This window comes from Erpetoichthys calabaricus, chromosome 2 (assembly GCF_900747795.2).
Source record: "Erpetoichthys calabaricus chromosome 2, fErpCal1.3, whole genome shotgun sequence".
NCBI classification, from domain to species: Eukaryota; Metazoa; Chordata; class Cladistia; order Polypteriformes; family Polypteridae; genus Erpetoichthys; species Erpetoichthys calabaricus.
The window spans coordinates 268,694,070-269,270,785 of record NC_041395.2 but is presented as its reverse complement, the minus strand read 5'-3'; the positions used below and the strand labels follow the sequence as shown (position 1 = coordinate 269,270,785).

Here is a 576,716-nt window from a genome sequence, read left to right as displayed (position 1 = left end):
TTTATACATTTCTCTTTAAGGCTTGTTATGGTCAAAAATGTGCAATGAATGTCATTATTACAAATCACACAAAGTAACTTCACCTGTTTTTATAAGTAAGTCATGTTTGAATGTATAACTAAAAAATGCATTGCTTAGCTACAATATGTTTGCCAAAAGCAACTCTTTTGCTGTTCAGGGTTGAAAAAAGAAAAAAAAAAGCTGTCAGAGTGCTAAAAATGGTTTTCAGGATGCAAGTTGTCTAAGGACATTATTTTAATTGACATGTAACAAGCAGAATAACATGTATATCAAATCACAACTGAGGTTTCTTTCTAAATTTTAAGTTTCATTTCAATGTAGGAAATAAAAATATGTGGCAGTAAATTTGATCACAAAGAATTTTCATGAAACCAGTAGTAAACCAAACTAACCACAAACTGTTTTCTGCCATAGGTTCCGCTGCATTGTCTATCCCTTCCATCAAAAGCTCACTTTAAAGAAAGCTCACATTACAATAATAATCATCTGGGTTTTGGCACTAATCATAATGTCCCCGTCTGCTGTCACTTTGACTGTTGTAAAAGAAGAATACCATTTTATGGTTGATGAGTTCAACAATACATACCCTTTTTACACTTGCTGGGAAGCCTGGCCGGATCATGAGATGCGCACCATCTATACAACCATATTATTCTCCCACATTTATCTTGCACCACTGATCCTGATTGTTATTATGTATGCCTGGATTGCTGTTAAACTTTTCAGGTCCCCAGTCCCTATTAGGGATGGACACACTGAAGATCATGATGGCCATCGAGTCTCCAGGAAGAAGATTAAAGTCATTAACATGCTCCTGATTGTAGCTTTGCTCTTCAGTTTGTCGTGGTTGCCTCTCTGGACCCTGATGCTGCTGACAGACTATGGCAAGCTGACAGCAAGCCAGCTCAATCTAGTGACTGTATACATCTTTCCATTTGCACATTGGCTGGCGTTCTTTAACAGCAGTGTCAACCCTATTATTTACGGCTATTTCAATGAAAATTTCAAAAGGGGGTTCCAGGCAGCTTTCAAGTTTCAGTTGTGCTTTGCAGAAATGGAGCATCATGAGACTTATGAAACAAGGGCTAGTGCTGGAAACCACAACCGAATATTTGTGGAAGTTCAACCTAACATACCCAAGGAAGACAAAAAAGTGGAGAAGACGTTAATGTTTGGTCAGAGAAATGGGAAGGTGTCTCATGGGCTGGTGGTGGACAGATTTAATAAAGACTGTTTGCACGCCAATAGGAGTGTGTCAGCCTGGGACAGATAAATTTCCTCAGCTTTTTTGTATTCTTAACACAAAATGATAAAGTATGGGAGAAAATCCTAAAGTTCAAGGTGAACTTTAGGGCTTGGTGGAATACTCAGATTAACACACTTTGTTTTGTGTATTACTCCTTGAAGGTGCATAATTAGTACTGTGCTAAAATAAAGTTGTTTACAACTGGAGCACAGGCAGGGGAAGTGGTTCCACTGAAACTCAAATTTGATTGAATCTGTGGCCTTGTGGTTAAAAGTCCAATGGCTGAGTCACTAGGCCACACTGCCTGCTAATATTACATTAGACCACTATATACTTTATATTCTATTCTAAACACCAAGCAGGTTTAAAGACATGCCACAGTGGTACTTATCTAATTAATGTGATACCACAGAGAGCATCAGATTTCTATTTTTTAATAAAGAGCAGCAACTGGATTTTTCTGCATTCTTCTGAAATGGATTTTCCTAAATTTATTAACTTTTCAGGAGGATCCTCTCTGTAAATGAATACTGCAAACATCACATCTATTCAAATACAGAAAAAATGTTCTTTTAGAGAATGCATAAAATATCTAAGAATGGAATGTGATGATACTAAGTCTATACATGTGTGCAATTTGGAGCTGTGGAAAGTTGCTGCCTTTGTGATAGCTGCATGTTTGAGGAATGTATAAACTTGGTCTGGACAACTGTATCTCTTTTAAAAAAGAGCAGTTTTATCCCATGATCAAAAATAAGCAAGCACAAATAACCCAAATGTATTTAATATAATTTATGTTAATTTACCATAGTAATTTGGGTTAAATCACCATGATGTTGCACTGCTTTTGAAGAAGTAAAATTGAGAGTGTAGAATAACATGGATTAACTCTACTGAGTGAGTGAGAAGTTTTTAAAGGGCCTTTAAATATTTGAGGGTGCAACAAATATGGATGTTTGGGTGGGTATCATTCAATCAGCCCCTCAATATTTTGCAGAGAGATTTCAGTTTTTTATTGTGCTATGGCTTAAAAGTGTTTGAATGCAATTTTGCATACACCTATGAAATGAACTGAATTACTATGTCACTGAATGTGCTCAGGCATGCTTGTATAATGATTTGCAATAGACTGCTGATACAAGTCTTTCTTGAGAAAGGTAAGCACACAAATGTTAGTTTATTTTTAAGATTTTAGTAATAAATGTGAATATATCTTGATTGTACTGTTACATTAAACACTAAGATGCCAACTTATCTTTGACAGCATGGCACAGTGCTTGTTCAATCTATTACATTTCCAATTATACAGCAAAAATCAGAAATTGTCCTTTCCCTTTCCTTACATTTCTTTTGCAAGAATGTATTAGACTCATGAATGTATTCACATCCTTCCTGTTTTAGGCTTTACACCAAGAAGATGTCATTTTGCTAAAAGTAGTAACTATTGTGAACATCATTCCTATAAGAAAACAATTTGACAAGAAACTACAGACAGTACAGCTCACTAGTTTGTGTCCCCATTGCATTTTTGTGATTTAATATCAAGTCAGGGCTTAATAATCCTCAGTGGCTTTTTTACATACATACTGTATATTCTGTAAAATTAATATGTTTATAGGAAATAGTTGCAAAGCTGAAGAATTTGCTATGATAGTAGATATTTATTTCACATATTCTGTTTTTAATGCAGAGTCTTACTGCAAACAATCGTCTCAACAATCGCTCCTTTATTTGTTTTGTTCCATTTTGGGTGGCTATATCTTTATTGTTTAGAGTTTATCAACCAAAACACTTCCTACTAAATTTTCAGAATAAAAAAGACATTATATTGATCTATTAATTAAAAAATAGACACTATTTTTCACTGTTTTTACACCAAGCCTGATTATTTTTACTTTACTGTACATTTAATGATAAAGTGAAAGATTTTGAATGCTCGCATCATGTTTATCTTGGACACTTCCACTAAAATGGTGTACCAAACATTAATGCAGGTTTGCTAATTGTTTATGTCTACAGGTAATCTTCACATATGGGAAAGGTAAATTTGTTAGCTGCTGTCACCAATTTCAGTAGTCTCTTCAATGTTCTTCCCCAATAGAAAGTGAACCATTTTCAATTACTGAGGTTGCATCGATATCTCACTTATGAAATCTTTTACTCACTCATTCATTCACATTTAGAAGTCACTTTGGGTTCATGGGAACCATAAAAGGAGAATTATAAGTAGCATGCAGGGTCATTTCATTTTTAGCACATTGTTGCAGTTTAATAGCACCCATTCAGACTTAACTATCTCACAGCTCTGCCATTCAAATTAGTATCTATATTCATAATTTTCAAAGCATCACGCTATTTTTGAAAGAAGTCTGCTTCTAATGTGCATTTAAGGGTGACAAAAATCTTCTACATCTATTTAATTGTCAAATTTTGGTCTGACATTGGTGAATTATTTACTATTTTTAAGTAAATTATATTCAGCAAAATGACAGAAAATGCATATAAAATTCTAGTTAAATACAGATGATTGTAGAATTTTGAATTTCTGTTCTCTAGCCCATCCTATCTTGTATAATAAAAATGCATGCTTATGTATAAAAAATATATACAGTATACAGTTGCATAATTATACAGATGTTGCTATTCTTGGCATTACAAATTGGTGTTTGAACTTATTGTGTTATATAATTTGCTGTATACAAAATGGCAGGTTTGAATCCACCAATTGCTATGCTGTTGTTGCATCATGGATTACTGGATCATAGCTAGACTGCTAATCTATTGTATTTGATTCATAAAATAAAAGTGTTTCAATACAGCTATGTCACTTTCCTTTACTTCCTCTATTCTAATTTTGCTACTACTTACTAGCTGATGGGCACTTTAATTTGACACATTTCAGTAAGCTGTTCTCTCTGATATTTTTCCAGTTTAATCCTTGGGGATGTTCTCAAGTTTTTTTATTCTTCCAGTCTGTTTCTAATAGGTACAGAAAATTACATTTTTGTTAGTCTAAACTAAAAAAGAAATACACCTATAAAGTCATATGTTATACAAATCAGAGTTGTATAGTGAGTGTAATATTGTTTAATCTAAAAACAGATGTTTTTGATTATATCCTCATTTAGGCTAACAGCCTCCCATTTTGTCTAACAGCTATAATTATAGCTTCCTCTTGAGAATCCCTTACTATACTTTAACATATTCTGTTTTAACTTATTTTAATATACCACTGCTTATTTTCTAATTTATGCTTGAACCTCTTTCTTTTGTTTTATTGTAATCATCAGTTCTTTGTGTTTGTCATTTCAGTGTCATGGTGTGTAGCTTTTTAATTCCTTCCTCATGCCACTTTTGACTGCATCTCCCACTACCAGTGATGACATGTGCAGGAAACTCAATTGATGCTCATCTTCTCTAGTTGCATATTTTATCTAAACTCTGATATGTTTTGAATTCTCAGTTCCTTTTAACCTTTTCTTTTCAGACATTTACTGCTCACTCATGTTTTGACTCCTTGCTTTTTATAAACATGTGTTTCATTACTTTTTTTTTGTTTTTGTAACCTTCTGCTTATCTGTCCGTATGAATGTCTTCATTTGTTCAAAAAGGTGTTCTGTTTGTCATATTAGATCCTCTTTAAAAATATTGCAGATGTCTATCATTATTCATTTATTTGTAAAAGTACATTTAAGCCCAAAATAAGTAAATAAATATTTTAAGAATGCTCAAAACATGCTGATTAGTTGTCCTGATTTTGTTTTAGTTAAAGGGAGATTATTATGGCCTAAAATGGAAAATGGCGATTCTTATCGTTAGCATGAAAATTATGAGTGGTTACGCAATCTTGAAGAGGCAGCTAACTGAAATAATATTGACCAGGGGATTTGTTTTTTGTTATTATCTGCAAACTTGGATAATTAGGAAGTACACCGAACTTTTAAACCGTCGCATTGGTGAAATCACATGTGACTTATCCCTGGGTAGAAAAATTATGGCAACCACTTAAAAAAAAAAAAGTGTCACAATAAAAATACTATTTGTAACATTCTTAAATGCACTTTGGAAAAAATGTATAAATAAAAGAAACAAGCTCTTCATGAATAAGAACCCAGAGCAGCGAGACACAGAAAGGAGGTCAGAATGAAATAAAAATAATTCCAGGTCCTAGAAAGGAGCTAACAACAATGGCCTAAAAAATGAAATTTGCAAGAATATGTTTCAATTTTCTTGACCACTCAAGAGTCGCAGCCTAACATTTTACAGGTTTTAAAAGAGCAAATAATTAGAGTAATGCTGAAACAGAAAAACAAATAAAATCACAAGCAATGCACATATTTAAATTCCACTAAACTAGTATGTAAAGGAACAAACAAAATTTCGTGCCTTTTTGTATGATTGGAGCTGTTCAATAAGTGACTTTAGTTTCAATGGTGTGCATCTCTTTTATTTGTAAATATTTGGAAAATGTTGAATGGTCACCGGGCGGCACGGTGGCGCAGTGGTAGCGCTGCTGCCTCGCAGTTAGGAGACCCAGGTTCACTTCCCGGGTCCTCCCTGCGTGGAGTTTGCATGTTCTCCCCGTGTCTGCGTGGGTTTCCTCTGGGCGCTCCGGTTTCCTCCCACAGTCCAAAGACATGCAGGTTAGGTGGATTGGCAATTCTAAATTGGCCCTGGTGTGTGGGTGTGTTTGTGTGTGTCCTGCGGTGGGTTGGCACCCTGCCCAGGATTGGTTCCCTGCCTTGTTGGCTGGGATTGGCTCCAGCAGACCCCCGTGACCCTGTGTTCGGATTCAGCGGGTTGGAAAATGGATGGATGGATGGATGAATGGTCACCCAAAAGACTTTTCTTACGCTTTAGAGCAGGGGTGGGCAAAGTCATTCCTGGAGGGCCGCAGTGGCTGCATGTTTTTGCTCCAACCCAATTGCTTAATAAGAAGCACTTATTGCTCAAGAAACACTTCTGTTTCACTTTAGTTATCTCCCTCATTAAGATTTTGTACCCTTATTGCTTATTTAAGTCTTAAACAGCTGCATTCTCGGTTTTTAATTGCTCATTAGCAATAAGATGCAAATGACCAGCAGTTATCCATTTTGCTTATTACCCTTTACACCTGTGTGTATTTATCGTGCACTATTTGGTTTAGTTAAATACTTGGAAGGAAAGAGGAGAGAAAAAAGTGAAGGATTGACAATTACCCATCCGTTTTACACTTCAAAGTATTTGGATGATATCCTTAGAATGGAAAACAAAATCTAGGATATGAGAATGACTTGACATAGCAGAGTTAAAGCACTAACAAGCCATGAAATGTAATTATTGGCAAGGATTGTTTTCTAATTAAGCAACTGGGTTGAAACAAAAACCCGCGGCCACTGCGGCCCTCCAGGAATGACTTTGCCCACCCCTGCTTTAGAGGCTACATAATTCACATACTTCACCCATCGTCAGAGCCTAATTTTCCATTACAGGGTCACAGGCAACTAGAGCATAGCCCGACACCAACCTGTATAAGTCAGTGACTATCTGTGGAAGGGATTCATCTCATACACAGAGCTACATTTATTAACATACACTGCCTGGCCAAAAAAAAGATGCCTTATGAATTTAAATAAGCAAATACTTAAGAGGTAATAATTAGATCAACCATGCAATGATTCATGTTTCAACTAGCAATAACATATAGGCTTTCTTAACATATAGGGGTTTGAACAGTTTACTCATATGTATCAAGCAGAATTTACTCCTGTAATGCTCAACCATTCAATGATTAATATGTTTCAGCTGGCAATAATTCCTTCAAATTTAACTGTTGCAATATATAGCAATTTATTTCTTAAACTACCATGTCTGAAGACATTTCCCATGGTCACAGAAAACATGCTAGTGAATTTCACCCGGGCAAATTACTGGCCTACATCAAGCAAAGAAACAAATTAAAGATTTTGCAGAAATTAATGGAATTAGGTTAAGAACTGTCCAATGCATTGTTAAAACCTGCAAGGACAGTGACAAACCATCAACTTTGCAGGAGGAACGTCATCAGAAAAAAGTCTTTAATGATCATGAAAATTGAAAGTAGAACTCACAGCTATGTTTAAAGTAAGTAAGTAAGTAAGTGCACTTCCACAGGCATAATGCAATGAGAACTGAAAACCATTTGTTAGCGAGGGAAAAAATGACTTCAGGATGCTATGGAGCATAAAGATTGGACTGTTGAGCAATAAAAAAGGCCATGTGGTCAGATCAGTTCAAATGTACCCATTTCCACAGTGGTGGATACATCAGGGTGAGAAGGTAAACACATAAAATGTTGGACATTTCATTCATAGTGCCCACTGTACAAGCCTCAGGAGGCAATGTTATGACTGGGGTTGCTTCAATAGGTCTGGTGTGGGTTCAGAAACATTATGCAGCAATAAAATGAAGTCAGCTGAGTCTCTGAATCTACTGAATGACCAGGTTCATCAATGTTTTTTTTTCTTTCCTGGTGGCATGGGCATATTCCTGTAAAACAATTCCTGTAAAACAATGCCAAGATTTATTGGTCTCAGATTGTGAAAGACTGGTTCAGGGAGCATCGAGAATCATTTTCACAGATACATTGGCCACCATAGAGCCCTGACCTTCACCCCATTGGAAGTCTTTTGGATGGATGTGGTGGAGTGAACTTGACATAATGGTTCAACTTTGTCACCAATACAAGGTCTCGTAAAATATTAATGCAAATCTTGATGAAAATAAATGTTAAGATGTGTGAGATCATTGGAACAATGCCACTAAGAATGCACATCATAATCAAACTTAAAGGCAGTCCAACAAAATATTAAAAGTTTACCACTTTTTTGGGCCAGAAAAAAATCATTCACACATAGTAAAGATTTGTAACAGAAAAGCACCCACTGGTCTCTTTCCAAATCTGAAAAATAACATTCTCTAACCCGCTTAATCCAACTGAGAGCCACAAGGGCCAGAGCCTATCAAAGAATGCACTTCTGCATGCACCTCATTCTTACTCGTGCAATTTAGAGTTTTCAGTTAAGGTAACTCGTGCATGTTTGGGGCTTACATTAAGTGGAATCCTATAGTACTAAAAGAAAAACTCATGCAGACACTGGGAGAAAGTGGAAATGCCACATAGACAGCAACTAACCAAGGATGTATGTGAGGCAGCAGCACTGCACCACCCAACTTAAGGTAAAGCAAAACAAAAAGAAAAGTCTAATCATAGGTAGGGGGTTTATTCACTAAAATACACATGGGTATGTGGGTACCCAAACCACCCTCGGTGAAGAGTTCCTTGGTGCTAAACATCTCCAAAACTAAAGAGATGAGCTATAGACGTGGGAGAACCCATGAGACTCCCTACCCTCCTTTTTGAACCCCTGAGGCTGAAGAGGAAGATAGTGGGGCAAGTTAGGATTTTTAAGTACTTGGACATAGAGACAGATAGTTTCTTGTTTCTTCATCCTGCTGACCTTATGTATAAAAAGACCAAGCAGTGATCATCTCAGAAATTTTAGTATTGAGATGGGTATTTTAAAATTGTCATATAAATCACTTTATTGATATAAAAGAATAAAGAAGAGGGACGCCTCATGCCTGGACAAACCAGTGAGGAAGGCAGGCTCTATTGTAGGCACGGAGCTGGACAGTTTGACATCCATGGCAGAGCGATGGGCGCTGACCAGGCTCCTGTCAATCATGGAGAATCCACTGCATCCACTGAACAGTATCATCTCCAGACAGAGGAGCAGCTTCAGCAACAGACTGCTGTCACTGTCCTGCTCCACTGACAGACTGAGGAGATCGTTCCTCCCCCACACTATGCGACTCTACAGTTCCATCTGGGGGGGTAAACGTTAACATTATACAAAGTTACTGTCTGTTATACCTGCATTTTTATCACTCTTTAATTTAATATATTTTTTTATCAGTATGCTGCTGCTGGAGTATGTGAATTTCCCCTTGGGATTAATAAAGTATCTATCTATCTATCTATCTATCTATCTATCTATCTATCTATCTATCTATCTATCTATCTATCTATCTATCTATCTATCTATCTATCTATCTATCTATCTATCTATTGGGTCAGTGCTCACTTTTATAATATTCTTGATGCAATTTTTTCACTGTGAAGAAAATAATAAAACTTTCCAAGATTATTAATCAAACAGGTAAAACAAATTACTTCAATCAGTTACAACTATCAGAACTCTATATCTCGGCAATTATAAGAAAGGCTATTCATATTATACAGGACCTCTTGCACTCCTTTACCATTTATTCCAGTTACTCCCATCATTCCATTATTAATTTTAGCAGCTATTCACATACAGTATAAACAAATATAAAAAGTACAGTTTATACTAATATATTATTATTTATGGATTTTCTCTCATTTATACTTGGTAGTTATGCAGTAAGGAGAATGTGGAAGATTGTGGGTTCGCTTCCCGGTTCCTCCCTGTGTGGATAGCGCTTTGAGTACTGAGAAAAGCGCTATATAAATGTAATGAATTATTATTATTATTATTACTTATTTATATGTTACTTTTACCTTTTTTGTGGTTTTTAATCTACAGTATCTTTGTGTTGGTATGTAAGCCATGTCAAAGACAAATTTCTGTCGTGTTATGATAGACAATAAAGTTTTTCTGAATTCTAATTACAAGATTCTTCACTAAGCTTACACACAGCAGCTTTACTGGCAGTGTAGTGTCATGACTAAAGTATTAGACTGTAACAAATACTGATCTTGTCAATTGTCTTGGAAAAATGTGTAAGCCAAATCTATGATAATAAAATAAAATGTAAAAATGTAAATATATTAAATGTTGAAATTCCATTAATTAATCCAGAAACGTATGCAAGGCCAGAAATAATAGCATATCTTTTTTTTTTTTTGGTCTTTATTTTGCCTTATACAATTTCTTGTATTAGGAATTTGTTAGTTTTTGCATACCCCTTGGGGTCAGAGCGCAGGGTCAGCCATTGTACAGCGCTCCTGGAGCAATTACAGGTTAAGGGTGTTACTCAAGGGCACAGCAGAGTAGGATCTCTTTTTGGCAGTGACGGGAATTTGAACGGGCAACCTTCTGGATATCAGCACAGATCCTTAGCCTCAGAGCTACCACTCCGCCCTTAAAGTATTGTATTATGAAACCAGATCCACATTTACCAAGGGAAAACAAGAAGAATGCTGTGGGAATATTTAATATACTTATTAGTCTTTGAATTATAACAAATGCATAAAAATGAAAATGTAATAGAATATATATATATGTACATATATACTGTATGTGTGTGTATATATATATATATGTGTGTGTGTGTGTGTGTGTGTGTGTGTGTATATATATATATATATATATATATATATATATATATATATATATATATATATATAACTATTTAATAATAATTAAAGAATTATAAATGCTGTTTTTTTCTTACTTACTGTAGTAAATAACTGCAGAGGGATTCATTGCTTCGGTTGTATTTTATGTTCCCTTCATTCTGAATGAGTTTGCTGCCCCCTTCTGTGCCATCCATAACTGCTAAAAAGAATTAAAGAAGGTTATCTCTTACTGTCAATTACACAACAAGGCAACAAAAACAGACTAATTCGTGTGTGTAATGTAGCAAGAATATATCACTATCTAGGATTTTGTTTAAGTGAAAGAAGTGATTCTCTGGTTGACATTGATGACACAGAGGAGAAGAAGAAGGAGACCTAGAGCTTTAGGAGGATAACTAATAAAAAAGGTATACTGTGATTTTTTTTATACATTTTCTAACCTGCTTATTTAGTTCAGGATCATAAAGGGCTAGAGGCTGCCCATGCTGGCCAACAGTAAAAACCAAACCTGGATGAGATGCCAGCCCATTGTAGGACACACAGTCACTCATACTGGGCTAATTAAGTGTTGCAATTTTTCTTAGTCTTCACTTCTTTTTTTTTTTTTTTACAAAAACTGGAGTTGGCAAAAGGTTCTAGCCAATATGACTTGCAAGATCAGTATATATTACAATATATACAAACATACATATTTTTTTTTATATTTTCATTTATTTGCTTAGTAGACACTTTTATCCAAAGTGTCTTACAGTTAGAGCACAGTCAGTTTAAGTGAAATGCTGGGGGTCACACAGTAAATTAGAAAATGAAAATGAAGCAGCAAGCTTGTGGCTTAACTGTCAATTCCATAGCCACTATACAACACTATAAGTTTTACGTGGTGAAAGCTGTGGTACTGTTTTAGTCTGAAGAAGATCAAACAGAGTATGTGCTCAAGCATAGTGATCCACAGCAGTGGCAACAAGATTGAAGCCTCTACAGAACCTTCTTCTACAAACTGATTAATTATTATTGCTAGTGATACATAGTGGAGTTCCTCAAAAAGGTATGCAAATTCTCATTTTGTTAATGTTCTTCCATTTTGTAAATATGGAGTTTGTGGTTTGATGCTCTACAAACCCTGTTCATTCATTTTTTTAATCTTGTATTGTATGTAGCTTGGCAGCTTTCTCAGTGTGGTCACACCTTGACCAGTGGTAGGTTGTAGCTGGCTTCAGGTCATCCAATAGACTGCAAAAACTCCTCCACTAACTACACTAGATTTGAATACCATTGAAATGTTCAGTGTTTTATTGTTGTGCAAAATTAGTATTTGTGAATCTCTAAGTAATTTATATGGTTATTTAATTTAACTTACTAAAAGGACAAATATCTGAATTTATATAACAACATCATAAAATCAGTATACCTAAGGCCCTGAAGCTTTAGAACTTTAGATGAACTTTAGTTTGAACAAATGCACACATGTAATGTAAGCGTTTGCTCTTATACCAGTTTGCTTACATTTCAACACTACCTAAGATATGATATTTGCAATAAGGAAATATTGTAAAATTGCAGTGCTTTCTTAACATATAGGATCTTGAATAGCTAGTTCACTCATTTGTATGAAGCAGAATTTACTCCTGTAATGTTCAACAGTTAGGCTGTTTAAATAGTTTAATAATTAGGCTACAGGTAATTCAAATCTGGCAGCATGGATCATAACTAGAAGTAGGAAGCATAAGCACTAAAAATCCAGGTCCTACCTTGGTTTTCAAGTGCATTTAGAGTTGATTATTTTAAAGCTCTTTTGAAATATAAGGATATAATTGCCTTAAACCTAAATCTCTCACTATGTACAAATTAATTCATGCCTATACTGTAGTGCACACTGCTATTACAAAATGTTGGCCATCTTAAATTTTTAATTTTTTCAAATTCTCACTTAGAGGGTCTGTGCAAAACTTTTAAAAACCTGGCAGGATCTAATTAGTAACATTTTAGAATAAGCATTTAAATTGAGGTAGCGGATTCTCTTCCCTTTTTTATTTTGTTTTATTTATTTTTCCTACAATTAAAGTTTTACTCTTTTGGCCTAGCTCTCTTTCTTATGGGTGGGGGTTGATTTGACTTGAACTTAGTTCTGTAAAATTTGACTTGCTTGTATGGAATGTTATTTGCTTTTAATAAATTCGACAAAATGGTAAAAAAAATAAGGATATATAAATGCAATGGTTTTAGTTATGATGAACCCAAAATCTGGAAGGATTCTGGAAATACTTTAGAGAATGATCTAGCTACCAATATTAAATTGGCTCAAGGCTGGACACAAATTAAAGTAGCACAGTGTACTTTTGTTAGAAGTGAAGGTGGCTGAGGCTGCTCAGTTTGATTTTTTAATAATTTCCTGTGTTGACTGGCTGTTACTTAGTCTTCCTCATCCTTTACTCTTGCTAGTGTCCTCCATTAGCACTAGGGGTCATTACCATTTTGATGAAGTTATCTCTCCTAATCTTAGGACAGAACTTAATGGTGGATGTGTCATTGATAGTAATGAACACAGTGTCCTATATTTGTTGTATTCTGTTGGAATCATCAAAATTTGTCTGCACTGTAAAGCAGTGCAAAGTCTTCATGGTGGGGCTGGTTGGTGGGCTGACCTGGAATAGCTGGGATTAAAATTAGATTTATTTTACAATGTGCTATTTGTTTGCTTTAAGGAAAGTAATATTTATCTGAAGATTTTTAAAGTACTAATATGTTGTAAGAAATCCCCAGGACACGGGTGCAAGGGTTCAGCGTACCAGGTCAGATAACCCAGTTAAGTAAAAATGACAACCTGCCTGTTTAAATAGGGCTAAGTCCAAATGGAGTAATGTTTGGAAGGTGCATCAGAAATGAGAGTAGGCATCATCTACCCAGATTTGTTCTGAACTGCATAGGAAACAGAGGATATGGTTGGCGACAGCGATCCCTCTTCCCATGGAGCAGCATTGACGGGCTTACCTGAGCCTTCTGGGTGGTCCTTATGCACAAATGTGTGACAATGTACAGTATATAGGTATATATATACTGTGCATAAAAAAATTGCAAAATAAAAAACACCCTATATATATATATTTCCCTAGAGGAGAATTTGCTCAACACTCCTGATGCTTATGTGCTTGACATTACATACACAGAAATACTTGTAAATATATTAAGTATATAATCTATACTAATAAAAGGCAAAGCCCTCACTGACTGACTGACTGACTGACTCACTCACTCACTGACTCACTCACTCACTCACTCACTCACTCACTCACTCACTCACTCACTCACTCACTCACTCACTCACTCACTCACTCACTCACTCACTCACTCATCACTAATTCTCCAACTTCCCGTGTAGGTGGAAGGCTGAAATTTGGCAGGCTCATTCCTTACAGCTTACTTACAAAAGTAATGGTCATAACTGGAACCTCTTTTTTGTCCATATACTGTAATGGAGGAGGCAGAGTTACGTATCGCGTCATCACGCCTCCTACGTAATCACGTGAACTGAAAACAAGGAAGAGATTTACAGCACGACTCAAATGCGGGAACGAAGGTAAATGACGTTAATTGTTGAGTGTCTTTTAATACTGTGTAAGCATACATATTAACACATGTGCAATTAAACGTGCATTTACGGGGTGATTTCTCAGGCTTAAAAGCTCGCCTTTTATCAAACGCGGGAACGAAGGTAAATGACGTTAATTGCTGAGTGTCTTTTAATACTGTGTAAGCATAAATATTAACACATGTGCAATTAAACGTGTGCATTTACGGGGTGATTTCTCAGGCTTAAAAGCTCGCCTTTTATTAAAAAGGTAAATGCAAACTGTTTTCATTCTGAAGGGCACAAACCACGTTAGATTTCAGCCGTTAAAAATGTCGGTACACCAGATAAATAAGCGCAACATATTATCAGTTGTATTGTATGCTTACAATACATATAGAAATGTGTTAATCGTTAATTAATAGTATGGGATGGTGTTTCTCGACTCGCGCCTTGATTTAAACGATTATATGTCTTGGTGGGTTTGCGTAGCTTATTGTCAATATCTTTACACCTGTTTTTAAGACTTATTGACTGAAACGGGCTTTCACGAAAAAAGTTAGGGCTTTGCCACAGGATACACCCTCCACAAGTTAAGGAAGTAAAAATAAAGGTATATATTTCTGTTTTATTTAAACCTTTTAAGTTCGTATGCATAGCCCCATTTGGCTGTTTTAGTTTTTTTTTTTTCTTTCTTCAGTAATATTTAATCTCCTTAAAGAAAAACAACATATGCATTTTACTTTTTTTGTATCTCTTTAGTAATATTTTAGTGTAAAAGGATAACCAGTATTTAAACCTTTTATGTTACTTTATAAAGTTATTTTACACAATGTTGAAAAATTAATAAGAAAGCTACATATTTTGGCAGCTGCTGCTTTAATTTTCAATGAAATGAAAAAAGCTCTCCAAGAGAAAACCTCAATGAAGAAGAAAAAGTTTGCACTATCTAAAAAGGAGAAACCCTCATTTATAAAGGTTTGCTGCAGATGACTTAACTGAAAATAAATGAATAGTTCCTATGTGTATAATATATATTTATCTATTTGACTTATGCCTTTATTCCAGCAACTTGCAACATCTGAGGTACAATTTGTTACATTACTTTTGTTTTTTGCAGCACAGGCAGGTGAAGTGACTTCCTCAGGGTCACACAGTGGTGTCAGTACCAGGATTTGAACTGACAAGCTCCGGGTTTGCTGAAATATTACTGAAGAAAGAAAAAAAACGAAAACGGGCAAATGGGACTATGCATACAAATGTCCATCCATCCATTATCCAACCCGCTATATCCTAAATACAGGAGCCAATCCCTGCCAACACAGGGCACAAGGCAGGAGACAAACCCCGGGGAAGGTACCAGCCCACCGCAGGGCGCACACACCCACACACACCCATACACCACGGACAATTTAGAATCGCCAATGCACCTAACCTGCATGTCTTTGGACTGTGGGAGGAAACCGGAGTACCCGGAGGAAACCCAGACAGACACGGGGAGAACATTCAAACTCCACGTAGGGAAGCGAACCCGGGTCTCCTAACTGGCACCTTTCACTGCGCCACCATACCGCCCGCATACAAACTTAAAAGGTTTAAATAAAACAGAAATATAAACCTTTATTTTTACTTCCTTAACTTGTGGAGGGTGTATCCTGTAGCAAAGCCCTAACTTTTTTCATGAAAGCCCCTTTCAGTCAATAAGCCTTAAAAACAGGTGTAAAGCTAAACTTGCAGCACCGCTATTCAATTACACTTGCCTAACGCCTCTCCTAAGGGGAGATACTGTGGGATCTGGGCATCCGTCAAAGCACCAATCACAGGCCCGATTAGAAAGCGGGAAGCTGTGATTTGTCGTCTCCCTCCCATGTAACAATCACAGCCCGTGTTACAACACACTATGTATGTATGTGTATATGTATATATGTGTATGTGTGTGTGTATGTATGTGTGTATATGTATGTGTATATATATATGTTGATATGTGTGTATATATATATATATATATATATATATATATATATATATATGTGGATGTGTATATGTATATATATATATATATGTATATGTAGATATGTGTATATGTAGATATGTATATATATGTATATATGTATATGTATATATATGTTTACATAACCTCTTTAACACACTACTTCTCCGCTGCGCAGCGCGGGTATTTTGCTAGTTCAATATATATGTTATACTCTGTATAAAATGTTTTATGTATGTATTTCTATTGTTGGTATTATATTATTGTTACTGTTCTGAGAAGGTATGCAAATACGAATTTCATAACAGATTTGAAAAAAACTTGTATTAACTTAGCAGTGCAAAATGACTTTTACAGATGTGTAAAGGCTCCATTACACTACACAATTTTCAGTTGCAGAATTTATTTATATAATATTAGCTGGTTGGGAGCAGTCATGGTGTGCTCCTATTACAGCTGGTCATAAAGTTTGATACCCCCAGTTACTCAGTTCAACCAGCCTGGAACTCATCCCAACAAATTCAAAAAGGTTTAGTATTGTCTTAAGTCATAAGGGCTGGCACATGTGTATGCAAAAGCTGCAATCACTGAATGCTCACCAGCAAGTACAATGTGTACAATGCTGAAGCAAGGAAATAGGGGAAAGTGTGTGTTTTGGACCTTGCAAATAGGCTCCTCTGCCTGATGTCTCATGTTTTATGTACTATGACAGAATAAAAGACAGAAAAAAAAGGACAGAGACTGCCATACTGGAAACCATTCATACAGCAATGGTATGGTCAGGAAGGAGGTTGTGGGCAGTCAGGAAAAGGGACAAACTTCTGAAAATTTGGAAATGTGAAACTGTCAGTTGCCATCCCCTGCAATTAATAATCATATAATATGACATCCTCAGGTGATGAGATAAGCAAATAGATTTTCAAATAAACTAATCCAATTCATAGTCATGAATAGCCTTGAGCCTGTCCCTACAGCATTGTGGTCAAGGTGGGAAACAACCCTGGACTGGGTAACAGTCCATTGCAGGGCAGACACATGCACATACTTCCACACACTTAGGATCAGTTTTATTTGTAAATTAACATAACCTGTCATTACATTAAAGTAAACCTCATATAGAGATGGAGAGCAGCTGCAAACACACAGACAAGGACTGAATGCAGGATTTCAAACCAAGATGCTGATTCTGTGAGGCAGCAGCTCTTGCCAATTTGTTACCTATTTTCAGAATAAAATACAGTTTTAAAAATTGAACATATTTTGATCTTAGGCAAATCTGTATTTGTCTTTTTTTTTTGCAAAAGCAATAAACACTGTCTAGATTTCCTGTGTACCCTGAAGCTAAATATAGCATAATCCTCTTTCAGGCCTTCCAGATGGTTGACTTATAAATGACTTCTAGTCTTTGTTTTTATGTGATTCATAAGAATCCTGAAACCTATCTTACAATAAATAAAGTTTCAAAAGAGGGAAATGTTTTGGATTAAAACATACCCTATGGTCTTCCTCTGTAGAAATGGGAAATCTATACAAAAATTGGCAGAGATAGGTTGAACAGTGTGAATATACATTCTGTACATACAAACAAATACACGTTCAGCTTTATACATAAGACATATATTTATATTTACATATCTAGTTTTATTGTGGGATATAAAATATTGAAATTTTCAACCTACACTGAATTACATGTTTTACTATAGATTAGCCACATCCAAACTAATGATTAATATACTCTAAAACATACTGTTGCAAAAACTTATGTTGTTTTATTACATACTAGTTCTACTATCTATCTAATATGGGCTGAAATGCAAGTATTTAATACACACTTCAGCTTTAACATTTGCACCACGCAATGCTATACCTTTTGGTATGGGAGTAGTAAAAGCAGTGTTAATGTTTGTGATGCAGCGTTTATTGGAATAACAAATGCCATGCATTTTATTGCTAAAAATGTTTGTGATACACTATGTTTTGGAATGACAGAGACGTAGCAACTAGACTGACACACTGACACTAATCCTTTTATTAAGGTGGATCATTTTGCTATATTTAGTATACAACAAGGTAAGAATGACAAAATGACAATCTGTCTGAAATTCTAAATGGGAAGATTGCAGTGACTCTTATTTAAGTATTTTGTCTTATTCAAAGAGAAAGGACTAACTTAGAAAATTTCTGTTCATAACAGATCTATTTATGGTAAATTAAGCACTGGTAATGGCTAAGGTTTTTAAATGGCATATTTGCATTGTACTCCATGTCTATTCTGATGGCCACAATATTACAGCTTACTTAATAGCACATCATACACAATAAAATAAGACACAAAGCATTTATCTAATCAATCACCTAACAGTCTCAGGTCCTTAAAATCATGAGTTACATGCTGTCCTTAGGCCACCATGATGATGAAATCATAAAACAAATAAACAATAAAGAAACAAGCAAGCAAAATTCATTATCATGGCCATGAAAGTTGTCTAGCACAAAATGGAATTACCATGCTTAGGTATAGCAATACCAACGTCAAGTGCTGGCAACTAAACTGTCATGGCTATTCTCCTGTTATTATAAATAATTATTTCCCTGTTTTATTTTGTTGAAATCAGAATTTTTCAAATAATTCACACAAATAAAATTGTTTTGGCAACTTTTTTATGCACCATTGACTCTTAAGTTCCTGAAATTAAAGGCATTACAGTTACTTCACATATGGTAATCTGACATTTAATTTATCTGTCAAATCCTGTACACTAGGACATGTTAACTAATCCTTAAATGCACATTTCTTTTGTGCTTTATTGGTCAATGGAGCAGATTCTTACATTAGATATAGGTTTTATTTTTCATTTATGTGGTAAAACAGTTCTTTTCACAACATCATCTTTCCAATTGTAGAATTTTATATTTCATATTGTTTACAAAGCTGATATTTACTTTCACTGATGAATTAAGTGAATAAATTTAATGAAATTATTTTATATACATTGACTTAATAGAGCTTACTTTTAGGTAGCTGCCTATTGTAGCTCAAATCTCAATGGAAAAGCCTCCACCTAGGAAACAGACCTGTCACAATGTGAATAAACACTGCACAGTGCCATTTAATACTGTTTTATAATCACCAGTTAATTATCCACTCATTTTCTAACTCACTTACCCTATTCAGTTAAATTAAATGTAAAAATGTAATTTTAAAAAAGTTACACGAGAACAGTAATTACTAACGTAGAGTGGTACTTTAATCAAATAAAATACAATAAATTTAGACGTGTGAATGGGGTCCCAGTGAGTCAGAGCCGGATATTACACCAATTACCTTGTGGTTTATAGTTTATAATGACTTCCCTAATTGGCAACAGAAAAATGTTATTCCTTTCTTTGTTTGTATAAAAAATAATAAAATAGGTTGGTATAAAATATAATAAAATAGACATGTTAATTATATTAACAAAATTAATAAATGCTGACCAAATAAATAATTTATGACTGTGAAAGCACCTGAACTTACGAGCATTAACTCTACATAGGGACATAAAGCAACACTGGGAAGCAAAGATAGGTTGGGTCTTGGATGATGCAACCTCAGAGTATCATTACATAAGATGTGGTTGACACATGAAACTATTTGTGTAAAACTATCAATTAACAGATTTTAAAATACAGGAATACTTAAATTTGCCCAGAACACTATATATAATTGAAAAGTAAAATAAACTTCAAGTAACTAAACTGTTTGCATATATATACATGACCTGGGTCTTTTACATTGAATATTTAACTCCCATACACATAAAGTAGGTGAGGTAAACAGGTTTGCCGGCATATATTTAATTACTTCATAATAAAGTTTACAATTCTATTACGTGGAAGTCTGTTGTTTTCGAGCGCGATCTAATAGCTCGTATTATAAATCAGACTCATTTAATCTTTCTGAAAACCCGAACATCCGCATCTGAGCGCCTGGTGACACATCCTGACGTGGCTGAAGCTTTGGCGACTGAGTGCTTCCTGCGCATGCGCCACTTCCTTGTTGCCGCCTATCTAAATCGCTCTCACACTTAACTGGGACATTAGGAGCCAGCCTGTCTCTGCGGTGATATCTTGTAGTGGAATCCTTTGAAAACTATGAGTTATACAGTTGAGGAGAGAGGGATTCCGAACTCTTTGAGTTATCGGCTTTTTTTCAGTAAGTACGGCCTGTGGAAAATTTAAGCCAAAAAATGTATATGAAGCAGTGTCAAAGTCATTCATAGATGAACTCGCGGCCTGCAGCCCCACGTGCAGGATAGGGGTGTACAAGGGTCTTCATTCTGTAGATGAGAGCCGTTATCCATCTAGTGATTTGCATAATAATTTGACTAAATTTGCTGAAAGGAACATTAAACATGAATGATGTAAACGTTATTTTATATTGAGGATTTTGTTGTTTTTTCACTTTGACATACTTTTGTACAACAGCTAATTAATCCGCCTCTAGTCATCTTTCAGGTGTTATTTTTGATTGTTGACAGGACACCTAAAATGAAGTGGGTTAAACCAGCTAATCAAAGCGGTTCAGAAGCTGAGGAGGTATCAAAGATGTTGAAAGTATTGAAATTGGTCGTATCACAGAGTACCAGTAAGCTGGAAATCACGTAGACTTTGATGCAGTTAAAATAAACGTTTGCCTTCCTGGGTGGACACGATTGTGGTAAGCTGTTTGATAAGATCGTATTGGGCTAGTTATAATACTAAACGCACCACGTATGATCTTGCAGAAATATAATTAACAGTAGGAAATGCAAGCTATTAGTTTGTTGCACAGATTAAACGTTATTCTTTTCTTTTGTACTCAAGAGTATCATTAATTCGAGACCACTTGGCAAATGTACCAGTGTTGTTTATTAATTTTTTGATTTGGAAATCTATATAACACATACACCCTATAGAACTGAACATTATTATAAATTATGTAAAAATTCACTGGCAAGTTAAAGTGGCCTGTTTGCATGGAAAGTGCAATGTATTCATTAATTCAACCAACATGGTAAGCCTCTTCTAGATTTCTTCGTTCAAAAATATAAATGTAAAAGGCAGACACTCATAATTATTGTAGAATTGTGTATGTGATATTTACATTAAGAAAATATTTTCTGTGAAATGTAGGTTTGAAAGCCCAAATTCTGTTTACTTTGTGTAGTTATTGAGTTAAATATTGGCAAACACATTTTCTCAATAATTTTCATTAATACAGCCTTCATCAATTGTCAAAGCAAAAATGCATCTGACATATCCTATTTTGTATTTTTATAGCAGACAATACTAAAAAAGAACCTGATATACCAGGTTTCCTACAGTGATTACCTCATAATTTACAGATTGTGTAAAATGGGAAATGTTTTCTATTGTTACTGTTGGGTATTGGTTGATTTGTTTATTTTGGCAGTTCTTTAGAGGTGAACAAAGGGCACTGCCTTTAGACAAGGTGGTTTAATAAGGGTATAGTTAGGCTGTTACAGTTGTAATAATAATCTTGCCATGTTTTTGAGATTGTTTCATACATCCATCCGAGAGCCATATTGTAATGGTTCTCAGATTTAGAAGGGAATATATATGTATGTACGTATGTATGTATGTATATATGTGTATATTATATAAATTATGGCCTTTCTTTTTCATTCTAACTTATTTCACAATATGAGATTTATTCATGTATCATTCTATTCATCTACCTATTTTCTAACTTGCTGTTTTGGGACTGTGGGACCCACAGTTGCATTTCTTAGCAGCCTAGGGCAGAATTTCGTAACCCCTCCTGGAGAGCATGCCAGTCATTTGCAGGACAAACCTCGGCACATGCACCCTTTACTTTATTTAAGGGCCATTTCAAATTCTTAGTTAACCTTTGGAAAAGGAGAGTATAACCACAGTACATAGAAGAATATCTCTGAAGATATTTGGTAAATGTCCAAACTCTATACAGACAGTGCCCAGGCTGGGATTCAAACCCAGGGCTCCAGAACTATGACACAGCATGCTACTTTTTCTGCTATCATGAGTTTTCTCATTTTTTTTTAGATCTTAACTCTGTATTCTGAAATGTGAGAAACACTTTTTTATCTAATTTAAGTCTTTTATAAATATTGTTTGTTATAGCTTGAAATACCTACCTGCATTTTATGTGTGATTGTTCTGTTAATTGCATCCAAATTCTGATAGTTAAAAAAGAGCAAAGAGAGCAGCTACTTAAAGGTCACATTCAAAGGTTTAGTAAGCAACAGGTTGAATAACCTAAACCTTTATAAAATATGCGTGATAGAAGAGTATTAAAGGCACAAAATAACTAAAACTAATTCTTACCTGTATGACATTTTGACCCAGTTTATACTTGCTGGATTAACACAATGTAGAAATCCAGTGTAAAGCAAAGGTTGTGCAGATTTTCCCTCTTGTGCTTAAAGAGCACACTTTTCATGCTTTTTCAGTGCTGTTGGCTGCATTACTCAAACTGTTTGCAGAATTTAACCTTGTAGTGGTTTTCATGCAAAGGACATATGCAGGTACTAAGCAGCTTCATATAAGTAGCCATTGAGGCTTTATCTTGCTGCATGTTCTTCTGGCTTCTTTGGGTAGATTGTACTGTATATTCCCATTCATTTTTGTTACTATTGACAAAAACACTTGAAGATGTCTGAGACTTTCTGAATAGCCAAAAAATGTCCAAAAAGCATTACAGGCATGCTTGCAAATGGCTAAATACCAAATGTCTGAATGGCCAAAATGCCAATTGTGTGAATGGAATATGCAGAAACTACAGGGCAGCTGCTTAAAAAGCAAATTCTCAGTTGAGTTTGTTACTAGCAGATTAATATAGGGCAAATATAGCTTTAAAGATTAACAGTGAATTGCATTGTGCATTTTTATTTAGGTATGCAACATTAAAGATATAAAACTTTTTTTTTCTTGTCATATTAGAAGAGAAAGAATGGAATAAAACGAACATCAGTACATTGTGTCGCAATAGATAATTACTGTATCTCTATATAAGGAAAAAAAGGCATGGTTCTCATGATACAGTTTACTGAGTCATCCACCTCAGAGCTTATCTAGTGTAAAGGTCTTATTATTTACTTGTCTTTAGTAACTGATCATTAAATAGCTATTTTGCTATTTTAGAAACTTCAGTAAATCTAATTATGCTGAAAGTTTTTTTTCTAAGGTATGTAAATAAGGCATAAAAATACTTCAATTGCATTTTACCTGTTGTTTTATACATTAATGATTGTTATTATAACTTCATGGAACCTTGATGAACTTAAATTTCCTGTAAAAACACTGATTTAATATTAATAACAAATTCTTCTTCTCTGCTTCCAGAGTTCTCTGATTTAATAAGCTGTTCTAATGTATGCAATGATGGAAAGTGTTTATAGGCAACTTTGTGATTTGCTTATATTTATTTTGCAGAGAATGCAGAAGGAAGTTATATTTCTCCATTCCATGATATTCCCATGTTTGCAGATGAAACAAAGGTAAATATAAAATATATTTGTGTCTCATTTTTGTAAGCCTATATTTAATTTTGAAAAATGCGTGAGTGGGTGAGGCTGGAGTCCAGAAATAAAGGTTCACCTGTGTATGTGGTGTACAGACTGTATTTCCAAAAGGTGACTCGGGTCTTTTGATTTAAGCAGCAGGCTGCTGGAAATGTTCTGTCAATCTATAGTATCGGTTCAGTTTATTGTTCCATGCCTTGGTCTCCTGGGAAAGCAACTTGTGCTCAAAGATGTACAATGCCAGAATAAACCTATCATCAAAGTCTGATCCATCTCTAGGATGATCCTGGACAAACTGGAAGCTGTTGTAGAAAAGAGGATGATGGCAAAATTGGATCCCATTATGAAAAGTCCCATCCATTGTCTCCAGGAGGTGGTGTTTTGGAGCAGTTTTAGCCACAGGCTCATTCCACCACAGTGTGTTAATTAGCATCACTCTGCTCCTTAGGGACAAGCTGACAGAGATGGGAGCAGATTCATACCTAGTGGCATGGATCGTGGACTATTTTACAAACAGACTTCAGTATGTGCGTCTCGGGAACTGCAGGTCTGACATCGTGGTCAGCAACACAGGAGCGCCGCAGGGGACTGTGCTTTCTCCGGGCCTGTTCGGCCTATATACATCGGACTTCCAATATAACTCGGAGTCCTGCCACATGCAAAAGTTCGCTGACAACACTGCTATCGTGGGCTGCATCAGGAGTGGGCAAGAGGAGGAGTATAGGAACCTCATCAAGGACTTTGTTAAATGGTGCGACTCAAACCACCTACACCTGAACACTAGCAAAACCAAGGAGCTGGTGGTGGATTTTAGGAGGCCCAGGCCCCTCCTGGACCCCGTGATCATCAGAGGTGACTGTGTACAGAGGTTACAGACCTATAAATACCTGGGAGTGCAGCTGGATGATAAATTGGACTGGACTGCCAATACTGATTCTCTGTGCAAGAGAGGACAGAGCCAGCTATACTTCCTTAGACGACTGGCATCCTTCAACATCTGCAATAAAATGCTGCAGATGTTCTATCAGACAGTTGTGGCGAGTGCCCTTTTTTACGCAGTGGTGTGCTGGGGAGGCAGCATAAAGAAGAAGGACGCCTCACACCTGGACAAACTGGTGAAGAAGGCAGGCTCTATTGTAGGCATGGAGCTGGATAGTTTGACATACGTGGCAGAGCGACAGGGCACTGAGCAGGCTCCTATCAATTATGGAGAATGCACTGCATCCACTAAATAGTGTCATCTCCTGACAGAGGAGCAGTTTCAGCGACAGGCTGCTGTCACTGTCCTGCTCCACTGACAGATTGAGGAGATCGTTCCTTCCCCAAACTATGCGACTCTTCAATTCCACCCGGGGGGGGTAAACGTTAACATTATTCAAAGTTATTGCCTGTTTTTACCTACATTTTTATTACTCTTTAATACTGGTGGTTTTTGTTTTTTTTTTTTTTTTTTTTGTATCAGTATGCTGCTGCTGGAGTATGTGAATTACCCCAAGTGATAGATAGATACTTTATTAATCCCAAGGGGAGTTTGCTGCACATAGCTGTCAGGCAATTTAATGCTTCCTCCCGACATCCCAAACTAAATGATTATACTCTTTAAGTTCATTTTACAGTTTCTGCACAATGTACATTTATTATTGCTTGATTGTGTTTTTTGTCCTGTAAGGCTATCTTTGTTTTTATGTTTCTGAATTTCCCCTTGGGATTAATAAAGCTAATCTGATCATAAAGATGATCCTTATTTCCATATTTAAAATCTCCACAAGTGTAACAGATGTATTTGTATTATAATTTGGTTAAAAAATCACTTTTTCTCTTTAAGCAGTGATATTGCTTTATTGATTACAGTGTAGTATCTGTTTAGCAGAAAGCCCCTCCAGGACAAGTTTGAAATTACACCCAGGTTATGTAAAATGCATCGAAAACACTCACTTTTTCCCTGCATTGCTCCTTTACAAAGTACAGATGAAAGATTAGCTTCGCACACAGACGAGCCAGCCAACCTTGAAGTTACTTCATATAAATATAGTATAAGTAATATTTGACATATAAAGATGAATAAGATTGTTTATGTGATATATGGTTATACATTTTTTTTCTCCCCATAGTTAGTTTAGTTATTGACATTTTATTTTGAGGCCAAAATTGTTCTCCTGATCCAGAACTCTTTGGAAATCCCTGCTATTAGCTATATAAAGCCACTGTATATTACAAATGATTGCAATGCGTGTAAGCTAAATACACAAATTCACCAAATTTTGCACTTTAATAGTATCGGTGTAAATGATTAACTTAAAATATTAAGTAGTAACCCAGTAATTGCTTCTAGCTCCACAGCCCTGACATATGCACATATCACATTATCAGTCAAAGAGTTTCTGATGAAAAACAAAGTGGATGTTGCTTTGCATCCCCCATTTTTGCTAGATCTCGAACCCTGTGACTATTTTTTGTTCCTGAAATTAAAATTGATACTGATGGGAAGATAATTTGCTCACATGGAGGAAATCCAGAAAAAAAAAACTGCAGAACTGCAGACACAGTAACAAAAAGATGAGTACAGGAAATGTCCCAGTGCTTCTTCTACTCCTGGACACAAGTGTTTTGCATCTCAAGGGGAGTATTTTAGCAATGACTGAAATGAAACTGCTGTAAGTTGTATAATAGTGTTTTTTTTTTTTTTTTTAATAATTCCGGGAATTTTAGGGTCCCCCTTTGTATTAGTCAAGTTGTTATTGTCTGTACTGTAAGAAAGTCCAATAGAATGCTTAGTTGTAGGTGTTTTAGAGATGTTCTTTTTGGCCCTAACAGTAGGGAAGTTAATTTGGGTGCATTAAGGCAGTGCAGCAACCTGACTGTTAAAAATAAATATGGCTTATTGACAGAGGACTGAACTTAAGGTTTTTGTAGGGTCACAATTTCTTATCTCAGTGCTAGGTAGAATATTGTTAAGTTCACATCCCGTGTCCTCTCTGTATGGAGTACAATGTGCTTTGAGTATTAAGAAAAGTGCTATATAAATGTAATGAATTATTATTATATTAACATCGAAAGCTGGACATTACAGTAGCATTAACCAAGCATGAATTATGAAGTACAGTAATCCCTCGCTATATCGCGCTTCGCCTTTCGCGGCTTCACTCCATCGCGGATTTTATATGTAAGCATATTTAAATATATATCGCGGATTTTTCGCTGCTTCGCGGGTTTCTGCGGACAATGGGTCTTTTAATTTCTGGTACATGCTTCCTCAGTTGGTTTGCCCAGTTGATTTCATACAAGGGACGCTATTGGCAGATGGCTGAGAAGCTACCCAGCTTACTTTTCTCTTTCTCTTGCGCTGAGTTTCTCTGATCCTGACGTAGATGGATTGAGCAGGGGGGCTGTTCGCACACCTAGATGATACGGACACTCGTCTAAAAATGCTGAAAGATTATCTTCACGTTGCTATCTTTTGTGCAGCTGCATGTCAGCTCGAAGGGCACGTATTGATTTTTGCTTGAAAAACAAACTGTCTGCTCCTGACGAGGGGGTGTGAGCTGCCGCCTTCAACAGCTTTGTGCCGCGGTGCTTCGCATACTTAAGAGCCAAACAGCCCTATTGATTTGTTTGCTTTTGTCTCTCTCTATCTCTGTGACATGATCTGCTCCTGACACCTACTCCTTTGAAGAGGAAGATATGTTTGCATTCTTTTAATTGTGAGACGGAACTGTGATCTCTGTCTTGTCATGGAGCACAGTTTAAACTTTTGAAAAAGAGACAAATGTTTGTTTGCAGTGTTTGAATAACGTTCCTGTCTCTCTACAACCTCCTGTGTTTCTGCACAAATCTGAGACCCAAGCATGACAATATAAAAATAACCATATAAACATATGGTTTCTACTTCGCGGATTTTCTTATTTCGCGGGTGGCTCTGGAACGCAACCCCCGCGATGGAGGAGGGATTACTGTAATTAATAAACTTGTATAATGGGGTAACCAGGTTTTCTTTGGCATAATATGGGGTGGGGCTTGTGGAACCTGACTGGAGTCACTGGGGAAGTGGGGGTTGTGTTCTCAATTTGATGGCTTATATAATTAGTCATGCATGTCATTTTTCACCAAATTCTCTAATAGTGTTGGTATTATACCACATAACTATAAATTTCACTCACATTAACAGTGTTCCCATATTTGACAACTTCAGAGCACAAGACCTAATACAGTGGTGTTATTAGTATTAGTGTCCTGTTTATTTATTATATATTTATTATTAAGCCAATTGTCATATAGTGACGATATTGTGTGACATCCAGTATGAATGTAAAAATACTTATTTCATTATGTCACATTGACATCTAGTTTATTTACTGGCGTTCTTGAATTTACTGAAAGAAGACTCTTCTTTGGTGTATAGACTTTTCAGTTGCTGCTGCTGAAGCAAACTGAGTGATGAATGCGTACTCTACTAGAAATAATTTTTAATGACAAAGGTGGTTTTCTGATGAGCTTGTTTGCCATTTTTGCTGTCTAAGGGAGTATAGCTGCTGGGAGGGGACAAAAAACACTTTTAGTGGCCCCACAGCAAAGACCACGTGTCACCGAACATAAATGGCAGCACCCAAAGACTCGTAATAAGCTGTGACACAGGTTAGTGCAGCTATATAGGCAGCTGTCCATTTTGCTGAGTAGAGGTAGAACCTAATGCTTTTTAATTTCAAGCATCCTAAGTATGCCATAAAATCAGTGGGGGCACCTCCTGGCAAAGAAGGCAGAAGATAGTCCTGCTTGGAAAATGTCCCTATTTTTGGTTACAGGACCATTTTATTTTGGTGTTTACAATTGCGTGTTTTGTAGGTTAATTCATACATTTATATAACAATTTTGTATGCTTATATTAAGCATTATTTTTTTCCATAGTGCTAATCTGAGTAATAAACAAATTAACAAATAAACACAAAAAGTCACTAAAGATTAAATATTTTAAATATGACTCTTACAGATGAGCAAATATAATATACAGTACCTGAACTTGTGAGGTGCACCAACTTCCACTCTTGTTTTATATTGTAACACACGGACATACTTTTCTATTTCATGGGAAATTTTAATTTTCAACTTTGAATTATCATGAATAAAAATATTTTTTGCTGATGTTTACCCAGTTCATAATTCAAAAGTTATAAAGCTCTTGTAGTGTGCTGTAACCACTTAACGATGAGCTCATGGAATACTCGATGTAGGCTGGGCTAGTTGCAACAGTAGTTCCAGATGTTGAGCGATGTAGTCGCATCTTTTCCGCTGCTATACAGCTGGGCATATTGGGGTCTGTATTCACTTCTTTAATCTTTGCTTCTGCTTATGGCAGGCTGTTATGTGATGCTGTTTTTGGCTTTGGTTGCTCATTTGATAGTTGTGGCAAAGATTTTTTGGGAGATACAGTGTGATGTATATTGTAGTAATCCTCGCCAGAGATGTTAAAACACAAAATATATTGACAAATATTAAGAAAATGAACATAAAATATTATTGTAGATAGCACAGATGTCTCAGACACCCATGAAAAACCCAAAATTCACTGTAGGCTTCCACTTTTCCATAGAATGCAGAACATCTTGCAATGTGTATTTCAACACTACCCATGCACAATGCAGTTCAACACTGTTCTCATGATAGTAAAAAGATATTTTCAATCCTTAGCTGAAATGGATTTACTGCAGAGCATGAATTTTCTCAGATGTGCTGTCAGTATAGTGGGTTTGAGTGGTCTTTTTAATGTTGGACATAGATCTGAGTATTTTGAAATTCCATTATTAATGTGAATTATGTACATAGAACTGCTGTCTCATTTTAGCTTATGAATTTTCATCTACTTTCTCTACAACTACATTGCACCTGTGTTTTATCCTCTTTTCATGCTATTTTCAACTGATAGCTATAATTATTTGCTACTTTGCTTTGTACAAATTCATTCTATAAACATTAATTTTATGATGGCTTTGTACATAGCAGTGCTAACAGTTTTGATGAAGCATCATTGTGAAAGCAGATAAGCTCCAAACAGTGGGCAAAGAAGAAGCTGCATCTTCTTGATTGAATATTTTCTTGATTTATAGGTAGGTAGATCTATAGAGAGAGCTTAATTTGTCCCCAGTGGGAAATTTGGCTTTTTACAGGTAAGATTTATATAGAGGAAGTAAAAACAGCTAGGCACTAATCACTAAAGAAGATCAAACTAAAGGTCACAGTAGTATTAGAAGGCTAATTTTGGTCCTCTTCTTAAATCTGTGTTTTCCATTTGAATATTAACTCTTAACCTCTTTACCCCATTACTCCGACAAAACAGTATATATACATGCAAAAAATTTGGAAGGTTAACAATTATGATAAATACTATATTTCTCTACCTTTTTATTCCCTGAAAATATTATTAGCATATCTTTATTTCTATCAATAGAGTAACTCAAATCTAAAGTAAGAACATTATTATTTGACCACAATTCAGTACATCAAGAGTTGTTGAAATTTTACATTATGCTGTGCCTTTTTTAATTGCTCTAATTTTTCCTTATTCCAAATATGATGAAAATAAATATTTGCCTAGTGAAAGGCTTCAGTTTATTTATAAAATTAGACATGTATAAATGAAAGACGTGTGTGTGTGTGTGTGTGTGTGTGTGTGTGTGTATGGAGCAGTCTGCTCCGCTCACACTCAACTACAGCCACTAGATGTGGCTTTTACATTTTTTCGGCCCTTGCATGCATCTCACTATGAAAGACCTGTGTGCAGGAAACGCCGCTGTGCAACAACAACGTTGTGCTAATGACACAGATTAAGAGACCCAATGTCGAAAGGAAGCAAACGTTGCAACACAACATTGTTCATGTGAAACCCCTCTGCAACAGAGGGCAAGGCTTAAAGTTTACACTAAAAACATTGTTTATCTGGAGGTATTTTCTGGAGACAAAGATTATAGGACTCCAATGCCAGCAATACAGCTAAAATTTTGTATTGTCAGTGTCTTCTTACCAAAACCAGCAGGGCAGCAAGCACAGGTGGGTCCACATTCTCTGTCCTGGTTTAATTCTTAAGAGTTACAATAGCTGATGCCTCTCCAAGTTCACATATATAGTAAAACTGCTGTGTAGTCTTCGGAAGTCTTTTTGTCCAGAAGACTACACAGCAGACTACTACTAGCTAGTGTATAAGACTACTAGCTAGTGTATATATATTTTAAATTGAAACACAAATTACTGTATTATTGAAAAGTAATTAATATTAACAGCAGCAAACAAACAAAATGTGTTCCTTACTTTCCAGATCTCTTAGTAAACCAATGTAATTTCAGGTGCCGCAAACTAGGTTATCAAAGCAAAAAGTAAGCTAAATAAACCTACCTGTATAATGTTTTTTAGGCATTTGAATGTGGAAAATGAAGAATAGTTTAACAGCAACGCATTATATGTTACACCTACTAGGAAATAGTACTATGGCCCAAAGTTTGCATTGTAAATGATGGTTTGCCACATTAAATGCCAGATTTTGGTGGGACTTTAACATGAAACAAATGTGCGTTGTAGTAGTCAATTGAAACATGAGCTTGACTTGTTCGTTCGTTTTTTTTTTTTTTTTTTAATAAGGAAATGTTAAGTTGAAAATTGACAGACCATTACAAATACAAACAATAGCTTATTTTTTTTATCCACAATGTATATCTATTCCTCACTCCTCTTTTCCCCTCACCTTAGTCTTTCACTTTTTTCCTTCTCCTTCTCCTCCTCCTCTTTATTTATTTTTGCTGGATAACTGCCTTGCTGAATTTCAGATGAACTCATGGAGGTCTAAGTAAAATCTACCAGACAGTTTGTCAAGAAATTAAAATGTGTAATATCATAACAGCTCGTGGCTTGCTTTGTAAGTGTGAACTGTACCCACTGTACACTCCAGTATAACCCTTAAAAAAATTTTGTAGTGGGTGGCATTTGTTGCTGATTTGGTAGGGTCCCTCTTAGGGAAATGGCACCAATAAATAATAAAACAATAGAGGCAACAAATACTGCAGTGTCTTTGTACAACAAAAAGGAATACCTATATATTTTAATTGAGTTACAATAGAAACATACCCAAGAAAAGGGCATATACAATTTTTTAACTGGATAGCTTTCATAAAAGGCATGCCCATAAAAAAAAAAGTATGGACATTTTTTTCACTTGTTATAATGAGGAGGAGGTCCAAACACCGTTGGTTGTTTTGAAATAATGGCTGCAACTAACAACAATTGCTAATTGATTGAATTAAAGGGTTTTTTTTTTTAATAATGTGATGTTTGTGCAAACCTTTAAGCATCTTACTTAAATCAGTTTCATTCCTTGTACAATGCTTTCCTTCATAACAATAGTAGAAATATGTTCTAAAACTACATTTTGCCAAACAAATACATAGCAACAAATCTTACTACTAACTTTAAGATCAAGCTTAACACTTCCAAGGCTGCTGTTGAAGTCAAGGATTAAAAAACTGTGTACAATATTTGCCTAGAGTGTTTCAACTACTGGCCATCTATATCATGAAAAGAAATGCTGTGATAGAGAAATTTGCATATTGTAGATGGCTCATTATTTGGCACTGGCAGATAATTTTGAGCTGCCAGAAAAAAGGTCCCCAGGTATAAGTCAAAGATGGATCAACATTACTTTGATGTGTTTTCTTTTCAGATGCTTCTACAAAGTGAGCTAATTTTTACAGAACTTACAAAAGACTGATTTCTTACCAGTTGTGAAGGTGAATTGACTTCACACCTTTGAGTTATTTGATCTTCAGCCTTTCACCATATTTAAATCATTTACCATGTTATAAAATGGAATGAAAAGTACTCCATACACAACACAACACAATATGGACAGGGCTCGAATTTCATGTGGGACAGAGAAGAGGCGTATGTCCACGACAAATGGGAGGGATTTTACTGGTTTTGGGGGATTTCAGAGTTAAGGGTTTAGGCTGGGGTTTATAAAGAATATGATTATTGTCAGTTCCTGTGTATCCACTTTTGTTCTGTTATTTTCAAACTACAGTATCTCACATAATTGATCAGATTTTGCTATTGCTTATGCATGTGCATGCACTAGTTCAAATTAGTCATTGAATTGGAATGTAATTGTACTTGCAAATAAACTGCTGTCTCAGAGAATATTACAACTATACCTTTCAAATATGTACTGTATCTATTATTTGCTTTCACTATGCTAGCTGCATTTTAGTTGTTACATGAATAAATATTACTGTGGCTTCAAAAACCCAAGAAATGACAGAAATATAGTGTTTGCCTTGTTTTTGTAGTTTATAGGGTAATTATTGACACATGTACAGTGAAATTCTTGCTTCCATGTACTAATCAACATGAACATACTGTATCACCTCTCTCTGGCACCATTAGTAGTGAGTACTACTACTTTGGTCTGTCTTGCTCAGAACACAGTTTAAAATGCTGTTTTAGCACCCTTGCTAACTTTGCATCTCTATGATTGTCCTTGTACTTCAAAGCATTATGAGCAGAGCCACATGAATATCTGGTTTTCAAACACTAACTAAATTAATTTTATTTTGGAAAGAATATATGGAGCAGCTAATTTTTTACCATTATAGAGGGATGTGTAGCAGCTTGTGAGGGTGTTGCCTCATCCATGGCCGGCTGTCTTGTGCCCAATGTAACCAAGAACAGGGTTAAATGAGCTTATCAGCTTCTTTTCCAATTTCCTCTAGAAAAATGCATAGGTAAATTTAATGAAATGAATTTTTCATATTCATATTTTGACATCTGCAGGTCTTTATATGAAATGATGCATAACTTTCAAATATACAGACAGTATAGTAAAACAGAAGAATCCTGCGTATAAGGGAGTAAGGACGTAAAATCCATTCTTTTGGGTAAAAAGTGAAAGTCCATTGTCTGTCATTTTATGTGACCAATACATCAGAATCCCGTGCTCTTTCTGTATTCTTCTTGATTAAAAATTATTTTAAAGAACTCTTTTGAATAACATTAGAAATGGCATATCAGTTTTAAATAAAAAGTATGCATTTTCACTGAGTAGAGGAAGGCCTATATAATTTGTAAATAAACAAATGAATAAGAGATGGTAGTTTGTGATTATTCACTGCAACACCTTTCTAGTTTAGCTTACTTTTTAAATTGATAATAATGGGATGTGTCATATGTAAGAGAGACTGTATTTATACTGTAGTTACTGTATTTATTTCAGATTATTTTGTCTATAATCTTTTTTATTTCTTTTTTTCTGTTTAAGAATATATTCCATATGGTTGTAGAGGTACCAAGATGGACAAATGCAAAAATGGAGGTATTTTCTAATTTTCTATTTCATTTGTTCAAATTATATAACATGTATTTTCTTACATTCCATCAATAAAAAATGTATTTTTGAGTGAATATTTCTTAGTGTTACTATAAAGGGTAGGCAGCAACAAAAAATTAAATATCTTACATAGAAAACTGTTAATGTTGTAATTGTTAGTTGTAATGCTTAATCTGTTTTCAGAGTGCTTAGTGCCATTATTATTGTTCTGTTCATTTTACATCTTTGATGTGTAAAAAGTAAAAAGTGTAGTACAAAGCATCACAAGATAGTGATGTAGATTACTTGGTTGCTGAAACTGATTTAAAAACTATAATGAAAAATGAGACCCAAGGAAGAGCCTGTAAATTATCTTCACATCATATAAAATTATAAAACAACTAAATAAATATAACTTAAAATCCCTGATAGTAAAAAATAACAGACCGCAGAGTAATGCTATGCAATGTACAAAATAGGAAGTTGCCAGAGTATTTATTACAGTAATTGCAAATCTAAAGTGGATTTCCACTTGTGATTTTGAACATTACAATTGAATAAGTCTTACAGGCAGTCTTTTAATGCTGTGAGTAGCTTGAGGAACTGTGATGGCTTTTAAATATTATCATATATGCCATCATCTAAAGCTTTATGACTGCAGTTTTAAATTTTAATAAAATTATCCTCTAAATATAACCAATTTCAATCCTTTATATTTTGTCAGTTTACATTTTATATAGCAACCAATGTGTTTTGTTGCGCTTTTACATCAAGTTCATGCATTTGGTATAACGATTTGGCTTGCTACATAGAAAAAAATCATTACTGTTTCTGGCACATAAGTTTAGATGCTGAAGTTTCCATCTTGAAATAATACCTGCTTCTTAATCTTCAGACTGGACTCAATGCTTGGTTTGACAGACTGGATCTCCACTTTCTGGTCCACAAAGAGAACAGATTGTCAGCTTTCAGCTATAAAGGGAGCAAGCCCCTTATCTTTTTAGTTTGAGGTTGGTCGTTTTGGAGAGTGTGAGAGTGTTTCCTTAAAATGTCCCCCAGAATTCCCTAGAGAGAGTTCATTGTCAGTAGTTTTGAAGGAATGTATAATCTCTTGTGATTGGATTAAAGTCACTTCCAGTTACAAAATTGGTGCCTTCTTACTGGGGTGTTATTTTGTCCATCCGAATTGTCATTGTCTGATTTAGAGCTCCTTGTCTTTGGGTGTCTATTTCACACTGTCTACCCTGAAAGAGTCTCTGCAAAGAGGCCTCTGCCAAATGTTGGTTTAAACCTTACTTACATTTTTGTTATTGAATGTACAGGCTGGTCCTAGTACAAAGAGTTTAGTCCCTTACTTTGGAATGTAAGTGAGGATTTGGTGCAGCTAGATGTCTGCATCGTTTCAAATCTGTTTTTTTTTTTTTTTTTTTTTTAACTTGCTCAGAATGAACAGTGCATACAATATTGTCATTTTCTAACCCGCTTAGTCCAGAACTGGGTTGCGGGGCATGCTGGAGCCTGTCTTGGCTAGCATAGCGCACAAGGCAGGAACAAACCATGGGTAGGGCACCAGTCCATCACAGGGTGAACACACACATCCCCACCACACACACTAGAGCCAATTTAGCATCAGTAATCCACCTAACCTGCATATTGGAATGTGGGAGGAAACCACAGCACCTGGATGAAACCCACACAGACACGGGGAGAACATTTCAGCTCCACGCAGATAGGATCCAGGACATGAACACTGGTTTCCTTAATGCGAGGCTGCAGCGCTGCCTTTGTGCCATCTTGCTGACCTCATCCTATAATATCTTATTGTTTAATGACAGCATGCTTTTGGCATTCACAAAAAGGTGCGAGTGCTGGAAGCACTCGCTTGGTAAACTAGACATGCCCATTGATTTCCAGTTGTTGGTCCAGCAGCATAATTAGCAAATCTAACATACCCCACAACTAAAAGTCATGTACTGTGACATCAGCTTTAGACACCTTTCTCAGTTACAGTCATGGTCGAAATTATCGGCATCTGCTTTCGAGACAGATTTTTAAAAATTTTATTATCCATCCATCCATTATCCAACCCGCTGAATCCGAACACAGGGTCACGGGGGTCCGCTGGAGCCAATCCCAGCCAACACAGGGCACAAGGCAGGAACCAATCCCGGGCAGGGTGCCAACCCACCGCAGGACACACACACAAACACACCCACACACACACACCAAGCATACACTAGGGCCAATTTAGAATCGCCAATCCACCTAACCTGCATGTCTTTGGACTGTGGGAGGAAACCGGAGCGCCCGGAGGAAACCCACGCAGACACGGGGAGAACATGCAAACTCCACGCAGGGAGGACACGGGAAGCGAACCCAGGTCCCCAGATCTCCCAACTGCAAGGCAGCAGCGCTACCCACTGCGCCACCGTGCCGCCCAATTCTGTTATTATTATTATTTTTAAATCTAATCTTGAACTTTCTGCTTCTCAGATCAACATCTTATCCAACTGTGCAGTTTAAATTTGGCTGAGTGCAGTTCACTTGTTAAGAAGTTTCCTCTTTCTTTCTTGTGCTTCAGCCACCAAATCCTGTCTTTTTTTCCCTTAATTATCATTCACCGCTTCTCAAAGCAGTGTTTGTTTGTTTTTTTTCCTTTGTTAATAAGATCAAAACAACAAAGTTCTGTGTTCATTCTTTTATGCATCTACTGAACATGTTTGATAAAAAAATGAAAGCATTCATAGTCTGTGACATTGAAAATCTTAATTTTACTTTTGACTACTGATTATTTATTTTACTGTGGTTCCTGCATCTACTGATGCAAACCTGATCCACGCAATAAAAAAAAAAAGTTAAAAACCCAACAAACTAATTTGAAAAGTGTTGTTTCAAAAACATCTTTACAGATTGTGTGTAAATGAGAAGTTCTAAATGAAGGTATCCTTAGTGATTGTGGTATTTACTACTAAACTGTATGTAGCAGTGATTTAGTGGGTAAGGATGAACAACAGCAGACTGTAAGATATCCTGGCCACCGCATAGTAGGTACCAATATGCCTCTCCTTATGAATCAGGTTGACTCCTGGGATGTGTACTGAATGCCAAAGAGGTCTGACAGGAGGCTGTAAACTGCTTGATCACAGGAGGACACACAGTACCAAGTGAGAGCTATAAGACCATGCTGGCTCTTTAACATAATGGTAAGCATGGATGCTCTTTGAGATATTTGGTGCTTTCAAGGTAATAGAAGGCTCAAGGCTGTAGCCACTTATGGGCTGGTGGAGGGAATAGAACCCAGGGTGTACCTCTTGCAAAACCAAGGTCACTGGCAACTCCATTAATTGTAGGACTAGGCTGGAACTGACCCCAGCAGGGTTTCCAAGACACTTAATTCTGTAGTAGAGTCCTTCATTAGTCATACTTTCAAGAACAGCCTGTCCCTCATAGCTGCAACAATATACTGGGTTCACAAAAAATACTGATTGATACCAAAACCTAGAAATACTTTTTGATTCATGAACCGTGACCTCTTAAGAGTCCTGCACTTATTTAGTAGGAACAAGTGTGAGTAGTAATGCATCATCTTGAGCAACCTGTCTTGAGGTGATGAAAATATGCTTGTACGTACTATGAACTTGCATGGAACAAATATGTGATTTATATTAGGCTTCTTTTAAAAAAACAAAAAAACAAAATTTCAATAATTAGTCATTAAACTTTATTCAGGAACAGGTGAATATCCATGTAAGCTTAATACATAACAACATGAGTCTGCTGGACATCTTACCTTGTAAAAAAGGCAATGTCTCTGTCTGAGCCAGCAAAACAGTGATTGCCAAATCGCTGCTTCATTGTAAGGGTCTTAGTTTGTTTCCTCACCTGATGCATCTCCTGTCTGAGAGACATGTTTACATCAAACAAGTGGTAGGTCGATAACTGCTGGATCCTTCTCATCGCCTGATGTGTCATCCTCTGTCGGTCGTTTTCTCCTCTCCCAAACCCCCAGTCTTGCACGTGGAACGGAGAAATTGTCCACTCAACACAGGAACCGCTCCCTTCTTCAACAGTCGCCACCCTGTCTCAGACCCTGGCTCGATTATAATCCTCTCTTTTTAAAATGCCAGCTACGAATTTGGGTATGGCGGCTAACTGTAAAGCTGTCTCTCCAGATAGTGATGATCCATCTAGATCAGGTTTCCGCTTCAGAGGGAAATGTATGAAAACTAAGTACCTTGTTGTACTCACTGGAAGCTCAACACAAAGGTATATAACAATGTTCAGCTGTAGAGCTATCTGTACAATGAAACTTAAATTTCTTTTTCTCTGTCATTCTCACCACTAAACAAAAATCACAACAGCAGTAAGGACAACAGAAGTGACCGAGCTGGCTGAGATTTCACTTGAAGTACTTCACCAATGCTGTGTATAGCCTATTGTAGGTATATGGAATATAGACACAAAAACAGTTGCCATTTTAATTGTTCAGCTTAGTTTAGTGGAATTGATTATTTTAGTAAATTTGCATATTTCCCAGACATTGACAGAGAAAACTTTTATGTCTTAGTTATGAAATGCAAGGCTTACTTTGTGAAAGTTTCCCATTTTTAAGTGTCTCCATCTCGCCATGAAGACTGCGTTATATTGCAACAATCTTAGAAAATCTGTACCTATTTGCAATAGCATTCACTGAATAGCTTTAACATCCATATACATTTGTAAAAGAAAAAGCATTATAAGCTCATTAACTCTATCTCTGTAAAATCATGCAACATTTCCAGGTTTGCTGACAGCTTTTATCATTTTATAAACTGAAGTTTTATAAAATACTAGCCACCCTACCTGTTGAAGACAGGCAATAGAATAATTTTAAAATATTTGCTATATCTTGACCTGTGGTTATCTTCAGCGCCTTTACTTTGTATCTAAGTGTGAATCAAGACGCTGGTCAAGACAGGTTCGGACAAACCTGTTCTTGTAAAGTGTGGTTCTCAGATTTTGTCAGTTATGAGGCGCCTTTCTCACCTAATATTCAGTTTTATATTTCCCATCTTTCAAGGTGACTCTCATTGTGCTTCCTATAGCTTTTTTCCTCCTCGTTTGTCTCACAATGGTGCTTCCTTTTTCAGTCGTGTCACCAAAGACTAACTGACCAGTTACACAAAAGCCAAACTGACCAATCAGGTTGCTCTGTTGGAAAGGAAAAAAAACACACAGACCTTAGTATTTCTATAAATAGTAGATGTTTGATATTTAATTGTGTAGCAGAAGGCTCTTGTTGTCATAATTGACAGGATGCATTGTTGTTTCCTTTTTTTAACATCAAGAGAGCAGGCTTTTAAAAAGAGTGGTTTGGCTGCATTAATTGCAGCTTGACAGTAGAAAGTGGGTTTGTTGATGAAATAAACATTTAGTGATATGTATAATGTTTGTTTTCAGAAATATAAACCTTGCCAAACAATATATTCAGAGTTAAATTAAATGAAAACATTATATTATTTGTCTTTATTTCCCCAAGACCAAAAAAGTAAAATATCAAAATTAATTTTCTGGTCCCTTCTCTTCTGCTCTAAGGTTCTGTAATGTTGTCTTGCTATTTTTGAATAGGTATTTTAAATTTCAGCTACATTACACATTGTCTTGAAATTTACAGAAATATTATCATTCTTATAGATAAAGTATAAATTATTTAATTGTCTTTTGTGATAGCATATTCAGAGCAAAGATTTTATTTTCTTCAGATTGCTACTAAGGATCCCCTTAACCCAATTAAACAAGATGTGAAGAAAGACAAATTGCGCTATGTGGCTAATGTTTTTCCACATAAAGGGTATATCTGGAATTATGGAGCAATTCCACAGGTGGGTGAAGCTACCCAAAGGCTGGTTGGTAAGACAAAAACGTATATTACATTATAATTTGAATTTTGGACTGTAACTGTATATATCACAACTCCTATCTAGCAGTATTTTTGTCTTTTTAGGGTTTTCACTGTGCTATTCATTAACTAAAGTATTGCATAAAGTTACTGACTAAATATTTAAACTATCAAGCTGTTCACTGTTGAACCAGTGTGTCACAAAATTAATGTAACTGAAGTTTGTCACGTTTATCACTGCAAGTTAATTTTAAATCCACAAACTGAGAGCAGAAACAGAGAACATTAATAATAAAACTAAGTAATGAATTTTGATTACATTTAGGAATAATCCACAGAGAAGTTTGTCTGCTACAGTTATATCCAAAAAGCCAAAGCTTATTAAATCATTGCCTTTCTCATCCTTTAACAGACATGGGAAGACCCAGGTCACACAGATGAAGAAACTGGTTGCTGTGGAGATAATGACCCAATTGATGTTTGTGAAATAGGTACCAGGGTAAGGTATTTGTGTTGTTTGTATGTCTTTGTGAAATTTTATATTATTATGCATTAATGTGGAAATAATTATGTGTATATCCTCTGTGATGGTTTGGAAACATGTTAATGGGGTCTTCCTAAAATTGATTAAGCCAAATTTTTCTTTAACATTTTCTTATGACATGCCATAAAGAATTCTAAGACTGTTTACCTAATTTGCAACAGAAACTTCAAAAAACACAAACATATAATAACTAGGGAAATGAGAAAGTGATATCTAAGATTTGAAAAGCAGTCATTGTATTGCATTCAGTTCCTCTCGTTTTTTTGTTTGTCATGGAATTTTTTTCCGTATGTTATTGATCTGAATTCTTTTATAATTATTTCTCTTCCATTACTAACCTTATCATATGTATTTCCTTTTTTATTACCCCCCAGTGTCATCCATGTATGGTCAGGGGTGTCATTCTTTTATTAGGATATATAATTTAACCGCTAGATTGTTTGTTTTTCTCTGTTGTTACATTGACTAATTCCAATAAACAAAATCTCAGTTAAATAAGATGACGACATATATTATAGAAAATTATTTTTTTCAGAAAATACATGTACATAATGATATCTTTGTATGGTTGTAAATGAAAATGCTGTATGGTTATAAATAAAAACATATTGCAGTATCCTTTTGTATCTAAGTAGGACTGGGCAATATTTAAAATTTTTGATATGATTAAAAAATATGTATGCAAAACCAATATTGTGATGCAATGTTCAACACTTTTTCCAAAACTTCTTCTAGAAGTTAAATGCAATCTGCAAAGTCTCTACTGCCACTGACACACAGTTTTTGTTATACCCAGATGTACATGTAAGATACAATCTGAAGGTTGAAATAAGGTGTGCAAAATGGATAAGTAACACCAAACAACTGAAAAATTCAAAAGACAGAATATTATAATTTTATTTATATGGATGAAAGCAGTGATGAATGACATGATTTCTTTGGTCCATAATGAACACTGGAAAAGTTAACTTAAAAGGGTGGTAACCTTAGAGCTTTTTTCCCTCAGTGGTTATAGTTGGAGAAACTACAACCTGCAATTTGTCTTATGTGTTTTAGTGTCTTTTAACTGCTGCTCCAGTAGGTTCATTTCTTTGCTTTTTTTTGCTCTTAATAAGTATCCATCATACAAAGTATGTTTTTTTTTTTTTTTTTTTTAATATTTTCAGTGATCACTAGCATGAGCTAATCAAAGTTGGATCACAAAAAGTATCATGTTTGTTTAGGAAGGTAATTAGCCTTTTCAGTATTGCTTAGAGTAATTAAGCAGTATACAGTATATGGAAATATTTTCAAATTGTTTAAAAAAGATTCTGAATATATTAATGTAAAAAATGAAAGTTCACTAATCATTTATGAGATGTTGCTCTGTTATTATCCTGTTAGAATGTATTATATTGCACTATAGTTATATTTTAAGTCGTTTGTCATAAAAATTGCACATTTATCAAGAGTGTCTGATTTTACTGGCAGGTGTGTTCTAGGGGAGAGGTGCTCAAAGTTAAAGTTTTAGGAACTTTAGCTTTAATTGATGAAGGAGAAACTGACTGGAAAATAATTGCCATCAACATTGAAGACCCTGAAGTAGACAAGTTTAACAGTAAGATTTGTGTTATATATTTTACATTAAATCGTTCTTATAAATTTTATATTGTTAAACTTTTCTATTTGGAGATTGGATGGAAATCTGTGGAATATGGGGGCCAAGTCAGCACCATAAACTATGTTTGTTGTATTCCTCAAATCATTCCTGAACAAGTTTTGCAGTGTGACAGGGTACACTATCCAGCTGAAAGAGACCACGGCCTCTACATAATACCATTGCCATGAAGGGGTACACGTGGTCTGCAGCAATCTTTAGGTAATTGATGCTTGTCAAAGTAACATCCACATACCTGTAAATTCCAGGACCCAAGTTTTCCTAGCAGAACATTGGCCTACTTGCTTTCTTCCCATTGTCCATTCTCCTGTTAACTCTTTTCCTGGTAAATGACACACATGCCAGGACCTGATCTAAAAGAAAATGATTCATCAGACCCAGGCCACCTTCTTCCATTGCTCAGTGCTTCAGTTCTGCTGCTCAAGTGCCCATTTAAATGCTTTCAGTGATGGACAGGGATCAGTGAGGCTTAAGCTCCCATGACCTTATCGTTAGTTCACCAGTTGTCCTTCCTTGGACCTCTTTTGGTGCTAACTGCTGCATACTTTGGTCTTAATGTTAGGAATAATTGATTTATAAACTAAGTATGAACATAATTTATTTATTGAACTTATTTTCATGATTAGGTTATGTCTATATTTTTTTGTTATATTCATGTAACTATTTTAAATATACAATAAAGTTTACTTTGTAGAAAGTCAAATTTTATAATTCCCATTTGACAATTCTGATAGCAGTACTTAATTTTTCCCAAAACTGTACTTGCTCCAAGATATTGATGATGTTAGAAGACTCAAGCCAGAATATCTTGAAGCTACAGTTGATTGGTTCAGAAGATACAAAGTACCAGATGGCAAGCCAGAAAATCAGTTTGCATTTAATGCAGAATGCAAAGATAAGGTAAAGAAAACATTTTAAAGAAAAATATTTGATCTTCTTATGTTGATAATGGGTGTATTTACATAAGAACCTGAGATGGCCCGGGTTGTGTGTACATTTTAGTCTGGTACATGAGCACATAATAAAATCCTAAGCATCTGTTCACAGTTATGGCATTACGTTATGTAATGTATTATAATATAAAAATTGTAAGATTTTTCTTCTAAAATTTATGGCTGCATACATTTTTTTTCCACATATTTAAATCATTGCTTTGGTTACTAATAAAAACGTGCTTATCTCAAAATTTGCAGTGAAATATTTTTCCAAATGCATAGATAAAGGTTTTTGTCAGCTATGTTGATATCTATGAAATATGTGTGTGATTGTGTATAAAAAACACTGAAAGTACACATCTAATTCTGAATCAAACATTTAGCAGGTTTTCAGTTAAGTGCCATTCTGATGCTGATGAAATGGCATCATTTCAGTTTACATTATTTAAAAATCTTTTGTTATTCCTTTTGAATTTTGCAAGACCTTCAGCGATTATGATATAATTTACACCATAGTAAGATTATTTATAGGAAAAAATGTTTTACAAACAAAATATTCTGAAATATATCATTGAACAATTTAACTGTGCTAGACATGTCAGAAAAGACTGTTCAGTATGGAATGTACATTCACGGAAAACATTAGAAGTGAGCCATACACCCAAAGACGTGTGGAAAACCCACACTTTTCACAGATAGAGAGGTTTTAAGTACATGTTACAAAGTATGATGGGGCAGTCAAAGGAATTAAGTTTAGTCTAGGCGCAGTTCTGCTTACTTTTGTTATTGCTAACTGAAGGAATCAAATTGTGTAGTGAAAATGTTCTTCCTACATTATTACTGAAATATTCAAGTCTGTTGTTTTGGATGGACTAATATTTGATTTTTTAGAGTAAATAAACTTTCAAATTATAATATGCAGTTATTAATATTTTTTGTGGAATTTTTGTATTGTAGGACTTTGCACTTGACATAATCAAAAGCACCCATACTTATTGGAAGAATCTAGTATTACAGTCTGGCAAACCAAAATTGAATTGGTAAGAACCTGCTAATTTTCACATTTTAGCTGTCTTGAATATCAAAGTTGCAAGTTTGATTTCTTTATGGATGTATATTGTTATAACATTTACTTTGATTTCTTGCATGAGCATGTAAGCAGACTTTCACTTTTCCTTCTTTACTGCAATCACTCCTAAAACCAAACTCAGTTGGTGGTGGGAGTTCAGGGTGTATTTTCCCTGGTAAATGGGTAAAGTAGATACTCAATTTGCCAGCTTTCCTTTGACACCACAGTCATCCATGCCAATGCCTCTTCCCCACTTTGTATAACCGATTGTGACATTGTAAAGAGCAGTAATTTTAATTCTTACCTGATGTTTTCTTTGTCACCCTATCAATGTACCAAATAGTGTGTGGTTGTTTATACATTCAGAAATGTATTAGGCTCCCCTCTTAAAAAGACCAGTAGTAGTAGTAATAACGTGTTTCTTTGGTCACACATAACACTTTTATGATTCTTATTAAATTTCGTAAGATAAACTGGAAAGAATATATTATTAGCCATTAATGCCCCTGCATGCAAGTCCAATATTTTAAGGTTTACTTTGCTTTCTTTGTCAGTTAATGTTACTATAAGTCAAATCAAACCACTTTAGAGACATTAAGGTTAAATGTTTTCAGTTGTATATTAAACCAGATCTTACTAATTGGCTGAATAGTAACTTAAAATGGTACCTAAATTCAAATATTTTTTTAATATAGTAAAAATTAATTAAATAATTTCTCTGCAAGAAATTAGACAGCATTATATGTAAGATATTTGGAACGGGAAAGAAATAGATCTGGTCCTATCCAATTTTCTGTTTTGCTAATGAGTGGTGAACATTTTTGGATTTTGGCATAGTAGAGTAAATTTATGTAACATTGAATCTATACTGGCATGGCTTATTATGGAAAGGGGGTCTTGTTTCTCCATTGTTCTGTGTCCCACACTGATACTGCACTAAAAGCTGCAAACACAGTAAAGTGGTTCAGTAGTTGCAGAGAATATAGCACAAATCCAGGTCATATCTTAAGTGAGAACTATTAATGTTAATTACATATTTGCAAACCAAATATATTTTTGTTTGAAGCAACATTACCTTACCAGTTCTACTTAGTCTATGGGAGAGACTGCATAAAAAGGCAGTGTTACAGATAAAAGAATTAAGTCCAAACTGTGTCAAACATTACACTAGAACAGTAGACACTCTGAAACAGTTTTGGGAAAATGTCCTTGCAGTCTTATTGCGTATAAATTGGAACAGTTGATAATCCAAAATAGTATGAACTAGATAACCCTCTAGATACTTTCAAAATTACTAGATGCTATATACTCACTTCAAATTGGGAAAGCAGCCGGTACAGATGGCTACCCAGTGGAATTTTATAAAAAAAAATTCTCAAATAATCTGCTCCACTAATATTAGCAGCGTTTATAGAAACTAAAGACAAACTTTTCGCCAAGCAATAATTATCATCTTTCCTAAGAAATTAAAAGATCTACCACAATGTGCATCATACATGCCAATCTCTTTTCTGAATAATGATGTTAAGATACTCCCCAAAGTTCTGGCCAGAATGATTGAGAAAGTGCTTCCTTCTGTAATATCACAAGACCAAAAAGAATTTATTAAAGGCAGACACTTCCAACCTTCGATGTTTGTTTAATATAATATATTCACCCATTATATCTTAACACCCCAGAGATCCTATTATCTTTAGATGCAGAAAAAACATTTAAAATGGTTGAATGGGACTACCTATTTATCTCATTGCACAAGTTTTGGTTTGGCCCAAACATATGTGCATGTGTAAACTATTTTATACTAGTCCAGAAGCCTCAATTCGTATTAACAACATTATTTCAGATAACTTTAAACTAGAACGTGGTACTCTACAAGATTGCCTCTTATCACTTTTGCTCTTTGCAATAGCCATTGAACTGTTGGCTATATACTTTCAAAATGCATCAGAGATAAAGGGGATTCTCAGAGAAGGACTTGAACAGAAAATATCATCTGCATATAGTGATATGGTACTGTATATATTGGACCCACAAAATTCTGTGCCAGCAGTCCTAAAAGCATTAGCAGATTTTTCAAAAGATATCAGGACTTAAAATCAATTTGAATAAAAGTATGCTTTTTCCAGTGAATTCTGTACAACGTTATATGAGACCGTACAACATTATATGAGACCGGACAACTTCCAGTTTATCTTAGCAGATCAGTTTAAATATCTAGGTATAAATATTAAAAGTAAATCTAAAGCTCCTTTTCAACAAAATTTTGCTGTCTGCATAGAAAAAATTAAACAATGTGACTAGATGCTCTACTCTTCACCTTAAATTATCAGGAAGAGTCATCCTTCCCAAGCTGCTCTTCCTATTTCAGAGCATCCCCATATATATATTAACAAATCATTTCTTTAAGATATTCCAAAATATGTCAATTTTTTGACATTTTATTAAGCTGATTATTGAATCTGTAATTGTCTGCTTACTGATTTTTGGAATGAACTTGGACAGATTCACAAGGATTTGAAATACTGTACATCAGTAAGTATACTCCATCTGTAGTGTACTTTAATGCACTGTTTTGCCCTTCTGAAATATAATAGCTTTAGATTAGTGGAAAAAAGAAGCATAACGTTTTGTCTTTTTTTTAATAGATTTTACCAAATATAACAATTTATTGTGGAGTTTTTACTAACCTGACTTTTTTTCCACTACAGTACAAACACGTGTGTCAAAGAGAGTCCATTTTTCTGTTCCAAAGATGCTGCTCACTCTTTGGTCAATGAGGTATTGTCATCTTAATGGTGTACTGAAATAGCCATCCTGAAATTGATAAAAGTAGAATATTTAAGAATTTGGAGTTACATACTTTTAACTATATATAGATAGAGATATATGGTATAGTTATATGCCAATAAATTAGCAGGCATTCCCCTGTCAGAGTAAACCTTTGTCTATACAGCATTCATTTGTCTTGTTAGCTGTACAAGGCTGAGTGGTTTGTAATTTTTTTTCTCCTTTATTGACTTTTTGGACATTTATACAAAAAAAATATTATTTAAATTTTAAAAATAGCTTTACACTAGATCATTTAAAGCAAGCCTAATGGCTCTGAGTTAAACTGCTCTAACTGATCAGTCTTTCTTCCCTGAAACTCTCCAAACTGAGCAGGCTTTCCTGTCTTCATTTTAAGTAGTTTTATTTGAATATCTACACAGTTCAGTCAGTAACACATCCTTAATGATGTCATCATTTCATAATAATGCAGTTTATTAAGGGTTTGCTGGTCACTGTAAGAAAAGTGACTGTAAATAGAAATACTTTACGCAGTATAAAGAAAAAATTAAGAATTGTTTACAGTAACCCAAAAAGAGAATTACTTTTAACTTTGGTAGCTCTAGTTCTTTGAAGTCATGGCATGTATCAGTTTTATTTTTTATAGCATAGGTATCCATAATGCTGAAAAACTACATTTTAGCTACTATGACAGTGACTTGTTTATTATCCCTCATCCCATCTGTGATTTGCATTTTTTACTTTATTGGCTTATTTATGCTTTCTGCTCATGTTTCTGCAGGAGTCATAATTTAATAGTCCATGGTTTAGGTTGAATCAGTTATTCCTTTTAATCACAGTACCATATTTACTATAGATTGTTACATTCTTACTTGGCTATGTCGTTATTTGCACAAACATAACATAAACAAGTGTATAGAGAAAAGAATCCTTATCTCTACTGATAGCCAGTTAAGTTTCAAATGAAAATGTATGTAGTATGTTTTTATTTATCTAATAATCTTCAAGTACTAAAGAAATCAATTACTACTTGTTACAGACTTCACCTTGTGGGGTTGCAGATCCTCTACCTGCAGAAGGTATGTAAATTTGGACTTTTTTTCAATGTAGAAGATGTTTAACATTCTAAACATATCAACAAGTTGTGCTTTTCTTGAAACTATACCTACAGTTTGCATCAAGTAGCATTACAATTTTCTTAGATAGTTAAATTTGTAAACATATTTTTAAGTTTAGGTTGAGCTTCTAAATTTGTTTTTATAATTGTTTTAAATAGAATTACAAATTAATGTTGTGAAAATGATATGTATGTTTTAATTTTTCTTTGTGTAATGCACTTTTTTAATCTTACAGTGGAGAAGTGGCATTTTTTAAAGAAGAATTGAAGGAAGATGTACAGTAGTTTCTCATTTATAATTAAATAGTGCTATAGAAATGTGTCTTATTTAGGTTCCAATAACTGATAAAACAAAATAAGGTATAATTGTAAAACCTTAGGCAATTCAAAAACAAATGTACCTGCAATTAATTTGTCCTTATTTTAAAAATATTTATAGAAGCTTTGTACTGATAATAGTGCTGTATATCTTAAGGTATTTCCAGCCTAATAAGCTGAAACTCAGGTACCATTAAGAAATGTATTGTGCAAGCAGACAAAGTGTGCCACTCCATTTGAATCATGTATATATGCTTGTCATAAACTGTTATTAAACAATATTTTGTGTTAGAAGTCTCTTTATTTGTCTGCATTGATTTACTTGAAGAATAAAAAAATGTACTAAGCATCCTGTTACTTTGGAAAATGTTTATGTAAATTGCTGAATTCTTTGTGGCCAAATGCCTGTTAAGTGGTTTAGCTTCACAGGATTTATTTTTGAAAACCCATTAGTGTACTCCTCTGGATATGGTAAGTGAGTTTGAGTTGGATATGGTCCTAAGACCTCAAATTTAAACCTTGTGCATTCTGATCCTCAATTCGGAATAGACATTTGGCATTCAACAGTTTGTCTTCCTGACTCTGTGAATGCCCTGTGGTGTAAGATAATTTTTTTTTTTTTTTTTTTTTTTTTTTTTTTTTTTTACTGTGCACTGAAATGTTTTTCTGACAATGAACATGATAACCATCTGCAAATTCAATCAACTAACGATGAGGGTTGCCATCTTGATGTTGTATGTCATCACCAATAATCTATTTCTAGCAACCATAGGTATTACAGAGGTGCTTTATATTGATGTGCACAAGGGCTAAATGAAAATGTCAGAAGAGAATTTGGTAATTCCTGTCAGGCCCCTTAACATAATTCTAGAGGATTTGTTGTCTGTAGTTTTCTGCCTACCTTCCATAGTTGGATGTAGACTTGAACTGCATTTCAGTGTATAATCCTTACAGATAATTGAGATTTACTTGGAAAGACCAGGTTTTCTGAGGAAAGACTGATGCTACCTCAACTGGAAGAATTCTTAACCCAAAATAATGCAAAAAAACAACATAGTTGATTATTGCAGAGCATTAACCAAACCTCCGCAGTAACTGTATATGACAGATATATTTTTTAACATTTTCCATTTTTACTTTTGCTCTCATATATATAATATATAGTACTAATTACATCATTCTTGATTTTAATTCTGCATTCTCATTAAAATTTTAGCATGTTGCATTCATATCAGCAATTATAAGGTAATGCATTCATATCAGCAATTATAAGGTAATCTTATTCTGTAACTTTAATATTTACATAGAATGCTGAACAAATCTTTTTATTCCCTGCTTGATTCTGAATTGTGATCAATCCTACACTCTTATACTAATTTTACAGACTTATTATGTATGTTAACATGTAGTTACCCGTCATATGTCAAGTTATTATTTAATTACCACTGATTTTCTTCTTCACGTACCAGTAAAATGCAGGAAATGTGGTGCAGTGTCTAAAGCATGACGTTACTGACTGAGTTCCCATGTCTGACTCCTAGGGTGCCCCTGACCAAATCATTTACCCTGCTTGTGTTAAAGCTGTGTGTGTGTGCGTGTGTATATGTGTGTGTACGTACACCAGTTTGGTGGAGGTATGCACTGAATGATGCTGCGTATCAAAAACAGAAGCCACAGGATCATTTAATATTACATTTTCTACTAATTGAAAAGGATTGAATAATTAAGTAATCCTTTGCTGTCTGTTGCAGATGATAGAGCACAAGAAAGTGTTTTATATTTGATTGGATCTATAAAAGTTTCAATAGTGTTATTCAATTTTGGTGTAATATTTTAATTGGTATTATGTTTTATAATGAATATTTAAACTGGTTAGTTGTTCAGTACCCTTGAATTAGAGTTAAAATCTTCATTAATAATCCTGTGAGATTCTGCTTTTCAGTTTTTGTTGTTTTTTTTTTTTTTTTCCAGGGAGACGTACATGCTGTTATATGAATTGGTCTGTTGGTTTCTTTAGTTTTAAGCATCTACATAATACATTTTAGAGAGAGCAAATGATTTCTTTCTTTTACTGCTAAAATGGCAGTGTCCAGGTGTGCAAAGCTAACAGAGACCTGTGCACACAGACTCCAGGCTGTTATGGCTGTAAGGGTGCATCTTGTAAACACTGACTTGAAGGGGATAAATACTTCTGTGTTCCATTATTGTGTGCTTTATATTTGTAATTTAATATAGATCACTTTGCAGAGACCTGCTTTCAGTTTGAAATTAACCAGTCTTTTCTGTTGGTGAATTTCAAACAAGCCAAATTAAATTCACTGTGATTAAACAGTTTTACCTTCAGAGCAGTTGCTTGAACTTTTATATTTTGTTCTTTTACTTGTCCAACAGCCACTTGGATGCCCAAAGCATGTCAGTCAGATGCCAGGAAGACATTGAATGCACAAGCATCTGACACAGCAGCGCCTTCTCCTGCTGCTCTATTGTAGGTTCATTAACAATGTGCGAAAGGCACAGCTGCCCTAAATAATATAAAGGACAGGTTTAAAAATGGACAGTTGAGGTGGGATGCTTTAGTGGCTAAAGATCCTTATCTTCCAGTCCCAAATGTATACAAGCAATTATGGCAAGCCCCTGATCTTCTTGCCCATTGTGTACCATTCGTATTCCCATTATGCAATAAATCAGTTAATTTCCAATTTCTTTCTTATTTATATAATTGTAACGATTTGCTGTGATTTTAAATAATATTAAAAAACCTTCCAATGTAGCTATTCAGTTCATTTACTCCATTCATAAGGTAATATTGATACTGATTGTTTTCTAGTATTGGTTGTTTTGTATTAATATATATATTTTTTAATTGCTAATTATTCGATACCACTCTATTGGTTATACTTTCAGAAATATTATGTTTAAGAAAATTGAGCAGCAATTCATCACAGAGCCTCCAGCACTAACATACATCAATCGATGCCATTTTCACTTCACTTGAAATTGCAGTCTGCTGTATATAAAAGCTGTTGAGCCACCACAAGCGTGCAGTGCTCCGTTTTTAACTCCGTTGTAAAAGTGTTGTTAAAAAGCACATATTAAATGTAATCTACTAATACATGTAATTGCATTATGTTACCATTATTACTTTTGAATATGACTCAATGTTACAAAAGTATTTAATAATGAAAAGTGTAATAACAGATTCTTGGATGAAGTAAATAAATGTGAAATACTCGGACTATCATATCAGTTAACATAGTCACCGAACACATCCGAACGTTACACCATGTGAACATTGTTTAACTTGTTTAACTTTGGAAATCCATTAGTCAGAGCAGTAAAATCAGCAGTAAATCGCATCATGCTAAATGAATGCAGTAATTCCAAGATAATTTAAAACTTACTTTTCAGTGGGTGGCTACTTTCTCCACTGTGTAAACACACAATACGCTGTACACAGGGATTAATTCCACTGGGTGTTTGTTTGGTTTTTTTTTTTTTTCATTTTTATACACTATTGGGTGTATCTTATGGACTTTGGCCTGCTGATGATCAAAAAAGTCACATTCACATGTTCCCATTTTGCCTTTTTTGTTGCGTTGCCTATTTTTGTGGTTTCCTATCATATGAGTATACATAAACAGGAAATTTTGAAGGAAGTGAAGTTTTTCAGTCTGAGCAAATGGAGATTAAGGGGAGACATTGGATCGAGAATGTCATTTTAAAATGAGTTAATCAAGACACAGTTGTAAACTTGTTAAGGGTAAATTTTGCACAAATGTTAGGGAGTTTGTCTTTACACAGAGAACTTCTAGATACATGGAATACGTTACCAAGTAGTTTGATAGACAGTAGGACTCTAGGGATAGTCAAAACTCGACTTGATGTTGTTTTGGAGAAAATCGGTGGATAGGACTGGGCTGAATGGCCAGTGCTCATCAATGTTTTTTCTGTTCTTATATACAGTACCACATCTGGAACATCTGTATTGATCTAAAAGTGTTGGCACTGCTATTGGGAGTACCATTCAGATATACCAAGTCCTGTTGTTTCATTTGTAAATAGGACAAGTGTACTAAAGAGTCTCATTACATTAAATAGAACTGGCCACTCCATAGGGGAACAAAAGTGTTGCATATTAAACCAATTGTTGACTCAACAAAGGTAATTTTGCCTTCCTTTCATTTAAAACTTAACACTGATGAAAAATTTTTGTGGAAGTGATGAACAAAGAAGGCTGAAATATTTCATTATTTGAGACCGATATTTCCACAAATAACTGATACCAAGATTAATACATTTTTGTTAGTCCGCCAATCAGACGTGTCATCAGTGGTTCAAAGATCTGCTACTGGGGCTGGTTGGAAATCTCATGGAAGGCATTCAAGAATACTGTTGAGAATTTTCTTGACACCAAACTTCATCCAGCTGCTTGACAACACACTTCAAGCATACTAAGCTATGAACTGCAAAATGCTCGTAAAGATTCATTCACACTTCGACTTTGTCCCTGCAAATCTTGGTGAAGTTAGCAATGAACATGAGGACATTGCAAAGATGGAAAAGCGGCATCAGGGTAAGTGGAATCCATCAATGTTTGTGACGGAACTGAGATCAGATACTGAGTAGAAACGAAAATCATCAGCAAAACATTCTTTGCTACAATCGCTAAATTTTTGCAATGTTCAGCATTATTAAGTGGTTACACACAATAAATTCAATAAAAGGTAAATTCATGTTTCTCCAGATTCCTTTGTGCTACAGACAATCAGAAATTATATTTGAGTTCAGCTTGATACTGTCTGTCATAGTCACTAAAGTTTTTTCAGGAAGGAAAACCTTTGCAAAGATTTGTTGCCCAATAATTAATGCACTGATAGGATTTATTATTTAATTTATAGATTCACTTGATATGTAACAACTTTGTGTTGAGCATTAGTGATTATTTAGTAGGGTATTTTTTGTTCTGTTTTGCTGATTATGGTTTCAATCATCCGTGCTCTATAAATCACACAGCAAAGATACTCCAGTGCATTGTTGGCAATATCCATGACCATGATACGGTACTTATAATGCAACTACATCACCAAACACCTGAATAATGTGCATATAATCCCCACACACATTACAGTGTGTATTAATGTAATTGTACAGTGTAAGCAGATTCCATTTCATATTTATAAGAAACTTACTCCAAAGGAGGGGATCTGTGAGACTACAAATTCAGCTTTGCCCTACAACACTCTGCCAATCAACACGCTTTGTCATATTTTCTTGTGCTCCCTAATTGTTTTGCTAGTTTTTAATACTACTATCACGAGTCATGTTTAACAACAGGTGCATTTTCACTCTTTGAGCTTAGAGGATCCTGTCAGGAATAGCTGTTTAATGCCCTTTGAGAGCTGTACACAAATAGCTGTTTTAATTTGATCCTCAGAATTGCCATGGCTACCATGAAGGTGACTCATTTTGGTGTTACCTTGGCACCCTTGATCTTTTACATGTGCCCTACCCTAGGGAATTTTTCTCCAGCTAATAGGGCTATCTTTAACTTCTAACCAATTCAGAGTAGCATAACCTATTCATTACTTCTACTAATTCTGTCACACATTATCCTTGCCTACCAGATGACCAATCCTGGCATCTTACAATTCCAGTCTGTAAAGAAGGGAATGCTGGAGAAGTTTTAAGGTTTGGTACATCAATGACACAGGACATACAGTATAAGCTATAAGCATTCCCACTCAGAACCCTGAACTTGTTATGGTAAATTGTTTCACTGAATATTAAGCACCTTGATTCAATAAAGTATCCCCCATTGTAACCAATTTGTTTAGAATTGGTATGAATTATGCATGTCATTGTAAATAATTGTTGAGTTTTTAAGCATTAACACACCACACTCTCCGCCTCGAATGGGCTCCACGCTCCCCTGACCTTACATCTTGTGACTTTTTTTTGTGGGGCTATATCAAATGCAAGTTGTATGCCACTAAGCCCCGTAACCTGTCACAGCTTGAGGAAAGAATCCGCACGGCCTGCAGCGAGCTCGGGGAAGAGATGCTGCAAAACGTCGGAGAGGCTTGCGTCCAAAGGTGGCTGAAAGTTGCGGAAAATGGAGGCACTTATGTTGAGGTATACAACCAGTCTTCAAGGCGTTGGAACGTGATGGCAAGCCTAGGAAGTAAAACCGCAACGACTCTTTTGTTAATGCTAGAAATATTAATAAACTCAGTTTATTGTGTAATTTTTAGGAAATTATTAAAAGTGTATAGTGACTTTTGGAACACCATGTATATATTAGGCCTATATTGAATTATATCTATATAATTATTTTTTTTTTTAGTAGAGGCTGCATTAGTGAAACATTACAGGTATTGTCCTCTAGCAAGGTTATTTCATCCATTTCAGCTTGAACGTCTGATCTAGTCAGGGTTTCAATTTGGTTCTAGGGCACTTATCTGCTCAAATCTTTTTTACCCAATTTGGTAAAAAAAGGCATGTTTATAAATTGAGTTTATTCAGTTCATTCTCCATTCCATGTCTTTACGTAATTTTCTTATTTTTCACATCTGTATCTCCTCACAATTTTATCATACTGGGCGGAGTGGTGGCTCTGAGGCTAAGGATCTGCGCTGGTATCCCGAAGGTTGCCGGTTCGAATCCCCGTCACTGCCAAAAAGAGATCCTGCTCTGCTGGGCCCTTGAGCAAGGCCCTTAACCTGTAATTGCTCCAGGGGTGCTGTACAATGGCTGACCCTGCGCTCTGACCCCAAGGGGTATGCGAAAACTACCAAATTCCTAATACAAGAAATTGTATAAGGCGAAATAAAGAACAAAAAACAAACAAAAAAAAAAATACTGAAATCTTGGTGGATGTACTGCCCTGACATGCACCCATCACAATTGGACTTTACTCAGCATAGACTAAAGGGCATGGTGTTCTGTTCAAGTGCCTACAGACTGGCGGCAAGTTTTGGGGAAACTGAATGCACCGGGGTTCATTTTTCACCTCAAAGCATTTATCTTGGGTGCTTTACTGAACAACCCCCTTAGGTGACTTTAGCCCACTTAAATCCTGCATGTCTTCGGCAATATGCAGACTCCAGCATAGATGTAAAATTTCCATCTAACATGATGTAAAACTCACAGCACTGCTGTCTCCCAGATCTATCTAGGTGTGGGTTTTCTTCCCATATTCCTAAAGAAATGTGTTTTAAGTATATTGCTGATACCAAATTAACTCCATGTGAATGCAGGAGTGTGTGTGAAAGTGGGTACTGTAGAGGACTGGCATCCCATCCAAGGTAAGTTCTAGCCTTGCTCCTGATATTGCCAGGAATGGCTTGGCTCCTGTGCCCCATTCAAGCAGCATTAGGGAATGCATGACTTATTGAAATGAAATGTACGCATACATAATATAATTGGCACAAAAAAGAAATATACATCAATTACATTATTGACTTATTTAAATTTAAAGTTTAAGTTTAAATACAGTTCTACGAATTTAGAGCAATTTAAAATGTGGGATAAGTTGCATGATGTCGGACTGTAAAAACCTGATTCTCTTGCTTGTGGGTCATATTCTGGAAACCTTATTTGTGTTTTCCTGAAGTATAATACCCAATGGACTCCGCAGAATGACAGATATCTGGACAGTAAATGTTTGTTTGTTTGTGTAAAACAGTATAGACCTGTCAGAAATTAATATTTTGAATAAAAAGTTGAATTAACTGTTTCAAATAGTTCCACCTGCTGGCCATTCTTTATTACAACAAGCTTGAGGGAGTCCCGTCATGTAATCAGATCTCCATCCAGCACAAGACTGAGAAATATAACTGAGAAATAAATGTAGACGTCTCGATTTCCTGATAAACGAGGTTGTCATAGAGTCTAGATTCTCAAAAAATGATTTGTTAATGTATATAGGAGTGCTCTGAAATAGAAACAGAAGCTTAAGAAGGATGTTCGTCTTGGCAGTATTGATTCTCTGTGCTAAGGTGAGATGGAGGGTAGACCATCTGTTAATGTCTTTTTTTGATTTTTCCATGCTATTACCAAAATTGTGTTGAAGAAGATCTTTATATTTATTTGTAGTGTTTATCCCAAGATTTTTACATTTTTTGATAGAATGAGCAAATAGATATGCTGGAGAGTTCATTGGAAAAGCACACTTTTATTCAAATTAACTTTGAGTCCAGATATCTTTTAAAATTCTGCTAATGTGTTTAGGACTAACGACAAAGATATTTGTGCGTCTTAACATATACGGTACCATATTGGCTATATATAGTGATATTTTCTGTTTGAATCCTTCTCTGATAATCCCCTTTATTTATCATTTATTTAGAAAATGAATAGTCAATGGTTCAGTGGTTATTGTGAAAATTCAGACAGCACTTTGGGTGTTGCACTGTGCTATGTGTTCCTAAAAATGTCTTTACGACAATCTGAACACCACATTGTGCTACTGGTCACTGTCTATAGACTCAGTCATATAATGGTGATTTTATGTCTGTCTTTACTGTACTTGTTAAACAGCACCAATACACTTGTTTAGCAAATCACTACTGTGACCATATATGGAAAAGTAAATGTTGGTCCAAAAATAGAATATAACTGGTCAAATGAAGCAGACAAAAGAATGGATGAGAAATGAGCACCAATCTTTTCCAAAAAATCAGATCAAAAATTAGCAATCAAAATTAGATTGACAGCCAAATGTCATTACTCAGAAAAGGGTGCAAAAAAGTCCTGACACTAAAAATCATTTTCCAGACTATGCTAAATTGAGAGCTTCAAAATGAAAAATGTCTTGTTTCTCCAAAGGTTTGGATGCAGGATGGTGCCACCACAGTCTAATTGTTGCATGCACTGTAATGCAGGGTGATGTGCCTGGCATCCAGCACCATTTCCAAAAACAACATATCCATGAAATGACATCATGGGAAATTATAAAGAACAACAGAAATAATGTAAATAGCATTCGTAATATAGCAGGCAAAACATAATGTTTAAATTCATAACAATCCTTACCTGAATACTTTGCGTCAGGTGTGCTGTTAGTGGAATTTAACACATGTATGGAATGGCAGGGTTGCCTCAAAGAGAGGCTTCCCTGTCTTTATATCTTAGTTTATAACCTAATTTTTCAAAAAATACTTCTACCTGAATTTCTCCCATCCCTCATAGCACTGATATACTGCATTTACTTACCTCCTTTACCAAATACAGGGATGTGAGGCAGTAATAGTCACAGAACACTATAGCATCTTATCCTAGTTGTAGATGTTAAACTGTTGCGTTTTGTATGCAAGAATGCATGTATCATTGTACCTTTTTTCCTAAATTAATCTGAATATGGTGAAACCATTCAAACAAAAAACTGATTTTAAGTCCAGAACATGAGGTCAAATTTGAACATTGTGGTTTCAATTTTTTCTTCACAAAGTTATTTGACAGCAGATTTTGCATAAACGTTTACCTTCAGTACACAGGCAGTACACCAGTGCAAATCTATTGGACAAATGTCAGGTAACCTGCCTGGTCTGCAATTAAAAATTGAGAAGGCCTAAGTCATGCAGTGTTATAATCATTTTGTGTATTAGCAATAGTAACATTGTTGCAGACAAAAGAATGGTCACATTGTAGTGTGTACGGAGTATCATGAAATTTTTCGTTTTGTGTCGGACCAACATGCAACACTGACACTCTACAGGCAATAATCAATTATAATGTATTAAAATAGATACTGAAACTTCATTTTATTTAATAGAGACTGGCTAAATAGCCAAACACACTTCTCTTGAATATATTGTATAAATGTGTAGAATACTAATAGTCTACCACTGCCAATAGTCTTGAATTGAAGAAATGAAGTAATCGAGTCAAGTTCACTGTCGTGTACATAGTAGAATGAAAATTGTACCAGCATGTCTCCACAGAACAGGTGACAAAAATACACACAGTTTATACCCCAATGTCACATGTTTTCTCCTGACAAGGCAGAAAAGTCTACCTACTACCACTTTGGACTGGAATGCAAATGGATAAATACCTTATCATCCCTGGCACATCTAACTTTAAACGTAACTAATGGAAAATGTTGCGTACCGTCATGACCTAAATAACTCTACTGGTTGTAGGGTATTGTGATATTACATTGTATTGCTCTAGACCGGCTTTAAGGTTGCATTTTGCAAATGCTGATCTCACCTCTTTATGTGGAGCTTAGTGATTTTGACAATGGCAAGAGGAAAAGAGGAAGGCCTAAGAGAAGGTTTATGGATGTGATGAGAGAGGACATGCAGGTGGTGGGTGTAACAGAGCAAGATGCAGAAGACCAGGACGTTATGGAAGAAGATGATACGGTGTGGCAATCCCTAACAGGAGCAGCTGAAAGAAGAAGACTGCATAATAAAAAAGATGCGAAATTTTTAGATCGTATGCCGGGATTGTTATTTAGTGACTCTTTCCAAATTACAGCTACAGCAATTTCATTACGAATTGCTGCAGTGTTTGCTTTTTTACATATATGTATTAACTACGCTTAAACCAAATTTTGGCTGCGAGATGCGGATCCAGCCCTGGAGTGGACGCTAATTCGTAACAGGGCGCAGTTAAAGGGGTTAAGTTTACAGTTAATGTTTTTGGCACGTCGTAGGAGAACCTATGCCGATTCCGAAGCTGCAACTGAGGCATCAAACGCATTACACTACGTCACTGTGCTGCCCCTGTACTCGAAATAAATATGCACAGTTTAATATATGTAATTGAGAAAGAGATTACGAAACATTTCCGTATTTACATGCACTCCGCCACCTGAGTTAAACTTTAAGAATGCTTCTGTTGGGATATTACTAAGGCTTAGGTTTTCTTCTTGTTACTTTTCAAATAAGCATTTTAGATGATAAACAAAGAAAAACATTTTAAAATGAATTTCACTTTTGTACACCGTTGATTCGTTCGACTTTACTTCAATCCACCCAAACGACGTCGTACACTTGACACAGCGAAGCGAAGCGGTAGCACTGCTGTCACGTCCAATAGACTCGGCGACAGGGCGTCTTCGGACTGTCTGCGTGATGATTGGATGGCGAAATCCAATCGTCTTTCAACAGATTCGTCGGGGTCAATTTTGAATCACGTGAACACTGTTTTCCTTCCGGAAAACGTATTTTGAGGAAAAAGGAGCAAACAGTAAGGTGTTCTTTAAAACGTTTAGTTTAAAAAAATAATAATTACTACATAACAATTGGAAAAATAAAAGTCTGTGACACATTCACTTTTCATTGCGAAATTGGAGAATGCAGATTTTTTTTCCACCAATGATTATAAAATAACTTATTTTGAAGTAAGTTTGCTTACAAAACTGTTTTGAAATGTGAATGGTGATTTATAGAATTAAAGATCACAAAATGTTGAGTTTTAAGTTTAGCAGTGTAAGAAACTGCCCAATATGATGAAAGTGACACCAGAACCTTGTATTTTTGTGTCAAATAAATTCTGAATATAATGAAGCAGGTTGCCGGTGTCAGCTCTTTAAAGAAGCCTGTTTGTTAGCGATTTGGAAAATATCATCTGTGCTATGTATACTGCATTTTTTCAGTTTTGAATTAACTTTTTAAACTTATTTTGATGAGTGAAAAGCATCAAATGTACTGTATGGCATCTGAGCTTTTCAGTAATTGCATTAGTCATTTTTATATTTGGGAAAACGTGGAGCTTTGCCTGCATTTTATCTCCTGACAGCTTATTATAAATTTCATCTCCATGTTATTTAGCGCTAGATATATCATGATGAAATTACTTACCTATTGTAAAGTTTCTCTTTTTAAAGATAACTAATGCAGGATATTATCACCTCGGTTGTTTTAAGTATGTAAAAAATATTTCTAATTTAATTAGGGAAGTTCTAGATATTACAGTAGGGGGATGAAATGTCAATAATGTAATATTTGAAGTAAATAAAAACCTTAAACCTTGATGATACCTCAATTATTGTGAAAGGAAAAGGCTAAGGTTAAACATCAAAAAGACGGTTTGCTTGGTAAGAAATGATAAAGTCCCAAATGCAGTCTCATGTTGCATGGTTAGATAATGCAGCAGGAGGATCATTTTCATTATTTGAGGTCCATCATCACATGGGATGGCAGATTTGAACAGGAGATTAAAAGAGGAATTCGGATGTTTAATACTTAAAAAAAAAAAAAAGACATTTACATCATGGCAGATATACCTGAAAACAAGACATAGGAGACAGAAAAGTTATGTTTCATTGGTAAGTCTTTATGGATGTGAGACATGAAAATTTATCTAAAGCCCTATGCACATAGATTGGAGCAGCTGAAATGTGTTTTTTCAGGGGCTTACTAAAAGTACCATGGACCGCACACATGATGCTGCATATGAAAAAGTGTTAAGGATGGATCTGAAGTCAGAATCAGCTTAAATGTTTTGGACACATAGGTAGAGCGATAGAACAAAGTTAATTTTTCTCCAAATAAAGCGAGAAGGGTTTGAGAACGAAAACAACATTATCATTGGAAAGATACGGAGTACCAAGAGAAAACGAAGGTCGGTAAATTACTCAGTTTGAAGAAGAGCATAGTAGTAGTTGGAATTAAAGTATGACGCAGGATTGAGCACACTGGAGAAAATTGATCGCCAATGTCATAAATATCAGGGAACATTGATGATGATGAATGCATGGGTGTAGACTAATAGACAGGATAAGATGACAATACACTAGAATCTAAATCAAAGTGCCTTGAGCATGGGAAAGGTACTATATAAATAAAATTATTATTATTATTAATGAAGTAGGAGTAGAGTGTTGTTATTATAGGATACCATTAAAATGCAGGATGCATGGTGGTCCACCGATAGAGCTCCATGATCAGAGAGAAACTAATGAAGTGCTCATCAAGAACTGTAAGACACATTTTAGGAGTGAGAAGAAAGCCAGCATCAATGTATATCAGTTGACTGGCTAATTGCTGTGACGCAGGCAACAGTGACAGGTACTGTAGCATGGCATGTTGGAGTTAACAGCTTTGTCAGTAGGTGAGTTTGGTGCATAATGTGATCTTACACAGGAGGCTTGGATAGTGGAGCTAGCTGAGGGATTCCAAACAATGTTTTAAAAAAAGCAAACTGTCAATTTTTGTTTTAATGCATGGTTTTGTTGATTTGATGTGGCAAATAATATATGATGGCTTTTGTTTCAGCACATCAAATCTGCATGCTAATTGCTCTTTAGACATGAGGCTGCCAGAAGGAATTTGCTGCATTGTCACAACAACTGGTACACCACAACAGGAAGAGGGCCAAGTTGAAAAAGTGACTGGCTTGTCTACAGCCCAAAGCCTAAAAAGCTCATGTGAGTCTGAAGGAAATAGTCCATGGAGTTGTAGCGGGATATTTGTGGACCCCTTAGGTGGCTTGATTATTTGTCACGGGTCCATATTCTCTCCGTTTCTTCTCAATAAAGACCAGGATATCTCAAGACTTGGACTGTTGCTTCCTGAGGACTTCAGTGAAACTCTGCAGATTGAAGTCCTGTTTCATAACTCAGTCGCACAGTACAGCAGAAAGGCAAACCAGTTAGAAAGGCAAGAACTAGAGCTTTTTCCCACAAAGGCGAATCTCCTAATGCTGGTGCCATGTCCTGAATTTCAGAAGACCTTTTCAATAATGTTTAGCAAGTCAGAAAAGTGGCAGTTTTATAATGAAGAAGACAAAGTTGAATTTGCAGAAGTGAAGAAAGATGCCAATTTTTTACACTGGTTTGCTCTTCTGAAGTTAACGGCTGTATTTGCAAAATCAATAGAAACAGTTCCTTGGCTTCCTGCTACAGATCTACAAAAAGGAGACTTAATCTTTTCTTGTGGTTCCCCTTTTGCTTCATTCTGTCCTGACATATTCATGAATACACTTAGCAACGGAATTGTGAGCAATCTAGCAGGGCCAAGAAATGCCCTGATCCTCACTGATGCTGTTTGCCTACCTGGTACTGAAGGAGGAGGAATATTTGTGAGTAAAGGAGGGCACTTATTTCTGCTTGGATTGATAGTCTCCCCATTGTGCTGGAAAGCAAATGAGTGGATTGGTCTAACAATAGTCTGCTCCCTGGAGCTGATTCTACAGAGTATAAATAAACGGACAAATGTCTTTAAATCTGGTGTAAAGAGGACAGCACATCACATATCAACTGTGGAAAGGATGCAGTCTTTGGTAAAAAAAACAAACATGAAAGTACCAATCCTACAAACTGCTCCTATGGTGGTTCTGGTAGAGAGTGGTAGTTGCTGGGGTTCAGGAGTGTTGATGAACTCGCAACTGATTCTCACCTGCAGACATGTAGTCAATGGAGCAGAGAGAGTGAAAGTGAAGATTGGCGGGACATCTGGATGGTACGCTTTTAAGATTATCTTTATTTTGCAGTATTTCTAAAACATTCATAATGCTGTTTAGAACTGCTTATTCTAGTACAGGGTTTTGGAGCTTCTGTCCATCCCTGCACATACTTACATGCACAGTACCAGTGTACAGTCCCCTAACCTGCATGTGTTTGGGACATGAGGAAAAAAAGAAACAAAACAGAAAATGTGTGTGTGTGTGTATATATATATATATATATATATATGTATGTGTATATATATATATATATATATATATATATATATATATATATATATATAATACAGTATATATGTATACAGTGTCACAAAACTCACAATGAGACATAGCAAGGTTTGGGGCAGCCACCCGTATATTTTGGTATCCTGGCTGCAAAGTCATAAAATGAGATACAGCACTGATGTGCACAAAACCGAACTGAGGGAATAGGGAAAAGGTGCAGGCTTTTAAAGGGGAAGACAGGAAGTGAGATCATATGGGTCGGGCTCATGAAGGTCTTCAATCATTGGTTCGAGCCTGGACGTGACATCACAGGGGCCGGAGCTGGCAAGGTCTCCTTCCATAGGCTCGGTCCTGGAAGTGACGTCAAGAGAGCCAAATGGAGTCTCCCGTGAATGGTCTACAGGAAAGGGAGAAAAAGAGTCAGTGCACTCTGCCACATCCTGGTATGACTCAGAACTGCCCTTACCCAAGCCCTTTAGCTGCCTCCCATGCACACGTGTGTGACAACAGTCATATGAAAAGTTTGGGAACCCCTCTTAATTCTTTGGATTTTTTTTTTATCATTGGCTGAGCTTTCAAAGTAGCAACTTCCTTTTAATATATGACATGCCTTATGGAAACAGTAGTATTTCAGCAGTGACATTAAATTTATTGGATAAACAGAAAATATGTATCATAACAAAATTAGACAGGTGCATAAATTTGGGCACCCCAACAGAGATATTACATCAATACTTAGTTGAGCCTCCTTTTGCAAATATAACAGCCTCTAGATGCCTCCCGTAGCCTTTGATGAGTGTCTGGATTCTGGATGGAGGTATTTTTGACCATTCTTCCATACAAAATCTCTCCAGTTCAGTTAAATTTGATGGCTGCTGAGCATGGATGGCCTTCTTCAAATCTTCCCATAGATTTTCGATGATATTCATGTTGGGGGACTGTTACGGCCATTCCAGAACATTGTACTTCTCCCTCTGCATGAATGCCTTTGTAGATTTCGAACTGTGTTTTGGGTCATTGTCTTGTTGGAATATCCAACCCCTGCGCAACTTCAACTTTGTGACTGATGCTTAAGAATTTGTTGATATTGGGTTGAATTTATCTGACCCTCGACTTTAACAAGGGCCCCAGTTCCTGAACTAGCCACACAGCCCCATGGCATGATGGAACCTCCACCAAATTTGACAGTAGGTAGCAGGTGTTTTTCTTGGAATGCGGTGTTGTTCTTCTGCCATACAAAGCACTTTTTGTTATGACCAAATAACTCCATTTTTGTCTCATTAGTCCAAAGCACTTTGTTCCAAAATGAATCTGGCTTGTCCAAATGAGCATTTGCATACAACAAGCGACTCTGTTTGTGGCGTGAGTGCAGAAAGGGCTTCTTTCTCATCACCCTGCCATACAGATGTTCTTTGTGCAAATTGCCTTAAATTGTAGAACGATGTACAGATACACCATCTACAGCAAGATGTTCTTGCAGGTCTTTGGAGGTGATCTGTGGGTTGTCTGTAACCATTCTCACAATCCTGCGCATATGCCGCTCCTGTATTTTTCTTGGCCTGCCAGACCTGGGTTTAACAGCAACTGTGCCTGTGGCCTTCCATTTCCTGATTACATTTCTTAAAGTTGAAACTGACAGTTTAAACCTCTGAGATAACTTTTTGTAGCCTTCCCCTAAACCATGATACTGAACAATCTTTGTTTTCAGATCTATTGAGAATTGCTTTAAGGATTCCATGCTGTCACTCTTCAGAGGAGAGTCAAAGGGAAGCACAACTTGCAATTGACCACCTTAAATACCTTTTCTCATGATTGGACACACCTGTCTATGAAATTCAAGGCTTAACGAGCTAATCCAACCAAATTGGTGTTGCAACTAATCAGTATTGAGCAGTGACATGCATTCAAATCAGCAAAATTACAAGGGGACCCAAATTTTTGCACAGCCAGTTTTTCACATTTGATTTAATTTCATACAACTTAATATTGCTTCACTAAAAATCTTTGTTCAGAAACCAACCCAGTACTCAGATGTTCCTAGGAAATGAAAGACATACCACTGTTACCTTTTTTGTTGAAAGTAGAATAAATTATTATCCATATCCATATTACTAAACGAAAATGGTAAACCGGATATGGACGCATGGTCGTGCCCGTGGACGCAAAAGACATAGTGCGCAAGCGCCACACAAAGCCCCCCCCCCATAGTGAAACGGGAGAGACTACGCACGTGCGCAGGCGCCACACAAACCCCCCCCCAAAACAGAGCAAAACGGGAGAAACTACGAACCGTCACAGTAGATAACAAAGTAAAACCTCATAAAGAGGATAAAGAACAGGGACAAACACATGAAGAGCAGGTTACAGAACAAAGCCCCCCTCCCCAGAGTACAACGACAGAGACTACGAACCATTTGACATACCGCAAGCAGGATAAAGCGAGGTCAGAAATAAAACACAGAGTAGGAAAAACTAAAGGGATTAAAGAAACAAAGCACACACCCCCCCCCCCCCCCCCGAGTGAAATGGGAGAGACTACACACGTGCGCAGACACCGCACAAAGCCCCCACGAACCGTCTGACATGCCGCAAGCAGGATAAAGCGAGGCCAGAAATAAAACACAGATTAGGAAACAAAGTAAAACTTCATAAAGGGATTAAAGACCGGGGACGAACACATGGAGAACGGCTTACAGATGGTGAAACCTGGAATACAACAGCTACAAAAACACCTAGACACTAAACACATGCACACCGAGATACAGAATATAAAGGCAGAACCAACGACAGTTAAACGTCCACACCACACAGTGGATACGGACCCTGAAGGTTCAGGCGCCTACATTGGGCGTCACAAAGCCCAGTAAAGTACAAAAGGCAAATGCGCCTACACAGCATGGTAAGAACCGACATAATACGGAATGCGCAGGCGTGGCCGCCATATTGTGAGTGGCACTAATGCGTACATCTAATGAACGTGGACTCCTACAACGCGCGTCTCAAACTGCATAAGCAAGGCAGGCACGGGTTCAACACTACACAGCTCGAGTGAGCGAGATACAAACACGCGCCTGCCTGGATATAATTAATGAACGCAATTGCCTACAACGTGCGTCTGAAATGACGCAAACCAGGCAGAGACTCCTCCAAAAAGAAACAGCTCGACTAAACGATATACGAAGTGAAACAGGAAACACTACGGAGTCCGCACTGCTCCACAATGCACCGCATAATAGTTCGGAAAGAGCTTCGTCTTAACAGTGGAGAGACCCACAGTGACACGGGCGAAAGCTCCGTATTAAACATACGTCATCCTCACACATCCAATCTATATGGCATCGGTATCGCACACATGAAAATTATTACTTGAAAAAGGGAAAATATAATCAGGTATGTTCGGCGCTCCGTGTTAACAGTGGAGAGCCCCAGAGTGACACGGGCGAGCTCTCCGTATTAAACGTGCGTCATCCTCACACGTGGCTACCCAGCGGGCACGGGTTCAAAACGCCGGGGGTAGGCGAGCGAAGCGAGCATGGGGCGGAGCCCCCTTGTGCAGGCTGATAGGGGTTCGCAAACTTTTTCATATGACTGTATATGTGTGTGTATATAGGTATATACAGTGGTACTTCTGGTCAAAACCGCAATTTGTTCCAAAACTCTGGACGCGACCCGATTTGGTCATGACCTGAACGTAATTTCCCCATAAGACTGTATATAGATACAATTAATCCGTTCTAGACTGTACGAACTGTATGTAAATATACATATATTTTTAAGCACAAAAATAGTTAATTATACCATAGAATGCACAGTGTAATAGTAAACTAAATGTAAAAACATTGAATAACACTGAGAAAACATTGAACAACAGAGAAAACTAACATTGTAAGAGTTTGCGCTAGACCATTACGAACTGCTCGATGTAAACACTTTTTTTATGAGTTTTAAGCACAGGGAAAAAAAATTAAGTGCCACTTCTCTTGCAAAACTTTTCAAACCATCCTCTACTGGCTTTAAATTCCTCACCTTCGCCACTCGGAGATGGATTTTTTTTTCAGCAAATCACCATGAATCTTCCTGGCTTTCTCACATATGATTGGCTCGCTTACGCTATCCCCTGCAAGTTGCTTCTCGTTCAACCACACTAGCAACAGTTTTTCCACCTCTTCCAGCACTTGAGGCCTCTGTTTGGTTAACATTATAACTTCTTTTGCAACATCAGCTGCTTTGTTTGGCCCTGTATACGCAAACAAAAGAAAATGGGAAATGGAGAATGGCAAATCATTGGCGCGTAGGGAAACTGGCTGCCAGTGTTTTTGTTTGCCCCCAGAGCGTGTGGCCATGAACAGATGCAAAGTTTTGGCAAACGTTTTGATCATAACCCAATTTGTACGTGTTTGGAAATGTTCGTGACCAGAGGTTCTATATATATATATATATATATGTATTTGTGTGTCATTTCAGTTTATTTAAGTATAGTGCTCCTTAAGTTCAGTCTTGGAGCGCTATAACAAGGTTACATGTAAAAAACAATTAGTAAACGTTACACGTGACATAATAGGTACACATAAAAACCCAGTAAAATTAAGCAGTTTCTGATAGGCTAACAAGAAAGAATATTAACAATATGTTTCTAATAATATTATCTTTGAGAAATGAAAAATTGACAACAGAGGAAAACAAAAATTCCAGTTTTCAGCATTAAGGCAGAAAATGATAATATTAGTAATAGACAATGTCAGACATGGTTGTTGTCTGGGTCAACTCCTGGGCATTTCACAATGTTATATAAGTTTGTGCTGAGCTGTGTGATAAACAGTTTGAATCCTTTCATCCTTGGAGTCCAAAGTTTCCAGTATCTCTGGAGTACTTCCCATGGGCAGATTAACAGCTTGGAAGTAGAAGATGTTACTAAGTAGAGAAACAGAACAGAGAATTGTCAATAATAGTTCATAATTATTGCATTGCATTCTTTCAATGGAGGTGAAATGTCTGTATGAGTTGTGATGTCACTTCTGCTGCAACAATTCAAACTCCTCCCCTTCCAGACCAACAGTCACTTAAGTCCTCATCTCACCAGCTTCTGTGTAGGAGGGAGCTCCACCCCCAGAAAGCTTTTCTTTCTTACATATGGCTACTTTGTGTTTTATTCTTTTGTCATTTGGACACTTGCATTAAACAGGGCATTTTCTGAGATCCCAAGTCCTGTTTTAACTATCTCATTATTTTTTTTATTTTAAACATTTTTTTTTGTTTTTTTAAAGAGAGACAAAAGGGGAACAACAGGATAAGAAAAGTGCAACACCAAAAATGGAGTAAAGTCCCCATCCCACCGACTCCTCCACAAACTCTGTACCACCCCATTTGGAGATGGCTGAAGCAAAAAAAGAAAATGAAAAAAGCACCTTCAGCATGCCCTACACATTCCAATTAGAAAAACATAAGTGATTTTTTTAAATAAGTGCAACTACTTTTTTTTAAGGATGACATGGTGGATGAAGAAAATAAATTAATAAAAGCATCTAGAAGTTTTAAAAGAAATAAGTATAAGTTCCTCCAAAAATTTATTCGACATTGATCTTGCTTCTTCCAGCGAGATGCCAAGAGAATTTTAGCAGCTGAAGAACTCCTTGAAATCAGATTCTTATTAGAGGATGAAAATTAATACAATGAAAAAAGAAGTAAAAAAGCTGTGGAGAACAAGGAATAATGACATCCAAAATGAGTGAAAGAGAGGTGGAAATAGAGGTTCACAAAGATGCAGCAGGAGGGCAGGACCAAAACATATGAAAAAAATAGCCAGGCACTTCAAGAGAGCATACAGTATATTACCAACTGGGTCAGGGGCTAAACTATCATTTTAATATATGGAGCATACCTTACATATTGTAGTGTAATTGTAAATTGATATGTCCTTTTATTAGCTCAACAAATCTATTTGGTCTAAGTTATGCTCCATTATTCTTATTATTTGGAATTACAGAATATTCTGTGGGAAAGAGAAATGGAATGAAAAATCATAACTAAGACAAAGGTTGGGAGATATTTTAAATATCTCATAATGTTTGCCAATGACATTTTTTTGTGTGGTTATAGTACAGTGTGCATATTTATTTGTAGAATTAAAACCTATTTATCAGATGTTTAATTGGAATGGACTCTTGTGTTTTTGTGCAAATTTCTATAGTGGCTTTTTTGCAATATCTTGTTTGTATTTATGATTTATAAAGCTTCCACAGCAGGATAGGAAAAGTGGTCTTTTCTACAAAAGAAGAATCGCCATATGATGTAGCTGTATTATTACTAAATGAAAGTCTTTTGGATGCTCCTGAACCCACTTTAGCTTCCACCTTTGTCCCAGGTAATGTGTTTACTCCTGTTTTTCTGATTTTGCTTATTTTTTATAGTTGGAAAATGTGTACATTTACCAAATATAAAACTAGCATGGTACACATAAATTTTATGTCTTGCCATGCCTGCATGTAGTACCTTACAATAGTATTAAAAATGATGGCATTTTAGATGTTGCTGAATTACAGGTTATAACTTTTCCCATATTGTTATTGTTCCAGTCTTAAAAACACATATGCTTAACAAATATTAAATATATGATTAATTGTTTGTCATTATATGGTATATCTTAAAATCAAAAATGGTAGTACAGTATGCTGTTAATATTAAACCTCCATTCTTCACTGTAGGAACTGTAATTCAAATGACATGTTAAGTGGTTTCTTTCACAATATCTGAATTTTACTCAGAAAATTTCTTCTAGTCTAGAAGTTGTTTTCCTAAATTTCTTGTACCTTCTGACAAATCCCATTGAGACTTTAACCTGTTTCTTTCTGAGTAGAAGTTTATTACCAACAGGCCTTTTTTGTAAAGTGCTCTTGATATACGCCACGATAGTTGACTGATGCACCTTTACTCCATTCTCACTGCTCTAATGTGTCTTTCAGCTCAAATGTTGACCTGTCAGTTTTTTTCTTTCTGTTTAGATGCTGATTTTTTGATAAACGTCATTTTCTAGGCAAAATCCAGCTGCCATTTTTTAAATGTGTGTATAATAAAACATGTTTCATTTTTGATTGTTGAGTCAGCAGTGCTCTATTTTTGTATCATTTTCTAATTATGCATTTTTATAAGTACAGAATTTTAAATATTCATTAGTTCTCATTGACATAACTTTCTCTTGGGTTATGTATATGAGTGATGATTTTTAGTTGACATTGTCTCTAATAGTTAGATTTTATACAACTTAGGACATTACCTTTTACATGTAAAAGCATAACAAAGTATCATAACACATGATTCTACATTTTTACCCCATCCATCCATCCATTATCCAACCTGCCATATCCCAACTACAGGGTCACGGGGGTCTGCTGGAGCTAATCCCAGCCAACACAGGGTGCAAGGCAGGAAACAAACCCCGGGCAGGGCGCCAGCCCACCGCAGTAAATTTTTACCCATACAGCTTATTTCATTTTTTGACTTGAAGCTATTTTTTGCCAAGTAACTTACTTTGTCATTAATTATTTCTTCTTGGGCATTTCAGTTTAAAATGCAAATATAGCTTGGAAAACATGAATTATTTGTAATCCACTAATATTTGAAAACTGTTAATGGGCTTTGTAAGTGAAGGCCAAGGCTGCAAGCACCGTGGGCATCACAGGCTTGAATAATGTTACAAGGCACGTATATTCCTTGGGTCCATATTGACCTTTACAAAGAAATGTAATCTAACTGTTTTTAAATTATGCGCTTGAAATGTTAAGAGCTTTGGCAAAAACTACAATTTGTGCTTTAAAAAGAAAGCAATGCCAAGTGGCAGGGGATTTTTGTAATATCCTACATTAGTTTTTCATGTTTTATGTTGTTATGTTAAAATCCAACATACTGTATCTTCTATGCATTTTAGTAACATGACAGGAAAGACCTCATTGCTCCTAGTAGGTGCTTTGTACATTTTATCATCCTTATGTTCAGTTCAGAGCATATGATTCGGTATCAATAAGAGCCAAGGAGTTTTGATGCCGGTGTCCTCTGCCTTGTGACCCATGCAATTAGATTATGGTGTCCCCTCTCCTTATACTAGATTAGGGTAGGAAGAGAAATAGAAGTGAGACATGTTGAAATAGTAGCCTTGGAATAAAATAGGCCCAGTAGTTGTTATTTTAAACAAAATGTTGAAATGTTCAAAAACTTTGAACGTGGATATTGAAATATCTTTTTCATCCAATACAATCACATTTTAGCATCAGATTTGTTAATAAAACATCTATTAGGCTGTCTTTCAACTTATTGGAATTATTTACCCAGTATTACTGGAATTAACTACTTGAGCTCCAAACTGATCTTTAACATTCATATATTTTTAATCTGATCCATCTAAACATGTCAAATTAGCTTAATCCTGATCAGACACATGCATCCACTCTGACAGCACGGTGTACTATGCAGAAATTAAACTTTGCAAGGACACTAGTCCATCACAGGGCACACTTATGCATCCACAGTCACTTACACTCAGACAGTATACAGTTTCTATTTAACCTGATAGTCGTTGTGACGATGTGGGTTCTGCTCCATGCTCCCTTGCTTTTGTGAGCCCTTGAACCTGACACCATCGGTAATGTCACAGATGAGCTTGGCAGTGAGGCATAACAATGAAACAAGGGGATGGTGCAAAAAGTGCCAAAGTGCTTTTATTAAAACCAACAACAATCAAAAACAAAGTGTCCTAATAAAGTGCAGTGTATCAAAATCTTTTAAATAAATAATCCAGTAAAAACAGGTGAAAAGTGGAGGTTAAAAAAAAACAATAAATAAATCCTTTAAAACGAGGTTAAAACAATGGCTGGAGGCAGTCTCTTTAAAAACAAAGCCTGGTGCCTTCTGTTTACCTGGCAGCTCCCCTGCTTCTCCCATTGGGCTTCGCAACAGGAGAGTCGCCCTACCTGCATCTGACCTTATCTCTCTGTTCTGATCTGGAGGCTTCCCGATCCTTGGCTTTGGTTCCGCACTCTCCAGACCGAGACTTAGGTTCCCCAACGGCCAGGACACTCACGCTGGGGAATCCATCTCCCAAGCCTCCCAACTCCCACTGTCTTCCGCGACGAGCCATCCTTCTTCTGGTCACTCCTGCTCCTCTAAGAATGCTCAGCGGGTGCGACCACAATCGACTGCCCTAGGTGTCGGCCAAACAGCCCGCCAGGGCTCAACTGTCCAGCTGCCTGTGAGCCTGCGCACGCTCACTTGCTCACTCGCTCTCTCTCTCTCTCTCTCTCTCACACACACACCGGCTTTTTCCTCACTGCTTCCTGCCTTCTTCCCTGCAACCTCCGTCTTTCTTTTCTCTTTTCTTCATCTTTTTTCCCCTGCTAGCCGCCTCACGTTTCTATTTATTACGGGGACGTGGATCAGCTGTGGCAATCAGCAGCTCCCCAGAACAATTACTGATGCAGACGACTCATCACCTGTGCACTTAAGTGAGAATCGCCCACATCACAAATTCCCTGAGAACCGCTCGGCCAAACACCACCATGCCCCCTTGCTAAGCCGCGAGTGCTGCGATTATTTATTTTAAAAACTAGCCTTTTTGACATGAGCTGTGGACCCACTACAGTGGTGTGAAAAACTATTTGCCCCCTTCCTGATTTCTTATTCTTTTGCATGTTTGTCACACAAAATGTTTTTGATCATCAAACACATTTAACCATTAGTCAAATATAACACAAGTAAACACAAAATGCAGTTTGTAAATGGTGGTTTTTATTATTTAGGGAGAAAAAAAATCCAAACCTACATGGCCCTGTGTGAAAAAGTAATTGCCCCCTGAACCTAATAACTGGTTGGGCCACCCTTAGCAGCAATAACTGCAATCAAGCGTTTGCGATAACTTGCAATGAGTCTTTTACAGCGCTCTGGAGGAATTTTGGCCCACTCATCTTTGCAAAATTGTTGTAATTCAGCTTTATTTGAGGGTTTTCTAGCATGAACCGCCTTTTTAAGGTCATGCCATAGCATCTCAATTGGATTCAGGTCAGGACTTTGACTAGGCCACTCCAAAGTCTTCATTTTGTTTTTCTTCAGCCATTCAGAGGTGGATTTGCTGGTGTTTTTTGGGTCATTGTCCTGTTGCAGCACCCAAGATCGCTTCAGCTTGAGTTGACGAACAGATGGCCAGACATTCTCCTTCAGGATTTTTTGGTAGACAGTAGAATTCATGGTTCCATCTATCACAGCAAGCCTTCCAGGTCCTGAAGCAGCAAAACAACCCCAGACCATCACACTACCACCACCATATTTTACTGTTGGTATGATGTATCTATCTATCTCTATGTTCTTTTTCTGAAATGCTGTGTTCCTTTTACGCCAGATGTAACGGGACATTTGCCTTCCAAAAAGTTCAACTTTTGACTCATCAGTCCACAAGGTATTTTCCCAAAAGTCTTGGCAATCATTGAGATGTTTCTTCGCAAAATTGAGACGAGCCCTAATGTTCTTTTTGCTTAACAGTGGTTTGCGTCTTGGAAATCTGCCATGCAGGCCGTTTTTGCCCAGTCTCTTTCTTATGGTGGAGTCGTGAACACTGACCTTAATTGAGGCAAGTGAGGCCTGCAGTTCTTTAGACGTTGTCCTAGGGTCTTTTGTGACCTCTCGGATGAGTCGTCTCTGCGGTCTTGGGGTAATTTTGGTCGGCCGGCCACTCCTGGGAAGGTTCACCACTGTTCCATGTTTTTGCCATTTGTGGATAATGGCTCTCACTGTGGTTCGCTGGAGTCCCTAAGCTTTAGAAATGGCTTTATAACCTTTACCAGACTGATAGATCTCAATTACTTCTGTTCTCATTTGTTCCTGAATTTCTTTGGATCTTGGCATGATGTCTAGCTTTTGAGGTGCTTTTGGTCTACTTCTCTGTGTCAGGCAGCTCCTATTTAAGTGAGTTCTTGATTGAAACAGGTGTGGCAGTAATCAGGCCTGGGGGTGGCTACGGAAATTGAACTCAGGTGTGATACACCACAGTTAGGTTATTTTTTAACAAGGGGGCAATTACTTTTTCACACATGGCCATGTAGGTTTGGATTTTTTTTCTCCCTAAATAATAAAAACCATCATTTAAAAACTGCATTTTGTGTTTACTTGTGTTATATTTGACTAATGGTTAAATGTGTTTGATGATCAGAAACATTTTGTGTGACAAACATGCAAAAGAATAAGAAATCAGGAAGGGGGCAAATAGTTATTCACACCACTGTATATCACAGTTGTATTTATTAATGCAGGAGGAAATTGTAGAAAAGTACCTAGGGAAAAATATGCTCACTTAGTTGTTAGTAGTTTTTGTTATTAATACTTCCTTATATTATCCTGTTACTTAACAATACATTTTTAAAAAGGTGAAACAATGTATTCAGGATGAAGGAAACCCAAAGCGTTTGAGCAATACATTTTTTAAATTAATTTGATTAAGTTTCAGTCTTTGTCAATGCCAAGCAATTACTCATTTTTCTTAGTGAACACAATCTCAAAGCATGTAATAGCTACAGTATAGGACTGTTGTGATAAGTCAACACATATCTTTCAGAAGAGGAGCAAAGTTAGATTAATTAAGTTACTTAAAATCATTCAATGAGTCAGAGTAGGGCAACTGGCAGACATTTTTATAGTCCATGACTTTAGCTATTAGATCAACCTCCCCTGTTAAAAATTATAAACAAATACGTTCAGCTGGCATAACCAGTCCTGGACTCAGTGTCTTAACTAGAGCTGCATATTTTCGAGTCTGTCTTGGTAGCAGTTTTTTATCCTCCGTCTCTGTCATGCTTGAGGAGACTTTTTATCAACCTGACTTTTGCATGTATTCTGTGAATTCAGAATTGTACTACAATGCCTACTTAAAAAATTTACCACATTAAATGTTGTGGAAATGTCTGGTGGACAGGTTTCATCTTATAAATACAAGCTGCTTATAGGATCACAACAACTATAAATGTCTTTAAAAGAGCACTTGTCTCTTATTTGAAGTTAGCCTATTTTACTCCAGTGTCTAATTTGTGCAATGCCACTGTGTTACAAATGCCATAGACATACTTATTTATACATTAAGCACAAGATACTTAACAGACGGATATATACGTTCAAAGAGGCTAAAATGATTAGGATATCTAAATAGGATAGGATAGGATATCTCTTTGAGCACACCAATGTAATGTTGTTTGTGTACATTTGGTTGGATTATGTGAGTGAAATATATCTTGTAGTATGAACAAAATGCAATTAAGATACATACTTCACATACATGCTTTAATTTTGTATATAGATCTGTAAGAGCAATGAGACACAGGGTTTCTATCCTAATGTAGAGTAAATGTGATCAAAAATGTTGTTAAAATGCAGTTTTTAAGTATTCAGTTTTTAATAATAGCTTGCAATATACTGAAAATAGTACACCTCTTGCCAGGTTGTCTGTCTACAAATGTACAAATGTGTTGTGACTATATTTTATAGCAGAAAACCATGTACACGTGCTTACTTCTATTCCTTTCATATTTCAAATCAGTTGGAGTCCTTGTCATCTCTGTAAATGTTTCTTTCTAAAATGGCTTGTTTGTATTTACTGTAACATACCATTTTCTGTTTTTGGTCATCTTACTGATATTTATAATATTGTCCTAACCCTGTTCTGTAACTGTAGCTCTCTGAGTGTTTGTGTCCAATGTTTTTTTGTTTTTTGTTTTCATTTGTTTTTTTATATTAGGGGAGTCTGTCTGTGTTTTGGGGTTTGGGCTTTTTGGACAGAATTGTGGACCATCTGTGACAGCTGGAACTCTGTCCAGAGTCATGCAGTGTGAGTCTAAAGCTATAATGTTGCAGACTACATGTGCAGTGCATGCAGGAACAAGTGGAGGAGCATTGTATCGCACAAGCACTGGAGAACTACTAGGTAATGTATGAAAAATATATATATATATATATATTTAAATATGTGTTGTTCATATACAGTAGTATGTTGATTGTGGTGTTGCACAGTAACATAGACATTTAAGTACTATTGCTTAGGCCTTCAGTGTGAATGTAGCCAATGCTGTAAGGGTTTCATAATTGGTTTAAGCAAAAAAAAAAAACAAAACTTATAGTAGAGATGGGATGACGACCTACATATTCAAGAAGTCTCAAGTAAGCTTAAGTCCTGACCTACATATTTCCTGTCAAGTCTTAAGATATAATGATTACATTCAACCAAGTCAAATCACTTGTTTTTTTTTTCAAGCAAATCAAGTCAACCCATAGTTGAAAAGACAAGTGTAAAAAAGTGTTTATACTTTGACTCCTCTCTGTATTAATCAAATTATGATAATGTCTGATGAATATTAACCTCTAAACTGAGAGTAGACTTTCTCTGGGAAAACAATTCTTAGTAAGAAGTAACACAAACTAGTATATAAATAACCGTTTTACTTTGAAGTATTATTGATTTTCCACAGTTTCATCATAAATGCACTGAGTCTAAAACACACTGTATTAAAAAAGGCTATATCACTTGAGGGTTATGTAGCTACATAATCAACTTTCATTTTAAAATATCTTTTTTACATAATATAATTAACAAAATATTTCAGCAGTACTTTGTCATTTAGAATTCAGAGGGCAGAAAATTAAGTTTGCCATTTTATGATTTATTTGTGCATTGTGTGGCCACATTATCAAGCCTTCAGGACTAAATACCTCGTTAAGAATGTAACTGGATATGCGCAGAGCCAGTATTCTTATTGCCACTTTGAGCAGTGAGGAAGAGTCAGTTTGGTTATAGCCATAAACAGAACAGATATCCAAGTAGCACTGCAAACTTCATCTTATTTTATTTTTGCTTGTTATGGTGGGATGAAAACAGCTCTGATTCAATACTACCCATGCTTTATTCCTGTTCATCATTTTACGAAGTGGTACACTTTAATCTGGATCTGCTCGTAGAAATATTGAAGGTAGTAATAAAAAAATAAAAGATTAAAAAAAGTTTCAAAGATCTAATAACTACATTTTACTGTATAATTTGACAGTGTTTATGTTTGAGATTGTTAGGCAAAGTAGTGAAGGTCATACTCATAAAAAATTAGAAAGTCTTTGATGGCATTGGAACAGAAAAAGCTCTAAATGAGAGATCCTAAGTGAGATCTTATTGGTATCTGTTAATGATGACAGCTGGGGGGTTGACTGGACCTCTGTGACAAAACCAAGACGTGGTAATGTAACAGAATATTTCAGATTACAGTATATATCTCAGCTGGCCTGAAAGTGATTGGACTTTCCCCAGCTGATAAAGTAAAGCTTTGTACTGTAACCATCACCAGGAGAAGTGGATAGAAAATTAAATGACTTCACAAACAACATGTTTTGTTTTCAAGTTAATACAGTAAGTAAAAGAATACAAATTAGTACCAATTAAAAATAGAGTACAAATTAGTATTGCCTAATCTTATTTTTATATTTTTATTTTTTATAAACATTTCTTTCTTCATCTTGTAAAGAACTTTGAGCTACATCAGGCATGTCAAACACACGGCCCCCCGCAACAGAAATCTGTGCGGCCCGCATGACAGATCCAAGTTAGCACTAAACTTGTACAAAATGATTACTATCGTTTGCGATTGAATCATTCTGCATCTTTGGCGTTACTTATTGACTTTTCTTACTTCTGCCTTCTGACAAAAGTGCATTTTCCCATGGCATTACGGAGGGCCACAATGCCAATATATATTGAATATAAAACAGAAAGAGAAAATAAAAACACAGCTGACGGCAATGTGGCCGAAAAACATTGTGTTTCTTGTTAATTAGTATGCTGCATTTACTAATGTCGTTCGAGTCGGAGCAGTAAGCTATATGTAGTATTATCACGTTCTGCTGTAATGAGAATATCATGGGCCGCCACTTGGTTTTCAAGTTACGGACACGCGCATATAGAAGCGTGTCATGAGCATGAGGCAGCTATGCAGTGTCCGCAACGGACGTGGCCATCCGCCATGCATAAGATACCATATTGACATTGGCGGGCGAAGGGGCAACCGATTCTTTCTCTGCCCAGGGCAGCCACGAGCCTAGAGCCGCCCCTGGCAGGCTACACTACTGGCTGGGCTGCTGAGACTGGCCACTGGGCAGAACTGACCATCACGAGTAGTAATAGCTTGCATATTTTCACGTTTTTTTTGCTCTAGTTTTATGTAATTGTGTGCTAGTATTGTAACGAACAGTTAGTGCAGACTACTGCTGAAGATCTGATGTGGACGCGAGAAGTTGGTGAGTTGTTTATTAACAAATCTTTGTGATTTTGAGTTTGTAAAATTAGTGTAGGTCAGGGGCCATTTTGCATATCGGCTTATTTTACAATATAAACTTTGAAGTAAACTTAGTAAAGTAAAATTTGATTTTTGGAGGATTTGTTTTCCAAGTTGAATTACTGAGCAATGAATTCAGTGAGCGTTTTCGTAATTTCAGTTCACACGAACAGGACTTTGCGCTGTTTATGTCACCATACTCTTACAACGTCGAGAATGCGCCTGAGAATATCCAAATGGAATTGATTGAACTGCAGTCAGATTCTATTCTGAAGGCAAAATACAACGAAGTTGGTGTGCCAGGCTTGTATGCTTACCTGCCACCCTCGTATGTGCAGATTCGTAAGTTGGCATCGAGAGTACTGTCTATGTTCGGAAGCACTTACCTTTATGAGCAATTGTTTTCGTTAATGAAAGCTACCAAAACCCCACATCGCTCAAGACTTACCGTCGAGCACCTTTCATCCCTTATAAAAGTTGCAGCTGCACAAGATTTCAAGCCTGATATTGCTGAACTGGTTACTAACAAGAGATGCCAAGTGTCGGGACAAAAGAAATAGATCTCACACTGTAAGACTCCTATATAAGCAATGAATATAATATAATGAATATAATAGAATAATGTAAGGACCTAGCTAAGAGGCTAAGACTCTAATTGTACGCTGTTGTATGGAGATTGTATGGAAATAAATTGCTTTTTTTTAAACTTTAAGTGTTACATTTTTTAAAGTTTTCAGTATTGGAAAGAAAGCGACAGTAACTTTGTATAATAGTATTTGTTACAGTGCGGCCCGCTGACGCACGTATGGCAGTCGAAGCGGCCCACCAATGGTAATGAGTTTGACATGCCTGAGCTACATCATTAGTACGAACATGTGCTATATAAATAAATGTTGTTGTTGTTACAATTATGCATGATATTTCTATTTTTATTTATTGACCTTTTTTAATTGTATTTTAAGTTTTAATCTTTAAGGAGTATGCTTTAGCTTGCCGAGATTTTGTAAAGGAAGGTATGAGTCTATAATGAAATGAGTAAGTTGATCTTAACTTGTATTGATTTAAAAAGGTATACCATTGTTGAAGCACAAGGTGGCAGTATTAATCCTAAATCAGAGCAAGTGGTTCAAAGAATGCAGATATAGCTTAACAATGGAGATGTACCTGCTGACAATATATTTTTTTTGAAGAGACATTTTTTGATACATCAGGAATTAAAAAATTTTTATTAAGATAGGAGATTGAAACTTTAATGAAGATTCGTCAAGTGTCCAGAACACCAAAGGAGACTGTTCATGACAGGATATAGATTATAGATTTATAATGTCTGTGAAGAATCATGTAACCTTGCCAAGCATTTCTCTGAGAGAAGAAAACAACTGTGTTTAAAATGGTGGATAGGCATGAACAATCTTCAGGATTACTTTGTTCACCCGTATAGCCATCTATTTTGAATGTTACTTTACAGGCATTTACCTGAAGATACGAGTGGCGCATAGTACATACAAAGCAGAAATAAAATATTTTTGATATGACATAAATGCTTTACAAGTGGAGCACTGGCAGCAACCTAAGCACATTGTATCCATAAAAAAAACAGCAGGACATAATGTTCCACTTTTACTGTACAATGAAGTAAATTAGACATTGAAGGATTTCTACCTGTTTGGTTCCTTGTGTATGCTTCTTAAAGGAATACTTCACCCAAAAATAATATATTTTTAAATCCTTGACTTACCTTGTATGGTTTTGGAGTGATAGTAGAGAAAATGTTTTAAACTCAAATGTTCATGGACAATGGGGATCACAAAGTTTATTATACAACAGGCTTCAATGTAGGCCCCTGGGGGACCAATACTGAACAACAGCAAAAAATAGTTACCCATAATCCACATGTTGGTTTTCCTCCCTTATGCTTATAACATCATTATGCATGAATTTATTGCCAATATATTGTTAAATGAATATTAATACTTCTGGATAATCAGATTAGTGCATAAACAGGAAGCCCTTTTAAAATGGCATTAAGCTTTTGAATTGACAGAACTCTTGACCACTGAATGAGGGGTATGTTTAATTTAAAAGTTAAATCTTGTTAATATTATTACACTGTAGATAACCAGTTAATATTAGCTTCGAATGATGATGTTAAAGGCCTGTTTGCTTATCTTCTCTTTAACTTGTGTGGAAGATGTATTGCATTTATTTCAATTTAATCCTGTTCTCGATCACCTATCCTCTGCTAATTAAAAACATAACCCTCAATCCTCTAAAGAACTGAGTCAATTTCTTAGGGACTTAAATTTAATCAGTTGTTTTTGTGCCATTAACCTGACTACAAAAGAATACTTTTTTTTTTTCATATTGACATATTTTGATGTTCATAACAGATTTTAAAAGTATTATGACTATTTACTTCCTTCCTTCCATCTTCCTTTCTTTCTCCAAAGGAAAGTGTTGCACAGCTTTATTGAAAATTAATGAGTTGATTCAAAACACATTTGCGGTTGGTGAATCTATTCATTAAATAAAATTAAGTCTCTATTAAGAGGGTTCATCAGGAATAATTCAGTTTCTGTTGCCTCTTATGCAATTCAATTTAAACTAGAAAATATTTTGTTACTGGACACTAAGCTGGCAGCTTTGGAACAATTACATCTTTTTGTGCATTACCCAAAATATTAATCCCATATCTTGATAATTAAAATTGAATTAAATTCTTCATTGGTTACAGAACTTGCACAAGAATGTATTTCTTAGAGACAGGAGACAGACATAGATTTTTTAAATGGAAGTCCCGAAAGATGTAACATAGTTAATACTCAAGCCAATATCCCAAACTAAAGTTCAGTCACTTATCTTTTTCCCTACCAAAACAGTAAGGCAATTTTGACAATATGAGTGCATATTTTCATTATTTAGTAAGCCACAATAAGACAAATTCACATGCAAGTAATCAAAGTTTTATTCACACACTTGCAAAACAGGGATGTGCACGGTGCTGACATTTATACCATCACTGCAGTAATGCCTTACCCACACACATCCTGGCAATCCTCCATAGCAACATGACTACAGTTGCACTGCAAAATGGCAGCACCAGTAATAACCAAAGTTTAAAAAAAATAAATATATAGACTGCATTAAATGATGTTGAAATTAATAAATAACTGATAGTCAAATCCTACACATTAGAAAACCCCCAAAGGAAAACTGGCAGAAATAATGCATAATGCAAAACAACATTTAAAAATATTGAAAATGCTATCAAAATCATAATATACAGTATATGTCCTGGATATTATCTTGTGCTCTGTGATCTGATTCATTTGTCAAAATCTCCTCTGTTAAAACATGTAAAAATGTATGTCTCAGTGTCATTTAGAAATCAATTTCAAATTACATTCCTACAACTCCTAATTATTAATCATTCAGATGCTGTTTTACCCCAAGAAATAAATTAATTTTTATCTCTGCTCAAGTAATCCTGAATTACCAACATTACTTGTTGGCTCTGTTTGTCTAAACTGGTTATAGCACTCCCTTCCATGAAGAATTGTAAAGCCCCAGATCTTGATGGAATTCCAATTCAACTTTTATTGAATTTAGATCAACAGTTATCTGTCACTAGTTAGCTGAGCTGGTGATTCAAATGCTTAAATCATCCATTGCAAGCTCTGAAGCCCATCCTAGCTTCAGTGTCAACATACTAATATTAATGATTTCACATGACAAGAGTCCCACCTTGTGGCAAAAGTGTAAACCCTTCTGGCTTATGAATTCAGATGCTAAATTACTGAAGAAATTTTTGTCTTGAGACTTGAAACAGTTATTCTTAAATGTGTCCACTACAGCCAAACCTATTTCATTAAGTCCTGTTCGTCCTCAGATAATTGGCACAGATTCTTTACTGTTTGTAGTTTCCCACTCAACTTTTGTATTCAGATGCTGAGAAAAATTCTGACCAACTAATTTAGGATATTTTAAGATTAGTTTTTCATCCATTAGTTTTTCGTTCATTTTCATATGGGTTTGGAGATTTTTTTATTAGCATGATTGCAGTGTTTTATTAATTCCACTTAGCAGCCATATTTACTAATTTGCTTTTGTCTTATCCTTTAACATCATAAAACAATGTCATCATGGATGTCTACTCTTTCCCCTCTTGACTGCACTATGTCTGAAGTCTCTGGCTATAGCAGTACATAGATACAATAAGTCTTCTGTTTATATTGAGGCTTCTTACATGCCATTTCTTCATGTGCCAGAAATATTCTGACATATTTAGCAGAAATCCCTCTGATCCTAAAATTATTCTACAACCTTTATTTTTTATTTTTTTATTTAATTGATTTTATTAAAATCACACAACATTCCATACAAATAAATCATTTTTTACAAAAATAGGGTCAAAAACAAATCAACCCCCACCCCTGAGAAATAGAGCTAGGCCAGCAGAGTAAAACTTAAAGCTAGTAAAAATAAGTAAATAGATGAATTAATAAATGAATAAAAATAAATGGGAAAAAAGGGAGATAATCTGCTTCCTCCATGCTTTAAAAGCTTATTCAAAAATTTTATTGATTAGATCCTGCCAGGTTTTGAAAAAGTTCTACACAGATCCTTTAAGTGCGAATTTGATTTTTTCCAGTTTCAAATAGTATATAACATCAGTTACCCACTGATGTTCTACAACCTTTAATACATTTCTGATTATAAGGTACATGTGAATAAAGCAGTTCTGTCTCCACATGGACTCTCTGGAATAAATACAAATGCCATTGTAAAAGTGACATTTCATACATCCCCAGGTCAATCACATAACATGCCTTAACCCTGTTACAGGTGGGGTCGGGCTTGTGATTCTCTGGTGCCTTTGTCGTGGTAGTGTCCAATTTTTTTTGCTTTTTGGTCAACAACCTCAAATTTGTTCTCCAGTTTACTAAATTACAAAAATTCTTTACTTCTCTTTGTTATTCTTCTTGGTGGCGATTTTTCTATTCTTTTAAATTATTACAAAAATAGATTAATTATACTGGGTAATATAGTTGCTACAGTAAGTGTTGTTTTAAGATGTAAATCCCCCAAGTTGATAGTGGTTGAGTGCTAGTGTTTATCTTATTTTAATTGATTCATGTGGAGCTTTCTCCAAATTACTCAGTCTGTAGAGGATGGCAGTAATGGCCCTTATATCCTGTATGTGCTCATTGTTACACATACTGTATATATGCATGTGTGTATGCATATGGCCTTCTTAATAGGTGTATATATACGTATATATATATATATATATATATATATATATATATATATATATATATATATATATATATATATACACAGTATATATATATATAGTATATATTATTAAAGTTATATCTATCTCTGTGTTGTTTTTCTTTGTTTTTTTTGTTACCATTGTCTTAATTTGTTCACATTGTCTAATTCTCAAGATCATGGGAATGGGTAAGACCCTGATGTTTTGAAGGAATTTGTAGTTTCATTATTTGGATATGATGGCATTGGTTAAATGTTTTGTTTACTATTAAAAAAAGATCTGTGAAAAATGAAACTAATTATATGAATATTTCTGGTAATGCTTACTTCGGGCAGCATATTAGTGATCACGTGTACTGCTTTTCACTTAGTGGCTTGTATAAATTATTATTCTCTGTACACTTTTTATATTTTGCCGCTTTTGTGATGTTAATTTACCTGGAGTGTCTTCATGTATGTATATCCTTTTTTTCAAGGCTAATATATAATAAGGTACTAATTAAAAAATTTGTAAGTGAAAGCTGTGTGCAGTACGTTAAGCTTTACTTCTTTTCCTTCCTTGACCTTTAAAAAGCACACATACATCACATTTTTTCTTTCTGTGAATCATCTAAATGGTGGCACACATTCTGTTTAAATAAAATAACAGTACAACCTTAGTCAAGTTGTAATCCTTATAAATACAAAGCAAATTGTGCTGGCTTTGTATTAAATGAAGGTAAATCCAGAGAGTAAAAATGATTTTGATTTTTTTCTTTATAGAGGAATCACATATTTTAGTCTGGTTTTCTCATGCGTCCCAAATGTTAGATAGAGTGGTCAACAAAACAAAACAAAAAAACCTAACAAATTCAAGTTCTATCCAAGGCTAGTTTTTTCTTTGTCATATTTGTAACAAACACTCACAATTTTAATTAAAATAAACAACATTTTAGAGGCCACTCCTTTGGCAGTTTTATGTCTTCAAAACTGAACTGCAGACAACTGTAGGACTACAACATTAACACTGTGTTTGATGAAGTTGGGTTTGCGACCAGTCGAAGAATTCACTCTTTCTCTTCCTCATCCTTTGTCAGTATATTGCTGAACTTTTTGATGAGACACTACCATCATGTGTGCTGACAGTTCACAAAATTTGTTAGAGATTGGATCATCTGTCCACTGTTCTGGTGGTTTCTTAAGAAATGGCCAACACTTTTCTTTGCCCTTTTCCATAAGGACATCAAAGAAGGATGTTGTTTTTTCTGCTTTCAGATCCTCCAACTTCAGCTGTTCTGATTTGTTTGTCACCTAAAGATGTCAAGGAATGTCTGGTAGCAGTGGCTCCTGCAATCTTTGCTCTTTTGCATTCTGCTGAGACTGTCATCAAAAATGACTAAAATAGAAACTCTTGATACTACAATGTTCTGAAAACTTCCACTTACTACTAGAATGTTCTGGGAACTCTGCCTTAGCACCAAAAAGTTCTCTGTTTCTTTTTTTTATGGTTTTCTAATCATTCAGCCAGTTAAGAAGCCCATGCAGAAGTACATACATAGACAGAATGAAAAAATAAAATATTCAGAATGAAGCGACCTCTAAATATTCCACATTTCACATGTAGGATAAGCTATCCCTAATGGACAAAAATCTGTCTTATGGTGAAATGATTCTACAAACATCAACTCTTTGCATTGGTTAATGGACCTCCCTATTGTTATGTTAATTGATGACTCTAAATTGTTTATGTGTGTGGATCTATAAAGGCAGGCCCAGTTATACATACAGTAGCATTCTTTTAAGGCAGTCTTTTTTCCTTTGTTGTGCTCAGTGCTTCTAGAATGGGCCGAAATGTCCTGCAGTCCCATCATGGAAAGCAGAAATACAGATAATTTACATCAGGTGATTACAGGAACAGTAATTAATGTTCAGACTGATTAATTTGACGTTGTACAGCTAGGTCCATAAATATTTGGACAGAGACAACTTTTTTCTAATTTTGGTTCTGTACATTACCACAATGAATTTTAAATGAAACAACTCAGATGCAGCTGAAGTGCAGACTTTCAGCTTTAATTCAGTGTCAATGTCAATTTATTTATATAGCACATTTAAAACAACATATTAATGCTGTGGCCAAAGTGCTTCACAATAATAGAATAAAAGAAAAACAAAATAAATTAACATAAAACATAAAAAGAAATATATGAACATAAAATACATAATAAATAGCAGTAATGTTATATACATAAAAAATAGAAGTAACGGGGTGAACAAAACAATTGCATAAAAATGTGGGGCAACTAAAGCATTTTTTTAACACAATCCCTTCATTTCAGGGGTTCAAAAGTAATTGGACAAATTAAATAACTGGAAATAAAATGTTCATTTCTAATACTTGGTTGAAAACCCTTTGCTGGCAATGACAGCCTGAAGTCTTGAACTCATGGACATCACCAGATGCTGGGTTTCCTCCTTTTTAATGCTCTGCCAGGCCTTTACTGCAGCGACTTTCAGTTACTGTTTGTTTGTGGGCCTTTCTGTCTGAAGTTTAGTCTTCAACAAGTGAAATGCATGCTCAATTGGGTTAAGATCAGGTGACTTGGCCATTCAAGAATTTTCCACTTCTTTGCTTTAATAAACTCCTGGGTTGCTTTGGCTGTATGTTTTGAGTCATTGTCCATCTGTATCATGAAACGCCGCCCAATCAATTTGACTGCATTTAGCTGGATTTGAGCAGACAGTATGTCTCTGAACACCTCAGAATTCATTCGGCTGCTTCTGTCCTGTGTCACATCATCAATAAACACTAGTGTCCCAGTGCCACTGGCAGCCATGCACGCCCAAGCCATCACACTGCCTCCACCGTGTTTTACAGATGATGTGGTATGCTTTGGATAATGAGCTGTTCCACGCCTTCTCTATACTTTTTTCTTGCCATCATTCTGGTAGAGGTTGATCTTGGTTTCATCTGTTCAAAGAATGTTTTTCCAGAACTGTGCTGGCTTTTTTAGATGTTCTTTAGCAAAGTCCAATCTAGCCTTTCTATTCTGGAGCCTTATGAGTGGCTTGCACCTTGCAGTGCACCCTCTGTATTTACTTTCATGCAGTCTTCTCTTTATGGTAGACTTGGATATCGATACGCCTACCCCCTGGAGAGTGTTGTTCACTTGGTTGGCTGTTGTGAAGGGGTTTCTCTTCACCATGGAAATGATTCTGCGATCATCCACCACTGTTGTCTTCCGTGGACGTCCAGGTCTTTTTGCGTTGCTGAGTTCACCAGTGCTTGCATTCTTTCTCAGGATGTACCAAACTGTAGATTTTGCCACTCGTAATTTTGTAGCAATTTCTCGGATGTGTTTTTTCTGTTTTCGCAGCTTAAGGATGGCTTCTTTCACCTGCATGGAGAGCTCCTTTGACCGCATGTTGTCTGTTCACAGCAAAATCTTCCACATGCAAGCACCACACCTCACATCAACTCCAGACCTTTTATCTGCTTAATTGATAATGAAATAATGACGGACTTGCCCACACCTGCCCATGAAATAGCCTTTGAGTCAATTGTCCAATTACTTTTGAGCCCCTGAAATGAAGGGATTGTGTTAAAAAAATGCTTTAGTTGCCTCACATTTTTATGCAATTGTTTTGTTCACCCCACTGAATTAAAGCTGAAAGTCTGCACTTCAACTGCATCTGAGTTGTTTCATTTAAAATTCATTGTGGTAATGTACAGAACCAAAATTAGAAAAAAGTTGTCTCTGTCCAAATATTTATGGACCTAACTGTATGTGTATTATTGTAATTACTGACTCAAAATTGATCTGGTTTGAATTTACTATTTCTGTTTGCATGTGAGTACTCAGTGATGGATTGGGACTCTGCATACTGTTGGTTCCTGCTTTGTGCCTGATGCTGCTGGGATAGGTTCCAGATTGTGCAATACTGGATTGGATTAAGGATGGATACATATAGATGGACTGTACATTTCTGAAAGACATAGTGGTTAGCACTTCTGTGTTATAGATCTAGTCCTGGCTTTGATTTCTGTAGCTGGTCATTGTCTGCGTAGAGTTTGCATTTTTTCCTCAAGCTTTTATTTGTTTTATTCATTCATCTGCAAAATTGTGTTTTAGGTTAATTGGCAGTTTTAAATTGACCCTGTGTTAGTGTAGGTGACTGCATGAGTGGGCTCATTCACCAGGCTTGTTCACTACCTTGTGATCAGTACTACATGGATAGTTCTGGCCCCATATCACCATAAATTGTAGTTTATTTAATAATGTAATATTATATTGCAATAATATAGACAATATATTTACTAATGATGTTTAGCCTCAGTTGATTGCAGGAGTGTGTCCAAATGCTTTGTAAAGGAGGAAAGGAAACTAGTCTATTTTAATCTTCTGTATATTATATGGGACAATAAGGGTGGTTGTTATTCATATTAATGCATTTTCCTCCTGATATAATATTTATTTTATGCAGCTGCAAGCACATTTCATTTGTGACTGATTTACTGTACTATATGTGTATTTATGCCTTCAGGAATCGTAACCAGCAATACCAGAGATAATGCAATCAACATTACTTATCCTCACCTGAATTTTAGCATCGCCATCACTGTTCTGAAGCCACTTCTTCATAAGTACATCATATCTAAAGACAGCTCAGTATTTGCAGAACTGGATACTGCCAATAATCTGGTAAAAAATATATGGAGGCTTCACAGACGCCAACCCCCTCTACCACAAAGCAAAATTTAATTCTAGAGGACAACTTATATAACTGGAGTTTCACAAAGTTTTTGGAATGTCACTTGAAATACACAAAATAAAGATTTTTTTTGCTCTTGTTGCTGAGTTTTATTATTTTTGGATCTAAAAAATTTTACTTAAGTGTCATAATATTCTTCCAATTCACTTGCATGTCATATTTAAATAACACTAAGCCTAACATTTTGAAAATAAGTCTGGATGTGTTGCATGTTGATTAACAAATGCAAGTAAGAATTTCACTGTACTCTGACAATAAGGAGCCTATAGACCTGCCTATATACTGTAATTACTTTAAACTGTCCAGTATTTACACACTTTTCCCATTGAAATAATAGTTTATTTCTTCATGTTTAAAATGTTTATCCTGTACATCATTAGATATTTATTGTTTTGGTAAATTACAAATACGTTTAGAAACCTGAAAACATGTCCACCCATTTCTGATAAAGTTATAATCTTAACTCACACTAGATGTTTCAGCGTATAAATACAGACATACACTGCAGTATTGGGCTGTTCTGCTGATCAGAAATGGCACCTCAGTGATCACCTAACTGATCCATATGTCTCTTCAGGAAACAATTCAAGAAATACAGCTATTGTGATTGACCTAGTTATGCCATTTTATTTCATTTTTTATTAATTGAAGTAGAACATATAACAGATGCATTAATATTTCAAATAAAATAAATAAGAACAAGAGTAACTTGGCACTCTGACTCTCAATCTGAGTCTTGTACGGAAGAAGAGACTGCACCTATTTTACTTCCTTATCTGTAGGCCATACAGTTTTGAAGATGTGTAGTAATTATTCAGACAAATACTGTATTTATGTTCTAGAAACTTAAATCTGTTTTCAAACAGGCCGCTTCAAAGGAAATCCCATTTGTTAGAAGTGTAAATTCATCCATCCATCCATCCATTTTCCAACCCGCTGAATCCGAACACAGGGTCACGGGGGTCTGCTGGAGCCAATCCCAGCCAACACAGGGCACAAGGCAGGAACCAATCCCGGGCAGGGTGCCAACCCACCGCAGGACACACACAAACACATCCACACGCCAAGCACACACTAGGGCCAATTTAGAATCGCCAATCCACCTAACCTGCATGTCTTTGGACTGTGGGAGGAAACCAGAGCGCCCGGAGGAAACCCACGCAGACACGGGGAGAACATGCAAACTCCACGCTGGGAGGACCCGAGAAGCGAACCCAGGTCCCCAGATCACCCAACTGCGAGGCAGCAGCGCTACCCATTGCGCCACCGTGCCGCAGTGTAAATTCAGTTATTAGTATTATTGAAGAAGATGCTTCATCATTAGACGTGGGCTTCACTGAAAGGTACAAGATGTGTTGCATCAATGTTATGATGTAAACCTTCAGCTGCTCATAGCATTAATAGTAGTAATGTCATGTGTGCAGAGTACGGTACAACTCTGCCTAACTGGCATGCAATGTGTCCCCACACTCTGGGGACATGATAAACAAGAGTAGATTAAAATACATAACTTCAGTTCATTTATATAACTCTCTAGACACTAAACGTCTTGCTCCAGCTATGGAGGTAGAATATCTTTGAGCAGTTTATTATTAGCATAAAGTACTGTAATCCTAAAAAATGCTTTGATTATCTACAAGTGGATATCAAAGTTATCCTATCATGCATTATGACAGCACATAAACATTCTTGTTTAATAACCTAATAGTGTGGAGAACTGCTGAGTGTCCCTGAGATCAAGATGCCTGAGGCCAAAATGAAATTACATTAGCAAATCACTTGTTTCTGTTAACTGACACATTGTTTAACATTTGCTGTGGATGACGCATGTATTATTATGGAATAAAGTTTATGAATAGATAATGAGAAATCCAAGAATGAAAAGATTTATGAATTTTATGACACTGCAGTTGTGATCAAAGGTTTTTGTGTGCACTTTCTACCTGAAGGCTCAATTCAAGTTGATTGTCATGTGTATAGCACAATGAAATTCTTACTTACACATCTCCTAAGAAAATGATAGTAACAATAATAATAATAATAAATTTTATTTATATTGCACTTTATTAGTAGCTAACAAAAGATACACACACACAAGTACACATACAGTGCCTTACAACCTGTGGATAGAAACTGAATCTGCTGGTGCAAGTGCCAAGCAGATGCCATACCAGGATGTTATGCAACTAGTGAGAAGGGTCTTCACTGTCCAACTTTGAAAGTTGGTGAGAACTGATAGTACAAATTGTCCCTCAGATGTCTGAGGAAGTAAATGTGTTAGTGGGCTTTCTTGACAGCAGCCAAAGCATTCAGGTTCACTTTAAGAAATTTAAAGCTGCTGACCCTCTCAACAGCATCCTCTCCAATGTAAATTGAAGTGTGGCCTGGTTTTGTATATCCTGAAGTCTATGACCAACTCCTTGAATTCATGGACATTCATGGAGAGATTGTATTTCTGGCACCACCTGAAACCTCTCTGTAAGCTGTCTTGTTTCTGGTGATCAGGCCCTGTGATTGTGGTTTCATGAGCAAGTGTAATGATGGAGTTGTTAATGTATTTGGCCACATAAAATTGAACAAGAAGTACAGAATGGGGTTCAACAAAGTTATTGTTGAGGGTCAGTTTGGAGGATTTGCTGCTACCATTGTGCAGAAGCTGAGGGTGGCACCAAGTCCGAAGTTGAGGAGTTTGGTAGTCAGCTTTGATGGTATAATGGTGTTAAATAATAAGCTGTAGTTTATAACAGGATTATGGCATGGCAGTTATTATTATGCAGATGCATGATGATGGTACAAAATGCAACGAGAATATAGCATCTTCTGTGGCCCAGTCTCGAGAATACACAAGCTGAAGTTGGTCCAGACTATCTGGAATATTCTTTGTAATGTGTCCAAGCACCAGTCTTTCAAAACACTTCATCATCACCGGCGTGAGTACCACTGGATTGTGGTTATTCAGGCAGTCCACTTTTATTTTCTAGGTACAGGTATAATTATTGTCTATTACATATTAAAGATGTTAGCTAATCGGTGACTACATGTCTGTTAAACACACCCTGAAATTCCATCTGGACCAGATATCTTATGGATATTAGCTGATTTAAAAGATCTTCTTACATCAGAGACACAGAAGGATGAATAATTTGACGTTGTGAGCTAAGCACCTTAAGCATGGGAAAGGTGCTATATAAATAAAATGTATTATTATTACTTGTTAATTCAATCAAAGTAGGCATTGAAGGCCTTTGAGCTCACCGGAGAGAGAAAATATGGATGAGTTTGGATGAGGATTTAGCGTGCCATTGAGATGAATCTCCAAACTCCTTCCTAAGTTTGCTTGAATCATTATCGCTGTACTTGGTCTCCTAATTAAACATCACGCTGACATTTAGCCGCTTTAATTGTTTTTTGAGCTTGTTCCAGATCACTGTCCAAAAAAATGCAACACGCCTGTTTGCTGTATTTAGCTTGATGTAAGTAAACCTTCTTTTAAAAGTTAAGGCATGGGTCAAGACATAAATAACCATTTTATTCTTAGCATGTGAAAGTGTAGTGAGATTAAATAAAACACACAGTTAGTTTTACGGCCTCTCATCTTCAGGGTCCCATCTATATGGAATCTGCACATTCTCCTTGATCCCGAAAGTCATAATAGTTACTCTGGTTCTTCTCGGTGTTGTCCATGTTAGGTCAACTATGGAGTATAATTTGGTTCTGTACGCCTTACTGTGCCCCACAGCCGATTAGTATCCCATTCTTCTTTCTTTATGCTTTTCAATCAATGCTGATAGAATAACTTCAAGAAAACTCACACTACATTTACAGGAATTGGGGGGGGGGGGGGTCATAAAACTTATAGATGGATGTCAAGGTAATGATGTGGAATAGTGGCTAAGAAGAAAAACTGTTGCAAATGTAATTAGAATGTCGAAACATTTTTTGTAAAGAAATGCGGATTTTACTTCCAGATGCAAAGTGAGACGTGTGGTGGTTGAATATTCAAGGTCAAGGACTTGCTGTGCTAACTGCTGATAATTTACCTTTGTTCGGCTTTAATGAGTGTTGGAACTCTGCTGCACAGAGTGCTTTCACAGCAATTTGAGAGAAAATGTCACTGCCTGCCTGCCGATTTGAACAAAGAGCAAATGAAAATTCTTTTCTTATGATAATTTTCTATAGAATAAGTATCCAGTTCCGATTTCTTATTAATGACTGGAAAAGAAATTTGAATTTATTTATTTATTTATTTGTGTTTTGTTAATGCAAAGTATTGAAAAAGCTTTTTAGAAATGTACTAATTAACACCTAATTATCTGTCTTGTTAACACGAAGTGTAAATGTTTTGACACGCAGATGGATTTTAGTTATTTATTTTAAATTTTATCGAGCTCATAAATCACATTACAATAAGTAAAACAGAGTTTAGTCAAAGACACAATCGACTTTACATTCCACACATTTATGTTTAAAGCTAAAGTAAGTCAAACTTAACACCTCTCCTATAACCAGTATGAGGTAGTGCCTCATGCAGAAGACAGACATGCTTATTTTTTTAACAGCATCGGTGAATTCTTGCCAAATTCTACCAAAGCTTTGGGTTGTTCTTTAAGAGATAATATGAATTTTACTTTCTGAATGGTGCTGTGTCCAAGGTTTGTTCCTGCTTTTTGCCCCATGCTAGCTGGGATAGGCTCCAGCAGACCCTTGCGACCCTGTTCAGGACTAAATGACTGACTGACTGACTTTCTGAATGAGTTATGTAGGGTGATATAAGAGTCCTCCAATTATGTCAGGTAAGTGTACATGCAAGCAATGTTTATTATGATATCACAATTGACTTGCTGTATTGTTATTTTGCAGGGCACATGAAACTCAAAAGGCAGGCTTCAGTTTCAAAAACAGTAAGTTAGCCTCCCCACCACAAGGCAGGTCTGGCCCCCAAAACTCAAGAAGCAGGCTTTGTGGGCTAACTAGATGAAAAAGGGGCCAAGCATATAATCCTCAGAAGGGCATTATGTTTAACCCCAACTAAGCAAGCCAGAAACACAGAATTATTTTCAACAAGTGTCACACACGTGCGCTCAACGGGCAGTCAACAAGCCCAAAGGTGAGTGAAACATTGTGAGACGAGGAGTTCATATGCAGTAATAGTGTCCCTCTCTCTCTTTCTTTTCATCAGACAAAAAGAAGAAAAATGAACACTTACTTCCGGGTTACAAAGATGGCCACCAAAAATGTCATATCCGGCACCTCCAGATGACGTCACATCTGGCCCTTCCATATGACTTTACTACCGGTTCCTGCTGATGACAACACTACCATTTCTTCATCATGTCTGGTCCGCCTTTGATGACGTTTTATCCGTCCCACAGTTTTGGCATCATCTTCTGCCAATTCGCTTCCCATCTCCATTTTGTCCTTTGTATAAAAACGCCATTTTCTACTATAACAAGGTCAAATAATGTACATGTTTTTTGATCACTGAAAAAATCTGCGTTTTTTTTCTTTGTCCAACGGACATTATACGGGGACGGTCTCCAAATCTTTTTCTATGTGGAAGCCTTTTTATTCTGTAAAAAAACCCAATTACACAAGATATAATGTTATTACATTTAACAAAAACATGTAAATACCAAAATGTCAACATAAGTACAGTAGGAAAGGTATGTCCACTGCTGCACTGATACAGATTTAGTACACATCTTTTGTGTGATATATTTTGAAACAGACATCAACGCACAGCCTGACGTCACAGTCAGAACAGTAGCAGTGTGTTCCTTTGCACACTGTTCTTATGTCTTCTTTTGCTTGAGCCTGAGAGGGTAGAATAATGGTGCCTGATTCGTATGATAGTCGTGGCCATTGTGTTATTGTAGGCTACCACAGTGCAAGGCTTAGTGATTTCCACATTTCTCCTGACACAAACATTGACAGTTGCTGCATTGTGAACAGGGCTTATAGGGCTAATGTCTTTCTCGTCATTGCACTTCATCTCAATAATTTTGCCTTTTTTGCCATGTATACTGTGCACTCTGCTGTAGCTTTATGAGACTGACATCAGCTGGCCTATAAATGTAATGGCGGTTCAGTCATACTATACCGTATGCATCAGTGTCACTCTCCATGTTCACATTGTCATCACTATCTCTTGATTCAACTAATGGTTCAGTTTCAGTTTGTTCTAACACTAGCTTTACAGCTTTTTATTTACATGCCATTGTGGGTTTTGGTTGAAAACTCCACCCCTCGCATTATTACTGGCGAGTTACCATCGAGTGGCAAATCAAATAGAGATATTCATAATTGTTTAGCATCTTGATGTTATTTTATCCACTAGATGGCAACAAAATATTGTACTGAGCATTATTTATGCTTAACACTTTGCATCAGATTATAACAGCTTAACCTGAGAGACACTCGGGCTTAACTGTTTTTACATAGATATTCCAAGCCCAAGAGACATTTTGGGTTAAATCAAAACAGGCTAATAGAGTTTATTTATGGAAGTTTTGAAAAACAAAGCAAGAGCAAAAATCAAAACTGGTAAAAATGTTACAAAATGTTACTGAACTATATCAGATCCAAGGTCCAAAAAAATCAAAAAGCAAAGATGAGAGCAAAAAGTTCAAAATTAGAAAAAATAACGAGCAGTTAAAATATGCAAAGAATTACAAGAAATGATGAACTGAACAAGAGCAGTAGCTAATGCCTCAATCATGGTGCTGAGGTAGCCCAGTTATTATAGAGGGCTGAGAGGTCCCACCCCCTTGGACTCAGTATATAATGAAAAATGAAGAAATTCAATAGAATGAGCATATTAAACCCAAAACACATTAAATTATAGGAACCGACCAAAATATTTACAAAGAAAAAATAGCAAAATCATTCAACAAAAAACAGGTAAGTACGCATACTTATCAAAATTACAATTACTATTTATTTTTTGTATAGCCCAAAATCACACAAGCAGTGTTGCAATGGGTTTTAACAGGCCCTGCCTTTTGACAGCCCCCCAGCCTTGACTTTCTAAGAGGACAAGAAAAAACTCCCCAAAAAAAATGGTAGAAACTTTGGGAAAAGCAATTCAAAGAGTGGCCCATTTCCAGGTAGGTTGGGGTGCAGTGGGTGTCAAAAAAGGGGATAAATACAATACAATACAATACACAGAACAGAACACAAGTAATCCTCAATACAATAGTGCAATAGAAATATAACAATTACAGAGCAGAATTCAACAGTAGATGATATCACATAATAGGATTCGGATTTGTTCATAGTCCTGTAGACCTTGGCCATCAAGATGCCTCCCCCTATTGGCTATTCCACAGCTGAGTCAGCCAATCCGATGAAAGGACCCCACTACCTGACAATTCCTGCGCTCCTCCATCAGAGATGACTTTTCCTTGGGCAGGCAAAACAACTTGGAAGTAGGGCAGTGGCACCAAGTGCCACATTTGAGTACCGAGAAGAGAAACAGAATATGTGAGGGTAAGTAACAAATTCTAACTATCATGTTACTTATGTTTTAGTGCTAATGACTAACAACAGAGATGCAGTCTGTACAGTTAATCAGCAGCTTTAGTCAGGATATGCTAAACTGAAGTAAATGAGCCATCACATGCATAATTTTTTTCTGCCTAGTGTTACTGCAAGTGATGCTAATAAAGTATTGGGGATAATTGTATATCCAAATCCATTTCACAAATGAGCAAATATTTTTCCCCACAATAATTTGAGTGTAGAGTGTTCTGTTATGAAAGGGATATTGGGTTGACCCTATCCTTAAAATACAGACACTTTATTCCCAGGCTGCGATTCTTTTTATGTAGACCCACACATATGTCCTCCACCTCTAATCTAGTTCTTATTCTTTCACTCGCCAAGTCTGGAAGGAGATACAGACTGCAGTCGCAGTGCACGTACAGCTGGGTCTGCAGATCTGTCTTCCCCCAGGAATGATTGCTACTTTGCTTCACTTCACCTATTAGAGGACATCTCCTCCTTTTCCTATACTCTAGATAGCAAAATAGTACTGCAAGCGAGGGGAGCCGGCAATGAGTTTTTATTTGCTCATTATAAATGTAAGATTCTTAATATGCCATGAAGGCGAAGCACAATAAAAAGGTAATAAAACCTGGCAAAGTCACCCCATACAACTTGGATATTCTTAGGAGTTATTACAGATGGCTCTGCCGGGCACATTCGATGTGTGTCAGCATGTGATGCTCTCCTCTTGAATTTCTGCACAGCATGAAACTTCAGGTCTTTGTTTCTTCCTCCTTTCACTTGAAATTGTTGACTTTTTAAAAGCTTGTCAGGGCTGCGGTGAAACACTTCTAACCCCTCTCTGTCCAATGCCATTTTAACAGGCCACATCAGGACATGTGCACAGGGGGTGCATGCAGAAAGGTGTCCAGTGATTCAAGGGCTTCACTGTTACGCATGGGAAAAGTGAAAAATGGACCAGTTCAGCATTTACAAGTCTGACCTTTTTTTCTTGCCAAGACTGCACTTTTTATTTTCACAGCAGGGATCTTTGTGTCTGTTGCCTCCACTGGTGCTTCCTCTGTCTGTGGTCAGACAAGCCACCCTTTAAAGTCAAATGTTCAGGTAGTAGTAGTAAATGTCACAGCTCTTATGCTGCACTTATTGTCGAAAAAGAAAATAACTTTAACCAAACATCTTAGAATCAAAACACATTTTAACATAAATAAAATAATATTCCCTAACATAGGGCATTCCCAAAACATATGACCTAGCAAGTCATGAATTTGTAGATAATCTGAAACAGCATACAGCTGAAGTCAAAAGTTTACATACACTTGGGGTGAATTCTTTAAAACTCACTTTATGACCGCTCCACAGATTTTATACTAACAAACTATAAATTTGGTATATCGCTAAGACATATGCAGGGCAAAAGTCATTTTTTCCAACAATGTTCATAGACAGAGTATTTCACTTTTTATTGACTACTGTATATCACAATTCCAGTGGGTCACAAGTTTATATTTGGTAGCATTGCCTTTAAATTGTTTAACTTAAGCCACAAGTTTTGGGTAGTCTTTCACAAGCTTCTAACAATAAGTTGCTGGTATTTTGGCCCATTCCTCCAGACAGAACTGGTGTAACTGGGACAGGCTCATAGGCCTCCTTGCTCACACACGCTTTTTCAGTTTTGCCCACACATTTTCAATCAGATTGAGATCAGGGCTTTATGATGACCACTCCAATACCTTGACCTTGTTGTCCTTAAGCCATCTTGCCACAGCTTTGGAGGTATGCTTGAGGTCACTGTCCATTTGGAAAACCCATTTGTAACTGAACCTCATCTTGCTAGTTGAGCTCTTGAGATGTTGCTGCAGTATACAGTATCTACATAATTTTCCTTCCTCATGATACCATCTATTTTGTGAAGTGTGCCAGTCCCCCCTGCAGGAAATCACCCCCCTAACATGATGCTTCCACCCCCATGCTTAAAGCCTAGGATGGTGTTCTTTGGCTTGCAAGCTTCACACTTTATGCTCCAAACGTAACGATGGTCATTATGGCCAAACAGTTGAATCCTGGATTCATCAGACGAGAGGACATTTATCCAGAAGGTAAGATCTTTGTCCTCTTATGCCATTAAAGTATGGCTTTTTTGTGGCGGGTTTGGAGTAGAGGAGTCTTCCTTGCTGAGCAACCTTTCAAGTTCTGTTGATATACGACTCATTTTACTGTGGATATAGATATTTGTCTGCCTGTTTCCTCCAGCATCTTCACAAGGTCCTTTGCTCTTGTTCTGGGATCGATCTGCACTTTTCATGCCAAACTACGTTCTTCTCTAGGAGACAGAATGCATCTCCTTCCTGAGCGGTATGACAGCTGTGTGGTCTCATGGTGTTTGTACTTGAATATTATCGTCTGTACAGATGAATATGTGGAACCTTCAGGCATTTGAAAATTGTTCCCAATGATGAATCAGATTCATTGTGGTCCACAATTTTTTTTCCTAAGGTCTTGGCTGATTTTTTTCTTATTCTCCCATTATCTCAAGCAAAGAGGCAGTGAATTTGATGATAGGCCTTAACATACATCCACATGTTGACTCCCATTAGGCTAATTGGCTATCAGAAGGCTTTTCTTTATTTTCTGGAATTTTCTAAGCTGTTTAAAGGCACAGTTAACAAAGCGTATTTAAACTTTTGACCCACTGGAATGGTGATATAGTTAATAAAAAGTGAAATGCATGGTCTGTGAACATCGTTGGAAAAAATAACTATTGCCCTGCACAAATTAGATATCTTAAACGATATGCCAAATTTATACTTTGTTAGTATAAAATCTGGGGCGGGGTTATAAAGTGAGTTTTAAAGAATTCACCCTAAGTGTATTTAAACTACTGCCTTCATTGTGCAATGTAAGCCGAGTTTCATCTTTCTTTGAAAAGACTGAAGAAGAATATATCTTATCGATGTCCAAACTCCATAGATTATTTTGGGGAATGATGTAAATTGGATTGCTATTAAATTAGTGAATGTTAGTAGTGACTGGAGCACAGAGCAAAGCGGAGAGGAGTTTGAAGAAGATTCTTTCTGTAGGTAAACAACCTGGTGCTTGCTAACTTTTTTCTTCCTTTTGTGGGTGCAAAGTATGCATTTTAATGACCAAGTAATACAAACGTAAATTAAAAAGTGCCATGTACTGCTCTATTTTATCCCTTTTTTGGCCCTTTTGCATTTTGTGTATCTTAACTTTTTAAAAAAACAATGTGTTACAAAATAAATGAATATTCCGAAAAGATTTAGCTTAGGGAGGATATTAATGTTATGAATATTAATGGTTCCAGATGAAGTGAGATGAAGAGATTACCATCTGTTAACACCTGGTTTGATACTGTCTATCATACTGCAGGAATTAAATTTATGTAGATCTTTATATTTTGTTGTGACTGTAACTCCTAGATATTTGAAGTTTTCTAAGACAGTAATTGGAAAGTGATCTTATTTAGTACTAGCTGTCCCCTGTGGTGCCGCCTGCATAGTAGTGAAACAGGACAAACTTTAAAAATCAATAAAAAAGTGAAAAAAATGTAATAATTTGTATTGAGAAGAATTTATATTGATATACAATATTTTTGGTTTTGCTATCAGGGGCGAGAATGTAGTTGTGATCTCTGCCAAAAATGTAAAATAGTTGGCAAGGTATCTCAGGCCATTCAGAAGGTAGGTACACTCCAACGTCAAACGTTGGCACCGTATCTGATTGTGTTCAGCTCTGACGGGAGAGTGTCCCCTGCGTGGGGAAAAGAGCATGTGACCATGATATTTCTGCCAATGAGCAAATACCCTCTAAAACACACGTAACATCTGATTTCTCTCTCTAAAATGTCAAATGTTACTCTTTAACAATCTCTAGATGATAATGGGGCAGCATGCTGGCGCAATGGGTAGCACTGCTGCCTCACAGTTGGGAGACCTGGGTTCGCTTCCCGGGTCCTCCCTGCGTGGAGTTTGCATGTTCTCACTGTGTCTGTGTGGGTTTCCTCCAGGTGTGCCGGTTTCCTTCCACAGTCCAAAGACATGCAGGTTAGGAGCATTGGTGATCCTAAATTGTCCCGTGTGTGTGTGGGTGTGTATGCGCCCTGCGGTGGGCTGGAAACCTGCCTGGGGTTTGTTTCCTACCTTGTGCCCTGTGTTGGCTGGGATTGGCTCCAGCAGACACCCGTGACCCTGTAGTTAGGATATAGTGGGTTGGTTGATGGATGGATAGATGATAATGTCTGCTGAACAAACAGGTATCGCTAGCTAAGCAGGGGAAAGGTACACTCCAACACCTGGTGAGAGGTACACCAATTCCAATGGAGGCTGGCGCGTGAGTGAGGAGGGTTCCTACTCCTGAGGTCCTGCCTCCCCCTCCTCTTGGCCCACAGCCTGTCTCTTGGATTCATGCAAATAAATTGTTGCCGCAACCAAACTATAATACTACCAGATTGTTCAAGCAAATTATACAAAAAAACCTGATCTAAATCCGTACTCTTGTGAAAAGCAGATAGACATACAGACAGACAGACATTGGATTTTATATATATACAGTATATACAGATAACGTACAAGACCATTTATTGGAAAACATACTTTTTTTGTTCAAGTTCATTTTGAGGCTGAGTCCTATGGAATTCTTCAAGCAGATTTACTATGAACAGCAGTGATAAAATATGGGCACTTTTTTGTTCAATTCCTTTACTCAGTGTGTGTAAGGAGACATACTGTACAGACAGGGTTTCATCTGCAATTGTAAAAAAAAATGGAGATAATTAACATCTCTTTCTGGTTCATTATTCTAATGTGAACTAGTCAGCATTTATATTACTTTTAAAAATAGACGCTCCTGGGCTGAAATAGACTCATTTGATCCAAGCACACTCACTGAGACTAAACTCAGTTTTGCTCAGTTCAGAAAACCCCCAGAGAGAACAGGACCCATGGCAGCTCATACACAATGATGGTAAATTTTACATTAGGCAATTATCAAAGCTTTGATAATGTTACGATATATCTGGGATTCATTTCCTGGCCAGTGTGTAGTTTCCCTTTTGTTATTGTTTCAGGTGATTACACAATTTTTGTGTGTCATTTAATATGCATGTACGGTGCCTTTAAATGTTCTCACATTCCTTGTGATTTATTTATGTGGAACCATACGAGGACTGAAGGCCTGCCCTCAGTCGTTATATGTGAGGCTGGGGAGTTGACCGTTCAGTAGACAATTGAGCATCGTAGGAGGTATCATTGTAAGCATTGGTTTTCTTTTAATTACTGGCTTTTCATTTGTTCTTGAGTTTTGCTATTTGAATTATGCCTAGGATTTGTTTGCCTTTTTTAAGCATATCTTCTAAGCTTCTATTTTTGCCATTTTGTTGTAAATTTGTGGTTTATTTTCATTACATTATTTATGAAAATTACTTGAACTTGTCTTGTCAAGCCCTTGAAAGGCATTTTCGTATATATTTTGTGGAACATTTTTTAGTTTACAAATTTTAATTAAAAGCAAATAACAATCCATATAATCAAATCAAACTTAACAAACCTAAACTTCAACCTTCACCCACATTTTTTTGGGACATTTAAAGTATCCAGTGGTCCCTTGTGATTCAAGATTTACGATTCGCTGATCTGCCTATTCACAGGTTTGTCATCAATAATTAAATGGAGTAGTAGACAGGAAAGATGTCTTTCCCACAACTCTGTGCGTCTGAATTAAAGTCAGGATTGTTGATCAGTGAATGAGGAGGAGAGACAGGTCTTCAAGAAGAATGCACAGCATTGTGGGAATAACATCTTTCCTGTTTAGTGAACGCTGCCTTTCCAAGAAGTAGTGTTATGTTAATAATATTTGAGCAATAAATATACACATTTTGCATGCTGTGACCATATGAATGCTGTGATCATATGAATGGCTATCAGAAATGTGGATTATGCAGCACAAGTTATGTGAGAATTTTTTTTCTTTTTTCACATCATTTGCTGTTGTCTAGAATTAGTCACTGCCCAACGCCATTGAGCTTGAAGATAGAGATAGATAGATAGATAGATACTTTATTAATCCCGATGGGAAATTCACATTCTTCAGCAGCAGCATACTGATACAATAAATAATATTAAATTAAAGAATGATAATAATACAGGTGAAAAAAACAGACAATAACTATGTATAATGTTGAATGTTAACGTTTACCCCCCCGGATTGAATTAAAGAGTCGCATAGTTTGGGGGAGGAACGATCTCCTCAATCTGTCTGTGGAGCAGGACAGTGACAGCAGTCTGTCGCTGAAGCTGCTCTTCTGTCTGGAGATGACATTATTTAGTGGATGCAGTGGATTCTCCATAATTGATAGGAGCCTGCTGAGCGCCCTTCGCTCTGCCACAGATGTTAAACTGTCCAGCTCCATGCCAACAATAGAGCCTGCCTTCCTCACCAGTTTGTCCAGGCGTGAGGCGTCTTTCCTCTTAATGCTGCCTCCCCAGCACACCACTGCATAGAAGAGGGCGCTCGCCACAACTGTTTGATAGAACATCTGCAGCATCTTATTGCAGATGTTGAAGGAAGCCAGCCTTCTAAGGAAGTATAACCGGCTTTGTCCTTTCTTGCACAGCGCATCAGTATTGGCAGTCCAGTCTAATTTATCATCCAAATATTCTAGATGTACTTTCTCTACAAAAACGTGAGATTAAATACATTTTTCTTGGCCACCACTGCAAAGTACATGGGGTAATTAAAATTTAAAAACATATCGTTTTTGGGTGGAGTATTCTGTTTAACGAGAAAAACAGCAAGGTATATCGAGCAAAAAGAGCAGAAAATCCATGAAACGTTGCTGCAGCTACACCAGAGGATGCAAAGACTATTTATTGTTGTAGTGCTTTACAGTATATGATACATTCAGGAGAGGGAGCATGCACTGGTACAGCGAGATGCTGCACCCACTACATGACGAAACAATTTGGGATCCTGGTTGGCAACCCCTGAGGCAGACACGTGTTCCAGTCCCACCCTACAGAAATGACCATTTCTCTGCCACAGCTAGTTGTTATGTGGGTATCCCCTTGGCCTGGTCCAGCTTGTGACACTCTGTGTAGTGGCAAGGTTGGCACCCGACTACTGACTTGAGGTAAGTCAGACATGGCAACACAGACACAAAAAGGTGGTATTTCCAAAACAAAAGCGGGTTTTATTTACAGGTGGACAAAAACACTAAAATAATGTCACAATCAAAAAATAGTGAGCAATATATACAGTGAATTTTCCAGTCCCAAAATGAAAAATGGACAGAAATGTACAGTATATACACAAAATTGTATTCTTCCTAAAGAAAGAAAATAGCAGGAAGAAACTACACACAATGCAAATTAAAAAATATATACAAGAGAAAAGAAAAAAAAGGTGTAGGCTATATACAAGAAAAACAAAAACTGCACCTCAAATCCAAACTACAGTATAAGATACCTCCATCAAAACAATAGAACAGCTAGAAGATATCTATATAGAAATATTTACAAATATATGCAGAAGCTGCTGTTTGGTATACTAAACGAATAAGCTATACCAACCACTCTATACACACCACCGAGTCTAAAGACAACCCCATTGAGGCAGGAAGTACCTTTTATAGTCGCGGAACAAATCTTTAGCCAATCCTGCGACACGTTGCTCACTTTCACCAATCACGACTGACGCAAGTGCCTTCTGCACAGGGGCTCCTCTCAATCCTTTGCAAGGCTTGTATTAAACAGGGCTAGCGGTCTCACGTGTGCGAGCGCGAAGTTGAGTGCATCCTGACGCGTTCCCCTCGGAAAAGCCATTAAGCACTACAAAAGTAAGTTGTGTTTTTTTGGGATCCCCTTCTCAAACCAACGCATGCACAAACTTAACTAAACGCGTCGCAACTTTTCTTTTGCTAAAGAGACTCTTGCCTTTATGATGGGTACGTGCAGCCTCCTCCAGCAGGCTTGACCTGGAGCCGTGCACGATCTATCGTCAGCATCCCGCAGTGTGAACCTGCCAAAGTAAAAATGAGTGCGAAAGCGCACCCCATACTTTAACGACTTAAACATGTAAGTGCTTTAACTTTTATTTTGCAACAAAAGTCAAATTTCCCCTATTCTTAGAACCTTTTCTTTCCTTTAAAGTGGTGATGCCTGGTAGGCATATTACCACAAAGCTGGTTGGGTCGTCAGCAATGAGGATCCTACAAGGTGGATCATCCTTGGGGATTCACGTCACATGGCCATAGTGCCGTAGCTGACGCTCCCTCTCAATGCAGGTAATGTGCCTCATTTGAGACTCCATGAGCAACCCCTCAATCGACACAAAGTCAAACCAGCGGTACCCAAGGATTCTCTGAAGTGACACCTTACTGAAGGAGTCCGGTCTTCATCTCAAGTCACTGGATAGCATCCATGTCTTGCACCCATATAGCAAAAACAGGAAGCACCAGGACTCTGAAGACTTGGACTTTTGTCCTTTTGCAGAGATATCTGGAGTGCCATGCATCCCTTTCCAGCGACCTCATGACCACCCAATGCTCTTCCAGTCCTTCTACTGACTTCATAGGAAGAGTCACCATAGACATGAATGTCACTGCTGAGGTAAGTAAACCTCTTTTACAAGGTCAACTGTCTTTCTGCAGACAGACCCACTGCCAATGGCTGTGCCCAAGAGGTTATTCAAGGCCTGGATCTTGGTTTTTATCCAGGACACTCTCAAGCTCAGACTCCACACTCAGTCTCTCTAGAGCCCAGATCAGAGTCTCTATTGACTTCACGAAGATCACTGCATTGTTGGAAAAGTCAAGATCAGTGAATCATTCTTCACCAACAGATGCCCCACATCCACTAGACCTCATGATCCTGCCCAGCATTCAGTCCATGCAAGCACTGAACAAGGTAGGAGCAAGAACACATCCCTGACAAACCCCAGAATCAACTGGGAAAAACATAGAGGTTCCGCCTCCATTCTGCACAGCACTCAGAGTACCGGCCATCCATGACATCCAGCAACTTTGGTGGAGTCCTGCGAAGTCTCAGGATGTCCCACTGGGAAGTTCAATCAACTGAGACAAGCACTTTATGAAAATTGACAAAGGCTGCAAAGGAACTCAGCAGATATTCGCGTTTGTTCTCAATGAAAACCCACAGTGCCAGGATTTGGTTGATGGTAGACTTCTTAGGCGTAAAACCAGACTGCTCTGGTTGCTGGTAGGTGACCAGATGATCATGGATCCTATGAAGGATGACCCTAGTGAGGACTTTACCCTGTGCTGAGAGCCTGTTATCCTCCTGCAGTTGCCACAATCCAGGCAATCACCCTTCCCTTTCCAGATAGGGATGACAAAAACCCATTTTCCAGTTAGTTGTGATGATACGTGTTTCCCAAATGGAAGCAAAGATTTCTTGCAATGCCGGGGGGACAGCCTTACCACTAGCCTGGTAAAGTTCACCCTGGATACCACGGATCTGTACAGCCTTCCTTACCCTCAGCTGGTTCACCTCCTGTGCAATTACTGTGCATCATTTACTGTGCAATCTCAATGAGATTGGGTGGTTCATAGCTACTGTGCACCCAGAGATAGATAGATAGATAGATAGATAGATGTCCAATGTTCTAGCCAGAGGATTAATTCTAAACAACTGTTCAGTGTAGCCTGACCAGCGGGTTACAACTGCAGTGTCTTCCATAAGGACTGTACCATAACCCGCCCTTAACTACAACTCTCTTAAGAACAGATTTAGATGTCCTTAATGCTTTGATTCCTCTGTAAGTAGGACATGGGTCATTAGACCATAGACAGTGTGTCACTTGCTCAGAGATTCCTCTAACAAAGCCTCCTTATCTGATCTCAGAGCCCTTGCAGCCATCCTTCTCAGTTCCCAGTACAGAACGGAGTTTCCATCAGCTGTGCACTGCAACTCCTCTCGATGATATCCAGGGTGGTCTTCTAGATGAAATACCTCCTTCAGGAAACACCGGCAACACCAACACAACACCTCAGCAACCTTCAGTGCCTTGTCACGGTAGGACTCCCATGTCACATTAGGATCGACAGTTGCACACAAGTTTGCGAGTTCCTCATACACATTGCGTGCAAACTTTTTAGACAGCCTAATCTTGGAGTCTAGCCAAGTCCAGCCTCATTATCCAAGTAGGTGGCAACTTACTGGACCTAATCTGGATCTTTAGAGTAGCAACAACAAGTCTGTGGTCCAGGATCCAGTGATCTACAGCTGGCTGTCTACAGTGAGACCATATCTGGGAAGGCTAGCAAGTCTCAGACCCTTTATGTCATGTTTGTGATGACTGTTCACAACAGATACCTGCTTCTACATAAATGCAGTTTGATCTCATAATATTATAAAAGGCAGCACTTTATTTATTTATTTGCTAATAATTTTACTGGAATTTTAATATTATTATTCAGTGGTGAGATGGGTTTGTTGGATGTACTTAAAGAGGCCTTTAATCTACTTTGGAACAAGAGTAATTGATGCATTGCACAGTGTTTTTGGTAAATATGTTGTCTTCTCAGGTCTCCTTAAACACAGCAGGCTTTTAAGGAGATAACAGACAGCTGTTTATACACATCTGGACCTGAAGCTTTCACGCCTTTTGGGAAGTTCTAGCCTCTTGTATTTCAGAAAGCTTGTCTAGCTACTCTGTGTGCAGTGTATTGAGTCCTAACATCTCTCTTATACTCAAATGTGTATAAAGTCTTATGTTGTTCCTTAAATGTGTTAGTTATTTCTTTGTGTTCAGGAAATCTAGTTCCAACTGAATTGCTAATCTCTGCATTTGCATTCTGAACTTTCTTTATGTTAATTTGTTAGGCTAAAATCTTATCAGCTTTTTCTCCTTGTTCTTAATGAAAATGGCATGAATTAAAATTTTGTTGCTGTTTCTCCTGTGGTTTAAGCGTTCATTTATGTGTTTAATGACATTGTTTTTATAGAGTGTAGCATTGGGATATCTGTCAGGATATAACTCGTATCTCAGGAATTAATTATGATGCTCATCTAGTTTCCAGCTTATTTTTATGCAGGACCTTTGAAATTATTAGTCTCCTCAGATATGCTTCAAGTATTTCTTAAAGTATACCTGCAACAAAAGTCTTCAGTACTGTTGGGCTAAGGTGCAAATTGTAAGTTGTATTACCATGTTTCCCCTTATATTAATTTTTGCTCCAAAAGATGCACTAGGGCTTATTTTCAGGGGATATCTTGTATATTGTTGTACAGGAATAAATATATTTATCCAAATACAGTCATGTTATCATTTTCTGGAATATCATAATAACTCTCCATATTCAAACCCTGAATTTCTTGCTACTCCAGCGACTTTTAGGATCCTACAGGGTCAAGGTGCGTGCTTCGATGTTTGATGAATGGTTCGATGTGGTGAAGCAAAATGGCGACACACAAATGCATTCATGTTGTCTTTATATTCAGGCGTTGCATATTCCCCAAAGTAATGACACAATATATTTTAAAAGTCTCATATACCATCTTCTGTGCCGTTGGTTTTTTTTTTTTGTACCTTACAATCCACCAGAATGTACTGCTTCCTCCTCTCTCCTGTCCCGGCGGCAAACCTCTCCTCCAGAGCTTGGCCGCAGTAGAAGCGCTGACATGTGCGTTTCAGACTGACTTACTCTAGCCTTGCACTATGGCAGGGACCACTTGCCCTGTTCAGGTTAGGTAAGAGGCCATGGGTGTGCCAAAGCACCAAAATAACTGAATTTATTTACATAATGCAAGAGATGGGCAAATTCTTGTGTTAAAATACCAAATAGCTTAAATGTGATAAAAAAGGTGTATTGTGACCATGTAAATCATCTTGCTTGCAAGTAAGGTTTTAAATCGTATATAGCAATTTTTAAAATATCCTACAGTATGCATGAAGCACTCCAAACTGAAACAAAACCTCTGCAGTGGCATCTTGTTCTTTTCTGTTTCATTCTGCTCAAGTGCTGCCAAGTCATTTATTGTTTCATTCCCACAATTATAGTGACCCCAAAGTGTTAGCAACCACAAGTGACATACCTGATCATTTCAATTCACTTTATTTGCACTGCAGCAGTCTGATTTCTCCCAGTTTTCTAGCACTGCTTATAGTTTGATAATGAATTACCTAGAAATTGTATGGGAAGTAAAAGACACAGCAGTTTAATGAAGACCTTTATTACTAATGATCTCATTTTATATGCAGCTTATTCAAGTAAGTAGTATTGAATGATCAATGGTTATAACCCTTTGACTGTCTTATTGCATCGTCCTCTAAATGTTAGTAAATGTTGGCACCAGTCTCTGAAGTAATGAATTATGGGATGGCCTTGGCTGTTAGACAGCGTTTACTCTCATTAATTTCTTCTTCACCTTGTCTTAGAAGCACTTATAGGAACAGTGTGAAGAAAGCTGATAAATGCACTGCTCCACATTATCCTGGCAACAACTGGCTAATCATACATCCATCCATCCAATCCGCTATATCCTTACTACAGGGTCACGGGGGTCTGCTGGAGCTAATCCCAGCCAGCACAGGGTGCAAAGCAGGAAACAATCCCAGGTAGGGCGCCAACCCACCGCAGGACAAACATACACACACACACACACTAGGGACAATTTAGGACCACCAATGCACCTAACCTGCATGTCTGTGGAGTGTGCGAGGAAACAAGAGCACCCGGAGAAAATCCATGCAGACAGGGGGAGAACATACAAACTCTATGCAGGGAGGACCCGGGAAGCGAACGCAGGTCTCCTTACTGCGAGGCAGCAGCGCTACCCACTGCGCCACTGTGGCTAATCATACAGTTTTATCATATTATAATTAAAACATTGTAGTTATTTAACATTAGGTTTAACACTAGAATTACCAGAGCCTACGAAAAAACTCGTAGATCCATCCCACCTTAAATTGCTTCGCACCTCTCCATCCAGCATCTTTTGTCCTGTGAATGTGTCGATAAGCAGCAAGCAGCCTACTATCACATCCCCCATTGCCGCACAGTTTTTTCAGCTCAAGTCTGTTTACCTGCGTGTCAGTTGCTTAGAGTTGTATAGAGTGAGAAGTCAAGCAAAATGACACCTTTTATAAATACTATATTGTTATTTGGAACACATGCATTTCATGTGCGTTCTGTGTTTACAACGATCTATGTACAGTAAACACATCGTTAAAACAGAAACATTTTTCATGTTTTAGTAATAATTGACAAAATGTAGACATGAAGTGTATAATGTGTTAAGCCTGAATTCCAAATATCAAATAAACACTTTCACAAAAGGTACAAATATAACAGAACAAGTGCGCTTCTATTCAAGAACATAACTGCAGAAAAAGAACCCGTGTTAAGGTGCAACATTGACAAGCATTTGCTATAACAGTTTTGGTGGTGCAGTGGTATCAACTGTTGACTGGTAATCAAAACTTCACAGGTTCAACCCCGGATGAGTCCGTTTTGAGAAGTGAGCTGCTCTTATTCTTACTATTTTAGAATGGGGGATGTGATAGTAGGCTGCTTGCTGCTTATCGACACATTTACAGGACAAAAGACACTGATGGAGAGGTGCGAAGTGATTTAAGGTGGGACAGATCTACGAGTTTTTTCATAGGCTCTGGTAATTCTAGTGTTAAAGTGAAATGCTCTATTTTTTTTATTTTATTTTCTCTTTTATATTGCTCTTATTGGTGTTCAGAGATATAAATCTTTTTTTTTTTAAACTTGGAGTGCATTACATTTATTGTGGTCATGAACCCTGTGACTAATGATTTCCAGTTAAAATAGCACCGTAATAAAACACAGTACATTAGTATGTGGGTTTTATTCAGAAGCTGACACTTATACATCCCAGACGATTAAAGTGATGACCCAGTCATTGTTTTTATACTGATATTTTTCCTATGAGCCCCTGTCATTATGACAGTACAGTATAGTAAATATGTAGTCTAATGGCTTTATCAATACATAGGAGGCCCGACTTTGGGCAACTTGAAGATCTTACATGGAGATTTCAAATCCACTGCTGGACTTGACAGACAGCGACAGATTGCCTGCAAGCTTGGTCACCTGGAACAGAGACGGGTAAGGACTATAATCATTTTTAAAGCTGCTATGTGATAATACTTCCACCAAAAATATATATATATTCTGATCAGATTCTTGAGAAATGCATGGAAATCCTGCTGAGATTATGCACTGCTGCACAAAGCTCAATTGGTTTGAAAGTGATATTTCCTCAACATACTGCAGAGAATTCTGAATCTTCATGGAAAACCATCTGCTTCAAGTTTATTACTTTCACATATGAATTTGGTAAGCTCTGCAGCTCTTTATCAGCCAGGCTTTTCTTGTAGAAGATACATAATGTAAAATTTGGATTTACTGCTAACATCAGTTTGAGATGAGGCCGAAACTGAGCAGCCGATTCAGAGCAATACAGAGGCAGTTGTGAAGGAGCTGGGAGAGTGTGAGGAGGGATTACTCATTTTACAATCTCATTCTTTTCTGCTAAAAGGAGATTGTAGAGGAAAGGAAAGGAAAAGAATCAAAATTCTCCATATCAGAAATTTGACTTCTGAGGACTGTTACCCCAATGCCTCTAATATGAACTTCTGTAGTTCTTTAACCACGAGTAGCTTGTACAGTGTAAACTGCATGCCATGGCTCCTCTTGTGCATTTACTGCTTTGTTTCAGGTTGGGTTTCACTTGTCATATGAGAAACCCTGTTGACTTATACCTGCAGAATAATCAAAGATCCATCCCTGTAATTTAGCGTGTGTAAGGGTCCTTTCATCAGATTGGCCGGCCCAGCATTGACTCAGCTTTGGATTGGCCAGTAGGAGGGAGGCAGCCCGATGGCCGAGGTCTCCAGGACTCTGAACAATTCGGAATCCTATTATGTGATATATCTACTCTTGCATTTTGTTCTGTACTTGTACTATTGTACTGTATTGAGGATTGTTTTGTGTGTTGTATTTACCCCATTTTTGGACACTCACTGCACACCTAACCTACCTGGAAAGGGGTCTCTCTCTGAATTGCCTTTCCCAAGATTTCTTCCATTTTTTCTTGTCTTCTTACAGAGTCAAGGCCGGGGGTCTGTTAAAGCCCATTGCTACACTCTGTGTGATTTTGGGCTATACAAAAATAAATAGTATTGTATGACCATAAGAACTTGAGACATTTTTGCAAGAGGTTAGTAATTCAACTGAAATCTGTGATCCTTAAAGTTACACAACAGGCTTTGTTAACACCACATGGACTCAGGTTTGTTTCATGAATGGGGGGGCCTGTTGAGTGGAATGTGTGTGGGATTCTTCCCCTAGGTCAGTGGTTCCCAACCTTTCTATGCTCCACACCCCTAGAAAATGTTTGATTTATGTTCGCACCACCTACAAAAGTAATATCACATTTGAAGATGAAGAAGTCAAATTTGTAATTTTTGAACTACATACAGTACTGCAGGTGAACAAATTTAACTCAAAAAAATAAGCTTTTAAAATTTAAATATAATTTGAGCAATACAAATTTATAAATTTAAATAAAATTGCAGATGTGTTCTCTGTGAAGCTTAGACACTCGATTGACAGTCCTCAAGCGCTGTGAGGAAGTGACACACAATCGGTGACAGAAGGGTATGGGGGATTGGAGCCCCCCATGAAACAATGAGAGTCACCACGGCACTAAACAGGAAAACACAGTCGACTAGCTTTGTCCCCTGATAACACCTGCACTGCAGTTCAAAAGCAGATGCGCTGCACGATTAAAATTGCTGCGCTACCGCCAGGACCGCCAGCAGGAGAAATGGACTGACTGTAAGCAGCAGGCAGGTGTTGCTTCCAATTCAGTCTTCCTTCCCTGCCCCACCACAATCAAATCTCGAAATCAGTGACTTTCACAATCAGGAAATGCACAGAAGTCAATATTAGACCTTGTCCTAGATCTATGGAAAAAAGGTTACTTGCCTTTACGAACGCTCTGCCCGCAGCAAAGCACCTGTGAGAATGTGTATTTCTGCGGCTCATTCACAGGTGACGGTTCTGCATGCAATGCTCGATTCTTGTCATATCATAGAACAGGAGCACCACAAAGTGACAGCACACTGCAAAACACTGGTTTCACCACCTGTGATAGAAACCCAGCCATCAGTGAACTTCAAACCCCGAACACAAACACACAAAGAGTCCTGGGTTCAATAATTGGAAGGTTTATTAACCAAAATTCCTTCCAAAGTTACAAAACACAAGCACAAATAACAGATTCTCTCTTCTTACAATACTTTCTCTTTTCTCACCACTGCACTACCCTACTCCAGTCGAGTGTTTCTCCATGTCCTCCCAGCTCCCACTCGTCTGGATAAGGGAGTGCGGTCCTCCTCCTGGTAAAGCTTTGTCCACCTCCTTCTGACTCGGTTCCCTTGGATGAGGCCAGTGGCTCCTTTTATCTCAGGACCCGGGAGTACTTCTGGTGTCCAATGGCCTGGTCAGGGGGAGCCTCCATCAAGGTGTGCACCTTTCTTACTGTGTAGCTCTGTCTGGCGGCACCCACACAGCCCAACAGGGTTGTACTCCGAGACTACATGTCCCAAGGTACCCTGCGGTATGAATGGGAGCTCTGCCTTAGGGAAGCTGCCATCTAGTGTACTGGGGGAATAAACAGCCTTTCCTGTCTTTCCATTTTATCTAGGAAGGGGTACTGGAAACAGATCTGGCCAGGACACCTGACCATCCACCTGGGCCTTCCTGTTTGTGTAAGGAGCCTTTCTTTCTCCTGGTTGGGATGCCCATACATCCTGTTTTGCACTTGTAATGTATACAGAAAGAATTTCAATTTCAGTCGTTTGTTGAGTGCTAAGAATTATTCCAGGAATAAAAGTTTTACTTACCTTTTCCACAGCAGTAATTTGTTTATTTTAAATGGGATGTTTATTATGATTAGTACATAATGTTCTTATCCTGAAAGTGATAATTTAAAAAAAAAAAAATTAATGAGTGTTTTTAATTTCCTTGCTGACCTTATATAGGGTGGTCCAGATCTAATTATGCAACTTTTAATGCAATGCAGGAAAACAATGCAAGACAAAAGAATTGTTTGAAATATCTTGTAATAATGCAGGGCAGGTGCTGCCATCTATCGGCAAGAAAAATAATTTTTTGAATTCTCTATGTAATAAACTTAATAAGTTATAGCGCAATGAAACTTGCATAATTAGATCTGGACCACCCTGTACATTATATTTTGCTTTAATCAATTGAAACTGCTTTATGTTATCTCCCATTCCCACCCGCCTTGTTCAGCATAGACTGTGCAATTTAGAGCCCCATTTCGGTTGCATGGTGCCCACCTATTGCCCTGTGCAGTAAGTTACAACAGGTGCCATTATATCCAAGTGTAAATCACTATGAAGTGATAAAAATCTTCCTGCCATCCAGAGCTAAAGGCCTTGGCTAATGTGAGGATGTGTGGGGAATCATTTGTCTGTTTCAATGGATTCATTAAGAAATATTTTTAAGCTTTAACTACTGTGAAAGCTCTGGGGTACCAGAGAGGCCCAAATGCACCAAGACAGTGTCGTGTTCAAATAAATGGGGATTTATTGCTCAAATACCTCACAAAAAGCACCAAAGCACAAGCTATCTATCCTCCAAACAGCTCTCCTCTCTCCACTGCACTGCTCTCCTGCAGCTGGGTGTTGCTCGTCCTCCTCCGGGTCACAGGGAAGTCCCACATAACAGGCAGTACATCTTCCTGCAGCGCCCTCTTATGGCACCCATGGATCCCAGCAGGGCTGCGCTGCAGGATTATAATTCCTGACATTCCCTGCTGGTTCCTGAATGGGCGCCAATATGAAGGGCCACTGCCACCTAATGACTGAGAGACGGTTCTTCCCTGTCCTCCTCCTCTTCTAGGGTTGGTGCTACACATATGTCCGGTCGGGACACCTGCCCATTCATCTTGGGCTTCCCACCCAAGGTAACTAACCATCTTCTCTACTGATTGGGATGTCAGTCCATCCATTTGGGAAGCCTTGTTCTGGTACAACTTCCTTCACTTTCCCAGCCAGGATGCCTTTCTCTCCAATTGGGACCCCCCTATCCCAGTAAGGTATCTGCCCGTTTCCATGTCAGGATACCTGTCCATCCCGTGTACTACGTACATTACATAAGTAACATATGCTTTGAAGAAAGAGAGATTCAAAACAGTTAGAATCACTAATTCATGGGTTCAAGAGAACATAGAATAGAGTATATTTCAGTGATAATTACTGACTTTGGAGATTTTTTATGTAATGTCCTAAATGGAGTTCTGTGGTTTGTGTGTTATTGAATGTGAATCAACAATATATATTGGGTGAAAACAATAATGTACATGAATTCAGGCAATGTCTTTGTAAATATTCTGTACTGTGCTTTGGTATTGAGTTTACCTTAGAAGGCACTCTATAAAACGGAGTGTTTCAGTTTATCAAATACACCATTGTTCAAAGAAGTCTTCAACAATTTATAGGCAGTATGATCCAGATAAGCAAACTTGATGTGCAGAGCTCTACTAATTATTCAGATTTCCATGCAGTATGAAGAACCAAAAGTGACACTATGCAAATCTACTTAATGGGTACTACTGGGGAGATAAAATGGAATTTATTTGACGTTTCTCTGTTATGAATTATTAATTTTTTGAAAAGTAGAGAGTAACATTAACACACAGTAGAAATGTTAATTTTATGTTAATGCATGTCGAAATTATTACATTTCCAATGATTATATTCCATGTATAATTCGTTTTTTGTAGAATATAAATACTGTATATGCAAAGGATTTTCATTTCTAAAAGATAAATAGAATAGAATTTTTAACTTTGAAGATTTAAATGTTTGTTGTCTAGTTGTTAAGTTACTCAATGTGTAGCGTAGTTGTCTGACATTGTTTTAAAGATTTTCAAAATATATAAAGGCCTCTTTAATGTCAGCTGGAAATACATTCATTGATAAAATGATTACAATTAACAAGCATTTCATTGATTTGGTGACATTTAGATGGACTTTAATAATTATAGTTAAATATTTCCAAAATAGTCCTTAATGCCTTGTTTTCTTAGTACAAACAAATAAATGCCAACGCTTTACTATCAGATAATAAAAATGTATAATTAATTAATTTTCAGCTTCATCAAGCTATTTGTGTCCAGTTAAGGGGCGCACAGGCTGCAGCACTGAGATTCAGGCAGGCGCCAACTGTGCACTGGATGAAGTCCATCAGAGAGCACACATCCACATTTTTTCATATGTAAAAACAGCTAATTCATAGTTTTTGTTCTGTCATTTTTTTGTACATTTAGAGAAGAGTTTTTAAAACTATGGGTCACAGGCTGCCACCTTTGAGTCCCGAATCACCATTGGATTATAATGGAATGGGTCATGTATGGTTTGTGAAGTATATCGCAGTAGGTCGCTGGGGAGTGTTTAAGCAATTGTCATTACTGATGATTGACAATGATTCTCCAAGGGAACAAACCCCCAGTTTAACGTTCTGCACCAATTATCCAAGTGAGATACTAAAGCCCCGATCCTGTGTCATTTAGAATTCCATAGTTTCTTTCCCCCCCAGCTTCAACTGCACATTCAATGGCTGTAGTCAATTCACCATGTGAATAAGAACGCTGTCAAATGTGCTGCGGCTTTTGCAGTTTCACGTGGAACACATTTTGAATTTACTGAATTCTGATGCCAGTAAAGGAGGCTGCAGTTAATACATGCAAATAATGAGAATATCATTTTCAGCAGAAGTTTTGGATTTTATATACTGTATGTTATTTATGGCTATGAGGATTGTGTCGGTCCCCATCGGTCTGGTGACTATGGTGAAAGTGGATCCATGTTCCTTGACTTTGCAAAAGGTCAGGAGCTGCGGATCACTGGATCCTGGTTCCAGCGCCTTGAGCTGCATTGTTGGACTTGGTACTCTAATACCGGTGGTGTGGTGAAAACGATTAATCACATCCTTGTGGGCAGACGCTGGAGACTCCTACAGAAGTGCAGGGTGTAAAGAGGTGCCCAGTTCGTGAATTCTGACCACTGACTTCTTGTTGCTACCCTGAAAATCTTAGATTCAGTAGGCTACCAGCTTCTGGAAAAATGAAGCTGGACCTGGTCAGACTCCAAGATCAGGCTGTTTCTAATGAGTATGCATGCAGTTGGTATGAGGAACTTGTAGACTTGGGTGTAACTACTGATCCTAATACAATGCGGGAGGCCTTCCTTGACAAGACCTTGAAGGTTGCTGAGTGTTCTTTTGATGTTCCTGTGTTCCTGGTGTTCCCTGAAGGAGGTATTTCATCTCACAGTGCACCCTGTGCTTGATGGCAGCTCTGTTCTGTACCGGGAATTGAGAAGGATGGCTGCAAGGGGTCTGAGGGCAGATAAGGAGGCATTTGTTAGAGGAATCTGTGAGCAAGTGACACACCATCTATGGTCAAGTGACCCATGTCCTACTTACGGATGAATCAAAGCATTATTCGCATACAAATCTGTTACGTGGAGAGTCGCAGTGCAGGGTGGGATCCCCCCAAAGTTGCTCAATATCATGGCCCGGCCTGTACACTGGTACCGTGAGTGCTGTGCAGAGTGGAGGGAAAACCTCTGCGTTTTTCCCGGTTGATTCTGGGGTTTGTCAGGGGTGCGCTGCTCCTGCTCTTTTCAATGCTTGCATGGACTGGGTGTTGGGCAGGGTCATGGGATTCAGTGGTTGTGGGGCATCTGTTGGTGAAGAAACATTCACTAATTATGACTTTGCCGATGATGCTGTGATCTTCGCAGAGTCGATGGAGGCTGTGATCACGGCTCTTGAGAGACTGAACGAGGATTTTGAGTGTCTGAACTTTTGAGTGTCCTGAATGAAAAGCAAGACCCAGGCCTTTACTGACTTCTTGGGCACAGTAATCAGCAGTGTGTCTGTCTGCAGAGAGAGTGTCAACATTGTTGAAAGGTATACTTACTTTGGCAGTGCCATTCATGTCTCTGGTGAACGTTTCTATGAAGTCAATAGATAGAATGGGACAGCATGGGAATCATGAGGTCACTGGAGAAGGGTGTGTGTCATTCCTGATATTTCTGCAAAAGGATGAAGGTCCAAGTCTTTAGAGTCCTGGTGCTTCCTGTTTTGCTATATGGTTGTGAGACATGGATCTTATCCAGTGACCTGAGATGAAGACTGAACTCCTTTGGTACTGTGTTTCTTTGGAGAATCCGTGGGTACCACTGGTTTGAGTTTGTGTCGAACAAGGGGTTGCTCAAGGAGTCAAGGAGTCCCGAATGAGGCACATTACCTGCATTGTCAGGGAGCATCACTACGGCCATGTGATGTGAATCCCCAAAGGTGATCTGGCTCACAGGATCCTCATTGTTGAGGACTCAAGTGGCTGGACCAGGCCAAGAGGACACCCACATAACAACTGGCTATGACAGATAGAGGGGCATTTCCGTAGGGTGGGACTGGAACGGGCCAAGGCGACACCCACATAACACCTGGATTGTGTTTGCCCGGGGGGTTGCTAACCAGGATCCTGAGCTGTTTTGTTGTGTGCTGGTGTGGCAACGTGCTGTTCCAGTGCATGTTCGCCAACCTGACGTGACCTGCAGATTTATCTCCGATATTTTCCCTTTAGAACTGACTTAAATTTATTTATTTATTTTTGCATTTTATTGATTTTATTAAAATCAAATAACATTCCATACAAGTAAGTCAAGTTTAGCAATAACAAATCAACCCCTTCCCATGAGAAATAGAGCAAGGCAAAGTAGAGTAAAACTTTAAACTAGTAAAAATAAGTAAACAGATAAATTAATAAATGAATAAAAATAAATAGAATAAGAAAGAGGGGAGAGAACCAGCTTCCTCAGTTTAAATGCTTATTCTAAAATGTTATGATTAGATCCTGCCAGGTTTTGAAAACGTTTTGTACAGATCCTCTGAGAATTAGATTTTTTCCAATTTTAAATAGTTAACAGTAACCTACTGACTTAAAACAAGTGAGCTAGAATTCTTCCAGTTGAGCAAGATAAGTCTACGTGCCAATAGTGTAGTAAAGGCAATCACAGTTTGTTTGTTCTCCTCCACTTTAAGCCCATCTGGAAGAACACCAAACACAGTTGTTAATGGGTTAGGAGGGTTTGTGACACCAAGGCTGTCTGAAAGGCATTTAAAGATTTTGGTCCAGAATGATGTTAATTTGGTGCAGGCCCAAAACATGTGACCCAGTGAGGCTGGAACTTAATTGCAACATTCGCAGGTTGGATCTTTCTCTGGGAACATTTTGGACAGTTTTAAATGCGACAGATGTGCTCGATATAGAACTGACTTAAATTCAGACTTGACTTTTAACATCTATAAGCTATTATATGCACCATGTTTAACAGACACAGCTGGGAATTTACCATTTATACAGAACATGTGCCCTGTAATGCTAATATTTTATATTTAAGTCTGTATTTGACATGTGAGAAATTTGACAATAAAAGTTGAATATATGATCAAAATATGAAATATGGGAGGGTTTTGGAGATTAGGTTTCTGTGACCCTTTAGTTGACTCTTTTGGAGTTCCTTAAAAATACATTTTAAAACCATGTTTTGGTGATATACCGTACATCACATGGTACCCATTACTGGGTTTGTAAACTGCTTTTCAGAGGCTGATTGGGAAGGCATTTTTCTGTGAGCACTTCACAAGCCTGGCTGACAGGAAAAGAAAGCACATCCTTTGACAAGCCTTGAGAGGTTTTGAGAAAGAGGGCAGATACTGTAAAAAAAATGTAGAAATAGGAGTCACGCTTACCCAATAGCACTTACCTTGGACTTTGTAATGCTGGAGTGTGAGGGTGGATTGTTGATTGCTGATACTTACTGTGATCCTGACAGCATTCACATTGCAGTGGAGCACAGCTTTAACTCCAAATGACTTGCTTCTGGCCTCTGTGCTCATAGTTAACTAGACATGCAGCGCTGGTCTGCGGCAGAGAGGTGAATTGGTTCATGGTATGCAATTACTGTAATCCTTATACTTGAACAGCCATTTTGCATTGCACATACAGCCTTTAAGTGTACATGTCTCATGAAAAGTCCCAGTGCTGTGTGATGTTGGTCAGAAGAACAAGGTCTCATGGCTTTTCTTTGTAGATTGTGTATCATATCTGTGTATGATATCCTTTATCTATCTAACATACGCACATCCTAAGTTATGGCGTTTTCTATAGCTAACGTATTGTGTATTGTATTGTATTGCGTCTTTCAACATCTGCAATAAGATGCTGCAGATGTTCTATCAGACAGTTGTAGTGAGCACAATCTTCTATGCGGTGGTGTGCTGTGGAGGCAGCATAAAGAAGAGGGACGCCTCACACCTGGACAAACTGGTAAGGAAGGCAGGCTCTATTGTAGGCATGGAGCTGGACAGTTTGACATCTGTGGTAGAGCGACGGGCACTGAGCAGGCTCCTGTCAATCATGGAGAATCCACTGCATCCACTAAACAGTGTCATCTCCAGACAGAGGAGCAGCTTCAGCGACAGACTGCTGTCACTGTCCTGCTCTACTGACAGACTGAGGAGATCGTTCCTCCCCCACACTATGTGACTCTTCAATTCCCCTCGGGGGGTAACAGTTAACATTATATAAAGTTATTGTCTGTTATACCTGCATTTTTATAACACTTTAATTTAATATTGCTTTTTATCAATATGCTGCTGCTGGAGTACTGTATGTGAATTTCCCCTTGGGATTAATAAAGTATCTATCTATCTATCTATCTATCTATCTATCTATCTATCTATCTATCTATCTATCTATCTATCTATCTATCTATCTATCTATCTATCTATCTATCTATCTATCTATCTAAATTGTACCAGGGTAACATTTTAGTTTTCACACAGCACTGAAGCACAAACAGGACCCGCTGATTCCCACGGCTTGTTTTCTCAAACAACTGCATATGACACGAAAGTGAGACATTTGCAAAATAAGCTGGACATTTGCTATTGTGTATACCAGAAAATACACACTCGACAAGGGCCACTGTTTTTAAGTTGGCATCGTCTAAATGTAAGATATGACACAACGAAAAAAAAAATTGGAATGTCTCACAAATGCCACCCTTCAAACATGTTAGGTCAGTTTAGAGTTAACCTAATATGCATGTCTTCCACACACTCACCGTGAGGACTTGCACACTCCGCACAGACAGTGAGCAAAATGAGGTTCATACCCGTTCTCTTGGGCCTTTCAGCAGGAGCAATACGCAGTCAGAGACACAAACCAACGGCTGTTCACCATCCTTTGGTGAAATCAACAGGTAAGTGACTTCCGCCTCTCTTAGTATGTGAAATAAGTTGTCCAAAATGTAATACTAACCTTTGGATTTCTTCTGTTTTACACAGTTACAGTGAAACAGTGATTTAAACTCATCAAATTACAAAAGTTAAGAGAATATGTATTGTGTACTATCATCCATAGATAGATGGATTGAACTTTATTTGTCATCGGGTGGAAATTTGGCTTTTTAATGAAGCTCTTTAAATAAATAAATACATGCATAGATAGATAGATAGATAGATACACACTGGTCTGAACACATACTAGAATGACTAAAAAGGAAGACAATTTAAAAAGAAATAAAACTTTTGACTTGGCAGTCACAGTCACGGTGAGGCATATATTAAGCAGTCCTTTGGATGAATTCCCTTCAAATAAAAAGCTATCCTTAAATCTGTAAAATAAACACAGTGTGCAAATGCACATACATAAATAATTTACATTAAAAGGGTCCCAGAGCATTCGTTCTCACATCTGATTGGACTGCAGTTATTTTTATAAACTTATCTGTGAAATCCCATGACTGTAGGATACAGACACTAACAGATGTTCTCTCAAGCAAGTTTGACAATTGGAAATGCTCTTAAACAGTGTCCCTCACTACTACCCTAGGTTTAACACCTTTGACAGGCATCCTTTAAGAACATTTGAAGGTGTCACCCATATTGAATCTTCCTGTTCTTCTTTTTGTCTTCTTGCCTTTTTGTAGTTAATGTCAGGAAATAAAGTTTAAAGTAGAAGCCACTTTGCTTTGAATTATACTTCCTGGCACCTTTTGAGATTTGATAGCTAAGTGGAACTAAGGATGTGTCACCAGAATTGAGTGAAGAGAATCTAGAGGATAGGAAATCAGGCGTTAATAGCAAGGTGAGCATGTAATGTATTTTTTCTGCCACTGACACTGACTACCCTTGCAGGGTACATGCTGATCCCCATAAACAATGGGTCTTAAAATACATTTTAACATAATTTCTGGATGTTGAGCTATGGAACTGTAAAAAAGAGCTAGAAGGTAGATTCAATCTTTAGAAATTAGAAATATTTAATATTAATAATAATATTAAATAATAATATTAATAATAATTAGAATAACTAATTAATAAGTCTTTACAGTTATGTAGTGATTTTGTAACTACTCGCAGTGCTTTAAATAGAGAGCAGGAGTCACTTCAGCCGCCACCAATGTGCAGTGTCCACCTGGATGATGTGCTCACCACACATGAAGTATTAGGTGGTGAAGGGGTGAGAGAGAGCCAATTAGAGACAGGGTATGATTAGGGGATAGAATGGACAAGACCATAGTGAGCAGTTTAGACATGACATCAGGAAATGCCTAACTCTTTATGAAGGATGCCCAAGGATCTTTAATGACCACAGAGAGTCAGGAACTCGATTTTTCATCTCATCCAAAGGAATGCAACATTTTTATAGAACAGTGTCCCCGTCACTGAAATGGGCCATTTGGATCCACATGCTGATCACAGAGTAAGCAGCCCTTGTTTGCCCCACCAACACCTCTTCCAACAGCAGACCAAGCCTTTTCTAGATGGTCTCACATCCAAGTACTGGCCGGCCATGAACATGGCGGATGACCTCTTCTGAAGCGCATGTGGTAGGGCTGCTAGCAAAATAGAACTTACCATATGTGACAATAAAATTGGAGACCAGCTCCAAGTAATTGTAAATAAGTAGTATGTACATGACAGTGTTTTGTATTATTTTATATAAATAAGTCAAATTAATAATTACTTACGCTTTGTGTTGTATAGCACATTTTTAAGAGGGTCAGCCAAAACCCTCTCTAGTCATATGTCCTGAAGACTCCTAGCAATTTGTAATTCTTCACCTTACTCAGATTTTAAGAATTATTTGTAAAAATATCAAAAATTCTATCAAAGAGGGAAACTAAAACTGAAATCTTTAGACACAAATATATGCTTTTATTTAAAGAAACAAGCGCAAGCAGATCTTGAGGTCTTAATGTCTCCCTCCCTCAGTTGACAGGCAAACAATACAGCAAGCTACATTGGATGTTAAACTGTACCGCTTCCCTCGAGAAGTCGAGAAGAGCTAAAAGAAACCTTTAGAAGTGAAGTAAACGGTTAGCATGACTTCAGAAAGATCCCAGTGCTTTACTAGTTGTATGAGATTACAGCAGAGCAGTGGGATCTGGAGCCTGCATCTCACTTTCACAAATGTGTTCATCCCATATATACATCAACTTGTCCTCATTCTGCTTTTTTTAACCAACAGGATTGAAAAGGATAACTTGTATGCCTGTTAATTTTATACAGTGCAAATAAATAAAAAAAACTTAATAATTAGAAACTGATGACCACACTGCAGAACTTCACACCTTTACTTTTTCAAGATTAACAGATTTATCTGAAAATTAGCCAGCTAGCTCAATTCTAAGTGAATAATCCATCCATCCATCTATTATCCAACCCGCTATAACCTAACTACAGGGTCATGGGGGTCTGCTGGAGCCAATCCCAGCCAACACAGGGTGCAAGGCAGGAAACAAACCCCAGGCAGGGTGCCAGCCCACCGCAGGGCGTAAGTGAATAATATTATTTTCAAATTTTCTCTTTATTAGCCAAATCCAGTTAGAGATTGGTAAATTGAATTGCTAACTGTAACACAAAATGGCATGAGTAACAGAGTGAGTTAGCTATGTTGTTACTGTATACATTTTAGGTCCACATGACCGCTTCCAAACCGCAAAATCAAAACAGTTAATTGTGCAGAACTGGTAACTCATTAGAGACAATCTGCACCATGGCGTGTGCTACCATTGGCTATAGTACTAATAAACATTGTGGGCCAAATCCTAAAGAGGCTAGTTAAAAAAAAGGATGGATAAAACTCAGAAATGAGTCGCATGTATTTTACAAGTTATTAATGTGGCTTGTAGTTATTATTTTTTGAAGATCATTGTTAAGCCAGGGCTGACCACTCTGTTTCCTTCTATAACTGAATTATAATTAAAATAATGAACAGCTAGATTCTAAACACTTTATGCATTGTTTGCAATTATCTCAGACATAGAAATTTGCACTTGATACTGCTTTTCAACCTCGATGAAGAACTAGCAACCATTGTTGGCTCACGGACATCTGCATCTGCTCTTTGAGGTCTTAGGCCTTAATCTCAAGTAGCTCTTTATCCAGTTATGTTTTATGTTCATCAAACACAATAAAGTTTTCAAAAGTTACTGTGTAATTAAAATGACAGCTTCTATTTTAATGTGTCCAATGAATCCTTAACCATAAAGCATGCTTTCAGACACATTTGCATTTGCCTACAATATTGATGAAAGCCTTTCAGCTCCATTCAGTTATCATTTTGCCTTTTGCCGCATTCTCTGTAATGTCACCTGTGTTGTCTCCAGTAGAAGGTTACAATACATTCAGATACCTAAAGAGCTGTGTTTTGTAAAGTCTAAGCTCAGGGTCATGAATTGGCGTGCTGTCAGAGGATTAGTACTTTACTTCATTGTACCTCTAGCAAGGATCACTTATGAGAATGATGGAGGGATATTTTTCTTTAATCAAGAACTCAGCTAATTTTAAAACAGACTGAGTCACTGACATTTGGACTCATTTGTTGAAGAACAGAAGGGAATCAGTTGACTGCCATACTAGTTGCTACAAGACAGTTGATGATTTGAAATAAGTCTGTACCTGTTCTACACCGTTAAAGAACGGGGGCACATAAAGGTTTTTTTTTACCAGCATTAGATCTGTGCAGTGAGTTACTATTCCTTTGTCATAACCAAAAATATACATAAATCAATAGCACAAAGCATCCTGGAAACTTTCATCTTTCTCATTTTGAAACTAAATTCCCCATAACCACTATTTGTTCTTTTTATCAAGTAAGATTTGAACATTTTTAATCCATCAGCAACATGAAGAATCCAATCATGTATTACCTGAACCCACATGTTCTGTTACAGGGAGGCAGGGAGCCACAGCCTATCTCAGGAGCATTGGAGAGCAGACAATGGCACTCACTCGCAGTGGACCAAGTTACTCTTGCCAATCAATCTAGCTGCATGTTTTTGGATTGTGGGAGAACAAATGCATGAACATTAGAAAAATTTTGACACGACCAGGCCATTCAGTACAACAAAGTTTGTTAATCCTATCCACTTAATTCCCCCAAAATAACATCATATCAAGTTTTGAATGTCCCAGAAGTCTTATTGTCTACCATACTACAGGTTAACTTATTGCATTTGTCTATGGTTCTCTGTGTGAAGAAAACTTCCTAAAATTTGTGTAAGATTTACCGTTAACTTGTTTCCAACTATGTCCCTGAGTTATTAATGAATCAATTTAAAGTAACAGTCTCGAATCACTGTACTAATTCTTTTCATAATTTTAAACACTTCAATCATGTCACATTGTAAACTCTTTCAATCTCTCCTCATCTATATTACTAAACCACAGTTTAATTTATGCACGGACGGCGGACGCACCGACGCACATGCGCACTGCGCCTCAGCACCCCAGAGTCAAACCCAGCGGCTTCCCAGAGTCAGTAGGTGGCGCCCAAACAACACAACCTGTAAACTAAACATGCTCTAATCCACTATGCCAGCAGTCATTGTGGCATATTTGAATCACATAACAGTAATTCATGGAAAGAGCTCAACGATTAGTAATACAAAACCGAGCCCGTACTTCCCAGAGTCAGTAGGTGGCGCCCAAACAACACAACCTGTAGACTAAACATGCTCTAATCCACTATGCCAGCAGTCATTGTGTGTAAGTTGGAGTATGCTTCCTAACAGTAAACGACTTCTACCTAACGACACAGCCACAGAACAACAAAGACGAGACCGCATGGATAAAAACAATACACGGAGGCTCCTACGACGCGCTTCAGACACACCAGAAACAAAAGACGTCACGGCTCCACAATGAAAGAGCTCAACTAACGAAAATACAAAACGAGCCCGTATGGATAAACACAATGAACGAACGCGCCCACAACGTGCTTCTGACACAGCAGAGGCAAAGGAGTCATGGCTCCAAATGGAAGGAGCTCAACGATTAGTAATACAAACACGAGCCCGTATGGCTATGACCTGTAAACGAGCCCGTATGGATAAAAACAATGAACGAAGGTGCCCACACAAAGAAACCGCTTTAGTACAAATATGTTTATTTAATTAAATAAAAACTTTACCATGGCTACGACCTGTGAACTAAACCTGAGGTAAAGCGTGCACGCCAGGTTGTACAGCCGCCCGAATGCGACTGCCCACACCAACGCACCGGATATGCTGCTATGGTCACTTCAGCACGCGAATCCGCCGCCGTCGGCAAACGACTTCTCGCTGACGACACAGCCATAGAAAAACAAAAAAGAGACTGCATGGATACAAACAATAAACGAAGGCGCCTACAACGCGCTTCTGAAACACCAGAACCAGATGAGTCACAGCTCCAAAAAGAAACCGCTTTAGTACAAATATGTTTATTTAATTAAATGAACTTTCCCAGGATGCACCCACCCTCCATGATATTTCATCCCTCCAAGTATCGGAGGGAACAGAAAGTGATTGCCATTCTTGGATTTGTGATTCTTTCAAGAATCGCGGGCTTGCTGGTAGCTCATACTGCTCAGTCCCGGAATCAGCCTAGTCCTGACTTTTTCTAGCACTGCTATGTCTTTTTTATAATATGGAAACCAAAACTGTATGCAGTACTCCAGGTGAAGCCGTACTAGTGCACAGCAAAGCTTGAGCATAACCACCTTTGACTTGTGCTCTACACATCATGCTGTATAACTCAAATTTCTGCTAGACATCTGAACACCGTCTGGAAGTTGATAGTGAGAAGTCCACTACGACTCCCTAATCCTTCTCATAAGCAGTACTTGAATTTTCAGATCTTCTATTGTGCATTTAGAACATGAAAACAACCTTCAAACCCTACACAGAACATAACACAGCCAGGAATGAAACTGAGCAGCCATTGCTGTGTTAGGCACCAATGCTAATCATCTTGTCATCCATTTCCATCTGTGTATATGCATGTGTCCCGCATGCGCGTCAGAGGAACAGCTTCCGGACTAATCCAAGATAGGTGATACCCCACCAGGGAGAGAGGTGGCGCTGTCACAAACAGTGTCATCTGTTTTCTCCTCTACAGCAGCGAGAAGATACCCCTTGAGGGCAATGAACCCTGCCCTTTCCGGCTGGAGGGCTATAAGAATCTGATAATGTTTAAACATTTGATTTGGAGCCTCACTTACCAGAGAACAGAGCTCCCACTGACTGACCCCACTCTTAGGTCTCAGCTTCTTTAAAGCTGATATTTCAGTTTTTCACCCTTCATGCGTCTGTTTTGTTTAAAAATACACTTTTCAATTAAAAGGGGGTGATCCAGCTGGCACCCCAACACTTCTTGGGACTCACCCGTTGCTCCTTCCACCCGTCCACACACTGTACACTACAGGTAAGTAGAGTAAAACGAAACATTTTAAATGACTTTGTTGTATGTTTCATTCCAATATGAAATAAAAAAAGTGTCAACAATAAAAGTAAAGTTTAAATGAATAAACCTTTAATAAAAATTGAATTTACTGATTGCACATTTACCACCATGGATGGAATAACATTTTTATATTATCATTTTACAAACATAAAAAACAGAAATGCGGCTTACCAGAAATGAATCTTTAGAAAGTACAGTGCCATTATCGGTAGTTTTTTTCTCTTCAGTTCGGCCAGCAGGGTGTTGACAGTGTAATATTAATGCAAGAGGCCTCAGGCAAATTGCCATTTAATGTTAAAGTGCTGAAAACATGTAAAACTACATACATTTCACTAACATGCACTTCTAGAAACAACCTAGATTATATACCATGTTCTGTGGCAGGCATAAACAAAATGATTACAATTAAATGAGGAGAAAAACATATTCATAATGAAGTTCAAGTATACACAAAACCTCAAGTAACATACATATTATTCTCGTTACTAATCATATTAATCATAAAAATTAGTTCAAGTAGGATAATGAGGACAGTATTTGTAGTGGCACATTTTAAAGTATAACCTTTTAAGAAAGTTAAATCAGAAAGATCTGTTTATTATAAGGATGACGCATTGCGTTGTGACAATGAAAATAAATCTGGATCGATTATGCTAACTGGTGTTGTTTTTCCGTAATACTAAATATATCTGAATACAACAGCACCGTTGGATCAGCAGATGTGGGAAAACACCAAAGTTGTTCCTGCGGCATACCTAGGCCCGGCAGAAATGTTTCACCACAGTGACACAAAGCGCTTCAGCATTGAATACAATTCTTTGTACAGAGATAGCTCAAGCAAAGTAAAAGAAGAGCAAAATCCAATTTCTAAGAAGAATAATCACAAAGATTATGCATCGTGTAAGTTAAGCTCATGATACTGTGGTGTTATGTCAATTATGTACACTTCACATCTGCATGTTTCGGTGCATTTTGAGTTAAAACTATGGACGACCATACGAGGAACCCTGTTTTGAAACAAACCACACATACACTTTCTAGTGAGGTCTGGAGTGCTCGTTGCCTTTTTGACATCGTTTACTTTCTAGTCTCAATCACAGCTCTTTAGTGCAAGTTGTCAAGGACCGCCGCCTCGTCCAGGTTTTTCTTTCCTTTTACCTACGGTCCCTTAGTTAACATCATTTATCTTCTCAGTTGTTCAGCGCCAAATCTTTCATTCTGTCACCTAGACTTACTCAAGTCACACTCTTATAAATATGACTGAACCTGCTCAAGTGGCAGCAAATGGGAGATTAAAAGCAGAAGAGGAAACCTGGAGATACTGCAGCCCTTAAGCACTCAAGCTGGGGCTCGACATTCGACATCCTGTGCCGCTGCTTTTACAAGGAGACATGTCTCAGTAGCGCTGCACTGTTTTTTTTCTTAATCTGTGGAAACAAACACTTGCCTTGCAAAAACAAATTTGCCTGCAGGAATATTTATTTTAGGTGACCTGGGAGCGTTTTGACATTCTCAATATGCTAAACTAACTTAACATTTCTTTAAGAGTAGATGCCAGGTATTCAAATTCATGCACCTTACACACTTTAGGAGTCCTAGAAAATGAAAGGATCTGCAGGAGATGCCAAAAAAGGGTACGTGGTTATAGAGTTTCCAGACACCAGAGTGCAAAGCATTAGAAAAAAAGTGATGTGATTTCTGAAATAGTTTCTATATAAACATCAGAGCACGCTGGGCGCACATCCTGTGTAGATGAGTACCACAGAGTTTGGTTGAAATGTTAGAATCCTACCCTAGGAGTATGCCATTTTCTCAAAAGGGTTAATACAAATAACTTTTGTATCGATATAAAAAGGTGCCATGTTGGGAGTCAAGCTTTTTCTCTCTTATAAAGATGCATTGTGTCTTAATCAGGACTCTTCGGAAAAATCATACTTTTTTTTTTGTGTGAGGGGGATTCATATTAGATGCAATGCACAACAAATATGTCTAAAAATGCCATGTTTGTGGGTGGGCTGAGTGCCAGTTTTTGTTTTTTTTTTCATTAACACATACATTTTGCAAACACAACACAGAAACACCACATTTGCGCTTTAATTGTTTTTAGAATTTTGTCTGGTCTCTTTGTCACACTATTACCATGTGGCACAATGGATATTATTCACTTCCTTTGACTGCTCTGCCCCATCTGAAGACATTGTTGTAGAAAAATAACAGTTTTGAAGACCTTTACATTTTTGACAAGAGATGTTATTTATTTCCTGGAACTTACAAGAATTGAATTGTAACTTTTTCTTCTATCGACACTGGAAATTTGTTTCTATGAATGCATTGCTTACTATTTTATGGCTACGTACGTGCAAAATTGAAAGAATTCCTTATTGTTTCCCTTAGCTATAGAAAGCATTAAAAGGAATGGCAATAATAATTCTAAATCCCACTGAATATGGTCTTCGGATGTAGTTACTTCTACCAGTTCCCCATTAGTGGTGGCACCCAGGTATAATGTTTCCAAGTAAGTAAGTAAGTACGTCGAGCTGTTACATTACTTACAGACCTAAAGAGGTGGAATTCAAACAGCCTTGGCATTTTTACAAGGTTACTTGCACCAGTCCTGGTTATCGATTATTCCCGACCAGACAAAGCCAGAAGAAAAGGAAGTAAGCTTAGGGTAGGCACTGTGGTAAGTATATTTGGTATCTTTAGTAGCCTTCAGGAGGTGTGTTATTTTCTTATTTTATTTACTAGGGTATAAGTACTGCTGTCTGATTATCTTCCTCATAGAGTGTGAAAGATTGGTGTCACACATGCATGGACATAAATCTACAAACGTGTACTGATCATCCTTGCAGGAAAACGAGACCCTCATCCTGCTGTGGTTAAAGAACATCCCTGCACTGCTCAGGTTTGCAACGACGCTAACGTACCTGCGCTCACAATTCAGTGTATTCCTCAACCAAACCGAAAACCTTACACTGACCAGGCCAGCCATCAAGTGGAAAACCAAGTGAATTAGTCAAGTGAGCTCAAGGAGGCTAAAGTTGGTGTTCAGAGCAGAGTCATGGCATCACCGTGCTGCTCAATTGTAAATTCTGGCACAATTTTTACAATTTGGCTTTATTATACTTTCTCCTTGTCAGATTATAATTGTCCGCTTCAGTGCTTAGCTGTGCAGCCATGTATTGTTTAAATGAATGAACTACACAAGGCTGTGTTTTTAGGACCAAAGCCGTTTGCAGTCCAGATCCTGGAGAGCAATAGTTTTAAAATTCTTATCATGAATTTCTCAAAACTGTGAGCAAATGAAAGGTTCATAATAAAATGAGTATTAATGTAGTAATTATGAGAAAATAGCTTACCGGAGAACTCTTCTTTCCTACAAATTATTGATTCATAAATTAATTGATAACAGAGATTATGGAGATTTACTTTGAGCTAGGAATTGATGCAATGAATGGGGGATACAAAACTGATTTGAGGGGGTGTCGTTATGGGTAGGGGCTCACCTCAATCTGCGTGGTGAAGCATTTGTGTTAAATAATGAAATGTAAACTTGAGAAGTCTGCATGGGTGAACGACTGCAATATGCTTAGTATGAAATTTTTTTTTAAACCCTGGGGTTCCCTCAAAAGCTATTGTGACATGATTTTAGAAAAGCATGAATTAGGACATTGTGACTTTGGCTTGTCCTAGGCTCCAATTCCTGACATTATGATTTCATTTTCTAAAGTCTTTGATGTATTTTGGCTTGATGCGAGTTAACAGGCAGGGTAAGGAACAAAAAAGCAGAATCAACAAGCTGGTTTGTCATGTTAGATCAAATGATTCAAAGTTGGCCAAAGAACGGGCATTCCTGTTGACCAGGCAGCTTCATTGCTGTTGAACTGGTGATTTGGTCTTTCTAAATAGATTTATTCACAAGTTCAACTCTCTGGTTTCTGAAAGAAATGCGGCATACAGTGGCATCCCTGCATAATTAATAAGCCACACGAGACATGCTTGATGACATGACAGACATCTCTCTGGCAGACAGTTTTTTCTTTCTCTGCCTGCCCACAAAAGGCCACTTGGAATTCTATCAGCTGGCACATTTAGCTTTTTGCTTCCTTTTTTTATACCCTATGAACTGGCGGTCAGCAGCACTTATCCCTTTGAGGCATGTTAGTCTGTAACAGGTCAAGTAAAAAAAAGAAAACTGGTTCACCTGTCATGGTGACAACAACCAAATATATACGTATTTTACTGGAGAAGATAAAGCAGCCAGCAGCAAAGCACAAATGTTTGACAAACACAAATTATATTTCGCAAGACTTTATATGTTGCTCCTGTAACTACCTTCCACAGGGAACTCCTAACACACGACATGTCTCCTATACCTGTAGTTGACACAATGTTTGACAAATGTCATGGGTGTGTGGATTATTTTTGAAAAAGACATGGAAGCTTCCAGGTGATAACCAAGAAAAAAGGGTGAATTTTCTAATTTGGGGTGGGAAATCATCTCGCTGGAATTTCATTGTATGCACTACAATAATAATTTGCAAGTTATAGACATATTAAGACAAAGTCTGATCTTCTTCAGAGTCAATGCTGTACTGTATGTGGTTAAGAGCCTGCCCTTATTTAATGTTTACCTGTGATCCTTCCTGCAAGAGCTAGAGCTGCTCTCCCAACATGGCCACCAACACTCTACTGCAGACAGTAACATTGTTCTACCATATGTAGCCCCCATCATCCGCTTCTCCTGCTTCACCCTCCTCCTCTTCCGCCTCTTCAGCATTCTCTTCTACCTCCTTCTCCTCTTCATCTTCCCATCCCACTCCACTTCCAAAATCCCCAGAGTATCCAACCAGATCATCTACAAGAGAACAGGACACAAATGCGGAAATGATCCATAATTCTTAGTCTGAAATTCATAAAACAATGTAATAAAAACTCATTGATCATAGTGTTTTGAACTGACTGCTAAAGATAAAAAATATTGTAAAAATTCCATTCTAAAGTGAAGCACTCTTTATAAATTTAAAAAATTGCCCAGCCTGCACTTGTGTTTATAAAGGAACTTAAGGTAACCAAGGCACCAATGTGAAAATGAAGGCTCTACAACTTACCAAATACGTCCACTTGGAAGCGGCAACGTGTTCAAATTAAGAAAACGAGCCTTTCATATTTCTGAGGCGCGCTTGTGACAACTAAACTAAACTGGAAGTACTACATTTTATCACAGATTTTTGGTAGTATTTTTTTTTTTGCTTGCAGTGGGTGTTGTGGGAGAAAGCTTGGACACAACCACAACCAAAGACGTATCCGGTAAGTCTGAATGCATTTTCTCATGTTGGCATCTCGATACCCTTTACCACCATTATAAAAAACATGAGCAGGCTATGTATGTCAAGTCAAAGCGATCTTTATTGTCATCTCAACTATACACAAGTATACAGATAGACGAAAGTGCGAAGCTGAGGGTCCACGGTGTAACAACATGAAGTGCAAATAAAAAAATTAAAATTAAATTAAAAATAGAATTAAAATTGAAAATTAAAACATTGTGCAAAGACAAGACATTTTTTTCTTTTATAAAAAATGCTTCACTTTAGAACACAATTTCATGTGGCAAATTAATGTACACCATGATTGTGTAGAAGTAATTCAAATACAAAAAATACGGACTGTATGCTTAAATTAATGTCCTTTTTCTATGTGGTACAACAACTGCCATCCCAAGCACTGCACAAACAGATGCTGTCTATATTTCTAGCAAGTAAAATGGGGGGTTCAATATCTTGTTTGGGGTCTCACTGTGGGTCTGGATAACAATTTGAACAGGTCTCCATGTTGTATCAGATTGCATAATATTTATACAGCTTTAGAGTGAATAAAATGGGCAAAAGGCCACACTACAGTAATGAATCATCCTTTTTTTTTATTACAGTTTTGCTTGGAGATGAGCCTGTCCCACCATCATTAGCCAAATGAAATCAACTCTGCATGGAATGCTACCATATCATAAAGTATACTCAGGGATACATCTATACATGGCAGATTTGGAGTCACCAGTGAACTTAGCATGCACATCTAGCGGAGGTTACAGGGAGAAGAGACCCATCTATCATTTGTTTCGTTTTCTAACCCCACTTATTTCAGTTTAAGGTCATGGGGTTGGGGAGACTGGGAGAATTAGGTACATCCTGGTTAACCTTGGATAGGACACAAGTCCGCTGTTAGCACATTCAATCTCTCAATTTAGAGATGCCATTCAACCAACCAACACATTTTAGTAGAGACCTTTGTAGGCAAAGTTAGAGCATGCACAGAAACAAAAACTTTGGGGTAGGATGTAAAATGCAATTCAAAAACAGAAACCAGAGATTTATAAATGCTTTTTAACCGTGTTTAATTAAAAACAGTACAAAGACAAGATATGTAAAGTTTAAACTAATCAGACTTATTTACTTTAGTAAATAAACACTCATTCTAAATGTGATGCCTGCAACATGTTCCAAAAAGGTTGAGACAGGAGTGTTTTTTCCACTGTGGTACATCAGATTTTCTTTTAATAACATTCAGTAATCATTATGATCTCAAGGCACTAAATGTTGTAATGTTGAAAATGGTATTTTTTCTCCATTCATGCTTGATATAAGACTTCAGTTACTTAACAGTCCTGGGTCTCCATTGGCATACTTTGCGCTTCATAATGTGCCACATGTTTTCAATAGCAGATAGGAGAGAAAGGCATGCCAGTCTAGTAACCACATGCTCCAATGTGGCTTGGCATTGTCTTGATGAAATTAGCAAGGATGTTTCTGAAAGAGATGTTGTCTAGATGGCGGCATATGTTGCTGCAAAATGCATATGTACCCTTTGGCATTAATGGGGCATTCACGGATGTACTTATTTACCATGTCATGGTGTAGGCAGTAGGTGCATAAAAACGCTCTGACAATGCCCAGTCCTTTGAAGCTCAAGCCAGACTGATGGATGACGCTGCCACTGCCTGTTTCTCCAAATGTTTTCTCAAATGCCGAATTTGGTCTACAATTCTTGGGCTTCCCCTCCAAGATCGGGTATCAAGAGTTTGATTGGAGTTGTAAATTTGCAATGTAAGCCTACATCAAACAAAGCTAAGTTATTTCTCCTACGTGATTTCTTACCACTAGGGAGAAGTATCGCCTTTTACGGTTTATCTATATAGATTTGGATTAAGTAACACATCAAAATCAGTGACAAACTCATTCCCAGGGAGTGAGCGCCCCCGGCTGGACACACATGGGCACTAACATACCCTCATACCATGACAGAAGCCAACCTTTGGTACCACAAGAATGATGATAGACCATGGTATCCATTATCTCCAAAAACAAGTTGAAAGGTGGACTCGTCAGACCACAGTACACATTTCCAGTCCATCTCAGATGAGCTTTAGCCCAAAGAAGTCACAGATGTGGAATGATGTATGGCTTTCACTTTGCATAGTATAGTTTTAGCTTTGCTTTGTAGGTGTTGTGACAAGCTGTGTTTACTGACAGCAGTTTTTCAAAAGTACTCCTGAGCCTATGTGTTTATATTCATTACAGAAGAATGTTGTTTTTATAATCAGTGCCATCTTAGGGACTGAATATCATAGCCTTTCAGTAGTAGATTGCAAGCCTGCCCTTTATGTACACAGATTTCCCTGAACTCTCTGAATCTTTTAATGATGTTATGAACCGAAGAGGGTGAAATCCCAAAAAATCTTTGCAATCATATGTTGAGAAATGTTGCTTCTAAACTGTTCAGCTATTTGCTCAGTTTAGCACAAAGTGGTGAACTTTGACCCATCCTTGCCTGTAAATGACAGGATGCTCCTTTTATACCCAGTCATGGCAGCATCACCTGTTACGTGATCACTTACTTATCTGGAGAAAGTTCCAAAACAGGCTTTTGAGGAATGTACTGCAGGCATCAAAACTGGAACTAGCTTATATTTACCAAATTCATTTTATGAGGTAAAACATTATACAGTATAGCTGTGTAAACCCGTGCTGTAAAAAGCCTGGGATCCTAGAAACTATCGAAATCGTCAAAAAAAATTGAAATTTAGAGATGTCAGGTAATTAAAAGGAGCTACTCTGGGCATCTCTCTCCTAGGAGGTTTCGTTTTGCTGACATGCTCGCATTGGGCGACTTTGTCTTTCTTCAGAGGTTTTGATTTGCTGATGTGCTTGCCTCGCACCTGTATTAGCGGCTGAACGAGTGACGCTTTCTTCTGAGGTTTCGATTGCTGAGTGCTCACCTCACTTCTGTATTAACGGCTAAGCGAATGACTCTTTCTTCGGAGGCTTCGTTTTGCCAATGTGCTTGTCTCGCTTCTTTATTAGCGGCTAAGTGAGTGACTCTTTCTTTGGAGGTTTTGTTTGGCCTTGCTTGTGTATCCTCGCAGGTGGAGGCACGGGACGGGCAGACACACACACTTCCACGCGTTTATATACAAGATATCTTGTCCTTGTGCTGTTTTCAATTAAATATGGATAAAAATCATTCACAAATCACTGCTTTCTGTTTTTGTTTGCATTTATTTGCTGTCCAGACATTTTTGTTAATGATGTTGTACATTTTCTTAAAATCATGGTGTTGTAAGGCAAAAAAATGCCACCATGCCCGCCCAAAACGAGTTAGCCTTTATTTTTATAATCTATTTTACAGTAACCTCTATTATCAGACACCTTTTAAATCATTTCATTCACAGCTATTTTGTGACCTTTTCAGAACCAGTGAAGCAGGCCAAAGATGGTTTTCTCATTTACTCTTTTTTCGATTTAAATTCTTTGCCTGTGTTTTGCGTATTAGTTATATAATTGCACATACTCATCTTTATTTCTAATGCCCACATTTTGCCTCTGCATTTGTCACACTGAAAAGTGACGGAAACCATGTGACAGTAGGACGACGTTCTTACTTTTTTACAGGAGGTGAAGAACATGTCATCTACTGTAGATGTGCCCACACGTTAATACCCGTGGCGTCAGAAATGGGATTGCTTATTAAAAATGATTTATAGCCCAGGGTCTTTGATCATTGATTTTCTAAGCACTTTCAGGTTTCACTTTAGTATTCATAAAATAAAATACCATACTCCTAATGTCCAATCACATGACGATAAATTTTACTTGGACACAAATTTGTATGCTTTGTTGATATCTGCTAAAAAATAAATGAACTGGTGAAATTTAAGAACATGATTTTTAAATATCTATTTAGGATAAACTTCCCTTTTTTTGAAAAGCAGTAAAGTGCTGTAAGAATTAAGAAGAGTTTCAATAGGAACAATTCTAGCAGGCCATTTTTATAATTACTCCGTTTTTTTCAAACAAAAAGAAGATATTTTTAGATAGATGTGCTTAATAATTGAAAGGTCTTTGTTGAACCCACAACTTCTGTGCAAGACGATCCAAATTAATCTTACTTGTATAAGTCAAGTTTTACTGAACACTTTGAAGCTGATGGAGTTATCATTATTTTATTACATAAAAAAGATTTAGTAAATATCAACCACAGTTAGTTGTTGCACTCGACAGCCTTTCTAATCAATTCAAAGCTAATGGAGATACTGTATTTTTATTAGAGAGCAATTTCTCTTTCTCGATTGTGTTTTGAGGTGAACCAGTCAGAGTAATGGCTGCCATGGCTCACCATTCAAGGTATGCCAACTGTTTTGCTTGCCAGTCCTTCAGCAATGAGGCGACTGCTCTGAACTGGCTGTTCAAAATGTGATCAAAAGCAAAACCCTACAGAAGCACACACATGGACCATTCTGATTTCCATACAAACCCAAATCTGGTGATGCACCCATATTGTTCAGTTGAAAACATCTTACCACAGTCAGGGTTGCCATGGATACGGGATCCTGCCAGTTCACCACCGTGCTGATCGACACACCAGCATTCGCCTTTACTCTGGTCACACTGTAGCTTTCTGTAATAACCATCTTCATCACAGCTGGGAATATACATACCTGACAATGAAAGTCAAATTAGTATTACACCGAAAGCAATGTATTTGTAATTTGCAACCAGAATATTTCAAAATGATGAAGGCACCAATTCCCTATCATCTTTGAAAGCACTTTAATATTAAGCATATGTAACACATAGCATACTATATGTTCATTAATCCTGGCATGTATTGCACATGATAGAAAGGACAATACTGTGCAGTTCAGAATATTGACATCTAGAAATAGTCATCTTCATTCAAAACGCTGAGGGCTATTGGAAAAAAAAAACAGATCTCAGTTTTGTTTCCTTTAGCAAGGTGTCCATCCATCCATCCTCTTCCGCTTATCCGAGGTCGGGTCGCGGGGGCAGCAGCTTGAGCAGAGATGCCCAGACTTCCCTCTCCCCGGCCACTTCTTCTAGCTCTTCTGGGAGAATCCCGAGGCGTTCCCAGGCCAGCCGGGAGACATAGTCCCTCCAGCGTGTCCTGGGTCTTCCCCGGAGCCTCCTCCCGGTTGGAGGTGACCGGAACACCTCACTAAGGAGGCGTCCAGGAGGCATCCTGATCAGATGCCCGAGCCACCTCATCTGACTCCTCTCGATGCGGAGGAGCAGCGGCTCTACTTTGAGCCCCTCCCGGATGACTGAGCTTCTCACCCTATCTTTAAGGGAGAGCCCAGACACCCTGCGGGGGAAACTCATTTCAGCCGCTTGTATTCGCGATCTCGTTCTTTCGGTCACTACCCATAGCCCATGACCATAGGTGAGGGTAGGAACATAGATCGCCTTGCGGCTCAGCTCCTTTTTCACCACGACAGACTGGTGCAGAGCCCGCATTACTGCAGATGCCGCACCGATCCGCCTGTCGATCTCACGCTCCATTCTTCCCTCACTTGTGAACAAGACCCCGAGATATTTGAACTCCTCCACTTGGAGCAGGATCTCGCTACCAACCCTGAGAGGGCACTCCACCCTTTTCTGGCTGAGGACCATGGTCTCGGATTTGGAGGTGCTGATTCCCATCCCAGCCACTTCACACTCGGCTGCGAACCGATCCACGATCACGGCCTGATGAAGCAAACAGGACAACATCATCTGCAAAAAGCAGTGACCCAATCCTGAGTCCACCAAACCGGACCCCCTCAATGCCCTGGCTGCGCCTGGAAATTCTGTCCATAAAAGTTATGAACAGAATCGGTGACAAACGGCAGCCCTGGCAGAGTCCAACTCTCACTGGAAACGGGTTCGACTTACTGCCGGCAATGCGGACGAAGCTCTGGCACCAATCGTACAGGGACCGAACAGCCCTTATTCCTTATAATATTCCTTATAACATATCAGTATACCCCCCCAACACAAACATGCACACACTCTCTAATCAGAGTATTGGAAGCCACTGTTATTTTTCTGTGTTCACCTCAAACCATTTCTTATTTCTATTATAACAGAGGATTGTGGGGGTGCTGGAGCCAATCCCATCAGTATGTGAAGCGAGGCCATCTCCGGTCACACTCTCATTGGGCCAATCAACCTAACCTGCAGAAGGAAGCCAGAGTGTCCACGTAAAACTCACACACATGCACACACACACACACCCTTGAGGATCTGTACAGATCAGATCAGCTAAGATTTGGACAGATCAAGTGGTAGCACAAACCACTGGGCCATGTTTTCGTTTATCATTGCACTTTAAAAAGGATAAAAAATGTACACTCAGGTCTTTTAAAATGAAGGAAAACGGTTTTTCTTCAACACATATTGTTATAAAAAAGCTGAAAGGTGCTATTTATGAATATTTACAACATGTCAACAATAAATTGTTTTGACTTTCACTTTTATCTTGCGTAATCAGAGCCACTATAAAGCAAGCATGTAAGTTTGTAAATGTGTAACAATGTTTTATTGATAAAATGTATGCAGCACAGACCTGACAATGACTCAGTATAGACATGGCTATCGTTCACCCAGAAGTCCCCTTGCTTTACTCCCACCTGCTGCTAGCTATGGCAGCCTAAAATCACTTTTTGATACTCATGAGCACACACCCCATCAAAAGCAGGAGGCCCTTCTCTACAACCCATGTTGATGGTGATTTCTCTGAGACCACAAATATCTGTCATCTCACGCACTAGAGGGGTTATAAAGTTGGTTAATGCTTGACAGAGTGAGCCAGTTTAAATGACACTTTTGTGTTTTTGTTGAGTATTTTTGAATACTTGTGGCAGGACTCAAACAGGCAGGCTAGTTTGTTTCTGATCAAGAGAAGTAAATTGGGTCACGATCAGTCTGGAGAGGCCCTTGATCCCAAAAGCTTGGACATGTTCCCTTGAATGATCTTTACGCTGTCTCACGTTTACCTGTATAAAGGTGAAAGTAGGGTGAAATGACACCTTTTATTGGCTAACTAAATAACTGGATTACAAATGCAAGCCTTCATCAGGCAAGGTGTTACAATCTATGGCTAACACGGTACAACACTCTACTGCCCTGTATAAAGGTGTAAACCACTTAAATAGATACAGTTATTGCCACCAGCACGTGGCACTCTAGGTGATCATTTTTAGAGGGTCAGCTGTGACTGTATTTGTGAAGAGTTGCAGTTGTTAGATGCGAGTCAGTGGCACCTATTTCACGTATTTCAATGGAAGCAGGTTAGTGTTAACAAATCTGATTTGTGCAGCAAAATGTAAACAAAATGTTTGTGAATGTTATGTGGTGAGATCTGGCAGATCACGGACGGGTTAAATACTGTTGCAAGTTCTTTTTTGATTTTATCAGTAGTTTATTAAAATTGCAATTACTTTCAATAGACAAACGTGTGCAGAGCTGTAAAGCTATCCACTGCTCAGCATAAGAAAACATTGAATTCAATTGAAATGTGGCTCGGTGGTGCTGTGGTTAAGAACTGCTGCCCAACAGTTAAATGGACCTCTCTTCATTTTTCTTGGTGGTTATTCACCAGGTGGTTCAGTTTCCACCAAATCTCATTGATTTGTGTGATAGATTTGAATGACCTAAAATAGACTGCCGTCCACATCAGGGTTAGTTCAAGTCTTGCGCATGATGCTGCTAGTATTGACTTTAGCTCCCCACAACCCTACAGTGGAAAAGGCAGACTTAAAGATGGATGCATGGATAGATGGATAAATTTAATTCAATTTCTGCTTTTAGTTTTCTTAATTATATTATTAGCACATTAGCACCTTCTAGAACCTTCTTATCTTCTTCTGAAAATGAATATTTTACAAAGCAATTTTCCCCTGTCGTAATCCCAACAGCATTATATTGTCAAAAAATGTTACTTTAATCTGATTCAAATGAAATGTGCAAAAAAAAATCCAAATTGAAATACAGGCAATGCTGAGAACTGAACAATACCTAATATAAACTATCTATGTGACACAAAAAAATCTTATAACCAAAAGATACTTTTTTCTCTGAATGTTTTAATGATGTTATGGGCTAAAGATAGTGAAGTCCCTGAATTCCTTGTAATCATACAATATGTTGAGAATATAACTGAGCTATTTGCAGTTTTTGCACAAAGTGGTGAACTTTGACCCATCCTTGCCTGTAAATGACAGGATGCTCTTTTTGTACCCAATCATGGCAACATCACCTGTTACCTGATCACTTATTTACCTGGAGAAAGTTCCAGACATAAATAGATGTAAGTTTTGTGCAATGCACTGCAGGCATCAAAACTGGAACGAGCTTTACAAAATTCGTATTATGAGATAAAACATTATATATCTGCTGTTTTCAATAAAATATGGTTAAAAAATTACAAATCATTGCTTTTTGTTATTATTTGCATTTTACATACTGTACCAAAATTTTTTATAATGAGGTTGTACATTTTCTTAAAATAATGAGGTTGTAAGCCAACAAAATGCCACCATTCCTGCCCAAAACAAATCAGCCTTAATTTTTAAACTAAACTTATTACAGAATATTATTAGACACATTTTAAATCATTTTATTGACAACTACTTTGTGACCTTTTTAGAACCAATGAATCATGCCAAATCATTTACTTTCTTTTGGATTAGTAATTTTTTGCCTGTGTTTTGCATATTAGTTATATAATTGTGCATACTCATTTTTATTTCTAATGCCCACATTTTGCCTCTACATTGCCTTTATCACACTGAACAATGATGGAAACCATGTGACAGTAGGAGGACGTTTTTTTACTGTTTTACAGGCCGTGTTTAGCAAAGATGTCACTTGCATGCACCCACACGTTAATACCAGTGGCGTCAGAAATGGGATCGCTTATTAAAAATAATTTATAGCACAGGGTCTTTGATCATTGACTTTCTGAAAAAATTTCACTGAACAGACTGAACAGTTCCAAATTGCATTATGTAATATCATCAACTGTTGAATTCTGCTCTGTACTTGTAATATTTTTATCGCACTATTATATTGTATTGGGGATTACTTGTGTTCTGTTCTGTGTATTGTATTGTTTTGACCCCCTTCTCTTTGACACCCACTGCAGGCCCAACCCACCTGGAAAGGGGTCTCTCTTTGAACTGCCTTTCTCAAAGTTTCTTCCATTTTTTTCCCCTACAAGGATTTTTGGGGAATTTTTCCTTGTCTTCTTAGAGAGTCAGGCTGGGGGGCTATCAAAAGGCAGGGCCTGTTAAAGCCCATTGCGGCACTCCTTGTGTGATTTTGGGATATACAAAAATAAATTGTATTGTATTCATAATATAAAATAACAGCTTCCTAATGTTCAAATACTCGACAATAAATTTTACTTGGATACACATTTGTATGCTATATAGCTATCAGGCTTAAAATACTGAAAAAATAAATGAACAGGCGTAATTTAAAAACAGTATGTTTCATGATTTTTAATCCGCCACCAGTACTGTTAGCCAACAGGGTGCTGGCGGAAATTGGGCTACTGTTGGCTGAAGAAGAAGAAGGAGAAGAAGAGGGGGGGACGTGTCCGGAGGCAGGAGGAGAGGAGGAAAGTAAAGAAAGTGGAACTGAGGGTAGTTACTTTGAATGTTGGCAGTATTACTGGTAAGGGGAGAGAGTTAGCAGATATGATGGAGAGAAGGAAGGTTGATATATTGTGTGTGCAAGAGACTAAATGGAAGGGGAGTAAGGCCAGATGGATTGGAGGTGGAGTCAAATTGTTCTATCATGGTGTGGATGGGAGGAGAAATGGGGTAGGAGTTATTCTGAAGGAACAGTATGTCAAGAGTGTTTTGGAGGTGAAAAGAGTGTCAGGCAGAGTAATGATTATGAAGCTGGAAATTGGAGGTGTGATGATGAATGTTGTTAGTGCATATGCACCGTAAGTTGGGTGTGCCATGGGTGAGAAAGAAGATTTTTAGAGTGAGTTGGATGAAGTGATGAACAGTGTACCCAAGGGACAGAAAGTGGTAATTGGAGCGAATTTCAATGGGCATGTTGGTGAAGGGAACAGTGGAGACGAGGAGGTGATGGGCAGGTATGGTGTCAAGGAGAGGAATGAAGAAGGTCAGAGGATAGTGGAATTTGCCAAAAGGGTGGACATGGCTGTGGTGAATACATATTTTAAGAAGAGGGATGAACATAGGGTTACGTACAAGAGTGGAGGAAGATGCACACAGGTAGATTACATTCTATGTAGAAGAGTTGATCTGAAGGAGATTGAAGACTGAAAAGTGGTGGCAGGGGAAAGTGTAGTTAAGCAGCATAGGATGGTGGTCTGTCGGATGACATTGGAGATCAAGAAGAGGAAGAGAGTGAGGGCAGAGCCAAGGATCAAATGGTGGAAGTTGAAAAAGGAAGACTGTAAGGTTGAGTTTAGGAATGAGGTGAGACAGGCACTGGGTGGCAGTGAAGAGTTACCAGACAGCTGGGAAACTACAGCAGATGTAGTAAGGGTGACAGCAAGAAGGGTGCTTGGCGTGACATCTGGAAGGAGGAAAAGGAAACCTGGTGGTGGAATGAGGAAATACAGTAGAGTATACAGAGGAAGAGGATGGCAAAGAAGAAGTGGGATAGTTAGAGAGATGCAGAAAGTAGACAAGAGTACAAGGAGATATGGCGCAAGGCGAGAGGTGGCGAAGGCTAAAGAAAAGGCATATGATGAGTTGTATGAGACGTTGGACACTAAGGAGGGAGAAAAGGACCTGTACTGATTGGCTAGACAGAGGGACCGAGCTGGGAAAGATGTGCAGCAGGTTAGGGTAATAAAGGATAAAGATGGAAACATACTCACAAGTGAGGAGAGTGTGTTGAGCAGATGGAAAGAGTACTTTGAGAAGGCTGATGAATGAAGAGAATGAGAGAAAGAAGAGGTTGGATGATGTAGAGATAGTGAACCAGGAAGTGCAACAGATTAGCAAGGAGGAAATAAGGACAGCTATGAAGAGGATGTAGAATGAAAAGTGAATGAAAGCTGTTGGTCCAGATGACATACCTGTGGAAGCATGGAGGTGTATAGGAGAGATGGCAGGGGAGTTTTTAACCAGATTGTTTAATGGAATCTTGGAAAGTGAGAGGATGCCTGAGGAGTGGATAAGAAGTGTACTGGTGCCGATATTTAAGAATAAGGGGGATGTGCAGGACTGCAGTAACTACAGGGGAATAAAATTGATGAGCCACAGCATGAAGTTATGGGAAAGAGTAGTGGAAGCTATGTTAAGAAGTGAGGTGGTGATTAGATCATGCCCAGAAAGAGCACCACAGTTGCGATGTTTGCTCTGAGGGTGTTGATGGAGAAATATAGAAAAGGCCAGAAGGAGTTGCATTGCATCTTTGTGGACCTGGAGAAAGCATATAACAGGATGCCTTGAGAGGAGCTGTGGTATTGTATGAGGAAGCCAGGAGTGGCAGAGAAGTACATAAGAGTTGTACAGGATATGTACGAGGGAAGTGTGACAGTGGTGAAGTCTGCAGTAGGAGTGATGGATGCATTCAAGTTGGAGGTGGGATTACATCAGGGATCGGCTCTGAGCCCTTTCTTATTTGCAGTGGTGATGGACAGGTTGACAGACAAAATTAGAACAGGAGTCCCCGTGGACTATGATGTTTGCTGATGACGCTGTGATCTGTAGCGATAGTAGGGAGCAAGTTGAGGAGGCCCTGGAGAGGTGGAGAGATGCTCTAGGGAGGACAGGAAAGAAGGTCAGTAGGAACAAGACAGAATACATGTGTGTAAATGAGAGGGAGGTCAGTGGAATGGTGAGGATACAGGGAGGAGAGTTGGTGAAGGTGGAGGAGTTTAAATACAGTACAGAGTAATTGGGATTGTGGAAGAGAGGTGAAAAAGAGAGTGCAGGCAGGGTGGAATGGGTGGAGAAGAGTGTCAGGAGTGATTTGTGACAGACGGGTATCAGCAAGAGTTAAAGGGAAGTTCTACAGGACTGTAGTGAGACCAGCTATGTTATATGGGTTGGAGACAGTGGCACTGACCAGAAAGCAGGAGACAGAGCTGGAGGTGGCAGAGTTAAAGATGCTAAGATTTGCACTGGGTGTGACGAGGATGGACAGGATTAGAAATGAGTACATTAGAGGGTCAGCTCAAGTTGGACGGTTGGGAGACAAAGTCAGAGAGGTGAGATTGCGTGGGTTTGGATATGTGCAGAGGAGAGATGCTGAGTATATTGGGAGAAGGATGCTAAGGATAGAGCTGTCAGGGAGGAGGAAAAGAGGAAGGCCTAAGCGAAGGTTTATGGATGTGGTGACAGAGGACATGCAGGTGATGGGTGTAACAGAACAAGATGCAGAGGACAGAAAGATATGGAAGAAGATGATCCGCTGTGGTGACCCCTAACGGGAGCAGCCGAAAGAAGATGTTTCATGATTTTTAAATGTCTATTTAGAATAAACTTCTTCTTTTATGAAAAGCAATTATAATGAGTTTCAATAGGAATAATTTTGTCAGGTATTTTTTTCTTAATTCTCAATGTTTTTCATTAACATCAAATAAAAAAAAGCTACTTTTGGAAAGATGTTTTAAATAATTGAAAATTTGTTGAAATAATTTGGCAACCATTCATCATATAGGAATTCATTGGTATTATAATAAAGAAAGGAAATTTTACTACAGAGGATTCCAACATGGACTCTACAACTCATCTTCTTTGTGCCAAAGGCCCAGCTAATACACTGTGTGTATTTGAATGGGCAAGAGACTAACTTATTATTAAATATTAAACTGATCACTTTAAATTCCAGACATTTGAAATTAACTATCTGTGATTTGATAAGATAATATGTGTGTAAAACAACAGAAACAGATGTCTTTGAACCTAATGATTTTAATTATACCTTGACTCTGTGAAACAAAATTGAGTTCATTTTATATAATAATAAAAAGAGGAATATTCTGTGGAAGCAACTCAAGAATTTGAGTCACTTTATGTTTTCACTCATCTCCTCATTGTGTCATGAGGAGAGCAATGCATTTCAATTTGTCACAATCCTTATCCATTGTTCTATCCAAAAAAATAATACCTTCACCTCAGAGACAATTTTGATTCCAATTTATCAACTCAGATATTTTATTTTTCCAGTAGATTCTGAGAGAATCTTCTTCTATGTACATAACACTCTTAGAACTATACAAAGAGCAAATTTCATTAAGTAAGTTAGCAAATGTCCTTCCCATAAACTATGGAGAGCTGGAAGGAATCCAGAACAGTTTGAGTAATATGGGCAGCGAATAGTTCCAAGCCAGGAAAGGTGGGACCATGTTGTCATTTTTAAGGCTTAGGAACACTGGAAACAGGCAGTCTTAATCCCCAGACCACCAAGGTGGTTGCACATGGACCCAGACTTTAAAAATGGGATTGTGTTGCTCTTCAAATGAGGTACCCTGGAGTATTTAACCTGAAAAACATATTCACTGCAGATGGTTGAGTTTAGAGACTGAAGGCTAGTTGAGCCAGAGAATTTTTGGTTGTATGTGGCTTGAATGGTAAAAAAACAGATATGAGATTTGAGAAAAGAAAAAAGTTTGTTAGAGAGGTGGGCAAGAAGTCAAGTCACTCCATCAGACTGACATGACTTTAAGACTGTGTAGGCTGGCCTTCAGGGCAGCAGAGTAGTTATTTTATAGGAAAAGAGGAAGGGATAAGAGGAGGTTTATGGCTGTGGTGAGAGGACATGCAGTTGGTGGGTGTAACAGAGCAAGATGCAGGGGACAGGAAAATATGGAAGAAGATGATCTGCTGTGACAACGCCTAATGGGAGCAGCTGAAAGAAGAAGAATAAAAATTCATGTTTTGATGTCTGTTGCTTGCTTGGCTTTATAAGAGGTGCGGAGAGATGCTATGAAAAGTGTAATTTTTACTTACTAGTTTTTTTTTCTCTGGCAGGCACCAGTTCCTCTAAAAATTACAAACGATTTGTGAGTATAAACCCTTTCCTTTATAAAAGCAATGACAGGCTTTGAAAGATTCTAAATTATGTAATATTTAAAGACACCATAAGGATTCAATGTATATAGTATGTAAAACTCATGGTAGAGACAGAAAATTTAAGTTGGTAGTATACTGCAGTCATTTAGTTTTCCACCACAGTTTAAGGCCAACTAAGATGTATAAATAAGCTAAGAGAATAACAGAATTCATCTGATTGTATACTGTGTTTTTTTGCGTCTTGCTAAAAATATATAACACTTTGTTTCAACAATGTCTGAAGTTTGCATTGCTTGTTAAAAGTCAGGTCAGGCTGGTAGCATGCACTGGTACAGCAAATTGCTGTACCTACAACACGACAAAATAGCTTGGGATCCTGGTTAGCAACTGCCCAGGCAGACATGTGGTCCAGTCAAGGGGAAATGACCATCTACCTGCCACAGCCAGGTGTTATGTGGGCGTCCCCTTGGCCTGGTCCAGTCCCTTGGGTCCTCAAAAATTAGGATCCTGTGAGCTGGATCACCCTCAAGGAAACGTGCCACATGACCATAGTGCCATAACTGACGAACCCTTACAATGCAGGCAATGTGCCTCTTTCGGGACTACATGAGCAACCGAGTGTTAAGAGTGTTTCTTTTTAAATTAATGTTCTGTTTGTTTATCTATTCTATTTTGCACATAATCCTCAGGGTGTTTTAAGCAAGAGCATGACATCAGTCCAGACTAGGGTATGGGGGGGGCAGGGAGTTTAGGACAGGCCAGGTTTAGATCTGCATATGAAGGAACATACAGTAGTGTCAAAATAAAAATGCATAGTAATGTAAATTCTAACCTAGCATTTGCAAAAGTAAATTGCCTAACACATTAAAGATAACTTGCCTTAATGCTAGAAGTATCAAAAATAAAACAAGTGAGTTGAAGTTGTATGTAGCGGAGCATATTTATGATATTATAGTAATAACAGAAACCTGCCTAAATAACAAAGATGGGGATAAATATAATGTAGAGGGCTACATATTTTATAGGAAGCATAGACAGAACAGAAAGGGAGGTGGTTTGCTGTTTATGTCAAACAGAATTTAAAAGCATGTCCTATTCAGTTGAATGATGAGCCCATCTTAGTGAGGACATCTGGCATCATCTGGAAAGCATTAGGGACAGAGGCCTTATTTTAAGAGTGTGTTATATACCTCCCAAAACAAACAATCATTTCAATACACATCTTTTTAGTAATATTAAAAAGCAGCTTTATAGGGGGATATTGTAGTCATGGGGGCCTTTAACTACCAGAATATTAACTAGGATAATCTTGCAAATAGTGGAGCACAAGAGCAGGAGTTTTTAGAAGTAACTGTTTTTTAGCAGAGTATGTTAAAGCATCAAAGATGGGGGAAGACTGTCTAGATTTAGTATTTTATGATAATCAGGATAGAACTGAGGGTGTAGAGGTCATTGAAGCACTAGAGTCAAGTGACCATAATATAATACAATTCTCAGTGTTTTTGAAGAGCGAAGATGCAAAGAGGCAAAATTTTGAGCAGATGTGGCAAAGTCTAAGGAAAATGGACTGGGATGAGCTTTTTTAGAGACAGTCGAGGAGCAGTGGAACAGGTTTAAAAATGTTTTACATATAATGCAAGACAAATATATACCTCAATTTAGAATTAGTAGGAAATTAAAAAAAAAACATGTCAGTGGGTTAACAAAGAGTTGAAATAGAAGTTCCACAGGAAAAAACAGCTGTATAAAGCATATAATTCTAATAACCCCCCATATGACTAGCGTAGCGTGTATGAGAACATGAGGGCAACCATTAAGAAGGATATTAGGGAAGCTAAAAGGCAGTTAGTGAGGATTATAGCAGATAAGGCAAAATATGACCCGAAGAGATTCTTTCAGTATTTCAGTAGTAAATATTCAATCAAGGACATGGTGAAGTGCATTAGGAATAGTAAAGTGGAATTAAAAAATACAGACAGCGAAATAGCAGATGCTCTAAATTTTTCTCAGTAGATAACCTCCCAGTGGTAAAAGGGACTACTAAGAGGTACTGAGGGATTGGGAAATTGTAGAGGGAGAAGTACTGCTTCTCCCACAACTACTACTGCTACGAAGTCACTACACAGTGGGGGAATTTGGAAGGAATGGAAAATGGCAAATATTATCCTGTTATATAAAAAAGGTGACTGGGCAGATCCAAGCAACTATAGGCCAGTAAGCTTAATGTGTATCAAAGGTGAACTGATGGAAGAAATTATTAAGGATAAGATTGAGCAACATATGGCAAGAACAATTGTTTTACTGAACAGTGAGCATGTGTTCAGAAGAGTGCAGTCATGTTTTATAACATGCTGGAATTCTATGAGGAAGCAACAAAAGCATATGATCCAAATTACTTATCTTGACTTTCAGAAAGCATTTGATAAGGTGCCACAGCAAAGAATGGGCATCAAACTAAAAGAAGTGGGAGTTCAGGGTGTTGTGTGTAGATGGGTGCAAAATTGGCTCAGACACAGGAAGCAGAAGGTGATGGTGCGAGGAACCTTATCAGAATTGGCCGATGTTAAGAGTGGTGTTCCACAGGGGTCAGTGCTAGGGCTGTTCCTATTTTTAATATATATAAATGATTTGGATAGGAATATAAGTAACAAACTGTTTGAATTTGCAGATGATACCAAGATAGGTGGGTTGGCAGATAATCTGGAATCCGTTGAATCAATACAGAGGGGCTTGGACAGCATACAGGCTTGGGCAGATTTGTGGCAGATGAAATTTAATGTCACTAAATGTAAAGTATTACATGTAGAAAGTAAAAATCTAAGGTTTGAATACACATTGGGAGGTCTAAAAATCAAAAATACACTTGACACTATCAACTTCCAGACAGTGTTCAGAAGCGATTAATAAAGGCTAACAGAATGTTAGGTTATATAGAGTGCAGAGTACAAGTCCAAGGAGGTTATGTTCAAGCTTTATAATGATCTGGTGAGGCCTCATCTGGAGTACTGTGTGCAGTTTTGGTTTCCAGGATACATAAAGGACATAGCAGCGCTAGAAAAGGTCCAGAGAAGAGCGACTAGGCTGCTTCCAGGGCTACAGGGGTTGAATTATAAGGAAAGATTAAAAGAGCTGAGCCTTTACAGTTTAAGCAAAAGAAGATTAAGAGGTGACATGATTGAAGTGCTTAAAATTATGAAGGGCATTAGTACAGTGGATCAAGACTGTTATTTTACAATGAGTTCATCAAGAACACGGGGGGACAGTTGGAAACTTGTTAATGGTCTATTTTACACAAACATTAGGAAGTTTTTCTTTGCACAGAGGACTACAGACACATGGAATAAGCTACCAAGTAGTGTGGTAGACAGTAGGACTTTAGAGACTTTCAAAACTAGACTTGATCTTATTTTGGAAGAATTAAGTGGATAGGACTGGTGAACTTTGTTGGGGTGAATGACCTGTTCTCGTCTAGATTGTTCTAAAGTTCTAATCACAGGGGGCACACTCACGCTTCCTGGGTAATCATGTGAATAATTTAACAGAATAAACCTACCAGGACACAAGAACCTAAACAGTTACTGCCACTGCCCAAAACAAACATCTGCATAGGAAGCTGATACTTTGCCGACATTTTATTTACCCTTATTGAGAAGGCCATCTTGAAAGTAGCTTGCCGTTTTTGTTTTTAAAGACCAGTTCTTAGGTGCATTTTATTCTTCACAAAAATAATGGAGGTCTTGACATTTTGTACCAGTAACCATCATTTTTGTAGCGTAATGCTATTGTGAACTGCATGTGGCTGAATGCTTCCTGCTGTTAAGGAAAAGTGTGCTCAAAAGTTAATTTAATAAATCATCATGTGCTAATGGCGCAGTGTGTAGCGCTGCTGCCTCGCAGTTAGGAGACCTGGGTTCGCTTCCCGGGTCTTCCCTGTGTGGAGTTTTCATGTTCTCCCCGGGTCTGCGTGGGTTTCCTCCCACAGTCCAAAGACATGCAGGTTAGGTGCATTGGCAATTCTAAATTGTCCCTAGTGTGTGCAGGTGTGTGTGTGTGTGTGCCCTGTGGTGGGATGGTGCCCTGCCCAGAGTTTGTTTCCTGCCTTGCACCCTGTGTTGGCTGGGGATTGGCTCCAGCAGACCCCCGTGACCCTGTAGTTAGGATATAGCGGGTTGGATAATGGATGGATGGATCATGAGCTAATATGTACCTCAACATCACCCCCAAATGTAAATTCTACTCCTTAGGTATTCAACGACAACTACTGTGCCAGGAGAGAAACGCATTATGAAAAAAGACAAAGAGAGAGAGATTTGTATTTTATTATGGACTTCAGTGGCACACTGCAGAGACATGCTGGTGGCGGCATAATAGAGATTTGTAGAGTGTCATAGAAGAGCAGTCCCTGGTGTCTCTCCACATCCTGAACAATGCCAAGAACTCCAAGATATATCATAAGTGTTGCATTTATTATAAAATGTAAGAGACATTAGGGAGAAATAAACAACTAAAGAAAACTAAATATCAAAAGTTGTCTTTACAAGTTGTTGGATGGTTGATACAGTGGAGTGGCTTCCTCACCACCACCTCAGCATTCCCTCTCACCTGTCACCTCTCTCCCTCTATCAGTATGTCAGACAACCCAAAGCTTTAGATGTCCAATGTTTTAACTAAGAGAATGAGGTCCTGGTGGAATGGGAAATGGGAAAGGCCCACCTTCTAAATAAGGAGACAAACAAATTATGGGATTCAGGTATGCTACACAGCAGGACAGTGCTGCCATTGACCAAGAATGAAAACATGTAGCTCAACACATACAGTGGTGACCTGTCCCTTAAATGGTTACTCAGAGCACATTGATTCAGGGGGACTTAGTGCCACTTCTTGGCGTTCTGCCTACCCTGACATAAATGGAGGTTTTACAGCTGATTTAATTTGTTCTTTTAAAACCGATCCTTACCTGGCCATGCCCCTCATACCTGCTACTATTGTGCCAGTTACACACCTGGCATTCAGTTTACAAGACAAACTATATTTTAGAAGTTACTTATACTTCAGAAATATTGTCATTTGAATGGAAAGCTCTGTGACTGTCAAACACTGAAGAGTGTTAACTTACCAGGTTTCTTTTTTGCAACCTCTTGCACCTGGATTTTTTCCAATTCAGCTAGGCAGGGAGGTTCTGAAACACAGAAGAACATGTAGATACAGAATTCAGTTTCTGGCAGAAAATATTTGAGCACCAATAGCAGAAAAGTATCAATAAAATTAAATAAATCTGTCCATTGCTAAGATGACGAATTTTGTTATCTGATGACACAATGAAAAAAATATCTGATAGGAAGAGGTTTTTTTTTTTGCTTAATCAGTGTCAGGGTACTGTAATTGTTATGGTGAACCTTACTGCATTTTAGGTATATCGCATAAAATATCTTCAGAAATAACTGAAAATGTCTTGCACATCATAATATTTTATTTGGATTTCCAATGTTACACAACAAAACGCTATCTCATTTAACCTGCACTTACTTTTTTACAGAAGAAAATTAAATATGACATGGACAGTATTAAAAGTACACTTTCCGAATACTTACTTTTGGCAATGATGACAACCTCCAAAAGTTTCTTGCAGCCATCTGTAAGCTTCTGTCACTTTTCTGTTTACTTACTTTTCAGTTGTAGTTTGTACAAAATTCCTTTTACTTTAGCAGATTTCAGCACTTTGCAAAGGTTTTCGATTGGATTCTATTTTGCTTTTTCTTTTCACCACTGGTTTGTGCTTTTGACTAAGTGTTTTGGATCTTGCTCTAGGACCAATGATTTTTGACCGACAGTTTTCTGATACTGAGTAGCAGCTCTAAAATGCCCTGATATTCCTCTGATTTCATAATTCCCTCAATACATGCAAGGACTCCAGTTGCCAGATGCAGCAAAGCAGCCCCTCAACAATATGGAGCGTCGTCATATTTAATTGTAGGCAGGGTGTTTTTTTCTTTAAAAACTTAGTTTCATTGACTATAAACAAATTGCTGATCTGCGTTGCCAATGAGCTCTATTTTGGTTTCAAAAGTCCACAGAGTATTTTCCCAAAAGATTTTTGGTTTCTCTAGGTAGGTTTGGGCATGGCCGTTCCTTTTTATGCTTGTCTTTCGAGAGTAGGGTCCGCCTTGATCTTCACGTATAAATTTCTTCTCGGTTTAGTGTGTAGTGTATGGTATGCTTTTCAACTAACACTCCAGATCAGCTTTAAGCTCTCTGGAATTTTTATTTGGTATCTATTTATCAGTCTGCACCAACCTTTGAAACTTCGTTGATTAATTTTCCTGTTCCCCACAGGAGCTGGGAGGTGTTTGACACTACCATGAGCAGCAGACTTTTTAATAAAAACTTTGCAAACTGTGTAAAGAGGAATACCAAGGTCTTTGGAGATGGCCTTTTACCATTTTGCATTGTTGTTTCCTGATAATATTTTTTTCTGATGGTCTCGGACAATTGTCTTGTCTTTGTCATTGTCAAAAAGGAACAGGGAGTGAAAGTGACCTTTTTAAAATAATTAATGCCATCATTCATTGGTTAATTTATGCTATGAGAAAGTATTGAAAATCTATCGCAAGTCAGCCTAATTTCACTACAGTGAGAATCTAGTTCTTCTATTTGGACTGATTTGGATCATTCAGCTGTCTGATAGCAGCTTTTCTATTATTATACAATTTCCTTTTTCAATTATTATTATCTAGTTCTGTGCTTTTTTATCAAAGAGTGTATATAGACCAAAGCTATTTCAATGCCTAATTTTTTTCAGTAGATATTGTAAAATGATATATCTAAAATAAAATGGTATCAGTAATATTGACCACAGCCTCACATCCTGTCACATCATTCTTCACAGGAGTTAATGTCTGGTAACACACACAACAGCACTGCACTACAGTACTCCTCCATGAATTTTCAAAATGTGTAATACTATTACTGTAAAACAGGACAAAAAAAAGAAAGGATTTGTCTTTGACTGAGTTGTTCTTTACTGTTTGTGTTATTGTTCTTTATAATTATTAATATCCTGTACCATATTTAGGCAAGCTCATGCAAACTAAATCAGTAAACATACAACATACTGATACCAAGTAATCATCATACTCACAGCAATTCTCAAAAAAATAAATTAAAACAAAAAGATTTTTAATCATTAAGTTCATGTATTTCATAGCCTGCAGAAAGGCAGTGTTGTGAAATCTGGAAATACATTGCGCTTTGCTGATTGCTTATACAGCTTTTATTATGTCTTTTTGAATACATTATTGTTAAACAATACCAGATATTGGTTAAGATGGTCAGAAAAGGTTACAAAGTTCACAACAAAAAAAACAGTTGCCACCTGCGTGCACATAAGGGACAGTTAAAGGGCTTGAATAATTGTAATCTTCCCCTGGAAAGCCAGATGGTGCTTTTGACTAATGCCTCTTCTCTTCCTCTCTCTGCAGACTGGAAGACTGATAACCATGACACCTCTGATGTCACTTCCGGTTTCCACCTGCCGAGACCCACCTCTTCCTACCAAGATCATTTTTTACCAGAAGCAATGCCATGTTAGCTAGTCTGCTTTGGAGACTTGTATCGTTACAATGTTTCTTTTCTTTTTAAAATGCTTTACCTGCATTTTCTTTAAATATACAGGGTTAGCTTTCTAGGTGCCCCAAAGATTATTGTCCTTTTGTTACAGTGGCATAGTTGGCAGGATTCTGTGAACATTGCTGACAGATGGAGCAACAGGAGCAAGTACGTGCCATGACAGCAAAAATCTGGACTTTAGAGGTCCAGGTAAGGGAAGATTGGACACGGTATATGCTGAGGTGGAGGTTATGTATGAGATCCCATGCCACACTTCAACAAGAATAAGATTATCAGGTCCATCCCAGTTATTATTACCTTTACAATATGATGACGATATTGAGACATACTACTACCCATCATCACTGGGAAAATGCAAAGTGGCCACACATACTGGTGCCATTTCTCCAGGGTCTGGCTTATTATGACCTCGATGGGCAAGCTGCAGATGAGTACAACCAACTCAAGGCCGAGGTGTTGCTAAGATATGGTATCGGCACGGACCAGAGGCGAGGTCATGTAGAGAATGTCAGTTTGACCCTGAGTGGCCAGTGCACTACCAAGTCTTTGATTTATGAGGCAGAGTCAGGCACTGGTTAAAACCAGAAAAGTACTCTCTGAAGGAGATTGTAGAGATGGTCGCATGTGACTATGTCATGACTGCCCTCCCCAGGTTTTTTGCCCAGCCAATCTGTAGGCTTGAGATAAAATCTATGGAGGACATAATAGCAGTCCTTGGGCGACACCACACAGGTTCACAAACCAAGGATTCAAAACAGCCTGCTGATCACCAGCCAACCCAAACCTACTCGCAGCACCAAGTGCAGGGAGGAGGTTCACAACATCGCACCATTGTCCCAGTTTCAGTGAGCCATTGAATTGCAGTTGGGGGCAAGGAGAGAGGCACTGTCTAATGGGCAACCCTCTATTACTTCCGTTCACTGAGGTGGTTGTAGTGAATGAGCATACGGTTTACAGCACTTACAGATTCTGGCAGTAACATTTCCATTGTTGCTTGCCATTACGTAATTCTGCGACAGTGAGCACCAAGAGTGACCAGTCTGACCTGTATTCATGGGGAAACTCGATGGTATAGGTCCGCCAACTGTATCATTACAAACCAAGGGATAACCCATAAACTTAGGGTGGCTGTCATGTGCAAACCGCCCTATCCTATGATACTGGGGTGAGACTGGTCAAACATAAAAAGCGGAGTGACATGAACCACTCCAGGTAAAGTTCTGGGTCTTATTATAGACAGAAAATCACTGTCTCAAACTTTCCCCACACCGTGTCAGCAGTCGGAAATGGTACGTGTTCGCATAGCAACTTAGTATGACATGAATGACGTAACGCCATCTTGTACTGATGTCTCTACAAAGATTGACGGCGAGGCGTCTTGGGACATTGCTACGCCTATTGAGGTTGCTCCGGATCAGCATGTTACTTTAAATTTTCAATTTAGGCAAAGTCTGACTTCATTCAAAAAGGAACAGTGGAATGATGCATCTCTTAAGTTTGCCAAAAATGCAGTCATACTAACTGATGGCCAATGCAAACCTATCCCATGCCACTGGGGATAATGATCTCACCGGGGCTTAATAATGATCTGTTATATCATGTAGCAAAGCATGAGGACGAGGTAAGGTCATTGTTGTTAGTCTCACGAGCCTTTGCACAGTAGGTTTGTGAACTAGCTCCTAGGTGCCCATCTGGGAACTCAGAAGACCTTGGAGCTATTAACCAGTTACATTACTACCTCCTAGGATGTGAATTCACTCTGGTGATGGACCATGCACCCCTATAGTGGATGGTGTTTCATAAGGAGTTGAATCCTAACGTGACCAGGTGCTTCTTGGATTTGCAACAATTTTGGTTCCAAGCCATTCATTGTTGAGGCACTATCCACGAAAACGACAATGCTATATCCTGGGTTCACAACCTTGTGGTTTGGAATGCACGACCCAACTGGTATGGTCTAAGGTGGGGGGTGGGTGGTGGGCTATGGGGGTTTGGGTTATATGGGGTTAGCCTTCTAGGTGCCCCAAAAATCCTTAATGTCTAAGTGTCCTTTCATTACACAGTATAAAAGTAAAGCTGAATAAAATTTTACAGGTGTGTTAAACATTATTCCCTACATTGACTCATACTTTGCTCACAGAAATTCAGAAGTGCAGTAACTATACTATACTGTGAAGCTTTCATTTCCTTTTTCATACACTTTGTGCTAGCGCACACTGTGAATAAATGTACAGTATATGAAAAGAAGATGAACTGATGGATGTGTCCCTGCACTGGGCTGCTGCCACATCCAGGGCATATCCTTACCTTCCTCCCACAAAAGGCTCTGGTCCACTGTGACCCTAAATTTGATAAAGTGGATTTGAGATTGGAGTGTCTTGCTCAAGATAAGCAGGTTTGCAAAATGGATGGATGTTATGCTATAATATGATGTAGCCGAGGCCCTCCACCTTTGAAGAAACAATCAACGGAAAGTAGCACCCACATATATCTAGCTTGTCAAACTATCATGATTATCCATGGCCACCAAAAGGTACAATGTAAATAACTGCAATGTGACGGTAACAGGAACAAGGAAGAGGCTTCGTCCTTTCATTAAAGTATACTGTATTATGAATGAGTACACCTGCACATTATGTTGATTCTTCTAATAAGTGAGTCTCTGCCATGTTGCACTTTTGACTGTTTTAGCCTGCTGTGCTGCACATTTACATTTTATTTCCCAAGATGTCATGAATTATTCACTACTGTACTAAAAATACAGGCATCACATAATGCAGAATTGAAAGGCATGAGCCAAATTATGTCAATTTTGTCTAAAATAACATTTACAATTAATGTGTCTTCTGGATAATTCTAATCACATTAGAAAAAACATATATCCATACTCCTATAAAGAGACCACAACTAATCCATTTCCACTGTGAAATGATATACACATAAACATGTGCGTGTGTGTATGTACGTAAGTAGATGTGCGTGTGTGTGTGTGCATATGTGCGTGCTTGCGTGTATGTGTGCGTGCGTGCGTGGGTATGCATGCGTGTACACACAACCACATTCACGCACGCATTCACGTACATTCTGAGCAAAAGGCAAAGCTTTTGGCTTCCCGCAGAGACTTTAAAAGCCAGCTGGTTACCTGGCAACTAATGAGGCTGTGCCACAGGTGCTGATGAGCCTGATTAAAGCGTGAACTGGGAGGCAGGCCATTTCCAGGCATCTGGGGTCTTTACGCAGGCGCTGCACCAGAGCGCTTGACTACTTAACAAAATTGTACCATGATTATAGCTGGCTATAGTTAACCATTTTCATTGTGATTTCCCACACAGAATGACATGCCTCACTGAGGAATCGGTGATTACTGGTGGAAACACTAAGATTTTCTAAAGAACAGATACTTTCATAATCTTGCAGTCCCTTTATTATTTAATTTGATGGTGGAGATTATTTCTTTTCTATATTTTTCTGGTGGTAGTAGTATACTAGAAAGCAGTGCATGGCCACACTTATTGGGTGAGACAGTATATGATAGACAACACCATTTTATTTTTCACTTACATATACTTTAATATAGTTGACAACTCTGTATTGGAAATGGATGGATGGATAATGTACTGTAGTGTAGGTACTATATTGGTGTATGTTCAACACGTTAGCATTGACATCTGACAATGATTACACCCCATTTTGATTCCCAGTTGCAGTCTATTCTGTGTGAAGCTTCAATGACCCACCCATGTTTCTACCCAAAGGAGACAATGAATTGCTCCAGTATTAGTAAGTATGCCAAGTGACACACTGTTACTCTACAGTTGCTTAAGGTTGTTTTTTTATTCTTTGACACAACCAGTATAAGCTCAACTGTTCATGGCCCCTATAATGGACAAAGTGAATGAATGAATAATATAACAAGGATGGCACAGAGGTACAGAGTTTAGCTTTTGCACTGCACATCACCTGGGCCCGGTTTCACTGGCATCTGCAATTTGTGTGACATGTGCAAGATCTTGTATTACATTCTGCTGGAATAAGCATGTGTGTGCTTTGATGGACTGATGTACTCAATAGGGATGGTTCCTACTATTGTACCTAATGTTACCATGATATACTCTTGCCCTGCATGCCTCAATAATGGAATAAATCGGTTTGCAGTTTGGAAGGATACAAATATTATAATCCATCCATCCATCTTCCAAACCCTCTTAACCCCAGTAGGGTCACAGGGAAACAGTGGCTCTAGCATCAGGTTCAAGGCAGGAACCTTCACACACATACAAGCACACATCAGAGGCCAAGGTAGCGTCACCAGTCCACCTGACCTGAATGTCACTGGACTGTGGGAGGAAACCAGAGCACCCAAAAGAAACCTACATAGATGGAGAGATAACATGCAGCCGCTACACAGGGAGCACTTGGGACTTGAACCCCAGTCTCTTTACTGTGAAGCAGCAGTGCTATCACTGCACCACTGTAAAATAATATAATATAATAAAATAGAATAGAATATAATAAAAGGATGCCTTTCAAGTTTTGGCACAAAAATGAAATCAAACCTGAATGGAACAGCTGAGAATTATTGGCACACTAAATTAGGCCAATTTATACTTGCCAGTTTACTTAAACTGCAAGATACACAAACAATTACACTGAGAAAACCCAAAAGTATACGAAGTTCACACAAAGTGTGACTGGAACCTTTTTTTTTTTCTTTGCAAATTTCTTTTCAACTGAAAATGTTTACTCAAGCAGATTTTTAAATAGGCATTGAAATGTCAGATAAGTGAACTCCCACAACTTTGTAAGAATCCAAAGCAATCAAACATATGCCAGACTAAAAGTATGACATAAAGCAGACATGATTAGAAAAAGCACAGTAGAATAGTCACAGAAAGTGAAAAGCATCACCACATCATTGGCAGAAGCAGGTTTCGACTTCTAGCTTTTCGCTGCTAGTTGCTGTCAGCCTGGAATGGGCAAAATATAAACTGAAATTCTGTTTGCATCCTGCTAGAAATGGGTGTCATTACTTTTTTGTAAATACACTTGACTTGACCATACTCCGTGCCCGTACGCATCAGCTGCACGGTTGCCCTGCTGCCAAGAGTTGATTCTATAATAAAATAAAATAAAAATAGTAATAATTCCAAAATTCTTCACTTTTAATATATACCTGTAGTGCAGAGTTTCCGCGTAGTATATGTGTACCAAATTTCAGGCTACAGATAATTATTTGATTTTTGATCTTGACCATCCTGGGTTGACCTTTGACCTTGGAGGTCAATCATCACCCTGAAAGAGGACAGTAGAGGTCACGTAGTATATGTGTACCAAATCTCACATCAATAAGTCAAACGGTTTGTGAGCTACAGGTGGTTTAAAATCCTGAACAGACAAATGGACAGCCACGGTAGTGTATTATATAAGATGACGAAAATTAATAAACTATTGAACACACACACACACACATAAATAAATAAATAAATAAATAAAACTTTATAGTGTCTAGGTTGCTTAAATCATTAAAGGAACAAGCCTACACATGTGCGCACTTTGCTTATTGTACGGCCGAACTGACATACTGCATGTCTCTGCTGTCACCGGTTCATGCTAATTCCATTCTTGGCGAGATGGTGTTTTGGTGTTTCATTGTGTGATTGTCATTGCTTTTATTTATTTATTCATTTTGTAATCAGACTGAAAATCAGTATCATCATCTTTCCGTCTTTGCTTAGTCTTACATTTCTATAAGCTGTGTGGTGGTTTCAAAACAACACGATTTGAGCTTTTGACATTGTTACCAAAAAAAAAAAAAATGACATTGAGGTCACAATTATGATTCTGTGGCATACTTACTTTCTCTCCAAAAGCAGAAGCACCACTCAGCAGTTGAAACTTGTCCATCTTTGTATGCATCACAGGAGTTGAAAAAAGGCCGTATGCAGATTTCATACTTGTCTAGATTGATTGCTGTCAGCTCGGACTGGTCCAGATATAAATCGTTGTTGGTGTCCAGTTTGGAGAACATCCAGCCAATAGAATCCTTGCAACTGGCAACAAGACTCTTGTCTAGTGCTAAACAGAAAATGAAAATGTGATTATGCTGAAAAAATATGTTTACAGTATGTAGAAAGTGAAAATATCAGATTTGATTACACGATGTTTGGAAATAATGAATGTGGTGTGTGTCTATCACTGGGCACAGTCTCATTGACGTGCACAACCACATTCATTCATGACAGAATAATTTAACCTGCATATCTTTGGGATGTGAAAGGAAACTGAAGCACCGTTACAGAAACACAAACACCCCACCCACACACACAAATGGAGAGAAGGTGCCAACATCGAGCACAGGGAAAGTGCTCAAGATTTGAACACAGGACTCTGGAGCGGTGAGAGTGTAACGCTACCAACCATTCCACTGTGCCATCTCATTTATTATTAAGGGTTCCTAATTATAGCTAATCCATAGACCATCGTTGATGGTGTTCATTGATGGGTAAGGTCCATCCATCCATCCATCCATCCATCCATCCATCCATCCATCCATCCATCCATCCATCCATCCACTTCTGCTTATCCGAGGTCGGGTCACGGGGGCAGCAGCTTGAGCAGAGATGCCCAGACTTCCCTCTCCCCGGCCACTTCTTCTAGCTCTTCTGGGAGAATGCCGAGGCGTTCCCAGGCCAGCCGGGAGACATAGTCCAACCAGCATGTCCTGGGTCTTCCCCGGGGCCTCCTCCCGGTTGGACGTGCCCGGAACACCTCACCAGGGAGGCGTCCAGGAGGCATCCTGATCAGATGCCCGAGCCACCTCATCTGACTCCTCTCGATGTGGAGGAGCAGCTGCTCTACTCTGAGCTCCTCCTGGATGACGAGTTTCTCACCCTATCTTTAAGGGAGAGCCCAGACACCCTGCAGAGGAAACTCATTTCAGCCGCTTGTATTCGCGATCTCGTTCTTTTGGTCACTACCCATAGCTCATGACCATAGGTGAGGGTAGGAACATAGATCGACTGGTAAATTGAGGGCTTTGCCTTACGGCTCAGCTCCTTATTCACCACAACAGACTGATGCAGAGCCCGCATCACTGCGGACGCCGCACCGATCCGCCTGTCGATCTCACGCTCCATTCTTCCCCTCACTCGTGAACAAGACCCCGAGATACTTGAACTCCTCCACTTGGGGCAGGATCTCGCTCCCAACCCTGAGAGGGCACTCCACCCTTTTTCGGCTGAAGACCATGGTCTCGGATTTGGAGGTGCTGATTCCCATCCCAGCCACTTTACACTCAGCTGCGAACCGATCCAGAGAGAGCTGAAGATCATGGCCTGATGAAGCAAACAGGACAACATCATCTGCAAAAAGCAGTGACCCAATCCTGAGTCCACCAAACCAGACCTCCTCAACACCCTGGCTGCACCTAGAAATTCTGTCCATAAACCTTATGAACAGAATCGGTGACAAAGGGCAGCCCTGGCAGAGTCCAACTCTCACTGGAAACGGGTTCGACTTACTGCCGGCAATGCGGACCACGCTCTGACACCGGTTGTACAGGGACCGAACAGCCCTTATCAGGGGGTCCGGTACCCCATACTCCCGGAGCACCCCCCACAGGATTCCCTGAGGGACACGGTCGAACGCCTTTTCCAAGTCCACAAAACATATGTAGACTGGTTGGGCAAACTCCCATGCACCCTCCATGTCTCTGCTAAGGGTGTAGAGCTGGTCCACTGTTCCGCGACCAGGACGAAAACCACACTGTTCCTCCTGAATCCGAGGTTCGACTATCCGATGGACCCTCCTCTCCAGAACCCCCGAATAGACTTTTCCAGGGAGGCTGAGGAGTGTGATCCCTCTGTAGTTGGAACACACCTTCCGGTCCCCCTTCTTAAAGAGACGTGTCAACCAAGACAGTCCTACAACATCCAGAGCCTTGAGGAACTCCGGCCGTATCTCATCCACCCCCGGGGCCCTGCCACCAAGGAGTTTTTTGACCACCTCGGTGACCTCAGTCCCAGAGATGGGAGAGCCCACCTCCGAGTCCCCAGGCTCTGCTTCCTCATTGGAAGGCATGTTAGTGGGATTGAGGAGGTCTTCGAAGTACTCCCCCCACCGACCCACAACGTCCCGAGTCGAGGTCAGCAGCGCACCATCCCCACCATATACAGTGTTGACACTGCACTGCTTCCCCTTCCTGAGACGCCGGACGGTGGACCAAAATCTCCTCGACGCTGTCCGAAAGTCGTTCTCCATGGCCTCCTCAAACTCCTCCCACGCCCGAGTTTTTGCCTCAGCAACCACCAAAGCTGGGTAATGTATGGGTAATGGCTATTAATGGTTAAGGTACTAAGACTTTTTGTGTGCATGCAAAAGTTTTCCTCTTTTTATCTATTTACTAATTATACTTTTTCAATTATAATTGTCTGTCTCCACAGAACTGGGCGTAAAGCAACAACCAAACCTGAGCCAGGTGCCAGTCCACTGCAAGGTGCACACATAACTCTTGCTCACATCTGAGAATAGTGAATCAAACGTTTCCATATTTGGCAATTGGTAGGAAAGTGAAATGTCTATGGAAAACGTGGAGAGAACTGTACACTGTAGTTCCTGAGCAGTGATTTCACCACACATCTCTGAAAGTGTTAAGCAGCAGATCTAGCCACTATGTCAACTCTCCAGTTAATAGAACAACTATCAATACTTAAAAACTGGAGACAATCGTGTGAAACGTAAAGATGACTAAATCCATGAGATAATGATCCTAAACCCCCCTTTAAAGAGAACAGTCAGCCATGTACATTCATCTGCAGGCAGCTACAGTGTGCACCCCATGGTGCCCTGCACCACACCCTTGGGTGATGCCCCCTCACCTGTTGTTGTGCTCACGCCAGGTTTTCCAGAGTTGTTGTGTTTGCTGTTTTCATGTAGCAGCTGGAACCAGTCTCTGAGGCGATCACCCAGGTCTGCTAGATCCTGGCCTGTGCAGCTCTCTGAAACAAACAAGAAGAACAATGGTCTTATCTCTGATAAGGAAAACTTGACTACTGCTTTGTCTCCCAGAGAGACTCTTCTTTGACATATGAGCAAGAGACAATTTTCAACTCTCTTGTACCAAGCATCCTTGAACTACTTTCATATTTAGCATAAGCTTGACAGATCAGAACAGTCTTTGCAAAAACAAATTCACAGTAGACCTTTCGATGGGTTGATTTAATTTATCCCAGGCAAATACTTACATGCTTTTGAGTTAAATCTAGAAATTCAAAAATGAAATGCCTGATGCCAAATCTGTCATTTTAGTATGTTTAATATGTGAACCTTTTATCTATTTTACTGTATTAACTAGTGATGGGCATAAAAAGAATCAGAAGGCCATACGAATTCTGAATGGCTAACCCAAATGAATAATTGACCTATTTGTTACATACATTGTATTTGCCTATACTAGCCAATTGTATGTTTATTTTTATCTTCTGAGTTGCTTCATACATCATTTCCCCACTGTATATCTTGCCAGGTGGTAGTGCTAGAAGGGATTTTCATGTAAGTTACAAAGTAAATCTTCACCTTAGTTTAACTACAAATTGGCTAGTAGGCTTCTAGAGGTAAATCATACAGGAGCCAGACTCGACTTTTAAACACCAGGCTCTTTTACAGAACGAGTCACTTGCCAAAATCAAACAAAATGATGTTATGGTAAAAGACGAGCTTAAGGACCTCATTCTGTCTCTGTATCATGGCTTGACAACACTTTTGCAAGACATGTAGGGAAATAAATGCAGGGCATTGCAATTAAAGTAAGCACACGCTGTGTGTCACCTGCAGTTCATAAGGAAGAATTTAAAAGGTCAACAGATGTGTTCCTGTATGCAGGAATTTGCGGGGGGTCCAGGGGGCCTGAAAAGCACTTCTAGCTGCATGTTCCCATATTCGTTTCTTCCCATTTACTGTATTACAAAAATCTTTTTTGTTACTTGTGATCTCTATCAATTAGGATAATAATTTACTTAGCTAAGACCTTTACATTGCTATTAGTTTCCTCATGTATGAAACAGTAGACCCATTAATGGAATATATAGCGACATCAGTCTGAGAGCTGCGTGCTACTATTGGCTTACACACATATGTATGAGTAAGAAACAAAACTTCACAACATTTATATACCATTGCACGACACCACAGATTGCCTGATGATGCAATCAAAGAATGGAACTGTCTTTAAAGAATAAAAAAGTTACTACTATGCGACATCCACTATATACTTCTTTGCTATTATATAAAGACACTATGATATACTTTCAGAATGAAACTTGTTGAGTAACTTTCAAGGTTACAAGTGAATTAATTAAACAAAACTTGACATCCCTTTTTAGATCAATTGTAATCTTAAGGACTATCAACAAACAATAAACATTCTGATGATTTAAGTCTCCCAGAACAGTAAAGTTTCATTAACTATGCTGTTCAGATCAAAACAGTACAGTATACTGTACATCTGAGACAGTTAAACAAAATCCACTGGAGGTATAAATCTGCTCATTCTGCTGGTGGTTAAGGTGTTCCACACTGTCATGATCGTAAGTTACTGGTTGTATTATAGTATTTTGTATTGTTCAGCACTCTTCTTCTTCTTCCTCTTCCTCTTTTCCCACTTCTGTGTGGTTGATGTGCTTGGTAAACCCTCTCCAAAATAGCTCGGTCCTGCACCCCCTCGCCAGTCAAGGCCTTTTCCTTCCAATCTTCCTTTACTTTATCGAAAGCCACAGTGGGCCATGAGGCCCAGTAATGAGAAACAAATCTGAATGTCAATGAACCAAATGATTTTTTGTTTTTTCTTCTAAAGTATACACAGTATAAAACCAAACTATAAAAATTTGGAAAAAATTATTTAAAATTAGAATAATTTTTAAGTAAATTTAAAGAAAAACTTTTACTATTTATAAAGGTGTATACAACTGTGTGATAATGCTGAATATACTCGTACAATAACATTCCACCAAATTAAGGAGAAAAATAATTTTTACTCCTCAGTTTTATAATATAACTGATTATGTATTTAAAAATGCAGGACATCAACAAGCCAGTAAGGGTCCGTTATCTTCTAGATTAAGTTTATTTTTACACCCTTGCTATTCCCATTCAGGCAGTACTGTCTGAGTTGCACTGTCATTTGACTGCGCTTTGGAGGTATGGGACTCAGGGCTTGCAACTGCGCACCATTCAGTCCTGGTTGTGTCAGCCTCATTAATAATAAGTTGAGGACTCCACCAAAGTTTCACCTGTGCTCCCTCCTGTTTTTCATTTGCATAGACAGAATATAGAGATTCAACCAAGGCTTGAAAATCAGCAAGGCTAGGGACTTCAAGGACACATTATAGCATTTGGCATTTTTTTCTTTTCAACTTTATCTTCCTCTAAGTGGGATATAAACAGTTCTTGAAGAGAATCAGCACCTCTAAATCCAAGGCCGTGCTTCTTTGCCAGAAATCACTGGCTTAATGCTTGAAGGTGAGGAGCAGAAGCTGCCCCAAACAGATGAGTCAAAGCACTTGATTACAGATTAGGGTAGTTGGGATTCACCAGCATATTGGTAACAGTGGCAATAGCACTGGAGGTGATGAAGCAGGAGACAAGACCTTGGACTGATTTATCAATTCATGAACAGAGTACATACTTAATCTCACCTAATGATCTCTGTCTAGTGATTTAAAGAATGAGGTTGTGAGTACTAGTGGCTAAAATGAACAGTTTTCTGAGGCAGGTTTTTCTTAAACTATTTGGGTTGTGGGTTGCAAGTTACATGTTATATTAAATGGGAATGTGTTGTGGACGGTTTACGAAGTGGGGCACCACAGGTTGATCAAGCACAACTGACATTGCTCCGACAATTATCCTCATCCCAACCCCAGCTCTGAGGATTGATAAGTGATTCTGTAAGGGGGACATTCTGATGATCGTCAGGGCATTTCACAATTGATTGAGTCTCAAAGACAATAAGAAGATCAAGATTGGGCCACAAGAAAACAAAAAAGTTAAAGAGAGTTAAGGAGCTATCTCTCCATAAGAGCTTGAGAAACTTGTCACTTTGGAATACAACAGTTGTTACTCTTCCAGGCCACTCAACTCTGCTACTGATGGTGCCTATTGATCTCACCTCTACATGGCATCAAATCTCAATCCAGACTCTTTTCACATGTAACTCCTAGCTGGTGGAATGAACTGTCCACTGCCATTCGAACTTCTGACTCCTTCAATGTGTTTAAGAGGCTCTTGTTTGGTGAATTTTTGTCTAATTGATATTAGCTGCTAGGAATTGTAACTAGCTTATACTTTGTTCTGAGTCCTTCACAAGTGATGATCAAATTGTAAGCTTGTCCTGTTCCTAAACAGCTTCCCAGACTGATGTTTACTTGACTGTGTTGACCTCTTATGTAACCACTTTGAATAAAAGCATCTGCTAAGAAAAAAAATGTAAACGTAAAAGCTCTGAGATGACATAAGCGAGAGGTAGTTTAGGCATCTAGAGAGGATTACCCAGTATGCCTCCCACAGACAGGTGTACCAGATAGAGACCACTAGAAAGAGACTAATGAGTAGAAAAGGGACATGCTATATGCTGGAGATAATTGTCAGCTCTCCTCAGTACGTTGCAGCTAGAAGTCTTGCCAGGAAAAACAGAGGTAATATACAATACGGCGAGAACTCAGGGCTGTTGGGACTACCTGACATTTTAGTCTCAGTTTACTTACAATTGTAAGGAAAAAGGCTAAGGTACTTGTATCTGAAAATGTCTTCATGATAATATATTGTAGAACAGATACACAAAAAATTTAGAACATTCAAGTCAGAAATGTTCTGCTTCTTTTTACTTCCGCTTACTTACAACCAATAGATACATCATGTTGCATATTTATTTGCAATTTTAGAAAAAGCTTAGTTGATTACTAAACGTCACACTAGGAATCTTAATGGAGATTTGGAAATACAGCCTTGTCATTTCATAAATGATATCAGAACACAAGGAAAAAAACAGAACAACGTTAATGTGATAATTCTTTAAAAAAAACAATGTTTATATTTAAAATTTGAAACCTTAATCCTAAACCACTAATTGGCATTGGCTTATCTAAGTAAATTGTCCATTAAATTAAATTAATCAAAGCAAGCCTGAGAGATCTAAATAAATTCTTAACTTCGATGGTACAAAATGCTGCACATCTTGAGGCATCTTTCCAAGTAAATAATTCATTAAATTGAGTTACACTGCCTTACTGTGATGAATTTAGATTAAACCTAGAAACAGTCCTCCCTAGTTTCCTTTTTTAAGAGCACTGATGTTAGAGGTGTCATAGAATCAAATGAACACACGTGATAGTGTTGTTTTCATCTTCTAAGCCCCTGAGCATTTCATTACACAACTACATTTACATTCACTAAGGAGGGTTTCACTAACCGTGCTTCTCGCTATCATCCAGGGACATTGTAGGCTCTGTTATACAGGGGCATTGCCCTGTGCAGGCCACCGTCAACTGCTTTCCACTTAAGCAAGACTGCTGTTCCAGTTTACACTGAAAATAATGCAAACGGAGACATTAAAAATCACAAAAGGCAGAAACAATGAAACAAAATATAATACATTTAGAGAACACATTCTAGTTTCTGCTTACTGTACTGTACTGTAAAGTGCATTTAAGATAAGCTGGCATTGTGTATGGATTGTGTAACTTAAACATTTATACATTAAAAAAGGCAATTCAAGGCAGGCTGTAGATTCTCATGAGACGCTGGAGGTATTTATAATACAGCAGCTTTTAAGAATAAAAAAGATGAAGTAAATTTATATATTTAAAATGTTAATATTTACCAATCTGTCACAGAAAATCTCACGAACCACTGGGTGTTTCGCTCTGATCTTGGTCTTAAATGAGAGCTTATGATGTGATAGACATAACACGACCCATGACTTATAGGTGAAGGGGTAATTGGCCTTTGGGTCATTCTTATGGCAAACAGCATGGCCATGGACCATAGCTGACAAGAAAAGAATAGCAGTGCGGTCATGCACCATTGCTGATAGGAAAAGAATTGTGGTGACATCTGCTGACAGATGTCAGGCTGACTGATTGTTTTCATTGCAAACGTAAGTCAGATACTTTGAGTGCAAAAGAAAGTCATACAAAACCAAGGAATTAGAGGCCCGGGCTTCCTCCGCCACGTGATTGGACTTCGAGTCCTTCCTATTTAAACTACAGCAGCTTTTAAGAAGAAAAAAGATCAAGCAAATGTATGTATTTATAATGCTAAGGGTTATCAGGTGAAAACTCATGACCCACTAGGCCTTGTATTTTGATCTTTGTCTTAAATGAGAACTTAAGACGTGACACAATTAACACAACCAATGAGGTAAGGAGGTAATTGGCTCTCAGGTCGTTCTCATGGCAAGAGGGGTGTGGCCACGCAACATGGCTGACAAGAAAGAACAGTGGCATGAAAACGTGGAATGGCTGACAGGAAAAGAACTCTGATGACATCTGTGCAAATTGGACAGGTCAACTACCGGTAATTGTTTGCACTGCAAATGCAAGTCATACACTCTGAGTGCAAAAGAGAGTTATACCCACCATTAGGGCATGAAAAAGGTGGCAGCACCGTCAGGAGAGTGACCTGGGGTGCTGTGTTTCATAAGAAATGCTTGAACCATCCTTCTTTGAGGTCCAGAGGTCTGAGTGTTGTCTAGTGTAAAAATAAAACTCAACTTTACTGAATAATAATAGTTCCTCTTCACCTCCATCTTATGCCAAGGATGCTTTCACCCCTGCATAAAGGAGAAAGAAGGGTCATGGGTGACTCAGAATGCTGGCAGGTCTCCCCCAAACCTTTGGGTAGCAGAAGAAGCTTTCAATGCAGAACTCTGTTATATACTACTCTTCATTTATTTTTTGTCTTAACTTTGATCATGCCTATTTGCTTACTTTGGTCTGTTGTTTGAATATGTTTGTCTATTGGCATTATTCTGGGTGCGGATAGTCGCAGTGAGGATCCCCCAATCTATTACCCAAATATTAAGTCTTCTAGGTCAGCCACTTGTGATTTTTCCTATGTTACAGATGTTTCTGGCACTAACCCCTAAGCACCAACCCCTAAATGCATTTTCATGGCATTCCAGTAGATGGTGCTGTACAGACTCTTGCACACACAGTTGTGTCTTTCAATGTATTATCACAGTGCACCATTTATCTGATGTAAAGCTAGTAATAGTAAACCATCTCCTATAAGGTTAGATACCTAGAAAGAGAACTAGAAAGGATTTTCAAATGTTTGGACTGATTACAGTAGTTATAGCTACATATAAGCAGTTACCTTTGTAAAGCATTAACAATAAATTTCCATCAAGCAATATAGGAAAAGCTTACATGTTAAATTAGCTTTTACAACTGCCATGGTATAATGAGTGTATGTCTGTGTAGGTTTATTACAATTGTGGTTCAAATTTATTTCTAGGCTTCTCAGTGCAGCTATAAGTTTGTGCAACCTCAGAAAGTTCCAAAATGAATACCCTGAACAGACAAACACACACACAAGGCCAGTCCAGTTTTGCCAGTTAACCCAGCAAACGTCTTTGGAATGTGGGAGCAAACCAGAGCACTTGGAGAAAACTCACCTTAACAGGAATCAGACTCACGACCATGGAGGTGTAAAAACAGCAGAGCTAACTACTGTGCCTGCCTTTAATTGTTATAATTTAGTTTTATATTTTATTTTAATAGTTAAAATATTCTATGAAATATGTACTACTGAAAAATATTCATTATTTTTTACATTTTTTGTGAATAATGAATAGGAAGGGCAGCATGTGTACTGGTGCAGTGGTTAGCTCTGTTGCCTTACACTTCCAGATTCCTGGGTTTAAATCCTGGTCCAGGCACTGAATTTGTCGAGGTGGCATATTCTCTTCATGGATGTTTGTGTTCCTCTTTTTACGCCAGTTTCCCCACCATATCCCAAAGGGGGTACATGTTTGAGACTGGTGACCCCAAATTGGCCCTGTATGATAAAATATGTGTGTGAATGACTGTACCCTGTTATGGATATGGGCCTTGTCCAGAGTTGATAGATAGGCACCAGCTCCTCAAAACCATGGACTGGATAAAAGGATTAGATAAAGGACGTATGAACCAATGGATGAATAAAAAAGAAAACTACCAAATACCCTCAATATACTGCAATAGAATTATAAATATGAGGATGGAATATGGACTTGTAAACAAAGCCATTTGTTGCACTTTAGTTCAAGTTGGAGATATAACAACACTAAAAAATGTCAAAAGAAACAGTTATCTACATGGCTGCTCTGAAAGGGTTGCATAAAAGATGAAGTGGTATGAGGTGTAGTCTTCAGGAGGCAAGCATGACCTTTGTTTGTAGAGAGTGTGTAAGGAGGAGCAGAATGCTTATATAGTAAGTTTACAGTATGGCAATGAAGTTGTGTTGGAGAAAGTAGGGAAGTTCTGCTATGTAGGTGATATGTTGAGTGAAGATGAAGGTGCAGGTACAGCAGAGATAGTCAGGATGAGAAGTGCATAGAATAAAATCTGGGAGCTGTTCCTATTTTGACTTGTAAAGGAGTCTTTCTTGCATTTAACAGAAAAGGTTATGAAGGCTGTGTGAGGAGCAGTATGCTATATAAAAGCAAGACATGGCCAGCAAAGGTGTAACATGTAGCAAAAGCTGGAAAGAACAGATAAGAATGAATGTGTGGAGTGTCACAAAGTGAGAGAAAGATGAATGCTGAGTTGAGAGAAAAATTTGATTCTGGAGGCAATAGGTATTGAGCTGAGGAGAAACAGACTAAGCTAGTTTGGAATGAAAGGCAGAGGAGGATTTGGTGAAGAATTGCACTAATGTGGAATAGGAAAGGATGAGGCCCAAAAGAAGGCCAACGAAGGTAAGGTTGGGTGTGATGTCAGAAGATATTAAAAGAACATGTTTCACCCCATTTATGTTATATATAAATATGTTTCAGCTCAGGTTGGACAGTTTGGAGATAAAGTCAGAGAGGCGAGATTACGTTGGTTTGGACATGTGCATAGGAAAGATGCTGGGTATATTGGCAAAAAAGATGCTAAAGATAAGGGCTGCTGGGCAAGAGGAAAAGAGGAAGGCCTAAGAGAGGGTTTATGGATATGGTGAGAGAGGACATGCAGGTGATGGGTATGACAGAGCAAGATGCAGTGGACAGAAAGATATGGAAGAAGATGAACCGCTGTGGCAACCCCTAACAGGAGCAGCTGAAAGAAAAAGAAGATGTTTCACCCCAAGTGAAAACCAATAATAATGATGACAGAAGGTAATATTTGTGTTTGTTTCTGCAGGTTTCACTCCCTCTGCCCAAAGAAATCTCACATTGTTCAACAAGGGTGCAATCTTGCAGCGGAGCACCCATGTTCATTTGACCTTGGCTTCAACTAGACTAAGGGCAGGGTGCTGCTCTGTGCGTGTTCACATTACCCACGAGCCATTGCGAGGGTGCTATATTGTGTCAGCTTCTGTCCATTGTTTTCAAATTTTCAAATTTCCTTTGCCTTTTGATTCACACTTATGTATTTTTATATTTTTATTTTATCAGTGACTTGCTGCTGTGCCCTCCTCTTTACCCATAATGTACAACTGACATACCTGAGAAGCGTAGTTATGACCATCTGAACCACATACAGGGGCAGAAGCAGACACTGGACAGGATTTGCAGTTCTCATGTGGCTTCAATGCAGGCTGTTTGATTCTAGGCAGTAATAAAAAGGGAACAATTGTAATTGGTATTTGTGCTTCTCTTTGATTACGAATTAAACGGAAACAAGCAAACCAATCACAGTGAAGCACTAGGAGAGAAACAAACAAATCTGCAAACAAGGTGCCAAAGGCTCATGCCATGTTGACACAGCAGCATAAGACTCATCCAAGGTGGGAGAGAGTGTCAGGTGAGCCGTGTTGGATTCATGGTTCAGGTGTACTATGTATGCATCTTGACCTGGAGATATTCACGGTATCACAGAAAACTGCTGTCAGAAAACAAAACTAGGCTAATTGAAAAGAAGGGAAAAAGAGTTTCAACCACCACTTTTAATGAAGCTAGGAGTGGAATTGCTGTCTCCTTTTCCTCTGTTTAGATTTCCAGAGCATGCTGGGAAAAAGCGGCTGGTAAATTAGCAGCATTCCCCAGGGATTTTTTTTTTTTTTTTTTTTACTGTGACGTTTGTTATTGAATAATAAAACCTTTATTTCTACAAACAGCATTTGCAGCTGTGGGTTTTTGAATGCAGGCAAGTAAATTATCTTTCCATTAAGACACTGCAGATTATCTTTGCAGCATTTTAGTGTAACAAAATTAACTCAATCTGGTAAGTATTTTCATAAGAGGCAGTCAATCAACAGAATCGATGAGGCCCACTACTACTACTGAAAGAATCTCTTCCTTCATGAATACATTTGAGCTTTTTAAAAATTGATTTCTGGCTCATGGTGGGCCTACAGGAGAGCACCAATGTTATTTTCCTAAGTGAAAATGCTGGTTTTACTGATTCCTGTAGAAGAAAGAGGGTTAAACTGCTCACCTGTGCTCCAGTTTCTTGCGGTTGATGCACATCGCTCTCTGGTATCCCTGGGCAATGCAGACCTTGTGCCGACTACATTTCACTTTCAGGCATGGATCCTTAGTGGTGTCCACATCTGCAGGCAGAGAGTACTGTAATTTAGGGTCCCCTGTCATGAAAACAAGCTATACACATCGTGGAGTTCTGGAAACGTATTCATTCACTCCTTCCATGCTGCTTCCTTACGTCAGCATAGGCACACATCATAAGTGGCAAAGATGCTAGACTGAAAACCTCAACACTACACATTTAGCTTCATGCTACTAAATCATTTTGAGCACTCTGACATGTCAGTTTAGTGACCTGTGCTCTGACTGTAAAATATACAGTATACATTTATAATACCTTATAACAGTGATCACTCTGTTAGGCATTATTCAAAAAAGGTACAGAAAATGGAAAATTCTATAATTTCATTAGAAAAAGCATGATACTGCCACTCTTTAATCATAAAAAAATAATGAGCCTATGACAATGAGGGAAATTCAAGGAGAGATCTGAAATCATAAGGCGCAAGAGACAAAAATGCAGAACAGAACTTGAGCACAACAAGACTGGCTTTTCATAAATTATTAAAGTAAAGAGCAGGCAGCCTTCTTAATGCTCATTCAGCCTGATTTTGCATTGGCATGCTGATTGCTTCTTTTACACACCCACTTAATGCATTTCAGGCTGACAGTGAACAAGAGCCAATGCTTGTAGTAACAGGCACGTGCCAGGTGCCAGTCCATTGCAGGGCACAGTCACTGATACTAGATCCATTTAGTGTCGCCAGCATCACAAACATAGCTGTCTTAGTGAGTAGGAGCAAAATCCACACAAATGCAAGTAAACGCAATTGGCGTTAAAAAAATACTAAAAAGTATGCAAAGTTTTGGCAGAGACACCCATCTGTAGGAATCATAAAATGTGATCATTTGTTATTTAAACTATTCAGAGCAGAAATCTACCATTTTATTACACCCAAGGCTGGGTATGACCTCTAGCTGCAAAAACTGCTCTGAGTGAAAAACACTCACTTGGATTGTCAGAGAACTAATACATTCATTTCAAGAAACAAGAACCCACCAATAATCTGGTGATTGGAGCAGATTAACCATTGACAGTCCTGGTTATTGGTTCATCAGTTATCGATGAAGTTAAACATTTTGCCTCTTCAGAAGACACCTGCATTGTTCTTTAAATGGGGTTCATATGGACCCAGGCCAAAATATTTCAGGTAAGGAAGACCGACGTCTTAAGGTAATGCAGTTATATTTACTAATCATGGTGTAGGACAGTGGCAAGTAGCAATTCCAGCGTACTCTGTACACATGACAATAATGACCCTGCAAACCCATAATAAGAAGACAAACAGCAAGGGCACAATCATTAGTGAAAATAGCAAAAGTGATGTACATCTCTGCTCCCAAGGTTGGGAAACAGAATAAGGCAGACAGACAAAATTGATCCACAACTATGGTAGAAATGCCAAAAACAGTAAGACATGGTCTATTCAGACGTCAGGTTCACGGTATCAGGGAGCCAGAGCAGCAGGTACAAGGCATGAACCTTCCATACATTCCAGTCCATCATGGGGTACACTCTCTCTCTCTCACACAAACCCATGGCCAATTCAGAGTTGTCCAATAACCAAACCAACAAGACTTTGGAGTATAGGAGGACATGACAACATCAGGAGTAAACCCACATGAACACAAGGAGAACCTGCCAACTCCACACAAGCTGAATTAACCCTGGGGGTTACTGTGAGGCAACAGTGTCAATCGTAGTCAGTCTACATGAATTTTTTGAGGTTTGGATAATCATTTACAGGATATCAAAATGCTATTGGGTATATTTCTTCTAATGATGGTTCTCAGTATAGGAAATTTAAATCACTTTTCTTTCTAGGAAACACAGCTGTTTACTTCTGTAATATGTTTAAAGTCAAAATTTATTAAACATAAGCAAGTCCAATCTATATATATTAGAATTTTGTGTTTTTGTTGGCTTTTGCCAGCTGTTCTTAGTCTAATGTATTCATTCTTTGAAATTTAACCATTAGTATATTTAATAACATTTATTAGTATACAAATATGTTTTATATAAATATATTAGTAAATGTAATAACATTTATTAGTATACAAATATGTTTTATATAAATATATGCACAGTGTGTGTAGATACATACACAAGGTGATCAAAAAGTTTTGAAGCTGACCATCAATAAAACTAAACATGCAGTCACTGGTCTGTGGTTGACTTGACGTTTTCGTCTTCAGCGCAGCCCTGTACAGTAGATTGGGGAACAGGTAGGAGTCACATGGGGCTGCCTCTGGAGAATATGGTGGATGTGGCAGATCTTTGAACCTACTGTTTCAAACGGAGGCCTTACCAGATCAGATAAGACTTCTGCATGCGACTAGCTGAAGTACAAAAGTTAGAATTGAGTAGGCGGCCCCAATGGCCCAGGGGGTAGAGGTGTGAAGGTTGCTAAATCATTGGGAATGACATTCCACTAGTCTAAGAATTGTGTGAGGAACTGGATAAACTGTGGCCTGCAGATGCATGCTGCTGTCTCTCTGCTGCTCTATGTGGTCAGATTGTATGTTTCTACCATTCCTTCCATGGGCCATGCTGGACCACATTAGACCAAAGATTGATCACCATACAAAGATAGAGAGCCACTTTGTAGCCTAAGTGCAAAATGAACAGATTATCCACATTACTAAACGAGAATGGTAAACCGGATGGACGCAGGGACATCCGGCAATGGGCCGTGGACGCAAAAGACGTACTGCGCAGGCGCCCCACAAATCTCCCAAACCCCCCCTCCCCCCGCAAGCAACGGGAACCGGATGGAATGCAGCGTAAAATAAGAAACCAGGCGTCACGCACAGAAAAAAGGAGTCAGACGCCGTTGCACATGAAACGGGACACACAAAGAGGAGGATTCAACAAGCCCCTAGCACACAAAAAAAAGAAGCCGCGATCACCACACAAAGCCCATTGGACATGAAACGGGACAGACTACGGCCATAGCACACGAAACGTACACAAAAACGACGATTCAGACCCTCGACCACAGTAACATAAATAACAAATGACACACAAAGCCCCATTTCTAAATGAACCGTCCGTATTACACATACGTCATCTCAACACGTTCACACTATGCAGCATAGGTGGATCTCATTACAATAAGGCACTATTAACCATTCAACCGCAGAAAAGGCTCCATATTAACAGTGAGTGCGATCCTCCTTATTACTTATCCATATTTCTAACGCTGAAGAACAAACAATTCATGAATTCACGATCACGGGTACAAAACGATACGGCTCGGATAACGGGACCAAACACACGAACCCGCATGAAAAAAAACAATACACGTCGGCTACAACGCGCTTCTGAAACTCTGGAAGAAAAAATGTCTCGGCTCCAAAAACGCAAAGCTCAACTAACACAGTTACAGAAACGAACCCAAATGGACAGACACACTGAACGTAGACACATGCAGCGCGCGTCTCACAGTGCTGCATCGAAACAGGTACGGGTTCAAAACGAAACACCTCCCGTCTCAGACATACAGAAACGGCAGCGAAGGGACAAAATAAATAAACGCAGACGTCTACACCGCGCATCTGGAATGCCGGAAAACAAGCACACAAGGCTCCAAAAAGAGAAAGCTCAACTGACCGACATACAAAAACGGGCAAGGCTCAATACAAACAATGCACGCCGTAAACTACAACGGGCTTCTCACACAGCACAGGCAAATCGATTACACCTCCAAAACAACACGTCCCAAATAATGGACATACAACGATGCGCCTCTCAAACGGCATAAGCAAAACATACACGTCACGGACATCAACGACAGACACCTGCTAAACGCTTGCGCCAGTTAGCTGACAACGCGTTCAATAATGAGTCCACTATTCAGGAAAATTCATTCGGATTAATGAATGTCATTTGCAATCATTGTCATTCACTTAACTTCCCTGAAGAAACAACTGGCAATACAAGTAATGAATTTACACGTTGTTGTCAAAAGGGTCAAATTAGACTGCCTCCTTTACATTCATATCCTGAATATCTACAGAAGCTTCTAACTAACGATGTACCTGAAAGTGAAAACTTTATGAACTGCATTAGATCCTACAAATCGGTATCCACTATGAACATTAACAGTAGTACTGCACGTGACATCCGTCTTGCAAAACTGTTAATTATTGATGAATGTACAATGCCATCCACTCACTTACTCAACACCATTCATAAACTTCTACAAACGTTGATGAATAATAATATTCCCTTTGGAGGAAAGGTACTTTTATTAGGAGGAGATTTTAGACAGTGCTTACCTATTGTTCCACATGCCATGCGCTCAGCTATTGTTCAGTGCACCTTAAAATACGCAGACAATTGGCATTGCTTTCAAAAGATACAGTTAGTACAAAACATGCGATGTCCAGATCCAGATCATAACAATTGCTTATTACAACTGAGAGATGGTACACTCACCAATACAGATAGACTTCACCCAGATATTATTACAATTCCTCAAGCCTTTATCTGCGACGACTTAGTTACAGAGATATTTGGAACACCAATCTCATTAGACCAAATGCCCCTTTTAACACAACGCACTATATTATGTCCAAAAAATATTAATGTGGAAAACGTAAATACCCAAGTCATTGCATTACTTCCTGGAGAGACACAACTCTTTCTAAGCTCTGACAAAGTTGACTCTGATCACGACAATAACCATCTTCATTGACCTTACAAGTTCTGACCTGGAATTACCTTTTACACTTAAACGGTGTGTACAAAGAAATTTTCCAATTAACCTTTACACTGTGCCACACACTTTATTGTTTGCTTTCTATTTGCATCATCTACACCTTCACACTATTCTATATCTCATTCATACATCACGCTCTTTGTCATTTCCCAACACCAGGGGTTGGCGAGCGAAGCGAGCAGGGGGCGGAGCCCCCTAGTTACTCAGATTGCACCAACACTCATTTTTACTCTCCTCACATTTTAGGCATAACTGGAAATCTGAAATTAATCTGTGTATGAATACAAAGTTTAACTGTCTTATGGTCTGAGAAGCAGCAGTCAACCTGACAGTGACCGGGATTGTAAGAGTAAACATAGATGGATGGACTATAGAAAGGATTTGGGACATTCTCTTCAGGCCTACATAATATAGAGTCTAAAATGGAAAATAAGGTCACTATAATATCCTACCACCACAAAACACAAGGTAAGAATGAATCTTCAAAGACATATTGAAATTCAGTGACAGCAGCAAATTACTTACTTTTGCAGTTTTTGGCATCCATATTCACATTATGCTGACACCATAAAATTTGTGATTCACATACTCTTTTTTTTCTTAGGAGACTGCATTCCTTTAATATGTATACAGGCACCCTTCACATCTTCTACAACTCTGTGATGGTCAGTGCAATTTTATATGCTGTGGTGAGCTGATCTGGTAACATCACTTCAACAGAGCGCATTAAAAGGGCAAACACAGTTATAGGACACACTACGGACCACCCTGGAGGTTGCAGCGAAGGACAGACCTAAAACAAAACTGAGTGCCATCATGAACAATGCTTCACATCCCCTCTCTGAAACACAAACACTGATTATCTTCAGCCAATGAATTATTCAACAGAAGTGCGTTAAATGCTACTGGAGCTCCTTTATACCGTCAGCAATACGTCTGCACGCCTCACTGTGACTAAGACAGACACTTTTCTTTTTTTTAATCGTCTTCCTTTTTAAATTCTTCTGGTGTGTGTTCACAAAATAGTATCTATCTATCTATCTATCTATCTATCTATCTATCTATCTATCTATCTATCTATCTATCTATCTGATGAGCTTCTGTAAAAAGGCAAATTTCGCCCTGTGAACAAATAAAGCTCTTTCTATCTATCTTCAGCCCACAAGAAGTAATTTTTGGCCACATACCAAATCAGCTTCTTTTAGGGTTAGGTTCAAAACGTTTTAATCCACAAATACATACACACATGAACAACGTACCCAAAGGAATAAGTATATTTATTTTGAAATTCCAAAAAGATCTGAATGGGAAATACTATGTCAATTATCTTTCTGTCTTTGTTTACTTCTCTACACAATTTCAAGCCTAATCATGTATCTTTTCTACTGATTTAGAAATCTGAAAATTCACTAAACTCCAGTCCAGCTATTCATAAACAGCAGAACACTGCTGCCTGGAAAGCCTCAGTTCTCTGATTATCACAAGTCGGTTCTCTCAGAAGAGCTCATCATTTCTTTTTTCCTTTGGTAGAAGGTGTTTGCAAGTGACCATCATGGCCTCTCCTGACTTTAGAGTGTTTTACCAATCATCTGATGACTCCTAGCAGTCACGCAGGGGTCTTCAAGTCCACTTTGAAGTCATTCGTGAATGTAAGCTGTGGGGATTTTCTCTTTCACATGAAATTCAACAATTGCATGTTGTTTCTTGGACTGAACTCATAACTGAGGTAGGCGATGTCACCTTTCACTTACTGTGTGACAACAGATGGAATTAGGAATTACAGTACCGTGACTTTCAGTATAGGGGATTTGTTAGTAATTCTAATATGCTGATTACTTTTGATGCACCTCTTGTATTAATCTCTCTGAATATAATGAAGAGTGCTTTTGCATTCAGTATTTTTGTTTTATTCCATCTATACATGTAAATATGCATATCACACCAGACTTGTTAATGGTAGAGTGCTATTTAAGAATACAATAAAATAAAATAAAATGAAGAGCAAATCAATTATGTGGTATTCTAGTATATGCTGCATCATTTGGTCACTTTTTCCATATAACAATGCATTTACTTTATTTTGTCTTGCTTCCTTAACTGGCTCAAAATGCTTCACTGACTGTCAGTAAAACGGAAGTGCAGACATCACTAATATAATATGTTAAATTGTTATCCAACACATTTACATTCTTTCCAAATATACATAATTTAATTTCCTAAAAGTTTTAATACAACTTCGTACCATCTGCTTACAAATGCTTTTGTGTTTTTCTTATCAAACTGCAGTCTGTATCAATGAGCACTGTCTCCAGACATTTTGAAAGTTATATAGTGAGATTTTGGAAGGACTTCCCACCCAGATATGCAGCTCAGCGAGAAGGACATGGAGTTCAATTAGCACTACAGCTAGAAACTAATCCATCCTTCAGCTTACTGTGTGCCCTAAGATCTGATGCTGATACGGGTGTATGATAATAAGCACCTGTAATTCTATTTCCACAGTGCAAGATTTCTGTTTTTACGTTACCTTGCTTCTTTACACAGAACTATGTTGTCTTTCTTCTTGAAGAAAACCTAGTTTCTAGGCAAATGTTTGTTATGTTCATTAGATAAAAGAAATTTTAACATAGCATCCTTATACTGTATAAATAAATAAGTCAAATTAGATGAGGGAGAAAATATGTAAAACGCTTCTCAAATTTTGAAGGAAAAACACGTTATGCTCAACCTTGGACTTTATGTTTTTATTATTCTCAAGAAAACCTGACTTGCTTTAATAATTTAACTTGCACTGTAGTGGGCTGGAGGTCCGTCCAAAGCGGTCTTCTCTCGTAAAGCGCTGTTGGTCAGACAGTCACTTAAGTACTGTGACTCTTCAAAGAAAAAGTAGAAAATGAAAATGGATGGTGACATGGAGTAGCTCACTGGGAGGCAAGATGACAGTGCAGAGTGAGCATCACACCTCCCTGTGACAACAGTCTCTCGCAGAAAGCCTGCTAGATTCATAGTTGGATGTGCCACAATAGATCATTTGGAACATGCAAAGCTCAGTGTCACGATGTATGCATGTTGTGAATGATAGGGGACATCACAGAGCCCCAAACCCTGGACGCAACTAACACAAATACAGTCTCTAGTTCAAGCACAATGATTTTATTCTTTCCAGTACCTTCACACCACACAATAAAGATTTTTCCTCTTTCTCTGTCCTACTCTTTTTCCTCCAAGCAAGTGTTGTCCTTTGCCTCCTGACTCCGACTCGCTTGGGTGAGGTTGAGCGGCTTCTTTTATCTATGACCCAGGAGCACCTCTGGTGCTAGGGTGTAGACTGCTGGAAGAACTTCCAACAGATCAAATGGGAGTCTCTGAGAATAGGGATTACTAACCCCAACAGCTCCCCCTGGTGGCCCCCACGGGACCTAACAGAGCTGCCCCACTGGACTACAGGTCCCAGTATACCCTGCAGGTGTCCATGTCGGAATCTTAAACCAGGGATGCTGCCATCTAGTGTACCAAGGGATAAAGGATACAAACCTCCTTCCATTATATTGACCTCCCAGCTAGGTAAGGGTTTCTGTTCCTTCCTGGATGGAAAGCCCGCCCATCATTTTCCATTACTATGGTGTTTGGGCAAGGAATTATCCTCCATCCCCTTTGGGACACTTGTCAATCAATTATGGTACTCACAATGATAACCATAGTTTTTTCCAAATATTATGCTTCTTCCTCTCTGATTTTGGCAGCATCTCTTTCTAACATTTAATACATGAAACAGGATATCTGCTTCAATTTTTGTCAGGGTGTGTTATAAACAAGCCACTTTTCTGCAGCAGGTAGTCAATTTTTTTAAACGTGCTCCAGTTCCTTACTAAAGACTGCTCTTTTCAGATTTTGCACATTCTCCCTGTGTGTGACCTTCCTTCTCTATCACAAAGGGGTTCGTTGTTGACTGGTCCCGAGTCAGTCATGTGTGTTAGGGAATAAAATTGTATGTGGAGTTGCTTTATCTCTTAAGGCCATTGCGTAAAAGATCCCCATGACCTGTAATGAAACAGCTTGTTTAGAAGATGAACAGATGAACATCTTACGTAACCTGATGAAGGAAATACAAATACAAGTTCTAATATAAAAGACCTGAGCCCTCTCTCTTCACGTATAAAACATACCAATATTAAGTCTCTCCCATTTCACAGCAGTTTTCCAAATGTCAAGATCCATATGATTTTTGGCTGTTTCCTTGTTTCTCCTGGCATTTCCCAAGCTGTTTCTTCACCAGTATGAACTCTAATTTCTTAACTTGGTGAATCTGTTAATCATGTTGCACCTAACAAAAGAAGAACTTGCATACATTGTTTCTCTTCTTGTATTTTCATTGTTGGAGCTTTGCTAATGCAACACGAGGCCACATACAAAACAGATACATTGTCTAAAAAGCTACACGTGCCTTTAATTAAAGTTTTTCCAAAATGAAAGCACTGCCCGGATATTCAGTTGCTTGCAGCTGGCAGTGTACTTTGAAATCCTGGCTCAGTGGAACTTCGGCAGACTCTCACTTTTGTGCTCTGCAGAAGGCTGCACTTTCTGTATACCTGATTCTCTTTTGTGTTTGGGCAATGTCAGCAATGTGCTTAATACTCATTTCCCAATTTACCTAAGAAATAAACAAAGAAGCTCTTCTTCACCCCAGTTGACAAACATTATCCGTAATTGCCTTTCTTTGGCAGAAAATGCTTGAGGGCCAAAGACTTGTCTAATGATGTAGCATTTCTTTTGTTTCATTTATTTTGTGAAGACACAAAGCCGAACGTAAGCTGAACTGTACAGGATGGAGTAAATGCTTTTCTTAAATCTTGTGGTGGGTTAGCCGATCTTGATTTATTTTTTTTACACTTTTTTCTTAACTGTCAACAGATACTTTTCTGGGTTTTTTCAGCCAGTATATACTTCGTAGTGACAGTAATCATCGCAAGAAAGTATAGCAACACACATTACAAACCCACCTGATCCAGTTCAACATTATGGAGGGCTGGCATCAGTCCCAGCAGCAATTGGTGCATGACTGGGACGTGCCTAGACGGGGTGCTAATCTGTCACACACATACACACACACAGGGTCTAATTGGAATCACCATTTAACACATTTATTTGAAAACATGGGGGACACAAAGACACTGGGAGAACACACAGCCTCCATATGGGTGACTTCTGGGTGTTATGAACTTGAAGTTCAAAGCACTAAAGAGTCCTGCAATTTTTAAAAATGCCCAAAAGAGGGGGTATACCATCAAACCCAGGCTATATACGTATAAGGGCAAACATAGGATCTTTACAAAATAAAAAGATTTATTTTCTCAGAAAAAGGTCTCTTGAATAAGACTGAAGATCCGTGGAGCACAGAAGACTAAAGGAGTTGCCTAAATCAATAATGTAATATTTAAGTAAACAACGCCCTGATACACAATGCAATGGAGATGTCAAATAAAAAGCAATAGGTCAAAAGTTCCAGAAATCATAAAGCACAAGCAAAAGGAAGAAGTAAACTCATAAGCTACATAGCAAATTTCAATGAACTGCCAAGAACAATGGGAAGCACTCACCTTTATAGGGCTGAGCACAGTCCCTGGTGGTGATATGCAGGTGGTCCCGCCTCCTTGGGAACCACCAACAAAACACAAAGCACATAACAAAGGCTTAGATACACAGACGATATAAAAAACAAACAATAATGGAAATAATAAATACAAGCAATATTACCATAAACAAAAGAATCGAAAATGGGCAAAATAGACATAAAACAAGAATTTGAACCCCAGTTAGGGTAGAGAGGAGCCCTGGCTGGATGTGGGATTCAAGCCCAGGACATCTAGTGTGTGAGATGGCAGTGCCTTTAGATGTGCTACTCTTTACTTAAACCGCTTGGTCCAAATTAAAATTACAGGGGACCACAATCTGTTCCTACAGGATAGAGTGCAAAACCAAACCAGCCTGGTGAAGGTGGAGGTAACCACTCCATTATTGGGCACACTCATAAACTGTTCAGCAGCATGGGAAAAAACGTGAGCATTACAGACATTCTTTTTCATTTTAGTTTCACTCTAAACTGAAGATAATGAACTCAACTCATCTTACGAGAGTACATAGTAGGTACAGTATGTTAATATTTCTCCAAGTTGGTAATGCAGCACCAAGAAGTACACGGTATTTTGGGAAATTAGTACACCTCAAACCCTACATGAAAACTTACATTTCAGATCAATAACAAGATGGAACTCAAAATCACCAAGCAAGACACCTCACATGAACACAGGAAAAACATACAATCTCCACACAGAAGGCATGTCAGCTGAGACCTGAACCCAGGCAGGTCTTCTCAGTCTGTTTATTGTCAAGCACATAGTGAGAAGTCAAGCAAAATGACACCTTTTATCAGCTAACTAAAAAGATTACAATATGCTAGCTGATAAAAGGTGTCATTTTGCTTGGACTTCTCACTACATTCATAATGGCTAACACCCTACTAACTACTTGTCAAGCACATGAAAAAGTTAGTGCTATATTAGAGGCCAGCGGGCCAGTCAGGATGATCCAACTTGTGTTCCAGCCCTTATGCAAGTAACATGAGATCATCGCTGTTCTACCCATCCTCTTGTGGATGTGCCCTTTAAAGGTCCAGTGGACTCACAAAGCAGGCAAGCCAGATTAAAAGGTTCCTTAACATCTCCTGTTGAGGAAATCTTTGAAATAAGACAATGCACAGAAAAGCTGTTCTGGTCGAAGCAGAAAACTAACAAGCTGTTCTCAGACTTCTAAATGCACTTTCAAAAGGAAAAATAAATTTGAGTTGTGCTGTTTTTTATGGTAATAATGGCTGATACTGAGAGAAAATGAAAAAGGCCAGCTAGCTGTGGTATATGACACTGAACTCCTCTTTGTGATAACATCCCTCCTGGCCACACAAAGCTTGCTGTCTTACTTATTCTTGCAGGGGAGTCTAAACAGTGCAAAAATATAATGGTACCTGAAGACTTGAAAGCAAGAATCCATTGCAGGAGGAAAATGGCAACAATCATAAAGTTTCACTGTATAATCTTAGCAAAAGCTTCAAAGAGTTTTGAAAAGCAGAGGAAATTTGTTAATCAAGAAAAATCTATGCAAAGTCAAGCTGTGCATAAGCTAACAGTCAAATTTACACTGTCTGCAAACTCTGGAAGATAGATCTTCGGCTTTGTCGCTGACATTTACTTTTCAATAGCCTATGATTTGTACAGATTGCATTGTGTAGCCTTTCCATGGTATGCGCTGTTTTCTATGAGTCGCCACATTTCGGCAGGATCAATGGCTCTCTCTGAGTTAATTTACACTGATGTATCAGTGTGATGGAGGCATTAATGGCACACTGCTGTTTCAGCGTAGTGGACACCTGTCAGAGTGTGAAAGATCTTTGCTTTAATGCTCACTATCGCATTGATTTCCTCCAGAAAATTAGACAGGAAGGGAGAAATGCACAAGAAAGTTACAATGAGGACAAAGCCATGAGAGCTATTTGCTCATTGATCTGACAGTAAAATTACAGCTGATTAACTTTCCAAAAAGTTGCAACAATAGTCACAGTGGTAATCATTCTCATCCAAATGTGAGTCAAATTATAGATGGGCCAAATACTGTATGAAGCATTCCATCTAGTTTAGCATCCTATTTTTTCTTTTTCTTTTTTATAGGTGCCTGAATACTTTGTGCTGTTCCTTTATATTCAATTCAGTTTATTTTTGTACAGTGCTCCTCACTGAGTGCAGGCTCAAAGTACTGTAACAAGTTTACGAGTAAAATGTGATTAAAAACTTTAGAAATGACTAATTACACAATGGGTACACAATAAGACACAGAACTGTTAAAAAGCACAGTAAAACAAATCAGTTCCAATTTAATTAACATAAATGGAGCCCAGCAATGTCTGTCCATCAATGAATTGTTAAATTATCCACAGCAGTAGAGTGTTGTACCGTGTTAGCCATACATTGACACAGGAGAAAGTCGGGCGAAATGACACCTTTTATTGGCTGACTAAATAGACTACAAATGCAGGCTTTCGAGGCCTGATGAAGAACTAACTTGTAATTTAGTTAACCAATAAAAGGTGTCATTTCACCCTACTTTCTCTTGTTAAATTATCAACAGTTGCCAACAGAGAGAAAAACAAGAACTCCACTCACCAGCATTCCTGGAGAATATAAACGTCTGGGGAGTTCCAGGGTCAATTATATGAGAGAAAGTCAGAGACAAAGTCAGACACAGGCCGAGTTCTGGAGACCGAGGACACCTGGCCCCTCAGCTCCTCCTGGGCATTCTGTTCTGGGCCGTCTAATGTGACATCTGAATCTTTCCAACTGTTGATTCCTTCATATCATCTTTAAAGGTTAAGAATGGATTTTTCTGCTTTTAAATACTTACGGATTCTTTACATTAGAGTACAGAAGAGGTCTGTTAAAAGGGTTCTGAAACATGCTGTGCATTAATAATAAAATATAATCGAAAGATTCAGGTTGGATAGATGTTCATTCCATTGCTATTATTATTATTATTCGTGAGCTGAACTAGACAGAATTCTTCATTCAGTATTTGCCCCATCTATAATCTGACTCGGAGTTTGATTTATATTAGCATAAAAGAAGTGCTGTTGCTACCTTTTTGCTGTTTACACTCCAACAATCTGGAATACTTTACCAATAGAGATATGCCAGGCTAAAACTGTGGGACAAAAAAAAAAACTCCAATAACCCACTTTTTAATTTGGCTTTTTTGTTTCTACATTTTTGTTGCACTCTTAATAGATTATTTAGGCATTGAATTATCATATTCTTCAGGGATTTGCAATCTTCACCAATCTCTACTTTTCTCTGTTTTCTTTTCTGTTTTTTCTGTGGTGGCATTTTGCGCCAACACCACCTGATTGAGGCACCATGTAGCAGCCTGTGATGGTCAAATGAAGGCAAATGACCCAGCTGTCTATGTGGAGAATCTCCTCTGGGATGAAGCCTGGAATCAATGAGGAACGACTTAAGGACATCTATATTAGGTGGAATATTTATTGTGTTACTCATTCGCTATTATTTTTACCTAGTTTAATCTTGCGGCTATCTCTTTGACATTTTGTAAAGCACTTTGAGCTACATGAAAATGTGCTATAGAAATAAATGTTGTTGTTATCCACGCTAAGTGCCTTACCAAAGTGTAAACCAAGGGTATCCGAGTTTGCCCATGAGGGCTGCAGGTTTTTGTTCCAACCCAATTGTTCACTTAGAAGCCAATCCTTGCCCTTAACAGGCCTTGTTTTTTAATTGCACATCATCTTAATGCTTTCATTTTGCCATGTTAGATCATCCTTATATTGTAGAGTTTTCCTTCCTGATGATGTAATACAAATGATTCATTGCCTGAAGCCAAGGTACATTATCCATCTTAAGATTGTTCCTTTTTCCCCAAAACCCTTCTTAACTAAAGTAGGATGTAAACTTGTTTATACATTAATGACTAATCCAGACTAGTTGTTATTCCTAAAGAGCTTCTTTATTTGGATCTTGTCTGCAGGTTCTGTTCACGAAAGCCAAAGGTCACCCATCATGGCAAAAGAAAAATCATTGACATCCTGGTCAAGACAGTGCTGTGGTAAACTTCACTCTTCAACCCTTAAAGGGCACTTCAGCTCTGAAATTTGAGGCTTATGCTGTTTATTCAGTGGGTTACAACACATTCCTCCCAACCTTTCACTAGACATTCCAGTCCAGCCAAATCTGGATAAGACACGCTACGTATCCAAGGTAAAAGTCAAGATTAAAACTGTCATTGCTATGGTAAAATATTCTCAGTTTTGTCAAATAATCAATTAATTCAGTCTTGTTGCATGTGCCGGTGGGTGCCTATAGGTTGACAGCAGGTATCCACTCCATGCATGCTTGCCCACTCCAGTACTGAATCCACAAATCATGGTTGATGGGTGATAATGGAGCTCACATCGCAGGATGTGCACAGTTGTGGATGGTTCCTAGGAATTTATAAGATACACTTTTGATGTGTACACAAAACATCAGGAGGACTTTTGATTTTTTTACCTGAATGCTGATATTGTTGTGAGTGCTATTGTACAGAACATCGCTAGGAAAACTGGGCATATGCCTTCGCCATGATAAAGTGGAATATGTAGTGGCACAAGTAAAAATCTTTGGAATTAAATTACTGGTGGAAACGAGACAAAGACTTCATCTGGTGGGTTTGAAAGCATGAATAAATATTAATAAAAATGTTTCACTTGATCAGCGTATAGATCCATCCATCCATTATCCAACCCGCTATATCCTAACTACAGGGTCACGGGGGTCTTCTGGAGCCAATCCCAGCCAACACAGGGCGCAAGGCAGGAAACAAACCCCGGGCAGGGCGCCAGCCCACCACAGGCATATAGATGTTGTTTCTGATATTTGCGCTGTTTCCTACTTGACATGTTAGTTATGTTTTAATTATCACATCATTATCCTACTGCATGCACTACACGTCATGTTTCCATTCAATGTACAGTGGTGTGAAAAACTATTTGCCCCCTTCCTGATTTCTTATTCTTTTGCATGTTTGTCACACAAAATGTTTCTGATCATCAAACACATTTAACCATTAGTCAAATATAACACAAGTAAACACAAAATGCAGTTTGTAAATGGTGGTTTTTATTATTTAGGGAGAAAAAAAAATCCAAACTTACATGGCCCTGTGTGAAAAAGTAATTGCCCCTGAACCTAATAACTGGTTGGGCCACCCTTAGCAGCAATAACTGCAATCAAGCGTTTGCGATAACTTGCAATGAGTCTTTTACAGCGCTCTGGAGGAATTTTGGCCCACTCATCTTTGCAAAATTGTTGTAATTCAGCTTTATTTGAGGGTTTTCTAGCATGAACCGCCTTTTTAAGGTCATGCCATAGCATCTCAATTGGATTCAGGTCAGGACTTTGACTAGGCCACTCCAAAGTCTTCATTTTGTTTTGTCTTCAGCCATTCAGAGGTGGATTTGCTGGTGTGTTTTGGGTCATTGTCCTGTTGCAGCACCCAAGATCGCTTCAGCTTGAGTTGATGAACAGATGGCCGGACATTCTCCTTCAGGATTTTTTGGTAGACAGTAGAATTCATGGTTCCATCTATCACAGTAAGCCTTCCAGGTCCTGAAGCAGCAAAACAACCCCAGACCATCACACTACCACCACCATATTTTACTGTTGGTATGATGTTCTTTTTCTGAAATGCTGTGTTCCTTTTACGCCAGATGTAACGGGACATTTGCCTTCCAAAAAGTTCAACTTTTGACTCATCAGTCCACAAGGTATTTTCCCAAAAGTCTTGGCAATCATTGAGATGTTTCTTAGCAAAATTGAGACGAGCCCTAATGTTCTTTTTGCTTAACAGTGGTTTGCGTCTTGGAAATCTGCCATGCAGGCCGTTTTTGCCCAGTCTCTTTCTTATGGTGGAGTCGTGAACACTGACCGTAATTGAGGCAAGTGAGGCCTGCAGTTCTTTAGACGTTGTCCTGGGGTCTTTTGTGACCTCTCGGATGAGTCGTCTCTGCGCTCTTGGGGTAATTTTGGTCGGCCGGCCACTCCTGGGAAGGTTCACCACTGTTCCATGTTTTTGACATTTGTGGATAATGGCTCTCACTGTGGTTCGCTGGAGTCCCAAAGCTTTAGAAATGGCTTTATAACCTTTACCAGACTGATAGATCTCAATTACTTCTGTTCTCATTTGTTCCTGAATTTCTTTGGATCTTGGCATGATGTCTAGCTTTTGAGGTGCTTTTGGTCTACTTCTCTGTGTCAGGCAGCTCCTATTTAAGTGATTTCTTGATTGAAACAGGTGTGGCAGTAATCAGGCCTGGGGGTGGCTACGGAAATTGAACTCAGGTGTGATACACCACAGTTAGGTTATTTTTTAACAAGGGGGCAATTACTTTTTCACACAGGGCCATGTAGGTTTGGATTTTTTTCTCCCTAAATAATAAAAACCATCATTTAAAAACTGCATTTTGTGTTTACTTGTGTTATATTTGACTAATGGTTAAATGTGTTTGATGATCAGAAACATTTTGTGTGACAAACATGTAAAAGAATAAGAAATCAGGAAGGGGGCAAATAGTTTTTCACACCACTGTACATTTTATTATGCATGTATTTTCTATTACTCATTTTAAACATTTATATATACTTTTTACGCATAGTACCAAAAAATGTAATTGCTGTTTGGAGTATCATATCAGTCAATCAACAATACGTAGTCCCATTATGATGCAGCAGAGGATTCAACATGAAGCACTATGATGTTAACTATCAGACAATGAAAGACCTTCAGGAAATGGTCACAAAAGTGGCAGTATTGTTTGCTCACATCCTTCATTAGATTGTTCATTATTCACTAAGTTAGTAATTCCCAGTGTTTCACTTTTTTCTCTTACTTTTCTTTCCAAATATTTTGTTCCAGAGCACACTTCATGATGACCACACACAAGTGTAAACGGTACCCCATTGTGAATTGGCACAACTAGAAACAGGGAATGTAGATGTTTAAGACCAAAAGAAGCAATTAAGAATTTGGAACCTTAACAAACGAGTTAAAAAAAAATGAAGTACAGAAATACGAATTGAGCAGTTATTGCTTCTGCAGCAATAAATGGCTTCTATCTAGGACAGTGAGATGGGACCAAAATCCACAGCCACTACGGCCCTCCAGGATCAAAGCTGAGCAACTCTGGTGCTGACCAAAGTGGATTACTACTCAAGTGGGTTCCATTACTGGACTGAAACACATCCTCTGTCCTATACAGATGGCCACCCACTTACAAGAAAGGGGGCTTGTTATGCTATCAAGTGTCCTTGCATGATATACTACCAGTTGAAGATTTTGCCAGATCTTCTCCTACAAAACCTGAACTTAGAATCAGTTTTTAATTGGTCACTCTGTCGAATAACCACTCAATAGTTCCAGCTGACAATAAGCAACCTCAAGGCCGCTGGTATGATAATCTTATCAAACTAATGAAAACCATAGCAACACGCTGAAGGAAGGAATGTGCTGTATATGAGCTTGAGATTTTCCAGACTGCTGGCAGAACACCCTGTAATGACATTAGGGACTGTACATAATAAAATGAGAGGCATGGTGGTGCAGTGGTGGGGGCTGCTGCCTAATTGTAAGGTAACCAGAGTTTTTGTCCCAGGTCCTCCTTGAGTGGACATTTCATGTTCTCCCTGTGTCTGCATGAGTTTCCCTCCACTGATCAAAGATATGCAGGTTAGGTTAATTGACAACGCTAAATTGGTCCTAATGTGTTTGCCCTGCGATGGACTGGCACCCTATCCAGGGTTTGGTCTTGCCTTGCGCCCTAAGCTAACTGGGATGGACTCCAGCCCAACCCTGTGGCACTGGTCTGGGTTAAACCGGTCAGAAACTGACATGACATAATTAAAATGATCCTACCTGCATGCTGATGTCCTTTCCCTCACAGTAGCCTTGTGGCTAAGGCACTTGACTTTAAACCATGAGTTGCCAGTTGAATTTCAGCCTCTCACTCATCTGTGTGACCCTGCACAAGTCACTTAACTTGCTCGCTCCAATCATAAAATTATATATGTTGTACTGTTGTATCGAACTTTTGAAGTGTCTTACAGTGGCATGCAAACATGTAGGCGCCCTTGATTAAAATGGCTGTTACTGTGAATAGTTAAGTGAGCAGAAGGTCAACTGATCCCCAAAATGTATAAAGTTAAAGATGACACATTACTTTTCAGCATTTTATGCAAGATTCATGTATTGATTTTGTTTTGTACAATTGTGCAGTGAAAGAAGGAAAGGCACACCAAGATATTTGAGGTCTCAGATAACTTTTCCCAAAGTCTCAGATCTTAGTTAGCTCACCAGGGCTGTGGCTTGTTCACAGTCACCCCCAGTTGATGCAAATTGCAAAACTATATAAATTCTGACTCCTCAAACCTCATCCCAACAATCAGCAGCCATGGGCTCCTCTAAGCAGCTGCCTAGCACTCTGAAAAAGTAAAACAATTGATGCTCACAAAGCAGGAGAAGGCTACAAGAACATAGAAAAGTGTTTTCAGGTAGCTGTTTCCTTAGTTCATAATGTAATTAAGAAATGGCAGTTACAAGAAAGGTGGAGGTCAAGTTGAGGTCTGGAAGACCAAGAAAACTTTCTGAAACAACTGCTTGTTATAAAGGCAAATAAAAACCCCCATTTGACTGCAAAAGACCATCAGGAAGACTCTGGAGTGGTGGTGCACTGTTCTACTGTGCAGTGACACCTTAACAAATATGACCTTCATGGTAGAGTCAGCAGAAGAAAACCATTCCTGCATCCTAGCCACGAAATTCAGCACCTAAAGTTTGCAAATGAACATCTCAACAAGCCCGATGCACTTTGGAAACAAGTCCTGTGGACTGCTGAAGTCAAAATAGAACTTTGTGGTCACAATGTGCAAAAGATCGATCATGCTTTGGGCATGTGTTCCAGCCAGTAGCACGGGGAACATGACATTGGTAGCGGGAAGAATGGATTCAAATAAATACCAACAAACTCTGCAAGCAACCATCACACCATCTGTAAAAAAAATGAAGTTAAAAAGGATGGCTCCTACAACAAGCTACGGTGATGATCTGAAATACACCTCAAAATCTATAATGTGTGATAACTCTAGGGGGAGTGCCAGCCACACAACCCGACACACTTACGAAGCCCACGCTTTTATTTGTTATTCTCCAACTCAGCATACAGCACCTTACACAGTTCTTAAATCACCAACAATAACTCAGTCCTTTTCTTCTTCTCTATTTTCCTTCTCTTTTTCTCTTCTGCCACCTTTACTCCTCCCTTTGCAAGCTCTGATCTCCAACTCCCAATTCCGGCTCTCACAATGGAGTGATGTCCCCAGGTGCTCCTTGATGATCTTCTGGCAGCACTTCCTGGTGTGGCAGAAGTGCTGCAGTCCATGGCTCCGGAACCGTCCAAGCGCCCTTTCATGTCCTGGGGAAGGTATTGCCTCTCTCCCGGTCTTCTCATCTTCCAGGTGTCCCGGCTGAGCAACAGCCCCAGCCATCCACCACAAACGGAATAGCCAATGGTTTTTCCACAGCCTTCACAGTCCCCCAACCTAAACATCATTGTAAATCTGTGGCTAGATCTCAAGAGCAGTGCATGCAAAATGGTCAAAAGAATGTTGCAGAATTAGAAGCCTTTTGCAAGGATGAATGGGCAAAAATACCCAAAGTAAGAACTGAAAGACTTTTAGCTGACTACAAAAAGTGTTTACAAGTTGTGATACATGGGGGTCTTACTAAGTACTGACCATGTTAGGTGCCCAAACTTTTGCTTTAAGCCCTTTTCATTTTTTTTTTGGTATTCTGCACTCGTGAATGATGGAAATAAAAATGTAACCTTGCTTAAAATATTTAAGAAATGTGTCATCTTTAACTTTATGCTTTTTGGTGATCAGTACACCTTCTGCTCATTTAACTATTCACAGTAACAGACATTTTAAGTAAGGGTGCCCACACTTTTGCATGCCATTATAGAATGATGCTCACCATTGGAAGCTGATAACTAAAATAAAAGGTTGATTGTCTGAATCAGAGGCATTAGACCTAAATAGGACAGAGTACGAGCCAGCATTGTAGTCTGGGGGAGGCCATCGTTCCAATTCTAAAATCGTCCTGGGTTCCCATTTAAGACTACAAGCCACGTCCTTGTAAACATCATTCTAGTTTAAAAATAAACCTTTATTTTTAATCAAAGTAAGTGACAAACAGACTACTGAAGAAAGTTGATGATAAAGGAAGCTGACAACAGGACTGGCTATAAACTGAGCTGATTGATTGTGTGCCTGGACTTCATTTGACTGCAGTCCTTCTTGTTTCTCCTGTTGTCCGTAATGCTCGTCTGTTGTTGTTTAGAGGTGTGCCCTCTAAATCCAACATACCAAGCATCATAGCTTGCTCTGTCTGACGCGTTCCCTCTCTCCCTCTCTTTCTCTCTTTTTCAAACATCAAACCCCCAGTATGTCTAGATGCATTAGAGGGTCATTTACGCATCTTCTTAGTGGAAAGGCTTTGGGAGCGGCAGTGTCCCCTGGTACCCTGCAAAAAACCCAAGTGAAAAAAAATACCCTCTATGTCAAGCTGCCACAGAAGGGGCAATCTGCTGTAGAATTTTCTGAGACTCTCCTGGTAATAAGAACTTTGAGTGCTCCCTTTACTTGCTTTTTGATGTTTTAATTGTGCCATGAAAATTCAAAGAGTGCAACTGTGAAGCCTCAGCCAGCACCACGAGGTAAGCTTCTTCATAATATTGCACATTGCTCCCAAACCAGCACTCGGAGTAATCAGTAATGGGGAAAGTGTGTGTGTGTGTGGGGGGGTGGGGGTTTGTGTGCTAGATTGAGGGTTTCTATGGAAACTGGAGCACCAAGTTGGCTCTTCAGTGCGGAGCGCTGTGATTTGTAGCTTGTTTTTTCGTCAAGTAATAAGAGCCATCCTTAAGAATGAGAGCCCTCACTTGGAGCGATAGAAGTAATAGCCCTGTTTATGACATTAGTTTGTTATATGATTATCTGTTTGACTTCAAATGTATTTAAGTGTTTTTTAAATCTCATTTCTAAATAGTCATGAGGGCAAATTGAACTAAATCCATTCACTTGCACTACCTAAGAGGAACTGACTAATTATAAAGCATTCTCCTATGACTATTGTTGTCAAGAGCATACCAAACTATTTCCCAGTTAGGTCTGGGCTTACAAATGCAAACTGGACCAAGATGTGCTTAAATGTACAAAAGTGAAAGTTTCCACCTTGTAATAATCCTCCTTTTGTTTAAGGGTGCCAAGAAATTCTTAAAAATGCCAACTGCAACTATGAAAGGCCCGAGCTCTGTACTGTATATAGGTTTTGGTTGCAAACGTATTATACACGTTCAGTCCACTGGTCAGCCTGGTTTGTCACACTGTCCCCACTTTTAATTGCTTTGACTTGTAATCCTTTTGATCATCTCTCTCGGTTCATGACATAAACCTTCTAGTTATATATTTATAATTTTTAAGGGATGTTGATGATCTCCCTATTCAGTTTCTAATGTTCTAATGCTGTTTTTTGGATATATGGCAGTGCCACTACCTAACAGATCCAGAGTCTTGGGTCCAAGTCTTGCAGCCTGTTCTCCACATACGTGAATGATTTTTTTGTCAGGAACAACAGTACATGGTGTGTTAATTAGAGATACTAAATTAGCCTTACGTGCATGCGACTGTGAATGTGTGTGTAGGTGGGCCCTGTGATGGACTGGCACTCTGTCCAGGACTGATTCCTGACTTTCACCCTGTGTTCCTTGGATGGTGTTGCAAAATGTGAGTTAGTATTATTAGTACTAAAATGAGTATATTTAGGATCAGCAAAACCCCGACCTTCATCAGGAAAAAAGGAAGGGAAAATGAGATGAGATGAGATGAGAAATTCAGTAAAAGGATAAATGAATTGATTCAGGTTGTAAAATACAGTAACAGCTCTGACAAGTTGCATCAGTCAAGAATGAATCACCCATAATATGAGCTGACAGCCCATCACCAGTGGCGGGGCACCTGTAAAGAAGCAAAAAGAATTCAATCTAGTCCAACAATGGTGAGCACTCCTTTTAAGGATAATGAGCTACCTAAAAGAATCATGTAAAGAGCAAAGGATCCATTCTGCCACTCAGAGCTGGCACTACATTGGTGTCAGCAGTGGGATGTAAAGGAGACATTAACAACAATTTATTTCTTGTATAGCCCAAGAAAGCCTCAATGGGCTTTAACAGGCCCTGTGTTTTGACAGTCCCCCAATCTTGATTCCCTAAGAAGACAAGAAAAACTCACAAAAAAGCCCTTGTGAACGGGCTTTATAAGTAGTAACCATCAGGCTTTAAATAGGTGCAAATCTCTTACTGAGTCCAATTTGTAAAGAGCACAGAGGAAATAAACAATGGGCTCCACATAAGCATGACCCTAACTATGAATCTTCTCAGTCTAAGGTAACTATGTTTAAATCGGAATATTCCTAATTTGCAGTAGTTCGTCTTCGTCTTTCGGCTGTTCCCTTTAGGAGTTGCCACAGAGGATCATCTTGTTCCATATCTTCCTGTCCTCTGCATCTTGTTCTGTTACATCCATCACATGCATATCCTCTCACACCACATCCATAAACAATCTCTTAGGCCTTCCTCTTTTCCTCTTACCTGGCAGCTCTATCCTTAACATCCTTCTCCCAATATACCCAGCATCTCTCCTCTGCACATGTCCAAACCAATGCAATCTCACCTCTCTGACTTTGTCTCCCAACTGTTCAACTTGAGCTGACCCTCTAATGTACTCATTTCTAATCCTATCCATCCTCATCACACCCAGTTCAAATCTTAACATCTTTAACTCTGCCACCTCCAGCTCTGTCTCCTGCTTTCTGGTCAGTGCCACTGTCTCCAAACCATATAACATAGCTGGCCTCACTACCATCCTGTAGACCTTCTCTTTCACTCTTGCTGATACCCGTCTGTCACAAATCACTCCTGACAGCTATGGTAATACATAGTTTATCCAATAGGCTCAGAATTTTATGACACCTGCTGAGAGAAGCTTATAATGTAAAATAATGTGAAAAAGAAAGTTCAGCCTTTTTAAATTCCATGAAATTGCATATCAGGACATAGAAACAATCTTCTAGTCCACACCATGTCCTAAAATCAGGTAAATCCTACCTCAGATAACAAAGGAAACATAAATTTTACTTCTCATTACTTTTTAACAAAATTAATGATAACGTGCAGAAACCTAGCATGAAAAAATAAGTACAATAGCTTGGAGCACCACCTTTTGCAGCAATAACTTAAACTCACCATTTGCTGTATGATCTGATTGGTCTCTTCTATCCTATTAGAATTATTTTGGACCACTCTGACCCTACAAAGCTCTTTTAATTCATTTATGATTGGGGTCATTCATTTATGCACACTGTTTTTCAGAACCCACCACAGCAGAAGTTTGGACATTGACTCATTTTCGACCATTAAGATATAGATTTATTGGTGTGTGATAAGAGGTCCGTGGCAGAGCATGATTTTAGATTAAATAACAATGTGGAGCCGACCCGGACCATCAAAGGGTGTTACGAGGATTCATTATCTATTTTCATCTAAGCTATAGCTGTAAAACAGATTACCTTACATTTCCCTATCCAATACTCTGGAATAAACAGTAGTTTATAGAGAAATGAACTGCAAGGCATCCAGGTCTTCTGACTACAAAACAACCCCAAATTATCATCTGTCCACCACCGTGCTTGACAGTTAGTATGAGGTTTTTATGATGATATACTGTGTTTGCCGTTAATCAAATAGGGTTTTGTGTATTTTTTGAAGAGAACAGTCTTTTTCCTGTTCACCTTTCCTTAAATGCTATACTTGTTTAGTCATTTCCTCATGGATAAGTCATGAAGAAACTTGGATTATTTGTGTTTTGTTGCAGAATCATACGAGCTACGCTTTCAAAATATTTTCTGGTAGAAAATAAGGATATTGGTCACAGAGGGTTATTCCCCAGCTGAAACTGCGGTTTCTTTCTTCTGCCACCCTCCAGTACTGCCCCGATTTTCCACATCACCTTTTCTATGCAGATCCATGTGCTCTCATCTGCCTTGTGCAACCCCTGCCTGCACATTCACTCTTCCTGTTCAACCTCGTATCACTCACTTGTGGTCAAAAGTAACACTATTTGTGCTCACTTTCCCAGTTTTTTAAGAGGATCCTCCTGGAGGCTCCGCCAGCTGAAAACAACCCCGACTAATGGATTTTAGCAGCTGAGATGCATCTCCATAGCAAGGTTATTATAGTTAACGAAAACTAAAATCAAAACTGAAACTATTATTAAAAAAATATTTTCGTAAACTGAAATATAATAATTAACAAAACTGAAATGAAAAACTAAAACTAAACGAAACTATTAAAGTAGCTGGAAAGACTAACTGAAATAAAATAATAATTTACTAAACATAATTTTAGTTTTCGTTTTTGAATTAAAAAAGGGAAAAGGGATGGTGAGATCGGCATAGGGTGGCGAGCGCAGTTATGCGGCCACTATACTGATCTGTAGTGGAGAGGAATTAAAGGAGTCAGAAGGCAAAGCTCTCAATTTTCCAGTCAATTTATGTCTTTACCCTCACCTATGGTCATGAGCTTTGGGTAATGACCAAAAGAATGAGATTGCAGGTATAAGAACCTGAAATGAGCTTCCTTTGCAGGTAGCTGGACTCTCCCTTAGAGATAGGGTGAGAAGCACAGACACCCAGACTGACAAATTTTTCATTGAATACATAATGATCTGGGCAGGAGGTAGCAGGGAAACCAATAAGATTAGATTAAATGATTGTGAGGAGAGGGTAGGTTATGTTTCCTGGAAGTATTCATTTCCCCAGCGTTACAGCCAATCTTAGAAAGTCAATGCCTTAAGTTAAACTCATATTAGTGTTTGCATAATTTGAATAGAATATAATTTTCTTTCATAGCTTTACATTATGGAATAGCCTTTAACACCCTGTAAGTTAACATGAGATAGAACCTTCTTAGCTATATCTGTAATAAAGTGTGTTAATTAAGTCAGTTTTGGAATTAGTCTAATTGCCAGCATAGACTGAAAGACCCATTTGCAGTTTGTAAATGAGGTAGGCATACAGTTTTCTGACCATTTAGAAATGATTCAACTGTATGAGCAAATATAAAGAATGAAACAAGATATGTAAGTTTTAAACAGAACTTTTCTCAAACAAGAACTGTTTTACCTTGAATTTTTACTAACACTTTTAACAACAAAGTTATTTTGTCTGTGGAATCATTTCAACATGTCATACTTTTGTCAGAATCCCATGAAACATACTAAAGCTGCAGAACTTTGGTAATTTTGGGTAAACGCAGCTACACTCGGTACCACAGTTTCCTAATTTGTCAAAAAAAAAGTTAGCTGGTGATATCTAGGCATAGTATTATATTTATTGCATCGTTAAACTGGTTTTGGCGAGGTTCCTGGAAGAAATAGTGTGAATGGAATAACAGAAAAAAGGTGAGATATCCCATTCTGCCACGGCCACTTTGTGATAAAGATGAGGTTCTTTACCTTGTGCAACATGTGTGGCATCATTGTAAAAGAACAACTACTCTATTTGCACACACCACTTAAAAAAAACTGTGAAGCACAGAGGGAAAGTAGGAGGGCATTATGATGTTACAGTGCATTTGATGTTATACGTAGCAGTGAGCTATTTGTTACTGTAATTGAAACTGGTCACAAAGCAAAATATATCAGACATCATGACACCTAAATATACTGTAAATATGGATAATAAGCACAAATGTGCAGCTCCATAACTAGGCACCTAAAATGACCTTAGAGTGACCATGAAGACCACACAGGGATGGGTTTTAGTATTTGTATGTATAGAGTGGCCATGCCATAACAATTACACAATGGCTTGGAAGTGAGTAGCACTGCAAGCTTATACCTAAACTCTCTTCACACAGCAATCTGCAATGGAATATTGAAAGTGGTTAATTTGAATCTTAAAGTTCTGTGTGGACAGTCAGCTGGACAGATGAACAGACATGCTGATTAAATAATTCTGTAAAGTAAAAAAAAATTGAATAAGCTATTTTAACGTGTCTCCTAACCACTGCGCCTTTGTATATATATCATCATTCACCAGCAAATGGGAGCTTTAAGTAAAATAATGACAGTGCTAGTGATTTATTGTGATTTTTATTGCTTATGGTGATTTACAATGGCAAATGAAATACATCAAGAAAGATGTTGTGATGCTACACTTTGTGAAATGGTGCATATGGTGCATATGGTGAAGAGAGCAGGCAATTATAATACTAAAGACAAATTCTGAAAGTCAAAAAAAAAAAACAGACTATGGCTATCAATATAATTCACACAGAGATAAAGAAACCTCAATGTGTCGATCTGATAACTATGTGTAAAATTTCAGGTCCTGTTATATGCAAATGTTACTCTTTACCAACTTGACAAAAGTGCGTACTTCATGTAGTCCATCTGAAATCCTGGATTACAGCTCGGATAAGTCATTGCAAAAACTGTTTGTACAGTACAGGACATCAGTATGACAATGGTAGTTTTTCTTGTTCACATTTGAGATTTTGATTTTAAAGTACAGAGACAGAAATGATCCCCAACTTGTAAAATCTGTCTCGCTCTTCATATCTTGGGATATGAATACAGCAGTATTCACTCGATAAGGGGGACTTCACACAAATGCATTTACTTTTCCTTGCTCTTTTCCCACTAAAATAAGCTTAAGGTTTTGTGGGTGGACTTGTTTTCACCTTGTTACAGTTGTCATTAATGGTCATACCCATCATGCTATAAACTACAAGTGTCACATTTTTCCAGAATTATTACAGTTTTTATGCTCAATCACGCATACTAGTTTAAATTTCAACCAGTCATTGCAATTTTATTTTATGTACTGCATTTCAGAGATTGCTACACCTACACTAAAATCAAATTTCAATTTGAGGTAGGACATAAGGAGATGTTATTCCGTTCATACCTAAATACAGTGTTCCTTATTTGTCAGAGCCAATTTTAACATTTTCAGACAATTTAAAGGCCATTTAAATTTCTATTCCAAATTGTAAAATACCCTTAGTAGCCACTGCATTAGATGCAGGTGTCCTGCTCATGTACTTAACAAAATCAACTAAATCGGTGCCAGCATCATGCAAAAATATTATTTAACTGTACTTTACATAGGCAGGCACCTAAGCACTGTTTGTGAATGAGTGTGCGTGTAATTCAGAGAAAGGAGCTTTGAAATGCAGAAGACCAGTAGAGAAAGGCCAGCATTCTATCCAATCAAAACCAGGGAGCAGACAAAGATATCAAAAAATGTAAAGCGGACACACACTGTGTAAGAATGCCACAAGCTACTCAAAGCACATTGCCAAGTGTAGAAACCATTCCAGAAACCTTAGCAGTAACTAAAGTTTATGGTTTTTCATAGCTTTTTCTTAGAGATTTTCTGTTGTTTAATCATCCTTATTGAAGGTTTGGACTATGAAGATTCCAAATATTTGGATTTTCTTTTAAAAAAAAAAAAGTATTTATTCTTGTTTAAATATTTTGTACCATTCAGACACCGTTTTATTTAGTTATGGGTGCCGCCATTTTGCAAGCCCTTTTGCTACGTTCACAAGCTCTCAGACAGATGGTAAATCAGAGTTTATAAGATTAAAATGCCACGTGTACTCAGAGCAGACAACTTGGAGTAAACTAAGATGCCCAAATTGTCTGAGTTTTATACAACCTTAGTCAGTTGTATAACATAAAACATATAACCTGGTCAGCCAGAAATGTCATTTTTTGGTTGAATTGCATTTGAAGTTAAACACATTCATTACATTTATTGTGCTTTTTATTTCCATGAAACATACCAATTATCATTATTTTTTTTCTTTTGCAGACAAAGTAACTAATCAACAGCAACCTCATGTTTCTTCGAATAGTCCAACCGGAAACTCACCGCAGTGGGAACCATAGACTGACAGTCGGACCAAATAGTGTGCCAGTTTGACGGTAAGGAAATGATTGGTAACCTGTAAATGAAACATTGCTGCTCTTTCCACATTTTAATTAGGTAAGGATGTCAAATGTCCATGTTGTGAGTATACTATATTTTAATGATAGCTATGTATTAAATGTAATTAGAATTTATCATTCTGGTCTTGCATTAACTGCATATTTTAAATATTAACTTTTGTCCTGCCTTATTAAATCAGGTTGAAGGAACTGCAGATCAATGAGGCCTTTTAAATGTGTCCCTTTAGGGTATGATCAATGTTATTAAATGAATATTGCCCCACACAGCTGACTGCCGGGTCCCTTAAGACTCTGCATTAACTATTCAGCTATTGAGTGCGTTCCAAGAAAGTAGCAGCTTGAACTGACGTGTCTTATTCAAAAATCAGTTCCTAAAGGGTACAGCATGAGCCCAGAGAGAAGTATTTTGCTTTTGCTCTCTCGGTTAGACATTGTGACTTAATGGGATTAGCTGGTGCCTCCTCAGGCTTTGCTTTTTTTTTTCTAAACACATAGCAGTTGAAGGGAATATAAGTATTAAGCTGCAAGCTCACTCAAAACATCTTCAGGTCCAATCCAGCGACTGTTCTGTCATATTATTTGGTATTAATACAAAGTTTTGCATGAATGCATAAATTTGCAAAAAATCTCTTATCTCCTTGTCTGGACATAGTGATGGAATGTTCTCAGTCAGTCATTTTCCAATCCGCTGAATCCGAATACAGTGTCACGGGGGTCTACTGGAGCCAATCCCAGCCAACACAGGGCGCAAATCAGGAACAAATCCCGGGCAGGGCGCCAACCCACCACAGGGCGCGCACACACACACACACCCACACACCTAACCTGCTTGTCTTTGGACTGTGGGAGGAAACCAGAGCACCCAGAGGAAACCCATGCAGACACGGGGAGAACATGCAAACTCCACGCAGGGAGGACCCGGGAAGCGAACCCGGGTCTCCTTACTGTGAGGCAGCAGCGATACCACTGCGGCACTGTGCCACCCCTTAGTCTTCTGATTACTATGCATTTTAGTTTTACTCACATTTTAGTCATTTAATTATTGTTAGTTTTAGTCTAGCTTTAGTCGTTAAAAAATAAATTAATTTTAGTCATGTAAAAGTAAATCGGTTTTAGTCTACAAAAAGTAAAAGTAAATTAGTCAAAAAGTCAAAATCAGATGTATATCTTGTTTAAAATATGAATATGCACAGAGTATACTGTACCTCTAAACTGTTATACTAACATGTACACTAAGCAGCCAAACCACATGTAGTGATTATTAAATATAAAATGAAGAGTAGGTGTAGAAAGGATTTACTTCAGAAGCTCTTGGTCTGATAATGGAGGTTCTGGTCTGGCATCACAGTTTTCTTGTCTTCAACATGCCTTAGTTATGCTGCTATAAGATTTTACCAAAAAAGGCTGGACCAAGCAACACATATTTGATTTCAACATCGGGTTTATAAAGAATGAGATCATCAAGGACTGTTCGATTTATCTGACCGTGTGCACAATTTAAATTTATTATCTGATATTTTTTCTCCAAAAACTGAAAAAATACTGCTTAGAATAATACTACAAATAAAAATTCAAACATTATTATATCTATACTATTGAATTAGTGAATTCCAAAATAATTTAGAATACTTACATTTAAACATAACCTTAAAAGCTGTTTTTGTAACAAATACTTTTAAAGTCTAGTTTGTCTGAGAATCACTCTGTTAGGTTTGCACCATTTGCTATTGTAAGAATTACATTTACACAATTAGCTTGTTAAAAAAAAAACTCATTAAGGAGAAACATTTAATGGATGAGTCATATTTTTTCCATGATATATTTTTTCCAATATTTCAGAACTCTTGTAAAAGAGCCTTTGCTCTGCTGTTTCCAAAGTGTCTAACATGAGTGATCTGACTTTGTTATTGCTTAGCCTGGATGTGTGCAAATCCACAATTACAAAAGTTACCTGTAGTCAATTAATCATAACTGAGAGACTGCATTACATTCACTAATGTGCCATTCTAGTATATGACATCAGTGCTTTTACTACGTTCTTACATTAGTTTGCCCTCAAAAACCAAACAAATAACACACATTTAGTGTATTCAGATTCGAATTCATCAATGAAGTAATGCTGTTTTGCCGTACTGTACCCGTACATATTGGTATTAATTGGGAGATGTGCCTCAAGCACTGAAATCTTAAATACATTTGATGTTAGTATTAACCAATGGAGCAAGTGCATTTCAACGGTGATGTAGACAAGCCAATAGCCACTTTGTTTGAAATTTGCCTTGATGTTTAATTGCTACGACTGTTTACGTCACTGCCACTGTACCTGTTTGTGTAAGTGGATGCGTGCAAGGTGGCGTCACCTGCAACCCAGAACAGTATCCACCAGTTACAAAATAGATGGATGCACAGATGAGCTGGTGTAGATGTGCTCATTACAATCAAAGAACGACTGCAAAGCTTCTGTACCTTTATTGGGGCTGTGTAGGACACTGTATTAAAACCAATTAATCCTCCCGTAATTTCATCTGCTGTAACGAATGCGTGACACTACAAGCTAAACAGTTACAACTCACATCTGAGGCTGAGCACATCTGATTGCACACTCAAAGCTGCACAAATCTGTTTCTTAACTAACTCATAAAGGGATAAAACTGGGCAATAACAAAATCCTGTGTGTGACTGTGTGTTGGCTTTTTTTCATTGATATGCACGTTTTCCCCATTTTCCCACTTGACGCATTTGTATTAGCAGAGTGAACGAGAGCCAGATAACGTTACATACCTTGGCATGAATCTCAGGATGGCACGCCTCTAAACGACTCTTCAGGTTTGTGTTCTTTCCCATGAGCTTCATTCCACATGGCGTACTCTGAGTTTTATTTTTGTCAGTGTTGTAATTAAAGTTGGTCCATATGTCTGAATGCTTTTTTTTGCCCAAGAATCACGTTGGCTGACATAGCAGAGTAGAGTGGAGCACGATTCTGGCTGACATGATGATTTCCTGATGGCACCCCAACTTAATGTTATTCAATTACAAGCATTGTAATTACAATTTTTTAAAATTGCACCACAGCATTCAAGCTCGTTATTTGTTGTGTAATGTCATTTGTAACAGAGATGTGCAAAGAGCTTCACATCGCTCACCACCCAAGTCATCTATCTGTAACATTTTCATTTTCTTTAGTTTTTGTCAACAATGATTTTAAAAGCATTCGTCTTGGTTTTTGTCATTAAAGTCACATTTTTATTTAGTTTTCGTTCCATTTTCGTCACTAAAAAAATGTCATTGACGATCATTTTTCTTCTTAGTTTTTAATCAACAAAATTAAGATTGAAATTCATTTTTGAAGACTTGAGTGTTCCCGGGATTACAGTGGCCTCAGTAATTGTTAAACGGAAGACATTTGGAACCAACAGAACTCTTCTTATAGTTGGCCCTCCAACTAAATAGATCTAACAGGCAAAAAGGGCCCTGGTCAGGGTGCCCAATAGTCACTCTTACAGAGCTTCAGAAGTCCTCTGCTGAGACGGGCAAACCTGTCAGAAGAACGACCATCTCAGCAGCACTCCATCAACTAGGCGTATATGGTAGAGTGGCTAACTCCCACTTGGAGTTTACCAAACCTCATTTAAAGGACTCTGGTAGCATGAGGAAAAAGATTCCCTGGTCTAATGAGAAAAAACTGAACTCTTTGGGTAGAACTCCAAGAACTATGTCTGATGAAGACTATGCACTTCTCATCAACTGCCTAATGCCATCCTTCATATTATATGAAGCATGGTGTTGGCAACATCATACCATGCTCCAGATTGCATGTAACCCTTTAGACTGGGCTGACAATTAACCTTTCAGCACAACAATGACTTGAAGCACACAGCCAAGGTAATGCTGGAGTTGCTCTGGGACAAATCTCTGACTCTCCTTGTGTGGCACATCCAAGGCCTGGACTTAAATTCTGTAGAACATCCATGGAAAGACCTGAAGATGGCAGTTTACAGGTTCTTCCCCTCCCGCCTAATGGAGCTTGAGAGGATCTGCCATGAACTGCCCAAGTCCAGGTGTGCAATGCCTATAGAGACTTACCCAAGAAGTCTCAAAGCTCTAATTTTTGCCAAATTGGTTATTAAAATGTACTGAATTAAGGGTTTGAATGCTTATATGAATGACAAATTTCAGTTTTTGATTTTGAATACATTTTCAAACCTTTCTGAAAACATGTTTTCACTTTGTCATTATGGGCTATTGAACACAGACTTAGGAGCAAAATTGGCAAATTCATCTGTTTAATATTAAATCTATAAAACTATGCAGCAAGCAAAAAATGAAGTGGTCTGAATACTTTCTGAATCCACTGTATATCTCTAAGTTATTTCTCGCTTTCTAAATACAGTGGAACCTCGGTTTGCGAGTAACTTGGTGTACGAGTGTTTTGCAAGATGAGCTAAAATTTTTAATAAATTTTGACTTGATAAACGAGCGAGGTCTTGCAGTACGAGTAGTATGTATATGCTTTGTCTGCTGAGCGTCATGTGATCACAACTGAGCTGATAGTTCTTCTCTCTCTCTCTCTCTCTCTCGCTGCGGTATTGTGGGTAATCGTCTCCTATTCTCCGTCTTAGTCGGCGTGCCTCACTCATATAGTCAACCTCCGTACGCTCGTATACTGTTTACTACAGCATTGTGACTGTGTGTGTGTGTGCCGTGATGTGCGAGTCGCTGTCTTGCACCCCAAAACACAAAGCTGAGTCTCAGTACTTTAGCAACACCAGCTTTATTCAGCTTGAAACAGCAATAGCGCGGTTATTTATTGTAGTGGGATCTGCCACTCTCCTATACACAGACACAGCAGTCAGGCAGGGCCGTGGCCAAGTAATACTATGCCCTACGCATTTATAATATTCCTTGTTCCTTGTATCACCCATCGACGGCAGGCGCTTACAGCATGTCCGCAATCTTTTCGTATTCATTTTTATGGCGAACTGCTACAGCGCTGGGAGACTGTGATTGCTTTGCGACACTCTTCCACGTGTCGTCCCGTTAGGTGGAATCCCACAAGAGTTTTGAAACTCACTCACACCAGCCGTGATTCTTTTTAAAGGTAAAGTGCAGGTTAATTTGTTTTATGTATTTTTACTTTATATTTTGTATTAATCGTTTTTATATGAATAGTTTTGGGTTGTGGAACGAATCATCTGAGTTTCCATTATTTCTTATGGGGCAATTCACTTTGATACACGAATGCTTTGGACTGCGAGCACGTTTCTGGAACGAATTATGCTCGCAAACCGAGGTTCCACTGTACTGCCTTTTTTTCTGTAGATTCAATCGTTTTGTCATTATGCTAAGTGTGTGAATGTGCCCAGTGGTGTACTGATGGCCCACACAGAACTGGTTTCCATCTAATTTGTCACACGCACCGTACCAGGTACTAATATAAGCAAGTTCAGAAAATCAGGACATCTGAGAAATAATCTTGGGATTGCACCAAGAATCAGCCCATGACAGACAAGGAAATGTTCAGCTGAATATTCCAAATTCTGCAATGCACCCCAGTAACAAACTGTCAGCTCTGGCTCACAAACTGTCACTGTCATCTGGATCAGCTTCTCAAATATTACAACTTGGTGTCAATGGCCTGTCAGATGTGAAACACAGCCTTGTCTGATTTATCCAGCCCTTTTTTTCCATTTTATTTTGACCCTCACTTAACTAAAAAACTATATTCCCCAAGTGCTTTCATTGTTTATCAATGACACTAGTTGATCCTAGGGATCAAGGCTAAGCTAGGCCTGATGGACGACTCCATAAAGGCCAGAGGCTTCAGTCAATGTAATGCCACTGCCTGTAGACTCACTTACTGTATAAGTTTACTGACTTTACAAAAGCAAAGCCTAGAAGAATACTGTACAAAAAATATTCCTTGTTTAAACTGGTCCTAAACATGAAAAATAAATGCTCAACCTGGTCTATAACTTCACTTCTATGAATTTGTTTTGCATTATAGGTATACAGTATATGGTTATTACTGTCACATAGTCCAGAGCACAGTGAAATTTTTATTTGTATGTCCTAATGAACATTCAGCATGTCGTCACTCTCTGACGCCACAATCTTATTTGAAACATTTGTCTTCCTTACATAAAATATCTAGATAAAAAACATTAATGAACATGAGCAACAACTGACAACATGTTTACTAGCTAACATTTTATTTGTTTCCTAGTAGACAACAATCAAAAATAATGTCTAAATACAAAACAGCAAGTGGCTCATAGGGCCTGCACTGCAGCAACTTCTTTGGTGTCTGTTTGGTGAGTCGTGACTGGCAGAACTAACCTTGCTGAGTGACATATTGTGCCTGTCCTGCATTTAGTGACATCTTTTGGTGTGTCACACATGCGCGTCAGAGTGTCACCTTCCACGCTCATAAGAGGTAAACACTACCACCCTGGGACATGAGGGGACACTATTGCTGATGGTATTGTCTATTTTTCCACCCACAGCTCTGAGAAGACACCTAATGAGGGCAACTGACTCTACCAAGAGGGACGAAGAAGCTCCCAGAAGGAAGATCTAAAGCTGTGACCGCTCTACAGAGCTTGACCCACTCCTATTCAGCCTACTATCTGATTTGTTCTTATTATGAGCCACTGTACATCTGCTTATTTTTCCTAAAAGGGGCAACCTGGTTGGCACCTGAAACTCTTCATTTTCGAACTTGGGTGTTCCATGGGTCAACAAGAGTGTCTGAATGACCAACTGTGTACTATGTTTCTACTATTACTACTACTACTACTATTGCCTGCTATGCCAACTGGCATGTAGGGCAGCAATAAATTTCTTCCACTTATGTATTATGTCAAAGCTTGTGTATGGTGCTCCAGCTGTGATGCATGGCCTTCAGTTGTTTTTCCACAGTTTGCCTCCTGGTTTTCTTTGGCCTGCCTCTCTTATGTTTGCCTTCTGGAGTCCAGTGGACAGCTGTTCTTGTGATGAAGTCTTGCTATCTGCTGATGGTGTATCCAAATCCATCTCCATCTTCCTTTGATGATGGTATCTATGCTCTCTTGCTTGATTCTGGTGAGCAGCTCCTGACTTGAGATGGTTTGTTGCCAGAAAATTTGAAGAATTTTCTTCTCAGACTGCTGGTGTGGAATGTTGACAGTTTGGAAATGACTCCTTCTGTTATCTGCCAGCATTCTGATCCATACAAAAGTGTGGACATAACGCAGTTCCAGTAATGCCTTAGATTGGTGTCAATACTGTACTGAGATGAAAGAAGCAAGCTTTTAAACAACAGTGTGCTCAGGTTCAGGGGGTGTGGGTGCACATAGTAGCATACTCGTGTGGCCCTGGGGTGTTTAATAAGGAAACTGACTAATTCACATTCACGTGCAGATATGACCACTGTGGCCACCCTCACCCACGATAGGTTTTAAGGAGCCTGAGGTGGTTAGATCTGGGAGGTTTGAGAGAAAGAGAGAGAGAAGGTTTTGGGAGTACAAGCCAGCAGGGTGGAAGGAAGAAAGAGTGGTGGGTGGCCCTGTGATGGGGCAAGAGGAAGGATGCTACAGGGTGGGTCGCTCTTGCTGAACATTCTTGAGGAGTGGGTATAAGCAAGTGCTCAGGGGTCTTACAGGACCTACATCAGGTGACAGAACAATGGTCTGTCTCTGAGTGCCTCAGCGGGTGGCTGGGATGACAGCCAGAGAAAGGGATTGTGGCTATCGGCAACTCAGCCTGGCTGCAAGAACTAAGAAGGGTGAGCTGAGGAGATGAGGTAGAAAGACATGCTGAGCTGATGACGAAAGAGAGGATGAAGCTAAAATCGGGAGGCAAGGCAGGATTGTGGCAGGCTGAAGAGGCAACTGCTGCTGCAGAGTGGACTGATAAGGTTGAGCAGCGGACACTTGAATATGGAAGAATGCACTGGTTTTAATGAATGGATCCTGACTGTGTTTTCATGACTTTATTAAACTTCCTCCAGTTTAACTTCCAATGAAACTTTTGTTTGATAAGGTAAATACCAATAAGGGAGAGCAAGACACAGGAAGACAGACATAACAAAATAAGTTTTACACGTTGACTTCTTTAAAGATACTTAGGAGAAAGTACATCAGTGAAGAGGTATCTGGAGATCTGATGTTTGTAAGAGACATTGATTACTAAAAACATAAAAGCCCAGTTTTATTGCTGTAGTTAAGCATTTTGAAGTTCCTTGCTTGTACACACATATTCAATGAACACAAGGGAAAATACTGTACATTGAAACTGTAGGCCAACGGTCTTGATAAACACTGGTTTATGGAATTCTGCAGGGTTTATAGGAGAATTGACGTGATAGCAATTCTTGTTTTTATAGACTTTGAAGAAGCTGGCACCTCTAGTTATCTTTTATTGGCCCCAGTCTCCATAACAAACCTTTCCCATACACCACACAGTATGCTGTGAATGCTCTCAGGAAAAGGAGGTTTGTTAATGCAAAGTACCCATTTGCAGACAAACGTGTCCAAAATATATATATATTTTTTTATCATATCTCTTGTTTATTTTATGATTCAGCCTTGGTATCCCCATGAGGTCAGAACATACTGTAAAAACAAAACTGACAAGTTCTGAAAGCCGAACACTGAAGTTACTTTCTGATTCCGAGACACTTTTTTTCACATTTTAAAATTTTGAATGCATCATAACGTTAAGCTGGAAAACACTTACTTTCATCTGAACTCTGTTTGTCATCCCAGGTTCGGATATAATCATCCTGAAAAAAATCAAAAATAACACGTTAGAAAAATTCCATAACTTTACATTCCCAGGCCCTGTGCTGGGCATCAGATGCAAGGCAGGAGCCAGTCCATCGTAGAGCAGTCACACACAAGCCTCTGCAGTCATTGTCACATTCACATGAGGCCACCAGTTAACCTACGATGGGGATGTAGGAGGAAAATTGGAATAGCAGGAGCAGACACTGGGAGAACATGCAAACTCCGCACAGACAACAGTCCAATCTTATTATGCTGGACCCTTTTGGCAGCACTGTGCCACATTGATTCTCCCATATGGCAAAACAAAGTAGGTAGAAAGCCATTATCAGTAGCCTTTAATGATTTTACACAGCTAATTATAAAATTTACTCTTCATAACACAATATTGGCACTTAATTCAAATCAGAGACATGAATGGTGTGATAATGAGAGGTCCGTGGCAGTGCAAGCTTTAGGAAAATGCAGTAATTTTTTGCTTGGGGTGTTGCGTAGGTGAGCGTTACCAAAGCAGAGCGGCTCCAGGGCGTACGTGGGGCATTGATTAAATATTCACGTGTGAAAGTGTGCAGCAACCAATTGCCTCATTAGTGCCCTGGGGTTTGTGATTACACTACCTGTGCCAGCAAATGCAGTTCAAAAAGAGTTGTGCAAGAAGGGAAAGTGGAGGCTTTGGAAAGAAAAGCGGAAGTGAGGAGTCAATATGGTCAGACCCCTGTGTAGAGCGAAGGCATGGCATTCTGAGGGGGTGTCCCTGTTGAGCACACTTTTTGGAGCAGGGACTGGGATCAAAGCCTCTCAGGGATCCAAAAAGCACTGAGGGAGAATAAAGGAATGACAGAGGCCCAGCTCCATGCGTTTAGGCAGAGGTTTGCAGGACCAGAGTCAGGAGAAAGCGACCGTAGCTGCGAGTGTATCTGTCTGTTGGGGTGAGCTGGGAAGGCATAGAAAGAGTGAGACGCTAGGAAAGGATTAATGATCGTCACAGGAGACCTGGTTTCTCTAGTGGATTTTAATTATTTATTGGTTTTTAGCTAACACATGAGCACTTTATTTTGCCATTATTTATTTAATGGATTTGCACAATTTCCACTTTGGGGTTTTGAACCCGAGACTGACTTATATAAATAAAAGCACTTGGCATAATGTTACACCATCTCTCTTGTGTACGTGTCTTCATTGTGCTGGCTCAACTCAGTTTACGATTATCGACAGTCTAGGTCGAAAAGGTTACTTGGCCAATTCGAAACGTCACAAATGGGCAACAGCTGATCCAGGAATCGACCCTGGACTGAGTGCCAGTTCATCACAGACCTCAGTTCCACATATACATGGGGGCAATCTGGTTAACTTAACTGGCATGTCTGGCTGGGATGTGGAAGGGAAACTGGAGCAACAAGAGGAACGCTCACAAGCACACTGAGAGGGCACAAAAATTCCACTTAGACCGCACAATTTCATATCATACTTTATTTTATATAGTGCTTTTACTTCTATGGGATTATCTGAGAAATCAGAAAACAATGACAATCTGAACAGTTTCACATTACTTTTTCTTTTGTATAGTGCCTTTCATACTTAGCTTTTTGAGAAAACCATTTATTAAAAAAAGCAAAGCAAAATAAGTAATGACAGACATAAATATAAGATTTCTTCACTGAGTAAATCTGTTTTTATTATTGAAAGCCAGTCTATATAATAAGTAAAATGATGTACCCATTAAAGCCATCTGTATTTAAATGTGTTTATTAAGAAGTAAGTTAGCCAGGGTGACAAGACAGATGCCATTCTACTCTTCTTGTCATCCATAGCTATTTCCAACATGTTTGCTTTAGAGATGTTACATTTAATTAATTAAACCTGAATTAAGCAATGCTCTTTAGCCGTTTAAGTCTTATATTGCCATTTAAATAAAAACTGTCCCAGTATACTCTTTATTTATTAAAAGACTTTTCGAAACATTTTTTGTTCTTTTCTTCTGTCAAGCTGAATGCTAAATTTAAATTTTTATGGGCGGACACAAAGCATTTAATTAAATTAAAAGAGCACAAGTGCTGCATAGATAATTTCCATCAGAGCAGCACATCAAAAGTCTGCTAAATAACCGGAGTTGTCATTTCTGGCACTTTGAAATCCTGGAGGCTTTGTACTTGGTGAGAGATGAAATGTCAGGAAACATTTTCAAGGCAAATTCTGTCACCCATTTATGATTCAGTTGGCTGAGCCCGGGCACAAGTGCTGTATGTACACAAATGCTGAACATACACAACTCCAGTCGCAATGTTACCTTGTATGATTTTTTTTTTTTTAATATTGCACCTAATTGTAAATTGTCTGAAATCTGATGGGTAGCATTCTTATGCAAAGGTATAGCACGACAATGGGAAGAGACGTTTTGTTTTCACTACATCTAGAATGGGGCTTCCCTTCGCCAGTGATAAAGCAGTCAGGAGATTTTAGTTGGCAGGAGCCTGCCCCCCAGCTCCTTGCAATTTATTAAGAGCTGTGGAAAGGCCCATCTGTGGGGCATCTACATTATAACCAGGCTGACAGATAGGTGGACTCGACAATGGAGGAAAAAGAGTGAACGGTAAAAAGTAAAAGATCCCCTGAAAAAAATGCTATAGCTGCCCATGGAGTCACAGAGGTAAATGGATACACTTCTAACCTTCAAATACCTAAAGAAGCCATGTGGGTCCTAGTAAACTGAGTGATTGCTTTACATTTTCTTATGGAATTCTCACCACCAACACAGTGATTATAACTGCTTCCTCAGTGCTCCACAGTTCGATTTCAAGCATGATCGTGTAGGGTTTGTACGTGTATAAGTGTGCCATTACACTCTTCCTCACACTTGGATAGTTTACCCTAACCAATCTGCCCAACACAAAGATCTTTGGAATGTGAGGGAGTAATGTGAGCACTAGAAGAACATTCAGAAAGACACAGGAAGAATGTGCAGACTCTACAAGGGAAGACTGAATAAGCACTTGCCAGTATGCCACCATGCCACCCATGGTCTTCACTTGCTGCTAAAATGTAATATGAATCTGCAAACAAACCTACATTAATCCAATTTTATGTTCATTACAATCAGAAGGAAGGCAGCTATAAGCAAATGTAAACGCCATGCAGACTCTGACCGGTCCAAGAGTTGAATCCAGTTTGTGGCCCTGTAAGCCAACAGTGGAAGCAACCACAGTACAGTATATCCATCTATCCATTATGAAATCTTCATATTGCTTTTCAAGGTTTTCAGGGTGAATACCTTCTCCAGCAGCATTGGGCACAAGTCAAGAACCAACCCTGGGTGAGGTGTCATACACATTAGTGATGTCGATTAGCTTGACACTAGTCTAGCGGGGCCAGATGTGACTCTCAAACGCGAAAACATGTCTGGGAATAACCAAATTAAAATGTTTGTAGTTACTAGCGGCAAAATCTGCCACTGACAGGGCCATGCCTTTTGGGCTTCTTCCTAAAACACCTGCACCCAGTTTTTCCAGTTCATGTACTTTACATCCATGGGGTTTCAGGGACAGAGCAAACGATGCTAAACAAAATACTCAATGCTGAGAGAAAATTAAAATTGCTGTTGTTCATTCAGGAACTCAGTAGCACAAGGCAACTGAAGGTTAGCTGTAATGAGTGTGGCAACAGAGGAGACAGGCACACACACATAGACCACTGCAGCTACTTGGCTCCATGCATTTGTCTGCTATGATATCTTTCTGTCATTTTAACTATTGCATCACTAAATGACATAAGAACAGAAAGAAGAGTTTAGATAAGCATTGTGGTCGTTGGATATCCTATGTGTTAAAACACTTCGGCTATTTTGTGATGGCATGTTTGCATTTCCAGTCAGGCAATAATGTTAACTTCCTTTAGTTATTCATTTAGACGTACTATAACACTTCCTGGCAGATATCGCTATACATCACAACCAAATTTGTGAACGTACCTTTCTCCCCCACATCCTCACAAATACAGTATGTAAATAACTTAAAAGAAAGAAAACCCTTTGCCCTTGACAAACCCCAAAATCCAGGCAGTTTCCAGACACTTACTGTATGATAACATTAGTCCATTTTCCTTATTCTCTTTTCCTGAGAGTCTCCAAACGCGCTACCCCTGATAAGCAAGGATCGCTCTTAGGCCAGGTTTATACTTCACATGACGCGATGTGTGCTCCGGCGGACACTACTGCTACGCAAACTTCTGGGCATATTTTACGTAAATCTGGAAGATTCCACCAGGTGGCAGTGCAAGATATTATCACAGTGAGAACAGTTTCGGCTTTGCTATGCTGTGAATTGCCTGAAACACCCATTAAATTCTGATGACACCTTGTCACAATATCTCTGAAAAGGATGTTTAATGATTAAATTCCATCAATCCAGGGATGCACCCATTCCAGCTTGCATTGGGCATGAGGCAGAAACAATCCCTGGATGGGGCATCAGTTCATCACAAGGTGAATACAAGCACTCACATACACTAGCGTGATTTTAGTGTCACCAAATCTGCATATCTTTGGAAGGAAACCGGAGCACACTGTGGAAACCCAGAAGGAAAACATGTAAACTCCAAGCAAAGAATACCAGCAACGTGACTCCCTGCGAGACAGCAGCGCTACCGCTCTGCCACCATGTCACCCCATGTGTGTAATTATTAGTAGTATTCATTATTTAAATGAAATTAATGATTTATCTAAAAAATGTAACACATACTTGAATGCATTTCATCATGAAAGTGATATCAAGTATAAATCTAAGGATTCTAAATGTTGGAGTTGGAATATCATACATTTAATGTGTTCTGTGTGGTGATCTATTGCTGCTTGCCGCTGCTGTCAGGACAGGAGGAAGCCCCAGAAGCACGTAGTGATTAACAGATGGGTCAGTTTAAAGATGACGTTTACGATGGTCTACTTTAATGATAAAGTAAACTACGAGGTTAAAGTGGGCATTTTGAGATTAAAGCCGAAATTTCCATTTTAATCACAAAATAGACCTTTTCGCTATGTTCTTAGTTTTTTTTCTCTGTGGCTCAAATACAGCGCTGTGCATTATGTTGCTGTTGTGAAGGTGCAGAAAAAAAAAAGTTGGCACAGAAGATGGTATGTCAGACTTTTAAAATGTTTTGTGTCATTATGATGGGGAATATGCAATGCTTGAATATAAAAGCACCAGAAATGCATTTGTATGTCGGCATTTTGCTTCACCACATCGAACCATTCATCAAACATCAAAGCAGGCACATCGATCCGTAGGATCTGCAAAGTGGCTTTTTGTCACATGTAGATAGTAAATAGAGATTCTGATGTCACATTCCAACTTTTATTACACTGTACCCCCCGACTTTTTGCTGGCACTGCAACTCGCGCACGCATCACGTTAATTTCTGAGGATGTGCTCAGAGGACGCGTCAAATGAATGCTGGGAACATGTGGCAGCCATGATGCGTGCGCATACCCGTTCTGAGCGTAAAGTATAAACGAGCCCTTAGGTCACCACTTTAATTTCTCCTGATTGTTCCATCTGTTTCTACTTCAGAGTGGGTCGGCAGGCAAAAGTCTTCGAGGTGGCCACCTCCGTAAGCAGGAGAGCCAATCCTTTCTCTGGCTGTGGATAGTCAATGTTTGTCGTTTTTTTTGTCCTGTTTATTACTATGTGTTGAAAGTCTTTTTTCCTCCCCTTCTTGCCTTACGTGGCCTTTTTTAACTCTATCCTGGCGTCCTTTCTCTATGACAACCCTTGGAAACCGCAGCAACAGACCAGGTCTTCTTTACAACCATCTGCTCATTGTGCCTTATAACCACCCACTCCCCCACCATATTAAGTGAGCATAAGCAGTAACAGGGTTGCCATTGAGGATGGCTAAGAGACAAAAGCAAATCAGATAGCATTTATGTGGCAGTGCCACAGTACAGTCAGAAGACTGGTGTTATGCAGCCGTATCCGCGCTTCTGCTGGTGTCATTTGGTACATTTATTGATTTGGGTGCTTTCGCTACTGATATGTGCATCTCCTGTGGCTCATCATCAGCTCCATTAACGGCAATCTGTCTTGATGGGATGTAACACACCGTTTACTTCAAATGCATATTTTGCAGTTCATATTTTCACGTACATAGCTGCCAGTTCGTTCAAGTTTACATTGATTCTTACACTATTGTCCTAAGTGTGAATAACAGAGAACACATATGGCACCTGTGACAACTTATCGTTCACTTTTACCACTTACCCATTGAGGTCTTTGCATGCCAATGTATAATCTGATGTTACTGAAAGGTTTTCACTTGCATCAGACTATGTTTGTTTTTAAGACATGCAACGTGCTTCACACATTTATATGTTGTCATGCGTGTGTGCATGGGAAACAGCTTGAAGGCTTGGGTGATGGCAATTCTCTGCTGAGACAGGAGGTGACACCCTCTAACAACCGCTCTTCTTCCCCTTTATATGCAGAAAGGATGAATAACACTGTTCCATCTGAAGTCACCTCCAGCGTTCGTCCATCTAGATCCGCCTCTTTTTCCCAGAATGCCTTAAATTCAGAGAAGCCGCCATCCTGGTCAGTCTCCCCAAGACGGAAGTGTGGGGCGACTCACTTTTTTGCATCATAACACGCATTTTCTTTCAATTTATTGCTTAGAGATATACAGGGTTGCCTGCAAGGTGACCCAAAACTCCAACCTTGTCCTGTAATTTCTTTCACAAAGTTTAATTAGGGTTTTTTTAGGAGACTTTTTGACTATAGGTGGTTTATTATAATCAAAAGCTTGCTCTCTGTAGGACCAGGTTAACGAGAGCACCCCCGATTTTTGCAGTTCAAAATCATCACCCCTACTTTGGGCACCACCTTCATGAGGTGAAATGTGACACTCAGTGAGACATCTACTAGTTCCCATCCAGTTTTAATCAAAATTCACTCATGGTTATACATCTGGCTCAGCCAGACTAACGTGACACAAACACCTTTGGGGTGTGAGAGGAAAGACATTGTAGAAAAATCCATTACAAACAATGCCTGATTTGAACTCCTGAGCTACAAGGCAGCAGTGCTAGGTCCATTGCCACCATGTCACTCTTAATTACTACAACAAGAAATGATGTCTTGTTATTTATTGCTCTTCTTCCTAACTACCGATTAACACTGCATCGGGCATCTGTATTGCACACAGTGAAAAATGAATGGTGCATAGGCCTGTACATCTCAGTTCTAAATAATGTAAGGCTGTGAACAAAAAAAAACAACAAAAAAAAATTACTCATTCCCTGGGGCAAAATTGCTTAATTACCAAGGATATAAATGACCAGATAAAGCATTTCAGCTAGGAGATAGTTCACTGGGATGAACTATCTTCCTTGTTTCTTCTGAAGGTCATTGTCTTGGTTATCCATATTTGAAAGGTTCTCTGTAATAACATTCTGAAAAAATTCTAGTGAAATAATGAATCGCCCTGTGATATTAGAGTGTGGAAGAGCTGCAAGTGGATTCAATTTAATTCCTGCATATATTTCTGATACATTTAAGGTTTAATACAGAAGATGAATCAGAGAGATTGGAGACAAGGCATGTGTTTCTTTCTCCCAGTCCCCAGTGTTTATGCCGAGCAGATTCTTAATTCAGCAAAGTGATTGTCAAGCCATATTCCACCAGGCTAGTTTCTATTAAATATGTTCATCTTTTTTTTTTTTTTTACAAAGCTGTGTATGTGTTTACTTTTTCTTTTAATTATTTTAGCTCGTTCCGTGTGGAAACAACTAAAATCATCAATTCTTTTCATTTCCAAAATGACATCCAAGTGCAAGTCTTCAAGCACACAGACACTAAGAACGCCTTCTGTCACTCAGGATGCTTTCATTTGCCATTTTCTTTTAATTCATTTCAGGAAACTCTTGATTAAACCCTTGATTAGAGGGAGAATTTGTAATATAGTCCATTGGGTTTGAAATGTATAAACATTCCACTTGTTACAATTTACAGTCCTTACACTTGTGATATCCAATAGGTTATTCATCTGGTCTTAGATTGCTTTGGTTCATTTGCTAGCAGCAACAGCAAACCCTCATTTCATAAACTGAATTTTCATCATCATTTTTTGCTGTTTCTCCCTCATAATTAATATAAATATTAGTGAGCCCAGCGTAACACTGCTGAAATAGGCTTAGGCCCCCTGTGACCCTGAATTATTTCAACTGGGTTTTAGAATGTTATTACTTAGCCCACATTATAAAAAGAAAAGAAAAATTGAAATGAATTTCAGATCTTTAATAATAATAATAATAATAATAAATGGGTTTCTTCAGAACAAGGCCAATTGTTTTTATTCTCCTAGGTACTTAGCAGAAGCCCCATGAGCTCAAAGTGTTTTCTGGTTACAATTTGTTTAGTGCACTTTACAAGTTTGTTCAGCAGGACTCACACCAGAGTATCAAACTTAATTTTCATGCATTCATTCATTTTTGACTGTTTATTCTAATAATTTGTGTTTTTCATGAAATAAAACCTAGATGTGTATTTTTAAAGCATTCTTGCTTATCATGGCACTGGAGAGAAGTGATGTAATTCAGACATGATCAGTGTGCTCTGTACAAATGGCAATTCTATGCCAGCTACTCCTACAACCTGCGGTGTATCTATTATTTAACTAGTCTGAAAGGGAGAGGTTGCCAGGGTCAGGGGCATCTCATCTATATTCCATGGCTTTGGCCATCCTAATTGGTTTGTATAATGCAACAGACAGCAGAAACAAGCAGATGGATAACAGTGAAATGTTGCGCCATGACATCTTTCTGTTCCACAAGCCTCCACTGGGCTGGGGTGGCATCAATTGGGAAGGGAAAGACCAACGTGACACTTGAAAATCTGTCATGTTCAGCCTCAGTTAGACCCCTTTAATATTTTAAGAGGAACAGCAGAATGAGAATTCACTTTACTGGCCAGATACACTAACGTGTATGTGATAGGTCTATCACAGAACATTTAGAGACAGTATAATAACTGACTAGAGCCATTTATCTTTGTATAAGCTAAGCGGGTTCAGGTCCAGACAATATTCAGATTGGAGAACATCTTGGAAAAGCTTGGGTGGCTTCTGGAAGAGGTGTTGATGATACCAGCAGGGGCGCATACCCTGTGGTCTGAATGAGGAGTTCAATAACCCAGTGCAGTGACAGGGACACCGTGCTGTAAACATGGCACTGTCCTTTGGTTGAAATGTAAAACCGAGGTACTGACTCTCTGTCGTCATAAACGATCTCCGGGCATCCTTCATAAAGAAAAGGGTGTATTCCAATGTCCTGGCTAAATTGACCAAAATGCCCTTGTAATTCTGGCCACCTAATCATCCCCTGTTTCTCTCACTACTTCACCACCTAATAGCTTGTGTGTGGTGAGCATACTGCCATAAAAATGCTTGCTGTTGAATCGTCCAGGTGGATGTTACACATTAATGGTGGTTGAAGTGGCTCTCCATTCACTAGGAAAAGTGCACTGAGTAGTGAGAAAAGCATTAAATAAATGTAAAGTATTATTATTATTATTAATATAGTTTAGTTATAAAAAGTGCACTCACCCGCGTGGTAGGTGAAAAGGCTCTGGGAACAGGCAGCTGTGGTAGAGGTATGGAGGCACACAACAGGTGTAAACATTGTGTGCAGTTTAACGCAAGTGAGAAGCCCTGTCACCCGTTTTAATTCTTGAGTGCCAGCATGCCGATATCTGAACATTACTTTGTGCCATATCACTGAAGGACGTCACAGCAAAGTAACGAGCAGATAATATGGGCACATAAGCCGGCCGTGCAGAGGAGCCATTAGTTTTGGAAGCCCAGAGAAAGAGTAAAAGAGAAGGCAACTTCAGGAAGTTACCTGAAGTTAGGCGCTCATACGTGTGTGTGTGTTGGCAGAGAAATAGAAAGGCTTCTGGCTAGATCAAGGCTCCAGGGGTGAAAGGTCACAAGTGGCATTGCTGACTGGATTATGTCAGATTGACATTAATGATTGGCCAGGTATATCGGCCTGGTATATACAGTATAACCAAGGGACACCCACTAGGGGTGGTCTTTTGACCTTCTGCGGGTGGGTTTGCTGATAAAAACAAAACAGATTCTTTTTGTTATTGTATGCTGTATTAAAAGAGTTCTCATTACTAGTTTGAGTTTAAACAAAAGACAAGACTGATTTTTGGTTTAGAACCTTCCCTTGCTTTTGACTATATTGATCTTCTCTGATCACTAATATTATATTTAGCTGCCTCCTCCTGATGGTACAACACTTTGGTTCAAAACCTCAACATTGTCTTTGCCTGAATGAACTCTGAGCTTTCTTCTCTTTGTATCTGTAGATTTTCTCCTCGTTTTTTTTTTGGTTTCCTCCACAAGCCAAAGAGGTGCTTGTTAAACAACTACAGCTACATTTATTTATATTGCACATTTTCATACAAACAATGCAGCTTGATGTGCTTTACTGATAGGTGACTCACAGTTGGGCTGAAATGAGTTGGCATGGGTGTGCAGGTAGGAGTGTGCCCAGTGATGGATTGGTGTCTTGTCGAGAGTTGAGTCCCCCTTCAACCCTTTTATGCAATAAGTGGGCACAAGAAATGAGTGAGTTGGTGGGTATGTGACCTCTGGAGTGGGCCTTTACAGATGCTTATTATGCCATAGGAACTGAGGGGACAAGTACCTTCTCTCTATGTAGCAAACTGAAAAAATAAATAAAAAAATTATTGTCTAAAACTAATTTATTATTAAGTTGAAAATACTCCAGAAACATCATCATCCATTTATTATCCAACCCGCTATATCCTAACTACAGGGTCATGGGGGTCTGTTGGAGCCAATCCCAGCCAACACAGGGCACAATGGAGGAAACAAACCCCGGGCAGGGTGCCAGTCCACCGCAGAGAAATATCATCAGTGGGTTACAATTGCATTTTTTTTGTGCAAAAAAATGGAAAAATAATATAAAATTGTAGTTAGTGCAGTAAAACAAGCAGGATGGATATCAAAGTAAATGTCTGAAAAATTCAGGTAGAGAGGGCATAGCCAATAATTTTTAGAGCACACTAAATGTTTTTTTTCAAACATGGCTAACATTATTTAGTATTTTAGTAACTTAGCATTTAATAACCATTACCACATCCTCAACTACATGCACATTAGATTGACTGTCAAGTCCAAATGGGCCCCGTGTGAGTACAAGTGTGGGCCCTACAATGGACTGGCATCCTGAACAGAGTTAGCGGCTGATGCTGCTAGGCCAGGCCTGCGACCCTGAATAAGATTGAGTGGGTGTGAGAAGGTCATGCAATTTAGTGTGTGATGTAGCCCACCATGTTAAAAGTTTCAGTGAAATCTTATTTGAATGCGCTAATCAACATGTAAAACGTCGCCATTCTCTGGCACCATGATAAGTGTGTACAGTGAAACTTCTTTCTTTCTTTCTTTCTTTCTTTCTTTCTTTCTTTCTTTCTTTCTTTCTTTCTTTCTTTCTTTCTTAACTGAAAAATCTCAATCAAATGCAATTGAATTTACGTCTAAAAATAAACACAAAGATCCTGACATGTGTATCCAGCAGTTATTCTGAGTGTATTTATAATCACAGCTCTGTCAATTTCAAATGACTACAGTAGGTTGGCTGCAAAGGCAATGCAGAGAGCACTGACTTTCTCCTCCCAGCATTTTTTTAAAATATAACAGACAATACATAGTACAAATTGATAGACAAGTTAAAAGGGCAGAACACAATAGAGGCTGGTTGTTGTTAAGGAATATATAAGAAAAATGAAACAATAAAAAACACACCATCATACTAATAACAAAAGAATCCACCCACAGTCTAATGACAGATGTTACAATTATCATGCATGTTAAAAACAAAAAATGTACTAACCTCAACTTCCTGATGTAGAGGAAAGCATGTAAGAGAAAAAAAAACAATAAATTAGAAATTAGAATACTGAATGAAACAGCATAACATGCAAGTCCCCCCATAACAATTTGTGAAGAGGGTCATTTGTGACTGGTGGCTTTCAGCCATCTTGTTTCCTCTCTAACCAGTTTCCCTGTAAAACCTGAAATGACTTTTGGGTTTTGGTAGTTGTATCGTTTTGCTTACTTGCTTTCTAGGCACCTGGCTTTAATGAGGTCTTTTGTACTCATGTCAGCCGGTAAAACCTATTTTTTATTCCTGTTAAAGATACTTTGATTTATATAAAGTCATCTGCAATGAGCCCTTTGCTTTGCTTCCACAATGCCTATATTCTACCAGCAGTGCACAGGATACAATAAGAAATGACAGTCATTTACGGCAGCATTCCGGTTAAGAGCTCTCCAGAATGATCTCATGGGCTGGTTTATAAAGCTGGAAACATGCCTAACCACAAGATGACTTATGTGGTGCAAAGAGTTTTCAAAATGCTGATATTTCAACTATAGTCACACAACAATAAATAGACATAATTTTACAAATATTCACATGTAACTGCGATTACATAATCTCCATTCTAAACCTGATTTATCCTGGAAAATAGTAGTGGGCCGCCTGGACGACTCTCTCAACATCCAGAATAATGCCAAGGAGATTTAAATGGTGTGCTTGTTAATAAAAACCACAAGTGAGAGAGAAATAATTAAGTCGAATGCAGAGAAGACACACAAACCCTTGGTGCCACACTGAGCCTGATTTCACAGGTATTTGAACTCCTGTGTAACTGATGGGGTGGCTCACCTACTTGCCCACTTTTCCAGTAACACAAAAGTACTCCCTTTTCACCTTCCAGTTCTCTCCCTCTCTGGTGTGGCCTCTTCTTGTTGCCCAGCCACTGACATGAGGTAGTTTCAAACAAACTCCTGAGGTCAGGGCTGCTGTAAAATGGCTAACCCTGCACTCAGGCCTCAAAAAAAAAGGCCATGTGAAAGGCAATTTTCCCTCAGGGTTTAATAAAGTACATCAAAACAAAACCATAAGTCTTCCTAGTGCTGGATTCAATGGGGAGAACCTCGGTAGATCCTCGACCATCCAGGTCCTTAAATGAACAAATACAAGATTTTGAATCATTTTCTTTCCTGATTCCTGGAGTTGAGTCCCTCTCAGACATTATTGGTCATTTGAACCCAGACACTTGTGTGGTCACTTTTGACTTTTTAGAGGGACTATCAACAGGTCTTAATTTATTCAAGGTGGTCACATGCTATACCACATGCTATACCTTGTAGGGCATCTTGGACTGTTGTTCAATACCCATAGCAAATGCTGACTAATGTTTGCCATTATTTTTTAAGAACTCCTAGAAACTGCAGGTCTTTTCTTGATGAATGAAAACATCTCTTACCTTTACTAACTACTGCATGTTACACATACTGATTAAAAAAGAATCTGATGTCCTCAGATTGTGCAGCAGATCTCAATTGACAGTCATGAGGTGGGGAACCATAGGTGCCATCCTTGCAGCTGTGTTAAAAAGGAATGGGAAGCATAGCTTGACTTCCACATAAATGACATACAGTGCAGTGGTAAGGCAGAAGCAGCACATGACTGAAACTCTGTTATTGTGCACTTTTAAAATGCACATGAGAGCTGCACATGGTAATATTTTAAATTCACAATAATGCCAAATTATTTATCAGAGGGCAGAGAAATATTCTATTGTTGTGAAAGACTATATAATTCCTAGCTGTGCCCCCAAACAATCACAATGTGACACAGGCATATCCTTTACAGGATTCCAGCACTGAACCGATCAATGTGAGTTTAAACAAATCCCCATCCTCTACATTTTGAAGATGTCTGTTTTTCCTGTTTTTGAATAATATTAAAAACTTCACTCTGTGAAAGAGTCATCTGTTTTCTGGACAACACATATGGTCACCCAGTATCTTTTGTAGCTCTAGTGGAATTGAGACGTTTCTTTTCAGAGGTAACAGGAGCTCATGGTGATTCACAAAGAATCAAGTGTTAGTCATAGCCTTATTCCTGTATATGTACTTTAAAAATTAAGTAATATTACAATCATAAATTTGAGAATGAACCATACATTTCCAGTAGCACTTTTTATAATCCAAATTATGATGTTACAATCTTATATTCATAATACCAAGGTTTCATTGAACTGAGGTGGATGACATTACAAAAGCTAATTCCTTTCACCCAATTGAAATTAGAATTGTAGGAAAATGGTTGGCTGTTTATATGTGCCGACTATACTGAGAGAGATGAGATACGCCAGAAAATTCACAAGGAGAATAAGGGAACCCGAAGGCATGTGAAGCTTGGAATTGTAATTGAGACATATTGAGGAAAAGCCCCAGTGCCGGTCCAATTGAAAGCCTCCTCGGTTGGTTTTAGTGTAGCCGTTCACAAATGTTATATTAGATGGTTGGAGTAGTCTAATGCCAGGTTTTAAACTCTTAGTTTACAACCCTGAACAAATGAAAAGACTGAAACAGGAAAAAGGGAAGGATTGCATGTCAGGCAGGGTCCTATTTCTGTTTCTCTGTGCATTGTTTCTGCTGTTGGCTCATCTCTCCCTTGTGAACAAGATGCGTGCAAACATGCCAAGAAACCATCAGAGTGTCTCCAGCGAAGCAGATTGCTGTCAGGACTGGATAAGCATGGCCACAACCCTATCACTTTATTTATTTGCCGTTGATTGACAGGACATCTGCTTCATAGTGGAGCTCATCTGGGCTGGGGGTAGGGTACTTCTAAAAGTGACAGGCAGCCTTGCTTCTCCTCTTGTGTAAACCATGTGATCTTCAGGTACATTTTAAAAAGAGTCTAATTGTGAATTCCCTGAGCTGTCTTCAGACACGATGGCCTTGACTGGTATTCTAAAGGTCCGCACTTTAATGGCCTTGGTCCCAAAACGTATACTGATGTAAATCCGGCCAAATGTCCCTGATACAGACAGTATTGATGCTGCTACTGTTGCATTATTTAGAAAGCTGTCTACTGCTCACTAATGGGGAAGAGCATTGGTGAAGCATCCTGTCACATATGAAGAAGAAGTGAAATCTATCTTATGAGGCTTTGAAATAAGTAGAAAGGAAACAAAAATATATTTGTATGTATTTTGTGTTGGGTGGGCCAAGTGAAATGAGAGGCAAGATAGGAAAAGCGGCAGTAGCATGGTTAAGTATGACTCTAAGATAAGGAAAGAAAGATGCACTGGCGAGAACAAAGCATGTCACCATGTAGGTACAGAAGGAAGGCTACCACTGTGGACATTGTGTGCTGTACCTACACTTCTGACTCTTGAAGAGTTAGAGGCAGGTGTACCCAGATAAAAAAGTGAAAGAAGGAAACCTTGGGAGAAAACATGCAATGATTCCCCAGGGTACTTAAGGCAGGCAAACCAGTGGATGCAAACCAGAAAGAGTGAGGCCACTTTACACTAGGAAAAGGTAATGGCCATATCTTCCTAGTCAGAATACCAGGTATCTTCAAGGAATACTTCATCCAAAAATTGTATTTTTGTTTTATATGTTATTTTCCATGATAGGGATAGCTGTAAAAATTCTCAATCTCATATTGTCATGGGTAATAATAATAACAAAGTTTATAACCTAATGTGAGTCTGTGGTGACCAACGCTTGACAATGGCAAATAACATCAAAAACATCCATTAAAAAATCTCATGCCACTCGTGTTGTATAAGCAGCATGCCAAGACATCCAGTTGAATACTCGCAACGTGCACTTTTTGCTAAAACATTGTTAAACATTTTGTTATTGTTAAATAACTCACATGGGATCATGCTTTTGAATATTTTAGCAAATATTGTGAGGACACAACTGGATTACTTCACATGTGGATTGTGCAACATGGCTAACATGAGACTTTTTCATGGATGGTTTAATAATGTTGGTCACCATAGGCTCCCACACTATCCGAAATGTTATTACAATTCTCTATGAAAAGATTAGACTAAAGCTTTTTATTGGCTGTCACTAAAAACCACATTGACTAAGTAACAGAAAGACATTTTTTTTGGGTGGAGTATTGCTTTAAGACAAACTGTCTACTCCCTTAGTGAACTGCAGGCATACAATCTCTTTTGTGGCATTTACAGTACAACATTTACAGTGATGTCCTTCCTGATGATTTGCATTTCTTTTGCCAGCGACATTCCTCTTCTGTCTCTGTCTTAGGGCCCTTCTCCATGCAGTGCAACTTTAATGCAAGGTAAAACACACTCAGAAATATGGATACATACTGTATAAATGAATACAGTAATGGCATATGTTTAGGTTTTGTAAATATTACATTTCATTACTTTCATCTAGAGCAGATCTTTAAATTAATAAGAATGTATTCTCCGACGAACCTTTCAGCAATAATGACTTTCCCGTCCTTCAGGCAGGAGGAATTCAAGAAAGTGTAGAGTACCCACCTCGTGTTGTATTGTGTGTGACATTTCCCCTTAATCTTAACTAACAAATGCAAAACCTAATAGCACATTTTCAAGCATCCTCAGATCAAACTGAAGGCACTTAAGGCAATCAGAAAGAGTCCTACAATAAATTGATGGCGCTTTGGTCAAAGCCTTTTACAGCACACTGCATGTGACTCATGCATACAAATGTTCTGTGGCTAATAAAGAAGAAGCCTAAAAATAAATTTGTCTATGACCTGGACAGCCTGTATAAGAGCCATTATTTTGCTTATGGGGTCTCTGCAAAGGGCCACCACAGTAGAGAACTGCAGATTTCTCTTCTTTTGTATTCTGCTTTCCCGTGCTGCAAACTGTTTGCCAGTGCCACGGTTTGAGAGAAGTGATTCTCCGGGGAGTTAGCCAGATTGCAGAATATGCTACCAAGTTTGAGTCTGCACTTGAATGAGAAATATGTACTTCAGCTCTGGTGTGGTACAGCCGAACTGCTTCTTTTTCTCACCTCTAATTTTAGCCAATGACAAGCATACATGTTCCAACCTCACATTTTGCTCATCTTTTCTGGCATTTATGAGAACGTCTGTTAGGATCTTCTAAACTGTACAGTGTGTCACTTCAGCAGCAAAACTGCTATGTGTAAATGTTTAATCTGGTAGGACTGTCTAGTCTGATGTATGCTATGTCAAATCAGAGTTCTATTCAAAATGTTTTGCCCTTAATCTTTTTGACCAGGCCATCTCTACACTCTCTAGCAGACTGAGAAGACCATTATAAACAAAGAATGGATTTTTGTCTCCAGAGCTGTCAATTACATGCCACCAATGAGGCGTGGCTGCAAATACTACATGCAGCGTGATCGCTGCTTACAGCAATGACAAGGGTAAAAAGAGAGCAATCTGACAAAAACATTTCCATTTATTAAATTTAGAAGTCGTTCAAAGCCAAACCAACAGATCACACAATCACAAGCGACGATAACAAGATGAATCCAGAAATTTCTATAAAGACCAAAACATCTCAACTGAGGCAGCCCTAAGATTGAGGTCAGGATCGCCTCCACAGTAAAGCAAAAAAACAACTGCTTACTAGTGCTGTAACACTCCCAGAAAGGAAAAGAGACAATTGATCATGAAAACTTTCAACCTCATAATAAGACCATCCACAAAAATCAAAAATGCAGGAGCATTTAAGCTGAATATAACTTGATGTCCACTTTAGAAACTGAGGTGCTTGTTCATTTTTTTAATTGGCTTGAGTACAACTTAGATGATTGGAGTGTTAATAGCAGACACCTAGTGTGACATACCCAGCGACTCACTCTAACTAGTCCGTGACTCGCCCCAATTTAGATTTTTGCGGTGCAATTTCCCAAAGGTGATCTGGCTCACAAGATCCTCATTGTTGAGGACCCAAGCAACTGGACCAGACCAAGGGGACACCCACATAACACCTGACACCAGCAGCAGATAGATGGTAATTTCCGGGGAGTGGGACTGAACCATGTGTCAGCCTGAAGGGTTGCCAACCAGGATCCCGAGCTGTTTCATGATGTGGTGGGTGAGGCAACGTGCTGTACCAGTGCATGCTCTCCAATCTCACCTGACTTGGTAACCCTGCACAGGCGTCATACCATAAAACATCCATCCATCCATCCATTGTCCAACCTGCTGAATCCGAACACAGGGTCATAAAACATGAGGCCATAAATAAGGTAGCCAAATAATATTCCTGGAAAGGTTATTTCCAGGGATTATTTTGTTATTTACAAAATTAGCAACCCTGTCAGGAACATGTTTAACATGGGCCAAGCTTTACAACATGTACAGTATGTTGTAAATAATATTCATGATGTTCTAACACACCAGTTTAACAGCATTTTATGTGCTGCTAATAAATATTGTAGCATCCAGCAAACTGAGTACTGAGACTGCAATGTGGTGGAGTCAGTTATGTATGAGTAACCGTGATCCCCTTAGAAGTACCTTGTTTTTCTACAGCTTTGTAGAAGGTTCTTTTAAAGCAGTTAGGCAACACCACAGAGATTTAAAAAGTCAGAGAGGAGGCAATGTCTGGAAAGGTTAGGAAGAGATGGCCAAAGGGTCTACTGGTGAGCACCTAGGTGGGGTGAATTCTGACCTGTCCTGGTGTCAAGGTGGGTATTTGCTACTTGATTTGTAGGAGATATCAAACTTGACAACTGATATTGCAGGCCTTGTCGTCTGAGCATGTAATTTTAAGTATATGACTATAAATAGCAAAGGATGACAAATTAGATGACCGTGTAATGATTTTCCAGCACAGTTTCACATTTCCGAAGTATTTCAAGCTCACCCCTTTTTCTGACAGCCGATAACATGCGACCTGACAGAGTCAGTGCCCATACAAAGGCATTGCATTTTATTGTGGTACCTAAAACATGTAACATCAGACACATGAGTCTGTCTTCTGCTTGTCAAGTCTAAAACTGTGTTCATTATTCCTCGTAGTTGCATTGTACTTCAGCTGAGTACTCATTGGTTCTCAATTCTCGTACGCACAGAAGCCCACCCCAATGACTTAAGAAAAAAATAAACCCAAAAAAATCTTTCAAACCTACAGAGACCATCTGCAACTCTCTTACATGAAGTTTGATACTGAAAATCACTGGAAAAGTAACATGTCATAGCCTTCAGACGCATTATAATTACAGGTAAAATTCCGTTACAACGAACTTCCAGGGACCTAAAGAATATTTCATTGTAATGAAAATTTTGTTGTAATGAGATTCTGTATTTGTTACTATAGTGCTTTCTTTAACTTGCGTCCAGGCGTCTGCAATCATTTCAATAGCTTCTTTCGTGTTAATTTTAATTTTCTCCTGTCTACAGGTTATGCTGATGAGAATTTTTCTCAGCATTTCCTTGCGATAATACACTTTCAGGGTGCGAATGATGCCCAAATCCAATGGCTTAATCACTGCTGTGCAATTGGGTGGGAGGAATTCAACGCGAACATTATCTAAATGTGGAATCATGTTGTGGGCAGCACAGTTATCAATCAGAAGCCGAATCATCCTTTTCTTCTTCTTCATATTGTGAGGTTTCTGAACTGCTTTGGGATACCCCCCACCCAACGGGAACGTCACGCTGAAGTGCGTCCCGAAGCGTGATTTCCGCGTCTGTGTAAGATTGTTTGTCCGTTGCCAGGGCAGGGCAAAAGCGGGCTCACAGTGGTGCAATGAGGTGCCACAGAAGCGAATCCTAAAAGATTGGAGTTGCACTATAAGTCCCTGTCTTACACTCCAAAACACAAGACTGAGTCTCCACTTTAGCAAAACCAGCTTTATTCAGCTTGAAACAGGAACAGCACGGTTATTTATTGTAGCGGGATCTGCCACTCTCCTATAAACAGACACAGCAGTCAGGCAGGGTCGTGTCCAGGTTAATGGCCAAGTAATCCTGTTCCCTGCATTACCCATCAAGTTTGCTTTGGCGGAGAGATGCATCATAGCTGTAAGCCTGCTGTTGCCCCAGCAACAGATAAACTTCCACAGACGCGGTGATCGCACTTCGGGACATTCTTCGGCGTGTTGTCCAGTTGTGGGAGGTCCCAAGAGAGCTTAGAAACCTCACATTTTCTTGAATGAGTGCCGCATTAATAGGGATGTTTCTAAAACAAGCATTACTGAACCACTTTTTCGACGTCTTCAAATGCAACAGTTTTTCGATGGCGAAATTCCTAATTCATTAGCAATGTCTTTTTTTCTTTTTGCCGCAATTGAGAGCTGCAAAAATGTAAAGTTTTTTTTCTAATATAAACTGTTGTCGTTTTTTCGTGTCTGCCATTTCTATAGGAGGGTGACAATGAGTTAAATTCCAATGGATGTTTTTCAAATGTTGACAAGCAATAAGCAAAAGGTATCACTGAAAACTACCGAAACCAAAAACAGCAAAAAAAAAAAAAAAAAAAAACAGTATGAGGAAAGTTCAAACAAAGAAAAATTTTTTTACAATGTTTCTGTTTGGGGATCGTTGTGTACAACTGAGCTACGACCACAGAACTAACTGCTCTGTGGTTAATTCATTTAGGCATTTCAAGGTCTTTTGGGCACTTCATTGTAATGAAAGTATCTGCTAAATTTACTTCATAGTAACGAGATTTCTATAGACTCGTATCATATGGGGAAATTGTCGGGACCATAAAAATACTTTGTTGTAAGGAAAATTTCGTTGTAAAGGTATTCGTTGTAACGGAATTTTACCAGTAATTAAATTTGGCCATGAAAAACTGACAATGCTTTGTGGGGTCTCTGTCTTGTCATCTCAGTGTTTTTTTACAATATTATGAAAAATTTTATATTTGACTAACGAAGTACACCTCTATGCAGGTCATGTCTGATTTGCAATAATTCTATTAAGACACAGAGCGAGACAGTTAATTAATCGTATGCAATGCCATTTTCACCCTAAATTCAGGTTTATTTCAGACATTCATGTGAATTAAAGCTGCTCATTGCTAACAGTTCAGATCATTCATGTCGCCTTGGGGAATCTGTTTCTACACTTTTGAAATGTTGGTAAGTCAACAAAAAGATTGGGTCAAATATAGAAAGTTAATTAAATCACCTTTAAGAGCAGATGCAACGCAAATTGACAGCATCATTTAGTTCCAAATGTTTATTACTGTGGAAAGTTACAGCTGTAAAATTTATAAAATGGAAAAGCTAAAAAAAAGTTGTTCCTCCAGATCTGTTTGCTATTCTGATGCTTAAAGGACTGAGAACATATACAGTAAAAGGAGACCTTTAATGACAAAGCTTGCAAATAGCTTCATCATAAAGTACTCAACAGGAAAGAGACAAAAAGTATTGAAAAGTAAATAAAGCAAAATAAGAAGATACAATTTGGTAACAAGTAGTAAAGTAAATATTAAGCAGAACAAAAGTTTACAAAAAATGTCATCATACAACAGTCAAAAGTATTCAGATAATTAATTACTTTGGAAAGCACAAAGAGCAGCACATAATTTAAGGAATAATACGTTTGTTGAGGTTCAGCCCAAAATTATCAACTAAAAAAGAAATCAATAGCAATAAAATAAAATCAGAAAAATCCTAAACAATTTTAAAACCATGTCAAGGTCAGGGCTGTTCATATGTGAGTAAAGGGAATCACCAGATGGGATTACAGAAATAGCAGGAGACTTGCGTCTACACCTGCTTCAACCGTAGCTCCAAAGTCACTGACCCAGAAAAAGTCCTGTGACTTCTAGCTTATTCCATGTGCCAATCATTAAGAGGACACTTGTAATGCCAAAGTTTGTTTTACATACAGTTTTGGGAAACTGATGCTCAGTTTCATTTTATATTATTTTCTAATCAAGAAAAAAACTAAAGAGAGTTTTTTCAGTTTTTTAAAGGTTATTAGTAGGGAAACAATGAATATTGCTTCTAGGTCTTCATTTGCACTTTTTGATTGCCTGAATTTGTTCTGCAACTGTATAGCACCAATGATCTGTAGCATGCCAGAAAAATCAATTATGTTTAATAGTTCTCCTTCACATCACCCATTCCTGCAGATGGAGGTGAGGATATTTATACTCCAAGAAGCAGGTAAGAATAGACTGATTATCATTTCTCTGTACGCATCTTTACAATAGATTTTGACAAGACTGTCATCATAATTGGCAAAGCAGGCATCATACTACCAGAAAAACCACAGTACATGTCTCACAGCTGGACAAAATGTCTATACATGACAGAGAATACCTCCAATGATTTTTTTTCCATTAGAGACTTTTATTTAAACATTAAAATGACAGGCATATGCATGCAAAATTAATAAAAGAAAGAGCTTCCAGCCAGGGATTAAACACCTATCTTCCTGTGTCAATGGTACAGATTGCAGATGTCATGAAACAGTATTTGTTACACTTATTTTTGGCAAATTTGAAACTCCACTGCAAATTCACCTTCACACTAATAATTTTACTCGTTACTAGAGGAGAACAACAGCATCTCATTAATGTCTAAGATGACCACAAATGTGCTTTTGACTGAGACTGGTGTTGTCTCTATACACCAGCATTCTCACCTCACCATTAAGCAAAACTAGAACCTCAACAGTTTATCTTTGTTCTCATTTTGATGTACTACCAGCATTGACAGGCAGTTCAAAAAATAAATGAAATAGATCAGGAGATGAAAATGAGTATTTCTTGTTAAAATAATGTGCAGAGTTCACAGCCAGATGATGAAACTGAATGTAAACATGAAACTCAATATATTAATCAAACTCATAGTTAAAAATGGGAAATTCGGACTAATTGAATGGATACTTGTGCCAAGTAACACTGTTCAGAGGTTTTTACTTCAGAATCGCATCACTTGGAGGTTAACAGTGTGAGGCCATCATAAACACCCTATGGATGGTGACTTGTCATATTGCAGCTTCTGGAAGTCACATGGTGGCAATGGAACCCGATTGCTATAAACACAAAAGCTGCTGAGCTGAGGAATAAGCCACAAAAAACTAAATATCCATGAGTAAACAAATAAGAATAATGATAACAACTTATAAGATATGGAAGATGAAACAAAACGAGCCCAGTGAATGCAAAATTAAAACTTCACTGTTCAACACCAAATCATAATGCTTGATTCTTTTTTTCCAAACACGTGTTTCTAGTTGTGATGTTTGGGTGTGAGAGTTAGACTTTTGCTAAAGCTGAATGCAAAAGAATCAACTACTTTTAACCTGAGGGGTTGGAGAAGACTGTTGAGAGTTCCTTAGACAGCAAGAAGATCCAACAAATCAGTACTTGAAGAAATAAAACCAGACCTCTCATTGAAAGGTTTGATTGTGAAAGAAATGCTCTTTAGCCAACTATGAGAAGAATTCCTTGGAAAAGAATCTCATGTCAGGGAAAACTGAAGGTAAAAGCAGAACAGGACAACAGAGACTAAGATGGACAGGTAGCATCGCTGAGACTATGCATATGACCTTGAAGAAACTCAGAGAAGTATGTTGTAGTTTCGGATAGAAAGGCCTGGAGTGCTAAAGTCCATCAAAACACGAAGAGTCATACTCGAGTGAACGGTTAAATAACAAATGTTTTAAGCCTCACATAAATCTGGCAACAGACTCTGCCACTCTGTTGTTTGCGGTTTAAAATGATTTGCCAGGTTCCAGAGAGAAATGTCACTTTTAGGCCTCAGCAGAATCTTAAAAATGGAAAATATGATATTAGCTCCCTTTCTTGGTATTATAAGCAGTTCTGATAAGCAGGGACCACTACATGTAAAACTTCAAATATTTTTACATTTTAGAACTAATTCTGAAAGCAGCTAAACCTAGGATGAATATAATATGGCTTATTTTATGAACCTTGGCACAAAAAAAACATTTACAGAATTTGTAATCATCAGAAGACAGAGAAGAATTTATCAGGTTGTAATTAAGAGGCTAAGGGTAATCCATCCACTCGGAGAATGCAAATGGGGCTTTAGCAACTCCTGGCAGCATGAAGTGTAAAGACAGTCCAGATGAAGAGCAAAACAAAAATTAGTAACCAGCTTGGGTCAAAACCAGAAACTCAGAAGTACAAGATGACACAGCAAAAACGCTATTCAGAGACTGAAGTAAAAAAAGGTGTTTGTAACCAGAAAACACTAACAAACAAGACCACTCACAAATCTTTTAAAGGTTACCCAGAATCTGTGATGACTACTTCTAACGTCACTCCGGTATTAGTACCATTACTTAAATGACATCAGCCTGGAGTGTCGTGATGGCCAGGACTCAAACATGCAGTGTACAAAGCAAAAGAAAGATGTCATAAATGAAAATAATAAATAATCAAGTTTATTTCATCAGGGACCAAAGTAATAAATATTAACTCCTAATTACAAATCTAAGAGACAACAAATAAGGCAATAATTCTTGACACATAATAAAAAAAGTCTAACATTAAAGAAAAATTCATAATGAATTGCATTAACCCCGCAAATTCATGACATGTGACATTAAGGCACAAGTGACTTTTTCATGTCTACTAAAAATAAAATAATAATAAAAAAAACTACCTGTACATCCCTGATCTGCCATTTTTTAACATGAAGTTCAAAATTCAAATCTTTTTTGGAAAAGCAACTAAAATTTATCCTCTTAGTCTTTCTGCATGTCTTCGACAAACAAGAAACAGTTCAATAAATCTCTTATGGACTCCTTTGATCTGAGCTTCACCGTGACTAACTCAACACATTTCTTGTTGTCAAAATACAAAAATTCAAGAAATGCAAGTACAAACTCAAGAAAGCTAAAAGCCAATACTGGGTTAAACTGGAAACTGAGTTACAGCAGCATCCACAATGCACGTGTGATGTGGCTCAGCATACAGATGCTTACAGATTATGAGCTAAAGTCTCACCCTGGTGTATCCACATTTGCTCTCACTTTTTAATTGTTTCCATTCCCATTTTGACTGCAACCACAATGTCACTTCTGTACGAGCAACTGAAGCACCACACCATCCATCTCACTCTTCTCTGTTTCTGTGGATGAGGCAAGGCGGATTTTTAAATGAGTCTGCAACCATAGGTCACTTCATTTGGATGGAATATCAGGTTGTATTTTAAAAAGCATGTAGCCACAAATTAGCTGACACTTTGTATGTCTCTCTGGGGTAAAATTTATGGTCCCTGCCTGGGCCTGAAATCAGACAAGATGGTGACATTGTGGTTAGCATTGCTGTCTCAATGCTGCCAAAGACTGGTTTTGAATTGACTATGCAGAGCTTTCATGTTCTTCCTCTGTCTGAGTTTTTCTATGAGTACTCCGTTTTCCTCCCACATCTCAAAGACAAACAGGTAAGGTCAGTTAGTGACTCTAAATTGGTGTGTACATGAGTGTCTGTCCAGGACTGGCCCCTTCCATCTCCTCTTTGCTGCCAGAAAAGACTCCAGCCCCAAGAACAATAAGTTTAATTTTGGCAGGCATAGGAAATGTATGAATGAAATTTAATCAGATAAAAAATATTAATATTCAACAAGAAAGATAAAAGAAATTCAAACTCCCAGCCTAAGTCACCCTGAGTTACAGAGGCTAGAAAATAGGAAGTAACAGAAGAGAAAGTAACTAGATATTGAAAGAATAGCATTCAGGATAAGCACCCGCCCAGCTAATAGCCGCTCTGTTCATCTTGGGTAGATCTATTCCCAAGGGGCACAAAGAGTTCATTCTTCTTTCCGAGAGATTAATAGGAACAGAGGCTGCATATTTATTCTCACTGCCAATTAAAAGAGGATGTGTGCCAGTGAATTATGCGTAGTCCTGGATAGGTTCAGCTATATTCTCGTAATAGTTTAGCTGTGATAGTGTGGCGAACAGAGCCCATTCTCTAGAAAGCACCTAAGCTTATACTAAAAAATCAAACTTCAAGTGGAAAGAAAGAAAGAAAGAAAGAAAGAAAGAAAGAAAGAAAGAAAGAAAGAAAGAAAGAAAGAAAGAAAGAAAGAAAGAAAGAAAGAAAGATGTACTGTAAAACCTTCAGTCATAAAAAGCAGCAGACGAAGGAATGAGCTAGGAATTCCCACTTGACAAGAGGGGACAGAAGAGAATCCACTTCATGTATAGGCACTTTAGAACAGATATGATATATTTTACATATGGAACTGATGCATAGAGATTTACACAAAGAGTTTAGGATCTTGAGACCATACCTCAGGGTAATAAGAAGGTTCATAAGAGGACTCACATAAAAAGGATGGAGCAGGTCCATCTGTCAATTTTTTACTCCAAATAATTACTTTCTAAATAAGTGAGGTCTCACAGCCTCCAAGTCTTTGGTTTAGTCAAGTTACTGTCTATGTGGTGTTTTCATGCCTCTGCAGGCTCTTCTCCAGGCACTCTAGTTTTCCTGCCTCATTCCAAAGAAGTGTGTGTTAATTGGTGACTTTAAATAAACCAGCATTAGGGAGTAAATGTAAGTGTGAAATTGTCTTATGATGGACTGACACATTGCTCAGGTTGGGGTCTGATTCGTGCTGAATGTTGTCAGGTTATACTCCAGCCCTTCTGACCCTTAAAAATTAATAGCTTTTTCTATTTTGGGTCTCAGCAAGTTCATCACCATAAGGTCTTAAACAGGTCACCAGTACTTCCGCAAATAGATTATTTCTACCCAGAAATTTCCTGATCCTGTTTTTGTATTGGAGGGTCTCAGGGAGGAAGAAATATCTGCTGACTGTCCAACTGCATGAACTGTGTTTTTAGCCATCTTTGATGTCTCTTGCAGTTCTGCTGCATATTCAAGTTCATATTACTGTGTAAGGTCTAGCTGTCCAATTCTACCATCCATGTTTCCTGATTGTGATATTTCCTATTGCTATTTTTATTGTCTGACTGAATAATGTTGATTGATAATTTGGTGAAAAAAATTCACCAAAGTTTTTTCTTAAGCTCTTGTAAATTTAAATTAAAATGATCAGCCACCGTGTACATATGGATAATGGCCATTTAAATGGTGTGCTGATCATGCTGCTGCTGCTGAAAAAGAGTGGCATAGTGGTGTAGTGGATACATCTACTGCCTCATCCCAACTGAAGGAACATTCACCCTACTTCTGGGTGGGTTTTTGTTGGCTGCTCCCTCTCACATCCACAACAAGTACTTGTTTGAATAAGTGATGGCTATCATTTGATCCTGTATTTATTTTAGTACGCCCTGGGATAAATTAACATCTCTCTGGCCCTAAAACTGGATTAAACACATCTCTATATATAAAATATATATTGTATATATAAAATCCAACATCTGTCTGTCCGCTTTTCACGAGAGAACTACTGAACAGATTTAGATCGGGTTTTTTTCTATAATTTGCTTGAACATTCAGGTTGATTTTGCGACCTCTCTCATCGTGCTAAGTATCACAGTTTGTTTGCGGTACTGATTTATTTGTGCATATCCGAGAGAGATGCAGCGGGTCGAGGGGAGGGGGCCGGGGCCCTCCTCACTCACGTGCCAGCCTTGGGGCATATCTTATATGCACTTAGCTAGTGAATGAGAGAACTACTTAACAGATTTAGATCTGGCTTTTTTCTAAAATTTGCTTGAACATTCCGGCTAATTTTGAGACTTATCTCACTATGCTAAGAATCATAGTTTGCTTGCAGAAGCGATATATTCACGCTAATCCGAGACAGGGGCTGTGGGTCGAGGGGAAGGGGAAGCGTGACATCAGGTGTAGGGAGCCAGGCAGGGCCCTTCTTGCTGTCCTGCTTCACTTCTACGTAGGCGAAGCCATGGGGGACGGCTAGTTAAATATATAAATGGATGGAGAGATGGGTGAAGTGGACAAAGGGATACAGAAAACAAAATCATCGGACAATAAAATATACATGGAGAAGGACCAATCCTGTATGTTACACCTAGGAAAAAGTGGCAGAATGTAGGTAACTCTGCCTGTTCTTAACTGTAAAACTCACTCTTACAAGTAAATAATTGATCAATAAACAATAAATCACTATTTTATAATGATGTCATGGATGTTTTACAATTAAAACTGAATTTAATGCTGAGGAGGCCAGAATCTATTCTGGCAACATGGATGAGGCACCAGTTTATTCCAGAGCTGACTCATGCAAACACCTATGCTAAGGGTGATGGACTAAGCTTATCCAAGCCGGGAATAGAAATTGTGATTGGTTAGTCATAGTCAACAGGCAGGTGGGGATCAGTCAGAAAAACAATCACAATTAAAAACAAAGAGGTCCTGACACTTCAAGTGCAGTGGTGCAGTGGCCAGTTTTCATAATGCGAATCCATTCATAATGGGTGTCATTCACTTCATGGCACATGAAGGGCTACACGTATTTACAGAAAACATGAAAATGATCAAATGTGACTGTGTTTCTGGCCAGTTTCATGAAGTCTCATATATGCGTCTAGGATTTAACAAGAAATGTTATGCATTTTTTCATACAAAGGAAGAAAAAGTAATGCAAAAGTAACACAACGTTTTAACACATTATATTTTATAATACATATGTGTTAATGAGTAAAGTAACTAAGTTACTTTTAAAAATAACATTTCCCAACACCGATTACAAGAAACATGGCAGTGCTCAAGTTCGAAAAGAATCAAAATAGAGGTGACAACAATGAAAATGAAACCACAACATCTCAAAGTGAAGATGTCAACATCAGACTGAAGAGAAATAAATCAAATCTGCACAGAAACATAAAAAATGAATACTGGAACCAAAATTTAGATCCAGAACACTTATGAGACCAACTGAGAGCACTAGTGAACCATCTACATGCAGAAAGCCTAATAGGATTTGGGAGAACAAGTCATAAGCAGTGACCCTTAACACGTAGTGCACGGATATGATGATTGGGCTACTTGGGGCACCGTTGAAAGCTTTGGTCACCAAATTACAAGAAGGGCATAACATCACTGAAGACTAGCTGATAAGATTGCTTATAGAAAGCAGCGCCAGCGAACTATGAGGAAAGCTAAGAGGTGCTGAATCTATTCAGCCTTCGGCTACTACGAGAAAATATGCTAAGTTTTTTAAATCGCCATGTGATTAATGCTGGCTTTATAAATGGGTTTTTCAATGAGGTTGTTGAGCCGTGAACAGAAGCTATAAAAGTCTCACAAATGTTAGCAAATATTTCTTCAAATAGAAGATTGCATATATAATATATATATAATAAGGCACCTGGTTTTGTAGATGAACCCTGTCCCTTCGAGACCTTTAAATCTCGACAGAGCAAGACTTTATTTTGGGCATGTTATATGAATAAGAATTGATGAGCCGACTTAGATTGAATGTTCTCATCTTGTGAAACATTTTCTTATATTCCTGTTACTTTTCTAAGGAATCTGGCAGTACTTTCACAAAAAAATGCAAGTGGCACAGGTAAGGCAATAAACAATACATCAAACATGAAATTGAGGGCAATGCAAAAACGGAAAGGAAATTGAGACTCTTTTAATGCAGCAGTAGAGAGGTGGGTGTTAGTCTCAATTTGAATGTTGAGATGACACCTCTGAAGTGAGCAGCGGAGAGAGCTTCAAAGAGTGTGTGCTACACAGCCAAAAAGTGCAACCAGGTGTCAGAAAAACAAGAAAGCAGGTGTTGAAAGGCTGCAAGTCTGTTGAAGGATAAACCAATGTTGTTAGGGAAAGTTATTGGTATTGCCTTGAACCCTTCACATATTCAAGTCATGGTCTTTACTTATAAACGCGACTACCTTTGGCGAGTAGAAATAATTAGCAGGGTTAGCAATAGGGTTAGCAATAACAAACATTCAAATTACTGAGATTCAAAAGCAGATAAAATCAACCAAACCTAAAAAATGAGAAAACCTGGCTCATGTCAACACACTAGTGGTACACTTCCCAAAAAGGGAGTTGAAACTTATAAAGGACAAAGGCAAACCTGAAATAGACAATGAGCCAAAACCACAGAGCCCAGTAATATTGAGGATCTCATCCATGGTTTTGGGGGGTAAGAAGTGATGACAAGAAATCTGGTTGTTTCAGCTGCAAACCTTTGTAAGTGAGCGGTAAGGCTAAGTGGAGACAGAAATGGATGCCAGTGCAGCTGTTACTATACAATCATGGCACTTAGCCCAAATCAGACATTGGCGGCAGCATTATGTCCCTGTTGTGGTCTGCTAATGCTTATTTTATGAAAACCACAAAAAAAGAAAAACAGGTCATCTAATATTAATTGAAAAATTCAACAACAAAGAGCAAAGCAATTTTAAACAGTGACAGTATGTGGTACAAAAAAGCAATAATAAAACTAGATATAATAATAAACAAACTCATCGCCCATCTCATTTCCCTCCCTATGAGGAATGTAAATAACATATGAAGCACACAATACCATCGGGGACAGTAGTTCTCCATGAGTGGTCCTCTCAAGTCTGAATCAAGTGGTCCGCAAACTTAAATCATCAGTGCAAAATGGCTTTCAAATTGCTCAATTAAGGCTGCTAGTTGACATCTGGGATATTTATCCAATATACTTGGACACATGACAAATGGCTCCAAAACTACTACCACAAAGCACACCATTTAACCTTCCTGTGGATGTTAACAATTTTTGCTTCAATTCCATGCTTCCTTGCTCTGCTCATGTTTGCTAGTTGTGGTCGCCCCTCTTTCTCTCTCCATCTCTCTACATGCAACACTTCTTCAACATCAGGTCTCTCTTTGATGTCAGCCTTTAGAGCCAACGTTTGTTTAAGGTGGTTCTTTAAACTCAAGCGCAACCGTGCTGACGGGCTGGCTGCTTCATGTCTAAAGGGTTATTATGGATCACTGGGTATTTGAATTGCAAATCCAGCAACTTTCTATTTGGATCTTAGTATTTTTTCACATAAACAGACACACGTGCGTGTCTGAGGATCACCCTCCAAGCGCTTCCCAGGTATGTGATACCACCCTGGGTCGAGAGGAGGTGCTGCCACTAACTGTCCTGTCCTTTTCCTCCTCTACAGTGCTAAGAAACTGCCCAGTAAGGGCAACTGACTCCATTCCTTTTGGTCCCTGGGCTAAAAAAGGACGACTGCCTTGAAGGAGGCATCACTTCTTCATGAGTTGACCGGAGTGAAACAGCTTCATGAATTTGCTAAAGCAGACCGGAGAGCCTAATTAACTGACTTTATTTCCATTTTACATCATCTGGCGTTCGTTTTGTGCTGAGACTTAAAGCAAACAGGGAAGGCCAGTTTGGAACCCAAAAAATTCTTCTTTTTCTAGACTGTTATTCCCTCAAACAACCACAATACAGTATGTTTTGTTAAATAAATTTGGGAAATGTAACCATTCTAACAGGTGACTCCCCTACTCAAGTGGTCAGTTGTTAGGTTTAACTTTAGTAATGTGGTCCTCAGTCCCAAACACTTTGAGTACTATTGATTTAGAAGCGCAGTGCATCTCACACGGCAGCCTTAAAAATTAGAAAACTGGGTAGTGACAACACTCACAGATAACTAGATCAGCTTAGTTACCCATGTTCCAACGCTGAAGCCAGATTAGCTATTAATCCTCCCAACTGGAGGTTCTCCAAGAAAGAGAGGTGAGACTTCATATAGGAAGAAGCTAGAGACGTCTTTACAGCATTTTTTCCCCAAGTAGAAGAGTGTCTACTAGATGGAATGAAGGAAATAAGAACAGAGTAATATTTGAGGGAGAATTATAAGGATTGTGATAGACAGAATAGCAGGCAAAAAGCAGAATTTGGGGAGTATGCCAGAGCCTGTATAAAAAGGTGCCTGGGGCATGCGTGTGGTAGAAGAGACCAAAAGGACCCTTGACCAGACCATGGCAAACTGCTTGCAGGGAGAGTAAAGTAATGAGCCAGACTGAAGTGAATGTTTCTAAGTGAATATTCTTAGAAACAGATTTCCATGAAAGAGGCAGGTACAAAAGGAAGGTCACACTGCCAGATGGAGCAAATATGCAAGGATCAGTAGGACAGACTGTACAAAAGGACAATCAGTGCTGCCAGTGCTCTAAAGGAATAGGATAGTGGCTTAGTGAGGACTTGAGGATAGCGAGGAAGTTAGAGGGACATCACAATCCTGAAGGACAGATCTAAGACAAAGGTAAAGGAAAATAATAATCATTTGCACATACAAAAACGTATGCTCATTTGTGATATAACCAGATGGGGTAATTGCATGAAAGTAAATCATTACAAGCAAAGCCCACTTTCTGACTGCTAGCTTTTTTTATTTAATCACTTGAATCAGATCCCAGATACCAATTTTCTGCATAAGACCTCATACATTCATTATAAACACTTTATCCCAAGCCTGGCTGACTAGAAGACTCATGAATTATTTATCAAAAAGCTCACATTGGATCTCACACCTGGAAATTTGCTGGCACTAGAGGATGGAGGGGGTTTGTTGGTTTGCGCTTCAGGGAAAAGAACACATTTGATGAGACACTTCAAAACCAGCTCTGGTATCCAAAGTCCAAAGAGTGCCATCAAGCCCTCATTTTGTTCCCTTTGCAATACATAGACTTCCACGTAATTAAAAGACTTATATATATATATATATATATATATATATACACAGCATATATACATACAGCATGTATATCTGCCTTAGCATTTATTCAACTCGATATGCTGTGTGTAAAATCTACCGTGCTTGAATTTCAGACACCGGACTTAAGTGAATGGAGCAATTGTTTCTCAGTGACCGCTTTTCATAAAGCACTTTATATCTTGTGATAAATAACAGCCAACCTCATTTCACAGAAAACACATAAATCAAAAGATACAGCTGTTCTGCAAGAGAGTCTGAGGTGCCAGCATTATAAAAAAATAAGCCTGCACAAATCATTTGGACAATGCAAATGAAGAAAACAATTCAATACCCATTATAGAACAAAAAAAAGAAAAAATCAAGCACAGTAGAACAGCAGAATTTTTGCACGTTGGTATAGTTGGAGAGATGAGATCATTTAAAACAAACTGCCAAGATGAACTCTAATTCAAATCACAACAGTTTCATGATCCAGATAGAGTGCAAGCCAGCCACAGATGTTTGCAGGGCAAAATGAATTATTCTTGCCAGATAACTAAAGCAGGCAAAAGTGAATGACTGCTGCAAATTATAGCAAGTGCACAAAGAAAGAAACATTAAGAAATATGGGCTAAATAAATCCACAGAGGACGAAAGAAAAAGAGCACTTCTAAAAAGTACTGACTCCCCTTTAACTCTTAATGTGCCTGTACATGTTTCTTTGTATTATTATTTATTCATTTGTTTTGTAATTGATCTATGTGCGCGCACACACACATGTATAAACACTGCAATATCAATAAGAAAACCAATAAATCCTTCTAAATTACTTATGAATAAAAAACAGAAAATGGTAGATTCTGTAATTATTCACTCATTTTCTTTAACATGTACACACACACAAACACAAAACTAGGCTCTTGTACACTTACGGTACGTTCTTTAGCAGACACATAAGTGGAGCTTTTTGTGCCATCAAGCTGTATCACATGGGTTCAGATTAAACACACCGGCTTCTGAGAAGTTCTTTAGTAGAGCTTCCAACATAAAACCACATGCTAAGGAAAAATATAAAGTAAATGCTGGAAATGCTTCCCCATAGATTTGGAGAAGATAGAACAGAAATTGGAAGACACTGAAAATCCCTAATAGCACAGCAATATTGATTATAAGGAGACTGAGTTAATTGCGGATAAGTGTAAACATGAGAGGGACAGGACGTCCTCTAAAACCAAGAAATGGAGCAGGAGCAGAGCAGGGTGAGGAGTCTCCCAGGATGCTTATGGCATCTCTTTTGTAGATGAGGGGATAATGTCCAGATAACTTAAAACAAAACCCAGTGCTGAAACAAATACCTCTTAGCTCTTGAGCACTTAATATTCAAAGACATTTGGAAGACCAAGCAAGAAGAACAGTATAACACTCCTGCCGTGCAGAAGTAGGGGTCCAGGACACAGCCAGCCTGACACTGACTCACAGAAATGAGCCACTGCAGTTTAGAAGCTGCTTGATCTGCAATGCAAAGGGGAATCTGTCTTTAGCTCCTTGAGATGAAATGGTTTCTTTGTGATCTGAAGGTCTCCAGTTTGTGGACACCAGGCAGTACTAGGCATTATGACACCAGAGTGTAAAGTTCTGAGCAGAGTCCAATACATGATGGAAACGTTTTTTAAGGACACCTCAGTAGCAGAGTAAACACTGAGTTTGCTATAAACATTAAACTACACCATGTTGGGAATTAGCTCAGAGGGCTTTGCCAAAGTAAAAGAAAAAATGCAATTACAAAGATGAAAAATGAGTAAATTAATAACAGTGGAACAGCCACTAATGCAATTAAGATAAAAAAGATGGTGGCATTACAGAGAAACTCTGTACAAAAAACTGCTGGCATCTACCAGAGAACTGAGAGCAGATTAATCTTCCACTAGGACAGTGACCCGAAGGCACACCACTCTACTTCACAGGTGATATCATCTATGGGGCCTTTTTTTTTACTAAAATTTCAATTATAAAGGAGAATGTTTACTCTTAAAATGTTTTCTTTGGATTACATTAACACAGCTTTGTCATCATTTATGGGTCAAAGAAATGAAAAAGGTGACTACAATTTTCGTTTGAATCGTAAAAACCTAACAAAGGATACCATTCTCAATCCCACCTAACCTAGTCCGGCTCCACTGAGTGCATCAGTCTGTGCTGGCAAAATCAGGACAAGGCAGGAACTGACTGTAAATGAGTACCAGTCCACTATATGACCCACATGGGACAAATTTAGAATCTGTTAGGTATTTGTTATGAGTATTGTCAAATATTTGGTTTAATTTGTAATGCCAAATTAATTGTTATTTATGTAGTGTATTTGATTTATTTTCACATTGCCTAGGTGACTTCATCACGTCTCCATATTGTTGGCCATTTTTTCATGAGCCCTGTCATTTGAAGTGCTGATTTGCATGGACACCACAACATTGCTTGCAGAAATACCTGTCACACTGCTTGTGACCTGTGATCAAATCGAATCAAATCAAATCAAAATTTATTTATGAAGCGCAATTTTAAAACACCATAAGTGTAAACCAATGTGCTGTACAATAAAATCAAAAAATATCAATAATAAATCAGTAAAAAAACAAAGTACAAAAATTACATAAATACTAAAACAAATAAGTTAAAAGAACCGATCAGAAGATAAACAATTTACAGAAAAAAGGATATGAAAAAAATTAATAAATTATTAATAAAATCGATACCAGAGTTACTCATATACAGTTAAAAGCAATCGAAAACAAGTGTGTTTTAAGTCTAGATTTAAACATTTGAGTTGATGGTGCTGACCTAATTTCAATTGGCAGAGCATTCCATAACCTTGGTACTACAAAGGCAAAATCACCCCTTGTCTTCATTTTAGACTTTGGCACAACCAACAATTGCTGTTGAGAGGAACGTAAAGAGTGGATTGGTGTATATGGAACCAGCAATTCAGCCACTTATGAACCAAAAGTAAAATTTTAAAATGAATCCTAAATTCAACTGGGACAATGAAGCGAGGCCAGAATTGGAGTAATGGACACAACTTTCTGAGGCCCAGTAAGAAAACGAGCAGCAGCATTCTGAACCAACTGCAGCCGAGAAAGATGAAATTTACTGATTCCAGAATAAAGTGAATTACAATAATCGAGACGCGGTATAATAAAAGCATGGCATACCTTCTTCAAATCAGAGTGCCCCAGAAACGGTTTGACTCTAGTAAACAGTCTGAGCTGAAAAAAGCAGCTTTTAACAATGGATGAAATCTGTTTATTAAAATAAAGATTGGAATCAAGGATAACCCCAAGATTTTTGACATGGGGTTTGCAAAACCCAGCTAATGAGCCGAGCTGATCCCTAACAGCCTCATCAGAAGTCATTGGTCCAAATACAATAACCTCAGTCTTACTCTGATTGAGATTCAAAACATTTACGGACATCCAATGTTTGACCTCATCAAAACATTCATGTAGTGACTTTAAGGACTCCTTAGTCATAGGTAAATTAATCTAGGTATCGTCAGCATAGAAATGAAATGAAACGCCATATTTCCGAAATATGGACCCAAGGGGTAGCAAATACAAAGAAATAACAAAGAATGTAATCTCACTGCCCCTACAAAAGACAGTGCCAAGCATACTCTGGCATCTTAATTAATTGCATAACTAGTTACATTATATATAATGGAATACCATATTTCATATGTGATATCTCTTGTCTTATGTGTACCTTCAGGATTTGTCCTACGCCTTTCTTTGATATCTTTGTGTGTCTCACACAGTCTTGGTGGGTACTTCCTCTCTTGATCGCCTACCCATTAAGTTTATTTCTCAGACTCTGTCATTCCAAAGCACGTTTCCCACCTCCTGTCCTCTTTTTGACCACCACCAATTGTAGATGGGCCCCCATACCCAATGTGAAAGCATCATTTGCATTCCTGTGTTTAAAAGCGACTCTCAGCATTCCTCCTATGCCTTTCCTTGGTATCCTCAAATATGTCAACCTCCCTTACCCGGTATTTCCTGTTACATTTTATACTGTATTAAGAATTGATAATGGTATTGAGTTTTAATCATTTTTTTAGTATCATAACGACATTTTAAAATTTGGTATTGTGCCAGCCCTACAGTAAATATACATTAGCATCGTCTGCATGCCACACAGAGTCTGCAACAATAAGAATAGAAATAGCAAAAATACAAGAAAAGCATGAAACATACAAGCAAGTTTGTCTGAAATTTTAAAATCACACAGTGAATTACCATGTTTCAAATTCATTTATTGCCAAACCTGCTAAATCCAATGTTTTAAAACACATGTGACATTTCCAGAAAAAAAAAAACTGAATTTGTACATAAGATGTAATTCCACCAAATTTTTCTTACAGCTTTTGTGAGGTGATGATGTACACTAGTGAAAGACTTTAACTTAGTTTAATACAAAAGCCTCACCTGAAGTTCCTCTACTGTAAATTAAATATTTGTGTAAAAGAGGCCAGGACTCCATTTCCCAGCACTTACTGCAGCCTGAGAGGATTTAACTTTTTTTTATAATACACTGTGACCTTGCATCCAAGCCCTAATATACAGTATATGTTAATATCTAAAATACTGCACAGTGTATTAAAATGTTTAATTCTGCACATAAAAGAAAAATTCTCAACAATACACTGAAGGTAGCACCTACAGCCACTGGCAAGACAATAAATGAGCAGTTAGCTACTACCTCATTATATTTTACTGTCTTCAGCAGTAAAATGCCCAACTGAGCTTCATGATCGTTTATCATACCTACACCATAATGCTTGAAAGTTTACATCAAATAAACACATTAACATTGGATTCTCTTTTATTTACAACAAAAATGGGCCGTCTGCTTTTCACTATAGTGACATGAAACATTACCTTTGCTAGCTGACACCACAGAGAAATTTCAAGAGCAGTTAAATAGGTTGTTATATTTTACTGCCTTTAGACCCAATCAGCCCGACTGCGTGTTATGAATTGTTAGTTACACCATTACATTCTCCAGCAAATTAACATTTCACATTTGATTCTCAACCTTACACTATGCATAACAACAAATTGTTGTTTACCCCACAAATAAGTACCTGACATGAATCTGGCACAACAGAATGGAACTTGATTTTTTCTGAGAAACTTTTGAGATAGACGTAGCAGGTAAAGGTGCTTTAAATGCAGTAAAGGTTTTTTTTATAGCTAGATACTATACTTTCCACCATCACACAGTCATAAGCTAAGCAATTAACATAACATCAAAATGAGGAACATCAAGTGGTTGTTGCATATTTGTCATAAAAACAGACACTTTCACCGTTAGAGCAGCTTTTGATATTGTATGGAGAACGTGGTTGAGGAGCTGTAGGTACAAAGGTTTGAAGGGAATTCCTCCACTCTGGAGTTTCAATGACATAAAACATTCAACTAAAGATCTCTTGTGGAAACATCTTGACTGATGGGCTATGAGAAGTCATGTGAAGTACTGCTGTAGGAGTGGTAGACATTTCCGCTTATCCATTTAGTGGAAGGCCCCTTCACTATTGATGCTATCCTGCATTCTCTCTACACTTCTCTATGCGGTAAGAACAACTAAGAGATGGAAACTGAAGCCTTGCTGAATTCAATGATGAGAACACGATAATCAGAGATTGATCTCAGATTTGGTGAGGCTGGATTGGCCCTATGCAAAAAAAGGTTTTTACAAGCAAGGGTCCAATATGGAGAGAATTGGGGCAGAAACAAGGTCATAAGACCAGGAAAAAGTTCATTAGAGTCAAGAAACCAAATTTAATATGCAAAGTTAGAAATTAACTTAAAGAAAAAAATAAGGTCTTCACATTACAATAATATCACCTTATAGTTTCCTTCTAAACTAGAAAGACAGACAAAAAAGTAGAAACGTTTTGGTTTTCTTGACAAAATGACAGGGTACTAGGAAATGTGTTTCACCCTTTTACAAAATGGTGGTATGGACACATAACGCACACTTCAAAATAAGATCATGTGGTAGCAACTGCAGGTTGTTGGCTGACACAAATAGAGAAGTAAAAATAAAAATGGCAGTGTATTTTTGATGATGGCAATAAGAAAAGCAAACGTTATTTCTAAATAAAAAGTAAATAGCCAGAACTGACGGTTTTTCCAAATACTCAGAGAGCGATAATAGTGCTTATTTCATTTAGCCATCAGTTAGCCAGGCTTATTGTAGTCAGAGAGTCTGGGAGGGCCAGCCCTTCGTCGCTCCAGCTCTACTTAAGCTATGCCTATGTAGTTAATAGGTCACCTGACCCTTGTAACAAGCAGTAAGGATGCAGATGCAGTTAGAGCAAATGGTGCCAACATTGGCTGGTCCTTAATCTTTGTCCAGTTCTTCTCAAGTCACCTAACAAGTAACTTAAAAAAAGAGTGTAAGAAGGGGGTAAAGCATGAAATTTAATTTAGCAAGGCCATTGTGATGGCAAGAGGAATCAAATTTAGACATGTGAAAGCCACTTTGTATTTAAGGGAAACTGACACTGTGAACTTCACTATGATTCTTGACTGGATAAGTGGACAGCCTTTGACTGGGGCAAACAGACAATAGGTGATTTGCTTTGCTATGCCAGCCCTGTCTATACTCAGCGTGGACATATATAACTGATTATTTTGCTTGTGCTCTCTTTTGGGTATATAATTGTGGTTGTGATTTGATTAGCAATCTGGTTCTGAATATATAGCATTACAAAGAAAGAGAACAAAGTCTTCTGTGAAAACCTGCATTATTGAAGAAAACTATGACTTGTGACAAAGCAGGTTCGCTGCAGCTCCCATCTTCTGTCCGGGAGCCCTTGAACCCCACACTGTCGGTAATGTTACCGATGAGCTCGCAGAAAGGCACAACAATGGATCAAGAGGATGGTGTACAAAAGTACCAAGTGCTTTTACTTAAAACAACAATCAAAAACAATGTTCAAATTAATAGAGTGCAGTACTTCAAAAGTCATTAAATAAATAATCCAATAAAACAAGTGAAAAGTGGAGGTTAAATTCCATTAGAAAAATCTTTAAAACAACAAAGTTAAAATAACGCAGGAAGCAATCTTTTAAAACCGAAACAAGCCTGGTGTCTTCTTTCCTCTGGCAACTCCCCTGCTTCTCCCGTTTGGGCTTCTCAATAGGGCAGTCGCCCTACCTGCAGCTGACCTTCACTCTACCTGCTTCAGCTGATCAGATCGCCTGGCTCCGGTAGGCTCCTCGGGTTTGGGTTCCACAGCGACCAGGGCGCCCACGCTGGAGAATACACACCCCAAGTCCCGACTCCCGCTGCCTTCCGCGGAGAGTCATCCGCCTTCCGGTCACTCCCACTCTTTGCTATAAACTCAACGGGAGCGACCACTACGACTACTCATCGGGTGTCGGCCCAATAACCAGGCTCCTTGTTCAGCTGCACGCACTCGCTCGCTCGATTTTTTTTCTCTCTCTCTCTCCACTGCTTTCTTCCTGCAACCTCTGTTAGTTCTCTTTCCTTTCTTCTTCCTTCTTCTTTAGCCGACTCGCGCTTCTATTCATGAAGGGAACGTGGTAGTTGCGGCAATCAGCAGCTCCTGGAAACAATTACGGATGTGGACCACCTCTCACCTGTGCACTTAGGTGAGAAACGCCCACACCACAAACCCCTCAGGAAGCGCTTTGGCCACACACCACTATGCCCCCTCGCTAAGCCGCGAGTACGGTGATTATTTATTAAAACTGGCCTTTTTAACAGGAGCTGTGGACCTGCTATACCACATGGCTGTCACTGGTGTGTCCTGCACTACAACTGATTTCATATTTAGTATGTTTGTAAAGACAGTGCCTCATCACCTTAAATGTAATTCAATGCAAGATATCCTGTACTTGCCTTCTGATTCTCCTTCCTCAGATTTGTCACTAAGACCTAGAAGATGTCACCCTCTTGCCATCAGTCAGGCCAGGTGACTCTGTATTTATCACTTTCATTCACTGAATATATTTCTTTGGTGACCCAATCATATTGTTTCTTTCTACATAATATTCAGAGAATCCAATCTTTCCTCAGAAATTATGCCATGCAATTCTTTGTTCATACACTGTCTCTCTCTTAGCTGGACTATTGCAACTGTTTCCTGGCAGGGCTTCCTTTAACTGCTATCAGACCTCTCTAGCTCCTCCAGAATGTAGCTGCTCAGCTGGTTGTTCTCTGTTCCTCATTTCACTCTCACTACTCCTCTGCTTTGGTCTCTTAACTGGCTTCCTCTTCCTGCAAAGATCCAGTTCAAAACTCTTGTCTTGCCTTACGGTTCTCTGAATGGTTCTACTCCTCAGTATCTCCAGTCCTTGGTCTGTCCATATGTACCTTTAAGAAGTCTCCATTCCATCTCTGCCTGTCTACCAGAATTGCCAATAAAGGACAATCCTTTCTCTGTTCTTGTTCCAAAGCTTTGGAATGACCTCCTTTTGGCTATATGAACTGCTGCTGCACCCAATGTATTTATGTTTAGGCTTTCAAATACACAACTTTCATTAAATATTTTGGAACTGCTTAGTGTCTCTTCTACAGGATAACTGCTGTCGTACTGATAAAGAGTTTAGGATACTGAATTTTCTCTTAGTCTTCTTACAGGTATGATTGAATAGTAGTAATACTACTCTGTCTTGCTCGTTTTTTTTATCTTTTTCTCTTTTGATTTTGATGCTTACACCTTCTAATCATTTTTGTATCCATTAAAACTTACTTTGTAAGTCACTTTGAACAAAGGCATCTGCTAAATAAATTAATGATAATAATAAAAATAATAATAGGAGTCAAGATGATAGAAGAAGAAGAAATGGATCATAGCCTATTACAGTGGTTCTCAAACTGTGGGGTGGGCCCCCCTAGGGGGGCGCGAGGTAACAAAAAGGGGGGCGCGAAGATGTGAAAAAAAGAAAACAAGAATTGAAAATATCAAAAACACATCTATTGAAACCAAAACAAATTAACTTAAACTACATTCTGATACTAGAAAAATAAATATAGAGTTAGATAAATGTCGATAAAAGTTAAGTAGATATAATACAATATGCATCTATGATATATCATTAATTAAAAAAGAACAAATTGGGCTCCTTTCAAAAAAACGTTAGGGGGGGGGCGCGATTAAAACTGTTATGAAAACTCGGGTCGCAAATACTTACTGTAAAGGTTGAGAAACGCTGGCCTAAAACATGGAATAAGTTTCAAGTGGAGAAACCACTATAATACTGTAAATTTTCAGATGGCCATATTTCAGAATGACTTTAATTACAGGCACAATATTTTCAGCCACATATAATTAACTGTTTTGAACACCATTTGCCATTCATTCTTCTGTTCCTTCATTGTCGGACCAAGTTTCTTTCAGCTGCTCTATAGTATGTTGTCTGACTCTCCATCCATATGTCATCAGAACACATTTCTTCTTATGCAGGACTACAAGGAGCTGGACACTACCCTGCCAGCATCAGATGTAAGGTAGAAACCAGCCAGCAGGTGGAATGCCAGTGATGTCTATATGTGCTTGTCATTTTACATTTCATTTATCATTGCTTACCTCAAATACACTTTATGAATCCCCAAATTCCCAGCCCATTTGATGATACTGTAGGCAGAAATTCAGTGTATGAGAATTTATTCTGAGATATCTCAAAATAAGCAGACAGCCCTTTGTGACTTGATCTAAGGTATGACAGTCATTTCAGTTTATCATGATCTGAAACGCAGATATCTTCAGTTAAATAAACTCAATTTGGGACCAACCATATATCTAAAATTGGTTTACTGATATCACATAAATGACTTTCAAGATGTCTTGCCTGTGATACTAGCCTTCATGTGAAGGCAGTGTCTCCTGTTCTGGAAATTCTTTGATGTTATGAATTTAATTTATGAACTGTTTATATTCAGTTTATCAGTCTATTTGATGAATCCTTTTAATCCAAATCATGGTTGTGAAGCACTGGCGTTGACCTCAGAGAATTAGGGCAAAGACAAGGCAAGGCACCATTGATCACGCCCTACACACAAGTCAAATTAAAGTCACCAATTTACCTATCATGAACATCTTAATTTGGAATATTCACAAAAATACTGAATATTGTGATTTTTTTAATGAAAGGAATCACAGACTTCAAATGGTCCTAGCTGCAACATTTGAAGCTGTAATTTAAGATGTGAAAAGCAGCTGACATAGTGTTTTTGAACTGTGGATTTGTCCCCAGGTGTTTGTAGTTTTCACGGATCCTGTTTTTGGATGGACGTTGCCTTCCCACATCACATAGGTTTACAGGTCGTTCTGGCTGGTGACTCTCAAGTGGCCCTCTATAAGTGAGTGTGGGTGTACTGTAAGTGTGACTGCGCAGTATGATATACTGTACTGACATCACCCCCAGTGTTAGTTTTTGATTTCACTACAATATTAGTAGGATAGGGCAAATGAATAGTGGATGAATGAATGGATGGATGGAAGGCTTTAGCAATGCCCTTGCAATAATTAACATTATTATGTCATTATAATTGTACTAGGGAAACATGTGGCCGAATGCATTTCTCCATTTTTGTAAAGCAAATCACATGAAGCTGGTGCTCATACTGCAATGTAAAGCGTACATGCTGTCAGCGACCAGAATTCATGTATATTTGTAGTGGCATGTTCAATTGGTGTGCAGATATTCTCCTAGTCATTAGGTAACAGTGTTTAGTCAATTCTGCATACATTACAATCACAGTAAAAGACGGCAATTGTTAACATGATTGTTCAGCAGAAGATGTCGATAATATTAGGCAGGTAGCGCAGATCTGGTAGTGACAGTGACAGTTATTACTGGCTTTATGAGAAAAACAAATGTGGAGTGTCAGACGCATTAACCAAGAGTGGCAAAAAGAAGAAAAGAATGATATTCTCGTGAGTTGGTTGTGTAAATAATGAAGAGATGAAATTCAGATATTTTTGCATGTCTTACTTTAGCTTTGATAACTTGCTGCATCATATTCAGCCCTTCATTCATCATTCTAGCACCAACTTATCACATCTGCCACCAGCCTCTCCTTGAAATTTGCTATTTTACACACATGGTGCGACCTCTGCATCACTGTTTAGTCTGAAAAAATTCCACTTGCAGTGCATGACAGATAAGCAGAATGAACAAGTATCTTAGTGTGACGTCATTTCATCAGCCTCTGCAATTTCCTCGACGCTCAGCGGATGTCTCTAGTCTTCTTTTTCTTTTCATCATGTCATTTCGTTTGCTTATCACTTTGCCGTTAGAAATTCACAAATGCAGGTCAGTTTGCTGCTACCTCAATTGTATTGCATTACCAGAACATATCAAGCAGTTGCTCAAGACCAAGATCAAGATTCTAGCCAAAGTACTTCACACACAACTGTGTGACAGACGAACACACCTTAACATTTTATATATATAAATACTAATTATAAATAAATAAAATATAAAAAATATAGCACTATTTTTATTACAGGATTAATATTATTATTTTGCAAAGGCGACAACTCATTTTATTATTTTCTATCCAATAAAAAACACATCACATAAAGCAAATTTTTAAAGCTCCCACTGTCAGCAACATTCTAAATGCTGTCCCAATTAGTTTATCGTTTCTAAATTTTTATGGTTGTTTGTGTTGTTTTTTTCACATTATATTTGTGATGTTATTGTGATACCATTTTGTTTGGTCTTCTTTTGTGGCTGCCCCATTTTGTGCTGTCTTTTACATGGGCATCACCGATGACCTCATTGCTAGGCAAGTGGGTCATGACCTGTAATGTTGTCACGTCGCTCCTATAAACGATGGTGATGTGTATTCACACACTCCCAAACTTTGCAACAACAAATGGAGAGACTCACAACAGTTTTGTGCTTCAACAGAAAACTAATTATTGTGGGGCTATTTGGTTTTGGAGTCTTTTTTTGCTACAAATTTAGAATTATGTTTGGGTTTAGTATTTATTATTATTTTGGGTACTTGTACTGACCCAACATCAACTCAATTCTCTTTTGCTAATAATAATTCATTAGGTTATTTGGACTCAACCGATCACCACACTGGCAAACTGTAAACACTCCTAGCATACACAATTCTCCACTAGAATTACTAAAACAACTAAATTCAGAATGAGAGAGGGCACTGTCACTAATAGTCTTTTCTCCTTTTTCTGTTACAGCACTGAGAAGCTGAGAGGCTCATTGAGGGCAAGAGAGCCTCAGAAGCCTCATCCCCTCCAGTCCAGACAGTATAAAAGTGGATGAATGCAGAACTACAGAGGTGTTCTTAGGTGTGTTAAACAATTTTTCAGTTATTATTATTTCAGCACTTGTCACTTTTGGCTGGGAGGAAGGGTTTGGGCAGGAATCTCCCAGGCACCTGATTATTTGAAAGGCTCAGAGGGGACATGTTTAATGAAGATGTGTTTATTTAACCTACATCCCATTCACTTCCTCAAATCCTTACATGTTAATATAGCATTTTTCAATTTATGGTCACAATTATCAATTCATTATATTCTTAACTGCAATATATTCAGTTTAGAGTGCCTTATATGATTATAGTAAGGAAAACAGAAAGATGAGTTGATGCCGTACCTTTGGTGTGTAGCATACTAAATGATGTGATGTGATTTGTCATGTAAAATACTTTGTAAATCACTGTCATAGTGTTAACTACCAAGACGTGCTACACTGAATAAAGACTGATTAAAAAGAAAGAATCTTCTCCATGATTTTGCATCCCCTCCAGACGTCTTTTTAGGTGATCGTGATGCTCAGCCTCCTGATTAGTATAAAACTACAAATTGCCACCTACGCCACTTCAGGTAATTACCTGATTGTTACAAAGAAGCCACTCGTCCTCATTCTGGGTTATTTTGCAATTCATTTGTGATGGCTAGCACAAATATTCCAAAAGTTACAGAACCATTATCTCAGCAAAAACAGAAGCACTGCATGTGCAATATGAAAGCAATCTTTGTAAAGAGCTCAGTTTGCAGTGGCTATATTCATAAATCAACACACATATCACACAATGAAGCTTGTCAACATATTGTCACCCGGAGACATATTGTCAGGTAATTGAACAAGATGGGAGCAGAAATTCATTGATAACCAGATACAGCAGTAGTCCAGATATTCTGCATCTCTTGGTTCCTTTGTAGAGTATAGTAAACACAAAATAAATAACTGTGATTCAGTGTTTTACCTATCATTTCTCATAGTTAACACATCTAATGTGAAATATCTGGAACTGAGAGATGGCAGGATTAGCCACTAAAACAATGTTCTTTTGGTAATTAGTCTAAATCATTCATTTATTATTAATTAATGATAATTAATATAAATACAAAAATTTGTATAAATAAAATTAATTTGTTGTTATATTTTTATTTATTTGCAGTTTGTAACAAAGCTTTATTTAATACAACACCTTTCTACAGTAAGCACCATCCCAAGGCACTTTCCAACTCTTCATCGACTGTAGGTATTTCTTCTACTTGAAGCAGAGAGTCATGAACGGGGACATTTTGCTAAATGTTTTTGTCTAAAATAATTCTTTTCTGCCACACTATTGGGGCTTTCTCACTGTGTGCACCTGATATTATCTGGTGCGAGGCAAAATATTTCCCAGAAAAAAAAAAATTCCTGACTCTCCCCTCATGGGCTCCATACAAATAAGAGGCTGACTGCTAGAAATTAATAGCAGCGGGTTGTTAGCTAACTAACTTTAATTACCTTTTACTACACAATAACACGTGGTAAGCACTGCTGCTTCACAGATCCAATGACTTGAATTTGAAAATAGACTTTATAAACTTGCCAATGTCCATTTTTGTCATGCATAAATGTAAATGTTGCATCAAAATATTAAGCAGTATGTTCTTTAAGCGAAAAATTATTTATTGGCGCATGTGATAGTAACTGGCGCTCATCTAAATGTATGTGGTGTGTAGTACACAGTATCTCACTTGTACACAATAGTATCCAGTGTGCACCAAATATTACCTGGTGCAAATGTGATAATATCTATTGTGAATGTGATATTACCTAGTGCAAATAAGATAATATCTATTGTGCACACAATATTATGTGGTGTGAATGTGGTAATATATGGTGTGCATGTAATATTAGGGTGGCATGGTGGCGCAGTGGTAGCGCTGCTGCCTCCTAGTAAGGAGACCTGGGTTCGCTTCCCGTGTCCTCCCTGCGTGGAGTTTGCATGTTCTCCCCGTGTCTGCATGTGTTTTCTCCGGGTGCTCCGGTTTCCTCCCACAGTCCAAAGACATGCAGGTTAGGTGCATTGGCGATCCGAAATTGAACCTAGTGTGTGCTTGGTGTGTGGGTGTGTGTATGTGTGTGTGCCCTGCCCAGGATTTGTTCCTGCATTGTGCCCTGTATTGGCTGAGATTGGCTCCAGCAGACTCCCGTGACCCTGTGTTAGGATATAGCAGGATGGATGTAATATTACCTGGTGCCAACATGATAAAATCTGATGTGCAATAAATTGTTACCCAGAAAATAAAATTCACGATGTGTCCCCTTCATGCACCACATACTTTTTGGAGGCTTTCAACATCAGTAATTAAGCTGGAATTAAATAGAATTTTATCATCATTATTTTTTTAGTTTGTCATTTTTGTTTTTTTTGTTTTGTAAGCTCCAACATTTAGTGGATATGTTATCAGGACTCAGCACAACGTTTATAGGGCAATGCCTACCAACACCAAAACTGTAGTTCTCTCTGAAATTATCAAAAAAAGAAAAAACCTATGACTGCTGTAAAATGTGGGCATTAAACTTTACCTGCACTCTTACAGTGTTACTACAGGGTGGCCAGGCTGTGCAATGTTTATCACTGTTGCCCCATGAATGCAATACCCTATGTTCAGGCCCTGTGCCCAATGGCCGCCTGCTAAGTTTCTCCTCCGTCTGTATTAGCATTTCTTCCAGGTATACACATCTGGAGTCCTGTGTGCAGTTCTGGATACCATGTTATAAAAAAAGACTAGCAACATTTGAAAAGGAGAGCAATCAAGTGCTTCCAAAAACATAAGGGCATGTCCTACTCTGACAGGCGCAAGCCCTTAAACCTCTTTAAGCTATTTAGGGACCAAATCCAGGTCTTCAGAATTCTCAAAGGTATAGATAAAGATTTTGTCAATTAAATAGTGAATGGCATACTTGATTAAATTAAGGGGGAAATGTACATAAGACTTAAGCCAGGAAGATTCACCATGAGAATACGGAACAAACTACCAAGTCATGCAGTTGAAGCAGAAACGATGACAACCTTTAATGTTGTAAGATTTATCTGGATGAGGTATTGGGTTGCCTTGGCTATTAGATAACCAACCAAGTATGATGGACTGAATGCTCTCTTCTTATTTGCCAAATTTCTTATGTTCTTATGTCTCCTACCCACAATCCACAGATGTGTGTTAAATTCATTGGCAATAATAAATTGACCTTGTGGTTGTATAAGCCTGGCTTTCACTGGGCTGGCACCCTGGCAGAGTTTGGCTCTTGCGCTGGCTCTAATGCTGCTGGGATAGATTTTGTGTCCCACCACCCTGACCTGTACTGGTTGGTTGGAGAATGTGTGATATTAATGGCACTCTTCAAAGTGAAAACATCTGGTGGTAATAATCCACTTCTATTCCTGCCATCAATGAGAGCTGCATTTTTTCCTGTACAATGTTGTGTGAACTCTTACAAAAGCATTCCCACCTTCAGTAAATGTATTACTGATCGACTGCTCTACTTCCTCTAAGAAATGCTAGATGTATTTCATAGACTGATTATCCATTCTTTCAGATTATAAGTTGGGGTATCATGTACTGCTTTACTTGTGTCAAGAATTCTCAAGCCAAAGTTTTCAAACATTCGCAAATTTAAAGGATCAGTAAAACACGTGTTGACTAAATTTCAAGCTTTTAGAACAGAAGTAGAAAACACAAAATTCTCTGTTTCTCTACTCAATTATTTGTAGTTCCCTCATATCAGAACTACAAATTGTAATGTGTTGTGTAAAATCCCCTATAAACTAAAGCCCCTCTGTTCTACTGGGAAACCAGAAAAAATTACAATAAAGATAGGAGAGCTGATTATTTGCTTGTTTTGTTTTGCCTGTCTTTTGTATTTAGACGCATGCACTTTTTCATTAAAGGGTCACTGACTGAATGGACAGAATGTCATTTCATTACAGGACACCCTCACTCACACAATCACTACCTCACACGGGGCCAATTTCGAGTTGCCAAGTAAAAATGATAGATTTGGAACCAGAGGGTTGCAATTTTCAAATGTCATCACTGGTTGTATGAGTTCTAGTAGCTCCCACAGCCTGAGAAGTGAATGAATGTGTAATGTGTTTTATACGGAAAGCACTTTGGAGGGAGTTCCTGCATCAAAGGTGCTATAACCAAGACAAACTGATTCAGTGCCACCCAGAGACTCATTAACCTGACTGTGTGCCTCACATTACCGTAGCAGTCTGTTAATCTTTTTTCCTTTGTAAATACTGAATCCCAAAGAAAACGGATCACAGCTTGTACCATGTAGTATGTTATTAGCCTGTTTAACAATTGCAGGCTACCCCAGGAATTTATTGCTAAATTACCTGGCTTAGGTAATTTGTGAGGAAAAACTACAGTCAGCATTGGAGGAACCTGGAGCTAGCCATTTTGGACGTTAAGTCCTAATATCATCATTGAGAATATACCTCTACAGCTTACTTGAAAACAAAGTTGCAAGATCACTGCACTGGATAATATCACAAATGTCTCATGGGAGGTGTTGATATTAATATAAGTGAGTGGAGGTAACAAAATGTTCTGTGTAAGCCTGCTTTAGCCTGAGAGTTACCAAACAAGCACTGAATCTACAGCTTTTTGCAAAATAAGTCTTGAAATTGGACAAACTCTACAATAAAGCAGCTCCTTTCTTTCGTAGTGTAGGAGGAAACTTATGCAACCTTAGTGAATAACAAAAGACCTAGTTGTACATGATCAGATTATAAAAGTCTTGAATATGTGTCAAGTGAGCCTAAAGGCTCAAGCTGAAATAATCTGTGAAAGTCAGAGGTCACGTAATTATTATGCAGCTTCTTCCAGGATCTCTTGCCTTTGATTTTGACCCAGAATCTAGGACTGCAAACTAACCTAGAAAATAAATGCACTGCCCATATAAGTGTGAACAGTGTGCTCTTACAATGCATTGGTTTTCCAGATTTTGCTTATGAAAGTGTCTGCTGGATGAATTCTTGAACTTTTGATTATTTACTTAAAACTCCTTAATTTACATTTGCATTTATTTTTCCCACTACAATAATGTAAACTGACCACAACTGAAATACTAGCCATGTAGATATAAGCCGTCACAGAGGACATGGGGTTGCTGGTATCCCGGCTGGGATGGATGGGATTTTATCTGGCCAGGGAGGTCTTTATAATGAAAGAGTGGAAGGAGACTACCTTCCAGGGCCATGTGTACCCCAGCATATGAGGCGGCAGTGCCCTTCTGGTGGATCTCCTGTTTGCACAGGGCTGCATGGGAGTCGTAGTTCCGATGGCCAGCCTTGCTGGGTTTCATAGGAGCCACTGTGAGGGGGTTGTGTTGAGTAGGTTTCCACATTTTGGTGAGGTTTTGCCTGACTGGGAAATGCTTCCTATGTTTAATGTGGGGACACCAGAAATATTCCTGAGTCCAATATAACGGAAGCCACTCCATCTCACCCAGGTGATTGGAAGTTGGGTCTGGAGGACAGAAAAAGCTCACCTGGAAGGAGTGGAGCAGGAAAAGAGAGAGAACAGAGAGAAAAAGAGAACTGTATTGTGGTAGTGAACGTGGCGAAGAAGCCTTTGTTGAGGTTTTGTATTGCAAGTAAATTATTTTTTAATCCAAGTCTTGTGTCTCTGCAATTGTGTCTGGGGTTTGGGGTGCTGTCATACCCCTCTACAGGTCAAAATCCACCTTAATGAAAGGATAAGTGTCTGTCCCATTGCTATGTCTCTGCCATCCCAAAAGTTGGCACATCACAAACATATTTAGTAATAAAAGGCATTGCATTTGTCATTCCAACTGATGGCACACCACAAATATTAACACTGCTTTTACGAATCCCATACTAAACGGCATATTACACTGCACACATTAACACTGAGGTCTATGTTGATTATTTAGATTTCAACCCATCTTAGATGGATACTACAGCTAGTATATACAGTATACATATATATAAAATAACAAGAGTAGGATTACTCGACTAGGCCTGTGGCAAGTAAAATGACCACAAGAGGATTTGTACGTGAGATCAGGGAAATCATGTGTCTATCTGTTTCCTTCACAGTTCAGAAGTCTTTGATCCCAAGTATATTTGTCTGCAACCCGGAGCCTCCACTGTGGAGCTCCAAGTAGGTGGAATTGTCTTCCATGGGTGGTCCAAGTAGGTGGAGTTAACTTCAATGGGAGCCAGCAGAGTCTAGCAACAGACTTTCAGAGGTCTGCCTGGTTACACTTTAGTTAAGATTAGGATTGTGGGAGGGTTATCTGACTCGAAGAAAGCCAAGTACTGTTGTGTAACTTAACTCCATCTACTTGGAGCTCCTGGCTGCAGAGATGCCAGCCTCGTTTATCCAGAGTAAGGACTGTGACACTGACCTGACTCTGCCCACCTAGCTATCTGGGGTCACTCCCACTAGACACACAGTATAAAAGGTCCTCTTTTTCATTGTGACATCTAGTGACTGTTTGCCACTTCTGTGGTTCACTTTCACACCATCTATTGTAACCTCTTCACAGCTTTAGCTTTTATCCTATCTGAGACTAAAACCCTTCATTTAGAATGTGTGTTTTGTTTGATTATATATATCAGTCACATTGAAGTTGGTTCTGATATTTTGTGATATGTCAGGCTAACTGAAAAAAAAATTGATTGTTTTAGAATAGCTAAGAATTTGGGAAATGAAATAAGCCCAAGAAAAGTTGTTTTAATTGCAAAGGTTCAATAATTACGTAACTTAAACATAACACAACACAAAGTAATGTTCTCAAATGTTGTGTGCGATGTTAAAATCCACCACTATAGAAGATGGCGGCACACAGATTGCTATCCAAAATTTGGACCCGACAGAACATCGAACTCATTATAATCCAGGCTACAGTTATTGCTGAAAATAATGGTATTTTTGGGCTGGCTGGGTATTGACTTATCTTTTAGTTTTTGACTTGGTATTGAGTATTAGTTTATGTCTTGGTTTTGGGTGTAAGAACCTTTCCTTTACATTCTAAACTGCTTGCTTATCTTTCGGAACATCCTAAGAACAAAGGGCTACATTTTTCTGACACTAATCTTCTACTTTAAGATTTAGCCATTTTTCCAAATGTACACAACAGGATAAACATGGGTAATGGTGCAGTTAGCTTGAGATTTCAAAAATATAAGTTTTCTTTCACAGTTACTCTGACTCATTTTAAAAAGACTAGAGGCAATTGCAATTCTCCAATTACTTTCATACAAATAAACACAAAAAAGACCATAATGTTGAAGACAAAGGGAAAAGATTCAGTGGGCTAGTTGCTTATATGCATATGCTGTGTACTCTAGCCTGCTCACTGCCTTAATTTTGAATTCATTTCTTTGTATTGATGCCTTATACGCCCAAGCATGGTGTACAGAAAAGGCACAGATTGTCCTTGCAGACTTGCTGAAGTTTCATACTTTTTCCATGTTTTGCATCACACTTTATGCTGGCAGTAGAAATAAAGAAGAACAGCCTCATTGCAACAGGAGATTAAAAAAAATGGTAGGCATTTTTTTTTTCTCGCAATCATAAATAAGCAATCCAGAAAGATGTGCTTGACAGCATACTTGAGGGGCAAGGCATTGTCGGCATGATGACGTGAAACATGTTCAAGATTCAAGATTCAAGAGTATTTATTGTCATTTCATCCATATACAGTAGTATAGCATACAGTGAAACGAAACAACGTTCCTCCAGGACCATGGTGCTACATAAAACAAAGGACAACGAAGAATCCACGACACATAACATAAAGACACATAATATATAACAAGGTGCATGTGAGTCAAATGTGCAAACATGTGCAATCATGTGCAACACTGCAGAACAGAACACATATATTAGATATCAGACCGGTCCATGAGTGTTCAGGAGTCTGACTGCTTGGGGGAAGAAACTGTTACACATTCTGGTGGTGAGGGCCTGAATGCTTCAGTACCTTTTTCCCAATGGCAGGAGTGTAAACAATGAATGTGAAGGGTCAATTGGATAATTCACAATGTTGGTGGCTTAAAAGGAATGAATCTGGGGACAATAGCTATGATCCAGATACTGAGGCTTTGGCAGCACACATAATGGAGTCTAATATTTGTTCAAGCAATGTAGTGTTCTGTGGCTTTGAAGCACCAGTGACACAATGAAGCACACCTGAAATGCACAACGAAGAATGGCTCCAAATACATGAGCAGATTAATGGAGGAAAGTCAAGAGTAGATCTATTATCAACCAGTCCTACATAAGGTTTAGGCAGGCACACCTGTATCCCTCCATTCCCCACAGTTGTGTTCATTTTATTAATGGAGACCCTCAGTTAACAGAGTTTAGGTGTGTACCTAAGTATGAAGGATTGGCACCTTCATCCTCTTTATCTTCCTGCATGGCGCTGGGTGCTGATGGAACTGTTTCTACCATGCCACGACCTTGTAATGTCAACAGCAGGCTCAGGAAATGGATCCTTGGATAAATATTAGAAAATATACTTTAACGCAAAAGAATTGTGAGTGTATAGATCCTGCCAAGTAATGACATGTAAATTCAAATCCCTAGGAACTTTATGTCTTGATGCCATATTGTTTTGAAAACGCAAGTTGAATTCAGTGTGACAAACACAGCTGAGCTAAACAGCTTGTTCTCATCCTACTTCATTTTACGGTCAAGTAATAATTTATTTACACTTTTAGTCTGCTTTGCTATTTATCATGACTGAAGAGAACATGTAAATGTTAACAAATGAATATAAAGTTGCCTAAAATTTTTACTAGTAGAGGTGTTCATGCAGCACATCAAGCACCATGGATTTTTCCACACTTGAAACTGAATTCCCCCCTCATTTTGTGATCCTGAGTTCATTTCGTTTTCTGTTTGCCATCACAAAGTCACCTCTGTAGTAACAAACATGCTTATAAATCATGAAATTAAATATGTATGTATTGATTTCTGTAGTGGTAAGAAGACATCTTCAGTACAGGGTCACACAAGGCCCAATGCATATTCCAGCAGCACCCCAAGGAAAGAACCAATCCTAGATGGGCCGCCAGTCCATTACATGGCACCCTCACCCTGGGCCACTTTACCCAAAGCAAACATCGTCAGAAAGTGGAAGGTAAACCATCATGAATACATGGAAAATGTGCAGATTTCACAGAAGCAGTGGTTAGACCACAATTTGGACCACAGACTCCGGACCTGTAAGGCAGCCTTACTAACCACTGTGCCAATGAAGATGCTTTCTTGTTATTGTCTTAGTGCTTACAATGACACATTTCTAAATTATTTAAATATTGATGTATTGACGTAACAGCTTGTGCCAGCTGTTGTTCAACAATTTAAATGGCAGGCTCACATGCTGCAAAAATAAATAGAGAAACAAAAGCAAAGTCAAAAGGTCCCTAAAGCTGCTATTGAGTGGTTGCTAAGGAACTAATATTGTGCCACAAATCTCGAGGTTTGCTTGGCTGCTTCCTGTCTTGCTAATTTCCCAGCAACAGGCTAATTATTTATTTCGGCATGACTTTTATCTCTTCTGTACTGTACCACTGCCTTGGGGCTGTCCGTGTTTTGTGATGTCTTCAATCTGTTCCTTCTGTTGTGCTGTTATAATCATTGCTGGACACCTCCTTCACTATCACGCACATTCTTTTCTTTCTGTATGCATAGACAAAACCAAATTTAGAACTGATGATGTTACTTAAAGAGTGCCAGGGAGTCTCATTACTTTCTAATGAGCACGAAAGACTTTGTGAATTAGGCTTATGATCTCAGAATAATGGTAAAGTGTGGCATACACTTACTCAGTGTGTGAAAGACCGTGTGGTAATCAAGTAGTCATATTAATGCTGTTTGAGCACTGAAATACAACTTTCCTACTATGGAATATTCAACTGGCTAATTATCACTTAGGATAGCCATATCTTAAGCAGATAAATTGTACTGCAAAGAGATAAGCAAATGAAAGTCACGCCACCTTGTACTTCTGAACAGCATCACCCAGAATGGCCTCATTTTGTAACACATATGCCCTTCTGTACAGAACAGCAGAAGCCATCCACTCACTTAACCTTCAGTTGAAGTTTTTGTTTGGAACATTTACATGGTTCTGTTTGACAATTTTTAAAATGAATATCCAAAATTTATAAGCAGGGAACTTTGTTTTCTTTTCTTCATTCTGATGCAGAGAATTAGGTTAAACGAAACATCATTAGCTAAAATGGCTATTCCATCATGCGGATCAAGGTAATTGGGTGCTGTGAATCAATTTGTGCTATTGTCACCTTGCCAAAGATCAGCACTGCAGATCGAGTTATTGTAGAGCACGGACAGCTCAGGCACACCATTTCTAGGTTAAGGAGGCTAAAATTAAACAAACCCCTCAACAAAGAAGTTCTTGATTTGTATTTGTAGCTATTTTCTCATAAATTTAAAAATTCAGCACAGAGTTATTTATAATATCATACCAGGTTTTTAACAATTATTTTCAGGGGCTCGCCACAACTTTGATTTTGAGTCTTTCAAGCGGTGCCTGTATTTTGCATTTGGCCAATAGTTTATTGTAAAGCCTAGCTTTTCAGAACTGGACATTCTAAACATTTCAGACTGGTATTTCATTAGCTTGCTATCTCTTGCTTCAGCTGCCTTCTGTGTGAAATTTTTGCTTTGCACCCTCCCCCACCATAACCTATTGCCTATGGTAGAAGAGTGAAAGCATTAGATTCGTCAAAAATTCTGATCTCTGGTTTTCGACGGATCTCAACGTTTTGGATCCCTTGATACCAAAAACATTGATATCTCAATGATGGATGTGTGTCTGTCTGTGTGACACAGTCTCTTGAGGATGGTCTAGAGCTAAAACGGCTGGATGGAAAAATACCAAACTCGAAACTTAAGTCTGTTATGAGATGATGGTGCGGTGATTAGTTTTTGAGGCAAATCATGCAAGAGAAAGAAGCACTCTAAAGAAATCCTCAAATACTGTAATTCTGCAATTGATTAAGAATTCTTCTCATCAATTGCTATCGCAATTACCTATTTTATGATCAGAAAGATCAGCATCACAGCAGTAAATAATTACTCAAATGTTATAGAATAATTTGGGTAACTTGGTTTCTATGGTGCAAAACCTACAGACACTCACATCTGAATTATTCCATAATATTTCAATATCTGGGAAGTCTTTTGTTCACACTAAGAAATATGTTTAGGTTTAAATTAGTGTGTCAATGAGCGAACCCTGTTATGGATTGGCATCCCTTCCTGGACTTGTTCTTGCTTTGAACCATGTGCTATTTAGATGAACTCACAACCCTAACCAGAAAAAAGGAAATGTAAATCATGGCTCTAACCTAAATCTCCTGCTTCCAGGCAGCGTAATCAGGTACCTAAGGAACTGGGCGTCTCTATCAACACTAGGGAAAGTCCAAAGAAGAGCGATTAAGCTGATTATGGGACTAAGAGGTAGGAGCTAAGAGCAGAGATTGAAGGAGTTGAACTTTTTAAAGTTTAACCAAACAAGGGGACTTGACTTGAGTGTTTAAAATTAGGAAAGGAATTAGTACAGAAGATCCCAGCTGTTACTTTAAAATAATTTCTGCAACAAGAACACTGTGACATGGCTGGAACAGGCAGATTTCACATAAATGTTACAAAGTTTTTCTTAGCGCAAAGAACAACAGATACGTGGAATAAATTACTAAGTAGTGTGAGGGGGAGTAGGACTTTAATGACTTTCAAATCTCGATTTGATGTTATTTTGGACAATGTAGGTGAATAGGATGGATGAGCTTGTTGGGCTGAATGGCCTGTTCTCATCACAATTTTTCTAAAGTTCTACCTTTCTAATGAACTGGGAATCACAAGACTGCAGGATTCAGTCCCACTGCTGATTTAAAGTGTCAGAAAGAACAAATCACTTGACCTTCTCATGCTGTACTTGCTTGACTATGCATTCATTTTTAACATTTTGCTGCTCTGCATAAATAAAGAGCTTTGGAATGGTGCCCATTACAAACACGCTGGATTTAAATTTAAGTTACTGAAACCTTTTCTACCCAAATCAACCTTCATATCACAGTAAAACAGATTCTTTCTTTATATAGTCCGATCACTAACAGGTTAATGATGTGCCCCTACCACATGCACACACTAAGCCAATTCAGAGTCACCAACTGAATAACCTGCTTGTCTTTGGGATGTGGGAAGAATAGAGAATGGCCAAAGGAAGCACAAGAGGATATGAAAAGAATGTGTCATCTCGGCGGCAATGGCAGCGAGTGACCTGGCTGACATGTGAACTAACTCCGCTTGTGCCACAGAAATTCATGTGCATATATTAATATGAATAAGATGTAGCATTGCTAATTTTGAATATATAGTTATTAAATTTGAAAAATATTTTAAAAACATGTGCATATATTTTTAATAATGAAGGATAAACGTGGATACCCTACGTAAAATTTTCTTAGATTTGCAAAATGTTAGAAGCTATTATTTTTATAAATGTAACTCATTTGTTGATCAAACAACCATCTATCAAGTTTCCCTTTATGCCTGTCCATGACCCAATGCATGAAACTAATGGTGAAAACTGTTCTGGTAGCAACAGACGGAAAATCCTGACATGCACCAGAAACACATGTGCTATGGAGTTTTTGTATCATTATGCTCTATCTTTTTTCAGCCTTGCCTCCCCTCACTAAACTCACCCCTCTCTTGAGCAAACCAGATGAGCCTCCAAATGTCACCGGCAAAAACATGCTCAATACCCCTCCCTTACCATTTTATGTCCTCTCACTGAAAGGATGGATACTAACCTGTAAACGTTTGGTCAGTAAGTAGCAGCTTATCTAGCTGAGCCAAAAGAGACATCCTCCCTCTCAAGTGAGTAGGCAGGAATGTCATATTACACAGGGGTGGGGTCCGTCTCTCAGCCTTGCTTATACATCTACATTTACATTTCTGTATGGTGGAACAAAGCATCCACTAACAGATCTGTGTAATCCATGTAAGATCTTCCCCATCAGCCATACGAACCAGGCCTACTAGCTGTGAGGTAACAATGAGCATTCAGCTATGAATAATCCAGCATGAGTTTTCAATGTCCAACTCTGCCTCTCAACCTCTTGTCACAAATTTACTTCCTCTCTGCTGGATTATAACAATTCTCTTTATGATTCCTTCCCTGCACAAAGACTGCAACTAAGCTATTTATCTTATAATGGAGATGCAGGCAGCACTACACAGTACGGGGAAAGGCTGGGGCTATACATGATCCTTGGAATTTACATACTGGTAACAGCAAACACAAATCGCCATGCCAGTACAAGTGCATGTATCCAATGTGCATAATGCCTCAGGAGAACTATAGGCAGCGGCACCAGAGGCCCTGCGAAAGCGAGGTCAAGGAGGAATTTCAGAGGTGGATACACCACCAGACTAATAGGGTGTACACATTCCCACTATGAGGTGCTGTATAGAGGATCGGGCTGCCCCTTTGGGCAATCATGAGAAATTGAGACCTGGTATTATAGGGCATTTAGAAGGCTCAGGAGTTACATGGACACAATGGTCCATTGCTGAAGCAAGTATGAGGCAGCATCTGAAACCATAAGTACTTCCAAAGCTGGACTAGAACTGGCCCCGCAAAGGGTTTTAAGTCCATCTAGAGGTCATAAGCTAATAAAGTGCAGAGTTGGGAGAAGAGCTGGTAGCAAGATTTAGAATAAATGACCAGAGTCAAGAGTTATGCAAGAAGGAAGGTATAGGGTCAAGAATGTAGGCAGAAAGGTAATTCACCCCTGAAACAGTCGGCTTACAAAAAAGGTCCAGGGAGCCACTGGGTGCTTACTGTTACACCGATTCATTCATTTGTTACCATTTCTGTTATTTATTTCAGTCTCTTTTTTTAGTACTTTGGTGTCCTTGGAATCATTCTGGATTCAAGCTGGCTACAGGAGTGCCATTCATCTCCCAACAATATCAATTAACAAATAAACAAGCTTAATGTGTTTTGTAAAATTAATTGACAATATTTTCCACGCACTGTTTTTGTTGAATATAACACATTTACAACATCAAAAGTGCAAATGAAGTGTCATCAGTCCTGTTCGGCTTTAGAGTAGCATTTCTATTTACAGAAGCACAGCAACACAAGCAAGTGACCCTGACCCCGGTTTCAGAAGGGGAAAAAAGCAAAACGCATCTTTGCTTATGCTAAATTGACTGGTGTAATTCCATCATTAGACTTCATTTATCTGTAATTGCTCCATTAAATGCATGAATACACACACGGCAGGGCAAAAAAGCTGCAGTGTGCTTGAGAATGGATCTAAACCCAAAGAATCAATATTTTGATGCCAATAAAACATGGCATTGATTTGTTTAAAATATTAATATAACAATTTTTGCGTCTATGTGATTATTTATTATTAATCATTTATTATGTTAGTCAATGCTTTAATAGATTTAGATTTATCTAAACAATTTAATATATTTGATTATTTAATTAGATCATATTAATAATTAAAATCTAATGTATCACAAGTAGATTTTGTTTTTTTCATTTCTCCACATTGAATGTATTGCAGAAAAACGAAAAGTATCCTTGTGGTTTATTATTTATGTGTGAACATGTGTTGCGTGTGCCTGTCTTGTGCAACTAAGATATTCTATCATTTCCAGCACATTTACCAAAGGAACAATGAGATGACAATTAATACAATTTATTTTGTTCTCAGCAAGAATTTATATATAAAAATTTCCTGTTTAGATATAAATGGGTCCCAAATTTTAATCCGTTTAACTATACTGGAATCTTTACATATATGAAAGATATAGGTGTGCTAAAGATTATACCATTTATCTGTATGATGATTGGTGCAAACTGATGTGTTTCTTAATTGTAATGCAAATGAACCAAACTTATTTAAGACTGTTGCTTTGTTATATTCTTGTCATGGTGAACTGACTTGTAACATGGCAGGCTCCCTCAAGTTTGTTGTAATATAGGACATCCATTTTGGAGACATTTATAACAGTGATCTTGATTATTCTACATTTAGAATAGAAGATTGACTTATAGGTGCAACACAGGTGCATTGGCAATGCTAAATTGGCACCTTATATGTGCTTGACTTTTCATCCTGTGATGGGCAGATGTGGTAGTTAGTGTGATGCTTCACTTATCTAGCATGTTTGGTTTAAGCTGCATGCACGTTTCTTGTCCTTGCAGACTTTGCATGTTCTCCACTTGTTTGTGTGAGTTTGCCTCCTAATTCACCAAAGAAGTCTATGAAGCTCAATTGGAAACTTAAAGATGGACTACGTGTGCTTGAGTAGACCATCATTCTGCCTTGCACCCAGTGCTACAAGGATGGGCTTTAGTGATCTTGAATTGGATTTAATGGATTTAAAAACATTATGTACATTGCTAATTTTTGTGGATTTGTAACATTCCTGCTAAGATAAACATTGGTAGTAAAAAAGATGCGGATGAATCCTGATGAATTCACGTTTAACATCAGCAGTAATATAGTGCTGGGAAGCAAGTAAAGAGTGTAAAGCAAAAATTATCAGACATCATGGATTTTACCAGACTTGTTTTTATTGAAACACTTCAGTAGTCCTCCTTCACCAAGAGATTGATTTTCAGATGAAGTGTTCATCATGCTCTCAGTTATTGCAGTTATCTCAGTTAGTTATCACTAATATTTTACATATTATTTGTCCAACAACTCCAGCAGTACCATTTATGCATACATAAAAATGGAATAACAGAAAAGGGAAGAAAAAAGAAAGCATTTGCTAGTCTGATTTATGCAGTTAAATTACTTCACGAAATCCCCGATGGCAGAATACTAAAGTTCCACATCTGGTTCTTCAAAGCCTCTCACAGATGATCTATAAATACTATTTTTCTGTAAAGATGATGTCTAAAATGTCTTTATGTGATTTCAGATTGTCAGCATCACAGAAATTATGTCCCTGTATGCTGTTCAGCAGGGCCATTAGCTGAATATTGCAAGATAAATGCATGAAGTTTGGGAACAATACTGGCAAAAGCCACCCTATGCTGACATGTCCAAGAGAAGCACTGGGCTACAAATTCACGTCAAATGCACTCACATTAGGCATAATTATCTTTTCTGTTGAAAACTGATCAAGTAGCTACAAACACGCTGTGTATTATCTTATATGGAAAAAGCATAACAATAGAAACAAAGGAAATGGCAGGAATTAAAAGATGAAGGATTGGTTTAATAAGACATACAAATGTATGACATGACAAAGAAATGCACTGAAAAAGAGGATCCTGCAATGAAATAGAATGAAGGTTAGTAGAGAAGAAGAGTAGAGTGTGTAGGAATAAAAAAACATTTACAGAATAAGTTGTGTTTAAAAAGGATAAAGAAGGCAATTTGATTGGAGACCAGGATGGGGTCCGAAGAAGATTGAGGGAACACCTTAAGGAAGTATTAGGTTAGGTAGAGATGGAGGAGAAGGATATTGAAGGAAATGAAGAAAGGCAGAATGAGATGAAAAGGGGAGAAGAACATGAATAACAGATAACAGCACCAACAAGAGAAAAGATAAGCGAAGCTTTTAAACAACTGAGGAGTGAGATGGCACCTAGGCACAAGTGCTTCTAAAATATGATGAGGAGATGTTTAACAAAAAAGTTCATCACTTAATTAAAGTACTTTGGGTAACAGCAGAGATGACAGACTAGTGGACATTAGGGGTTAAATGCACTATCCATTAAAAAAATGACAAATCAGAGTATGGGAATTACTCAGGTAAGATTTGTGCAAAAAGTATTTACAAAGGTACTGGGCAAATAGATTAGCACTGCTATCAGTATTAAACATCCTGGGAGAGGACCATTGAGAGTTTTTCTTTGTGCTAAATTTTTATTGAAGTTTAAATAACATTAATGAGAAACTGAAATAATGACACCAACAGATTTCTCATAAAATAAAAAGGCAAAAGAAAAGAATTGTACGGACAGTAATAACAGTAAAAATACAACCCCACCTGCCACTCCCACCCATCAAATTTGTCCTGTTAAAAAGAAAACAGCTTAAGCAAACCTAAGAGGGAAATGCAGCCCAAACGTCAGACCTCACAGCGCCAGAATTTAAAAAGCAGGAAAAGGAGAGCAACAGTAACCACAGGCCATCCGCCTCCATGGAATTTCTATTAGAGCATGCCATTTTGTAACATACAAAGCGAATGACCCACTGATCACTTCTGCTGAGAATTCTAGGAGAGTAAGGTTTGAAAAATTAGGCCTGCCAAGATGCAAAGTAGATAGAAACATCAAATTTCCAGTGAAAAGCCAAGAATGTCTTTGCAGCTATTGTGCCAAGACAAAATTTGAGGAAAGGAAGGGATGTCAACGTAAAAAACAGTTTTGACAATTTTAGCGATAGACAAGCACAAAGCCGAGACTGGGGCACGCTCCCAAAGCATTATACAAAAGAGTACCTGGGATGACCGCCTAGCAGAAGGGACAATAGGGATCAGTGGACAGACCCATGGCAAAATGCTTCAGAGGAGTACAATAAGTGTGATGAACAGTCCTAAATTTAATGTTTTAAAGATTGGGGTTCTTAGGTGAAAACAAAATACTACAAGAAACAGATTTACAACAAAGTGGGGGCATTAATGGAAGGTCCCTCTGCTAGATAGACAGAATTGGTAAAGGTTGATTTGACACATTGCACAGACGAGAATATTGATATGCCACAGGTCTTGAGGTAGAGGATAGAGAACTACAGAAATTGATGGGAGAGAAGAGCAGAAGGTGGGGAAACAAATTTTGAGCACAAAACTTCGTTGAAGGTAAAAGGAAAAAGAGGTGGATGGGATTCCAAACTGAGACATCAGAGACTGGAATGTCCGAAACCCTGCATCATTAAAAATGATAAAAAAAGAAGGGCCCATGAGGGAAATTAAATGGTGTGACCACCTATGCATAAAACAGGATTGTTGACGATGAGAGTTTGAGAGTGCCATCAAAAAGATTTCCAACCCTGTGCCACCAACACAACATATTGGAAACTAAAGTTCCAAAATTGTTGGCACAAGATTTTAGTTTTATTGCTGTGAAGGGGAGAATAGAAACAGGTCTAGCGGCAGCTATACTGGATTGAATGGCAAACAAGGAAGGGGGTTCCAAACTGGGCGCAGAACAGAAGCCCAATGCTACAATTCAAAAATTGCTAAAAAGGCTTCACCTTCCAGTTTATCACAAATTAGAGTAGAAAACTTAACAGGGGGTCTCATACTATTCTATAAAAATGTAGAGATCAAGGACAGGGCTGGATTAACCATTAAGAAAAAAATAAGCACATGCTTAGAGCATCAAGGGAAGTGGGGCACCACAAAAACTTTCCATTGCCGGATTTACCATGGACCATATGATGCAAAACTGCAAATGCTGCAGCTGAAACGTGGGGCTCCCACATTAAATGAAAAAATTATACTGTATACATATTTATACAATAATAAAAATAATAATAGTAATAATAGAGGTTAATGATATACTGTATATAAGTCTTGAGAATACAACAAATTAGAATCTGGTAACTGCCACACAGTCCACCAAGGCTCACCTCATCGTTCTTGTCTTGGTCATGTCAGTTGTCCTGTTCAGTCGTCCACTGAGAGTGGATGCAGCTCTTATAACTGTTTTAAGTCCATAGGGCCTCTAAAGGTCTTAATACAGCTGTCCTCAAGAATTTCACTTCTTCCAAAAATTTTTTTGGGGGGGAAAGGAAAATTAAAAGCGAAGGAGTACATTAATTTTTTATAATTGCCAGACTAGAACAAAATAATAACAGAAAAGATGACCATGTAGGGAGTGAATCCTTAACACTATTAAAGATTTGATGATAATAAGAGATTGCAGTAGTTTGTAATGTAGGGAAAATGTTAATAGTCAAATATTTAACAGAGGCGCAAAGTATAGACGTTACACTTCGATGGATTCTGAAAAAGTAGAAAATATTCTTATTTGTTTTCAGATCTGCTTCAAAGCCAAATTGCAAGGATAAGAAAGGTTAGAATAATAGAGACAAGTTTATAATAATGACCTAATGATAATAATAATAATCCAGTTACAAATACAAATAGAAGGTGGGGTTCAGTATAATCAACAGTGGTTGGGAATAAACCTAAGATTGTTGTGGCCCCAAAGCTAAAGGTGTCTTGGAGAAGAAAATGTACAGATAACCCACCTAAAGTACAATCACAAAGACATTTAAAACAATTGCTAAGAAACAAGTAGATTTGTTCTGGGAACTGGATAATGGATAAAGGTTGTCAAGGCACTACAGGAAACAGTAACATCACACAACTATGTTACAACATTATTTCTGCTAAGAGATAGGATTTTAATTAACTAAACCAGACAAGGAGTGTAGCCACTCCTCCAAGAAATCTACAAGACAAAGGTGTTTCTTATATGTGAGAAAAGGGAAATGCAATAATGATGTTCACTGCAAATTACTATACTATCATTACAAAAGTAATTAGCTCTACTAAAATCGACAAGAAATTTGCCTCCTGTGCTCAGCAAAAGGCGTCAGTTTCCCTTTAAACATAAATAAAAAGTTACAATAAATAGATGAAAACATAATTCTGTATTAAAGAATTATTAAAAAATAAAAAATTAAAATCACAATACATGTTGTAACAGAAGAAAGCTTAGTGTGTCATGCTAAATCATAATAACAAAAGGGAACCTGACATTTGAAAAATATTTTATTTGTCCGAAATAAAAGGGAGATGTCTGCAAAATAAATAAGAAAATTAAGAACCAAGTAAAGGAATCAGTGATCCCTCACTATATCGCGCTTCGCCTTTCGCGGCTTCACTCTATCGCGGATTTTATATGTAAGCATATTTAAATATATATCGCAGATTTTTTGCTGGTTCGTGGATTTCTGAGGACAATGGGTCTTTTAATTTCTGGTACATGCTTCCTCAGTTGGTTTGCCCAGTTGATTTCATACAAGGGACGCTATTGGCAGATGGCTGAGAAGCTACCCAACTTACTTTTCTCTTTCTCTCTCTTGCGCTTTCTCTGATCCTGACGTAGGGGGTGTGAGCAGGGGGGCTGTTCGCACACCTAGACGATACGGACGCTCGTCTAAAAATGCTGAAAGATTATCTTCACGTTGCTACCTTCTGTGCAGCTGCTTAGCGAAGCGACATGCTGCACGGTGCTTCGCATACTTAAAAGCTCGAAGGGCACGTATTGATTTTTGCATGTTTGTTTTTCTCTGTCTCTCTCTCTCTCTCTCTCTCTCTCTCTCTCTCTCTCTCTCTCTCCCTGCTCCTGACGGAGGGGGTGTGAGCTGCCGCCTTCAGCAGCTTTGTGCCGCGGCGCATACTTAAAAGCCAAACAGCCCTATTGATTTGTTTGCTTTCTCTGTCTTTATGACAGTCTCTGCTCCTGAAGCACACTCCTTTGAAGAGGAAGATATGTTTGCATTCTTTTGATTGTGAGACAGAACTGTCATCTCTGTCTTGTCATGGAGCACAGTTTAAACTTTTGAAAAAGAGACAAATGTTTGTTTGCAGTGTTTGAATAAAGCTCCTGTCTCTCTACAACCTCCTGTGTTTCTGCGCAAATCTGTGACCAAAGCATGACAATATAAAAATAACCATATGGTTTCTACTTTGCGGATTTTCTTATTTCGCGGGTGGCTCTGGAACACAACCCCCGCGATGGAGGAGGGATTACTGTAAAGCTATATTCCAGTTGCCTCATTGGGCTTAGCAGTGCTTTGAATGCCTACCCCCATTAACTGTAGTTAACAAATTAGCAATCCCTGTTACCATCCATACTTCTCCAAACCTCTACTCACACTACCTCCTTACCTCACTTGTATGCATTTTGCACATCGTATTTGCCTTTAGCATATAATAGTCTCACTGTCTATTAATGGCATTTATCACACTGACAAGGCCACATATTGTCATTGTCTTTGCAGCTCCACACCATTTCTTTGTACAAATAAACATCTTTCCTATTATACTTCCAGTTTTTTTCATATAACTAGCCCAATTCATAGCCAAAAAGTGAAGTGTTTCTCTGTGTTCATAAGGGTTTTATTGTGGGGACACAAAAGAGGACAGAGCTCCTTTCTTTAATGAACAATCATCCTTACAGGACTAACCACAACCCTTTGTGATCCTCATATATGGGGCCTTCAGACATTTCATCGAAGGAGCAAATCACCTAGGAGGTGATAAGAAAGACCAGACCCAACAATAATAATAATAATAATAATAATTCATTACATTTACATAGCGCTTTTCTCAGTACTCAAAGCGCTATCCACACAGGGAGGAACCGGGAAGCAAACCCACAATCTTCCACAATGACATTGAGAACGTGAGATGAACTGGACAGCAATGACCAACCCAGTTCACTGCATGTACCAACATTCAATATAAGCTTTGTATGACTGCAGCACACTTGGCGAAGTATCTGAAATTTTTATTTCTCTGAAGTACGAGGGGTGTTCAAATATGAGCTACACTTTATTTATTGAATACAATGAAACAACTTACACACTGTTTTTCTATGTAGTCTTCGGCCACTGCAATACACTTGTTCCAGCGCTCAGGGAGCTTCTTAATCCCAAAAGAGTAGAAGTCTTTTGACTGCATGTTGACCCATTCTTGCTCAGCATCAGTAACCTACTCATTCGACTTGAATTTCTTCCCTCCTAAAAATTCCTTAAGTGGACCGAAGAGATGATAGTCCCTCTCTGAATTGACTTGCACCAATCATACACTCTAGACTGAGACAGATATTCATCTTCAAACTGATTTTTAAGTCTCTTTCATTTATCAAAAATATAATAATAATTTGCTGCACAACACTATTGTGTACCTTCTGCTCCGATGCGTTGATTACAACTGACAGGAAGGGAGGAAAGAGCAGCTAGCACTACTAAAAACAAGTTCAAACGTGCATGTGTTTGTCCAATGAGTCTCGTCTACCTTGCACTCTTTATAAGAACAGAGCATGAAAATTCCTGTTTATAACTGAACACCCCTAATATATAGTAAATAGGTAAGCCATGGTGTTCTTACCAAATATTTATCCTCTACTGAATGTACATGAATATGTTGTAGTTGATTCTGTTGTGGCTTTGACTCAGCCAGTCATCTTCCTATCAGAGTTTCCTACAGTTTCCATGTTCCTTTTGATGCTGTAATAAACTGTACTCCATGACACCTAGGCTTTCTTTGCAATTTCTCTAAAGAAAAGATCTAAATTTGTAAAAGTTATAAGGTTTGTTTCCTGCCTTGTGCCCTGTGTTGGCTGAGATTGGCTCCAGCAGAGCCCCGTGACCCTGTAGTTAGGATATAGCGGGTTGGATAATGGATGGATGGATGGATAGTGCTCTGTTTGGATCCCTTTGTTGATTGCCTTGTTCTCACCATTATGACAGCAATATTGTCCAGATAAGGCTCTAGAGCGTGTAGCAACACAGTTTGTTCCAACATTGTTTTCATACAGACAGAGGGTTTGTAAGTAATCAGCAAATGTTAGGACACCTGAAGGAATTGTTTGCAATCAGCTCTCAAGGATTAATTAACTTCCATTACTGCAGAAAAGACTTCAGTTGTTAACCTATTACTTGTTCCCTGAAAGAGGCTTTTTTTCATAACTCTGAAAATTATAGTATTTTTATGCTTTATGTAACCTAAACCTAAAAAGAAAAACTTTTGTACCATTTCAGGTTATTCACTGGACTTAATTTTAATAAACACTACAAAAATTGTGGGGGGTACAATAGTTTAATTTTTTACACATATAAAAATAGCAGCCTTTAAAGTATTTCACAATCGGACACATATTTGGTATAAAAAGACTGCAGTTAAAAGTATGAACATCAAGGTAAATGCCGTTTTTCAACATTGCCTTATAAACTATAAAGGTATTCAGTAGAAATACTCTCTGAAGAAAAATACAAATAATTGTGAGATAAGGAACACCATTTCTTTTTTTTTTATACAACACTAAACCCAGCCAAGTGTCATTTTGAGAATTCGTGCCATGAATTTTGAGCAACCCCATAGACAGGCAAACACTCTCAGAGAGAAGACAGCCAGAGCTCCGACTCAGATGACTTTGATCAAAGAAATTCTGTGGTGTTTGTTAGCCACTAGCAGCTTGGGATTCCTGAATTATCTTTTATTTTTAGATCTTTTCTTTTTTCTTTATTTCTTGAAACCAGTGGATTATGTTTCTACCACAGGTCTAAAAACGTAGCTCAATTCCATTTAAATTGTGGTGCTCTGTATCAAATGTTTATGTACCCTGAATAATCCTTTTTAGGTTACAAAGCGTGAAAATGTTCAGCATATATGGACAAGGCAAAATCGGGGAAAGGAAGAATCTTCAATTTTAGCCATTTTGTCAAAAAAAGACAGTGACAGTAATTGTGATGTATGTGACACTTCGCTGCCTCTTGTCATTTTTGAGCAGATAACCACAGTGTAAGGCAAGATGGAAAGTCATTTTAAAAAAGGATATTTAAAATTGATAGTGCTAGAAAAAAAAGAGATGACTGATAGGATTAGAATGAACTATAAAAAACAGACTGAGCATAAACCTAAGTAAGTATAATACAAGAAGACCACTTTGTGGATTTTAGTTAAAAGTCTGCATGTGTGATGATCTCTTTGTCCTTAGACAGGTTTTACTTTGGTGATGTTGGCCTTTTTCATCAGAGCCTGCAGTGAAGGTACTTCACCCTGTTGAGCAGTTAAGCAGTAAAACCACTTTACAAATGTTTAGGCAGTCAGGAATTCTGTTACCTCTTGTAAATCCCAGCCAAGCACATCATCTATAATACAGCTTTATGTACACTGTATAGACTTTATCCTAGGTTCAAGAGGGGTAGCCATTGCAAAATGCAGAACCTCTGGACCACATAAAATAATGATTCCTTTATTAGATGTGTGTGGATCAAAAAGACATGCAGAAATGAAGAAAAAAGAAAACTAGAGCCTCTGCAAACCTGCCTACATAAACAAAACTTGAGCCTTAGTCTAATTCTCAGGTAAATTGTGTAGTCTCCCACTGAAAAGCACCTTTGAAATGGCAACTCTTTATAATCTTGTCCAGGCTGACCTCTCGACTTACTGGCTTGGCTTAACTGCTGTCTCTTGTGCACATCATTAATTGGTTATGAATTCTCAAGCTATGAGGTGTGTGAAAGTAACATGCACTTATATACACAAGATTAAAAAACTGAGTATTACTTTAAACACTAAAAAGGCACCCATGCATCATTTGAGAGGGAAGCACACCCTCACAGGTGCTTCTGCTGCAGCCTCACAGCTTACGGATCTTGGATTTAGATCTCAGCGTAGTGTCAGAACGGTGTGCAGTTTGCATGCTCTCTCCAAGTCTGTGTGGGCTTTCTGTCACCTCACACACCCTAAAGTCATGCAGGTATTTTTAAACTCACCTGGTATGTAAGAGTGTGCCCTATTCTGGACTGACTTCCAGTTTCAGCTTAGTCCCTGCCTTACATCTGACGCTTTTGGGTTTGGTTCTGGCTCCCCAGTAATATGTCATGGAATTAGTGGGTCCAGGAAATTGATCGAGGAATCATCCTTAGAAAATATATAGAAAAATCTTAAAATTTAACCCTATTTTAAAAAGTCTTAATGATGGGACCTCTTTGTAGTTCTGCATACAGGTAAGTGATTACCAGCAGGAACACTAAAGCATGTCTGCCATGCTAGAGCTCCTGTGGTTCTCTCCACACGTTACTAGGCTAGGCTAGCACAAGTTCCAAATGCAAGAGAGGAACCAACTATGCTGAGGAAATACATAGTAAGGGAAAAACATAATGGAAACAACCTGGTTGCTGGCTAAAATGGAAAAGCAGCCATTTGATATCAGTTCCAAGTGGCCTTTGATCTTCTAGTCAAGAATAGAAATCCCTCCACCATTATATTGCTGGTATTATGAGGTTCTAAAAAGACTGCGCTTCGTACAATTAATTAATATCTGAACCTCCACTTCAAAAACAGGAAAGAGGGGCTCCAGTAAACAGTGAAGTGCATGTGAATGAAGAAGTGGAAGTGTCATCAAATATATAGAGTATAATGAAATTTGTAACTATATGTCCAACCAACCTGCAACACATTGCCAAGCTCCAGCACCACAGTAAGAGTGAAGGAAAAGAGATGAATTTCAGTTAATAAACAAACACTGGACAATAAACAAGGAGCACAAAATGAATATCTTAAACACATTTTTCTTTCTTTCTTTCTTTCTTTCTTTCTTTCTTTCTTTCTTTCTTTCTTTCTTTCTTTCTTTCTTTCTTTCTTTCTTTCTTTCTTTCTTTAACAGTGAATGTGATTTCACACATTAACCCTCACCAGCTAGCATGAAATACTTCTGCAGAAAGCTACTGAAAGCTACTGATCCATTAAGTATTTTACTTCTCAGAGATGCATGCATGGGGTCTCTTTAGGCTCAATGTGGCACCCATGGTCTGCTCTATTACAGACTGTATTCTGCTGCTGAGGTCTGACCCCATGAGTCACCCTGGAGCCGAGAAGTGCTTTTGCTGTGGAGCGTACACTGGGCTATAGCAAGTCTGGTGCGGAGAGCAGAAGCTGAAAACAAGCTTAGATAAGAAACATGAGAGAATCAGAAAGAAAAACATGGTGATGTAATTTGCATCACTTCCAGTACTCTTATCACAGAATTTAATGGTACTTGACCATAAGGATAAAAATATGAAAAAGGAAAAGAATTTATTCAGAATATGTAATGACTTATATATGACTAGTTAATTTGCCAGATGATTTAACACACTGTACTGCTTTTCAGAAATTTAAAAAGTATATTTAATACAGAATAATAAAAAAGATCAAAAATAAAACAATTTGTTGTGCTATTTTATACTTTTGTTCTATGCATGGTGGGTTTCAATGTCAAACTTTCATTTTTTTTTTGTAAGAACACCATTTAAAATAGGGAATGTTTACTAGAAGACTTTGCCACATGCAAGGTCCACCTGAGCTTCAGGTTATCAGTTTCTAGCTCTTAATTTTTGGGTAATCAATTATGTTTAGTCTTTTAACTAAATGGTATCATATACGGGAATGATTGAATTCTGATATGAGAAGAAGTGACAGGAGCAACCTATTGAAACATCTGCACTATGACTTTATTTTATTCCTTAGATATTACGCTCTTTTTTACTTTAATGTGTTTCTGTTATAGTCAGTCATTTAATATGTATGCATTTCTTTGCTTCTACTTAGAATAAAATATCTTACAGATAAATGTCTTATGCATAAAATGCACAGTAAGGTGACAAACCCCAAAAGTTCCAGGTTCAGCTGTTTTTCGCACACGTTAGGTTAATTTATAGGGTGTCAGTGAATGCAGTGGGGTCTTTGCAAGTGTACCCTGCGAAGGACTAGTGCTTTGATCAGGGTTTGTTCCGCCTTTTATTCACCACTGCTGAGCTAAATTGTGGCCACATACAACCCTTTGACTGGAATAAGACGGTCCTGAAAATGTAGGGATAAATTAATAAAATGCACATTCACTCCATAGGTAAGATTCAACTATATTAAACATACCAAATCTACCACCATTTAACATACCAAATCAGAACAGTGTCTTACAGTACACTATGATCAGAACTGCATCCTCCCTTAATGTTGTTTTCATTTTTTAGATTTACTGCCAGTTTCCACGGTAGAGGAGATTAACCTATTTTGAACCTTTTCCATGGAAATACAGCAATAGATCAAAAATGTGGCCTTTTTAATAATGTGTTCACTGTGTTTGTTGTTTTATTCTAGGAGTTTGTGGGTGTTAAAGAGAGTAATTTGATGAAATGTTTATGTGACCACGAATCAAATGCTCCTACATAAGGCTGTGCTATCACACTTGATCCAAGCAATACTGTATATCCTCTGAATTCAGTTCAATTATTTTTATTCTTACCAGCTGTACTTCAATTTTTGAGTCTAACATGCCATACAATAACTACAAATACTATAAAAAAAAAAAGAGATCAACATAAACACAAAACACACCATTGGAGCATAAACAGTGGAACATCATGCAGTTTATACAGTATAGGATGGTTTGGAGTCCAAATTCCATCTGTGAATTAATGGTAGCATTTAATAGTCACATGAATCTATTTTCGGGTACATTTTTAGGGTGTTCTTAGTATAAAAAACTATCATTTGCACTAATATATGTTTTTAATAATGAGTACAGTAAACATAATTTCTAGATATAAAAGGTTAATATTTTTGCTATTGTGAATATTTAAGTCACCTTTATAATCTTGGATTTCCTGTCATCTGTCCTCATTCTGCTAGATCTCTCCTCCGGCCTTGACATGGTCAACCACCAGATCCTTCTTGCCACCCTCTCTGACCTTGGCGTCACTGGGACTGTTGTCAGGTGGCTTGAGTACTACTGCGTGTTCTGCGTAAAGAAATGTCAACAGTGCGCCAGACAAGTATGGGGTACACCAAGGATCATACTGGGCCCTCTGCTTTCTATATAACTCCTTACTAGACCCTTTCATCTAGTCCAGACCTGCCATTACCTCCAGAGGACCACATGGTTCAGCTAGGATCTCAACACATCTCACTGATATTGCAGCCTGGATGAAGGAACACAATCTCTAGCTCAACTTGGCAAAGGCAGACGTTCTTGTTGTCTCAGCTCATCCATCTATTGAGCACCCTATCTCTGTTCAACTTAGCTCATTATTGTTATCATCCACCAAGCTGTTACACAACCTTGAGCTGGTGATCGATACAATATCTGCAAAATCAGACTGTGTTTGATGTACAGTAGTATGTAGCACAACTCCTGCTCCAGGCTTCAGTCTTGTCAAGTTTAGCTTACTGCAGCTCTCTGCAGGCCACTGCGGATGACTCAAAATGCAGTAGCACATCCAGTGTTCAACTGGCTGAGGTGGGCACATGTCCCTCCTCTTTTCATATCACTACATTGGTTTCCTGTAGTTGCATGTATTAAGTTCAAATCCTTTATACTTTATACTTGCCTATACAGCACCTACAAACTTTGGAGACACTTGTGAGGTTCTATGTCCCTTCTCGTCCACTCAGATCTGCTGATGAATGGGGTCTGGTGATGCCACCTTTATGTGACATCAAATCTCAACCCAGATTCTTTTCATGTGTAGCTCCTAGCTGGTGGAATGAGCTGCCCATCTCCATTTGAACGTCTGACTCCCTCAATGTGTTTAAGAAATGTTTGAAGACTCTTGCTTGGTGAATTTCTGTCTAATGGATATTAGCTGTTAGGTTTTGTAACCAAGGAATCTTGTTCTGAGCTCTTCACTTATGGTGATTAATTTTGTACCCTTGACCTGTAACACTTGTTCCTTAACAGTCACCAGGCTGATGTTTACATGATTATTTTGACCTGTTCTGTATGTCGCTTTGAATAAATTTAAATAAATAAATGTATGTAAGTATAACACAATACACATGTACAAATATAATAAAGAGAAATACAATTATAAGCATTTCCCAATATTCGTCTTTACAGCTTTTTTATTTATTAATTCTTTTTTTAATTACATAGTGCACAGTCATATGGCACAAGCAAGCAATCCATAATACAGAAAGGATGACATAACAGTTTGTAATTAATAGATTAGAAATCTGAGATTACAGGAAAACTCAGCCAATTTTTAAAATAACTATATTACATTATCTGTCTTTGTCAGAATCACATTAATTCATTTTCTGCTGGTTATATCATTTCCTAGTAACATAATGTAAAAACATTCCAAAATCTGATTAATCCCATTCAGGTTACCAGGGAACCAAAGCCTTCCAACAGTATTAGGAGCAATGGAGGAATTATCCTCGGATGGGGTGCCAGCCCAAGGCTCACTAACACCTACACTCTTGTACAAAATATGCGCATGGTGCATAACAGCAATGGGTAGGGGCACAGGCGATACAGCTGGCAGCTTATCTCAATGTCAATGCACATATTTTGAAAGTGAAATTTTGAGAAGAGTTACAGGCCCTCTCTGGTTTGGGGGTCCATCAGTAAGAGATCGCATTTTCAAGGCAAAGATGGGAAACACTCAGGATGACATATTGGGGTAGGTGATAACTGCACTGGAGCCAGCTTTGGTGCATAAAATATCAGGATAGTCTAAATATAACCTAACAGATGTGGCTGCACTCGAACATTCTGGTGACACAGTTTTTTAGTTGCCTCATGTAAGCCTAATTCTTAGTACTGGTAATAAGCAGTTAAAAATGCATCTGGGTGAGAATTTTAGTCAATGCATACATTCTCAGGCAGATACACAGATAGGGCACTAAGTTGAAATGTTATATTTATTATGTATCATTTAAATAATGCAGCTAGTAATAATACCATACACTGGCATAATGTTTGCCCTAAATGTATTATTACATAAAAAAGACCTTCACTTTTCTTTTCTTTAATTTCGGAAAGGAAAAAGCAAACATTTCATTCACATGATTTGCAAACATTCCATCAATAAAGTAAAAATTGGGTTCAGAGTTCAGGCTTCCCATCACCTTGAAATATTTAATAGCTGTAGGATAAAAAAGCAGATTCACCTTCAGCTCAACAAAGCAAAGTAATTTCAGTTTCTTAAACTGCTGATTTTCAGTTTTCCCCTGCGGTGTCTCATTTCACGTAATATCAAATGTCAGATTATAAATTACCTGGGAATAATTTAAACCAAAAGTGCTTTATTTTTCATTGCGTTTACAGAAGCCTGCCAGGCTATATGCACAATAATGTTCCTTTGCCTTACATTATGTCATAAACTTTTTATTAACAGCCAAAAAAATAAACAAAAACAAATTACTTTTTATGTTCTCTTCACTCTGCCCAGCAATGCCTGCTTATTTTCTTCACCATAGTTTTGAAATGGGTGTTAGAACATTTTTAAAAGTTTTGGAAGATTTCATAAAGATTAAGCAAAGGACTGGAATGGCGTACTTTTACATTATGCACCCTGAGTGCACTTTGATTCCATTGACTTCCATAAAAATTGACAAAAACTTTTATGGGCCAGTAAATCCTACTTTTGTTCTTTTCCATAAACTGAATACATTTTGTCTTGAACAATTAGTATTTGTCTTCATTTAGTATATGATGGACATTATATCATAAGGAAACGTGTCATTTAGTTAGTTAGTAAAGAAAGCTAACGTCTAGCAATCGTAGAGATAGATGCACTTCTCCAGGTGCTTATTAATTAAATACACAGCGTTTCAAATTTGTTAGTCAGCACAAAACCTTGGCCACACTCCTCCTTTTAAATGCCTGAAACAGAGTTGTGCGCTGCCAAGGTGTAGGAGGGAATTTGGTATGTGCTAACGAAGTAAGCCTCCCACATACTCTGCAAAGGCAATTTTCTGACAGCAGTTTTCTAATTACCCACAAAGTTGCACATCAAAAATAGCCTTTCAGCTCATTAGTTTGCATCGACCAAAATTCCCTTTGTCTACACTTAGATCGAATTTGAATGTGCAGTCAGGCGCAATGAATCGGAAGTGCTTTTAAGCTCAATATGGCCCTGTAACCTCTGGAGGTGCTTTACATAAGGCATTTGCGATATGAGCGCACAATTATGCAAATAAACGCAATGCTTCTGAACACGAAGCCAGAGGTCAATTTGTTCACTACCTTGCCTGTTTAATCATAATGGTTCAGGCAAACTGGCACACAAACACTGAAGCTAGCCTTTGGACAGTTTGTGTCGTTCAATAGGACCACTGTGTCTTCATGTTGTTTTATGTGACAAATATGCAGGCCACAAGGCCTATAGGGTTAGGGGTAGGGTTAGATATGCAGTATACACCACAAGGATGTACAGTCATTTGATAATATTAGAAACAAGTGGCGGGTACCCCAGTAAACCAGAGATGATTTTTAAATGAAACCATAAAACATTTAATATACAGTAGCTGACCAAACACATACACTTGACAAAATGAAGATTTTCAGGCCTCGGGCCCTATTAATAATATGAGAAAAAGAACCAAGTAAAGTTGGAATCTTTAAGAAAAGAAGTTCTAACAGCCAGGGGCAGAACTGGGAGGAAAGGGGCCTTGGGCTTGAACCATTGTCCTTCCCTGCAGAGGTGTTCTGAGAGAACCACAAAAATCTATTCTGCAATGTCAAAACTTAGGAGTCGCATAAACTTGAATAGGCACTACAAATGAACAGTAAGTAGTGTTAGATAATGCAATAAATGTATGGATATGCAATGCCGAAGCTTAGAATTACTGTATACTTGATAGCCATTAGAGCACAGTATGCCATGTAAGTCTGATCCATTTCAATTATCTATTATGAGACCAAGAAAGAAATGGAGAAGAAAATTGGGAAGGAAAATATTTAAAACATTACTCTGGCACTTAGTTATTTTCACAATATTGAGTATGTTTTAGTTGTTAAGCTGAAACTAAGACTCTAGGTACTTGTCTAGCTAGCAGTAAACTTTACCTGATGTTCAGTAAAGATACAGCCAACTGAGTAACTGTAGAAGGTCCAGTTTGTATCACTTTACTGTGTCCCACACGTGCAAACTAGGGGCAGCTTAAAGGCTCAGGTGGTGCTAGTTCCGATCCACAGGGTGGCGCTATTTGCTGACTCCATCTCTCTTCCTCCCTCTGCAGTCTGAATTGGTGACAACCCTACCACCTCTGACATCACTTCCGGTGTCTGTCCACCTGGACCCGCCTCTTCCTGCCTGTTCTATATTTAACTGGATGTCTCACCATCTTGGGAAGTCTATTTTCAGACACATGTCTACAAAGACCTTTCTTTTTGCTGAAAAGCTCTTTATTATTTTGTATTTACAATATATGGGGTCATGGCATCACCCCAAACCTTTATCTCTCTTTGTCTTCTTTTACAACTATCAATTGACCTTTCCAAACCATCAGACCTGTCAACAACAACATTCTGCTTAGGTGTGTAAAATACAGATAATGATATATTTTCAAAAATGATTTCTCACTACTATGCAAATCTATAGGTAAGTTGTTTCAAAAGAAATGCGAAGCCTTCTAAGTAAACTGAAATCCATCAGATTAAGGTTTTTTGATCAGTTCATTTTAACCCCAGGCTTTTGAATTATTAAATATACAGTAATAAGTGCAAACAAAACCAGAAGCTCACTGTAACTAACATCAGACCACTTGAGTACACTAGAATTTAGTTTCAGTATTTGCTGCTGGGTCAGTTGCTGTGAATGTCCAGTGGGCTGAGTCACCATTACATCTAACATGGCGTTGTTTATTAACAGACTGAAATTCTCTATGAGATCTTGCCTTGCACATTGGGCATCAGTGAATGACCAGTTCGAAATCTGCCCAAATCTCTTGTTACTCTGCGCACATTCAAAAGTAGAAAGTTTACCATTTATGCAACATCATCACCTTTGTATGCCTCACTATGACTACAAATAGAATATATAACGCAGCTCCTGACCATTGCTGAAAAACTGTCACTATTATAATATAATAAATGGCTTTATTCTTCAAGCACTTTCCATTCCAACAGTCCATTTACAGCTCCCTGGCCACCACATATACTGACCAACACCCAGCCTCCATCACACCCTGCAGTTCACAGGAGACACTAAAACTCGAGGATGACCAAGTGAGAGTCACCAGTGGTAGACAAGTTATTTCAAGGAAAGTGGTAAAGGGATTAAAGAGGACTGGATCTCTCTGAGAAGTGGCAGCAATATTTCTTTGAAAAACAAAGAACAATTTTTTTCTCATACATCTTGATTAATTTTGGGGCTCCTGAACTATAGCCATGCTAACAGCCACTGACGAAACACCAGGACCAACCTGTTCATCTCTGTCACTGGCCATCCTTTGGTACTATTTGGCTCTAATAAATGTATATTAAAAGGGCGACATGCATCCCGGGTTCTCCCTGCATGGAGTTTGCATATTCTCCCCATGTCTGCATAGATTTCCTCTGACTGTTCAAAGACATGCTGTGAATTAGCCTTGGTGTGTGGCGATGTGTGTTTGCTCCTCGGTAGACTGGCATCCTGTCCAGAGTTTGTTCCTGCCTTGGGCCCTATGCTAGGTGGGATAGGTTCCAGCAACCCCACAACCCTGTGACCCTAGTCTGGATTAAGCGGGATAGAAAATGACAATGAACTTTATCTAAACAATAGGTGAATATCCAGACAAAAGACAGGGGTGGAGTACGTGGGTAAAATATTCTGTATTTTTAAGAGCTGGACCTCAACAGTCAAACATTAACCCATTAATGAACAGGAAACCATCAAAACTGACGGTAAATTAATTCTTTAAAATGAACATTCTGCTTAAATATTTAGAATTCAAGGTAACTCCTCACAAAAGAAAAAAAAATTCTTTATCTGTTATTGTCAGTTATGTGCAGACTGGCATCACCTTTCACTAAATCCATATGTAGCAGGGCTCAAATACAACAAAGCACTACAAAGAAGACAGATTCGCAGTCAGTCAGAGGCCAGATTAGTCACTAGAGCAGATGGAGTTCTCCTTTGGCTTGACTGGTTAAGGTGGATGTTTGCTAAGATGTGAACTTAAGTTCACCTCTGTTGGGACATGATATGAAGGGAAAGCCACTGAAGTGAAGAGAACCCAGTTACAAACATAATGCTACATTCAGAGTATACTTTACTGTTAACAATAAATTTCCTATCTAAGCGGTGCGAAAAGGTTCAAATAATGTGCGCAGCTTGAAAGTCACCCTATGCCATAAAGCCTGCAGGCTCATGATTAAACTCACATGCAAAACTATAGGCCAAAGCTGGCACCCATAATGTCTCTCTGGGGGGATATCTTTTTCTGCTATTGAGCTACTTACAAAAATCAATAGCTTTTTATATGCTATGGCCGATAATACAGTACTGATTTTTATTGTTAGTTTTGGTATGGTGTGCTATCATTTACAGAGCAGCTGATTTAAAACCACTCATAAACACGTTGTCCTAAGCCCCCACCATCTACCGCACAAACACATAAAGATGGACCATTTCATTGATTAGATGTCAGCTGTGAGGCCTAATAACTTAGAAGGTGCTATCCATTATTGTCTCCTCGGCTCAGGACTCTGTGCCTTGTCTTGAATACACTGAAGGTGAAAGTCCTTTTTTGTCCTTTCATGTACTATAGCCGGCATGATCCCATGGGACAAGAAAAACAATTAACTGTACAAGAGAAATAATAACAGAAAGATTTAAAAGGCAATACCATAAGAATTCCCAAACCCACTACCACCAACATCTTCCCTTTCCTTCCCCTGAAGATCTGGAAGATGGATACATAACAGCTAGCAGTCCGTTGTTTTTTTGTTTTTTGTTTTTTCTTTTTCTAGTGCTGGTTCCTGACTCGTGCCTGGATAGGATCTCTTTTCCTACAAACCTGTAATTTACTAAACATGTTCAAAAAAGAGAGAGAAAACTGTGTGGAAGATGAGAAAGACTATGCAAAATGTAACATGGAAACTGGTAACAGTGGAGGGTGTTGAGGACTACTTTGCTGAAGTTCAAACACCGATAGCTTTGTCAAAGCCTCAGAGGCTCAAATCAGTTATTAGATGGTTGGAATGAACAAGGACTTGATCATCATATTAAAGAATACTGCTTATCTTACATCAAATAACTCACCCTGCTATTAAAGAGGGCAGAAAAAGCAGCCTGGCTGTGAAGAATGTTAAGATGATAATACGGTGAAGCAAGCTTCTCTAAAGACCCATACTTTTCCCTTGTAGAGCTCCAACTTTAACAGTCCCTGACTTTTGAGGTTTATGGCATTATACATTATGTACAACATTTTAATCTAGTGTTACGGGAAGTCATCACCCCCCCAGCATTAAAATAGCTTTGAGGCATTTGATGTTACAGTCACTTTTATTTTATGAGTAGAGCACAGTACATGTTTGACTGTGATTGTTTGAGCAATGTAAAATCATTCTTGAAAATGACAAGCCGTTTAAATAATCCAACTGCATAAATTAGGTTGCCAGGAATGCATTCATATCTTGTATTAACACTTGTTTATTGTCAGGAAGCAACGATTTTTATTATTTTCCAATTTTACCAGTAGACTGTGCCATGCACAAGGAAAGCATGCACAAGGAAAGCCTGCCAAGTTTAAATTGGATGACCAGGATGAGGAAACATTCAACGCACAAAGAGTTGAATCCAAAAAAATCAGTCATCATCATTATGGCTGTCTGTCAATCTGATGATGACACTACCCATCCATTTGTCCATCTTTGTCACTCCTCCTGTATAAGGGCTGGTGGGAGAGCAGCCCAATTTGGGAAGGCAGACCTGGGGGCAAGACAGGCAGGGTAATTGCTTGCAGGGCGCAGCATATTGATGTCGATAAAGATGTCTTCCCACTTGCTTTTCTTCTCATTGATGTTTCAAATGGTCTTGTTTGAAGTGGTGGACTCCATTGATGATGATCCATCTCCAAAGCACATGAACCCCAGCAAATGCCTCGAGCTGCCCATGTGGAATGGTTTAGGCCTTGAGAGAATGCTTCAAGAAGCCTTTTCACTGCTTCTTTGGGCCACCCCAAGGTCGGATCCTTCAGAGGGTTTGCTTTACAGGACCACCTGGGAAGGCTAAGACGTATACATGGAGATAATCTGCCCAGTCCAGTAGAAGACACAGCTGAGCAGCATGACCTCTATGCTGGTTGATGAGCAGCATTCCAAGACTCACATCTATAGAGGAGTGTGAATATACATTCTGTGTGATAGACCACAACTGTGGTTGCCATGCAGAGATTCTGGTTAGAGAAGACACGTTTGTGGAGGCGGCCAAAAACATCTTCCGTATATATACAAATCTAAACCCAAGAATCACAGTGAGGGAATCGAAGCAAAAGTCATGCAGTAGAAAGTACAAAGATTGCTTTACTTTGAATATCTGCAGAACTCGGATAGTGACGCATCTGATGTGCTGATTCTTAAAGTGGCACAGACAATGTCAATCATGCAACTTTCATGACTGCATTCCATAGCAATCGATGGTAACACAAATGCCTCCACCCTGGGGAAAGCATGATGATGGCAAAAATGGTACAAAATAAATTCTATTAACTGAAAACAACATCCATTATAAAAATGAATTCACATTCAGGATGTCACATAATTCATCAAGAGAAATAGCCAGTAAGGGAAATGCTCAACAAATGATTAAAAATTACTAACATACATAACAATTTCATAGTCATTTTGTGTGCTTATTTTCATTTTGGAACTGCCATTATTAAACTTAGGGTCACTGTGGTGCTGTACATTATATATATATATATATATATATATATATATATATATATATATATATATATATATATATATATATATATATATATATATATATATATATATATATATAAATAAATAAATAAATATATATACCGGTATATACTATCTGTCCCCTGTGGCCCCGCCCACATAGTAGTGAAACAGGAGAAACTTTAAAAACCAATTTAAAAAAAAATGTAATTCTGGCCATGCAGAAGGTAGGTACGCTCCAAAGTTAAATGTTGGCACTGTATCTGATTGTGTTCAGCTCTGACGGGAGAGCGTTCCCCCGTAGTGGGGAGAAGAGCATGTGGCCGCGATATGTCTGGTAATCAGCAGCTACCCTCTAAAACACATGCAGCTCTGATCTCTCTCTCAAAAATGTCAAACGTTACTCCTTAACAATCTGTAGATGATAATGTCTGTTGAACAAACAGGTATCTCTAGCTAAGCAGAGGCAAGGTATGCTCCAACATGTGGCGAGAGGTAGACCGACTATATATAGATTTGTTTTTGAACAGATTGAGTGGTCCAAATGGAATACAATTTTTTTAATCTGAGTTGACCTAATGTTCTTCTTTATGGAAGAAGAAAAAGAACAATGAAATAACAATCAGGAGTCTGTAACACATGTAGTCATAAAATTGTTCATCAAAGCCCAAACACTAATTCATATTAAGAGTCAAAAACAAGACTAAATTCTGAACTAGAAATGCTCCCTATGGTCTCTGCTCAGGAATTTACATGGTGAGACTCTTGCCGCCCAGCAACAATCCTCCCTGAGGCAGCAAATGGCAGAGATCGAACACAGGCCACTGGATTACATCGCTACCTCTGTAGCTACCAGCTGTAGGTTGGGGGGACACACATGATTAGGACTGTAAACATATTAGGCAGACTTGGAGAGTGTTATGTTACTCTTGTTGTTTTGTGTTCTTGACTCTTGCCTTTAATGTTAAATTGTTAGTCTTTTTTTCATAATGTTTTTGCCTGATCATTGCTTATTGCATATTTCAACCTTTGCTGGCCTATCAATGATGTTTATGTCACTTGTTGCCTTTTTCTTTCCAGCTTTATCTTGGCCCAGATGCCAGTGCAAATCTGCATATGAACAGAGACCCTAGCAGCATTCATTTAATCTCTAAAGGTGATTTTTTGTTTGGATTGTCTTTAACTCTCCCATTTCCTTGGTCTGCACAGGTTCAGTTTCAGATGTTGAGACACAGTATGTTTGTTTGCCATTCATAGACTGCTGACCAACTATATCCACATTGAACCACAAAATCACATACCAGTCAGTTTTCATTGCAAGTTTCAGACTCACATTTTAAAAAGGATGACGACAGAACCTTTTTCACTAAAGCTATTGTTCTGCTTAAACCTTCTAACAAAATCCTTCAGCTCTACCTTTACTTTTCCACTTTATAAATGCACTCACTATATTGGATGTATTTAATGTCTTGAGCATATTACAACTGCATTGCACGGAGCACCACTGTGTCTGGCTAATGATGGTTCTTGACTAGAAGGCAGTAAAATAAAACAAAGACACCAGAAAGGTTGTGCCAATGGAGTGAAGCATTATTCAGAGATAGAAATGGCAGCAAATATTACTTATCAGTAACTGGATGAGTTACAGAATGAAAAATCTGCCCAGACACTTAGACCTCAGTGTATTTCTTTAATTTTTTATAGCATATGCTACAAAGTAACTTGTCCAGTCAGAGGAGCTGGAGATATTAAAGCAAAAAACAGGTATTAAAAGACAAAAAAAGCAAATCAGGAGTGAAGTGTCACTGAAAAATCGGAAATAATTTAAATGTGGGAGTAAAGAGAAAAATGGACTTTGTTTTTTGTGGTTCAGGAGACATATATCCTTATCTGCCTTATCTTCTCACCACCAGGAGATCTCATGTTGTAAAGGACTGAACTTCCTCTCTGAATGATACCTGGAGTGGGCAGTAAACTCATGGTCAAGTGAACAGAAAGAGTAACTAGATCAAGAGTGAATCCCACTGGCCCTTTAGATGGCCTCTGATGTTACAATTGATTTAGTTAAGTGGTATAAATGACTGCATTCGGACAATACCTGGGATTAGTGATGGGAAGACAAATACCAGTCCAGTGGTACAGAGCAGATAAGGAAACTCATGATGAATAGAAGAGGTGGAAAAAGAAATAAAGGCCATGTCACGTGACTTTTCCTTCATTTACATAACCTTAACAAGTCAGAGAGATTCGGCTGTGTGCTCTCGTTGAATCCAATTGCCTAATATGACATACCCAATGACTGACTCCAACTAGCCTATAACTATTTATGATAAAATTAAACGGTTGGTTGATCATAGGGGTGGGCTCTATGTGCAATAGAGCTGACAACCAATGAATGCTCATCCATAAGTTCAATGCACAGAATGTAGTGACGAGGAAAAAGGAACAAGTGTTTTAAAACTTGTAAACAGAAGGGAACAGACTCGTTATTCTGATGTCTTGTGTTTTACATAATAGAAAAAGAATGGAAAAAGAAATGAGGGCTGAGACTGTCGTACGTGTTAACCTGTTAAACCTTCGTACAGCACCGGCTCTGTCAGGCAGAATTATTAGCTGTCACAAAGAGGGTTGAGCAGGGCAGTGTTGGAAGGCTGGCACGGAATCAATATGTGACAAGGCAAGTGATTTTTAGTTGTGTAAATTGACATGGTATGGAGACAAGATCACCAACTGCAGTCGACAAATCTGAAATCCCCAACAACTAGAACTCACATAATGAGACATTATTAGGTGGCAGTTGAGGGTACGTGTGAGGAAAATTGCCTTTTCTGTTACAGATATGCAGGCCACAAGAGTATATGGGGATGCCCTGTACTTGTTATTTAGATTTTTTTGGACCCTTCGCAGGGTGTAAAATAAAACTAGACCTCTAGGATCTTTGAACTTAACAACTGTTCTTGAGACTCAGTTGGTTTTTTTTTTTTGGTAAGTACGCTTCTAAAAGAGCAGCACTTAAAAGCAAACAAAATAACCATTTGACCGAATAGCACTGTACAAATGTTAACTCAAATTTGCAAAGCTGCAATTTTTGTACAGTCCAAACAGCAAGACATTTTAAAAAAATTCACAACATAAGCATGAAAGATTCTGTAGCACATGGAGAGCAATTTTACAAATAAATCACATACGCAAGGACAACTGGGTCAGTGCAGCTAGCTATAAGAAATACAAGCCCACTGCAGGCTATAAAGCAATTTGGTCAAAATGATCAGCTAGTACTGTACTTAAAACAAAATATAAAAAATAAAAGATTGCTATTTTGCTTGAGGAACCTCTTCACTTTGTTTTTGCAGATATGTACTCTGGCAATGCCAGCTTCCAATGGTGGAATTCTTCCAGTTGCCAGTATGAGAACTGGTACAGGGGATGTGTTTGTCTGCAATGGACAAGGGGCTTTCATCCCAAGGAAAAACATGTTTGGGTAGATGTGATGTCATCTGTAATAGCAAGTGGGATAAAGCAGATTCAGAAAGTGGAGGAATGGAATGGGCCAATGCATGTGAGAAGCATCCTGTACCCCTTGATCTTTAACATTAAGGTAGAAATGGTGGTCACTTTGTTGGTGAATAATGGAGAGATAAAGAGTGGCATTTGGCGCACAAACTGAATGCTGGACTTGTTCCTCTGTACAATGAGCAAAAATGCTTAATTTATGGGATGGTATTGTACAGAGTAAATGAGGGAAATGAGACCAGGCACATGTAATTATTCTTTATAATGATTGATGCTACATTGATGGGTTAAAGGCCTGAAGTCCACATGACCATAATCATCAAATTGTTCCATGTGAACCCTGAATACAATGAGGACTGATTGAGGTCATTTATGTTGGGTAGAATACCTAGAGGGGGCTAGGCGGTCTCGTGGCCTTGGAACCCCTGCAGATTTTTTTTCTCCAGCTGTCTGAAGTTTTTTTTTTTGTTTTGTTTTTTCTGTCCTTCCTGGCCATCGGACCTTACTTTTATTCTATGTTAATTAGTATTGCCTAATTTTATATTTCATATTTTGTCTTTTTTCTCTTTCTTCATCCTGTAATGCACTTTGAAGCTACATCATTTGTATGAAGATATGCTATATAAATAAATGTTGTTGTTGTTTTTCATCATGTTCCCACTCTGTAGGTTTAATAGCCAGGTGGGCTAGTTTGCCCTTTTCAAAGAGCATATTGGAGCAGTATTTTTATGGGTGGAAGCCATTTCTAACCCCAACCTCTGTTAGTCACCTTTAACAACACAAAGGAGGGAGGCTGACCTTGTTCAAACCACAGGTTACAAGGGTCCTTCATCATGCACCCTGATGAGCTCCATCACAATTTTGAACAGAGGAAAACAAATCAGGCTCTTCTTCTTCTCTGCGGGTCAGGTATTTTGTCATTTGTGTGAGCATTTAGAAGGGATGCCACAGAAGGATTTTGAGGTGACACCACAAAACTTTATGCTTGTCATCTCTCTCCAAAACCAGGAGGACTTTGGTCCAGAACAGTAGCTTTTAGTACTCCTGCGGCCTACCAGTAATAACCTAACTTTGTATTATTTAGCCTCAAAGGAACAGTATGGCATTTGAAAGGATCAATGAGTTATGGAAGCATACTTTTGTGACAGAAGCATGGGCTCTTTAATTATTTTTTTTGTTCCATCACTCCTAAATATTGATTGGATATGCAAGTAAGAATTTCACTGTATTCTGTACACATGATGATAGTACTACTGCTATTACAATTTTGTGTATAGCATTAATTGGGAAAGTCTGAGGTGGACCATCAGCACTTTATATACCTCTTGCTGTTTTCATTTACAATCACCATTGGACTTAATATTCATATCAAAGGTGGAGAGTGATTCACACAGATATTCCACTCATTCTTCCACTGGTGAAGAACACTCTTCTCATCTGAGGTAATCCAAAGGCTGCCCAAATGGGAGCCTAGTAAATTTCAATGCTTATTGTTACACTTATTAGACATTATTTAGGACAGTGGTTGGACTGCAATGAAACCGAAAACCCCTCAAACAAAACCAGTTTAAATATAAAGAAACCTAACGACAGGTGGTAACCCAAGTTTCTCTCCAAATCTTCACCATCACCTTACTTCGCTGGTCTTCTGATCTCTAGTTATTAAAGCATCTCCATTAAAATTCCTGGTATCCTGTTACAGAACACACAGATTATAAAGTTTATGCAAAACGATTATAGGTTGTTTATGAACCAGCTTCTGTCATTACAGATGGATGGAAAGTACAGGCCTGTCTGGACAACATTGGACAAAAGGTTGGAACCACACTGGGGTGAGATATCTGAAAAATGCAAGCACACCTCAAATACACAAAAAAATCACAACCAATTCAATAGGACTAATTTAGAAATACTGTACTAACCTACCTAACTCCACAGTTCATTAGGACGTAAGAGGAAAACAGAACACCCATGGCGAGAACATGTAGCTGGAAATAGGATGGGGTAATCTGAGCTGATTCCATATAGGATCTTTGTCATCTAAGTAAATTCTGCATTCCTGTGGTGATCAGCTGAACTTTGCATCTCCTTAACATTCACCTCTCACCATTTGTTCATGATGTAGTGGATATTCCCCTTGATCTGTGCCATGTGGTGCCGGTGTTTTTCATGACTCTCTTGTTATGCTACATCATGTTTTATATGTGGAACACTTTCCCCTTTCTATGAAAAAGGTTCTAATGTCTGTATAATTCTCATCAAACCAGATTATCTGTTGGTGAGAGGTATTTTTAATGATCTCGTCACAAATCATGTGGATGGTGTTTCGAAGAGAGCTTTCGACTCCTGTGTAAGATTAGGGTCAGTGGTGGTAGTAAAGTTCAACCCTTTTCCTTCGGGGTCCTGGTGGGCTCTGATGTTGAGTTTATTCCTGCTTGTCTTTGAGCACCCTTGATGTTTACAGACAAGCTAAAAACCCATGAATGTGTGCAAACCAGACAATGATCCGTCTAGCAAAAAAAAACTCATTCTACACACAGTGTGGATATGTGGATATCCTTCAAATCATAGACAAGGAGGATTGCATACATAGTTCAGGAGCTGGCAGTGTTTGGACTGAGGACACATCCATGTTGTCTTGTATCTCATCCTCTGCTGGAATAGGGTGTTAGTGATGATACAGTACGTTGATATTCAATGTGTTTGCTCTGGATTCTGACCATTCAGAGGCCTTTCTTGATAATAACTTGCAGTCACTCCTAGTCTATACATTGGCATTCTCCTAGAAGGATCATATTATTTTCGTTGATGATAGCAGCCAATGTTGTGTTCAGGTTAGAGGAAAACTGACCCTGTTTTCTCAGTGGAACCCAGGTTGGCATTGTTATGGTGGCTAACTAATGGGTTTGTTCAGCTGTTGGCACAGGGTGATGAGGCATAGATGGGCAAGAAGGATAAGTTGGTTGATGATCTTGCGCTGAATAGCAAATTCAATTCTGCAGATTCATGAGCTTTTCTAGCCAATATATGCTGAAATAAACCAATGTAGTTCAAGTGCAAATAAAATAAAACTGACACAAACCAAAAGCACGATCAAATAAAGTTATGCAGTATGTTAGTATAAAACCAGTGGTGTATTCACAAATTAATGTATTAAACAAACAAGCCAATTGCAAATTCACATAAACCACAGTCATGAACAAAGAAACCAATACATTAAAAGTAAGCATATTTGAAGTATGGGCTGTTGGGACCTTCATAAGAATATGTCATCATTCTTTCATGCTTCTTGTGACTTCAGATGTGTGGGGAGCAAAGTTTTCAAAACTCTGCAGTACATATTGCTGGCCCATCTTCAAGTTACTGTTCACTTCATCTTTGTAAGCCTTCAAAGATTTAATAAGAAGGTCCATATTTATTTCTGTTTAATATGTTTAATAATGGAGTACAAATATGTCAGCTTCCTGTGTTCCAAAGAGGATGTTGTATTTTTTTTTCAATTGTGCAGGTTGAAGAGAGTCTACTCTAAGTCACCATGCTCCAATGTGGAAGATACTGTATACTTATATATAAAAATACCAAACAAAATAATTTGAGAGAAAGCTGTCTATATATTTAAATAAAGAAGTCTAAAGTTAATTTATGATCTTTACATTTACTTAGCCACTGATCAATCGCACTTGACAAATCCCCTCGGATGTCAGCACAGAAAAATCAGTATGCATATGAATTATCCATTTGTTACAGGATCACGCAGACATATGAATAACCTTAATAAAAGATTTCATACAACAGCAGATGAAGCCTGACAACTTAAGGAGTTTGGTCAAATCCCCGGCAGCGATGGCAGAGCTCACGATCAGAGGAGGACTGTTATTCAGTCTGTCATCTCTGTGTCCCACTCTCTTACTGTGACTCCTGCCTGGACACCACTGTCTCAGTCATAGCCTAATGCACTAACCGTTCTCTCTTAAATTAGCAGCCACTGCTTTCATTTAAGTGGACTTCTTATTTAATTTAACATCTAATTCATCTAGCTTCTGCAAACAGTAGTTAAGACCACAGGTCACTACTTGTTACATGGCTGGTCGTAAACTAATGACTGCACCACTGTGCCACCCTTCAGAAAACCTGCACGAAGGCCATGTCCTTTTCAATTGCTTTTTACTTGCTCACAGTGAAAGGCACTATATAATGTTTACATACTTTATGAATTTATTTAAAACAGAAATAAAAAAGGGAGGCTAGGGAGAGCAACAGGCAAAAAATGTTAAATGAAACAGGGAAGAGGAGGTGGGTGGACACAAACCTGCATTTTTGTGCAAGATATGCCGTCTTGAAAAACAGAGTGGTTTACTCATAGATGACCAAGCTTCAGATTATCTAATTAGTTTTTTTTTTTCACAACTTTGTTGGCAGCCTGATAAATCATGAAAAGTAGAAATTATGATGTGTAAAGCTAAAAGTGTCTGTAAATAACATTTCATGTAGCAGCTTTTCTTTTAAATATATGAAAATTGTGAAACAAGGAATAATTATGGATGTTTGTGTACTTTGCAGCAATAATAATTAGCAGAAATAATATGGGTTTAAATTTATTTTCACTTTTTGGATATTTTAAGTGTCTTGAGTAAGTAAATGATAACTTAAAACCAACATCACATCGAAGAACAGGCTATCTCTCTCTTGCTGTATTGTGTTGACTATATTATAACTGGTCTTGCACAAACTAGCGGCCATTGTGTTTCCTTTATGGACTGCTTTCTTTGACTTTAAGTTTGTCTAGTCTAAAGAATTAATTAATTGTTCACCCTGCACACATCCCAGTCTGCGTCAACTGCTCTGTTGTGAAGACTGTAAAGAGTGTCAAGTTCCTCGGTGTGCACATAACTGAGAACCTCATATGAAGTAACAATACCACTTGTTTAAACTAGTGTAGACCTTGCAGAGAGTACACTTTTTGAAGTGAAGAAGCCTCCCATCTCCCATTCTCACCATGTTTTACAAAGGTACCATTGACAGTGTTCTGGCCAGCTGCATTATGGTATGGTATAGTATGGAAATTGCAGCATGTCCCACCAAAAGAGATTTAGAGAACAGTGTGGACAGCGGAGAATATTATTTTAGTTCTTCTCACTTCTGGGGAAGACACATTCTCCAAATGCTGTGTCTGCCATGCCTGCTGTATTGTGCAGGACCTTTCTCACTGCTCTTATGAGTTCTTCATTCTATTGCCATCTGGAAAAACATATCACAGCATCGGGGCAAGACCTGTCAGGTTATGTGATAACTTTCTCCACAGAATTGTCAGGATCCTCAACACAATGTGCCCCCCATGATCTTCCTCCCTACCTTAACATCTTACATCACAGTCTCTCCCTCCTGTTTGCGCACAAGTCACTTTATCTTCCATGTCAAAAGATCAGTCACTGCACTGATATGTGGAACTTAAATTTAAATGGGTCTCTGTGTAACTGTGGCAGTTAATTGCATTGGCATATTACTTATTTAAATAATATGTTGCAAGGATTTTGTCTGTTTGGGCACACTGTCTTGTCTTAGTTGCAGTGTGTGTACACTGTGAGCCCTGACCTTCATCATTTCATCTCTCTGCATACTTGTATCTGGTTGGGATGATAAGTAAGTTTTGATTTTGAACTTCATTCGCCATGTCTGACATGACCCATGACAAAACATTGTTTAATGTGACATTGGCTTTCGATAAACTTAATGCTGGTAACACAATGGCTAGCATTTCGGCCTCACTGCTCGTGAGTTTTGGGTTCACATAGCAAGCCCAGACACTGACAAGATAAAGTCAGCACATTCTCCATATGCTTGCAAGTTTTTTCCTCCTTTATCCCAAAGATAAACTTTAGTACTCTAAACTCTGGTTGAACGTATTTGTGCCCTCCAGTTGATTGCCACCCATTCCAGGGTTGGTTCCTGTCTTATGGCCAGTGCTGCTGGAGTTGAAGTGACTAAGGAAAGTTGAAGGGAAATGTAAAGGCTAACAGAATGTTACATTGTACAGCACGGTGTGTAGAGTACAAGTCTAAGGAGGTTATGCTCAAGCTTTATAATGTCCTGGTGAGGCCTCATCTGGAATACTGTGTGCAGTTTTGGTCTCCAGGCTACAAAAGGACATAGCAGCACTAGAAAAGGTCCAGAGAAGAGCGACTAGGCTGATTCCAGGGCTACAGGAGGGTGAATTATGAGGAAAGATTAAAAGAGCTGAGCATTTTCAGTTTAAGCAAAAGACGATTAAGAGGTGACATAATTGAAGTGTTTAAAATTATGAAGGGAATTAGTACAGTGGATCGAGACTGTTATTTTATAATGAGTTCATCAAGAACACAGGGACACAGTTGGAAACGTGCTACAGGTAAATTTCGCACAAACATCTGGAAGTTTTTATTTACACAGATATTCACAGACAAATGGAATAAGCTACCAAGTAGTGTGGTAGCCAGTAAGACATTAGAGAGTTTCAAAACTAGACTTGATGTTATTTTTGAAGAATTAAGTGGAGAGGACTGGTGAGCTTTGTTGGGCTGAATGACCTGTTCTCATCTAGATTATTCTAATGTTCTAATATTTTAAAAAACATTTCAGTTTATTTCAGTACAAATGGCTTTGTGTATTTCTATGTTTATATTTAACATAATTTTTGTTTTACTGTACCTCAATATTTAAAATTGTGCATGGCATTGTAGGCTGGTGCATTATAAAAAAAACTGAACTGAATTGAATTAGAAACAAAAATGCAATAAAATGTGATAAAACAGAATAAATAAATCATTTGATAAATAGCAGGTTACTAATGCCATATTCTGGTGTGAGGCTTTTCAAACCGGTAAATCTTTAATCATTTGAAAATGATGCCTTAAATGTGATGATACCATCAGAGCTCATTCAAATGGTAGGTGCTACCATCCACATTGCTACCATCATTTGTCATCCAAGGTAATGGCACATGGGTTTTTGTGTCTTATCACTACGTTTCAATTTACATGTGACAGATCAGGAGCCTAAGCTTCCCAGCCTTTTTATGAAGGTACACTGTTAACAGTCTGTTAGTCATAATACGAAGCTAAACAAAGAAATGATTCTGCTGCAGCATGTACAAATCTCACTGATCTCAGTGGTCATTTTGGATTTTATTTTAACCTTAAGTAAGGTGTTTCCATACACATAGAACACATTTTATTATTTTTGTCATGAGCTCTGTTTAATGTTAGGTAAGAGAAGCACTAGAAGGCTAAAGGGGCTTTTCCTGAAGCCACAGATAACACCTTTCATTTCTGTGTCACCTCGTAGGCCAAAGCCAGTGACAGAATACATGTCGCCTGCTTTCTAGAAACTAGGATAAACTGCAAATACCTGAGAAAGCAGCCCTGAGACGTGCAGGAAAACTGAGCGGATGGATTCAAAGTGATGCCTGGTTTTCCAATTATTAAACCAAGCTTTCCTGAAATATTTATCTTTTATTTTAATACAGAATTCTTCAAAGGCAGTTTGCATTTGAAATACTATAGGCGGTTTCACACGGGCGCCTGATAAGTCTCTGAAACAACTAAATCAACAATAAAATGAGATTCTGATTCCTCCCTTCAGCTGAGTGAAAGCTATTAACGATTCTGTACAGCCGCCGGTTTCTGCCGCATGCTTTGCTTGATTAAGGTCATCTCAATCTGCCTGTGCTCTGCATATCTATTATGGCCCCTCTCGCGCAGATTAGCACGATCACAAATACACTGGCTCAGACAAGTGAAGTAAAGTTTGAACCGTCATTACTCATCTGTTTTCCTCATACCTCTCTTGCTTGTGTTTGATTGTTTGAATCACAAAAGAAAGCCATGTCCTATAGATGCACTAATAGAAAACTGCTGCTGTGAACGTCATGTTTCAGAGCTATGAGAAACCAAAACAGGCCGACGCTTTTTAAATTTGATGTATTCGTTTCCTCAATGCACTTTTTCCACAACAAGCTGAAGCCTAACCTTGCAGGACTGAACATAAGGCAGGATGGACTGGTATTGCAGGGTATATTCACACACAACGCCTCTACTCATTGAAGGGCATACCTAGACCTAAGATGCAAATCACTCTTCCATTTTGCCTTTCCTAGTAGCAGCCGAGTTATGGCAGTGCCAGTCCTTCACCGAGGTCACTCATATGGGGACAGTTCAGAGTCATCAATTAACTTAACACAAGTTTTTGGTTATGAGCAGATAACATTAAAGAAAGGTGCTATATAAAATTAAGTACTTGTCTTCTATTTCTATGTACCATGCTATGGGCTGGCAACTTATCATGACTACTCTCTACTTTAAAGCCATTGTAACCCCGATTGTCCCTGGCTTGCCAACAGTATGGTCTTTAACACTGTACTACAGCAAATATTAATTTAGGTAGCACATAATGTTTTGAAAATCATTCAATTTTTCAAAGTGCTTGTGGTTAAAAATAACAGATGAAAAATGACATCTATTTTTTTATTTTTAATTTACCCTCCCTTAAAAATTCTAAAAAAGTGGCACCACCGCTCCGTGCATTATATTTTAAAGAAAACATGAAAAGTGAGGTCATAACGTAATTAACTCTGCCAAAGCTGTCGATGCACAGTTCACACCAAACTCTCTGTCGAGTGCACTGGGGATCGAATGTGCTATACAAACATTAGCGAGTACAAACATGATGCAAAATGCACCCGCAATATTTTTACATTGGAGGAGGGCTTTCAGCATGCAGCTGGAGAGGATTTCGTTTTTGCTCCACTTTTCTTTAAATTTGCCATTTTCACAATCTCTAGAGTATTCAAGCTTCCAGTACTAATGAAACAACTGACCTTTGGAGCTTCTGGAAAGTTCAAAACTCACACAGAGTCACCAACTCTTTACTGCCCTGATGACAATGAATGCAAACTAAGACACCATAGCAAAAACATGGATTCCCACCCCCAGTCTGCTGCTGTTACTGAGGTTAAAAGATACGAGCCAATAAATAAAGTTTAATATGAGCTGGGCAGTTAAGAACAAAGTGGCTTTTGGCAGCTTTAGTGATGCTAAAATGTACAAGTGTTAAATCTAAGAGACACACAGGGAATTAATGTAACGTAAGTGCTGGGTCCCTGAAAGGCTTATAAAGCTTGAGATGTTTAAAATGCTTTTTATAAGAAAATATAAACTATACATACAGTCAATCAGTCATTCTCCAACCCGCTATATCCTAACACAGGGTCACGGGGGTCTGCTGGAGCCAATCCCAGACAACACAGGGCACAAGGCAGGAACAAATCCCGGGCAGGGTGCAAGCCCACCGCAGGACAATTAGGGACAATTTAGGATTGCCAATTCACCTAACTGGAATGTCTTTGGACTGTGGGAGGAAACCAGAGCACCCAGAGGAAACCCACGAAGACACGGGGAGAACATGCAAACTCCACACAGGGAAGACCCAGGAAGTGAACCCGGGTCTCCTTACTGCAAGGCAGCACCGCTACCACTCCACCACCATGCTGCCCCTATACATACAGTATATTTATATATATATATATATATATATATATATATATATATATATATATATATATATATATATATATATATATATATATATATATATATATTGTAGCAGTTGAGGCCTTTGTCCACCTCTTAAACCCTCAGGTACCACTCCAGACACCAGGTGAAAGTACAAGACTTCTTTATTTTACTCTTGTACAGTGCACAAAGCACCCTCCACTCCACACTACTCATATAATAAATAATTCTCTCAATACTCACTCCTCCTCTCCCAGACACTTAGCCACCCTACCTCCCAGCTCAGCTCAATGTCTGAGCTTTCCCATAGTCCTTTAATACACCCTGACCTACAGCAACTCCTGGTGGCCCCCAAGGTATCCAGCAGGGCTGTGTGTAGAAACTACAAAGTCCATGAGGCCCTGCTGGAACTCGGGGCACGTTTATGCTGTCCGGAGAGCTCCTCCTGGCGGCCTGGGGGTGAGGGCCGGAGTAAGAAGCCGGCAATCCACCACAATATATATATATATATATATATATATATATATATATATATATATATATATATATATATATATATATATATATATATATATATATACTGTACATTCAGCATATATACACTGTAGTCTCCCTTCATATTTAAATGATGCTAACCATGCTCTCCAGTCGTTTGACAGCTTTAGATTTATCATGAACATCACCCCTCTGTACGCAGTCATTCCTCACGATGACGGTCTCGTTGGCCTCAGAAAGGCATTTAGCAGACATCCAGTCCATGATCCTCCCCAGAACACCCTCATCAGACTGGCTCAACTGGTTCTTACCCTCAATGTTTTCTCTTCTCATAAATTGTTTTTCACCAGGTCAGTAGAATCACAATGGGTACCAGAATGGAACCTAACTATGCCAACATCTTCTTTGCCTGGGTGGAACAGAATTCTTTTTTTCTTCCCTAGGCTTTGACTGGACCTGTACAAAGATATGTTGACAATTATGTCGATGCTGCTTTTTTCTCCAGAAGCCAACTACAGGAATTCATTAATGATTTTACTAGTTTCCATCCATTTTTGAGGTTTACAGTTGACATTTCCACCACAACTCTACAGTTTTTAGATATCGGTCTTTATATCAGCTTTCCAGGACTTAAAACCTCGATCTACCACAAGCCAACTGACTCACACAGTTACCTTCTCTACAGCTCTTTCCATCCCTGAGATACTAAAATCTCTCTAACATTTTTACAATACATTGAGACTCTAGAGTGATAATCCTAACTTCCGTAATGAAGCACTCAGAATGAGAAGTTTCTTCATTGATAGAAGATACCCTTCTGATGTTGTGGTCAGGGCACTCAGTCAAGCCAGGAGTGACATCCACTTTAAGAGGAACCCCAATAATGAAAGCCACATCCTGCTGCTCCTGCCATTCCACCCTAACACTCTCTCTCTTTGACAGGTCATTAAACAAAATTTGAAAGTTTTGCAGAGTGATTCTTCCAAAGGAGTCTTTTATCATTTACCCTTCCTTGATCTCCTTCATTTAACCACATAACCTACACCATGTCTTTTCCACAGCTCACTTCACAGAGGAGAGCCATATTCCTCATCAGGCACCTTGATCTGTAACAGGAGATGCCATGTCACTTGCAAATATGTCACCAACAATAAATACCTTTGTGTCTGCTCCCTCTGGTTATTATGGCGCCTGGCCGGGATGCCCATTTGACACTTGGTCTGGGGGAACAGCCATGGGCAGCATACTACTTCCCCCAGAACGCTTGGTGGCAGCCACCCCTGGGTTGCATTGGGGCCACAGACATGGGACTTTGGAGCTCAGCCCTGTTGGGCTCCTTGGCCACCGCCAGGGGGAGCTGCACAACTTCCTAAGCCCATCTGGGCGGCAATGCAGCCACACTCGGAAGTGCAACCAGATGCAGGTTATCAAGCACCTGCAGCACTTCCGGGTGGGCTATAAAGGGAGCCAGCAGCCACCACTCCGGGCACCAGAGTCGGAGGACGAAGCTGCCTTGGAGGAGTAGTGGTGAAGAGAGTAGTGTGCCTTTTGTTTTGCTTTGTACTTTGTGGGACTGTGCTGTGGCTGAGGTGCACGTGGAAGACGTGTCCCCCAGATGAAGAAAAATAAATATTTGTGTTATTTTCACGTGTGCCTCCCTGTCTCTTTGTGCCAGGTCGGGCGCCTATATAGCGCTTTGCCACATTATTCACATACCAACACAGTACACCAGACCAAGTGAAACTTAACCCAACATTCAAATCCCAGACAGACAGCAATCACAAAATTGCTCTAAAGTAACAAAATAATTCTAATTATCTATTTTACTCACAAATCATGGCACCTGACAGTGGTAACGTGTTGCATTTTGATTAGCATGTGCAAGTAAGAATTTTCCTAGACTCTGTTGCTGTGACATTAATGACCTTATGAACCTATAAACCGTTATTCTTAAAACTACTTTACCCACATTTGGGGGATTAGCAGGGTATGGGGTGAGGTGGAGTGTGAGGTGTGGAGTGAGTGTTGCAAAATAAAGGAATGCTGTAGCAAAATAACTTCATTTTTGAGCATTCTTCTTATTAAAATATTGTGACTACAACACTGGATTTGTTAATGACATTGGATTTAGAGAGCATTCGATAACCTTGACAGCTGACCTCCTGACCTTTAGTGATGGGACTTTGGCTACATGACTTCCCTTCTGTAATGTTCTTCAAAGTCTCTTCAGTATATCTGGACTTCAACGAAAGCTTCCGCTGGTCACGACAACTGAGTGCAAAGCAGGAATCAACCCTGGGCAGGTCTATCCTGCTCAGAATTACATGTGGCCAGCAAATGAGTGCATCTTTGCAGACCTTGGAATAAAAAATGAGGTAACCAGAGCTAAACAAGCACATCTATGGCGACAACATGTAAACTCCACATGCCCTAAAGGAAAATTCAAAATAAATTGAAAATATAATCATAAGTGCTGATTGCTATTATTTATTTACATTAGTTTTGATTTTATTAAGTTTGTTATTTAACACACTAATTTTTGATAGATATAAACATGCAATAAGTCAATGTTTAATTTGTATTGAGTGTTGCGTAGAGGCCATGGCTAAGTGCTCTGCTAAGCAAACACATATTAAACAGTACAATTACAAAGACAGACGAAAAGCTCCTGAATATTAAAATCAGTTACATTCATCTGTCTATTTCTTACACCCACTTAATTAAATTTTAGTCTAGCAGAGTCGTGCAGCCCGTCCTAGAGGCATCAGGTATAAGTCAGATTGTTCACCCGCCACATTGCAGGGCAAATCCACAAACACGCTCATGCGCACGTAGACTGTGCCAGCATAGAGTGTGGCCTATTATTGTAACAAAATACAAATCACTTCTAAAAATTTAGGCAACTTTACATCCTTTGTGGCATTCATTTTAAATATTAAAACAGATTCCAACACAATTATAGTGCTAGTCTACAGACCACCAGGGCCATATTCATTGTTCATGACTGAATTTAGCAACCTTCTATCTGATTTGGCTATAAATTATGATCACGTAGTACTGATGGGGGATTTTAATGTACACATTGATGGGGAAACTGACACTTTTAGCAAATGTTTTACTTATTTGTTAAATTCAGTAGGATTTTGTCAGATTGTCAAAGGTCCAACTCATAATCATAACCACACATTAGATTTAATTATAACTTACAAAGTTGAAATTCAAAATTTAAATATCACTCCATTAAATGAAGTTATTTCCGATCACTACTTAATTACATTTGATTTAGTTCTGCCCTTGTCAACACACTCCCAGATTAAAACAAAGACAGTGCGACATCTAGATTGTAATTCTGCTTCAAAATTTGTAGATACTTTGAGTAAGTTGAGTGTAAATGTGAAAAACCATTTAGATCAGTTAACATCAAATGTAAACATGTAAAACAATTTAGATCAGCTAACATCACATTATAATGTGACCTTGAGAGATGTTCTGGACACAGTGGCTCCCCTTAAAACAGAAGTGTTCAAAGCACATAGAAACTCTCCCTGGTTTAATGAAAACACTCGAGCTCTTAAATTAGAGTGTCGAAAACTGGAGCGCAGATGGACAACATCAAAGCTACATGTCTTTTAATATTGCATGGACAGAGAGTGTTAAAAAATATAAAAAAGCCCTCTTTAAAGTTCACTCAGAATACTATTCTACATAAATAGATAACAATAATAAAAATCCTTGGGTACTGTTTAGAACAGTGGCTAAATTAACAAATGGAAATTCAGATCAACAGTGCAAAATACCAACAGATATTAGCAGTACAGACTTTATGAACTTCTTCAATGAGAAAATTAAAAATATAAGATCCCAGATCTCTGCATCACACTACAAACCAAATACTGGCTTAGCAGACCCTGTCTCACATTGCATTCAGCACTTTAGTAATTTTAATCCTGTAACTGAGCAGGAAGTCTTAACTTTAATTTCTAAAATGAAGCCCACTACTTGTTCCCTAGATCCAGTTCCAACAAAACTAGTAAAAAGTGCAATGAATGTTCTTGCAGCGCCTATTCTAAACATTATCAGTAGTTCATTATTGCATGGCACAGTACCTGATACACTAAAAGTGTCAGTCATTAAACCATTACTTAAAAAGTCAGACCTTGACCCACATATACTAAATAATTATAGGCCTATTTCAAATCTACCGTTTCTCTCTAAAATACTAGAAAAAGTAGTCGCCAATCAGCTTCAGTCACACCTTATGCATTACAATTTATTTGAGAAATTCCAGTCTGGTTCTCGCACTGGTCATAGTACAGAAACAGCACTAACGCGGGTTGTAAACGACATTCTGATATCCTCCGATGAAGGAAACTCCACGGTAATTATGTTGTTGGACTTAAGTGCAGCATTTGACACCATCGACCATTCTATTTTACTACACAGGCTAGAAAATGATGTTGGGCTTACAGGCACCGTGCTCGCTTGGTTTAGTTCTTATTTATCAAATCGATTCCAATATGTACAGAAATGTGCTGACAGTACTCCATCAATATACACAGAAGTTCAATATGGTGTCCCGCAGGGCTCAGTACTGGGACCTCTACTGTTTTCACTTTACATGCTTCCACTGGGATCTATCATTAGGAAACATAATGTCAATTTTCACTCGTATGCAGATGACACCCAGTTATACCTTTCATTTAAATCAGATGAAGTTTCTCCGATGTTGTCTTTAATTAGTTGTGTTAGCGAATTAAAGGAGTGGATGAATGAGAACTACTTGTCGTTAAATACAGATAAAACAGAGATGTTAATTGTTGGAGGGAATGACGCTGATCATAACAATATTTTGTCATCTTTTAACTCAGTTGGAATCCCAATTAATTTTACTGAATCAGCCTGCAATATAGGAGTTATCTTTGACTCTAGCATGTTACAAAGTTGTCCAAAACATGTTTCTTCCATCTTAAAAATGTTAGGAAATTAAGGCGCTTTCTAAATAAACAGGATTCTGAGAAATTAATTCATGCATTTATCTCTAGTAGGATTGACTACTGCAATGCAGTGTTCACTGGATGTTCAAACTGTTCTTTATACAGCCTCCAGTTAATACAAAATGCGACTGCAAGAATTATTACAAGAACAAGAAAATACGAACACATAACTCCAGTTCTTAAATCCTTACAGTGGCAGATTTCAAAATCCTTCTTTTAACATATAAAGCATTAAATGGCAGAGGTCCAGCTTACTTGTCTGAACTTATCATGACTTACAAACCAGAGCACATTAAGGTCTCAAGATGCCGGTCTGCTTATGGTTCCAAGGATTAATAAAATAACAATGGGAGGTCGAGCTTTTAGTTACAGGGCCCCTAAACTGTGGAATGGTCTGCCTGCTATTATAAGAGATGCCCCTTCGGTCTCAGCTTTTAAATCCCAGCTGAAGACTCACTACTTCAGTTTAGCATATCCTGACTAGAGCTGCTGATTAACTGTACAGACTGCATCTCTGTTGTTAGTCATTAGCACTAAAACATAAGTAACATAATAGTTAGAATTGGATACTAACCCTCACCTATTCTGTTTCTCTTCTCGGTACTCAAATGTGGCACTTGGTGCCACGGCCCACCTGCCAAGTTGTTTTGCCTGCCTAAGGTAAAGTCATCCCTGATGGAGGATCGCAGGAATCGTGAGAAAGAGGGTTCCTTTCATCGGATTGGCTGGCCCAACACTGTTTCAGCCGTGGAATGGCCAAATGGGGGAGGCAGTTTGAAGGATGAGGTCTCCAGGAGTCTAAAATTATCTAAATCTTATTATGTGATATCATCTACTGCTCCGTACTTCTAAAATTTTTTAAAATTTTTTATTGAGGATTTGTTCTGTTCTGTGTATTGTATTGTATTGTATTGACCCCCTTCTTTTGACACCCACTGCATACCCAACCTACCTGGAAAGGGGTCTCTCTTTGAACTGCCTTTCCCAAGGTTTCTTCCATTTTTCCCTACTAGGTTTTTTTGGGAGTTTTTCCTTGTCTTCTTAGAGAGTCAAGGCTGGGGGGCTGTCAAGAGGCAGGGCCTGTTAAAGCCCATTGCGGCACTTCCTGTGTGATTTTGGGCTATACAAAAATAAACTGTATTGTATTGTAAACTGTATTAGCTTCAACCCAGAAGGTACCTTGTGAACTTGATGAAACCCAGAAATGGATGCCATTTGTCTTAGAGTTGTGAAGATGTAGTCACAATCACTTAAGTAATCCCTTAAGTAATGTTTAAAATAAAATTAAAATAGCTATTATTGTTGTTAGGATTGCTGCTTCACTGATTCAGCATGCCGAATTTGAATCCTATGTTTGTTTGTCGTCTTTGTGGAGTTTGCATGTTGTCTGTGTGGGTTTCCACCTCCATCCCAAAGCTGTGCCTGTTAGGTGCGTTGATGACTCTTAAATCAGTTGAGTGTGCGCTTGAGAGGGACGTGTGACGACTAGTGCCCTGCCATGTGCCTAGTGCTGAATTAATCAGGTCTGAAAATGTTGGTTATTCCTTAACAGCAGAATCTATCATGCAGTAGATAAAAGCATTATAAATCACCAACAAGTCTATCAAGGTTCTTTACAAAGCAAATGCAATTTACAGTATAATGTAAGAGGACAAAAATAGCAATAGAGAAATTTAAAGCATAATTAAAGTTCAAATTACGAGACAATATTTTATAGCTAGCTGTCACATTTCATATACTAGAAATAGAAACCTTATGAATTTCATATTTCAGTTGTTTTTAGTACTAAATCACTGGGCATTTTCTCCAAATAGAGCTCTAGAGTCAAAAAGAATAAAAACATCTTGCTATGCCTTTTTTGACAGCCAAAGCAACTCCCTTCCATCCCCATATTATAAATGTTAGCACCAGTGTGTCGTGAAAATGAGAAGGACTTTTTTTTTCTAGTTTACACCCACACCCCATACACCTTACACATCTTTAGCCCAATTCTCAATTACAGCCACTGACTTTGAAAATGAGACATATGGTATTGTTTGTAACATCCCATAAGTGAAATAAATAAAAATATTTTCAACAGCAACATCCATCTGGAAAGGCACAGTGAGTTAAAATGATCACAAAACAATGTAGGGAGGAAAAAAAGCAAAAATAAAATTGTACTTGGGAGGAAACTTCACAAATATTCCATGCAGTAAATATGTCACAAAGTTAACTCTTACAATGCATCCTTATACTTTTTTCTCTTCTGTTTCTTTTTCCGGTTTCTTTGTGGTGGCGGCTTGTGCCACCATCATCTATTCAAAGCACCGTGATGTTCCAACATTGATGGATTAAAAGCCAGAAGTCTGCATGACCATCATCATCAAGTCCTTTCGTGAGAACCTTAAATACAAAGAGGACTATTTCATTTTTTTTAGGTAAAATGCCCAGAGGGGACTGGGCGGTCTCGTGGCCTGGAACCCCTGCAGATTTTATTTTTTTCTCCAGCCATCTGGAGTTTTTTTTTTTTTTCTGTCCTCCCTGGCCATCGGACCTTACTCTTATTCTATGTTAACTAATGTTGTCATATTTTAATTTCTTACTTTGTCTTTTATTTTTCTTTTCTTCATTATGTAAAGCACTTTGAGCTACTTTTTTGTATGAAAATGTGCTATATAAATAAATGTTGTTGTTGTTGTTTTTTGTATAGTAACATTTAACTCAGATGTGATCTTAAATAACCTGAAATAGCTGAAGGTGCGTCAGTGTGACTTAGGGGTATGTCAGGTCTGGTGATCACAGTCGCTGATCTTGTCATTGCTGGTATGTCAAAATTACCAACCAATCGTTGATCTTCCAGCACTGTTGCGCTCAACTCTTTTTCTGACAGCCAATAGTGTGTTGCCTGATGGAGCCAATACTGTTAAAAGGATTAGCAGATGCGGAAAGTTCAGCATCAGTCTCTGCCTTTTGTTTCTTTTTCCCAGTTTGTTATTGTATGTAAAATATGAGACTTCCGTTTGTGAGGTCTACAGTGCTCATGCTATCTTACAGAGCTGGTACTGTGTGAAAGTTAATAGCTGTGGTTCGTTCAGCTGCAGTCTCAGCCTTCTTTTGTTTTTCAATTTGTTTTAGCTCATAAAATATGAGACCTAGGATAGACAAGCTTTTCTTCTGTTTGTGGGGTTCAAAACATGTCCGTTCCTTATTCCTCGTCACCACATTCTATGCATTGCACTTCTGGACGAGCATTCATTGGTTGTCAGCTCTCTTCCATTGACAGCCCGCCCCCTCCGACTAACAAGAAAATCAAACCTGTTTGATTTTATCATAGCCATGGTCAGACTAGTTAAAGTGAGTTCTCTTCATGGAAGCATGCTGCCGATCATCTCCGACCAACCAAAATTTTGTAAATGAATGCTACAACTGAAAATTGGTGGAAAAATCATCGAATGTGACATTGGCTTTACAATAAGAACTCAGTTTCCTCAGATTTTCTGAAGTGAAGAATGAACCAAAAGAAGATCACAGGATTCACTGGGAAGCACAATGTGAGGACGGCAACACCAGCCATTCTGATATATTAAAGCCTTTTAATTTCAAACACTAAGTCACAGCTGGCACATATTCAGTAAATATTCTACTCTTCATTATTTTTAACCACTAGGGTTACCTAGTGCTGCCAAGGGTACAATAAACTGCAGGTGTGATCACTAAATAAACTCCTGAGAAAAACATGTTTGGCCCCAAACCAAAATTCACTGACTAAATCCACCCTGGGCAATAACTTGACATATGTCCAAAAAATGTCTCCTAGCAGCACTACTGAAGCACAGGTGCAGTCAATTTATAAAATATGTCAAGGAGAAGAATATCAGGACAAAACATGGCCTAGGCAAAATCTGGTGGAAATAGGGTTAGGGTTAGGGTTACAGTTGAGGATTTTATATCCGTTAAACATGGCTTACCACAGTGGTCCCCTATATTTTCATAGCCTGCTGCATACAAGAGAGTAGACGCTGGCTATAGTGATGTATTTTTTCTACTAAAAAGTACCCTGTTGATGAAGTTATGAATGTTGGCATATGTGGGGTTATAACCGGAAATTTTAAAGAAAGAAGGAAATAAACATGTGAGAAGTCCATGTAAACAATGAAGGTAATAAATAAATGTTAAAAAACATATTTCAAGAAGATATACAATTTAAATACCTAATCACTAGTCTGTAACACAATTAGCATGAATAAAACCTCATTTAATAGTTAATTGTATAAATTAAATTTCTTAATATATAGTATCTGAAGTGTTGATTGTTTGCAATGAATGTACTGTATTTATAATTTTTTAGTAGTCATGTATTACTTGGATAATCATTTAGTAGTACAGCACAATGGGCTTGATGTGGTGCTGGGATACATGACCTCCTCAAATGATGTGGCTAACATCTGGGTACAAGGTTCTCCTTCCATTATTAAAAGATATTCTGGCAGGTCAAAGATATTCTAGTAGGTCATTGCCCCTTTTATTGGCCCCATTGTGTGGTTCTGAGCTCCAATGACAAAACATTATGGTGACCTGACATACAGTTTTTCCCCAAAAAAATTCTCCTTTTTAACTGGCTGTTGTCTTGTATTTCAGCCGGGGTTTTTCCCTGGCTGAAGTTCAAATGTCATTTTTATGTCTTTCTCATTATTTCTGATTCTTTTGTTTATGTTAATACTGTTGGTCATTTAGTTTCTATGAACCTATATATCTTTTATGTTCCATGTGCTCTGTGGGTGGACCCCCAAGTGGCGAAGCCACCTGCCCATCATCAGCCCTATAAAAACTGAGGAAAGCCCACAGTCCCTTGCGGTTCATTTTGAATGTGCTCATGTTATGATGAGATCGCTAGTGACTATTATTATTATTACTATTATTGTGCATTTTTTTTTAATTTCCTAGATGTTTTGAAGCCTACTCTGTTTTTTTTTTACTTTGCCTTCTAGATTGTGTATTTGAACATTCTTTGTATTGAATTGCCTTGGCCTTTTCAGACATCCTTTGTTGTGCCTTTTGTACTTTATGGAGCTTCACTCTTTAACGGAGATTTTTTTTAAAAATAAATCCTTTATTTATAAAGATGCTATGTTGCCTTTTTCACTGATTAATCTGGGTTTGGCTGTGTTGCACCCTCTAGAGTCATTTTGAATTATTATGCTCAGTAACTCTTTAGCTCATAACAGCTGGTCATTTCAATAATTCTGAATGAGACTCAAAGGAGGCCCATTCCCACACAGGCTGTTTGACATCATATACATCTAAAAATGTGACGAAACTCCAAGGACACCAAACCTTCCCCCAACCACAAAACACGTCCTTCGATTTAAATTCATGTCTAAGTTAATTGTTGACTCATACTTGATCACTTGAATAATAAGTTGTGTCCGTAATGAAAACGTGGTCAGCCTACAAAAGATGGACTGACATCTCAAGTGACGATTGCTTCCATTACAACTTCTGAATACAATAAGCAGGCTAAAAAATCATTGATGTGCCACATTATCATTCAGTGCTGTAATAAGACATATTTGTAACAAACTAATAAAGTACATGAATATTCTGTAGAAAAAAAGAAAAAAACAGCAGTTGTAAGGCATGGTGGTATGATGGCTAGTGCTAATGTTTGACTGTTGAAGGGTTTTGTGTTGGACTGCTGGAATGACAGCCATCTGTGAGGAATTTGAGCAAGCTAAATGTGTACACATAGTAAGTGAGGACTCAGAAACTTCATGACTGATTGTATGCGTGTACACCCCAGTCTGCTCGATAATAATGTGACTTCTCTGCCAGGATTTGGTCTTGCCTGAAACCCAGTGCCACCAAGGGAGGTTTCCACTTGTGGTCACCTCATAATGGAAGCAATGACTTTAGAATGTGCAATGATAGATTAAGGGGTATACAGTATATGCAGTTAAAAGTCACAATATTGTGTCTCTAACGTTTTCTTCTTCAGTATGAAATTAATCCTCAACCACCTGTACCCAGATTTCATGCTGTACTGCGCTAAATGGTTTTCTGTACCCCACTCCTTCCTGTAATTTATTGTCCTCCAGTCTGCCTCTGCTGTTTCCCAGGGACAGTTCCTGTAATTGCAGCAGCATACTGCCCGTAATTATACTATGTGGGTCTTTGAAGATACAGTAGTACCTAAATTGTGGTGGCTTTGTGCTTTTTCAAAAAAGCATACCAACTGGTAATGGGTTCTTAAAGTATTAGCTAGGAACTCTAGCAAGTGCTTACTGTACTTTAATACTTAAATGCTGGCTTCTCCTGTTGTTAATTATTAAGATGTAGTCCAGAGCTCCTACACTTCTAATAACTGCTCTTAAAGCTACTTCTTAGTGCCTCTGTATGCATTTGTAGAAATTTGAAAGAAAGCTTGAACTGCAAATGAGTTATATAACTGAGCCCTGCCTCCATTACGCACAGCTTTCTAAGCCCTCCTTTGCATTATCTGTTTATTCCTTATTAACAAATGTTCCCCCTGCTTGATGTGCCTTTTGTGAATGTCTTTGTCCTTTTTCTGTCTATGTATAACAATTCTTATCTTCCAACAAAAGCTATTTATGTTGGCAGTAAAAAGGTTATTTATAATGATGCAATGGATGTTTCTAAATTTAAGCCCATTGTCTGCAGATATCTTACACCACTGAAGTAGTATTTGTCATTTTGGTTAACGTTTAACATTTTTACAGATGACACTTCAACAACATACACAACAGAACTACAAACTATTAAAAGGAATTAGATACTTTGTGACAAACTATTCATACGTTTTAAATAATGTTATGATGTTTTCTACTGACAGAATTTTTTTAAAAGTATACAAGACCCATAAGCCATTTTCATCTGAGACTCCCAGCAGATACAAAAAGAAAGCCATTTCTGGCCTATGCCATTTACTTCCTCACACACACCTGATTTATTCCTTCCTGAGAAAAAAGGAAAATCTTCACTGATCTCATTGTTTGATTCCTATTGACACTAGGACACCTAAATTTCAACAATTCATTGTCAGTCTTGTTTTATATATTTCTAAGGAGATGATTCTCATAGCTGCTTTTTACACACATACCTACTGCACGTGAAATGAACAGGAATGTACTGTGACTCTCTGTTTTAATTGTGATGTCTCCCACTTTTAAAATGGAATTTATGACAAGAGGAATTATAATTTTTGTTCAGTCATTCCTTTTCTAATGTGTTAGAGTTAAATATAAGTGAAGCATATTGTGAAGGTGCTGCAATAGTAGCTCTGCGGGATCCGGCATCGTGGGTTCAAATTCTGTGCCTGGTCATTGTGCAGGTGCAGACTCAACGTTCCTCCATTGGGGTTTTCCTCTGTCATCCCCAAAGATGTGAAGTTTACATTAATTGGCAATTGGAAAGGGGTCCTTGGATGTGACTAGTGCCCAGCCCAGTGCTCTTAAGGTATGCTTGACCTCCACAACTCTGAATTAGATAAAGCAGGTTTGAGAATGAGATGAGATAATCATATTGTGATGGGTACATTTTAGACTCGTACCAAAACGGCTCTGAATTGAGTCTTGAAAAAGTATAAGATGTGAAGCACTGGCTGTCCAGCAACATCCTGCATTGATCTAAGACAGGCAAGAAAATGGATGGATGACCGATTTGCACCACCATACAGTCACCTGGAATGAAGGCGGGTGTCCCATCTCTCCATGAGAACCACTTTATAGAAACCTCTATGTATGAAGTTTGGAAACAAAAAGGATTGACTTAAGAACATCTATGTTAGATTGAATGCTCAGTGAGGACTGGGTGGTCTTTTGGCCTTGGAACCCCTGCAGATTTTGTTTTTTTGTCCAGCCTAACTAGAGTTTTGTTTTTGTTTTTTGTGTCCTCCCAGCCATCTGACCTTATCACTGGACTCATATTTAGAGACTTACATCATGACACTGTATATAAGGACACTACTCTCTACTTGATAGTTACCTGTTTTTTAAGATCATTTACATCTTTTCGTTTGTTACTTATTCTTTCATATTATTACCTAATCTTAATTGTTTTTCTTTTCTTGTAATTTTCTCTTTGACATCTTTTAACATAGTTTGAGCTACATTGTGTGTATGAAAATATGCTTTGTAAATAATGTTGTTGATGACAGGACAGAGGCACCGTGGTGTGTTGTTAGTATGGCTTCTTCCCGCCTCCCACTGGAATATAAGATTACCTGGTGTTTCTATATCAGCCCAGTGTATCAATGTGACATATGATGCAAAGACTTCGCATTCACAGTTGGTTTCTATCTACCCTGTAAAGGACTTGGCGGGTTCAGTAAATGGATACCCAATACAATATCCATCCATTAATTCATTTTTCTTTAAATTCCTTCATCCAGATGTAGAGCAGCAGGCAGCCATCGCCTATTCCTGCAAGCTTTGGGTGTGAGACACATTTCAGTGAATAAATCACAGGGCACATTCACCGACACACTCATACTCACTCATGCTGGGCCAGCTTAGAGTTTCCAGATATCCCAACAACACTGCTTGACCGATATGAGGGAAAATGACAGCATATGGAAAATACATGAATGAAATACAAGGAGAATGTACACGTTTTACTAAAAAGAAATCTACGTCTACCTTAAAAATTAAACTCAGATGTCATCTGTCTGTGATATTAATCACATGACAGCATAGTAGGACAGCAGTAAGGTGGGACTGTCTCCTAGATCCAGCATCTTGGATCTGAATGTTTTGTGGAGTCTGCATATTCGTCCCTTGTCTAGGTAGATGTTACTCCAGTTTTTCTCTAGGTGCCTTGCATTTCCTTCCATATCCCTAGAGATGTACAAACTGGCGATTCTAAACTGGCCACGTGTGTGTCTACCCTGTACTGGTGTCCTGACCTGGGTTGGTTCATGCCTTGTGGTCAGTGATGATGGGATAGTCTCAACCCAGAATTGTTATGTTTTTAATGCCTGTCAATTTTTCAGTATAAAATAATATCCCTGTTATTTCTTCCAAAGTAAAATGCTTACTGTACATGTATAGGCTTGTGACTTCTGCCACACAGCCACCATTCTTTCAATCAGAATGTAGCAATGATGATTTTAGTAACTTACCTGTATTTACAACATTTGCTAACAGCTAAAGCCTCCAGAGACTTCTTCATAAAGTCTCTTTACATCTCCAAAGCAATCAAGAGAAAGCCACAAGAACATGCAACAACAAAGCACCGAGTGCCGTCACTTGCAATATTATTACACCACAAAACTGTCTGAGTTAAAGTTAAAAGATAAAACAGCAAGGTCAGAGTTTTCACTGTATAAACTGCTAAACAGACACAATAAATTACAAGGAAGATAATGAATAAATAGATAAAAGGTCCCGTATCATGTCCCTTTGGAAATAGAAGACAAGGGAAAAAGCATTCCAAACACTTCACTGGCAAACTAAGACTCTGGGGGAAATCCTCCATAAACAGGCGGCACGTTTTATTATTTTGAACATGCACATAAGGGCATGAAACCTACTGAATTCTATCCCCTTCCTGCATAACAGCCATCTATATAGAGAGTTTAGGAGGTAAACAATTCAAACTTTAGAATTAATTCAACCTGAATGTGGGCTTCGAAAGTAGTGATTTCAAATGAATCAGTCAGCCCAATCCTTGCTGTGTATGTTGACCTTTCCCACTGAAAGCATCTACTGCCACACAGCTAATATGTTCATGTTACACAATGGATTCTCAAGTCTTGCTCCTTTTTCATGTTAAGTAATTTTCAGAAATGCAGAGCTCGATTCAGCTGTCTGTGACAATAATTAATCTAGAGTTCCACCTTTACCCTTCAGTCATTGTGCCTGCGCAATAAAACTGCCTTAGCATGCCATATCGTCCACTACAATGTAAGCAGGTTCGGCATTTTGATGCCTTTTAAATTTTAATTCATCTTACTAGTGAACCTCATGAGAGGGCACGAAATAAAGCTCACAGATATTAAGGATCACTGAGCTGATTAATTGACCGATGGGCAGCCTTATGTAAAATCACCAACTCTCTGAACTCTGGCTGTGCTTCCCAAAGGGTAAAACTTCACATTAATTAGTCCATTTTTCCCAGTAGGATATAAATGTGACAAAACTCTGTGATTTTTTACTCATAAATTGACCATACTAGTGAACATCATGAGACACCCTACTGTTAAAGGTATACACCGAGTTGCCAGTTTATTAGATACACCTCTGTAGTGGTGTTTTGCACCTCCATTGGGTTTCAGGGCAGCATGAATTCATCTGGCTGCAGATTCTAGAAGATGCTGGATGGGGGTCAGGAAAGTTGTACCCTGCGGAAATAATGGCAATGAGCAGTTTCTGCAATGTGAAAGGCTTCAAGGTCTTAATGTGAACAGCCCTTCACATCTCATTTAAAGATCCTGAATAGGGCAAAGTTCCAGAGATTGTGCAGGCCACTGAAGCAATGAAAACTTTTTTTCCATATTTTCCAGGGACCATTCAGTGATGATATATAAAATGATTACATGGTACATTATCAAATTGGAAGAGTCCATCAGCGTTTGGAAAATCACAGTCATGAATGGACCAATTTGGTCAGCAACAATTATTTTAATATTTTACCCTTCAGATGTTCTTCAATGGGAATCAAGAACCTTAATGTGTGCCTGGAGAACATTCCCCACACTATCATATTGCCACCAAACTGTTAAGATTTTTCCATAGTCATAAAGACTTATCTATATGTGCTTATAACATACCATTAACTGAGCCTGCTAAATCATGAGCAGGGTGGCGGAGTGCTGGAGCGTATCCCAGTAAGCACAGGGCAGGAACAAACCCCTGGGCAATGTGCCAGTCCATCACAGGGGGAACACACTCAAACACATGCATACATACACACACACACACACACACACACACACACACACACACACACACACACACACATACACATACACTCTATGGCTTATTATTTTGTTATGTATGGCTATAAAGTTACAAATATTATTTCTCTTATCTATTGAAATTGCTGTTTGCAATGTTTTTTGGCACTACAGTATTGAGCCCCTGCAGTTTAGGATGCATTCTCAGGTTACTAGGTGATGATTCCCAGAAGTCAAGCCAAGCTATGTCATCGGTGTGACAACTTAATGCCAGCAGCAAGGAGTTCTTATTGAGGATACCTTTTCCAAAAGGACATATGCATTCTCAATGCTTATTTAGTTCTTGTTTGTGTCTGACCCCTGCCTGGTAATAGACTATGGTTTTTATGATACCCCCTGTAGTTCATTTTCTGTTCACAGTCTTCATTTGCTTTCATCCAGTCCATTAAAACTGTAAGCAAGACCGATTTTGCTTCAGCATAGGCCTTATGTAAGTTTGTGGTAAGGCTGCAATACTATATTTTTCCATCTGAGGAACTTTCAGATATTGTTTGCTATAGTAATGCTTGAGGACACTCTGACCTGAAAGGAACTGATATCTGCAAAAACAATCTTCACCCTGGGCTGGCAAAGCTATGCCTAACTGACCACTGGATTGAACCAACAGCCAGTTAGGAGAATAGCTGTTAGCCAGTGTTGTGAGGTGAAATTTTGCATACAAGATGATAAATATTTTGTATGTCTTTATTTGTAACTTAGACAAAGCAATGTAATATTTGTGTTACATTATTGATAATAACAGCAATGGTTTAAGAACTCCTTCATCCCTTTTAGGAATGAGTCTCTTTGTAATTTTATGACAGGGTTGGGGGAAGTGCCTCAAACAAGTTTGGCCAATATTTCTCTGCTAAAGTCTCTCAGGCAACCCCCACAGGAAAGCCAGGCTGCTTAACCGACAAGCTTTACCTTAACAAATGGTTTGGAGGGCAGGTGTGAAGGTATTCTGTCCCCTCATTGGTCTGAAGTATGGCTGGTTGGACCTGGCTTGTATCAGAAGCCTTTAAGTGCTATGACTCCCTATTGGCTGTAGGGGTTGGACAGGAAACCAATAAATTTGCTTGCTTTACCTCTATCTCTCTCTCACCAAACTGATGAAAGGCCATCTCGCACCATGAACTGAAAAGGATAACACAATTAAGAGCACAGCTCGGCAGCCATATTGAGACATGCATGTGGCCTGTTCTGAAGTAAGCTGACAACAAATGATGCCTTAACTAGAGACATTTAAAGTAATAATAAGTCTGTGTGCCACCTGAACTACACATCACCATTTATCAGGTTGTATGGTTGCCAATGTTCAAATGTACTTTGTATATTATATATTATATAAAGTGTAACTTAACTCCTGTATGTCTTTTACTACACCTAATTGCCTGAGGTTATAGATGTAGAAGGGAAGGTGGGGAGAAATTATATGGTACAATACTTTATAAACAGTGGTAAGTCTGTGAGATTTGAGGCATTCTGACAAGACTACATATTAATAATACAAAAGGGGAAAGTAGAGTAATATATTACTCTACCAAGACAAAACAGCCAGTAAGAAACAACTTTTCAAATTGTAACTGAATTAACAAAGATGAAGTCTTGGTTCCATCTTGGAGCTAACCCATGGGTGGACTGGTGTTATTCACTCATGTAGTATGAATTATGTCTGGGAAAATATCCTCCGCATCCTCTGATCTTGAGCACAATGACTTTGAAAGCCAAATGGATTTCCCTGCTTATTCTTGGAAGTCAAAGTCTTTATCAGTAAATTTGCCTAACCAGCATCCTTTGGTGTTGTATTCATAATTAATAATCTGGGGTAGGGGTCATTGTGGGGATAATTAAAATCTATCTTGCTACAAGAATGGGTGCAACGTATGACTCTTTTTTACAATCAATTTTATTCTAATCTTGATGACTAAAATATTCAAGGAAAAAAAAAGATGCCTGGCTCCTGCCAAGTTGCTTGCAACTTTTTAGTTAAAATCATGACTTTATCATCAGGCCATTTAACAGTTGGAATAGGAGCAGCCTCCTCTGCAGTGAATTTTAACGCAGAGAGGGTAACTACAAGGTAGGCGGACACTCATCTGTTTTTCAATTTTTTCAAGATTTGGACTAAGGTCTGCTATACCAAAAAAAAACATGTCATTATTGTCTGTCACTCATCTTCCAAAATCTCTAAAGCCGAAAAAGTGTTTAGCTGTATTTCAAGCAAAACCTGAGACTATCTTTGCCAGCAGATGAGAACAGGGTGTTAAATACAAGACACTCGCTCTGCTGACTGCAGATTGCAGATTAAAAAGTGGGGCCATTTGGATACAGCGGGTGAGTGAAGTGTTAGTGGTTATGCTGGCTTCATCTTTTATAGCTGAGAAAATGATAGGCCTGGGTTAGGAGGAAAGGGTTTTCCTTTCACCTGCTGTTTTTTTTTTGGATGAATCCACCTTATATGGTGCAATTTTATGATTTTTAATTAAATTCTTTTGATAGTCACTTCAAGTGCTGTTGAAAAGAAGACAATAAAGTACTAGATTAATACTGTACGGCAATTCCCAGAACAATAAGAGCTGCAGTGTCTAAACAGCCTGTTTTGTTGCTAAGCTACCTTGCTACATTAAAGTATGGATTTCTTTCTTGAATTTAACCCTTGAAATGTAGTCCCTGTCAGCTGACCACTCACGCCGTCATTCTTAAATATTAGCACTGTTATTTCATGCAGATTTTAAGATGACTATTATATACTGTATGTTATATCCTAATAAAATTGACAGTAGATTACTCCTGTTTTAATTATAAAAGGCCTAGTGGTTAGCATTCCTCCCTGCATTCAAATCCAAGCCCAGTCACTGAATGTTCTCCCTGTGTCAGAGTCAGTATTGTCCAAGTACTCGGGTTAGTTCCCATAAACCGAACATGTGTGTGACAGGGTAATTCTCCGAAACAGTCTGCTATGAATGAGACGGGGTGTGTGCAAGAATGGCCTCTCATCAGGGGCTGGTTCTTGTCTTATTTCTGTGCAGCAATGTACTGAAATAAGTGTGTTTATAAAATAAATGGCAAGATGATGATAATGATGATTCCACAGCAATAATGCAAAAATAAAGCCTTCTTAGTCTTTGGGGGTATTAAAAATCATGACCTTTAGGTGTAATAACTTATAATGTACACTACAGAGAAATGGTAAATGGGCTAAAACAGACAATTCTGACATCACGTGTCCCTCCTGGGACAATCAACTCATGACATTCTGGTCCTCTTGCTTGCACATGCTGAGGTACACTGCTTTAGAGTTAATTACAATTGACTTTCTGAAAACCTCTGCTCCTATGCTTACTGCAAGCGTACATCGCTGACTTCTCATTACTAATTCCCTGACCACCTCACTTTCATTATAAATTCACTGTGCTGACCTCCTGTTAAATTCCATATTGATCTGAATATCATTCCTTTGACCCGTAAATGCCTTTCTAGCAGAATGTCTTGTTCTGTCGCTGTTGTTAGTTTAACCGCATCTTACTTTCTTAAAGCTTGTGCCCTTCTGTCATACCATACTGTGTGGAATAGAACATACAAATTAAAGCTTTTGAGAAATAAAAAATGTACAGTGGAAATGAAGCTCTGTGGAACTTGGGAGATACTGCACATATTTTCAAAAAATATGGATTTCTAGTAGATGAGGACAAGAATTCACCCCAAAAAGATATGCACATTCACATAGTGGCCATTTAATGTCAACAAGAGCGACAACATATCAGAGGAAAGGTTAATTGTGGTTACCGTATTTTACGTCTTTCTGTTAAATGAATCATCATTATACTTTAATCTATACAATCTTTACCTTAATATTACTTTGCGTTTCAATCTTTCTATAGGGGGTTTGCAGTTAAGCATTTGAAGTGGAATCCAAGGCATATCCGTTAGCACAAGTACCTCAAAGCTCCAGGGATATGTGTTCGATCTAGGGCTAATACTTTCAATATTATGTAAGCCTACTCTATACTTATTCATGTGTATCTTCTCTTGAAGCTTCAGGTTTCCTGCTGCAGTTGCAGAATATTACCTGGAACATTGATACCATGCTATCTTTGCTCAGTTTATGCCCTACAATGGACAACTACAGAAGCCAACCTGCTCTAATCACCAATATTCCTCTCCTAGCAATTGGAACCTAAAAGGAAATAGGAGTAGAAGTATTGTTGACTCTGATCAGCAGTACAGTTCTGATTTTTTTATAATCACAAAACCAAAACTACCATTAGCATTTATAGTATCCCTTCATGGTCTGTATAGCTGATGTATAACCTTTAAGTCTCTTCATCTCTATTATACGACATCTTCCTATCTATCTGTTTTTCACAAGTCCTTCCATATCTATCCATCTATCTATCATATATATATATACAGATGGTATGAAAGCTCTTGCCACTTGTAACTTGACAAAAAGAAATCCATTAAATTTTAAATATTCTTTAGCATGTTTTAGCAGGATATTGGTGCTGTTCCAGTGTTTGTAAATTATTTGATAAGCATTAAAATTTTATTTGAAATTGTTATTTTTAACTATAGTAATCTTCTCGCAGTGCCATATTAATATCTGTCCACAGTTAATGCAAAACAACTTTCAGCTGACTGTAGGCTAATAAAACGAAAGTGATCACTCCAATAAAGATGCTAGCTGTTTGAGACCAGTGTCAAGGTCAAGATAAGGCAATGTCTATTTCTCTTTAATATATTCATAGTGCTCTGTCCATTTTTCATATGGTGTACCTTTTCTTATTTGCCTATGCTGGTAGACAAGCATCTGCATAATACATCCATCCATCCATTTTCCAACCAGCTAAATCCGAACACAGGGTCACGGGGTCTGCTGGAGCCAATCCCAGCCAACACAGGGCACAAGGCAGGAACCAATCCCGGGCAGGGTGCCAACCCACTGCAGGACACACACAAACACACCCACACACCACGCACACACTAGGGCCAATTTAGAAACGCCAATCCACCTAACCTGCATGTCTTTGGACTGTGGGAGGAAACCGGAGCGCCCGGAGGAAACCCACGCAGACACGGGGAGAACATGCAAACTCCACGCAGGGAGGACCCGGGAAGCGAACCCGGGTCTCCTAACTGTGAGGCAGCAGCGCTACCACTGCGCCACCGTGCCGCCCTCTGCATAATACAGTATTTTAAAATCCATGAATAAACAATACATGAACATTATGCCTAGAATAAGTCTTGAAAAAGACATCTACAGTTACAGTATATGAGTAATACCTCTGCAAAGACCTTAAAAAATTATAATTCCTCCAGTCCACCAATATTTGCCTAGCTATTTTTAACACATGAAAGAGCACTGGCATAAGACCAAGCTCACTATCATCAAGTTCTTTGCCGAGTCATGTGGCCAGCTCATTAAAAGAGCTTTGTATCTGTAAACAAATGCCATACGTGTGGAGCTGAGTCACAGTGAACACAAAATGGAAAAACAACTTAACTCGCCTCAAATAGGGAAGGCACGATGGTGCAGTGAATTAGTTTCACATCCCAACACAGTCACTATCTGAGGAAAACAAAAAGATCTCTCTGGGTATGTTTGAACTTTCTCCAGGTTCTCCTGTTTCCACATTTCAAAGAACAATTTCTGTGATTTAGTGATTTCATAGTCACCCAGTGTGCTCGTATGTGAGAGTGCAATGAATGGCCTTGTGCCCAATGCAGCTGGGATAGAGTCAGACTCCCTGACATTATGGAATGGGATAGATAGATAGATAGATAGATAGATAGATAGATAGATAGATAGATAGATAGATAGATAGATAGATAGATAGATAGATAGATAGATAGATAGATAGATAGATAGATAGATAGATAGATAGATAGATAGATAGATAGATAGAACATGTACTACATAATAGACAAAATAATACTTTGATTACAACAGAAAAGAACAGAAAAAGAAGGTTCTAATAAGTTAACATCTCTTTCAAAATATAAATTAGCAAAAATCGTCTCTGCAGAACTAAATTTAGACATAATTTAGTAAGACAATTCTAACAACTGGGGGAAAGGAGAAAAATGTAATTATTGTTAATTCAATCACTATATATTATTAGGTGTGTTCACATATAATGCAAGAAGTACCTATTGTGATAGCCATGACTGCCCATCTATCTGTGTGTCTGTCTGCCCTCATGAAACAACTCGACCCACAGAAGACCAAATTAGTTGAAATGTGAAACACTTATTCCTCAAGGAAAATTTGTCAAGACAGTTCAGTTTTCTTTCAGCTATCTCCAGCAGATTGCCCTTTACAAAGTTTTACAATTTCAAAATCTCCCATTGAAAAGCAAACTTGTCTGTCTTAAAAATGGAAACATTCAGTGTGACTTCAACTATGGTGTCAATTTTCCCTTGACAGCAACGCGTATATTTTATATATTTTCCTTGGCTGACAGCCACTCAGATCCCCATTACAAGTTGGTCAAAACTGCAGAGGAGGCTTACAAAGCCAATCGTACAGAAACACACACAGAAAAATGTCAGCTATCAGGAAATGAATAAAAGAGATTATGTAAACCACTCACTAAGCATAGACTACACTAACATGTCCTCAGTATCTATGTTACATTATAAGCCTCCTCACGCCTGCATTATTTACACATTAAGGTGCATGACTCCTAAGTGATATAAAGATAGTATGGGGATAGAAAGGGAGCTGCAGTTTATATATGGGTAGAAGATCAGAGCCATGGGACATATGACAAGGATTGCACTGTGTTAAGAGTTTCTACAGTGCATGAAGAGGCTGACTGTGTTTCAAAGAGGATGGAGACAATCGACACCTTCTGCAATTCTGGAAGAGTGAGTAACTAAGTGGTGTGGCATTTTTACTAAGGTTTAGAAAAGGGGGGATTGTATTTGCTGTACTAAACACTTGTTGGGTGGATATTGGGGTTTTTACCTTTTTGGCATCCCTTTTATTATTAAAAAATAATCAAATTAGTCAAAGACCTTCCAAAATATTAACAGCATCATCATTGGAATTTTGAATCTGTGTAAGAAAGCAATTTAGCCACCATAAGCCTATCTGCATTCTGCATTCAACTACATGTCATTGTAAAATGCTATTAAAAAGCAGCTATTTAGTCTAGTCTACTAATGAATGTAATTACAATAAATTTTATTATTGCTCTTATTATTGACAGATATAATGAGTAGTATGACTCATTATTATGAAAAATATTTAGTATTGTCACAGGAGGCTGGGGGTGGTACCCAGCCAGGATGCCCAGGAGGACCGGAGGAGGACTTCCCCCAGACCACGTGGGGGCGACCGCCTTGGTGGCTTTGGGGACCACAGGAACAGAGCTTAGAAGCTCAACCCTATAGGGGCCCGTGGTCACCGCCAGGGGGCTCCCCAATGCCTATGGAGCCCTGGCTCTCAGCACTTCCGCCACACCCGGAAGTGCTGGGGAGAAAAAGACCAAGGACACCCGGAGTGTTTCCGGGTGCGCAGCCGATACTTCCGCCACACTGGGGTGTGCCGATGGAAGCTAATCGGGAGGTACCTGGAGCACATCCGGGTGTGTATAAAAGGGGCCGCCTCACTCTATTCGATGGCTGGAGTTGGGTGGAAGAAGGACGGAGTCTTGGAGGAGAGGAGTGGAGGCGGACCTGAAGCGGCAAAGACATTGTGCTGGAGAGGCCTGGACTTTGGGGTGATTGGTGCTGCGGCACTGGGTTGTATGTGTTCCACTTGTAAATATTATCTGTAAATAAACGTGTTGTGGTGCTTTAATGATGTCTGCCTATCTGTGACCGGGCTGTTCCCCACAGTATACATGCGATAACTAACTTTTTCATGATGAATCCAAAAAAAAATGTAAAATGCTCCAACTTACAAATCAGTTAAGTCCCCAAACGCACCTGAATGTTAAGCCATTTTCTAACTTCACTTTTTTTCTCTGCATGCTTTCATAGAACATGCAAAATCCTAAATGATAGCAAGATAACATTGCCAAACTAAATAATAAGTGATTATATATAAGATATAGCTGCTACCATATGTTTGAACACATCCTGTGAGTGGAATGGCGTCCCATCTTGGACTTGTCCCTGCCATGTTTCTATCCTGACCAAGCTAAACATAGTTCAGAAAATTGACGGTTGGACAGCAATGCTCGTGGTTTCTAAAGTAAAGCATTCGATTTGAAAGTAGTGCAGTCGAATGTCACAGAAAATGAACTCGAAATCACAAAAGTGACAGCTCATTGGCTCACATTCCCACTTCAAGTAAACCAGCAAACATCTCCAGGCTCCATATGTTTCTCAGCTCTTCTCTTTTAAAACACAGTTGTGTTATTTGTGTTGCAGACATTTCCATCCAAATCGCAGTATAATGATTTCCATGTTTCTATAACCGAGGCGCTGGCACATTAAATGAGGTACTCATTGTCACACAGCAAGTCACAGATAGACCTTAAACTTGAGTTGGCAGTGTGTTTTTTCATTGTAATTCTAAGAACTGAATAAGCAGAATCAACAAAGCGGTTTGGTGCACAGTTTACACCTGTTCAATACAATAGGTATTCTTACCGCAGATATTACTCACAATGAAAGGCACCATATAGAGTAAAGTTTGCCTGACCTTAAGAGCAGTGGAATTCTAGACAGGAGCTGCCTCTGAAGTGTTCCTTCCTTACAAATGAACTTTCTCTGGGGGATTACGATTCCTCCCGTAAAATGCAGACTGGCACACAAGCTTGCTCTCTATGACCCCAGCAGCACTACCATTAACTGATTTCTTAAGTGCTTCTTTAAATTAGACTCGCGCTGTATTAATTTTCTTCTTGCCCACATAAAACGACTAAATTTACAACACACTGACATCTTTATGTGTTAATTATCTGACAGACGTTTATGGTACTGCTGTCCTTAATGGGACAAACTGGACAAAGCCTTTTTTTTTGCTTTGTTGCAGGCACTTCTTCTTCACAGGTTTGAATTCCCAAGCCAAGTACTGCAGTATGTTCCCCTTTAATCGGCATAGGTTTTCCTTCAGCATATGCCTGTTTTCTTTTCACTTTCCCAAAGACGTGCAAGTTAGGTTAGCTGGTAAACTGGCCCAGTGTCAGTGTGCAATGTGGTACATTTGTTTCTGCCTTTTGTGCACTGCTAACAGTAAAGGCATCAGATCCTCAAGACCCTTAACTAGATAAGCAGGTTAGATGGTGGCTGGACGTTACATGACGTGGATGAGGACATCTGAAAAGAGGAATCCTTTTAATAAAATACTCTTTTGCCAAAATGTACAGAACCATGCTTTATATAAATTACCCAGCATTATTGAGTGGGATTCTTGGCAGATGAAAAGCGGGTAGTGCTATAATCATATCCTGCAACTGCCTTAAAGGGCTTCCTACAATAACCTTCCATTTCAAATGAATGACTAAAGTAATCTGCTGTTCTTACACAAGCACGACAGTAAGCAATAATTAAACAATGCTCTCCATGTAGAATTAAACAAGTAAATAAATAAACAAACACGTGCCCCTTAGCTTGTTTACAAAGAGAGGAGGCTGCTGGTCTGATGTTCCCCGTCAGGCAGTACAGTTGGTCCCCACTCCGTCGCTCACACGCACTGTCTAAGCAAAGAGCTTAGCAAACTAATTAACCAAAAAGCCTACTAATCTTGGACTGCAGATCGTTGCTGTGGCAACGGGAACTTCTACAAGTTGACAGTGACCCAAAATGGGTCACACACAAAAAGAAGGTGTGCTCCGTGGGGATTTGCTCCTGCTACTTATTAATGACTTTATTACACATTACACAATGCCAGTAACTGATGCAGATAAGGACCCAAAGAAGGTCTGCAAAAAATGGGACAGATAATCTTGAAAAAGAAAAATTGACAATTTTATGTGACAAGTTACAAGTGTAAAGGTGACACATATATTTTTTATAGATAAACAGATCACCCATCCATCATCCAACCCACTATATCCTGACTACAGGGTCATGGGAGTCTGCTGGAGCCAATCCCAGCCAACACAGGGTACAAGGCAGGAAACAAACCCCAGGCAGGGTGCCAGCCCACCACAGGGCACGCACACACACACACAGCCACACACCAAGCACACACTAGGGACAATTTAGAATTGCCAATGCACCTAACCTGCATGTCTTTGGACTGTGGGAGGAAACCAGAGTACTCGGAGGAAACCCACGCAGACACGGGGAGAACATGCAAACTCTACGCAGGGAGGACCAGGGAAGTGAACCCGGGTCTCCTAACTGCAAGCCACCATGACGTCCATAAACAGATCAATAGATAGATAAATTAATACTTCATTGATCCCAAGGGGAAAGTGCAGCAGCCTTTATGCACAGCAACACTCTCTCCATCTACCATATAGACTTTTTTTTGGTGAACAATTTTTTTATTGAAAAGAGTAAGTACAATACAGAAAGAAAGAGGATGTACAAAATTATGAGGTAACAAGATAAAACACCCCAACACCACTAATGGTGGATCCAAAATAAATGGAGAACTGACTAAAGAGAACTGACTTATCAGAAAGGGCAGCAGTGCACAGCCAGACTGGAAAGAGAGGCATCATCATCACTAACCACGAGATAGCCTTTCTCCCACAAGCATTGGTAACCAAAAGCCACTTCCTGATGTTGGAATCATATACTCCATTAATCCTCTTTGACAAGAGTTTGGTTATAAGAAAGGAGATCTCCAAGAATCAATAAAGACAGAACAGGAAGATTTCTAACAAGAGGCCAGTGAAAGTTTGGCAGGGATACTACCCAGAGAGAACAACCGGGAGAAATAAAATACGAGGTGAAAGAGGAATCTGAACAGACAGCATTGAAGAGAGGGAATCCGAAACAGCAAACCAATAGAGAGCAACCAGTGGGACAGTTCCAAAACATATGGAGGAAGATTCCTCGGACATTCAAAGAGCAGAAGCCGCAAAGAGAGTCAGTGGATAAACCCAGAGCAAACATTTTATGTGGGGCATGATACAAGTGATGGACAAATTTAAACTGAATATGCTGATGATTGGGGTTTCTGGAAGACACAGTGATATTCTTGGAGATGGTGTTCCATGACAGGGAAATGGAGGATTGGAGATTGCATTGCCACCCAGAATATAAGGGGCTTATAGGTAGTTTTGTGCAGTGTGGTAAACAAAGTAACAATTATTTTTTGTGTGATGAGCAAGAATGAGCTAATAGAAAAAGTGCATAAGAAGTAAGAGGGTAGGGCTGACCTCAGTCAGAGGGATGGAGAACCAAGAATGTCCAGAGTCCAGAATCATCAAAGATTTCCAACAGATTGATAACACCTAAGAGGGACCGATGAAGAAAAGAAATGGGCTGTCCACCAAAGTATATAGCTTTATTATGGAATATGGGGATATATGAATGCCTGATGGGAAAACACTATAGACTTTTAAGAGTTCCTTTAACACTAGAAGAGATATTTTATCACTTGTGATTTTGCTGTGCATATAAACTGTGACTCAAACAAAGCACAAGAAAAAAAGCAGCCACAGTATTTTTGATAAATAGAAATTTTCTTGTTCCAGGGCTACAGGGCACCATAGCCTATCCTAGCATGACCTCACATGCACATCTTTAGCATTTGAGAAGAGACCAGAGTGGCTGAAGCATCTACACTAGGGTGGGCAGTGTCGGCCCTGGAGGGCCGCAGTGGCTGCAGGTTTTTTGATCAAATCCAGATTCTTAATGAGAGGTCAATTATTGCTGATGAAGCACTTATTGCTGAAGTGACATTTTGATGCTTCATTTCAGTGGTCTTGCTTGTTTTCAATTAATTACTTGTTTCAGTCTTAAATAGCTACATTCACTGTTTTAATAGCTGCTTATAAGCAATAAGATGCAAAGGAGCCAGCAGTTCTCCGCCTAACTTGTATCCATTTACAACTGTGTACATACATCATGCACTATTTGGTTTATTAAAACACTTAATAAAAAAATGCTACAGACTGAAAATGATCCATTTTAGGTTGGATGATATCCTTGGAAAGGAAAATAAACATAAGAATCTAACATTGTAGGATAACAAGCCGTAATATTAAATAACACCTGAGATTGGCAAGGATTTATTTCTAATTAATCAATTGGGTTTGCAATGAAAACCTACAACCACTGTGGCCCTCCAGGACTGACATTGCCTACACCTGATCTACACGGATGCAGGAAAGATAGCAGTCTCCACACAAACAAATGCCCTGGCTTTGTGAAGCCGTGAGGCTGGATAACTTATCATTGCAGCACCATACCACCCTTCAAAGAGAACAAAATCTGTCAATTGTCTAACCTGCTTGTCCAGGGTGAGGTTTCAGGGACCTGCTGCCTATCCCTCCAGGACTGGGCACAAGGTGACCACCAGACTTGGACAAGGAAACAGTCTATCTTAGTTTTAATGAAAAACTACGGTCTTCAGCAGAATGTAAAGGTTTTCTTTGATTTTGAAAGACACATCATTAAAAAACACCCCTAGTTTGATGCTGTCCCGTTGCAAGGAGCTCAAAGTGTAGAATAGGCCAGGAATTTAACCTAAGTGTATTTAAACACTGTGTCTGCCATAAGCTAAACAGGTGTATTCCAAAATGTCTCTTTAGCAAGTCTGGAAAATACAGAAGCACATGACAACTCTCATATTAAAAAGACATCCAGTGCATTAATACTATTAATATTTAAGAACAACAGCTTTTCATTTTCTGTACAGAATGTGTGTACATGCTTTTTTATATGTCTGCATCTTGATTTGTAGGTACAAACAGCTTACCTATCAAATGAAAGAGCACAAAAACAGCACATACATCTTTCATAAGTTAATTATTTTGTAATATTATATTTGGGTGGCAGGGTAGTACAGTGGTAGCGCTGCTGTGTTGGAACAAGGAGATCAGGGTTTATGTCCCAGGTGTCCCCTGCATGGAGTGTCCATGTGGGTTTCCTCCAGATGTTTGTGTACATGCAAAATGGCTGGCACCCTGTCCAGAAATTGTTCTTGCCCAGAGCCCTGCACTGCATAAGCAGGTTAAGAAATTGAACGTATTGATGTTTATGTAATATCATCATCACAGAATGCACAGTTTACATAGCAACTGCATTGAAATCTTCATTTTTTTGGAATAAACATCTGAAACTGGGAGATTTAACTCTAACTCCTGTCACATATGTGCACATGGGAGGCAGCTAAAGGGCTTGAGTAAGGGCAATTCCGATTCAAACCAGGATGTGACAGAGTGCACTGACTCTTTTTCTCCCTTTCCTACAGACCATTCATGGGAGATTCCACCTGTTCCTCTTGACGTCACTTCCGGGACCGAGCCTATGGAAGAAGACCTTGCTGGCTCTGGCCTCTGTGATGTCATGTCCGGGCTAGAGCCTATGGTTGAAGACCCTCATGAGCCCGACCCCTTTGACCTCACTTCCTGTCTTCCCCTTTAAAAGCCTCCACCTTTTCTCTATTCCCTCAGTTCTGTTTTGGACTCGGTTTTGTGCACATCAGTGCTGTATCTACTTTACGACATTGCAGCCAGGAAACCAATTATACGGGTGGCTGCCCCAAACCTTGCTATGGCTCTGTGTGGAGTTTGTAACACTCCCTAAAAGATAAAACTATAAACCACTTATTTAAGAAAGAAAGAGCACAAGCTTAAAGAACATTAGAAGGAAATACAAGCTGCCATTGTGATATTTGATTTTTCACAACTCCACATTCTCAAAAGATCCACAGGTTGAGAGACCACCTATGGTTGCAGTTGCTGAAAAATGAATTATGGATCCATTCTAATGTAGCTGTGTCTTTTCCTATACAGTACATTTCCCGGTTAGGATCAGAAGAAGAAGAAATTAAATTTTGGAAAAGCTAACATTACATAACATTTATTAATACAATTAAAGGTCATGACAGAGCTCATCCCAGCAACATTGGGCACATTTTAGGGTTCACTCACACAGGGGCCATTTGGAATCACTTAATCTTCACATTTTAGGGATGTGGGTGGGAAATCTATACAGATATAGGCAGAACATGCAAGCTCCATATATGCAAGTACAAGGTGCAGGACTCAAAGCCAGGACACTTGATCCATGACGCAGCAGTGTGGAGATGTACGGACTGTGAATCCCAATTTATTAGGTTCGAGTCACTAGCCCAATAAAAGATGGGTTCACTGCGACCATGAAGGAATTCACTGATTAACAAAGATGATCAGGGATCCTGTAAGTGTTCAATGTGCTCTGCTTTAAACAAGTGTATACCATGGAAGCAGATTTCTCACCATTACATCACCACCACCACCACCAGTAGCCTGCATCATTGATGCCCAACACTTTTTTCATACCCTAGGTGGACAAGTTGCCTCAATTTAGTTTCCTGACTCAACTCAACATTAACTTAATGATAATAAAATTCACCTCACATATGTGCTTCCCTGTTGATATCCAGAGACCCATGCACATTTCATGTTTTTAATATTTTTCCACGTACATCCACATCTCTGTAAAAGAAAACCTTTTAAATCTGAATAGAATTGGAGTACAAACTAGCTTGGAAAGATACGGAGCTGTCCAAAGTACTGAAAATTTGAGTCGGGCATCAGCTGCGCATAAGATATGGTCATCAATTAGATGACACAAACAGGTGTAGCGCTCCCTTATGGTATACTGTATTTATGTATACTGCTGTTGTTATCAGTCTGTTGAAGGTTACAGTTGTTATTCTTTGGATTTCATCTTTTTTTTCTGTCCATGTGCTGTAGCATTTCACGATACTTATATATTTAAAGCATTAACCTTAAACAAAACAAACTTTTACACTTTAGCAGCTAAGACATTAGTTTTCATCTGGTGTGTTTTCATGGCATGTACTACATGTACTAAAGACTGAATTCATCTGTTTGTTAACAAGTTTAAATATTCAAAGGTGATAACTGGATTAGCCATCTCACAGCTTTACTGACACATCTACAATATTGTCGACTGAAGCATTCTCACTGAATGTGAATTTTGAGACATCAATTCACCTCTACAACCCTTTATTTGCAAGTCTGATGAACGAATAAACTCATTTAACATGCAAGTCTTTCGTATGTGGGGAAAAGTGGAACATGCATGGAAATCTCATGCAGAAATGGGAACAATAGATCAGATGGGTATCGGCAAAAATTCAAAGTAAACCTCAGCCAAAATCTAAACTGAACTGCATTGCCATTTAACAGCTGTACATACAGTTGGAAGGAACACATTTTATTAGGCTGTTTAATTATGAGGTCAATAGCGTGAAAACATTATCAAGTTACAAAAAAATTCCATTCTTTCATGCTTACTCCAATCAAAGGGGAATTAACTGTTTGCCAGAGGTTTTGTCATCTTAAATTGCAGTTCTACAGTGACAAATGTCTGCTGTCCATCCCGACACATAGAATCTTTTTTATCTGAAAGATTATGAAGAGTAAACTTTGGCTGCAATTTGAATGTGAAGTCCAAGTATACTTATGAAATGCCAATGCCTCTTTTTTGCCAAATTTTCAATGTCTTTTAATTTTCACTAGTCACATATGTGGTCAATCTGGCTCATTCACATGAGAATTATTTCTGCTCTTTTTGTCGAGCTAGGTTTAAGCATATCATTTAAAGTATTGTATTGTATTTGCCCCCTTTTTTGACAACCACTGCATGCCCAACCTACCTGGACAGGGGTCTCTCTTTGAACTGCCTTTCCCAAGGTTTCTTCCATTTTTTTCCCTACAAGGTTTTTTTCCCTTGTCTTCTTACAGAGTCAAGGCTGGGGGGCTGTCAAAAGGCAGGGCCTGTTAAAGCCCATTGTGGCACTTCTTGTGTGATTTTGGGCTATACAAAAATAAATTGTATTTTTTTGTATTGTAAAGTACAACCAAGTTCTACTCTATTCAATGTATGATTTAGACAGAAAGTAAGCTCTTCCTTAATGTTATGCTAATCCTGGGACCCTTGGGAGCTTTATTACTGAATTAAACAGTTTATGGACAACAACCTCAGACTAATTACAAAGGAGTATATATGTGCAGGCCAAACAATTGCACATGAAAGTCAAATCTTTGAATACATTTACTCACGCTCAAGTCATTAACTGTGAAAGTAATACACACTGGCACATCCTTGACCTCTTGTGCTTGGGGCCACCTGTTCGCAGATTCGTATTTGTGTCTGTGCCATTTACTATGAGACTACTTATGGAGGCACCCATGGAGGCACTGGGCAAGTTGTGGGTCCCGGGGCATCCTAATTCTCCTCTTTCTGTTAATCCAGTTTATGGCAGTGTGGTGCAGTGCACATGGCTCTAGGATAGTGTTTCTTAAACTTTTTTATTTAACTGGGGTGCCTCTTTGAGATTTGATGACAATAGTCATTCCAGAAGGCTGACCTAGAAGAATCACCATTCAAAAGTTAGAGTGGAACAACATCGATTGGTTAAACTGCTCATGGCAACTCAAACCATACGCGACCCAAAAGCAGGCGACCAGTGACCCCAAATTTAAGAAACTAAATTACCATTGTCTGTGTGGAATTTGCCTGGATGAGTTTTCTTTGTGTGCTCCTCTTTCTTCACATATCCCTGAGACGTCTGAATTGGGTTGAGAGGGAATTCCGGATTTGTGAGGATAGCTTTAACTCTTGATGACGCAGATTTACAATAAGTGTAATCTGCAAATGGATAAATGGATGGCACCCTAAGAAGTTATCATTTTCCAAGCTTATGCATACTGGAAATTTCCTGCAGCTTCATTTTAGTCTTTAGCACTTCGTGTAATTTTGCAATCTGAACATTGTGAAGAAATGAACCGAATATAGGTGGCATGGTGCTATAGCAGGTCACAATGACACCTTACAGTGCAACTTATAGTGTTTTAGTGTCTGCTGAAAGTCATTTCACACCATTTTCACCATTTTAAAAGTACTTTTTTCTTGAAGAGAAAAATACAGAACAATTCAGGATCTAGGGGTCTGTAATTTGGGTAAGGAGTTGTTTTTTTTTTTATTTTACAATGCATAGGAATTAAAGGTTAAATCTTAACTTAGATTAGGCATTTGCAGTTTATTTTTAATTTTTATGTCTTCCAGTTTTTCTTCTCTATCATTCTAGTATTTTTTTTAATTTGGCTATTATGTTAGGCAGCTGCCCTGCTAGTGTTTTTCTGCTTTTTCAGAAGAGACATGTTAAATACAAATTCCAATTCATATTCATATAGGTGGAAGGCCACTTCATTATCTCACAGGTCTCTTACACACTGTGTATGATTACATATGGTCTATTCCCATCCTATGCATGTCACTTGCACAAGAAAGTCACAGGATCCTGATTTCGTGTTTCAGTACTTTTAAACGGATGAAGTTATAGAAGGTAAAAACGAAAAAGTGTTCTGGCAAATGTTCCTTAAATGACTTCCATGCCCTTGCAAACAGATGGCAATTCTCTGTGTGGGGTTCTTACACTCTTGCATGAACTTACACTTTGCCTTTGAGTGGCTCTTCAGATGTAAGTGAGCACAGTGGATGACTACCAGCATGGAACAACAATAGTCACAAGCAGCCTGATTTAATTATTTGAGAAAGACAGCTGGAAGATTTGGAGACATGATAGAATAACTAAACTGAGTAGTCAGTAAGGCAATAACATGCACCAGAGAGGCAAATATGTTATCAAGTTCTGATTAAAAATCACATCATAATATAAGAGACAAGACAAAAGTCATCATTGAAAGAAAACTGGCAGAAGAAAATTCACACACACTTGAATGTTCATTCAGACAACATGCTAGGACATCAAGCAACATGCCATTGAATTGCAGGAGATAACCAGGTGGAGAACTCCACACAGAGGACAGCCTTACTGGAAACAATCATCAGCCAAGGTGCTTCATCACTTGTTAAATTTATCTTTTTTATTGTATAGTATGACATATTATACAATGGTCTTTATAATATAAATAAGGATTATAATAAAAAAATATATAAACAATATGTTGCATGCATATTTACAGAATACTAAAATTGTAACTGCTTAGTAGTGGTACTTGCACTAGCTGACTTTACTGCTTAGTAAGTTTTCACTTTTCACGTTTTTCATTCCTTCATTCTGAAACCTGTTTAATACAGTTCAGGGTCAAGGGTGACAGAAGTCTATCTTAACATTACTGGACACAAGGCAGGGCCCACCCATACACAAACCACACTCACACTCACATAGAACCAAAGAGAAGAAAACTGGAACAGACTTTTTCAGAGGGAGAAGGAGCTTGCAAGGAACAAAGCAGGATGAAAAGGTGGAAGACTTTGTGAGGTCTGTGCTGTTTGTGTTTCAAAGGTGTCTGGAAAGAAGGAGCGTAACTGAACAAGTAACATAGAAACAGAGATCAGGAGTACATCAGATAAGCTGATTTTTGTTTCCTATTAAATAAAATGAAGTTATCTACTTTTATACATTCTTGTTTTTCACGGTGCCGTGTTATAGTTTATTGGGCTTTTGGACACCATATTATTCAGTGGCAACGTTATTTTGTCAATATCTTTCTTCTGAAACTGTGTTACAATTTTTTATCATATCTTGTGTTAACAACATTACTGTTTTTTTAGTGGGCGCTGGACTGTTGTGATGCTTTATGGCTAACAGTGCGGTTGCACAATGCTTTAAAGGCTGCCTTATGAAGTTTTCAATACTGCAGATTGCTTGCTTTCATGAGTTTATTTCCAAAATAATTACCTGTATTTACAATTCTGGTTTAGGGTATTTCAACAAAAATTTTTGGTATACAATTTCATTAAGATGCTTAGGATATTGCTTTTTTGATTAGGATTCTTACTAGCCTTGTGCTAAACGTTATATCCTAGTCCTCAAAATGCAACCTTGTGGCCTGCCATTGCTATTATTCTCATGCCAGTGCACTAACATGTTGGCCATGTGTTACATGATGGTCTGACATGCAAGTAAGAATTTCACTGTACTTCATACTACTAACCACTACTATCACATAGGAGCCACTTTGGAATTACCAAGTAACATGACCTGCATGTCATATACATTAAACAATCGATGCAGACACATTTATAAAAAGTGTTTTATTTTTTTAATTCAACCATATGTAATAAAATCTTTGATAGACAATAAATGCTATCTCTGTAAACAGTGATGCTATGGTCAACCATCACGTGTGAGTGCGAGAGAATGTGCTCAGTGACTGACGGAGTTCTTATCCTCACACCCTTTATTTGAAATGACAGAATCTCCTGTGTTTGGTACACTGGCAGCACAAATACATACGAGGGAATTCTTTGATTTTATTTGCATGCTACATTTTACCAAACTTAACTTTTTTTAAATGTATAAAATGATCTTTATGCATAATTAATGAAAATGATGTATTGTATTGCACTTATTTATATTGCATATGTTACATTTAAACAGAATATCTGACATCCTATTAAAGACCATATGAATAATCATCACAGTTTAAATGATACAAGGATGTCAAGGACAACCAGCACACCACACATATTTGAAGAAAACACATGGCTGTGATTCTCTTTCAATCAACACCTTCCAATTCACAGCTGGAAATATAGACAAAGCCAGAGGTCATTTCAGCTGCCACTAGATAGAAAACCTTAAAATGATGTATTTTCTTCTGTTGAACAACCAATATATCAAGTGTGCTTGGCCATTATGAACAATAATGATAGCATGTGCAGCACACTTGGTGGCCGGATGAGTAAATCATTCTGAACCTCACAGAGCCTTTCTCAAAGATGAAGGCTGTAAGCCAAGGCCACCAGTTTTTGTTTTTTTTTCATTTTTATTTTTACTTTTACATTGAAAAAGAGACAAAAGAAATGAAGGTCAAAAAACAGCACCGTAATCTTAGCATTGTGGTTTTGAAACCTTTTCAACAAATCTCAAACACACTACAATTAGGCATGAAAGCATCGCGGCTTTAAGATCATCAACTAAAGAAACCTAGGCCATTTTATCCTGCTTGACCAGCCCAAGTTTTGTGTGGGTTAAGTCCCAAAGTGCTGGTTACAAAACCACTTGAGTAGAAAACAAAATGCCTGCTTTGCTGAAGAAATGAAAATAATTAGGGATTTCCTGTGAGCAACCCCTACATCAAGCAAACCATACATTTCTAGACCAGTCTTTTCTTAATAAAAAAAAAAAAAGTTTGATATCTGCTCCCTCTGTGAGTCCCGCCAGGCTCCTGTATAGAGTTCTGCTGTTTCTCAGTCCGTCCTGAGTGTACATTTCTTTAACTCCTCACCCAAATCTCCTTTCTAAAAACAATGAATATATTAGCACTAAATCAAATGTCATTAGTATTAAACCTTATCCTCCATAAAAAGAAAGGAGAGAAAAATAGAGTGGACAAAATATGAATGTGTTTCCATCGATCCATTATTCCATCCTCTAAATTTTCCACTGCACACAGTAGCAATAGGCACAAGAAAAAAAATAATGTCCTGAACAGCACACTAGACCCAAAACCACACACTCACTCGTGCTGTACAACTGTCCTAAATACACAAATCCAAGCAGGGATATGAATGCTCAATCTTTAGAAAGTTAAAGACCAGGCTGAAAACCAAACCAAAGTATTCAAAGCTCTGACTACCTTGCCATGTACCTACCAGAGTTATACTTGAAATAAAGATGTCTCCTGTGTTGGTATAAAACACAAAATGTACAGGACATCTGCATTTACAAACTGGGCTGTGGGAGGAGAACACAGTACTGAACCTGGGCGCCTAAGGCTGCTAAGCAGCATGTTGAAAAGTGTGCCACACTGGTAAGACCAGACTTGGGAGGGCAAAAATAGACAGAAAAATGCAGACATAAAGAAATGCAAGAAAATACACATCAACAGTGAATGGGATAGAAAGTCAACAGTTGTTATAATAGAAAACTATCTACATAATGAAAGTTTTTTGGGAAAAAAATGGTCAGATTAACAATGTTTAAAGAAATAGTGGTAGTTGTCATTCATAATGTCTCCCATAACAGAACAGTTCAACTTTCTATTCTCATCTCTGGTTCTTTGAAAACACTTTATGGACTTCTGTAGGAATGTTCAAAAAATGCAAGAATTATGCTGATTATTTTATACGAACGTCTGATTTAGCCTTACTAACAAAGCTATTGTGACTACCATCATCAGCAGCGTACCAACAAAATAAAGAACAGCCATTGTGAGAAGAACCACTTCTGTTAGGTTATGGTTTAAAAACATCAGCATGTCTTTCAGAAACATGAATACGATTACACCTCAGTAAACTGCAAGAGTCTTTCCACTAGTGATTGCTTTGAGACTTTAATGTCTGTTTAGGTATACAAGAAGGCAAACACAGTAAATCAGAAAATTGTGCAGTGCACGTGGTGCCATACTAGACCTCCCTTGTGCTGTTAAAGATATACAAAAAATCATGAGGTTTTGGGTCAAATTGCAAAAGAAGGAGATGCAACACTACACATACAGTGCTAACATCTCCTTATGGAGATGATGTATTGGTGTGCAGCTCGAATGACGTTTAGTTTCCCCTTTGAGTTCTTCCCTAATAGCACTGTAGTATATTCCACATAAAAGGTTATTTTGTCCTGATGGGGGAGTCTATCATGCCTTTAATGTGCACTCAGATTTACTGGGAAACAGTATGCTGGACAGACAGTGAGCTTGTGCTGGCTGTTTTACATGATGTTCCTAAATGTTACAGGGTCCAGAATATGTATATTGTTTGGACTGTTTATTGGTACTTCAGAGAAGTCTTTATTTTGGCTTTATGAGTGTGGTATAAGAGAGCATAGTACAGTACTGGTTAGTGCTGCAGCTTCACAAATCCATTCATCTGGGCTTGAATTCTGTGCCTGGATGTTGTCCACGTCAAGTTTCGCTTTTTCTCTGGGCAAGCACAAGGATAGGAGGGTTGGACAATTTTAAATTGGCCCTGGTGTCAGTGCATGTTTGTATATGTGTGTGGGCACTCTGATGGACCAATACTCTGTCCAAGGCCAGTTCATACTTTATGCCCATTACTACAAGATAGGCTCTGGTCTGCCACAACCCTAAACTGGAATACAACGGTTTGAGAATATTATGTAAGTAGCATAATGAAATGCCAATTTACTAAAATGGATTTAATAGTACAAGAGTAAGTCCGCCTGTTTCAATCGTGACATGCAATTATGAACCTCTGTTCACCGAAATGCCTTACACTCTTATTGTGTCTTGTTGTTTTTGTTCATTGGACATTCTAACCCTGTTGTGGATGGCGGATGGAGTGATGCACGAACGTACACCACAAGGTTTACTATCTTGTGCCATCCAATTGCCTTTGTTCACCAGACATTTACACTTTCTTTTGGATGCAGGCTGACATTTTGTCATGCAAGCCAGACTGAAGGATGTTTTAAGACTTTATATATATTTATATATATATGCAAATAGGGGGCAACCAAAGGGCCTGATAGAGTGTGAAAGAATGAAAGGTGGGGGATTGGAATGGAGTATTAATGCCTTTTTCCCTTCTTCAACAGAAAAACTTAAGACTTAAAGATCCTACGTCATGTAGCGCAAACGTGTGAAAGTCTGTTCCGGCTACAATAGATGACTTCAGTTCTGGCTTCCATGGATTACCTAACTTCTCCTCCTTATGACTTAATTTCCGTCTCCCCCAATTATGATGTCACATCCGGCTCCTTCAATCAGCATCACAACTGCCTTTGACTTCATTTCCGGTTTTTCATTTGTAGTTCCTGCCATGTACCCATAAAAGCACCCAAAAGCTACTCTGTTTTGTCAAATGTCTGTTTTATACAAATTTTGACTGTGACTTCAGTACACCAGATCCATCAACAGTATACGGGGCCTTCCCCCAACTCCTGACCTTTCTATTTGTTATCTCACTATATATATATATATATATATATATATATATATATATATATATATATATATATATATATATATATATATATATATATACCACCCATACAATCAGATTGTGACACAGACTTCGAATGCCGTGAATGTAATTACCCCGATCTACATGCTGTCAAATAAACGAACCACACGCCGTGGCGCAACGTTAGGGGCATCGCCTCTGGCGCTGACGTCCGAGGTTCGATTCCCGAGAGGGAGTGCAGTGGAGTGTGTACGCCTGATGAGTCCAGAATGAGGGCGAAACACGTGTCGCGTACTCTTTGCATTTATTTGACAGTAGACTATTTCAACCATTCTATGATCTGCTCCTCACAAACTGAGGGCACCGTGGCGGATGTTAGCAGATTGCTGGCCAACCACAAGCGTTACCTGGTAGGTAACCACCCATACAATCAGATTGTGACACAGACTACGAATGCCGTGAATATATATATATATATATATGGAAGAGAAGGTCTGTGATACGGTTTGCATATTTGCAGCTGGAGATCCACAAAGGGAGAAAAAAATTAATCACGTATCATAAAGCAGTTTTTATTCCTGAGCTTTCAACCCCTGCCAGGGGTCTTCATAAGAGGATAATGCTTAGACTTAAAAGAATCAAAGGCAATATATAGCAAAAAATTACGTGGAGGGGTGTATATATATATATATACACAGGGTGAGTCAAAATTATGTTACCACTAATGGTACTGCTATTATATACACTTATATACAATTTTTGTGGACAATTTGTGTGCCACATATGAACATGATGGCGAACAGGTTGAGATATTCCTGTAAATCATCTTGCACATATGAAGTATGTTTTGTGAATAAATTGTTTCCTCCATTCAAATGTTAACATAATTTTTTTTATATAGATTTGCTTTTATTTTATGCATTTGTGTTTTACTTTATTGCCAGACACCTTCAATAAAGAAATGATGCATTGTCATGTTTAGTTCTTATGCTATACTGAGCATTTATTTCAATTATCATATTTTCGATGCTGAAAAATATAATATTGTGGATGTAACAATGAAGGGACAAACTGTAATAATAATAATAATAATAATAATAATAATAACAGCACGTTTCATTTAAAAATAAACAGCAAATTTCATTTAAGATCAGTTCTAAGAGGTTTACAAATGTGATCAAATAAAAAAGAAAACAATAAACATAACAACATTAATAAAAAACTGAGAATAAGGCTAGAAACACCAATTATAAGGTAAACATTACAAAAATATAAGTAAGTTCAGCATAGGATGAATCATTTCAGATGCAGTGGTCTTCACTCCCACCGATCAGCTCAGATATGATTAACCTGAATCACAACCCTGTTAAGGTGGTGATTACTGGCTGGCAGTGTTGTAATAATCAGTGCTCAGAGATATAAAGAAGGCACATTTTACAGAGTTTTATAAATAAAGGGGCCTGTTAGAACATTTCAGGAATAAAGGCCTTAGTAGGATATGTCATGTGCTCCCTGGAATCCACTTACAAATACATACAAGTTGACTCTTTTCATCCAATTTAGGTTCCCATATGTCTGTAATGAATTCAGTGCAACGCTGTCACATTTTTCTCTGTTATCCTTGTTGACTGACCATCATTCAGCACCGAGGATTGCAAAAAGCTATTTAAACATTGCCAGTCTCTGTCTTTCCTAAGCTTACTCAGTGGTAGTTGATGATCCAGTCATTCTATAAAGAGGTGTAAGATAGCCGTGTAAAATGTGCCTGTTTAGGATTCTGGACCCATAATGCTGTATTCAAAGAATTAAGAAGAGTATAAGGGGAAAAAAAAACTTTGATTTGTTTTACTCCTCCAGTAAACCCAACTGTATAACAGGTTACATTCACCCACACACAGGAACCAACTGACAGGCAACAATGAACCAAACGTATAAGTCTTTGGGATGTGAAAGGAATCCAACGTACACTTAGAAATCCCAGTCAGACTCAGGAAAAACATTCAATCCCCACAGATGTTGAATATGTTTGCAGTCATCAAATGCAAGTCTGCAGATCTGTGAAGAAGCAGTCTTAACCACTAGGCCACCCACTTGGCTAATCGATAAGTTGAAATGAAATAATAAAAGAGGTGCATACTGTCAGTATTGAGCTCAAAAGGTCACAAGCAGGTGTGTGCCTCAGAATAACATTTGGCATTAAAGAGATAAGTAACCAGAGAAAAGTAGCATAAATGATCATTGCAGTTGTTGATATATGATTAAACAATTCTTAATCAAAGCAACATGTGTCTAAGGCTAGCCCTTACACACAATAAGAAAATGATAAAGGAAATTTAAACTGCCACAGCATCAAGTGTTCAATTCTTGACACTTCAGGTATGGTGTGTTCAGACAGCTTAGTCCATTTAAACAAAATAAACATCCAAATACAGTAGGTATAACATAAAGCCTGCCATTTTAAATTCTCCGATTTTTTCAGGTTTTCAGTTTATATACTTCATTTTCATTTTTTGATATTGAGAACATCCATCATTCCTCCACCCTCAGTAAACCCTCAGTAAAAGTCTCCTGCTTTTAGGAATTCCTTCTTTTCTGTCTTATCTATTTAATTCTATTTAATTCCTTTTATTCTCGTATAGCTTTTTTATTGAAGGCAAACTCTAAGTGATTTACAAATCACAAACTGAATTAGAAATTTTAATAGAAAAGTATAGTCAAGTAACGCTTAATCAGTGAGCACACGCAGCATATATAACGGCTGAAATGGATCCATAAACTTTTATTAAAATGTAAAAGACAACTTGCTAACAGAAGATCTGAGCAGTTGACAAAGAAGGAAAGGAATCCTTTATAATAAGCAAAATGAACTCAAAACTGGTCCAAATAAAATAGCAAAGATTTGAAATCATTTGCCATATTCATTGTTAGCTAATATTATACAAAATGCTATTTTTGCAATGTACACAAATGCAGTTATAAAATATTCATAATAATTTTTACAAAGCTCACAAAGTATTAGAACCACAGATAGATAGATAGATAGATAGATAGATAGATAGATAGATAGATAGATAGATAGATAGATAGATAGATTATGGAGATTATTAAATGAAAAAATCACAAAATGAATTCCACTGATTGGGGATTAATGACTGCACATTCATTAAAATACTTAACAGCAATTAAAATTACATATTTAATCTTCACATTCTCTAGATTCAAAATTCCTTTTCATACTTCATATTGGGGTACTCAACTCCGATCCCAGAGGTCCACAGTGGGTGCAGGTTTTCATTCCAATCAGTTTTGTAATTAAAAGCCAAGCCTATCAGATAATGAAACTTTGTATTTAATTATATGGCTTGTCAGTGCTTCATTCTTTTCAAGCCAAAGCTTTATCACGTTGCAAATTTTTCATTTTCTGAGAACATTATTCATATCTTTTGTGTTCTTGAACAGATATGTAACTCTTGGTGCTTCCCTTCCAGTTTATTTCAAAACATTATATTAACACAGATACTTAATGGTGCAGATATACAGGCTTAAATAGAAGAATGTTTAGCTTGTGAATTGGGGATTCCTTTGTCATTTGCATTTCATTATTAACTGAGGGTTGGTTAAGAAAACAGGCAGCAATTAAAACCTTAATGCAGCAGTTTAAAACTAAAATAGGCCATTAAGGGATATGAATCGTAAAAAACTAGTTAATTAAAACTAACACCAAAAAAGACATATTGCTTTAGTAGTAAATAATTGGATTCTAATTAAAAATCTGCCTACACCAAAAACCTGTAGCCACTGACTGTGGATCTCCAGGACTGGAGTTGAGTGTCCCTGCTTTGTACTGTCTAGGCCAAGGGGTCCCTAACTCCAGTCCTGGAGGGCCCTAGTGGCTACAGGTTTTCATTCTAACCCTTTTCTTGATTAGCACACTGTTTTTTGCTACTAATTAACCTCTTTTGAATTCATTTTAATTGACTTATTGTTTTAAGATTTGTTCATCTGAATTGCTTCATTTCTTTCATTAAATGGCACCCAAACAGAAATGAAATGTGAAGTGAGAGAGCCAACAGAAGACCAACTAAGTCAGGGCCTCAAACTCCAACCAATTTCACTCCAACCAGTTACTTAATTAGGAGTCGATTCTTGTTTATTAATTAAACCCATTCTTTAATTTGATGGCTTGTTGCTGCTCTCATTGTGCAAAAGCAGACATTTCTGAAATTGTTGATTTTCTCTTTTCTAAGAGCACTGTGAAAATGTTTTGGGGACCTGAGCGGATCGACATTCCTGAGACCTTCACCTTTCTTTATTTTCAGACTAGACAAAGAACCAGTTTCGACAACGTAAGATGAAATGGGCACGAGTGGAATAGTAATAAGTATAAGCACCACAAACCTGATATAGGTGTATTGAATGAATGCGTAATTGAATCAGAATGCGTAATTAGGCCTCCAGCTGTAGTCAAAATCTTTCAGGCCTCTAGAGCTTTAATCGAAGTCGCCTTTCTCTTTGAATTTTTGCGGCCGTAAATCCGCCGCCTGCCGCGATGTTGGGGTTGGATGTCGGTCGAAGTCGCCTTTCTCTTTGAATTTTCGTGGCCATAAATCCGCCGCCTGCCACGATGTTGGTCTCGTAAGGTTTTTCGGGCAGCTGCGCAGAATGCGACTGCGCATTCGGCTTCGGATGTACATGAGTGAGTGAGTGAGTGAGGAGGCTGACGAATTATGTATTAAGATATTGCATGTTCGACACAGTTTTCTGGTCATGTTTTGTACCTCATTATCATTTGGCTGCTAATTAAGGAAAATGAAACAATTAAGAGGCCTGAGTCTTCAAGAGCAAATCAATTAAAATTAATTAAAAAGAAGTTAATTAGCAGCAAAAACAGGTCACTGATTAAGAAAAGGGTTAGAATGAAAACCTGCAGCCACTGGGGCCCTCCAGGACCAGAGTTGAGGACCCCTGGTCCAGGCCTTACACTGAGCACCAGTCAGACAACACACAGCGTTAAGTTGTTGTGCATTCAGTGTTCAACTTTCTATGCAAACTTTTGGGTGCAAGCATAATGTGTCTCATTTCTTGGCTCTAAATATGAAGAAGGGCAGCAAACTACTGTACATACTGATAATTGTACTTAATAAGAATACTGAAAAAGAGAACAGCTTTTTATTTTCATTCAGTCATCCTGTTAGGCAGTGCTTGAAGTGGGGCAGTGTGATTGCTACATAGAGAACTGGCACCTTTTCTTAGTATAATACTGACATCTTTTGTTAATGTACTGCTGTGGCACCTGAAGCCTCATGGCACCCGCTCATTAATTAAATGTTATTGTATCACCATAAATACCAGTAATTTGGTTCTACTTCAAGCACTGCTGTACTCAAGAGTAAAATTCTCCATGATTCTGCAGGACAGAAGGTTCCTGAAGTACAGGTGGGTAAGAAGGCACAACAGAATATGAAAACTCAGGAACAAACAAAATAAACAACCCTGATCATAATTAAAGCAAACCAATTTTAACATTTGCCATACTGAAATCAACTCAAAAAAGAATAACACGTTGTTCTTATTATGCCATCAAACATCACAAAGCCCGAGCTGCTATGTAATAGCAATACGATTTCCAGAAGCCTTTATGTTGTGGATGGCTCGGTACCTCAGGGGTTACGGCTGCTGTCTCACAGATCCAGGAGGCAGGGTTCTCCCAGTGTGTGGGGATTTTTCTTTGCACACCTGTGTTATGTTAATTGAAGACTATAAACTAGGTGGGTGTGTGACATAGGGCATCTTGTGATGGTACACCATCCAGTCCAAGCTTGCTACTCGCTTTGCACAGGGCAGTGAACAGAATTTGTAGTTTGGGAAATGATGCAAGAATGGATGGTTTAGTCTTGTTACTTTATTTTTCTTCCATTAAAAAGCCAATAGGCCCATAATGCACAGCATATGTATAGCATTTTTAACTATTCTAAATTTATGAAGTGAAATATAAAGTACGAAACTCTATCTGTAAAGCACTAAAGTCATTTTAATTGCACTAGAGTGATATGTGTGTTACTTAGAATGCACACACGCCTCTGGCACAGATTATTTTTTCTGTAACCACAGGCAATTTAAAATGACAAGAAAACATTTGTAGATTTCACTGTACAGTTTTTTTTCTCCACCGAGAGAGAAAAAAAATCTTGTTTCTTTAAAATATAATGTTATTTGATTTATCCTTGTCATTTGATTTACCAGACATTCTTTAGTTTGTAATTTTTTATTGATTTTTAAATGGTATATATATGCACACACATATACATTCAAGAATTATTGACACCTTTGATAAAGATGGAAGATAAAAGAAGAAAGCTATTTAAGCCTGTGCTGCATATAGGACTCACAGGATCCAATAATTTGGACAATTGTTAACTTAAAAGTATATAATATACAGTAGATCACTAACACATTCATTAATATAATAGAAGTCTGCAGTTTTCCTATTTTTATAGGCATACACTGAACCTCTCTATCTGTCTTTATTATTCGTAACTTTTTTTGGTTCCCCAGCAGTGCCCCCAAATGTGCTGTGATTCTGTAAACAGAATGAATTGCACTGATCATAACCTACAAAGTATGTGAACGATGCAGCTGCAGTCTTGTCACTTTGCTGGTGTCTACTAGGAAAGACTCTGTACCCACCCCAGGCAGGATGCTTCACCATATGGTGATTCACTGCAATCCACACAGAGGCCAAGATCTCACAGCAGAGTTGGCTGGGTGCTCTTTGACTGTCAGTCAAAAGAAGGAAAGGCAATATGTTGCCTTTGCCTTACACAGAGTGTAGCTTTTCTACATTTACATTTACATTTCTTTGCTTGGCAGATGCTTTAATTCAAAGCAACTTACAAAAGAGGTAACATTAGACTAGTGCCTGTTCATTCAGCAAGTGTAGTAGGACAGGGAACAAAAGATTGTCTGCCACAAATGAAAAAGCTGTAATAACTAATAAATACATAATCATAAAATATAATCGATAAAGCAATTAAACTTAACAAATTATCCAACAATATAAAAGATCAAAGAGCAAAGGATTTTTCTTTTCTATCAATTAGACAGATATTCACAGAACAGATGTGTCTTCAATTACTTCTTAAATACATTGAGGGGGGCCAGCAGTACGAATGGAGGTGGGAAGCTCGTTCCACCAACTAGAAACTAACACAGCAAAAAGTCTGGATTGAGACTCGATACCACACAGAAGCAGCATCACTAGATGCTCTTCCCTGGCAAACCTGTGTGGGCGAGAAGGAGTAAAGGACCTCACCAGTGTCTCCATAGACTCAGGTGCTGACCCATTGACTACTCTGTAGGCAAGCATCAGGGATCTGAACTTAATGTGTGCTGCTACAGGGAGCCAATGAAATGACCTGAAGACAGGAGCGACATGTGCCATGTCTAGTGTATTCTAATAATACTATTCCACTCTTAATGAAGCTACACCATTTACTTTTATTACCTTACAATACAGGCTCTGTATTAAGATATGTTTGTTTGCTTTGTGAAATTCATTGTGTGATGCTTGGTATGGAAAGCACAGCATTTTAAAGAAAGACTAACCTATTGACATACTGATTGATTATTTCTTCACTAGTGGTTGTATTTATCCTCATCATCTTTATATATAATATGCTACCATGGCTGTTCGTTTGTCTGTCCAGGATTTTAAATCACCTGTAGCTCGCAAACCATTTCACCTATTGACCTGATATTTGATATATATATATATATATATACTATGTAACGTTTACTATCCGCTTTCGGGGTGATGATTTGTATTACTCTTTTTATTTTTATTTTTTTTATTGTAGAATCAGCTCTCAGCAGCGCACAGCAGGGCGGCCATGCGGAGCATGCGTACGTGCATCGTTCTCGTTCCCTACCACCTTCGCGATCACTTCCCCTACCTCTTCATATCTTTAATCATTCTTGAGGCAGATTGAAGACTTAAGTGCCAGCTTAAGTGAAAAATTAAAGAAAACGTACAAAGTAATTCCAACACAAACACCAACTTAATCAGTTTTAACGAGAAAAGATGCCGACAAAAGAAGAGAAGCAGCGGGCCGTTAGGGTGAAGAAAAGAAGAGCTGCTCAGGAAGCAGCAAGTGCATCAACCTCTGAGCAAATGAATGCTAAACATACAGAGAAAGAGAATGAAAACTATAAATGCTCAAGTCAAATGTATTCACTGCACGTTACTGTGCAGTGCACCGTTACTGGTATGGAATATATTTCTTGACTACTAATACCTGTACTTGCTCCATATTCTCCTTCGTAACCACATTTTTAATAAATTTTGCTCGGTCATATGATATTCATCTAATAATTTTCCTGACCAATCAGATGCCAGTATGGACTGCTTGTTTATAGGTTTATATGGTCATCTTTATCACATGTACATATATCTATATGTGCTAATAAGCATGTCATGATTAGCAAATCCAAATACCTAGCCTTGAAACTTCTGTCTTTCTTACTTGTGAGCAACAGATCTTTGACTGACTGAGATTGGCGTCTCCTATATCATGGACAGTTATCTGTCCATTTGCCAGTCCTGCATTCATGGACAGGACATGGCCAGAAACAACTGGAACAAAGCAAGTATACACTTGATATAGAAACCAGTCCTGCAACAGACACATATTCACTCAAGAGTTGCCTGGTAATCAAGTAGACCACATGTTTTAAGAGATGGTGCTGCAGAGAAGAGCCACACAAACATAGGATGAACAGGCAGAAAGGGTATCAGACTAACTGGCAGCACTAAATGGTCAAGGTTGAATGAGTGAGCTTGTAACCAAGGGTTTGCACTGTGATGGACTGTGGCCATGTTTTAGGAAGGGCTTGCCTTTCTCATGGTGCCTCTGTGATGTGTTTCAGCTCACCTCAATCATGTACTAGATAACCATGTTTAGAAAAAGAATGAATGGATAACGGAACTCGAAAGTGTGTAGCAGTCGTGCTTTTTAACCTTGATGTGAAAAGGAATAACTGTGGATTCTCTGAAGTATTATACAGTGTGAAGTCCGGGCGTGTACAGCTGCCCTAACCCTCGACACAGGCAGGCAGGACACAGGTTCAACCCACAACACCCAGTTTATTTATAAAAACCAACACCACAACACACAGTTCATTCCCTTCCTTGCTGCCACTCCATCCACCTCCACTCCTCCTCAGGCTTTGTCTTCTGCTTCCTTCTGCTGGCCCTCGAATGGTGGGACTGGCCCTTTTATTTAGGGCACCCGGAAGGACACCACATGCCCAGCAAGCTTCTTCCAGCCACACTTCCGGGTGTGGCGGAAGTGTGGTTAAACTAAAGGCCCTGGAAATGTCCATGCACCCCCTGGTGGTGGCCATGGGTTCCAACACGGTTCAGCTCCCATGCGCATAACCCGTGGCCCCACTGGAAACCAAAGGGGCTGCCCTCTATCGGCCCAGGTGAGAAACTGTCCTGAAATTACTCTCTCCCCAAGTCATTCCACACTCTGGGCATCCCGGCCCGGTAAGGATTCCAGCTGCCTGCCACAACAGTAGGATTGTTTTCTGAGTGTATTCTAAGTCATCTGCAAGTGTAAGTAATCTGCAACTTTGATACAGTCAGAGGCAATGCAGTCTCAGGTTTTCTCATTTCCATGGTTCATGTCTGCACGATTAATTAATAAAACACCAGAGCAGAGCTCCAACATTAGCTCGTTCAGACATTTCTGCACTTGTTTGTCTTCTTTATCTTGTGTCCTTAGCTGAACATCACCTCATAGACTCATCATAGACTGTAAAACCTTGTGTATTACGACTTTCAACTCCCTGCAAAAAACAAGTATGTGGAAACAGCTTTCTTTTGAGGAAGGAGATAATTGTAATTTGCCCAATAATGTCATCCACCCCTACTAGCATCAACTGTGGTAGAATCAAAGACCTGTACATAGCAGGAGACATTTCTAACCCTAGACTAGAGCTCAAGACAAATCGGGGTTCAATTTTCTCTCAATATATGTGTGCGTAGAGTTTGCACATTCTCACTATGCTTGCATGTGTTTTTCACCCATATTCCGGTATTCCCCCTCATCCCAAAGGTGCCCGTGTTAGGTTGATTGTTATCACAAGTGTGTGTGGATGTTCTTGAGTCCATGAGTATGCTCTGAAATCAACTGGCCACCCTGTTAAGAGCTGGTTTAATTTGGTAAATGATGAAAATTATAATGTATTATACAGGACAGTTATTACAAATTAATCAAGATCAATCAAACAGCCATTATTTAATTATTTAAAAACCAACATCACAAGATACACAAGCCAGCAAACAGGATGACAATACAGAACCAAACAATAAAGTAAATGATTCAGTTTGCTTAGGAAAAGTGGTTCTGTAAAAGAATGAATGAGTGGAAGTATAAAAGCTGCATACATACACTATATGTATTGTCTAAATTCTCTTTTGTATGTAGTGACAAAGAAACAAGTCAAATGTATGCAGATTAATCCAAATTGATCAATCCTACAGGCTCCTTGTGCTCCTCTGTCACTTTGTTTTTCCACTGCTTCTCGACAGTAATTTTCATTTTTTCAGGGGAGTGCCCTTCTCCTTGGCCCCAGCTCAGGTAAGCAACCATATTTTCTATTCAATTAGGCTTTAACTCGGCTCCTGGTAGGTGGCTACCAAGCTTCATAATATTCAATTTTGACTTAGATCTAGGCTGAGTCAGTCCCGGCTGGAAATCAAGCCACTGACCTCCCATTTGAAAGCTACTGTGATTTATGTCAACCATTTTAATAATGATATATGGGTCTGGAGATTGGGAACAAAAATATATTTCTCTCTGTACTGTCTCATTAGTTTTCATAAACTGTAGGGAAAAAAAAACTGTAACCTTATAAAATTATCCAGGGAATACCCTAACCTCTTTTTGATTATATTACATATAAATATATATATTTAAATGTTTTTTTCTTTGGTGGCATTTCAAGCTTGTGCTTTAGGAATGATCAACACCATAATTATTGTAGTATGATTCAAAGATTTTCCTCTAAGCAATGCGTTTTAATTAAAGGCACTCAAATCAAAAAAAATCTAAGATTAGGAGATGCGATTGTTTGCATTATGCCACATGTCTGAAGCATTCATCACAATTCAGTCATATTATATGCAAAAACAATGACAGCCCAAACTGCTCTGTTTCTTCCACAGTCAGTCATTCTTCTGTATTATGCCATTCAAAGCCACCTTAGTAGATTATTTCTGATTTTGAAATATAATCAGGTTAGAGTAAAGCAACTGACTCTGAGTCCCACAATGACTTTGCGGTGGTGACATTTCCTTCTGTGATGTTGCAGTCACAGTGCTTCAATACCAAACCTTCTGTGCTGACATATCTCTATCTATCTAATGCTATAAAAATCCAGCTGCTGTATACAATTCCAGTAGACAGATGCCATGTGTTTGTGCACCTCAATTAAAGAATGGAAAAACAGAGCTACTGAGGATCTCTGCATGTAGTGTATGGCTACCCAGTCAGGAGTGTCTCAAGTAATTCAAGAATGAAAATGGTGCAGGAATAGAAAAGGTAGAAAACAACAAAGGTGTGCAGACAAGCAAACCAGAATTCCCTCTCAAGCATGCCTCAGCTTTAACAGATGACCTCCCTGGGATCCACTATTGTTAAAGAAAAACAAGGAGGAACAGCTACAGTGAGTACTGGAAAAACAACGCTGCCTAAACAATGTGATCCTGGGTTTCTATTGTTCGAGCCTAGTTCAGATTGATTGCCACAAGAAGCAATGAGCCTAACATTTGAGGTGGATAGTGGGAAACATTCTGTGGAGTTTGAAGGTTGGTGAAAATACTGAGTTAGATGGATGATGCAACAGATTTTGAAAGGAAGTCCAGGTTGCCTTAGTTCCTGTTTAAAAAAAATTGTTTATTTAAAATACAAAGCAGCAAGCATAAAAAAACTGATCTCATAGATCTCCATGTCAGAATTTTAGAAAATTTGAGTGTTGGGCAGGAATCCATCATGTTTACCCCTTTCTGAAGGAACCCATCGACCCATGATAGGGATGAAAGTAAAAACTGATATTACGCTAAATTCGATGTTGGTCTAGAAGCCAAATTTATTCCAAGATAATAATCACATGTGCCAATAACAATGCTGACCAGCCACTACCTCTAAAGATGGAAGTTATGTTGTGGCAGTTTCATGTTTTGCTTTTGCAGTGGGTTCCATAATTTCCTATATCTTAACTGGATATTAAATTAATTGAGTTATTTTTACCTACATATTACATATATTACCAGCTGGTTGTCTTTTCACTTGAGTTTATTTATTTCTTCCTTCACCACTAAAGCTGAAGTTACCTTACGCATCTTCTAGTCATTAAATATGTCGAATTTGCCCACTGCAGTTGCTGGTCTCATTGCTGAACCATATCAGTTTAAACAACTGAAAATCGGTGGCCATGTCACATTTGTTGATCACGTGACAATCGTTCGGCACAGTTGTACTCGCCCCTTATTTTGACAGCTAATAGCCTGCTGTTTGACAGAGCCCCTGCAGTACAAAGGGTTAACAGGTTGAGAGTGTTCAGATGCGGTCTCAGTTCATTTTTTTTCCCTTTTTTCTATTCTGTCATGGTACATAAAATACAAGACATCGGACAAACAAACCTTTATTCTTTTTACAAAGTACAAAACACCCACTTTTATTATTCCTCTTCAAAGCGTTACATGCATTGTATTTCCAGCTGAACATTCATTAGTTGTCAGCTCTCATGCACACAGAGCCTACCCCACGACTAAAGACAAAATCCAACCCGTTTTATTTTATCAGAGTGAATCATAGACTAGTTGGAGTGAGTCACTAGACATGTCAGATTACACAATTGCCTTCACAGGAGTGTGCCACCGACTGACTCCAACTCACCACGCTTATGTAAATGAAGGCTATGACTAAAAATCACTAGTGAAGTCACATAATGTGAAATACACTTATGTGGTGCTGCACATCTTTGGTGCATCATTGCAAAGGCACAGCCCTCATTATCTAAAGTTGTCATGAAATCAGGGTTTAACATTCACACTGCCATTTTGTATTTACTTGCAGGCAACAACATTTTTTATTTTGTTCAGATGTCTGTGAGTGTATTGATGTTGGCAATCGTGTGACTGGAAATCATGACAAATTACAGGTAGAACTTTTTTGCTTGTTTGTTTTGTCTTCGATTCCGAATGCGTATTGAGTCTGACATTTTGGTTTCATTTTGATTTTCTGGCTTTTTGAACCATGCAAATCTAGTCTGAGGTTTACAAGATGATGTGATAATGCGTTTTATGGGTTTTAAGTTAAAGAAACCTTAAACCGAGCAGCTTTTACTTATAAGTGTAAAAGTATGGCATCGTAAAGGAAGGCGCTGCCGCGGGAACGTGGGTCAGTCTAGCGGCTGAGCGCTGTGAGGCATGGTAAGTCTGGGCACACATGGAGCCAGTAGAATGGCCAGTACGGGCTCCTCCGCATATGTTCAGTTTTACATGCCGGTGTCCTCGCAGCCTGTCCAGTGCATGCAGTTTAAGGTACGGAGCACCTAAACAAAAGCTGCCATTTGACTACAGGTATATGAGATTTACCAACTAGTGTGCTTGAGCTCAGCATAGCCATTGGCCGTCTAGGAGGGCTTACACAGGTGCGAATAGAAAGTTGATCGGGGCGTGTCGCTGCACGTGGCAAAGTCTACCTGGATAGGTCCGTGGGGTAGATGGTAGTGGCAGATTGGCTGGATAATCTTGCCGGTGATATTTAAGGAGTTGCCGGCCAACAGGGTTTGTCAGTGGACCTAAAGGTGAGGTAGGATTATAGGATTAAGTACTGCTGAGAAATTGAAGGAGAGGTTGTGAATATATATATATATACTTATTTGGTGTTGGGATAGTTTTGATTTCGGGATTGTTTTTTTTTGTATATACACACACTTGATTTTTTTTTTCTTGTGCATTTTTTTTATTTCATTTTTCCTGTTGGAGGAGCTTCCTGAGCCTGAGATAAAGCAAGAAGACTACCTTCATTTTTGGAGTGTACGTGTGTGTAGTTTTTGTTCGAGTGCACTGTTTTTGTAAATATACCATATTATTCCTTTTTTTATTTATTTTTGAAGGAGTGTCAGTGCTGAAGGACTGTGAATCAAAGCCCGCCTGACACTACTGTGTTTTTGTTGTACAGCACTCCTGTAAATAAACTTGCACCTTTAACCCTTCAATTTTTGTCTGTGTCTCATCTCTCCGCTGCTCCTGTTCGACTCATGAACTATCAGATGTCCAGAGTGTAGGCTGGGGCCACTGTCTCACTACACGGGATATCACAGTTGACCATAACCTTAGAATCTTGTAGGGCAGAACTGGGTTGATGTGATCAGTGGTGGTGGTTTGGCCAGGCGCTGGAAGGTAAGTACGACAGTAAAGCGTGTTGGCTTTTGGACAAATTCCCACACTTAGTGAAGCTAAAGAGGAAGCATCCGACCATCCTTTCATTTTCCTAATCTTCCTACAGGAAATAGCAGGATTGGCTAAAGGGGGGAGAGTTTTCCTATAGTATCATGTAAGAGTCAACTGCAGAGCATACTGCATACTCCCCAGACTGGGCCAGTTTAAAGGATCCACTTAGCCTAAAATGCATGTCTTTAGAAACTGGGAGGAAACCAGAGAATTTGGAGAAAAAAGCAAAACAAACACAGCAAGAATATGCAGGCTTCACCCAGTTAGCAGGGAATTCTATCTAGATCTCTGTCAGTATATCATCATCTAAACACAACAGAAATATTGTTTATAATAGCCATTATTTATTAAAGAATGTCTGTCTGTGTTGCAATGTGTTACAATCTTTTATTTTAGTTTTGTTCATAAATATCTTCAATGTTTGGGTTCTCAAGTGTCTCTGTGACTTTGTCACACTTTATTATTGAGTGTGTTAAAACATAACTGGTGTAACATAACACACTGACCAGCTATGTATCTACACAAACAAAAATTAAGAGTGATGAGCTTGTAGGCATGTTCTGTGTTCTCCTCTTCAGCATGTCACAAGCCCTTACTTATTTAACGAAGCCGGTCACACTGTTTGCAGAGCGGTTAGTGGATTCCATGTGCAAACTGCTTAGCGCTCAGATGCTGTGCAAACAGAGTTTAATGAGGTGCAAGGTGCTTAGTGGTTAAAACCCTCCAGCAGAGACATTAATATAACAGTCCGCCGTGAGCAGCCCTTAGCAGGGCACCCGATTGGCATTGTAAAGTCATAAAAACACGAAACTCGAATCAAGAATTCTCAGACTTAACTTTAGTTGAAACTGAGTGGAATAAAGAGGAACTAGGGGGCTCAAAACAGCCTGTCACTTGTCCTGTATGACAGCACAGACTGATAAAACCCTAATTCTTTGTATAGTTAGGTGCCACCCTACTTGATGCCACAGCATTAGCCTTACTGTGCACCTAGCTTGAGTATATAAGCCTCCAAGGAGCAAAATTCAGTTTAAATTTTAGAAGCACCAACACATTAGCACTTTCTCTAAATAAAAAAACTTATTGTCCCCACCTGGGACTCCAGCCTTCCTTCCTTCCTTTTTTCTACCCATTTATTTTACAATTTCAAAAAAAAATTGGTTATGAATTAAGAAGTAAATTGACCGGCAATAACTTTACTCTTCCTCATTTATATTTTGAAAGATAGTGTCTTATAGGAATTACTTGCACCTTTGTAACTGATAGCATTTAGAACCCCTAACCAAATTCTGTGAACATAACTGCACTATCTATACAGTGCCCTGCTCTTTTACCTTACAACAATGAATTAAAAATCAACTGCTTTATATAAGTAAAAAAAAAAAAAAATCAACTGGACCTCAATGAAAATATCCTCTTCTAAAGGTAAATTGCTTCCTACCTCAAGCCTTTCCAAATCAACACAATGTGCCTGTCACTACAGAAACAGTAAAGCCCAGCTTTGAATGGAGAGAAAATGATTCATGTCTCTTTGAAGAGAAAAAACGCTGTCATTGATTGATCCTTTTTTTCTATAAACTACATTTCATGCAGCTTGTTTTTACAAGTGCCACCAAAATTAAGTATAAATAACAAATGCTTACTAATTAAGCAATTAAACCATAATAAATCCCCAAATTCTCACAAGGGAGGAGTGTGAATAATGTGTTACTGCAGGGTTGCCATAACAACCGCTTGCACATATGAGTAGTAGCGACAGCATTAGGAGCCACACAACTGAGGCAGAGAAATCAGGACGATGCAATCCAGGGACTCAGACAAGCAGAAACATCTCCAAAGAGGCTGCATCTTTCACATTCTGTTGAAATTCGAAAACGCACCGAAAGCATGTATCATGGCAAAGACATTCTGAATGTTCATCTGTTTCCAGTGCGATGTATTACAGTGCAGTCTGAGGGCAGATGGTAAAAGCATAAGGCTCAGTCTGATTTTTAAAATTCGATATGCTTAGCAGCAGGCGACATGGGTCGGTCAGATTAATGAAGGATGTTTTTAGCTGCTGTATTTTTATAGAGCCTTTCATAGCACATTTGAAATTCCGCCCTTATACTTTTGCATTTTAGGCTGACTTTGCCTGTGTATTTTTTTAATTTTCTAAGTTGGCTTTGTGTGCTGGCTCTGCTGATGTCAACTCTGTTCTTACTATCAACATAATGTGATGTGTTATCAATTAACACTTACTTTCGTATGCCGTACAGTAGTGCATGCTGTGAAAGGCACTATATGACTTAAATTTTGATTGATGGCTATCAACAATACACAATAGCACAATAATAATAGAATAGTATACTTTACCTACTTGTAAGGCCTTTAATTCTTTTGAATTTGCTCTCTCCATCTTAGCATAATGGCAAGCATTTATATTTTGTACCCATATGGTTAAAAGTTCAAAACGCACCCTGAATTATTGTTTTACCTTGATCAAGTCGCATCAACCTCAAGAATATATAAATTGTACAGAGAGGCCATTCATAAAGTATCAACTGATTGACAGGCTGACATTTCTTTCACAATCTTTCTTCAAAGGTGGTTCAGCTAATGAATAATGTGTTTCTGTTAGGAGCCTATGGGCACATAATGGTAGCTCTTTGTGCGGATAAAAGCGTCTAAGTACCCTGTGTCACTTATCATTAGCCTATAGTATAGTATATAACATAGCAAACTCAAACCTGCTTAACCTATTCCTGGGGCATGGGAAGGGCCAGAGTCAATCCCAGCAGCACTTTGTGTAAGAAAGGAACAAAAAACTTGTCAGAGCACCCATTCATTGCCATGTTCTCTCATGTACACACCCAGAACCCTTATACTTGGCCAATTTGGTATTGTCAGATAGCATCACTCGTACATCATTGGGAAGGATATACCATAGGAAAAAACACGCAGACGTGGGTAAACCATGAACATGACCGTGTCTGGTTGCTGGAATTGTGAGGCACTCCACCACTGTGCTGCCTCTTGTAGGCAAAAGTTAAATCAAAATGAATTTTATATAATGCCTTTCATAGCACACATCATTACAAAGTGTTTTACAAACCACATCAGAGTATAAATTTTGGTTTTCATTTAAGCCAACTCCTGATTGTACACTAATTCCAGCCTATTAATTGAACTCCTTATTTAACTAGACTTTGCTTTTCCTACTTTACATCACAAATTCAAATAATCTTGTGTGTCAAATATAACATTAGCATGAACCATTGAGTGCACAGGAGTGCCTCCACCCACCCCTGTCTTGCTTTCACCATTCTCTCATCATATTGGACAACCAGCACACACTTCACAAATGACAACCCAGGAGCAGGTAGGCGGCCAGTTGGCTCATGTCTCAGGACTGTGAATGTTTTTGCCTTTCTCTTTTATGATTTTAATCTCCACCATTGTTAATTGGCAATTAGTTAATGGATAGATATTGTTGGTTTCCATTTATGTTTACTCAGTTGTTACTTTGTTCTTTGTGCCTTTTAACAAATCTACATTTATATGGGTAGCAGTTCTGCATTTAGCAATTAGTATAATCCATACTTGTATTTTAACTGAGAATTGCTCACAGCGCTCTGCACCTGCAATCAGTGAAGAGCGCTATTCAAAAAATAAGTTGTATTCTATTAAGTTGCATCATTCTGTCACTTCCAAGTGGCTTCAAAAGCTGGTAAAGTGCAGCATCAGGCACAAAAATGAAGGACAGTGACTGACCCGTCTCTCTGACAGATGAGGCATCTGATGATTACAATTCTCTACTTTCTGTACAATAACTCAAACCAGAGAGAGCTCTTCACAAGCAGGTCAACAAGTACCAGTGCTATTCTATGATTACCATTTTTCCAGTGCCGTTCACCTTTGCTGCAGAAGCTTATTCTTGCTACTCAATTTTTTTAATGTATGAATGGTGGAAATAAGCTACCCTTCCTTGGCTGAATTAGTAAGAGAAGAAAAAAATATGTATCTTCCCAAATCCGTATTGTAAGTGCAAAAGTAGCTCAGTAAAGACTAAAATAGGACAAGGATTTCAGTAAAAGTAAGGAATTTAAAAAAATCTCTAGTTGGACTTAAAACATCATATCATTCCACAAATTACATGCAGGTAAGTAAAAAGAGTAGTCACAAAAAAAGAGTATGGCAATATTTTAGAGCAACAAAGTGGTTGAACATGGGGTAGGAAGAATGACAAGGCTGTATAATGTGTCACGCATGTGTGCGTGGGGTGGCAGTTTAAGGGCTCTTGGTGATGGTAATTACCCTGTTGAACCAGAGGTTGGCTCTGTGGACTAATGCCTTCTCTCTTCCACCCTCTGCACAACGGAAGACAGACAGCTACTTCCCCACTGATGTCACTTCCATTTCCTGCCCTCCTGGACAGCCCTTTCCTGCCTAGTCACTACATAACAATGGAACCGGCCATTTTGCTTTAGTTCTGTTCTGAGCTCCTGTCCGTGTGCTTTGTTGTTTTCAACCTTTTCAATTATAATGGGGTCACCAAGGAGGTGCCCCAGTTCTCTAATGTAGTCAAGTCTCCTCTTTTAACATTGTTACCCTACTTATTTAATCTACTGTATAGCTGAGTACATCATGCAAAATGCTGGTCTGGAGGACTCAGATTCTGGAATTAAAATTGCTGAAAGCAATACCAACAGTCTTAGATATATGGATGACACTACCCTAGTGGCTGTAAGCAAGGAGTATTTGAATAGACTTTTGATTAAAGTGAAAGAAGAAGGTGCAAAAACCTCAAGAAAACCAAGATTACGTCAACTAGCCCTGTCAATTGTTTGCTACTAGGTGAAGAGGAAGTAGAAGCAGTAACAGATTTTGTTTTCAAAGGCTCCAAGATTTCTGTAGATGGAGATTGCAGACATGAAATTAAATGTCCCTTGCTTCTGGAAAAAAATGGCTATGGCAAATTTAGTCACAAAACTAAAGAGCAGAGACATCACATTGTCAACAAAGGTCTGCATTATTAAAGCTATGGTGTTTCCAATGCTGATGCATACGGTGTTGGACTTTCACTAAAGATGAACGCAAAAGAATTGATATTTTTGAACTAAAATGATCCGCTGTGGCAACACCTAACGTGAGCAGCCAAAAGAAGAAGAAGAAGGTGCTGAAGAAGATTGCTGAGAGTTCCTTGGACAGAAAGAAGATCCAACAAGTCAATACATACAACCAGACGTCTCACTGGATAGCTTGATTGTCAAAGAAAAGCTCAAATACATTGGCCACATAATGAGAAGATGGGATCCTCGGAGAAGAATCTCATGTTGGGAAAAATTGAAGGCAAAATTTGAAGAGAACGACAGAGACTAAGATGGACAGATAGCATCACTGGGAGGAGGAGTTATGGAGAGAAAGGGGTGGAATGCAAAAATCCATCAGGTCACAAAAAGTGACCAAATGGATTGTTTTTTTAGGGTGGAGTGGTGGCTCTGAGGCTAAGGATCTGTGCTAGTATCTGGAAGGTTGCCGGTTTGAATCCCTGTTACTGCTAAAGGAGATCCTACCCTGTTGCAACCTTGAGCAAGGGCCTTAACCTGCAATTTCTCTGGGGTTCTGTACAATGGCTGACCCCAAGGGGTATGTGAGAAGTAACAAATTCCTAATACAAGAAGTTGTATAAGGTGAAATAAAGAGCAAAAAATTTGAACTTGACTAAATGATTAAACAACAATTAGTAAATATAATAAAATTATTTAGGTTTAATTCAAAAAATGTAAACAGAATTTAGTGCAAAGCAGTTTCAAAAGTCAGGTTGGAGCTGCTCTGGAGTAGGAGACAAGAAATGCAATGCCAACCTTACCACTGGCACAGTAACATTGTGCACATTCTGAAAGACCAGAAACCATTCAATTCACTTTTTTTAAAAAAGTAGACTGACTGCTCAGTTTTATAAAAATGCATGCCACACAGAAATATCTCCAAAGCATACTTGAGGTCCATTGTTGCCATTGTTTGCTCAATTTCAACAGCTTATTAAATGCATAATGCTAGTGACTCTTTGCCAGTGCTGGGGTTGTACCTCTAGTCAAATACAGACACACTTGTACCTGTGCCCATAGCATGCTCTTTTTCTGTCCTCCTCTGTGCTCAGAATTCAGAACCAGTCCCACCACAAACAGTTTCCACTTTTCATTAACAGAAGGAATCACCAAATTAAAGGTGTTTTTTTATTCCCACCATGAATTCCAAAGAAGGCGTTATATTAATTACATTAATTGTGAGCAACAGATATTTGCATACTTACCAACATGGTGCATATGGGAGAATTTACCGCAGAGCTAATTGTTATTTCTGCTTCTTTTTTAAACCCCCTTTTTAACAGGAACTACCTTATGTTGTGCAGGATGCCTGATCATTTCAGCTTCTTTAACCTTTGCTCATATACTGCACCTAATTAAAGGGTGACATTAAAAAGTTGAGGTGCACACTACATCAGCCCAGACTACAGTAAGTGATAGGACACCACATGTAGTCCCAAGCACTAAAAATAAATCAGAATGAATAAAGCCAATGACACATTATGTGACTTCTAGTTGTGGGGTACGTCAAATTTGCTGACGTGTTGCAGGGTCATGTCAATTTAAAGAACTGGAAATCACTGGGCATGTCACATTTAGCAGCAGTGTGCCAATCATCCAGTGCAGTCATGCTTGCTCCTTTCTGTGATAGCTAATAATGTGCTGTCTACCTGAACCAGTGGTGTATGAAGGATTAATAAGTACAGCAAATTCAGCCATAGTCTCAGTCCTCTTTTTTTTCCTTTTCCATTCTGTCGTGGTATGTAAAACGCAAGACATCAGACAGACAAACATCCCTTCTGTCTGTGAGGTCTAAAACACCCATAATCCTTATTGCATGTCGCTGCATTAAATGCTTTGCACTTCCGAATGAGCATGCATTGGTTGTCGCTCCCAAGCACACAGAGTCCGCCTCTATGACTACCTAGTCACTGCAGTAGTTGGAGTGATTGCTGTGTATGTCACACTACACAATCGAGTTCACAGGAGCATGCTGCCAGCTTCACCTGAATCTGCAAGATAATGTAAATGAAGGCTATTACTGAAAAAGTTGTGTAATGTGACATGGCCTTAAAGCAAGTTTAAAAGCAATGGGCACAGCAACATTCTCCACTAATGATATGGGCTGAAATAACCAGTAGTCACACTGGCACCACAGTCTCACTGGACAACGACAGAGCAGGAAAATTTACAGGAGGTTTCACGAACTATCAGAGAAAAAATATTGGAAATACACCGTAAGTGGTTTAGTTCTGCCCGAAACTACAGGAAAAGCAGCCTACATTACTCAAATTACATACAAAAAAGACATATTTTCAAAGACGGTATGTTGGATTGTTTCCTGGGTAAATGTTTTACAAAACATATTGTTTGAGAAGCAGAACAACTAAAAACAACAAATCACATTATACAACTACTAGTCAGAAAGGGTGTCAAAATTGACAACCACATCTTCTTATAAGAGAATGTCAGATTACATAATTTGTAATCTCAGATTATCTTAAATTTGATGACTGTATGACAACTTTCCAGCACAGTTTCACGTTTCCAAAATATTGTAAATTTGCCCCCTTTTCTGACAGCCAATAACGTGCTGCCAGTTGTGAGTTCAGCACAACGTCTGTCCTTCTTTTCTTTTCTTTTCTTTTCTATTCTGTTGTGCTCTGTAAAATATGTGACATACTAGTCTGCCTTCTGTTTGTCAGGTCAAAAACATTGTATTCCTTATTCTTCGTAGCTGCATTAAATGCATTGAACTTCTGCGTGATCACTCATTGGTTGTCAGCTCTCAAGCACACAGGGCCCCTCTCTACAAACCTGTTTGATTTGGGGCGAGTCACAGACTGGTTGGACTGAGTCTTTGAATATGTCACACTTCCTGACTGCCAATCACCAGAGCATGCTGTGACTCCTCCCATCTCACTAAGATTATGTAAATGAAGTCTGCAACTAGATACTGCTAGAAAAGTCATGTAATGTGACATGGCCTTAAGTGATGACAATGCAGACAAAAGGAAATTAATGTACACTAACACGTGACTAGTTTGTCATCCCCTCTGACACACACCTGACCCAACATAACCACACCGGGTTCAACTTTACTTTGCTACCATAACAATATCAAGTGTAATTTGATTTGGCAAAGCTCATACATATAAAACATGATTATCTATACAAATATCCAAATAAGGACAATGGTAGCAGCCATTCCTCAACGGTCCCTGATCAACCAATTTCATAAAATCAGATTTAAACATGTGAGAGAAAAATCAAAAAATCCTGATTTTGAACCCAAAAGGCTTATTTTCAGGTGCTGATTTGTTATTAAAATATGTGCATTACAAGTTTTATAGCATACAATCTTGTTTTAGAACCATGTCAAAAGGTGAAAAATCAAAAATCGAGCTATCACTCAATTAAATCAAGTCAACGTGCATGCCACCTCTCAAAAAGAACTCAAATTCTGGCTGGCATTAAAAGTCAGTGTTGCCACCGCCAGGGCCTTCTTAACGTATAGGCACAGTGGGCACTGACCAGGAGCCCCAGCACTATAGGGGCCCACAAAGTTTCTGATGTCTATGAATATTGGGTGGACACAATCCTGACTTCTGAAATGAAATCCTGAAGGTAAAGAATTTGGACTTGAAGAATTTCATGGAGTATTTCATAACTGGGGATTACACCCAGATGTGTCACTATAACATGGAGTCCAAACAACTTAAACAATTGAGCGTGTTGATTTTTCAACTTCAAAGAAATGTAAGGCCTAAGCCAGTGCTAGCAAGACCCTGTGCACAATTTGTATGATTTTAAGCGTCAAGTCCACATTGCTCACATGCCTCCAAAGGCCCAGTGTGCTTAGATTGCTTAGACTTCTGAGCAGGCAACCAGGGTAAGTAGAGAGGTAAAGCTGTTGACAAATCTTCCTTCACAAGACTGACCCCACTCACTCTGCAAGGGCTACTGGATGTGGTCCCATGTGACTACCACCTGTTTCTCAAAGTGAAGGTCTACGTCCGTGGGATGTGCCATGCTAAGAATGAATCAGTCACATCAACAAGAGGAGAGCGGTTGAACAAGAAAGACCAATCATTTTGTTTAAGCGGCTCAGAAAATCTTTGTGAACATTCAAATTATTAGTTAGAATTAGTGTTCAAGGGGGTTAAGTTGAAAAAGAAAACTTGTTTGGTTTTATTGTTCTTGCTCTTATTAGGTCGGATTCAAACCATTCTAATCCCCCTTTGTATTAATCAAATTGTTTTCCACTCCAATGACCTGGATTCCATTAACAGCTCTGGTGCTGGGGTTTTCAAGTGCCCTGAATTCCTCTTCTACATCTGACATGAAGTGAATGTTCAGTTAATAATTCTATGACTGAATAAGTGTGTCCTGTGATGGACTGGCACCCCACCCAGGCACAGCTGCTGGCTGCACCCACTGCTGCTGAAAGAGGCTTCAGTTTCACCCCATGACCATTTGGTTCAAACTGTCACCAGGCTAAAAATGAAACACAACTCCCTGAGGCTGTGAGGCAGCACCACTAACCACTGTGTCCTCCAGCCAACTGGACCTATTACCAGTGTTCAGAATGGCTAACATAAATCCAGTGTAAAGCTCTTAGATATAAAAGCTGGTGGAAGTCAAGGGGAATTGCAGATCATCACACAAAGGGTCATGCAAATCTGGAAGAATCTGCAAAATCCAGAAATTAAGGTAGAGACCCTAACCACTTTCAGAAAACAGTTAGAAGCGTGGTTAGAGTCAGTGGCTAGGAAATAAAAATGTCTGATGAATTGGACGGTTCGGTGTTTTAGCAAATATCTACGAAGAATACATTTCAAATCATTTGGGGAATCATTAGGAAAGCAGCTGCAGCTACACATTCAGAAAGCTGGTCTCAGTCAGTAGCCTTAAGCATGAAACACTTAACAGGAAACAAAACTGTGATCCAACACGATTTAAAAAAAAACAAACTGGGAATGGAGAAATAAAATCCAGATTCAGAAATAACAAGAAGAATTTTGCCTACATTATCAAGCAGAATAGCAACACTTACAACCATCTGAAGCTGCTGATATAAAAGCAGGATAAACAAACAACCTTCTTTGCCTTTTGCCCTTATTGGCAGACGCATCAGAAACTGCTAGTTAAAAGCCAGTAACTTAAAAAGGCAATGTCTGTATTTTAAACATTATTTCATCATAACAGTTTCAGGCCCTAAATAATGAATGTCAACTTGCAGCTTTGTTTGCAGTCAAGCGCATTAAATATTTAACCCTGTTGTACAGAAGATTTTGCCTTAATAGTCTCTGGCTTCATACATCTAATCTACTGCACATGGAATGAGATCCTATATGATAACAATATAAAATTAATGGTAGGGGCACCTTTGGGGGGATTTGAGGGATATAATGAACAAATCCCCACCATTACATAACTTGCAATATGGCAATTACAAAAGGATAAACGTTTTGGCAAAGAGTGCAAGGCATCATTATACAATTCCATATTGCAAGACCTCACTAAGACTCTAATCTCTACACTATACCACATTGATAATGCATTAACTAAATTACTAGGAAAAACAATGCGATTCATCCCATTGCCAAGCATATGGCTCATACAGTGGCCATATGCCCAATTTTTACTTTTATGATATTGTAAACTGGAGATGTTGGGAACGTACACAATTTATTCATTCATCGGTCAGTCATAAATTAAAATTGCTCCTTTCAGAAGAGATGCTGTCACAGAGCACTTTACTTGATCATAATTTCTAAGAATGATTTAAATAGTGAAATTTTCCACCACCTTTTCAGAGCAATCAAACAGTGCAATATTAAAATGTACAGAGTCGTGGTGAGTGTTTGGGGTCACTTTGTGATAATGATGAGGTAAATTCGCTATTACTTGTTCCTGTCTCTTAATAGTGATGTAATAGCTCTTTGGTTAAAGTCATTACAGTGAGATTTACACGCATTTACCTAGCTTGTATTTTAGTCCAAAGTGAATGCCAATAGAGTGGAATATGTAGAAAATGTCAATATTGCGTGCCTAAGTGGCTCCATTGAGTGTTTCAAAATTTTCCTTTCACCCCTAAAAATAAGAGAATTAGCAGTCTTATAGCTTATAGCCAACTGATTTAAACACTAATCCCAAGCTTTCTTCCATAATTTAAAAGTACCTAAAGAAAATAAACAACTCTTCCATGGTGGTGTATCTAAGTGTTTCAAAATTTTCCTTTCACCCCTAAAAATAAGAGAATTAGCAGTCTTATAGCTTATAGCCAACTGATTTAAACACTAATCCCAAGCTTTCTTCCATAATTTAAAAGTACCTAAAGAAAATAAACAACTCTTCCATGGTGGTGTATCTAAGAGGATCCATCATTAAGACCCCATCCACTTTTTCCAGTGCACCACAGCCTGCCAGAATATCACTTTAAATGGGGGGATTTCGGTGACGGCCATCATCACAAATGTGAGCAACTCTCCGGTCCCAAAGAATGCAGTCTCTAAAAATGTTATTTATTATTACAGCCCAGCATGGATTGTGTCAGGCAGCATGATACCGCATGGATCCAATAACCTGGGTTTGAATTCCAGGAAGATTGACTTTGATTCCTGTCATTATAATGTGCCTGTTGTCAGCAATCTAAGATATTATGTATGGTGTGCCACAGATATCTACTTTAGGTTCCTTGTTATTCTTAATCTACATGCAATGTTTAGGCCAGATTAAATCAAAACATAAAGTGAATGGCCTTAGCTATGCAGACTACACACAGATATATTTATCAATAGAGCCAGATGACTTCTAAGGCTATAAATTCTTAATAGCATCACAGAGCACTTTCCTTAAACTTAAGGAAAAAATAGAAATTTTAATAACTATCAACAAAAATAAAAGAGAAGATCTTGGGAATAAACTTGATCATCTGTCTTTAAAAAAAGCAAAGAATCTAGCTGTTATTATGGAATCAAATCGCACACTAAGCAGATTTCTAAGGCTGTGTTCTTTAAGAAACATAGTAAAAGGTAGATGATGAAAAGTTATTACACACTTGCCTTTAGCCATCTAGAATTTTTCAATGTACTCCTATCAGGATTACCGAAAATATGTAAGTAAGCTGCAGTTTGCCCAAAACATATCAGTAAGAACCTAAAACAAAAAATAAAATTCTCAATACATTACACCAGTCTTGGTACCATTGCACTCTCTGCCCGTGTCCTTTAGGAATCATTTTAAAATACTGCTAATTGTATATAAGAATCTGAACAACCTAACACATTCTTTGTATTTTGTAAAGTCTGTCCCCTAACATTCCTACTGGACAGTAAAGCTAAATGCTTAAAAAAATACTAGAAATTCATCTCTTTAGTTTGGCTTCTTCTATGGACTAGTGAGTCTTTTTCCAGTATTAAGTGCTGGCAGCCAACGGTAATACTGGGAAGAACGAAGAAACTTGCACAAGACTATCCTCATATTAGTATAATTGGTAATTGTTGACATAATTGTTAAAATTCTCAGAGGGGGATAAGTGGTCCTTTTGCCTTGGAGCTCCTAGAAGTTTATTCTTTCCAGTATCCTCACCAACTGGCTTTATTCTCCTCCCTAACTATAATATTTGTTTGATAGGCTAGAAGTGTACTTTTTAATTTCTCGTCTGAAAAATCTGCTGTAAATAACTGTTCTTTGTTTTTTCATTTCATTTCTGTTAATATTGACAATCACTATTGTGTATGAAAATGTTCTTTAGAAATAAATAGTGGTGGGAGTGATGTGTGTGTGCACATCAGGATACATTATTATCCTTGCTACATGGTATTTATTGCAACATCAAAATGGTAACAAGTGATGAGCAGACCCCAAAACGTCAGACCAAAACTTCACTAAGTTTGGGTTCAGACACAAGTCTCACTTCAGTTAGCCTAGTCCCAAACTCTAAAGACATGCTTTACAGTTTGCACGAGAAGAAATTGGGGCTTAGCCTTTTAAAGTTCAGCAAAAATTAAAAATGATCAAATATGTCCTTCAGGAGAGAGGATAACCAGAAATCTCTGACTTTCCAGACAAAACAAAATATTATTGCTTGTACTTCCAAAAAATATTGAGCAAAGAAAACAGAACAAATACAAGCAATGATTGAAAAAGACAGTACAAAATAATCAAAAGGCAACACAAGGCAAACAAATCCAATTGAAAAACCAAAGAGAGAATCAAAGATAACAGCAAATAATCAGAAGCTAGAAACAAAACAAAACTTGATCAGTGCTCCACAGCTCATAATGACCCTCTGCAGGACCTTAGCCTATGACCAAAATATAAAGAGGTGATGTTCAGGTGGACCCACCTCTTGGGATTCCACCCACACAACACAAAGAATAAAATAAAACAATAATATGGAATAATTAAACAAAACAATATTAACCAAAAAGTACAAAATTATCCATCCATCCATTATCCAACCCACTATATCCTAACTACAGGGTCATGGGGGTCTGCTGGAGCCAATCCCAGCCAACATAGGGCGCAAGGCAGGAAACAAATCCCCAGCAGGGCGCCAGCCCACCACAGGGCACACACACACACACACCAAGCACAAAATGATCTAAAAGCATAACATGAAAAATACATAACAAACAATAAAATCTCCAAAATAAAAGAAAACATATTTGAATTAAGGAGCAAACCCAGGCTGATATATAACAGTATGAAACACAAGGCTGATGTCACCATCATTGACAGATACAATGCCTGAGGCAATCCAGTGACTGTACCACTCTCATGGACACCTACTGTGCTCAGTCATGAATTTATGAAATGGTGGGGATGAACAAATCTCAAGATAATTCAACTTTTTCATCCAGAGGAACTTCTTTCTGCTCCCCTGCAGGGAGTAAGTAACTCTTTCCTGAAACTGTAAACTCAGATTTCTCCTCCTCCTCCTCCTCCACTTCATGATTTTGTACATGAAAATCAGGATTAGAAAGTTTAAAAAATGAATACGTTGATGAAATTAACTTTGGACAGCACTGGTGCAAAGGTTAAACTGTAGATGCAGAGATGTAAACTCAAACTCACATGTTCATGCTATTGGCCGTAGAGTCGGGTACTCAGATCTGACAGCACACTGTCATTTTACTTTCATTTCTGCATCTCCCTGTCCCACTGAAAGTCACAGTTGTAAAAGGATAAGCTGGATAGACATCCCTGCTCTAGCAGTAGTCCCTCTTTATAATTTCTGATGATGCTAGGCCAAATTAAAAATGCACTCCCTCCAGTGTGTTCTGCATCTCCACCCACACGTCTCTGTCCAGAAGGCCTCCCATGGAACACTCCCAGAGGGCACCCTAATCAAATATCTAAAACATTTTGGCCAGATTCTCAGCAGCAGCAATTCAATTCCAAAGCCATTACAGTTATTGTAAGAGTGAGATCTGCCATCTTGCAATTGGCAATTCCATGCTAGTCTGACATAAGTGAAAATGTGTGCCTCAGTGTTCCCTACTATGAACTGTTGCCCATCCGTGCTTTAGTTATTCTTGCTCAGTGCCAATCTATATTGGACTAAGAAGCATCAGTATATAAAAGAACAATTCATCTAGCCTGTACATAAGCAACCCTGTGTTTGATAAGAAGTATAATTTAAATGGACAGTTCTTAGATAGCATTTCAATTGGGTGTGATGGACGGGGCACATTCAAGGTTGATTCCGGCATTGATGCCAATGCAGCTGGGATAGACTCCTGGCCTACATAACCTTGAATTGGATCATGTTTGGGAATGTTATTTTATGTTCTGTATTAAGTAGAGTGTGATTGACCAGCATCCTGCTTTCTGCCTGGTATTCAACACTGCCAGGCCAGTCTCTGTGCCCTTGTGATTCAGAATTTGATTTTATTCGAAAATGTTATGTAAATTTATTTTATTTGGATATACACGCTGAAGTTATTTGTCGCCGTCATTGTTCCCTTGCACCATTATTGTCATGTTACGGCCTTCTTCATCATTAGCAAGTGGCAGGTTGTCAATGGGTATTTTCATCAACTCAACAAAAGCAACATTGAGTCATGCCCACAAGCCTGTAGGAAGCAGAACTGTGCTGCTAAAACTAACCCACCTTCATTGCTTTTCAAGAATAAAATCTATTGTTCTTGCCTGTCTGATGATTTGTGGGAAGGCAGGTACCATGACAAGGGAAGCATTACACAACAATATCAGAAACACGATAAGAAAAGACAGGAGTTCTGCTCGCTGACACTTAGAGTTGTGCTGGAAGGGCTGAGAAGTCTCTGGAGATTTGAAAGCTTTTTATCCCAAAGCCTATAGTATAAACACATTCCCTGACCACAGCGTGTGCACTCTTGCACATAACAAAATTGCAATTTAAAAAAAAAAGTCTAAACTTGACAGTCAGTTTCAGCGTTCAGAATTAGACTTGGTGAATAAACTCTGCTTGACTATTTGAGGAGTTCCTGTCTAACAAATGCTTGTAAGTCTAGTGCAACATTATTAATATGTGGGATCTGACAGCCTATGGCTATTTTCATAAAGGAATATGTTGTTGAAAAAGGTGGATTTGTACAAATGTGTGCTGGCCTGTCATGTGGGAGAACTGAGAGAGTTTGGACCTTGGACTCTGGACAAAGTCCACCACAAAAGATTTGGTACTGGAAGTTTGTAGGATAAAATTATGTGTTACATTTTATGTATGCTGTTTTATTTGCTGTATCACTGTCACCATCTTGAGGGGAATAATTGAATTATGCTATGTACTGTACACATGACAAGAAATGTATAGTTGAACTTGTGCTTAACGGCTAGTCTCAAAAGTATTGGAACAGAACATGCAGTGAAACTGCTCAGGTTAAACAGACATTTTGCGATTATAAATGAGCAGACAAACTGCCTTAAAATGAATTCTATTATGCTTTGCCTATATTATACAGTGGTGTGAAAAACTATTTGCCCGCTTCCTGATTTCTTATTCTTTTGCATGTTTGTCACACAAAATGTTTCTGATCATCAAACACATTTAACCATTAGTCAAATATAACACAAGTAAACACAAAATGCAGTTTTTAAATGATGGTTTTTATTATTTAGGGAGAAAAAAAATCCAAACCTACATGGCCCTGTGTGAAAAAGTAATTGCCCCCTTGTTAAAAAATAACCTAACTGTGGTGTATCACACCTGAGTTCAATTTCCGTAGCCACCCCCAGGCCTGATTACTGCCACACCTGTTTCAATCAAGAAATCACTTAAATAGGAGCTGCCTGACACAGAGAAGTAGACCAAAAGCACCTCAAAAGCTAGACATCATGCCAAGATCCAAAGAAATTCAGGAACAAATGAGAACAGAAGTAATTGAGATCTATCAGTCTGGTAAAGGTTATAAAGCCATTTCTAAAGCTTTGGGACTCCAGCGAACCACAGTGAGAGCCATTATCCACAAATGGCAAAAACATGGAACAGTGGTGAACCTTCCCAGGAGTGGCCGGCCGACCAAAATTACCCCAAGAGCGCAGAGACGACTCATCCGAGAGGTCACAAAAGACCCCAGGACAACGTCTAAAGAACTGCAGGCCTCACTTGCCTCAATTAAGGTCAGTGTTCACGACTCCACCATAAGAAAGAGACTGGGCAAAAACGGCCTGCATGGCAGATGTCCAAGACGCAAACCACTGTTAAGCAAAAAGAACATTAGGGCTCGTCTCAATTTTGCTAAGAAACATCTCAATGATTGCCAAGACTTTTGGGAAAATACCTTGTGGACTGATGAGTCAAAAGTTGAACTTTTTGGAAGGCAAATGTCCCGTTACATCTGGCGTAAAAGGAACACAGCATTTCAGAAAAAGAACATCATACCAACAGTAAAATATGGTGGTGGTAGTGTGATGGTCTGGGGTTGTTTTGCTGCTTCAGGACCTGGAAGGCTTGCTGTGATAGATGGAACCATGAATTCTACTGTCTACCAAAAAATCCTGAAGGAGAATGTCCGGCCATCTGTTCGTCAACTCAAGCTGAAGCGATCTTGGGTGCTGCAACAGGACAATGACCCAAAACACACCAGCAAATCCACCTCTGAATGGCTGAAGAAAAACAAAATGAAGACTTTGGAGTGGCCTAGTCAAAGTCCTGACCTGAATCTAATTGAGATGCTATGGCATGACCTTAAAAAGGCGGTTCATGCTAGAAAACCCTCAAATAAAGCTGAATTACAACAATTTTGCAAAGATGAGTGGGCCAAAATTCCTCCAGAGCGCTGTAAAAGACTCATTGCAAGTTATCGCAAACGCTTGATTGCAGTTACTGCTGCTAAGGGTGGCCCAACCAGTTATTAGGTTCAGGGGGCAATTACTTTTTCACACAGGGCCATGTAGGTTTGGATTTTTTTTTCTCCCTAAATAATAAAAACCACCATTTACAAACTGCATTTTGTGTTTACTTGTGTTATATTTGACTAATGGTTAAATGTGTTTGATGATCAGAAACATTTTGTGTGACAAACATGCAAAAGAATAAGAAATCAGGAAGGGGGCAAATAGTTTTTCACACCACTGTAGTCATCATACTTCAATAAGATATAAGACCAACTCATTCCTGATTGGCAGATAAAGGTTTATGCTTTTTAGAACAAATGGAGTATTATACAAAAAAAACTTCCAAAATAATATAACTGTCAGGTCAGTTGTCATTTAGCAGTAACAAGTTTTCACAAAGTGTCCATGACCTCAACTTACAGTATTTCAAGGGGGTACAGCAAACTGTAGTCAGCTTAGTGTATGATGGTTCCACTTTAGTCACTGTGAAGTGTAGAATGGCGCCCTCTCCATGGTGATTCAGCAATTCATCGATAATCACTGGTGGCCACACTCTGTTTGGTCATCAACGCTGAAGCTAGTTTGTAAGTGGAGAGTGAAAGGGGTCTTTCTTATTAGGGGTTCCTGTTATAGCAACTTACAATACCTCAGTACACCCATCCATCTTCCAAACCCACTTTATCCTGAGTAGGCTTTCGAGGAAGCTGAGGCCTATTCCAGCACATATAGTAAAGTACATTATATGGCTTCTTTGTAAATCTATGAAACATGCTATAAAAATAACATCTGACTGACTAATTTGAGCAAACGTTTTCCACAGAGTGGGTGTGTTTGTGAGTGAGCTCTGCAGAGGATTCATTTTTTTGTCCAGAACTCTTTCCTGCCTTGTACCCCATGCTGCTGGCATCAACTCTGCCCCCCTGTGACCCTGATTTAGATGGAAGTGGGTTTGAGAATGTCATAGTGTTTTATAAATAAGATTGCCCTACACTTGATATGTTAAGTAGTTATGGAATTACCTGTAATCAACTGAGTTAGATATATTTTTTTCAGTAGTAGTAGCATTGTCAGATTTACAGAATACAGTGAAATTCACGACTCTCTGACACCACGATACAAGACTATATAAAAATGATAGGTTAAATTTATTATGTTAATACAAATTACATTAAGTTAAGCCAATAGTATAACTAAAACTATTACTGTAATATTGACACTGACACTTAGGTGGACATTTTTGTTCATATTCACTCACTGTTAAATGCAGCGTCCACTTTTTCTCAACCTTAACTTATGTCATGTACATTCTCTAAGCCCCGTTATCCAGTTAAAAAGTCACAAGGTACATCACCTTATCCTGGTGCCAGTGGATACAAGACAGGAATCGATGCTGTTCATCTGTTGTCATACATCCACATTCATTCAGACGAGGTCAGTTTAGAGGCACAGATTAACTGAATTTGCCCAAAAGAGAAAATAAGTGACTTCTGTTTACCTAGCACTTCTATAATCTCACAAAATGTGAATGACAAATAGAAAATATATGGTGTTGTCAGCACCATGAACAAAAAAATATATATATATTTCTTGACCAACACAATCTAAGGGCATGACACCCAACATTGGGCCTGCTCTTCTACTCATTTTAAAGATGAGAAGACTGAGTGATCTCTCCTGTCTAGGCCGTTAAACTAAAACGAGAACTGTGGATATTGTCTTTAAAACACTGGGGCTTTTTGCCCTCATATTGTTGTCCATTTTCTTTTTTTATTTTGCTTGATTTATTTTCACTGCCCGGTCAGCATTTTATCGTTTAACTATGGCCATCATGGGAGGATGATTAATCCGTTCCTTTTATTTTCTAGGAAATTGCAACTTCATGCACTCCCACACTTTCATTCTGACAGTTCAATTTCTCAGCTCATGATGCCCCTTAGTTGGAAGACATGCAAATTCTTTTCAACCTGCTATATCTATTTTTGAGTCACAAGGAGCTGGGTCCAATCTGAGCAGTGTCAAGCATCAGGCAGGAACAAGCTATAAGCTGCACCCCCCGACATTCGCTTACAGAGCCACTTTAATGTCACTGTTTAACTTAGTGGACACACCATGGAGATGGGGGAAGATGTCAAAAAATCTCACAGGAGCATGAGGAGAATGTGTACACTACATACCAACCACGAACCCAAAGCCCAGAGAATTGTGAAGCAGCAGCCGTACGCAATGTGCTGCTGCCACCACACCACTAATATATTTAAAAACCTGACAAAATAAATATTCAATGACTAGACATTTGCTTCCCCTGTACAGAGGCATGCCACTCTAATGGATTCTAGAAATGGGTACATTTAATACAAGTCCATAAATTCTTAAAGAATTCCCTGCAGTTTCTAGGCAGAAACTGAGAAAACATGGACTCAGACCACAGGCGCACAGGGGCTTTCTAGTGCAAAATATAGCTGGAATGTGCTTTAGAAATGGCCGTCTTTTTTTCAGCTGTTATAATTTGAATTTAATTTTTAAGTCCGACTGGATTGCATAGTGGGCATGATGTCCTTTCAGCTATATTCTGCCATTTGCTCTGATTCACTGCTTATCTTTTCTTGAAATCAAAAACGGGAAAAAAACAGAAAGAAATATGACCTTTCCCAGCAACCAAGGCACCAAGCCCATCTGCTGCAAAGGGGTCCATATCAGAACAAACTAAAAAAACTGACTATCAGTCACGGTGGAAGCCGCTATAAGGCATAAGTTCAAAATATACAGATTGAATGCACTCATTATTAAGGACCCTAATGTCATAGAAAGTGCACCTTTGTCAATGTTGTTTCCTAAAATCCAGAGACTGGCTGACCTTATACGACATTCTAGTTCTATGTTGACGTAAATAGAAATCTCCCCAGTGTCCAGAGGGTGGGTTTATGAACACAGTGAGAGTCTAATAAAGCTGTTCATTCCTCAATGGGTTACTACAAGCAGAAACAGTAGCTGGATGTGGAACTGTGGGGGTCCAATGGGCTTGGAGGCTGCTTTTCCAGTAACACCAGGAACAGGAAGCAGACTGACAGCTTACTTTCTCCAGGAAACATTACTTGTGCATTAATTGCATCAAAGGTAAGTAACAGATATTTACATAATTTCCACATTGAGAAACAGAGGAAATTACTGTGGTGCTAATTGTTCTTTTTTTATATTCTGTTCTTTTTATTTTTTTGTTTTCTTCCCACTGTTATAAGCTGTTTCTTCCAGCTTCTTCGGCATACTTTCAAATCAAAATTTCAAAGTCATGTTGAACATTGTCATGCACTCAAACTGTAGTGATTGTCTGTGGCCTAGCACACATGTGACTCCATTGGTATAAAAAAGTGAGTATAACCAAGAAGAAAATCAACCAAAGCAAATGTTAAAAGACAGCATTGAGAGAATATATACTGTCACACATGTGCGCGTGGGAAGCAGTCAATGGGCTTAACTAAGGGTAAAACACAAGGTCAGGGGTTGACGAAGTGCACTTGTGTCTTTTCTTCCTCCTCTGCAGATCACCAGAAGGAAAGAACACCTAAACCCCAACCAGGTTCCACTTCCGTCTCCAGGCCACACCTTCCCACTGCCCATAAAGTTGGTCACTTGTCTTTCCCAGTCAGTCCCGTCTTGGACTCAGTCATTTGAGATTACTCAGTATTTCAGCCAGTGTTACAAATATACCAGGTGGAACCACAAACCTTTCGCTTGTCTTTTGTGCTCTTTAACAATTTATATGTGTGTGGGTGTGTGGGTGTGTGTGTATATTGTGACCAGTTGGGACCATTCTCAGTCAATATATCAATTAAAATGACCCACAAACTCCGCAAAGTTCAACCACCTCATATTTATAGAAAGAAGAGTTCCACTAAGCTACAGGGTACAACTTAAATAAAGAGAGAGCAATAAACAGTCCCCACTTCAGAGCCTGTCTCCACAATACACAATATTCTGTCCCTGGCCTACCTTCCTCACCCCTCTCCCATCTCCCCAGGAATACTGGCAGGATGCTGTCCTCTTTCTCCACTTCACTCCAGAGTTTGAGCTCACCTGACTGACAGAAGGAGACTCCTCTGAGTGTCTAGCTCTTGACTACTTCCAGGGTGATGGCCAATTGGCTGGCCAACAGCTCCAGATCATTCCTGATCCTTAGGGAAGTATACTCTTATCTATATGTAAAAGGCCAGGCGTACCTAAATTTGGCCACAACCTGGGAGTATCTTCCTCCTGGCCAGGAGGAATAATAAATGGTCTCTAGTCATCCGTAAACCACTGTCACTACTCCTACCTAGGATGGGATTTCCAATTTCTGAATCACTCCTTTGCATCCCATCCAGGAGTGGTCACAACTAGCTCCAAGATGGCACATTGGCTTCCCATCTGGACAGTGGTCCCAACCAGCTCCCAGATGACACAAAAAACCCTGCAAGCTTCTTTTCACCCTGATTAACTGACTCATATGGAATTCTTGGCTATCTGAGGACAACATCAAGGAAAAAAGTTTTCACTAATGGATCAGTTTCATGGCCAAGAGGCCCAGAAAAATATATCCTTATTGAAATTTGAATTTAACTGTGAAGGGGTCTGAGGAACCTGTGATCATAGAATTGTTAGAAAAGTTGATCTTTGTGATGATGTATGGCAGGGGTAGAATACTGCAGATGGTAGCAGGTGTGACTGCATGTGTTCTTTTTTTACAGTTGATCTTCATTGTTTTATATACAAAAATATATGCAGATATATATCGAAAATGAAAAAAAATAGTTTACTACAAAATGATCTTTAGTCTTGCAAAAAAATATTGTCCCACATTGTTTTAAAAAACATAAGATATTCATATTGATGAATGTTTACTTCTATCGATTTCTTATACAGTATACTTATATATGCATTTATTTAATATTATTTTATTGTCTGGAAGCATAATAATATCAATAGGTTTCCTTTGAAATTTCCTTTGCCTTGCCACTATTGTGTAATCAAAACTAAGCAGTGTGGCAGGCAGTAGGACTTTAGGGACCTTCAAAACTTAATTTCAAGTTATTTTAGAGAAATTAGGTGAACATTACTGGTGAGCTTTGTTAGGGTGAATGGTCTGTTTTTGTCAAAACTGCTCAAATTTTCTTTAAGAAACCATTGGCATCTCTATCCAGTCTACATTATTCTTTGTTAGTTTACATGTCTGTTTTTTCCAACAGAAGTATTTAGCTCTGCATTTTAAATTATGTCTCCAGTTCATAAATATGTCATAACTATAAATAACTATAAATTAATCTGTTCCTATATGTACTACATGATAACTGTGTGATCCATTCTGTGGACACATTTAAATGGCTTGCCATGTTTATACATATATACACAGTAAATGCTGCATATATATTGGTTTATGGGGTCATTTTTGTCAGAGTACAGTGAAATTCTTACTTGTATAGACATACATATATAGGTGGGCCCCACTTCCTTACCTGGCCAGGAGGCTTTGATAACAGTATTTCAGGGAGGGAATGACAATATCTACCTGTAATTTTCAAGCCTCATTTCTAACAGCTGGTTCACTTATTGGACAGGGTGAAGGGTGAAATATGTTGTGTACTCTTTGTATTATTTGGCAGGTATTGTATCACATATCTATGATCTGCTTCTCACAACTGAGAGGACATGGCAGATGTTGGCCAAGTGTTATCTGCTATGTAACCACCCAAATAATCAGATTGCAACTCAGACCTAAGAATGTAATACTCTAATCTTCACCCTGTCAAATAAGCAAACCAGCTGCAGTGGTGCAATGTCAGAGGCTTCGCCTCAGGTGCTGACATCCATGGTTCGATCCCATTGAGGGGATGCAAAAGTGTGTACACCTGATGAGTCTCAATAAGGGTTAAACACAAGTCACATTCTCTTTGTATTATTTGGCAGATACTGTATCATCTTCTTGCAACTGAAAGGATGTGGCCAATGTTGGCCAAATGGCCGACCAACCACAAGTGTTACTTGGTAGGTAACCACCCAAATAATCAGATTGCAACTCAGATCTAGGAATACATATATACATATACTGTATAAGTGTGTGCGTGTACAGCACTGTATGTATGTATATATATATATATATATATATATATATATGCAGTATATACAGTATAATCCCTCTTAACTGGCCTCGCATTAACTGGCCAACGGATTAACCAGCCTGTTAAAATAAAATAAAAAAAATTTTTTAATCCTGAGTTGTTCTTTATATTATATGTATGCACTTCCTTCTTTCCTGGAAGGTGAGAGGGCTCCTACTTTCAAAGTGATTTCCCTTTACATATTCCTTTATGAATTTTCCACGGTGCCTTCTTCTTTCTGCCTGGCAGCTCCCCTGCTTCTCCCATCGGGCTTTGCAACAGGGAAGTCGCCCTACCTGCAGCTGCAGCTGCTTTCTAAACTGGTCCAGTAGCCCTCCGATCCCTGGCTACATCGGGCTCCATCCGGATCGAGACTTGGGTTCTTTCCACAGCGGCCAGGGCGCTCACGCTGGGGCTAAACCAGCCCAAAGCCTCCACGACTGCCGCTGCCTTTCGACAGCCAGTCGTCTTCAATACTGGTCACTCCAGCTCCATGATCACTCAGCTGGAGCAACCGCTTTCTTCAGCCCCACCGAGTGTCGGTCAAACACTCATCTACAGGGGTTCACCTCCCAGCTGCCCTGCCTTTGCTCCATCGAATCTGCTCTCGCTCGCTCTCCTGCACCGGCTTTCCTCTATCTGCTTCCTTCTCCACTAACCTCCCGTTCTTTCCTGTTTTCCACCTAGCCGCCTTGCACTTCTATTTATCACGGGGACAATTATGGATGCGGACGACTACTCACCTGTGCACTTAAGCTAGGATCGCCTGCATCATGAATTCCCCAGGAACCGATCGGCCACACACACTCGCTAATCCGTGAGTGTGGCGATTATTTATTTAAAAAGTGGCCTTTTTGACTTGAGCTGTGGACCCGCTACACCACACTGTCCAGTCGTTGTACGAGAAAAAAACCAGTGTGCGAAATTGTGGATGAAGCCTTGTGGATATGGTTTCTTCAGGAATGTCGAACAGGTACAGTACATACCTTAGAAATATTTTTCTACATGAAAATAGGTATGCGTCGGATTAACTGGCCAAAACGGCAACCAGCCATGGGTCCAGTCCCGAGGTGGCCGGTTAAGAGGGATTGTATTGTATATAATACATACTGTTCATATATATATATATATATATATTAAACCATTCACAGACAGTTAAAGTTCAGGACACTTTTTCAATAGTCATTCATTCAAACACAGGAAGTCCACAGGGGTGTGTCTTATCACCATTACTGTTTACTCTGTACACAAGTGACCTGAGACAGAATAATGACCACTGCTCCATTATCAAGTATGCAGATGACACCATAATCATAGGACGCATATCTGGGGAGGATGAAAGCCTCTATCTAAATCAAGTGGACTGTATGGTAAACTGGTGCAATAAAAACTCTCTCACTCTGAATGTAAAAAAGACCAAAGAAATGATATTTGATTTTAAGAGACAGAAATCTGTATGTTCACCTATTGTAGTTCTGGGAGAGGAGGTAGAAATAGTGAATGAATATAAATACTTAGGAACTTAACTAGATAACAATCTTAACTGGAATACAAATACAAAAAAATTATTTTCTAAATGCAACCAGCGCTTATTTCTCCTCCATAAACTCAAACTATTTAAAGTAGACAAGGACCTCATGTTGTCCTTCTATCGCAGTATGATCCAGTCTCTGATCACTTTCAGTTTCATTGCCTGGTTTAATAGTCTGACAAACCAAAACTCAAAAAAGCTCCAGCAGATTACAAAGTATGCAGCTAAAGTTATTGGGGCTGATGTAGATGATTTGACTAGTGTGTGTCAGAGGGCAATGTTAAAGAAACTGGAAATCATCTCAACTGATTAAAGACATCCATTACATGTAGAACTAAAGTTCAGTAAATCAGGAAGTATAGTCGCTTTGAAAACCCACACAAATCACTCCAGAAACTCCTTTCTTCCTAGTGCCATACGACTTTTCAATAAGAAATATCGGAGATAATGATTAAGGTTGTTGATATATATCCTGTAACCTTTTTTTTTTTTTTTTTTGGTGTAAATATGTATTATATAACTGCCTTACCTTAACCTTTCTTGTTACTTTTTATCTGTTTTATTTCATTCTGTCTGTTATTAGATGCAACTGAGAAGGCAAATTTCATGTTTTCTTGTGTAAACATGACTAAATAAAGAAACCTTAAAGATAAAGAAATATATATATATATATATATATATATATATATATATAGTAGGTGGCATACGGGATGGACGAGCATTCTGCCCTCTCCTGGAGGACAGACAGATGTCCCAGCCAAGGGTAAGAAAAGCACTCAACCCGAAAAGGACTTCTTGGAAGGAGGGGCTGGCACCCAGACCGGGAATTTTGGAGCCTGATGCGAGGCCCCAGGCAATTGAAAAAGTGTCCTGACCAGATATGTTTCAAGAATCTTCCCTGGCCAGGATAAAAGAAGAGGACGGGGAAGGACTGCCACTGAGAGATATTTAATCCCCATAGGCATTTGATGTCAGCAGCCCTCCATATCGACGCCCATTCGGATGTAATCTGAAGAAAGGGCCTGAGATGCCTCGAAAGCTTGCATATTGTAATCTTTTTAGTTAGCCAATAAAAGGTGTCATTTTGCTTGACTTTTCACTACCGTACACAAATATAAACAGAAAAGAAAAAAAAAACCTTCTCAACCAGTCCTACAATCAACTCAAAAATTCCCAAGGAGCCTCTGTGAGTGATGCTTTAGAGAAGCGCACACTTGGCTGGTTTCAGGGTTATAAGTTGCCATCTGTGATTTCTCTTTAAGCATGATCTAACAAGCATGCAGTCAACCAGGAGTGCAGGGTTTAACTCATCCTCAGATGTCATAAGTGTTTTCTGAGGTGGTTTCTCTGTAGTCCTGCTATCCAGCTGTGCTCCACCCATGAAAGTGTAGAAAACCTTAATATCCAGACAAAACAGACTGACTTTTTTGGCCCATTCAATGCCTAACCAATCAGCTAAAACCATTTCACTTGCATGCTGCCATCACTTAGACAAGGAAAAGTGTCACCCAAAGAGCCAAAACACAGAGGGTGCTTGCAAAGACTGGATAGCTGGATGATTTCTGTGTTCACAAACTAGGAAAAGACACCCATGAAATTAGCCTAATGGTTATGTGGAGTGACAAGTGAGACATTTAATTAGTGTGAAAGTGCTATGCAATCATTTTTGAGTGTCATCTGCCCAAAAAAGGAGGTAAGAGATAATAATAGCTATTGCTTAGGGCTACGTAGTTAAATTAAGTGAAATGAAACCAATCTTAACATTCAGAAAGCAGTGCATTAAAAGCCTGTTTGAAGAGCAACTTCTCAAAATAGAACTTCTAAAATATGCTGACAATTGCAGAAGATTGCTGCACTATCTGAGGTTTCATTTTTCACATGGGGCTTCCATTCACCTGCACACACCCCTATGCATCTAACAGACCTTTACAAATTTGCCTTATTTTTATAAATATATTAAAGATGCACACAAATATCAGTCACACAGCAGCAAAGAGGTTAGCGTTGTTGCTGCACAGCTGCAGAGTACATGGTTCAAATCCCAGTCGCTGTCTTTTTTTTTGGAGTATGCACATTCTTTACATGTCATAAACATTTTCCAGTTTTGGAACCAACTAACTAGCTTCTCATTTTCTTGTATTATTGTCACAGAGATGCAATAGTGAAAATACTTCAAATGAACCTTTTCTAAAGAAATATGAAGCACATACAGTATAACGAAAATCTGCCCGGTGAGAAGAACATTTGTTTTTCCAGTCACTGGTTGTTTTGCAGATGACAATTCTTACATTGCAAAATTGGCACCACAGAGATTTGTAGGCCACAGTTAGTACTGAACGGCAGGTATAATTACACCACAAACTTTTCGCGACTGCACAATGTAGAGCAGAACGATCCTGATGCATCAATTGCTGTCCTGCTGAAAGAAATGAGAAACTCAAACTCAAATTTGAAGCTCTGTTTCTAAAAGACAGTCTAGATATGTACCATTGAAAGTAATCATGGAGCCATCCTGCAACCGATATTCATTAAAGATAGTCTGCATATAATTTGCAAGCCTACCTTCAGGAAACTTTTCAAACATGCACTGGAACAGAGCTGATAAGGTTCTGAGGCCCTGAGAAGGTCAGTTGATTATATGAGTGAACAGAAAAATGAACACTCAGAATGCTCTAAGAATCCATTGAAGGCAATTTCAAAATTGGTTTAATGACAACTTACAATCATTCAGTAATAAATAAATATTAAAAATATGCAAGTCCCTGGTTGTGGTGGATCCTTGAAAAGTTGTCATACACACAAGTATGTGTGTGAAATATGGCATCCTACTGGACACAGGAATGTAAGAACAACTGCAGGCTGCACCAGCAACGTACTGCATATTAGACATTAGACAGCAAGAGACCTCAGTCTTCTAACTGAGTAGGAATACAGTAGAATAAATTCTATGATACAAAGGATCTGGCCTTAACAAAGACTAGAGCCCAGCTAGAAACCCAAGTCTGGGTGTACAACAACAACAACAACAATATATTTCTTGACTGCCTCAATGGGCTTTAACAGGCCCTGTTTTTGACAGCCCTCTAGCCATGACTCCCTAAAAAGACAAGAAAAAAACTTGTCTTCTTAAAAACATGGAGGAAATCTTGGAAAAGGCAACTGAGAGGGAGACCCCCTTCCAGGTAGGTTGGGCATGCAGTGAGTGTCAAAAAAATGGGTGTCACAAAACAGAACACAAGTAATCCATTTCATAGAGCTAGAAGAACAAACTATCATTGCCACCTCAGAAATACTATAAAAGAGTACAATCTATTTGGTTCTTTTTACACAGTGCTCCTCACCACACATAAAAAAAGAATTTTGTATACATTTGTATTTTTATGGAGACAGAATACAATTATCACAGAAAACGGTTGCTGGGTTGACTGAAACTGACTGATGTCTTTAGTTTCCTTTTTTCAATGGATTCCTCCCAGCATAAACTATATGTCATGATAGGAGTACCAGCAGAGAAGCTGATGGCATGAGCAAGAATTTTACCAGGATGGGACAGGGCATAGAAACCAATAGAAAATGAGAGAGAGCAACACTGGCAAAAGAAGAGATCACGGATAAACCAGTCTGGAAACACTGCTCAGGGGTTGTGTGTTATACAAGTGCTCTGTGCTCCAGAAAGGCAGTCGATGAGAACAGGCCATTTAGCTCAACAAAGCTCGCCAGTCCTATCCACTTAATTCTTCTAAAAAAACATCTAGTTTTAAATGTATAGATAGATAGATAGATAGATAGATAGATAGATAGATAGATAGATAGATAGATAGATAGATAGATAGATAGATAGATAGATAGATAGATAGATAGATAGATAGATAGATAGATAGATAGATAGATAGATAGATAGATAGATAGATAGATAGATAGATACTTTATTAATCCCAAGGGGAAATTCACAATTTATCTGAAGTTATCTGTAGACCAATTATAACTGCCTCCCTTCCCAATTATTTTCAAAAATTGAAAAATGCATAATCCTTATCGTAAACCATTTAACTTGCTCTATTTTTCTTTATTCATGCAGTAAGCTGGCTCTATAATAGTTGTTAGACTGACCTTGGCCTATTTTGTTTCCAAATGAAAGACCAATTTGAGAGAACATGAAATATACATTATAATTGATATAAACAATAATAGCTAATGGCCTGCTATTAATGTATCCCATCAATCTAATCCACTCATCTCCCTTTTGCTCTCTGCATCTATTCTAAAGTCTTTCACACTAAATATGTGTTTTGCATTGATCTTGCCATAAACTTAGCACTTTTCATTAAGCATGTGGATCTCCAGTTAATTGTTAGACTAATCCATTTTTACTCTCAAGGCCGATGAAGAAATGGATCTGCTGCCTAACCTCAGGGTGGGTGTGTGGTATTCCCGAAATGTGATAATCAGCATCAGGATTTCTGTCTCCTCAACAAAGTAATGTGACACTAACAAGCTAGCAACAGTAAGCAGACACAGTGGCTGATGAGTCTGTTGGAGGTAGGACTGAGCATCTTTGCCCGTCTGTGCCTTTGCTGCCAGATAGGAGAAGGAACGCCTGCTGTTTCTCTCTGCTCCAGGGTAACCCGAGGCAAATACAGCAACAGCCGAGGACCTCTCAGCCTGTAATCAGCAAGATGCTCCTGCTACCAACCACCTTGAATCCTGTCTGCATCATGGAAAGAACCTCATCTCGAAGTCACCACTGAGTAAATCTTGACAGTAGGATTCAATTATATTAAAACATAAATATCCAACTTTCAAAATGAGCTGACACTAATAAGGTGGCTACAGGAGGCAGACACGGCACCTAATGAGATTATTACAAATAAAACACGGTATTGTTTAACGCTTCAATGCCTCACTTTTCATTCTGTTCATTACAGCACATGCGAGTGCAGTCATTCACAACTGCTTTACGACCAGCAGTGTTTGTAACTAAGAATTCACTTATTGCACCTTATCAGCTGAAAAGGGGGAAAAAGTGGCATTCATGCATTTAAAGGTAATTTTTTATGCATAATTAAACTTTATCATTTAAATTGTTCCCATACAACTGGCGAAAAAAGGACCTAAAGACATCTGCTGTTGTTCAGCTTCTGGCACTTTCTGTTGCAGTCTTCAATTTCCATGTGCAATGTTGGTGGGGGGTGATGGGTGGCACCCTTAGCAATAGCCTTCTGCATGAAGGAATTAGCAGTGAAGAGTGTGAAGTTAAACATACCAAACTGCAGCAATTACTATTGATGGATTATGGATTCCCAACTGTCAATTTTATCACTTCTTACTTTTTAAGATCTATGATAAAACTAAAGTAGTTCTGCATGAAAATGCACAACTGCATAAAACAAGCCACTTACATTAAAAGAAAACAGATATAATCCTTTCTCTGGGACCTCTGTAGCCGAAGTTCTCAAAACAAGTACAATACAAAGGCTGATAAAGACAGCAAAAGACAAAGAAGCAGGCAAAAGGTGATTCCTGATTGGCAACAGGGTCACCTTGCAGGATTTCATAATTAAAGGCAATGCATTATTTCATAAGCTCAACAGCAACTCTAAATGTACCCTTAAAAATCAAAACTTACACAGTTGTGCCCTAGGCGGAATAACAGCAAACTATATTTTAAAAGGTGTGTTCATAATCCATACATTCAATAACATGACCACAACATTCAGTTTCTTCACATTGCGCTCCATTAATGCAACGTTCATACTACTGTTTGAACCTCAGGCGAGTTTTATCGGAAATTACAGTCACTGCTGGCAACCGCAAGAGTTTGGTGAGAGACGCACCCACACAAGCGCCTCTTCACGCATTAATGATAAAAGTGAAGTAGGGTCAATTTTCAAGGAAGGATGAAGCAATTTTCATTCATTAAAAATTTAGTTGGCTGTATAGCAGGTGCAATCCAGACAAGTGCATTTGGCCTGGAAAATCACAGTGTGGTTTAATGAGCTAATTTGGGATAGCATTATAAGGGCTTCTGATTAGGCAGGGAAGGTTGTGTGTCAGCACGGGTGAATGTGAGTGTGTGTTTTTAAGATGTCAATGTGGGATAGAATATTGTTTTTAAGTAATGGCTTTAAAAAGTATGGTACTATTTTCAGACAGATGAGAAGAAGCTAGAATTAATTATAAGGGACATATGGCAGCCTTTGCTAATATAGGCTGAATAAATTAACACTACATGGCATGCCTTTAAGAGGCTTTCTTTGAAAAATATTTCTCTTTGCACACACTTTTAAGATCATTCTGGGATGGTTTTATTTTGCTGAAGTTTATTTTGGAGATTAAGTCTGCTGTGTATTACATAACAGGTCTCTTGTATGCACTGGAACGGGTGTTTGTTGTACCCCATGGGAAAACCCTAAAAATAGGGTTATCAGTCAAGCACATCCAATCATCTTCATTATGTAAATGTGCAATTATACATTCTATATATTAAAAATAAAATAGGTTACTAACAAAGAGTCCAAGAGAAAAAGGAAAGCAAGAAGTATGCACACACAGGCAGAAGGGATGACAACCCAGATCTGCCACAGAAACTCAGGTGAGTACTCTGGCTTATACAAAATACTAATGTCTTCTTGTCCTAGAAATGGAAAAGCATAGAAAAGTGAAAAAAGAAGCCAGAAAAAACAGGTGTGCATATGCATTCATTTATTTAAACATTACGGCCAGAGCAAGGCAGTGTAGCAATGCAGATCTAAACGTGCACAGATGACAGACTGTGCTATGAGACATTCTCTTGTTGTAAGTGATGATCTATACATACAAAAGCCAAAAAAAACCACGATCATACAGTTTTATTTTTTTATATTTACAGTTAAACAGCTGGAAGAACAAGACTCATCTGAGTAACATTATGCCTTAAAGGAACTTGGTACTCAACCTTCATAAAATATTCTCCATGCCTCGTAACAGGGGGGATATTGCTGCACCCCTCAAACCCAGAGAAAAATCATCAGATTTAAGTATGTACCCTAAATCTGTGATTAATAAAAATAAAAAAAAAAGTCGAAATTACAAAATTATGCACTGGATAACTGCTCAAATAATTTTCTCATTATTGCCCAACATAGATTTATACTACTATAACCACACAGCTGTCTTCTATAACATGGCCACAATGATGTCAGGATTCACATGGAATATTCCTCACATGCCCAGCAACCACATAGTGCCATAACAACACACGAAAATGGCAATACCCATGAACTAACCCTAGCATTTCCTGGAACATAACCCTAGTCCGAGAAGTAACTTAGTGTTAACCAAAATATACCCTAGAACTAATGTTATGTTCTGGTTAACGCTGGGGTTAATGCTCTCAAGTTCTCAAAACAGGTACAATGCTAAGGATTGAAGTCAGGCTAATTATGGCATGCAGAAGACAAAGAAGCAGGCAAAAGGTGATCCCTGATTGCCACTGAGGTCACACATGGCATATTCATCACATGCTTAGCAAGCACATAGTGTCATAGTAACACACGAAAATGGCAATACCCGTGAAAACAAAATAGCAGAACAGATACATACAAGAAGAGAAAATGACAGTGCTCATGAAATAACATTGACTAGACATGCTTTTTCATTAGAATCCTCTCAGATACACTGAAGAACAATGCATTTGATTGATTTGCTATTCTTAAAGTCATTCCTGCTCATGAGATCTAACTAGAATGGCCATGGCCGGCATGCTTCTTAAATCAGGTCAATAGAGACAAACTCCTGAATGAAGTATCTGATCGTTGTGCCTATGGGTGGAGTAGATAATGAGCAGAGTAGAATATCATAACAAAGAATTAGCAAATACATCCTAATCCCCCAAGTCCCCTTAGTGATGTTAAAACACAACAGTGTTAAAGAGCTGGTGTACAGGGACAGCTCTAAAGGCATGTGATATGCACCATTAAAAACACTTTGATTGCCACTGGTGTTCAAGGCCCATTTCTAATAAGAGAGATCCCAATTTCAAATACACATGCTTTAGCCTACTACAGTACATGTTCTCTTGATCCCCTCCTTTGTCTGTTTTTATCCCTCTTGAGAGTCCGCCTCCTCCTGGCAGCAACGTTTTGCTTGACACTGACTTTAGGTACTACAAGGACAATCTGATAAATGACTTCCCCCACCAGCCCTCTGATAACCTTATTCCTCAGCTAGTCTATCCGTTTCCACTCCAGAGGGGAGTCAAGCTAACTATTTTAAGCAGTAAGGCCAGTCCACATTTTACTAAATCTTTTAACCTCACTGGAGTTTTTAAACTATTAGTTATACAGAAGAGAAAGATAAGCCATTAGTCATGCATTTTGGAATTTGTAATGCCGACACTCAAAATTAGTTAAAGAGAAAAAGCACACAAAAACTAGACGTCATCACCTTGGTGTCAAATTGGTTCAACTGTTTTTACATTCAAAAGGTCATTGGTGGCTGATGAGCAGTAATGCAAAAAATTGCACACACCATCAAATCATATTATTGAATCTAAAATTCGTATATTTCTGTTAGTTTCACAAGTTTTAAGAAAGCAATAAAAATTCAGCAAGCCAGCATTTTTTAAAATTAATCATTAAACAATAATAAGAAAAAGTAAGGTAATTTGCTCTTTGCCAGCTCTGTGCATTTCTGCTTCAAACATGAGCGACTGGCGTCGCTGTTGTAAGTAATGGGCTTGATATTATTGATTAGATTAGAGCTTCAGAGCAGGGCTTCAGCAGCACACACAATATTTAGACTTCAAAAGCAATCAAACTCAATTTCATTCAGCATGGCAGATAGCAGTCTTGTCCTGATGTAGCTTTTAAAATTAAAAGATGTTCATTGCCGAATTTGTTTTTGTTTTGTACTATTTATTTTTTTAGAATATAAGAAATCTGACAAATGAGAAGGTCATTCTGTCCAACAAGCTCGTTTGTTTAGCTTATAGCTAAGCTGTCCCAAACTGTGATACAGATAATTCTTAATGGTGGTCAAGCATGCTGATTTAACAACATGACTCAGTAGTTTGTTCCAGATTTCTACCACTCCTTGCATAAAGTGGTGCTAGCTAGCTTCAGTCCTAAATACATTTCCCTTTAATTTCCACTGGTGTACTTGAGTATGTGATTAAAGAACTCTGCTGGACCTTCTTTGTGAATTTTTAAGAATTTTCTAATGCCCATGTTAATACTGTGGAAATTCAAGAACTATGATTAATCCATGCGTTAACCCTAGTGTTTCCAGCAATGTAACCCTAGTTCTAGAATTAACCCTAGCATTAACTGGAACATAACCCTAGTGTGACATTAAATCTAGCTTTAACTGAACATAATCCTAGTTCTAGAATTACCCCTAGCATTAACCCTAGTGTTAACCAGAACATAACCCTAGTTCTAGGGCTATATTTTGGTTAACACTAGGGTTGCTTCTCAAACTAGGGTTATGTTCCAAGAAATGCTAGGGTTAGTGCTTGGATAAATTCTAGAACTAGGGTTACATTCCAGTTAATGCTACGGGTAGTTATAGAATGACATTGTGATCTGTAGCGATAGTAGGGAGCAGGTTGAGGATACCCTGAAGAGGTGGAGATATGCTCTAGAGAGGAGAGGAATGAAGGTCAGTAGGAACAAGGCAGAATACACATGTGTAAATGAGAGGGATGTCAGTGGAATGGTGAGGATGAAAGTTCGCGAAGGTGGATGAGTTTAAATACTTGGCACCAACAGTACAGAGTAATGGGGATTGTGGAAGACAGGTGAAAAAGAGAGTGCAGGCAGGGTGGAATGGGTGGAGAAGAGTGTCAGGAGTAATTTGTGACAGACGGGTATCAGCAAGAGTGAAAGGGAACGTCTACAGGACGGTAGTGAGACCAGCTATGGTATATGGGTTGGAGACGGCGGCACTGACCAGAAAGCAGGAGACAGAGCTGGAGGTAGCAGAGTTAAAGATGCTAAGACTTGCATTGGGTGTGACGAGAATGGATAGGATTAGAAATGAGTACACTAGAGGGTCAGCTCAGGTTGGACGGTTGGGAGACAAAGTCAGAAAGACGAGATTGCGTTCGTTTGGACATGTGCAGAGGACAGATGCTGAGTATATTGGGAGAAGGATGCTAAGGATAGAGCTGCCAGGCAAGAGAAAAAGAGGAAGGCCTAAGAGAAGGTTTATGGATGTGGTGAGAGAGGACATGCAGGTGATGGGTGTAACAGAACAAGATGCAGAGGACAGAAAGGTATGGAAGAAGATGTGGCAACCCCTAACAGGAGCAGCCAAAAGAAGAAGAAGATCTCCAGGGAATATTGTGAGATCTATGACTGGGAGATAATGTGAGACAAGAATCATAGTTAGGGCGAGTCCAGGTTGAAACCGGGGAATCAAAAAGAAACACAAGTGAACAAAGCAAAGGGAAAACCAACAGTCAATAGTCTGAAGGAGATCCAAAAACAAAATGAAATCAAGTAAGCAGTTGGCTTACTTGAGTTTCAAATATGTAACTGCCACGAAAGATCTTTAATGTTTATCCAACTGAGGGATATCAAATCAGGGAATCAACACTATACTTATGTTTTGTCTTGGTAGAGTAATATATTGCTCTACTTTCCCCTATTCTATTATTAATATGCAGCCGTTGTCAGAATGCCTAATCTCACAGACTTACCACTGTTTATAAGGTATTATTGTATATAACTTATCCCCACCTTCCCTTCTATATCTATAACCTCAGGCAATTAGATGTAGTAAAAACACAAGCAGGAGTTAAGTTACACATAAAATAATGTATTATTGATAATATTCATAAATAATAACAATATGCAAAGTACATTTGAATACTGGCAACCATACAACCTGATTAAATGGTGATATGTAGTTCAGGCGGCACACAGACTTGTAGTTACTTAAATGTCTCTAGTTAAGGCATCATTGGTGCTCAGCTTTCTTCAGAACAGGCCTTAAGCCTGGTCAATATGGCTGCTCAGCTGTGCTCTTCATTGTGTTGTCTTCATCATTACAGGTTAGCAAGAGAGAGATACTTCTTCATCATATGTTGGTTGGTAAGAGAGAGAGATTGTGAGGTTAAACATGTACATTTATAAATGTTCTGTCCAACCCCTAGAGCCAATAGGACATCATGGTACTTAAAAGCTTCTGATCCAAGCCAATTCCAAACAGCCATACTTCAGACCAATGGGGGAAATAGAACATCTTAACACGTGCCCCCCAACCATATGTTAACGTAACCTGGGTTTCTTGTGGGGGTTGAAAGACTTTAGCAAAGAAACACTCGCCAAACTGGTTTAAGGCACATCCTCTCCCAACTCTGTCATAAAATTCAAAGAGACTCAGTCATAAAGGGGTGGGGGGGATAAACACTATATTGCATTGCTTTGCCTAAATTACAAATAGACATACAAAATATTTATCAAGTTATATGTAAAATTTAACAACTTATAACATTACTTCCTCTTACGTCACAAATGCAGTGATCATGGTCACGTGACACGTCTCCCAAGTCACATAAACAAAAGAACATAATGAAACGAAATACAAAAAAAAAAACTTTCTTAAAAAAAAAAAAACAGAAACAGTTAGCAACTAGCACCAATTAATTTAACATGATGAAGAATTAATAAAACCCACTGCATAAAAACATGTAATTACTACATTTATTGCCTCACAACATTTGAGGTCATGACTGTCGGCTCCTTTCAAGGCTCCTCTTTTCATGCGCATTTGGCCCCACCCACTTCATTAGGCTGCTAGGCACTGCCTGTTGACTACACTCCATAGGCCATACTTGGGCAGCAATTTACATTTTTGGCCTTGCAACAGCCATCTAATGATTTCCAGTATTTGGTCTACTGTAGTGTTTTTATTTTAGATTTTTTAGATCCTTGGTTATGGTTTATGGAGTCTGTCTTTGCTATTCAATTTTGAACATTTGCCTTCTAGCCTGTGCTATTTGACAGTTTACTTGTGTATGATGTTGTCTTTGTTTCGTGGAGAACAAAGTTCATATCTTTTATTGAATGGCATATACCCAACTGTACCTTCAACTTTAGCTACAGCTTCATCCCTAATGTTTATGCTCTGCCACAGATTAGCATATTAGATTTACAGGTTATTTCAATAAAGCCTTTATCTGATGACAACTTAACAACCAAACTGCTGTGTTTTCATTCTTGTTCCTATTTATTCATTATGGCTATGAGCCTGAATTGTAAGGGCTGCCTGGGCAAGAGGACCAATAAGGTGGCAAAAGACAGTGAAGTCCAGGAGGAAGTCTCTGAACAGAAAAGTTGGCACTTCCAAAATATATCCTGTACACACCATCATGGTAAGATGGAGGATACAACAGAGAGGAGTGTCATACTGCTATGAGGAGTGTTCACATAAGAGAAAAGTGAAAATGGTGATAGTGGGTGAAGTGTAATGGTCTACCAAATAAAACTCATTGAAAGGGTCTCTAAGTAGGTAGGTTGGGGCATCTTTTCAATATGGGTCATAACAAAGGATGTCTGAAAGGAAGACAGTATTGTCTTGCCCAGTTAGTAAGGTGAGTAACCTACTCCTGAAGGTGAATTTGCCAATAGGACTCAATCCATTAAGAAGTCTAGTGTTAGGGTTACAGGGAAATTAGGGGTTGCTAGAAAGAACTCCACCCTGGCCAAGTCAGATCCAGCACAACCAAAAAAGTAGTTTGAAGGCTCTGCCCAAAATTACCTGCATTGGGGGGTTCTAAAGCTGCCACATGCTAAAGCTTCTATGGGTCTACAGAAAGGAGAAGAGCTGGTCTGATGGTTTACTGGCTTAAGAGTTACTATAAGAGACAGAAGGTGAATAGTGTGCAAGTGAACGAGCTATCCAAATTGATACACTGTGGGGCAAGAAAACTTAAATGGCTAACTATATCCAAAGGGTCAGTTGTTGTTTTGATTTTATTGTTCTTCTGTTTGGTATTTTTTTCTCATCCACACGTTGTGGGTGTGTTAAAAATTGCAAAATTTTTGCATTATTCTGAGTTCTCAGAAATGAGAAGAGGGATCTGTCTGTCTGTCTGAGTGGATATATGTGTAGTGACACTAGTGATTCTAAACTGCACATATAAATGCAGTGCATATCCAAGTATATATGGCAGATGTTACAAACCTCCATTGCAAAGGCAGTGAATGTTCTTTTATCACAATGACTGTTGCAGCAGAAGAATAATCAATTAAATTGGCAAGAGATCTCCAGGCCCTATGTTTCAGAGGGGGATTCCACTTTACCAAATGGGTGAGTAACAGAGTAGCTGAGCACATTTATCTATTCCAGGAGAACACTGAGCTCTTGAGCAAAATAAGTTAGACCTAAGCCATAATTTGCTCACAACAGAAGGTACCCTCGGTGTCCAGTGGTGTACTGAAATGAACTGTAGCTGCATTTGTCCAGGATTTCCAAAATTCTGCAGCTTCAGATTAAAAGAAATTTTCAGGCATTGAGTGTGATGCATATACAAAAAAATTCCACAGTTCAAGCGTCTTCTTTTTAAAAGTTTTAGTGAAATTTATAGCTAAAAAGTTCACATAAAATGAAAAGAAAAATAAACACAAAAAAGGAAAACATCATAATGTTTCTGTTTAAAGCGTACTTATCTTAGTTACATACTGTATATTTAAGTTTTTATAAATTATCACATACATACATACAGTCAGAAAACTGTATGCAATTGGTTCTTTCTGTTTGCAAAGGGCATTTTTAAATTAAAATTATCTCTGACAATACTAGCATATTAACATTAATTACAAAAGTAACTCCTCCACACTAAAACAAGCAAAAACATATATGACATTGATGTTTGCTTGCTCTGGGCATGTGTGCATTGGTAGAAAAATCCTTGAAGGGTGGTAATGCCGTCAGCTACGGGATTTACCACAAAACTGCAGCAACTGGTAAATTATTTGCCTTTTGCCACTATATGCAGCATTCAAACTGTACAAAATGCTGTTTAAGATGCAACAATGCCATTGAAAGCAACCTTTTCATGACTGCTATGTTTTTGTCTGTCTCCATTACATTTCTGAGGTTGCATTTTTCAGAAGTAAGCAGCTCTGGAAAATATTTTCAAAAGTCTCAATTTTCTGTAGTTTAAAACATTGGGGTAGTATGGACAAAAGGGGAAAACATACTGTAGATTAGTGTCTGTGTTTTTAAATGAAAATGTAGTAGTGTAGACTGAGCCTAACAAATTGACCAAAATTTGTTATAATATTATAAATATAGCTGAACAGTAGGGATATTAGCTTTAGGGGGTAAAAGAATTTCCATTAATTACACAATTATATGAAATTAACATTTGAATCTATTTAAGCAAATACTTAAGTGAACTTTAACATTAACTTTTTAAGATTGTTTATCTTAAGATATTTATATATAGTCACGTATGTGTGCATAGGGAACATCTTCAGGACTCCAAGAAGATAAACGATACCACCCTGAGCACAGAGGAGGCACTGTCACTGATCACCTCCCCTTTTACACCAGCAGTGCCACGGTCTGATGGCCAGAGGACCAATGACCCTGTTCTACTTCTGCCCAGAAGCCCGCCTCTTCAACCAAAATTCAGCAGTCAGTCTGAGGCCAGCTTTGGCAGAAGACAGAGTGTTCTCGACAACAACTTACTTGTTTTGGCTTAAAGTCACGTTTACACCTATGTGTGCTATTTCTTTTGAACTTTGTTAAACCCATTTAAATGTGGTTAGAGGCTGGTACCTTGACTCTTTGCACCTCACTATATATAAGTATTTGTATACATATATACATTTATTTATGTAGTTTAGCATCACTAGTGGGCCAAATAAGTGTAACATGTTAAGAAATAAGTGTTATTTTTATAAATTCAAACAAAGTTAAATTTGGAAAGGCCACATAACCGCCTGACAAATTTCTTCCCATTGTACTTTAAGTTCAGGTTCATGCAACAAGAACCTTGAGCATCTAGTCTGGAGGTTAAGCAATGCAAATTCTTGAACTGCTACTTAAGGTATGACATTTTGTTAAAAACGATTTAGTTACATACTTAGAAAGACATTTTCAAATTGCAGATATTTTCAGCACTAGTGTCTCTTTTTTTTGCTTCTTCCTAGCCCTTCTGCTTATCTGATCAGCAGGTCACCTCTCAGTTCATAATGTGGTTATGTGCTCTTTGCTATGCTAATTTGTTATTTTTCACATAGGCTTTCTTTTGTCTAAAGTGTCAGTCACCACAAAGAGGTGCAGCTGTATGAATTACAAGTACAAAATATTAATAAATCAGCTCTATGTTTAGTACTACAGATGTCTACCACAAAATGCAAGTATGAAACAGCAGCTTTTCTTTCAGCCTGGAACGCTTCAGTCTAACAATTCCACTACCACAGGTGGCGCAGTGGTAGTGCTGCTGCTTTGCAGTAAGGAGACTGTGGAAGATTGTGGCTTCACTTCCCGGTTCCTCCCTGTGTGGATAGCGCTTTGAGTACTGAGAAAAGCGCTATATAAATGTAATGAATTATTATTACTACCATTTAAAAAATGAAAAAAGCAGAATATGTAGTAAAAAAAATGGGTACACTTCATTTCAGGGTGAAAAAAACATTTTAACTGTTCAAGAAAAAGAATTTTTAATGTACAAATGTGTTTCCCTTAAATTGATTTTAGTTAGAAACATTTAATAAATGTTCACACATTTCATTTATTTCAGCGAATCATATTTGAATCACATTAACTATCCCACAGGCTTTTGTCCTTCTCTGTTGCCTGTGATAGCTCACAATTAATGAAAGACTTCTGGAGAGACCAGGCCAAATATGTTACTTTGATAGAGGGCAGGCTGAGTGCAAATTAATCTGTTGGGCCATTTGCAAGGTGTACTGGGTAGTGATGTCATCTGAAAGCTCCAGGTACCTACAAAAGATGTACATGTTCTCTCTGTCTGCTTGACTTTAATCCAATTAGTCCAGTTTCCTCCCACATCCTAAAGACTTAAGACTAGGCTGAATCATAATTTTAATAATAGTTAGCTGACTTTGTATTAGTGAATGTGCCCTAGGCTCATTCCTGCCCTGCGACCATTGCTGCTGAGACCAAAGGCCCAGTTTTAGAATAAGCTGTACTGGAAAATAAATGTAGGAACTTTTAATATTAATTAGCTTCTGTTTTTCTATAGTATCTTTCCTAGTAAGTGCAGTCTCAGTGAATTGTGCACACTTTGCAGTGCTTCCCATTGTGGTTTGCAAAATCTTCAACTATAACACACAACATTTTCATTTATATCTCTGTTATTTAAAAGGAATATAACGTCTTCCCTCCCTTGACAAATTTCTTTCCTATCTATATCTATCTACCATCTTTATAATATGCATATACGTAATATGTATATTTTATACCTATATAAACTGCCTATCTATTGTAGGCTACTGTTGTAGTTGCAACTAAGCTGGACTAAGTGAGCCTCTTCTGGGCTGAACATTGAAGGTCGTGGTGTGCTCTTCTGGGGTCAGATTTATAAAACCTGTTTATGTACAAAAAGACGCCTGAAATGTGCATACGCAAATTTCCTTGCAAAAGTCGGGACTTGTAAAAGAAAACTTGCTGGGAGAACTTGTATATATTTACATTACAACTACTCTGACCCATCTGTACACAAGAATTGGGAGAAACTGAGAAATGACGACACCCTTGGTAAAGTAGGGACATGCAGCTAAACTAAGTAAATGACAACTTACACATACAATAATTCACTGAGCCTTTATTATAATGTGTGTTGACCACACAAGTGATGAATATGATGTACTGGGACTAATTTAGTTGCCCTTTAAGAGATCCAATCCTGAATATTAGCACTGAAGAACTTAGTTAGGTTTTCTCAGTTTATTTCAGCTACCTATTGTCACTTCTCAGCATTAGAAACCAATGCAATCCCTTGATGTCAATAACTACAGTAGATGTGATTCATTCCCTCAGTACATAAAGCTATTAATATCATGCCCTATCCATAGACTGCTAGTTTGATACAACAAGGCTTGTTTGGCGCAGCTTGAAGACAATGCAAAATTTCATATATGAAGGAAACAAATTTTTAGGGTCTGGTAGGATTTTTCGCTCATAATGATGACTCCTATGAACCATTCTCTTGGAACTATGTACTTATGTTATCCCCAGCATTAGAAAGTCAGACTGTCCGAAATCGGGGTCTACCTGTTCATATCCAGGTTTAAACAACAGTTGGCTTTCTGGCAACAGGCACTTATCTGACAGAACCTGCCAACAGGTCAGGAATATCTCAGCCAAGCGTCAGGTCTATCATGCCTGCTGTGCTGGAAGCAATAAATTGACTGTTGGGGTGCTACATTCAGTTTGCATATAGTGTGAGTGTAGAGGCCAATATAAAAAAGGCAATTTGCAGCAATGTCAGGTTTTCCTAACATAATCAGATCAACTGACAGCACTAATATTGCAATATGGGCACCAATCGATAATGAAGCTGTTCCTGTTAACTGTAAGCACACACATTCAGTTAACATACAAGTCATCTGTAATGCCAAAATGAGACTGACTGTTGTTTCTCGGCAGCCTGGTTCAACCAACAGTTCATTTATTTTAAGGGCAAAGCGTTGACAGACAACATGCTGATAGTGTTGTACGTGATGGCTGGCTTTTTGGTAACTTATTGAATTGTCAGCTTTTCATATGGCCTATACAATACATTTTAACAGCAATCATGTCCTTACATGTGCAGGTGATATATGCCTTTCCCAGACCCCCAGACAGCAGAGCACTGGTAGTACAATGCACTTGGTGTGATCAGTTGTGGAGCACACCACAGGACTCCTCAAACACAAGTGACAGTGTCTCAATGCGTTAGGTGGGAGGCTGCTCTACCAGCTAATGAAGTTCTGCAACATTGAGATTACATATATTGGATGTTGATTAGAATGGTCCATATACGGTTGTTTCAGGAAGGCAGAGTTTTAGAGTGGGCTTCAAGGCATATTCATGTAAGAACATTTATAAGATGATTCTGACTTAAAAAGAGTAAATTACATGCAAATGTGCTCATATTTTCATGCTTGAATCCAAATAAAGTTTTGTGAATAAGATACCTGGAGCTTTTTTGAAGGCCTCTACCCATTTTCACCATGTATTCAGTTTTCTGTGTGCCATTTTGGAAACTTGGAATTCTATTTTCAGAAATCATTTTTGGATAGAGATGTCTATTTGCTTAGGTTTTACTGGGCCAAGCTAAGCTGGCAATTTTGAAACAACACGTAATATGATGTGCCTTGTTGATGTTTAAAGATCTCATTCATAGCAGTCTGAACATGGAATTTCGTTGTTATAAAAATGATGAATCAGCCTGAAGAATATCAAGAAATATGAGGACTTAATGATGTTTTATGTTCGGTTGAAGATGAACATTTGTATTTCAAATGGCACCACCTTTCTGAAAAAGCCTATAATCATTTCCATACAAGAAAATATGGCTTGTCTGTTATATAACTTCACATAACATTTCTTTAAAAATTAAAAATTGTCTATCTATCTATCTATCTATCTATCTATCTATCTATCTATCTATCTATCTATCTATCTATCTATCTATCTATCTATCTATCTATCTATCTATCTATCTATCTTCAGAGGACTGAGATATTTCTGCTGATCTCTTAAAATTATCCCAAGCTGTCACAGTGCTACTAACAGGATTTGGCATGCAAAAACTGTTATACGTGTGGTTTAAAAAGGGTGCTCTGCAACAAAGTAATGCATTCACCATATACTCCGGATATTGTTAGGAATAAATGTGATAAATACTGTAGTTAGGGTAAATACACAACTCCAGTCTAAAGTTAAAACAAAACATTCAGTGTTTAGCAACATTAAAGCAAGCTGTTTATAGCTAATTATTATTGCAATAAATGTTTTAATGTAAACTGTGGTTGGTATTTTTTTGATTTCCTCTACCAGGAGACTATCTATCTTTTAATTAAACACTGTTCATTGTTTACATTACAGCTGTCATTTTACCATATTGTTTCCAACAGTTTCATACGGGTCAATCACTGCACAAACATGTTTAATTTAAGATTGCATACAATGCTATTCAATAATGAATATAAATGTAAATTAACTCACACAAACCTTTTCAGATTTAGTGAGCTAGACTTACCTTAGAAAAGTTATTTAATACATAACAAAAGTCATAGCAGGAAGCATTCATGAGTCAAAAGTCTAAGAACAAAGCAGCCAAAAGAAATGTGAGTGTGCAATAGCAATGTTGTGATAGATAGATAGATAGATAGATAGATAGATAGATAGATAGATAGATAGATAGATAGATAGATAGATAGATAGATAGATAGATAGATGGATGGATGGATGGATGGATGGATGGATGGATGGATGGATGGATGGATGGATGGATGGATAGATAGATAGATAGATAGATAGATAGATAGATAGATAGATAGATAGATAGATAGATAGATAGATAGATAGATAGATAGATAGATAGATCTATGGGGTATACTCAAAGCACAAATGAACAGAAAACAAAACAGAATTAAAACTCATGAGATGGCCTGTCCACTAAGCCACACTCAACACCATCCTTTGACTTTTTATTTCAACCCAATTGCTTAATTAGAAGCCAATCCTTTCCATTAAAATAACTTATTTCATTCTAAGGCTTAGTTAGTGTTTTCCTTTAGACATATCCATTTATTCTTATTTTATAGATTTCCAGGGTCTCTGATCAAAACCTGCAAGCCTTTGTGATGTGGCCAAAATCCAAAAGGTACCTACAGGAACACACAGGAATATGCTTTTGAAAGAGAGGGCACTGCCAGCATACTGAACATTTGTGATGACTTTTCATGTACGTATGGTTGCCATGTGTTGAAAAGCATACTTGAGCATGTAATTAAGACAAAGTGCAAGTTACACATAAAAAAGTTGGTTGCACGTCACTTAAAAAACAATTGCCACAGATAATTCAATAAAAAGTGCAATTCCAACACAGGAATATGTTAAAGGAAACCGCCAATTTACCAAAAAAAGGTTACAAAATCTCTCTTTAAATTTTGAAAAACATTTTCAGTAGGATGACCTTAATGAATAAACATTTAAGTTAGTGGCAAACATATTAAAGGCTTTTTTTCTTTTTCAAGTCAGCAAGATAATCAAAAATGTCATTTAGAAGGGTCAATACACTGAAATCGTCCTTTAACTATCAATGCAATAAAGATGCAAAATGTAACTCTTATTCATTAACCGAAACACTCTACTGACTATTAACCACTATGTTTCCCTCAGTGTTTTTTGATTTCTTTTTTTTTTTTGTTCTCTTTTCTCTACCTTGCAATTATCTTTTTATTTATTTATTTATTTTGTTCTTTATTTCACCTTATACAATTTCTTGTATTAGGAATTTTTTCGTTTTCGCATACCCCTTGGGGTCAGAGCGCAGGGTCAGCCATTGTACAGCGTCCCTGGAGCAATTTCAGGTTAAGGGACTTGCTCAAGGGCCCAGCAGAGTAGGATCTCTTTTGGCAGGGACGGGGATTTGAACCGGCAACCTTCTGGATACCAGCACAGATCCTTAGCCTCAGAGCCACCACTCCGCCCCATCAAAGTTTAAGCACTTCATTGGGTTTAGTCCCATTTTCTATACAGCAATTGTGCTGACATCACTTGCCACCAGGGCCGGTACCACCATTAAGGTGAATTAGGCGTATGACTAAGGCGCAAAACGTAATGGGGTGGAAAACCCAGCCAAATGGGTTAGCTACCAAACACTCTGTTGGCGCACTAATATGCTTGGCCTAGGCCATTAAATAACACACAATTGCATTGGCAGCACACTACACAGTATCAGTAGCCACAAAATGGCAGCAACTGTGATTTAATTTGTGGAGAATGCCAGCACCCATAGGAAAACCTGAACATAAAATGACGATTCAGTGAAGTCATTAGCGAAAAACAGTCACAACAAAAACAACAATAAATAAAAATTAATAACATATTGAAAAAAAATGAAGCATCACATATTAATTACTAATGTGTTCCTGACAGGGAGAAAACCTGACAATTAAAGTATGTAACAGCTACCTTATAGACGTACCTGGTGGCTACAATATTTAACAAAATCATAAAATAACAATTCTAAAACATTACACATACAAAAGCTAACCATAAGACTGTCATTATTATCAAAGTTATTACTTACAGCAGCAAAAAACATAAGCAACTCATCCTATCTGCTTCACCAAATTACACAATGTACGGATGGCTTGGTCACTAGCTTCTGTGAAGATGGACAGATGCATCTGACTAGTGGTGCAGATGCTGTGATTGCTGGTGTATATTTTTTGCCTAATATTGTTTGTGTCCAAGGTAGACCTCCAACCAAATACTGCCAGGTGAGGTTCATTAATCAGGTGGATTAAATGGTATTGATAAAAAGTATGGATAAAATGTAATATTTTTTCTGGAAAGAATAATTCAGATAAAAATTAAGCTCTCCTGCTTTCAGGTTCTGATACCAATAACAGGTAGTGACTGACTGTTGTTCAAACTTAAACATTCTTTCAGTAAATGGACTAAAAAAGAGACAACTTTTCACAACTCGTTCATTCATTCATTCATTTTCCACCATTTATCCGGAACCATGTCGCAGGGGAGAATCATAGAGAATAATGTGATACTTAACACCAAAAAATCTAAAGAACTGATCATTGATTTGAGGAAGAAGCAGGATGACACACCGGCCACTGCATATAAACAGTGACAGAGTGGAGAAAGTCCATTCGATAAACATAAAGTCACAGGTTAAAAAAGCACAACAGTGACTTTGCTTCCTGAGAAACCTCAGGAAGGTTGATCTGTCACAAAAGCTTCTGGTGTCTTTCTCTCTTTGTTCCATTGAGAGCGTCTTGACTCATGGGATACTCATGTGGTACAGTAACAGCTCAGCAGCTAACAAAAAGGCTCTGCAAAGAATCATAAAAAGAGCAAAGAAAATTACCAACACACCTTTGCCTGCCATGGGAGAAATCTGCATCTCTCAGTGTCTGCGGAAGACATCCAGCATCATAAAGGACTTGTATCACCCAGCAGATGAACGGTTTGAACTTCTCCCCTTAGGGAAGAGCGGTAGGTGACAAGACTGATGAACAGTTTATACCCCAAAGCGATTACTACACTAAATTCTGTAATGAAATCACACACCTCATAGAAATAATTGTGAAATATCATATTCATCATTAATATTTATTTGTATTTCTTAACTTGTGCAACTCATACTGTGGGATCCCAAGGTGTTCCCAGGCTATCTTTGCTTTCTCTGGGGTCTCCTCCCAGCTGGTTCTGTCTGTAAAATGTCCACAGGGAGGCATCTGTGAGGCATCCGTATCAGATGCCCAAATCACCTCGATGCGAAAGGTCAGTGGCTCTACTCCTTGCCTATTCCACATGTCTGCATTTCTTAGCCTATCTTTAAGGGAGAGCCCAGCCACCCCGCAGAAAAAGCTGATTTCAGCTACTTGTACCAGCAATCTCGTTCTTTCAATCATTACCCAAAGTTCATGACCATAGGTGAAGGAACGGGCATAGACTGACTGGTAAATCGAGAACTTTGCCTTCTGACTCAGCTCCTGCTTCATCACTACCGATTGGTATAGTTACTGCATAACTGCACTTGCCACCCCAATCCATTTGTCGATCTCAACATCCATTTTCCGCTCACTCATGAACAAGACCCCGAGGTACTTAATCTCTGCCACTTGAGGCAGTAGCTCACCTCCCACTTGGAAAGATCAGTCCACCTTTTTACTACTGAGGACCATGGTCTCAGATTTTGATATGCTGATCCTCATGCCTGTCACACTCAATCGCTAAATGTCCCAATGCATACTAGTGTTCACAATTCAATAAAAGCCAATAGGACCACATCATTTGCAAAAAGCAGTGATGCAATTCTAAGGCCACCAAAATCTTTACAACTCATCTTTACCAAATGGCTGTAGTTTAATGCCATCTTTGAGTCAATTTAATCATTTTTATAACATTGCTGATGCTTTGACCTCCAATGGAGCACTATTGTGCCTGGAGAAAACCTACATGAACACAGAGAGATCTAAGCACTATGACACAGCAGTGCTAATCACTGTGCCACTATGGGTCCTACTGTATAATATACACTGTTTCCTTCATTAATTTGTTGTTACACAGTAGCCACTCACATAACGATTGCACAAGATAGTGTTGGTACAGCATACACCAAATAACGTTTAAAATATACACGGCACATTAAATTCCTACTTAATACCTATACTAGCTGTACCCCGTCGCTTCGCCCACATAGTAATGAAACAGAACAAACTTTAAAAATCAATAGACGTTGGCACTATATCTGATCGTGTTCAACTCTGACGGGAAAGCGTTCCCAGCGTGGGGAGAAAAGCACATGGCCGTGATATCTCTGGCAATCAGCAGCTACCCTCTAAAACACATGGAGCTCTGATCTCTCTCTCAGAAATGTCAAACGTTACTCCTTAACAATCTGTAGATGATAATGTCTGTTGAACAAACAGGTATCGCTAGCTAAGTGGAGGCAAGGTGCATTCAAACACATGGTGAGACGTACACCAACTCGAACGGAGGCTGGTGAGTAAATGAGGAAGGCTCCGCCCCCTTGCTCTCAGACCACAGCCACTCTCTTGGATTTGCATAAAAACATCGGTACCACAAGCGAACTATGGTACTTAGCACAATGAGAGAAGTCGCAAAACCAACCGGAAAGTTCAAGCAAAGTATAGAAAACAACCAGATCTAAATCCGTTAAATAATTCTCTTGTGAAAAGCGGACAAACATAAAGCGGACAGACATACAGACACAACGCGCTTGGACCACAACATTTTAAAAACCGTTTCTTAGCGAGCACCTATGGCCAAGGGTAACCTACATTCCAAATTTCAAGTCCCAGGTCCTCATGGTTCGGGAGATTTCGTGATGAGTGAGTCAGTGATATTTGCCTTATATATATGTAAATTACAGTACATATACTGTTGCTTATTTTACAAATTAATTCCAAAGTAATAATGCCTAGGTGCACTGTACTATAATTATGCAAGCAATTATTTTGTAATTAAACTGTAATTTAAAGCACATTGTAAAGTGTTCTCAACTCATTAAAATAAAAATCTATTCAGAATTTAGTAGTAGATTTAAAAACCTACAGTTAATCATGGACCAGAGCTAGTACTGGATAAACTGAAACACTAATCCCTCCAGGCATTTAAGCAAATGTTGGATTCTGGATGTTAGTGGAGCTGCGGATTTGCCATTAGGACAAATAACAAACATTTATATTTACATTAGGAAATTACACCATTGGCCATTGCAAATTGCCTTCTAAAACAGAGGCAAGCACTCAGTACACACTAGCAATGTAATTATGAGCACAAGGAAATGAAAATAAACCCCTTTCTAATGAGCTTCTGTTAGATCATGCACAAGTCATTCCTAATAAGTGAGGAAAACATATTTAAATTAGATTTAACCCCTAATTTTGTTTATGCATCATTACAAACATTAAGCACGTGAAACATTTTAAACCAAACGACAACACACCAACCAGAACCTCAGTACACCATTCAATTCATGTCAGTCATCAGCATATTTAACCTCCTTGAAGATACCCTGCTTAAACTTTATCATTCAGATCCAAAGAACACTTTTGAACAAAATGATTCACATAGTAAAAACACTCAATCGACTCGACTGATGCATAAATAAATAATCTACCTTTCTGTCTCACTAAGATTAAACAATGGAAGGCTCATGGTATTCTAATCTGGTCGCAGCAGTGAGCCCAATGAAAATAAGTGGTTACATGAGATAAATCCGCTTTGGTGGTTAATCGTCATTTGACATTTGAATGGCATGACTGTAACTTCCCAGAGTCACCTGCGTGCTTTGAAACGGTAAGTGACCGCCGTGTGTCTTTGGAGCATTAGATGCAGTCATCTAAGATTTAAACAGGAAATAATTACATTAAGCAAAGCTCTCCATCTCATCAACACAAAAAGGCACCTTAAGGCTTCTACTGAATGGCTCCCGCTGTGTTTTATTCTCTAACTGAAGCAGAATCAGCAGCACTAATATCTTACTATGGTTTTTGTATTGGAAAAATTATTAGCACATACGACTTTCCAAAAAGACAAAAATAATAAAATGCAAATCACTAAAACTTCTGTCATTTAGTCAGTTTCAGCCATTCTTAAGTAACACTGCTAAAAAGAGATATCTGTCTCTCCATACAGTCCATAAACAATATTATGTGGTCACACGCTCATGTGGTAATGTATAATGGTCCATTTCCATTCAGGCTGGATCCAAGAAACCTCACTCCATGGAAAGGATGAACTCTCTAGTGTCTGCTTGAAGTGCATTGAGCTTCTAGCTTCATTGCTCATACAGAACCTCCAAAAGGACGTCACAAGGAACATTGGAACTATAGAAGTGAGGGAGAGGAGTGGAACTGCAAAAGCTGTTTAATCACCAGACGGGTGGCACTCATATGTGCACTCCACTAGGAAGTACTTTTTTTTCTCAGGAACTTGACCTTCATCTCCTCTGGAGAGCTTTGTGTTCATCCCAATATAGTTTAAAGGGGAACTCCTAGTCAAGGAAGGGGCTCACAGTGACACATCAGGCTGCCTAAATGCCACATGATAGAGAAGCAACAGATGTCAAGCCCAGCAGTGACAGCAGGATGAGGTACATATAGCAACATCTTTCCATTGGGGCCAAGACTTAGAAAACGTAATTTAAAAATGCTGCAAGTTAAAATAAAATTGAAAAAAGGGAGAGGGTACTATGGCAGTTAGTGCTGGTGCCACACAGCTCTGGCATCCAGCATTCAAATTCCACCTATGGCAAACGTCCGGGCCCTTACTCGGCTGGGACACCCCATCAACGGAATGACCAGGGGAGAGAGTTTTTTCAGGACATTTTCTCCACCGGACCGATAGAGGGCAGGCCCCTTGGCTTGAAGCATGGAAGGTCAACCCTGCTGGGGCGCATGGACGTTTACTGGGCCCTGTTTGGTAGGACTTCCACTGCACCAGGGAAGTGCTACCAAACAGAAGGTCGCTGGACACCTAGAGTCCTTCTGGGTGCCCTATAAAAGGGGCCAGTCACCACTACTCAACGGCCAGAGTTGGAAGAAAGAAGGACAAAGCTATTGAGGAGGTCTGGAGGCGAAAGGACTGTACTTTGGTGCTGTGCTTTGCTGTGGCTAATGTGCTCAAGTGAGGAGCAAAGAAGGAGCTTCCCCACGTGAAAATAAAGGTGTGCTGTAGAATGTTTGTGTCTCCGTCTGTCTGTGTCAGGTTTGGGGTGGCTGGAGCGCCCCGGTATTCCACACATCCCATGTATTGCCAGTATGCATTTTGAATACTATCCAACTTATTTTTTTCTCTATGGGTTTTCCTTGCAGATCCCCAAGAACTGCCTTTAAAGTTAAGTGACAATTTTAAATTGCTCTCATATAGTCAGCGTGGGCATGAACACAAGTGTGCCTTATGATAAACTGATGCCCTGTTAAAATAAGCACCAGCTATTTCTGACAAGATATGAATAAGCAAGTTACAAAATGGATACAATGGAGAGACCTGGTATGAGTATCATAGGCATGACCTAAATGTGTCCACGAAAGAGACACAGAAAAGGCCATAGTGCATGTGTGTGTGTGTGTGTGTGTGTGTGTGTTAGGAACATATCTAAAACACAAAGACCACAAAAATATAACTCACTTGCTGCCTGCCTAGGTCCCCAATTTTGTATGTGTATTTTGAAATATTTTTGTATTGTTCAGTTAATTGGTTCTACAAATAAATGAATAGATATTTATATCAAGCTTTAAACTAGCACTTTATTCTTAATTTAGTATGCTCCTGTAAAACAAATTATGCTTTATTGAAATCAATTCACATATTGTAAAAATAAAGGAATTGTAATTACAAGAAAAAGCTAATTAAAAATGAAACATATTGGAGCTGTGCATAATTCATGCACAAGTGGGTGTCTGCTGCTCTGCATAATTAACTGTTTTGTTTTATTGGTTGATGACCCCAGTGCTTCATGCTGCCGTCTCATTGCTTCAGGGATATGGGTTTGATTCCATCCCCGTTCACTCTCTGCATGTTCTCTTCATTATCTACATGGGTTTCCTTTTTTTATTTTCAAATACTCTCTTATTCCTTCAACATCCAAACTGTGCACATATTAAATAAACTATTTCAGTGCAACAGGTCACAGATTGCTGCATGTGCTTGAGTGTCCCCTGGACTGCCAGGTTCCAGCTCTGTCTCACTTTTACTCCTACAATGAACTAAGAAGGATTAACAAAATGGATGTATGATTGGATTGCACTGGTAATCACAACTCTCTCCTAATAGACTTAATTTTCAGACTTGGACCCTTTTGGTGTGATGTCTGTATGCTCTCTGCATGTGTATGTGTGTGTGCTCATTTCTCTCAGAGGGTCTGGGTTGCTCCTACAGTCTGAATGCCTGGTGAACCGAACTCGTTTGGTTGAGTAATAGCATGCCTGGTGACGGACTGTAATTCCATCCAAGGTTGTTCTTTGACTTGAAGCCATCACTGCTGGGATGGTATCCACTACCCTATGACTATGTACATTTCCACCTTTGTTCTAGGGCTGCATGTCCTTGGGTCTTTGTGTATACTGTTACAGAAGACTTCCCTGTGTGCTGACACATTGTCATAGTTCATTTTGCTTCCTTGTGACATATGGACTCAGAATTCCCAGATTAGGAAGTTCTTGATACCTCAAATAGTGTTTTCTCATTTTGTCAGGTGAGCGAAAACTGACCACACCCAGGAGGTTCAAGAAGACATCTGGAAAGACATCTGCTCCATATGTTCCACATAGTGGTGCCCCAGAACTACCCCTTCTGACCACCAAAGGAGATCTGGCTGCAGCAGAAAGAGTGTCTCCTCCCTATTTGTATTCAGAAAATGAAGAACATTTATAAAGCTCTTCTAAAGCCTTAGTGTGTTGGTGTAGCCTTGAAAGCCGAGTGATGCAGAACACATTTGCTTCTGGGACAAAATAAAATGGAATGGCTTTGGTGTTGTTTTGTTGTTGTTTTTTTTTAAATTAATCTTCTGCTGTAAATCTTTTAATCATCTTTGAAGAGAATGATTGCTAAAATTAGACTTTTATCATGAGACGTTAATGTGATACCAATGTAGAGTACTGTACTGACTTCTCCATTGTCAAGTTTTGCTTTAAGGTTACTAAATACCTTTAGTTTGAAAGGGTTCAGGGTGCAAGATTAATATTTAAATTCAAATTTCTTTGTTGACCATTTTCAGTTAATTTAATTATGGGATACCACATTATAATGCATGAATGTTAATAGGAGTGACAGATGGTACATGTCTTCATGTGGTATAAACTGTAGCATAGAAGCTATTAAGCTTGTAGCAACCATCTAAATGTATAGTAGAAATATTAGAATCATAATAAGTCTGTTGGTTATAAGTTTATGTTTACAACTGCTACCTCATTTAAAAAGATAATCACATGGTAAAAATTGCGACAGAAGTTTATGGGCACAATACTTCGCTATGATCTCTTTTTAATCACTAGTTAGTGACAGCTTGCAGCGCTGAAATCAAACTGTGACTTAGGATGGGCAAATAGACGGGACTTCATAACACGTGCTGCTCACTCATTGCAGCAGCAATGCCCTCTCAGAGCAGCTCACAAGTCACCCTTACCAGGGAGGTGCAGGGGTTTGGAAGTAGCAGACCTCAGGACATGTACAGTATGAGCATCACCCGCCTGCTGCTGCGCTTTAGGAATGGGTAGCCTATAAATGTGGAAATATTTATAAAAAAAAATCTATCTTTTAGCAAAGCCAGAGTTTCAGAAGGGAAGAAGTAGGTAGACAACATTTGTCTAAAAGATCTGATCAAATGAAAAGATCTGATCAAATGAGTCCCCCTGTGAATCTGAGGCAAAGCTCAAACCTGCAGCACTTGTGGCTTAAGTTTCACCACCCTAAGCACTACGCCACCCTGCCCGCCTCACACCCTGAACTCCACATGTACGCTGCTCTTTGGAAAATGCCTTTCCTCATCTGACGTCTGTTCCCACTTGACGCTAGCTGATACTGTTGTGGACTCCAGAGAATATGAGCTGTTTTTATTCCTCTATTATTGACTTCTCTTGAGACAGAGGCCTTTACACACAATAAAGGAGCACCACACCCAGATGCTGGCAGGTGGGCATTTGTGTTGTTTTGTTTTATTTACTTGTATCGTTAAATCACCAAGCACCTAAAAATATGAACCTTCTACTTCACTAAGGGCATTCTATATCTCTTCAGTACTACCAAATGGATGCTTTTGTAAGAAATTGGGGATCTTGTAAAACATATAATTTAACTGGACTGCAAATCGAGGGAGAGCAGATGGGTAACATTTATTTATTTTTTTCATTTTGTAATGTTTTGATTTAGAAAAATAAAGGCTTCAGCAGGCTGCTCTGCTGTACCCATTCAATACTCCGCTGCTGTAAAACACATTTATATGCAGGAGGTGGTGAGAAGCGGTCAATAACTATTGATCTGTGAATACAGAACCAGCTCAGGGCTTGGTTTGAATATCAAAGTCACACATGTAAACCTGCAAAACCTATCCATTTCTAATCCTGTCCTAATTTAAACTTAATCCTTTCACTGAAGCTTTTTTACTAATTCTCCATACTGGTTATACAGTACATTGGTTATGTGCATTTATAATCCACAGCAAGGCAGTCACCCCTCCAGTCCAGTCACTCATGAAAAAAATAATTCCAACAACACAGCACTGAATTATTTTATAAAAACCCATAGATGTTTATATTGTGCACTTTCTCAACCATTCCTCATTTTGGCTTAAAACACACAAACCGGCACACGGCTCAGCACCCATTTCAAATACTTTAGGAAGGAAATGGATTTAGTACAGATGGCAACCTTTGTTAGCAATTATAAATTAAAAATTGCTGCTCCACTCTTAATAGTAGATTACCACATTTTAAGAACTTCACATATATTTTCCGACAGAAGTTGTCAAAGAAAGAAAGAAAGAAAGAAAGAAAGAAAGAAATTGACTAGTTGAAACTAGAGCTTAAATGTCTTAACAAATTAAAAAAACTATAATTTACGCTTAAACACAGCAAAACCTATCATGTGAAATGCGAGCAAACATGACAAATTTGTTCTTAATTCTTTTTAGGAAAAACAAATCACTGAGTGAGCGTAAGCATGTATGTTAAAAACATGAAAATAAGTTAATGCCGTTGTTATTTTCTACTTTTAAATGGGAAGTATTACCTCATAATTTTTATAGGAAATAGATTAAAGGAAAAGTACCGATTGTGTTTACATATGTTTTTTTAGAAGACATTTTTCCTAACCATATACTGTATATCCGTTAATGCATATAGACTTACTATTTATAGTTTGTCCCATATATAATACATTTTATAACATAACGCCTTTTCCTCACATACAGTAAATATAAAAAAGTTGTTGCAGTGAATGAATGAAAATGCCCAGGATCGAAGCGTCTACCTCCCGGCTCTTTAACGTCTCTTCTAATTCCTACGTACGTGTTGCTTGCGTTCACACACTCGTGCTTGCCACATTTGGCTGAATTAACAAGACGCCTAGTAACTTAATAGTTTTAAAATCTAAACGTGTGTAAAGTCAGGAATATCTCCTTCATATACTTGCATTTTTCTGTCATCTAAAAGCACTGTACCGGTATATGATATCATTTCGCATAATGACAAAAAGAACAGTCGGTTTGGCACAATTTGCTTTAACTTAGTTATATTTAGCAGCCCATTACCACCGATTGTTGTAATGTTACTTTAAACTATATGAAACGTCAAATTCGACAAAGGACTTACATTCGGTTTGAAAATGAAGCCAGGCAAGCAATTGTATGGTTAGGATTAATCTATAACTTTGGTGTTTTCGAACACAGCCAATTTGGCCTTTTTCATCAAGAGCTCACCTCTCTTATTTTTTACGACCTATTGTTTTATACGCTTGTTTTTAGAAAAGCACTTCGAGTTCGCACATCGCTTTACTGTTATGAGCGCCACATTTCGAATGAAATCAGGAAACTCTGTCCGTGTGAGCAGATTACTTAATGAACGGAGACACCGCGAAGCTGGCTGTCCCGCTGTCTGCCGTTTAACTCGCTTCTTCATGATCACCTGCAGTATTTCAGATAACATGCACAGCACCTTTTCCCAGTCGATGTAACCTGGCGACTCAGAATCTATGCGGATGCTCGCATCGCGTGCTGGACACGCGGGATGACATACGACCGGATTGCATTTCTTTTTTATGACTGCCCAACTCAAGCCCCTAACATTCATGTAGAGTAATAACAGCCGTTGGGGACTCACGTCTCTGAAGCGATTCCAGTGTTTGATCTTGCGGCTGTACTGGGAAATGGTGGACAGCCATTGCTCATCCTCCATGAAGCTCCCCGCATTTTCGGTGTCTTTCACACTTTTCACGTCCCCTTGCTTGGAAGAGCCCGCCAGAACCAGGAGCGGGACAAGGAGATACCCCAAATTCCCAATGCCGATCATGGCTGCCTATTTTCTTAAAGTGGGGTACGCTCGCTCTCTCTTTTTCTTCTTCCTCTCCCTCTCTCTCTCTCTCTCTCAAACACACTCCCTCTCTCCCACACTCTTTCTGGTTATCCTTCCTCCCGGGTAGATATGGATGGTGGATCTACACTGAAATGTGACCTGATTATGAGATTTTCCTGAACGAGACTCACGGCTAAGGAGAAGGATACTGTAGAACAACCGAGAGAGAGAGAGAGCGAGAGAGAGAGCAGAGCGAGCGAGCAAGAGAGAGAGAGAGAGGGAGAGAGAGAGGGAGAGTCTGCGCCGACGGAGACTGAACGGTCTTCAAAAAGTGAAATATCACAAGTAAGAAAAACATTCTTTTAACATGAATAATAAATGAGTACGCTATATTATCTCGTATTATACTGGCCATTAAAATAATACCCACGAAAATCAATCACCCCAGTCATGTAGTACATCTATATTTGTATGCCCGCTGCACTCACTGGAGAGAGAATATACTTTACATACTGGCAGCCGCTTCAAAGGGGAAATTGATGGCCCGTTACAACGGTCCACTTTAAGCGGCTAACCGACTGCTTTACAACACGCGTACTGCCTTCTTTTCTGCCTGCCTTTTCTAATTAGCAGAACGAGATAGAAACAGCACAGTTTGTTAGTTATGCCGATTAATTTTTGTTTACCAATTCATTTCAGCCTAAGACTCGCCTTGTGGACCCGCATCTGCCTACTTTCCTCACAATGGGTCTTGTGTCATCTGCTGCGGGATTCCACATCTGCAAAAACTCCGCAGCATACGGATCCTGGCTCAACGTAAAATGCCATTTGGTAGGCTTAACTCTCCGGGCAGTCGGATGACCAGGTTTTCATTCCAAACAGGGCAAATTTTAAAATAGGGAAACGTATTTAAGGTCATCTCAACTTCACTGGGTTCAGACCAAAGGGAGACCGACTTACCTGGCCATGCTAATATTAATACAACATACCAGGTGTGTGGTGTTAAAAGACCGTGACAAAAGCTTACGTACCCATAGGGTAACTAGTTGATGCGCTACAGTAAGCCCTTACAGTCATTGAGCTGAAGTACTGTATTCATGATACATGTTAACTTTTGGCAAAATGACAAAGTAAATTGTTTCCTTTAAAATAAAAGAGAAATGTAGCATAAATAAATAACTAAACAAGGTTTACTCAAACAAGTAATAAATAACATGGTGGCTAAATGATCTGCAGCCCTCATCCATCAAGCCATTTACAGTATTTACTGTACCAGGTAATCAGCGCTGAGTGGTGGGCGGAGCTTGTATCGGACACAGGGCAGGGCCCAAGCTGGACGGGGCACAAATCCATCTCCGGACTTTTCGCCCCGCACTAGTTTAGAGCAGCGTCGTAGTTCAGGATTGGGTGATTATGGATTGGGGTTTCAAGGGATTTAGTCTCCGATCTTTGGAACGACAGCCCATCCCCGCGGTGCCCCACCCTCCTTTCTGACGGAACGCTTCTTGTTATACATGGGCAACTCATGGGAAACTCAAAAGGGATTCCTCCTCTCCCGCTCCTCCACCAGTGTCTGTTGGACACCCCACCACCACCGTTTCCAACTGAACAAAAATCCAAAGTGGACCCCTAATTATTGATGCCTTTATCCATGGTGACTTACAACATTGGAGGTACAATTGGTTCCATTTCTTTTGATTTCCAATTGAAGCACAGGCAGGTGAAGTGGCTTGCTCAGGTCACACTGTGTCAGCGGTGGGATTTGAGCCACAACCTCTTGGTTTGAAGTCCAAAGCCTTAACTACTACATCACCCTGCAAATGAAAATTTGTCATTTTAGAGAATGTTTCCTAATGTGAACCATGATGTTTACTTTTAAAAAGAGATGAAATGTTATTTTTCTTCCATCCATTTATTTTCTAAATCTGAATTTTCCAGCTGTACGAATCTGAATTCCATCTTGGAAGCATGGAGACTGAAGCCAAATCTGGATGGAGCTGTAATCCATCACAGGACACATTTTATCCTTTAGTACTTCTTATCATTTTTGTATGGAAATAAGATCTAAAAGTGCACATCAGTGATGTGTCTTAATGATGTCTGTCACTGAAATTGAGAAGACAGAACTCAATTACTGAATTCTACAACATTGCTCTGAGTCCCGACCTGCAATATGGAGATGGCTAACTTTATATTCATATTCAGGTAGCTGTGAGTTTTAATGGTTGAGATTAACATATAAAACATAAAGATAACTCTGACACGTATATACTCTGAGATTGATATTCCTTAAGACACGTGGCCTTCAAAGATTGTACTTTAGCAAATGTGACAGCAGCGTCACGCCTAGACACACTAGGTTTGCTCCCTGTAATTTGCTGCTGCTCTTTCAACTCTACAGTAGGATGTGAATTATGTGTTGATTTAATAGCAGATCATACTGTGCAAGGGCACTGAGGTATGAGCCATAATATGGACCAACAGATACACTCCATAAAACTCCTTTCTCCACTCCCTAGATATTGTTATCTTTCCAACTTTACCCATTCAACAGCAGTCTAATAATAATTAATATTGCTATAACAGGTAATCATGTGGTTCATTCAGTCTCCATTTTTTACTCTGGTCAGCAACTATCTTCACTGTTAGTAATAAAAATAATATATTCATCATTTCAAAACTTTACTATGTACATTTTCTTTCTGTTGTACTTCAGTGGTTATTTTAACTGACAGTTTTTATAATGAAATCTGTTAACAAAATTAAGATGGATATGGAAACCAGTTCATTAATTAATGTTTCTTCTTTACATCTTTTTAGTATGTTATGTGAAAAAGATAACAAAATAAGTTTAAAAACTGATTAAATAAATCAAAGACATGTGGCCATCGTACATTCACTGAACAGATTATTAGTGACACCTGTACTCCTGCATATCCATGCAATTACCTAATCAGCCAATTATGTGACAGCAATGCAGTGCACTGCAGAGACAGGTCAGGAACTTCAGTTAATGTTCACATCAAACACCAGAATGGGGAAAAAATGAGATCTCGGTGATTCTGACCATGGTATGACTTTTGGTGCCAGATGGGCTAGTTTGAATATTTCTGTAACTACTAATCTTCTGCTCAAATGGTGCAAAAAACAAAACACCTCCAGTGAGAGCCAGTCCTGCAGATGGAAACACCTTCTTGATGAGAGAGATCGGAGGTGAATGGTCAGACTGGTTCATGCTGACAGAAAAGCCAACTCAGATAATTACTCTGAACAACTGTGGTAAGCAGAAAAACATCTTAGAATGCACAACACATCAGATCTTGAGATGGATGGGCTACAACAGTAGATGGCGACGTAAGATTTCACTCCTGCAAGCCAAGAACAGAAAGCTGAGGAACAGTGGGCACAGACTCACCAAAACTGGACAGCTGAAGACTGGACAAACAAAAGCCTAGTCTGATGAATCTCAGTTTCTGCTGAGGCACATTGATGAGATGATAGGGCCAGAATGTGCCACCAACAGCATGAATCCATGCACATAACCTGCCTTGTCCCAACAGTCCAGGCTGGTGTAATGACATAAGGAATGTTTTCTAGGCACAATTTGGACCTGTTAATACCAATCAATCATCGCTTGAATGCCACAGCCTATATCGAGTATTGTTGCTGACCATGTACATCTTCTAATGCCTACCTTCAGTATGTGAACCATGACACAAATTAACAGTCATCTCAAACTGTTCTCTTGAGCACAAAAATGAGCTCAGTGTTCTTCAACAGCCTTCCCGGTCACTGGATTTGAAATCCAATAGAATGCCTTTGGGACTGAAGAATGAATTTGCAGGTGACAAATCTGCAGAAATTGCTTGAAGCAATCATGTCAGCATGGACCAGAATCTCACAATAATGTTTCTAACATCTTGTGTAAACCACAAGGCTGTTTTTAGAGCAACAGGAGGCCCTACCCTGTGTTAGTAGAGGATTCCTAAGAATTTGCTCAGTGAATGTATGTTTATACAAGTTTGGCACACTGCCTTAGCTCTGCTTCACGTCTCTTGTACTCTCTACAGGTATCCATAGGATTTCTCTGAACATTCTCGTTTTGTCCCAAATCCAAAGTATGCAGGGTAAATTGACTATTGACTATAAATTTGAACTATATTAATGAACATGGTTTTGTGTAGGAGATGGACTGGTGGCCTGTGGAATGAGGGTTCCTGCATTATGCCTTATCCTACAGAAGCAGGAATTGAGTCACCACAATCCACATTTGGTAAGTTAAATAATGAAACTGGCTCATTTGGTAGAGTGCTGAAATCACAACTGAGGTATATGCCTGTCTTGTACCTATTGGTTCTGGGATAGGAACTGGCTCTTCATGATCCTGTAATGGGAAAGCAGTTATCTATCAATCTATCTAGTGTAACAGATGGACAAGCATCCCAGCTGGGGTGGTCTCCATTCCCTTACCTAGCCAGGAGGTGCAGAAGGGAAGAACAACAGGACTGGCATCCCAGCTGCCATGGATGGGAACCACATACCCAGCTGGGATGCCATTATACAGAAAGGACAAAGTGGATGGACCATCCCGACTGGTATAAGTAATGGATTCTTTCTGGTCCGAGGCCACATATATGGAATAATGGGAGACTGCCACCCAAATGCAGGTCATTCTCCTTACACTAGATGGCAGTATTCCTTTTGGCATATCCCGGTATGGACACCCATAGTGCAGCATGTGAGTTGTGGTCTGCTAAGACCAACCTATTGGGTTTCATGGAGGCCACCAGGGTTAGCTGTTGGGAAGTAGCTGTTGGCTCAGATTCCACCTGATCTGGAAGTGCTTTCAGGAGAGAAACAGTTGGCACCCGAAGTACTTCTGGGTTGAAGGTTAAAAGGAAGCCCTCCACTTTATCCGAGGAGTCAGAGTCAGACATCACTGGCCTCGGAGGAGTCGAGGACTGAAAAAGAGAGAAGAGAAGGATTGTGCTGTGTGAAAAGAGGCCTGTTAAAGGTTCACTATTCAATAAAAAATATTTGCTTTGAAGCCCAGGGACTTGTGTATGTGGAGGTTGTGTCTGGAGTTTGGGGCTTGGTTGCTCCCCCTTGTGGGCACACTAGGTGTCTATCATACAGTGCCTTTCATATCTATCCATCAATCTACACGGATATGTAAAAGCAGAGTTCCTGCAGAAAGTTCACACAGACCGAGAACAGACCACATACCAAATCCTGCTCCCTAGAGCTGTCAGGTAGCAGCACTAACCACTATTTATTCATTTGTTGGGTTGGTTGTTTGTTTTTGTTCCTTTTTATTTTAGTAGGATAATTACAAACTTGTCCCTCGGGCCTGAAGTGTAGCTGTACAAAAAGCAGATTTTATTGCACAGAACTACCATGACTCCCACCAGGGTAAAGCAGCACAGAAGATGAGACATTATACAATATAAGATTAAAAAAAAATAGTTTTATTAAACTACATCAGCTACACCCACACCTTGAAATGTTAATCCCGCCAGGATTCTAACAACTGTTTTTGATTTATTTGCATTTATCTTGTTATCCTCTTGTTGTTTAGAGATGCATAATATATTTTATGATATACAGTATGTTTTCCATTGAAATACTCAGGGACACATTTATGTAAAGTAGTATTAATGCATAATAATATTACCTCGTAATAATGACAATGAATTTTATTAAATTTTTCTTTTCATGCATTTTTTCACTGTGATATTTTCTTGGCCTGTGAGATGCAAGCAGACATCAGCTTACTGTTCGATCTTTCAGCCACACAATGCAATCTTAAAAGGGAGACAAAGCTATGAGGCCCAGGACATTTATTTAATTATGCATACATAAACACCAGCACTGTGGGTTTACAATTTGAAGGTAGTTTTAATTTTTGAAAAGTAAGGATAAGTAAGTAAGTAACATCTGCACCAGCACCACCTGATCAAGGCACCATGCCGTCCCTACATTGATGGACTGAAGGCCAGATGTCCACATGACCATCACCATTTAATTCTTCCATATGAAGCCTGAAAACCATGAGGACTGATTGAGATCATTTATGTTTGGTAGAATGCCCAGTGGGGGCTTGGTGGTCTCATGGCCTCGGAACCCCTGCAGATTTTGGGTTTTTTTTCCCAGCCCTCTGGAGTTTTTTTTTGTTTCTTCTGTCTTCATGGGCATCAGACCTTACTTTATTCTTTGTTACTTAGCATTGCCTAATCTTATTTTTATACTTTTCTTTTTTTCTTTCTTCATCTTGTAAAACACTTTCAGCTACATCATTTGTAAGGAAACATGCTATATAAATAAATGTTGTTGTTGTTGCATCCAAAATAGAACTTTGTCTTTTTTTTTCGGCTGCTCCTGTTAGGGGTTGCCACAGCGGATCATCTTCTTCCTTATCTTTCTGTCCTCTGCATCTTGTTCTGTTACACCCATCACCTGCATGTCTTCTCTCACCACATCCATAAACCTTCGCTTAGGCCTTCCTCTTTTTCTCTTCCCTGACAGCTCTATCCTTAGCATCCTTCTCTCAATATACCCAGCATCTCTCCTCTGCACATGTCCAAACCAACACAATCTCGCCTCTCCGACTTTGTCTCCCAACCGTCCAACTTGAGCTCACCCTCTAATGTACTCATTTCTAATCCTATCCATCCTCGTCACACCCAATGCAAATCTTAGCATCTTTAACTCTGCCACCTCCAGCTCTGTCTCCTGCTTTCTGGTCAGTGCCACTGTCTCCAACCCATATAACATAGCTGGCCTCACTACCGTCCTGTAGACCTTCCCTTTCACTCTTGCTGATACCCGTCTGTCACAGATTACTCCTGACACTCTTCTCCACCCATTCCACCCTGCCTGCACTCTCTTTTTCACCTCTCTTCCACAATCACTATTACTCTGTACTGTTGATCCCTATTACACTGTACTGTTGATCCCAAGTATTTAAACTCATCCACCTTCGCCAACTCTACTCCCTGCATCCTCACCATTCCACTGACCTCCCTCTCATTTACACACATGTATTCTGTCTTGTTCCTACTGACCTTCATTCCTCTCCACTCTAGAGCATATCTCCATCTCTCCAGGGTCTCCTCAACCTGCTCCCTACTATCGCTACAGATCACAATAATAATAAATAATAATAATAATTCATTACATTTATATAGCGCTTTTCTCAGTACTCAAAGCGCTATCCACACAGGGAGGAACTGGGAAGCGAACCCACAATCTTCCACAGTCTCCTTACTGCAAAGCAGCAGCACTACCACTGCGCCACCTGTCATCAGCAAACATCATAGTCCATGGGGACTCCTGTCTAATCTCGTCTGTCAACCTGTCCATCACCACTGCAAATAAGAAAATGCTCAGAGCCGATTCCTGATGTAATCCCATCTCCAACTTGATTGCATCCTTCACTCCTACTGCAGACCTCACCACTGTCACACTTCCTTCGTACATATCCTGTACAACTCTTATGTACTTCTCTGCCACTCCCGACTTCCTCATAAAATGCCACAGCTCCTCTCGAGGCACCCTATCATATGCTTTCTCCAGGTCCACAAAGATGCAATGCAACTCCTTCTGGCCTTCTCTAAACTTCTCCATCAACATCCTCAGAGCAAACATAGCATCTGTGGTGCTCTTTCTTGGCATGAAATCATACTGCTGCTCACTCATCATCACCTCACTTCTTAACCTAGCTTCCACTACTCTTTCCCATAACTTCATGCTGTGGCTCATCAATTTTATTCCCCTATAGGTACTGCAGTCCAGCACTTCCCTCTTATTCTTAAATATCGGCACCAGTACACTTCTTCTCCACTCCTCAGGCATCCTCTCACTTTCCAAGATTCCATTAAACAATCTGGTTAAAAACTCCACTGCCATCTCTCCTAAACACCTCCATGCTTCCATAGGTATGTCATCTGGACCAACAGCCTTTCCATTTTTCATCCTCTTCATAGCTGTCCTTACTTCCGCCTTGCTAATCCGTTGCGCTTCCTGATTCACTATCTCCACATCATCCAACCTCTTCCCTCTCTTGTTCTCTTCATTCATCAGCCTCTCAAAGTACTCTTTCCATATGCTCAACACACTCTCCTCGCTTGTGAGTACGTTTCTGTCTTTATCCTTTATCACCCTAACCTGCTGCACATCTTTCCCAGCTCAGTCCCTCTGTCTAGCTAATCGGTACAGGTCCTTTTCCCCCTCCTTAGTGTCCAACCTCTCATACAACTCATCATATGCCTTTTGTTTAGCCTTCGCCACCTCTCTCTTCACCTTGTGCCTTATCTCCTTGTATTGTTGTCTACTTTCTGCATCTCTCTGACTATCCCACTTCTTCTTTGCCATCCTCTTCCTCTGTATACTCTCCTGTATTTCCTCATTCCACCACCAGGTTTCCTTTTCTTCCTTCCTCTATCCAGATGTCACGCCAAGCACCCTTCTTGCTGTCACCCTTACTACATCTGCTGTAGTTTCCCAGCTGTCTGGTAACTCTTCACTGCCACCCAGTGCCTGTCTCACCTCCTCCCTAAACTCAACCTTGCAGTCTTCCTTTTTCAACTTCCACCATTTGATCCTTGGCTCTGCCCTCACTCTCTTCCTGTTCTTGATCTCCAACGTCATCCTACAGACCACCATCCTATGCTGCTTAACTACACTTTCCCCTGCCACCACTTTGCAGTCTTCAGTCTCCTTCAGATCAACTCTTCTACATAGGATGTAATCTACCTGTGTGCATCTTCCTCCACTCTTGTACGTAACCCTATGTTCATCCTTCTTCTTAAAATATGTATTCACCACAGCCATGTCCACCCTTTTGGCAAATTCCACTATCCTTTGACCTTCTTCATTCCTCTCCTTGACACCATACCTACCCATCACCTCCTCATCTCCACTGTTCCCTTCACCAACATGTCCATTGAAATCCGCTCCGATCCCCACTTTCTGTCCCTTGGGTACACTGTTCATCACTTCATCCAACTCACTCCAAAAATCTTCTTTCTCACCCATTGTACACCCAACTTGTGGTGCATATGCACTAACAACATTCATCATCACATCTCCAACTTCCAGCTTCATAATCATTACTCTGCCTGACACTTTTTTCACCTCCAAAACACTCTTGACATACTGTTCCTTCAGAATAACTCCTACCCCATTTCTCCTCCCATCCACAGCATGATAGAACAATTTGAATCCACCTCCAATCCACCTGGCCTTACTCCCCTTCCATTTAGTCTCTTGCACACACAATATATCAACCTTCCTTCTCTCCATCATATCTGCTAACTCTCTCCCCTTACCAGTCATACTGCCAGCATTCAAAGTTCCTACCCCCAGTTTCACTCTCTTTACTGTCCTCCTCTCCTCCTGCCACCGGACACGTCTCCACCCTCTTCTTCTCCTTCTTCTTCTTCGGCATCCAAACTAGAACATGTGGGAATATTTGATACAAGATGTGTCTGATATGACATTCCTGCTCTGCACTTCTACATTATCACATATTATTTTTCTATCCATCCATCCATTTTCAGAATACATATTTTAAAGTCCTGGATTATGGGGAACCTCAGTCTATTTCTACACCACTGGAAGAAAATCAGGAAGTAGCTGTAGACAGGACACTGGGCCCAATCACGCACACACTTGTGGGCTTATACCAGGCTAAGTCAGTCACTAATGAGCTTAACCTGCGCGCCTTGAGGATTAAAGGAAGATGGAGTAAGAGGACACAGAAAACACAAAGACACGTGCATTCCATGTAATTAGTGACCAGGCATCACATGACCCACATCATAAGACTTATACAATGCATCACCATGGCAACAATATATATATATTTAAATCACTATAAGAGATACTGAGAGGATAATAAAACCATTATTGCATACAACATTAAATTATTCCTTAATGTTTATATCAACAGACAAATGGGCTCTATAAAGATAAAGGAAAATGAAAATTCACACGCTCATTTCCGAGGACTATCATTTTATTTTAACAACTGTCTCTGAACTACTCCATGTGCAATATGCAACAGTCTACCTTAAGGACTCGTTTCTGAAAAATAAAGAACTGGTGAAATGTGTGTCACTTCATATAGCTGCCTGAAGTACTCCATGATTTAATTATGACCCGGGAGAGTGTCAGATGAATTATGAGCACTTTTCCACTCTAACCACATCTATGTGATTTCGGGTTGGGAATAAGCAAGATAAATGCATAAATTATTTTAAAGTGAAGAATTTAAAATATAATTGTTTTGAAGTTATGTGACACTACCAAAATTAAACTGCAGTATTGCTATAAAAATGAGTTAACAAAAATATTTTATCACATCAGAATCTCATACAATAATCCAAACTGTCAAAACAGAGATGTTGGTGCCTGAGTCATATAGCATTTCACCTGGTATTTAGTGGCACCTCAACTTTATGCAATGTGTTTAAAAACCAATGCAATGAAAGGGGTGCTTCTTTATCTTCATGAACAATAAACTGAACAAAAAACGATGTGCATAATGATGTGATACTGAGGTAAATTAGAGAGGGTAGGCACCATATATATATAAAGAAGAACATCAGCAATCCTTAGTCATGCTTAATCATCTTGACTTTGTTTTTTGCTTTTGCCAATGCTGTGTCTATAGAAAATATTTTGTATTTAGATTTTGTAATATATTAATATTTGGTTTTGTAATCATACTAAAACTTATTTATACGGTATATACTTTGTCATGCTTGTGTGTCAGAGGATCTCCTTACGGGCTCTGTCAAGGTATGTAATAACCCACTGGAACAAGAGGAGGTGCTATCGCTAACATTGTGTTCTCCTTCTCTGCCCACAGCCCTGAGGAACCATTCACTGCCCTCCGAGCTGTTCTGAGCCAGGTTGTCGATGGAATCGAACACCCCATTGTGTATCTCAGCTGGAAACTGCTGGACCGGGAGACGCGGTACACAGTAATTGAAAAGGAGGCCCTCGCCATCATATGAGCCATCATACAGCTTCAATATTACCTCCTGGGCAGAGTTCACTTTTGGTCACAAAACACATTCCCCTGCAGTGGCTCTGTTTCCATTGTGGCCTAAACCCCAGGATCCCCCGCTGGTTCCCGAGACTTACAAATTTATGGTGCTGCACTGGTGGTGGTCCCTCCAAGCCAACTCCAATATCCTCTGTCAGGCCAATAACCTCTTGGACATATCCGCTCAGGAAGGTTTGAGCTATGATGTGGGAGGGCGTGTCACACAAGTGCGCCAGAGATTCTCCTTATAGGTTCTGTCAAGGTATGTAATAACCCACTGGGATGAGAGGAGGCACGATCACTAACACTGTCTTCTTCTTCTCTCCCTCCACCACCAAGAAGCCACTCATTTTGGCAAGAGTGACCCACTGGACAGAGCTACCAGGCAAACTGACCCTAATCCACAGCTACAGCCGATCCTTTTAATTTGTTGTTGGAAGCCCAGGGACAAGAGGAAAAATACTGTACCTAACAAACCTTTTCTTTTTGTTTGGACTTTCTGTTTATTAAACGGGAGAACCTGGTTGGTGCTCCCGATTGTCTTTGGTGAGTCTGTCATACTTGTACTCAGCCACAATGTATTTATAAATTTACATTTGTTTAGCACTTAATTACTGTACTTAAATACATTTGCTTAATTATTACAATATGAATATGTATAAAATACAATACTATTTAAAAATGAACATATCATCAATACAAGTTAAACCTTTTGTAATTTTTCAGGAAAACTGGACTTTAAACAGAATATGTGCTTGTTCATTGAAATCATAAATATTATCATTATTTTTAACACACAAACTGTTTTATTCTCTTTGTATACATTATACAATTATAAATACAATACATTTGTTTGTTAGAAAACATGGATCAACTTTCCTGATGTACACCTTACCCCCTGAGGGTATGCAGTACCGATTTATGTTTTCTATTAAACAAATGGAATAAGAGGACCTGTTATAAAACTGACATGTCATAAGGAGTTCCTGTGACAACCCACCCATTCATTTATTTTCAAGATTTTTTTTTCATTTCAGGGTTACAGGTAAGCAGAACAGCAAAAGGCACAAGACAAGAAAACTGAGCTGCATGACAGGACACACATATACATTCACTTTGGGACACTTTGGAGTCAACAGTTAACACTTAGAACATCTTCAGGTCAAATTTGACCCAATTTTGTTTTTGAAATCAGTAAAGGCACCTTAAAAGGCATCTTTTCAATCCATAAAAACATCCTAAATGCCATCTGTACTAAACGTTAGGATCATCAGGACTACAGGTTAAGATGATCAGTCAATATTAAATAGGTTTGGGTGAAAAATTTGATGTTCAAGGCACCTAAAAGGGGATATCAAAATTAAGTCAAAAAAGACTCTTAAGACATTCAGCTTTGGGTCATCATACAAATAAATTCCAAGGGTTAATATAAATGTATACCCAAAGTTTAAAGAAATTACATAACCAAGCAAAAACCAAGACTGGGCATTAAAAGGCTATACATTCTTACTGAGATTTTGGCTTTTGTTGATGTAAAAGCTAAAATCATAACATACAGTATAATGTCAGAATCCCTTTTAATAGGATCTTATAATTCACTATTTTGAATTTAAAATAAATATATATATATTTTTAAAACTACACACCCTCTTTCTAATGCAGGTGTCCAGTGTTTTATCCATTCACATTCCAGGTCATGCACAAATGTAATTTTCCTTCCTCTGACATCAAATACAGTATATTTCAGCTGTCTCTGTGCAATTTTGGTGAAGGATTTTTGAAATGCATAGCACACAGATAACCATGGTGCACAAAGTCTATGGGATATCACTGATGAAAGATACAGATCAGGAGAAGAATAGAAAAGAATTGAAAAGGCATTATGTACATCACAGAGCACTCTAAAGGCCATCTTTAAGAGGGGATGATAATAAGACACCACCAGCAAATGGCTATCATAAGTCCATGAATTATTCTGTTTCATTTTGCTTATTTTTTCAGCTTTATTAATTGCTTTTTATATATTACATTTTTATTGATATTTTTATAATATAATAATATTACTGTTTTGTTTGCTATTTTTCTGTGGGTACCATTTTGTGTATTGCTTTTAATGGACACTACCAAATTATTTAGACCAACGATATCCATTTCTAGTCTCATGTGCTGACAACACGCAGATGTTATGTTTCAGCCACTGTTAACTCGACTGGGGTGCAACTGCTTTTTTAATGTTTATTTTGTCCAAAGTCTTTGTTATTAGTGTTGATTATTTTGTTTCTTTATGTCAATGTGTTTTGTGTTATGTTCCTTGTGTTTAGTGGGTGGTTCCCCGAGGGGCAGGGCCACCTGCCCATCACCGCAGGGTACTTCCGTCAGCCCTGTAAGAGTATCCCACAGTACTTGGCAATTCATTCATGTGCTAGGGAGTGTTGAGTGTTTCTTGGGATTTTGCTGTGCCTAGTACTTACTATGACTACTTGTGATTTTAACAATTTTGCTCCTTTTTTTGACTACACCTTGGATTTCATATTGGGACTGTTCACATTGGATTGCCTTTATTGTTACGTGCAATGTCTTTTGCCTTGTTTGCTCCACAGAGTTTTCCTTTGTGCATCAGAGTATTTTTGTGAAGATACACCTTTTATTTCACAAAGATCTTATGTTTTGTATCTGTATCTAGCCGGGTTTTGATGGTGAATTCCCCATAGGGTGGGTATTTTGGAGAATGGCAGGGATCTCTTTTTGCTGTGGAACTCTAAGTTCATAACAGCAGCATATAAAACCAATCCAATTCACACTATATAAACAGGAAGAAGATTAGGTAAGGAATCTGAACTTTGGATGAAAATATGGGAAAGTCCTTATAAAATGCCTATTCTCAAATAACTTAAAAAACAATAAATTAACCTTTGTTGGTTTTGACAAAAATTTGATTTTCACTTTGACTTCTTTGGATAACATCTTGGACTAGGTTAATTGTCACTGTGATTTCTGTGGTTTGATCTATGCTTATTTGGTGACAATCTTTTTTCTGATTTACCCTAAAAAACATATGATAAATCATCAACATTTAATTTACTTTCCAGCCCTTTTGGACCTGTCACAGTCCAATATGAATACAATAAAGGCAAAGATTAGGAAGTCCCTCCAAAAGTGATTCTCAGGCAAAGAGAAAGTTCATTACCATAGGTACCAAGAGATCAAATTATTATTGTCAAAGAAAACTGTAACTAAAAAGGTATAAATGTACTTTATTAATTGAAATAATAACAAAATAAAAAAATAAATGAAACATGAAAACTAAGCTCAAATTAAATCTAAACTAATACAAATACAATTGAAATGTGTAGTTTCTATTTTTTAAATAAACCAATTGCTAGTAGCCTGCTTCTGACTATCTTTCCTGTTTTATTCACTGACTAAGTGCTACATGCCTTCGGAGCCTAATGAACATGCTACTTGTCAGCTATGTAGAAAGAATGTGTTTTTAAACATAGACAGACAGTACAAAAAAAATGGATGTAACATCATAATGTACTGTTTGGGAGTGCTTAGAGAATGAGATGGACAGTGACAAGAGCAGGTATGAATTAATACAGTCATTTGGGTTTGTGGAGCTCAATTAAAGGGAAAGAACCTGGAAGATGCAGGGATGTAACAAGCTGAAAAAACACAGCCCTACCAAAGAATGACAAGCTATTTTGGTCAATACACTTAAACTTTGTGTCTGTAGAAATCTACTGTATGGTCATCTCATTCATTTGAAAACACATAGTGTGAATGTTTCTTGGGATAGTTAAATATTTAATCACGGCCTTTCTACTTGGTTGTCTGAATTTTCTGCTTTCATAAATTTCTATGAAGTATTTAATCTGAATCCGTAAATAGGTTTTGGGTCCATGATTACAAGTTTATTGTACTAAATATGATGCAAATGTTTGTGAGAAACACAATAAAAAGCAATCACTGCACAATCAAATTACATATGTGAGGTTGGCTGGCAAGACAAAGATGCGTGGGATCCCCCAGAAAAAAATGCATAGCCATGAAGTTAATTAGTTAACTTTAACTTTTTATAAAATTAAATTATAATAAATGTGTGTATACTTGTGGTAGTAAAGAACAAGAATGAGTAATATTATAGACACAAAAGAAATCCTACAAAACATCAAGCACAAAACAATAAACACTCACAACACAGTCCAGTTTCACAGATGCAGATGATGGTGATGTAGATATGAAATGAAATCACCCATGAACAGCCTTCTGAAAGTTATGTAAAGTTTTGTCCTACTGTGATGCCGATGTACGCGAAGATTTGTAGAAGTTGGGAATGCTCCCAGATGAAGACATTTTCCAGACCAGATGAATTCACATGAACAAGTGGGTACAGGGCAAAAACATAAATTAGGAGAACACTGTAATCCAATGGTTGTAACTGCAATGCAATTGTGCAGTGAAGCATTGAAACAAAAATACGCCACTGACTTTGATCCTGCAGCATTGTTATGGCATACTTTTAAAGCTAGTGCCCTCATCTTCTACCCAGCACTCCTTGCAGCAACTGTCAAAGCTGCCCAATGACGTAGTACTCCCGGAGTTGCAGCCCATTTAAGCAGCAGGGCTACAGTGTTGTCTGTGGTTTTCTGCAATAGGTCACAAAACTTGCAAAATAATTTTACATTTAATTCTTGATTTCAAACCCAATAGGTGCATCCGCCATTCACAAACCCACGAATCACAAGGGCTGACCTGTACTTGGGGATCCACATCAATGACAAGTTGGACTGGTAACATAACACAGAGGACCAATATAAGAAAGGGCAGAGCAGGCTCTTTTTTCTTAGGAGACTGTGCTCTGTTAATGTGGGAAGAGAAATGCTTCACATATTCTACAACTCTGTGATGGCCAATACGATTTTCATGCTGTGGGGTGCTGGGATGGTAACATTATTTCAAAAGAGGCCCGCCAAATGAACACGCTAATTACAAGGGCAGGCTAGGTTAAGACCCCCTGGACATAGCAGCATATGAGAGCATTAAAACAAAACTGAGAAACATAGTGTGTGTTTATTTATTTATTAGTGTGTTTGTATGTTTATACAATGAGCTTCTGTAAAAAGCCACATTTCCACCTGGGGACAAATAAAGTTCTATCTATCTATCTATCTATCTATCTATCTATCTATCTATCTATCTATCTATCTATCTATCTATCTATCTATCTATCTATCTATCTATCTATCTATGTATACATTTAAAACTAGATGTTTTTTAGAAGAATTAAGTGGATAGGACTGGCGAGCTTTGTTGAGCTAAATGGCCTGTTCTCATCGACTGCCTTTCTGGAGCACAGAGCACTCATATAACACACAACCCCTGAGCAGTGTTTCCAGACTGGTTTATCCGTGATCTCTTCTTTTGCCAGTGCTTCTCTCTCTCATTTTCTGTTGGTTTCTGTGCCCTGTCCCATCCTGGTAAAATTCTTGCTCATGCCATCAGCTTCTCTGCTGGTACTCCTATCATGACATATAGTTTATGCTGTGAGGAATCTATCTATCTATCTATCTATCTATCTATCTATCTATCTATCTATCTATCTATCTATCTATCTATCTATCTATCTATCTATCTATCTATCTATCTATCTATCTATCTTATTCCAATCCTCACTTATTTATTTATCTATCTAATTAGGTTTTGTAAGACATTTTCAAAGATATAAAACTTTAGCTTGTGATATGCAAGCATATCTTTTTCTACATCATTTATTTGAATTTATGTTTGGAGTTTATTCATTTAATTATATTCAAATACTGACAACAAAAAGCGGAGCAAGCAACATTGGAAAAAAGAACTAATTCTACACAGTAGCAGCTATTTCATTACCATATCAACCTTTGTGCTTATTAGCAAATAATAATTTAAGAAAGCAAAACACTGGAAACTAAATGCTAATGCAAAATCTGACAAAGCAAGATTAGGGGAATTAAGACATCATTGAGTATAAGTATACCAGTACTTGTTAAATAGCCCTGTTGAAATATGTAAAATGATTTTTAAAAAGGTAGAAAATAGGAATAACAGCTTATGTGTTTAAAATAGAACTTTAGTTAAAAACTGGAATTGGGAGGATCAAGAGAATGCACACAGAGCAGACCCCAGGACTGGGCCTGAAAACCTTTGACAAGCTCCTTAAACTCCATTAGGAACACAGATGGTTGCAACAGAATAATAATCGACATGTTCATGTTTGGAAATAGAGGAGGAAATTGGATGTATTTATAGAAACCGTCATAGAAACTGGAAATAGATGGTGATTGGACTGGGTATTAAATTCTGTACCCCTGAAGACTGAAAACTGTATGTTGCCCTTCACAGAAAATTATGTACATAAAATAAACATTTAAGCTGGTTTGCCTTTTATTACAACAGCTGTCTTAGTGCATATGGTCTAAATCAGTCATCCTTTTTTGTGTCACAACCCACTGAGACCCACTACCTTTATAAACAATAGCAACTCGTGACCTACTTTTAGTTTTTGAGAAATATTTGGTCTACATTAACATGAAGATATAAATGGATGTTCGGTTTAAAGAAGGTGAGACTGTTAGCCTACTATGTGCCACAACGGTTGCACCAAAAAGTGTGTTTATCCATTCTCTGCTTTGTGCATTTGCGCATTTTGTTTTTATGCAAAATACTCAACCCTTCGATTCCTGTATGAGGGTCTCATAGTGCAGGAAAAAATGGACCTTACCATGGATGGAACACCAGATCAGAGAAGGAGAGGTATTTATGGTTGAGATTCGCATTTTAAAGGTCACTACTAAAACTCACAGCATCCCACTGAGTTGCGGAATCCACAGAGGGAAACCACAGAAGCATGGAGAATACGCAAACTGCATACAGGAGGCACCCTAGCCGACAATCAAAGCTGGGGTGAAAGTGCTCTGAGGCAGAAAGGTCTAACACCGCTCCACAATGCCACCATTATTAGAAGAATATGACATTTTTGTGTCCCTGAAAATACCTGCTGTTAGTTCCTTGAGGGCATCCATTACCCTGCTGTTAAAAGCTGACTGGTCTTTGTGGATTGTGGCTTTTTTTATTTAAATTAAAAAGCTACAGGCTAAAAATCATTTTAGCTCTATCTACAGCAGCTGGGATTTAGATACCAGTTCTGTTAAAAAGATGCTTGTACACAGAAAATAAAAATTACAGCAGCTCAAGTCAAGCTGAAACCATCGAGTAATTAAGCATACAACCAGTAATCAGGCTTTCATGCTGCATGATCTCTTTTTTCTACAGTGTTTATTATGTCGTTCTACACTATTTCAAATGTGAGGAATATTTGTTTTTTTATTAACATATTATCCAAAAATAGTTTCAGGCATCATATAGGGGCAATCAAATTTTATCCATCCGTTGATTATGAAACTCACGCTGCCCACTTCATGGTCTATATAAGAAGCAGGCCCAAGGCAGGATCTAGTCCAGGATGGGGTGCAAGTTATTAATTAAATTATTTATTAATAGTACTGAATATTGTACCAAACTGAAAAATGTTATACTCTGCAAGAGAAATATTTGAAATAAACTGCCCAGAATGATAAAGACAGTTGAACCATCTGTTACAATATTTTGAGCTATAACTTGAGCCTTGTATCTAATACATGCCATTTTAGTCAGCCTCTTCTCTAGCATCATAATAAAAAATTATGGTAACAAATTTGAACTTGAACATAACATATTCCGAGAAACCAGAGGAATTCTCTTGATTCGGAGCTAGACCGCCTCATTAAAATCAGTAGGATTGCCTGTTTAGAAGTTAGCACCTGGTTGCTAAGCAATGCAATTCCCCTTTGTCTGAAGCACGCCGAAATAACACAAATCCCAGGGAATTTTTCTTTCTCCATATTATGGTGAACACAAGCAAATCTTACTGTCTATATGAGAAGAGGCTGCAATCAGTCAATTCTGCAGAGTAACCTATAGCACGATTTTAGAAGGTATGTCAACTGAATGTCTGATATGGGTGCTAGTTAGTGTTTCAGCAGCAAAGCGGGCTGAACTCCAGGACAAAGTGGATAATTCAATAAAAGACAAACAATGTGAAATAAAAGCTTAAAAAATGTCTACTTAACCAATGACATTTACAGTTTCACTGCTTAAACACAGAAAGTGCTATCTGAATTGCAATACATAGAGTGTATTCTTCTGGTGTTTGTTACAGAAGTGCCCTAAGAGAACACTCGGATTGTCAAATAAAAAAAAACAAAAAAAAACAATTGACTGTTAAGAAACAAATTTAAAAAGATATCAAATATCATCAACATCGTCATCACTCTCTAACCTGCTTGATCCATATCAGGGTCACAGGAGGCAGGAGCCTTTCACAGCTTCATTGGGCAGAAGACAGGAAATAGCCAATATTTCTAGATGTTATTTATGGCTTTATTATGTAAATGATAAGTGATAAACCACAGCTGACCTAAATCATGTATATATTTAACTATCTACCCAAATAGACAGATAATCATGAAGTAGTAGTCTTACTGATTTTACCTGAATTTGTAAAATCTCTTAAAGCTTAAAGAAAGCTTTATTATCCTTACAAGGTCACAACAGATAAAGGGATAAATAAACATCTCCATACTCTGCTGGTGTTGTTTGCCTCTCGATGAAAGTACCTCCTGCATATGGGTGATTGCCTGCCACCTTTCCTTACTTTCATGTGCTGTAAAAGACTCCCACCTCCTATTAACAAACACAAAGACTCAGTTCATTGCAAAGCTCACTTATATTACACCAGTTTAGAGTAATAAACTAATCTAACACACACCTCTCGTAATGCAAGAAAGGCCAGATAACCCAAATGAAAATCGGAGATGGAGAGAACATGCAAACTTCACAGAGTACCATAAAAGCTTTTTCTTCCCAAGATACATGTTTGTCTCCTCTTCACAGGTCTGCTATCCTAATCTCTTCCAGGGAATCCAGAGCATATACAAGACATGCTAATCCTCAGTGGGGTCCTTCCTTCAGCTTTGGCTTTGTAGGATGTGTCATTCCTTGACCTGCACCACCATTCTTTCCTGCCTGAAATTCCACTGTTCATTATGTCACCCATCACTATATACTTATACTACAAATGTACTCTGTATGTATTATTGTTGTGGTGTGAAATATTGAATACAAGTTGATAAATATTTTGTATGTGTTTATTTGTAACTTAGGCAGAGCAATGTAACATTAGTATTTCATTAGTGAGAAGAATTCATATTTACCCACCTCCCAAGGACTAAGTCAGGATAGTGAATTTTATGACAGGATTGGGGAAGTGCCTCAAGCAAGTTTGGCAAATGTTTCTCTGCAGGGCTCTCTCAGTCAACCCCCACCGGAAAGCTAGGCTGCCTAGCTGGGAAGCTTCACCTTAACAAATGGTTTTGGGGGCAGTATGTCTGAAGTATGGCTGTTTGGAACTGATAGCGCTTTGAGTACTCAGAAAAGCGCTATATAAATGTAATGAATTATTATTATTATTATTAAGTACCACTACCTCCTATTGGCTGTAGGGGTTGGACAGAAAATCTATAAATTTGCTTGCTTTACCTCTCTCTCTCTCTCTCTGACCAACTGATGAAAAACCATCTCACATACCATGAACTGAAAAGGACAACACAATGAAGAGCACAGCTCGGCAGCCATATTGGGACAGGCATGTGGCCTGTTCTGAAGAAAGCTGACCAAAAATGAGGACTTAAGTGGAGACATTTTAAGTAACTAACAAGTTTGTGTGCCACCTGAAACTACACGTCAGCATTTATCAGGTTGCATGGTTGCCAATATTCAAATGTACTTTGTATATTGTTATTATTTTAAGACTATTACCAATAATACATTATTTAAATTGTAACTTAACTCCTGCTTGTCTTTTACTACACCTAATTGACTGAGGTTATAAATGCAGAAAGAAGGTGAGGAGAAGTTATATGGTACAATACCTTATAAACAGTGGTAAGTCTGTGAGATTTGAGGCATTCTGACAAAGGCTACATATTAATAACAAAAAAAGGGGAAGGTAGAGTAATATATTACTCTACCAAGACAAAACAGTTATATAAACTATTGGTCAAACGTTTTAGAACACCCCAGTTTTTCTAGTTTTTATTAAACTTTAAGCAGTTCAAGTCCAATGAATAACCAGAAACAGTACAAAAGAAAGAGGTAAACTCCCAGAAGTTAAAAAAGTTTAATATTTAGGTTACCAAAAACTGAAAAATGATATAATTTTCATAGTTATACAAAAAAGTCTCTCTCATGGGACAAATAATGCATTAACAACTTGCATCATTTCTGCAGTAATGGAGGTTAATTAAACCTTGTACGTTGATGCAAACAATTTCCACAGGGTGTTCCCATATTTGCTGATTACTTACAAACGCTCTGTCTGTATAAAAGCAATGTTGGATCAGACTGTGTGGCTACTCCCTCTAAAGCATTATCTGGGCAATATTGTTGTCATAATGGTGAAAGAAAGGCAATTTAAAAAGGAAGCAAGACAGACCATTATAACCCTTAAAAGTATAGGTCTTTTCTTTAGAGAAATTGCAAAGAAAACCTAGGTGCTGGTGAGGGAACTTGAAAACTGGAGGAAACTCTGACAGGAACAGGTCAAAGACACAACAGAATTAGAAGACAATCCAAAAGCTGGTGTGATAATCACCTCACTGGACTACAGCTTCAAGCACAGTTTAACGGTGGTCAAAGTAAGCAAGGGTCACTTTTAACTATGAAATGAAGACTTTGAGCTGCTGGTTAGACAGGTCAAGTGGCATTAATAAAGCCATTGCTAAAATTGAAAAATAAGAAAAAGAGATTTGCATGGGCCAGGAACCACTGCCAGTCTCAATGTACTCAAAAATTACAGCATAGAACACATAAACAATTGAAGATATTGATACTCTGTGCCTGAAACTGTTGTTCCTATCAAATAATCTGTTGAAAGTTGTCTTCTGATTCTGTTGTGGCTTTAGGATTCTCTTATAAGTTAAAATGTCCTTGATGCAGGATCAACTGATAAAGCACCTTTACTGCCACAGTTCACAGTCCTCAAATGCAAGAGGTCTTTACCTAGCTGAAGATTTCTGCTGTGGAAGTCGCCTGGAGCATACTTACTTACTCTAGGACTACACTTCTGATGATGCCTTTTTTGACTTTTAATGAATGTGTCAAATCATTAGTGGAATCAATAAGTTCCCAAAGTATTACCAAGCGATCTTTTATGTTTTTATGTTGTTTTTGGAAACTCTGTGCTTTTTTGGCAAAGACTGAAGAAAAGTATGATCTGCAAATAGCTACATCTTCATGTTATTTGTGCATCACAGAACATCAGAATACAAAAAATATATAAGCCCAGCTTATTAAGGAAGAAATAATAAAATTAAGCAGTTTATTTTTTTCCTGATAATCTCTGCAAATGCTGATACACTTGTTATACTGTTCACAATGCTTTTCTGTGCCACACAAATAAAATGTATTGGCTACCCAAAGAGGTAGATTATGGAAAGGGGTGGTAGTCACAAAGGTCCAAATCTGAGGAATAGGATAAGTGTGGCACCTCTTTGAATCCACAATGCTGCAGAGCAATCTTTGTTCAGTATACAGTACAATGTCAGTGAGGGAATTTTCATGAAGCTGAAGAGGAATAGTCGGTAGATCTGCTTAGCCATTTCCTCAGATTGACTATCATATACACTAAAATAATTTATATGCACTGACCTTTTAGACCAGACCCTCAATATCATAAAAGATCTTTCCAGCATTGGCCTGGACTTTGCATTTTTTAATGTTAAAGAATCACCACACTTTCATTGTTTTGATTGTCATTTTTACCCCAAGTCATAGTTATGAAAACCTCCTTAAATATCTTCCAAAACAAACAAATTAGCATAAGGTTCAGTTTGGAACATTGGATAAACTGATGTTACATGTCAGGAGTCAACATTCTGGCGACCAAATGTGCACAAATCATTCTCATGTTTAATTTGAAGAACAGATTTGGCTGACCTACAACTAATCCTTATAGCACCTCACACACTGTCACTCTTTGATTCTTGATTACTATTTGATCCATAGTGGCAACATTTTCTGCTGACATTGATGTCAAAATTTGGAAAAATTACGAGAAAACATCCCACCCCAATAAATTTAGAAGACAGTGGCATATGAAAGGAATTAGACCGGGTACACATTGATCAAGTGAAAATAAATTTCCGAGGGCATATTATCCCATAGCATTGAGTGATAGCATTCAGTGATAGTGATAGTGCTTGATTTGTGGGCTTCAACTTCCATATTGACTTGGTTCTGAAACAAGAAATATACACTGCAAACTACAAATTCTATGAACTATGATTAACATATTTTAGCGCACAGAAGCTAATTTTGAAGTGTTTACTAAATCAGCTCCATAGAGTACCCATCTTTGATGATCAGGCTCAAAACATTTCATCATCCCTCATATATTCACATGGCATAAGAGAGTTTGTAACAGGTGTGAATGATCTCTGTCCTCACCAAACCATCTGGCTCAGTCTTCAGAGATCCTTCCCTTACGCCCCCTTGGGTAGTCAGTAAAAGAGAACATAACAAGGACACATGAAGAGAACTCCTGAAATAAAGTATAAATATTGTTTCTTGCATTTCTGATGGCTAGGTTCTGTTTCTTTTGTGAATCTTTGTAAGCTGTCATATGTTATCTCTGTAACCTTGTCACTTGGTTTGAATTCTTTCTTTACTTCCTTGTGTTGCTTGGGGAACTTAACTACTATAAACATTTCAAGGCACATGGCTTCTCTGATGTAATTATAAAGTATTGAAGAAAAAAGACTACAGAGTGTTAATAAGAAAATTAAAGTTGTGATGAGAATGCATCTGTTATGGTTTAGCCAGTGTCAAGACCCCGGCTTAAGTGCATTTTCTTTTTTCTGTATATTTTTGCTATCTTTAAATCATAATTTAGCACACGGGTGTCAAACTCCAGGCCTGGAGGGCCGCAGTGGCTGCAGGATTTCATTCTAACCCTTTTCCTAATCAGTGACTAGTTTTCACTGCTAATTTACTTTTAACCCCTTTATTTTAACAGCCATGTTAGAAGGATTCAGTCCTCTGAATTGATTTGTTTCCTCATTAAATGACAGCCAAACAGAAATAAGATATGAAACGAGCCAACAAACTCCAACCAGTTTCTTAATGAGAAGCCGATGCTTGCTGTTAATTAAACCCGTTATTTAATTCCACGGCTTGTTGCTGCTCTCATTCTGCAACAGCAGACATTTCCAAAACTGTTGATTTTCTGTTTTTTATAAGAACATCGTCAAAGTGTTTTGGTGAGTTGAGAGATCAACCTTACTGAGACCATCACCTTTCTTTATTTTCAGATATTGTGTGATGTGGCAGCTTGTTTTGTGTCTCATTATTGTTTGGCTGCTAATTAAGGAAAAAGAAACAACTTAAGGGCCTGAGTCAAGTTAATTAAAAGAAGTAATTAGCAGCAAAAATTGGTCACTAATTAAGAAGATGGTTAGAATGAAAACCTGCAGCCACTGCAGCCCTCCAGGACTGGAGTTCGACACCCCTGATTTAGTATATTACATTAAAGGCTGTTTTGTCTGTTTGTATTTTACGTATTAAATATTATTTTATTTGTTAATTATTTTTGTATGTATTGTGTGAATGTATTTTGTTGTATGTCTTGTGTTTTGTGAGTGGAACCTCAGGAGGCAGTCCCCCTGATGACAACTGATGGACTGCAGTCAGACTAAATATTTAGGTTGAAGCTTGAGATTCTGCAGAGTGCCATTAAATTTTGTGAAACTATGATCATTTCCAAGTACTATTTAGAATTTTCTGATTTTTGATTATTTTTGTTCTGCTTTGTGAATTTTGAATTACTGAACTGTGGACTGGCTTTGTTAACAGTCTGTTGCCTGTTTAGGTATTTCCTTTTATTATATTTATTTTTACTCTGCTTTATTTTTTTAATTCATTTATTGCAATATGTGTTTAAAATTCAAGAACCCATCCATCCATTTTACCAACCCGCTGAATCCGAACACAGGGACACGGGAGTCTGCTGGAGCCAATCCCAGCCAGCACAGGGCACAAGGCAGGAACCAATCCCGGGCAGGGTGCCAACCCACCACAGAATTCAAGAACCTTGTTTTGTTATTAAAGAACCAGAGGTTTTACTATTCCTCCAACTTTATATATTTTTCTAGATCAGGGTTGGAGGTGGGGACCCCTTTTCTAGATTGTTAAATATTGTTTTGGGTTTCCCTTTTATGCCTGTGTAGGCCCATGCCTACTTATAGTATTTAGACATTTTGGAGTCAATACCTCAGATAAAGCCTGGGCTAGATTTCAGGAGTCAAGGCCTTGTTTTGTATGTTGGAACTTGAAAGCATTTATGAAATGTTTCAGAACAGTCTAATAAAAGTTTCCCCCTTTTGAAAAGATTTGATTTTTCTTATTCAATATTGCATGAAAGTTTTATAATGTGCAATATTCCAAGTAAAAGAGTATTTAATTAACTCTTTTTAAATTCTTTCATTTATCAAAGATGTGTGGAAACTATTATATTATGTTAATTTTGAGAAAACAAAAGCCTAGTTTCCTATTAATTCAAGGCATTCACACACCCTGGAGACTACGCTCTTAACCTAATGTGGCCATCCTCAAACATAACAAAAGCAAGTTCTGCACAGAACTCTCAGAGGCAGCACGCTTTTATTCTTCCAGGATCCCAAATACAAGTTTCAAATGCACGCTGCACGTGTGGCCAACTGAAGCTACACTGACACCCAAATACCTACCAGCTTAATTTACAATGGATTATGATATATTTTACATAATTTATCCATGAAAGGAAACTGCAATCCATCAGGTTTGTTGGCTTATCTAATCCCAAAGTAGCTCCAGTATCCCAATTAGTATTGTTTATCTTTCTTTTTAAATGCTGTCAGTCACTGCTTTTCTCATGTGGTATTATTCTGTTTCTTCCTTCCATTGTTTAGCTCATTGTCTTAAATGCTCATGTCATTTGTTTCTAAAAAAAAGTGGGAAGTGTGATATGATGATCATCCAAACTGAAGAGCAACATCTTTACAATGAGTAAGCCTTACTCCCCTATTAAGTTTGACTGAACCTTGCCCCACGTGTGCAGCATACCAAAGTATTCCTTAGGGTGGGGGTCTCTTGTTTGTAGCTGCAGACATCTGGGAAACAAGCTGGAATTGCTTCTAGGCCATACAGGGTAACCCATGTCTGTCGAGAAACACTGTTTCATTGTCCTGCTTATGTCAGTTACTTGGATTTGTGTTGGTTGCTCCACTTACAATTGTGAGTATGATTTTTCTGCAACTTCTGTAGTTCTCAGGTCATAACACATAGTCAAAAATCCATTTGGAGATATTTTGCTTTCGTAATCTGGGATGGGGAAAATTACGTTTTCTAGATTGTTGCACCTGTAAGGTGAGGTCACTGTAGCAAGCAAGGGCTCTGCTTACACCTGGTGAGCTTGTTATTCTTTCTATTGTTGAGAGTTTATGCCTGAATTGTATAACAAATAAAATTCTATTATAGTTTGGCACAGAGATTTTCTGTCTGTTTTGCAAAAAACCTTTGCCATGAGCTTCTGAGAAGGTCAACTTTATATTTTATTTTACTATTTTTAATTTCTAAATTATTCTCATATTTATTTACCATCATGGTATAATATTAGTGTGTTTATTGTTTGATACAGGTGGAGCTATCTGGGCATGTGTCGATTTATGGCTATAGCCATATTGTTGTTGGCAACGATGCTCATTGTCAAGCACATGACCTGACACAATTGTGGACACTATTTAAATGGCAATACACTCATTCAAATGATAAAAAAAATGAAAACCAAACATGATCCTGATTTTGTTAGGGAGTCAGTATCATTAGTAATGGTTAAGACAGTGTTTCCCAACCTTTCTTCTATGGTGGCACACTTTTTGTAACCAAAAACATCCCAGGGCACACCATTATTACAATCCACAAACACATTGCATCTCAAACACATGCTTAACTGTCCAAGGGTGGGACTACCGGAGCAGCCAGTGAACAGGCAGCTCCGAGATCAGCATTCACAGAGACAGAACTTAGTGAGCACTTTGGTGGCATCTCTAAGCTGCTTTGTCCCTTTGTCTGCCCCTCTCTGCTTCAGAGGCAACTCGTATGCCTACAATCCACAAGCACTGTGAGACTCACTGGTGACCACACACCCAGCAGATGGTCTCTGGAAGCCAGAAGTGCTCTAAGTGCTGTGTCTTCAACAGAGTGAACGCGGAGCTGCTTTATGCCAGGTTCTCCAGTAGGCCCTGTTCTCCTCAGACAGGTCTTGGCCACCTGTGAAGCTTGTCCTTCTCAGGTTCAGACTCAAATGCATTACACTATTATTTCCACGCTGCACATCTGGGTAGCTCTCATGACACACCACTGTGCTGCAGCACACTGGTTAAAAAGCATTGGAATAAGACCTGCTATTTTTGAATAATTTTATCTCAACAATGTTGAGGTTGTGACACTCGCCAGTATGATCTTTATGGCTTTTGGTTTAGTGCTTTATTGAAGTATTAGGTTCACTTATTTCATCTCCTGGTTGTTTGTGATTGCCTGCCACGTGAATCTGCCACATGGTCACCATAATCAAGTCCTTGAAAAATGGTGCATCTCCAGTAGCACTTCTTTCTCTATTGTAGTTCTTCTAATTAAATTCTAAGCATCACTTGCTAGTTCCCTTGGTGTAAGAGCCATTTGTTAGTTATTTAGATTATGTTAAACTGATAGAGGAATTTTGTTAGTTAGGTTAAAATGTTTTCCTACTGTATATCAGCGTTTCTCAAAAGTATTTGCGACCCGAGTTTTCATAACAGTTTTAATCGCGCCCCCTAAAGTTTTTTTGAAACCCTAATAAAATGTATTCCTATATTTTTTGCTACCGATACAATTTTCCTACGAATAGCGAAATTACGCTGCATATGGCAACATTTGCGCGCCCTTTTTTGTTACTTCGCGCCCCCCGCCCCACAGTTTGAGAACCGCTGTCCTATATAATAATGCATAGTCTATTTTCCCCACAACCTAAACTGAAATGGAACATTCTAATTATTTCTTGTCCCTCTGACTACAGATTAGTCCCATTTTATGATCTGCCATGCAGCTGGTAAGGGAAAAAGTTTTCAAATCGTATCCCGTAAGGTACTGTATTGACCATATTGAATGTGTCATATGTATAGAATGTACTGAATGTAATAAGTAAAACATATTTAAGTTTGCCATAGAGAAATAATGCAACCTTTAAGTATAGAAAGTAACTGAAGTTTAACAAGAAAAAGCTAAGTTTGTAGAAAAAAAACATTTTTTTTCTTTTTTGTCTTTTATCCTGGGTGTGTAATAATTTGTTTCTCTATTTTTGTATGAACTGTTTTGTTTTCACTAAATCTTTCTAAAACGAACTTTATTGGGCTGAGAAATTTCCTTTCTTACGTGTTTGACTCTGGATCCTACCATAGCCAACCCAGTAGCAGCTGAATTTTGGGAAATTGGAAAAGATGCAGCTACACCTGGGTTCAAGAGATTGTTGTGTGAGTTTTGCTATTAAGTGCTAACTCCATCCCATTTTAAACATCAAACTGATTTTGCAGAACTGTAAAGTCTAATTTAGGCTCCTCAGAGGCCTTCACTGAACAGGTGTTTCAGGAAAACAATCCATCTGCAGGTGTTACTAAATGCCTGTAGGTATCTCAATGGGCATCAAATTCATTTCATTTTAAAGGAGAAGCACCTGCACTTTGAAGATAGAACACTGAAGATTTGGTGAAGAGCTATAATTCCTTTGTGAATGCATCTGTCATCATTTGTGACTGTTCGACAGCCATGCCATCAATTAGAAGTAAGTGTGGTGGAGTATATGAGTCTTATTATCTGAGACAATGCCTCACATTAGTGTTATTCTGCATAATGTGCTGTCATCATGTTGCCAGACATCCTTAAAACCACATATTTGTTGTCATGGTTTTGCAGATCTATGAGACAGCATGCACAGAAAGTACCATAAAATAAAGTTGATTAAAAATGATTTATTTGCATAATGCTGTATATAAAACAGTTGTTAAAATGTTAAAGATATCATTTTTTCATATAAATATATACTAGTCAGGTTTAAAAAGTAAAAAAAGAAAGTTTAGTATAAGTAACTCAATTTTTTTTTATTTCTTATAATACCAAGCACCATTTTTTACCAAACAGAGCAAATAAAGGACCATCCCTTTCCTTGACCTTATTAGTAATAAATAATAAGTTTAATTGCACACAGTTACTATATATTGCAATAAGTACCAGTTAAGTCAGTAATCATTCGCCCTTTAGTAATAGTTTTGATTGGATGGCTCTACAGCTTTCCTGGCTCACACGTTCAAACATGGTGTGTCTATGGTCAAAGTATTAAAGCTTTGGCCTTCATCAGTCAGTTTCTCTTGATGTTTTCTAGGAATGAATATGGCCAATCCACTCTGTTCGCACCAAAGAAGAGGTGTTATTAGGTGATGAAGTCCACAATATAGACACAGTGTTTTATCTGAGTGAAGTGTTTACAAATGGACTGAGAAGTTCAAAAATGGCCAGACAAGCGTTAAACATGAAGAATAAGTAGGACGTCACTCCACATTCACAGCCCAAGAGAACATTGAGCAAGCCCACAGTGTGATCCTGATGAACCAATGAGGATTTTGGCCTTGGTACATATTCAGAAACCACATGCTCCCCCAAGTGTGTGGGGAAAAACTGTACAGCCAACACAAATATTATTATCACAAATGTGCAGAAGATTATTGAACTACTCTTGTATTTGTTTATCCATAGTCCTGTGAACATGTTGCTCCTTTTTTTTTTATAAAAATTTACTTTTGTATAAAGCAAAGGATATCCAAACAACAAGAGGAGTGTTTAAACAGAACACACTGAGAAATAAAGCTTTGGTTCAGGCTTGTCATTTTCCAGTCAGTGGCCACAACAATGTTTTTGTCTTATTTAGCCAATTTCACAAGCCATTTGTGACAAAATTGGTCAGGAATGAATACAGGAACAAGTGGAAAAATGTAATGGTAGTAAAATGTCTGGGTGCCTGGGTGACAGGCGGTCAGACCAGAGCAAAGCAGCAGAAAACAATGGGATATCAACTTGTAAATTTTGGTAACCCTGTGCATTCAAAATAAAAAGGCCCAAAAGGGTGCAACTGCAGCACAACAGTAAAGACTGCTGGCCAGAAAATCATCTCAAACAAAAGCTCTCTCTCTCTCTCTGGAATTTACCATGCTGCCATTTTCGCACGGGAGCTCAGCTAGTTGTAATTCCTAGTTGTGAACGAGACTACATCTTCTGGTGCCATACCATTTTAAAAAGTTCCAAACAGAAGGGATGGCGTCTGCTCCAGGCATCAAGGTCAGGGTGGGATGCCTTCACTAGGTGTATACTTGGAGAAGATGCAGGTAGTGACAGCGCCCCCTCACGTCACAGAGTGGTATTGCTTACCTTTGAACCCAGAAGATCTCCAGTTGCACATGCACGACACCTGATTCAGGAAAATTGTCAAAAGTATTTCAAGAACTGTTTATTCATTCACACCTTCCCCTTTCATTTTGTTCACATGCCTATGAAGTGGCTGTTTATTTTGTCATCAATTCTAATTAAAACAAAGGTTTGCATTTTTTTTCTTTTTGTGAAAATAAACAACAATAAAAAATAATTAAATGAATACTGCAACACATCAAATAATATATTACAAAGTGCCATTTTTCACTGAGATACACATTATTATGACTCCTGATGTATTTAGGCAAGCGAATAGATTCCTTCAAACTTGAATTTTCTTGGATAAGAGAGATTTTACAAGATCCCTACCTGACCTCACTGTCGAATGGGGCATTACAAATGCATGCTATTAACCACAACATGTGTTACTTTCTCCACTCCTATTTTTTGTTAGCTCAGATTCTTTATAAAGTCTTGTAAATCTGTAGTAAAAAAACAGGATAAATTGCTTTCATATGTTTAAGGTGGTGAATGTTAGGGATACTGAAATGACTCATCCCTGTTTAAACTTTTCAATGAACTTTGTGTTTTCTCCCGATCCCACACCCTTGTTTTGCTTATGTTTTATTTTGTGCTTTTCATTCCTCCCCAGCCCCATACCTTCTGTTAAGTTCTTTATTTCTGAGGGAGGAGTTTCATTATAAATTAAGACTCTCAGGTGCTGCAGTCATTAGGGCCGAAGTTACTTGAGAGACCTACTTAAGTCTCCTGCCAGGCACAAAGCATAGAAAGCTGCAGTATTTTTAAACTGCTCTCTTGTGCAGCTTTTTCTTCTTGTATTGTTTATGTATTTTACCTAAGGTTAGTTTCTCTAGAAATTTTCAGTTCTGATTTTTTTTCAATTGCTTTAGATTTATTTTTTAATTTTGGATTTGAATTTCTGGTCTGAAGAATCTTTGTTTTTAGTTTATTACTGGGGTCTTGCCTTATGTTTTGTTGCTTGGATTTTGGCATAGCCTCTCACTTTAGATTAGAGTTTACTTATTAGTAGTGTTGATTGGTGAAATTTGCCAAACATTTTTTTGTAGCAAATGTGGTCTATTTGGCAGCAAAGTAGCCAAGAATGAGCAAAAGCATCGGGGGAAAAAAAACAAACTGTACTTTTTGGATTGAGAGTGATGAGTACCTGCTATGAAATTAGTGGGAGGGGGGCAACCTTAGTGAATTCGCAATTTCTGTCATCGACTGTCTACTCTGATATTTAATTCCATTGATTAAATAATAAAATAAAATAATTTCTCAAATGAAACCCTCCACCTGCGTCCTTGACCCAATACCAACAATTTTTTTCAAAGAAGTATCGGGCATGCTAATTGATAACGTTCTTGACATAGTAAATTCATCATTAGATACGGGGGTCTTCCCAGACTGTCTTAAGACTGCTGTAGTTAAACCCCTACTTAAGAAAAATAATCTCGACCCCTCTGCTCTTGAAAATTTTAGACCCATCTCTAACCTGCCTTTCTTAAGTAAAATTCTAGAGAAGGCAGTCATTGCACAGTTAAATGAGCACCTTAATAAACATGCTATTCTTGATAAATTTCAGTCAGGTTTTAGAACAAATCACAGAAACTGCACTTGTTAAAGTAGTAAATGATTTGCGGGTAAATGCAGACAGAGGCCATTTATCTGTTCTCATCCTCTTAGATCTGAGTGCCGCATTTGACACCATTGATCATAATATTCTTAAAAATCGCCTTAGTCAGTGGGTGGGCCTCTCTGGAAGCGTCTTAAATTGGTTTGAATCCTACCTGGCAGGGAGAAAATTCTTTGTTAGTTGTGGTAATTACAACTCAAAGACACATGATATCCTATATGGTGTTCCACAAGGCTCTATCCTGGGTCCGCTGCTCTTCTCAATCTACATGCTTCCATTAGGTCAGATTATCTCAGGGCACAACGTGAGCTACCACACCTATGCTGATGACACACAACTGTATTTATCAATTGCACCTGATGACCCCAAATCTCTTGATTCACTAACACAATGTCTGACTTGTATTTCAAAATGGATGAATAGTAACTTTCTCAAGTTAAATAAAGAGAAAACTGAAATCTTAGTGATTGGCAATAATGGATACAATGAGGCTATTAGAAATAAACTGGAAGCATTAGGATTAAAAGTCAAAACGGAGGTAAAAAGCTTAGGGGTAACTGTTGACTGTAATCTAAATTTTAAATCGCATATTAATCAGATCACTAGGACAGCATTTCTTCACTTAAGAAACATAGCAAAAGTTAGACCTCTTATATCATTGAAAGATGCTGAGAAATTAGTTCACGCTTTTGTTTTCAGTCGACTAGATTACTGTAATGCACTCCTCTCAGGACTACCAAAAAAGACATAAATTGTTTGCAACTAGTGCAGAATGCAGCTGCTAGAATCCTAACTAGGAAAAGAAAATCCGAGCACATCTCTCCAGTTTTGATGTCACTAAACTGGTTACCTGTGTCATTCAGGATTGACTTTAAAATTTTGCTTATGGTTTATAAAGCCTTAAATAATCTCGCCCCGGCTTATATATCGGAATGTCTGACATCTTATATTCCAAATCGTAACCTCAGATCCTCAACTGAGTGTCTACTTAGAATTCCAAGAGCAAAACTTAAAAGAAGTGGTGAGGCGGCCTTCTGCTGTTATGCACCTAAAATCTGGAATAGCCTGCCAGTAGGAATTCGCCAGGCTAATACAGTGGAGCACTTTAAAAAACTGCTGAAAACACATTACTTTAACATGGCCTTTTCATAACTTCACTGTAATTTAATCCTGATACTCTGTATATCCAATTCATTATAATAACTATTCATGGTGGCTCTAAAATCTGTACTTTCCCCTACTCTCTCTTCTGTTTCCTTTTCCGGTGTCCTTTTGGTGGTGGCTTGTGCCACCACCATCTACTCTAAGTACCATGGTGTTCCAAAAATGATGGATGGATTAAAAGCCAGAAGTCTATATGACCACCAGCATCAAGTGACTCCGTGAGAAGCCTAACTACAAAGAGGACTATTTCATTTATGTTAGGTAGAATGCCCAGAGGGGACTGGGCGGTCTCGTGGCCTGGAACCCCTGCAGATTTTATTTTTTTCTCCAGCTTTCTGGAGTTTTTTTTTTTGTTTTTTCTGTCCACCTTGGCCATCGGACCTTACTCCTTTTCTATGTTAACTAATGTTGCCTTAATTTTAATTTCTTATTTTGTCTTTTGTTTTTCTTTTCTGCATTATGTAAAGCACTTTGAGCTATGTTTTGTATGAAAATGTGCTATATAAATAAATGTTGTTGTTGTTGTTGTTGATTAAAGTGTTTAAAATTATGAAGGGAAGAAGTAAAGTGGATCGAGACTGTTACTTTAAAATAAGTTCAACAGAGACACGTGGGCACAGTTGGAAACGTGTTAATGGTAAATTTTGCACAACCATTAGAAACTTTTTCTTCACACAGAGAACAATAGGCACATGGAATAAGTTACCAAGTAGTATGGTGGACAGTAGGACTTTAGGGATATTCAAAACTAGACTTAACATTATTTTGGAAGAATTAAGTGGATAGGACTGGTGAGCTTTTTTGGCCTGCTGTCATCTAAATTATTCTAATGTTCTATTAATTTTATCTCATGGAGGCACTGTGGTGTGGTGTTAGCACTGCTGCCTCACAGGTCAGGTCATATTTCTTGCCAACATAATTGGTCTAGCATAGTTGGCAGACACATACCTAGCTCTTGGAAACACATAAAAGAATACTGCACCATTACAAACTGCTCCATTATAAACTGTTCCGTTTATGATTTCCCATGGACTTCCTTCTATTTTGCACACTTGTGAACTCGACTAGACACAATTTTAGTGGAGATCGCTCATCACTGCTTGTTAGTTTATACAGTATATGTTATTTCTTCTCTTTAGCTAGTATAATTATTCCTTTGCTTAGGATTTGTTCATTCTTTTCTTTTCTTGAACTTTCCCCTTTCGCAAAACACTAGATTTCCATTTCTTAATTTCATTTTCAGTTTTACCATTTGGTATTTTTGCTTTGTTTTCCTAACTAGATATTTTTTGTTTAGTTATTTAAAAATGTGGTCTTTAATTACTGGATTATTGGTTTAATTAGTTATTTAATTAACTAATTCAATTAAGTATTGACTTTTGCATGGTTATCTCTCAGTTTTGCCTCCCTGCTTTGGGGTTATATCATAACAGCAGTGTCACTTTTGCGCTGTAGGTATTAGGTTGCATGTGCCTTCTCTGACACAGTCTATGTAGCATAAAGGTGAAGCACCCAGGTGTCTTTGTTCTTGAGTTATGAGATGGCAAATATAGCATATTCTTAATATTCAAATTGTACTTTGCTCCATGTTGCTAACACCCTTGTGTCAAAGTACTTTTTGTTTTCTCTTCTTGAATACATTTCCTCCTAATTTCCACTGGGTTCCTAAGGAGACTAACCAAGATTTTATTTTTGATTTTTTAATAATTCTGTCTTGTTTTCTAAAAATTATTAAAACTTCATCTTCGATATTTACAAGCCCAGTAATCTCATTGTCACATTTTTTTGCACTTTGCATGTTTTCAATGATGTTAAAAATATAATCTTCTCCAGCAATGCCATGTTGTTTTTCTAATGAGCGCTGCCATTTTAAAAGTTATTTCTTGATGGTTGCTATTCTGTTGCTAGTTCCGGGCAGCTGGAAAGCATGTGGCACATGACACCATTGGTAGGAGGTATAAAGATCAAGCTATTCACTTCCTGGTTGCCCAAAATTCTGGATTCTGCAAAAACACCTCTTGAATTACTGTATTTCTTAAGAATATTTTTGCCTTACTTTTTGACTGTGATGTATGACTTACAATTTGGCTCTGGTTATATGTTTCTTTGTACTTTTTTGGTTATTTACACTTTCCCTTACCATTTCCTGAATAAGATTCTTAATATGTGTCCTGTGAACTGTCTGCTTCATTTTTTGTCTTTTTAGTTCTGGCTCTTGGTTTGAAATTTTTTATTTGATGAAATCTCGTGATTCAGTCATTATACAGACTAGGCCGTGACTTTTAGTCAAGCAATAAATGCTCTAAAAAGATACTATCAAGACCAGATTAAGACCTCCACAGATCTTAGGGAGTCAAAACTCAGGAGGCCACCCTCACCTCACCACCCCTCCAGCCACATCCATATACTCATACATTATTAACAGCACATAAGTCAATAATAAATCAGGTGAAGGCATTGAATAGAAAAAAAACACTCTACAACTTTATATCAGGTCAGGTTTGTGTCCTTTTTTCACATGAATGTATTACAATGAATGCAACATTAATGGCTGTAACATCACAACTGTAGGAAATCAAATTTTTTGTGATAACGCAGTTAACTAACATCAGCTTAACATTTTTTTTAAAGCTTATGCCTCTATGAGGCAAAAAGGTAATACCTATGGAATTGAGCATTTTAGGTTCACGTATTTGGACTAAATAAGAAAAAGACCATATAGAGGGATTCCTTCATCTAGTTTTGTCATTGTTTTGGTGAGTCTTATTTTCTGCAGAGGCCTCATTGTTGCCCACGTCTATGTCTGTGTTGCTGATAAAGCTGCTAGAAGTGGTGATATTAGCCATTTCCTGACAGGAAATCTGTAAGGTCAGGCTCATTAGTCTCAACTGCAGTATGTAGGACTTGTTTGAATCATAAGTTTAGTTTATTCACTTATTTTAAAGCTGAAAATAGCAGGTATAGTTTATGACAAAACAGTGTCTTTTGCGTCTCTCTCTTTTTAATTTTTCCTTTTACTGCATCACATTTAATGACCATTTCCTTTTATGTAGTATGGTAACTCATCAAATGGATGAAATCATAAACATGACCTGTTAGACTCCTACTCTGATCATTTGATTGAAAACTTTTATAATCGTCAGGATCAAAGTGGGGTAGGGATGGGTGGCTGTGAGTGTTGTATGGTATGTGAAAATGTGGATTTTCCTCTTAGGAATTTTGTTTTTCACATATTTTCAAAATGGGCTGTAGGGTCCACCCCAAGACACCCTGTTGGTAGATCTGACTGTGAATACTGGGTGTTTTTCTCTAGGGTTTGCGTATTATAACTTTCCTTCTTTCAAGTAGTATTACAACATATGACACAAGCAAAAGCCTGCTACAATTTCAAAATTAAACGTTTTATATTTAGCAATTCTGAAAAAATATTGGCCTTTTGTAGATTTTTGGATATTCTAAATCTTTGAAAGTATGACTTTGAATTGTATCAGATAATTACAGATAAAAGGAAACCAAAATAAGCCATATTGTGGTATTGCATATAAAACAGTCATATCGTGGTAAATGCTGTATATGAAATTGAGTTCATAACAATCTTCAAAGTGTTCCAATGCGCAATGTTCTTGTTTGAAAAAGTAACATCTCCTTTCTAATCAAAGAAACACACAATATTTGGTTGTGCTTAACTGCTGTCATTGTTAATCTTACTGTAATTGTTAATCACTCTTTTGCTTCAATGTGGTTGAATTTTAACATATTTGTTCATGATAAGTTGTTTCAAGTTAGTAACAACTGGTAAATTTCTAGCATGAACTACCCACTTCAGATTTAGTGGGTGGGCAGATGGTTTAAAATCCTACAGAATTGTCTGAGAAAAATTTGAATTCATGTTTTCTTTGTTTTCAATAGCAAGTTACCCACGTTCCCAGCATCAAAAGACTATGTAACTACATTCTTTACTGCTGCTTTGAGATTCTTATTGTGGCATTTAGTGTGTTGTTTTTGCCATATATAACAGGGCTAATGTCATTCAGAATGTTTGAGTGTTGTCTCCTCCTTTCATAATATATTCCTCTGCAAGTCTTCACGTTACTCAAGGTGCTTTTTTGGAAAATATGATGCCACCGTCAGTTTTGTTCTTTGTGAGAAATGTGTTGGCACTCTGCCGCTCTGCTTTGAATATCATATTTTTTCGATGTTGTTCTGAGGGTGCAGTCAAGACTATATTCATGTAGGACAGCTTAGAGATTATTATTTATGTGACTTTGCTTATAAGTGTGATTTTCTTATATTGCTTTTGGAGTGGTTTTGATTGGGCAAGCAATCTTGAAAAAATTAATAATTTTCCAAAGTGTTTTCCTTTTCAGGACTATGTCTCTATCTGTGGTTTGGTGGAGTCCCAAACCTTAAGAAACAACCTTGTAACAATTTCCAATCTGATATGCTTTTTTCACATGAATGTATTACAATGAATGCAACATTAATGGCTGTAACATCACAACTGTAGAAAATCAAATTTTTTTACCTAGAACGCTTTCCTAGTTTTTAATCTTACTTCATCAATTACAGATTTACAGGAATCCTGGATTTTTCTCGGGCAGTATCTGGACAGGATGATAGACATGGCCCCCTTACGGATACATGTACCATACATTTAGTCATTTAGGGACAAATCTCGTTAGCACGTGAGAGCAAACTAAAGAACTTTGAGAAAGCCCACATTGATTCAGAAGAAATGTTAAAACTCCACAGGGCCCAGGGGACCAAATCCAGGTTCCTGGAGCTGTGCAATGGTGCCAACTGTAACATGACAGTAAATCTTTATAGTATTTAAAGAAGATGCAATCATATTGTATAAGTTAAATTAAACAAATAAGGTAGTCAATGTAATGATTCTGGAAATATTCAAAAGTAAATCAAAAAGTAAACCCAAGAAATTTCTCTCAGCAATATCTGAAACGTGTGCTCCAAGATACTTTAGAAAATAACTTTTGTTTAACACTTTACAGAAAAAAAAGAAACCTCACCTTATACCAAAGGTTCCAATAATTTGAAACACTTTGTTAGCAAGTGTGGCAAATTATAATCAATTAAGTCAGATGGACTAATGGAATCAATTCATGTTCCTTGTAAATATTCATATATTTTCATTCAGGAAATGCTACACACCGACTGATCACTTTATGTACCTAATGACGTATTCGACATGTTAATTTACTCTTTGCAATTGACCGAGTATTTCTCCAGACATAAACTAAAAGCATTGCCGGCCCATATTGACCATCTACTAAGAGGTAGATTAGTTGGTTCTGAATCTTCAAAACACTCATTCCAGCTTTCCATAAAAGGTCTAAAGGACAAGAGCAATAGAAATCATGTTCTTATCTTTCAAGAACTGAGATTGGTAATGAAAAATACATGGGATGGGACAACACTAAAATCAAACTCAAAACTAAATTCTGAACTGAAGTTACTTACATATGTTCAAGAACTAAAGTCTCCTGTGAAGTCTTCCATTTATTTTCACAAAGTACAGACAACCTTAAGACTTTTCCAATGCTGACATCACTGCCGTGTCCATCCACATGGACCCACCCTTTCCTGCCAGAAATGTTCTTAACCGGAAGAACCGACATTTCTGGTAGTCATACCCAGACTCCTGTCCGAAAAGACACAACTTAACGCCTTGACAGTATTTTATTTCTCTGTTTTTTGACAAATTTTAAACAATTATAAAGTCATCGTCATCATAATTCTTTAAATTAAATTATTATTTGCATTTTTAGTTACACTTTAAAAAAATAACAATTATATTCTAGAAGAAAGACTAATATATACAGTATAAAAAAGCACAAAACACAGGGAAAGGCCTGGGGTATCGCAAAGGTAAGCGCTGTATAATGAGAAAAAAAAAATAAAGCAAGAACAAATACAAAGTCAGTGCTTACCTTGAAGGTCATCACAAAACAGGTTATTCTTTAAAGAGTTGAGGCTGATGTACAGATCCGTCACACTCAATGATGGGTTCCAAACTAAATGCTGACTTCCGCCGTCACTTTTCCTTATATCCCATCCAGGAAGGAAGGGATGGGACTTCTGGTCCAATGGTGGCAGATGTGATGTCAGTTTTCTGGAGGATGGTCTGTCCTGGAGGCAAAAGATAAGAAGGTGTTACTGACAGAGCCCTCTAATGCTCAGGAATGGTATTGCCTATTTTATCAAAGCCATGCACGTGTCTTCTTCTCACACAAGTATGGCAGCAGATAGCAGAAATCTGTATTATTATGAAGATGGTTAGAAAGACTTACCTGCATCTTTCAGCCCACTTAATCTACAGTCAGAGGCAAGAACCATTTCTATGTTTCATAGAAATGTGTAATAGGATACATTCACACTCACTTCATCTTCCACTCCTCATACACTTGGTCAATTTAGAGTCAACCAAACATTTCTTATGAGATATTGGAGGAAAAGTGAGAACCAAGTTAAAAGCCCATGAAGACAAAAGAATTAAAAGAACAAGTCAGTCTTCTGGAGATGTGAGGCAGCAGTATAAAACACTGCAGCTGCCTTGAGGACAACAAAAAAAGATCTAGCTTAACTTTATATCAAATCCAAAGCTCAGCAAATCTCGTGCTTTTAAAGGAATGGATATTACTTATTTCTTATTTAGTAAAACTTTCTGACATTTTGATTTAAAAGTATTTTCTTTAAAATCAGCACACTATGAATATTCTACTTCTTATTAAAAAATGTGTGATATAGCTCACAATAATAGGTACAACATAAAGAATAATTAATTAAGTGAGAAAACAGGCAAGATGTACTACATGAAACATGTTGTAAACATGAAGGCTTGCTGGGCCCTAAAAAGAGCTAAAGTCTCATTTCTGTTTCCGTGGAGGGACAGTTACTATCAGAATCTCCTCCTGCGTCTGCTCTCTGTTCCTGTTCACTAAGCTTATGCGATTAGCCTAGATATTCTCGGCTCACCCAGTCTGGGGCCTGTCCAGCGCCTTAGTGTTTAATCCTGCTGCTAAGAATTTAGTGAGCTTTTCTGGTATTTATGAGATTTTCAGTTTGCATGTGTTTGCGTGAACGTGTCCTAACTGTGATGGACTGCATTTTCACGTTTATGTTGCTATTAAGATTCAAACAGTTTATTCTGCCCTTCTGGATTATTTAGTGTTAAGCCATTTGTTTTGAACATGCAGTTGTTTCAAGGTATCATATTATCACAAGGGGCAGCACAGTGGTCAGCACTAAGCTCATAGCTCCAGAGTCCTAGGTTATAATTCTGGCTCCAGGGACAATCTGTGTTTACATGTTTGTCTTCTGTCTGTGTAGGTTTTCCTGACACATTAAAAAAATGTGGTGGTTACATTAACTGGTGACTCTAACCTGTCTCTGTTTAAATATGAGCATGTAACGTACCAAGTGTCTGGATTACCCTGAACCCTAATGCTTTACTGTAACACCGTGTCATACACATGCACATATGGGACTGTTTAAGGGCTCTGGTGATGGTAATTCTCTGCCTTTCCAGGGATTGGCACTCTATGATAATGCCTTCTCTTTCTTTCCCACTGCAAACTAGAAGATTGACAGCTTTTCCAATGCTGACGTCACTGCCGTGTCCATCCACATGGACCCACCCTTTCCTACCAGAAATGTTCTTAACCAGAAGAACCGCCATTTCTGGTAGTCATACCCAGACTCCCGTCTGAAAAGACGCAACTTAATGCCTTGACAGTATTTTATTTCTCTGTTTTTTGAGACTTCAGTTATACAGGGTTTGCCTACAGGTGCCCCTAAACTTCTCGCTGTCTTTGCTTTGATATTACAGTTGTTAAATCTTCATTCTAATCACCAAAGCTTTGATCAGTTCCTGGCAAGTATCTTCTGCTCTTGTGATGTTACCTTTTAGCAGACTCAAACTTTTAACGTGTAGTTTAGTTCTTTTCATTTCCTATAGTGTCTGGAGTTAATTCATTGGACCCAAATGCATTTAATAAATGTTGTACAGTCCAGATTATAAAAATATTGCATAAGTTATTGTCAAGTTATGATAAGAAAGAATTATGCTCTCCATAATCCGTCAGGGTCTCCTGTTTTGAATATTTTTTGCATCTCTCCTAGGGGTTATCTGTGTAAACTTTTTGTCTCTATTTGTTTTGGTTTTTTTTCGTAACCCAAGGAATCCATTGGCTTCATTTATTCTTGAGTAACACTTCTGGTTATGATTTTGAATTGTTACTTAGGCTGTTTTATCACCACCATTTTTACGTGCTATTCTTGATTTCTGTTGCCAGGACCATCCAGAGGTCAGTCACAATGTAATGGGATAAAAGATCATTGAAGCATATACAGTACTTCCTCATCTGACTACACAGACTTCAGAACCTTTCAGAACTTTCGAGATACTTTGTTTTGTTTCTCTGGTTTTTGAACTCTCTGTAGTCCTTCTTGAATTTAATTTTGACTTGTGATTCTTGTTTTTGGTTACTAATTGTTGTTTTCCTGGTTCTGACCCATGCTTTGGTTTTTTGAATATGTCATTTTCTTCCAGTTGCTCTCTAAAATCTCATGGTCAATGGGGAATAAAACAAAGATCAATGGTCACGCACTAAACCAGAATGACTAAAACTGGGCTTTTTAAGCTAGTAAATTAGCACATATATTTAAAGAGTAGGTATTTATTTGAAAATCCAATGAGAAGTCAAGCAAAATTATACCTTTAATTGGCTAACTAAAAAGGTTACAATATGCAGGCTTTCGAGACAACTCAGGCCCCTTCTAAAGGTGTCATTTTACTTGACTTCTCACTACATTCATAATGGCTAACACGGTACAACACCATAGCATTTCAAAATCCAACTACGTTTATTGTATATATGCAGTGCCTATAAAGAGTGTTCACCCCCTTGGAAATTTTCACATTTTATGATTATAAAATATTGAATTATACTGGATTTAATTTTTTTGACATTGATCAAGAGAAAAAGTCTTTAATGTGAAAGTGAATATACATCTCTGCAAAGTGATCTAATTAATTACAACACTTTATTCTTCAGAAACATCTTAGTGCCTGCCATTCAATACATTAGCTTTTCAATAGAGTTCATAATAATTTAGCATTACCCAAGTCGCCATTGTAAGAAGAACACCATATCATCCTTCTGACAGTGTGAATTCTATACAAGATTCTAACAGCTTTCCTATTTCCTCTATTTCCTTTCATTTAACATTTACTATGTCTGTTCTATAAAATATATAACCCAGCCACGGGGGATGCACAAACCAGTGTGTTTCTTCATGCCGGTCCCAAACCCAGATAAATGGGGAGGGTTACGTCAGGAAGGGCATCCCGTGTAAAATTTCCACACCAGAGTGGTCAAGGCCCAGGTATTCTATAAAATATATACTTAAATCCTAATAATGTGTTAATTATGCTGAATCAGTAAACTTTAACAACTAAGTAAACTTCATTTTTTCTACTAAACTACACACATTTGGCTCATCAGTGGTTGTTTCCTGTCTTTCCCATTTTGTTGATGGTCACCTTGAACAGGATTAAGAGGGTACATAATAGATTGCATATTTTTACCAATTTTGATTTTATTTCCCAAGTTGGTTTTTCAAGTAATATATTAGTTTCCTGATCTGTTGCTTAGTACCCATTTTTTTGTTTTATACTGTAACTATGCTTGATCTGAATATCATTGTTGTGTTACTCACTGTTACTTTTTTCTTCCTTTAATGCTATTCATTCATTTTAATAGCTTTACCATCTAACTGTTTTTAATTTGTAGAGCTCCTTATGACACTTGATACTTAAAATCAGTCAGGTATACAGTTACTAGGCATTTTAGTTGTTTTTCATTGTTCTTTGATTGGACATTTCAATTTGTGTGTTTGATACAGAATTTTAATATTGTAAAACACCTTGTGATTGTACATACTGTTATATCAAAGAAAGGCTGAATTTATTTTATTCATTACCAATTATACCTGTACCATTCTTTGTGATTTAGCTAACTTACAGACAGATATTGTTATGATCAGCATAGTTGGATGAAATCCACCGAGACTGATCCAAAAACACCACAATCTCTCCACAGTATATAACTTACTGATTTGTTAATTTTACTTGTAATTGTCCAAACGTGCATTTTAAAACATTAAAATATGTGTCAGCTATTGATGAAACTGCTATAATTGTAAGGCCTTAGCATAACTTAACAATTTGAAGCCAGCTTATTCCAATTTTGAACACACTGTGAGAAATGGCCGGCTATTTATCCTGGCCAATACTCTCAGGCCACCAGATGGAACCCTCCTTGCAGCATGGAGGTACCCCGAATGCCAGCAGGGAATTATGGACAGTGGACTTTTAATGCACAGCCCTGCTGGATACCACGGGGGCTGCCAGGAGTCATTGCAGGGAGGCCCAGGGATTGTTATTTGCACCATAACCCAGAAGTGCGTCTTAATCACAGTGACACAAGGAATGACGTGCTTCCGGGGGGAAGAAAAAGGATTATTATCTGGGGTCAAGGACTATAAAAGGACTGTGGGAAATCACAGATGTCGAGCTGAGCTGGGTGGAAGGGTGGCAACGCATCTGGGAGTGGAGGATTGTATATTGATTATTGATTGAATGTTTATTTATTATATGAGTATTGTGGAGTGTAGGTGCTTTGTGCACTTTATTAGTATCCGAATAAATAATTATTGGACTTTTATCTGGTGTCTGACGTGTGGTCTGAGGGTTCAAGGGGTCGACAGGGCCTGTATTTGTCACAGTAAATTTGTAAATACAGGTCCTCTGCCAAACCGACGGCCAGAGAATCCTGCCGGGACTACGCCAACTGCGTTGCCACCCTTCCACCCATCTCAGCTCGATGTCTGTGATTTCCCACAGTCCTTTTATAGTCCTTGACCCAGAAGTGTTTCGCCTTCTCTGTCCACGTGACATGGGACACTTCCGGGTCAGGTAAAAATCCTTTTTCTTCACCCCGGAAGCACGTCATTCCTTGTGTCGCTGTGATTAAGACGCACTTCCGGGTTATGGTGCAAATAACAATCCCTGGGCCTCCCTGCAGCAACTCCTGGCGGCCCCTGTGGTATCCAGCAGGGCTGTGCATTAAAAGTCCACTGTCCATAATTCCCTGCTGGCATTCGGGGTACCTCCATGCTGCAAGGAAGGCTCCATCTGGCAGCCTGGGGGGATTGGCCGGGATAAATGGCCAGCCATATCTCACAACACATATCTTTTTTAAAAATGTGGTATGGTGGATATTATTAATGTTAGATAAAAACAATGTTTACTTCATCTTATGTGAAAATGTTGTCTGAGGCATCCTGGAGGTGGCATCACAAAGATGTTCCAGGATCACTTGGATGGGATACAGCTCCTGAACTTTTTATTCTTAATAATATATGGTAAGAATATGAAAATAACACTCACTGGAAGGCTACACTAATGCATTCTGGTGCTAAGAAGGAGAATGACATATATTTATTGTGTTTGTATGTTTTCCAGTGTAGTGCAAAGATCTTAAGTGGGGTGCAAGGGATTATTATCAATGCCTTGATGATTTGAACTTTACATGTGATCTGGAAAATGTCTACTAGAGGTTTATTTATTCATTCATTCATTTTTTGAATTGGCACATTCCAATATAGCTGGCAAAGACCATACTTGCAACATAAGGCACAAAGCAGGCACACGAATGCCAACCCATGGCAAGGCACTCTCACAGGGCAAATCTAAACCTTCTACTTAACCTAATCTCCATATTTCTGGGATGTGGGAGTAAACAAGAACAACAATATTTATTTATGTAGCACATTTATAGACAAAAACTGTAGCTCAAAGTGCTTTACATGGAGAAAAAGAGAGAATTAGAATAAGATAGATAGATAGATAGATAGATAGATAGATAGATAGATAGATAGATAGATAGATAGATAGATAGATAGATAGATAGATAGATAGATAGATAGATAGATAGATAGATAGATAGATAGATAGGAGATAACGTGACACAGACATACACAGACACAAGTTCAGCAACACAAATGGTTTTTATTCTGCTGTGGGAAACTCTTTCCTTTGTTTCCCACCTGCACAGCACAGCAGAGCACAAGTAACAATAAACAAAGCACACAGCATTTTGTCAACTCTTTCTCTCTTCTTTTGTCCTTCTTTGTTCTCCACCTCCACTCCTCCTCCAGGAAGCTTCGTCACCTTCCTCTTGATTTGACTGGCTTCTTTTATGTGGTATCTGGGTGTGCTTCCAGTGGTTGTTAACGTGGCCTGGAATCACTTCCAGGTGAGGTAGAAGCTCAACGAGGTAGGACTCTGCAGTCCCTGATGCTTCCCCTAGAGGCATCCACGGAATCTAACAGGGCTGTACCGAACTCCTGCTCCCATGAAGTGCTGTGGGAGTACGTGGTGCTGCAGCAAACCGGGGGTTGTCATATAGTGTTATTGTAGAGATAATGCCCTGTGCATACTCTCTCCTCTGATCCTTCCTTTATGAAGGCATCCCAAACAGGTATGGCTCCTGGCCATCCGCTACAATAGACAGATAGAAACTTATACAATACAAATAAACAAATAAATAAAACAAATGGACAAGTCACCCTGCATGGATTAAATTAAGCAGATGTCACATTATGCGGCTTCTATTCATGGAGTATGCCAGACCTGCTGACTACAGTTGCTGATCTTGTTGCAGGACCAGGTCAGTTTACTGTACATGACTGGAAGTCACTGGAAATGTCAAAGTTAGCGATCGTGTGACAACTTTCCAACACAATTGTGCTCATCCCTTTTTCTGATAGCAAATAGAAGAAGTAAATAAATAAATACCTAAGAAGTCTACCATTGAACGCATCCTGGCACTGAGGGTACTCATGGAGCACAAACACGAATATCGGCAGAGTTTCTTTGCAGCCTTTGTCGATTTTCGTAAAGCGTTTCTACTCAGTTGATCAAGTTGCCCTGTAGGACATCCTGAGGATTCTTTTATGCTTAGCTCTTGGAAGCTGGTGAAAACACATGTAGATACAGGAAGAACGTGCCAACACCACACAAATGGCAAAGGAGTAGGGATCTGTACCAGGACTCTGGAGCTGTGAGGCAGCAGCAGTGTAAACATTTTTTTTTAGTATGTTTTGCTTGAGCATTACGGGGGCAGTGTCTTGTTACACTACTCTTGCTATTTATCTAAAAAAATCACTATTTTTGCATGTCAATCTTAATAAAGAGATAAGTGTCTATATATCTGTGTGTTTAGTTGCTATGTCTCTGTCATTCCAACAGATGGTGCATCACAAACATTAACACTACTTTTACAAGTCCCATACCAAAGTGCATACAACAGAGACATGGTGCACTATAAATGTTAATGCCAAGGACTATGTTGATTACTTCGATTTCAACCTGTGTTAGATGGGTAGCACAGCTAGTTGTAAAATAAAATAATAAGAGACTAAGATTTGATTTCTTCTCACTTACTTTCTGTATTTCTCTGTATTTTATCTGTCTTCAACAATACACCAGTCTCAATAGGAAATTCACACAGAATACTGAAAGCATTTAACAGTGAATATACATTCAAAAACAATTCAAAACAAAAATCATAATTCACTGGAACAGGCTATAAGGAATGATTCTTGAAAAGCATATTATCTTTGTGTTATTATTTTGTTCTTTGCTTCTTTTTAATGTCTGTTTTAAATTCAGTATTTGAATAAAGAGCCTACTGTGTGGAGTGATAAATGAGTCCATTATGGCAAGTTATTTTCACCAATGTGGAAATGAAATATAGATTGAATACATCTTTTAGAATGCAGTATTACAAAAGAGAATCTAAAATATATTCATAGGAAGTTCTCTCTTAGGAATTTTTTTTTTTTTTACATTTAACACTATACATTGTATGCATCTTTTTTAGAGAACATATTGTAATCATCTGAACTTTTCAGACACCTTTTTCCAATTGTGTTTCCTTATAAACAACGTGATGCATGTTCATGTCACTCACTTTGCAGAAGCAAATGTGTCCAATTTCATTGAAAAAAAAAAGTTCCTGCTGTATTTCTTTATGTGTGGAAGAAAATTATGAATACAGACACCCCCCACTGGAATGCCCCGATTTAAGTAATAAAACATAGGCAGGAGAAAGCGTCAATTGTTATTCTTTATCTAAATCTCTGAAGTGGCAAAAAGCATCATATCAATGTTTTTGCAAAGAAAAAAGTGTCCTCTGCGCTACATTTATACAATTCATTGATTAGGTCACTATTCTTTAAAAGGAATTCATTACAAATTCAGAAAACTTTTAACATGATTGGTTACACCTAGTGGCTAATGGGGCATCCAGATGTTGATACCTTAGATGGCCACAATTTGATTGATAGTCCTGTTTGCTCAGGGTGTACATGACATTTTAAATGTATTATTTTAATTCTTATTTTAGGAGATGTGTGAGTTTCTCCACGCACACACTGTTTCTCATGGCCAAACAGAAAGGAACAATGGCCTATATATATTTTATGATCCAGCTGGGTACAAAAACAGGAAACTTAGAATTATAGAAGAATGGTTATGCCATAAATATAACATTTTTCTCTTAAGGGGTTATATAAAATAACCAGAAATACATTTATCATAATAAATAATAAAATAACAGCGTCAGCTTTTAAGCATAAGCTCAGAAGGATATGAGACTCAGACACATGCCAGGTGCACATTGGACCAGGGTTCAAATTCAACTCTTACATATGAAACACATTTCTCAGGTATGCACCATTGTTACTTCATCTCTCACTTGAAGACTAAAGTCAGCCTGCCACTAGAATGAAACATCTCTCCTTCCTCTCCATGATGCTCATGTTCATTTGGAAAATTAGAACTGTATTCAAATACAGCTCTTTTAGCTAAAATGGACATTTTTTCACATGTCGTTGTATTACAGGGCCCTGTAACACTAAGAAATGTAAATACTTTAAAAATGAGTATAGTGAAAAGTCAAGCAAAATTACACCTTTTATTGGCTAAGTGAAAAGATTACAATATGCAAGCTTTTGAGGCAACTCAAGCCCCTTCTTCAGGCATCAATAAAAGGTGTCATTTTGCTTGACTTCTCACTACATTCATAATGGCTAACACGGTACAACACCCTAGCACTAAAAATGAGTAAAAATTAATGGGATTTTCAAAGATTACTGTATCTAAAAACTTAAAAAAAATTAAACTTAAGATGACCGTGCTCATGATTATGCAGGAACAGAAAATGGGATGGTATGGTACATACTCACAAATATTCCATAGCTACACTTTCTGCTAATATACTTTGCCGTAATGTTTACCAGTAATATGTGTATAATAAAAACACATGTGCTTATTTTTGTAAGTTTTTTTTGTTATATATATGTACAGTACAGTATTGTATAAGCACTCTAAGCTTGTCCACAATTGTCACATATCAGACCCTCTAGGATATTCATTTGTTCAACATGACTCCTATAGCCAGCTTGACCCAATGGATTGCCTTTTCACTCACTTTTACTTTGTGAGTACCATGCTGAATGAATAATTCACCTTCATGGCACAGTCAGTCAGTGCAAACATGACAAAATATTGTCTTGAGGGAAACAATTCCCTGACCAATTTTGTTAAACACGTTGCATATTTAGTTCCAGCATTACTCTTAGATCAAGTTGCCAAATGTTATCCTACCTGCATTACCAATTTCCTGGATCATTAAACTCCGTTCACTAAGCTTACAGCCACAATCATAAGAGGATCACTCCTATCATGCCTTATGCAAAAAGACACAATTTATCTCTCACTTAAAGTTGGAAATGCATTTAAAACACCAGTACAGATGAAAACCCTTTATAAAAGTAATGAAGTTTTAAGGTCCACCCTGACTGATATTTAAAACAGTGAAGGCGGCAGCAACTCCGTTTTTTCTTAATCCTACTGAGTCGACTCAACACAGCTGTTCCAGTTCTCACTTAAATTTAAACTTTAAGTTTAATTTATAAATACACTAATGGTAAAATATAATGTAGCTCTAAACATTGGGAACAAATTAGACTTAAATCCATAGAAAGTGTATGCAAAGCACACATTTTATCTGTAATGTGATTACTCAGCATTATATTAGATTGTTAAGAAGTGATCATGTAAATGGATCATTTGTAACTTAAAATGTTTGCATTCAAAGACATTATGACACAACAAAAGTTTACCATGTCAAGAGTTTTTTCAAGGCAAAAACTTTTTGCTGGAATACAGTTGATTTTAATTACACTGCATCAGCCATCCTTGAGATTAATTAGAGTTTATTCTTAGACTGTTTGAATAGCAATGAAGAATACATGAATAATAATTCCGATTACTGTTTTAATCACTGCTAACTTTAAAGTTTATTGTGCCCTTAAGCATACTATAGATACTGTAATGTAGGATGCATAAACAACTCAGATTGTGCATTGCTATTGTGAAGGTTGGATTTTTCATTCTTTTTGAACGTGTTACTGTTATTCACAAGTCTGGTGAAAGATTCCATGTTCTGTTAATTGAGCTCAAAGTTGCTGTGCTGGAGTTTCATTAAAATGATGTTTTTTTAATGCACAATTGTATAATGGCTGCTGGAAGAATATTAGAATTCTTGAAAATCTGTAAAATCTTTACTTACAGTATAGTTCAGCATGTGTGTACATTTTTGCACATTTAGCTTTACTAATCCTAACTCCTTTTCTTAAACTCCTACCGCATTCTACTGCAATTTTTACTTAGCCACCCAAATCATCAATGGGTTCCCAACATTCTAGCTCTGGGAATGGACACTTAATTTCATCAGATAGGGAATTTCCCAATATGAGCATAAGAGCTTTTTATTCAACTCCTTCTCCACAACTGACGTTCTAAACTGAATACCACAAACAGACTGCTGTCTGTTCCCTGCTGCCTGTCTGAGAAGAGGGCAAAATTAACAAAAGACAAAAAATATGGACTAGAAGATGAAAATCTTTGAAGGGGAAGGCAAAAATTGTGTAAAAAGGAGGACATGGTCTAAAGCCAAACAGACAAAAATACTAAAGTTTGAAACCAAAATAATGTAAATCAACAACGATGGTCAACAAAAAAAGGCCAAAGGAACATAAAGTAGAAAAAGGTAATTTTGCAACTCACTAGGCACTTGTTTGATTTGGATTAGAAACAAAGACAAAACAATGACTTTCCTCTTCTAGGGCCACCATCTTAATGCTGTGCCCACATAATGTTACACAGCACACCTGCATAACTGGCAATGGACACCATTGTTATAAACAACATAGCAGCAGCCCTGAAAACAGAATCAAAACAATTAGATCGCATGCTAGAAGATGCTATACAATATGGTGTCATGACAACATTATCAAGGTAACAATATCAAATCAAAAATACGAAATGAACACAGGTAAAATAATTAAAAAATAAACCTTAACATCCAAAAACTCGGTTTCATGACAATGGTAGGGGTAATTAAGAATTTACTTGAACTATCCAAAAACTTACAATAAAATCAGAATTAATAGAAGTTAAAAGAATGTTACAGAGATCTGAGCTCTCTGTCTTTATTAATAACATTGATCTGATACAATGAGTAAACATGTTAAGTTAGCAAATAACACTAAAACTAGAGGGATAACTGGTAATACTGGGAAGCAACAAAAACCACTCCAAAAGACTTGGAACATCACTAAAACATGTGAAAAATACACATTTAGAATGCATTAGTGATAATTACAAAATGGACAATGTTGACCTACAGGAAGAAAACTATGAAACTATTTAGGAGTTTACATTGACATAATGTTCCTATCAAGACAAGGCAATGCAAAGAAAGGATAAAAAATAAAAATAAAATGCTAGGTTATATTATAAGAACTGTTGATTTTAAATCAAGTGGTCTTATGCTAAGACTTGTGAAACTGGATCTGGAGTATTGTGTGCAAATTTGGTCTCCATAATGCAAGTGTCCTGAGAAGAAGCTACTAGATCGTCGAAGTGACCTGTAGGGGCATCTCAGAGCCCCCAACTCCAGACATAACTAGACCAAGCACAGTGCCAGGTGTAAGTGTATCGATTTATCACAAACAAAAACCTTCACACAGGCATTTTAGACACACAAACAATTCTCCTCCTCATCTTCTTTTATATACATTTGCTCTTATTGTTTTCCACAGTGAGCTTTGTTCAACTCTACACCTGACTTTGACTCACCAAATGAGGCAGAGTGGTGTTCTTTTATGCTAGATCTACAGTGGGAGTACTTCTGGTGCCACAATAGTGACCCTGAGAAGAGCTTCCAAATCAGGCAGAAGTGCTTGCTGAAAAGAGGGAAGACACTCCCTTGCAGCTGCCCCGGTAGGTCCCATGGAAGCCACTGGAACTACTGTTCTCATACAGCTATGCAGGTGTCTGAATGGTAGCATCATAAGAGGAATGCTACCAACAAGCATTCTGGTAGGTATTTGTCTCAGGGAAGCACTGGATGCTCCAACTGACCATCCACTATTATAGTTTCCAGTCCAGGCAAGGATGCTGTATTCTGGATGTCTTTCACATGGGGTATAAGCTGTTAGGAGACACTGAAGAAGTTGACTCTTTTTTATAGCAATCAAAAACAACATGACAGAAATGTTCACTTATATAAATTGTATGTTCTTAAAGGACAATATTGTGACCTTAATGATAGTGAGTGTCAAAAAAAATGCAAAAATGTCTGAAGTTTATATTTTATTTCACAAAAAGAACTCTAGATTTATAAAACAAGCTCCCTTTCAGCTGTATGGTACTCTTTTTGGAAATGTTAGGTAAAAAGGAATTAATACACTACATTTTGCTGTTTGGTCTGAAGTCATCAAAACGTCTTATCTCCTTATAGGACAACTGTGATTGTGTGCTGCCTGCACAGGGCGACAGCAGATTTTTCAAATGGATTTGGAGTCAGGAGATGAATCAAAACTAAGCCAAGCACATAACCAAGAGGACAAGAAAAAAAAAACAAGATCAGGACTTGAAAGAAAAATCTTTTTCAGTGAATGTCATAGAAGAATCAATACCCAGGAATGTAACTTGTAACCAGAGAGAAATCTTAAATCAAAGTCAAAAGAAAAATAAAAGATTTCATAACCAGGAGAGCGGAACTATTTCAAGAGAAGGGGTAGAGTTCTTGAGGACAATCCACAGATTTGGACAACCAGAACATGTATGACAATGAATGCATTACATACTCCAATATTAGCAACCATATAGCAACCATCAACAAAATAGTGGTGCGCATCGCATAGACAACACTACATTGTGGGATAAGGCTGTTTATTATCAACACCATTAGCCCCCTTAGTGTTATGTTCAACCCTGGAAAAACAAGCCAAAAAACAATGAATTTTCCTAAACAAGAAAAATTTTTATTATGCCCAAGAGAAACAGATTAATACTAGAGATGCTGCGATTGATCGGCCTCTGATCTACATCGTCGGATTTTCTATAAAAAAGACTTGATCGGTGATCAGTAAATTGGCTGATCACAAAAAGCATTCTTTTCAACCCCTGCTATCTAAGCTTTATGGTTATTTACACAAGATCAGTGCAGAGGCTTGTTTTATCAGAGAATGAGAAGTGACAGGAATATTAGCCTTTATGTTAAAGAAACTGGAGTAATAAACTGAGAAAAAGGAATCAGTGAAGTCACCCCGTGCAAACAGACAACTGGCAAGAAAAACTACTTTAACAAATTCAGACATTTTTATTTGATCCTTTAAATTAAAACTGACATGGCTTGAGTTTGGACAGGGAGCTTGTTTAAAGTGCAGCAGCTTACATTTTTAATTGGGAAAAGTAAAGATAAAGACAAATTTGAAACTGCTGCTTAGTAAATAACAAGCTTGTTAGCTTAACAGCAAAATGCCTCTTTTACTTATGAACCTGTTAAGCAAGTTAGTCTTGTGTCTTCTTAATAAACAACTTATAAACATTTGATACATTTGCGGCTTTTTTTAAACATTTGTACTGTGTTTATTATTTGTTGCTGTGTGTCATAAAGCTTTGGTAAGAAACACATACTACATAATTAAAATGGTAATCCATATTTAAAATTACACCTCAACAATTATGAATGTCTAGCTGATACACTAAAGGAATAAGAACACACCCACATAAATATAGTAAATGAATATTTTAACAGCAAAAAAGCTGTAATGCAATTAATGATTAAAAATTATTAAAACCTATAAGTGCAGGTATATTTACATTTAAGCAGTATTTAGTTGCCAATATCAAGTAATTGACTGTGTGAGAATATTCATTTGTTTTGTTGTTATAGAAATGGTGACAAATACTTTTTTAATTAACCCTCAGAAAAATTTGAAAAAATATGATAGCTTGTAATTATGAGAAGCATTTTATTTTATATGTTTTATTTATTTTATATGTATTATGGATAAATATTTTTGTACATATTTTATGTTAGCACAGGTATGTATTTTAAGAAAATTGTATTTATTTTAGTATTTTTATGGTCACTGAACAATAAGCCTACAGAATTTCATTTTGGTAATAAAAAATGAAAAGTTAACATCTGTCACCTATAGTTTAATTATAAAAATACACTTTAATATGGAACATAAGAACTCTATACATCTGGGTTTGAAAGTCCTTAGTATAAAAAGTTTTTAAAGGGATAAAGGAAAAAAAAAATCGGAATCGAATGATCAAGTGACATGAAAACAGTATCGGCCTTAGAAAACCTGATTGGAGCATCCCTAGTTAGTAACAAAACTTCAACAAAAATACGGTAGGAAATGTACATCTAGGGTCCAATGCTATACTAATGCAGATTTACTATACATCCTTCATGTGATATGTTTGGAAGCAGTCACCAACGCATAGTCCAATATTGCAAATGGTACAGTAGAAGCTCTGAAACAAAAGGAAGCTCTGCAGAGCACAAAAGGCAAAGGAACTGTCTGAAGCAGTAAGGCAAACCAAAGCAAACAAAGTCCCAAATCAGTATATCCAACGCAAGTCAAAAGGATCAGGATCAAAAATCCAGTGATTACTGTAAGCACAGAAGAACTCACCAAACACCCTCAAGTGCATTTGAAATGAACTGACTAGAACTGTGGGAGATCCTCTGGATTTATAGGGTGGGTGGCAGATCCTGGCAGTGATTGGAAGGTAGCTCCACTCCTTCATGGACCACCCACAAAACACATGGAACATATAGCAGGTATAAAGAAAAAGCACATGATAAATGACAGTAATACCAATATAAACCAATGACACAAAAGTGAACAACTTAAAATACATAAAACAGGGATAAAAAACTCAGCCAGGGGTGGAACTCTGGTGTAAATATAACATCTTGGTCAGAACTAAACTGACAGACATAACTAATCACCATAACAGACCAGACATACCACTAGCAGACATAAAAAATAAAACTATATATATTACTAGCTGTGTAAGCCCGTGCTGTAAAAATCCCGGGCTCTTAGAAACTACTGAAATCATCAGAAAATAAATTGAAACGCAGAGTCGTTGGTTTTGTTTTTCCAGACGTGCTTACCCCACCTTGTTTATCAGTAGCTAAGCGAGTTTCTTTCTCCTTAGAGGTTTCATTTTGCCGATGTGCTTGCCTCAGTTGCGTATTAGAGGCTAAGCGAGTTTGTCTTTCATCGGTGGTTTCACTTTGGCGACAGAGTCACTTTCTTTCAGCTTCATGCTGTAGCCTCATACTTCTTTCTTCTTCTGACTCGTTAACTTGGGGCTGCCTTGGGCCACTTTGGCAGCTCTTTGAGCTTCATGCTGCAGCCTCGCACTTCCAGGATGAACAGACAGACACACACATTCGCACGCCTAGATGTTTATATATAAGATTGATATTGATGAACCAAAGACACACAACTTACAAAACATACACTCAAATAAAATGGAGAAGCACAAAGCACTGACAGAAGAAATACACCACTTGTGGAGAACAAAGTGATTGTGTCCATTATTGTGTCCATCACTGGTGTCATCTCACATATACTACTAAAAAGCAGACATTACATATAAACTAATACACATAAACGCAACTACAGGAAGCAGCCATCGAAAATGTACATGTCATATTGGGAGGAAATTCCTCAACACAAAACACAATCCCATATAACACTAATACACATCACATAAAACTGACCCATGTCTTGACCCAGAAAATACATTGAACAATGATAACAATAATAATGAAATGCAGAAAATTAAAGAAATGCAATGTCCTGCTTATCTTTTCACCTTCGTTCTTTGCATTTATATGTAAGACACATAAAGCAGGGACGAGCAAGGCTCTCATTCAGAGGGATACAAATCTGTTGAAATCTTTCTTTAAACATCTGATGCAAAACAAGAAAGGGTTTAACTTTGCTCTTATCTGTCTTCTTCAGAAGAGCTTCTGTGCATGCGTCAGTGCCAGTATGCTGCTGGGATGCACTGAATCATTTCTATCAATTTCAAACACAAACCTGTCTCAATAGTGCTAAGTTAAGGGGAACGTGCATTTAATTGAAATGTTAGATTAAACGATGAAACCTTTTATTTCTGAGAACTGATTTTTATTACATTTTATTGAAAAAAGTAGCTTATAAAGGACGTAATCTATAGTGTGCAATTATTGTGTCGAAAAGGGACTTAAAAGAATATAAAGGAAGTGTCATATATGGCTGAACAGAACTGTCTAGTGTATTGTGTGGAAACGTGTGGTGAATCCAGAGATGAAAAGCACAAAGCAAAACGTTTTCTCATGAAGGCTTTGCCAGAGAACAAAGGCATGGGGCCTTTGTGTAAACATTTTTAATTACTGCATTTTGCCATACAAATGTCATTGTTTTTAGGCTGTGTTCATGTCCTGTGGGTAATTACTGGGTGAATGGTCCAACTAGTTGCTGCAGGCACCAACATTCCAGTCTGATTGCCACGATGTACACCAATACAATGTGTGTTCTTAACTCTCCTTTTTTATTGCTTTTCTCAATTTGGCTGGAGCCATCTTCTTGTGCTTTACACACACTTTACAAGATTGTCACTCCATTTCTTGCCCATCCATGTTGTAGAATGTTTTTAAGAGTAAGTAGGACTCAGTGGGTCATGTCTGCCACACAGAAGTCAAGGGTTTAGTCAACTACTTGGATTTTGTTCAAAGAAGCTACTGTAGTGTTTTTTATTTCTGCTTTTCTCTTGAAGTGAAAGAAGTACAGGTAATGAAAAAGGACATTAGAACTTAAGAAGAAAAAGTTTCAATAATTGCAGATGCACAGCCTAATAAAGCTCATTGACAACCACTTAGTGTGAAACGATTAATTAGAGGACAGTGAACTTGATTCAGATTTTTTATCATTTTTATATATTTAAATCTATTCTCAGTCAAGCCTTTATACTCCTCAGCATTGAAACTAGCCAGATAATAATAATGCGTGGTATCTGACTGATGAAAGCAGGCATCTATCAGCTTTTTGTTGCTTTGGTAGTATGAACACTATATGGCCATATAACCACAGCAAGGATCTGTTCAAATAAAGCAGTATCTGTACAGCAAGGTGGGGACAGAGAAGCAGAATAATCCTTCTTCTATTTCAATAATTGAAATTATTTTTCAGTATTTGTACATAAATTATTTAATTTGGGAACAATCTGCAAGGCTAAAGTGATTAACATCTATAGACATTTAAATATTCTGTACACCAAGAGACACTGCATTTTTCCTTCACAATGTTAGTAAAATGTGTACGCGTATATTTTATTATACAGCACATATTTAACTTATAAACATTAGGTTTGTCCTTAGCAAACCATCAATTACCTGGAACTGCACTCTACTAGGAGTAGAAGCATATACAGTGGTGTGAAAAACTATTTGCCCCCTTCCTGATTTCTTATTCTTTTGCATGTTTGTCACACAAAATGTTTCTGATCATCAAACACATTTAACCATTAGTCAAATATAACACAAGTAAACACAAAATGCAGTTTTTAAATGATGGTTTTTATTATTTAGGGAGAAAAAAAATCCAAACCTACATGGCCCTGTGTGAAAAAGTAATTGCCCCCTGAACCTAATAACTGGTTGGGCCACCCTTAGCAGCAATAACTGCAATCAAGCGTTTGCGATAACTTGCAATGAGTCTATTACAGCGCTCTGGAGGAATTTTGGCCCACTCATCTTTGCAAAATTGTTGTAATTCAGCTTTATTTGAGGGTTTTCTAGCATGAACCGCCTTTTTAAGGTCATGCCATAGCATCTCAATTGGATTCAGGTCAGGACTTTGACTAGGCCACTCCAAAGTCTTCATTTTGTTTTTCTTCAGCCATTCAGAGGTGGATTTGCTGGTGTGTTTTGGGTCATTGTCCTGTTGCAGCACCCAAGATCGCTTCAGCTTGAGTTGACGAACAGATGGCCGGACATTCTCCTTCAGGATTTTTTGGTAGACAGTAGAATTGATGATTCCATCTATCACAGCAAGCCTTCCAGGTCCTGAAGCAGCAAAACAACCCCAGACCATCACACTACCACCACCATATTTTACTGTTGGTATGATGTTCTTTTTCTGAAATGCTGTGTTCCTTTTACGCCAGATGTAACGGGACATTTGCCTTCCAAAAAGTTCAACTTTTGTCTCATCAGTCCACAAGGTATTTTCCCAAAAGTCTTGGCAATCATTGAGATGTTTCTTAGCAAAATTGAGACGAGCCCTAATGTTCTTTTTGCTTAACAGTGGTTTGCGTCTTGGAAATCTGCCATGCAGGCCGTTTTTGCCCAGTCTCTTTCTTATGGTGGAGTCGTGAACACTGACCTTAATTGAGGCAAGTGAGGCCTGCAGTTCTTTAGACGTTGTCCTGGGGTCTTTTGTGACCTCTCGGATGAGTCGTCTCTGCGCTCTTGGGGTAATTTTGGTTGGCCGGCCACTCCTGGGAAGGTTCACCACTGTTCCATGTTTTTGCCATTTGTGGATAATGGCTCTCACTGTGGTTCGCTGGAGTCCCAAAGCTTTAGAAATGGCTTTATAACCTTTACCAGACTGATAGATCTCAATTACTTCTGTTCTCATTTGTTCCTGAATTTCTTTGGATCTTGGCATGATGTCTAGCTTTTGAGGTGCTTTTGGTCTACTTCTTTGTGTCAGGCAGCTCCTATTAAAGTGATTTCTTGATTGAAACAGGTGTGGCAGTAATCAGGCCTGGGGGTGGCTACGGAAATTGAAATCAGGTGTGATACACCACAGTTAGGTTATTTTTTAACAAGGGGGCAATTACTTTTTCACACAGGGCCATGTAGGTTTGGATTTTTTTTCTCCCTAAATAATAAAAACCATCATTTAAAAACTGCATTTTGTGTTTACTTGTGTTATATTTGACTAATGGTTAAATGTGTTTGATGATCAGAAACATTTTGTGTGACAAACATGCAAAAGAATAAGAAATCAGGAAGGGGGCAAATAGTTTTTCACACCACTGTAAGCCTCTCATTGAACAAACTCGATCCAGTTCAGGGGTTTTGGGGCTCGATCCAATACAGACACAATCGGAAACAAGAAATGTTATTTCAAAGTATTCTAAAGGTGTTTTCACACTCCTTGTTTCAAATCAGGGGACGTTTCGTAACTTTTTTTCAGTTTCCAGTTTGGTTGCATTTAACACTTGTCACAAAACAAAAAAGCCACAGAAAGGTTTGGGGCAGCCACCCGTATATTATTCCCTGGCTGCAAAATGGTTTAAAGGTTTGTACTGATGTGTACAAATTGGAGTCCAGAACAAAACTGAAGGGGTGAAAGAAAGGGGGAGGCTTTAAAGGTCAGTATAGGAAGTGACATGAAAGGGGCAGGAACCGGAAGGGTCTTCATCCATAGGCTCACACCCGGAAGTGATGTCCAAGAGGTCGGAACTAGGAATGATGTCATCAGGGCCAGGTGGAATTTCCCGTGAACGGTCTACAGAAAAGCAAGAGAAAGAGTCAGTGCACTCCGCTAGCTCCCAATCTGGCTCGGAATTACTCTCATTCAAGCTTTTTAACTGCCTCTCATGCGCACGTGTGTGACACATCGTAAACTTTCAAGCGTAATAAATGAGCTTAAATACCAAAGAGCTTACAGAGAAGCACTAACTGCTGCCAAGAACACCCATTATGGCAGAATAATAGAAAGTGGCCATGATAACCCAAGGGTTTTGTTCTCTGTAGTTAATAAACTACTCCAACCCGCATCTGGACCAACTACCTCTTCTACTGAAGTCTGCGAGGAATTCCTCTACTTTTTCCGTAACAAAATTAAAGATCTAAATAATTCAACTAACATAAATACATCATCTGTTTAAATCTCTCCCTGTTTTCCCACTCCATCCAGTTCCTTCTCTAAGTTCTCACAAGTCACATCTGCGTTTGTAAGATGAGGCCGACTACTTGTGTACTGGACCCCATCCCCAGCACACTACTTAAATCCTGCCTTCATGCCATAATCCCGACTGTTACAACAATAATAAACTCATCCCTTGACACTGGTTCTGTGCCACTCACTTTTAAAATTGCTTCTGTAACCCCAATGTTAAAAAAGTCTGGTCTTGATGCTGACAATCTTAACAATTTCCGGCATATTTCCCACTTACCTTTCTTGTCAAAAGTTCTTGAGCGTGTTGTAGCTTCCCAACTCACCAATTACCTAACCTCTAATAACTTGATGGAACCCTTTCAGTCTGGTTTCAGGATGGAGAACATGCTGGGTATCTCTGGCACTGCCCTCCAGTGGTTCAAGTCCTATCTGACTGGTAGGCAAGAGTTTGTTGGTCTTGGCAACAGCAGATCCAGCTCAGCACCAGTCACACTAGGAGATCCTCAGGGCTCTGTCCTTGGCCCTCTTCTCTTCTGTATTTACATGCTTCCCCTTGGCCATATTATACGTAGCTATGGACTGGGTTATCATTTTTATGCAGATGATACTCAACTCTACTTCAGTGTTAAAAGTGGAACTTCATCAGAGTTTTCTCAGCTCACAACCTACCTTAGTGAAATTAAAACCTGGATGGAGCAGAACTCTTTAAAATTAAATTGCAACAAAACTGAACTCCTGCAAATTGTGACTAAAGTGCAACTTAATAAAACAAGCTCCTTCCCAGTCAGTCTTGGCAGTGATCTCATCAGACCTGCCTCTACTGTAAAGAATCTTGGTGTCATTTTTGATTCCTCCCTCTCTTATTCCGCCCACATAAATCACGTTAAGAAACTTTCTTACTTTCACCTCCGTAATATATCCCGTGTTCGCTCCTTCCTCTCCTTCTCTAATGCTGAGAAACTTGTCCATGCTTTTATCACATCCCGCATCAATTATTGTAATTCCCTACTGGCAGGTGCCCCTTCTAATCTTCTATCACAGCTCCAACTTATTCAAAACTCAGTTGCAAGAGTACTTACTCGAACCAGCAGCAGCGAGCACATCACACCCATCCTGCTCCGTCTTCACTGGCTCCCTGTGTCTTACAGAATCGAATATAAAATCCTACTATTAACCTACAAAGCCTTAAATAACCTCGTGCCAAACTACATCAGTGACCTTCTCCATCACTATGTGCCTGTCCGCCCACTAAGGTCCTCTGATTCTGGAAATCTTGTCGTGCTCCACACTAATCTACACTCCATGGGTGACAGGGCCTTCAGCTGTATAGCACCCTGACTCTGGAATGACCTACCGAAATTAAATAGATCATAAAATAAAATAAATAAATAAAATGTTAATGTTAGTGTGCGCAGTGAGATGACACCAAACCGCTGCACATGGTGTATTCATGGTGATATATTCATGGTGTAAGATTTGGACCTTTGACCGGCAGTCTCACAGCGCATTGCTGTTCATTACTTGCCACCTCTGTATGTGTTTTGATTACTCCAATCTTTTTTTTTTTAATAAAAATAGTCAACTGCTGTCCATTCAGGTGCTGCTTTGATTAAGTGAGTGTGAGTTGTTTTATGCAAATTGTGCTTTATTTGTACCTGTGTGAGTATTTACTATTATTATTATTATTAAAAACTGGAAATATGCATACAGACAAAACATTCAGATGCATAAAACTGTGCATATGCCAACTTCCATGCACTTTCCCTTTATAAATCCCAATGAACTTGAAATTTAACACACATGCACGTGCTTACAGCCCCACCCTGACTCCTCCCAGAATTTTGCATATTTGAATATACAAATCAATATAAATTGTCCCTTCCGTTCAGTGTTTGGGCAAAAGCACATGTGAAAAAAGAATTTCAGCAAATGTGAAGAGGAGGCAAAGAAAAACATACTATTTGTTGGCATAAGCAGTGGTATAAGCAACAAAAGAAAACTGATGGAGTGATACAGCGTGGAGGAAACACTCGAAAGTTCAAGTTCAGAAAGTTGCACAGTGCTGGAAATAAAAAAGTAGTTAGATATCAAAGTCGATGTGAAAAGGTGAGTCACAGCCAGCTGTCTGTTTATTCTGTTTCAAACAATATTACAAAAGCTGGCCCCTGTGCCAAGGATGTGAACTCAACATGGTGATGGTGTTGCTCACATCTTCAGGCGCTGGCTGCTCACACACCTCTGTCTTGGAAACGTCACTGGGCAACCATATGGCTGTGTGTTGATGGAAGCTGTTCTGGAGTCACATAATGCAACAATGGGTGCTGTAAGAGATGTGACCAATGAATTAAGGAATATAAGGGCTGTACTATGTGATATTGACCACAATTTAAATGAATTAAAAAATCGGATTACCTATTTTCACATTTTGCTAATTACAGTCACACGAAATTGAAAACACTGTCTGATTTGGCTGATAATTTGGTGGATCAGAGTGAGATTCATTATAACTCATCTCTTTAGGTACAGTCAAGCAACGATTGTGTGCCACATTATGCAGCATGCTACATGCTTGCACAATGCAACACACTTTCTGTGGACTATAGAGCAGCACATTAATAGATTGGAAATGCTTTTATTTACATAAGCAAATTCATTCTCTGAAGGCTCCTTTATAGAGAAGCATCGGCGCCACACACCACAACAGATAGATTCTCCACTCTCGCTATCCTTAAAAGGGCTGCTTGCCTTTTGCCGCACTAGTTGGAAAAAGCATATACAACAGTGCGAAGTTGCCATTTTCATAAGCTCTCCTGCTATAGATGATGTAATGTCAGCTCATTCTTTTGGTGATTCATCCCTGGCTGATATAAATTGTCTGACGTCATTGCCATAGCAATGTGTGTGCAGTTGACCACTCCAATTACATTTGGAAAACCGGACATTGCTGCGAATTGTGCTTTCATACTTGCTGGTTCAACTACAATGTAAGGAAATCTTCTATATCTGGATGACAAGCGAATAATACCATCCTATTCTGCTGACATGGCGCGATTCAGTGATGATTGTGAAATACCTGATCAGTCAGCAAGTTCATGTAGAAAAGTTCCTATGGCTAAAAACCAGAGAGTGGATAGAACTTGCAAAGGAGCAGGTACAGCACAATTCCTCAAAGTCTGCCTTTGTAAAGCTGACACCAGTTCAGCACATAGCTCCAAGAGGATAGCTCTTGGAAATCAAAATCAACTTAGTCATCACAATCTATAAATACGTGTTCTCTTCTAATTCTTCCCTTTGCAGTGTCTTCTAACAACGCTAAATAAAGCAGCTATGGAAGTTGGAATAGTTTGACCATTGCATGCACCATTATATTGTTACAGCATGGTTACAATCAAGTGAATTAAATTTGTAAATGATATGAAATTAATTTCAGTGTTTTTGATAAAACCCACATCATTGATGTGAATCTGAAAAAAAGGAGACCATACAGAAACAGTAACACTGCATTGACGCTAGGTGCTGCCAGTTTGCAAAGCCGAGCAGAAAAGTGCGTATGCATGGAGTGAGGCTGCCATGAAAATGCGCATGGCTTTACAACAAGTTTAGTTTTTATACATTTCGAAGTGTGCGTGGAAACAGGCATACACAATATTTTTTGTGCATACACATTGTTTATACATGCAGCCCCTTGTCACTACTGGTAGCAAGAGGCGGTACCTGCAGCAGATTCAGGTTGCACAGGTAGTTGACCTCCTCCAGGATGGCACATCCATACATGCCGTCACAGGAAGGTTTGCTGTCTCAAAGCACAGTTTCAAAAGCATGGAGGAGATACCAGGAGATGAGCCCTTACACAACGAGAGCTGGACAGGGCCGTAAAAAGGACATCAACCCAGCAGCAAGACCGGTATCTGTGCAAGGGGGAACAGGAGGAGCACTTCCAGAGCCTTACAAAATGACCTACAGCTGGCTACTGGTGTGTATGTTTCTAACCAAAGTGTCAGAAACAGACTCCATGGGGGTGGTATGAGGGCCTGATGCCCTCCAGTGTTACCTGTGCTAACAGCCCATCACCATGCACCTAGATTGGCATTCACCAAAGAATACCACAATTGGCAGCTCCGCCATTGGTGGCCTGTTCTCTTCGCATATGACAACAGGTTCACACTGAGCACATGTGACAGACGTGAAAGAGTCTGGAGACGCTGTAGTGAACATTATGCAGCGTGCAATAGCATCCAACATGACCATTTTGGGAGTGGGTCAGTGATGGTCTTGGAAGGAATATCCTCCTCACAGGTGGCGCAGTGGTAGTGCAGCTGCTTTGCAGTAAGGAAGTTGTGGTTTTGCTTCCCGGGTCCTCCCTGTGTGGAGAGCGCTTTGAGTGGTGAGAAAAGCGCTATATAAATGTAAAGAATTATTATTATTGGAGGGTTGCACAGACCTTCACGTGCTAGGCAACGTTATCCTGACTGCTGTTAGGTACTGGGATTAAATACTTAGTAGAGACCTTATGCTGGTGCAATGGGCCCTGGGTCCTCCTGGTTCAGGACAATGCCTGGCCTCATGTGGCCAGAGTGTGTAGGCTGATCTTCAATGGCAAAGGCATTGATGCCATTGACTGGCCCACAGGTTCCCGAGACTGAATCCAATTGAGAACCTCTGGGACGTTATGTATCAGTGAATCCAATGCCACCAAGTAGCAGCACAGATGGTCGAGGAGCTCAATGATGCCCTGATCCAGGTCTGAGAGGAAATCCCCCAGGACCCCATCCACTGTCTCATCAGGAACATGCACAGATGTTGTCAGAAGTGCATACAGGAATGTAGGGGCCATACACACTACTGAGTCACATTATGAGTTGCTATGATGAAATTAACGCAAGTTGGATCAGCCTATGATTTCAATTTTTGACATTGATTTTGTTGTGATGTTGAATCTAGCCCTCATTGTTGCATCATTTTGTTCTCAACAAATTATGCAGTATTCCTCAGTAAATATTTTCCACTTGAATATTTCTTTCGAGATCCAATGTGTGATTTAAGCATTCCCTTCATTTTTTTGAGGAGTGTATTTAAGAATACCCACCACAGGGCCAGTATTTAATTTAAGTCACATCCTTTGTATTGTAAGAGGAAAACCAGGGACCCCAGAGAAAAACCCATGCTAAAAGTGGAGAGTGCGATAGCTGCCTAGACACTGACCAGGCCCAGGTTCAAACCATAACTGTTGAGCTGTGAGGGGGTAGTACTAACCAGTATGCTGTCAAATCTTGAGTTCAACATATAAGTATTATACATGTACAGCATGTACAGTAAATTCATCTCCACATATAAGCATGAGAATACCCATAAGGATCAAAATTAGAACTATGAAGTATAACCCCATACTGTAGCTCCAGTTCTTCAATTACTTCAGTAGCATTCAATTAAGCTTGAACATGTAAAATCATAAATGGTTTTGCTCCCCCATACCTTACTGAAGTTATTAGCGCCAGTACTTCAGGGTCTATATTGTGATCCCAAGACACAAGCATGTTTAAGATTCCAGGGATGAATGAATCTAATGTAGGAGGCTGAGCCTTTAGCTAGAGGGCACCCAAACTCTGGAATCATCAACCTACCAATTTTAGAGAAGACCCAGCAGACAGAAAATTTAAATGATGGCTGCAGAGAAAACCCAGCAGACTAAATATTTAAATGAAGACTGCAGGTTCATTATTTTAGTGAAGTGTGCTCCTGTTTGGGCTGCTGCCTTAAGTTATTTCATATTGCTGTCACGTATTGTTTTTAATTACTTGTAGAATTTGTTTTGATATTACTAATTCCTTCCTGTAATCTTTCTCTACTACTGTATGTGTTCATTTTGGCACTTTACCCGCCTTGAAGTGGATGCATCGACACAAATGATGGATCTGTTTTCATAATTTTTTATTCAGCTGACATTGTTATTGTTCATCTGCAGTGTAGTCCGTTTCTGAATGTGACAGACCAAGGACAACAGGAATCTGGACTGAAAAAACACTGTATATAGTACTACTATACTTTTAAATTATTGCATAGTATTCTGTACTCTTCAGTGTAAGACTAAAATGAATTGAATTACCTACTGTTTTCCATCTTATAACATTTAAATTTTAATTGTTTACTTAGGTTTAACTCACAATGGTTTTTTTGATGAGAAGATTAATTTTGAACATACTGCTTATTAATCTGGTGGGTGGCACAGTGTTAGTGAGTAGTAAGGAGACCAGGGTGTTGGGTCCTCCCCGTGTGAAGTTCTTGTGTCTGTGTCAGTTTCCTCCCACTCTCCAAAGACATGCAGGTTAGGTGAACTGGAGACACTAAATTGGCCTCGGTGTGTTTGTAAATTTGTCTGGGGATTGGCTGGTGTCCTGTCCTGGGTTTGTTCCTGCTTTGCATGCAGGGTTTGGCTCCAGGACCCCTGACCAGGATAAAGTGGGTTACAAAATTAAATGATTATTCATTTGCTAAAATTCATATACTGATTAATTTTGCAGAATTTTGCAGTTAATATTATCTTTCAGGATCATTGATCCTTCCAGGTTGGCTCCTGCCTTGCACCTGATGCTGTCTAGGGTAATTGTGGCCCCATAATGCTGAGCTTGAGTAAACAGGTGTAATAAGTATATAAGTTTAATATGTCACTGTGCTCTGTACAAAAAATATGTTATAAATCCACTCACGTGTACAGCTAACACAAGGCCAGATTTAGCACACAGGGGCTCATCATTTAGAACTGCTAGGCAAGCATTAGAAGACAAGAAAGGGACAACTGCGAAATGGGCATTGTACTATTTCTGTGTGTCAGAGTCAGCATGACATTGGATCTTCTTTTCCTTGTTTGGAATGGCATGATTTACCGAAGTGGGGGCCTGCACATGGAGTAAGGGTATAAAACCTTGGAACATTGTCCGGCACACCTTTGAAGCTGACGGACAGATGGGAGATATCGTCATCCGATCCTGAAAATCCTTCCAACGCAGCGATGAAAATGGCAGACTCTATACACCTGGCTCCTACTTCAGTGACAGTCTTGTCATGGCTTCCTTGTCTGTTATGCCATCATTAAAGAAAGCTAAGTTATTTCTCCTATGTGATTTCTTACCGCCGTATCACTAAGGGAGGGGTAGCGCCTTTTATTATTATATCTATATAGTTTCAGGTTATGTAACATGCCGCAATTGCAAAAGAACTTATTACAACTAGGGAGCTAGCGCCCCCTGCTGGATTCAACAGGGTTTGATAATGGATGGATAATCTGTTTCACTTTGGCTCATAGCAGCAGCAGTAGTAGTAAGGCAGTGTGGTGTACTGGTTACAACTTTGGACTTCAATCACTGAGGCTGTGGGTTCAAATCTGATTACTGACGCCGTGTGACAAGTGGGACAATTGTATGTCAAATATTGTAAGTCACCTGGAATAAAAAAGTCAGATGAATATATAAATGTACTAGTGGTACTAACAGAAATATCCCATGTAGAGATAATTTAAAAATTCTTACCTGGGTGTCTGACCAACATGCAACCACTCTCCATCATCATGATAACAAGATTTTCTTTTTTAAATGATAGGTAAAATAGTGTGTCAATAATTAAAAATAATATTTTAATTTTACTCTTTGTTTTATTAATTATTTTTGGAGTTTTAAATATCCATGTTAATTGTGTGTATTTTCTCCATTGTGTCCAGTTTTCTCCAACATCCCAAACACATGCATGAAACACATGAGTGAATAGGCCCAGAACATAAATGACAGGGTTTGTGAGTTTTTTTGTACATCTAGGGTTGATCCTGCTTCAGAGTTTGATTCTGGCTTCAAAAAAACTCTGACGGAAAAGCATGTGCATTAAAATAGTCAGATGAATATACTGCTACTTTCTGGATAAATATTATAAATAATTTTTATTTATATAGTACCTTTCCCATGCTCAAGGTGATTCACAGAGTCTCATAAAGAAACAGCAGGCATATGCAACATTGGATACAAATGTTTCCTGAATAAAAACTAAAACAGATAGATACAGGATATACAAAGGCATTATATAGAATAAAAGACAATAAACCACAGTAAAATACTAGATTCAATACTAAAAGAAAGCCTAGCAAATAATATAATTTGTGGCATAAAACACACACAAATTATACTGCGCATCTGGACAGAGAGGAAGACTGAAAGAGGAGGCAGAATTTCAGGTTAAGTTAAAGGCTTTCCTGAACAGATGAGTTTTAAGTTGTTTTTTAAAGGAATGAATGGAGTCAGCTGATCTAATTAATCTGGGCGCTATACAGCTCATGGCCCTGTCACCCACAGAGTGCACAATAGTATGGGTCATAACAAGAATCAATAGCCAGAATCAGAGGACCTTAGGAGCACAGCAATGGAGAAGGTCACTGATATACGGTGCAGGGCCAATTAAAGCTTTGTAGGTTAATAATAGAACTTTTTATTCAATCCTGTAAGACACAGGGAGCCAGTGTAGGCGAATCAGGATGGGTGTTATGTTCTCACTGTTGCTGGTTTGTGTAAGGACTCTTGCAGCAGAGTTTTGAATCAACTGGAGCTGTGATATAAGGTTAGAAGGGACACCTGCCAGTAGGGAGTTACAATAATCAATACGGGATGTGATAAAAGCATGGACAAGTTTCTCAGCATTAGAAAAGGAGAGGAATGAGCAAACATGGGATATGTTACGGAGGTGAAAGTAAGAAGACAGGGAGGAATCAAAAATGACACCAAGATTCCTTGCATCAGAAGAGAGTTTGATGAGATTACCATCAAGAGTGACTGAGAAGGAGCTCATTTTTTTAAGTTGTGCTTTAGTACCAATTTGCAGGAGTTTTGTTGCAATTTAATTATAAAGAGTTCTGCTCCATCCAGGTTGCTGCAAGAATTATTACAAGAACAAGAAAATACAAACACATAACTCCAGTTCTTAAATCCTTACACAGGCTCACGGTTAAGTTTAGGGCAGAATCAAAATCTTCCTTTTAACATATAAAGCATTAAATGGCCGAGGTCCGGCTTACTTGTCTGGAAAGATCATGACTTACAAACCAGAGTGCACATTAAGATCTCAAGATGCCAGTCTGCTTATGATTCCAAGAATTAATAAAATAACAGTGGGAGGTCAAGCTTTTAGTTACAGGGCCCCTAAACTGTGGAATGGTCTGCCTGCTACTATAAGAGATGCCCCTTCGGTCTCAGCTTTTAAATCCCAGCTGAAGACTCACTACTTCAGTTTAGCATATCCTGACTAGAGCTGCGGGGCGGCACGGTGGCGCAGTGGTAGCGCTGTTGCCTTGCAGTTAGGAGACCCGGGTTCGCTTCCCGGGTCCACCCTGCGTGGAGTTTGCATGTTCTCCCCGTGTCTGCGTGGGTTTCCTCCGGGCGCTCCGGTTTCCTCCCACAGTCCAAAGACATGCTGGTTAGGTGGATTGGTGATTCTAAATTGGCCCTAGTGTGTGCTTGGTGTGTGGGTGTGTTTGTGTGTGTCCTGCGGTGGGTTGGCACCCTGCCCGGGATTGGTTCCCTGCCTTGTGCCCTGTGTTGGCTGGGATTGGCTCCAGCAGACCCCCGTGACCCTGTGTTCGGATTCAGCGGGTTGGAAAATGGATGGATGGATGGACTAGAGCTGCTGATTAACTGTACGGACTGCATTTCTGTTGTTAGTCATTAGCACTAAAACATAAGTAACATGATAGTTATAATTTGTTACTAACCCTTACCTATTCTGTTTCTCTTCTCGGTACTCAAATGGGGCACTTGGTGCCACTGCCCACCTGCCAAGTGGTTTTGCCTGCCTAAGGAAAAGTCATCTCTGATGGATGATCACAGGAATCGTCGGGTAGAGGGGTCCTTTCATCGGATTGGCTCACCCAGCACTGTTCAGCTGTGGAATGGCCAAATGGGGGAGGCAGCTTAATGGCTGAGGTCTCCAGGACTCTAAACAAATCCAAATCGTATTATGTGATATCATCTACTGTTAAATTCCTGCTCCATACTTGTAAAATTTTTATTTTTATACTGTATTGAGGATTTGTTCTGTTCTGTGTATTGCATTGTATTGACCCCCTTCTTTTTGACACCCACTGCACGCCCAACCTACCTGGAAAGGGGTCTCTTTTTGAACTGCCTTTCCCACGGTTTCTTCCATTTTTTCCCTACAAGGGTATTTTTGGGAGTTTTTCCTTGTCTTCTTAGAGAGTCAAGGCTGGGGGGCTGTCAAGAGGCAGGGCCTGTTAAAGCCCACTGCGGCACTTCTTGTGTGATTTTGGGTTATACAAAAATAAATTGTATTGTATTGTATTGTAATTTCACTGAGGCAAGTTGTGAGCTGAGAAAGCTCTGATGAAGTTCCAATTTTAACACTGAAATAGAGTAGAGTATCATTTGCATACAAATGATAACCCAGTCCATAGCTATGAATGATATGGCCAAGGAGAAGTGTATATATACAGAAGAGTAGAAGGCCAAAGATAGAGTCCTGAGGAACTCCTTGTGTGACCAGCGCTGAGCTGGGTCTGCTCTTGCCTGTCAGTCAGAGAGGACTTAAACTACTGGAGGGCAGTGCCAGAGATACCCAGCATGTTCTCCATTCCGGAGAGTAGAATGGCATGACAGTGTCAAATGCTGCACTAAGATCTAACAGAATTAATAGCTGGTTTGTCCAGAGTTTGCTGCTATAAGCAAATCATTAGTTACCCGAATCAGAGCAGTTTCACAGAAGCCTTATTCAACCTAATAACTATTAAACTGATAAGAATTTCATAGACATTTTGTGCTTTATTGGATTTAAATATTAAACACAAATGCAAATTTTTACATTTTCTTGTGTATAAAAATGACCAAAAAAATATCTTTTTAAAAGGGATTATTTGTTTTCATATAACAGATTCATAGATCACATTTATCTTATAGTCATTATGCACATCCCTGTCATCCTGAACCGGATTAAGCAAGTTTAATAATGAAGGTATGAATGTGTGGATGGATGGACGGACATTATTCCTAACTGGGTCACAGAAAACCTGGAGCCTATCCCAGCAAGCATACGGCACAAGGCAGGAACAATCCCTGAACATGGGTGCCAGTTCATCGCAGGGTGAACACACACACACACACAGAAGTTTAGCATTGAATATTTCTAGCTCAGGCTGCTGACTAAACAGATATACATACTTTTTCACACAAAAGTATTAAAGTTTTTTTTTAAATAAATAATAATAAAGTAATAGTGTTTTCTATGTGTTATTGATCACACAAAGTTACTTCTTTCAGCTCCTATGGCTTGCTGTGGACAAATCATAAAATAAGAGGCTCTCATTATTCCCTATCAGCTCCCTACAACACTGAAATTTTCTGTTTAATTCAATGTGTCAAAAAAAGACCACAGCCTGTCTCAACACAGAAATATACATTTCACAGCTTTGACACAAGACAGAATTTTAAGGAATACACTTGTGATTTCTTGTGTTTTCCTACCAATGTTATTATACTCTGCCATAAAGAAATAAATTTATGCTAGAGGAAGTTAAGATAAATATTACATGAATGTGAATATTAATATTTTTCTTTGAGAAATATTAATTATATATGAAACAATGAAAATGACAAGACTTTTGTCCCTATGTGTGCACATATTTCCTTCGTGTTTAATTTAATTTAACATAATGCTGGAAAAGCAGAGTTATTAAAACGGTATGTTGGAGAATTGGGAGAGTCAACAGATTTCTTTGTGCCATAGTTGCTTGAAAAACTAATTGAAATACATTTGTATGTATAAAATTTTAAATACATTTATAAAACTAACATCCTTTTATTTAAAAAAGAATAAAAACATATCTTTCAATACATGTGTTACAATACATTAGCAAGCAGCTTGAAAGCAGCATGAGTGAAACAGTTACCAAAGGGACTGGCACTACCATGTTGACGGACCTCCTGGGGCCTCATGTATAAACAGTGCGGACGCACAAAAATGCGTACATCCTTTTCCACACTCACATCGAGAAGTATAAAAACTAAACTTGGGTGTAATAAAACATACATTTTCCCAGCAGTCTCAGACCATGCGTACGCACGTTTCTGCTTGGTTTTGCAAACGGGTGGCACCCAGTGTCAAAGCAGTGCTACTTTTTCTGTGTGGCCTCCTTTTCTCTTTTATGTTCACATCCATGATGCAGGCTTTATCAAATACACTGAAATTAACTGCATATCATTTATAAATTCACTTGATTGTAATCAATTTGTAACAATATAATGGTGCACAGAATGGCCAAACTATTCTACAATGGCCGCTTTAGTGTTGTTAGAAGACATCGCAAACGGGAGAATTAGAAGAGAATGCATATTTAGACATCATACTGCTTTCTTGTCCTATGATGATGACCGCCTTCTAAATCAATTTAGATTGCCAAAAGCTATCCTGTTGGAGCTGTGTGCTGAACTTGGGCTGGCTTTACAAATACAGACTTTGTTGAATCGTGCTCTACCGGTTCCTTTGCGAGTTCTGTTCACCCGTGGGATTTTAGCCACAGGAGCTTTTCAATGTGAACTCTCTGACTGATTGGGTATTTCTCAGTCATCAATGAGTTGCTCCATGGCAGATGTATGAGATGGTGTTATCCGCTTGTCATCTAGATATATAAGATTTCCTTACACTGTGGCTGAACAGGCAAACATGAAAGCTCAATCTGCAGCAACATCTGGTTTTCCCAATGTAATTGGAGTGATCGACTGCACACACATTACTATAAAGGTACCTTCAGAGAATGAATTTGCTTATGTAAATTGAAAGCATTTCCACTTTCTAATGTGAGAATTATCTGTGATGCGAAAATGTGTCTCATTAATGTTGTGCAAGATGGCTTGGCTCAACTCATGATTCATTCATTCTTAGAAATACTAGTGTCACAGGTGTCTGGTCACACTTATAGGTAATCTAACTTAGACACCATTAAAATATCCGACTACGCCACCCAGTTTTATTAAGAGACTGGGAACTCCTGAAATTTACCAATAATAGCACACAGGTTTCTTTAAATTGGGCGGTGAGTAAACACACAATGAAAGACACAACAGTAATTTTAGAAAAAAACAACAGTAAGTTCTATTACACAAGACAATATAAGGTACATTAAAAAGCTAAACAAACATAACAAAAACTAAACATATCAGGAATCAATTTCCTTTTTTATTTTAAAAAGGAAAATACACAGTCCACCCTCTAAAAGTCCGTTAAAAACAAGAATTGGAGGATACAACCTTTAGTGGTGCAGAGTCCAGTTTGTGCACTGTGTTACCCCAACACTTAATTGTTCAACTGTCCATGGATGCACTCTGTTCCCCGGACACTCGTTCCCCTACAGAAGTCGTGTCAAATTGTTGAATCCCTGTCAGCGTCTCTTCGTTGTTCCTTTTTCTTCCACTCTGGGCTCCTTGTGTTGCTGGGACCTAGGCACGCCTCATTTCTCGTCTGTCAGCTTTGCTTGGTCCTTTCATGCGGATTCCCTCTCTTGCTGAACCCACATCCGGCGTCTCTTTGTGGAACTGTCTCTTCCTCCCTGGAAGTGTTGCCGTCCTTGTGCCTCACGTCATGCCAGCCAGGTACCCTTGTCTGCCTGCAAGCCCCTGTGCTCTGTCCGAGTGCCTTGACAGCGTTTTCTGTGGACTGTCCCCTTTGCCTTCTGCTGCCAGGAATTTTTATCTACTTCAGTCCCTGCCATTATCAGTTCTGGACAATCAGATTAAACAATGGTACATCTGCATTTCCTGGGTTTAACAATTAATGAAAACACAAGTTAAAAAAAGGAATTGTTACCAATCATGAATAAGTACAGATATGCTGATTAGAAACCAATATTTCCAAGTCAGGTAAATACAGACATCCTCCAAGGCCATAAACTTCAAAGTGGTGACTCCTTTGCAATACAGCAAATACTTACATCCTGCAGACAGCCTTTTAACTTCTCACCCCCGAGTCCCAACAATGGGTGCCTAATGGAACCACCCAGTGCACAAAAAAATGTCCCCCTCTGACACTAGTGTTGGGAACAAACTTGAAAATTGTGTTGTGTGTGATGGATGGCTTCTCGGTAAGATAAAGACATTTAATATTACCCCTTTGGTCAAAACTGTAAGTTATCTGTATGATGTAACCATATAACACGATTTCTTAGGTGACAGCATGTAACCCTCCAACCCACTGACTGAACAAGAGCAATGTAATTATGATAATAGTGGAAGAACGTACTATAGGGCAGCTCAAGGGCTGTTGCTGTTGCCTGAAAAAGACTGGTGGAGTGCTGCTCTATAGTTCACAGAAAGTGTGTCACATTGTGCAAGCATGTAGTGGGCTACATAATATGTAGAGACGTGGAATGATGAACCTGTCCCTCACCCACCAAATCAGACAGGATTACAACTTCATTTGAATGTAATTAGCAGAATGTAAAAACAGGTAATCAGATGCAGCTTTTGTTTTTTAACCAATTCATTTAATTTGTTGTCAATATCACACAGTACAGCATTTTTAGTTTCCTTAATTCATTAGTCACATCTCTTATAGCATCCACTACTGTATTTTGTGACTTCAGAACTCCATCAGCACATGGCCAAATGGTTGCCCAGTAGTTACTGAGGCAGGGGTGTGTGTGCAGCCAGCCTCCAAAGACGTGCTCGGAATAGCAGAACCATCACTGCCTGCAGTCGCGTCTCCAGCACAGGGGTTACCTATTGTAATATTGTCTGAAAAAGAATAAACAGTAATATCGCATCTGCTGCCTGCTTGTTGGTCTTATTAAACATGCAAATTATTTACACAAGTACGGATAATGGTATGTGAAAAAAAATTAAAACTCCCTCTCACCCACTGGTAAAATGTCGGTTATTAGCATCTCGCCAATAATTGCAGCAACTCACAGTTCAAATGGTGTGAGCCTCAGAATTCTGCTACCTCCTCCAGTGGTGTTGACACTCAGATGGTGGGCTGCACTTTTCACATCAACTTTAATATCTGACTGCTTCTTTTTTGTTCCTGGCACTGTGCAACATTGTGAACTTGAACTTTTGAGTGCCTCTGCCACACTGTACCACTCCATCGATTTCCTTTTGTTGCTTAAACTACAGCTTAATCCACCAAATAGTATGTTTTCCTTGCCTCCACTTCACTGAACAGCACCTCCATTTCGTATTCGCTGAAATTCTACTTTTTCACATGTGCTTTTGTAATTGTCTTTAAGCAAAACACTGAAAGGAAGGGGCTATTTATATGGATTTTGCATATTTAAATAGGCAAAATTCACATTGATTGGGATTTATAAAAGGAAAGTGTGAAGAATTTTGCTTACACAGTTTTATGCATCTGAATTTTTTTGTGCATACATACATTTCTAGTTTTGTCTGTATGCAATGTTTTAGTGTGAATTCAATGCAAGGAGTTATAAATGAGGCCCCTGAACAGAGAAAGAAATAGTATCACACTAGCAAAAATAAAGGTCCTGCATATACCACTGTGAAAAGTACAGTAAAGAGAACACTGGAGCCTGGGAGAGAATGTGCACTGTAATCCTAGGATGCCAAAAACACAGGTAGCCAAACAAGTGCAGGTATGATTGACAGGGACAAAGCAATGGTGGGCATGTGGAGGTGGTGGCAATGAAAGCTGACAAAAGCTTAAAGGCTGCCTAGGATGTGAGGTGGTAGCAAGTGGTTCCTCCTTGTAAAACAAGATGATGTTGCCTCCTTAGTATATTGTTGGATGTCAAGGAGATCTCATAGGGAATCAGAAGATCTCTTCTTTTTACACGGTGAGAGAAGTAATGATGATACCATTATAAAGGAATGAGAAGCACAGAGGATGTCCAAAAGACCTGGACCCTAAACTGGAACTAATTGTGTGCTTGACTGGAAGGGAACGCAAGAGATTTAAAGCAGCCTCAAGCCAAAGGGCAATTTATCCTAAGGCCATCTAATATATCTACTGTATCGTAAATCATCTCTATAATAACAGCAGTGCTATTCAGTTAATTTGCTACTTTAACATATGTTGCATTGTTGATTCAGCAAACTAGCAAAAACCTTTGCATACTACATTTCCAACACACCACTACTGCACATACAGCATATTTTTTTCAATCTTGCACCTTTGATTGTCTAAAAACAGCATTTTGAAAATACTTCTGTTTTCACAATCATAACCTTTCCTTTAAATATTGCATAGATGGTCTGATGCTAGACACTATTCTTATGGAGCCGGAAAATGTCACATCAACTACTAACAGTTGATTGGCTTCCTAAAAACTGTGACTTACAGTTGTCATTACTTCAGAATTCAAGACATAACTTTGCACATCTCTGAAGCTGAAAATCTACAACAAAAATAGAACAAGCATCTATCATGAGTAGACAGTATTTATAAAATCTCCTCAATGTCCCTCTTGCATGAAACAAATTAAAAGGTTCAAGAGTGTATGCTGAAATCAGACACCTTTTCTGCTGAGGTAAATGTCAGTAGGGAGAGTCTCCTTAACACAATCACAAAGTAAATATAAATTGCAACATTGTATATTGCTTTGCTATTTTTTTTTAAATGTTGCACAAAGATAATATAATTAATAAAGCATCTATCTATCTATCTATCTATCTATCTATCTATCTATCTATCTATCTATCTATCTATCTATCTATCTATCTATCGTCTTTCTGCCCTTCTTGGATTTTGGTTGCTGTAATGCCTTGAGTCACTAGGGGGCATTGTTGTGCAACAGCCACCTTATTTAAGGCTAAGCGGGATATGCTGTCATTGTCCAGATTTTGTTTACAAAAGAAAAACCTTTTGCTTTCTCAATAAAACTAATTCCTCTGGTAATTTCTTTTTTAGGTTGTTATATTGTGATTTTGATGCCTCTTTTAAACAATTTCAAGCTAATTTTGCCTGTTTATTTTGGTTGCTTCTAGCTGTTACTGTATCGACCCTGGCTTTGTTCTAATGACTTTTCTTATTATGCTTCAAAAATGAAGGCCTATTCATTCTGCTTTAATAATAAGTCAGACTGCTGTGTAAACTGTGTAATGTACATTTATTACCATGAAAATCCAGATGAGTCTGTTGAACATGAAAGAGATTCTCCCAAAGTTAATGTGTGGTGTGCTTTGGGAAAAAAATCGAGTCATATGGCCATTCTTTTTTGAAGGGTGTATTGTTAATGGTGATAGCTATTTAGAAATGCTGGACAATTACTTTATTCCTCAACTTGAACAATTAGGACTGAGAATACAGTGTTTCAACAAGATGGTGTTCCTTGTCACTTTGCTTTGCATGTTAGACAGTTTCTACATGAGAAATTTCCCTAACAGATGGATTGGAAGAGGTGGACCATTTTCTTGGCCTCCACATTTGCCAGATTTGACTCCATTTGGATTTCTTTTTATGGGGACATGTGAAAACCAATGTTTATTCAACCAAACCTCAATCTTTAGAAGACTTGCAAGCTAGGATAACTGATGTGATTGCTGGTATTACTGAAAAGTAGCTTGAAAATGTTTTCCAAGAACTACAGAATCGTATTACCCTTTGTATTAGTAATGATGGCGGACATGTTGAAAATTAACAAGAACAATAAAAAATGTAAGTGTTTCTTCTTTCTAATCCTTTTTACAGATTCTTTCTATCATATATACTTACAAAGTTAACTACTTCAAACTGCACACGGACTTTATGGACACCCTATGAAATTTCCATATTATTTGAAACTGAAATCATTATAAATGTTCTGTTACACATTTATCTAGTGATTTATAACCAATGATATTTTATGTACTGTATCTGATAGCCTTGAGAATTTTTTATATCAACAGTTTATTAAGACTTAACCAAACATCAGTATTCAGTAGTCATTTTTTCTAATGAAAGACTACTTCTTTAAAAATGAACCCACCACTCAGTCGTTAAAGATTTAAGTCCAGTACATGTGGTTTAAGATTTCCAAGGTGGCTGAGGAAAAAGAGGAGACTCCACTGGCCCAGCGGACCCCATGCCTCACAAGCTACTGCCTCAGCTGTCTATGGGGGCAGCTGATAGATACTGTACTACATCATCCTGATGTTGACACTTGGCAATATTGGCAATGGGTGCCATTTTATCCGAGCCGCTGAATGCTCTAAAGGTCAGAATCAAAACAGATTATTCATGTTTTCATGAATATCATGGTAGTGGCACATGTTGCCAGGCTGAAGAGTCTCACCTGTGCCATCTCAAGGAAGACAACTAGAGAGAGAGAGAGTGGAAATGTTGGACGGAGTGATTCCATACTGGTGATTCTTGTAGAACATCTAATATTACTTTGGTCTGTATACTGTTCATACAATAGTGCCTATCATTTATGAAATGGCTACATATAAATGAAAATATACAATTTGACTTGATAAAGCTGGCATACAATAATTGCTAGGCAATCAACCTATGTCATTAATTTTTTTAAGATGACTACTTTGCCATACAGGAATGGGAAATAAAGCCAACATTACTTTTCAAAGTGCTTTTGACACAATTCACATTTTAAACAACTACAATTGTCATGTATGAACATGTGTGATTTAACATTCACAAAGATTGATAAAAATTATTGATATCATTCTGATAATAATAATAATATTTTGTATTTATATAGCACCTTTCCTATGCTCAAGGTGCTTCACAGAGTCTCATAAAAAAACTGCAGGTATATACAACATTGGATACAAATGTTTCCTGAACAGAAAAATAAAACAGATAGATACAGAATATACAATCGCATTATATAGAATAAAAGAAAATAAAACACAGTAAAATACTAGACTTAATACTAAAAGAAAGCCTAGCAAATAACATAATTTGTGGCATAAAACACACACAAATTTATACTGAGCATCTGGAGAGAAGAAGACTGAAAGAGGAGGCAGAATTTCAGGATAAGTTAAAGGCCTTGAATGGCATGACAGTGTCAAATGCTGCACTAAGATCTAACAGAATTAATAGCTGGTTTGTCCAGAGTCTGCTGCTATAAGCAAATCATTAGTTACCCGAATCAGAGCAGTTTCACAGAAGCCTTATTCAACCTAATAACTATTAAACTGAAAAGAATTTCATACACATTTTATGCTTTATTGGATTTAAATATTAAACACAAATGCAAATGTTTACATTTTCTTGTATATAAAAATGACCAAAAAATACCTTTTGAAAAGGCATTATTTGTTTTCATATAACAGATTCATAGATTACATTTATCTTATGGTCATTATGCACATCCCTGTCACCCTGAACAACATTTAATAATGAAGGTATGGATGTGTGGACGGATGGACGGACATTATTATTAACTGGGTCGCAGGAAACCTGGATTTTTAAGGTGTTTTCCCACTGCAAGAACTTTGTTTTCAGGAACCAATGGCCAATGAGTTCCTGTACAATGTAGGCCCTGGCCACTTTCATGTGTTGCATTCCCACGCCAGAACAGCAACTGTATCCTTTATGCAAAATATGTGACATGCAAAGGACAGTGATGTAGTGTGATGTGCATCAATCTTCAGCAATATCTCTCCAAACTCCAAACTACTAACAGATTTTTTAGATGGTGCCAGTACTTGTGGTCAACCAATCAGCACAATTCATAGTCCAAGCCCCACCCACAATAGTTCATGGTTAAACGAATAGTACATACCCTGGAGTAGGAGCTATCTCAGGAACTACAAATGGCCACAGTTCCTGAGTTTCTAAAACATTCCTGTTGTGGAAAAGCGCCTTTAGATGGAGGTACCCTAATGGCAGGAATTAAGATTATTACTTTCCCTCATTCAGTCCATTTTCTGAACCTGCTTCACCTAGTGGTAAGACAAAAACTGTCTTTGGAGCACCTAGCACAAAGCAAGAATCAGAAATGTAAGGGATCCCAGTCCATCGCATGCCTTATGTATGCCCACATGGACAAGTTCACAAAGCAGGCTAAATTTAAGTCACCAATTAACCTCAAATTCATAGAAACACAGCAAAAGCATGGAATTTAAGGTTCCTAGAGTTTTAAGGTAGCAGAGCAAGCCACCATGTCATCATACATATTACTAATATTATGTCATGGTGGAGTTTTTGCAGGTCCCTTTTCTGCGCTTGACTGAATTCATATATTCCTTGACAGAATTGTATTTGATATTAATTTCATATCTCTGAGGTACTGATCTATAGCTGTATGGTGCTATACAGTAACGGTACTATATCGAAAATATATCATATCCACATTATGATGAAGTCAACCAGCTTACCCAACTGGAATAGCAATGGCTCCATCTTCATACTTAGAACAATCCTCATAGAGCAGAGATGTCAAGAATGGACCTTTTGGCTTCCTAAAGTTCTGAAATTACCACCCTCCTTTGCTGGAGTTTCACTGATTAGCCCATGACACCTGGGGGGGGCAGTGTTCCGGAACTACCCCCTCTGCTGCCTGGATCCACTCTACTCTGTTCTGTTGCTTGGATTGCCACCATTTATTTGTTTTGAGACATATCCACATGCTTACATGGGGGTGTGATACCAACTACCCATGAACTGATCCCTCAATAACAAGACCCTCCAACGCTCTCCAAAGTGATTGCCCTGGGAGTCCCCTGCAGCCAACCTCAAATGGTAGATTCCATACTTTTCATCCCTTTCTGCTGACACTCAAAAATAAGGGAGCTGACATGTACTGAGCTGTGGACAGGACCCTTTTGCCACCCTCTCACCTGGCCTGAGGAAACGGATGAACCAGAGGCCACTGTATTTATGGTTCATATTTTTATTCATTGGTTGCTCCAGTACCACAACCATTAGGTTTTGCACTTGGACAAAATGCCAACTGAACTCCCCAGCCACCAGGTTTGCATGGCAGGATGAAAGGATGCGCTCCAAGCTGTCTGATCAAGAACAAGTGAACCTAAAGAGGTGGAGGTTCATCATTGTTAAATTGTTATCAGATTGGTCCATGTTGTTTGACAATAATTGTATATAATTACATCTAAAAGCTCTGTTCAAAAGTAAAATACCATTGCAATGACAGTGGAAGAGCAACTCAGTGGGACCTGCTACATGAAAATATTTGAAATCACTATTAACTCAATTTGGAAAACCAAAAGGAAATATTGAGTCACTTCTCAAAGTATATCATCCCGGGACTAGATGCAGTCTTTCAGTTTCTGCCCACTCCTTTTCAATCTTCTAACCTCCATTGCTTCAAGGTGTGAATCTGACCATCTCTAATCAACCTGCACTCAGGATTTCATGTGAAGAAAAGTTCCCAATGATGTTTAGTTTGAAAGGTGCAATATAAATTATAAAGGATTACTAGATGCACTTACGGTGTCTTAACAGCACAAATATTCCAATATTGTATTCATGAGACACCATACTGGAAGTTATTTTTATTCCTATAAGTGGAAACAGTTTTAAAGATATGTTTTTGTGTTTGCCAGGTTCTTTTCTAAATTTGAAGATGAAAGTGGAGAACTGCTCCAAAGGTAAAATCAATACAACAGTACCTCAAATAAAATTTTTATTATTGAATCTCAGTCCTTCAGACACCTGTGTAGTGGGTTTTATTATTTTTATTTTCCACGGGACATTTGAAGCAGTGATACACCACCTTACCACAATCCTAAGATGATGATCCATCATTTGTGACACACCTAAGTTTTAAATTCTGGCCTACATTATACAGCAGGGGTTGCAACCTCAATTCCTGGAGGGCTACCATTTTCTCTCCAACTAATTTCTTAATTAGAAGCTGATAATGAAACACAATTGCAATTCTAAGACTTCTTACTGCTTTTGTTCCTTCACTTTTTTATTTTATTGGAACAGATATCGTATGATGGACATATAGCTGAAATTGGGATCAAGGTGGTAGCTCGCTTTACCTGACATTATTTGGCTGCTAATCAAATAAAAGGAAACAATTAAATGTTCTGAATTTTAAATAAGGCAGTTAAATTAGACTTCAGCAACACAATTGATTGCTCATTAAGAAAATGGCTGGAATGAAAACCTGCAGCCACTGAAGGCATCCAGGATGCATCTTCAATCCCCCTGTTTTACAGTGTAAACCATGATTTGATTGTGGATCCTCTGTTTACAAGCAAAATTAAATTATGAAATGTCTCCTCTAAAGATCTCCACAGTGAAGTAATAATTACCCAAACGAAATTCCTAATATATTTTAATAGAACATAAAAGACATAGAGGGTAGTATTGCTGCCTCTCACATCTTGGGTTCAGATTGCTGCCTGAGGAGGCATTTGCATGTTCTCCCAGTGTGTTCAACTCCCAAACACGTGTGCGCTAAATTGAAAGGGGACTATTCAATTGACCCTCATTGAGAGTAAGTTTGTACAATGAGGTGGACTGTTGCGCTGTCCAGGATTGCCTTCTCCCTCTCCAAAACCCTGAGCTGGATAAGAGGGTTAGAAAATGCATGAACGGTTATAATGCAAGGATAATGTCTCCCCTTTCCTGTTTTAGAATGGATACTCAAGAGCGTATTAAGATAAATTACATGTCATTTTATACTGAGGAGAGGGAAATGTACCATCAACCTATCCATTTGTAAAGCTGTTTAATCCAATTCTGGATCTTAGTGGGGCCAAAGACCACAGGGATGTACACATCAAGTGAAATTTAAGGGGAAAGTGCTGCTTCTGGGTCCTTCATGATTTACCACAAAGGGCAAATTTACAGTCTTTCATTTGTGGTGAAAAACGAAGCCATGTCATTCTGTAAAGCTACAAAAGGCTGTAAGCAATGGTGTTCAATGTAGTGGCCAAGGAACTGTCAGCTGGAGCAAATATGTACATTTCTCATAATAAAACATAAAAACTAGATTTACACAGGTGCATTTCTAGGCATATCATAGAATTTCTGCACCACACTCATCAATATGAGTTTCCAGTGAAATTTGTCACTGATCCACTATTCTGTACTGCCACAGATTTACATTTACTATGCATCTCAATTCATTGCACAGAAATCAAGGAGCTTACAACTTTGCTCAAAGTTACCCCAAGCTCATGATGTCTTTTCCTGTAACTTTCTTCCCATTATCATCTTATCCATTGTTCCCCAATAAACTTTAGCAAGCTGAGAGATCTTTGTGCCCCATCATTCTTCCATCATCAAAGTCATGCCTCAGTCACAGAACATTCTTAACCCCAATAATCCAATTCAGGGGCACAGGGAGCTAATCTCTATATGTGCAAAATGTCCAAAGAGGGCTAATTTAGATGCCCGTTCTATGCCAACATAATAAGCAAGTCTGCCCAACACTTGCATTTGTGATGTTACCTGGTTAGTTATCTCCAATTTTAATAACACCTGCTTTCACTACAATTTGCATCTCTCTTTTATTCAAGCTAGGCCATCACAACTCTGGACTAGATTAAGAGGGTTTGATGAAAGATGGATGGATTTACTCAAGTATTTAATCATTTTGTTAGTTGTGTATTTAATAAAATATATACTTTCTTTCGTTTGTTCTTATGTGAGAACACCCTCTGGATATTTCCTTCAGCAGTCTAATTGGATAGGCACAATTACCAGTCTCATAAAATGTCATTTTCAATACGTTTTATGTTATTTAGAAAAGAAGGCAAAATCAGACGTGTTTAATGGAAATCAAATGCCAGCTTCACAGTGTCAGGAGTGGCAGCACTGCTTCTAGAACAGAAATAGCCTTTAGAGCTGTATTAGCTTCAGACAATTAAATAGGATTAAATGCTGCTGATTGCATTTCACGATCCAAATGCAAAAACCTTTAGGCCATTTAGCCCATTGCCAATAATTTGCTTAGTTAAGCATCAGGCAGCAGTTCAATGATGATAACACACTTAATAAAGCAATAAACTGGTCGGTTAAGAGTGAAAAAATAATATGCAAAGAAATACTATAACCGTATCAGTAAACAAAAACCGTCCTGCTATACTAAAAGCTACCTGTGAGACAATTCCGTTCTATAGGCTAAAGGAATGAATCTTAGCTACTAATTTTTCTTATCACACTACCTCAGATGATGCCTGACAGTCGGTCAAGTGGCTGATGACTGCTGCCTAACTGTACACCCTGGAAAAGGTGAGTTTTGAAAGTTTGCTTCTGTGAAATGCATTGAACTGTTGCTGCTTTTCTATTAGCACCAGGAACCAGATGTTCCATTATTTAAGGTTACTGAAGCCCACCGTAAAATTCTAACACAGTGTGTTGACCCTGCATGGAGCCCACTTTGAAATGTCACCACCAGGCTGTGGTGACGCCGCGGTTGCTGACTGATTATAGACCAGTTCGTCATTCATCAGTATTTCAATGCTCCAGTTGTTTGTATTTCTAACTTTTGTAATTCCTTTTTTGTGTGCTCTGCGAAAAGCAATTCATCTTGAGCTTGACTCTGAATGAGTTACAAGCTATTATTTTACATACAAGGCAGCTCTAAAATATGTTGTGGCCTTGTAGCAAAGCCCCAAACCTCAGACATAATAACACAACAACATTCCCAGGACCAAATGATTGGTTTTATCTGCCAATGATACTGAAGTAGGATAACAGATGCACTGGTGTCTTAAGAATTCATTCAATATACAGATCCAAAGAGACTATGGACCACTGCTAGTTGCTCTATTAGAGCATTAAATATGAACATTCATCAATATAACCAATTCAACATAACAAAAGTAAAAATATATGTACTTATTCATATATGTATGTTTTAACAGGGCTAGGAATGAAACTTTTGCATTGAGTGGTGCAGCAATGTCACCTCTATACACTAAAGACAGGCTAACAGATTACACTAACACACTCCTCTCAGGACTACCCAAAAAAGACATCAATCGATTGCAACGAGTGCAGAATGCAGCTGCTAGAATCTTACCTAGGAAAAAAAAATCCGAGCACATCTCTCCAGTTCTGATGTCACTACATTGGTTACCTGTGCAATTTAGAATTAACTTTAAAATATTGCTTATGGTTTACAAAGCTTTAAATAATCTCACTCCATCCTATATCTCGGAATGCCTCACACTGTACACTCTTAATCGTAACCTTAGATCTTCAAATGAGTGTCTGCTTATAATTCCAAGCGCTAAATTTAAATGAAGTGGTGAGGCAGCCTTCTGCTGTTATGCACCTAACTTCTGGAACAGTGGAGCACTTTAAAAAACTGCTAAAAACCATTATTTTAAGATGGTTTTCTTATAGCTTCATTTTAGTTTAATCCTGATATTCTGTATATGCATTTAATTATCATCATTCATGGTGGCTCCAAAATCCATACTAACCCCTAGTTTCTCTGCTGTTCTTTTTCCGTTTTTCTGTGGTGGCGATCTGCACCACCACCACCCGATCAAAGCACCGTGATATCCCTACATTGATGGATTAAAGGCCAGAAGTCCACATGACCATCATCAACAAGTTCTTCCATGTGAAGCCTGAAAACCATGAGGACTGATTGCGGTTATTTATGTTAGGTAGAATGCCTAGAGGGGGCTGGGCGGTCTTGTATTTTTTTTTTTGTTTTTTCTGTCCTCCATGGCCTTACTTTTATTCTATGTTAATTAGTATTGCCTAATTTTATTTTTTAAATTTTGTCTTTTTTCTCTTTCTTCATCCTGTATAGCACTTTGAGCTACATCATTTGTATGAAAATGTCTTACATAAATAAATACTGTTGTTGTTGTAACAGTGACATTACTTCAATTCATCAGAAAAGTAAGTTCTTCTTCTGCTCTCCATGTGGGCAGATCAGTGGCAGACATGATGCACACTTCACTTTTTCTCTGAGTTGCTATGATGCCTCCCATTGATTTTTTTTTTGTGTTTTTGCTGTGTTAAATAATATTTAAATTGATTTTTCCCACTGCTGTAAAAAGTAGATTCTTTACAATGTTTAAATGCAATAAAGTACAGCCATTTGGCTGGATGTCATTGCCACTGAGGTTCTGTGGGTCTGGTGTGGGTCACCAGTACACATAGTTTTAATTGCTGGTACACAGCAGCACAAATCACTCTTCGCGTCACAGCGTCCACATGCTTGAATCCATGTAAGGCAGTGTTTCTCAACCACTGGGTCATGCCGCCAGTGGGTTACAGGTGGCCGTTGCTGATTTGCAAGGGGATCACGAGTGGATCATCTAAAGCCGATATCAAATTTTGTGACTGTACGTCATGTATTATTGCCAGATTTGCCATCCACAGTCTCTGATTTCATTGCTGTACTATGTCAAATGACATATCTGAAAATCACAGCCCTTGCCATGTTTATCAATTGTGTGCCAATATTCTACCACACTCATGCCGGCCCCTTTTTCTAACAGCCAATAGTGTGTTGCCTGGTGGAGCCAGTGCTTTATGAAGTGTTAACAGCTGCAGTGGGTTCAGCAGCAATTACAGAAAATTAAAGTTTATGGATCACTGTGCTCTCAATCATTAGTTTTAGAATTATTAAAAAACTTATGCTTATCTTTTTATTCTTAAGTAGCTTAAAAGCCATCATTTATTTGTCAGCATAAAGGCTGCTGTTTTTTTTTTACTTGCAAGCAGCCTGTCTTTATTTTTCCTGCTAAATTTAAAACTTCAGTGAGATAATAAAAAGTCAAGGACAGTGTGTACTCTGAGAGAGCTTAATAGGCCATTGTCTTGGAAATAAAGCTGCTGGGATTTTAACCTTAAAAGAGCTAAACAGGTCATTATTTTTGAAAATATATGGGGAATTTAAATCTATCTATTAATATTTTCTTTTATCAATGTTTTTAATCAAGTTAAAGTAAAACATGTTGTATTAGCTATCTTTAGGTTATATACAGTAAGAGTTAATTATTAAAAGTTTGTGCCTGTATTTTTACTTCTTCCAACCTGCTAAGAAAATTGACTGTGCTTATCAACTCAAGGCCACTTGCCTTTACGTCTAGCAACTTGGCCCCTGCCTGTCTGTTTATTAAGACAGTAGCATGGGGTGACGACAAGCCAAGGAAAGTGTGTTCTGTAACAAATCAGAGTGTCCTTGTTTTAGAGATGCAGCTAGTTAAAACTTTAGGCTTGAGAGCTGCCTGTGAATCAAGTAACTATTCATTTGAGCGGCCCCAGTGTCTCATGTGTGGGTCCTCCTGATTGTAACTTAATGGTGGGAATTGATCCATAAACAAGTCTCAGACACCCACACAGGGTATGGGGTAATGTTGGCAAGTTTCCGTCAGATGATGGACATTAGTAGGCTAGAACATTAGGTAATGGGGGGAAGAACTAGAAGGACGAGATTATTTTGCATGTTAAGAAATGCAATATAAATAGATGAACCTACTAGTTTAAGCAATTGCACCATGGTCAGGTTTCTTCATATGTTGCTGAGTAATAAAGGTGTTTTTCTGCATTCCCGTCTGGACTCTGAGACTGCCTTCTTTAAAGAAATACAGAGCTTGTCTCCACGACACAATATCTGCCCTTTATTTCTCTTTTCCATTCTGTTATGGTATGTAAAATATGATACATCAAACAGACGAGCTTCTCTTCAGTTCGTGAGGCCCAGAGCCCCCGTGCTGCCTGACGTAGCTGGAGATGTACTGGTGCTTTGTGAAGGGTTAATAGCTATGGTGCGTTTAGTCTCCTTGTCGCTACATTCTATGCATTTTACTGGTGGCTGAACACTCATTGGGTCTCAACTCTTGACCAAAGAAAAAATGAACCTGTTTGATTTCATCCTAGCCAGTGGCAGACTGGTTGGTCTCAGTCATTAGGTATGTCACAGTAGGCAATCAGCTTCACAGGAGCGCACTGCCGACTGCCCCTGACTTGGTAACATTATGTAAATGAAGGCTAAGGCTGAAAATCCCTGGAAAAGTCGTCTAAAGTGATGTAGGCCTAAGCAATCGTGTAGCACTCTGCAGTGTGTTTTCCCTGTTTCTAAGGTGAGCTCCTTGGACCCCCCCCCCGACCCCCACCCCCACCCCGTCACGCCCATTACACCAGGTGGTGGTTGCAATTGCTGCTAGTAGGTCGGCAAAATAAGGTCACAGGACCATAAAGATTGAGGAAACACTGGGGTAAGGAAGGTAGAATGGCAGAATGCATAAGAATTAGCCATGTGGAGCAGCACTGATCTAAACAAACCTTAAAAGGCCCTCCAAGAGTCAAAAAACATATGAGCTATGAGAAATAATAATGATAATGAAAGATGTATTGCTGTGGCTGGCACTGGCAATTTCTAGAACATTATTACCCTATTGTTTTCCTATGGCCCTCGGCTGTATGTACAAATCGTCTCAACTCAGTCGGTCGTAAATCAGCAAATGGCTGTATTAGGATGTCTTCTGAATTATATTAAACATAAAAATCTGACAATTACTACATTCATGTTCATGACCTATGATAAGTATTATTTTTTTTTTTTGAGATATCTCACTATATATGTTAACAAGATACCCTTGAGTTAATTACAAATCAATCTGTGTTCAGTTGTATGACTGCACAATAAACATTCCTGACTTTATGAGGTCTCACAGCTAAAACAGAACATCAGATCAGTGATGCTGTCTTGAAGATCAAGGCGCTGTCAATGGAACTTTATGATGAAAACATTAAGAAGAAAATGTTGGGGAAAGTTATAAAAAAGCTTGGCAAAGCTTTAAATATCTGAGGAAGTATAAAGTTCATTGTAACAAAATGGCAAAAAAAATCATGGTGCAACCCTACAAAACTGAGCAATCAGACAAAAGCAGAGACCAAGATGGCCATTACAACATAGTTTTGGAGCTCTTTGGCTAAAATGTTAGAAGTTATTCAGACAATAATTATTATAATTAATAATTAATTATAATAATAAATAATAATAAATAATTAAATAATAAAATAATAATAATTAAATAATAATTAATTATAATTATTCAGCCATCCCCTCAGGGACTTCACAGATTAAATTTTTTTGGTATAGTAGGCTGGAAGGAAACTACTTTTGAGGAAGGCCAAGAATAACTTTGTGATGTGTAATAAAGATGAGAAGAGTCACAAAAAAAACGTTTGGGCATGGCCACCGAAATTTACTTGAAAAAAGTTGAGGAAAAAAAATAAACACTTCTTTACAGACAGGAGTTAAAAACAGAACTGAGTAACATGTTGAAAGCTGCTCTATAAATATCTCTAAGTGGAACTTCAGAAATCAAAGAGAATTTGGTTATTTCTTTAATGAAGAACCCCTTCCTAAGCTGTGATTAAGGACAAGCTTACATGTGGACTTTTTTTCCTGCTCTTGCTATGACAAATGCAGTTGGCTAACTGGATGTGGTGTAAGTAATGCCTTTATTTGCTTTCCCAGTTTGCTTTTTCAAAGTGTTGTTACTGAAGCATTGTGGACAACAACTGGGGTTCGAAACCTAAAACATCTTTCTGAAAAATGCAAGCAGTATGAAAGTTGCCACAGTTATCTAGACTAAATTTAGACTAATTATTTGGCAGGCACATTATTGATGAACAGCTAGATGAAAGCTACAGGATTGGCATTAGAAGGCACAATGAAGTAGTGACCAAAAATCAACACATCTGTCCAAAATAAAGATTGTAGAACTTTTGCAGAGCATTTGAATTGGCTTTGTGTAGTCATGATGAGAGTGAGAGCTCCGATAAGCCTGGATTTTTCATGGGTTGGAGTGATGCACGAACCTCCACTAGCGTTCATTTCACCTCGGAGTTTGGAGAAATTGTGGAAGGGTTTCGCGAATACCTCAAAACTTGTCGAAATGTATTTAAGTCAATGGGGAAGGACTAACTGAACTAGATTTGACTGGATTATAATGGTGCAATCATCTTTAAAGTGTCCCTGAGGGGCTTGGGAAATGTCTGTCAACTATACTGGACCGATTATTGTGGCCTAAAAAGGTGACATGATCTGTGCAGCAGCATGTGTCAACCACTGTACCACCGTGCTTCAGTGAGATCAAAGAAAGAAAGAACACGGTCATATGCAATCATATATTTTGTCAAAACAAAGTGGAAATGCCGAAATTGTAGTCAAAAGTCAGAAAAAATGGTCTTTTAAAGGCAGAAAATGTAAAGTGTTGTGTCGTGGTTGAAGCTGCAAGTCAAGCTGAAGGCTCTCCAAACTGTCTGTGCTGATGCTTTACACTTTTCTTCTAATAAAAAGATAAAAACATCTTCTAAATAATAGTAACTCTTTTGTTATTATTATAATAATTTCATAGAGTCTCATGTGTTTGGGGTGGGGGGGGGGGGCTGTCAGCATCCTTCAATGTTGTTTTTTATCTCCATGTGGTTAATTATGCATGCAGTAGGCACGCACCTCCTCATCTTATACTAGACGTGGAACTTGAAGATCGACCAGTATGTTTGCCCGACCAAGCAAAGATAACTTGTTATTTATGCTGTATATTTTCATAAAAATAAAATTTTGAGAACCTGCATTATTTACTTGTCTGTTCTGCCACTAATTCCCCGCAGAGTCTGTAATGCAAATGATCAGCATTATATACCGCGGAGCAGTCCCATCAATGTTACAGTCCCGGGGGATGGCATGCTGGCCTCACAAAGCATTATGGGGTGCTGTGAAAAAAGCTCTGCTAAAACGCGGCCAAATTATCAGTAAATAATTTGACAAACAAGGGGAAATGCGAACACAGCCAATCCATCCATCCTCTTCCGCTTATCCGAGGTCGGGTCGCGGGGGGCAGCAGGTCTTGAGCAGAGATGCCATGCACTTTCCTCTCCCCGAGCCACTTCTTCTAGCTCTTCGGTGGGAATCCAAGGCGTTCCCAGCCAGCTGGGAGACATAGTCCCCGAACACCAGCCAATTCGTTGCAAATTAACACTTTGGTGGACATTCACGTGATGCAACACTAGTGGGTTGGTGGATTTTTTAATAGAAGAGCACTTTGAGAATGCCTGCCACTGTATTTAGGGATCTTCAAAAACTGTACATAGATCGAGGCTTTTGGACTCCCCTGGACACTCTGTGGGCATGCCATATATTTTCTAACTTAATTAAAAAAAATTGCATCTGTTGGACTGGCATTTGGAAAGTGCTGTCATCTGCAGGTGCTTTTTATACTGTCATTGCTCTGTATTTTGTTTTAATATTTCATTTTATTATGTTTTGTTGTTCAGTGTTTTGTGACTTTTGTCTGTGATAGGTGCTTTATAAATAATTTTTAACTTACTGACTTAAAAAAAAAACAAGGTGTTTACTTTGCCACAAGTACAATAAGTAACCAAAAAAGTGTCATTTCAATATCACTAATGAAACTTGTTTAACTTTTCAGATTTCAAATTTTTCAGTGTGTTGTTTTAAGTGAGATTTGGGGTATATTAACTTTATATTATGAACAATTTATGACATGTGACATGTGATAGGAAGAAAATATGTTTACTATGACTATATATAAAAAATATGCATTTTTTTAATGGCATGTCTACCAACCCATTAAGAAGCCTAAATTTCAAGCTCTTAATCTCTTGGTGTCCTGCAGCCTATCAAACATTAGTGAGAGATTTCGTATTTTTCTACATAGCAGGAAATTTTTCAAAGTACATAAAACCTTTCTCAGAAACACAATGACTCAAGACAGGCTGAATGCATTGGAAAAGAGACTAGTGACTGAAATGACTCCATTTAATCAGAAAGAAATTGAGAAATTTTGAGGTCTGAAGAAAAGGAGGGCAACATTTATGTTCAAGTAGTGCTACTGGGCAGTGTGTAGGCAGTATTACAGTGTGTGTCTGTGTGTGTGTGTTTTTGCTTTTCTTTTCTCCTGAGCTATGAAGTGGTGCTTCAGTTTGCCCCTGCCCACATTTTTTTTCACCAGCCGCCACTGGTTGTTACCCCTCTTGTGCCTTATGCCGCCCAGCTGGGCTTCAGTTCCTCAAAGACTTCAACTAGAATAAGCAGATTTGGAAAAAGGGTGGGAATGAATGGACTATCTGGGCAGGCAGTTACACTAATAAACATTAAAAATGGTGCCCTCATATTAGATTTGCATAAAGTGTTAATTTGCTGTTAAGATATGTAATCTTCCCAGGTTTCTGAATTAATTTTATTTGCATATTTATTTTTAAATTCACAGATTTTTTTTTTTATTTGTCATCCTTACACTTTAGTTCACCTTAAAATGCTGATTGGATTTTGACCAGCTTTCCCTACACTTTTTGATATAAAGCACAACTAGTGAAGCTCTCATTATTTATTATCCTTATCACTAATAACATTTTGTTTTTATTTTTTCTTTTCCCAATGATGCATTTCACCTTCTGCCATCTTTAGGGTGGACCCGTTGTACAAAAGATATGATGTCCCAAATTCTAACAAGTATCACATCTTTTTTGCCACTCCTTGTATAGGAATTTTCAAAAATAAATAAGAAAAGAAATCTGATGACCTTTGCCCGGTCATATCCTCCCAGCCAGCCCACCTTACATCATACATCTTCCATTTTTACACTTTCAAGTTCCAAGCACTCTATGTTTGCCACCAGGGACTGCTACTACAAGTCTGTGTTAGTCAGTACATCGTGCTAACAATAAAACAATTCGGCTTTCAAGAGCGCAATTTGTTTCTTTACCCTTGGGTGTGTCACGGCTGCAGTAGCGATAAGGGGAAAAAATACAAATTACACAAAAAAAAAAGTCAGGACTTGTGGCAGTTTGAAACTGGTTATATATTGGATCTTCACTCACTAGCAAAAGACCAACTACCCTTCTGAGCTCATTTATTCCACTTCAGGGTTGCACAAAAAATAACTGTCAGCCCGCTCAGCACTGATTCCCTTTGTTGCACCCACTGCCTCCAGAACAGACGCTGGGCCCTTTCACATCCATGGACAGAATAAATGGAAACAACAGTAAAATTTAATTCTTAATTTTTTAAAAGATTATTTAACCAAAAAAAAATATGGCATGGTTTTAGTAATGTCAGCAGGCCTACGATCTGTGTTTCAGAATTGGTCATCCACCTGAAGCTAAGGATGTTTGTGCCCAGCCAGTACTTGGATGGGAGACCATCTAGGAAAAGCTGGGGTGGCAGCTGGAAGTGCCAGCAGGGGGCTCTTACCCTCTGGTCCGAGTGTGGATCCCAATGTCCCAGTGAAGTGATGGGGACGCTGTCCTGTAAATATGATGCCGTCCTTTGGATGAGATGCGAAACCGAGGTCCCAACACTCTATAGCCATTAAAGATCCCTGGTCATCATTCAAAAAGAGTAGGCTTTAATGTCTTGGCTACACTGCCCATCACTGCCTCGTCCATTCTAGACCACTAATCATCTCCTGTCTCTAGTAGGCTAACTATCTCTCTCAGCCCCTACCTAATAACTAATTTGTGGTGAGCGTACTGGCACAAGAATTGCTGCCTTCACATCATTCCGAGGGGGCTACACATTGGTGGTGGGTGGTAGTTGCAGTGGATCCCTCTGAGAATGTAAAGTGTTTTGAAGTGGTATGAAAAGTGTTATATATTATTATTAATTATACAGTAATCCCTCCTCCATCGCGGGGGTTGCGTTCCAGAGCCACCCGCGAAATAAGAAAATCCGCGAAGTAGAAACCATATGTTTATATGGTTATTTTTATATTGTCATGCTTGGGTCACAGATTTGCGCAGAAACACAGGAGGTTGTAGAGAGACAGGAACGTTATTCAAACACTGCAAACAAACATTTGTCTCTTTTTCAAAAGTTTAAACTGTGCTCCATGACGAGACAGAGATGACAGTTCCGTCTCACAATTAAAAGAATGCAAACATATCTTCCTCTTCAAAGGAGTGCGCATCAGGAGCAGTGACTGTCAGAGAGATAGAGAAAAGCAAACAAATCAATAGGGCTGTTTGGCTTTTAAGTATGCAAAGCACCGCGGCACAAAGCTGTTGAAGGCGGCAGCTCACACGCCCTCCGTCAGGAGCAGAGAGAGAGAGAGAGAGTAAAGTAAGTTGGGTAGCTTCTCAGCCATCTGCCAATAGCGTCCCTTGTATGAAATCAACTGGGCAAACCAACTGAGGAAGCGTGTACCAGAAATTAAAAGACCCATTGTCGCAGAAATCTGCGAACCAGCAAAAAATCCGCGATATATATTTAAATATGCTTACATATAAAATCCGCGATGGAGTGAAGCCGCGAAAGGTGAAGCGCGATATAGCGAGGGATTACTGTATTTTGTAACCATTTTCAAGCAACAAGCTGAATATTACCAGTCAGACATATTGCCAGGCATACAATAAACTGTCCTTTCCTAGAGGAAAACATACAAACATGCAGAAACAACACACAATCTCCCCACATAGTCACTGGCCTGAGAATTAAACCCAAGTCTTGGAAGTGTGACACAGCAGTAATCACGGTACCCTAATTTTTGCTAGCTTTCTGCTTCACTTCTCCTGGTGTAGGCTACAGTAACAGTGTGAAAAGATTTAAAGAACATACTGTACATCCTAAATGTCCACCGCATGTCACTTACTCAACCCAGGATTACCGTTACACCCAGACTCCATTATCACCTGCTACCCCAGCCTCACCCTGAACAGTCAGTCCACCTCTCAAGACTTCTGCGGCCTCTTTATAAGCAAACACTTCAGTGTGAGGGGTCTCTGAAAAAAGCAGTGCAATGCTGGACTAAGAAGAAAAACTTGTAGACTCGTCAAATCTGGATTAGTATGCAATGGTTGTCACAAAATGTATAAAAAAAATGTATGGACAATTGCTTGCCTTCGTAAACCATACCTCATTTCCTAAAAATAAGTCACAGATCACCAATGAAGTCTATAATTTACTGAACGATTACACAAATACATTTTAGATCAGCAATATGGAAATATACAAAATATGCAGGTACAAGCTGAGGAAAGCAATTAAGGTTACTAAATGTCAGTGCTGGGATTAGATGGAAGTTGGATATAGCAGCCCTCGTGATACAGTACAAAGAGAATGTTAAAGGGTATATGGATACTCACAGATTACAAACTAAAGTCACGTCCAATTGCTCTGTTGGGCCCTTGAGCAAGGCCCTTAACCTGCAATTACTAAGCGCTTTGAGTAGTGAGAAAAGCACTGTATAAATGCAAAGAATTATTATTATTATTATTAATTGTGTTCACATTTTTCCTTTCCAGATAAATGTAATTCTTTTTTCACCAGGTTTGATTGTGACCACAGACTTCCATACATGCAAATTCCTGCAGCACAGCATGATTCGTTTTCTCTGTTCCTATGTATGATGTAAGGAAGACTTTTTTAAAGAATTCTGTCCATAAGTCAGCCAGTCCAGATGGCGTGTCAAGGAATGATTTAAAAACCTGTAGCAACTAATTAGCTGACATTTTTACTGTTTAATGTTTAATATTTCACTGAAAGAACCTAAGGTTCCTTAGTGCTTCAAAAATGACAGCAATTATCTATGTAACAAAGACAGGGTGGCTGAGCAGTCAATCATAACAAATATTGCAAGACAACAAGCAGTCAAAATATATAACACTTGCAAATACATATTGCAAATAATTGCAAATACAGAGTATGTTGCATGCTAACCACTGCATACTTTTCATTTATTTATTTTATTTATTTATTCATCTTGTATTGTAGGGCAGAGGTGGCTCTGAGGCTAGGGATTTGCACTGGCAATCGGAAGGTTGTCGGTTCGAATCCCGTAAACGCCAAAAGTGACTCTATTTCATTGGGCCCTTGAGCAAGGCCCTTAACCTGCAATTGCTCCGTCCTGGGTATGATGTTAATCTGCATCCAGCCCTGCAAGTAGGCCCTCCAACCTGCAGGGAAAAACCTGGGGGTTGGTGGCAGAATTGGCACTCCAGGCACCATAAAGAAACCTCACACTGGTTCCATTCCATCTGAACAAGTGTGGCGCTGAGGTGTCACCCATTGCATGGCTGCACTCGGGTCCTAATCTGGGATCTTGAGTTGGTTTGTCATGTGGTGGGTGCGGCAATGTGCTGTATCAGTGGATGCTCCTAACCTCCTCCTCTTGTATTGTATTTTTTATCAGTTGATCTGAGGAGATCTGCAGTTTCACTTGACTATGTACAAATGACAATAAACCTGACTTTTCTTCACTTGACAACAAAGTGTTCTGCCTCAATGATTACAGACTGGTAGAATTCATTCCCATTAAACAGAATGCTCTAGATAGTTGGGACCACCTCCAAATTGCATTTCTCCACAAAGGATGCCAAATACCTTGTACTTCATACCATCCTGGTACCCCTGGATATCCAAACTGAGTACTGTTTATTGGGGAGGTCCAATGCAAAAAGCTGATGTTTGTAGAGTCAGTTTTCCACAGGACTTATTTGTGTCCATTAGGGATAGGTTGCTTACCTGTGAAATTTTGCCCTGATTGTAAAACATTTAGAAGTCACTCCAAACTGAACATTTTATTTGTATTGTTATTATGTATGCACTCTTGAACAAGGTTCTTAACTGGTTAATTATTAGTAAATTAAAAAAAATGAAACAGAGAACATTCCAGTACCAAGGTGAAGTTCCCAGAACATTCTAGTAGTAAGTGGAGGTGAACGTAGGAGCACCTGTTTTATCCCTTGGTAATGGCAGAGTCTCAGCAGAAACAAGGGAGAAGATGGTGCAAAGCTTGCAGTGGTCACCATTACCAAACATTCCTTGATGTCTTAAGCGGAAAAATTAATCTGAATAGCTAAAGTTGAAGGATCTGATAACATAAAGAATAACATCTTTCTTTGATCTCCTTATAGAAAAAGCCAAAGGAAAGGTTTGTCATTCTCAAAAAACAACCAGAACTTTGGACAATTTTCAGTTTGCATGATGGTAGTGAATGACACAGCTGAAAGAGGAATAAATCTCATCAAAAAGTATAATGACATACTGGCAAAAGATGACAAACAGAAACAATTTATTTTTCGACGGGTCCCAAAACATTGTAGGAATTTTTCTACTTCATCTAAGACAGTGCTAATGTTGTAGGCATTGTGGGCGGGTGCAGGAATGACAGGTCATGACAACTGGAAATAGTTGGGACACCAACCGGGTCATCCCTTTTAATTACATTTCTCAAAGTAAATTACGCTACTTTGGCACCAATGAATGGCCCTTCTATGGGCAAATTAATCAAACTATATACAGGGTTCTTAAAGCCGTCTCAAAAGTAGGGTCCTTCATGGAGCTCCGTCGGGTGATCTGCTTGTAGCGGTCTAGTGCCACTAAGATTCAAACCGTCGAAGAGACGGTGATTTATTTATTTTTTTGGTGGAGACTCCAGGGACGTACCAAGCCTTGGCCCGACCCGCACACACTCACAAGCAGAGCAGAAAACAACAGGTAATAAAACAATTAAATAATGCATTAATCAATAATAAACAAAATATAACTATACACTAAATAATCCCACCCCAGTCCTATTAAGGTGATGTACAATAAACACAAACAAACCACAACAATAAACACTCAAGACAATGTCCTTATACAGTCCAATACAGCAAGAGCAAGTGGAATGATATGGTGTGAAGATGAGAATCCTGAGAACAGCTTCCATAGAAATGAATGAGACAGTCCTATCGGTAGTCCTGAGGGGCGAGATTTCCAGGAGCGCTCCTTTTGAAGACGCACGACAATTAATCCACCACTATAACACGACAGGCAGGCATGAGATAGTCCATTCAACTATTGTAAAACGATCCAGGGCACAATTGACTTTTTAGACAACACGTTGGACAGGATACACAAAACACCGATCTCCCTTTTGCTCCATCAGGCCTCCCTTTTAAACTTTCCCGCTGGCCTCTTTCGTCCCCAGCAGCCCCTACTTCCGTTCCCATCATCCTATGCAGGTAACCCCCTTGGGCTGCTGGGAAGTCAAGTTCTCCCCACGGTAGCACTGCTATATGCTCTGGTTCCAAATGATGCCTCCTTCTGGACAGCTGGGATTTTTATATTGTGCAGACCAAAAGGGGGGTTGGAGGCTAAATGCCATCTGTCCACAGTATCTCAGTGTTGTGGGGAGAAAAGGAGAATATGTGGTTAGCAACAGTGCCTCCTCTCGCCCCAGTGGGTTATCACATACCTTGAGTGAACCAGCAAGGAGGTCCTCTGAAGTGCATATGTGACAACGTACAAGTGTGAAACAGCTGTCTGCTGTTCAGTTCAGATGACATAAAAACTGTCAAATGAAGGGGCCTCTAAATGTTATTTAGTTTTGTGTGCTTGTTATAAATATAATAAAGAATACAACTAGCCTTATGGAGAACTTGAATCTTTTAAGGTTGTTCTCTTTGGACCACCCTACCGTTTATAAACCATAGCTCACTAAGAGTGATCTCCAAGCTTTAAGACTTTTTGCTTGGTGCTGCCCTCTGCCTTTAGATTCCTCTAGAAGACCGCAGCATGTGCAGATTGGCAGCATTACTTCCTCAACACTCATTATAAACATTACCAAAATATGTTTCCTAATGATGTGAGCACTTGATGACTTGATGACTCACAGGTTGGATTTTGTCCTGGGTACATTTTAGACAAGATATATATGACTGATAAACATATATGGATAAGATGTTGTATACTTGGCCCACTGAAGTAGAATCTCATTTGTGAATGGCTGAATTCTATTCCTTTTCTGAAACTTTACTTGAAAGATCTCTTTCCCATCATTCCATTAGCTCATTAAACTCCTTGAAACTTGTTGATATTCTCATAAGATGCGGTCTGCATGTTCATCTAAATTAGCTAGTATCACTTCAGAGATAGATAAAGATTAAAGATGAGAGAAGTTGTATTGTTATAGTTTTTTTTTTAATAAAAGACCAGAAAAAGAGATGTCAAATCAGAAAACAAAATTCTAAATCATTGTTGTTATTCGTTACACAAAGGTCAGTTTCAAGAACAATAAATAAGAAGACACATGCTGACCTCTTTGTTTACTTGGATGACAAAAAGAGTGTTCAGCATAACCTTTATACCCTTTTGCTGCTGATGTCACTTCTTAATCATTTCATTTGGTTGCAACTACTTTTCAAAATGGCAGTGCCCTTGTAACAAATATCAGGTCAAAAATAACAAAAAATGTTTAAAATTAATTTAAATATACTTCAAATAAAAAAAGTTAAGAAAATCAAAATCTGTTATATTTCAGAAAGTATTCTTCCCCTGGCTAGGGTTCGAATTCTTGTTTTATGTCTAATTCGTCCAATTTTTAGGCTTTGATTTTTGTTACTATGACTTGTTTATTTTTTGCTGTATTCCCGATGTCTGTGTTATGTGCCTTGTGTTTTGTGGGTGGGTCCACAAGAGGCTGGACTACCCGCCCATCACCACAAGGGACTGCCCTATAAAGGCCGGGGCAACCCACAGTCCCTTACAGTTCATTTGAATGTGCTTGGGAGCTGGTGAGCATTTCTTTGAGATTCTGTCTGTGCATTAATATATTGTGATTTTGGGGATTTTTATACCTTTTTGCTTTGTTCTTGACAACTCTTCAGAGTTCATGTTGGAACTTTATTCATCTTGGATTTCCTTTGCCTTTTTTAGGCAATTCCCTTTCACATTTTGTGCTCCACAGTGTTTCTTGTTCTTCATTGTGAAGAAAAATTCTGTTTATTTATAAAGATTATGTGTTTGTCCTTTCTACCAGCTGAGTTTAATAGTTTTCTCCTTAGTGGGCATTTTTTAAAGTTTTTGGGACTTTGTGCTTGGGAACTTTCAACCTTCATAACAAAATCTACATGTTCCAAATCCTAATATGAGCCTGAAAAAGTTCACCAAAACACATAAGGAGAAGAAAAAAATAAATGCTGTAAATTGAAAGCATATCATAACAAAATTCGGTAGATTGAATCTGATGAAGTTTTTAATGTATACATACAATAGTGTGCCCTCCAGCATGCTCAGAGTCCACTGTCATTTAAGGTGCCTAGTGTGCATTTTCACTTGCTATCCAAACCACCTTAATTGTTTCGTTTTGATTCCTGCTTGAAAGTCATCCTGGATTGTCAAGCTCATCACCCTGTCATGGAAAGTGAGCTTCATAACTTCAATTAGCCACTTGTATTGACAGCGTATTTTTTTTAGTCATTACCAAACCTTGCAACAATACCACATATGAATAAGGGCATGGAGACTGATGTGAGACCTTTGTCTATGGACTTAGCTACCACTTCCACAAAATATTAACCCTACAACCCTATAAACCTGCTACTTCTTATTAGAACATTCACAATATTGCTGTCACTGCAGTAATCAACTGCTCTATTTTTATTATTAATAATTTAATCAATGATCCATGGATCAGCAGAACCAATCACTTAAACCACTGTGCTACCCAAAATATTAAGCAGCATGCTCACTTGTATGTACAGACTCCTAGCTAGGTGTCTAGCTTTACACCAGGAGGACACAGCTTCCAAAATCCTGACCATCTGATATTCAAGTGATGATCAAACAAAGGCTGAGAGTGAAAGGAGAATTCTATAGTGCAGATTTTGTAAATGATCAAAGATTAACTCCTGTATAATTAAATATTTGAATTGCAGGTTTCTGACACCTGTGGTGTAAGCAGTGTATGCTTCTTGTTTCAGAGTTAAAATCAAAATAGATGTCACAAACTGCAAAAGCATTTATCATGCTCTCAATTAATTTCTAACCGCAGAGAATACACACTCTCACCAAGTCAATGTGTTCCAGAACCAGTTCCTTACATATGCCATTTTTGATAAAAAGCATTAACAATAAGCTATAAAAAATGATGGCAGCATACACCAAATTATATTTGATTTGAGCATCAGTCCCCAAAAAGGTATCTGCATGGACATTTCAAATAAATGGTGAGTCTTACAGCCAGCAATTACTTCATCCTGGGTATGACATTAACCTGCATACAGCCTTGTAAGCGGGTCCTCCAGCTTGCAAGGGAAAATTTGAGGGTTGGTGGCAGGATTGGCAGTCCAGCCACTGTAAAAACTCTCATAATGTTCCAGTGGGGTGCTGAGGTGTCACACGTTGCACAACTGCACTTGGGTCCCAATCTGGGTGGTTCGGCGATGTGCAGTAATCAGCGCATGCTCCCAACCTCCATCCTCCTCTTTACAGGTGTGGTTCGTGATAGTTGTATATTGGATTTGTAAACTTTTTGTTCCATTCTAGCTTTGTTTTTCATATTCTGTATAGTTTTTAATTTTTATTTATTTATATACTAGGGGGGCAAGCCTCCCTGGCACCTTTGGCCCCAAACCCCCAGTTGCGGCCAGAATATTAGTAAAATTTGTAAATGTACAAAAGAAAAATTATTATTTATTGGAGTCAAAATCACAAAATTCTATAAATATGTAAAAGAAAAATTAATTATTATTTAACGGAGTAAAAATCCTGAAATGAGAATAAAATATTTACTCTCTTACTGATTGGAGTATTCCTGTTAAACTGAGGTCCACTATGCTTGATGCATGCTTCCTTGATATTTTAATTTATGATTTAAATACGGAATAACAATCTGAAAATCTAACAACATCACATTAAAGTTCGATAAATTCTGAAAAGAATACCACCAAACATATATATGTAGGTTTTAAAATAAGCCCAATTTAAAGTGTGACAAAAAACGTGACATAAAATCGTTGCACAAAATCATTGCACTTTTAGGCTTAGGATTTTATATATAGAGAGTAGATTAATGATACCACTGTGCCACCATTTTGTGCATTGTTTTCACTGACAGACTACCAGCATTTTAAATTATTTTCCGATGAGTGCCAACATGTCATTGTTAACAATGATGCCCATTGAGGTTCACATAAGCATGACATAATATGGACTTTATGTAGTGGCTATTTAAGATGGCAGTGTGGTACACAAGCTGTCCAAGCTTTTGGATTACAGTAATTCTAAAAACAAGCGATTATCCTTCTCAAATTCCTGAGTTAAGGAAAAGGATTGCAGTTAGGTTAATAATTTCAAGTTTAGCTATTTTAATTCAATTTTTGTGCTTTGTTGATTAATTTTCTGTTGTTAATTGTTTGGTTTTCCAAACCTGGTGCCTGTCCCTAACTAAGATTGTTGGTTTCGTGCACCAGTTTCTCTTACTTCCTTCCTGGTCCTTTGCTCAAATATTTGTCTTAGGGCATGTTATTTTTTTCTAGTGTCGATTATATGGGCTACCTAGTGACATTTTTAGGAACTTACACACAGAATTGGACAAATGAACCCTAAAATAAAATGGGTTGTCTCTACAAGTAGTCTGAATAGCCAGGATATTTTAAAGATTCTCATCATTTAGTTACCTGTGAAATACTATAGCATATGAGTGACACCCACAATATTCACTTTTAAAGGAAATCCATCCGTGCTACTGTAGCAGTGTGAGCAGACCCTGTTTGGACTTTATTTTCGGTCTCCTTGTCACCAGCTGCTCTGTGTCCTTCAAATCGCTTTCATACACCAGACTTCTGCTCATTTGATTTAATCATAGACTTGGGAATATGAAAGCAACGAGAAGTCAAAATGAACCATGTTCAAGCAGAGCAATTCGGCACAGTGCAGCACAGCAGAAAAGGAGAAGCTATTATATTTCTATTGCTCAAATTATTACAGCAGGATGTGTTCTCAGCTGGTCTCTCGGCAATTTTATCTGTCTCACTGCAAACACAATGAGTGCAGTACAACAGCGACCAGCAAGGGGGATTGATCAATAAACAAAAATGATATGGCCCACTGTAAAACAAAGAAAACAATGTGTCAGGGAGACAGATCTTACGACACCCTAGCAGCCAGCAGCATCTCTGTTTTTTTTATTTTTTGTTGTAGGGCTTTAAAAATGACATTGAATTAGCCTAGTTCTGCAAACCTTTCTGGTAAGATCATTTGATGTGTTTGACCCTCTAGTATCAGTGGATATGTGATAGCAGCTATCCCACTGCTATGCAGCTGAAACTCTAGCCTCTTGCCATTCAGGATGAAAGCCTTATATTAGGGATCCACTGTGTTCAATGTAAACCGATTACACACAGCAGAGATGAGAGCTGTGCCAGGCCAAAACATGTAGTGCTGAGTGTCCAAGCCCCTCTCAACCTTGGAAGTGTCTGCTATCTGGTGCTTAACAATAGGGGGTACCACTTGTGCAGTAACCTGAAAAATGACAGATTAATAACCTGCTGCTTGACAGTAGTAAACCCATCTCTTGCGAAAGCGTTATGCAGCTGTTATTTAATGTTTCAGTTGAGGATTTTACTCTCCCAAAGTCATCTTTCTCACAGCTGCTTTAAGTGATAGCTCTCTTTTTCAGCTTGCCAAGTTCAGATTTCTTCATGGTTATCATTACCTAGCACCACTTCCGTATATCATTTAAAGAACCAACGTCACCTCACTTATGAAAGACAACTAATCCAAAGTAGTTTTTTTCTTTTCTTACTAAATCGTTAAACTCTCTCCATACATCCATTTTCTGAACCTACCAATCTAAGGAAACAGAAGCAAGCCTGGACAGGATAATACTTCAATCCACGTCTCACTCGCTTATACTGAGCAAATTCAGAGGCACCTAATAACCTACCTATTCTTTGATTTGAAAAGCAGTATTGCTAAAATCAAAATGCAACTTCAGACTCATGTTGCTTTCTGTTACTTATTGTGCAGCAAGTTAGTGCAGTGGTTAGCACGTCTTCCTCCTGGCCCTCAGTGACCTGGTTTAAATTCTCAATCCAGTCACAATCCATTTACAAACTGAAAATGTACACTTTGCTCAATCAGATACTTAAGTTTCTTCATGCACTTTTAAAAACTGTTGTGAAGCAGTAACACAAAATTGCAAAAAGGGTGCAGGTGGCCTCAAATATAACATAAGAGCTAGTCCAGGACCTTCACTGCCCAGTCTTAGAAACAGGCCTCACCCAAAACAGCCTAAACCCAAACAACAGGAAAGGCCTGGGTAGGCCTATAATATGGTACTGGTTTTAAAAATTCAAAAATATCTTTTGATGTCCTAAAAACACAAAAATGTCCTTGGACACAGGGAACTGCGAATCTTTCTGGCTTGAAAAACAAAAACAAAATATGTGCTTTAAAGTCAAAGAATCTGTTTAATAAGCAAAGGAAGAATAAAGGACAGTAAACAAGGCAAAAAGGTGAACATTATGCAAAAGGATGTGCCTAAAAATATCAAACCAAGTCAAAATCCACAATCTAAAAGCAAAATCCAAGTAACAAGTACAAGTAACAAAAATTCACAAAAAGTAGACAGTCCAAAAGTACGCATAATAGAAAGATCTCTCCTCCCTGTACTAGGTTAGTAATTTCAAGTTCACCTATTTTAATTCCAATTTTTGTGCTTTTGTTGATTCATTTTTTGTTGCTAATTGTTTGGTTTTCCAAACCTGGTGCCTGTCCCTAACTAAGACTGTTGGTTTAGTGCAACATGTTCTCTTATTTCCTTATGGGTGCTTTGCTCAAATGTTTGTCTTAGTGTTGTTTTTTCCATGTCTATTATAGGGGCTACCTGGTGACATTTGTAGAAGCTTACAAGATCTCTACTCCCTGAATTCCACTGACACATTACTTGGACCATCTCCTCGACCTCAACAGAAAGGCTGAGGGTGGTCACAAAGTATCAATTTCTTGGTGGACCAACTTATTGGTGGTTCTATACATAAAATGTAAAGAGTACAAATTGAAATATATAATACATAAATACAAAATAAAAAATTACAATAATAAAACTTACAGAAAAATTTATAAAAACAAAAAGCACATGAAAAATAATTCAAAAACAACAAAGTTAAAATAAAAGAGAAAATAAACATAAGCCAAGGAACAAACACTAAGTGTAACATAACAGAATCAGGCATGCTAGGTTAACTGGCCTTGTATGTTAGTATTAACATTCAGAGGGGAAACACAGGGCGGGGGGAGGGGTTAGGGGGCATAGAGACCTAGTAAAGAGATGTAGAAAAGGTTTTATATAATCAAAAGGTGAAAAGCATCCAGAAAAACCAACCATAAAAAGAGCCAGTGCTGAGATTATGTGTGTAGAGATGATCAAGCACTTAAAGAGCAGAACTTACAAGACCCACTTATCTGATTAAATCCAGTGACCTGGGTACATGGCTGGAAAGATCCTGGGTTGGATCAACTCACAGAGCTGAGTGAGTACAGAGGGTTTTGCTTCTAAGTGAGAGGAATGAGGCAGAGATGGCAATGTGAATGTGCAGGCAGTGCATATGGCACAGAAAAAATCACTAGAGCCACTAGGAAGGAGACATGGAAAATCAGAGAGGCAGCAACAGAGTTTAAGAGAGGCTGAGGGAAGAGAGGGGTACAGGATTCCTCACATGAGGGAGTGATGGAGAGGCACTGAATTTTACAATGTCATCAGCTACAAGCACCAGTAGTGATAAAATGTCAGACAGATAATGCCAAAACAAAATTATTTTATTTTGTCAAGCAGTCAAACTACCAAATTACAGTATTAAAAGACATCAACATTAGTATGAAATGCTCAACACTGAAAATATAAACACAAATGAATATTCATACATTTTCAAATTTTGTTTAATGGGTGTAGACCCCTGTGACCCTGTAGTTAGGATATAGCGGGTTGGATAATGGATAGATGGATGGATGGGTGTTACGCAAGAGCATCAGAGGGTGACCCTCCAAGTATCTCCTAGGTATATGTTACCATCCCAAGCCGAGAGGTGTCGCTGCAGCTAACTGTCTTGTCTGCTTCTTCCTTCACAGTGTGGAGAAACCACCTAATGAGGGCAACCGACTCTGCCTCTTCCAGTCCTTGAGCCATTAAAGCGCAACCGCCCAAAAGGGGGCGTCACTCCTTATCCAAGTGACCAGAGCAGAGGCACTCCACAGCCTAACTATAATTGAAAAAAACACTCAGACTACCTTAGCCAGAGTGTTACGGTGGCAGCAATTTTGTTTCTTTTCAAATATCATTGTTCCTTGTTTTGGTTCAAACCTTATGTAAACAGGGATGGCCAGGCTGGCACCCTAAAAATTTATCAGCGTATCAGCCTGTCCTTACCTCGGATGACCACATGGGCAAAGTTATAAATTGTATTATACATAAGTAACCAACATAATTCATGATAATGACAATGACTACCCCAAAATAATGACATGTACATCCTTAAAATGGTGTCACAAAAAATCAATTAATGGATCATCTAAAATATCTTTCAAGCTCCATGGTGGAACTGGAAAGTTCACACATTAGCAATGGTATGGCTCGAACCGTACAGAATTTAAAGATCTGCCTCAGCAATCCAGAAAAAGGCAAGTGGCACCAGGCACAAGATACATTTCATATACTCCAAAAAAAAAAAACGTTTCTCTTGATAATAAATTGCTTTAAAACATTATGGAAGACTGGAAAAAATGTTATTATGATGACTAAGTTGATTTTGCAATAAACAAATATATAAATATATATTATATATATATTTTTTTAAATTATTAAGGTAAGGTTACTACTTGGGGCGGCATGGTGGTGCAGTGGTAGCGCCGTTGCCTCGCAGTAAGTAGACCCGGGTTCACTTCCTGGGTCCTCCCTGCGTGGAGTTTGCATGTTCTCCCAGTGTCTGCGTGGGTTTCCTCCGGGCGCTCCGGTTTCCTCCCACAGTCCAAAGACATGCAGGTTAGGTGGATTGGCGATTCTAAATTGGCCTTAGTATGTGCTTGGTGTGTGGGTGTGTTTGTGTGTGTCCTGCGGTGGGTTGGCACCCTGCCCAGGATTGGTTCCTGCCTTGTGCCCTGTGTTGGCTGGGATTGGCTCCAGCAGAACACCCGTGACCCTGTGTTCGGATTCAGCGGGTTGGAAAATGGATGGATGGAGGTTACTACTTACTAAATTTCATGTACAGTATTGCCATCTGCTGGGAGATGGTTCAGGGGTACCAATGGTCTACTTCTCAACTGCTAATAGGTGACTTTCATCTTACAAAGACTGCCATCTCACCGAGCCAACAGGGAAACATCTGTAACCCAGAAGACCGGGCAGCTCCTTAGTTATAATGACGCGTAAGGTCAGGTTGGCTTCTCTATTTCTCTCCCAGCCACCTACTCTTAAGTTTGCCGCCAGACAGTTACAGCAATGCTACATGGACTAAGGGTGTTTTTGTCCTGCAAGAAGATGACATCCTATTCAGGAGTGCACAAACTACCTCCTTAGTCAATTTAAAAATTGATAAATAATTTCCAATAAAATAAATTGAAAGAGAAGAAGAGAAATGATTCTTAAAAATCAATCGTGTTGTCCTCAATTATATTACCATAATTATTTTTGTAGTATACATGCCACAACTTCATTTTGAACCCAACTGCAGAAAAAAGAAGCTGAATCTTGTGTAAAAGAAAAAATGCACATGCTCATATTTGGTAATTTTAAGGATTTAATTGAAAAAAAAAGTGAAGCAACATGTAAGCTATGTAAAAAACAAATTGAAACAAAGGTTAATAACACCACATATCTCCACAGCCTCCTCAAAATCCACCATCAGTTGAATTTTCTGGAATGCACCTGCCAACCAGTAGTTTGTGTTCTGCTTCACAATCTCAACCTTCCATCATTGGTGCTTTCCCAGATTCTACTAAGTATAAATGAGACAGTTTACCTCATGAAATACTGTAAATGGTTTCTTTGCAGTTGATAAAACCACTTTCAAGGGACTAGTTAAAGCACTAAATCACTGATATGAATTACCAGGGTGGAAATATTTCAACCAGACAGCCATTCCAAACTACTGCAACCAGATCTGCTCAGTTGTGGAAAAAAATGATTCATGGCACAGCACACTCTGAACTGACTTCAGGCATGTGGTCAAGTGTTAGTTTCCGGTCATACATCTCTTTAAGTGTCCATTTTATCAGCAGTGAGTGGAAACTAGAATCAAAATGCCTCAAGACAAGCTATTTTCCAGAGATGCATGCCAGTGATGACATAGTCGCTGCTGTGCAAGCTTGTTTGGAAGGCTCGAAATTGGAAGAGAGTCACCTTTTGTGTATTGCGAACAAAAACACAGCGAATATTGTTGCAGCTGCCCAAAACCTTCATTGAAAAAGAAAGAAAGGCAGCAACAGAGTTCAAGTGAGGCTGAAGGAGTTGTTTCACACATAACTTAAATCTAGGGGTGAAAACCAAAAGCACTCATCAGTGTGGTGTTGTGAGAGTGCTTGGAGTTTGTGGAGTCATCATGCAAGACTTTAGCCTGTAGCTGATATTGCAGACTTCCAGTCAGGGGAAGATTTTGTGACTGTCTCATCACTGCTGCCTATGCTGAAACTTTGACATACTTATGCCTACTGAAGAAGATGATCCACTGAAAAAAGAAATCAAAGCAAAATACAGTATTCATGAGAGGATGAATCTGTGCCTTCCCACCTTTCTAGATATTCTATACGATGGAGAGCATGATAATAGTCTCAAGGATACGAAGACTTGGTGTTTTGTCTTGGTAGAGTAATATATTGCTCTACTTTCCCCTATTGTATTATTAACATGTAGCCTTTGTCAGAATGCCTAATCTCACAGACTTACCACTGTTTATAAGGTATTATTGTATATAACTTATCCCCACCTTCCCTTCTATATCTATAACCTCAGGCAATTAGATGTAGTAAAAAGACAAGCAGAAGTTAAGTTACAGTTTAAATAATGTATTATTGACAATATTCATAAATAATAACAAAATGCAAAGTATATTTGAATATTGGCAACCATACAACCTGATTAAATGGTGATATGTAGTTCAGGCGGCACACAGACTTCTAGTTACTTAAATGTCTCTAGTTAAGGCATCATTGGTGCTCAGCTTTCAGCCACAGGTCTGTTCAAAATGGCTGCTGAGCTGTGCTCTTCATTGTGTGGTCTTCATCACAGGTTAGCAAGAGAGATGCTTCTTTCAGATGTTGGTTAGCAAGAGAGAGATACTTCTTCATCATATGTTGGTAAGAGAGAAAGTGTAAGGTTAAACAAGTAAATATATAGATTTTCAGTCCAACCCCTACAGCCAATAGGGCGTCGTCGTACTTAAAGGCCTCTGAGACAAGACAATTCCAAGCAGCCATACCTCAGACCAATGGGGGAAATAGAACATCTTTAAACCTGCCACCACCAAAACCATATGTCTTTAAGTCTTTCTTGCGGGGGTAGAAATGAATTAAGCAAAGAAACACTAACCAAACCGGTTTAAGGCACATCTTCCCCCAAATCCTGTCGTTCAAAGAGGCTCAGTCGTAAAAGGGGGGGGGGGGGGGGGGGGTTGGGGGGGGGGGCAAACACGAATGCCTCTCACCAAAGTAACACTAAATTACACTGCTTTGCCTAAAAATCAAATAATATTCATCAAAATATTCATCAAGTTATATGTAAAATTTCACATCACAACACTCCACCCCGATGAATGTTTTGTACAATGTCTTTATAAACAGTCTTAATTGTTTAAAGAGTCTGTTGAATAACTTGTGCTTTGGTTTGCAGTATTTGCTCTCCCAGTGTAAAATCTCACATCACAACACTTGGGTCATCGGAGAAATAAGCAGTCTTTATCAAAAACATACATATGACAAAGAAGTGCCTTTGGAAGAGCTGCAACCCACTTTCCCAAAGAATACGATGATGGGGATTTTGCTCAGGATGAGTGAGGCACTATTAGCATTATGATCTGGAGAAAATAAAAGCTGAAATTAGCAAATACTTACAAGAAAATGTCATTGATGGGAATGAAATTTCACTTATTTGGTGGGAAACACCAAAGCACTTCCTAGTCATGGCGAAACTGATGTGTAAATAAATACCTGTGTGTGTGTGTGTGTTGCCAACACTCCATCTAAAAGACTGTTCAAGTACAGTGCTCTCCCAAAGCCACAAATAGTAGACTTTTTTGCAAAATGGGTTCACATTTCCATGACTCAAATCTCTGATGAGTTTTGCTTTGCATTGTTTTGTAGGAAGGTGCCATGTATTAGGTTAAGGCAAGGCTGTTTATTTGATTTGATAGCCGATTGTTGTATATACACTTTATTAATTCTATCTAACTTTTTTCAATTTTTCGATTCGATTTTTTATGCTATTTAAGTTATACTGGCCTGATTTTTTAGGAAACACAATGAGTGAATCAAAAAGATTTTTCCAAAATGAATTGTTTTATAAAAGGTTTAAAGCCATTGAGATTCATTCAAGTTGCATAAACATATTGTGTAACGAAGCTCATGTGTGCCTCTCGGTGGCAGTAGGTGATACCTTTGTTGGTACATTTTTTAGCTGCCCCAGAAGATTATATTGGTAATTGTGATTTTATTCTAATTTGAAACTGTCAACAGGGAAAATTCAACATTGCACACAACTATCGAACACTTAAGAAGTAATTGGCAGCATGGCAGGAATGCTCAATGAATGGATGGTCCATCAGACGGTTATAGCCACCCAATAGCATTTTTGGTCACGCACAAAAGAAAAAGCCTGACGCTATGAGCAGTATGTGTTTAATGGGGAGGCGCATAGTAAATTGGTAAAATGTGATAAAGTAATTCTCCTGTCTTCTCTCCTAGTTCTCTTCCTTGTTTTTAAGAAATTAAAAGTAACAAAACAGTTTTATAATATTTATTCTGAATGTTCCTCTACATGTATGGTGGTAATTTGTTTCAGAAAAGATAACAATCTCAGATGAGACAAAATTGAGAATCAGTGGGGGAGTCTCCACTTGTAACTCCAATGAGCGGGGCTTGCATATTTTTAACAAGTGAAGTAAATAAGCTACGTGCAACTTTAATAATAAACTCTATTTTTGCACTTGGTTTGTCAATTTGCATCGTGTGGTAGACATTTAACAAGAACAGAACACCAAAGTACATATGGTGGCCAGATTATTTTAAAAAGGAAAAACTGATTGCTGCAAGTCCCCAAAATGTGTTATTAAGAAAAGAGGCTGCATTTATTATATTACATGTTATAATGTATGATAGCAAGAAGAGCAAAATGAACCATTTTATTCTAATGATTTTGGCTCCAACAATAGGAAAAAATAAAAGAAACTGATAAATAACAATTCCAACTGCATCTTTGGGCACTTAAAAGGCAGATATTTTAGTAAATTATAAGGCAAACATTACCCAGTGATTAGAAGTATAACGTGTATGTAAGAGTCATAAAATAAACACTGCTGGAGTGTCTGCACATGGGGTTCACACGTTTTCTTGTAAATGGTGTTGGCCTTTTATTTATTAAATTGACTTTGAATCGATCTTTGTTGCTCATACTGCATTTCATCACTTGTAAACACAATTTCCCCAGCATGTTTGAGTCTTACAAGTGTCATTCTAGCATGCGGGAGGATTGTAAAGACACAGAAATAAAGATTGGCTCCCTTTTGATTATTTTATAAAACATAACTGTGTCTTGCGCAAAAAAAAATCATAGCAAGTAAAATAAATGGGTTTCTGTATATATGGAATCTGTTATATTTCATGGATATTTTCAGCAACCATTCTTTGCATTTAGCCATATTCTAACAAACTGAGTGTTTACACATACAAGGGAGTTTCATAAATTAAAGTAATTCAGATACATGGCAGCAGATTAACTGGTTGTTCAACTATTTGGCTGATGCCTTTATCGAAGGCGACTTGCAACATTTATGATACAATTGGTTACACTTCTTTTAGTTTTCTAATTGGAGCACAGGCAGGTCAAGTGACTTGTTCAGGGTCACACAGTGTCAGTCGCAGGATTTGAACCCACAACCTCAGGGTTTGAAGTCCAAAGCCTTAACCACTCTGCCACACTAACAGTTGTTAAAATGCACTGAGCTCACAATACTCCTGAAATCTCAAACTGTACTGAAAAGTCATTAGATAGTCATGTACCTGTTATCTCCTGTGATTCCTAGCTGTGGAATTTGAAATCATCAAGCCCCAGCAACACCAGCTGCTAACTTTGACCTGCTCTCCAACTCAAAATTGTGTAGTGGACTCAAGTGTAGGGCACAAACAATGGAATTCTTGGGGATCACTATCAGCACTCTAGAACTTCCCTCACAACCCGTGCTTGAAAGTAAAGAAGTTCTTTATTGAATTATCAGACAGACAGTCAGGCTGTTTTGAGATTATTTTTTTTTTGCATGTGTATTGCGGCCTTAATCACAGATGACAAGAAGTGGTACTAAACAATAAACTATAAATTATTTTGACATCTGATAAGAACTAAGAGTTCCTTCGTGCTTCAAATCCAACACCATTATGCCATGGCCAAAGAAATCTTTTTTGCCGTGCCTTAATGACTATCACCCTGTAGTGCTCACACCCATCATCACGAAGTGCTTCATGGGGCTGGTCTTGGGGCACATGAAAACACAACTTCATGCATCACACAACCCTCTGCAGTTTCCCTTCAGCTCCAACCAGTCCAGCGAAGATGCCATAACATCTGCCCTTCATCTTTCCACGTCTCAACTGGACAAGCAAATTCCTTAAGTCAGAAAGTTGTTTTTTAATTTCAGTTAACCATTTGATACTATCATCCCTCAGAAGAGGTCAGGAAAGCTCAGACTGCTGGGATTCAATTCTTCTATTTGGAAGTTGATTTTGGACTTCCTGATAGAAAGACCACAGCCAATCCACATCGGTAATAACATCTCCAACACCATAATGCTAAGCCCTGAAGACCCTTAAGGACACGTGCTCTGTCTACTTCTGTTCACCTTGCTAACTCTTGATTGTACTGCAATCCCCAGCTCCAACACCATTATCAAGTTTGCTAATCACATGATGGTAGTTGGTCTCAATGATGAATAGACAAAGTACAGAATCAAAATGGAGCAGCAGGCAGACAGGTGCAAGTTCAACAACCTATCTCTCAATGTTAATAAAACTAAAGATTTCAGGACTTCAGGAAGACCCACATGACCCACATTGCACTTTACATCAGGAGTTTTGTGGTAGAGATTGTGAAAAGCACCAAATCACTTGGTGTGCCCCTGGCGCAGGACCTGACGTGGTATAGCAATACCTCATGCAACTCCACGTTCTGTGACAGATGAAGAAGGCAAGCCTTCTGTGCCATATTCTCACCACACTCTATAGGGGCACAACTGAAAGTGTCCTGACCAGCTGTATTACTGCCTGGCTTGGGAACTGTAATGTGACTGATCACAAGTCCATTCAAAGGATAGAGCACACTGCAGAGACCATCATCGGGATCTCTTCCTTCCATCATACACTTGTTCACAAAGCACAGTAACTGCAAGACTTCCAGCATTGTGTGGGATCCCTTAAAACCCCTCCCACAATCTCTCTTTCCTGCTTCCATCCTGCAGACCAAGACTGCAATACTGAACAATGGCTTCTTCTCACAGGCAGTCAGACTCCTGAACACAATATCACCCCCTGTCCCTGCATGTGCCCACTTATCATAGTTAAATCAAGTCAAGTCAAGTTGGGGAGCATGCACTGGCATCCACTACATAACGAAACAACTCAGGATCCCGGTTTGCAACCCCCCAGGCAGACCCAGTCCAGTACCACCCTCCGGAAATGACCCTCTATCTGTCGCAGCCAGGTGTTACGTGGTCGACCCCTTGGCCTGGTCCAGCCACTAGGGTCTTTGGATCACCCTCGAGGAAATGCGCCACATGGCCATAGTGCCGTAACTGACACTCCCTCACAATGCAGGTAATGTGCCTCATTTAGGACTCCATGAGCAACCGCTCAATCGACACAAAGTCAAACCAATGGTACCCAAGGATTCTCTGAAGAGACACAGTACCAAAGAAATCCAGTCTTTGTCTCAGGTCACTGGATAGCGTCCATGTCTCACAACCATATAGCAAGACAGGAAGCACCAGGACTCTAAAGACTTGGACCTTCGTCCTTTTGCATAGATATCGGGAGCACCACACACCCCTTTCCAGTGACCTCATGACCCCCCATGCTCTCCCAATCCGTCTACTGACTTCATAGGAGGAGTCACCAGAGACATGAATGTCACTGCCAAGGTAAGTAAACCTCTCGACAAGGGCAACACTCTCTCCACAAACAGACACACTTCTGATGGCTGTGCCCAAGAGGTCATTAAAGGCCTGGATCTTGGTTTTTATCCAGGACACTCACAAGCCCAGACACTCAGACACCTCGCTAAGTCTCTCGAGCGACCCAATCAGAGCCTTCATTGACTCCGCGAAGATCACAGCATCATCAGCAAAGTCAAGATCCGTGAACCTTTCTTCACCAACAGATGCCCCACAGCCGCTGGACCCCACGACCTTGCCCAACGCCCTCATAAAGACACCCTTATCATAGACTCATATCTAATTACTTTTCTGCATTCCTCATCATTCCTGCACATCTATCACCACTAATTACTATTCGTCAATAAAATGTCTATTTGTACAATTGTTGTCCCTTGTTCTACATTCCCTTATATAAAATTACCCATCTCCTGCATTGCTAAATTGTCATATGTATTGTCTATATGTTGTACTGTGGCCCTGGGAAGCATAATTTCATACCACTGTATAATGTACCAAGGTATGTGTGTAGATGGTAAGACAGTAAAGCCCATTTGAATTGACCTCAGTCATGAAACCAACAGAGCACGCAATCTATGTAGTTTACTAAAAATCTCAAATATCTGAAATTAGGAAAACATGCCTACCATGGTGATCATTTGTGAGGGTACATTTCCTGATAATCACATGCGGGCCAGTCAAGGGGTTTTCAAGGTACTGTGATGATGTTCATTAAGTAGCATTTCTGAATGTTTTGGAAGATAAAGGACACTCTTGCAGCATATCCTCAACCCAGTATAATGCTAGGAGGCCAAAGTACAACAAAAATAGTCTCTCTATTATAAAAGGAAATCCTGAGACGAGACATTCTTGGACATAATTTCAACTCCCCCGACAGATAATTTCAGGTCCCGTGAGACAAGACTTTGTGCCAAGATTTTGACAAGTCCTACCCTCCTCTCAAACATTTACAACCACGCCCATGGTCCAATCACTTGTCATTCATGTGAATGTTATTGTCAGACACAGTTCCTGCGCTCTCAGCTCTAGGTGGGGTCGGAAATAAAAGACAAAGAGTAGAAGACAAAGTAGAACGTCGTATACACGCGACACACATGCAGAGCAGGTACTACAATTCAAAAGTTTCAAAAAACTGATAGTAAAGATCACATTAGTGCTAACAAGCTGAAGTTATTACTAGGTGAAATAACGAAGCAGCGAAAAGACATCGAATATATGGACATAGGTGATATGACAGAAGTATGCAGATTTTGTTCGGATTTAAATTTAAGTCGGAGACTTGTAGATCGTCTAATTTGTGTTGCCATCAGGGAAAAGTAGTGTTTCTTCCAAATGAAGAGGCCTATCTGCGAGAATTAAAAGATTTGTTGATTGGTGAAAGTGAAATCCACATATGCAAACGGCAGAGACACAATGTGGCTGGTGCATAGTGCCCGCCCGGGGGTTGGCGAGCAAAGAGAGCATGGGGCAGAGCCCCCTAGTTATATTTAATAAATAAACAATAAGAAGTGATAAATAAAGGTATATGTCAGGAAAACTGTGGCCAAGATGAATAATAAACACCTTCTGCCCCTTTGTGTCTGCTTAGTACAGATTCTTTGACCCTGGCTATTAAGGAAACAGCTTGCTCACTTGCCCATATTGCAAAACTATGTGTTAAGTGCTAAACACAAGCCTTTGCCCTCCTGCCGTTTTAGCCATTTTTCTTCTATTCACTCTGAACAGATAAAAATAGGCCTTTTAAAAAGACTAAACAAAAGGAAATACTGGAGGATGAAGACACAAAGAATTGTTTTTTTTTCTAAGGAAAGAGCAGATAATAGTTAAAGAGCAGGATGGGATCTATGGGCCAAGGCAGTAAGTCAGATCATATTGAAGTCCATAACCAAAATGAAAAAACAGAAGTAGAAATTAAAATTAATGAAGCAGCATAAAGTCGTAAGTGAGTTAATGTTCATTTCCCCAATTACAATAATTTACACTTGCTTGTTGTTTGTATTTCAGTCCAAAACTTGGATGCTGTACACTGCAAGCCACCATCTTAAATACTGCTACATACAGCATCAATATCTAGTCACACGTCTAACAATGAAACTGCTGTCACATATAAAATAGCAGCACTCATGACAAATAACTAACAAGGCAACGTCACAGGAATGGCTGCCACCAACTTTTAGGAAGGACCCCTAACAGTTTTTACAGGTGTAATATCAAGAGCATTGTGACCAGTACTATTACAGCACAGGATTGGAAAGCTTAAGTGTGGGGGGTGAGAACTGCCCATACTATCTCTGGAACCACTCTGCCATCTCTAGATAACATCTAGGGTTATCAGGAGGACCAGCAAAATCATGAAGTACATTACTCATTTGCAATACAGTTAATTTGTACCTTTACCAGATGCTACAGGAGTATAAAATCCAAGACAATGAGACTTTGCAGCAGCTTCTATACACAACCCATTAGGCTCATGAACGATTTTTGTCTATTGCCCATAAGCCTGGCGATATTAATACAACGGAATAACCCCACTGGTGGGGTCACATGACCTTACACAGTTTTTTTCTTTTTGTAATAATTTTGTTATTTCTGTTATTGGTGGATGAGAGGATACATTTCAATGTTTGGTAGTACTAGGGTGTTTGGTATAGTGAGAAGTCAAGCAAAGTGACACCTTTTATTGGCTAATTAAAATATTACAATATGCAAGCTTTTGAGGCAACTCAGGCCCCTTCTTCAGGCAAGATGTAATACAGAAACTGGAGTTCCCTGTGTTTATATACACACTAGGACAGAAACAACATTGGGAAACCTTTAAGTGAGACATCTTAAATATAAAAAATTAATAGACCTCATCAGGCTAAGATTCATTTAACAAGAGAGAAGAACAATGTATGGTCAAGATCTTTGGGTAAGATAACCGTCCAACAAAGTCTTTTGAAGTTCCTAATGAGTTTTTCAATACAATGTGGGTCTGTAGACAGGTTGTCTGTGTCAGTCCAAGAGATGCAAACAATCCTCATATCTGACCATAAAACTCTTGTCTCTATTCAAACCATGTCGTAATGTGTTAAATTTTAGTATGAGTTTAACTTCCTATTCTTTTCTATCTTGCTGTGTTCTGAAGTTGCCCAGAAGCACTGTGACTTTAAAGTCCCTCTCACAGTGTCCATGGCTGTTGAAGTGGGCCGCTACAGGAACATCTGTGTTGCCACGTTTAATGTGGAACCTGTGTAAATTCTTTCTCTGGTGGAGTGTTTGTCCAGTTTCTCCCACAGAGTGCAGTGTCAGGACATTTCATGCAGAGAATTAGGTAGACCACATTAGATGATCTGCAGGAAAATTATCACTTTATGCAATGTTCTACTCGGCAGTGTGGTATAACTACATGGTCTATATTATAAATGTGAGCACACATTTTACATCTTTTCTGTCGGCAAGGAGAGGTGCCATTTTCTGTTGGTTTACTTAGGGAGCTTTGGACAATTAGTTGCTGCAGATTTGGCTGTTGTCTGTATGCCAAGAGGGGAGGTTCTGTAAATACATTTTTCAGCGTTTCGTCATTGTTTAGCATTGGCTAAAGTTCGTTTATAATTTTGTGCTTCAAGATGTGGATTATAGGTAACAACAAGAGGAATGTCATTCTTGTTGCCTTTGTTTTTATATTCCAGAAGATTGTCTCTGAGTATGGCAGTAGCTCTTCTTATTTGAGTGTCTGTTGTTTTGGCTGTATAACCTTGTCTGATGAAATCTTGTCTGAGCTTCTGCATTTGTTAATAAAGGTCAGTCGGATCTGAGCAAATACGTTTGTTTTGTACTGCTTGGCTGAAAATAATGGCCTGCCTTATATGCTTAGGGTAAGAGTCCTTACTCGAACCAGCAGCAGCGAGCACATCACACCCATCCTGCTCCGTCTTCACTGGCTCCCTGTGTCTTACAGAATCGAATATAAAATCCTACTAATTACCTACAAAGCCTTAAATAACCTCGCGCCAAACTACATCAGTGACCTTCTCCATCACTATGTGCCTGCCCGCCCACTAAGGTCCTCTGATTCTGGCAATCTTGTTGTACCCCACACTAACCTACACTCCATGGGTGACAGGGCCTTCAGCTGTGTAGCGTCCAGACTCTGGAATGACCTACCGAAATTAATCAGGTCAGCTGACTCCATGAATTCTTTTAAAAAACAACTCAAAACTCATCTGTTCAGGAAGGCTTTTAGCTCTACTTGACTTTATTACCCTTCTCTCAGTTTACTTCTCTGTCAAGATGCTCATGTAACCCGTATGTGTGTGTGCTAGACCATCAATTATGTTGTCTATTTTTTTTTCTCTGAATTCACTGTCGTAATCTTCTTTATTTATTTATCTGGTTTGTACAATGCTATATACTGTATACCCTGCCGTTCTTTATTACATTCTGTAAGTGCCTTGAGCATGGGAAAGGTGCTATATAAATAAAATGTATTATTATTATTATTATTGGGGTGGAAGCTATCACTTCTCAGGTAGGTCTGTCTGTCTGTCGGTTTGTGAAAAACAGAAGTTACAAGGGTTAGTTGAACGGTGGTGTCAAGGAAGCAAGCAAGGAAGTCTGTTTTTGAGTACCATATATACTCGCGGATAAGTTCTCCTGCAGATAAGTCGTGAGTTGATTTTAACATATAATTTCTCATATTTTATAATGTCGGTCGTATAAGTTGATTGCGGGAAACTCACGCTATTGATCCAAGAGATTATGATATGCTAACGCCCACCTGAGAGAGTAACCATGGAACACACAGTCTTTTTTTCTATGTGGGTGTGGCAATGCGCTGTATCAGCGTGTGCTCCTAACCTCTCTCTCTCTCTCTATTGCGCCTACGTGACCACACGGTAATACCCGAACTATTTCGAAGCAATGTTTGCACTGATTTGTGTTTATTGTATCTCACACCCTCATACACCTTTATCGTAAGAGCATCCCTTATCCTCGATGGCGCGTTCGATCAGAAGAAAATATGAAGCTGGTTTTAAATTTGAAGTCATTGAAGTGGCGAAAGAAATTGGCAACTGCACTGCTGCAACAAACTTCGATGCGCCCGAGAAACTGATTGCAAGATTGGAGGAGGCAAAAAGGAATGGAGATACAACATTGGTTTTAAGATGCACATTGACATAAAATCTTCCTTCAATTTTGCCATAAATAGGTTTGCATAGTGAGGTGCAAACTGACAGCCCATTGCAGTCCCCATTTGTTGCAAAAGGTATTATTTTGCTTGACTTCTCACTATATTCATAATGGCTAACACGGTACAACACCCTAGTACTAATATTTGGTATAGTAACTGTTTTACTGTACATATGACAATAAACTGTAACTCTAAATCTAACTTTCCTCCCAGCGCTACATTCAGCTACCTTTTCTGGCGCTGAATCATTTCTGGGGTCAGAAGCAGCCCTAGTGTATATATGCTACAAAAAGACAAGAAGGATCTGTCTAGCAACCCTTCATATGCCCTACTGTTTGTGCCCTCTATGGCCATTCAAAAGCCATTGTGGTCTGTTCTCCCAAGAAGCATAATGTACTCTAGAATAGTCCAATATGCTTCCTAATGGGACTATATGCCCATTGTTGATTTGGCAGTATTCCCTCCTTGACCTGTCTTCGTCTGTATTGATTGTGCCCCTGGCTTTAGCCTTTAGGAAGCACCCAACAAACACATATACAGTAAGATATAACACCCCCGATGTTGTCCGTGCTGTTGCACTGACTGGCAGTTTATATGTTACCATTGATTCTGTGTGCATTGTTAAGGCATTGTATGGCCTTGCTGTTGTCACCCTCTATCTTGCCTTGTCATTATTCCAGGTCATCACTGTACTATTCATTCGCCTTCCCACCCAAATCAGCTGCATTGGATTATAATGTATTGAGTTTACATTTTTGTCATAATGGGGACAGCCATACAACTACCCAGTGAGCGCTTTTTTGAGTTACAGTTCTAATTCTACATATCACTGTTAGAATTATGTTTAAATTATTATGTACAGTTGGAATGAGTGTAGCAGACTCACGTGCATGTACATTTAATGCTAGTGAGCCTGTCAGCCTGGCATTGCTACACATTGTCATTTGTCCAGAATACATAAAGGCCAGTTTTGGACATTCTCTAGTCTCAGAATATCTGGAAAGGTACTTTTTTGTTTTAATTCCTAAGCAAGTTACATGCAATGAGGCATATCTTATATGTGATAGATTGTTTGCATACACTCATTGGAGAGGGCAGAATGATTACAGCCTATTACACTTATTGAGATTCAGTTAGGGCACTGCCATGGTATTGTCCATCATTAGTCATGACTGCTGCACTATTAGCATTATGCAAAAGTGTCTTAGAGTTTAATTAGGCTGTAACCTACTCCAAAGAAATGAAGCATATTTTCTTGAATGTGTGTTCCCAGGTGTCTTTCCCTGAACCTGCATGCCCCCAGCTCATTAGAGAAGGATCTGTGGTGATGCACATGGCTGGATCAGTCCTCCCTCAGGTAATGTGCTTGATGTTTTGGCCACTGGCAGGTCTACTGCATTTGTGTGCATGATATGAATTTTCACAGTGAGTAGAAGGTTCAATTTCCACAGTGTTGTCGGGCAGATCTACAGATTACACATGCACAGCCTTCTATTTTCCAGTTACAGTGCAATAGAGGCTGTGAACCATTTTTTACTGAAAGCAGCTTTATTCATCTGAGTTATTTATGAATATTTGACCACATACACCTCAACCGTCTGGGACAACTGTCAATTAAAACAACTGACATTAAGCCCAAACATGAAGATAGGAAACAAAGCGAGCTTCAATCAAGATTCTTTTCAACTCATACTTAAAGAGGCTTAGGCTCATTTACAATAACAAAAGACTGTGAAGAATATCAATTTGAGAAAATCTGAGTTTGAATTACAATCCAAATAAGAATACGTACAAATGACAGTTAAATGAAGCTCCAGTGTAGTGAGAAGTTGGTATTGTCCTCTTTAACTTAGCATGGCTGTTACGTTTTATCAAAGGTTTATTCTTTGATTTAGGTGTGTTTTCTGTTTTATTGTTGTTTTTGTTTTCTTTTGTTTTTATGTAATATTTGCTATTTGTCATTTATATACTGTGTCTTTAAGTTTATAAATGTTCCTTGCATTCTGTGGATGGAACCCCAAGTGGCTGAAGGACCACCCTCATCCTTTATATTCTGGAGGATGAGATGGCTTCACACAGGCTGTCACTGAGTGTTCTTATTGTAAGTATTACTTTCTTTTGATTTTTCTGGTTTAATGATATTCTTGCATCTTTTTCTGGTATTATAGTTTCTGGATTATGTATTGGGACCCTTATATTGCCTGTTTTGGCAAACCCTATTTCGGTTATTTTGCCTTGGTTACTTTGTATGCTTTTTCAGGTTAATTCAAATAATATTTTAATTTATAAAGATTGCTTGTGGGACTGTCTTATCACACCAGAGGTTTTATGCTTCCTCTCTCTTTAAGGCATTTGCAAACTTTAAAAAACAGATCCCAATTTTTGAGCCTGAGAAGACCTGTCTGCGAGTAGTTGGTGTACTAGTGTTGGTGCAAAAAGGGCAGCCCATCTAGAAGACAGGAGTGAGGCAATGAGAAAGAACAGAGTCAAGGCAAAACGACAGTCAAAACCAAAATTCAAAAAGACAGAACGTCAGAGCCAAATCATAACCAAAAATCAGAGTCAAAAGGCAGAGCTTTATTTTAATAACCAATAATCAAAATAACAAGTAAAGTGAGTCACTAGGTTTGGTCCAATCTCGGGTTAAAGAGACTGTTTTGGGGGAATCTGTATACCAGTGCACCAAAGACATCACTACCAGTGCAGCACTAGTGCATGGAAGAATCCTCATGTCATAAAATGGTCGTGCCCATTGTCAAACCAAAATGGCATTGGAGAAGACAGTAAGAATGAATCAACATAATAATGGAAGCTCTAAGTAATATTATGACTGCACAACTGGATTCATTGAAACCCCCAAAACAACTTCAAGTTGATTTTTCAAATTTCAGAAAAATCCAAGAAAAATTAAAAACAAACTCAACTCATAAGTTTTAGAAGCTACCTGGGGTAAGGCCATTTCTAGACCGGCTAGTCCTGGATCATACAGGCTGCCTTACACCCTTTTCGCAATGTCAGTAATTCCTTATCACAACAATGGCAAACAGGCCTCAGACCTGAAAGAATAATACATAAGGGTGAGTGTTATGTCTCATCTTCTCACCAAGTTGACATTGAGTGCTAGACAGTCAAAAAGGTGTTTGGTTCTGGATCTACAATGTAATATAACATTCATATAACATATAACAACAGTATAATATAACCTTTTTAATCTAGTTCAGAGTCATGAAGGAACCAGATTCTATTCTGGTACCACTGGGCCCAAGTAAGGAAGGATGAATCAGGAATGTATGACCAATACTTAGACTCTATTACTGTACAGGTCACTCCTCCTATGGCTAAGAACATATTTAGGGCCATACGATCTACCTAATTTATATTATAATATGACCTATAAGTCTCCCCAGGTGCATGTGTGCAATTGCAATTTTTGTCTATTGCCCATAGCCCGGCAATATTAATACAACAGAATAACCCCACTAGTGCGGTCACATGGTAATTAATGTTACACAGTTTTTTCTTTTTGTAATAATTTTGTTATTTGTGTTATTGGTGGATGAGAGCATACATTTCAATGTTTGGTACAGTGAGAATTCTACCAAGCTAAGTAATCATTTCCTGGAATATCTCAGGGTTGCCCTCAGGATTAGGTAAGTCCTTAGATATATCTCTTACTTTGGCTACAGCCCATGGGCAGTGCACCTGTACCACGCCAAGAGAAAACTGTCCTTTCACTTAAGTGTGTAGCCAGCCTGGAAGCACACAGTGAGGTGCTGAAGCATGCGTCACCTGACACTCTTCCTGTGTAAAAGAACTCAAATCTACACTAAAGAAGCTCTCTTCTCTTTCATCTTCAACTGCTGACACTTCTTTCTTTATTCTTTTTTTTAGAATATTTTTCTCTTTGCCTACTGCACCTCCCCATTCTTTAACAGACCTCAATTTGTGTGCCTCTTCAGAGTCCAATGGGGTTTCCGATGCCATCTGCCAGTATGGTATCTCCCCTGTAGGCTTGTTTGAGGATGCTTCACATCACTGCATACAAAAGGGAATGACTCATTCTTATCATCCTTTTTCTACTCTCTTGATGAAGCCCCTTCTTCAACAACTCGTTTCCCTGTCAACACCAATACTTTAGTTAATTTATCTTCTATGCCTTTTCTCCCTTTACTCTTGCTCCCTAGCCTCTACTTGTCTTTCTCTTTCTTTCTCAGGTCATTTTATCTCTTTTTCCCTTTCCTCATTTTGCTTATGCCTGACTGCTCAAGGCTCCCACCCACCTTCCAGGACGTGGGAGTGTCCTTAGTACATTTGCACCACTTTACTTGCCAAATAAATCACCCCATTCCACTCTGGCTTACTTTCGTCCAGTTGCACAATACAGTCTGTGTAGGTCACACCTGGGATACCTTTCCTTGTCCCATGCCTCTGTTTGCCTCGTGATGCTTGGTAGGTAATTGATCCCAGAGGGGATGAGTCCATAAAGCAAAGGGTGAAAGTAATCCAGAAACTCATCCGCTACAGAAAAGGAGTTACCTCCTTGATTTCCTGCTTGCAGAACCAATAAAACTGTTGAAATAAACCTTGAGCCAACACCAGGATTCAAATATTACACACAGAAGAGGGCTTTATTGAAGACACTCAGTTTTAGAGACACAGACACAGGGGACTTACGTAGTCTTGAATACATTACCTGCTCTAGCTTGGTATTATATACAGACAGCATCCTGCTTTAAGTGATCATGCAGGAGCCTCATGATCAACAGATGCCCAAGTTGTATTTTTAACCTTAACACTCATGGCACTGAGTAATACTAAGTGAAAGTCACCTGACAGGATCTAAGCAAAGAACCGAGAAGTTTAATTAAGTGCTACATGACAGGCTTTTCCTTTGGCTATTTGCAGGTTCTGCCTAGCGGTCTCAGCTGAATGCAAAAATAAATTATAAGGAGCATTTCTTTGGAACTTTCGGTCAAAAGGGCTCTTAACTTTACAGTCGCTTAAGCATATAATTAATCCACTTTACTGAAAACAGTAGGCTGCCTAAAACCTCAGGAACGCAAATGTTGTCTAGAAGAATTATCTATTAAGATATTAATCCAGCCTTAACCGTAACAAATCAGGTGTGTGGGACCTGTCAAGGTAATGGCCCTAAAAGACCCAATCCTAAAACGGTTAAGCAACCGTCGCTTGAGAGGAGAATCTTGGTACCAGATTTGCACAAAAGGAAACCAACACCAAAACTTTAGCAGGACAGATCAATTATATCTACAAAGCTACATGGCGAACTGGCCAAGGAGAAGACCAGACAAAGCAAGTGAAGCCAAAGAAGCACTGGGCAGTCAACACCTCCACATAAATTTACTTTGGGCTAAGTATGAAGAACCACGTAAGGCCTTGCAAGTTAAGGAGCACCAAGCTGAGCACTAAAAATTTTAGTTTTGTTGCCCCCACACACTTTTCACAATTTTTGTAGTAACGAGATATTCTGTGTCTTCATTCTTTTTCTTTGTAAATAATATTAGCAGTAGTAGTGCTAACAGTATTGTCATGTGTACAAAGTGCAATAAAATTATTACTTGCATGTCAAAATAGAAGGTTTCATGAAAACTGATTTCTTAAACTCTAAAAAAATTGATTATCTTTATTTTTCCCTCATCTATATTTTTATCTCCGTATTGAACCTTAAGATTTGTAACAAATTCATAAACAAAATGGCATCATTACATTCAGGTTCATACATTGTTATGAAGCATGTGGTATAACGCCCAATATCATCAGTACAAGAGAAGAAGAGTGCAAAAATTTAAAAAAAAAAAAGAAAAAAAGAAAGACAAAAAGGTGCCTCTAGTTTTGGGGTCTCATTTAGAAAACTTTGCATGGATTCCAGCATGAAACAATCCCATTTATAAAACCTGGCGTACACACATTTCTACACAATTTACCTTTTTAAATCACAACCATACTGAAAATGTGCATACGTAAACGTGCCTGGAACCCTGCTAGGTTGCCACCCAGGTACAACCATACACGGAATATGCTAATGAACCTCATACATATGCAATCATGATGCTGCAGACCCTCACTGGCTGGTAAAGCAGCCTCCCAGCTAACGCATAGTGACACTGCCAATTGAATTTGAGGAGTCCTATGTTGCTCTCTGCATTGCATTAAAGCGTTTCTTCTCTGCACTCTGGAGGTCTGAGAAAGGAGTAAGGCACCAGCATCTGAGCAGGTTGATATCACTTTACAACATGTAATGGCATGACTGCTGTTACACTAGTAGAGATCTTCATACGAAACACTGAGGGCTCAGCCCATTACCTTGCGAAAAAAAACAGCCATCAGGTACAGCACCTGCCTCATCTTGGTATGACAGATGACTTGTACATTAAGGGAATGTCACTGCTTCTAGTTAATAAAAGCAGCACTGTTCTCGGTAGTTGCTCTTATGGTAATATGAGTACTGTTAATTGCCACAATTACTTTAGGAAAACTTGACACTGCTGCATATTGCCTTTTTACAATAGCATGTACAACCAAACCATGTGGAAACAGAACATGGTGCCTCATCAGCCATTTATGGCTTCTAGCACAGTGGGAAGGACAGAGTTGAAGCTAGGCTGAGATATTCCTGACCTGACTGCCAGTTCCCTTAGAAGAGACAACAGGTAGCTGATAAAAACTAAAAAGTTCTTCAGTGTAAATACGCAGCATTGACCCTCTTAAAAGGGGATTAAAATTGAGTCTGTACAATGTATTCATCACTTTTGAGGTTTAATAATTTGTTACATCAATGCACATTATAATAATGTTTGATGATATGAATTATGATATATGTGGCTCATCATTTATCTGATTTGGCTGCATTTCCCTACTTAATTAAGTGTGTCACCTTTTCCCCGTTTCTCCAAAATGTTGCATATGGATGGATCACAGTTGCCGTAAATATATGCACGTTCACCCATCAATTTCTGTACGTACATTTTGAGCGTGTATTTTTTGAAAGTGAACATTTTATAAATCTAACCCCTGGATATTATTGTTGCTTGTTTAGCTTAATTTCATGATAAATATCACATTTATTACGGCATGATCTTTTATTTTGACTGTAAATAAACTAATTCTCTTCATTGCTCTAATTTTAACCTCAGTACTCAACGACTGCTTCTAGGAAATGCCTTGACCACTCAACCAGTTAAATTGCCAAAACCCATTGTGTTGGAGTTTAGTATTTAGTGGTTTGTACAATTTAGCATTATTATTATATTTAAGCAATAAGTTGTTAAACGATTAAGACAATAAATACCTTTTGCATAGGCCAAGATTGTACATTCTAAGTTGTAGTTCACATAAGAAATAAGATGTTAGGAGTAGTATTTCAAGTTTTGTGGTTTGTACTTTGATGAATTTTATGTGATGGGAACTGGTCTAAATCAGTGTATAAGCAGAACTGCTGCCACAGCAAAAGCTGATAAGCATATATGCAGCTTAATTACACAAGCACAAAACAGGTCACTCAGATGGTAACTCAAGTTTTTCTTCAGATGTCAGAAGCGGGACATAACTTTATGAGTCCCGAATGAGTGAGTGGCACTGAGCAATGCCACCTTGGGGGCAGGAAAATCATCACACTCAACTTCACCTTTACAAATCAGATTGTGGGCCTATCAGTGGGGGCTATCAAGAACTAGTCTACAGTTGTGTCATCAAAAGAGCTGCGAACCACCTGAACATGTGAGTGCAATGGTCACCATCATCCTTGGAGGCTGCTAAATATCCAGTTTGTATGGTGTAACATGGTGTAAATCTAGTACTTGCATCTGCTTGTGGTGTGAATAAAAGGAATAATCCTAAAGAAAGCTGTGCTAAACAGAGAGAACAGGATTAATGCCTTCTGAAGATTGTTCACAGTAGACAGGAATCCTGAGAGAAGGCAAACCATAGTTCTGGCTGCAAGTGCATTGCAACTGTAAGATGCGTCTCCTTTCAAAAATATAAGTGCAATAAAAGAGTATAAACAATGACAGGTAGTGATATAAAAAATTTGGGTCTAGGGGAAAAGAATCTGTGCCTTTCAGAAAGCGATTTGTGTTGATGAAGATCATCCGTAAACCTTTTCACAAAAAAATGCCATTCAGTTGAAAATGAAGTTCTAATTTCACCTCTTACAGAACCATGAAACAGAGCAACCTTCATGCTTGCATCATAACGTATAGTCCTGTTGATTTTACAATATTTAAAAGCACTTTGATATTATGGTCACTGTGAAAAACACTACACAATTAGCACTTTGCAAAGTTTTACACAGAGTAAAATGTTTACTCTGTTTAACACATTGACTGCTGGAAGATTTATTACCAGGACAATGCACTATTGGTCTATGCAAATAACAAAGAATGAAGTCTATCAAAGCTCATAAAATGCAAATAAATGTATTAGAAAGCAGCGGTTTTATTGTCAACAGTAGCAGTAATGACTTTATTTTTACCAGCAACATGACTAAAAGTCTCCATTTGAATGAGAGTCTGAGAAGCATGGCACCACACACAGTGCAGGCTCAGAAGCACATGTGACCCAAATATAACCCGTTTCTTTGCACTGTTCATGCTTGTTGCACACAATACATTTGGTAGTTGGTAACTTTTTGCAATTAGTGGGTGGCAGAATGTCCATTTAGTGCTGTCCTTTCACTCCTTGTAATTAAGAAAAACCTTCAGGGCAAATCACCCAATTGATTGTCGTGATCTCGATCGCAGTCACTATCATTGAAATATTCATCATGCAATAAATCTAGCTGTTTCAAAGCATCAGCAATTTTATACCTTTTTCTCAACGACATAAGTATAAATTATGTGGCCTGCAGAGGGCGCACTGCCGCCCAGACCCAACACAGACAGACACAGGACACAAGTTCAAGGTACACACGTTTTATTTTTTTATTTTTTACCTCATGGGAAACGCCTTCCCCGTTTCCAACAAGCCAGCACAGTCTCACAGCAAGCACAACACAATTTCTTCCTCTTCTCTTTTTCTTCTTCACTCCTCCGGTCAAGCTTCGTCTCCCTCCTCCCGACTCTGGCTCCCTGAGTAGTGGCTGCTGGCTCCTTTTATAAGACACCCGGAAGTGTTCCAGGTGCTTAATGACCTCCAGGTGTGGCATAAGAACTGTCCATAATAGCTCAGCAGTTACTGCTGCAGCACCCCCTGGTGGCACACACAGAACTCAAAAGGGTTGCACCCAACTCCAACTCCCATGGAGCCCTGCGGGAGTCCAAGATGCTGCTGCAACCCAGTGGGGCTGCCACCTAGCGCTCCGGGGAAGTTAACGTTCTGGACATGCCTGCTCCCTCGGTCCTTCCAACATGGAAATGTCCTGGCCGGGCAAGCACTATTTCCCATATGAGGCTGCCATCAAAAAAAAAGAAAAAATTCTAAAACTCTCCAGGACTATAGTAGGTTACTGAGACGTGGCAGCAAACCTGGCTGGCAGTATCTATTGTGGATCCTGTACTGTGATAGGACTTCTCTCCTATTTTGTGCTTTGATAGGCTTGGTGACATATGATTTAACTCGTACTTTGTGTTCAAACTGTTAAGACGATTGTCATAATTATGTTTGTAACAGTTTTGTTAATGGGGACTGTCATACATGCGAGCCAGAGGGTCAACTTCCAGACTCAGGAACAGTCATGTCTCCTTTTTCCCCTTAAACTGCCAAGAACATTGAATGCAAAGAAGCCCCGTTCCTTCCAGCCCAGATGGTATAAAGAGAGACATCCCCAGAAGGTGCTGTCCCATTTGGACCTGAATGTCCGACTGCACGGAACTCCTCCAAAGTCCACCCTACCTGTAAGCTCCTCTAGAGGGTGTCGAAGCCATTGCCTATTTTCTATTTGAGAAGCGCCTTAGTGTACCTGCCGCTTTTGTCTTTTTTTTTTGTTGTAAATGAAACAGTGTTTTGCCCAGTTGGCACCCAACTATTTCAGGACTCGATATTCCTTCTCACTCGCCCCTACAGGATGCATTTAGATGACACCTGCCAGAAGTGATAATGCCATGTCTGTTCCCTTCCCGGTGAATGTCAGCATTGGTGTATACACCGTGTCACAGGTGCAATTCATACAGAGGAATGCCAGATATTCCATCTTATCTGAGGGACTGAAAACGAGAGAGAGGAAGAGAAAAAGAGAGGATAAGCAACGAAGGAGGAAAGAGAGGAGGCTTAGAACAAGCTTTCTTTATTGCATCAGCTATCTTTCAAAGGCTTTTGCCCTTGAAGGTGGTAAATGTTTTGAGCATTAAAAAGGGAGATGGGTATGCCACCAACCTTTTTCTTGCCTCCAAGTATTCTCCGATAACAGGATGAGGCTAATCTGCTCATTTAAGCTCAGAAATATTAAGAAAGGTTCATTTTACTAGAATTATTCTAGTAGAAAATTCAGCTATTTATTGGAAAATTCAATCTAAATGAAATGTTCACCTTTTACCATTTCTTTTTGTTTTTTTATGATTCCCATGTTATTTGAATTTGTTGCTTATAGGGATAACACTAAGCTCAGTACATTGGCACCTACAATAAAACATTATTAAAGGAGCTGCCTGTTTTTTGAAATATGAATGACAAGCAGGTGAATTCCCACAGAAGATGTCTGACACACTGAGAGCATTTCCTTTATTAACAAAGGAAGTAGCTCCACATGTCCACTTGTAATTATATTCATAGGAGTAAATGCTTGATGATGAATTTAACAGAGAACAAATAGGAGTGCATGTAGCCTAGTTTTGACTTTGGACATAATTCAACTTCAAACAGAGCAAAAGAAAATCAATACTAATAGTAAACAAGCTCATTGCAGCTTAATGGAAATCACATTTTACAAAATGACTCCTGAAGCAAGCCTTCTATTTATATGAAATTTCCTGAGTAATTGTGTTGGGGAAGATTAAACACAAAGGTACCTGAAAATCAACAAAGTGCTGGTGTCCTTGTTGGAATTGTAAAATCTATGTAGCTTTCAAGATATAGTGTAGATTTCCTTTATTTAATTTGGCACAAAAAAGAAAAAACAGTGCGCACATTATATGATTCAAAGGTGGCACAGTAGTACAGTGGTAAGTGCTGTTGTTGCATGCTGATGTCCTGTCCAGAACTGTTTAATGCCATGCCCCAGTGCTGCCAGGATAGGCTCAAGCCCACCATAGTCAAAACTGGATTGAGCAGGTTAAAGATTGGTATGGTTAATTACGTTATTATGTGATTTGATCATAGCTGGTGTGAGGAACAGCCAACAGTTCAAACCGGCCAGAATACCGCACGAGTAGAAGGAGGGGGGAAAACAACTACTTTGAAACCCTGCTTCCCCCAGATAGATGGCAGCATCCCTATAGTATAATGGTGCCCCGGACTCCCACAGAGCATTATGGATTTTGGAGTTTGGAATGTCGGCACCACCAGGGGATGTTGCAGAAACATACAAGGACATCTATTTTCTATATAGCCCAGAAGTACAATCAAGTCACAAGGACAGAAGCCATGAAGTACTTCCAGGCTGAAGAAGAAACCTCTGAGTTTTCCATCTGCCCTGGAAGTGCAGATGAGTTACGTGATCAGAAGGACAGAAGCACTTCCGGGTCAAAGACTATTTAAAGGACTGGTGGGGACCTAGCAGGTGATCCAGAGTCGGGTGGAGGTGGACAAAGCTTGCTGGGAGGTGTGGAGGAGAAAGAGTATTGTGTTTATTATTGTATTTAGTGAATTATTTGCCTGTTATTGTGACTAAGGTGCTTAAGGAGCACTGTTTATTAAGAACAGAATTAAAAATCTTCTTAGTGTTTTAACCTAGTGTCCTGCATGTCTGTCTGTTGGGTTTAAAGGGGCAAAAGTGCCACCTAACGTCTTACATTGGCAAAAGCAAGTTAACTGCAATAAAGAAACTTAATCTCAAAACAACATGGAGTTCAAAACCAGTCGTGCTACAGTGCTAAAGACTGTAAGAAGCAATTTGGTAGAACTAGAAGACAAACCATGAAACAGATTGTTACAGTATCAAAGAATGAAGTGGCTGAAGGATGCCAAAGCAAGCATACCCACTCCATAATAAAGTTTGACTTCTAATACGAAAGACAAAATGCCAAACTGCTCACCTCAGCCGTGATATCAATAAAGAAATAATTCATTGAAGAAAGTGGAATGTTTTTCATGAGCTACAGACACCAATAATAAAACTTTAGCTTTTTTTTTTGGATTTAACCAGAGAATTGTTCATTCAATTACATATTTCAGATTACCACCTGAACAGTGCTGCACCATCAGAGATGAACTGTAAAGTTGTGTCCACAGTATCAAAAGAGAATGTTTGGAAATGTTTAAAAAGTCAGGGAGCCAGCAGTAGAACCACATCAACACCTGAATTAGATCTTGAAGGCAGTAAACATCAAAGCTGCTGCTTAAGAGAGTACACTTAATGAAGAGTGATAAAAAAGTGATAGATCTGAAAGGAAAACATATCCCAGTTATTGGCAATGGACATTCATTTGTACTTTTTAATTAGAAAGAAAGGATATAATCAGTTAAATGTGCATGGTGACTATAATGTCTATTGTAAACTAAATGTGCAGCACTTGTGCTTTGAGTAAAGACTTAACCTTAAGTCTCACCTCAGTGTTGTGTGCGTTGCATCATAAAATGAATGGTAATTCTATATAGCACCGGTGACAGCAAACAAAATCAAAGTAACAAAAGCATACAATTGTTAGAAACAAGACAACAAAGAGAACCGTAAAGTTAGCAAAATTCATGAGAAGTAAACCCTGAACAGAACTTCCAAAAGTATGCAATTACAAAAAAGTAATAAATACAGTAGTAAAAATTGTAATGCGAGTTGAAGAATTACCCTTCTACGTGAAAGATGAGTGGTTACAGTAACCCCAAGCAAAGGGATTGTTCTTTAAGTCACCACTTCTCAAGGGATCAACCCCATTAGATTATATGTTCAAGCAACAGACTGGTGTGATATTTTGGCAGCCTTTAACTGTGCACCACCTCCTAAGGAGTGGGGACTGGAAGCAGAATTACAGCATAAACCTTTGATGTGACCAACCTGCACTGAAGAAAACCAGTGGCTTCCCAGACTATACACACGCATGTCTTCAGCTCATCCGCACTCTTAAAAACAAGGGTGCCAAAGTGAATCTTAAGAGCGGTGCCATAGGAGAACCATTTTTGGTTCCTAAAAGAATCGTCCACATGAAGTTTCTGGAAAGAACTTTTATTCATTTAGATCTGAGGTTCCATAAATAGCCATAAACAAATGATAATTTATTTGTGAAATGCCAGTGGGTTCTATTTTAAAAGAACTCTTTCTTTGATCTGCCAATATCCTGCTAGGTAGCCTACTACACATTCATGATTTCTGTTTTGTCCAATTATTAAAAACCTTTTCAAAGCCCAAAGAGCCAGTGTGAGATGCAAAGAACCCTCACTGGAATTAAAAGGTTCTTTGTTCAAGTAATGGTTCTACGAGGAACCACACAGCCTAGTAAAGGGCCATTAGAGACCCAGTATCTATAACAGTTTGAGCCTGTATGACATGCTCGGTAGTGTGTAACTCTATGCACCAGCTCCAAAGAGTGTGTCATAGCATGGTTGGTTAAAGTCAAAGGCAGGAGATCTTTTGGGGTACAACATGTAATGGATACCTTCCACCAACGACGGTATTGGTAGACGTTTTTATTAATTATATGCAATGCCTTTGTTTTTGTACCTTAAACTTCAGACAATTGCTCTGCTGTAAAAATATTTTGTAATATTTGTATTATTTAAAGTAATGAAATTGCTGTAGTGGTTAACCCTGTTTCATCCAAAGTTTAAATCTGTAACCGGAGTTTAAAAAAAAAGCTCTAATGATCAATGTGATACTGTGATCTGTGAGCTTGATATACAGTAGTCCCGCAGTATCTGCAGTGGATACATCCCATAACACCCCCATGTGGATGAGTAACAATTCTTCTGCAGGTTCACTTACAAAAAACTTGTTACAACTTTTACTTCCACACTTGTCAAAGTTTGATCATCTTCTAGTCACTCCACCAGTGAACAGGAATGACCACAGCAGCACCAATCTGAGGACCCGAGTAGTAAACCACCATATAGGTAGTAGTGACAGGTAGTGTGTACAAAGGGCAAAAACTCAGTGTGAGTTTACTGCACTTACTTAGAATTTCTTGTTCATGGGGAATAATCGCAAGCCCTGGCTCCCATCACAAATGCTGTTCAAAGGCCATGTCCATGTCACTCCTTGGACTTCATGACGTGGCTTTTGTCCTAAATCACACTGCCGCAACAGTGTGGATTTTGTGAACTTATATACAGAGGTGTGTGCCTTTCTAAATGATGTTCAGACAATTGAGTTTGCCATGGGTGGAATCCAATTAACTTATAGACACATCTTAAGGGTAATTAAAGCAAATAGGATGCACCTGACCACCATTTGGGGTGTCACAGCAAAGGGTCTGAATACTTGTATGAATGGGAGATTTCACTTTTTGGGTTTTCATAAATTTGCAGACCTTATTGAAAACATGTTTTCACTTTGACACTATGGGTTATTGATGGACAAAAATGGCAAACTTAACCATTTAAAATTAAATGTAAAACACAATAAGGTGTGCAGAGTGGGACTGAATATTTTCTGAATCCACTATATAAACAAATATCTATCTAAATATTTATCTAAATATCTAAAACAAGCATCTATCTATCTATCTATCTATACATAATATTACATACTTTAATAAATACAAGGAGTGAAAGCTGAATTGTAGACCAGCATAGGGTATGGCAATGGGTCCAAGGATTTCATCCCGATACCTAATGGCAGTCAAGGTGCCGTTGTCTAGCCTGTAGAGGTCTGTGCATCCCTCCATGGATATGCCTCCCCAAACCATCACTGACCCACCACCAATCCAGTCATGCTGAACGATGTTATAGGCAGCACAACGTTCTCCACAGCTTCTCCAGACCCTTTCACATCTGTTACATGTGCTTAGGGTGAACCTGCTCTCATCTGTGAAAAGCACAGGGCGCTAGTGGTGAACCTGCCAATTCTGGTATTCTCTGGCAAATGGCAATCGAGCTACACAGTGCCGGGCAGTGAGCACAGGGCCAGCTAGAGGACATCGGGCCCTCATGCCACCCTCATGAAGTCTGTTTCTGATTGTTTGTTCAGAGACATTCACACCAGTGGCCTGCTGAAGGTCATTTTCTAGGGCTCTGGCAGTGCTCATCCTGTTCCTCCTTGCCCAAAAGATCAGATACCGGTCCTGATGATAGGTTAAGGACCTTCTACAGCCTTGTCCAGCTCTCCTAGAGTAACTGCCTGTTTCCTGGAATCTCCTCCATGCCCTTGAGACTGTGCTGGGAGACACAGCAAACCTTCTGGAAATGGTATGTATTGATGTGCCATCCTGGAGAAGTTGGACTACCTGTACAACCTGTGTAGGGTCCAGGTATCGCCTCATGCTACCAGTAGTGACACTGACCGTAACCAAATGCAAAACTAGTGAAAAAACAGATGAGGAGGGAGAAATGTCATTGGCCTCCACCTGTTAAACCATTCCCATTTTGGGGGTCATCTCATTGTTGCCCCTCTAGTGCACCTGTTCTTAATTTCATTAACAATCCACTCCGCTACTTAACTGACCAGATCAATAGCCCAGAAGTTTCATTGACTTGATACTATACTCTGATTAAAAAGTGTTCCTTTAATTTTTTTGAGCAGTACAGTATATATCCTTTCTTTTGGCCCATATTTCTCTAGTCTCAGTATCTCCACTGTGGTTACTGCGAAAGGATATGCATAGGCTCAAAGTATGTGCTGCGATTCTAAAAAAACACATTCCCAATAAGCAAGTGCCCTCTTTTGGATACAAAAAACCTTCTCCTAAAACCATTCAAGTTGGATTAACTGGCAACTCTAAACTGGCCCAGTCCACGTGTTTATGATTGTTCAAGCTCTGTGGTTTTCAGGGGTACTCATTGGGGCTCCATGGCTGGTGAAGTTTGTTACAACCAGCATCACGACTGGTGAGTCATTCTTACCTTATGTTCAATGTTTAGCTAACTGACCTTTTAACCGTCTTATTTTGTATTCAGAAAAATTAAATAGTACAATATTTATTTTTAAGGAAATTAATAAATATTTGGATTTTTTTAATGTTTATGCATTTTTTATCCTGTGGTGTTTGCTCGATTTACAGTATGCAAATAATGACAAGCCAAGCAAACACCAGTGCAAACACTGAATGTTAAAGGCCAGCAGATACTTCAGAGGTACCCACTTGTGTACATAAGGCTCAGATAACCAACACGTTAAAAAAGAACAAAATAATGAAAGCAAAAAGAATTCATTCTTACCAATCTAACACATATTTCATTCATTCATTTATTCATTCAGAAAATATTTAGTACAACTAATTTAGTTTTTGGATGGATACAAACACAAAAAACATGTAAACTGTGAAATTGTGAAATAACAGTTTGCTAATTTAAGGTAGGATTCCAATTAAAAGTAAATAGGTGTTTTCCCATCACAGGATTTTTTTTTCAGGAAGCAGGGACTTTTAGAAACTCATGATTTTTTTGTTGCATAGCCACTGCAGGAACTCGGACCACTTTTAGTTCCTGGTAGGTGGTTCCTGGTACTTTTTTTATCTCCTACTCCAGGTTATTTCCTATTCATTCAACCAGGAACTATCGTGGGAGGGGCTCAGGCAGTAAATTGTGCTGACTGGGTGACCACAAACACTGGCACCATCTTACAAATTTGTTAGTAGTTTGGACTTTGGAGAGTTATTGATGAAAATGGAGTGCGGCATTTTGCAACACATCACCATTACTGCCTCCCTGGTGCACCACGCCACGCACCTCATCAATTCAATAATCTCTCCTGTGATGTCGTAATCGGTTCGAAGCAATTACCCCCGTGAACTCCCGAACTCCTAGTCATGCTGTACTTTGCACCGCATCATTCTTCATAGCCACCTCCATGGTGTGCCACACCATCCACCACATTAAAACAATAATCTCTCCAGCGAAGCCACGGTGGATGGACAATGTGTGCATACTGTACTAGATGACTTAAAAGCTCAAATTTTTTTTGTACATTATTAAGATTAATGTTTGTGTTTTTTTGTCTTTTTGTTAGGAAGTTGTAAAGAAGTTAACTGTGTCAGCCCCACAAGGTGCCCAAAAGTAGAAGGGGGCTGAGCAAATAAAGATGCTACATTCACCATACTAAGTGAGCCATCTTTCTGTTCCTTACTTCTGTTCTTGAAATGCTGGGTAACATGTTATTTACTATGATACAAAGTCTCATTTATCTTAGTACAGTGGTGACGTTTCCTAGGCTAAACAGTAGCACCAGGGAATGTATGCTGCATAGCAATTCTGACATTGTAACAGAGAAACGAGATATTGATTTTTTTTTATTAATACTTATCACCTTTTTTGAAATAAAAATCCCTGAACTCCATGATGAAAGATTTTTTTTTATCTAATTTGAACCTGAGTGGAGCCTCTAAGAGCATCAACTCAAGGGAGGCACAAAAGTAGGCTTACCAAATATCCTTTAATTAGGGAGTTTAGTAATTTTTAATAATGAAAACAAAATAGTACATAAAGGCTTGTCTGTTTTAATCCACTAAATGCCATCTTTCACACATGGCCCTCTCTTTGATATTTTTGTTCTAAGTTCAAAATGTGGCTGATGCTTTAAATAAAGGTCTGTTATAACCTGTCCACAAGCAACCTGTGTGAAAGGCTAAAAGATAACTAATCATTTTGTGGGCTCATTTTTATGGGGTGATTTTTGTAGGTTAGAACAAGAAATACATTATTTTAGGGGTAATATCCTATTCCACCAAGGAGTCAAATACAAGCCATTCAGCGTTACAGCTACTTGTTGATCTTAAAATAAGAAAAGCTGAAAGTTAAGTGTCTAGTTTAGTAACGCAAGACATAAAATGGCTGCTGAAACAATCAAAGGTAGCAAGTGACCTGTTTGGTTCTAAGATCTAACATACAGATTTGGATTAACACCATGCATAGATTGGCACCCTGTCTAGGACAGTGCATAGTCTTAAGATAAAACCAGTGCGCCCAGGCTCTGGGTGTGTGCAGCTGCACGCGCTACCATGGATGAGCTCCCCAGGGTGCTGATGGGGGAACTGGTGCATGCAGTTCAGCCAATTCCCTCATTAATGCTCTGCAGTGCATGACTAGGTACCTGCGCCTGCTAAAGTATAAAAGGAGCCTGAGTAGGACAAAGGGAGAAACGAAAAACAAACAAAAGAAATGTAAGAAAGAAAAATCGGAGGTAAAATTAAAAATAAAGTAGAGAAGCAGAATCAAGGCAGAGCCGGAGCATTTTTGGTGAGGAAGCAGGTGGTCGGAGATGGCCCTGAATGGACTCCCACAGACACCAGGGAACGGTGGTGGAAGAATGGAGCAGGGCTCACACGGTCCCCGCTGAAGTCAGTTTAAGGGGATGACTGCACCTGTGAGAGGACATCTTCTCTTGCAGAGGAGAACGTAAGGGTAAAGCAGGGGAGACACCACTTTTAAAAGGAGAAACAAGAGGCTGGTGTTCGTTTTAAAAAGAAGATCCTGACTGTGTTTAAAAGCTTCATTTTAATCATTTGGATATCTTTCATTTAGTAAATAATTTTAACGTCCACTTTTATCATGGTGTAAATTGGGATTATTTATCAAAGAATATTTACAGAAGAATGCATTGCACCTTATTATTTTGAACCGTTTGTTTTAATAAAGCAGATAGCATCTATTGCACCTACCCTTGCTTGTTTGTTTTCCCCGGCTCATCCTCAGACATGACTTTTATCAGTCTTGGGTTCAAGGAAGTGATTCCAGCTATAGAATCTCAGGCTGCCACAGATGGTTCCTGCTTTGCACCTAACGATACAGGGAACGGCTTATGACCTTGTAACCAGTGCATGAAATACTCTGAGGTAATCAGGGGGGTCCTGTTTGTGTTTCATTGTGGGATCCATCCATCCATCCATTTTCTTCCGCGTATCCGAGGTCGGGTCGCGGGGGCAGCAGCTTCAGCAGAGATGCCCAGACTTCCCTATCCCCGGCCACTTCTTCTAGCTCTTCCGGGAGAATCCCGAGGCGTTCCCAGGCCAGCCGGGAGACATAGTCCCTCCAGCGTGTCCTGGGTCTTCCCCGGGGCCTCCTCCCGGTTGGACGTGCCTGGAACACCTCACCAGGGAGGCGTCCAGGAGGCATCCTAATCAGATGCCCGAGCCACCTCATCTGACTCCTCTCGATGCGGAGGAGCAGCGGCTCTACTCTGAGCCCCTCCCGGATGACTGAGCTTCTCACCCTATCTTTAAGGGAGAGCCCAGACACCCTGCGGAGAAAACTCATTTCAGCCGCTTGTATTCGCGATCTCATCCTTTCGGTCACTACCCACAGCTCATGACCATAGGTGAGGGTAGGAACATAGATCGACTGGTAAATTGAGAGCTTTGCCTTACGGCTCAGCTCCTTTTTCACCACGACAGACCAATGCAGAGCCCGCATCACTGCGGACGCCGCACCAATCCACCTGTCGATCTCACGCTCCATTCTTCCCTCACTTGTGAACAAGACCCCGAGATACTTGAACTCCTCCACTTGAGGCAGGATCTCGCTCCCAACCCTGAGAGGGCACTCCACCCTTTTCCGGCTGAGGACCATGGTCTCGGATTTGGAGGTGCTGATTCCCATCCCAGCCGCTTCACACTCAGTTGCGAACCGATCCAGAGAGAGCTGAAGATCACGGCCTGATGAAGCAAACAGGACAACATCATCTGCAAAAAGCAGTGACCCAATCCTGAGTCTACCAAACCGGACCCCCTCAACACCCTGGCTGCGCCTAGAAATTCTGTCCATAAAAGTTATGAACAGAATCGGTGACAAAGGGCAGCCCTGGCAGAGTCCAACTCTCACTGGAAACGGGTTCGACTTACTGCCGGCAATGCGGACTAAGCTCTGACACTGGTTGTACAGGGACCGAATAGCCCTTATCAGGGGGTCCGGTACCCCATACTCCCGGAGCACCCCCCACAGGATTCCCCGAGGGACACAGTCGAACGCCTTTTCCAAGTCCACAAAACACATGTAGACTGGTTGGGCGAACTCCCATGCACCCTCCAGGACTCTGCTAAGGGTGTAGAGCTGGTCCACTGTTCCGCGACCAGGACGAAAACCACACTGTTCCTCCTGAATCCGAGGTTCGACTATTCGACGGACCCTCCTCTCCAGAACCCCCGAATAGACTTTTCCAGGGAGGCTGAGGAGTGTGATCCTTCTGTAGTTGGAACACACCCTCCGGTCCCCTTTCTTAAAGAGGGGGACCACCACCCCGGTCTGCCAATCCAGAGGCACTGTCTCTGATGTCCATGCGATGTTGCAGAGACGTGTCAACCAAGACAGCCCTACAACATCCAGAGCCTTGAGGAACTCCGGGCGTATCTCATCCACCCCCGGGGCCCTGCCACCAAGGAGTTTTTTGACCACCTCAGTCCCAGAGATGGGGGAGCCCACCTCCGAGTCCTCATTGGAAGGCACGTTAGTGGGATTGAGGAGGTCTTCGAAGTACTCCACCCACCGACCCACAACGTCCCGAGTCGAGGTCAGCAGCGCACCATCCCCACCATATACAGTGTTGACCCTGCACTGCTTCCCCCTCCTGAGACGCCGAACGGTGGACCAGAATCTCCTCGAAGCCGACCAAAAGTTGTTCTCCATGGCCTCCCCAAACTCCTCCCATGCCCAAGTTTTTGCCTCAGCAACCACCGAAGCCGCATTCCGCTTGGCCTGCCGGTACCTATTAGCTGCCTCCAGAGTTCCACAGGACAAAAGGGACTGGTAGGACTCCTTCTTCAGCTTGACAGCATCCCTCACCGCTGGTGTCCACCAACAGGTTCGGGGATTGCCGCCACGACAGGCACCGACCACCTTACGGCCACAGCTCCGGTCAGCCGCCTCAACAATAGAGGCACGGAACATGGCCCATTTGGACTCAATGTCCCCCACCTCCCTCGGGACATGGTTGAAGTTCTGCTGGAGGTGGGAGTTGAAGCTACTTCTGACAGGGGGCTCTGCCAGACGTTCCCAGCAGACCCTCACAACACGTTTGGGCCTACCAGGCCTGACCGGCATCCTCCCCCACCATCGAAGCCAACTCACCACAAGGTGGTGATCAGTTGACAGCTCCGCCCCTCTCTTCACCCAAGTGTCCAAGACATGTGGCTGCAAGTCTGACGACACGACCACAAAGTCGATCATCGAACTGAGGGCTAGGGTGTCCTGGTGCCAAGTGCACATATGAACACCCCTATGCTTGAACATGGTGTTCGTTATGGACAATCCGTGACGAGCACAGAAGTCCAATAACAAAACACCACTCGGGTTCAGATCAGGGGGGCCATTCCTCCCAATCACGCCCTTCCAGGTTTCACTGTCATTGCCCACGTGAGCATTGAAGTCTCCCAGCAGTACGAGGGAGTCCCCAGAAGGTATGCCCTCTAGCACCCCCTCCAGGGACTCCAAAAAGGGTGGGTACTCCGAACTGCTGTTCGGTGCATACGCACAAACAACAATTAGGACTTGTCCCCCCACCCGAAGGCAAAGGGAGGCTACCCTCTCGTCCACCGGGGTAAACCCCAATGTATAGGCTCCAAGTCGGGGGGCAATAAGTATGCTCACACCCGCTCGGCGCCTCTCACCGGGGGCAACTCCAGAGTGGTACAGAGTCCAGCCCCTCTCAAGGAGATTGGTTCCAGAGTCCAAGCTGTGCATCGAGGTGAGCCCGACTATATCTAGCTGGAACCTCTCAACCTCGCGCACAAGCTCAGGCTCCTTCCCCTTCAGAGAGGTGACATTCCACGTCCCAAGAGCCAGCTTCTGTAGCCGAGGATCGGACCGCCAAGGTCCCTGCCATCGGCCACCACCCAACTCACACTGCACCCGACCTCCTTGGCCCTTCCCATAGGTGGTGAGCCCATGGGAAGGGGGACCCACGTTGCCTCTTCGGGCTGTGCCCAGCCGAGCCCCATGGGTGCAAGTCCGGCCACCAGGCGCTTGCCATCGAGCCCCATCTCCAGGCCTGGCTCCAGAGGGGGGCCCCGGTGACCCGCGTCCGGGCAAGGGAAAACGCCGTCCAAAGTTTTTAGTCATCATAGGAGGTTGTTTTGAACCGCACTTTGTCTCATCCCTCACCTAGGACCAGTTTGCCTTGGGTGGCCCTACCAGGGGCATAAAGCCCCGGACAACAGAGCTCCTAGGATCATTGGGACACGCAACCCCTCCACGACGATAAGGTGGCGGTTCAAGGAGGAGTTGTGGGATACACATTGAAATGCAATCCAAATCCAGTGAAATTCATAGTTGAATTATTCTCTAAAATAATTGGAGAGGACTTTAAATCAGACACCGAGATAGCAGATTTGCTTACCGCAAACGGGGGATCAAATACCTCTAAACCTAGGACTCTTATCGTGTGTTTCGAAAAATTACAATCTAAATTACATGTAATGTTACTTCTCAAACAAAAACAAGAGATTATTCTTGAAAATAACCACATTCCTATTTTCCCTGATTTCTCACCCACAACAGCTGCTCAACATGCCGCTTTTTACAACATTAAACAGTGCTTACGGAAAGCCGAGATCAGATACAGCCTCTTGTATCCTGCCAAACTGAAAGTGGACATTCAAGGCAAGCATTACATCTTTACCTCTACGGAAGAACCAGAAAAAGAGTTAAAAAAAAACTGATCCTGACACTTTTTTGAAATACGATCGTGAGTCGCATCCTGTCATGGCATGGCAAAGAAAATCTTACTGGCTGTTTGATCCGCTTGTCTCTATTTATGTGAGAGGACTGGGACTTTGTGAAGTGTGGTCCAGCCTCATGTGGGGAGGCAAAATTGGGGTTCGGGGGTACTGGAGGGAAAAGCAAGCTATTACTAATCTATCCTTTTAATCCTTATAATTATAAGTGCCAACATAACAATAAGCTTCATGGTAATAACTCCTGGGAAAATTGGAAATTAAGGTCAAAGCTGTCTTATTTTCAGATTTAGACTACAAAATAACAACAAAATTTCAGAAGCAATGTCACCATGACCGGACAGTTAACTTTGTGAGCTGGAATGTTAAAGGCCTGAATCACAAATTAGAGAGAAAGAAAGTATTCTCTTGACTAAGAGGTCTAAATGCTAAAATAGTATTTTTACAGGAGACCCACTTATTAAACAAGGATCTGTTTTGGCTGCACAGGGATTGGACTGGCCAAATTATTTCATTCCAGCTTTACAAAGAAAACTAGAGGTGTGGGAATTCTTATACATAGAACAGTCTCATTTGCAGTATCAGATGCAATATCTGATCCTGAAGGGAGATAAGTGATTGTCATGGGTAATTTATTTATTTGTAAAGTGATTTTGATAAATATTTATGCACTCAATATCTATGATAGGCACTTCATCCAAAATGTATTTGCATCCATTCCCAATGTGAACACTCAAAATTATGATGGCTGGGTATTTTAATTTTGTTTTAAATCCGGACCTAGATAGGTCTCATGCCACAGCGGCGATGAAATCTAACACTGCAAAGATAATTATATAGTTTGTAACTGACCACAACTTATCAGACCCCTGGAGATTTCTAAACCCAAATTCAAGAGCATATTCCTTCTACTCACCAGTGCATCATTGCTACTTAAGAATTGATTATTTCTTAACAATTTGTTTCCTACAATTAAATCTTTTAAGTATGACACTATTGTTATTTCTGACGATGCCCCTTGGATGATCTTGGAGCTAAAATCATTATGCCCCACATACTCATCTCACAGATGGCGTCTTAACCCACTTTTATTAGCAGACAAAAACTGTACAGAATTTATATCCAAACAAATCAATTTTTTATTTGAGACAAATACATCCTCTGAGGTTTCTGCAGGAATACTCTGGGAAACCCTGAAGGCTTTCTTAAGAGGACAGATTATCTCATATATTTCCCACAGAAATAAATTGGAAACCAAGAAGGTATCAGAGCTAATCAGTAAATTTACTAGAATAGATCAAGAACATGCCAGGTGTCCAAGTGAGGCTCTTCATAGGAAAAGACAGGCTCTGCATTCAGAACTCAACCTCTTAACAACTAAAGAAACTGAACAACTCATTTTTAAATCAAGACATCATTACTATAAATATGGAGAAAGCTAATAAGATCTTAGCTCAACATATCCACAAGCAAGAAGTTCGCAATGCAATCCCAGCAATCACCAACACAAACGGAGACAAAATCATTGACCATAAAAATTTAATGCACACATTTTTAGAGACTACAATAAGTCCTTATATTCTACTGAGTTTAAAGAAGACAAGATACAATCTAATGCATTTCTGGATGCATTACAGATACCACAAATAGATACTATCAGTGCAGAGGAACTGGATAAATCTCTGGCACTATCAGAATTACTAGAATTGCTATAAAGCAGCGGGCCCTGATGGCTACCCTGCCAAATTTTATAACAAATTCTCAACTCAGCTAGCTTCCCTTTTATTAGCAACATTTACAGAAGCTAGAGACAATAAAATTCTACCTCAAACTTTTCGCCAAGCATTAATTATCATCTTTCCTGAAAAAAATAAGGACTTATTACAATGTGCATCATACAGATCAATTTCACTTCTGAATAATGATGTTAAGATACTCTCCAAACTCCTAGCTAGAAGGATGGAGAAAGGGCTCCCTTCGGTAATATCACAAGACCAAACAGGATTTATTAAAGGCAGACACTTAGCTTCCAATCTTTGATGCCTGTTTAATGTAATATATTCACTCACAAAGTCAAACACCCAGGAGATATTATTATCGTTGGATGCTGAAAAAGCATTTGATATGGTTGAATGGAAGTACCTTTTCGCTACATTGGAGAAACTGAGGTTTGGCCCGAACATTTGTGTATGGGTCAAACTACTGTATACCAGTACAGAAGCTTCAATTTGTATTAACAACATTAATTTAGACTACTTTAAACTAAAACGTGGTACCAGACAAGGATGCCCCTTGTCACCACTGCTTTTTGCAATCGCCATTGAGACACAGGCTCAATCACTCAATCACTGTCGAAATGCTTATCAGATAAATGGGATTATCAGAGAAGGATATGCAGATGATATGGTACTGTATATATCTGATCCAGACAATACTGTGCCTGCAGTTCTAACAGCACTAACAGAATTTCAAAAGATTTCTGGTCTCAGAATTAATTTGAATAAAAGTGTGCTCTTTCCAGTGAATTCTCAAGCATACAATATCAGATTGGACACCTTCCCTTTTATCATTGCAGATCAGTTTAAAAACCTAGGGGTAAACATCACAAGTAAACATAAAGCTCTTCATCAAGAAAATTTTGCCGTCCACATGGAAAATTTAAGCAAGACTTGCATAGATGGTCAACCCTTCATCTCACTTTAGCTGGAAGAATTAACATTGTTAGGATGAATATCCTTCCTAAGCTTCTTTTTTTATTTCAAAACATTCTAATATACATCAATAAAATTTTTTTTAAGAAATTAGATTCAACCATAACCACATTTATTTAGAATTCAAAACATCCACGTATCCAAAGGGCGACCCTACAAAGACCGAAGTTGGCATGGTTCTATCTAACTTTCAATTTTATTACTGGGCAGCAAATATACAAACTATAAAAACATGGACATTGGCACAAATAGATGAACATACACAGGCTTGGTGCGCAATAGAAATAAAATCCTGCAGTACTTCTTTATATTCCTTGCTTTGTACCGCAATAAATACAAGTCATCGCCAATTCACTAATAACCCAATTGTGCTTCACTCACTCAGAATATGGAACCAAAGTAGGAAGTATTTTAAGAAAGAGAAGCTTTTATGTGGCACCTCTGTGTGATGACCACCTTTTCCACCCTCTCAGACTTACACAGTTTTTAATGTCTGGAAAACATTCGACATTAAATCACTTAGAGATCTGTACATAAAGAACATATTTGAATCCTATGAACAATTACGCTTCAAATTTAACTTTCCGCAACGCATTTCTTTCACAACCTTCAAATTAAAAACTTTGTTAAACATAACCTGTCTAAGTTTCCTCACCTCCTTTACCTCTATGCCGGAAAAAATATTGATCAGTCTCGAGGACTCAGACAGCATTTCCATAATATATGAAACCATTTTATAGTCCCTTACTTTCAAAAATCCAAGAGTACAGTGGGAAAAGAATCTCTCACTCAACATCTCAGAAAAGGAGTAGAAGGTAGCAATGCACAGAATTCACTGGAGTTCCATATGTGCTAAGCATATAATTATTCAACTCAAAATTTTACATCTGTCTCGTTTAAAATTGTCCAAAACGCTTCCAGGGCAAGATCCAACCTGTGAACGCTGAAATCAAATTCCAGTCTCACTGGGCCACATGTTTTGGGCCTGCACCAAATTAACATCATTCTGGACCAAAATCTTTATATGCCTTTCAGACAGCCTTGGTGTCACAATCCCTCCTAATCCACTAACAGCTGTGTTTGTTGTACTTCCAGATGGGCTTAAAGTGGAGAAGGACAGACAAAATGTGATCACCTTTACTACACTATTGGCACGCAGACTTATCTTGCTCAACGGGAAGAATTCTAACTCTCCTCTTTTAAATCAGTGGGTAACTGATGTTTTATATTATTTGAAATTGGAAAAAATCTAATTCTCACTTAGAGGATCTGTACAAAACTTTTTCAAAACGTGGCAGGATCTAATCAGTAACATTTTAGAATAAGCATTTAAATTGAGGAAGCAGATTCTCTCCCCTATTTTTTATTCTATTTATCTTTATTTATTTATTCATTTATCTATTTACTTATTTTTACTAGCTTAAAGTTTTACTCTGCTGGCCTAACTCTCTTTCTCAGGGGTGGGGGTTGATTTGTTTCAAACCTATTTTTGTAAAACTTGACTTATTTCTATGGAATTTTATTTGATTTTAAAAAAATAAAAAAAAGAAATGCTACATTACTTATGTAGAAAGATATTAGTTAGGTTATGCATACCTTAAGCAGACAAATTACATCATACATGGATATGTGATCTGAAAACAAAAGTCATGCCACCTTGTATCTGACTACCACCACACAGAACAGTCACTTTTCAAGAGACATTCACAGTGTGAGATATGGCTGGCTATTTATCCCAGCCAATACCCCCAGGCTGCCAGATGGAGCTCTCCTTGTAGCATGGAGGTACCCCGAATGCCAGCAGGGAATTATGGACAGTGGACTTTTAATGCACAGCCCTGCTGGATACCACGGGGGCCACCAGGATTCGTTGCAGGGAGGCCCAGGGATTGTTATTTGCACCACAACCCGGAAGTGCATCTTAATCACAGTGACACAAGGAATGACGTGCTTCCGGGGTGAAGAAAAAGGATTTTTATCTGACCCGGAAGTGTCCCATGTCACGTGGACAGAGAAGGTGAAACACTTCCGGGTCAAGGACTATAAAAGGACAATGGGAAATCCCAGACGCTGAGCTGAGTTGGGTGGAAGGGTGGCAACGCGTCTGGGAGTGGAGGATTGTGATTCTTGATTTGTTAAGTATTGTGGAGAGGAGGGTGCTTTGTGCACATTTATTATTATAATAAATTCATTTTGGACTTTTATCTGGTGTCTGACGTCTGGTCTGAGGGTTCAAGGGGTCACGGGGACCCGTAAACTGTCACAACACTTAAACACCTATAAGGTTATTTCATAATGCTATTGAGGTAACCGCAAGCCATTAACTGCCCCGCCAGTGACTAGTATTGCAACTCTAATTAGTTACGAGCATGAAAGGCATGACTGTCATTTGACAAGAAAGTAGTATTCTCCTTCAACATTAATACTGTCAGTATCACTGTATTAGCAATTGATATCACATTGTCATACTCTTCAGCATCAGTGAGACTGAGGCAAACACTAACTACGAATACTTTACTCTAAAAGTCTCAAGCCTTTCCACAATTCCTCTTGGGGTTTGTCAGAGGTTGTACCTCAGTTTCCTGTTAGACGTTCTACTGCCATTCAAGAATCTAGCTCCACCCCACCCATCAAGAGCTGTTAACTGGCTGCTGCAATCTTTTCTTGCAAACCCAGTAATTGGCACTGAGTGACATAATACCATGACAAGTTTTTCAAAAGGGTTAACTTAGGGGTCTCAGACACACCAGAACACTATATATTTCACAATTTGCTTGCAAAAAACTGCATAAGTGAGTTTGAGCATGGACTGATGACATTTTTCTTCATAGACTTAATTTTTGACTAAAGCAAAGCCAGACATCAGACGGTCAGGGTTTCTGCACAATGAGTTAAGGAGTGATGGTCCAGGCAGTTTGTGGAAATAAAACAGTTTATTTTATAAAGATTCTCCAAACCTTCTTTTGTAACTAGCTGATCTTTTTGACAGGAGTTTTCCCCTCTTGTGGACATTTTTGGAAGTTGTTTGTGCTTTGGGACTCGTAGTTCATGACACACTGTTATATTACCTCTCCAAAATACATAACTAAGTTGTCAAGGATTGTCCAAATTTTAACTTATGATTAAGTATGAAAAAATGTATTTAATGATTTCGAACAAAGAATTAAACACCCAAGTGATTGATGTCTATTATATAATAAATTGCTTCAGCCTGCATTTGTCTGGTCCCTCTGGACAATCTGATTGGTTAGTTTGGCTTTGGTGAAGCAACTGAAAGAAGCAGCACCATGCAAGAGACGCTGAGACACACATGGAGCAGTAAAGATGCAGGAGGCACACCGAGAGTTGCCTTTAAAGACATGAAGTATAAAAGTAGACAAGAGGCAAGTAAGGTGCATCGAAATGACAGATTTTGAGAAGCAGGTTTTATGGGAATGCACTCAATACTGGAAACGCCAGGCAAGAAAGGTTGAGACACACGAGAACACTGAGAAAAGACACTTAAAGTACACATAGGGCAAGAGATATCAAATATTTTAAAATGTATCCCAATACATGGCTAGTAGTCTATAAACCCTCGATAAATTGATAATCATAATTTAAGCTAAGGATATATCGTATTTTCTTTTTATATACTGATCATCATTGGGTTTTACTTGCACATTCTGTAATAATTCTGAATGAACTTATTTCAAATTGGATTATTGAACTTTCACAGTATTTTAATGTGTCACATTCTGACTTAACAATCTCAATGGACCAGATCACAATTTTCTCCAGTAATAAAACCCTGGGCTACAAAAGAGCTCAAAGGTATCTTTAATAAGGAAGAAACAGTACTTTTTCTCAGGAGTTGTGGAGGAGAAAACAGAGGTCAACAGAGATCTTAAACCAGCTATTAAATGATCTGAAACTCGATACAAAACCAAGACTGAACAGAAGTCTGAACAAGGGTATTACAGGGCAGAAAGGCAGAAAATTAAATGCATGGAAGCTATGAAGAATCCAAAAATAGGTAGGTAAGGGTGGAGAAGGTCAGGGATTTTTCTTTGCTCAGCAAGCTAAACAGATTTTGTTATCAATTCCAGAGATATGATCTGACACAGAGTATTTTAAACAAAGTCTTTAGACTTTTACCATATGGCTTTCAAGTACAAAATGTATTTAAACTGTTTAAATCCACCTCAACTAACAAGCTCCCTGGATACGATGACACCTGTATCTGAAGAATGACTGCCAGGCACTGGGATAAAAGGTTCAGTGGGGTCCTGCTACAGCATCTCCACAACAGCCACGCCAGGGCCTGTTAAACTGGGAATGGACAAACCTTACAATCAGTGACAAGAGGCTCGTCACAATAAACTACTTTATAATATGTCAAGCTTCTCTTGGCCCTGCATCATGCCTGTAATATGCTTCTGTTTACACCCCATACAGTTCCCACAGGATTTCAGGTGAAAGGTATTTGACAACATTGCTGAGATGTTGTGTGCATTCGCCAGCCTGGCATCTTCATCATGAAACTGGACCTTCTCTTCAGTTTGAATAAGAATTTAAACAACCAGGTCACAAAGTTTTTGCTCCAATGACTTCATTTGAATAGCACCTTACATGGCACACGGGACAGCACTTTGTGCTTTCATTAACTGGTGAGTCACTGCACTAAATCAGTGTTTCTTAAGGTGTGGGTCATGACCCAAAACGTTCACAAGTCACTAATGTATTTAATGTGAATGGATCATGGTATGTGCTCTGACAATCTTTTCCAATCAGCCAAACCATCTATTAACCATTCTCTAAAAATCAGTGGCAATTCTACAAGAAGGTGCGTGTCCACCTGGTTCTGTCGACCGGCGGCAAATTTCCTAGTGGGACTCATCCCACTCTGATGATCACCGGAGATTGTCAATTCTCCAAGCAGCACCAACCCCCTTTCTGGCGTTCATCAAGGAATGGGTCTCAATGACACTAAGGAGGTCAAGATTGGATTGTGAAAAAAAGTTTTTAAGAAACCCTGCACAAAATGTTTCCAAGACAAAAACAAGACTAAATGATTTCAAGCTAAATCTCATCATTGTGGGCCCAGTTATCATTAATAATGAGGAGGTGGACTTTTAAGACCAGCACAAATATCCTGGAGCCACCACAGAGAGCATTCTAAAGTCAGAGCAAAGCACAGATGCCACCATTTAAAAAAAAAAAAAAAAAAAAAATCAGCTTGAATAGGAAGATGAATTCATTCAGTGTCTACAAATACATAATGCAGACTGTTTACAGTGTTCCTTTTTTATTAATCTCATCTCTCACCATTAAATACAAAAAATGCCTCAAATCCATAGCCAACTGCTACTCCAACGTAACTGGTGTGCCTCAATGAAGGTCTTGTGATACTGTCATTGATAGTAGCTAGGTCCTTGAGCCTCAGTCTGACCTGCTCTCCTTGGATGTCACCTGTAATCTCAACATATCTAACTAAAAGGTGGAGGCAAAAATGACCTTCATCTTGTACTGAAAAGGTGGTGTGAGTTTGAACTCTCTATTTTATCTGCTATTAGCTCTTTAATGGCTGGTCATCATTAAATGTTTTTGGCATGTTTGCTTTCCCAAAATTGAGTTCTGTCAGAAGGGGAATGATACAGTTGTGTTTTTCTGACTTTGAAGCATGACCCAACTGTGACAAAATATTTTGTCATATAACGATAAAGAGGATATGGAATTACAGGATTGGACATTCACAAGTTGGATGAGTTTTCATTATGGCACTGGGAAATCCATACAATGAGTTTTATGAAAAGACTACTGCGTGAACAGCTTTTTGTAAAAAATGTTAACATGGACACTGTTCTCCAAGTCTAAAAATACAGTTTACTTTATAGTTGTCAAATTGTATAGCATTTATCTTATACTGTATACTGGTCGGCTGAATACATGTAAACATGAAATGTACAATCTTACTATCGATGACAAAGCTTGGCTTTTTTCATGATAATTTGACAATTCAAGCTACCAGCATAATCTAGGAATGCAAGAATCAAATAACTAGTATGCTTTGTTCTCACTTGTCACTTTAACATTCAATAAGTTGAAGCAAATTTGTTATTCATTTCAAAAATGCTTTCATTTCCAGTTGTGCGTTTCCCCCTTGCAAGCAATAAATGGCATGAACTCTTTTACATTCTATTTACTTTTGATATTTGCTGATGCTGACAGGACTGTGGAAAGTATAGAGGGATTAAGCCAATGTCACACACAATGAAAATTGGGGAAAGGGTTATACAGAGAAGGCTTAGGGAAGAAACCACCATAGGGATGGAACAGTTTGATTTTATGCTAGGAAAAGGAACAACTAATGAAGTCTTTACATTGAGACAACTCATAGAGCAGTGTTGAGAAAATCAAAAAGGATTGCGTATGGTGTCTATTGATTTGGAGAAGGCTTGCAATAGGGTGTAACATCAAGAGGTCTGGAGGTATATGAAGGAGAAAGGAGAAATAGAGACGTATGTGAAGATTGTCTAGGATATGTATGAGGGAGTGAGGACTTTGGTTAAAAGCAGTATTAAGGTAACAGACAAGATCCTACTTAGAGTAGGTCTGCACTAGGGATCTTCTATAAGTTCTTACCTCTTTGATCTGCTTATAAATGTGTTGAGTCATGGAACAAAAGACCAGTCCCCTTGCTGCATGCTTTTTGCTGATGACATTGTGTTTTGTAGAACCAAAAAAGAGTAAGTGGAGAGAAAGTTGGAAGAATGGAGAAGGGCTCTGGCAGATAGGAGACTGAGAATAAATACAAAAAAGACAGATTAAAGTAATCCCTCCTCCATCGCGGGGGGTTGCGTTCCAGAGCCACCCGCGAAATAAGAAAATCCGCGAAGTAGAAACCATATGTTTATATGGTTATTTTTATATTGTCATGCTTGGGTCACAGATTTGCGCAGAAACACAGGAGGTTGTAGAGAGACAGGAACGTTATTCAAACACTGCAAACAAACATTTGTCTCTTTTTCAAAAGTTTAAACTGTGCTCCATGACAAGACAGAGATGACAGTTCTGTCTCACAATTAAAAGAATGCAAACATATCTTCCTCTTCAAAGGAAACAGAGAGGAAAGCAAACAAATCAATAGGGCTGTTTGGCTTAAGTATGCGAAGCACTGGTACAAAGCTGTTGAAGGCGGCAGCTCACACCCCCTCCGTCAGGAGCAGAGAGAGAGAGAGAGAGAGAGAGAGACACAAAGTCAAAAATCAATGCGTGCCCTTTGAGCTTTTAAGTATGCGAAGCACCGAGCAGCATACTTAAAAGCTGCACACAGAAGGTAGCAACGTGAAGATAATCTTTCAGCATTTTTAGACGAGCGTCTGTATCGTCTAGGTGTGCGAACAGCCCCCCTGCTCACACCCCCTACGTCAGGATCACAGATAGTCAGCGCAAGAGAGAGAGAAAGAAAAGTAAGTTGGGTAGCTTCTCAGCCATCTGCCAATAGCATCCCTTGTATGAAATCAACTGGGCAAACCAACTGAGGAAGCATGTACCAGAAATTAAAAGACCCATTGTCCTCAGAAATCCGCGAACCAGCAAAAAATCCGCGATATATATTTAAATATGCTTACATATAAAATCCGCGATAGAGTGAAGCCGTGAAAGGCGAATCGCGATATAGCGAGGGATAACTGTATATGAGATTTAATGAGGATCAGGATTCAAACGTTAGCCTGAGGGGAGACTTACTGTATTGACATGAGTGGTTGAATTCAAATATCTAGGATCAGTGGTAGAAGGTCAAGTTCAGGTTGGGGAGCATTCACTGGTCTCATTGTTCATCCATGAATAAACAAACCTGCTTAATCCAGTTTATAGTCACAAGGGCCAGAGCTCATCTCAGTAGCAATGGGTGCAAGGCAGAAATCAAATGTGGACACTATTCAACCTGTACATATATAATGTTATATGTGGAGAGATTGAATAAAAATACATTCAAAGCTAATGCATTCAAATCTCACCCTGTGGGACAGACAATGAAGTTATTTTGTGTGATTTTTATTATTCAATTTCTAGCTAAGGATTTATCTTTCTTTTTATTCTATCTATCTATCTATCTATCTATTCTGGTTGTGTTCTGGCCAAGATAGCCCACCACATGACAAAACAGCTCGGGCAAACATGCGGTCCAGTCTCACCATCCGGAAATGCCATCTATCTGCTGTAACCAGGTGTTAATTGGGCATCCTCTTGGCCTGATCCAGCTGCATGGGTTCTCAACAATGAGGATCCTGTGAGCCGGATCACCCTTAGAGAATCACACCACATGGCTGTAGCACTGTAACTGACACTCTCTGACACAGGTAATGTGCCTCATTCAGGACTTCTTTAGCAACCGTGCATTCAGCAAAAAGTCAAACCAGAAGTTTGACGGAAGGAAAAGGGTTTGACTGAGGAGAAGGTGTAGGATCGAACTGTATGGAGAATGTTGATTAAGGACATGGACCCTGCATAAACATGGGAGAAGATGAAGAGGAAGAAGAAGCTGATGCTGACTATATCATCTATTCATTTCCAAACTTTTTCTCAGGGAATTCTTACTTGGGTTATTTTTGAAACACTGTTGAAATCACTACTTGAACTACAGTATGTTAATAACAGTAATAACTGAAATATTCCTGTAGTTCTGTAAAATATATCTACAGCCATAATTACATCACATACTATTCATCTGCTATAGCAACACCTAAAAGTATTTACTCTTTCCTGCTTTGGTATGTGTGTGTGATTAAGCCCCACAAAGAAGTGGCATCCAATTATCTGGGTAGTTCCTTGTGACCCTAAACTGTGCAGATATAATTTACTCCAAAACACATATACGAATAAACACATTTGGGCTATTGAAAGTGCTTAATGACACACCATCAATATTCAGTTGTAAAACTTATAATCTTCTGCAGTTAAATACACTCAGTCTGCAAACACAAGGGGAGGCCTTGGAAAACCCCATACAGATCCTAACACTGCCAGTAACCAAACCGGAGGTCAGTGCACTGTGTGACAGGAACTGTTTCAATGTGTGACATTAAAACATCAGTATTAAACAGTCTGACTGAAACTAAATGTATACATGTTACATAGACTTTGTTTACACTGTGGATATCATACGTCTTATACATCTGCTAACTCCTTTGACTGCCTGTGTGTCTTTACCTGTAATTACTTTTCTGCCTACCTAGCAAGGTGATCGCTTACTTAATGCAAAGTCCCTTTTCCACTTCCTTTTCAAACCCAGCAATTCTACCTACACTATATTAAAAAAATATGCTCCATCTTGTGAAGAAACACTTATGTCCTTCTCTCACTTACTAACTATAATGCCAATCCCCCCACCCATATACAGTAAGCACAATGTTCTGGTGTATCATGTAATAATTTTTACATCCTAAATTCTTCTCACTAAGGAAACACACCTACTTTCTCTTATTAGTCCTTGGGATGCTTGTTATCTACTTACAGCCGTGCAGTTTTCTATGGCTGCCTGTGCTGCTCTGAACCACCAAAACACTCCAAAATCTGAACTTCAATTTCTTTTTTTAACAGATCTTATACACTCACCTTTAGCCATATGCAGGTAAAACAAAAGTGAAAAACACTTCAGGATGGGACAGAAATTCCTGCAAAATGTCTTGCACTGCCTTATACTGGCAACAAAAAACAACAATTTTAAGATAAAAGTTGTAGTTTAATTAACTCCCAATGAAAACTCGGCACTGTGTGGCTACACTTTAACAAGAAATGACACGTCAGCTCAGCAGCAAGCCTGTACAGCATCTATGAAAGTGAACCATTAGTTAACCAAGAAGTAACAATACAGTACACTCAATAGATGCTTTACCACCTTTTTGTCAGTCTACTGCTGAGCTCCTTCACACTTGGGGACAATTTAGAACAAGCACATCTCATCAACACAGAGCATTGAATCTGCACCATGATTGCTTAGCTCACTAAAGTCATCCATTGTCCAACTGCTATATTCTCAAGACAAGGACGTAAGATAAAACAACAGACCTTAGCCCAGGTGGACTGGTAGCATCACATCCTTCATGCCGATCCTCAACACAGGAACTCCACAGGGTAGTGTGTGAAGCCAGTATGCCTACCACAAGTTAATTATTAGGTGGTGTAGGGGTGCAGGGGCGAGAGAGACAGTTTGGCAATTAGTGACAGTGGATTAAATGGGGGCCAAGATGGATAAGGCCGTGGTGGGCAATTTAGCCACTCTTTCTGAAAGTTGCCCAGGGATCTTTAATGGCCGCAAAGAGTTAGGTCCTCAGTTTTATGTCTCATTTGAAGGTCAACTCCAATTTTTACAGCAGTGTTGAGACACCGGGATCCACACACAGACCACGGGTTAAGGGGCCCTGATGGCCTTACCAACGCCACTTCTTAGGTGCTTTACTGTACAAGTGCTGGCCAGGCTCAAACTTGCTTAACTTCAGGTGGATTACCTGTTCTGAAATGCATGTGCTATGGCTGCTGGCAGTAAACTTAACTTGGAACAACACTGAGGTTGGCCCATTCACTGAAACTGTATTTATTTGTTTGACTTAGTTTGCGGTGTAGATACAGTGCATCCAGAAAGTATTCACAGCGCATCACTTTTTCCACATTTTGTTATGTTTCAGCCTTATTCCAAAATGGATTAAATTCATTTAAATCAATTAAAGATCAATTAAAGTCAATACCACAGAACTTCCATTTCACTCTCCATCGATAGCACTTCAGTCCCTGCATAAAGACTAAATTGTGCAGCTTGACCAAGCCGAACACATACTGCATATGTTTATCAAGGTTACTTAAGAATTAATTTTTAATTGTGAAAAACTGACAACTGTAAAATATCAGAGAAAGAATCAAATGATAAAACATACATACTATAACACTAATATAACTAAGGCCTCTAGTTTATATATATATATATATATATATATATATATAAAACATTCTGCTGTATATTTGGATTTTTTAATCAGATGCTCATACATAAAATATTTATTTTACATCTGAGACTGACAGAAGCCATGGCCACGCAACAAATCACTAAAAAGAAAAAAAATCATATTGTATACTTAGATATAGGGATGGATATTTGAGGAGTACACCGCAAGACAATGATTATATTTTTATGTTATGTACATTAAAGAACCATCAACAACAAATCATATCAAATTAATAATATATTGAAGAATTATTATAAAAGTAAAGTTGAATAAATCAGACTCTGCATCTGCATGAATAAAAGGTAAAGTACCACTTCCAGTTAACAGAGATAACCCAAAAGTTGATAGAAATCTACATTTTATACCTAATATTTACAGTGTATCTGGAAAGTATTCACAGCGCATCACTTTTTCCACATTTTGTTATGTTACAGCCTTATTCCAAAATGGATTCATTTTTTTCCTCAGAATTCTACACACAACACCCCATAATGACAACGTGAAAAAAAGTTACTTGGGATTTTTCAAATTTATTAAAAATAAAAAAATTGAGAAAGCACACGTACATAAGTATTCACAGCCTTTGCTCAATACTTTGTTGATGCACCTTTGGCAGCAATTACAGCCTCAAGTCTTGTTGAATATGATGCCACAAGCTTGGCACACCTATCCTTGGCCAGTTTCGCCCATTCCTCTTTGCAACACCTCTCAAGCTCCATCAGGTTGGATGGGAAGCGTCGGTGCACAGCCATTTTAAGATCTCTCCAGAGATGTTCAATCGGATTCAAGTCTGGGCTCTGGCTGGGCCACTCAAGGACATTCACAGAGTTGTCCTGAAGCCACTCCTTTGATATCTTGGCTGTGTGCTTAGGGTCGTTGTCCTGCTGAAAGATGAACCGTTTTCATCCAGGATGTTTCTGTACATTGCTGCAGTCATCTTTCCCTTTATCCTGACTAGTCTCCCAGTTCCTGCCTTTGAAAAACATCCCCACAGCATGATGCTGCCACCACCACGCTTCACTGTAGGGATGGTATTGGCCTGGTGATGAGTGGTGCCTGGTTTCCTCCAAACGTGACGCCTGGCATTCACACCAAAGAGTTCAATCTTTGTCTCATCAGACCAGAGAATTTTCTTTCTGATAGTCTGAGAGTCCTTCAGGTGCCTTTAGGCAAACTCCAGGCGGGATGCCATGTGCCTTTTACTAAGGAGTGGCTTCCGTCTGGCCACTCTACCATACAGGCCTGATTGGTGAATTGCTGCAGAGATGGTTGTCCTTCTGGAAGGTTCTCCTCTCTCCACAGAGGACCTTTGGAGCTCTGACAGAGTGACCATCGGGTTCTTGGTCACCTCCCTGACTAAGGCCCTTCTCCCCCGATCGCTCAGTTTAGATGGCCGGCCAGCTCTAGGAAGAGTCCTGGTGGTTTCGAACTTCTTCCACTTACGGATGATGGAGGCCACTGTGCTCATTGGGACCTTCAAAGCAGCAGAAATTTTTCTGTAACCTTCCCCAGATTTGTGCCTCGAGACAATCCTGTCTCAGAGGTCTACAGACAATTCCTTTGACATGAACTGTCAACTGTGGGACCTTATATAGACAGGTGTGTGCCTTTCCAAATCATGTCCAATCAACTGAATTTACCACAGGTGGACTCCAATTAAGCTGCAGAAACATCTCAAGGATGATCAGGGGAAACAGGATGCGCCTGAGCTCAGTTTTGAGCTTCATGGCAAAGGCTGTGAATACTTATGTTCTCAATTTTTTTATTTTTAATAAATTTGCAAAAATCTCAAGTAAACTTTTTTCACATTGTCATTATGGGGTGTTGTGTGTAGAATTCTGAGGAAAAAAATAAATTTAATCCATTTTGGAATAAGGCTGTAACATAACAAAATGTGGAAAAAGTGATGCGCTGTGAATACTTTCCGGATGCACTGTATGTCTTTGAGATGGATGCATATGCTGGGAGAACCGAAAGAAAATGTAAATGCACATTTGCAGCACTATAATCGACCAACCCTACCGACCAAGATGTAGTAGTAACAGTCAATGTATACACGCCACATGTATATAGTGAAATTCTTACTTACATGTCTACCCATCATGCAACATGTTACCACTCTCTGGTGCCATGATAAATAATGTATTATAGAGACAGGATGCATTAACGATGTTAATAAGTGAAGCCAATAGTGTAACTGAAACCACTACTATTATACAATATTTATACCAACACTTAAGTGGATATATTTCTGTTCTTCTTGATTCATTTTTAAGAAGGTCAGAGTGCACTCTATAGCAATTGGCTTCAGACAAGTAGAAGAAAACACATAATATACAACAAGCTATGAAATCATGTGTAAAATACTTGACAGAGTAAGGGCATTTTTTATTAAAAAGTGGGGCACCTTATGTAAAATGGACTGGGCATATACAGTTGTGCTCAGAAATTTACATTCCCTGGCAGAATTTGTGAAATATTGGCCATTGTTTGGAAAATATAAGTAACCATGCAGAAAGTTTACCTTTTTATTAGGAAGTGTGTTCAGGCAAGGCAATTTATTACCACATAATGGTGTGTGCCCTTTTTAAATAATTAATAATAATTAATGACAATGAATGATTAATGAATGATAACTGAAATCACCCAAATGGGCTTGACCAAACGTTTACATACCCTTGAATGCTGGGGCTGATAATATTTACACACAAGTTGACACACACAGGTTCAAATTAAGGGTAGTTAAGGGACAGTGTCCATACTTGTAACTTCTTTGATTGCAACCAGTGTTAGTGCAGTTCTGCTTGGATTTAAATTGACGATTTATACAATGACTTTGCTGGATACAAGCCATGGGGAAAGCAAAAGAACTGTCAAAGGACTTGTGAGAAAAAGTTGTTGATTTGCATAAATCAGAAAAAGGTTATAAAAAGATACCCAGAGATCTGAAAAGCCTGTCAGTATAGTGTTCAAACGTTAGGGGTTCTGTTGTTACCAAGCTACGGTCATGTAGACAAACAGATTTCAGCCACAACTACCAGGGTCATTTGTCAAGATTCCAAGAAAAACCCACAAGCCTGTTTCAAGATGCATAATAAGGAGGTACTGCAACAAAAATGGGCTGCACAGTTCAGTTGCAAGAAAAAAGTCCTTACTGTGCCAACACCACAAAACAGCCTGCTTACAATGTCCCAAACAGCATGTAGACAAGCCTCAAAAATTCTGGAACAAATTCCTTTGGAGTGACCAAAATTGAACTTTATGGTCACATCCATAAATGCTGTGTTTTGAAAGGATGCAACAAGGCCCATGATGAAAATGTACACCATCTCTCCAGTGAAAAATGGGGATGGATCTCTGATGTTCTGGGTATGTGTGAGCTACAGCAGTGCAGGTAAATTTGTGAAAATTGATGGCAAGATGAATGCAGTATGTTACCAGAAAATACTGGAGAACAACTTTCATTCATCAGTCTGAAAGCTGCGCATGGGACACCCTTGGATCGTCCGACATGACAATGATCCAAAACACAGGGACAAGTGGACCCTTCAGTGGCTACAGCAGAAGTGAAGGTGCTGGAGTGGCCATCACAGTATCTTGACCTCAATCGCATTGTATCACTTTGGGGAGATCTCGAATGTGCAGTTCATGCAAGACAACCCAAGAAGTTATGGACCTGGAGGCTTTTTATCAAAAACGATGGGCACAACTATCACAAAAAACAGCATGACATCATTGATAATAAAGGGAGAAATACAGAGTATTAAGAACTGAGGGTGGGCAAACTTCTGAACAGGGATCATTAAGGTATTTTCCTTATTATGTTTTGTTCAATCGTCATGTTATTCTGTAATGCCTTACAGTTTAATTTGGATTCCATTAAAAGTAAATGAAATGTGCTCTACCTGACCAGTTATCTTTTCATTGAAGTATGGTACACATCTTACAAATGCTGCCAAGGTATGTAAATTTATGGGCACAACTGTCCACATTTGATCACCTAAGCCTTTGTTAAACGCACAGCAACAGTTGAATTCCACAGGATGGGTAAATATGACGACCGAGCAGAAGTATCCCTCCACAGTAACAGTGAACATATCATGCTGAAAACGACCACTTGAAGATAACATTTGACGCTATGTTAGGAAAGTCATGCAGTAATTCCAGGAATGGAACCTGAAATCAGGTTAATGTCATGGCCTCCCTAGTTATCAGGTAGCCATCCAATCAGTCATCTGTGGAAGGAGAGAGAACAAGCAACTTGGAATGGAGTGTCATCTCTAGTATATTAGCAATACAGGTGTTGGCAGTTAGGATTGGAGCCCAGCCACCATCCCCATGCCAACCTATGCACAATTTGTTGAGTCCATGCCCCAACAATTGAGGGTATCTTACAATTAGGTTGACCGATTTTAATAAAGTGGCCACTTGATACATTTGATGGAGAGAGAGAGAGAGAGAGAGAGAGAGAGATAGAAATATAGATAGATAGGATACTTTATTAATCACAAGGGGAAATTCACATACTCCAGCAGCAGCATACTGATAAAGAACAATATTAAATTAAAGAGTGATAACAATGCCGATAACAATGTGCTGCTGTCCATACTTTAGTTCCACTTACAATCACACGTGCACAATTATCAGATTGTTATTTTATCTAGAGGACACAAAGATTATGATAGAGTTTCTCATCTAATAAAAAGGTATCATGCACAGTTTTAATGACTGCTCATTCTTTAGGACAGTCACTCAGTTCCAATGCCAATGCATTAATACTGGAACTAGAAGAAAAAAAAAAGGATTATCCAAGCATTTAGTTTAGTTTCCTCAATACAGCATTTAAGGTACAGCTATTTCACTCTTTAGCCCCCTGTTGTGCTTTTTATAATGAGCCCTCTCGTAAATGATTTAAATGGATTCCAAACACTGCAATTTGCTTTGAGGGCTTACTTCAAAAGTCAGCTTCACTATTAGAGTAGAACTTCTCTTTCTCATCAGCTGTTCATTCTGTAAAATCAAAATCATTAATGAGCGCAAAACGTATTCTCCAGGGGATTTTTTTTAGAGATGCTTATTTTGAATGTTACTCACAAGGGAAAACTCTTCCTAGTACAAAGAGATAGTAAGCAGAAGTAGTTATACTTTAACTGTAAATGCTGTACCTTTTATTAAAACTTAGCAAAAATCTGGGTTATTCACAATAGTCCTCTCAGAGATAGTACAGAAAGATCTATGTGCTTAGTAAACATTGTCCTTCATAAGTTCTGAGGCAGTAAATTTAAAATTGCTATTTTTTACTTTTGCGGTAAATGGATTCTTGTGTGTCTAAAGAAGAGATTAAAACCTTTCATTTTTGGATATTTATGTGCGTAAATGCTTAAATATTCTAGAAAAAAATCACACAAGAACAAAACACAGTTAAGTTAAATGTACAAAGTACAGCATTCTGGAAAAATCAACATAATAGACACTTCATACCTCACCTCCACCCAGTTCTGAGAGCAACACAAGCAAAAAGCCCATTGCGAGATAGTTGTTCATGTATATTAAAACATTAAAAGATAACATAACTGAAGCAGAGACCTGGCAGACTTGTGTTTGAACAGCATTAATGGACTCTTGCCAAATTCTAAAGAAGCTAACCAAGTCAAAGAATGATGACATCATTTACAGTTAGGAGGATTCTGATAAATTTTACATTATAGAAGATGTTCGCAGTGTACGGTTTTCAGATGAATTACACCATGCTCTTCACAGACTGAAGGGCAGTGTATGTTATGAATAATTGAAATTCATTCCTTGTCTGAAATATTAATTGAGAGGTCCCTTTCCCATCATTGCCTTAAACTATCGAGAGGTGCACACCGTGAAATTAGTTGGTAGAGTATGGAAATACTATCAATATCTTCATCGTTCCTAGCTACAGTAGTGTAGATTCAAGCTAAGCTGTTGATGGGAAATTAGGGATGCTGGGCAGCTTCCTTTTGACAAAGTTTCTAGCATATAAAGTAGCGTATTGCTGGAAGTCTGCATTTGACATGTAATTGCATAGTTAGATCTGGACCACCCTATACAGTCAGGTCCATAAGTATTCAGACAGTGACACAATTGTCAGAATTCTGTCTCCGTAAGCCACCACAATAGATCTGAAATAAAGAAATCATTATGTGATTGAAAAGCAGGTTTAATTAAAGGAGTTTACCAAAAATAAATAATAATAATAATAATAATAATAAAAATAAATAAATAAATGTATGAGCCATTTAGGAATGACAGCGGTCCCCCCACCGCCCATTTTCAGGGGCTCAAAAGTATTTGCACATTTGACTG

At 38.6% G+C, this 576,716-nt stretch overlaps 4 protein-coding genes across 9 annotated transcripts in view; 3 read left to right on the top strand and 1 right to left on the bottom strand.

Annotated features, from left to right (window-relative positions):
* The window catches only part of LOC114645593 (neuropeptide FF receptor 1-like), an 18,478-nt gene extending 16,331 nt beyond the window's left edge, over positions 1-2,147 (top strand). The window contains exon 3 of the mRNA XM_028793427.2: positions 436-2,147. Coding sequence (XP_028649260.2) covers positions 436-1,294 — 859 coding nt within the window. The 3' untranslated portion in view covers positions 1,295-2,147. The remainder of the gene's footprint in view (positions 1-435) is intronic.
* Positions 2,148-20,216: 18,069 nt separating this feature from the next.
* Positions 20,217-48,668, top strand: ppa1b (inorganic pyrophosphatase 1b). 4 transcript variants are annotated; one of them, XM_028795523.2, is made up of 11 exons: positions 20,217-20,381; positions 23,642-23,706; positions 34,022-34,075; positions 39,811-39,930; positions 40,360-40,446; positions 41,962-42,088; positions 42,921-43,048; positions 44,041-44,123; positions 46,861-46,930; positions 47,979-48,018; positions 48,293-48,668. In XM_028795523.2, exons 1-11 carry the CDS (start codon positions 20,321-20,323, stop codon positions 48,322-48,324), a joined length of 867 nt encoding a protein of 288 aa, XP_028651356.1. In that variant the 5' UTR covers positions 20,217-20,320; the 3' UTR covers positions 48,325-48,668. The 4 variants fall into 4 exon arrangements, with proteins under 4 accessions (XP_028651356.1, XP_051778897.1, XP_051778896.1 ...); XM_051922937.1 differs by having other exon boundaries at positions 20,248-20,394; positions 23,654-23,706; XM_051922936.1 differs by lacking the exon at positions 20,217-20,381 and adding an exon at positions 20,759-20,813.
* Positions 48,669-59,441: 10,773 nt separating this feature from the next.
* Positions 59,442-93,716, top strand: tysnd1 (trypsin like peroxisomal matrix peptidase 1). Of its 3 annotated transcripts, none has more exons than XM_051922928.1 (5): positions 59,442-59,570; positions 61,601-62,785; positions 69,245-69,375; positions 75,778-75,963; positions 93,561-93,716. In XM_051922928.1, the coding sequence occupies exons 2-5, from the start codon at positions 61,635-61,637 to the stop codon at positions 93,686-93,688; spliced, it is 1,596 nt and encodes a 531-aa protein (XP_051778888.1). In that variant the 5' UTR covers positions 59,442-59,570; positions 61,601-61,634; the 3' UTR covers positions 93,689-93,716. The 3 variants fall into 3 exon arrangements, with proteins under 3 accessions (XP_051778888.1, XP_028651353.2, XP_028651354.2); XM_028795520.2 differs by lacking the exon at positions 93,561-93,716 and adding an exon at positions 88,154-88,460 and having other exon boundaries at positions 59,443-59,570; XM_028795521.2 differs by lacking the exons at positions 59,442-59,570; positions 93,561-93,716 and adding exons at positions 59,577-59,724; positions 88,154-88,460.
* Positions 93,717-126,844: 33,128 nt separating this feature from the next.
* Positions 126,845-414,914, bottom strand: spock2 (SPARC (osteonectin), cwcv and kazal like domains proteoglycan 2). Its single transcript, XM_051922933.1, has 10 exons — positions 414,483-414,914; positions 209,655-209,700; positions 172,386-172,500; positions 171,454-171,556; positions 167,231-167,345; positions 162,648-162,767; positions 159,628-159,846; positions 151,262-151,324; positions 136,654-136,791; positions 126,845-131,655 (listed from the first exon to the last, which is right to left on the bottom strand). Exons 1-10 carry the CDS (start codon positions 414,669-414,671, stop codon positions 131,510-131,512), a joined length of 1,254 nt encoding a protein of 417 aa, XP_051778893.1. The 5' UTR covers positions 414,672-414,914; the 3' UTR covers positions 126,845-131,509.
* Positions 414,915-576,716: the final 161,802 nt, after the last annotated feature.

Excerpts from the sequence above, each read along its gene's own strand:
- tysnd1 (XM_028795520.2), top strand. The coding sequence starts at position 61,635 with ATGAGGCTGCCAGAAGGAATTTGCTGCATTGTCACAACAACTGGTACA. Across the intron at positions 69,376-75,777 it reads AGCTTCCACCTTTGTCCCAG|GGGAGTCTGTCTGTGTTTTG; the intron begins GTAATGTGTTTA and ends TTTTTATATTAG. Across the intron at positions 75,964-88,153 it reads AAGCACTGGAGAACTACTAG|GAATCGTAACCAGCAATACC; the intron begins GTAATGTATGAA and ends TTATGCCTTCAG.
- spock2 (XM_051922933.1), bottom strand. The coding sequence starts at position 414,671 with ATGATCGGCATTGGGAATTTGGGGTATCTCCTTGTCCCGCTCCTGGTT. Across the intron at positions 171,557-172,385 it reads CGCAAGAAACTGGAGCACAG|AATCAAACAGCCTGCATTGA; the intron begins GTGAGCAGTTTA and ends ATTACTGCCTAG. Across the intron at positions 159,847-162,647 it reads TGGCGTGAGCACAACAACAG|CACTAGACAAGAGTCTTGTT; the intron begins GTGAGGGGGCAT and ends TTTTCTGTTTAG.
- ppa1b (XM_028795523.2), top strand. The coding sequence starts at position 20,321 with ATGAGTTATACAGTTGAGGAGAGAGGGATTCCGAACTCTTTGAGTTAT. Across the intron at positions 39,931-40,359 it reads ATTATGGAGCAATTCCACAG|ACATGGGAAGACCCAGGTCA; the intron begins GTGGGTGAAGCT and ends ATCCTTTAACAG. Across the intron at positions 46,931-47,978 it reads CTCACTCTTTGGTCAATGAG|ACTTCACCTTGTGGGGTTGC; the intron begins GTATTGTCATCT and ends TACTTGTTACAG.